Source organism: Prunus mume, linkage group LG4 (assembly GCF_029339155.1).
Source record: "Prunus mume cultivar Tortuosa linkage group LG4, ASM2933915v1, whole genome shotgun sequence".
NCBI lineage: Eukaryota > Viridiplantae > Streptophyta > Magnoliopsida > Rosales > Rosaceae > Prunus > Prunus mume.
The window spans coordinates 19637582-20192862 of record NC_142701.1 but is presented as its reverse complement, the minus strand read 5'-3'; the positions used below and the strand labels follow the sequence as shown (position 1 = coordinate 20192862).

At 38.4% G+C, this 555281-nt stretch overlaps 69 protein-coding genes, 7 long non-coding RNA genes, 1 other non-coding gene and 24 pseudogenes across 142 annotated transcripts; 69 read left to right on the top strand and 32 right to left on the bottom strand.

Annotated features, from left to right (window-relative positions):
* The first annotated feature begins 109 nt into the window (after window positions 1-109).
* On the top strand, window positions 110-11925 carry LOC148918100 (uncharacterized). 3 transcript variants are annotated; one of them, XR_016126464.1, is made up of 6 exons: window positions 111-600; window positions 696-909; window positions 1001-1351; window positions 1474-1580; window positions 1703-1910; window positions 11222-11925. It is a non-coding gene; the product is annotated as an uncharacterized LOC148918100 (long non-coding RNA). The 3 variants fall into 3 exon arrangements; XR_016126462.1 differs by having other exon boundaries at window positions 110-600; window positions 1474-1910; XR_016126463.1 differs by having other exon boundaries at window positions 707-909; window positions 1474-1910.
* A 3530-nt stretch (window positions 11926-15455) lies between these two features.
* On the top strand, window positions 15456-17760 carry LOC148918099 (receptor-like protein kinase FERONIA pseudogene; annotated as a pseudogene). The gene has a single exon (XR_016126499.1). The product of XR_016126499.1 is annotated as a receptor-like protein kinase FERONIA pseudogene (transcript).
* A 1374-nt stretch (window positions 17761-19134) lies between these two features.
* LOC148918098 (receptor-like protein kinase FERONIA pseudogene) lies at window positions 19135-22344 on the top strand (annotated as a pseudogene).
* A 3533-nt stretch (window positions 22345-25877) lies between these two features.
* LOC103330130 (receptor-like protein kinase FERONIA) lies at window positions 25878-33139 on the top strand. 2 transcript variants are annotated; one of them, XM_089051435.1, is made up of 3 exons: window positions 25878-26644; window positions 28144-28177; window positions 31114-33139. In XM_089051435.1, the coding sequence occupies exons 1-3, from the start codon at window positions 25987-25989 to the stop codon at window positions 32939-32941; spliced, it is 2520 nt and encodes an 839-aa protein (XP_088907561.1). In that variant the 5' UTR covers window positions 25878-25986; the 3' UTR covers window positions 32942-33139. The 2 variants fall into 2 exon arrangements, with proteins under 2 accessions (XP_088907561.1, XP_088907562.1); XM_089051436.1 differs by lacking the exon at window positions 28144-28177 and adding an exon at window positions 27901-27908 and having other exon boundaries at window positions 25878-26677; window positions 31130-33139.
* Window positions 33140-35423: 2284 nt separating this feature from the next.
* On the top strand, window positions 35424-37787 carry LOC148918097 (receptor-like protein kinase FERONIA pseudogene; annotated as a pseudogene). The gene has a single exon (XR_016126498.1). The product of XR_016126498.1 is annotated as a receptor-like protein kinase FERONIA pseudogene (transcript).
* Window positions 37788-39054: 1267 nt separating this feature from the next.
* LOC103343629 (receptor-like protein kinase FERONIA pseudogene) lies at window positions 39055-42269 on the top strand (annotated as a pseudogene).
* Window positions 42270-45475: 3206 nt separating this feature from the next.
* On the bottom strand, window positions 45476-46942 carry LOC148918096 (uncharacterized). Its single transcript, XM_089049611.1, has 2 exons — window positions 46471-46942; window positions 45476-46215 (listed from the first exon to the last, which is right to left on the bottom strand). The coding sequence occupies exons 1-2, from the start codon at window positions 46759-46761 to the stop codon at window positions 45604-45606; spliced, it is 903 nt and encodes a 300-aa protein (XP_088905737.1). The 5' UTR covers window positions 46762-46942; the 3' UTR covers window positions 45476-45603.
* Window positions 46943-50959: 4017 nt separating this feature from the next.
* On the top strand, window positions 50960-53916 carry LOC148918095 (receptor-like protein kinase FERONIA pseudogene; annotated as a pseudogene).
* An 807-nt stretch (window positions 53917-54723) lies between these two features.
* On the bottom strand, window positions 54724-55731 carry LOC148918094 (uncharacterized). Its single transcript, XR_016126289.1, has 5 exons — window positions 55573-55731; window positions 55372-55481; window positions 55211-55287; window positions 55055-55124; window positions 54724-54958 (listed from the first exon to the last, which is right to left on the bottom strand). It is a non-coding gene; the product is annotated as an uncharacterized LOC148918094 (long non-coding RNA).
* A 4123-nt stretch (window positions 55732-59854) lies between these two features.
* On the top strand, window positions 59855-68439 carry LOC148918093 (receptor-like protein kinase FERONIA; annotated as a pseudogene).
* An 8859-nt stretch (window positions 68440-77298) lies between these two features.
* On the top strand, window positions 77299-80086 carry LOC148918092 (receptor-like protein kinase FERONIA pseudogene; annotated as a pseudogene). The gene has a single exon (XR_016126191.1). The product of XR_016126191.1 is annotated as a receptor-like protein kinase FERONIA pseudogene (transcript).
* A 9792-nt stretch (window positions 80087-89878) lies between these two features.
* On the top strand, window positions 89879-92811 carry LOC103330253 (receptor-like protein kinase FERONIA pseudogene; annotated as a pseudogene). Its single transcript, XR_016126192.1, has one exon. The product of XR_016126192.1 is annotated as a receptor-like protein kinase FERONIA pseudogene (transcript).
* Window positions 92812-93889: 1078 nt separating this feature from the next.
* On the top strand, window positions 93890-97923 carry LOC103330129 (uncharacterized). The gene is made up of 8 exons (XR_016126288.1): window positions 93890-94126; window positions 96124-96487; window positions 96589-96638; window positions 96726-96813; window positions 96914-97024; window positions 97560-97624; window positions 97714-97804; window positions 97904-97923. It is a non-coding gene; the product is annotated as an uncharacterized LOC103330129 (long non-coding RNA).
* Window positions 97924-100275: 2352 nt separating this feature from the next.
* On the bottom strand, window positions 100276-103645 carry LOC103330252 (uncharacterized). Its single transcript, XM_089050492.1, has 5 exons — window positions 103616-103645; window positions 103350-103526; window positions 102744-102894; window positions 102543-102652; window positions 100276-102333 (listed from the first exon to the last, which is right to left on the bottom strand). The coding sequence occupies exons 1-5, from the start codon at window positions 103643-103645 to the stop codon at window positions 102289-102291; spliced, it is 513 nt and encodes a 170-aa protein (XP_088906618.1). The 3' UTR covers window positions 100276-102288.
* A 723-nt stretch (window positions 103646-104368) lies between these two features.
* LOC103330127 (receptor-like protein kinase FERONIA pseudogene) lies at window positions 104369-107388 on the top strand (annotated as a pseudogene). The gene has a single exon (XR_016126205.1). The product of XR_016126205.1 is annotated as a receptor-like protein kinase FERONIA pseudogene (transcript).
* A 9719-nt stretch (window positions 107389-117107) lies between these two features.
* Window positions 117108-120063, top strand: LOC148918091 (receptor-like protein kinase FERONIA pseudogene; annotated as a pseudogene).
* A 1613-nt stretch (window positions 120064-121676) lies between these two features.
* Window positions 121677-125172, bottom strand: LOC103330128 (uncharacterized). Its single transcript, XM_008232685.2, has 10 exons — window positions 124931-125172; window positions 124371-124500; window positions 123779-123917; window positions 123489-123701; window positions 123253-123391; window positions 122647-122797; window positions 122446-122555; window positions 122264-122361; window positions 122086-122155; window positions 121677-121986 (listed from the first exon to the last, which is right to left on the bottom strand). Exons 1-10 carry the CDS (start codon window positions 125021-125023, stop codon window positions 121897-121899), a joined length of 1233 nt encoding a protein of 410 aa, XP_008230907.2. The 5' UTR covers window positions 125024-125172; the 3' UTR covers window positions 121677-121896.
* Window positions 125173-126243: 1071 nt separating this feature from the next.
* LOC103330125 (protein SPIRAL1-like 2) lies at window positions 126244-127638 on the bottom strand. 2 transcript variants are annotated; one of them, XM_008232682.3, is made up of 3 exons: window positions 127500-127638; window positions 126612-126910; window positions 126244-126502 (listed from the first exon to the last, which is right to left on the bottom strand). In XM_008232682.3, exons 2-3 carry the CDS (start codon window positions 126894-126896, stop codon window positions 126425-126427), a joined length of 363 nt encoding a protein of 120 aa, XP_008230904.2. In that variant the 5' UTR covers window positions 126897-126910; window positions 127500-127638; the 3' UTR covers window positions 126244-126424. The 2 variants fall into 2 exon arrangements, with proteins under 2 accessions (XP_008230904.2, XP_088906863.1); XM_089050737.1 differs by lacking the exon at window positions 127500-127638 and adding an exon at window positions 127125-127443.
* Window positions 127639-127956: 318 nt separating this feature from the next.
* Window positions 127957-131363, bottom strand: LOC103330126 (putative methylesterase 11, chloroplastic). The gene is made up of 5 exons (XM_008232683.2): window positions 130834-131363; window positions 129778-130014; window positions 129044-129187; window positions 128586-128717; window positions 127957-128488 (listed from the first exon to the last, which is right to left on the bottom strand). Exons 1-5 carry the CDS (start codon window positions 131179-131181, stop codon window positions 128159-128161), a joined length of 1191 nt encoding a protein of 396 aa, XP_008230905.2. The 5' UTR covers window positions 131182-131363; the 3' UTR covers window positions 127957-128158.
* Window positions 131364-135701: 4338 nt separating this feature from the next.
* Window positions 135702-140070, top strand: LOC103330124 (putative FCP1 homology domain-containing protein C1271.03c). Of its 2 annotated transcripts, XM_008232681.3 has the most exons (8): window positions 135702-135830; window positions 136952-137291; window positions 137379-137564; window positions 137659-137740; window positions 137913-137979; window positions 138543-138728; window positions 138827-138887; window positions 139549-140070. In XM_008232681.3, the coding sequence occupies exons 2-8, from the start codon at window positions 137054-137056 to the stop codon at window positions 139755-139757; spliced, it is 1029 nt and encodes a 342-aa protein (XP_008230903.2). In that variant the 5' UTR covers window positions 135702-135830; window positions 136952-137053; the 3' UTR covers window positions 139758-140070. The 2 variants fall into 2 exon arrangements, with proteins under 2 accessions (XP_008230903.2, XP_008230902.2); XM_008232680.3 differs by having other exon boundaries at window positions 136952-137564.
* A 7226-nt stretch (window positions 140071-147296) lies between these two features.
* LOC103330123 (protein LONGIFOLIA 2) lies at window positions 147297-152025 on the top strand. Its single transcript, XM_008232675.2, is given in 7 exon segments — window positions 147297-147877; window positions 148213-148268; window positions 148380-148409; window positions 148412-150391; window positions 150470-150620; window positions 150708-151186; window positions 151189-152025. Coding segments are annotated over 7 exon segments (3192 nt in total). The 5' UTR covers window positions 147297-147723; the 3' UTR covers window positions 151531-152025.
* A 243-nt stretch (window positions 152026-152268) lies between these two features.
* Window positions 152269-153717, bottom strand: LOC103330121 (transcription initiation factor TFIID subunit 8). The gene is given in 2 exon segments (XM_089049700.1): window positions 152269-152528; window positions 152531-153717. Coding segments are annotated over 2 exon segments (1134 nt in total). The 5' UTR covers window positions 153588-153717; the 3' UTR covers window positions 152269-152451.
* A 2627-nt stretch (window positions 153718-156344) lies between these two features.
* On the bottom strand, window positions 156345-158747 carry LOC103330120 (uncharacterized). 2 transcript variants are annotated; one of them, XM_008232673.3, is made up of 2 exons: window positions 158351-158747; window positions 156345-158095 (listed from the first exon to the last, which is right to left on the bottom strand). In XM_008232673.3, the coding sequence occupies exon 2, from the start codon at window positions 157941-157943 to the stop codon at window positions 156813-156815; it is 1131 nt and encodes a 376-aa protein (XP_008230895.2). In that variant the 5' UTR covers window positions 157944-158095; window positions 158351-158747; the 3' UTR covers window positions 156345-156812. The 2 variants fall into 2 exon arrangements, with proteins under 2 accessions (XP_008230895.2, XP_088905827.1); XM_089049701.1 differs by having other exon boundaries at window positions 156345-158098; window positions 158351-158746.
* A 4060-nt stretch (window positions 158748-162807) lies between these two features.
* LOC103330250 (malonyl-CoA:anthocyanidin 5-O-glucoside-6''-O-malonyltransferase pseudogene) lies at window positions 162808-164331 on the top strand (annotated as a pseudogene).
* A 2415-nt stretch (window positions 164332-166746) lies between these two features.
* Window positions 166747-168282, top strand: LOC103330249 (BAHD acyltransferase At3g29680-like). The gene has a single exon (XM_008232791.2). The coding sequence runs from the start codon at window positions 166816-166818 to the stop codon at window positions 168232-168234; it is 1419 nt and encodes a 472-aa protein (XP_008231013.2). The 5' UTR covers window positions 166747-166815; the 3' UTR covers window positions 168235-168282.
* An 838-nt stretch (window positions 168283-169120) lies between these two features.
* Window positions 169121-170750, top strand: LOC103330248 (phenolic glucoside malonyltransferase 1-like; annotated as a pseudogene).
* Window positions 170751-170875: 125 nt separating this feature from the next.
* Window positions 170876-172555, top strand: LOC103330119 (phenolic glucoside malonyltransferase 1 pseudogene; annotated as a pseudogene). The gene has a single exon (XR_016126287.1). The product of XR_016126287.1 is annotated as a phenolic glucoside malonyltransferase 1 pseudogene (transcript).
* A 4043-nt stretch (window positions 172556-176598) lies between these two features.
* Window positions 176599-178303, top strand: LOC107880947 (malonyl-CoA:anthocyanidin 5-O-glucoside-6''-O-malonyltransferase pseudogene; annotated as a pseudogene). The gene has a single exon (XR_016126286.1). The product of XR_016126286.1 is annotated as a malonyl-CoA:anthocyanidin 5-O-glucoside-6''-O-malonyltransferase pseudogene (transcript).
* A 5099-nt stretch (window positions 178304-183402) lies between these two features.
* LOC107880946 (phenolic glucoside malonyltransferase 1-like) lies at window positions 183403-184730 on the top strand (annotated as a pseudogene).
* Window positions 184731-185291: 561 nt separating this feature from the next.
* LOC103330118 (malonyl-CoA:anthocyanidin 5-O-glucoside-6''-O-malonyltransferase-like) lies at window positions 185292-186865 on the top strand. Its single transcript, XM_008232670.3, has one exon. The coding sequence runs from the start codon at window positions 185357-185359 to the stop codon at window positions 186767-186769; it is 1413 nt and encodes a 470-aa protein (XP_008230892.2). The 5' UTR covers window positions 185292-185356; the 3' UTR covers window positions 186770-186865.
* Window positions 186866-191007: 4142 nt separating this feature from the next.
* Window positions 191008-192603, top strand: LOC103330139 (phenolic glucoside malonyltransferase 2 pseudogene; annotated as a pseudogene).
* Window positions 192604-193143: 540 nt separating this feature from the next.
* Window positions 193144-194264, bottom strand: LOC148918090 (uncharacterized). Its single transcript, XR_016125766.1, has 2 exons — window positions 193882-194264; window positions 193144-193661 (listed from the first exon to the last, which is right to left on the bottom strand). It is a non-coding gene; the product is annotated as an uncharacterized LOC148918090 (long non-coding RNA).
* Window positions 194265-199075: 4811 nt separating this feature from the next.
* On the top strand, window positions 199076-222262 carry LOC103330243 (phenolic glucoside malonyltransferase 1-like). Of its 2 annotated transcripts, none has more exons than XM_089050936.1 (2): window positions 199076-199104; window positions 220523-222262. In XM_089050936.1, exon 2 carries the CDS (start codon window positions 220634-220636, stop codon window positions 222011-222013), a length of 1380 nt encoding a protein of 459 aa, XP_088907062.1. In that variant the 5' UTR covers window positions 199076-199104; window positions 220523-220633; the 3' UTR covers window positions 222014-222262. The 2 variants fall into 2 exon arrangements, with proteins under 2 accessions (XP_088907062.1, XP_008231007.3); XM_008232785.3 differs by lacking the exon at window positions 199076-199104 and adding an exon at window positions 220144-220291.
* On the top strand, window positions 199111-201614 carry LOC107881021 (phenolic glucoside malonyltransferase 1-like; annotated as a pseudogene). Its single transcript, XR_016126285.1, has 2 exons — window positions 199111-200598; window positions 200923-201614. The product of XR_016126285.1 is annotated as a phenolic glucoside malonyltransferase 1-like (transcript).
* LOC107880945 (phenolic glucoside malonyltransferase 1-like) lies at window positions 207397-208810 on the top strand (annotated as a pseudogene).
* Window positions 211296-212970, top strand: LOC103330246 (phenolic glucoside malonyltransferase 2 pseudogene; annotated as a pseudogene). The gene has a single exon (XR_016126284.1). The product of XR_016126284.1 is annotated as a phenolic glucoside malonyltransferase 2 pseudogene (transcript).
* LOC103330244 (phenolic glucoside malonyltransferase 1 pseudogene) lies at window positions 215610-217437 on the top strand (annotated as a pseudogene).
* Window positions 222263-223987: 1725 nt separating the features above from the next.
* On the top strand, window positions 223988-225696 carry LOC103330117 (phenolic glucoside malonyltransferase 1-like). The gene has a single exon (XM_008232669.3). The coding sequence runs from the start codon at window positions 223988-223990 to the stop codon at window positions 224966-224968; it is 981 nt and encodes a 326-aa protein (XP_008230891.2). The 3' UTR covers window positions 224969-225696.
* LOC148918089 (phenolic glucoside malonyltransferase 1-like) lies at window positions 224958-225696 on the top strand. The gene has a single exon (XM_089050889.1). The coding sequence runs from the start codon at window positions 224958-224960 to the stop codon at window positions 225435-225437; it is 480 nt and encodes a 159-aa protein (XP_088907015.1). The 3' UTR covers window positions 225438-225696.
* Window positions 225697-225844: 148 nt separating this feature from the next.
* On the top strand, window positions 225845-227540 carry LOC103330116 (phenolic glucoside malonyltransferase 1). Its single transcript, XM_008232668.3, is given in 2 exon segments — window positions 225845-227001; window positions 227003-227540. Coding segments are annotated over 2 exon segments (1404 nt in total). The 5' UTR covers window positions 225845-226008; the 3' UTR covers window positions 227414-227540.
* Window positions 227541-228649: 1109 nt separating this feature from the next.
* LOC103330115 (nuclear transport factor 2-like) lies at window positions 228650-233517 on the top strand. 4 transcript variants are annotated; one of them, XM_008232664.2, is made up of 9 exons: window positions 228650-228823; window positions 229810-229996; window positions 230759-231053; window positions 231147-231385; window positions 231465-231645; window positions 231810-231931; window positions 232015-232080; window positions 232535-232598; window positions 232839-233517. In XM_008232664.2, exons 2-9 carry the CDS (start codon window positions 229811-229813, stop codon window positions 233081-233083), a joined length of 1398 nt encoding a protein of 465 aa, XP_008230886.2. In that variant the 5' UTR covers window positions 228650-228823; window position 229810; the 3' UTR covers window positions 233084-233517. The 4 variants fall into 4 exon arrangements, with proteins under 4 accessions (XP_008230886.2, XP_008230888.2, XP_008230887.2 ...); XM_008232666.3 differs by having other exon boundaries at window positions 228656-228823; window positions 229799-229996; XM_008232665.2 differs by having other exon boundaries at window positions 228703-228886.
* A 1759-nt stretch (window positions 233518-235276) lies between these two features.
* Window positions 235277-237933, top strand: LOC103330114 (ninja-family protein AFP3-like). Its single transcript, XM_008232663.2, has 2 exons — window positions 235277-236367; window positions 237285-237933. Exons 1-2 carry the CDS (start codon window positions 235665-235667, stop codon window positions 237698-237700), a joined length of 1119 nt encoding a protein of 372 aa, XP_008230885.2. The 5' UTR covers window positions 235277-235664; the 3' UTR covers window positions 237701-237933.
* A 1250-nt stretch (window positions 237934-239183) lies between these two features.
* On the bottom strand, window positions 239184-243762 carry RPK2 (receptor-like protein kinase 2). Of its 2 annotated transcripts, XM_008232662.3 has the most exons (3): window positions 243326-243762; window positions 243063-243212; window positions 239184-242963 (listed from the first exon to the last, which is right to left on the bottom strand). In XM_008232662.3, the coding sequence occupies exon 3, from the start codon at window positions 242931-242933 to the stop codon at window positions 239490-239492; it is 3444 nt and encodes a 1147-aa protein (XP_008230884.2). In that variant the 5' UTR covers window positions 242934-242963; window positions 243063-243212; window positions 243326-243762; the 3' UTR covers window positions 239184-239489. The 2 variants fall into 2 exon arrangements, with proteins under 2 accessions (XP_008230884.2, XP_088906185.1); XM_089050059.1 differs by lacking the exon at window positions 243326-243762 and having other exon boundaries at window positions 243063-243246.
* Window positions 243763-245767: 2005 nt separating this feature from the next.
* On the bottom strand, window positions 245768-247405 carry LOC103330110 (pinin-like protein). The gene is made up of 2 exons (XM_008232661.3): window positions 246543-247405; window positions 245768-246246 (listed from the first exon to the last, which is right to left on the bottom strand). The coding sequence occupies exons 1-2, from the start codon at window positions 247403-247405 to the stop codon at window positions 246045-246047; spliced, it is 1065 nt and encodes a 354-aa protein (XP_008230883.2). The 3' UTR covers window positions 245768-246044.
* An 832-nt stretch (window positions 247406-248237) lies between these two features.
* CRR7 (chlororespiratory reduction 7) lies at window positions 248238-249527 on the top strand. 2 transcript variants are annotated; one of them, XM_008232660.3, is made up of 3 exons: window positions 248238-248585; window positions 248728-248864; window positions 248970-249527. In XM_008232660.3, exons 1-3 carry the CDS (start codon window positions 248495-248497, stop codon window positions 249240-249242), a joined length of 501 nt encoding a protein of 166 aa, XP_008230882.2. In that variant the 5' UTR covers window positions 248238-248494; the 3' UTR covers window positions 249243-249527. The 2 variants fall into 2 exon arrangements, with proteins under 2 accessions (XP_008230882.2, XP_088907265.1); XM_089051139.1 differs by having other exon boundaries at window positions 248704-248864; window positions 248970-249257.
* Window positions 249528-249594: 67 nt separating this feature from the next.
* On the bottom strand, window positions 249595-250485 carry LOC103330108 (hydroxyproline-rich glycoprotein family protein). The gene is made up of 3 exons (XM_008232659.2): window positions 250189-250485; window positions 249981-250093; window positions 249595-249837 (listed from the first exon to the last, which is right to left on the bottom strand). Exons 1-3 carry the CDS (start codon window positions 250383-250385, stop codon window positions 249773-249775), a joined length of 375 nt encoding a protein of 124 aa, XP_008230881.1. The 5' UTR covers window positions 250386-250485; the 3' UTR covers window positions 249595-249772.
* A 6650-nt stretch (window positions 250486-257135) lies between these two features.
* SCPL25 (serine carboxypeptidase-like 25) lies at window positions 257136-261295 on the top strand. The gene is made up of 8 exons (XM_089051164.1): window positions 257136-257589; window positions 258594-258797; window positions 259321-259496; window positions 259691-259969; window positions 260064-260194; window positions 260304-260399; window positions 260509-260614; window positions 260716-261295. Exons 1-8 carry the CDS (start codon window positions 257325-257327, stop codon window positions 260860-260862), a joined length of 1404 nt encoding a protein of 467 aa, XP_088907290.1. The 5' UTR covers window positions 257136-257324; the 3' UTR covers window positions 260863-261295.
* A 1093-nt stretch (window positions 261296-262388) lies between these two features.
* On the top strand, window positions 262389-265511 carry EXO70E1 (exocyst subunit exo70 family protein E1). Its single transcript, XM_008232657.3, has 2 exons — window positions 262389-262802; window positions 262989-265511. The coding sequence occupies exon 2, from the start codon at window positions 263270-263272 to the stop codon at window positions 265235-265237; it is 1968 nt and encodes a 655-aa protein (XP_008230879.2). The 5' UTR covers window positions 262389-262802; window positions 262989-263269; the 3' UTR covers window positions 265238-265511.
* A 691-nt stretch (window positions 265512-266202) lies between these two features.
* RIK (RS2-interacting KH protein) lies at window positions 266203-272875 on the bottom strand. Of its 3 annotated transcripts, none has more exons than XM_089051159.1 (13): window positions 272654-272875; window positions 271752-271989; window positions 271375-271473; window positions 271236-271270; window positions 271060-271135; window positions 270586-270690; window positions 270427-270504; window positions 269791-269884; window positions 269569-269686; window positions 268646-269192; window positions 268157-268171; window positions 267052-267253; window positions 266203-266815 (listed from the first exon to the last, which is right to left on the bottom strand). In XM_089051159.1, the coding sequence occupies exons 1-13, from the start codon at window positions 272719-272721 to the stop codon at window positions 266694-266696; spliced, it is 1797 nt and encodes a 598-aa protein (XP_088907285.1). In that variant the 5' UTR covers window positions 272722-272875; the 3' UTR covers window positions 266203-266693. The 3 variants fall into 3 exon arrangements, with proteins under 3 accessions (XP_088907285.1, XP_008230877.2, XP_008230876.2); XM_008232655.3 differs by lacking the exon at window positions 268157-268171 and having other exon boundaries at window positions 268646-268933; window positions 269084-269192; XM_008232654.3 differs by lacking the exon at window positions 268157-268171.
* Window positions 272876-273736: 861 nt separating this feature from the next.
* On the top strand, window positions 273737-278129 carry LOC103330103 (alpha/beta hydrolase domain-containing protein VTE7). Of its 4 annotated transcripts, none has more exons than XM_089051162.1 (11): window positions 273737-274167; window positions 274954-275048; window positions 275132-275229; window positions 275352-275401; window positions 275709-275804; window positions 276373-276462; window positions 276735-276827; window positions 276968-277063; window positions 277220-277285; window positions 277552-277612; window positions 277747-278129. In XM_089051162.1, the coding sequence occupies exons 1-10, from the start codon at window positions 273916-273918 to the stop codon at window positions 277585-277587; spliced, it is 972 nt and encodes a 323-aa protein (XP_088907288.1). In that variant the 5' UTR covers window positions 273737-273915; the 3' UTR covers window positions 277588-277612; window positions 277747-278129. The 4 variants fall into 4 exon arrangements, with proteins under 4 accessions (XP_088907288.1, XP_088907289.1, XP_088907287.1 ...); XM_089051163.1 differs by having other exon boundaries at window positions 277705-277845; XM_089051161.1 differs by lacking the exon at window positions 277552-277612.
* A 1738-nt stretch (window positions 278130-279867) lies between these two features.
* LOC103330101 (Transducin/WD40 repeat-like superfamily protein) lies at window positions 279868-284417 on the top strand. Its single transcript, XM_089050857.1, has 14 exons — window positions 279868-280138; window positions 280325-280425; window positions 280886-280992; window positions 281389-281424; window positions 281555-281640; window positions 281733-281791; window positions 281882-281992; window positions 282110-282235; window positions 282712-282855; window positions 283024-283132; window positions 283232-283368; window positions 283473-283508; window positions 283606-283701; window positions 284036-284417. The coding sequence occupies exons 1-13, from the start codon at window positions 279976-279978 to the stop codon at window positions 283696-283698; spliced, it is 1308 nt and encodes a 435-aa protein (XP_088906983.1). The 5' UTR covers window positions 279868-279975; the 3' UTR covers window positions 283699-283701; window positions 284036-284417.
* A 971-nt stretch (window positions 284418-285388) lies between these two features.
* On the top strand, window positions 285389-292660 carry LOC103330100 (uncharacterized). Of its 3 annotated transcripts, XM_008232651.2 has the most exons (15): window positions 285389-285599; window positions 285914-286065; window positions 286220-286280; window positions 286448-287945; window positions 288049-288080; window positions 288524-288656; window positions 289046-289143; window positions 289474-289518; window positions 289652-289757; window positions 289888-290014; window positions 290786-290901; window positions 291270-291346; window positions 291665-291799; window positions 292032-292100; window positions 292196-292660. In XM_008232651.2, the coding sequence occupies exons 2-15, from the start codon at window positions 285920-285922 to the stop codon at window positions 292466-292468; spliced, it is 2916 nt and encodes a 971-aa protein (XP_008230873.2). In that variant the 5' UTR covers window positions 285389-285599; window positions 285914-285919; the 3' UTR covers window positions 292469-292660. The 3 variants fall into 3 exon arrangements, with proteins under 3 accessions (XP_008230873.2, XP_088906853.1, XP_088906852.1); XM_089050726.1 differs by lacking the exons at window positions 285389-285599; window positions 286220-286280 and having other exon boundaries at window positions 285938-286065; XM_089050727.1 differs by lacking the exons at window positions 291270-291346; window positions 291665-291799; window positions 292032-292100; window positions 292196-292660 and adding an exon at window positions 291078-291214.
* A 188-nt stretch (window positions 292661-292848) lies between these two features.
* Window positions 292849-292921, bottom strand: TRNAA-UGC (transfer RNA alanine (anticodon UGC)). The gene has a single exon. It is a non-coding gene; the product is annotated as a tRNA-Ala (tRNA).
* Window positions 292922-294469: 1548 nt separating this feature from the next.
* LOC103330242 (uncharacterized) lies at window positions 294470-303018 on the top strand. 4 transcript variants are annotated; one of them, XM_089050249.1, is made up of 10 exons: window positions 294470-294782; window positions 295672-296041; window positions 296257-298101; window positions 298183-298669; window positions 298911-299007; window positions 299143-300725; window positions 301027-301075; window positions 301184-301431; window positions 301577-301684; window positions 302095-303018. In XM_089050249.1, the coding sequence occupies exons 2-10, from the start codon at window positions 295864-295866 to the stop codon at window positions 302324-302326; spliced, it is 4827 nt and encodes a 1608-aa protein (XP_088906375.1). In that variant the 5' UTR covers window positions 294470-294782; window positions 295672-295863; the 3' UTR covers window positions 302327-303018. The 4 variants fall into 4 exon arrangements, with proteins under 4 accessions (XP_088906375.1, XP_088906374.1, XP_088906373.1 ...); XM_089050248.1 differs by having other exon boundaries at window positions 298908-299007; XM_089050247.1 differs by having other exon boundaries at window positions 298911-300725.
* Window positions 303019-304034: 1016 nt separating this feature from the next.
* LOC103330241 (transcription initiation factor IIB-like) lies at window positions 304035-305773 on the top strand. The gene is made up of 2 exons (XM_008232783.2): window positions 304035-305104; window positions 305416-305773. Exons 1-2 carry the CDS (start codon window positions 304270-304272, stop codon window positions 305547-305549), a joined length of 969 nt encoding a protein of 322 aa, XP_008231005.2. The 5' UTR covers window positions 304035-304269; the 3' UTR covers window positions 305550-305773.
* A 1402-nt stretch (window positions 305774-307175) lies between these two features.
* On the top strand, window positions 307176-308731 carry LOC103330240 (transcription initiation factor IIB). Of its 2 annotated transcripts, none has more exons than XM_089050671.1 (2): window positions 307176-308080; window positions 308353-308731. In XM_089050671.1, exons 1-2 carry the CDS (start codon window positions 307357-307359, stop codon window positions 308469-308471), a joined length of 843 nt encoding a protein of 280 aa, XP_088906797.1. In that variant the 5' UTR covers window positions 307176-307356; the 3' UTR covers window positions 308472-308731. The 2 variants fall into 2 exon arrangements, with proteins under 2 accessions (XP_088906797.1, XP_008231004.2); XM_008232782.2 differs by having other exon boundaries at window positions 307179-308080; window positions 308338-308731.
* A 4636-nt stretch (window positions 308732-313367) lies between these two features.
* Window positions 313368-315321, top strand: LOC103330099 (UDP-glycosyltransferase 83A1-like; annotated as a pseudogene). The gene is made up of 2 exons (XR_016126157.1): window positions 313368-313958; window positions 314260-315321. The product of XR_016126157.1 is annotated as a UDP-glycosyltransferase 83A1-like (transcript).
* A 14946-nt stretch (window positions 315322-330267) lies between these two features.
* On the top strand, window positions 330268-332189 carry LOC103330098 (UDP-glycosyltransferase 83A1-like). The gene is made up of 2 exons (XM_008232649.2): window positions 330268-330875; window positions 330989-332189. The coding sequence occupies exons 1-2, from the start codon at window positions 330329-330331 to the stop codon at window positions 331870-331872; spliced, it is 1431 nt and encodes a 476-aa protein (XP_008230871.2). The 5' UTR covers window positions 330268-330328; the 3' UTR covers window positions 331873-332189.
* Window positions 332190-333053: 864 nt separating this feature from the next.
* LOC103330097 (UDP-glycosyltransferase 83A1-like) lies at window positions 333054-334981 on the top strand. Its single transcript, XM_008232648.2, has 2 exons — window positions 333054-333537; window positions 333873-334981. The coding sequence occupies exons 1-2, from the start codon at window positions 333054-333056 to the stop codon at window positions 334754-334756; spliced, it is 1368 nt and encodes a 455-aa protein (XP_008230870.2). The 3' UTR covers window positions 334757-334981.
* A 687-nt stretch (window positions 334982-335668) lies between these two features.
* Window positions 335669-337422, top strand: LOC103330239 (UDP-glycosyltransferase 83A1-like). The gene is made up of 2 exons (XM_089050627.1): window positions 335669-336233; window positions 336434-337422. Exons 1-2 carry the CDS (start codon window positions 335750-335752, stop codon window positions 337315-337317), a joined length of 1368 nt encoding a protein of 455 aa, XP_088906753.1. The 5' UTR covers window positions 335669-335749; the 3' UTR covers window positions 337318-337422.
* A 5789-nt stretch (window positions 337423-343211) lies between these two features.
* Window positions 343212-345467, top strand: LOC103330095 (F-box family protein). Its single transcript, XM_008232645.3, is given in 3 exon segments — window positions 343212-343345; window positions 344345-344892; window positions 344895-345467. Coding segments are annotated over 2 exon segments (747 nt in total). The 5' UTR covers window positions 343212-343345; window positions 344345-344375; the 3' UTR covers window positions 345125-345467.
* A 318-nt stretch (window positions 345468-345785) lies between these two features.
* Window positions 345786-346761, bottom strand: LOC103330238 (expansin-A23-like). 2 transcript variants are annotated; one of them, XM_089050976.1, is made up of 3 exons: window positions 346693-346761; window positions 346602-346659; window positions 345786-346447 (listed from the first exon to the last, which is right to left on the bottom strand). In XM_089050976.1, exons 1-3 carry the CDS (start codon window positions 346759-346761, stop codon window positions 345828-345830), a joined length of 747 nt encoding a protein of 248 aa, XP_088907102.1. In that variant the 3' UTR covers window positions 345786-345827. The 2 variants fall into 2 exon arrangements, with proteins under 2 accessions (XP_088907102.1, XP_008231002.2); XM_008232780.2 differs by having other exon boundaries at window positions 346602-346761.
* A 1584-nt stretch (window positions 346762-348345) lies between these two features.
* Window positions 348346-360749, top strand: EMB2773 (PHD finger family protein). Its single transcript, XM_089050693.1, has 28 exons — window positions 348346-348873; window positions 349473-349582; window positions 350597-350736; window positions 350814-350910; window positions 351021-351277; window positions 351984-352091; window positions 352219-352330; window positions 352549-352645; window positions 352756-352942; window positions 353074-353505; window positions 353590-354122; window positions 354202-354412; window positions 354489-354539; window positions 354653-354811; window positions 354901-355068; window positions 355185-355484; window positions 355568-355720; window positions 356141-356310; window positions 356428-356536; window positions 357786-357944; window positions 358052-358156; window positions 358228-358461; window positions 358677-358810; window positions 358889-359179; window positions 359267-359693; window positions 359862-359954; window positions 360052-360177; window positions 360307-360749. Exons 1-28 carry the CDS (start codon window positions 348623-348625, stop codon window positions 360517-360519), a joined length of 5427 nt encoding a protein of 1808 aa, XP_088906819.1. The 5' UTR covers window positions 348346-348622; the 3' UTR covers window positions 360520-360749.
* Window positions 360750-361200: 451 nt separating this feature from the next.
* LOC103330094 (biotin carboxyl carrier protein of acetyl-CoA carboxylase 2, chloroplastic) lies at window positions 361201-363639 on the bottom strand. The gene is made up of 7 exons (XM_008232643.2): window positions 363198-363639; window positions 362611-362664; window positions 362372-362529; window positions 361952-362276; window positions 361761-361832; window positions 361601-361666; window positions 361201-361507 (listed from the first exon to the last, which is right to left on the bottom strand). The coding sequence occupies exons 1-7, from the start codon at window positions 363354-363356 to the stop codon at window positions 361484-361486; spliced, it is 858 nt and encodes a 285-aa protein (XP_008230865.1). The 5' UTR covers window positions 363357-363639; the 3' UTR covers window positions 361201-361483.
* Window positions 363640-364136: 497 nt separating this feature from the next.
* MPPBETA (Insulinase (Peptidase family M16) protein) lies at window positions 364137-367834 on the bottom strand. Its single transcript, XM_008232642.2, has 9 exons — window positions 367024-367834; window positions 366514-366678; window positions 366204-366341; window positions 365956-366107; window positions 365735-365843; window positions 365432-365530; window positions 365180-365245; window positions 364728-364835; window positions 364137-364605 (listed from the first exon to the last, which is right to left on the bottom strand). Exons 1-9 carry the CDS (start codon window positions 367696-367698, stop codon window positions 364519-364521), a joined length of 1599 nt encoding a protein of 532 aa, XP_008230864.1. The 5' UTR covers window positions 367699-367834; the 3' UTR covers window positions 364137-364518.
* A 168-nt stretch (window positions 367835-368002) lies between these two features.
* Window positions 368003-369512, top strand: LOC103330092 (small ribosomal subunit protein eS19x). The gene is made up of 4 exons (XM_008232641.3): window positions 368003-368166; window positions 368758-368848; window positions 368926-369109; window positions 369227-369512. Exons 1-4 carry the CDS (start codon window positions 368083-368085, stop codon window positions 369297-369299), a joined length of 432 nt encoding a protein of 143 aa, XP_008230863.1. The 5' UTR covers window positions 368003-368082; the 3' UTR covers window positions 369300-369512.
* A 2376-nt stretch (window positions 369513-371888) lies between these two features.
* On the bottom strand, window positions 371889-375653 carry LOC103330090 (microtubule-destabilizing protein 60). Of its 2 annotated transcripts, XM_008232640.2 has the most exons (9): window positions 374626-375625; window positions 374483-374528; window positions 374295-374387; window positions 374084-374203; window positions 373760-373858; window positions 373075-373134; window positions 372872-372966; window positions 372511-372552; window positions 371889-372215 (listed from the first exon to the last, which is right to left on the bottom strand). In XM_008232640.2, exons 1-8 carry the CDS (start codon window positions 375495-375497, stop codon window positions 372534-372536), a joined length of 1404 nt encoding a protein of 467 aa, XP_008230862.1. In that variant the 5' UTR covers window positions 375498-375625; the 3' UTR covers window positions 371889-372215; window positions 372511-372533. The 2 variants fall into 2 exon arrangements, with proteins under 2 accessions (XP_008230862.1, XP_008230861.1); XM_008232639.2 differs by lacking the exon at window positions 372511-372552 and having other exon boundaries at window positions 374626-375653.
* A 1495-nt stretch (window positions 375654-377148) lies between these two features.
* Window positions 377149-383862, top strand: LOC103330235 (DExH-box ATP-dependent RNA helicase DExH12 pseudogene; annotated as a pseudogene).
* A 553-nt stretch (window positions 383863-384415) lies between these two features.
* LOC148918088 (uncharacterized) lies at window positions 384416-386795 on the top strand. Its single transcript, XM_089050491.1, has 4 exons — window positions 384416-384672; window positions 385043-385256; window positions 385560-386054; window positions 386352-386795. The coding sequence occupies exons 1-4, from the start codon at window positions 384416-384418 to the stop codon at window positions 386793-386795; spliced, it is 1410 nt and encodes a 469-aa protein (XP_088906617.1).
* Window positions 386796-388197: 1402 nt separating this feature from the next.
* LOC148918087 (uncharacterized) lies at window positions 388198-391149 on the bottom strand. The gene is made up of 5 exons (XM_089051291.1): window positions 390972-391149; window positions 389868-390034; window positions 389760-389775; window positions 389582-389629; window positions 388198-389390 (listed from the first exon to the last, which is right to left on the bottom strand). Exons 2-5 carry the CDS (start codon window positions 390025-390027, stop codon window positions 389144-389146), a joined length of 471 nt encoding a protein of 156 aa, XP_088907417.1. The 5' UTR covers window positions 390028-390034; window positions 390972-391149; the 3' UTR covers window positions 388198-389143.
* Window positions 391150-393446: 2297 nt separating this feature from the next.
* Window positions 393447-394322, top strand: LOC107880944 (putative FBD-associated F-box protein At5g56440). Its single transcript, XM_089050490.1, has one exon. It carries the CDS (start codon window positions 393447-393449, stop codon window positions 394320-394322), a length of 876 nt encoding a protein of 291 aa, XP_088906616.1.
* Window positions 394323-397520: 3198 nt separating this feature from the next.
* On the top strand, window positions 397521-400209 carry LOC103330088 (UDP-glucose 6-dehydrogenase 1-like). 3 transcript variants are annotated; one of them, XM_089051242.1, is made up of 3 exons: window positions 397521-397576; window positions 397665-397719; window positions 398480-400209. In XM_089051242.1, the coding sequence occupies exon 3, from the start codon at window positions 398499-398501 to the stop codon at window positions 399945-399947; it is 1449 nt and encodes a 482-aa protein (XP_088907368.1). In that variant the 5' UTR covers window positions 397521-397576; window positions 397665-397719; window positions 398480-398498; the 3' UTR covers window positions 399948-400209. The 3 variants fall into 3 exon arrangements, with proteins under 3 accessions (XP_088907368.1, XP_008230859.1, XP_016649417.1); XM_008232637.3 differs by having other exon boundaries at window positions 397659-397719; XM_016793931.2 differs by having other exon boundaries at window positions 397521-397719.
* A 600-nt stretch (window positions 400210-400809) lies between these two features.
* LOC103330087 (uncharacterized) lies at window positions 400810-404684 on the top strand. 3 transcript variants are annotated; one of them, XM_008232636.3, is made up of 3 exons: window positions 400812-401383; window positions 402158-402293; window positions 402610-404684. In XM_008232636.3, the coding sequence occupies exons 2-3, from the start codon at window positions 402164-402166 to the stop codon at window positions 403857-403859; spliced, it is 1380 nt and encodes a 459-aa protein (XP_008230858.2). In that variant the 5' UTR covers window positions 400812-401383; window positions 402158-402163; the 3' UTR covers window positions 403860-404684. The 3 variants fall into 3 exon arrangements, with proteins under 3 accessions (XP_016649509.2, XP_008230856.2, XP_008230858.2); XM_016794023.2 differs by having other exon boundaries at window positions 400810-402293; window positions 402652-404684; XM_008232634.3 differs by having other exon boundaries at window positions 400811-402293.
* Window positions 404685-406543: 1859 nt separating this feature from the next.
* On the top strand, window positions 406544-408884 carry LOC103330234 (uncharacterized). Its single transcript, XM_008232777.2, has one exon. The coding sequence runs from the start codon at window positions 407132-407134 to the stop codon at window positions 408719-408721; it is 1590 nt and encodes a 529-aa protein (XP_008230999.2). The 5' UTR covers window positions 406544-407131; the 3' UTR covers window positions 408722-408884.
* Window positions 408885-409587: 703 nt separating this feature from the next.
* Window positions 409588-411810, top strand: LOC148918086 (uncharacterized). The gene is made up of 3 exons (XR_016126182.1): window positions 409588-410717; window positions 411176-411486; window positions 411570-411810. It is a non-coding gene; the product is annotated as an uncharacterized LOC148918086 (long non-coding RNA).
* Window positions 411811-413063: 1253 nt separating this feature from the next.
* LOC103330086 (Glycosyl transferase, family 35) lies at window positions 413064-420832 on the bottom strand. 2 transcript variants are annotated; one of them, XR_016125850.1, is made up of 16 exons: window positions 420443-420832; window positions 419651-419886; window positions 419446-419547; window positions 418825-419001; window positions 418450-418725; window positions 417765-418036; window positions 417136-417253; window positions 416601-417044; window positions 416362-416512; window positions 416122-416252; window positions 415514-415750; window positions 415275-415351; window positions 414814-415000; window positions 414443-414643; window positions 414121-414344; window positions 413064-413257 (listed from the first exon to the last, which is right to left on the bottom strand). XR_016125850.1 is itself a non-coding variant. In XM_089049628.1 (15 exons), exons 1-15 carry the CDS (start codon window positions 420657-420659, stop codon window positions 414228-414230), a joined length of 2943 nt encoding a protein of 980 aa, XP_088905754.1. In that variant the 5' UTR covers window positions 420660-420832; the 3' UTR covers window positions 413844-414227. The 2 variants fall into 2 exon arrangements, 1 of the variants encoding a protein (XP_088905754.1); XM_089049628.1 differs by lacking the exon at window positions 413064-413257 and having other exon boundaries at window positions 413844-414344.
* Window positions 420833-421953: 1121 nt separating this feature from the next.
* LOC103330233 (calmodulin-binding protein-like protein) lies at window positions 421954-423870 on the top strand. Its single transcript, XM_016793584.2, has 2 exons — window positions 421954-422709; window positions 422812-423870. Exons 1-2 carry the CDS (start codon window positions 422083-422085, stop codon window positions 423589-423591), a joined length of 1407 nt encoding a protein of 468 aa, XP_016649070.2. The 5' UTR covers window positions 421954-422082; the 3' UTR covers window positions 423592-423870.
* A 586-nt stretch (window positions 423871-424456) lies between these two features.
* On the bottom strand, window positions 424457-427347 carry LOC103330085 (protein FAR1-RELATED SEQUENCE 5 pseudogene; annotated as a pseudogene). The gene is made up of 2 exons (XR_016126166.1): window positions 427231-427347; window positions 424457-426922 (listed from the first exon to the last, which is right to left on the bottom strand). The product of XR_016126166.1 is annotated as a protein FAR1-RELATED SEQUENCE 5 pseudogene (transcript).
* Window positions 427348-427952: 605 nt separating this feature from the next.
* LOC103330084 (uncharacterized) lies at window positions 427953-430011 on the bottom strand. 2 transcript variants are annotated; one of them, XM_089050901.1, is made up of 2 exons: window positions 429655-430011; window positions 427953-428159 (listed from the first exon to the last, which is right to left on the bottom strand). In XM_089050901.1, exon 1 carries the CDS (start codon window positions 429948-429950, stop codon window positions 429672-429674), a length of 279 nt encoding a protein of 92 aa, XP_088907027.1. In that variant the 5' UTR covers window positions 429951-430011; the 3' UTR covers window positions 427953-428159; window positions 429655-429671. The 2 variants fall into 2 exon arrangements, with proteins under 2 accessions (XP_088907027.1, XP_008230853.2); XM_008232631.2 differs by having other exon boundaries at window positions 429643-430010.
* Window positions 429967-432635, top strand: LOC103330082 (pentatricopeptide repeat-containing protein At5g39350). The gene has a single exon (XM_008232630.3). It carries the CDS (start codon window positions 430193-430195, stop codon window positions 432179-432181), a length of 1989 nt encoding a protein of 662 aa, XP_008230852.2. The 5' UTR covers window positions 429967-430192; the 3' UTR covers window positions 432182-432635.
* A 2794-nt stretch (window positions 432636-435429) lies between these two features.
* Window positions 435430-440302, top strand: GAUT13 (galacturonosyltransferase 13). 4 transcript variants are annotated; one of them, XM_016793968.2, is made up of 6 exons: window positions 435430-436087; window positions 437340-437395; window positions 437530-437688; window positions 437967-438557; window positions 438744-439046; window positions 439322-440302. In XM_016793968.2, the coding sequence occupies exons 1-6, from the start codon at window positions 435877-435879 to the stop codon at window positions 439604-439606; spliced, it is 1605 nt and encodes a 534-aa protein (XP_016649454.2). In that variant the 5' UTR covers window positions 435430-435876; the 3' UTR covers window positions 439607-440302. The 4 variants fall into 4 exon arrangements, with proteins under 4 accessions (XP_016649454.2, XP_088906089.1, XP_088906088.1 ...); XM_089049963.1 differs by having other exon boundaries at window positions 435431-436063; window positions 437533-437688; XM_089049962.1 differs by having other exon boundaries at window positions 435431-436063.
* Window positions 440303-441893: 1591 nt separating this feature from the next.
* MUB1 (membrane-anchored ubiquitin-fold protein 1 precursor) lies at window positions 441894-445000 on the top strand. Of its 4 annotated transcripts, none has more exons than XM_008232628.3 (5): window positions 441911-442212; window positions 442609-442813; window positions 443768-443932; window positions 444490-444584; window positions 444775-445000. In XM_008232628.3, the coding sequence occupies exons 2-4, from the start codon at window positions 442666-442668 to the stop codon at window positions 444543-444545; spliced, it is 369 nt and encodes a 122-aa protein (XP_008230850.2). In that variant the 5' UTR covers window positions 441911-442212; window positions 442609-442665; the 3' UTR covers window positions 444546-444584; window positions 444775-445000. The 4 variants fall into 4 exon arrangements, with proteins under 4 accessions (XP_088906090.1, XP_088906091.1, XP_008230850.2 ...); XM_008232626.3 differs by having other exon boundaries at window positions 441914-442212; window positions 444695-445000; XM_089049964.1 differs by lacking the exon at window positions 444490-444584 and having other exon boundaries at window positions 441894-442212.
* Window positions 445001-445953: 953 nt separating this feature from the next.
* LOC103330079 (uncharacterized) lies at window positions 445954-450305 on the bottom strand. Its single transcript, XM_008232625.3, has 5 exons — window positions 450064-450305; window positions 448369-449562; window positions 448025-448211; window positions 447092-447174; window positions 445954-446436 (listed from the first exon to the last, which is right to left on the bottom strand). The coding sequence occupies exons 2-5, from the start codon at window positions 449452-449454 to the stop codon at window positions 446341-446343; spliced, it is 1452 nt and encodes a 483-aa protein (XP_008230847.2). The 5' UTR covers window positions 449455-449562; window positions 450064-450305; the 3' UTR covers window positions 445954-446340.
* Window positions 450306-450942: 637 nt separating this feature from the next.
* Window positions 450943-456342, top strand: CLPB3 (casein lytic proteinase B3). Of its 2 annotated transcripts, none has more exons than XM_008232623.3 (10): window positions 450943-451463; window positions 451579-451797; window positions 452272-452509; window positions 452729-452924; window positions 453334-453388; window positions 453464-453614; window positions 453725-454033; window positions 454177-454442; window positions 454742-455668; window positions 455890-456342. In XM_008232623.3, the coding sequence occupies exons 1-10, from the start codon at window positions 451212-451214 to the stop codon at window positions 456220-456222; spliced, it is 2946 nt and encodes a 981-aa protein (XP_008230845.2). In that variant the 5' UTR covers window positions 450943-451211; the 3' UTR covers window positions 456223-456342. The 2 variants fall into 2 exon arrangements, with proteins under 2 accessions (XP_008230845.2, XP_008230846.2); XM_008232624.3 differs by having other exon boundaries at window positions 450948-451463; window positions 451591-451797.
* A 341-nt stretch (window positions 456343-456683) lies between these two features.
* On the top strand, window positions 456684-458677 carry LOC103330077 (uncharacterized). 2 transcript variants are annotated; one of them, XM_008232621.2, is made up of 6 exons: window positions 456684-456831; window positions 456945-457097; window positions 457181-457254; window positions 457406-457485; window positions 457894-458046; window positions 458436-458677. In XM_008232621.2, the coding sequence occupies exons 1-6, from the start codon at window positions 456828-456830 to the stop codon at window positions 458485-458487; spliced, it is 516 nt and encodes a 171-aa protein (XP_008230843.1). In that variant the 5' UTR covers window positions 456684-456827; the 3' UTR covers window positions 458488-458677. The 2 variants fall into 2 exon arrangements, with proteins under 2 accessions (XP_008230843.1, XP_088906134.1); XM_089050008.1 differs by having other exon boundaries at window positions 457894-458051.
* Window positions 458678-459004: 327 nt separating this feature from the next.
* On the bottom strand, window positions 459005-461528 carry EDL2 (EID1-like 2). 2 transcript variants are annotated; one of them, XM_089050007.1, is made up of 4 exons: window positions 461370-461528; window positions 461125-461243; window positions 459633-460407; window positions 459005-459296 (listed from the first exon to the last, which is right to left on the bottom strand). In XM_089050007.1, the coding sequence occupies exon 3, from the start codon at window positions 460396-460398 to the stop codon at window positions 459652-459654; it is 747 nt and encodes a 248-aa protein (XP_088906133.1). In that variant the 5' UTR covers window positions 460399-460407; window positions 461125-461243; window positions 461370-461528; the 3' UTR covers window positions 459005-459296; window positions 459633-459651. The 2 variants fall into 2 exon arrangements, with proteins under 2 accessions (XP_088906133.1, XP_016649546.1); XM_016794060.2 differs by lacking the exon at window positions 461370-461528 and having other exon boundaries at window positions 461125-461363.
* Window positions 461529-462389: 861 nt separating this feature from the next.
* On the bottom strand, window positions 462390-466727 carry LOC103330074 (Plant calmodulin-binding protein-like protein). Of its 2 annotated transcripts, none has more exons than XM_008232617.2 (2): window positions 466474-466727; window positions 462390-464505 (listed from the first exon to the last, which is right to left on the bottom strand). In XM_008232617.2, exon 2 carries the CDS (start codon window positions 464458-464460, stop codon window positions 462751-462753), a length of 1710 nt encoding a protein of 569 aa, XP_008230839.2. In that variant the 5' UTR covers window positions 464461-464505; window positions 466474-466727; the 3' UTR covers window positions 462390-462750. The 2 variants fall into 2 exon arrangements, with proteins under 2 accessions (XP_008230839.2, XP_008230840.2); XM_008232618.2 differs by lacking the exon at window positions 466474-466727 and adding an exon at window positions 466220-466406.
* A 3253-nt stretch (window positions 466728-469980) lies between these two features.
* LOC103330073 (lysine-tRNA ligase) lies at window positions 469981-472880 on the bottom strand. The gene is made up of 6 exons (XM_008232616.2): window positions 472536-472880; window positions 471854-472003; window positions 471470-471728; window positions 471169-471387; window positions 470886-471028; window positions 469981-470544 (listed from the first exon to the last, which is right to left on the bottom strand). The coding sequence occupies exons 1-6, from the start codon at window positions 472824-472826 to the stop codon at window positions 470245-470247; spliced, it is 1362 nt and encodes a 453-aa protein (XP_008230838.2). The 5' UTR covers window positions 472827-472880; the 3' UTR covers window positions 469981-470244.
* A 513-nt stretch (window positions 472881-473393) lies between these two features.
* LOC103330072 (RING/U-box superfamily protein) lies at window positions 473394-474824 on the bottom strand. The gene has a single exon (XM_008232615.2). It carries the CDS (start codon window positions 474677-474679, stop codon window positions 473879-473881), a length of 801 nt encoding a protein of 266 aa, XP_008230837.1. The 5' UTR covers window positions 474680-474824; the 3' UTR covers window positions 473394-473878.
* An 8211-nt stretch (window positions 474825-483035) lies between these two features.
* DND1 (Cyclic nucleotide-regulated ion channel family protein) lies at window positions 483036-486647 on the top strand. Its single transcript, XM_008232614.3, has 8 exons — window positions 483036-483369; window positions 483475-484117; window positions 484503-484718; window positions 484811-485133; window positions 485236-485347; window positions 485449-485685; window positions 485770-485856; window positions 485948-486647. Exons 1-8 carry the CDS (start codon window positions 483338-483340, stop codon window positions 486434-486436), a joined length of 2139 nt encoding a protein of 712 aa, XP_008230836.3. The 5' UTR covers window positions 483036-483337; the 3' UTR covers window positions 486437-486647.
* Window positions 486648-487783: 1136 nt separating this feature from the next.
* PTEN1 (Calcium/lipid-binding (CaLB) phosphatase) lies at window positions 487784-491310 on the top strand. Of its 2 annotated transcripts, none has more exons than XM_008232613.3 (8): window positions 487784-488292; window positions 488402-488695; window positions 488821-488997; window positions 489183-489296; window positions 489548-489736; window positions 490085-490321; window positions 490566-490667; window positions 490765-491310. In XM_008232613.3, exons 2-8 carry the CDS (start codon window positions 488417-488419, stop codon window positions 490903-490905), a joined length of 1239 nt encoding a protein of 412 aa, XP_008230835.1. In that variant the 5' UTR covers window positions 487784-488292; window positions 488402-488416; the 3' UTR covers window positions 490906-491310. The 2 variants fall into 2 exon arrangements, with proteins under 2 accessions (XP_008230835.1, XP_008230834.1); XM_008232612.3 differs by having other exon boundaries at window positions 487785-488292; window positions 488397-488695.
* Window positions 491311-496101: 4791 nt separating this feature from the next.
* Window positions 496102-502448, top strand: LOC103330069 (U-box domain-containing protein). Of its 2 annotated transcripts, XM_008232611.2 has the most exons (16): window positions 496102-497131; window positions 497689-497893; window positions 498103-498254; window positions 498349-498622; window positions 498806-498958; window positions 499395-499598; window positions 499687-499799; window positions 499882-499996; window positions 500110-500199; window positions 500303-500506; window positions 500602-500697; window positions 500827-500949; window positions 501343-501435; window positions 501564-501728; window positions 501814-501903; window positions 501992-502448. In XM_008232611.2, the coding sequence occupies exons 1-16, from the start codon at window positions 496302-496304 to the stop codon at window positions 502169-502171; spliced, it is 3087 nt and encodes a 1028-aa protein (XP_008230833.3). In that variant the 5' UTR covers window positions 496102-496301; the 3' UTR covers window positions 502172-502448. The 2 variants fall into 2 exon arrangements, with proteins under 2 accessions (XP_008230833.3, XP_088905825.1); XM_089049699.1 differs by lacking the exons at window positions 498103-498254; window positions 498349-498622; window positions 498806-498958.
* A 6985-nt stretch (window positions 502449-509433) lies between these two features.
* On the bottom strand, window positions 509434-512744 carry LOC103330068 (uncharacterized). 3 transcript variants are annotated; one of them, XR_016125837.1, is made up of 4 exons: window positions 511989-512744; window positions 511760-511883; window positions 511441-511610; window positions 509434-511366 (listed from the first exon to the last, which is right to left on the bottom strand). It is a non-coding gene; the product is annotated as an uncharacterized LOC103330068 (long non-coding RNA). The 3 variants fall into 3 exon arrangements; XR_016125835.1 differs by having other exon boundaries at window positions 511441-511883; XR_016125836.1 differs by lacking the exon at window positions 511441-511610.
* A 2297-nt stretch (window positions 512745-515041) lies between these two features.
* On the bottom strand, window positions 515042-519989 carry LOC103330067 (uncharacterized). Of its 10 annotated transcripts, none has more exons than XR_016125790.1 (8): window positions 519949-519989; window positions 519775-519838; window positions 519356-519688; window positions 518749-519141; window positions 516646-516750; window positions 516324-516452; window positions 516125-516174; window positions 515060-515946 (listed from the first exon to the last, which is right to left on the bottom strand). It is a non-coding gene; the product is annotated as an uncharacterized LOC103330067 (long non-coding RNA). The 10 variants fall into 10 exon arrangements; XR_016125786.1 differs by having other exon boundaries at window positions 519356-519659; XR_016125791.1 differs by having other exon boundaries at window positions 519966-519989.
* A 3109-nt stretch (window positions 519990-523098) lies between these two features.
* On the top strand, window positions 523099-524187 carry LOC148918085 (uncharacterized). Its single transcript, XM_089050489.1, has 3 exons — window positions 523099-523368; window positions 523460-523594; window positions 523703-524187. The coding sequence occupies exons 1-3, from the start codon at window positions 523099-523101 to the stop codon at window positions 524015-524017; spliced, it is 720 nt and encodes a 239-aa protein (XP_088906615.1). The 3' UTR covers window positions 524018-524187.
* Window positions 524188-524191: 4 nt separating this feature from the next.
* LOC103330066 (uncharacterized) lies at window positions 524192-526998 on the bottom strand. The gene is made up of 6 exons (XM_008232609.3): window positions 526781-526998; window positions 526186-526666; window positions 525876-526014; window positions 525600-525661; window positions 525059-525197; window positions 524192-524705 (listed from the first exon to the last, which is right to left on the bottom strand). The coding sequence occupies exons 1-6, from the start codon at window positions 526911-526913 to the stop codon at window positions 524568-524570; spliced, it is 1092 nt and encodes a 363-aa protein (XP_008230831.2). The 5' UTR covers window positions 526914-526998; the 3' UTR covers window positions 524192-524567.
* Window positions 526999-527531: 533 nt separating this feature from the next.
* On the top strand, window positions 527532-529287 carry LOC103330065 (UDP-glycosyltransferase 708C1-like). The gene is given in 2 exon segments (XM_008232608.2): window positions 527532-528859; window positions 528862-529287. Coding segments are annotated over 2 exon segments (1422 nt in total). The 5' UTR covers window positions 527532-527619; the 3' UTR covers window positions 529044-529287.
* An 11415-nt stretch (window positions 529288-540702) lies between these two features.
* On the top strand, window positions 540703-542397 carry LOC103330064 (UDP-glycosyltransferase 708C1 pseudogene; annotated as a pseudogene).
* Window positions 542398-543237: 840 nt separating this feature from the next.
* LOC103330063 (UDP-glycosyltransferase 13-like) lies at window positions 543238-545083 on the top strand. The gene has a single exon (XM_008232606.2). The coding sequence runs from the start codon at window positions 543349-543351 to the stop codon at window positions 544882-544884; it is 1536 nt and encodes a 511-aa protein (XP_008230828.2). The 5' UTR covers window positions 543238-543348; the 3' UTR covers window positions 544885-545083.
* LOC103330231 (Saccharopine dehydrogenase) lies at window positions 544994-547343 on the bottom strand. Its single transcript, XM_089050233.1, has 2 exons — window positions 546474-547343; window positions 544994-545840 (listed from the first exon to the last, which is right to left on the bottom strand). Exons 1-2 carry the CDS (start codon window positions 547146-547148, stop codon window positions 545148-545150), a joined length of 1368 nt encoding a protein of 455 aa, XP_088906359.1. The 5' UTR covers window positions 547149-547343; the 3' UTR covers window positions 544994-545147.
* A 7-nt stretch (window positions 547344-547350) lies between these two features.
* On the bottom strand, window positions 547351-550030 carry LOC103330230 (pentatricopeptide repeat-containing protein At3g03580). Its single transcript, XM_008232772.3, has one exon. The coding sequence runs from the start codon at window positions 549886-549888 to the stop codon at window positions 547522-547524; it is 2367 nt and encodes a 788-aa protein (XP_008230994.2). The 5' UTR covers window positions 549889-550030; the 3' UTR covers window positions 547351-547521.
* Between the last annotated feature and the right edge of the window lie 5251 nt (window positions 550031-555281).

Here is a 555281-nt window from a genome sequence, read left to right as displayed (position 1 = left end):
AAGAGCTGGGTCTTTGGGGTGTCTTTAGGTTCTTGACCAAGTCTTGGGGGTTTTAAAGGCTGGGCCTTAATAGGTTGGCAAAGTCCTGGAGCTAGGCTTCGGCAAGGGCTAAGAGATGTGGTGAGCTAGGGTAGGAATTTTTTAAGAGAGGATATAAAATTAGTTTCAAAAGCTCTTGCCGTTCGGCAAGAGATAGCTGAGACATTTTTTCTTGTAGCTTCCTCTTCCTTCGGCAAGGCTGAGCTGGTTTAGGAGTTTTTGTTTTTTCGAGCTTCCTCTTCCTTCGGCAAGGTTATTGTCGAAGGAGCTGGTCCTTCAGCAGTCGGGCACCCCATTGAAGCTTCGGTAGGAGGGTGAAGCCGGGCTGGTTCTTCTTGGAGTGTCGGCAAGGCATCCACGAGCTCGTAGTCGGACTTTAACAGCCCTTGCTATTCAGCAAGGGTGGGTTAGGGCTTTTGTGAGGGGTTGATACATGCTGGAGCTAGGGTTGGGTTCGAAGGTTCGGCAGGGTGCCTAAAGAAAAAATTTGCGATTTTGAATATTGGCTGAACCTGGGGAGGCAGATTCGGAAGGGGGTTTAAGCCAATATCCAAGGCTTCGGTAAGTACCTCTGCGAGAGCTCCGAAAATATTTTACGAGCCTTGCCGTTCGGCAAGGCTAGTTTGAGCATTCTGTGTGTTTTGACGTTTGTTTAGCATTTGGCAAGGTTGTGGGTCTTCCAAATTGGCCAGGAACTGATTTGTATCCCAGCCTTTAGGTAAGGCTAGAAACGGGTGTAGACATGGTTCTCTCCAGCTCTGTGGGTTCAATCCCCTTGGTGTTTTAGCCCAGGAAGGCTGAGAGCTTGGGGCTGGGCTTTCGAAAAATAGAGCTGAGTCATCCGAAAGCAACGAGTGGAGTTTGAGCAAGGTGAGTCCCTTATTTTCTCCTTTGAACATACAGTCTGATCTGCGAGGGTGTCTAGATCATGTTTTTTTTTGTTTTCGACCTGGCTGTGCAGGTTTGGAGCTAGGCCTTCGGTAAGGCTAGGCACACGGAGTTCAGATGAAAGCTGAACCCAATTCGGACCTGGGCCTTGGGCAAGCCTTGCAGACTCGGGGCTGGGCTTTCATTGTGACTTGGATGTCTAGATTAGATCGGGGCTGGGCCTTGTTTTCTTACTTTTGGCAAGGCTGGGCCTGGGCTTTTGTCAAGCCTTGGAGCCGCGCTTGGGTCGTACACTCTTGGAAGAGGCTGGGCCTTTTTTGGAGCTGGGCCATTTGGAAAGCTAGGCCATTTGGAGCTGGACCCGTAGCCTTCTTGACGTAGCCATTTGATGTGGGTTTGCTGTATTGGGGCCGGGCTAGCACTAGTAGGCAATCTTGGCACTTTGAGGATTTCATGAGTCCTCACTTGGAGTTTTTATGGTCCTTGCCGTTCGGCAAGTAACCTAGTACCTTTTTTGATTATCTTTGTTTGTTGTTTATTCGGCAGGTTGCATGGAGCTAGGCCATTTTGCAAAAAGTGCTTGATCGCTTCGGGTTTTGGCAAGGGTTTTGGAACTGGGCAGATTTGACGAGTGAGAAGGAGCTGGAGCTGAAGTAAGTTTACGGGCTGGGTGTCTTGATCATTTTGGAGCTGGGTCCATTGCAACCTTTCTTTTTTTTTTTTTCTTTTTTTTTTTTTTACTAATTTGAAATTGCAAATGTTGTGTGGGTACGAGGATTTGGGAGGGAAGGTGAAAGGGTGCTAGGGTTACTTGTGTACCCTTGGGACCTTATAAATAGGAACTTGGAGTGACGTAGACATCACATTTGGATATTTTTTAAGAAAGATTTCCAGAAAGTGAGAAGGAGAAAAAGATTTCCGGTGAGATTTTGGTGGTAGGGCCACTGAGATTTCCAGCGAATTTCCGTGGTGGTGCAAACAAGGTTAGACCTCATTTCCCTTGAATTTTTTGAAATGAAATTCAACTTTTGGTATGAATAGGTTGAAGATTAGGATGAACACCTTGAGCATGAGTATGAACATGTTGAATGTATGCATCTAGATCAAAAAGCATGTAGATGCCGTCCCATTTTGTGTTTTTGTGTTTGGATCCTCCTTGCATGTGCATTAGTTCCTTTTTTCTTGTTTCTGCATGTTGTAGATGTCTGAGAGTGAAGAGGCCAGTGAGTATGTTTGTTCCGAAGATGAGAGTTCCCAAACAGAGGGTTTGGTAGAAGGGCTTATAGAAGCTAGGATGGTAGTTCATGAGGGTGAGATGCAGAAGAAGTATAAAGTGTTAGAAGCCAGTGTTGATCGGGTTCTAGCCTTGGCACATACACCAGAGGTAGGCTCGAGCAATCGACATCACCATCAGTCTGTGGGTATAGCCGTGGCTTCAGAGGGTGGACATCAGGGTTAGTGTCCTGGGTGAAGCGGAATACACGCAAAGTTGGTTGAGCTTGACAAATTATAGTGTGCCACCCTATGTGGGCCGAGGTTACCGGTTGCGGATGTAGTGAGATATCCTCAGGGTGGTTCATTATGATATTCTGATATGTACCAAAGATAGCCTCGGTTTCATCCTTGGGCAGATGATGTTGGCCAAGTTGGGATATGCGTCGGGGCAATACAATCCCAACTTTTGGTCGCATGGAGTTTACATTGCTTGGTGGTTGGTTGGGTTGAGGAGCCAACATTTGAGCGGTTTATGTACATATTCGATCTCCAAGCAACAGGGAACCTTTGGTGAGTACAAGCCAATTGCCGGAAGGCAAAGGAAAGAGGTTATTTTATTGGGCATAAGCCAAGTACGCAGAAGTCTTGGCGGAACAGATGGTGCTTAGCCTATGGTGATTGGGAGTGTCCTCCAGGGAAGATCGTCTCCAGGACACATTCCAACCCACTTCCAGATCTATAGGTCCTTAGCCTCATCTTTTAAGACTAGTTGTTTTGTAGTGTTTGTTGCTTATGTTCTGACTCTTGGGTCCTCATTTTTGGTGGCCAAGGAAATCTTGCGCATGACCCGTCCCCAAGTTTGAAAGCACGGGCTTTGACTAGTCGTAGTACTTAGCGATCTCTGTTTGTACGCGACATTGCGCATGTTGGGTAGCCACGAGTTCGTAAATGAAGTCGAGGTTCGAGGCTAGCTTGCTCGTCATTGGCTTGGCCTCATAAGTGGAGGTGTTGTATGTGGTGGCCAATCTCCATGGTGCCACCGCTGCTTCGGTACCAAAGGAGAGAAAAAGGTGTTTCTCTATTGAGGTCCGGAAGGTGGTGCGGTAGGACCAGAGAACCTCTGGGAGTAGCTCTGGCCAAGACAACCCTTAGCTTTGTCAAGCTTGGTTTTTAGAGTTTTTTGATGATCTTGTTCACAAATTCCACCTAGCCATTAGATTGAGGATGGGCTAGAGAGGCGAAGCAAAGCTTTATCTTGAGGTTGGAACAAAATTGCTTGAACTTTGCGTTGTCAAATTGCCGCCGTTGTCCGTGACGATGGTATTGGGGATGCCGAAGCGATATACGATATTTTACGGACAAAACGCGTTTCGATGCGGGCTGCAGTGATAGTGGCTAAGGCCTCGCTTCACCCACGGTGAAGTAGTCCACGCTACAATCGCATATTGACTTGGCCCTTCCCTCGGGCATGGGTCCAATGAGGTCAAGTCCCTATTGGCGAATGGCCAAGGGTGACCATGGCATCAATGGCTCACCGGTGGAAGTTGTGGGATGTTGGCAAATCGTTGACACTTATCGCACTTCGGGTGAAGATCAGGCATCGGTGAAGTGAGGGCTAAAGTATCCTGTTGAATGATCTTGTGTGCTGGGAGCGAGCACCTAAGTGGTTACCACGATACCTCATGAATCTCCCTTAGGACATAGGTATCTTCCTGGGGTCGAGGCACCAAGGTAGGGAGGCTAAAGCCGCGCTTGTATAGGCGCCATTGATGATCAAGTATCGAGCGTAACGATAAGCGAGCGCGTACGCTTGGCGGGATCGCAGTAGTGTCATGGTTCGCAAGAACGGAGTGATAGGGTCCATCCATGTAGGGCTTTGATCGATGACCGGATAAGTGGTGTCCGGTGTCGTGGTCCAAGAACTCGATGTGGATGTTGCGACCTATGCCCTGCTCCATTGCAGAGGCTAGCCTTGCTAAAGCATCGCATGGATGTTCTCGGGCGTGGCACCTGGCCTATGATATAAGCATTGAAAGTTGTAAGCGGTGGGGGTATGTTGGAGGTAGGTCATGGAGACGTCCTTGGCCGTGAAGTCTGGTTGACTTGGTGGACAACAAGTGTGAGTCGCTGAATATTTGGATTTTCTTGGTGCCCATCTCCTTGGATAGCCAAAGGCCGGCTAAGAGTGCTTCGTATTCGGCCTCATTATTGGAGGCATGGAATTTGAAGTGGAGGGCGTACTCAAGGACAACCTTGTCTGAGAAGATGAGAATGAGGCTAGCTCCACATCCCTGGGCATTGGAAGAGTCATCCACATCGAGGTCCATAAGTGAGTTAAATCTAGGAAGCGATTGTGGCGTGGACTGGTTGAGTATGAGTAGGTGTGATTGCAATCAGTCGGCGATTATGGGGGTGGTCAGATATGAAATCGACCACGGGCCCTTAATGGCTTGGCGGGATTTGTAGTGGATATCAAACTCACCAAGTTCAATGGTCCATTTAACTAATCTCCCAAAGTCTCTGGCCTGCAGCACTTGCACGAGTGATTAGTTAGTTAAGACATGGATGGTGTAAGCTTGAAAGTATGGTCGGAGGCGTCTGCGAAACCACGAAAGCAAGTTTCTCAATGTGCAGAAACCTCCATCTTGCAATCATTTGCTCACATAGTGCACCGGATGCTCAGGCACCTTCGTGTGGTCAAATGAGCGAGTTAACCGTTGTAGCGAGACGAGAGAGGTAGATGGTGAGGGCGTCCCTTCGGGGTTGACAATAAAGGGGCTCGGCTCATGTATGCCTTGAGCTCGGCGAATGCTGGTCACATTCGGCATCGGTGATCTGCGTTGCTACCTTTAAGTGCCTTGAAGAATGGGGCGCAAAGATCGCTGGTCTTAGAGATAAATCGATCGGTGAGACCGCCTGTAAGGCTCTGAATGTCCTTGACCGTCTTGGGTATCGTCATGTCCAAGATAGCTGGATTTTCTCTGGTTGGCATCAATACGTCTTTGGCTGATCATGAAGCCAAGGAATTTCTTGGAGGCCACCCCAAATGCACACTTGGTGGGGTTGAGCCGCATCTTATACTGCTTTAAAATGGTGAACTTGGCAGAGAGGTTGGGGATGTCTGGTCGCGCAGCAGTCGCGACTCTTGACCTCCATGTCATCAACATAAACCTCCATGGTGTTGCCAATTAGTGGAGTGAAGATGCTTGTTCACCAGACGCGATACGTAGCCCCGGCGTTCTTGAGGCCGAAGGGCATGACTTTATGTAGCAAGTAAAGGCCACTCAGCTGATGAAGGATGTATGAGCTTGGTCCTCGGATGCATGAAGATCTGGTTGTACCCTAAGTAAGCATCCATGAAATCGGTGATGACTTCAAGTGATATGCCCGGCATATCGTTGTAAGACCAAGCAAAGACTTGAGTTGAGGCGGAGGAAGGCAATAAGATCAGAGCGAAGCTCTTGTGAGAGGGAGGTGCCGATCGACACATCGATCCTCATGGAAGTAACGATTTAAGATCCTCCTGTGTTCGACTGTTGGGTGGCGATTCCTCCCAAGGGTCTTACAGGGCTCGATGCGGCTCGAAGTGAGTGGGGCTGGGTTACGCTAGGGCCTCACCTATGTTGGCGATTAGTAGACTTTCTGCTGAAGCATAGCGACCGGTGCAAGTTGATTGTCACGCCGCCGTACCCATGCCATGGGGCGTAGGAAATTTCAACAATAACATATGTGTGAAATGAAAATCTTCATCCCAGGCCATGGCGGGTCCCAGATGATGTTGTAGGTGTGGGGCAATCAATAATGAGGAAGGAGTGGTGACCGTCGTTTGCTGAGGTGCGCTCCAATAGAGATAGGGAGATGGATGCTCCCAATAGGCTGGACCACATCACCCGAAAAGCTCACCCGAGGAGTGTGACGCTTCGGTCGAGCAAATGAGACGGGACCTGGAGCTCATTGAAGGCATCAGCAAACATCATACTAACCTAGCTGCTAGTGTCTACCAAGATGTGTCCAACGTCAAAGTTAGATATGTCGGCGCGGATAATGATTGGGTCATCATGAGGGAGGATAACGTTGATGCTCCTCCTCCTCGCAGAAGGTAATGGAGGCCCAGCCTATTTTTTGTGTCTTGGCAAGCGTCCTACTCGATCTTGAAGACACGGTGCACATAGGTGGAGCGTACATAATGGTTGAGATCATGTTGAGCTGCAGGTTGGTGAGGGTTAGGTGGGGGTGGGAGGTTGTGCACGTATTTATCCAGCTTCCCCTCACGAATAAGTCCCTCAATGATGTTGCGCAAGGCAACACAAGATTTGGTATCGTGGCCACCGAACTGATGAAAGCAACATAAGACACCTGTGTTAGGCATAGGCTTGCTACCTGGTTTTCGGGGTGAAGGCTGAAGTATGATAGGTGCCTCGTGCACTAGGACATTCTCATAGGTAGTGTTGAGGGTGGTGAAGACCTCGAACTTGGGTTTGGGTGAGAATGGGAGTGGGGCAGGTCCATTTATCTGGGGTTGCTTCCACTAGATGGTGGTGGTTCTCATATGCCGCCCGCTTGTTATTCTTTGAAGGTATCTTTGGTAGATATCATTCCTCTTGAGTCTTTGGGCACCACAGGTGCTTGGTGTAGAAGCGAGAATGTTGAGGTGGGCTGGGATTGGTACTGGCGGTGGAGGATCGACAAAAGGATTACTGCGTCGGGTGGTAGTGCGCTGAGTTGAAGTACTCGGCCTTTAGCTTGAGGCTCACGCTGCTTATTAGCTCGGCATATGTGTTCCAAGGGTTCTTTGCTGCACCAAGTCACCGAAAGTTGGACTCTCGGAGACCACTCTTGAAAGCACCAAAGGAGGCACGATCATCGTATCTAGCGGTGGGAGTATTCGTGGTGAAACCTAGCTGCATACTCAGAGAACTCGTCCCTCACCTCGTCTAAGCATGTATAAGTCGCGGAGTAGAGGCAATCGGTGCGGATCATGAAATGGTCCAGAAGGCTTGCTTGATGTCATCAAAATGTGTTGATGGTGCGGGGTTCGACATTGAAAACCAAATCAGGGGCGCGCCCCGAGTGGAAGGGAAGAGGAGGCACATGCCCTCATCAAGGTGAGGTCCTTGCACCCCATGGCGGTGGAAAGAATGTATGTGGGTGAGAGGATCCTTAGTGCTAGTGTATAAAGCGATGCGGAGTGGTGGATGTCATTCTCTTGGTGGTAATTAAGGATGCCGTTCGAGTAAAGGGCCCAGTCTGGCTTTGCCTAGAGGGTTGGTGGTTGTGCTTTGTTGCTCGTTCTCGAGTACGGGACTTTCTCAAAGAAAAGCCTCATTGTCAGGTCGGTATGAGGGAGAGTCTCGAGTGCTAGAGGTCTGCAGTGTGTGGGTGGCCATGGGCTGGGTAGAATTCTTCAAACGACTCGGTGTGATAAGACTCGTAGTCTTCTAAGTAATCATGTCTCCAGTTCTCCGAGTCCCTATACCTTCTTGGGGGTAGTTGGGTTGGCTTTGGTGGGGGCCTAGGTGTGTCACCTTTGGGTCTTGGAGATTAATGGGATAAGAGGGGTTCCGTCGACGGTCGGAATCTGATCCACTGCAATCCTCAAACCTTTGTTGGTTCATGGGCTTCCTCCAGGGAGATGCGGAGAAGCCCCGACTTAGGTCAAATCCTCAGAATGGAGGGCCTTTACCCTTGCTTGGGCCTAAGGGATTGGGACACGTGGTGGGAGTGCTCGGATGGTTTGGTAGATGCGCTCAGTTCTCGGGTAAAGGCTGCGTTGGGAGCCACTGGGCTTGATTCATCTCCTAGTTACGCTTCAGTGTGCGGTAGTCATGCTCGAGCTCGACGTTCTTAGCATGAAGATGGTCATATTTCTGGACATCTTGGTGACAGGCGGAGGCTCTCGATTCTCGCAGGGATGGCATCTCTGAAGGTCTCCTTTGGGAGGTACCCCATAGGGGTATGGTCTTTGAGTCCCATGGCAGTCCTCGGTAGGCATAGCCGAGTGTGGAGTGAAGAAGAGGTGACGGGCCGGATAGGAGAAGAGTCATTTGGTAGTAGAGAAAAATGGGATTCAAGCATCGTTTCCTGTGAGGCAGCGTCAAGCTGTGATGCTCTTTTCTGGAGAGGTCAACTTGGAGAAATGAGATTTGCCTTGTGAGCAGAAAAGGTGTCTGGACCTTCAATAAAGGCTAGCTGCGAGAAGACAAAAATAAGGAAAGCGTCGTTAAGCTTCCGGGCACCCTTGACAAACATTACTAGTTGGACTAGTCACAAAATGGATAAGAAGGGCCAGAAGCTGTGGCCTCTGCTGGCCTAAGAAAAGTAAAGGCTAGAAGAAGTGGCAAAGATAGAGAAATAATATGTGCCAAGCAATCGCACTAGCATTATTGAGCTTTACATATATCTCACAATTACTGCAGCCGAGACAAAACCATGTGCGTGAAAATGATCATAAAACTCTAAAACCCTGCTGCTCTGTTTCTTTTGTTGAATTATCAACGCAGCACCAGCCACCATGAGAGGACTTCCATATGTTAGCTGCTATGCGAGAGAAAAATTAACAAGGAGGAAGAAGTCGGGAGTTGCGGTGTGAAGATGGGTCACCAATCTCATTCAAGATATCTCTAATACTGTTGGTGATGCTAATGGCCATGTCGACGGAGCTGCCTCTCACAAGCCATTGCATGATGATGCACAAGAGTGGCACTCCTTTATCAATGGTCTAATAATTATTGATCGAATTCGAATTTGACCGAGACCCTTAATAACACTACTACAAAAAGTGAAAAAGATGACGAAAAAAAAAAGCGACGCTTAACGAAAACCGCGTTGTGTTTGAAAAGACGATGGTTTTATAAGACCTCTGTGTAAGAATAACTTAAACACCTAAAAAATGAGGATTCCAATGGTTGTTTTTAAAACACGGCACACCTATTTTAAAAAGCGACGTCTTATTGAAAAAGGTTTTCCTCAGAGTAAACTCGGAGCCCAAAAACAACGGCAGAAGGTATGAATCAATCGACGTAGAAAGTAAAGACAACGGTTTAAAGAAACAGCCACGACCAAGTTTTCGTATCCAACGTGGCATTATTTCAAAAGAATCCACGGCGGTATATGACAAAATACCGCCGTCTTAAATACATGTACAACGACGTAAAATATAAATTTATCGACTTATTTCATGTTCCATACTACGACAATATCTTGAACTCTAACCACGTTGGTTTGTTCAATTAACGCCATGTAATAAAATTTACCACGTCATGAAGTTAAAATTACCGTCATATTTATTTACTTTATACGTCTACCCTTATACCTAAACGGTCGTCTTAATTACATTATTTTTTACTATTTATTTCTTGGATTTTGGTATCCTACGATGGTAGACCAACTTAATGACAAGAATTGAGAATAACCACAACGGTTTATATAGAAAACCGCCGACATAATAGATTTTTTTGAGATCCAAGATATACGTCGTGAAGTTAAAATTGCGGTCGTATTTATTCACTTTATATGTCCGACCTTATATCTAAACCGTCGTCTTAATTGTATTTTTTTTTTTAATTTTTATTTCTTGAATTTTGTTAACCTACGTCTGTAGATCAACTTAACGTCAAGAATTGAGGATAACCACGACTATTTATATAGAAAACAGCGGTGACAGAATCAGATCTGAGATCTCAAGAGTCATGAAATCTTACCAGATGGAACTCTGTTCCTCATCATAATCGGACCACAGAAAGACACAGATTTGCCTCTAAAATTTGTGACCACAAATTTGCATTTAGAAAGGCAATTTTTAGAAGTTGATGATGTGTGTGTTTTTGTGTCTTTCAGATACACAAACGCACACACACATCAACATCCAAGCAATTGCCTCTAAAATTTGACGACGGCAGCCACAGATTTGCATTCAGAGAGACAATATTTTAGAGATTGATGATGTATGTGTATTTGTGTTTAGAGATTGATGATGTATGTGTATTTGTCTCAATTGAGACACAAATACACACACATCAACATCCAAAACAATTGCCTCCTTAGAGGTGAGACAGAGGGCAAGAAGAAGTTGGAACCCTAATTGAAAATTGATACTGAAAGAAATCTTGGAAAAAAACTCAATTTATTAAAAAAAAATTCATATCCGCATGGATTACATTAAAACTAACGCCATTTAAGAAAGGAATCAAGGTCGGATCTTGAAAAAAGGAGGACGTATTAAACATACAATCAACGTCGATTATTAAACTCAAGGCAGCGAGGTTTTGGAAACCCACGTCGGTTTAATATACAAAAACGACGTGGTAACTTATAATATTACTTATTTAAAAGTAAACTTTTGACGTGTAGCGCCCAACTAACCACGTCGTTTTCGGAATACAAAAAGTCAAAAGACTTTTTACTAACTACGTCGATTCATATTATTTTAATGTCGTCGTAACTACATACTAGGGCAATTTTCATGACCACCGTCGTTGTATTTATCTTTAGGACACTATATAAAAATCTTGGTCACCTGACCTAAACTTTTACGTTCTCTCTAAAATTTTCAATTTTCTCTCAGTTTCCCTCTAATTTCTAAGAAGCTGCGTTTCTGATTCTCAGTTTCCCTCTCAACTTCTACGTTCTTCCTCGTCTTCGTCTCCAAAATTTGATTCCGAAGGAAACTTTCTTTGCAAGCCAAAGGTTTGAAAACTTTCTCGCTTCATTTTTTTCTTCATTTGAAGTTTTTTTTTATTTAAAGAACTAGTCTCACTGATGTTTGAAACAAGACTCAGGTTTGAAAATGCCAAATCTTTCAATGTTCGCACTCATAGGTCATGTGAGGACGACGGGTTTTATTTAAACCATCGTCTGATTTGTTGGAAGAACGTGGGAGAGGAAAAACTTTGTAGTTTTTTTTATGAATTTATAATACAACGACGGTCTTATTTAATAACCGTTTTGTTAAGTTAATGACTACGTCGTATTAACACATCCACGTTTCTGTTGATTTGCACGACGATTCTGTTTTTTGTCCGTCGTCTGAACTTTCATTTTACATCTGTATTTTACTTAACCATCGTTGTTTTTCTTGCAGTTTGTATTTCTCTATAAGCATGGTTTCGAAATCTCAAAGTAAGGATTCTCAGGCATCAAAAGGTCAAGGCAAGGACATTGCAGTTTCAAAGGCATAATCTCTTCCAAACAATCCCCCAAAGAAGATGAGATTTACTTCATATTTCGAGAAAGACCTAAGCTCTGCGACATTTGATGAAGTGACGAAATCTACTCGCGGTATCAATACAATGAGCCATGTTGTGAAGAGGAAAATCCAGAAGATTAAGCCTGTGGTTGAGTACAATAAATCTGGACGTTGAATTCCTTAACAACGTCGGTTATTAACTGTCGTTGTTGATAGTACAAAAGATGGCGGTCGATTTCACGACGGTTGGAAAACCTTCTACACGACAGTGATTTCTTGTCGTCTATTTCGATTTTTGTAGTAGTGTAACAACATTGATGGAGCACAGGGTGAATCGGACTTGGTTTTGCACATGGTGGATTCAGAAGAAACTAGCCGAAGGCTCTTGACAGCCAATCGGTTTAGTTTTACAATACCTGGTCTACAAGGTAGCAACCCATTTTGTTCGAAGCAACGCTCCTAGTCACTGGCGGATCTGTTAAGGAGCAAAAAGGTGTAGTTGCACCTCTCCTCGCCAGAAAAACTATTGTTGGTGCTTAAAATTACTCATTTGCTCTTTAATTCCATCTTCAACATTTAAATAAATGTCTTTGTCTTTTTACTTTCATTTATTTTTATATTACTCCATTTACTTAAGTTTACAATGTAAATAAGGAAGTACCCCTCATTTGGATTCAAATAGAAATACTAGAAAATCAAATTTCCCCCAAATCAAAATTTGAAAAATCGGTTTTAGTGCAAAATACGATTTAGGCTAAAAATGATAGCTCATTAAGTCAATATATACTTCATAATAAAATCCCATAAAATCAAGTTTTCTTATTTGATGTGTAAGGAATAAAAGCCACCAAAAATTATCTTGAGAAAATGATTATTCCGAAAAACCATTTTTCATACTTAGTCAATATTTTTACATAGAACAATTTTTCATATATTATATGAATGCATGAAGGGACCTAAGGTCAATCTAGGTAAAAAGTCTTAGATGTTCAATTCATAAAGAGTTTTTAACCTTTCAAAATTGCACCTCCGCTAAAAAATTCTTGGGTCCGCCAATGCTCCTAGTATGATGATTGCCTTCTGCTAAAAAAATCGGCAGCCATAACCTGTCGCGGTCTTGGCCCGTACAGTAGGGACTGCCGGCGTTGACTTGCCACAATACGTACGTATTCTGCTTCTTGTTAGTGTCATGCAATATTACACTAGTTTCATCTCTGGATGTAATTAATTAAGTGGGGATGGACCATGTCTTAATTAATTAATCAAATAATATGCTGTTGTTGCTTGCCTTAGTAGATAGAAAAATTTGTATATCATGGCGATATTCTGTTTTGTTATTGTACTCGTATAATGTTGGAGTGTATATATGGACTTCACAATTGCGCGCTGTCTTGGTTCTACCTTGCCACAACTACAAGTAGGGGTGGGCATCTTAAACCGAAATACCGAAATCGTACCCTAACCGCACCGTCTGCATCGATTTCATACCGTTTCATTTAGTACCGATAGATATTGGTACCATACCGCAATCTGCACAATCGAGTATGGTATGATAGCGTATCAAGATTTTGATACCGTCAATCTGCACCGTCAATAGTACTCTGTTGAAATATAAATTTTTTTTTTTCATTCTCTCGCTCTCTGTCTCTCGCTTGCCTTTCAATTTCTCAAACGCTTTTGTCATTTATGTTTGGATTGTGTTTGTATTTTTGTAAGCCATAAGGCATAAGTTTAACTCTTTTGGTTTGTAAGCCATAATGTATGAGTTTTAACCATTTGGATTTGATGAATATGTTGATGGATAAATATTGATTTGGTTGATTTGGATATTGAATATGTTGATGGATATTGAATATGTTGATTAGGATTTGGATATTGAATATGTTAATGGATATTGAATATTGAAAATGTTGATGGATATTGAATATGTTGAATCTTTGAATTTGTAACTTAGGCATCACTTATTTTGATGTTGAATATTGAATTAGTTCATTTTTTAGTTATATCATTTTGGTACCGATACCGTACCGATATCGATTTGGCAGATGACAAACAAACCATAATACCGCACTGCACTATACCGATTCAAATTTCCGTATCGGTGGCGGTCTCAATATGCATCGCAGTGCCCACCCCTAACTACAAGAGTACACTTATATAATTGAAAATGAGTTGTAAATTGTGATATGGTATAAAAACGAACAAAAGAAGGAAAAACAGAGAGTGGTGAATATGATGAAAATCTAATAAAAGTTACTTATTACGATTAGACCATGGAAGTCTTCCACAAGAGCTTATCCATGCAGCATCATTGAATTTAGGCTTAAATGTTAAAATAGTCTCTGTGTTTTATCATGTTAGCCAATTTAATCCCTGTGTTTTTAATTTGGCCAATTTGATCCCTGTGTTTAGGACCGTTAGCCAATGTAATTCAATATGTTAAATTTATGTTAAAAAAAATTTAAAAACTGTTTAAATATTAATATAAAAAATAGATATATTTGAATTCAATTTAAAAATGGATAATTAAATAAGATCTAAAATTTTGGTCAGGGCTCTTAGTCCTCTTATTACCAAAAAAAAAAAAAAAAATTAAAATTAAAATCAAAGGATGATACCACCGTCCAATCTAGCCCCCACCCCCACCACCCTTCTTTCTTCTCTTTCTCCCAGCAACAACCCACCCAGCTACTTTCCGCAGCCAGACACAAAGGCCCCAACTCCCCTACACACACACCTCCTGATTCCTGAACACGAATCCTTCCCACCCCGGAGAGCTCTCTCTCTCTCAAACAACCCCTACCGCCCAACCATGTCCCAGCAAGATCTTCCCCAGCCCCGCCATTCCCTGGCCATTTGTCCCATCCCTAGCCGCGCCGCCCGGATCCTCTAGCCCACTCTGGTCGTCGCCCCACTCCCCCCTCCCAATCGCTGAGCAGCCTCTCCCCCCTCTTTGATTATGCCCATCCTGTTTTTTTTTCTTTCCTAATGTTATGTTTTGGTTTTAATGAAGTTTCTATATATTTTTTAATTAGTTACAATTTTAAAATAAATTTCAAATAAGTTTATAGGTTTTCAACAAAAAAGAAAAAAAATCATTTTTGTTTATTTAACAGCAATTTTAACGGAATGGACCACATTGGCTAATGGTCCGAAACACGGGGACCAAATTGGTCAAATTAAAAACACAGGGATTAAATTGACCAACGTGATAAAACACAAGGACTATTTTAGCATTTAAGCCTTGTATTTATATTGTCAGCCACTGAATTTACTTGAACAAAATCAGACGGCTAAGATTAAAAGAGGAAAGAAAAGGATGTGATATTTTTATTTATTTTAGGATCAGTATACCCAAAAGCAAGTCTTTGATGCTTGATGAAAAAACAAACGAGATATATAGTCATATACCTATTGTTAGTACTAAAACTATAAATAAACTTTACATCATTTAATTTTTACAAACACGTCCAAAAAAAACTCCAAAAAATGATTGTTGGCCCTATTGAATTTAATTTTGATTATTAAATTACTTTGATACCATATTGAGTGTTTTGGGCTTTGTTATGAGGTTTTTGGGTTGAGTTTGTTTTAAGAAATCAATGACAATTTTGTAATTTAAAAAAAGTTAAAAATCTTTTTATTATGTTGTAAATGGGATGTTTTTAAAGTCCATTTCATATACATTTTTTTTATAATTTGAACTCTTATATTAGACATAATAGTGAATCTTCCAAAAAGAAAAGGCAAGTCTTTGATCCATATCCCACTCCAAGTTGTGCATACAATCTAAAATGTAACGACAACTAGAAGACCAGCTCAGCTGATTAAAATCATTGGACGTTTTGGTCAAGTTGTGCTTTTCAGAAAATAAAACAAAACCAACTTGCTTTTACATTTCCAAGCAATTTCTCACAAAAAAAATATGCATCTCTCTGCCTTTTTTTTTCGGTAACTGGAAAATATCAGGCATCTCAATGATAAAAGGAGACCGACAACCATACGCTTACCTACCAGACACGTCAACACATGACGAAGATATGGTAGCACTGAAACAATAGAAAGCTTATGCCTGAATTATTTTATTTTGACGAACATAATTTTATTTTTTAATTTTTTTAATTTTTTTTGAAGCAAAAGAAAGCTTAAAGTATACACCAAAAAGAAGAAAGCTGAAAGCTTTTAACTTTCCTCCACCAAGAAGATGGAAAAGAAGAAGCTCTGAACTTTCAGAGAACACCATTCCGTAAGCTTATTCTCCATATGAATACAACAACACTTGATCAGAAGAAGACTTTCCAAATTCTCATTTGAAAATTAAACAGGGCAATCTCTCTGTTATGTTTCAGCAGCTTCCCTGTTTCTCACTTGATCATCATCCTCCTCCTCTTAATTAACACCTTAATTACCTTCTCATCTTTCTCTTCTCTTAGATATCATCAAGAACCCAATTAGCAACAAACACCTTTCCAAAACAATAATCATGAAGAAATTCCTCCTCCCTCTGCCTCTTTACCTCCTTCCCCTGTTTCTGCAAATCGCTACCCTACTCTCTGCACCTATCTACACTCCGGTGGAAGACATCACCATTAACTGTGGCTCTTCCGGAACCTCACCCAACATATATGACAACCGGAATTGGACTGGAGATATCAACTCAAAATTCTCCCCCATTGAATTACACCAAGATAACACCAACACCTCATCCCAAGTCAGAGAAGCACCTCCCTCCTCTGTTAGCCAAGTACCCTACACCACAGCTCGGCTTTCTCTTTCCGAATTTAGTTACAAAGTTCCCCTCTCCACCGGGCAGAAGTTCATTCGATTATACTTCCACCCAGTTTCATATGACCCCGGCTTCGACCGATCCAAAACCCTCTTCTCTGTCCAAGCAGGTGGCTTTACCCTTCTCCATGATTTCAATGCTTCTGTAACTGCCGATGCTAGTGAGACTGAGACGCTAATAAGAGAGTTTTGTTTGAATATTGATGAAGGACAAAGCTTGACCATCACGTTCACTCCGAGCGGAGCAATCCCAGATGCTTATGCCTTTGTCAATGGGATTGAGATTGTGTCCATGCCCACCAATCTTTACTACACTGCATCCGAAAGCCATGGAATTGATTATGTAGGCAACAAAGTCAATTATCGCATCGAAAACATCACGGCGATGGAGATGGTGTACCGAATAAACGTCGGTGGAAGTGCACTCTCTTTCAACCAAGACACTGGGATGTACCGCAATTGGGACAGTGTAGTAGACGAGCAAAAGTACTTGGATGATTTGAGTTCCAGGTGGACTGTTCTTCCACAAAACGTTAGCCTTCAACTCAACTTTGTGAAAATACCAGAGTGCTCTGCTCCACAAGTAGTTTACCAAACGGGCCGGTCCATGGGCAGCAACCACACCCGAAACAAGAGCTACAAACTGACCTGGGAATTTCCCGTAGATCCCAAGTTTCTTTACCTCCTAAGGCTACATTTCTGTGAGTTTGAGCCTGAAATTATGGACACCGGGGACCGATCGTTTCTAATCTATGTGGAGAACCAACTTGCTGAGCCACAAGCCGACATTATCATGTGGAGTGGTGGAAATGGGAGACCAATCTACAGGGACTACGTCGTGTTCATGCCTGCAGGCCCTGATCAGAAGAAAGTTAAGCTCTTTCTTGCACTGCAAGCAAACCCAAGAGATTGGATGACTAAATACAATGATGTACTCTTGAACGGCCTTGAACTCTTCAAACTAAGTGATACAAATGGAAATCTCGCCGGACCAAACCCCGATCCACCTCCACCAAAGCTGATGCAGCTGAAAACCCCCTCAAAACAGTCGAAGAAGAAGTCAACTCCTATGCTTGCCACCGTTGCTGGTGCAGTTTCCGCCATACTCGTATTATTCTGTGTCCTTGGATTCTTGGTTTTCAGGCGAAGAAGAAGATCCAAGGACACCGATGATGACTCATTTGTACTGTCCGGTTTGTGTCGTGAGTTTTCATTGTCGGAGATCAAAGCCGCCCCCAAAAACTTGAACCAGGATTTCATTATCGGTGTTGGTGGGTTTAGCCACGCGTACAAAGGGAGCATCGATCAGGGCACAAACCCAAGTCGCAATAGAGCGGGGGAGGAGATTCGAATTTGAGCGATGAGATAAAGGGTGAAGATGAGGTGTGGCTAAAGAGTGAGTGATGCAGGGTTTATTAGTTGTAGCTGGGAAGACTCATCGGAGATGAAGGAGAGCAGGGCGACCAAAACTAGTAGTCAGCAGAATTCTTCTACTAACCAATCCATGATGATGATTATCTGTGCAAATTAATATTCTTAATCATATATGGTATAGGGCTTGCGTGGAGTTGTATATCCATATGATGCAATTGTAAATATATTTGTAATTTTCTCCTTGTTTTTAATATTCTGCAAAATTAGAACTTCCATATAGTCTTGCAATTCCTTATTGCATACCGAATTGGAAATGTTGATTAAAGATTCCAACACTATTTGTAATTTTGTTACTGTCAAAAATTACTTCCTCTTTTTTTCTTTTTCTTTTTTATGCCTAAATAAAAATTTATTCCTCACTGATCATGCTTACTAGATTCCTCTTCCTTGAAATTTTTAGAAAGTATATAGATAGTTGAACTTTAATTTTCTTAGGGTAGTAGATCGACCTATGCACGTTTATTTAGAAGATTTCCAAGACGTACCTCCACCAATTGTAAACACATACCCACTTGTGGATTTCATCTCATCTGAATCAGATATCCAATTAGAATTGCTATATCTTTCAAGTACATCGGGAAGTCCACTATATTTTGCCTCTCAAATATTTCAATACTCTTGATATGGCAGTCCAATAATCCTTTTTTTATTTTATTTTTTGCCTAAATAAAAATTTATTCTTCATTGATCATGCTTAATAGATTCCTCTTCCTTGAAATTGTTAGAACTTCAATTTTCTTAGGGTAGTCAGATTGTCAATTTTGGATGGAAAAATGTTTGATGATCATATGTCCCTACCCTACTTGTACAAAAAAAAATCCAATCAGAGATCCACACCCCCACACATAACATATCCATAACTCTCCCTCCTTTTACTTATCTTTACTAAACCCCACACACACACACATATATATATATAATAACCCGAGCATCAAACAAACACCTACAACTACCATGGTGAAGCAAAAGATTGAATGATATAGCATATCTACATGGTGCCATATCATGTGGTCTGATAAGGTGGTACAAAAAAGATGGTCTCCTCCATATTTCAATTGAATCAAGCATCATCTTTAAAAAGGAAAACAATAACACTATTTATAACACATTGCTTCACACATGTGGGGTCAATATTGGCAGCCGTTGAATTTACTTTAACAAAGTCAGACGGCCAAGATTAAAAGAGGAAAGAAAAGCATATGTGATATATCTTTTTCTATTATAGAATCAGCATAACCAAAAGCAAGTCTTTGATGTTTTGTTTTTTTGGTAACGCAAGTCTTTGATGTTGGACCGAACTGGGAAAAGCAAGTCTTTGATCCATATCCTGCTTACGCCCAAGAAATTCAATACAAGCATGCAAACAATAATGCAGCGACAACTAGAAAGACTAGCTGATTAAAAATAATAGGACGCTTTTGTCCCCTTGCGGAAGAAATCAGAGTGATTGTGCTTTTTATTTGTGCTTTTCAGAAAAGAAAACAAAAACAACTTTCTTTTACATTTCCACGCAATTTCTTAGGAAAACAATACATCTCAATGATAAAAGGAGACCTCCACTAACACATTTGAAACGACAATCATAGGCCTACCTACCAGACCCATCAACACATGACAAAGATAGGGTAGCACTGAAACAATAGAAAGCTTATGTCTGAATTATTCTCTCTTGACGAACCTAATTTCTTTAAAAATAAAAAATAAAAAAGCAAAGAAAAAGTTTACACCAAAAAGATGGAAAAGAAGCAGCTCTGAACTTTCAGAGAACACCACTTGTGTAGCTTATTCTCCATGTGAATACACACTTCTTGATCAGAAGTTTCAAATTCACATTTGAAAATTAAACACGGCAATCTCTCTGTTGTGTTTCAGCAGCTTCCCCATTTCTCACTTGATCATCGTCGTCATCCTCTTCATCAACACCTTAATTACCCTCTAATCTTTCTCTTCTCTTAGATATCATCAAAAACCCAATTAGCAGCAAACACCTTTCCAAAACAATAACCATGAAGAAACTCCTTCTCCCTCCTCTGCCTCTTTACCTCCTTCCCCTGTTTTTGCAAATCGCCACCCTACTCTCTGCACCTATCTACACTCCGGTCGACGACATCACCATCAACTGTGGCTCTTCCGGAACCTCATTAAACATGGATGACAACCGGAATTGGACTGGAGATATCAACTCAAAACTCTCACCCTCTGAGTTTAACCAAGCTAACACCAACACCTCCTCCCAAGTCAGAGAAGCCCCTCCCTCCTCCTCTGTTAGCCAAGTGCCTTACACCATGGCTCGGCTTTCTCGCTCCGAATTTACTTACAAAGTTCCCCTCTCCACCGGGCAGAAGTTTATTCGCTTCTACTTCCGCCCAGTTTCATATGGCCCCGACTTTGACCGGTCCAAAGCCCTCTTCTCTGTCCAAGCAGGTGGCTTTACCCTTCTCCATGATTTCAATGCTTCTGTAACTGCTGATGCTGGTAAGACCGAGAAGCTAATAAGAGAGTTCTGTTTGAACATTGATGAAAGACAGAGCTTGACCATCACGTTCACTCCGAGCAGAGCAATTCCAGATGCTTATGCCTTTATCAATGGGATTGAGATTGTGTCCATGCCTACCAATCTTTACTACACTCCTCCTGAAAACCGATATGGGGCTGATTTTGTAGGCAACGGAAACAATTATCTTATTGAAAACAGCACGGCGATGGAGACGGTGTACCGAATAAACGTCGGCGGAAGCGGACTCTCATTCGACCAAGACACTGGGATGTACCGCAATTGGGACAGTGTGGTAGAAGAGCAAAAATACTTGGATGAGTTGAGTTCCAGGTGGACTGTTCTTCCACAAAACGTTAGCATTAAACCCAACTTTGTGAAAATACCAGAGTACTCTGCTCCAGACGCAGTTTACCAAACTGGCCGGTCCATGGGCAAGAACCACACCCAAAACAAGAGCTACAACCTGACCTGGGAATTTCCAGTAGATCCTAAGTTTTTTTACCTGCTCAGGCTTCATTTCTGTGAGTTTGAGCCTGAAATTATTGACACCGGGTATCGATCGTTTATAATCTACATAGCGAATCAAACTGCTGAGCCACAAGCTGACATAATCATGTGGAGTGGTGGAAATGGGAGACCAATCTACAAGGACTACGTCGTGTACATGCCAGCAGGCCCTGATCAGAAGAAAGTTAAGCTCTTTCTTGCACTGCAAGCAAACCGAAGAGATTGGATGACTGCATACAATGATGTACTCTTGAACGGCCTTGAACTCTTCAAACTCAGTGATACAAATGGAAATCTCGCAGGACCAAACCCCGACCCACCTCCACCAAAGCCGATGCAGCCGAAAACCCCCTCAAAACAGTCGAAGAAGAAGTCAACTCCTATGCTTGCCATCGTTGCTGGTGCAGTTTCCGCCATACTTGTATTATTCTCTGTCCTCGGATTCTTGGTTTTCGGTCGAAGAAGAAGAGACAAGGATACCGATGATGACCCATTTGTACCTTCCGGTTTGTGTCGTAAGTTTTCATTGTCGGAGATCAAAGCCGCCACCAGAAACTTCAACGAGGATTCTATTATCGGTGTTGGTGGGTTCGGCCACGTGTACAAAGGGAGCATCGATCAGGGCACCCTTGTTGCGATCAAACGGCTTAAACCTGAGTCGCAACAAGGGGTCCCAGAGTTTAGGGCGGAGATCGATATGCTCTCCCAACTCCGCCACCAACATTTGGTGTCTCTCATCGGGTACTGTAAAGATAGAAGGGAAATGATCTTGGTGTATGAGTACATGGAAAATAAGACTCTTAATGATCATCTAATGAACCCAAAATCCGATCCTAATGCACAACCGCTTCCTTGGGAAAAACGGCTCCAGATTTGTATTGGCGCAGCGCGTGGTTTGCACTACCTTCACACTGGTGGTACGGAAGGCACCATCATTCACCGTGATGTAAAAAGCACAAACATTTTATTGGACGAGAAATGGGTGGCCAAAGTTTCAGATTTCGGGTTGTCGAAAATGGGCTCGATGACCATGTCCAAGACCCACATTACCACGACAGTGAAGGGTAGTTATGGGTATTTGGACCCAGAATACATGCTCCGAAATCAATTGACCGAGAAGTCGGATGTGTACTCATTCGGTGTCGTGTTGTGTGAGGTGTTGTGTGCAAGGCCAGCCTTGATGCGTACAGTGGAGAAGAAGGAAATGAGTTTGGCTATGTGGTTCAAGGCCTGCCATCAAAATGGGGAACTTGATCAAATCATCGATCCAAGCTTGAAGGGTAAAATTGAAGACGAGTGCTTCAAAGTGTTCGTTGAGATTGCGTTGAGTTGTATGCATGAGAATGGGAAACAACGTCCGTCGATGAACAACGTGGTGGAGGGGCTTGTGCAAGCCTTAAAACTTCAGCAGAACGGAGATAAGATGGACGAGGATGATGAAACCAAGGGTGAAAAGGGAGGCTGCAATTATGAATGAGAGCGACGGAGGCTTTAGTTCCAGCTGGACAGAGTCGTCGGATTCGAAGAACAGTAGTCGGGTGACCAACATGAGTAGTGACCAAAGTTGTTCGACCACCAACAATTCCATTAAAGGAATGTCCGGGACAGTTTTTTCTGAGATCAAAGATCCCAGTGGAAGATGATGCATGACGATCATGAGGAGCACTTGTAATAAAATTAAAGACAACAATATAGCTTGCTAAAACTCAGAAGCTTCATTTGGATTGTATGGTATGTTTTAATATTATTGTAAGCTTGTAATTCTAACTCAATTTGTGATTGTTATTTCTTAAAATTCCAAGGCGTGTACAAGATGCATGAATTGTTTATTCCGATGAGGATGACCAAATGTATTGGATTTTTATGCACTCCATTGCCAACTGTGGAAGCTCCGATATGCTATTCGTTGTTCAAAAGTTGGGGAATCACATGGTCTTTTAATATTCTTAATTAAAGTGAGATGGTGGGAGACCTGATAAACTGATAATTGAACTTTTTTCTTTTTCTTTTTTCGTGTATATGGGGCCACAGCCAAAATCATCACATCGTAAAAGTTGCAACCAATTAGGTTTAGTTTTCTTATATTATGGCTTCTAAAAACAAAAGAATAAAACATTTGTAAGAAAAATACATCACACAATTTTGTTCAAACAATTTTAGTTCAAAAAATAATAATTGAAGACAAAACAATTACGGTGGAGTTTTTAGTATAATACAATTATGATGAGAAAAAACTGATTTAATACCTTTAAAATAAATAAAATAAAAAATAAAACTCCCATCAAGCAACAACCACCTTCCTCCTCAACCCATCCCCTATATTGCCTGCCAATTGCCGCGGTCCCTCATTAAGTGATTAACATCCTTTTAACTGCGTGTGAATACACGGATGCTAAATGCAAAGACTTGAGATCTCACTTTGTCACAATGGCCTAAATTTGAAGTGATAATGGTAAAATTCTTCCTTAAATTTATCATTGTTTTTAATAATTATTCCACAAACCATGAATTACCAGAATAATAAAGGCCTGTACTTCTTTCCATGGTCAATTTCTGTATCTCTTTCTGATTTTCTTCTGCATAGGTTTTTCTTTGTTTCTTCGTTAACAACCCCTCTCTCTCTCTCTCTCTCTCTCTCCCCCCAATAATTGTACGGAACATGGATTCCACCGTAAATTAATTACATTGCATAACATAATCATATATTATAGATCGTGTAAAACGAGCCAAGGAAGGGATAGTGGATGGACCAACCCATTGAATAATATTAAACCTTGGATTATAGACTATCACGTACCAAGTGTCGCTTTTGGCTTTAGCTTAGCTTCTTCTTAATAATTAAGAGTTAAGTTTAATTCCCGAATTTTGTGTTTTTGATCTAAGTCCTCTCATATTTATGTCGCATAGGATTACATTTCTTTTTTAATTTTAAGATGTAATTATATTTTTTTTGTTTAAAATTATTTTTTTTGTTCCAACTATGTCCCCTTATGATTTAAATGGGGTAAGATTGATTTGTATCTTAATAATTAGCAATTTACAATGTGTGCAATTGAATATAAACGGCAAATACAGCAGACGTATCCCAAGAATCATGCTCTTTTCAATGCAATCTTTGCTGATTTATTGCTTTTTCAGTGCAGAGTTGAAATTATTTCAAATTAGGGTTCAATATTATAGATATTACCTGAGCCCGATGGTCAGATGCAATAAAGCGTTTGACATAATTTCACAATTTGTCGTCAGTTTGCAGCACATGCCTTCCAGGTATTTTTATTATTTAGGTTTTTGATACTTTTTGCTTACTGGTTCCTTATGCTAATATGTGCAATGTTCTTTTGAGATCATAGTTTGTGATTATGTTTTGCAGGTTGCGTGGTAGTACCTGGACTGTAGATTGTTTGGTATTTGCGTGGTAGTACTTGTAATTTGGGTATCTGTATATGTACCTTGGTGTGGTGGGTACAGGGTGCGATGTATACCTGATATATAGGTAAGGTGTTGGGGAAGGATACATGTGGTGAAGGTAGTCGCCATTTTACTTCTACGGGCAATGTTTCTGTCAAACTATTTTGTGGCACTCTTAACATTGAAAGAGTAATTTAAAGAACAGTAAATTTCCCTGGATTAGGACCACCATCAAACTTAACCCTCTGAATTAAAAAATCAATCAATTTAACATCCCAATTAATTAAAATGGCTAATTTAACCTTATCGTTAAGTTTTGTGAATTTCAACCAAATTTTCTGTTAACTATAAGAGTAAATTTGTAATTTCAAGTAAAATAAATAATCAATCAATCAAACAAAAAGAAAAATAGAATAACAATGGCGGCACATAGGAAAAGCTTCTTCACTAATCAACAATGCCGGACGACGATTACAACGAAATGGATATGGGATTCTAAACCCTGATATGCATTTGATACTCATAACTCAACAAGTAACTTATTCAGAACTTGTTGATGCAGATATAGGAACCAGATTCGCCACGAGATCGAAATCCTCCACGACATCGGCAACCCCAACATCGTCAAGTGCCACGGCATTTTCGACCACAACGGGGAGATCCAGGTGACGGCAGCTCGTTGGAGTGCCAAAGGAGAGAAAGAGAAGGGTGGAGAGGCGAAGAGATGGGGACAGAGAAAGTCACGTTTTTTTTCTTCGTCTTTTATTTTATTTTATAACTATTTTAGCTTTTTATAGTAATAATAATAATAAAATCAAATAGCTTTTTACCCTATCGAAACCGAATTGTTGGGGATTTTTATTTGTTATATTAGTTTGAAATGAATTCCCACACACAACCAAGTTCCACAATAATATCTCTCAAAGATATTCCTCTACCCAATAATCTATTTTATTTCAATCAATTGTAGTGTTTTGTGGTCCTAGTTTATTTTTCTTTCACATCTCTAGTTAATCACTGTACAAATTCTATATAGTCAGTCTACCACCCCCGTCAACTACTCTCTAGGGGATATTGGTCATGTGGATGTGGATGATTTGTATTCTCCATGGATAGAGAGCTGAGAGTCACTTGACACAAAAACTTTTCTAGATTCGGGACCGGCGTAAGAATCCAAACACCATCGACCAATTCCCTTACTATCAAACAAAGTATGGCAAATATTCAAGTATGCTCATATATGTATTCTTCTCCAATATGAAGGTATTTATAAAGAAATATAATCCTAAATAAAATAGGAAATAAATCCAAATTACAATAGAAAATAAATCTCAATTATAATAGACTAAACAAATGAGTAAGTAACCAAAATCCTAAGTAAGACTCGCTAACACTTACAAATTCATTATCAAGAATGGTAACTAGAATTTGACCCAAAAATAAATAAATAAATAAAAAGAATGGTAGTTAGAACAAGAACTTACAAATTTTGAATAAAAAATCTTTCAACCATGGTATACTCCAGTGGATGTGGATGGATGTGAATGGACGGGCCCTTGTTGAAGACTTGTGGTTTTGATGGATAGAGAGATTTGAGAGTCACTTGACACAAAAAGTTTTTTTAGATTTGAGTCGTGAAAACTAGACCCGCCTCCCTTACAAATTTTGAAATTCATAGTCATTACTAGTTAAGAAGCTGATCGATGATGGCTTAAAATGTCGTTATCGACATTGACTTTTCCACTAATATGATAAAATCAAAGAGAGACGAGTTCCGGGAAGGAGACCTTTTCCAAGGGTGTCAGTTTTCTTTTTGAAAAAGAACCCTATCGTCAGCCACTGAATTAAGGACGCAAAAATTTAATCAGGACAAGCTGTGGGACATAACATAACTATTAATTAGACATATAACTTTGAATGATCCAGAGGGTTGATTGAGAAAATGATCAAGTGAGAAACAGAGCAAGAACCCGAGCAATCAAACAGCTTTCCCATTTCATCATCCTCCATCAACATTTATTCAATTATCATGAAGAACGTCACAAGCCGCAAACACCTTTATGCAACCTTAAAACCTCTTTACCTATTATTCCTGTTTCTACACATGATCGTCACCGTAGTGGTGGCTCTAGATGAAGACGGGTCATCTGTCTACGTTCCGACCGATTTGATCGCCGTTGCATGCGGCTATACCGGCCCCCAATTCAATTCGCCTGAGCACCGATGTTGGATTGGAGATGTGTATTCAAAATATTCCCCGTTAGAAGAACACCAGTCTGGTCAAGCATCCGTCGTCAAAAAAGCTCCACCGTCCTCCTCCGTCACTAAAATGCCTTACATCTGGGCGCGGCTTTCTCGCTCTGCATTTACTTACAGGTTTTCCTTTGCTACCGCCGGCCCAAAGTTCATCCGCTTCTACTTCAACCCAGTTTCATATGCCCCTGACCTGGACCGCTCTAAAGCACTTTTCTCTGTCGCAGCCGGCGGCTATACCTTTCTCCACGACTTCAATGCTTCAGTCACCGCAGATGCTTATGGCGAGGAGACTCTGCGCAGAGAGTTCTGTTTGAACGTTGATGGAAAAAAGCTCCTCAACATCACATTTACTCCAAGCCAATCAAGCCTAGATGCGTACGCTTTTGTCAACGGAATTGAGATCGTATCCATGCCTACCAATCTCTACTACAATGCAACCGATGGGAGAATTAGATATGTAAGCTGTTGGCGTGACTTGTGGATATTGACTTACTTTCCTTACACACCAAGGATTCCTATTTTATTTGTAATTGATTTACTTTAATTCCTGATTTCCTACTGTAAATAGATTTAGGAATTTATTATTTACTTGCCCATTCAGGTTTTGTTGTATTATAAATATGACCTCCTACAAGGAGAAGAATACATAGAAAATTCCCACAAACAAATATTCTCTTATAGTTTTCATATTTTAGCATGGTATCAGAGCGGCGATCTTGGAATTGCTGACTCTAGTTTCAAACCCCCGCCGCCGCTATGGGGGTTGATGATTTTTTCAACCCTCATGGAGGTAGCACCGCCGACTCCTTTTCTCCTTCTCAACCAACCATACCTGAGTTGAGTGCCCAAATGGCTCAGCTCCTACAGATGCAGACTTTGGCCCCGAATTTGATCCTGAATCAGGATCCTATTTTGACGACCCCAACCCCGACCTCGACTATGACGACGACGACCCCGACCCCGACTCCGAAGACGATCTCGACCCCAACTCCGATGATGACCACAACCCCGAATTTGTCTATGATTCAGACCTCGATCCCGATTTCGACTTCGACTCTAGCCCCGACTCAGGCTCAGATCCCGATCCGAATTCCTACTCTACCTATATCCTATGCATCTTCCGCTGCACAGATTATGACTTCTCGACTAACGACACCGACACATGGACTAGATTGCGCATATTGTGGTGATCCGAGACACACTCGTGAGACTTGTTTTAAATTGCATGGCTACCCCGATTGGTGGGCTACTCTTAAAGATCGAGGACAATGCAATACGACCAGTAATGGTACTGGTTATGGATTCCATACTTCCGATAAGATTGATTCCAGGAGTTGGATAATTGATTCCGGTGCAACTGATCATATGACGTTTGATCCTGATGATTTTCTGAATACTACACAACCTCGACGAACCTGTATTGCAAATGCCAATGGCGTTACTTATCCTGTGACAGGGGCTGGCACTGTTGCACTCTCATCCTCTCTCACACTGTCTAATACTTTACTTGTTCCATCTTTATCTACTAAATTGTTGTCCGTTAGTCAGCTTACTGAACAATTGAATTGTTGTGTACTCATTTACCCGAGTTTTTGTTTGCTTCAGGATATTCACACTAAGGAGATTCTTGGTCGTGGTACTAAGAGAGGGGGGCTATATTATGTCGATGACTTCAGTCCTGGCATAGCTAACAGTGTGACGCATCCCTTTGATAGCAAACAAAAGCAAATTTGGTTGTGGCACCGTCGATTGGGACATCCGTCTTTTAGTTATATGAAGCATCTTATACCAGATTTATTCTCAGGTTTCAAGGACTCCGACTTCACATGTGATACTTGTATTTTGGCTAAGAGTCACCGTGTGCCCTACCCGTTGAGTACGAACAAGTGTACTACTCCATTTACGTTAATTCACTCTGATGTCTGGGGACCTTCACCTATCACTGCTCCCTCTGGTGTTAGATGGTTTGTCACATTCATAGATGATTGTACACGGATGACATGGCTTTATTTGCTGAAGAATAAAAACGAAGTGTTTTCCCGTTTTCAATCATTCCACAAACAGATGAAAACTCAGTTTAATGCTCAAATCCAGATTCTTCGCTCCGACAATGGTGGAGAATTTGTCAATCATGACTTTCAGACTTACTTCCAACAATATGAAATTATCCATGAGACGACTTGTCCTCAGACACCGCAACAAAATGGTGTTGCTGAACGAAAGAATCGACATCTTCTTGAAACCGCCCGAGCACTTCTGATTGGCGCTCATGTTCCTCGCCATCACTGGGATGATGCTATTGTCACTGCAGTTCACCTAATCAACCGCATGCCTTCTGGTGTATTGACTTTTAAAACTCCCTTACAGGTGCTTGCGCAACACAGACCTCTGCCCTCTGTTTTGGTACTCACACCCCGAATCTTTGGATGTGTGGCTTTCGTTCATCTCCACAAAAATCAACGTAGCAAACTTGATCCATGTGCGCTTCGTTGTGTTTTTGTGGGTTATGCCACTCATCAGAAAGGCTACCGTTGTTATCACCCTCCTACCCGAAGTACCTATGTCACTTTGGATGTGACTTTTCTGGAATCTGAGCTGTTCTTCCATGACCTATCATCCAATTCTACGCTTCAGGGGGAGATACGAAATGAAGAGCAGAATTGGAGCAACTTGGAAAACGAAGAAATTCTCCTATGTACAGAAATAATTGATCATCCCGAGTCTGGAGCACAAGATTACTCTCTGCCGGCGACCAATCGCCCATTCATAGCGATCAATTACCTGACCCACCTGATCCATACGAAGATATTTCTGATCCGAGTCTCACACCTACAGACAATACAGAACAACAAGATGAAGACCCCCCCTCTAACTCAACAGTACCAACAGACCAATCTCCTGAGAATATCCTTGAGGTAAATACTCCTACTAGACTTGTGCATTTAAAGGATAAAACTATTGGATATCAATTACCTTTCAGGCAAAATCGTGGGAAGCCACCAAATCGCTATTCACCTGATATTAGCAAGACATCCAAGTATCCAATTGCAAATCATGTATCTACTGAGAAGCTGTCTGAACCACTCAAGACTTTTGTGCATTAGTTGTCTGCTATCCATATTCCAACCAAGGTCTCTGAAGCATTGAAAGATCCTAAGTGGGTCCAAGCTATAAAAGAGGAGATGAAAGCTCTTGAGAAAAATCAGACTTGGACATTGGAGACTATACCACGAGAAAAAGACTATCGGATGTAGATGGGTGTTTACTATAAAACACAATGCAGATGGATCTATCGAGCGATACAAGGCAAGACTTGTGGCAAAAGGGTACACACAGACCTATGGTATAGACTATGAAGAAACCTTTGCTCCAGTTGCAAAGTTAAACACCGTCAGAGTCTTATTGTCCCTTGCAGCTAATTTGAATTGGCCACTACACCAGTTTGATGTAAAGAATGCTTTTCTACATGGCGAACTCACGGAGGAGGTGTACATGGACATTCCTCCTGGTTATAATACTACTCAGACTGGAACAGTTTGCAGGCTACGAAAAGCATTGTATGGGTTGAAACAGTCACCACGTGCATGGTTTGGACGGTTCACCATGGCAATGAAGAACAATGGTTTCAAACAGTGCAACTCAGATCATACTTTGTTCTTGAAACATCGGAAAGGGAAGGTAACAGCATTAATAATTTATGTTGATGATATGATTATTACTGGGAATGATAAACAGGAAATATCACAGCTACAAGACTATCTGGCTACAGAGTTTGAGATGAAGGATCTAGGTGGACTCAAGTATTTCTTGGGAATTGAGGTGGCTCGATCGCAGCGAGGCATATTTCTCTCTCAAAGGAAATATGTCTTGGACTTGTTGACAGACACAGGAATGCTAGATTGCAAACCTGCGGACACTCCTATTGTTCAGAATCATCATCTTGGAGAATATCCGAATCAAGTTCCAACTAACAAAGAAAGATACCAAAGGTTAGTGGGAAGATTGATCTATTTGTCACATACTCGACCAGACATTGCTTATGCAGTGAGCGTTGTCAGTCAATTTATGCACTATCCAAGTGAAGACCACATGAATGCAGTTCTTCGGATACTTAGATATTTGAAGTCTGCGCCTGGAAAAGGACTTATGTTCTCAAAGCATGGTCATCTAAATATTGATGGTTATTCGGATGCAGATTGGGCAGGTAATGTAACAGATAGAAAATCCACATCGGGTTACTTCACATTTGTGGGAGGTAATTTGGTGACATGGAGGAGCAAGAAACAGAATGTAGTAGCTTTATCCAGTGCAGAAGCCGAGTTCAGAGGCATGACTAAAGGGATATGTGAACTTCTTTGGTTAAGAAAGTTGCTTACTGAACTTGGGTATAAACCTACATCAACAATGAATCTCTTTTGTGACAACAAGGCTGCTATAGCCATTGCACAGAATCCGGTTCAGCATGATCGTACTAAACATGTTGAGGTGGATCAACACTTCATCAAACAGAAGCTTGAGGCTAAAGTGTTTCAGTTTCCTTTTGTGAAATCCGAGGATCAATTGGCGGATATTTTGACAAAGCGATTTCGAGTAAAGCATTCCACAATTCACTTTGGATCAGGTTGGGCATTGGCGACATCTATGCACCAACGTGAGGGGGAGTGTTGGCGTGACTTGTGGATATTGACTTACTTTCCTTACACACCAAGGATTCCTATTTTATTTGTAATTGATTTACTTTAATTCCTGATTTCCTACTGTAAATAGATTTAGGAATTTATTATTTACTTGCCCATTCAGGTTTTGTTGTATTATAAATATGACCTCCTACAAGGAGAAGAATACATAGAAAATTCCCACAAACAAATATTCTCTTATAGCTTTCATATTTTAGCATAAGCAACGGCGGGGGAAAGGAGTTTCGCCTCAGAAACAGCACAGCTCTGGAGACGGCCTATCGAATGAACGTGGGTGGAATCCCACTCTCCTCCACGCAAAACGACAGTTTCATGTACCGCAATTGGGATGGCTTGGAAAAGGAGCAAAATTATTTGGAAGCTTCAAGTTTACCTTTCAGCAGGATAGAACATGCCGATATTACAGTCGACTCAAGCTACGTAGCGCCAACACAAGTTTACCAAACTGGCCGGTCAATAATGAGCGCGGACTCAACCTTGAACTACAATCTCAGCTGGGAATTCCCTGTAGACTCCGAGTTTGCTTACCTAGTTAGGATGCATTTTTGTGAGATCCCACCTGTCGAACATTTTAGATCGTTTGAAATTTACATAGCCGATCACAGAGCTGAAGAACATGCCAACATACCGGAATGGGGTGGTGGAGCTGGAATTCCATTGTACAGAGACTACGTTGTGTCCATGGATAGCTCTGGAAGCAGCCAGAAGAAGACAAATCTTTCTATCGCTATGTATGGCCCATCCAACAGCGCAATATTGAATGGGCTTGAAATCTTCAAACTGAATAACTCAAGAGGAAATCTCGCCGGACCCGGACCCAACCCAGACCCACGTCACCACGTACCTCGACCAAAGATGACGCATATGCATGTCATTGTTGCTGGTGCAGTTTCGAGCGTAGTTGTCCTGATTTCTGCCCTCGTAGGAGCATTCTTGATTTTCAGGAGAAATTGGAGGAAAGCCAAGTCCCCGAGTGCCAATTCTTTACCGCCTTATTCGTGTCGTTACTTTTCACTGGCAGAGATCAAAGCCGCCACCCAAAACTTTAACAGTTGTTTCATTATTGGAGTTGGAGGGTTTGGAAACGTGTACAAAGGATATATTGATGGTGGGGCCACCCAAGTTGCAATCAAACGGCTGAAACCCGAGTCATCACAGGGGGCACACGAGTTCAAGACGGAGATCGAGATGCTCTCGCAGCTTCGCCATCGCCATTTGGTTTCTCTCATCGGATATTCAAGTGATAAAGGTGAAATGATTTTGGTGTATGATTACATGGCACGGGGGACTCTAGCTGACCATCTCTACCACCACAAAGATAACCTACCACCTCCTCTTCTTTCTTGGGAACAACGGCTTCATATTTGTATAGGTGCGGCGCGAGGGCTGCAGTACCTCCACAGTGGGGCCAAGGGCACCATCATCCACCGTGACGTGAAAAGCACCAACATCTTGTTGGACGAGAAATGGGTGGCCAAGGTTTCGGATTTTGGGTTGTCAAAAATGGGCACCGCTGACACGTCCAAGACGCACATCAGCACGGTGGTAAAAGGAAGTTTCGGGTATCTGGACCCGGAATATTACCGACTACAACGGCTGACTGAGAAATCAGATGTATATTCATTTGGGGTAGTGTTGTGTGAGGTGTTGTGTGGTAGGCCAGCGGTGATGCATACAGAAGATACAGTGGAGCTGGGGCAGATCAACTTGGCTCAGTGGGCTAAGAGATGTTACCATGATGGGAAACTGGATCAAATTATTGACCCAAGCATTAATAGGAGTGGTAAGACGATTGAAACTGAGGGCTTGAATAAGTTTGTTGAGATTTCAATGAGTTGCATGTATGATAATGGCATCGAACGACCATCGATGAATGATGTTGTGAGGGGGCTTGAGTTTGCATTGCAGCTTCATCACAACTGCGTTGAAAGCAACGCCAGTAGTAGTGAGCAAAGTTGTGTGACCGATGAATCCATTAAATGCATATCCGCCACCATCTTCTCTGAGATCAGGGATCCCAGTGGGAGATGATGATGAGCAACTATATTTTACAACTTGTACGCGTGAGCCAATAATTGCATGCAAAATTAATATTGCAATGGCTCTTTAAATCATATTGCATTTCATTCATCCTTAATTTGTAATTATGCATTCCATGGCCAACTAGATTAATTTTTTATGTAATGGTTTGTGATTAATAAAGGGTCACTCAGAGCTTTGCCCTTGAAAGTATTAATAGCTTATTGACTTTTCAAGTACTAGATCAAGCTCAAATTTAAAATATTGAGCCACCTAGGATTAAAATACACCTAACAATCTACCCATATTACAAAACAAGCCACTCTAGTTAATATCCTAAAATCATTCATTTGGTTCTCACATAATAAACGGATTCCATGACAAAGGCATTTAGCGACTTGCAAAGTCCATTACAAAAAGACAAAAAAGCACCGTAAATACCCATTAGAGACGGCATTGCGACGTTTTTGACCAAACACTAGAGATGGAGTTACACCAGCCCCATACATGCAAACATGTCCATGTGCATCAGTTCCCATCACTTTAGTAAATATCTCCTCTCTAAATGACTCATCTTGTTCATCTTCTTCCCTTTCTTCCAAACATTGGTTGAATTGGTTCATTTGGCATTGTCCTCATCAACTTTATATTCCAACTTACAATGATATCAGCATTGTCCTCATCAAAAACTTCTATCTTCATCATTTTTCTTCTTCTTTATTCGTGTTTTGATAAATGCTCAGACGATCAATCTTCTCTGTTTTCTCTTTCACTTATGTAAGAAAAGAAATTTGATCTCGTTAAATATATAACTAAAAAGAAGACCAATATTGACCAATCTGTTACATACAGCCATAGTACAAATTCTATAGAAAGAATCATTAGCACCCCAATATTTGACTAGGGTCCTCCACTGCTCCATGACCATCCGAATATTTTCTGGACTGATGGCTAAGCGTTGTTCATCAGTGTCATATTTGTCATACCATTTCTGCTTTAGTCGGCACTTCCAATCCCTCCAGCTATTACCAATTACCTATATGCCTCAGGGGCATCTGTATTATCCTACAATTATAACATTTTAATTATCTATCAAACTCAATACGCATACATTATCACAAATGACAAGGTTTTATAAGTATAGCTTACAGTGATATCCTTTCAAATGTCGTTTAATTTATCATTAGGCATGTCATTCCATGTAGGACATGTATAAGAGGAACTTTTTTTCCATTTCGTGCTGTAATTCCAAGCTGTGAACTAAACAATGATGCATTCGCTTTAACTCTAGCTTCCACTCAAGATCAAACGAAACATGCAATATGTTTCGAGTCCCCCATTGAGGAATACTCCGAGCAGCACCACGTCCTTTACTAATATCTTCATATTCCATTTGCCCTAGTAATTATTTTACTAATGAAAAATATCATTAAATAAAATGAAGACAATGAGTTCAAGCACATAAGAACCTGACTCATCTGGTTGGGTTGTCAAAGGGTCATCCTTAGAAGCAACAACATTTTGCTGAGATAGTTGTGTCTCTAGCTGAGCGTGTTGACGTCTCACAACATATGCTTGTTCACTTTGAACAGAGGAAGTAGGTTGTCTAGATGAAGTAACTTGAGGCTGACCATCACGGGTGAAAGATGGGTTTAGCATAGGAATAATGTTTTTTTTATAAAAAAAATACCAAATTTATTGACAATACCTCTCTCCTAAGAGTGTGATCCATTTAAATACAGAGTACTGTTGCTGGATTCCGACTCTCTTACATATTACATGGGTTTTACATTATTTCATATTTTCATGAATCTCGCGTCATGTGAGAGAGTTGAGATAAGAGTTAGTGTGTCTAGTATTATTATTTATCAATTGAGATTATTAAGGAATTCGAACATGGAATCTCTCTCAACATCGATAAACAAATGGGTCATTTTAAGTTCCACTTGTTAGAGATTTATACATATTCTAAGTAAGTATGGTAACTATAGTTTCATTCTCATTAGAAAAAAAAAAAAAAAAAGAAAAAAGAAAAAAGAGAGAGATTAGATAGGCCCATAACTATAGTTTCTTACAATTAAATTTCCATGGTGGAAATTTGGGCTTGTTTCACTCTTTGCTACTTTCATTTGGTTGGATCTTGTTTATTGTGTGCGGTTGGGCCTTTTGTTATGGGATTGTGTTTGTGATCCTATGTCATTGGGCCTTTTGTTAAAGAAAATTCATTAGACACAATGAATTTTCTTTGCATTTCGCATTATTAAAATATAATATTCATAGAGGTTCATATCGAAATGTAAAAGGAGACCGACAACCATACGCCTACCTACCAGACACGTCAACACGTGACGAAGATATGGTAGCACTGTAACAATAGAAAGCTTATGCCTGAATTATTTTATGTTGACGAACATTATTTTTATTTTTTTTTTATTTTTTTTATTTTTAAAGCAAAGAAAGCTTAAAGTATACACCAAAGAGAAGAAAGTTGAAAGCTTTTAACTTTCCTCCACAAAGAAGATGGAAAAGAAGAAGCTCTGAACTTTCAGAGAAACCATTCCGTAAGCTTATTCTCCATATGAATACAACAACACTTGATCATAAGAAGACTTTCCAAATTCTCATTTGAAAATTAAACAGGGCAATCTCTCTGTTATGTTTCAGCAGCTTCCCTGTTTCTCACTTGATCATCATCCTCCTCCTCTTAATTAACTCCTTAATTACCTTCTCATCTTTCTCTTCTCTTAGATATCATCAAGAACCCAATTAGCAACAAACACCTTTCCAAAACAATAATCATGAAGAAATTCCTCCTCCCTCCTCTGCCTCTTTACCTCCTTCCCCTGTTTCTGCAAATCGCTACCCTACTCTCTGCACCTATCTACACTCCGGTGGAAGACATCACCATTAACTGTGGCTCTTCCGGAACCTCACCCAACATATATGACAACCGGAATTGGACTGGAGATATCAACTCAAAATTCTCCCCCATTGAATTACACCAAGATAACACCAACACCTCATCCCAAGTCAGAGAAGCACCTCCCTCCTCTGTTAGCCAAGTACCCTACACCACAGCTCGGCTTTCTCTTTCCGAATTTAGTTACAAAGTTCCCCTCTCCACCGGGCAGAAGTTCATTCGATTATACTTCCACCCAGTTTCATATGACCCCGGCTTCGACCGATCCAAAACCCTCTTCTCTGTCCAAGCAGGTGGCTTTACCCTTCTCCATGATTTCAATGCTTCTGTAACTGCCGATGCTAGTGAGACTGAGACGCTAATAAGAGAGTTTTGTTTGAATATTGATGAAGGACAAAGCTTGACCATCACGTTCACTCCGAGCGGAGCAATCCCAGATGCTTATGCCTTTGTCAATGGGATTGAGATTGTGTCCATGCCCACCAATCTTTACTACACTGCATCCGAAAGCCATGGAATTGATTATGTAGGCAACAAAGTCAATTATCGCATCGAAAACATCACGGCGATGGAGATGGTGTACCGAATAAACGTCGGTGGAAGTGCACTCTCTTTCAACCAAGACACTGGGATGTACCGCAATTGGGACAGTGTAGTAGACGAGCAAAAGTACTTGGATGATTTGAGTTCCAGGTGGACTGTTCTTCCACAAAACGTTAGCCTTCAACTCAACTTTGTGAAAATACCAGAGTGCTCTGCTCCACAAGTAGTTTACCAAACGGGCCGGTCCATGGGCAGCAACCACACCCGAAACAAGAGCTACAAACTGACCTGGGAATTTCCCGTAGATCCCAAGTTTCTTTACCTCCTAAGGCTACATTTCTGTGAGTTTGAGCCTGAAATTATGGACACCGGGGACCGATCGTTTCTAATCTATGTGGAGAACCAACTTGCTGAGCCACAAGCCGACATAATCATGTGGAGTGGTGGAAATGGGAGACCAATCTACAGGGATTACGTCGTGTTCATGCCTGCAGGCCCTGATCAGAAGAAAGTTAAGCTCTTTCTTGCACTGCAAGCAAACCCAAGAGATTGGATGACTAAATACAATGATGTACTCTTGAACGGCCTTGAACTCTTCAAACTAAGTGATACAAATGGAAATCTCGCCGGACCAAACCCCGATCCACCTCCACCAAAGCTGATGCAGCTGAAAACCCCCTCAAAACAGTCGAAGAAGAAGTCAACTCCTATGCTTGCCACCGTTGCCGGTGCAGTTTCCGCCATACTCGTATTATTCTGTGTCCTTGGATTCTTGGTTTTCAGGCGAAGAAGAAGATCCAAGGACACCGATGATGACTCATTTGTACTGTCCGGTTTGTGTCGTGAGTTTTCATTGTCGGAGATCAAAGCCGCCCCCAAAAACTTGAACCAGGATTTCATTATCGGTGTTGGTGGGTTTAGCCACGCGTACAAAGGGAGCATCGATCAGGGCACAAACCCAAGTCGCAATAGAGCGGGGGAGGAGATTCGAATTTGAGCGATGAGATAAAGGGTGAAGATGAGGTGTGGCTAAAGAGTGAGTGATGCAGGGTTTATTAGTTGTAGCTGGGAAGACTCATCGGAGATGAAGGAGAGCAGGGCGACCAAAACTAGTAGTCAGCAGAATTCTTCTACTAACCAATCCATGATGATGATTATCTGTGCAAATTAATATTCTTAATCATATATGGTATAGGGCTTGCGTGGAGTTGTATATCCATATGATGCAATTGTAAATATATTTGTAATTTTCTCCTTGTTTTTAATATTCTGCAAAATTAGAACTTCCATATAGTCTTGCAATTCCTTATTGCATACCGAATTGGAAATGTTGATTAAAGATTCCAACACTATTTGTAATTTTGTTACTGTCAAAAATTACTTCCTCTTTTTTTCTTTTTCTTTTTTATGCCTAAATAAAAATTTATTCCTCACTGATCATGCTTACTAGATTCCTCTTCCTTGAAATTTTTAGAAAGTATATAGATAGTTGAACTTTAATTTTCTTAGGGTAGTAGATCGACCTATGCACGTTTATTTAGAAGATTTCCAAGACGTACCTCCACCAATTGTAAACACATACCCACTTGTGGATTTCATCTCATCTGAATCAGATATCCAATTAGAATTGCTATATCTTTCAAGTACATCGGGAAGTCCACTATATTTTGCCTCTCAAATATTTCAATACTCTTGATATGGCAGTCCAATAATCCTTTTTTTATTTTATTTTTTGCCTAAATAAAAATTTATTCTTCATTGATCATGCTTAATAGATTCCTCTTCCTTGAAATTGTTAGAACTTCAATTTTCTTAGGGTAGTCAGATTGTCAATTTTGGATGGAAAAATGTTTGATGATCATATGTCCCTACCCTACTTGTACAAAAAAAAATCCAATCAGAGATCCACACCCCCACACATAACATATCCATAACTCTCCCTCCTTTTACTTATCTTTACTAAACCCCACACACACACACATATATATATATAATAACCCGAGCATCAAACAAACACCTACAACTACCATGGTGAAGCAAAAGATTGAATGATATAGCATATCTACATGGTGCCATATCATGTGGTCTGATAAGGTGGTACAAAAAAGATGGTCTCCTCCATATTTCAATTGAATCAAGCATCATCTTTAAAAAGGAAAACAATAACACTATTTATAACACATTGCTTCACACATACACTGTGGGGTCAATATTGGCAGCCGTTGAATTTACTTTAACAAAGTCAGACGGCCAAGATTAAAAGAGGAAAGAAAAGCATATGTGATATATCTTTTTCTATTATAGAATCAGCATAACCAAAAGCAAGTCTTTGATGCTTTGTTTTTTTGGTAACGCAAGTCTTTGATGCTGGACCAAACTGAGAAAAGCAAGTCTTTGATCCATATCCTGCTTACGCTCAAGAAATTCAATACAAGCATGCAAACAATAATGCAGCAACAACTAGAAGACTCGCTGATTAAAAATAATAGGACGCTTTTGTCCCCTTGTGGAAGAAATCAGAGTGATTGTGCTTTTTATTTGTGCTTGTCAGAAAAGAAAACAAAAACAACTTTCTTTTACATTTCCACACAATTTCTTAGGAAAACAATACATCTCAATGATAAAAGGAGACCTCCACTAACACATTTGAAACGACAATCATAGGCCTACCTACCAGACCCATCAACACATGACAAAGATAGGGTAGCACTGAAACAATAGAAAGCTTATGTCTGAATTATTCTCTCTTGACGAACCTAATTTCTTTAAAAATAAAAAATAAAAAAGCAAAGAAAAAGTTTACACCAAAAAGATGGAAAAGAAGCAGCTCTGAACTTTCAGAGAACACCACTTGTGTAGCTTATTCTCCATGTGAATACACACTTCTTGATCAGAAGTTTCAAATTCACATTTGAAAATTAAACACGGCAATCTCTCTGTTGTGTTTCAGCAGCTTCCCCGTTTCTCACTTGATCATCGTCGTCATCCTCTTCATCAACACCTTAATTACCCTCTAATCTTTCTCTTCTCTTAGATATCATAAAAAACCCAATTAGCAGCAAACACCTTTCCAAAACAATAACCATGAAGAAACTTCTTCTCCCTCCTCTGCCTCTTTACCTTCTTCCCCTGTTTTTGCAAATCGCCACCCTACTCTCTGCACCTATCTACACTCCGGTCGACGACATCACCATCAACTGTGGCTCTTCCGGAACCTCATTAAACATGGATGACAACCGGAATTGGACTGGAGATATCAACTCAAAACTCTTACCCTCTGAGTTTAACCAAGCTAACACCAACACCTCCTCCCAAGTCAGAGAAGCCCCTACCTCCTCCTCTGTTAGCCAAGTGCCTTACACCATGGCTCGGCTTTCTCGCTCCGAATTTACTTACAAAGTTCCCCTCTCCACCGGGCAGAAGTTTATTCGCTTCTACTTCCGCCCAGTTTCATATGGGCCCGACTTTGACCGGTCCAAAGCCCTCTTCTCTGTCCAAGCAGGTGGCTTTACCCTTCTCCATGATTTCAATGCTTCTGTAACTGCTGATGCTGGTAAGACCGAGAAGCTAATAAGAGAGTTCTGTTTGAACATTGATGAAGGACAGAGCTTGACCATCACGTTCACTCCGAGCAGAGCAATTTCAGATGCTTATGCCTTTATCAATGGGATTGAGATTGTGTCCATGCCTACCAATCTTTACTACACTCCTCCTGAAAACCGATATGGGGCTGATTTTGTAGGCAACGGAAACAATTATCTTATTGAAAACAGCACGGCGATGGAGACGGTGTACCGAATAAACGTCGGAGGAAGCGGACTCTCATTCGACCAAGACACTGGGATGTACCGCAATCGGGACAGTGTGGTAGAAGAGCAAAAATACTTGGATGAGTTGAGTTCCAGGTGGACTGTTCTTCCACAAAACGTTAGCATTAAACCCAACTTTGTGAAAATACCAGAGTACTCTGCTCCAGACGCAGTTTACCAAACTGGCGGGTCCATGGGCAAGAACCACACCCAAAACAAGAGCTACAACCTGACCTGGGAATTTCCCGTAGATCCTAAGTTTTTTTACCTGCTCAGGCTTCATTTCTGTGAGTTTGAGCCTGAAATTATCGACACCGGGTATCGATCGTTTATAATCTACATAGCGAATCAAACTGCTGAGCCACAAGCCGACATAATCATGTGGAGTGGTGGAAATGGGAGACCAATCTACAAGGACTACGTCGTGTACATGCCAGCAGGCCCTGATCAGAAGAAAGTTAAGCTCTTTCTTGCACTGCAAGCAAACCCAAGAGATTGGATGACTGCATACAATGATGTACTCTTGAACGGCCTTGAACTCTTCAAACTCAGTGATACAAATGGAAATCTCGCAGGACCAAACCCCGACCCACCTCCACCAAAGCCGATGCAGCCGAAAACCCCCTCAAAACAGTCGAAGAAGAAGTCAACTCCTATGCTTGCCATCGTTGCTGGTGCAGTTTCCGCCATACTCGTATTATTCTGTGTCCTCGGATTCTTTGCTTTCAGTCGAAGTAGAAGAGACAAGGATACCGATGATGACCCATTTGTACCTTCCGGTTTGTGTCGTGAGTTTTCATTGTCGGAGATCAAAGCCGCCACCAGAAACTTCAACGAGGGTTCTATTATCCGTGTTGGTGGGTTCGGCCACGTGTACAAAGGGAGCATCGATCAGGGCACCCTTGTTGCGATCAAACGGCTTAAACCCAAGTCGCAACAAGGGGTCCCGAAGTTTAGGACGGAGATCTATATGCTCTCCCAACTCCGCCACCAACATTTGGTGTCTCTCATCGGGTACTGTAAAGATAGAAGGGAAATGATCTTGGTGTATGAGTACATGGAAAATAAGACTCTTTATGATCATCTAATGAACCCAAAATCCGATCCTAATGCACAACCACTTTCTTGGGAAAAACGGCTCCAAATTTGTATTGGCGCAGCGCGTGGTTTGCACTACCTTCACACTGGTGGTACGGAAGGCACCATCATCCACCGTAATGTAAAAAGCACGAACATTTTATTGGACGAGAAATGGGTGGCCAAAGTTTCGGATTTCGGGTTTTCGAAAATGAGCTCGATAACCATGTCGAAGACCCACATTACCACGGCAGTGAAGGGTAGTTATGGGTATTTGGACCCAGAATACATGCTTCGAAATCAATTGACCGAGAAGTCGGATGTGTACTCATTCGGCGTCGTGTTGTGTGAGGTGTTGTGTGCAAGGCCAGCCTTGATGCGTACAGTGGAGAAGAAGGAAATGAGTTTGGCTATGTGGTTCAAGGCCTGCCATCAAAATGGGGAACTTGATCAAATCATCGATCCAAGCTTGAAGGGTAAAATTGAAGACGAGTGCTTCAAAGTGTTCGTTGAGATTGCGTTGAGTTGTATGCATGAGAATGGGAAACAACGTCCGTCGATGAACAACGTGGTGGAGGGGCTTGTGCAAGCCTTAAAACTTCAGCAGAACGGAGATAAGATGGACGAGGATGATGAAACCAAGGGTGAAAAGGGAGGCTGCAATTATGAATGAGAGCGACGGAGGCTTTAGTTCCAGCTGGACAGAGTCGTCGGATTCGAAGAACAGTAGTCGGGTGACCAACACGAGTAGTGACCAAAGTTGTTCGACCACCAACAATTCCATTAAAGGAATGTCCGGGACAGTTTTTTCTGAGATCAAAGATCCCAGTGGAAGATGATGCATGACGATCATGAGGAGCATTTGTAATAAAATTAAAGACAACAATATAGCTTGCTAAAACTCAGAAGCTTCATTTGGATTGTATGGTATGTTTTAATATTATTGTAAGCTTGTAATTCTAACTCAATTTGTGATTGTTATTTCTTAAAATTCCAAGGCGTGTACAAGATGCATGAATTGTTTATTCCGATGAGGATGACCAAATGTATTGGATTTTTATGCACGCCATTGCCAACTGTGGAAGCTCCGATATGCTATTCGTTGTTCAAAAGTTGGGGAATCACATGGTCTTTTAATATTCTTAATTAAAGTGAGATGGTGGGAGACCTGATAAACTGATAATTGAACTTTTTTCTTTTTCTTTTTTCGTAGTATATGGGGCCACGGCCAAAATCATCACATCGTAAAAGTCGCAACCAATTAGGTTTAGTTTTCTTATATTATGGCTTCTAAAAACAAAAGAATAAAACATTTGTAAGAAAAATACATCACACAATTTTGTTCAAACAATTTTAGTTCAAAAAATAATAATTGAAGACAAAACAATTACGGTGGAGTTTTTAGTATAATACAATTATGATGAGAAAAAACTGATTTAATACCTTTAAAATAAAACTCCCATCAAGCAACAACCACCTTCCTCCTCAACCCATCCCCTATATTGCCTGCCAATTGCCGCTGCCCCTCATTAAGTGATTAACATCCTTTTAAGTGCGTGTGAATACACGGATGCTAAATGCAAAGACTTGAGATCCCACTTTGTCACAATGGCCTAAATTTGAAGTGATAATGGTAAAATTCTTCCTTAAATTTATCATTGTTTTTTATAATTATTCCACAAACCATGAATTACCAGAATAATAAAGGCCTGTACTTCTTTCCATGGTCAATTTCTGTATCTCTTTCTGATTTTCTTCTGCATAGGTTTTTCTTTGTTTCTTCTTCAACAACCCCTCTCTCTCTCTCTCTCTCTCCCCCCCAATAATTGTACGGAACATGGATTCCACCGTAAATTAATTACATTGCATAACATAATCATATATTATAGATCGTGTAAAACGAGCCAATGAAGGGATAGTGGATGGACCAACCCATTGAATAATATTAAACCTTGGATTATAGACTATCACGTACCAAGTGTCGCTTTTGGCTTTAGCTGTCTTATCCAATTCGATTTTGAAACGCTAGCTCAGCTTAGCTTAGCTTCTTCTTAATAATTAAGAGCATTTCCACCAGTTAGCCCCTTGCCATGGCAAGGGGAGCCCTATGGTAATTACTATTCATGTGAATAGTGGCTGCCTAGCTCCCCAAAGAAATGTGTGTTTCAGTGATTAGCCCCTTGCCATGGCAAATACTATTCATTTTTTTGTTTTTTTCACAACTTTGTTTATTTAAACAATTAATTTGGATAATATTTTCGGATAAGATTTTTGGGTTCCTACGTGTCAATACTATTCATATCGGATAAGATTTTCGGTTTCAAATTTCAGATACATTTCAAAATTCAAATTTGAGATAAATTCAAAATTTGAATTTCAGATACATTTCGAAATTCAAATTCCAGATAAATTACCAATTCCAAATTTCATTTGAATTTCAAATTTCAGATAAGATTTTCATCCTCTAAAATTGCGCCACGTGTCATCTCTATCTGTCTAAATTTTTCTATAAAACCAGAGGCTCAGCTCATACCTCCCACACCATATCTTCTCTGCATCTTCATTTCTCATATTTTAGATTTCATTTCTCAGATTTTAGATTTCATTCTCCATTCTCAATGTCAGACATGGAAGATGTTTTGGATAGGCAAGAGCGAGAAAGGCGAGCAAGAATGCGCAGAAGAGCTGCAAGCAAAAGGGCGCAGAGAGAACTAGATGAGCAACTTGGTGTGGCCGTTGCTTTGATGGAGGAAGAAAACCAGAGCCGTCGTGGTTCACGAGAAGGCCGGGCATCGAATGTGGACAGACATAGACATTCTCGGGGTAAGAATCTTCTGGAAGATTATTTTATCCCACAATCTCTGTACTCTGATGTTCATTTTCGAGCAAGATATAGAATGCAACCCCATTTGTTCAATAAAGTCATGCATGATATTTGCAATTATGATGACTACTTTGTTCAAAAGAAAAATTGTGCTGGAAATTTGGGGCTGCTTCCCGAGCAAAAGTTCACAGCTGTGATACGAATGTTGGCGTATGGGTCATCTGCTGATCAAGTGGATGAGATTGCCCGGATGGGGAAGTCCACTATTTTGGAGAGCTTAGTGCGATTTTGTGATGCAGATGGAAAATCAGTACACCATGGACTACCTGCGCAGACCTATGCCCGAGGACTGCAACGGCTTCTACAAAAGCTGAGTCTCGTGGATTTCTGAAATGATTGGTAGCATTGATCGCATGCACCGGCAATGGAAAAATTGTCCATCTGCTTGGCAAGGGATTATGGTAATCGGAAAGGGCGAAAAGCATCATCCTCGGCGATTCTGGTTTTGATACAGGTTTGGCACGCCTTCTTTGGAGTTGCCGGCTCTCAAAATGATTTGAACGTCCTGGGTCAATCCCCGGTGTTCAATGATATTTTGAGAGGTGAATGCCCAAATATCACATATCAAGTCAATAATACCGTGTATCAAAACGGGTATTATCTAGCTGATGGTATCTACCCGAGATGGACAACATTTGTGAAATCAATTCCACATCCCCGATCCGAGAAGGAAAATTTTTTTGCTGCCTATCAAGAGGGGTACAGAAAAGATGTGGAGAGGTGCTTTGGTATCCTTCAAGCTCGGTGGGCTATTATCAGGGGCGCGGCGCGTCTATTTGACGAGGAGGTGCTCAGAAGTATAATGATGACTTGTATCATCCTCCACAACATGATTGTGGAAGATGAGTATGATTATGATGTTGAGGAAGTGTATGAGCCAGATCCCATGAACACGACCTTAACACGAATTTATGAAAAACCTATGGGGCCAAATGGAGAGCCAGTGCAGTATGATCCGTTAGTTAGAGACGGTACTTTCATGCATCGCATGATTGAGCGCTACACGGAGATGCAATCGTCGTATATTCATGAACACCGTCAAGTTGATTTAATGGAGCATTTGTGGGCGGTGAAAGGCAATGAAGGTCAATGAAGTCAAGTGAAGAAGTTATTTTAGTGCATTATGTTTATGTTGTATTTTTAGTTATGCTTTGTTGTTTTTTTCATGCTTTGGTTGTGGTTTGTTTATTTTTTATGCTTTGGTTGTGGTTTGTTTATTTTTTATGCTTTGGTTGTGGTTTGCTTTTTATGTATGGAATGTTTTGAATAAAAAGAAATTTTGTTGAATATTTTCTTCATTCACTACAAGAAAATCAATACAACTCATAAAATAAAATACATGAATTACCACTAATTTTTTAAATAAAAAAAAATTACAATGAAATGAAAGGCAAGCAAACTAATTTAATGGTACAATGAAATGAAAGGCAAGCAAACTAACTTAATTGTTTTGATCATTTAACCAATCCGTGTTGCTAGGTCCATCGTCACGAAAAAGTCTTCGTCTCATAACATCCCTTCGTTCTAGCTTCCAATATTGTTTTGTGTCAGGGGACATATGGGTTGTATCCATGGCCATTGTTTCCCGATCCTTATTTTCAATCTTTTCTTGTCGTGCATACTCCCTTTCTTGGCGTGCATACTCCCTTTGTTGGCGTACATACTCCCTTTCTTTTGCATTTTCTACATCAATTGCCCTATCGTGCTCTTGTTGTTTCATGTCCATTTCAATTCTCATGGCTTGCATCCTTGAAAGTTCCTCCAAAAATTTAGATGATGACTTGGTAGAATTACTCCCTCTCTTCGCCTTCGCCGCCTTCCTCCCAATAGGCCTCGGCTCCTTTTCGATAGGTGAGTCTTGACTCATCGGGGAATCCATAGGTGAATCCGATGCCGGTGTCTCATAGAGTGGCGTCTCGTTCAAGACTACCGTCGGACCCGTTGGAATAATTTGGAATTTCTTACAATTCTTCACCACCTCCCAACAATGGGTATGGTTGAAGCTTTTTTTTCCTTGCCCAGTAGCACCAAAAAACATTTGTGCTTGTATAGTCTATAAAAAAATAGGAATGCAAGAAACTTTAAAAATTATTGGCAATTCAACAAGTATAAAAAAATAATAATGGAAATACAAGAAACCTTAACAATTTATTAGAAATGAAAAACAAAATTTAAATATTGCAACAAACATTCATATTAATATTGGAAATACAAGAAATATTAACAAAATATATAAATTGCAAGAAATATTTAAATTAACTTTAATATGACATAGAAATTAATAAAACAAAAATTACAAAAATATTACCTCACTGGTAAGGTTTTCCCCGCTTCTATGGTTGTCCATCGCCTTTGCCAAGGCATCCCTCCATTTCGCCAACTCTTTGTTAAGAATTTTCCACCTACTAGATAGTGCTTGATCTGTACGGGTCGTACCACTTACCCTTTCACAAAAATCCTGATGAATTTTTTTCCACATATGACAGAATTTCATCTCATTGCCCGTTACGGGACAATGACTAATGTGGAGCCAAGACTCACACAAGCTAACATCTTCCATGACACTCCATGCCCCTCCGGTTTCACTAGAAGAACCCATAAATTTTTCTAGAAAAATTCAACTTGAAAGTGAAAAAAATTTAGACTAGAAAGTGAATAATGGTAGAATGAGAAGAAAATGTATGAAGAGGTGGTGTTAAAAGTGAAGAGTATTTGTTGGTATTTATAGGAAAAAACATCAGTATTTTTTTGGGTATTTTTTCAAATTTTTTCCGATTTTTTTTTCATTTTTTTTCATTTTTTTGGCGATTGAGCAATTGCCGTTGGATTCTTGGAAGAACTTCATCGGGCGCCAGCGCGCCACGTGGAAGAGAGCCGTTGGGTGCAACTTCCGATTTTTTTCATTTTTTATTCGGGAAAAATGAGAAGCGTTGGATTTTGAACAACTTTGATCGGACGATTGCGGAAGAGCCACGTGGAATAGATCCGTTGGCGGTGCCTTTGTAGCGGGCGCGTCAAATTTTTAATGTTGGCGCGTGCGCCGCGCCGCGTTAAAAAATTTAAGCATTGACGTCGTCGTGACGTCGGCGCTTAACGCAGCCCAAAACTCGTTTTGCTCCTCGGCTGGACTGTCAGAGGCTAGCCTGAGCAATTTTTTTCTGGGGCCCACACCTTGCCCTGGCAGCATTGTGTTCTGAAACAACATTTTCCCAGCCCTCCCCCCACCTGCTTGCTGGGAATGCTCTAAGAGTTAAGTTTAATTCTCGAATTTTGTGTTTTTGATCTAAGTCCTCTTACATTTATGTCGCATAGGATTACATTTCTTTTTTAAGTTTAAGATGTAATTATATTTTTTTTGTCCCAACTATGTCCCCTTATGATTTAAATGGGGTAAGATTGATTTGTATCTTAATAATTAGCAATTTACAATGTGTGCAATTGAATATAAACGGCAAATACAGCAGACGTATCCCAAGAATCATGCTCTTTTCAATGCAATCTTTGCTGATTTATTGCTTTTTCAGTGCAGAGTTGAAATTATTTCAAATTAGGGTTCAATATTATAGATATTACCTGAGCCCGATGGTCAGATGCAATAAAGCGTTTGACATAATTTCACAATTTGTCGTCAGTTTGCAGCACATGCCTTCCAGGTATTTTTTATAAATACATGTCTAGAATTGGGTTTATTTATAAATTTTTATTTTTATTATTTAGGTTTTTGATACTTTTTGCTTACTGGTTCCTTATGCTAATATGTGCAATGTTCTTTTGAGATCATAGTTTGTGATTATGTTTTGCAGGTTGCGTGGTAGTACCTGGACTGTAGATTGTTTGGTATTTGCGTGGTAGTACTTGTAATTTGGGTATCTGTATATGTACCTTGGTGTGGTGGGTACAGGGTGCGATGTATACCTGATATATAGGTAAGGTGTTGGGGAAGGATACATGTGGTGAAGGTAGTCGCCATTTTACTTCTACGGGCAATGTTTCTGTCAAACTATTTTGTGGCACTCTTAACATTGAAAGAGTAATTTAAAGAACAGTAAATTTCCGTACACTCCCCTGGATTAGGACCACCATCAAACTTATCCCTCTGAATTAAAAAATCAATCAATTTAACATCCCAATTAATTAAAATGGCTAATTTAACCTTATCGTTAAGTTTTGTGAATTTCAACCAAATTTTCTGTTAACTATAAGAGTAAATTTGTAATTTCAAGTAAAATAAATAATCAATCAATCAAACAAAAAGAAAAATAGAATAACAATGGCGGCACATAGGAAAAGCTTCTTCACTAATCAACAATGCCGGACGACGATTACAACAAAATGGATGTGGGGTTCTAAACCCTGATATGCATTTGATACTCATAACTCAACAACTTATTGAGAACTTGTTGATGCAGATATAGGAACTAGGTTCGCCACTAGATTGAAATCCTCCACGACATCGGCAATCCCAACGTCGTCAAGTGCCACGGCATTTTCGACCACAACGGAGAGATCCAGGTGTTGTTCAAGTTCATGGATGGTGGCTCGTGGGAGTGCCAAAGGAGAGAAAGAGAAGGGTGGAGAGGGGAAGAGAGAAAGTCATGTTTTTTTTCTTCGTCTTTTATTTATTTTATAACTATTTTAGCTTTTTATAATAATAATGATAAAATCAAATAGTAATTCACGTGTCATCCATATGACTTTTGGACGGAAAAATATATGAAATTCTAAAAAATTAACTGCAAGGGTTAGATTAGCGATTTCAATTAATTCGGGTACTAGATTGGCTGACTTTTTATTTTAGGGGGTTAATTTCTACAAGGGTCACAGTTCATGTGTAAAATGGCTAAAAATCCTTTAAAGAATTTATATATATATATATATATATATCTGATCTATTGAGGATCCTCAAATAATTTTATTTGAGGGACGCCCTTTAGGATACCCTACAATTTTTTTTCCAATGATCCAAACCGTATATTTTTTAGGTCTTCATTCATAGATCATCCTTACAAAAAATTAGACAAATCGGAAATCGTTTCGACATCCAATTGTGTCTTACAAAATCAATGAACACGGTGATTCAAGAAAGTACTAAAATTTCAATAACTCAATTGAGCGGTCAAATGATATCGGATTCAAGTGATTTTTTGTAGAGATGATCTTTGAATGAGTATCTACAAAATAGACGGTTTGGATTAGTGAAATACAATCCATAGTGGGGCCTACAAGGGGTGTCCCTCAAATAAGCTTATTTGAGGGATCCCTCAATGGAAGCTCTCTCTCTCTATATATATATATATAAAGGCTACAACCCGAGTAGTAATTGAGTCTATGATCAATATTGAGCCCAAGAAAACCCTTTGATGATTAGAAGACCCCTTAAGTAGGTGGGTTAGAATAACCCAACATCTATATATATTTTGTTGTTGTTGTTTGCAGGATCCTCATGGCTAGAGTTTGCAGAAACAATGTCTGGCTTCATTTTCAGAATCAAAGATGGCAAAAGCAAGTGGAAAAAAACCTGCAATATTTAAAAGCAAATGTAATTGATAATTATTTTACACTAGCCCCTTGGCACATGCTCACGTATGTGCCAATTGGTTTTCTTTTTTGTTTTTTGTTTTTTATTTTATTTTTAGAATTAAGAAAAGATAACATGGGTAGTTATGCTCCTTAAAAGTAGGACATATTATCTGATTTTGTTTTTAATTTTAATTTTTTTAATATGAGAAAATGTGAATTTACTATGTTATCCTCATTTAATTAATAATTTCAATTTTTTAATATGAGAAAATGTGAATTTACTATATTATCCTCATTTAATTAATAATTTCAATTCTTAATGATTGAATTAACCAAGGGCATTTATTGGTATTTTAAATGTTTCACCATTCTTCGCCTTTTACTTTATATATATAAATAAACCATTACTGGAACACATAAACGTCTGGCATGTATACCTATTATACAGGTAAAGTTTGTAATACAAACTTATCTTTTCCACTACAACAGCAAGTTAACATCTTAAAAAATAAACCTTTTCTATGCCTAAGGTACATGTACGTCAACCAATTCCAATAAATGGGAAGAAAAAAATTAAATTAAATTTTAACTACAAACAACAAACAAGAAAAATTACAAAAAAAACCTTTCAGTTCAAAAAAGCTTGGAAAATTAAGTAAAATTACAAAAAACAAAATTTGTTATTAGGAAAATCATTGGCATCGCTAAACTTCAAAGTTTTAACACTTCCCAAATTACATGCAAAGCAAAGGTAATTACCCTATCGAAACCCAATTGTTGGGGATTTTTATTTGTTATATTAGTTTGAAACCAATTCCCACACACAACCAAGTTCCACAATAATATCTCTCAAAGATATTCCTCTACCCAATCAATTTTATTTCAATCGATTGTAGTGTTTGTGGTCCTAGTTTATTTTTCTTTCATATCTCTAGTTCATTTCTGTACAAATTCTATATAGTCAGTCTACCACCCCCGTCAACTACTCTCCAGGGGATGTTGGTCATGTGGATGTGGATGATTTGTATTCTTCATGGATAGAGAGCTGAGAGTCACTTGACACAAAGTAGATCAGTCATTATGTATGATAATGAGTCAACGACTCTCGTGTTTTATAAATGAAAGAGTTTACAAGTCATTAGCAGTATAATTACTTGGCTGCCACAGTCCAACTTGGCGTACTTGTGCTCTCTGTCCTTTTTGGATCCGGAGATTCATTGTCCTTGATAAAATGAAACCTTCACTTATGCAATTGACATGACGTCGACAACCAAAGCCTTACATACCATGCACGCACCTTCAACTGAACCTTTCTCAGTAGAAAAAACTAAGCACAAAAAAGCTTTGGACTTCCAAAGATCACCCTCCAATTCCAAGATCTGAAACCTAGTTTTGCAATGCTTACTCTCCTTATGCTTACATTAATAAGTAGCAGTAACTTCCCCTGTTTCCGAGTTGACCCTCCTCTCAATCACCGTCCCCTCACCCTCCCTCTCATCTTTCTCTTCCAATCATGAAGAACCCAAGCAGGCAGCAAACGTCTTCGTAAGTCCATTACCATGAAACCCATTCTCACTCCTCTGTTCCTTCCCCTGTTTCTGCACATCATCACTGTACACGTGGCAGGTGACACTTCTCCTATCTACACTCCGGTCGACGACATCAGCCTTCACTGTGGCTTTTCCGACTACCAACTCAATGACGATAACAGAATTTGGACTGGAGATATCAACTCAAATTTTTCCCCCTTAGAAAACCAAGCAGCTGGCAGCCCCTCCATATCCAGACAAGCACCTTTTTCCCCCTCTATAAGCCAAGTACCTTACAGCACCGCGAGGCTTTCTCGCTCTGAATTTACATACAGATTTAGAGTCACCACAGGCCAAAAGTTCGTCCGTTTGTATTTCTACCCAGCTTCATATGGCCCTGACTTCGACCGATCCGAAGCCCTCTTCTCAGTCAAAGCCGGTGGCTTCACCCTTCTCAAAGACTTCAACTCTTCAGTCAGTGCCCATGCTTCTGAGTCTGATACAATATACAGAGAATTCTGTCTCAACGTTGGGTCAGAACAGAGCTTGAACATCACTTTCATGCCAAGCAGAGCAACTGCAGATGCGTATGCGTTTATCAATGGAATTGAAATTGTGTCCATGCCCGACAATCTTTACTACACCTCTGCTCAAAATTCAGATGGAGTTAATTACATAGGCAGCGAAAACACATTTTGGATCGAAAACAGCACTGCGCTGGAGATGGTGTACCGATTCAACGTCGGTGGAAGATCACTGGTTTTCACTCAGGACACTGGTATGTACCGAAACTGGGATGGCGAGCAAAAAGAGCTCAAGTACTTAGACTATTTAAGCTCTAACTTTAGTGTTTTACCACAAAACAGTAGTATCGAACTCAGCTTTACTGAAATAGCAGAGTACTCTGCTCCAGAAGAACTTTACCAAACTGGCCGGTCAATGGGCATGAACAAGACCATAAACAAGAGCTATAATCTCACCTGGGAGTTCCCTGTCGATCCCAAGTTTTTGTACCTGGTTAGGCTTCATTTCTGCGAGTTTGAACCTGAAGTTACCAAGACCAGAGACCGAGAGTTTCAAATCTTCATCACCAATCAAACAGCTGAACAATTTGCGGACATAATCAAGTGGAGTGGTGGAAATGGAAGACCAATTTACAAGGACTACGTTGTGTTCATGCCTGCAGGCCCTGCAAGCCAGAAGAAAGTTAGTCTCTTTCTCGCACTGCAAGCAAACCCAAAAGATTATATGACCAATTTCAACGATGCAATCTTGAATGGGCTCGAGATCTTCAAACTCAGTGACACAAATCGGAATCTTGCCGGACCCAATCCCGACCCACCTCTTCTAATAACCCCACGAGTGATAGCTCCACCGCAAAGCCGTAAATTTTCGAATAAGAGTTCAACTTCTCTAATTGCTATCATTGCTGGTCTAGTTTCCGGCGTGCTTGTTTTAGGCTCTGTTCTCGGGTTTTTCTTGGTGTTCAGGCGAGGAAGAAAAAACAAGGACTCGAGCTCCAACCAGGGAATGAAGTGGGGTCCATTTTCTTTTCCAGTGACACACAGAACATATGGACTGTCTTATTTGTGTCGTTACTTTACACTGGCTGAGATCAAAGCCGCCACTCGAAACTTCGATGACAGTTTTATTATTGGAGTTGGAGGGTTTGGTAACGTGTACAAAGGATGCATTGATGATGGGGCCACTCTCGTTGCAATCAAACGGCTAAAATCTGAGTCATCACAAGGCGCCCACGAGTTCAAGACTGAAATTGAGCTGCTCTCTCAGTTCCGCCACCGCCATTTGGTGTCTCTCATCGGATATTGTAAGGACGGCAATGAGATGGTCTTGGTGTACGATTACATGTCACGTGGGACCCTTGCCAGCCATCTCTACCACACTGACAACCCCCCTCTTTCTTGGGATCAGCGTCTCCAAATTTGTATCGGCGCTGCAATAGGGTTGTGTTACCTTCACAGCGGCACCAAGGGCACTATCATCCACCGTGACGTGAAGAGCACAAACATTTTATTGAATGAGAAATGGGTGGCCAAAATTTCGGACTTTGGATTGTCAAAAATGAGCACAATCAACACGTCCAAGACCCACTTTAGTACGATGGTGAAAGGCAGCTTCGGGTATTTAGACCCCGAATACTACAAACGTCAACGGGTAACTGAGAAGTCAGACGTGTATTCATTTGGTGTAGTGTTGTGTGAGGTACTGTGTGCAAGGCCGGCTGTGATGCATAATGTGGAGCTGAGGCAAATAAATTTGGCTGAGTGGGCCAAGAGCTGTCATCGCGACGGGGAACTTGATCAAATTATTGATCCAAGAATTAGGGGTGAGATTGAAATCCAGTCTCTGAATAAGTTCGTTGAGATCGCTATGAGTTGCATGAATGAGAGTGGAATCGAACGACCGTCAATGAATGACGTTGTGAAGGGACTTGAACTTGCATTTCAGCTCCATCGCAACTGCTTTGAAAGGAGCAATGAGGTTGCCTTCAACAATGACAGTGCTGCAGAAATTAGAAGTGCTAAGCCAGATTGCGCTACAAATGAATCCATTCAATGTATATCTGAGACGATCTTTTCTGAGATCAATGATCCAAATGGGAGATAATGGACAACATTTTTTAATTACCCAAAAATTGTAGTAGTATTTGAAACCAATAATATTGAATGCAAATTAAGAAATTACATGCAGTGACTCACATTATTTGAAACATTTTTAATCCATTCTTGCTTTTTTGTTTTTTTTTTTTCTCTCTTTAAATCTTTTTTCCTGGTTGCATTGTGGAAGCCTTTTGTGCCATTTTGCTGAAATCATGGAAAATATCAAACGAGACAGCCGTTCCGCTGTCAAGTAACTAACTCAAGTCTCGATCTTATCCCGACGGCTGCCTTATAAGAACCGAAGGAGAAGAAGATCCACCCTCCAACTCCAAGATCCCAAGCCCGGTTTTAATTAAGAAAATAAGGTTCAAATCAAACGAAATAAGAAGGGTGTTTATATCAACATCATTTTATACTTTTCAATTCAAAGAAAATGAAAAACCTTGGAAAATCAAGAAAAATTACAGAAAACAAAATTTGTTATTAGGAAAATAATTGGCATCCCTAAACTTCAATTGTCTTTAACACTTGCCAAATTACATGCAAAGCAAAGGTAATTAACATATCGAAACCCAATTGTTGGAGATTTTTATTTGTTATGTTTAATTTTCTTTCACATCTCTAGTTAGTCTCTACACAAATTCTGTATAGTCAGTCTACCACCTTGGTCAACTACTCTCCGGGGGATGTTGGTCATGTGGATGTGGATGATTTGTGGTCTTCATGGATAGAGAGAGCTGAGAGTCACTTGACACAAAAAAAAATTCCAGATTCGAGACCCCCGTAAGAATCCAAACACGCATAAGACCGACTCCCTTACAAATTCATAACTACGCCTAAGAATGATATATAAGCAGTCATTCCTCATTTACCAAGCGTATAATCATAAGATTTATTGTAAATAACAAGAGACCTTTTTCCTGTCAAAATTTCCAAAACATTTGGATCCAAAGTCCAAAGGGAAAATAATTGGGAATCATAAATACTACTTCAAGCTTTCATAAGTCAGCCAAGAACCTACATAACCAAGAATTTTCTAACGAATAACTAAGCCTTGCACTGCCTGCGAGCCATCTTCAGCTATCCTGTTAGCCCGAATTGTGCTGATAACATTTGCAACATTACCCTGCCCGAATTGTACAATGAATCAATTCTCGTTTCTTTGACAATTATTAAACGAGAATGAAAAATAAAGCATGAAGCACTAGATGTAGGCAGTTACCCTCCAAGTTGCTAACTTTGATCTAAGTGTAAGCCATTGTTGCTGCCCAAATACTCTCTCAGTACAGCGGCTGCAGATCAAAGGCTAAATCAGTTCATGAACAAAGAAGCATAAAAGAAAGAATAAATAAATATATGTTTGTTTGTGTGTGCGTACATCTGGTCCATTTTACAGTCCATTAACTTGGCAGTTATCGCTTTGACCACCCAAAGTTCGACTTTCTCGTCATTAATCTGCCAAAAACTCGTGCATAAGCATATAATTAACCAAGACGTGAATGGAACACCTTCAGAACCAGAAATGTAAACCAATCTAACCTGAAGTGTATCTCTGATAAGACTGTAAGGAATTCGTCCAGATTCATCAGAGCCAAGATCCACCAAAGAAATCAACCTAATCTTTGTTATGCAGTCTTCATGGACAAGTCCTATAACATTTCATAAAGCATAATTTAGATGGCAATAAAAAATCTATTATAATGCTGAAGAAGACAAACTCAGAAGAAACTAATATTTTACCATAGCCTTTCAGTAAAGTAGAATTTGCATCCTTAAACTCCAAGTAAGCATCCAGCCTCTGAGTCAGAAAGATCTTTAAAAGCTGATATGCCAATGCATGCTTTGTTGAGAATTAAGCTGCATACTTAGCTTAAATCAACCTGCAGATGACAATCCTGCAGATTGGAACTGAAGAGATGAAGATTTTGCCGTTTTTAGAAATAGCCGTTAGTTAACAGCTAGCTTTATTTCTGTTTTTAGAAACCAATACAGCTGTTATTCTTATCCCATTTAGATTGTACTAGGTCATCCGATCTTTCTCCAAGTGGAAAGATCGTAGCCTCCCATGGTCTGTATGGCTGGAGATGAGTCCTTGCTCCCTGAAAAATAGGGTCTGATTTTTGACTGAGATAGGAATATAGTCATGTAATACCTCTGCTTTTGATACAGAAATATACTGAAAGGTTTCAAATCCTCTGTTTTTTCTCATCCTTCTTTCTCTGAGGTGTATTTCTTCTAAAGGTTTCAGCTTTTGTTTTCAACCAAAAGTATTAAGCTTGATACTAATTCAACATGCTTAGCATCCTTCTCCAATTGCCCTACAGCAGGCATGACATGTCTAGCAAATCACACCGCAAAGCAATAACACCAACATATCAGCATCTAAACAATTGTTGTAAGGGGGGAATTTGGTCATCAGAGTCAAATGCCAAAAACCCAGTTGTTCGGGAGTTATAATCAGCACTCCAACTGGTCAATACAGACTAAAGTCCAAATACAAATTTATAAATAAACCCAATCCTAGACATGTATTTATAAAAAAACCCAAGCACTATTTAAACATAGAAACACACCCAAAATCAACCCCAAAGTCAACTTTTTGGGTGTGTTTATAAATGAGTTTTAAGTGTGTGTAATGATGGGTTTTGGGTGTGTTTATATGTTTAAATAGTGCTTGGGTTTTTTTATAATTTCAACCCCCATTTTGGGTGTTTTAGTGAAACTCCCAAGTCCAAAAGCATAACAATTATTGTCAGGGGCCTTCACAAATTCCACAATTGTGCGCACAGCTCCTCCTTGGCTTCACTCAACATATATGCATCTTCACCAGAAAAAGTAGCCTAGTACTTGCTCAGGAATTTGAAAGACTCCACAAATTCCACAATTGTGCGCACAGCTCCTCCTTGGCTTCACTCAACATATATGCATCTTCACCAGAAAAAGTAGCCTAGTACTTGCTCAGGAATTTGAAAGACTCCTTTGCCAAGCTGAAACTACAACACACAAAAATAATCAATTATTCCTAAAACCAAGTAAATAAAAGTAGGCAAAAAGTCACTTTTGATCCCTGTAGTTTGTCACTGTTATCACTTTTATCACTTTGGTCCATATCATTTCAATTTAGTCAATTTTATCCCTCTAATTTCAATTTAAAGCAATTTAAGGACAATTCTCAACTTTGGCCTGAGTGGTTGTTTGACACTCTTGCAGCTGATGTAAACATTCCAATTCAGCTTTAATAAATCCCTTCCATCGTTTGATTTTATATATATAAAAAATAAAAATAAAATAAAAAAGGACAATTCTCAATTTCTATCAAATTTGTTGTTAATTGTGGATTGACAATTCGGTCAACAAATTATTAAAAAATTATTTATTAAATAAATATTAAAGAATAAGTGTTGACATGACATGTCATTTTTTTTAAGAATAAAAAACCGAAATAACCCAACCCACCATTAAGAGCAAGTCCAGCGCATGCCACTTACCCGGGCAAAAGGCCCCCTACCAGCCCAAAAGACCTCCAGGGCACGACATGCAGCCAGGGCAAGCCCTGGGTCCCACCAACCCAGGCAAGCCCACGAGCAAGATCTACTTGGGCTCAAGCCCGAAGGCGCTAACATCAGCGAGGGAAAAAAATCGAAAGAAAATTGAAAAAAATTCAATTTTTTTTTTAAAATACCAAAAAATTATGGATATTTTCCCTATAAATACATAACAATTTTATTCACTTTCCACACCAAATCCTCATACAAACTCTTTTCCTTCCAATATTTGTAAATTGTAATTTTTTTTTTCTTGCATTTGTAAATTGTTTATATTTTCTTTCATATTTATTTTTTTCTTGCATTTCTAAATTGTTTATATTTTGTTGCATAATCTTTTTTTTTTCTTACCCTTACCCTTGCCTTTTGGGGTGGAACTGAATAGTGGCAGCCCTGCCTTGCCCTTGCCATTGCCTTAGCCTTTTGGGGTGGACATGCTCTAATCTCTATCTCATCCCATCCATCACCCACCCCACCTCCAAACCAAGCAGCACGACCGCCATCCCCAGACCCAACTAACCTTATCCCCCCTCCTCCTCCGGTGAACCCAACCCACCATTTATATGCTTCTTCTTCTTTCTCTGCTTTTATATTTTAATTTTTCTTTTCGTTTTTTATAATTTTTTTTTTCTCTGCTTCTTCAAACCACCACCGTCACTTTTACATCACCTGAAATGGCGCCGGCGTCAACTCTACGACTGGGTTTTCTTGTTTATGTTGCAATGGTGGCTGGGTTTTCTTTGTACTGTTTTAAGTGGTGGTTGGAATCGGGATTAATGGTGGTTATGTGGAGGTTACTGTTTCAATTTAAAAGGTTGGGACCATGAATATTCATGAGGTTGCCATTCATGGCTGGGGTCGGTATATATATTCTATGAAAGTGGTTATTGTTTGCTGGGGATAGGGATGTGCAGAGAGGGAGGTTGGCTGGGGATGGGATGGCTAGGTTGGGGTGACGGATGAATAAGGGGTGGGGTTAGGAGGGGAGGGGGTTAGCTTTTATTTTTTATTTTTATATATTTGATTTTAATGTTTTAAAATTATTTTTAAAGAAAATAATAATTTGTTGACTGAATTGCCCCTTCACCACTAACAGAAATTAAACAAATTTGATAGAAATTGAGAATTGTCCTTGAATTGCTTCAAATTGAAATTAGGCAAAATTGACCACATTGAAAATACAGGGACCAAAGTAGTAAAAGTAACAAACTACAAAGACCAAAAGTGACCTTTTACCATAAAAGTATAATCGTAGGAGAGTTTAGAATAGTATTATACCTAATTTTCTCCTCCCCTTGGGATGTTGTGTTAATTGGCCTTTTATAAGCAGTGGAGTCTTGGGCTCCAACTCTCATATTCCTCATTTTTCTCCATGACTCAGGATAATAGATGTCATGTTACTTGATTTTCTTCACTCCCCCAAGTTTAAAATGCATGGGTAGTAGGTTATTGCTTATGGAGTAAATTTTGCTCCCACACACCAATATCTTTTTGGACGTGAAATGGCTGGCCAAGGTTTCAGATTTCAGGTTGTCAAAAATGGGCACCACCGGCACATCCAAGACCCACATCAGCACCTTAGTGAAAGGCAATTTCGAGTATTTGGACCCAGAATACTAATGACTTCAACGACTGATTGAGAAATCAAATGTGTACTCATTTGGGGTAGTGTTGTGCAAGGTGTTGTGTGGGAGGCCAACTGTGATGCATATAGTGGAGCTGGAGCGGGTCAACTTGGCTTAGTGGGCCAGGAGCTATTACCGTGATGGGAAGTTGATCAAATTATTTATCCAAGCCTTAAGAGCAACTCCACTCATTTGCCCTTATCCATAGTAAGGGGGGAGCTAGGGCAACCACTATTTACATGAATAGTAATTGCCCTTGCAAATAGTATTTTTGCATTTCCACCCATTGCCATGGCAAAGGGCAATTACTATTCATTTTTTTATTTTTTTCACAACTTTTTTTACATCAATAATTAATTTGGATAATATTTTCGGATAAGATTTTCGGGTTTCTACGTGTCAATACCATTTATATCTCATAATCGGATAAAATTTTCAATTTCAAATTTCAGATAAATTAAAAAAAATTGGCTGGTATTTATAGAAAAAAATTCATTAATTTTTGGGTATTTTTAAAAAAATTTCTGAATTTTTTCTAGTATTTTATTACAAAAAAATTGGCTGCCGTTGGATTGGAGGAAAAATCAGATCGGACAGTAGACGACGCCATGTGGCAACAGGAAAAAAATAAATCAGCAAGATCAGCGGTGGCGTCAGCCCCTCGTTTTGGACCTCGGTGAAGGCTGCCTTCCCGAGTTGGTGGGTCCCACACCTCCCAGGCCTGGGCTGTCCGCTAGAACAATTTTTTTTTTTTCCCCCCCAGCCTTGGGTTCATCTATCCGCTGGACTTGCTCTAATAGGGGTGGGAAGAAAATTGAAACTGAGTGCTTGAATAAGTTTGTTGAGATTGCAATGAGTTGCATGAATAATAATGGGATCGAACCGCCGTCCATGAATGATGTTGGGAAGGGGCTTGAGTTTGCATTGCAGCTTCATCACAACTGCGTTGAAAGGAACACTAGTAGTGAGCAAAGTTGTGTGACCAATGAATCCATTACGTGTATATCTGCCACCATCTTCTCTGAAATCAGAGATCCCAGTGGAAGGTGATGAGGTGAGATGATGAGCAGCAATATTTTTTTACAAGACGAAAGTAAAATATCTGGGCAGGAATAGAATCATGTCCCCAAGTCAATTTGTAATGAAACCATATTTGCATGCAAATTAATTGCAATTATGGTACATTCATTCTTAATTTGTGAGTCACAAACAAGCATCTATTATATCATCACAACACAAAATAGTCTTCTTTTTTTGGCCAAAGTTAGGAAGGAGAGGCACGACCAAAACAAAGTTCGAAGAGGAGGGGAGTTTTCTCACACATCGCCAAGGTTTAGGTTCGAACCTGTCGGTTGGTATGTAAGTCAAGCCTATTTTTTACTATGCAAGACTCTATTGACATACAAATTAATCTTAAAAAGTACTTTCTTAATTATTATTTTTTTAATGTCATTTCCACTAAAATTATGCAAATATCAAATGGGACCGTCTACCTACTTTTTAGTGACTCTATATGAAAAAAAGCCTTGAATTTTGATTTGCAGACAAAATATCTCAAGTTCGAACCCAAATAGCATCATTTGTGTGTATGTGTGTGTGTGTGTGTGAGAAATCTCACTCCTCTCTAGTTTAGACTATCACTTATACTAAAAAAAAAAAATTGACTCTCAAATCTCTGTCTTATCTTATCATCAAGGCCACACCATTGGATTGGAGTAATGACTCGGTGTAAATGTTGACCAACGTTCAGAAGCAGTGTTATAGACGTTGAAGTTGAAGGCAACAGCCCATAATTAAGTTATATAAATGACATGAAATGAAACTAAAATTTTATGTACCAAAGCTTCTGAGGAAACCAGAATTTGCAGCCTGAAACTCTTAAGTAATTAATCATCCAGATTTTGAGTCGGAAAGATCTCCAATATGACAATGCTAATTAAACAATCTTCTCCCATAAATTTCCCTACAGAAACGGCAGGCAAGCATATCTAGCAAGTCACATTATCTTGAATAAGGATAGTCTTCCGTGTCCTCCAACAAATGTTTAGTCTGATTCTGACTAGGAGGCCTATGGACATGGTGATACTAGAGCTGTTGTGTCTTTCTTCTTCCCCTCCTTATCTATCTATTGTATTGCATTTTGTTTTGTTGTCCCCATTGTGGCTTGGACTTCCTTGTTTGTTGCTTTGTATTTTTACTGGATCTGGCTTTTTGACCGCCCCCTCTGGAATGACAGCACTGTTTCTGACACACACACACACACACAAAAGCAAGTCACATTGTGGCCAAGGACCACACTAATTAACTCGTCAAGTCTACGGCTTACCCTACAAATACTTGTCAAAGTCTTGATTCTTGACTGATTGATATTGCTAACGGAAAATAAAATGAAACCTTCACTTATGCAATAGACATGACGTCGACAACCAAAGCCGTACATACCACGCACGCACCTTCAACTGAACCTTTCTCAGTAGAAAAAACTAAACACAAAAAAGCTTTGGACTTTCAAAGATCACCCTCCAATTCCAAGATCTGAAACCTAGTTTTGCAAAGCTTACTCTCCTTATGCTTACAAAATAATGAGTACCAGTATGAAACTGGGTTGAAATGCAAACGGACGAACTTTTGGCCGCTGGTGACTGGAAATTCGTACGTAAACTCATAGAGAGAGCCGGCGGTGCTGTAAAGTAGTTGGTTTACAGGCGAGGAAGAAGGTGCTTGTCTGTATATGGAGGAGCGGCCAGCTGCTTGGTTTTCAATGGGGGAGAACTTTGAGCGGCCAGCTGTAAGGTGATGATGTGCAGAAACAGGGGAAGGAACAGAGGAGTGAAAATGGGTTTCACTCGTCTTTCTCTTCCGATCATGAAGAACCCAAGCAGGCAGCAAACGTCTTCATAAGTCCATTACCACGAAACCCATTCTCATTCCTTTGTTCCTTCCCTTGTTTCTGCACATCAACACTGTACACGTAGCCAGTGACACTTCTCCTATCTACGCTCCGGTCGACGAACTCAACCTTCAATGTGGCTTTTTCGGCCCAACTCAATACAGAGGATAACAGAATTTGGACTGGAGATATCAACTCAAAGTTCTCCCCCATTGAAAACCAAGCAGCTGGCCGCTCCTCCATATACAGACAAGCACCTTCTTCCTCGCCTGTAAACCAACTACTTTACAGCACCGCCAGGCTCTCTCTATGAGTTTACGTACGAATTTCCAGTCACCAGCGGCCAAAAGTTCGTTCGTTTGCATTTCAACCCAGTTTCATATGGCCCTGACTTCGACCGTTCCAACGCCCTCTTCTCAGTCACAGCAGGTCCTTTCACCCTTCTCGAAGACTTCAATACTTCAGTCAATGCTGATGTTTTTGGGTTGGATACAATTTACAGAGAGTTCTGTCTCAATGTTGAGTCAGATGAGAGCTTGAACATCGCTTTCACTCCAAGCAGAGCAACCCAACATACGTATGCTTTTATCAACGGAATTGAAATTGTGTCCATGCCCAACAATCTTTACTACAACTCTGCTCAAAATTCAGATGGATTTAATTATATAGGCAACGAAAACACATTTCGGATCGAAAACGGCACTGCGCTGGAGATGGTGTACCGAACCGATTCAACGTCGATGGAAGATCACTGGTTTCCATTCAGGACACTGGTATGTACCGAAACTGGGATGGCGAGCAAGAAGAGCACAAGTACTTAGACGATTTAAGCTCTAAGTTTAGTGTTTTACCATAAAACAGTAGTATCGAACTCAACTTTACTGAAATAGCAGAGTACTCTGCTCCAGAAGAACTTTACCAAACTGGCCGGTCAATGGGCTCGAACAAGACCATAAACAAGAGCTATAATCTCACCTGGGAGTTCCATGTCCATCCCAAGTTTTTTACCTGCTTAGGCTTCATTTTTGTGAGTTTGAACCTGCTATTACTGTTGGAAATTTAGAAAACTCAAATAACCTGAGATAGAAAGCTTTTTGTTGAATTGAAGTAAATTCTGATTGACTGAAACACAGCTTAAATAACACGTACAAGATAACTGACTCAGATAATGGAATGAACAACTAAACATCCCACTACAACCAATACTAACAGACGTCTCCCACTACTACCAATACTAACAGACTTATCCCACAACTAGAACACTCATATTGAATAGGTAAACCACAACTGATTTCCTAAAACATAGGAACCAACGTTTATTGAATTACAAATAACATAAATAATTTCTAACACCCTCCCTTAAACTGAACGTTCTTCAGACTTCAGTTTAGAAAGAGTCTCCAAGTAACTTTGTTGTTGCTGCTGCTGCTTCACCATTAAACAAGATCCTTCCTGGAACACACCCCTAACAAATTCCTCAAATTCACAAACACGGGTAACTTGAGTGGCTTGGTCATAATGTCTGCAATCTGATCTTCACTCTTGCAATAATTCAAATCAATGATTCCATCTTTGCAAAGATCACGCAAAAAATGAAATCTCACATGGATGTGCTTAGTTCTTCCATGTAGAACAGGATTCTTCCCAACTTTGATTGCTGAGATTTGTCACAGTAAATAAGAGTAGGACCTTGCTGCTGGAAGTATAATTCTTCAAGTAACCTTCTCAACCATATGGCTTGACAAGCACATGTAGTTGAAGCCACAAATTCAGCTTCTGTGGTTGAGAGAGTAACAATTTGCTGCTTCTTGGAAGACCATGATATTGCTCCTGTCCCCATCATAAACACATAGCATGATGTACTTTTACTATCATCTGGATCACCTGCATAATCACTATCAGTGTAACCCAACAAATTAGACATCTTCTCCTTCTTGTAGAAAATTCCGTACTCCTTAGTCCCTTGCAAATATCTGAATATCCTTTTTGCAGCCATAAGGTGAGACTCCATTGGACTTTCCATGTACCGACTAATGAGACTTACAGCATGCATTATGTCAGGTCTGGTTGCTGTGAGGTACATGAGGTTGCCAACAATTTGCTTGAAAAGCGTACCATCAACTTTCTTTCCTCCGGGATTCTTAGTCAGCTTCAATCCCAGTTCAGTTGGATTACCAACTGAGTTGCAATTCTGCATTTCAAACCTGTCCAAAATACTCTGGACATATTTTTTCTGTGAAATAAAAATACCACCAACAGATTGTACCACTTCAATGCCAAGAAAGTAATGCATCAGTCCTAAATCTGACATGTCAAATTCATTCATCATAGAATGCTTAAAATCATCAAACATGGCCTCATGGTTTCCTGTGTAGATCAAATCATCTACATATAAGCATACAATGAGTATCTTCCCCTCATTTCCAATTTTTATGAACAGTGTATGCTCATATGGGCATTTTTGAAAACCTTTCCTCAAAAAATAAGCATCTATACGACTGTACCAAGCTCGGGGTGCTTGTTTCAGTCCATATAATGCCTTTTTTTAACTTATATACCTTATTTTCATGCCCTTGCTTCACATAACCAGGGGGTTGGTCTACATATACCTACTCATGCAGATCGCCATGAAGGAAGGCGGACTTCACATCTAACTGAAAGATGGGCCAAGAATTCTGTGCAGCAAGTGAAAGAACCAAACGAATGGTATCAAGTCTCACACAACTGGAGCAAAGACATCTTTGTAATCAACACCATACTCTTGCTTGTAGCCTTTTGCAACTAGGCGTGCTTTGTACTTATCAACTTCTCCATTTTCATTGAACTTCATCTTGTAGACCCACTTGACACCAATGGTTTTCTGTCCCTTGGGAAGATCTGTCAATTCCCACGTTTTATTTTTCTCAATTGCTTTGATCTCCTCAGCCATGGCTTTCTGCCATTTTGATTCTTGGACAGCATCTTGGAATGACACGGGATCACAATCTGAAAATAAGGCATAATGATTGAGTTCTTCTTCAGAATCACAATTAATTCCACTGACCTCATAATCTTGCATCCATGCAGGCCTTTTCCTTGTGCGTGATGGTCGTGGACTAGATGATTGCACCTCATTTAGTTCAGTGGCTGGAATGTTAGAGGATTGTAGTGGCTCTGCAATCCCTGAAGCGTCATTTTCTTCATCAAAGCTTACAGGAATTTGCTTGTGTACTGTGCCATTTTCAGTCCAATTCCACGCATTTTCTTCATCAAACACCACATCTCGACTGATGATGATCTTCTTTGTGACAGGATTTATCAACTTATAGGCCTTTGAGTGGTCACTGACCCCAAGAAATACACACTTCTCACCCTTGTCATCCAATTTCTTCCTCTTCTACGGCCTCTACCTCGACCACGACCGGAACCTCTCCATGATGAGGATTCATTGTTGGTGGAGCTTTTCAAAGCTTTTTCCTCTGTTGTAGTATCCTGACTTTTAAATTTCTGCTCATGCACCAACAGTGAACTATGGAGTTCATCAATTGACATTGTTTCAATGTCATTTGCTTCCTCAATTGCACAAACAACATAGTTAAACTTTGGCGACATTGAACGCAAAAAATTTTCAAGGATTGTGACATCATCCATCTTGTCACCATGAAGCCGCATCTTACTTGCAATTGCCATCGCCTTTGAGAAGTATTCATCAACAGAATCTTCTAGTTTCATGTGAAGAGTTTCAAAATCTCTTTGAAGTGCTTGAAGCTGTGCACGCTTCACCTTAGTGCTTCACTCATTGCAGGTCTGTTTTTTTTTTTTAAACTGCTGGATCCAAAACGGCGTCGTTTTGAACCCAGCGAAATTTTTTTTTAATGCACTGGCACCAAAACGGCGTTGTTTTGGACCAGCAGCACCGAATTTTTTTTTAAAAGACCTGGCCAAAACAACGTCATTTTGGTCCAGGCCTTTGAAAAAAATATATATAACAGATTGTAGTGATAACAGACCCTTTGATTACATAAAATTTCTTTAAACGACCTAACAATGAGTGAAAACCAAAGGGATCTACCTGTTGAAAATTACCACCAACATTGCCAGCCAAGTAGCAATCTACCTGCTTGAAATAAATAACTGATCAATAACGACTCCTAAGATGCACTACCAAGTACCAACCAAATACCTCCTTCTGCTAAGCTGCTTTCATGTTCTTGTTATAATCCCGTTGCTTACTTATAACTTGCTCAACCAATCTTCGCTCTTGAGTTAAGGACAAGTTAACAAGTTTGTATAAATGAATAAATAAAGGAAAAAACAAGTAAACATGTGGTGCTTTGTGATTGGGCCGCTTCAAAAACAATAAAACAATGTGAGAAGCGGTGGATAACTCCTTAAGAGTCTGCTTTGGGGGGGGTCGTTCTTCTTCTCCTTCTCCTTCGAATGGTTCTGCAGCTCCAAGTAGAAAATTTCTTCAAAATCTTCTGAAGTTCATTACTTTAGTTCTAGGGCTTTGATTGATGTACCGTTTTCGCCTACATGATCAGTGAACCGTTTTCGTCATCATTATTGTGTGAAGCTCTTTATTTATGTCATTGATGAGCAACTTACGGAGTTAGATGCTCGTTTTAATGAGGTAAACACTGAGTTGCTTATTTGTTTGGCATGTTTTTGATTGTATTGAAAATGAAGCTATAATGCTACGTTTTCAAAATATGAAACCTCGTCGTGGCCAATTGTAATTTGTAATGTTGTTTTTAACATGAATTATGAATGAATGTACTATTGTTTCATTTTCAATGTTATTTTAATCTTTAAAAAATTTGAATTTTTACACTATGACCCTACGAGTTCATATTACTGGGTCCGTCCCTGACTACTACCAATACTAACAGACTTATCCCACAACTAGAACACTCCTATTGAATAGGTAAACCACAACTGATTTCCTAAAACACAGGAACCAACGTTTATTGAATTACAAATAACATAAATAATTTCTAACAATTACCGATTACCGTGACCCACAGTTTCAGATCTTCATCGCCAATCAAACAGCTGAAGAAGCCTGGGACATAATCGCGTGGAGTGGTGGAAATGGGAGACCAATTTACAAGGACTACGTTGTGTTCATGCCTGCAGGCCCTGGAAGCCAGAAGAAAGTTGTCTCTTTCTTGCATTGCAAGCGAACGACCAAGTTCAACGATGCAATCTTGAATGGGCTCGAGATCTTCAAACTCAGTGACACAAATCGGAATCTTGCCGGACCCAATCCCGACCCACATCTTCTAATAACCCCACGAGTGATAGCTCCACCGCAAAGCCGTAAATTTTCGAATAAGAGTTCAACTTCTCTAATTGCTATCATTGCTGGTCTAGTTTCCGGCATGCTTGTTTTACGCTCTGTTCTCGGGTTTTTCTTGGTGTTCAGGCGAGGAATAAAAAACAAGAACTCGAGCTCCAACCAGGGAATGAAGTTTGGTCTATTTTCTTTTCCGGCAACCCACAGAACATATGGACCGTCTTATTTGTGTCGTTACTTTACACTGGCTGAGATCAAAGCCGCCACTCAAAACTTCGATGACAGTTTTATTATTGAAGTTGGAGGGTTTGGTAACGTGTACAAAGGATGCATTGATGATGGGGTCACTCTCGTTGCAATCAAACGGCTAAAATCTGAGTCATCACAAGGCGCCCACGAGTTCAAGACGGAAATCGAGCTGCTCTCTCAGTTCCGCCACCGCCATTTGGTGTCTCTCATCGGATATTGTAAGGATGGCAATGAGATGGTCTTGGTGTACGATTACATGTCACGTGGGACCCTCGCCAGTCATCTCTACCACACTGACAACCCCCCTCTTTCTTGGGATCAACGTCTCCAGATTTGTATCGGCGCTGCAAAAGGGTTGCGCTACCTTCACAGCGAAGCCAAGGGCACCATCATCCACCGTGACGTGAAGAGCACAAACATTTTATTGAATGATAAATAGGTGGCCAAAATTTCAGACTTTGGATTGTCAAAAATGAGCATAACCAGCACGTCCAAGAACCACATTAGCACAAAGGTGAAGGGCAGCTTCGGGTATTTGTACCCCGAATACTACAAACATCAACGGGTAACTGTGAAGTCAGACGTGTATTCATTTGGTGTAGTGTTGTGTGAGGTACTGTGTGCAAGGCCGGCTGTGATGCATAATGTGGAGCTGAGGCAAATAAATTTGGCTGAGTGGGCCAAGAGCTATCATCGCGACGGGGAACTTGATCAAATTATTGATCCAAGCATTAGGGGTGAGATTGAAATCCAGTCTCTGAATAAGTACGTTGAGATTGCTATGAGTTGCATGAATGACAGTGGCATCGAACGACCGTCAATGAATGATGTTGTGAAGGGACTTGAGCTTGCATTTCAGCTCCATCGCAACTGCTTTGAAAGGAGCAATGAGGTTGCCTTCAACAATGCTAGTGCTGCAGAAATTAGAAGTGCTGAGCCTGGTTGCGCTACAAATGAATCCATTCAATGTATATCTGAGACGATCTTTTCTGAGATCAATGATCCAAATGGGAGATAATGGACAACATTTTTGAATTACCCAAAAAATGTAGTAGTATTTGAAACCAATAATATTGAATGCAAATTAAGAAATTACGTGCAGTGACTCACGTTATTTGAAACATTTTTTTAATCCATTCCTGCTTTTTTGTTTTTGTTTTGGCTTGTCCAATATAGATCCCTACATTTTCTATTTCCTAGACACATACCCATTACTCTATAAATCTATGTGTAAAACCCAATTTCAAATTTAAATGACTAGTATGATATAAGAGGTCATAGTATTTCTATGTTTTTACATCGTTGCCACTAAACTTCATATTTTATTTATAATTTATTTCAAGCATTTCATTAACTGCCATAATTGTAATTAATATACTCCCTATTAATAGCATATCAATCACCCCATTTCTTTTAGTTGTCATTCCCTCTCACATCTCGCCCCCTAAAATTGCAAACAAACAAAAAATTCTGTAAATTACATATCCAATAATGTACCTATGAAAAATATAATATAAATATATACATATAAAATATAGGTATATTATTTACCACAAAAAAAAAAAAAACAAAGTCAGTTACTTTGTAATTGCGTATATTATTCATAATTAAAAATAGGTACACAATAATTTATATAAAAAATAGGTACATTATTTACCCATAGGTAAATTATTTTACAATATACCTGTAAATGTGTATAGGTACATTATTTTTCATACTAGGTAAATTATATTTTTCATAAAACAAACAAGAAATAGGTACATTATTTTTTCAACATAATTAGTATGTACAGTTTTATTCATAAACAATTATAAAGTGGATTATTAGTCATGTATAATTCATAAAAAGAAAATAACATAAACATTTTATTAAACAAACCGATTACCCAAATTTGAATTTATTGTTAAATTTTTTTAAAAATATTTCAAAATTAATTCCTACATCCATTACAACCATTTAGAGATCTTTCCAAATTCAACATCTATCATTATATACAATCCAATTAAAAACTATTTCCATATTGATTCCTACATTAATATACAAAATGCAATAATGGCTTAGTTGGGGGTATATTTGGAATCTGAAAAGTACAATAAATCAGATTTTATGCTTAAGAGTGCTCCTATTTCCACCCACCTGTCTTATTTTCCCACCCACCTTATCTTCTCACCCGCCACATAAATTTTAAAAAAACACAATCCTATTTTTACACCCACCAATATTCCTAAAATACCCTTATAATTATTACCTCATTTCCTCTCTCCTTTATTCTCTCTGCTCATGTCTTTTCTCTCTCTCTGACGACACATCTCTCTTATTTTTCTCTATCTTATTTTCCATCTCTCACACTCCATCTCTGTCTCTATCTCTCATGTTTACTGAATTAAAACAGTTTTTTGCTGTAATTTTTATTTTTATTTTTGTAAATATGGATTCTGTGAATATAATCACATTTATGCTCTTAGCTTTCTACTATTGTAAATAAACTTTTTTTCCAGAGTTATCCAAGGACCAGAAATCTATTGAACTTTGCAATAAAAAAATATAAAACGCTCATTCTTAAGACATGAGAATGTCAAAGAGTACAAAGCCAAACAGATAAGGGAAAAACAACAGTACTCGCCTTCTTCGCCTTCTCATGAGCAAGGAGTCGTATTCTTGTGTTTTTTTTCTCTCTGTCAAACGATAGGGTTACTTGAGAACTGAGAAGTCTGCCTTTTTTTTTTTTTTTCCTCTTTCTTTTTCCTTAAGTCCTTTTAAGTCATTTTACAATAGGGTTAAATTTTTCTTTAAAAGTTTAAATATAAAGTGGGTGGGAAAATAGGACAGGTGGGTGGAAATAGCAGCACTCATGCTTAATTAGGTAACTTGCTGAGTTGGATCCTAGTCATGGGTTTTTACTTATACAAATTGGGTATTATTTATAGGAACAAAAAATGAAGGGTTTTAGGTACGGCAAATTGAATTTGAAGGGTGTAAGCCAAATTTACTATTTTTTTTTTCTCTCTAAATCTTTTTTCCTGGTTGCATTCTGGAAGCCTTTTGTGCCATTTCGCTGAAATCATGGAAAATATCAAACGAGTCAGCCATTCCACTGTCTGTCAACTAACTAACTCAAGTCTCTATCTTATCAGGATGGCTGCCTTATAAGAACGGCAAGGAGAAGAAGATCCACCCTCCAACTCCAAGATCCCAAGCCCGGTTTTAATTAAGAAAATAAGGTTCAAATCAAACGAAATAAGAAGGGTATTTATATCAACATCATTTTATACTTTTCAATTCAAAGAAAATGAAAAACCTTGGAAAATCAAGAAAAATTACAGAAAACAAAATTTTATTAGGAAAATAATTGGCATCCCTAAACTTCAATTGTCTTTAACACTTGCCAAATTACATGCAAAGCAAAGGTAATTACCCTATCGAAACCCAATTGTTGGAGATTTTTATTTGTTATGTTTAATTTTCTTTCACATCTCTAGTTAATCTCTACACAAATTATGTATAGTCAGTCTACCACCCTCGTCAACTACTCTCCGGGGGATGTTGGTAATGTGGATGTGGATGATTTGTGGTCTTCATGGATAGAGAGAGCTGAGAGTCACTTGACACAAAAAAAAATTCCAGATTCGAAACCCCTGTAAGAATCCAAACACGCGAAAGACGTACTCCCTTACAAATTCATAACTCCCGCCTAAGAATGGTAGTTAGAATTTGACCCCCGAAAAAAAAGAAGAAGAAAAGAAATGGTAGTTAGAACAAGAACTTACAAATTTTGAAGAAAAAATCTTTCAATCATGATCAACTATGACATATATTTTTTCGGTTCATTTATACCAGTAAGTAATATAACTAAGGATTAACTAACTCCTCAAGTCCACTGCGTCTACCCTAAAAGGAATTAAGCAAAGTGGGTGCTTAGACAACTGCTCAAATTTGACATGCAAGTCTTTGATTCAAACATCAGAAAACAATGAGCAAATTTCCAAGTAAATGATGACTAAATTAACACAAAACAACAAACTTGCCCAGATCCCTCAGCCCAGTCGATGCAAGATACAAGAACCACAAAGAAAGAGACTCCACAAAACAGTATTGACACTTTGTCTACAGCCTACCCTATACAAAAGAAAATAACTAGTGATAGTCAAAGTCTACTATCTTCTATTTATGGAAAATCTTTCATTTAGATTAGTGCCAAATATTTAACATGCAATGAAAGTCTTTGATTTAGTCATCAGAAAGTAATGGGAACTAAACCACGTAATCAGACAAAAAGTTAACTGGGTTGACAGAAAGCAATAAACTTGTGTATAGCATCCAGGCAATTTCTTTGCATTGACACTATGCAGCTTTCCCACTTCATTCAAACATTTGGCACTAGACCTCCTCTCCCAATCATGATAGGCACAGCACAACCAACAGATTACAGCCACTTTTGTTTAATTATTTGACACAAATTCGCATTTATTGCATCTAGATCTAATAGTTATTCAATGGGATAATATCCCAGCGATCCTAACGATGGATAGTTAGATCATAGATCCAAATCTTGTGGAAAGAAACTAAAAAGGAGTTGTACTGTCCACTCCTAACAATTGCAAAATGAATCCTATCGGGTCGAGAACGATCAGGCTGCAATTGCTCTCAGAAATATATTATTCATCACCAACATATTCAAATTTTAGATTTGAAGTACTATTGTGCTTTATCTATAAACAATTTTGAGTTTTGGTTGTCATTTGTAATTTTTATAACTAAAATGACATTTTTCAAAGCTTTAGGGGGAAGACAATCTCTCAATGAGTGCATAGTAGTTGTCGATTTGTTTTTCAGATTTTTTATATAATTTATTATGAATATTAAGAATTAAATACAATAAAAAAATCATACTAATGAGAAATGACACGTGGCGGTTGCTCATAGGTTTACTCCTGCATTTCTGATGCATGCGTCGACAAGAGATTCAGAGAGCGAGATGGCTTATATACAACATCAAACCACATCGGTTATTGAGTGGTAAACGTCGTTGCATGTCTTTACAGCGGCGTCATTTATCTATCTATCGTCGTCCTAGTCCCTTAAGACGTGTATAAGTGGGTAAAAAAGGACATTGCTTAAAAGTGACAACGTCATTTCTTATGTATTTATTGTCGTTGTAGTCAATTAAGATGTCTATAAGTCGGTAAATACCCAGGTTGTTTAAAGTTATAACATCATTTTTTATGTATTTCTTGCCGTCATAGTCCTTTAAGACATCTATAAGTGGGTAAATAACAACGTCACTTATCGTCGTCGTAGTCTGTTAAGACGTCTGAAGGTATCCGCCACCATTGTTGTATGTTAATTAAGGTGGATTATTGCTTTCCTTAAAAATTATATGGTAGACGTCAGTTTTCTATATAAATTGTCGTGTTTTTACGTATTACATGTCATTTTGTTGATTTACTGTTGATTTTTTGTTTTCAACGTTCAGAAGACGACAGTTTATGACATAATTGTGTCGTTGTCACTATCATGAGATGTCGGTTTAGGGAATTACTGTCGTGTTCAAGGGTTAGTCATTCATACGTATATACATCTCTTCAATCATTGATTGTTCACTAATTACAACAAAAATATGTACATTATAACACAAAATATCTACTCCATGTGAAGGCTCACAAATTCTGTCCATTCCTTCCTAACTTTATATATCAATGTCTTCTTGGGCATATGATGTGGGTTCTTTTTCTTTTTTCATAGTATATGGGTCACAGCAAAAACCATCGCATCATAAAACTCGAAGCCAATTAGGTTTAGTTTTCTTATATTATGACTTCTAAAAACAAATGAGTAAAACATTTGTAAGAAAAATACATCACACAATAATATTGTTCGAACAATTTTAGTTCAAAAAATAATAATCGAAGACAAACAATTATGGTGGAGTTTTAGTATATTACAATTATGGTGAGAAAAAACTGAGGGTGAAGGAAAAACTGATTTAATACCTTTAAAGTAAAAAAATAAAACATAAAACTCTCATCAAGTGGCAACCACCTTCCTCCCCAACCCAGACCCTATACTACCCACCAATTCCGCTGCCCCTCACTAAGCGATTAACATCCTTTTAAATGTGTGTAAATGCACGGATGCTAAATGTAGAGGCTCGAGATTCCACTTTACCACAATGGCCTAAATTTGAGGTGATAATAGTAAAATTCTTCCTTCAATTTATCATTGCTTTTGATCATTTATTCCACAAAACAAGAATTACCAAAATAAAGGCCATCATTACTTTACTTCTTCTTTCCATGGTCAATTTCTGCATCTCTTTCTGATTTCTCTGTCGGATTCTTCTGCATGTGTTTTTCTTGGTTTCTTCTTCAACAACCCCCCTAAGCTTGATCAACAATGGAATCAGAATTTGTAGCTTTAGATAAGGCCGATAAAGAAGCTGAGTGGCTAAGAAATTTTTTGGAGGATATTCCTATTTGGCCTAAGCCTGCGACGGCTGTTTGTATACATTGTGATTGTATGGCTGCTCAAGCAAGAGCTAAAAATAAATGTCTAGACATATTAGACGAAGGCATAATACAATCAAGCAGTTGCTCTCAAATGGAATAATTTTCATTGACTATATAAGGTCAAAACAAAATCTTGCGGATCCTCTTACAAAAGGCTTGTCAAGAGAGCAAATTAAACAAACATCGAGGGGAATGGGATTAAAGCCAATTCAATAAATGGATTGGCCTAATGGAAACCTAACTTAGCATATTATAGATCCAATGGTCTAGGTTCAATAGGCAAACTGGTTAGGCATGATTCAAATGAGCTAACACACTTATATCTCATTCCTTTGATGGAAGGAAGTGTGTTGTTTGTAAGAAGTCTATTAGGGTACGAAAGTTTAATGATGTTGATTTCTTGAAATCAAGAGTAATAGAGCAGACTACTCCTAGTCAACATTACCTATGTAGGAGTAAATGTGGGGTCGCATTTATGAGAATGAGATGGCTAAATTCTCTAAAGCTCCTATGAATCCAGGATTTGTTCAGGACCAAAATGAACACAAACGTATGAATAAGTGGTATGTTAAGATGCAACATATGTGATACTTGTTGTCTTGGTTTACTACAATAGGTGAATAGTTCAAGATTCTATATTCACTGCGTCACCTAGTAAATCCGATAAGTATTCACTAGGATAGGTTCAAGTCCAAAAGACACCTCTTTTGATGTGTGTTATATCTAAGTTTTCTCTCAAATGTGCACGTTATAATTTTCTTATACAAATGTGGGGTATTGTTAGAGTTCGTATAGGAAAAATACACTTGCATTTAGTCCCACATTGGAAGGGAGTTGTTTCCTTCCATGGTTCATAAGCACCTCTTCAGCCAACGTTTATATTAACAGTTATATATATATATATATATATATATATATCCAAGCCCAAATCATGATGAGTCCCAATTTTGCCTTCACTAGGCCCATATATATTGACAATTCGTTCAAACCAATACTCTATCATCAATCCAAGTCAATATTCGGTAATTTATTCTACTGTTGTATTGATTTGATTATATATAATATAAAGCATATTTCGATATGTTTATTATTCTGTTATTTAGTTTATACTGATTGTTCTTCAACATATATCGTGTAAAACGATCCAAGGAAGGGATAATAGTGGATGGACCAACCCATTGAATAATTTATAAATTAATGTCTGTCAATAGGGAGGGTAGAGGATGCTTGTTTCATTTTAAATTAAACCTGAGATTATAGACTTGCACGTACCAAGTGTCGCTTTTGGCTTTAGCTGTCTTATCCAATTCGATTTTGAAAAGCAAGCTTAGCTTCTTCTTGATAATTGATCGAGGGCAAGTGTTGATGCTGCGGTGCTATTGGTCACTTGGCTTAATCTTCCCATTCTCCTCGTCATTGCCCTAGTCCACTGCCTACGTACCCAAAAGATTAAAGAAAATTAAATAATTAACTAGTACTTGTCAAAAACAATTAGGTTGACTCATCGATATCATGTAGATAGAAAATTACTGCCAAAAAAGTAACATGCAAGTCGTTGATTCAATCAGCAGAAAGTAATGGGAACTTTACAATGTGTGCAATTGAATATAAACGGCAAATACAGCAGACGCATCCCAACAATCATGCTCTTCTCAATCCAATCTTTGCTGATTTATTGATTTTTCAATGCAGAGTTGAATTTATTTCAAATTAGGGTTCACTTTTATCGATATTACCTCAGCCCGATGGTCAGAAGCAATAAAGCGTTTGACATAATTTCACAATTTGTTGTCAGTTTGCAGCACATGCCTTTCAGATAAATAATAAATAAATCAAGCGAAAAGAAAAACAGAATAACAATGACGGCACATAGGAAAGGCTTCTTCACCAATCAACAATGGCGGCGCATAGGAAAAGCTTCTTCACCAATCAACAATGGCGGACGACGATTACAACAAAATGGATATGGGGTTATAAATGATATGCATTTGATACTCATAACTCAACAAGTAACTTACTGAGAACTTTTTGATGCAGGTATAGGAACCAGATCTGCCGCGAGATCCAAATCCTCCGCGAAGGGAAGAGAAGGGGAGAGAGAGATACGTTTTTTTTGGTCTTTTTTTTTATTTTCTACTATTTTAGTTTTTTATTATAATAATAAATCAAATAGTAAGTCACATGTTATCCATATGACTTTTTGGACAAAAAAATGGATGAAATTCTAAAAAATTAACCGCAATGGTTAAATTGGTGATTTCAACTAATTCGGGGACTAAGTTGACTGACTTTTTTATTGACATTCTACACATGTCCTATAGACTTATAGTTTGGTTCATAATCTTTTTCACTATAACAGCAAGTTAACATCTTACAAGATAAACCTTTTCTATACCTAAGGTACATGTACATCAACCAATACCAATAAACAGGAAGAAAAAAAAGAAAAAGAAAAACACAATCAAATTTGACCTACAAACAACAAACAAGAAAAATAAAGCTTTTCCTTACATACCTTCACTGTAGCTGTAGGTAAGTTGCTATATACCTCTGAAATAGGTAAGTTGATTACTTCACAGCAAACCTAACGAGAGAAAGTAATCCTAATTTGAACTTTGTGAAAATCTGCGTTAAAGAAATAAAATAGAGATTGGGATGGAATGACGATGATTGTATAGAGACTAGCAGCTTGTTGTGAGGGGTCGGTTATATTTGCCTTTATTTTTCTTTCACTATCTCTCTAGTTAATCTCTGTACAAATTCTGCATAGTCGTCTTAGACCCCGTCAAATTACTCCACCGAAGCTGATCTATGATTGTTTTTTTTGGTCAATGATCTATGATTGTTTAAAATGTCGTTATCGACATGAGATTTTCCACCAATAACATTAAGTATTGACTAAGGACTTTTGCCAATTGCTTGCAGGACTAATTAATTCCTAAAGTCTTGACTTGACCCCAAAAAAAAAATTCCTCAATTCTACTCCGTCTACTCTAAGAAAAGAGGGGATATTGACCGAGTACTTAGACAAAACTCTAAAAATTCAACGTGCAATTTTCTATTTAATAACATGAGAAAGTAATGGGAAATTAAGCAATTAATTACATAGAATGCTGACTAAATTAACAGAAAAGAATAAACTTCTTATGTATTACCCACGAGTACATAACTTATGCAAATAATTAATTTCTCACCCCAATTATACTAACATGATAAAATCAAAGAGAGACAAGTTCCGGGAAGGAGACATTTTCCAAGGGTGTCATTTTCCTTTTTGAAAATGAACCCCATTGTCAGACACTGAATTTAATCAGGACAAGCTGTGGGACATCACATAACTATTAATTTAGACATATAACTTTGAATGATTCAGAGGGTTGATTGAGAAAATGATCAAGTGAGAAACAGAGCAAGAACCCGAGCAATCAAACAGCTTTCCCATTTCCCATTCAATTATCATGAAGAACGTCACAAGAAGCAAACACCTTTGTGCAGCCTTAAAACCTCTTTACCTATTATCTCTGTTTCTACACATGATCGTCACCCTAGTGGTGGCCCAAGATGACGACAGCTCATCTGTCAACGTTCCGACCGATTTGATCACCGTTGCATGCGGCTATACCGGCCCCCAATTGAATTCGCTTGAGCAGCGATATTGGATTGGAGATGTGTATTCAAAATATTCCCCCTTAGAAGATCACCTGTCTGGTCAAGCATCCGTCGTAAGAGAAGCTCCACCGTCCTCCACCGTCACCAAAATGCCTTACACCTGGGCTCGGCTTTCTCGTTCTGCATTTACTTACAGGTTTTCCCTTGCTACGGACGGCCATAAGTTCATCCGCTTGTACTTCAACCCAGTTTCATATGGCCCTGACTTGGGCCGCTCTAAAGCGCTTTTCTCGGTCGCAGCCGGTGGCTATACCTTTCTCCACGACTTCAATGCTTCAGTCACCGCAGATGCTTATGGCGAGGAGACTCTGCGCAGAGAGTTCTGTTTGAACGTTGATGGAAAAAAGCTCCTCAACATCACATTTACTCCAAGCCAATCAAGCCTAGATGCGTACGCTTTTATCAACGGAATTGAGATCGTATCCATGCCTACCAATCTCTACTACACTGCACCCAATGGGGTAATTAGTTATGTAGGCAACGGCGGAGGAAAGGAGTTTCGTGTCGGAAACAGCACTGCTCTGGAAACGGTCTATCGAATGAACGTCGGTGGAATCCCACTCTCCTCCACTCAAAACGACAGTGGCATGTACCGCAATTGGGATGGCTTGGAAAAGGAGCAAAATTATTTGAAAGCTTCAAGTTTACTTTTTAGCAGCATAGAACATGCCAATATTACACTCTTTTTTTCCAGAATAGCAACCTACACAGCGCCAACACAAGTTTACCAAACTGGCCGGTCAATAATGAGCGCGGACTCAACCTTAAACTACAGTCTCAGCTGGGAATTCCCTGTAGACTCCGAGTTTGCTTACCTAGTTAGGATGCATTTTTGTGAGCTCCTACAGGTCGAACATTTTAGATCGTTTGAAATTTACATAGCCGACCACAGAGCTGAAGAACAGGCCAACATATTGGCATGGAATGGTGGACCTGGAATTCCATTGTCAAGAGACTACGTTGTGTCCATGGATAGCTCTGGAAGCAGCCAGAAGAAGACAAATCTTTCTATCGCTATGTATGGCCCATCCAACAGCGCAATATTGAATGGGCTTGAAATCTTCAAACTGAATAACTCAAGAGGAAATCTCGCCGGACCCCGCCCGGGATCCAACCCAGACCCACGTCACCACGTACCTCGACCAAAACTGACGCATATGCATGTCATTGTTGCTGGTGCAGTTTCCGGCATGGTTGTCCTGATTTCTGCCCTCGTAGGTGCATTCTTGTTTTTCAGGCGAAATTGGAGGAAAGCCAAGTCCTCGAGTGCCAATTCTTTACCGCCTTATTCGTGTCGTTACTTTTCACTGGCAGAGATCAAGGCCGCCACCCAAAACTTTAACAGTGGTTTTATTATTGGAGTTGGAGGGTTCGGAAACGTGTACAAAGGATGTATTGATGGCGGGGTCACTCCGGTTGCAATCAAACGGCTGAAACCCGAGTCATCACAGGGGGCACACGAGTTCAAGACGGAGATTGAGATGCTCTCGCAGCTTCGCCATCGCCATTTGGTTTCTCTCATCGGATATTCAAGTGATAATGGTGAAATGATTTTGGTGTATGACTATATGGCACGGGGGACTCTAGCTGACCATCTCTACCACCACAAAGATAACCTACCTCCGCCTCCTCTTCTTTCTTGGGAACAACGGCTTCATATTTGTATAGGTGCGGCGAGAGGGCTGCAATACCTTCACAGTGGGGCCAAGGGCACCATCATCCACCGTGACGTGAAGAGCACCAACATCTTGTTGGACGAGAAATGGGTGGCCAAGGTTTCTGATTTTGGGTTGTCAAAAATGGGCACCGCCGACACGTCCAAGACTCACATCAGCACGGTGGTAAAAGGAAGTTTCGGGTATCTGGACCCTGAATATTACCGACTACAACGGCTGACTGAGAAGTCAGATGTGTATTCATTTGGGGTAGTGTTGTGTGAGGTGTTGTGTGGTAGGCCAGCCGTGATGCATACAGATACAGTGGAGCTGGGGCAAATCAACTTGGCTCAGTGGGCCAAGAGATGTTACCGTGATGGGAAACTGGATCAAATTATTGACCCAAGCATTAAAAGGGGTGGTAAGATGATTGAAACTGAGGCCTTGAATAAGTTTGTTGAGATTTCAATGAGTTGCATGCATGATAATGGCATCGAACGACCATCGATGAATGATGTTGTGAGGGGGCTTGAGTTTGCATTGCAGCTTCATCACAACTGCGTTGAAAGTAACACTAGTAGTGGTGAGCAAAGTTGTGTGACCGATGAATCCATTAAATGCATATCCGCCACCATCTTCTCTGAGATCAGGGATCCCAGTGGAAGATGATGATGATGATGATGATGATCAGGGACCTCCAGAATGAAAATTCCTGGAACCGCCACTATGAGCAACTATATTTTACTTGTACGCGTGAACCAATAATTGCATGCAAAATTAATATTGCAATGGCTCCTTAAATCATATTGAATTTCATTCCTCCTTAATTTGTAATTATGCATTGGCCAACTACATTAATTTTTTATGTAATCGTTTGTGATTAATTAAGCGGTCACTCAGAGCTTAGCCCTTGAAAGTATTAATGTAATAACCTATCCTAAATTAATATTTAATTATTAGAATATTCAAATAAAAGACAATTTTACTCCAGGAATATTTTAATGGGTTAAAAATTGACTCTTTTTTCAGTAAAGAATTTGGGGATTTTGGTAGTGCCGTTGCGTAGACCATGTCGAGATGAGTCTTTAGACACGTACTTAGCTCAAATCGGAGTTGTAACGAAAAAATTACGATCAGAAGAAGCCCAGTTGTAAAACCGTAAATATTTCAAGTTCGCTTTTTAAAAGTTGGAACTCTCTCTCTCTCAATATGCGACTAGACACCCATGTTCATGTAGCAGGTTTTGGGCCACCGTCGCCACCTCCGGCCGCCGTCGACGATAAGACCGGTCCTAAATAAACCGGCCCAACGTCCCCATCGGGCCTTACCCCTCCGCCACCCTAAACCCTAAATAAACCGGACCGGTCTCGAAAAGTTTAGCCAATTTTTCTCAAAATTTCTTGGAGTTCGTTCCGGTGATTTCGCCCACCAAATCTTGCGATCCAAGTATACTTTTTCATCATCTCAATGTAACACCCCGACTCCAAATTTAATCCATATTTTAATTAATTTGAGTGAAATTACGAATTTACCCTTGGGATAGGAGTATTTTGGTCATTTTCTTATTCGAACGGAATTTGGAAATTTCGGTTGTACCATTACATAGGTCGTACTGAAATGAGTCCGTAGACACGTATTGGACTCAAATCGGAGTTGTAACGAGAGAGTTACGATCGAATGAAACTCAGTGGCATAATCATAATTATTTGAAAAATAGATTTTTGATAAAAGTCAGAAATGCCCTCCTTCCTCTCTCTCTCTCTCTCCCCGGGTACGCGTCTCTCTCCCTCTCCCCAACTCCGATTCTCTCTCTCGATTCTCTTAGCTCCGCCACGAATGGCTGGTATCGGTCTCGTTGCTTCATCTCGACGCCCGGTCATGACCCACCTTCTCCCTACGGAAGCTCGAGAATTGCCGGCGGTTTCAATGCGGGTTTTTCCGTCGTTGTGCCGCCGCCTCCGCCGCCCAATCCGGTGAAACAGGTATGGTTCCTCACCTATTTTGCGAGCTCTAGCTGCCTGATTGGTAGGATTGGATTGATTTCTCGTCTAGGATTCCGATTTTGAAATATAGGTTTTGGCCGAATTTCGGGTTGAAATTCCGCCACTTGCCGTCTGAATTGGACGTTGCTGTAGTTGAATAAGTTGCTCCACTTGTCGAGTTGTAGCTATAGCTGGAAGGGTGGCTCTCGATTTGGAAGTTTTTCGGCGATGCGTAATCGCTTTGGACACCCACGCCGCCATCGCGATGGCGGCGCGTGGGCAATTAGCTGAGAGGCATTTTTGTCCTAATGCGATCCCCTTGATGTCACGAGGTCGTGGGTGTGCTCGGATAACAATTTGGATATCGTTTGAGTCTCGAACGGATATCGCCTATTATGCGTTATCCGGGTTCGATAGGTTCGGACCATTGGATTGACTCCAATTTAAGATATGTTGATCTAGGTATTCCTAGGATCGTGTAGGATTTAACGGATCTTAAAACGGAGTCCTGGATACTCCGAAAATGCCAACCCTAGGGCTAGGGTTTCAGAATCGTCCGATCGTGCGATCGTGAACGACCCGACGATCGATCCGGACCAAACTTGCGGGACGTGTGTCCTAGACCGTAGAATTCAGAATCAGAGGTCGTGGGCCCTGCGGGCCCGTGTGACCAAGTTTGGATAGTTTGACCCTAAGTTGACTGTGAGACTTTTGGGATAGTTCTACCTTCCCAGGAGGGTTAGAATGACCGTAGAGACATGTCTTGATTGTTAGTCGAGTTATAGGGATATTGTGGGTTTAGGATATTAATTGATGATTTTTAATGGGGGGTTTATCGGATGCTTTATTGGTTGAGGTATATATAATATTAGATTATATATATATATTTATGTGGATGTATAAAGGTATAAAAAGAGTTTAGAATGTCAGTTTGCAGTGTTATACGTACTACCCTATGTACCTCATTGGATATTGATTACCCTATGTAAGTACCGTCCTATGCTTGTGAGATCGCACGTATCGTAGGAGTAGCCGGCGTGTTGACAGACCTCATATGCGGCGCTGGTCGTTGTACCGGCATATGGGGAGTTACTATGTTATGCTTGTGAGGTAGCACGTGTCGTAGGAGTAGCCGGCGTGTTGACAGACCCCATATGTGGCGTTGGTCGTTGTACCGGCATATGAGGGGATATGTGATATACTTGTGAGGTTGCACGTGTCGTAGGAGTAGCCGGCGTGTTGACAGACCTCATATGTGGCGTTGGTCGTTGTATCAGCATATGAGGGGATATGTGATATGCTTGTGAGGTCGCATGTGTCGTAGGAATAGCCGGCATGTTGACAGACCCCATATGTGGCGTTGGTCGTTATACCGGCATATGAAGGGATATGTGATATGCTTGTGAGGTCGCACGTGTCGTAGAAGTAGCCGGTGTGTTGACAGACCCCATATGTGGCGTTGGTCATTGTATCGGCATATGAGGGCATATTGTGATATGATGATGATGTCCCACGTGTCGTAGGATTATCAGGTGTGCGGACAGGCCCCATACGTGACTTTGGATGTTTCGGCGTATGGGGAGATTTTGTGAGTATTGATGAGTTGTGATTTAAAGAAAAAGGGTTTTAGAGAAAGAACTACATGTAGCTTGATCCCTCAGCGAGGGTACGTTGGCAGCCTAGGAGAGTGCCTAGGTGCAGCCACGGGCTAAAATATATTTATATCTTTTCTTGAATGTGGTGCGGACCTTGTCGTTGGTCCTGAAACTTGGTTGAAACTGAGGTGCGATTGAATATTTGTTTGTACTCTCGTTTGGCTAGGGGAGGGTTGTGTAGGGTATGCTATTGAATAATGTATGTGGTTTAATGGGCTGAGGCCCTGGAATTATAGATGATAATTGATGCATGTTAAAGCTTGGAAGCTAATTTATGTTATGTGCAGTGGGCATATTAAAGTTTGAGTTTATTATTGTGATATAAGAACACTACTGGCGCTTCGGTTTCCAATATTATGTGAAGGCCGGAGGTCAATTTGTGAATTGCATGAATTATCTTATGCATGCTGCCGGTTGGGAAAATAAATGTGTTTTATGCATGTTGAAATTTTTGGGAATTGTTCAATTTATAGGGGAGACTGTCGAATTTCGCAGAAAGTCTCGTGCCCTTATTCCTTTTAAGGAAAAAGGATACAGCTTTAGAAGTGGGCCCGACATCGGGTGATGTCGGGATTCCACAGATTCGCTCGGGTTCCGAAAAATTCGGGGGTCCTGTCACTCAATGTGTTCTACCTGATGATTGGGTAGGATGTTTTTTGCGTTTTGTAACTCGATTTAACGATTGAAATTTGGCCGATTTTGGCTAGTAATTCCGGCCATCTCCGGCCGCTTTTTGGCCATGGTTCAAGAAGAAAAGTTGCTCCATTCATTGTTCTAATCATGTATGTATAGGTCATGATCGACAATTTGGAAATTTTCCGATCGTCGGAATCATTTTGAGGACCCACGCTCTAAGGGTTCGTGTGGCCGTGGGCTACTTTGTGGCAGGTCTTTGAGTTCTAAAATGATCCCCATGTCGTCCCGACCACTACGGTATGCTCAGATTTGAAATTGGTTATCATTTGATCGTCAATCAGATTACGCATATTAGACGTTGATCGAATTCGATGTGTTCAGACTGTTGGATCAACGTCATTTTCAAATATGTTAATCTAGGCACCTCTAAGATCATATAGAAATTCGCGGATTGAGAATCGGAGTCCCGAATACTCTGATTGAATAATTCAAAGTTTAGGTAAACAGTAACCATCCGATTGTGCTATCGCGAGCGATCCGACTGTTCAATTTGGACAAACTTGCAAGACATGTTTAGTAAACCTTGTTGAAGGCGTAGGAACTCTCGGATCGGAAATCGAAGGTCGTGGGCCTTGCGGGCCTCGTTGATCATATTTGGAAAGTTTGAACTCGACTGACTGAAAGTCTACATAGGTAGTTTCATACTTCGAGAAGTACTAGAATGATCTTTGTTTAGCCTAATTTGGCACAAAACGGGTGAACAATCTTATAAACGAAGTTTGATAGTTATGTGAAGTATTTTGATTATGTTATAGTATTTTATGGTATTATTTGGATATTTGAAGGTTATGCATTTTTGGAAGTTATGGGATCTCTAGGGGTTAGTATTTAACATTATCTATTATCTATTATTATTATTATTATTAAAGTATATGACTAAGTGATATCTGGTTATCTATGAAAGTCTATTGTTTTAATAATGGAATATAGTATTTTATGGAAATTATATGAAACAAGTGTTGATTATTATTTGAATTACTTTGGGGTTTTGACGGGTTTATAAGATTGTGGATGAGATTATCGGACTTTAATTTGATATTGAGGCTTGTGAATATTTTTGTATCTTATGAGCTTTATGCTTGAGAAGGGATTTTGGCTACCCATGTAAGAACTAATTTTGGGAAGTTGATAAAAGATTTGGAAAATAGGTTGTGAAAGCGGATTTGTGGAATAAGAGAAATTTTATTGTAAGTGTCGAAATATGGTTTTCAAACCCACCACATGAGTACCTCCCAGTTGCCTTTGAAATAGTTTTGTCATTTATGACAATGCTCCACGAGTTTCGGGGACGCCTGAATCGTGTGGTGCGAGGATATGCATTTCGGGCTGACTATATGTCCCATGAGTTCTGCGAGGATGTGCAGCTCAGGTTGACTATGTCACGACTCAATTCGAAGATAAAGAACATTCCAAAATCAAGGTGTGAGTCATACCATAGTCATAAGAATAAAATCCTACAACCATGATATTATGAGAAAAAAAAGCCACAAATGAATACAAATTTACTTAACAACACAGAATCAGAGTCGCAATAGCTCATTGTTAAATACATACTAAGATCATTATCAAACGGTTGACTACTTACAAATGTTAATTACACAAATCCACAACAAAAACCTAGTAGCTTGGTTGAAACCAACTTCTTCAAACTTCACCTTGAATCATGCACAATCTATTAGGATATGAGCATTTTAATACCCAGTAGAGTACCGTCAAACCCCTCAAGGTCAACTATCACAGCTAATGAAAGTGTCATGCATCAAACAACATAAAATACATAAATTATGCAATCATACAAGATAAATAAATTTCCATATGCAGTGATGTCATGAACTCACTCCCTTCTAATCCCGTTAATTCATACCTTAAGGCAACAAGCCTGAATGTCCTATACCATGCTTTTTACTACTGTGGCTCCGAATACCCTAAAATATGAACTAGCACCCATCCGTCTCTTAACCCATTTTCCTTGTTTACGATTTTCTCAACTTACACTTTTCATTAAAGGCCCTGCTCCCATCACCTCAATATATTCAAGCCCTGCTTCCGCCACTTGAATTTATTCCACATTTTTATTTACTCAGATATATCTAACGCCTTCTCCCACCCCTCAGATACACCTCAAATGACACACACACACACACCCCAAACACCATTGTCTTTATGATGCATATGTAATGCAGTGTAAACCTCATTTATCTCTGCATAATAATAATACAACTAATAACCATAATATATATCAGGCTTAATCACATGAATAATAATATTCATCCAACATAAAAAATAATATCCATGGAGAAACATCAATAATAATATTCACATAACATCAAATCATATTTATATTTATAGTATTATATATAAGCATCAATATTAAAAGTGACATAGGCAAATCATCTGGAAACCAAGAAACCCACCTCATGTCCAGCTAGCTTAACCTTGTGCGGGTTTGTCCTCGAAAGTACGCAGAGTAGAACACCTAATTAAGATAATTTACTTATTAAAATTCACTGAAAATAAGGTAACACGTTTGAGCGTCCTACTACCGCACTTAGATCTAAAGCCCCATAATAAACTTGACAAGTTGTTCGACCCAATTGTTACTCCCTTAACATCATGTCCAAACAAGAATAAAACCAAGAGTCAGGGAAAAACCAATCTATTCCCCTCCTATAATAGTTCTACTCTTTGGGATGTTTAAAATCAGGTGGTTCGGCTCTAGACTCATAAAGAAAATTTAAAACATCAATTTAAAACAAAAACTTCAGTTTTACAAAACATTTGGGTTAGAACATGTTTACTTCGAAAATTCACTAAATATTGAGTTTAAATCAAAATAATGTAAAACTTTCCAGATCATAACTAGACATAGAAACATTAAAAATGTCAAATTTTGATGAAAATAAGGGTTAAGGAAGTATTCAAAATAGAAACCAAAATAGACTAGGCTGCAGAATGTTCTTTTTGTCAGGTTTGTACACTTTATTTTGAAAACTCACAAAAATTTCAATTTACAACCAAACTGTATAAAACTTTCTAGATTTGAAGAAAATACGTGAAAGTAAAACATACTAAAATTTGATGAAAATCCAAGTTTAGGAAGTTTTCAAACACGAATTCAACACATGGCATGCGGTAGAATCAGAACAATTCCAACAACGTAGTCTCTACTTTGAAATTTCACAAAAAAAACTCAATTTAAATTCAAATGGCACAAAACCAACTTTGAAATGACCCTTGAGATATCAATTTTGATGTAACAAATCCCAAAATAAAATTGGTACAAAATCACATCGAAATAATCTAGAACTTCACCGAAACACACTTTGAAAGAGATATATGTCATTGAGGCATTCTAACCAACACTTAATTTATAACTAGTATTCAAAGAGACAATAAGAAGGTGAGCTTCATACCTTCAAAAAATCATTTACTGGAGATGAAAGTGGCTAATTTGATCAATTGAATGACAAGTAATAAGCCATTTGAGAGAAAGTACACATCTATAACAAGAAATTCAATATAATCAATGAACAAGTTCTACTCTAAACTTTCCCAAGGTGGCTATAGAAATATGATAAATCTAAATTTTTGATATGTTATAATAGACAGAATTTCGAACAATTTTGATGGAAGAACCAAAGTCATTTGAGTACAGAAAATCATAGAAATATATTGTAACCTAGCATACTACTGCGAAATTAGAAAATGTAAAACATACTGTGATAATACCAACTTTTCGGAGTCTATACTAATAGGATGGAGGTGAAAATGGAGCATTTTATAGGAATCACATAAATGAACAACTTTTATGAAGGACATTTTCTCATTTGAGCTTTCTATATTTGAGTTCTTGGCTGCTCAAAGGAAGTGACGAATTTTGGATTTTGAAGAGGAACAAAAGAAGAATGAGGATGAAAATATTGTGAATGAGGAAGAGAGTGGTGATACAATGAATGATAAGGAAGAGAATAAATTCAAGATTGAAGAATCTTATGCTAGGTGACTCACCAATTTAGACTAGGTTACTCACCACTTTAGACTAGGTGACTCATCCTTTCATAATGGCAAATTTGAAAGCTTCAGGCAAGAGGGGAAGAATGGGAAGAGGGTGGTTTGATGCCTTCCACGTTTCAGATTTTTATTTTTATTTATATTTATTTTTATTTATTTTTGCCTACAAGGGTATTTTGGTAATCTTCTACACATAGGGGTATTTTGGTCATGTTCGTCCAACTTCAAATTAAACACACTTAATTTAATAATCTCAATCCAAAATCACTTGATAAAATACTCATAATCATTCTCCACCATAATATTATTTTTCACTAAAAAATGAAAATCCACCTTGAATTTTTCGGAGTATTATAGACAAGGTGTCTCCTGAGTCTTGCGAGGAATGCGACTCTGGTTGACTTTGTTTTTTCGAGGCCTGCGAGGATGTGTCGCTTATGTGACACTTGAAATTGATGGAATATTATGGGAATTGACGGAATACTATTGGAATTGACAGAATATTAGTGAAATTGACGGATCATGAATGGGGGTACACCTAGGTAGAGAGTATTTAAGTTTTAAAATGTTTTAAACTAAAATATATGACTTTATTTTGGTACTTATTGGTGAAGGTAATAAATATATATTTTCCAACTTATGAGACCAGGATCTAAGTTTTAAGGATTTTATATCATTCACAATTATTTTCCTAAGTGATGAATTTGTTTTACACGTGAAAGAGGGAAACATATTTTATTTAAATTGTCGATATTGACATTAAGATTTCACGTGGTCAATGCTATCTAATAATTTTCTCATTTTCCTACTTATATATAATAAGTTAATTATATATATATATGCACATATGGGATGAGTAGAAGATTGTTCTAACCTCAATAGCTCTTGATTGAGTTTCAGTGGATTGATCTGATTATTTATGAAGGTTTCTCGATTTTATCTGATTAAGTTACCTTTGAATTGATTTAGTTGAAATCCGTTGTAATCGGGCAGATTTTGGACTATCATTATTTCTCGTTCATAACAAGGTGAATGTACGTGTTTTGATTGTGTTGTACGGGCCTGAGTTCCATTAGAATCACTGCTGAATTGCGTATGAATGAAATTCTTGTTTGCTGAACGATTGTGGATGTGAGTTGCATTTTGTACATGTGAAAATTTTGGGAAATGAGCTAATTATAAGGAAGACTCTACCGAATATTTTCAGAGGTCAAACCTTAAAAGAATTCTTGAGTTTTAGTAAAAATGGCAATTTGGTCAAGTGTGCCTGGCACTGCCAGTGTCGAACACACACAGGGTTCAGCGTAGATTTCAAAGTGGAATTTGGGTCGAGTCCTGTGAATTAATGCCTATTGACTTCTCAAGTACTAGATCAAGCTCAAATTTAAAATATTGAACCACCTAGGATTAAAACACACCTAACAATCTACCCATATTACAAAACATACCACTCTTGTTAATATCCTAAGATCATTCTCTCTTTTTTTTTTCTTTTTTTTTTTGGTTGATGAAAAATAATTCATTTGGTTGACTCACATAATAAACTGATTCTATGATTTAGTAATTTTTATTGAAGTCTGGTAAAAACATCAACTAATATTCCATAAAAGGAGAAATCCTAATAAATGCCTCTATTTCATAATAACAAGGATTTTCAGTCCTTTACTCCCCAGAACTATCACCCTAATCGAACTTACCCCGTTGAACTAAAAAATTTACCAATTTAGCACTTGAACTACATGAATTCTCTAATTCCACTCCTACCGTTAGATTTCAAATTATTTCATTCAAAGTTCCATCAAAATTCACACATGAACATCACTGGGACAAAGCAGGAGGGCAATATAGCAATATTAATGCGCACAAACACTTCCTCTTTCTCACGCACGCTCTCCTCTCTCCCTTTGCAGCTCTCTCTCTCTTCCCCTTCTTCCTCTCTCTGTTTTTTTTTTTTTTTTGCCTTCTTCCTTTCTCTGATTTTGGGGCTGATTAAGGTTAGAAGGAGGAGATTTGGGTACAAATTTATATACCTACATATGTGCCAAACCGGAATTAGAAAAAGAAAAGAATATCCTTCTGTACATGTTGGGGACCAAATCAATCGTCAAGTCCACTGTATGTGCATAAGGAAACTAATAGTAATTAATTGTCAAAGTCGATCATATTGACCGATCGACATTTGAACGGAAACTCTTTCAATAGTTTATTACCAAAAATTTAATAAGCAAGTCATTAATCATCAGACATCAAAAGTTATATCAAAGAGAAACGCGTACTAAGTGCAGAGCACAGAAAACCGGGCAAGAACCCAAGCACTTACATTCGTATCTGTAAGCAGCTTTCCCATTATCTCCATCAACACTTACCTTTCCTCAACCTTCTCTTTCTCTTGCTATATAGAATTATCATGATCAACTTCTCAATCAGCAATTACCTTTCCTTGTTTCTGTCCACCATCGTCATCCTGCTCGTGGCGGCTGGAGATTCGCAACCTATCTACACTCCGGTGGAAGATATCACCGTCAAATGTGGCTATTCCGGCAACTCGTTCAACGAACATGATCGCCGAAATTGGATTGGAGATATCAACTCAAAATTTTCTCCCCTTGAACGCCAAGCAGTTGGTAACACATCCATATTCAAACAAGCACCTCATTCGAACACCGTCCAACAAGTGCCTTACACCACAGTGCGACTTTCTCTCTCTGAATTCACTTACAGTTTTAAACTCACTAGCGGCCCAAAGTTCATCCGCTTGTATTTCAACCCAGTTTCTTATGGCCCTGAATTTGACCGATCCAAAGCCATCTTCTCAGTCAAAGCCGGGGGCTTTAACCTTCTTCACGACTTCAATGCTTCGGTCGCTGCCGATGCGTCTAGGTTGGACAGAATATACAAAGAGTTCTGTTTGAACATGGATAAAGAAGAGAGCTTGAACATCACATTCACTCCGAGCATAACAATCCCAGATGCGTACGCGTTTATCAACGGAATTGAAATTGTGTCCATGCCCACCGATCTTTACTACGGTTTACCTAAAAGTGGCCGTCAGATTGAAATTATGGGCACCGGAAGCTACTTTTCCCTCGAAAACAGCACTGCTCTAGAGATGGTCTACAGAATAAACGTCGGTGGAAACTCAATCTCTTCCAATCAAGACACTGGCATGTACCGCAATTGGGATGGTTTCCCAGAGGAGCCAAATTACTTGGACAGCGTAAGTTTAAGAAGGAGCTTTCTAACACAAAACTTGAGTACACTCAACTTTTCTGAAATACCAGCGTACACAGCGCCAAAGCAAGTTTATCAAACCGCCCGGTCTCTCAACCAGAACTACAGTCTCACCTGGGAATTCCCTGTAGATTCCACGTTTTCTTACCTGGCTAGGCTTCATTTTTGTTATTTTCAATCCACGATAATAGATCCGTTTTTTGAACTTTACATAGCCAATCAAACCAGCAGATTGCCAATATGGGACCCATTAAATGGATTCTATGGGGGCTTTGGAAATGGGATTCCAATCTATGGGGACTACAGAGTGTTTATGTCTGACCCCGGACCCAAGAGCAAAGTTAATCTCTCTATCGCACTACAAGTGAATTCGTTCAACGAATATGCATTTCTGAATGGTCTCGAAATCTTCAAACTGATTTTCCCAAATGGTAATCTGGCCGATCCCGACCCACCAAAGGGTACGACGTCAAGCTCAAAAATACCCAAAAACAAGGCAAGGACAAGTATGCTTGCCATCGTCGCCGGTGTAGTTTCCGGCGTACTTGTGCTTTCTGTCTTCGCATTCTTTGTCTTCAGACAAAGATGGAAAGTCAAGTCCTCTGGCTCCACCCAAGGGACGACTAAGTCAACAAAGACCTACGAGTCATATTTACCGTCTGATTTGTGTCGTTGCTTTTCACTTACTGAGATCAAAGCTGCCACCCAAAACTTCAATAAAACTTTAATTATTGGAGTAGGAGGATTTGGTAACGTGTACAAAGGCTGTATTGATGGTGGCGCCACCCCTGTTGCAATCAAACGACTGAAACCAGAGTCATCACAAGGGGCTCATGAGTTTAAGACAGAAATCGAGCTGCTCTCTCAACTCCGTCACCGCCATTTGGTTTCACTCATTGGGTTCTGCACCGACAAAGGCGAGATGATCTTGGTCTATGATTACATGGCACGTGGGACTCTCGGTGGCCATCTCTACCGCTCCGATAACCCACCTCTTTCGTGGGAACAACGGCTTCAAATTTGTATTGGCGCAGCGCAAGGGTTGTGCTACCTTCACAGCGGTGCCAAGCGCTCTGTTATTCACCGCGATGTGAAGAGCACAAATATTTTATTGGATGAGAAATTGGTGGCAAAGGTTTCGGATTTCGGGTTGTCCAAAATGGGCACAACCACCATGTCCAAAACCCACATCAGCACGGCGGTGAAAGGTAGTTTCGGGTATTTGGACCCGGAATACTATCGATGTCAGCGGCTGACTGAGAAGTCTGATGTGTACTCCTTTGGTGTCGTGTTGTGCGAGGTGTTGTGTGGGAAGCCAGCTTTGATTCATACGGCGGAGGGGACTCGAATGAGCCTTCCTGAGTGGGCCAGGAGATGTCATCGCGATGGGGAACTTGATCAAATCATCGACCCAAGTTTGAGGGGTATGATTGGAGCGGAGTGCCTGAATAAGTTTGGTGAGATCGCTGTGAGCTGCATCCAGGATAATGGGGTTGACCGGCCTTCGATGAATGACGTTTTGAGGGAGCTTGAGCTTGCCTTGCAGCTTCATCAAAAGAGCATTGGAAGTAAGGGTGACAATGAGGTTGCCTTTTACAGTGACACTGCTGCCAAAGCTAGTAGCAGTGAGCTGACTTGTGCAACCGATCAATCTATTCAACGTATATCCGGGACAATCTTTTCTGAGATTAACGATCTGAATGGAAGATGATGAGCAATGTGGCTAGAAGCATAGGCACTTACGATCGAGGGGCCTGGACTATGATTTCAGTGAGATAGTAAATATGTTACATAAATGTTTCATATCAGTTGTATCTGAACCAAATTAATTGAATGAAAAATTAGGGGCGATGAGTCGTTTACTCAGGTTATGTTTATTGTAGTTGTTTGTCCCAAGATCATTCTAGAAGATTTAGTATTGTAAAATTTTAATAAATTGCAACTTTTAGGAATTGGGAATCAAATACAATTGTCCTATGTTGGAGAATAAGTTGTGCATAAAAGGATAAGGGGGAGCTCTCCTTAAATTGCACTGTTACCCTTTGAGATGAAACTCGAGTTAAGTTACATTCCTTACACAAGAACAATGCAAATAGGAACTAGTCATGAATAGTTGAATATTACGTTCAAAATCTCGCGGAAAGAACTAATCAAGAGTGAGTTGTATCCACTCTAAACATTTGCTATAGGGTGAAGAAAGATCATCTGGTAACTGCTCCTAGAAATATTCATCACATAAGAGAATTTTCATGCCAAATGCTCCTATCCTAGTACTAGGATTTTTCAATTCAAACGTCCACCCCTAGTGAGAGGGTTCATGATGTTTGTTTTTTGTCTTTCTTTAACTTTTTTTCCTGGCTGCATCCTGCACGTGAAATCATGAAACATTCAAACATGAAGAAGCAAGCAAGCATGCAAATGCGAGGGGGGTCGCAGCTTGTTTGGACGAGTCTAAAACTAAAAGTCTTTTGTTCCATTTCGCTGAAATCATGGAAAATATCAAATAAGACAGCCATTCCGCTGTCAAGTAACTCAATTCCCACGCACAACCAAGTTCCACAATAATATCTCGCCAAGATATTCCTCTGCCCCATCAATTTTATTTCAATTGATTGTAGTGTTTGTGGTCCTAGTTTATTTTCCTTTCACATCTCTAGTTAATCTTCGTACAAATTCTGTATAGTCAGTCTACTGTCTACCACACCCGTCCACTACTCCACGGGATGTTTTGTCATGTGGATGTGGATAATTTGTGGTCTTCATGGATAGAGAGCTGAGAGTACTTGACACAAAAAGCTTTTCCAAATTCGAGACCCGGGTAAGAATCCCAACATGCGTACGACCGACTCCCTTACAAATTATATATATACTAAAGCGCAATCCAACTAAACATTGTTCCTAAGCACAGTGAAATGACGGAAATGCCCCTCATTTAACTGTTGAAATACGTTCTATTTTCTCTTCAAGACAGTAAATTTCCAAAATGCCCTCCACTATACCTTTCTGCTCTTCCCTTTTACCCCTTCTCCTTCAAGTTCATTCCCAGCGAACGTATCGTTCGCTCAGAGACAGAGAGTTCATCGTTGATTTCGAACTAGCTGGTTGGGGGGCAGCGATGGAAGATTTTCGTTCCCTCTTGGAGATGCTTGGTGGCCATTGATTTTCGTTTGGGGAGTCGAGATGCGAATCCAGCGGCCCTTTCGGTTTATGAAATTGTGTCTGTTCGTTGTGATATTTTCCATTGTTTCTGCAACCTTCATCTCAGGCACCTTTCTACGAGTTCTTGCGTCCTTTGTCATCGGGTATGTATCTCCTCACCTTTTTAGCCTATTTTTTGGTCTTGATTTTATCAATTAACAGACATATGCTGAGAATTGGAATTTTTTGAGTTTAGCACAGTATTGAAATTCTTTGGTTTCTCTTTTGATCTTCCTTTTGAATCGTTTTGTTGATTGATATAGTGATGGTTTTCTTGGCAATTCTTTTATATATGTTTCTTGATGAAATACCATAGTTGATATGAAATGTTCAAACCAAACCTTCGTTTTAAGTTTTTAATACCTTTTGATTATTAGCCACCTTTAGAAAAGGGGCTTTTGCATCTGTTGCTTTGATTTCACAATCTCTCTGCAGCCAGTTCTGGCTACACTGAGGGTCTCATACTCCACTCATTGAATGCGTTGCTAATGATTTGTTCTTAGGGAAAACATTGACTACAGTTGGTTCAATTATTACTGCCATTGCTTCTGGTATATTGTAATATAAGTGAGGATGATAAGTTATAGTCAATTATTCGGTTAAGGATGCAGAATTTTGATGGCTAGAAGTATTCTTTTCAATCTATTTAATGATCATCTAAAAACTGGGGACTTGCCTTTTCAAATACCGATTGAATATTCGAGTGGGAAAAGTTAAGATGCAACAGCCTTTTTCAAAGTGCTGATGTGCCAGCCATGTGTTTATTCATACGGCTGTGTCTGCAATTTTGTTGGCTTGGCATTTCCCTTTTTTCTAATCATGCCTGTCAATTGATTGTTCTGATACGAAGATTAAGGGTGCAATAAATTCTTTTTTAAATACCACTGAAGTTGGGATTTTTGAAGAAAAAGAACTATATCTTTGTTTTGCAGTTTCAACCATTTTGGATTTCTAACTGTCTTTATGAAGATGTTGATTCTTTCTTATTTTCATGTCACAAATCAGTGGCATGCTCCTTGAGTTTTTTTTCATTATTATTTTACATGCTTATTCTCCTTGAATATTTAAGCTCAAAATAGTTGAACTGCCATCTGAAATTTTATTAATTTAGTTGTATGTCTTCTGGATATTGTTAGCAAAGCAAAATAAATTAACAAATTTCCTTTTCTCTCCATCTCAGTTTTCTCTTACCTAAATTGCATTTATTTTTATGGCATCTGCATATTGTTTCACTTTAGTTTATGATTTTTTAAAGCATGAACATGATGAATATGACTTGCAAGAAACCCTGCACTTCCTTTTTTTTTCTTTCTTAGGTAACGCTCTGATTTCAATTCTTGGTTTCATGAATGTCTAATCATGTTTTCCTTTGTACTTGGATTTCACTGTGCATTTCATATTAGTTTTTGGTTGTATGGATTCAATTTAAGTTTCATGCTTCGTGATGTGTAATGTTAGAATTCATTTGTAGTTACACTGTTAGAATCCTGAAATTTAAGTTTTTGCTTAAAGTTGGTTGGTTGGTTGTATTTTGAGGCTATGTAATTATGTGGTTGAAGTAATCAAGAAACTGATAGATAAGGAAAAGAGAGACAAAAGAATCAACATACACTGGATATCACCTGTTTTTTAAAGAATGATTGGTTGATCCATTTGTTTTCTCACCCCAAAAATGGCTGGGACCGCATACTAAATCGTATACTTCATAAGCAAGCCAAAGTAAATAATATCCAGCTTCCTATGCTTATTTTTCTATTTTGAACCCCACATAAAACAGAGCCACTAATTAAGCTTAACTACAATAACTTCATATGCACTTACTGAATGTCAAAGACCTTTGATTCTTTTTGGTGTAATTAGAGAAATATGGGCTGAGTCATCAAAATGGATAACACTTTTTAAAATTCTGTGGAAACCTCAGTGATGAGGCATGCTGTATACAAGTATGTGGCTCTGATGGACAAAGCTGGTCAAGTTGAAAGATCAGAAATTAGAACTGGAACTTTGGAGAATATATTTAACCATTCTTTAGTGTTTGTTTTATCAATTCTTTTGTGCATAAATCTCAAATATACAACCATGTTGGTGGTTTCTGTTGCAGGATGATTCAGAAATCGTTGCAATGATCAAAGAATTGTTGGAGACTCACATCCGACTAAAAATAGAAATTTTTTACGAGCGGGATCGAGAATCATTATTAATTCGACACAAGAAAGGGTTGTGGAAAATTCCAGCAGTGCAAGATGATGGTGGCGACATTGAGTATAGGGGATTTGATCCGTAAGTCCTTCATTAAATTTAGTCTTTTTAATTTAATATTGGAGAAGGCTGAAATTTTATTTCTGCTTCTTGGCTTTATCTCTTTGCTTCTTTTGTTTGTTGCATTCGAGTGTTGCCGTTCCAGCTGCCCTTCATCCTTCTTCTCATCGCATGGGTTTAGCTATTTCTAGGTTTCGTAAAAAAAGGTTGGTTTTAACGTTCATTTGGTTTTCTAGGTTGGTTTATTCATTTGTCATGTCGAAAATTGAGAAGTAAATCAGAAATTGAGTTTGGTTTGTTCTTACAGAGGAAGATCGAAGGAAAAAGAATTGGAGTAATCAAATGTCTAAGGAAATGGTATAATTGTTGTCCTGTGATTCTATATCTGGTTTTGTAAAAAAATTTATTTGTTCTTGATATTTATATTCCTTCCCATCTCTCAAGGTATGATCTACTAATTTCCCACAAAGAAGAGCTTGGACAACTCATTACCTTGGAGCAAGGGAAACCTCTAAAAGAAGCCATTGGTGAGGTATCCTATTTCAGACTTCTGTTTAAGGGATTTAAGCAATTAGCTGTAGCTTTGCATCTTACTTTCATCATGTGATTCAAATTTCAAACTCATATTACAGGTGAGTTACGGGGCTGGGTTTATTGAGTTGTATGCTGAGGAGGCAAAACGTGTATATGGTGATATCATACCACCAACTCTTTCTGATCGACGGTTGTTTGTTTTGAAGCAGGTGAACTTATATGTTTCTTTGAATTTTGTATGGCCTATATTAATCAAAGACTTGGGGAGAGAGTGAACAACTATAATTCTAAGAGCCATTTACTTAACCTAAAATGGCAAGAAAGAGTCCTAACACCCTAGCAGAGAAATGAGCTCAGTCAAGTATCTGCATCTATTTCACATCTATATAGGCAAGTAACGAGCTTTAAGGCTACATTTATGTTCCCTTCCTTTACAGTCAACAAGTTCTTAGTTTTAATTTTGTATGTTTTACTATTTTAAATTGCACCTCTTGGCACTTTCTGAAAAACTTATAAATTTATTGGGACAGAGAGAGAGTGAGAGTGAAGGTAGGCAACAACTATGAAGTAGAGATTAAATCAAGTTCGAAAAGAAATTGATTATAATGTAGAGCGTTGGTGTCATGCATCTTCCATCTTTGTGTCTCTCTCATTCTCTGTCTCGCTATCTCGCTTTGGGTATTTTTATTTTTGATTTATTTTTTTACAAATTTTGCTTCATTTATTTGGTTAATTTGATTTCAGGTTCTTGGGTAATCACTAATGCTATATAAGAGCTGAGGTATTTATAGCTAGATTACAACATATTGGTAAGCTTCAAATCAGGTTCAATTTTCTCTATTAATTTTAGTTTTTATTCTTTGAGTTTAGCACTGATTTTGAGTTTTTGGTGGTGTAGGGTTATGAGAGAGAATTTTCCAATCTTTGATGACAACGACAATGCAGAGATAGTTGTTTTGGGATTTTGATTGTTTTGGGATTTTGCATAGGTAACTTTTGATTGTTTAGGCCAGTAACTTTTGATCGTATACTCTTTGTTTCAAATGCATCTAGGATCATTTAAACAGCCGTCTCCTGTGCCTTTACAGTGTTTTTAAATGGCGCAATTGTTAAATAACTCGCCTTCTAGATCTTGTTCTTTGATGTAACCGACGGCAATAGACTAAACTAGCAAATATTAAAACACTTAGAAACACACAAGAATTATACTGGTTCGTAACTTTTGCCTTGTCAGTTGTGATTTCTCTAGGTAGAGAAATCACCGCTCCTTTGATTAATAATAGAGATTACAGAACTTTTGCAACCCTAGAACTAATCTCAAAACTCTTGGCTGTCTCTGGCTGTTTTTCCTCTCCTTAAAAATAAGCCTTGCCACACCCTATTTATAGATATAGAGTTGGCTTACATGTCCCAAGGCTGATAGACTTCTAGAAATCCCAACCTGAATTGAATAAGGAAAACTGAAATTCTTTCCTAATCCCTCTAGGACAAGAATTGGTGTACCTCTAATTTTCCTAAAACAATCCTAAACCAACTAGGACATATTTGACGAGCCAAAATCCTAACAGCAATTACATCTATTTGTGGACCTTGAAATAGAAACAAGGTTTGCATTTTTTCATCGCCTCCACTATATTTCAATTTCTTTCCCTTTTATTAATTTTGATTGTATTTCTCCCCTGTGATAGGATTGAACAGGCTTTTGAATTGGTAATGGGAGGTGACTCTTTGTGCTTGAACAAAGGCTTGCCATTGTCCTTACTCATTGTTGGGAATGAGCCAGCATATATATATATATATATATATATGCAGAAGTTACGGTATGCATTGTTCTATCTCCCTCTCTTTAATTTCAGTTTTTTTTTTCTTTAATAGAATTTCATCAAATATTTTGGTTCTGGATTTTTTTGTTGAAGAAATTTACAATAAAGGTGTTCTATGACATTCTGTGTTTGTAATATCTTTTGTAGAACAACACGGAATGTTGACTGACTTTGAAGGTGCTACAAAAAAAAACGTAGGGTTCCGCTTTTGGTCTAGCAAAGAGGTTTGTCAATCGTTCTCTCATCCTCCTTTTTTTTTTCCCTCAATAAGTCGATTACATCTCTGCCTTAAATTGGAACAAAATGTTGAAAATATCTTTTGTAGGCCAGGATATATACAATTAGGATTGAAAATGTTGATTTAACAATTGAAGTGTCTTGAAGATTGTTGTTGAATTTTGCAAGGGAGCCCAACTTGCTTTCAACCCTAAGTGCGAAATTGGCATCGAGAACTAAGGTATTGTAGGATTATCTCAGCCTTTGATTGATGCTTTTGATTGGACTGGTTGATGATTTTGCTCTAGATTTAGATTGTTTGAAGGATTTTTGTTGTTGTTTATTTATGGCTAGATTCTGGGCTTCAGTTACTTCAGTTTTTAAGGATTATTCCCTTCTATCATTATGTTCGATTTGGTGATGGCTGTGAACTGAGGATGTGTCCCTCCATCACATTGCCTCATTTCCCTTCTTTTCTTTTTCTTTCTTTTGGCCTTTTTAGGGCTGTTTCTGTGTTTTGTTTGTTTGGTTGTGGATGCCTTATCCACCTTTTCAATATATCGTTTCTCTTATAAAAAAAATAAAAATATTGAAGACAGTTTTGCTCCAAAATAATGTACGCATGCTTTCATTTTCATGACCTAAAATAAGAATTGAATTTGATTTATATCTCATGACCTAAACTCTCATATGGTTGTTGGCATATGAGATTTTATTTTCTGTTGAGTCTATATGTGCTATCTATTAAGGATGATTTCTGCTTCAGCCTTAATTGTAGGGATAAATAGATTGACATTAGCTTGAGATTATAGACTTCTTATGGTTTTTGCATCTGTGAGGGTTGTACACCATGTACTGAAAGAACATTTCTATTACTTTTGCCTTTATAATTACTTAGTAGTAATTGCACTTTTAGTATAAATTTCGTAACTGGTATAAAGTATGACAAGTTGTCTTGCCAATTCTTAAAGGTTCTGTCTAATTTCTCAAAAGTTTTTTTTGTCCCAATTCTACATGCAGCCTGTGACCATGAAAACCATTGTAACAATCGACAAATTGTTAAATTCTCTTTTTGATTTTCTAATATTATGAAACTGCTTCTATCCTTTTTGAAGGCTAAATGATATTTGCTTATGCTTTTGGAAGAGAGACTTTTGTCGACTGCAATCTCCTGATTTCCAGATTTTGTCAAACCTTTAGTAAAACTTAATGATTGCAGTTAATTATATCCCTTAATTATTTTGTTTCATTCACTTTGTTATGTTTCTATTTTGAAAGATGCTTATCCTATATATTTTTTGTATGGATTTTGAGTTTTGGCAGATGTTAACTGTGTACGAGAGAGTCAAGAAGAGGCTGTGAGTAGGAGAAGGTTGAAAATGGTATTTTTTCCCCTTTCTTTTTCTTGTTTTCGTCGAAACTTTTTGTTCACTTATTCTCCCTGAATTTTATGTTCAAAGTAGTTAAATTTTTGCCCAAAATGTTTTATTTGTGTTTCTTGATTTGAATGAAAGTTTGATATTTCATCGTTTTTTTTGGGTTTCTTTCATTTCATACTGCCTTCATATTTTCCTTTTCATGGTAAACTCTTATATCACGATTCCTGCATATATCAAAACCAACAAAGTTGTGGTGATTGAATTATAATTTCCAAGTATGACACATTTTGAATACCAATTCATGTACTAAAGACATGAAAAAATTTACTATTCAGTGGAATATTTGTTCTGAAATTTGTTTTACTCTGTGCTTTTTGCTCTTCCAATTACTTTTTTTTTAACTTAATGATCTATTTATACATGAAAATAACGTAGTAACATATTTAAATTCTTCGTAAGGGGTGTTTTGAATCAAGTGCTTGGTTCTATTCTTCAAGAAGACGTCTGTCTTGGTAAATTAAATTGAGTTTAAGCTTATGGGGTTAAATATTGTGCCATATTTTTGTTGCACTGTTTCTTTTCTTATTCTTATATGCAGGGATGATTTGTTTTCTTTTCTTTTCAGTTTAAAACAGATTTACAGTTCTTTTCTCATGCTTAAATTTTGTGAAATATATCTATATGGAGAGCCCAGATTAAGAAATAGCGGTTATGCATTATGTAGCCTTTTTCTTGGGTTTAACGATGGAGTACAATGTGTTCATTTGGTGTTTTTAGCTGAGATTGTGATGATTTTCATTTTGTAGATTTTCAGTTTTTGCAAGATGGTAGTAGTGTATGAGATAGTCAAGATGAGGCTGTGAATAGAAGGCGGTTCTTTGCATGCTAGACAAGGTGGTTATTTTATTTATTTTTCCTGTTTTTGTTAGACCCTTTTTGTTCACATATCCTCCCTGAATATTATGCCCAAAGTAGTAAAATAAATTATCACATATATGTAAAGACATGTCCAAACTCTTTTCAACAAGGAGCAACTCAAAACTGCTGATATTTTGATTGCTGCTTGGTTTTATTAAAATATGATCAATATTTTAACATGACAAGCGACATATAAAACATGCTATTAGTCTTTATTTTGCAATTTAAACTTGCTACATATTTTCATAACTTTGTACGCATTTCAGACGGTTTTAAAATCCGCAGCATGCGCGGGCACATTTGCTAGTTCATAACTATGCCTAAGAATGGTAGTTAGAATTTGACACCCAACCCCCACCCCAACAAAATTAAGCAAAGTGGGTGCGTAGACAAAATGCTCAAATTTGACATGCAAGTCTTTGATTCAAACATCAGAAAACAATGAGCAAATTACCAAGTAAATGCGGACTAAATTAACACAAAACAACAAACTTGCCCAGATCCCTCAGCCCAGTCGATGCAAGATACAAGAACCACAAAGAAAGAGACCCCACAAAACAGTGTTGACACTTAGTCTACAGCCTACCCTACAAAAGAAAATAACTAGTGATAGTCAAAGTCTGCTATCTTCTATTTGTGGAAAACCTTTCATTTGGATTAGTGCCAAATATTTAACATGCAATGAAAGTCTTTGATTTAGTCATCAGAAAATAATGGGAACTAAACCACGTAATCAGACAAAAAGTTAACTGGGTTGACCGAAAGCACTAAACTTGTGTATAGCATCCAGGCAATTTCTTTGCATTTACACTAAGCAGATTTCCCACTTCATTCAAACATTTGGCACTAGACCTCTCCCAATCATGATAGGCACAACCAACAGATTACAGCCACTTTTGTTTAATTATTTGACACAATATCATCGTATTTATTGCATCTAGATCTAATAGTTATTCGATGGGATAATACCCCAGTGATGCTAACGATGGATTCGGATGGATAGTAAGGTCATAGATCCAAATCTTGTGGAAAGAAACTAAAAACGAGTTTTCCTGTCCACTCCTAACAATTGAAAAATGAATCCTATCGGGGTCGAGAAAGATCACCTGTTAGGCTACAATTGCTCTCAGAAATATATCATTCATCATCAACATATTCGAATTTCAGAACAAGAGAGTTTTCCTGTCAAACGCAACAGAAGTTGCTGATGATATATAAGCAGTCATTCATCATTTACCGAGCGTATAATCATAAGATTTGTAAATAACAAGAGATCTTTTTCCTGTCAAAATTTCCAAAACATTTGGATCCAAAGTTCAAGTTCATAAGCACATACTTAACCAAGACGTGAAAGGAAAACCTTTAGAACCAGAAAGGTAAACCAATCTAACCTGAAGTGTATCTCTGATAAGACTGTAAGGAATTCGTCCAGATTCATCAGAGCCAAGATCCACCAAAGAAATCAACCTCATCTTTGTTATGCAGTCTTCATGGACAAGTCCTATAACATTTAATAAAGCATAATTTAGACGGCAATAAAAAATCTATTATAATGCTGAAGAAGACTTGGTCAGAAGAAACTAATATTTTACCGTAGCCTTTCAGTAAAGTAGAATTTGCAGCCTGAAACTCCAAGTAAGCATCCAGCCTCTGAGTCAGAAAGATCTTTAAAAGCTGATATGCCAACGCATGCTTAGCATCCTTCTCCAATTGCCCTACAGCAGGCATATCTAGCAAATCACACTGCAGAGCAATAACACCAACATATCAGCACCTAAACAACTATTGTTGGGGGGTATTTTGGTCATCAGTGACAAATGCCGAAAACCCAGCTGTTCGGGAGTTATGATCAGCACTCCAACTGGTCAATACAGACTAAAGTCCAAAAGCATAACAAATTTCATAAGTAACTTCAGAGGAAACTTATTGAATCCAAATGAATGTTAGAAGGAGCTTCTTCAAAATGCAAGAAAAACCTTAATATCAATAATTACTTTATACGAGCCAATTCAAACTACTAAATTGTCTCTGCACAATTAACTGGATCTACCTCATAAGAAGAGATTTTTTTAAAGGAAAGAAACATATATTTGTAAAGGATGTAACACAAGTAAACAAGGATGAGCATGCATCAAGAGAAATGTAGACCACTAAATTAGCATGCATAATCTTTGAAATTCCACAAGACCCTACAATACCTGAAACAAGTCAGGGGCCTTCACAAATTCCACAATTGTGCGCACAGCTTCCTCCTTGGCTTCACTCAATATATATGCATCTTCACCAGAAAAAGTAGCTAAGTACTTGCTGGAAACCCCATTTTGGGTTTGCCCCCCCTCCCCAACCCTCCCCTTGAGCTCTTTGCTGGAAATGCTCTAATGCCATTTTTAACCGTACTCTGTTGATTAGGCATCCACGTGTAGCCTTCCATTTGTGGGCCCAAAAGCATGGGCCAAAACCTTACCCGACCCATCAAACAGGCTCCCGTCTCCATGATCGCACCGTTGAAAACTGATCCTAATTAAGGTCAGCAGGTGGACCCCAGCCTCACTTCCTGAAAATTCAACACTCAAAAAAAGAATATTTCCCTGCTCCTGTCGTTTAATTATTGATACTACTGTCTTAGGAGACTACATGCATGCATGTATTGTACATCCCATTATTAATTGAAAAAAAAAAAAAAAAAGTTATCGTGCATGCATGCATGTATTGTACACAATCTCCACTACTTGTTGTTTGGAAAGTGAAGAAGTATGCATGGAGACTTCTGCAAACGACTGAATTCGTCAAGTCCACTGCCCTGCTGGCAGCTGCTACTGTTTTTGATCGAGAATCTTTAATTTAGAAAACGTGTGCAGACAAAAGTTGAAGACAAAGCTGATTGAATCATCAGAAATTTTGGGCCTTGTTGCATGGTTGAATCAGTCTCATGTTACACAGGACAGGTGCTTAAAAACAGGGAATTCCTCTAAAATCAGGAATTTAATTTTTAATTTTGTATGAGTACTATTTATTTTTTATTTTTTAATATAAAATAAACGCAAGAATTCTCAAATATGTAAAATTAAATTCCTGATAAGAATTTTAATGCCTAAACCTAATTAATAAACACCATCAATTCAAAAAAAATCACAAGGATGTTTTCAGAAATAGTTTTCTAATTCAGAGAAAAAGAAAAAACTTTGTAAAATAGCAGAAGATGACAAACTTCTTTAGCATTTCCAAGCAATTTCTTCACTCACCAAAGCTTTGAACTTTCCTCAGTAGGAAAAAAAAAAAAAAAAAAAAAAAAAAACACCTCTTATCTTTCAAACATCCACTCTCCAACCCCAAGATCTAAAACCCAGTTTTGCAAAGCTTATTCTCCTTGTGGCTAATTAGTATAGAACACAGCGTCATTAGGATTTCCATTTCCAATTAGAAATTAATTAAACAGGCAAGTTCTGTTATGCTTACAATAATAAACAGCAGCTTCCTTTGTTTCCCTTACAAACAATCATGAAGAATCCAAGCAGTAAACACCTTCATAAATCAATAACCATGAAACCTTTTCTCACTCCTCTGTTCCTTCCCCTGTTTCTGCACATCATCACCGTGCACGTGGCCGGTGATACTTCTCCTATCTACACTCCGGTGGAGGATATCACCCTTCAATGTGGCTTTTCCGGCGACCAATTCAATCCAGACGACACCAGAACTTGGACTGGAGATATCAACTCAAAGTTTTCCCCCTTTGAAAACCAAGCAGCTGGCAGCCCCTCCATATCCAGACAAGCACCTTCTTCCTCCTCTGTACCTTACAGCACCGCAAGGCTTTCTCGCTCTGAATTTACATACAGATTTCTAGTCGCCACCGGCCAAAAGTTCATCCGCTTGTATTTCAACCCAGCTTCATATGGCCCTGACTTCGACCGATCCAAAGCCCTCTTCTCAGTCAAAGCCGGTGGCTTCACGCTTCTCAAAGACTTCAACTCTTCAGTCACTGCCGATGCTTCTGAGTCCGATATAATATACAGAGAATTCTGTCTCAACGTTGAGTCAGAACAGAGCTTGAACATCGCTTTCATTCCAAGCAGAGCAACTGCAGATGCGTATGCGTTTATCAATGGAATTGAAATTGTGTCCATGCCCAACAATCTTTACTACACCTCTGCTCAAAATTCAGTTGGAGTTAATTATATAGGCAGCGAAAACACATTTCGGATCGATAACGGCACTGCGCTGGAAATGGTGTACCGATTCAACGTCGGTGGAAGTTCACTGTTTTTCAATCAGGACACTGGTATGTACCGAAACTGGGATGGCGAGCAAGAAGAGCACAAGTACTTAGACGATTTAAGCTCTGAGTTTAGTGTTTTACCACAAAACAGTAGTATCGAACTAAGCTTTACTGAAATAGCAGAGTACTCTGCTCCAGAAGAACTTTACCGAACTGGCCGGTCAATGGGCATGAACAAGACCATAAACAAGAGCTATAATCTCACCTGGGAGTTCCCTGTCGTTCCCAAGTTTTTGTACCTGCTTAGGCTTCATTTTTGTGAGTTTGTACCTGATGTTACCAAGTACGGTGACCGACGGTTTCTGATCTTCATCGCCAATCAAACAGCTGAAAAAGCCTGGGACATAATCGCGCGGAGTCGTGGAAAGGGAAGACCAATTTACAAGGACTACGTTGTGTTCATGCCTGCAGGCCCTGCAAGCCAGAAGAAAGTTAGTCTCTTTCTCGCACTGCAAGCAAACCCAAAAGATTATATGACCAATTTCAACGATGCAATCTTGAATGGGCTCGAGATCTTCAAACTCAGTGACACAAATCGGAATCTTGCCGGACCCAATCCCGACCCACCTCTTCTAATAACCCCACGAGTGATAGCTCCACCGCAAAGCGGTAAATTTTCGAATAAGAGTTCAACTTCTCTAATTGCTATCATTGCTGGTCTAGTTTCCGGCGTGCTTGTTTTAGGCTCTGTTCTCGGGTTTTTCTTGGTGTTCAGGCGAGGAAGAAAAAACAAGGACTCGAGCTCCAACCAGGGAATGAAGTGGGGTCCATTTTCTTTTCCAGTGACACACAGAACATATGGACTGTCTTATTTGTGTCGTTACTTTACACTGGCTGAGATCAAAGCCGCCACTCGAAACTTCGATGACAGTTTTATTATTGGAGTTGGAGGGTTTGGTAACGTGTACAAAGGATGCATTGATGATGGGGCCACTCTCGTTGCAATCAAACGGCTAAAATCTGAGTCATCACAAGGCGCCCACGAGTTCAAGACTGAAATTGAGCTGCTCTCTCAGTTCCGCCACCGCCATTTGGTGTCTCTCATCGGATATTGTAAGGACGGCAATGAGATGGTCTTGGTGTACGATTACATGTCACGTGGGACCCTTGCCAGCCATCTCTACCACACTGACAACCCCCCTCTTTCTTGGGATCAGCGTCTCCAAATTTGTATCGGCGCTGCAATAGGGTTGTGTTACCTTCACAGCGGCACCAAGGGCACTATCATCCACCGTGACGTGAAGAGCACAAACATTTTATTGAATGAGAAATGGGTGGCCAAAATTTCGGACTTTGGATTGTCAAAAATGAGCACAATCAACACGTCCAAGACCCACTTTAGTACGATGGTGAAAGGCAGCTTCGGGTATTTAGACCCCGAATACTACAAACGTCAACGGGTAACTGAGAAGTCAGACGTGTATTCATTTGGTGTAGTGTTGTGTGAGGTACTGTGTGCAAGGCCGGCTGTGATGCATAATGTGGAGCTGAGGCAAATAAATTTGGCTGAGTGGGCCAAGAGCTGTCATCGCGACGGGGAACTTGATCAAATTATTGATCCAAGAATTAGGGGTGAGATTGAAATCCAGTGTCTGAATAAGTTCGTTGAGATCGCTATGAGTTGCATGAATGAGAGTGGAATCGAACGACCGTCAATGAATGACGTTGTGAAGGGACTTGAACTTGCATTTCAGCTCCATCGCAACTGCGTTGAAAGGAGCAATGAGGTTGCCTTCAACAATGACAGTGCTGCAGAAATTAGAAGTGTTGAGCCAGGTTGCGCTACAAATGAATCCATTCAATGTATATCTGAGACGATCTTTTCTGAGATCAATGATCCAAATGGGAGATAATGGACAACACTTTTTAATTACCCAAAAAATGTATTAGTATTTGGAACCAATAATATTGAATGCAAATTAAGAAATTACGTGCAGTGACTCACGTTATTTGAAACATTTTTTAATCCATTCCTGCTGTTTTTTTTTTTTTTCTCCTTCTAAATCTTTTTTCTTGGCTGCATTATGGAAGCCTTATGTGCCATTTTGCTAAAATCATGAAAAATATCAAACGAGACAGCCGTTCCGCTGTCAAGTAACTAACTCAAGTCTCGATCTTATCACGATGGCTGCCTTATAAAAACCGAAGGAGAAGAAGATCCACCCTCCACTCCAAGATCCCAAGCCCAGTTTTAATTAAGAAAATAAGGTTCAAATCAAACGAAATAAGTGATAGAATACCCACGTGCTATTCACGTGTTAGTTTGTTAAGCTGTTAGTTACTTATATATAAGCTGAACTGTGCTTTGTAATATTCATTCAGTGAATAACAAAACAGAAAAATCTCAATACATTCTCTCTGGTTTTCGTCTCTTCTTCCTTTGTTTTTGCTAAATACCTCTTCTGTTATCATGGTATCAGCGCTATGGTGGTGATCCAGGATCTGCTATTCCGCTTCTCTCTCTCTGCTTCCTTCATCTCTCTTGTTCTTCTCTCTCGCAATTCCTAATTTCTCATCTTTCTCAGATTTCTCAGATTTCTCAGATTTCTTCGAATCCAAAATTTCTTTTTCTAAACCCTAATTTCTTCATGGCTTCTTCTTTTCTCAAAATTGAGAGTCTTCTTGGCCTCCTTACGATTCGCCTTGCTGATGATAACTTCTTGAAGTGGAGTTATCGATCGAATCTGTGCTTCAAGGCTACGAGCTTTTGGGCATTTTGATGGTTCTTGGTTCCACCTCCTCAATTCGCCATTGTTGATGAGGAAGGCGATACTTCTGAGCTTACCACTGCTTATAAGGAGTGGATTAAATCTACTGATAAAGCACTTTTGAGTTTACTCATTGCTTCTCTGTCTGACGAGGCGCTTGAATACGTCATTGGATGCAAAACAGCTCGCGATGCTTGGCTCAACCTCTCGATCGTTATGCTTGCTTCTCGCCGGATTAACCATCTCAAACCGAAAGGTTGCAAACGCATGAAAGGTGGAGATTCCATCAACGCTTTCTTGCCGTCTCAAACATCTTGAGATCAACTGCGAATCTCTGGTATCAAGATTTCTGATGATGATTTCACTATTAATGCTTTGAATGGCTTACCTCCCGAATATGACATAATCAAGACTGTCTTGATTGCACGAGATACTCCATTGTCTCTCAAGGATTTGAGCACTTCTTGCCGTGAACAAACTGCTGAGGCTCGTATTGTTCATCATACTGCGTTATATGCGACTAATTCATCTTGTGCTCAAGGTTCCTCTGTGTCTTCAGGACAGGGTATTTTACGTACACCTTCTCAGCCTTTACCACATGTTCAGTCTTTTGGTGGTCAGCAGGTTCTTTTCTCGTGCCTCTGGTTCTCGAGGTTTTTCTGCACAAACCTCGGTCGTGGGAGGTTTAATGGTGGTCGCCATGTCTCTTCTCAGTTTCGGGGTGGTTCTCATTCCTATCGATCTCATGTGGTGCCTGAGTGTCAAATTTGCAACAAGCGTGGACATACAGCTGCTAATTGCTATTATCGTCATGCCGATTCCTCCTCTTCTACTTCCAGCGTTGTTGAATGCCAAATCTGTGGCAAACGTGGGCATGGCGCACTTGATTGTTTCCACAGGTCAAATTACTCATTTCAGGGCCAAGCACCTCCTTCATCTCAATGCTATGACTGCTCAGACTTCTTTCTCTCCTGAGCACGTCTGGATTGCAGATAGTGGTGCTTCTCATCATATGGTTGGCAATTCATCTCAATTGGATCATGTGACTCCTTGTAATGTTGATGAGAATGTTACTGTTGGCAATGGGGCAGGTTTGACTATTCAGAATCTTGGCACTGCTACTATCTCTTGTGCCCAATCTAATTCACTGCATCTTCCATCTGTTTTGCATGTTCCTAAGCTCACAGCAAATCTCTTATCCGTTCATCAATTGTGTAAAGACAATAATTGTTTTATCACATTTGATGTCTCTGGCTTTTATATACAGGACAAGATAACCAAGGCAATTCTTCTTCAAGGCAAGAGTAATCAAGGTTTATATCCCATTCCTCTTTCTGCTTCTCAGAGATCTCGAGGTGTTTCTTCTATTTCTTCCACTCCAGCTGCATATCTTGGACAACATGTCAACGTCTCTATCTGGCATCAAAGGTTAGGGCATCCAACAAATACCGTTGTGCAAAGAATGCTTCAAGATTCTGCTTTATCTTTCATGTTGATACTTCTCAAGCACTATGTACTGCTTGTTTACATGGAAAAATGCACAAGCTTTCTTTTCCTAAGGATCATATTAAGTCTAATGTTCCCTTTCAGAGGATACACAGTGATGTATGGGGTCCTTCCCGACATAAATCCATAGATGGTTTTCGATACTATGTTAGTTTCATTGATGAGTGTACTGGTTACTTGTGGCTTTATCCACTGTTTAATAAATCTGGAGTGTTTGAGGAATTTCTCAAGTTCTATGCTCTTGTCACTAATCAGTCTCAGGCTAATATTCAGTATTTTCAAAGTGATGGGGGTGGTGAGTTCATTAGTAAGCAATTTTCTTCTTTTTTGGATTCAAAGGGGATTATTCATCAGGTTTCTTGTCCATACACCCCTCAGCAAAATGGTTTGGCAGAGAGGAAGAATCGCCATATTATCGAAACTGCTCTTACTTTACTAGTTGCTTCTGCTCTTCCTGATCAGTTCTGGTTTCATTCAGTTGCTCATGCTACTTATCTCATCAATCTTATGCCTAGTTCAGTTTTAAGATATCAGTCTCCTTTTCAAAGCTTGTATGGCAAGGTTCCTGATATTAAATCTCTTAGGATTTTTGGTACTGCAGTTTACCCATATATCAGACCTTATAATGAACATAAGCTTCAGCCAAGAACAGCTCAATGTGTTTTTATGGGATATTCTCCAGGTTATAAAGGGGTCATTTGTTACAATAGATCCACCTCAAGGTTTGTTGTTTCCAGACATGTCATTCATGATGAAACTGTTTTTCCTTTTAAGTCTCGTTCCATCTCCGCAGATCTAGTTCCAATTTCATGCTCTTCTCAGACTCCGCCTGTACCAATTTGTGTTTCACTTCCTCAACATGTTTCTTCACAAAATCATAGTTCACAGAATGATTCTATTTCCTCTTTAGAATCTACTGAGAATCCTGCCTTGTCTTCTAGTGATTCAGTCTTCTCTGCAATTAATGATCAGCAACTACAAGTTCTCTTGCCTGCCTCCCCTTCATCTCTAGTTCTATGTCTCCTCTTGTTAACACTCATGCTATGCAGACTAGATCAAAGGCAGGTATCGTTAAGTCTAAACAGTTTGAAGATTATCAGTGTTATTATACCACTCTTCCTGTTATACATGATGCTACTGAACCAGCCACTTATAAGGTTGCTTCCCAATCTGTTCATTGGATACAAGCTATGAAGGACGAAATTGAGGCATTACATGCTCAGGGTACTTGGGAGTTAATTCCTAAGCCAGTTCATAAAAATATTGTTGGTTGTCGATGGGTATATCGAATTAAGAAAAACTCAGATGGTACTTTGGCTAGATATAAGGCCAGATTAGTTGCCCAAGGCTTCAGCCAAGCTCCTGGACTGGATTTGGTGAAACTTTTAGCCCTGTGGTCAGACACACCACAGTAAGGTTGATATTAAGTATCGCAGCGATGAATCGATGGTCACTTCGACAACTTGATGTTAAGAACGCATTTTTACATGGTGATCTTGAGGAAGAAGTCTATATGCGTCAACCACAAGGTTTTGAGGATCCAAACCATCTCAGTTATGTTTGCAAGTTACGGAAGTCTCTTTATGGTCTTAAGCAAGCTCCAAGGGCTTGGAATGCCAAATTCACAGGTTATCTTCCAGCCATTGGTTTTGAATCATCTCACTCTGACCCTAGCTTATTTGTGAAGCATCTAGGTTCAGATATTGTGATTCTTCTCTTATATGTGGATGATATAATATTGACTGGTTCAAAGGTGGCTTTGGTGCAAGAAGTTGTTGATGAATTAAGCTCAGTTTTTGATATGAAAGATATGGGGAAGTTGAAATATTTCTTAGGATTACAGATTTCATATAATACAGCAGGAGATATTTTTGTTAACCAGGCTAAATATGTCAAAGATTTGCTTGCTAAGGCTGGTTTGAGTTCATGCCGATCTTGTCCTACCCCTTGTAAACCACATGGTCAATTGTTAACGACTGAAGGTGATGCTTTGACTGATCCTACAATCTACAGAAGCATTGTTGGTGCATTACAGTATTTAACATTTACGGACTGAAATCTCTTATCTGTTAACACAGTATGTCAGTTCATGACTGCTCCTTCAGAGTTACATTTTCAGTTAGTTAAGAGGATTTTGCGCTATCTTCAAGGTACCTTGGATCATGGACTTACCTTTACTAGTGGTGCTTGGGAACTTAATGCTTACAGTGATGCAGACTGGGCAGCAGATATAAGTACTAGACGGTCTATCACTGGTTTTGTGGTTTTCTTAGGCCATAATCCTATCTCTTGGCAATCTAAGAAACAGAACTCAGTCTCGGAGTTCAACCGAAGCGAATCTGAGCATTGGCTCATACAGCAGCAGATTTGGCCTGGATCAGACAAGTTTTGCTTGATTTGAAGGTGTTTCTACCTCAGCCTCCTACTATACATTGTGACAACCTTTCTGCTCTAGCATTGAGTTCTAATCCTGTGTATCACTCACGAATCAAACATCTTGATATAGACTTTCACTTTGTTAGAGAAAGAGTACAAAGAAGAGATCTCTCCATGCAGTATATTCCAACAGATGAACAGGTTGCAGACATATTTACGAAAGGGTTACACAGTCCAATCTTCACAAAGCATTGTGGTAATTTACGGCTTAGGAACCCAGCTGGATTTGAGGGGGAATGATAGAATACCCACGTGCTATTCACGTGTTAGTTTGTTAAGCTGTTAGTTACTTATATATAAGCTGAACTGTGCTTTGTAATATTCATTCAGTGAATAACAAAACAGAAAAATCTCAATACATTCTCTCTGGTTTTCAGTCTCTTCTTCCTTTGTTTTTGCTAAATACCTCTTCTGTTATCAATAAGAAGGGTGTTTATATCAACATCATTTTATACTTTTCAATTCAAAAAAAATGAAAAACCTTGGAAAATAAAGAAAAATTACAGAAAACAAAATTTGTTATTAGGAAAATAATTGGCATCCCTAAACTTCAATTGTCTTTAACACTTGCCAAATTACATGCAAAGCAAAGGTAATTACCATATCGAAACCCAATTGTTGGAGATTTTTATTTGTTATGTTTAATTTTCTTTCACATCTCTAGTTAATCTCTACACAAATTCTGTATAGTCAGTCTACCACCCCGTCAACTACTCTCCAGGGGATGTTGGTCATGTGGATGTGGATGATTTGTGGTCTTCATGGATAGAGAGAGCTGAGAGTCACTTGACACAAAAAAATTTCCAGATTTGAGACCCCCGTAAGAATCCAAACACGCATAAGACCGACTCCCTTACAAATTCATAACTAGGCCTAAGAGCATTTCCACCAGTTAGCCCCTTGTCATGGCAAAGGGAGCCCTAGGGCAGTTACTATTCACGTGAATAGTGGCTGCCTTAGCTCCCAGAAATGTGTGTTTCAGAGTTAGCCCCTTGCCATGAGGGATCTCACTTTGTCACAATGGCCTAAATTTGAAGTGATAATGGTAAAATTCTTCCTTAAATTTATCATTGTTTTTTATAATTATTCCACAAACCATGAATTACCAGAATAATAAAGGCCTGTACTTCTTTCCAGGGTCAATTTCTGTATCTCTTTCTGATTTTCTTCTGCATAGGTTTTTCTTTGTTTCTTCTTCAACAACCCCTCTCTCTCTCTCTCTCTCTCTCTCTCTCTCTCAATAATTGTACGGAACATGGATTCCACCGTAAATTAATTACATTGCATAACATAATCATATATTATAGATCGTGTAAAACGAGCCAAGGAAGGGATAGTGGATGGACCAACCCATTGAATAATATTAAACCTTGGATTATAGACTATCACGTACCAAGTGTCGCTTTTGGCTTTAGCTTAGCTTCTTCTTAATAATTAAGAGTTAAGTTTAATTCCCGAATTTTGTGTTTTTGATCTAAGTCCTCTCATATTTATGTCGCATAGGATTACATTTCTTTTTTAATTTTAAGATGTAATTATATTTTTTTTGTTTAAAATTATTTTTTTTGTTCCAACTATGTCCCCTTATGATTTAAATGGGGTAAGATTGATTTGTATCTTAATAATTAGCAATTTACAATGTGTGCAATTGAATATAAACGGCAAATACAGCAGACGTATCCCAAGAATCATGCTCTTTTCAATGCAATCTTTGCTGATTTATTGCTTTTTCAGTGCAGAGTTGAAATTATTTCAAATTAGGGTTCAATATTATAGATATTACCTGAGCCCATGCCTTCCAGGTATTTTTATTATTTAGGTTTTCGATACTTTTTGCTTACTGGTTCCTTATGCTAATATGTGCAATGTTCTTTTGAGATCATAGTTTGTGATTATGTTTTGCAGGTTGCGTGGTAGTACCTGGACTGTAGATTGTTTGGTATTTGCGTGGTAGTACTTGTAATTTGGGTACCTTGGTGTGGTGGGTACAGGGTGCGATGTATACCTGATATATAGGTAAGGTGTTGGGGAAGGATACATGTGGTGAAGGTAGTCGCCATTTTACTTCTACGGGCAATGTTTCTGTCAAACTATTTTGTGGCACTCTTAACATTGAAAGAGTAATTTAAAGAACAGTAAATTTCCGTACACTCCCCTGGATTAGGACCACCATCAAACTTATCCCTCTGAATTAAAAAATCAATCAATTTAACATCCCAATTAATTAAAATGGCTAATTTAACCTTATCGTTAAGTTTTGTGAATTTCAACCAAATTTTCTGTTAACTATAAGAGTAAATTTGTAATTTCAAGTAAAATAAATAATCAATCAATCAAACAAAAAGAAAAATAGAATAACAATGGCGGCACATAGGAAAAGCTTCTTCACTAATCAACAATGCCGGACGACGATTACAACAAAATGGATGTGGGGTTCTAAACCCTGATATGCATTTGATACTCATAACTCAACAACTTATTGAGAACTTGTTGATGCAGATATAGGAACTAGGTTCGCCACTAGATTGAAATCCTCCACGACATCGGCAATCCCAACGTCGTCAAGTGCCACGGCATTTTCGACCACAACGGAGAGATCCAGGTGTTGTTCAAGTTCATGGATGGTGGCTCGTGGGAGTGCCAAAGGAGAGAAAGAGAAGGGTGGAGAGGGGAAGAGAGAAAGTCATGTTTTTTTTCTTCGTCTTTTATTTATTTTATAACTATTTTAGCTTTTTATAATAATAATGATAAAATCAAATAGTAATTCACGTGTCATCCATATGACTTTTGGACGGAAAAATATATGAAATTCTAAAAAATTAACTGCAAGGGTTAGATTAGCGATTTCAATTAATTCGGGTACTAGATTGGCTGACTTTTTATTTTAGGGGGTTAATTTCTACAAGGGTCACAGTTCATGTGTAAAATGGCTAAAAATCCTTTAAAGAATTTATATATATATATATATATATACATCCCCTTCTATTGAGGGATCCCTCAAATAATTTTATTTGAGGGACGCCCTTTAGGATACCCTACAATTTTTTTTCCAATGATCCAAACCGTATATTTTTTAGGTCTTCATTCATAGATCATCCTTACAAAAAATTAGACAAATCGGAAATCGTTTCGACATCCAATTGTGTCTTACAAAATCAATGAACACGGTGATTCAAGAAAGTACTAAAATTTCAATAACTCAATTGAGCGGTCAAATGATATCGGATTCAAGTGATTTTTTGTAGAGATGATCTTTGAATGAGTATCTACAAAATAGACGGTTTGGATTAGTGAAATACAATCCATAGTGGGGCCTACAAGGGGTGTCCCTCAAATAAGCTTATTTGAGGGATCCCTCAATGGAAGCTCTCTCTCTCTATATATATATATATAAAGGCTACAACCCGAGTAGTAATTGAGTCTATGATCAATATTGAGCCCAAGAAAACCCTTTGATGATTAGAAGACCCCTTAAGTAGGTGGGTTAGAATAACCCAACATCTATATATATTTTGTTGTTGTTGTTTGCAGGATCCTCATGGCTAGAGTTTGCAGAAACAATGTCTGGCTTCATTTTCAGAATCAAAGATGGCAAAAGCAAGTGGAAAAAAACCTGCAATATTTAAAAGCAAATGTAATTGATAATTATTTTACACTAGCCCCTTGGCACATGCTCACGTATGTGCCAATTGGTTTTCTTTTTTATTTTTTGTTTTTTGTTTTTTATTTTATTTTTAGAATTAAGAAAAGATAACATGGGTAGTTATGCTCCTTAAAAGTAGGACCTATTATCTGATTTTGTTTTTAATTTTAATTTTTTTAATATGAGAAAATGTGAATTTACTATGTTATCCTCATTTAATTAATAATTTCAATTTTTTAATATGAGAAAATGTGAATTTACTATATTATCCTCATTTAATTAATAATTTCAATTCTTAATGATTGAATTAACCAAGGGCATTTATTGGTATTTTAAATGTTTCACCATTCTTCGCCTTTTACTTTATATATATAGATAAACCATTACTGGAACACATAAACGTCTGGCATGTATACCTATTATACAGGTAAAGTTTGTAATACAAACTTATCTTTTCCACTACAACAGCAAGTTAACATCTTAAAAAATAAACCTTTTCTATGCCTAAGGTACATGTACGTCAACCAATTCCAATAAATGGGAAGAAAAAAATTAAATTAAATTTTAACTACAAACAACAAACAAGAAAAATTACAAAAAAAACCTTTCAGTTCAAAAAAGCTTGGAAAATTAAGTAAAATTACAAAAAACAAAATTTGTTATTAGGAAAATCATTGGCATCGCTAAACTTCAAAGTTTTAACACTTCCCAAATTACATGCAAAGCAAAGGTAATTACCCTATCGAAACCCAATTGTTGGGGATTTTTATTTGTTATATTAGTTTGAAACCAATTCCCACACACAACCAAGTTCCACAATAATATCTCTCAAAGATATTCCTCTACGCAATTAATTTTATTTCAATCGATTGTAGTGTTTGTGGTCCTAGTTTATTTTTCTTTCATATCTCTAGTTAATTTCTGTACAAATTCTATATAGTCAGTCTACCACCCCCGTCAACTACTCTCCAGGGGATATTGGTCATGTGGATGTGGATGATTTGTATTCTTCATGGATAGAGAGCTGAGAGTCACTTGACACAAAAAACTTTTCCAGATTCGAGGCAGGCATATCTAGCAAGTCACATTGAAAATTAATGTACCAACAAAGTAGATCAGTCATTATGTATGATAATGAGTCAATGACTCTGGTGTTTTATTCGCATAAATGAAAGACTTTACAAGTCATTAGCAGTATAATTACTTGGCTGCCACTGTCCAACAACTTTAGCTTCTTTGACACTGTCCAACTTGGCGTACTTGTGCTCTCTGTCCTTTTTGGATCCGGAGATTCATTGTCCTTGATCAAATGAAACCTTCACTTATGCAATTGACATGACGTCGACAACCAAAGCCTTACATACCATGCACGCACCTTCAACTGAACCTTTCTCAGTAGAAAAAACTAAGCACAAAAAAGCTTTGGACTTCCAAAGATCACCCTCCAATTCCAAGATCTGAAACCTAGTTTTGCAAAGCTTACTCTCCTTATGCTTACATTAATAAGTAGCAGTAACTTCCCCTGTTTCCGAGTTGACCCTCCTCTCAATCACCGTCCCCTCACCCTCCCTCTCATCTTTCTCTTCCAATCATGAAGAACCCAAGCAGGCAGCAAACGTCTTCGTAAGTCCATTACCATGAAACCCATTCTCACTCCTCTGTTCCTTCCCCTGTTTCTGCACATCATCACTGTACACGTGGCAGGTGACACTTCTCCTATCTACACTCCGGTCGACGACATCACCCTTCACTGTGGCTTTTCCGACAACCAACTCAATGACGATAACAGAATTTGGACTGGAGATATCAACTCAAATTTTTCCCCCTTAGAAAACCAAGCAGCTGGCAGCCCCTCCATATCCAGACAAGCACCTTTTTCCCCCTCTATAAGCCAAGTACCTTACAGCACCGCGAGGCTTTCTCGCTCTGAATTTACATACAGATTTAGAGTCACCACAGGCCAAAAGTTCGTCCGTTTGTATTTCTACCCAGCTTCATATGGCCCTGACTTCGACCGATCCGAAGCCCTCTTCTCAGTCAAAGCCGGTGGCTTCACCCTTCTCAAAGACTTCAACTCTTCAGTCAGTGCCCATGCTTCTGAGTCTGATACAATATACAGAGAATTCTGTCTCAACGTTGGGTCAGAACAGAGCTTGAACATCACTTTCATGCCAAGCAGAGCAACTGCAGATGCGTATGCGTTTATCAATGGAATTGAAATTGTGTCCATGCCCGACAATCTTTACTACACCTCTGCTCAAAATTCAGATGGAGTTAATTATATAGGCAGCGAAAACACATTTTGGATCGAAAACAGCACTGCGCTGGAGATGGTGTACCGATTCAACGTCGGTGGAAGATCACTGGTTTTCACTCAGGACACTGGTATGTACCGAAACTGGGATGGCGAGCAAAAAGAGCTCAAGTACTTAGACTATTTAAGCTCTAACTTTAGTGTTTTACCACAAAACAGTAGTATCGAACTCAGCTTTACTGAAATAGCAGAGTACTCTGCTCCAGAAGAACTTTACCAAACTGGCCGGTCAATGGGCATGAACAAGACCATAAACAAGAGCTATAATCTCACCTGGGAGTTCCCTGTCGATCCCAAGTTTTTGTACCTGGTTAGGCTTCATTTCTGCGAGTTTGAACCTGAAGTTACCAAGACCAGAGACCGAGAGTTTCAAATCTTCATCACCAATCAAACAGCTGAACAATTTGCGGACATAATCAAGTGGGGTGGTGGAAATGGAAGACCAATTTATAAGGACTACGTTGTGTTCATGCCTGCAGGCCCTGCAAGCCAGAAGAAAGTTAATCTCTTTCTCGCACTGGGAGCAGGCCCAATAGATGTTTTTACCAATTTCAACGATGCAATCTTGAATGGGCTCGAGATCTTCAAACTCAGTGACACAAATCGGAATCTTGCCGGACCCAATCCCGACCCACCTCTTCTAATAACCCCACGAGTGATAGCTCCACCGCAAAGCCGTAAATTTTCGAATAAGAGTTCAACTTCTCTAATTGCTATCATTGCTGGTCTAGTTTCCGGCGTGCTTGTTTTAGGCTCTGTTCTCGGGTTTTTCTTGGTGTTCAGGCGAGGAAGAAAAAACAAGGACTCGAGCTCCAACCAGGGAATGAAGTGGGGTCCATTTTCTTTTCCGGCGACACACAGAACATATGGACTGTCATATTTGTGTCGTTACTTTACACTGGCTGAGATCAAAGCCGCCACTCGAAACTTCGATGACAGTTTTATTATTGGAGTTGGAGGGTTTGGTAACGTGTACAAAGGATGCATTGATGATGGGGCCACTCTCGTTGCAATCAAACGGCTAAAATCTGAGTCATCACAAGGCGCCCACGAGTTCAAGACTGAAATTGAGCTGCTCTCTCAGTTCCGCCACCGCCATTTGGTGTCTCTCATCGGATATTGTAAGGACGGCAATGAGATGGTCTTGGTGTACGATTACATGTCACGTGGGACCCTTGCCAGCCATCTCTACCACACTGACAACCCCCCTCTTTCTTGGGATCAGCGTCTCCAAATTTGTATCGGCGCTGCAATAGGGTTGTGTTACCTTCACAGCGGCACCAAGGGCACTATCATCCACCGTGACGTGAAGAGCACAAACATTTTATTGAATGAGAAATGGGTGGCCAAAATTTCGGACTTTGGATTGTCAAAAATGAGCACAATCAACACGTCCAAGACCCACTTTAGTACGATGGTGAAAGGCAGCTTCGGGTATTTAGACCCCGAATACTACAAACGTCAACGGGTAACTGAGAAGTCAGACGTGTATTCATTTGGTGTAGTGTTGTGTGAGGTACTGTGTGCAAGGCCGGCTGTGATGCATAATGTGGAGCTGAGGCAAATAAATTTGGCTGAGTGGGCCAAGAGCTGTCATCGCGACGGGGAACTTGATCAAATTATTGATCCAAGAATTAGGGGTGAGATTGAAATCCAGTGTCTGAATAAGTTCGTTGAGATCGCTATGAGTTGCATGAATGAGAGTGGAATCGAACGACCGTCAATGAATGACGTTGTGAAGGGACTTGAACTTGCATTTCAGCTCCATCGCAACTGCGTTGAAAGGAGCAATGAGGTTGCCTTCAACAATGACAGTGCTGCAGAAATTAGAAGTGTTGAGCCAGGTTGCGCTACAAATGAATCCATTCAATGTATATCTGAGACGATCTTTTCTGAGATCAATGATCCAAATGGGAGATAATGGACAACACTTTTTAATTACCCAAAAAATGTATTAGTATTTGGAACCAATAATATTGAATGCAAATTAAGAAATTACGTGCAGTGACTCACGTTATTTGAAACATTTTTTAATCCATTCCTGCTGTTTTTTTTTTTTTTCTCCTTCTAAATCTTTTTTCTTGGCTGCATTATGGAAGCCTTATGTGCCATTTTGCTAAAATCATGAAAAATATCAAACGAGACAGCCGTTCCGCTGTCAAGTAACTAACTCAAGTCTCGATCTTATCACGATGGCTGCCTTATAAAAACCGAAGGAGAAGAAGATCCACCCTCCACTCCAAGATCCCAAGCCCAGTTTTAATTAAGAAAATAAGGTTCAAATCAAACGAAATAAGAAGGGTGTTTATATCAACATCATTTTATACTTTTCAATTCAAAGAAAATGAAAAACCTTGGAAAATAAAGAAAAATTACAGAAAACAAAATTTGTTATTAGGAAAATAATTGGCATCTCTAAACTTCAATTGTTTTTAACACTTGCCAAATTACATGCAAAGCAAAGGTAATTACCATATCGAAACCCAATTGTTGGAGATTTTTATTTGTTATGTTTAATTTTCTTTCACATCTCTAGTTAATCTCTACACAAATTCTGTATAGTCAGTCTACCACCCCCGTCAACTACTCTCCAGGGGATGTTGGTCATGTGGATGTGGATGATTTGTGGTCTTCATGGATAGAGAGAGCTGAGAGTCACTTGACACAAAAAAATTTCCAGATTCGAGACCCCCGTAAGAATCCAAACACGCATAAGACCGACTCCCTTACAAATTCATAACTACGCCTAAGAATGGTAGTTAGAATTTGACCCTCGAAAAAAGAAGAAGAAGAAAAAAGAATGGTAGTTAGAACAAGAACTTACAAATTTTGAAGAAAAAATCTTTAAATCATGATCAACTATGGTATATATTTTTACGTTTCATTTCTACCAGTAAGTAATATAACTAAGGATTAACTAACTCCTCAAGTCCACTGCGTCTACCCTAAAAGGAATTAAGCAAAGTGGGTGCTTAGACAAACTGCTCAAATTTGACCTGCAAGTCTTTGATTGAAACATCAGAAAACAATGAGCAAATTACCAAGTAAATGCTGACTAAATTAACACAAAACAACAAACTTGCCCAGATCCCTCAGCCCAGTCGATGCAAGATATAAGAACCACAAAGAAAGAGACCCCACAAAACAGTGTTGACACTTAGTCTACAGCCTACCCTACAAAAGAAAATAACCGGTGATAGTGAAAGTCTACTATCTTCTATTTGTGGAAAATCTTTCATTTAGATTAGTGCCAAATATGTAATATGCAATGAAAGTCTTTGATTTAGTCATCAGAAAGTAATGGGAACTAAACCACGTAATCAGACAAAAAGTCAATTTCTTTGCCTTTACACCATACAGCTTTCCCACTTCATTCAAACATCTGGCACTAGACCTCCTCTCCCAATCATGATAGGCACAACCAACAGATTACAGCCACTTTAGTTTAATTATCTGACACAATATCTTCGTATTTATTGCATCTAGATCTAATAGTTATCCCAGTGATGCTATCGATGGATTCGATAGCAATTGCAAAATGAATCCTATCGGGGTCTAGAAAGATCACCTGTTAGGCTGCAATTGCTCTCAGAAATATATTATTCATCACCAACATATTCGAATTTCAGAACAAGAGAGTTTTCCTGTCAAACGCAACAGAAGTTGCTGATGATATATAAGCAGTCATTCATCATTTACCAAGCGTATAATCATAAGATTTGTAAATAACAAGAAACCTTTTTCCTGTCAAAATTTCCAAAACATTTGGATCCAAAGTCCAAAGGGAAAATAATTGGGAATCATAAATACTACTTCAAGCTTTCATAAGTCAGCCATGAACTACATAACCAAGAATTTTCTAACGAATAACTAAGCCTTGCACTGCCTGCGAGCCATCTTCAGCTATCCTGTTAGCTCGAATTGTGCTGATGACATTTGCAACATTACCCTGTCATACAGTACAATGAATCAATTCTCGTTTCTTTGGCAATTATTAAACAAGAATGAAAAATAAAGCATGAAGCAATAGATGTAGGCAGTTACTTACCCTCCAAGTTGCTAACTTTGATCTAAGTGTAAGCCATTGTTGCTGCCCAAATACTCTCTCAGTACAGCGGCTGCAGATCAAGGGCTAAATCAGTTCAAGAACAAAGAAGCATGAAAGAACGAATAAAAAAATATATGTTTGTTTGTGTGTGCGCACAAGGTATGAAACACAAACTTACCTCACAATCACCAATTGATTCATCTGGTCCATTTTACAGTCCATTAACTTAGCAGTTATCGCTTTGACCACCCAAAGTTCGACGCCCTCATCATTAATCTGCCAAAAACAAGTTCATAAGCACATACTTAACCAAGACGTGAAAGGAAAACCTTTAGAACCAGAAAGGTAAACCAATCTAACCTGAAGTGTATCTCTGATAAGACTGTAAGGAATTCGTCCAGATTCATCAGAGCCAAGATCCACCAAAGAAATCAACCTCATCTTTGTTATGCAGTCTTCATGGACAAGTCCTATAACATTTAATAAAGCATAATTTAGACGGCAATAAAAAATCTATTATAATGCTGAAGAAGACTTGGTCAGAAGAAACTAATATTTTACCGTAGCCTTTCAGTAAAGTAGAATTTGCAGCTTGAAACTCCAAGTAAGCATCCAGCCTCTGAGTCAGAAAGATCTTTAAAAGCTGATATGCCAACGCATGCTTAGCATCCTTCTCCAATTGCCCTACAGCAGGCATATCTAGCAAATCACACTGCAGAGCAATAACACCAACATATCAGCACCTAAACAACTATTGTTGGGGGGTATTTTGGTCATCAGTGACAAATGCCGAAAACCCAGCTGTTCGGGAGTTATGATCAGCACTCCAACTGGTCAATACAGACTAAAGTCCAAAAGCATAACAAATTTCATAAGTAACTTCAGAGGAAACTTATTGAATCCAAATGAATGTTAGAAGGAGCTTCTTCAAAATGCAAGAAAAACCTTAATATCAATAATTACTTTATACGAGCCAATTCAAACTACTAAATTGTCTCTGCACAATTAACTGGATCTACCTCATAAGAAGAGATTTTTTTAAAGGAAAGAAACATATATTTGTAAAGGATGTAACACAAGTAAACAAGGATGAGCATGCATCAAGAGAAATGTAGACCACTAAATTAGCATGCATAATCTTTGAAATTCCACAAGACCCTACAATACCTGAAACAAGTCAGGGGCCTTCACAAACTCCACAATTGTGCGCACAGCTTCCTCCTTGGCTTCACTCAATATATATGCATCTTCACCAGAAAAAGTAGCTAAGTACTTGCTCAGGAATTTGAAAGACTCCTTTGCCAAGCTGAAAATACAACACACAAAAGTAATCAATTATTCCTAAAACCGATTGAGCAGGGGCATGTACACATAAAAAAGTTTACAACTTCTACATAGCATACCTTTTGTGTTCTCTTAAAACATTTGAGATGGTAAGAAATAGTTGCCTCTGGTCCGAGACCCCAATATTCCACTCTTTCAAGAAACTTTCTATCTTCTTGAATGAAGGGATGACATGTTCAGTGACCTTTCCATTGATTGCCAAATTTAGAGCACTCAAGTAGACAAAGAACCGGCTATATGGATTCTCCAGTAGGTTGTACAGATTGAACAAGCTGTAAAGAAAAGTATAAGTGTCGGAAGTACATTCAAAAGCATGCAAGATGGGGTCACAATCACAATGGTATCTTACATCTTTAAGCGCAAAGCAGGCTTATCACTTGGTTGCTGAGTAATCTTTGCGGATATAAGTTTTGCCATCTCGAGAGCTTCATCTGGACTTTCAGACTTTGTAACAACATTGCAGATAACAGTGAATATGCACTCAAGATCTGAAGAGGAAAACAACAGGAATTATTGTGTATGTGGACAAAAGTTTGACGAACATAGACATTAAGAAAACAAACAATGTGATACCGTTAAGCTAGCAATTAATTATCATTGTGCGTTGAATGAAGTGATTACTAATGTCCATATTGTCCGACAATGATTATGAAACATTTTAATGAACATTAGCAATGCCTACAATAATATGCATCCCACTCACTGACCAAAAACATTTGCACTATTTTGAAGTAATTTGCTAAAGAACTTGCAGTAAACATTGATATAATAGTCAGACAATAAGGATTGCAGGAAAAAACTCTGCACCATCAACAACATGTTCTTCGCATCAACTAGTAAATGGTAAATGCGTGACAATACAGAGTCATGCATTTCTAAGCCTCTTTATCCATTTAACTTCTGAAAAAAAGAGTACATAAAGATTCACAATAAGATTTTACCTTTCTCAGAGACCTTTGATAATATGACATCGGCTGAAGTTAGCATAAGTGACACCAAATCGAACCACCTGGCCATCACCATGCATTCTTGGGCTTCCGTGCATAATCTACTGACTTGTGGCTCAGCAACCTGGCAGATAATCATGGCAAAGATAAATTTCTCCAAGGAATTCACCAACTTCCGTGCATACAAGTGATATACATATGCACACTATTGATATACAAATTACATAAGCTGCTTTAGGATTAAGCAAATAACATAACATATCTAACGAGAGGAAGCCACATTCTTATCCCCTTGATTTACTCAATACCACATTCCCAGCACCATGGACGGAAATACAAATTTTAATAATAAAAATCATCCAGTTTCTAATCACAGATTTATATACTAGTAACCCTAAAATTTGGTTCAACTACTCGATCTAAGACGCTAAGCAAAAACCACTAGACCACCGAATTGGAGATAAAAGAGATTAATTTGTGACCGAAGAGAACTCGAGCAGGCATATTGAGATAATTACAGAGAGAACATGGAGCGGAGAAGGAGAGAGGAGTACCTCAGGGCCAGCGTCGGCCCAGGAGAGCTCTGAGGTGAATCGGACAACGGAGAGAGCGGGATCTTCCTCCGAGGTGGGCAAAATAGTCGTCATTGTTCAAGCTCTCTGCAGCTGCAACTAGTTTTTCTTTTGCAGCAAAGACAGAGCAGAGAGAGAGGGAGAGACGAAAACCCTAGCTGAGGCTTAATGTGGTTAAGTCTATCGGACCGTGACCAAGTGCGTTGGGGTTTCATGCGCTACAATAGACGGCTATTATCATCTATGAGTTGAATTTATATTCTGGATCCTTTTTTTCTTCTTCTCTATTTTTCTTTTAATAGGAAAGGTTTAGCAAAAGTAATTTAGAATTCTTTTTTGGATTTGTGGACATTTACAAATTTTGGAGAAACTAAATGTGATTAAAATGAATTTTATTTGCTGAACTTAATGCATTATTGTTATATTTGTAAACCATATACTCTCTTTTTTTCTTGAAAGTTGAAAAATAAATCATACTAATAATATACAAACTATAGTTTAAATAAAATTAATCTAATTTACGAGAATGAGAATTCGAATTTGAGTGCAAGGTATTGACTTATTGCCATGTCCAACGGACCTAACGCACGTCTACCTCCTCTTGTTTAATTCCATTATTAGTTTATTTGTATTTGACTTCACTTTTGTTTTTTTTGGCCTTCACTTGTTTTTAAAGCAGGGTCTTGTATATAAATTGGGTTTCAAAAAAACATATGCATCTGCATCCAACCAAAGACTATATGGAGTAAAATTAGTATAGAATAGAACCAATAGCGCAATCTGACACGTGGAACAGTGGACGGCTGGGATCAATCGACGGTTGAAACAAGTAATTCTCGTTGGATTCCACTCTGTTCCAAACGAACCTTGTTTGCAGCCTCGGAGGCCGGAAGAAGGCAAAGACACACACTCTAAACTACAAAGTGTTACAACTTCAATCTCAACTTGCCAGTAGAAAATACTAGAACTCAACTTAAGATACTTAACGAGTTTAATCGTTCCGATTATATTGCTAGGTTGTGAATTCGGGTAGGTTATTATAACTTTAATTTGATCAAACCTATAATCATAACTAACTTTGATCAAATTTACCTTAGTTTGTTCGAACCTGCAATCATAACCGACTTTGGTGACATCAGAAGGAATCAAAATCCTGAACTTTGCTTAATCCTAACTCATCATCAACTGAGCTAATCCATCCGTTTAGCCTTAAAATTTGAGCATGTCCAAGTTAGACCTAAAAGAAAGCCTATATAATTGAAGCTTGGGAACTCTTGTGTGAAGTTTCCACTATATAAAACAAACAACACAGATCATATCACTTAATGAAGGCCACAGTTTTTGGAATATATATAGACATGGATATTTCTGAATTATATTACAGATAAATATATATATTATCATAAAAGTATGTAACATCCGTGCTTAATATTCAGCTGCTGATGCATTAATTCCATAGAATAGAAGCAAGACTACTCAGTTCCCACTGCCAAACAAGTAACCAAGCGATGATCCGCCACCAGGAGCAGAGTGAACCTTGGTAGATGGACGATCCTGCATGCAAAAAACATTATATCCCTCCTGAGCTTTTGATGCATTATTATATACATTGACAAAAACTACAAGCCAAGTGGAGCAATTAAGATTAAGAAGGATTTTATACCGTGATGAAGTTGCCGCAGTTCTGGCCCTCAGCTCGGTGGTAATTGTTTGTAGGCTTGCCATGGAGGCCTGCTGCTATCTGCTGCTTATCAATCGGTGACGAAGCTGAAGCTGGAGCAGGAGCAGGAGCAGTCTCATTCTGAGGAGGAGCCTCCCCTGCTGCCTTCACTGGGTTTTGAGATCTTTTTGATGGGGTCTTGTTAACATTAGCAGTCTCTCCACCTCCAAACAAATAGCCCAAAGAACTTTGTCCACCACCACAGCTGACTCCACGTCCACGCCCCATTTTTATTTCTCTTCCTATTTTTTCAGCAACGAATCCAAATCCCACATGTTATTTCAAGGAGGCAAGGGAACATTTACGCTCGAATATTCATTGAAAACAAAAACATGTAAGAGTTCATTACAAGAAAACCTGTAGTTGAAAATTAAAACGGGGTAATTTACAATTGGGTTAATGATGAAGCATATATACAAAACCCAGCTAAAATATATATAACAAGGGTTAATTTACCACAATGTTTGCTGGTCCAATTTTCTTTAAGAAAAAGGACTAGATGGCAACAGATTACGGGGACATTAGAAGAAAGTACACCAGGACCAGCTTAAGAAATCACATGGACGATAATTACAACATTACATGAATAATTTGGCCAATGTAACCAGGAAATATACATGAAATTGCAGAAACAGAAACGAAGACTTCAGAATTTGAAGGAACAACATGTATAGAAAAAAGCATCAGATCGTGACCAATAAAACATTTTAAGATCCCTATTCTTTTGATCCCCAAAAGAATAAAGATATATAACAAAATGGATCTGAAATTGAAGCGTAAATGAGAGAGAGAGAGAGAGAGAGAGAGAGAGATTTATTTAGATAAACGTACTTTGTTCTCGCTTCGTCTTGGGGCCTAACTTTTGGAGCCAACTGCCAAAGAAACAAGGAGGCGAGGGGGTAAATTTCTTTTTTCTTTCGAAGTCGAAGAAAGAGAGAGTACGTGTTTGTGTATTTAGATTTTGTTTTTAAGAGACGTGGTCAATTTTCTGAGGTGGCATGCCAATATTGGTTGGAGATCACACGTGGCGTGGGTTGGGATCAATGATTTAGTGTTGCGCCCCCATGGTAGTGAGGGTGGACATGTCCAACTCACTTTACCTAAAAGGATTTGTCTCATTGCTTTCAAGCACGTCTTCATGGTTGAATTCTGGAAATTTTGAAGTGATTTGTTAATGCCTCTCCAGAACCTTCTCTTATACGCAAAGGTATTGGCTTGAAAGTTAATACATGTTATGTTGATTTGCTGCATGTTCACTCAAAGTAAACATCTAACAATGATTCTCTCATGCGATAAAAGTGCATCAAACCTTGAAAATTACCTCAAAAATACATCTTATGTGAACATAACTCTCATGTGCAATAAAACGAGCACCGATAACACATAACTTTAATCCTATCTGCATTTACATGCTTACTTGCCATCCTATCTAATGCAACTGCATGAATTACTGATGATTCCGGTGGCATTTCTATCGTGTCGCTGGATAATCAGAACAAAACGTTCTCTAGAAGCCATCTAGCCAGAAAAGAAAAGGTGTTTCTAAGTAGAAAAATCTTTGAGATCTCCACCAATAACTTGTGCAGGGCTTGGGGCTTTGAGAAAAAAGGTGAATGATCGGCACCCTTCAAGCGTAGGACTTGTTCAGGAGGGCTTTCTTTTGTCATGCTCTCCTGGACTGTGATGGGTATGGCATTGTCTTCTGATGTTTCTATATAAAACCGCCTCACCGATCCATATTTCAAATCCGAAAGTGAAAGCTTCTCCAGAACTGGGGCAAAGGGAATTGGCCTCATCGAAACAGATGCCAATGCGACATCCTAGACCAAGAGAAGCAAAAAGAAATAAGCCAAACTGATCTGGAAAAATGGAAAATCATCATTTGTAGTTTAGCATATTAAAAGAAGAGAAACATACCTTGGCAGGACTTTGGTTGAATAACAAATCCTTTAACATTGATTTATCTAAATCAATAGCAGTTGGAGGCTGATTATTCCCATTTGCATACAAAAATATCTGAGCCTGTCGCATAAGATCATCTGAAGTGGCCTGCAATAATTTTAAGCCTTAGTCACTCAATCAACTTGTACAAAGCTTATAGAATTATGGTACTCATGACTCGGACTTCAGCACTCACAGAAGCCCATCCCTCTAAGACCCTCAGAGCCGTGAATTCACAAAAAGTAGACTAATACAATGCTAATCACATCCATCCAAGCATATTTAAGGTTCCTAATTCTAGTAAGATTATATTTCTATTTAATATTCTTTATAAGCGATAAGAAATACATTATCAAATTTCAGTTTTTGAAATTCATTCACATTAGTGCAAATTATAGATTATCAAATTAAAAGATAAAAGGCTGAGGGAAAACCTGTTGGGAGAACATTTCAAGAGTACTTTGTCCATTTTTCAACATTGCTGCAGCAATAAAAATGGCCTTTGAAACTTTATGTGGAAACAACTCCATTGCGTATGATATACATGCACCACCAAAATCATGACCCACCAAGATTACCTGCATAATACAAAAAGAACAAAAGATAGAAACAGAGAGGAAGTTATATACTCAATAATTATATTAGTCTATGTACCAATCAATAAATTTAGCTCAAGTATGAATCCAAAATACTTGAAAGGCAAAATCAAATAATTCTCCTAAGCTACACACACACACACACCCCCACCCCACCAATACGCTAACAGCTACATGAACATTATCTGTTGACATTTCATCAAGTAACTATTACCACATACAGCTCTATAAAATACATTTCCGAAAGTAAATAATACATTCCATATGTGTAGATAATTTGACCTGTGCATGAGGTTTATCTTATCATTGTGCAGCATTATCATATTTTTGAAGTGCAAGCAAAGATGATTTAGTTTTGTTTATATAAATAACATTAAAAAATTAGCTAGTTATACAGTCTGAAAGGAGTGCAAAGTCACAAACTTGACAACAACAAAACTATTGTGATCAACAATGCAATTGATCTATGTGAAATTTGGCAGTGAACTATTGATAAGATGCCATTCAAGCTAAAACAGCAGCACAAATAAGATTAGGTATTAGCAAAATAATTGGAAAGCAATTGAATATACCTTATTTCCCTCGGGAAGGTTTTCAAGAAAATCAGTAAGAGGCTTCACATATTGAGAAAGACTTGTGACACTGTTTGCATCAGATGAATGAATTCCAGAGCCAGTCAAGTCTATGGCAGTAACTTTAAAACCAACCTCCTCCAGAAGTGCTATGGTTTTATACCAACACCAAGCACCAAAGCCACCTCCATGTACAAGGACAAAATGGTTGGTTTCCAGATCATCAAGCTTTACATCCTATCCAAACAAAAACTTGTTAGGAACCAAAAGAATTCATCAACGATTCAATACAACAATTGAAAAAATATGGGAATTTTGTTTTTGTTCTTTTACAAATTCCCTCTATATCTTGTGGCTGTCTATCAATTGTCAGTGAAAAAATGGAGCATATATGAGCAATCACAACAAAGTAATTTCATAGAACAACATGGTAAACATCACCATCATTCTCTTTGATAATTTTATCTTTATTTAAATGCGTAGTCATGACGTCCAGTTCTCGACATGATGTATAAACATCGGCATGCATTAAAATGTAAATTTCATCCAAACAGAAAAAACAAATTTCCAAATATATGAAATTTAGTTAAAACAGAAGTCCAATATCCTTAACAAAAAATACGTCCAGACAAATAGAGGCATACACCTATGCAGATACAAACATGCATGTGTTTGTCAGTTTGTGCACGTGTGAGAAGAGAAGAGATGATACAAACAAGGTAGAACAACAAATATTTACAGCCCAATATTACCGCCTCAGGATGAAGAAAAAAATTAACCCAAGAAACCAGTTAGTATGAACAAAATGGAAGTCCACCCTAAAACCAAGTCTAGACCTTTCAGTCATTATTTCCTTTCCAAAAACAAAACAAGAAAAACTCGAAAAAAAATTCAATCATCATAATCACAAAATTAGAATCTCATTAATTTCCACAATCAAATGCTATATTGCAAAATACCCACAAGAGGAAACAGCAAATTAACTCCACAACCACTCCAAGTTCCAACCTTTAAATCCAAATTAACAAAATTTAGCCAAAACCAATTAACACAAACCTGGTTAACAAGCTGGTGAGGCTGGAGAAGAGGGTCGGTGAGGGAGCGAGCCCGAGAGCTGGAGCTACGGGGCAAGGCGTTGCTGCTCTTCTTGGAGCTCGAATTCGGGTACCGCAGCGAAGCAGAGCGATCAAAGGGCAAAGAACCGTTCTGCTGGTGCTGCTGGAACAGAATCGCGGCGGCGAGAGCTTGTTCTTGGAGCAAAGCGTCGTCGAGCTTCTCTTTTCTGGAGGATCGGATCCGGGTCCACCGGTTGCTGGTATTGGATTGCGGTGGCGGGTTGGGGAGGCGCTTTATGGGTTTTTTCTTCACGGGTTGGGTTGCGAGGCAGGCGCAGAGGTTGCCCATTTGGTTTGGTAAAGCATGTAGAGACAGAAAGCGATGGAAAAGGGAGAGAAGCTGCCCTGTGAAGAGTTAAAAGAGCCAAAAGAGGAGGGTGGTGAAGTGAAGAGTGAAGGTGGTGGCAAATGGCAAATGGCAAATGGCTGAGAAGGTGTGGGCTCGGTTGGACGAGAGTGAGAGACTTGTGATGAGAAGGTTTAAAATTTAAATATGTATTTATAGACTTGTTGAGTTGAGAGTTTGGAATTTGGTAACAACTTTGGGCTTTCCCATTTGGGTTAAACTTTTAATTAATTCAACTAATAGTCACTCATTAGTCTGATTTTGACTATTATAGATCTCAATTTTCTTTTTTAAATTATCAGCAAGTATGCTTTAATTAATCTTTTGCAATCAAATTAACATTGCATTTTTTTTAATCATTATGCGTTTGTATTTGTGCATAGTTGATACAATCATACAAGCATATAACGTTATTTATAACGATAACTGCTCTTAATCACTTACCTTGCAATGAATAATGAATATTATTAACACAAAATGAAGAAAAAAAGAATTTGATGGAAATTGACCAGGGAAAGGGCAAATGTCAACTTCTTCCAAGGAAGTAGGAAGGTGGCTCACAACCCATTCAAGTTCAAATCCAATGATCATCCTCCTCACCTTAATTAACGTGGGAGGCACTAGCTTGAAGCACAATTTAAGTGGATACAAAATTTCAATTTTCTTGTTCATTGGGATATTTTCTTGTTCAAGAAGAAGAAGAAGAAAAGACCTAGTTAGCCATGTGGTTGTGAGACTGTTAGCTTTGATAATAATGGTTGGGAGATTGGAAGGTTGCCGGCATCTATAAAACTCTGAAGAATATTATGATACTTAATTTAAGCAATCGTATTCATACATGACTCTTCAAAACTTAACGGCTTGCATATGCTGCAACACTTTGAGTTTATGGTGTGTCGGCGTTGGAATCATCCATGATGGCGACGTTTTAGGAATGAGACTAATCTTAGCATTTGCGGTGAGCATTTATATATATTGCCTTGCTTGTCAAGGCATATGATTGTATATGCTATGCTGTTAATTGTTAGTTAGTTGCTTTGCATTTGTTTGGACATGCAATTAATGAGACAATTTCTCGAAGCCTACGTGTAATCCTTTTTTAACATGATAAATATTAAAACTTTATGCATCATATGGGTCTTATTTGTTTTTTAATATAATAAAATAATATTATATTTGGCATTTTAGGTGGAGTTAAATTTTTTTCAAGATATCAAATTGCCACATAAGCCATCAAATTCAAATTTAACATTTTGCATTTGACATCTCCCTTGGAGATGCTACAAGAGAAGCTACTTGTAATCTCTTCATCTGATAAATATTCAAAAAGAAATTGTTGATTTATGTGACAAGGTTGAATGGAAAATGGGATGCATTGGATTCATAGAACGACTTTTTGGACTTGTCATGAGAATCATAGAAAAGACTTGCCTAAATGTCACAAATTTCATGACAAATTTCAAGGGAAAGATGCCATGCCAAGAATGTCATAAATAATGTTACAACTTTTCTAACTTAGCACAAGAAGAAAAATTAAAATATTTACAACTTTAATAAATTCTAGTCCTTTACCAAAAAATTTAGTGTCAGGGATGGCTTTTACGTTTCTCAAGCCAACCATTGAGGGTAAGAAGGAAGTTCTCAACAACCACAGCACGGAGAGGGTTGTGTAAAAGATGAATGCAATATCCCAAAGATTTGCTACAATAAAGAAGCAGGAATTGAAAATGGTGTGTTCTTTTCTTTTTTGATCAGTAGGTAGATGAGCAGCATGATTGCTTTGGTTATAACTTACATGTTATAAATAAAGTCGGTTGGTTTCTGAATTAATTTCGAGATCTTTCCTTCCCGCAGTGCTTGTGCTAGCCTGCTTTGACATTTCTATCTTTCCTATTTATGCAAGGCAGGCAAGGCAATTGCAGGGGGTGGTGGAGAAAGTAGTGGTTAGGTTACAGAGATTTGGTATATTAATATGCCCATCCAACATCACCCACCAACTGTACCCGTATCTAATACAACTCAATGCAATACGAATGAATCATAGCTTAGCTGTAGCATGCATTAACAATGGCAAAACACAGAAGGTAAATATAATTTGACTTCATATATATGTAAGACAATATTTTGCTTCAAAGGAAATTACCAAATGGGTAAGTTTTAATGACAGTACAGTCTTCAGATATGTATATATACATATATCACTTTCTGAAATGGACATCTGATGGGCACAAGTCATATAGATTTAGGACCACTTGTGCTTTTGATTCCATTTGGGAATTTTGGCATCATAGCAAAGCATATGTTAGATTAGGTTCAGTGAGGGAGGAGGAGGAGGAGATGGGTGAGCAATATGTATGTAGGGGTAGGGCAGAGTAGGCTAATCATGCTGTGCATGATATGCACATGATCCTAGTGATCCTCCGTGCAAAGCAACAAGCAAACACGTGGAAAAAGACCCAATTGGCAGTGCACGCTCTCTCTCTGGACTTTGAAAAAGATTTGAGCACATGATCATGAAACCCAGCTGATCATTTGAGTTGAGGCCATGGCGATTGACCAGAACACAAAGTATGTACTACAGGCAGGGTAAAACATATCTAAAACTTAAGAGATTTGTTCATCCAATCAAAATCTTTGCTTTCTCTGAAAGAGTTTTTCCCAAACATCATGACATGTGTTTGACCTGTGGTCCAACATTTTGCTTCGAGATTGACATTCTCATTTTGAAAAGTTGGATCATACAATTTGATCTCGAGGCATCAATCATCATAGTCCGTGGTGCATATCTCAAGAAGTGGGCTAGCAATGGACATAAGCATACAAGTCTCAAGCACTTTTAATCATTGAACATTTGAAGGCAAATATGTAATCGGGCAAGGAGAATACTAGGGTTAGGTTTAGTGAAACGTAATTGATTCATAGCCATTAATTGATGCGTCATGTTGGCATAATAAAGGGATCTATAGACATCTACAATTATGAATTACATGTGTACGACGACTAACGGTAAAGGCAAAGTAAAAAACCTTTTATGGAAGGTCCAAGAAGTGTCCAAATATCTTAATTGTATGGCCTAAGTTAAGATTTTACTTGGAGTATTGATTGGGCTGGACTCCTATGAGTTATTTGGTACATCACATTAAAGCCGCACTAGATTGGACCCAATTTTGAGAAACCCAAGTTGCTTAGGGCCCGTCTGTAACGTTTTGAAGAATGTTTTCTTAGAATATTTTCAGAGAATGAAAACAAGAAAACGAATTTGCATTTTCAGGAAATGAAAATGCGTATGATAGATTAATTAGAAAACATCTTCAAAAAACAAAAACAATGAAAACGTGTCTGGTAGTACAATTTGAAATAATAATATGTGAGTTCTTTTTATAAAAATGTTTCCCATGAGAATGAAAACAACTTTTTCTGTTTTCTACAAGTACACATGAACTTGTTTTCATTTTATGAAAACATTCTCAGTGTTTTTGTTTTTTGGCTACCGAACGTGTTTTTGCCTCATTTTTGTTTTCTGAAAATGAAAACACCCCTTAAAACGTCACTGAACGGGTAGCTTTTAAGCACTTCAACAAGAACCGTCTCTTTCTTTCCTTGCAAGTTGTCTCCCTAGAAGCTCGAACCTCAGTTTCAACCACCTCCTTCATTTTCAACTCCTCATCGATTTTTAATGCAAACTCATATTCCCTTCCTCTAAGAGAAGCTTCAAGCTTGTGAATTTCATCGTGAAGAGAGTCTCTTTCGCTGAGAATTTATCCGATGACTTTGACTAGGTCGGCGTTGTGATTTAGGGCCTCGTCTATCTGCTTTATGGATGAGGTTGAAGTCTTCCTCCATTGCCGCTGCCTTTGATAGAAGGCTCAACTGGCAAAGGGACTCAAACTTGGTGTGAAGATCATAATGGGAGAGTTTTGTGGAGTTGGGCGAATTTTGGTTTCGAAAAGTGTCTTTGAAACCCATTGCTCCACTTAGGTTTATAAAACCATCGTCAGATGGATTAGTATCCACAATAGGGTATGAGTCTAAACTAGTCCGAAGTGCATTTTAGACTCATTAAACAACAGAAAAGACTATAATTCATTTTCATTAGAGAAGTCTCATTCAGTCCAGCCCACTAAACAAAACCTAGAGGAGTACATAGTGATGCAAGTTTTGGGGATAAAGGTCATCTCAAACCTACATGTGGCTTCACAACTAACGGTAACAATTTGACCCCGAAAAAAACACTAACGGTAACATCCCTAGGTTTTATAAGGAAAAGAAGAAAAGAAAAAAGGGCAAGCACAAGGCCTAAAATTTGTTTGCATATCAAAGCCTCATTGGGCTATAAGTAATGAACCATATCATATTTGTCATGGGTTATGGGCCTAGTCTTACATGGTAGTACCAAGTCGGGCCAAGACCTAACATTTGAGGTTGTGGGTTGTCTTCGATTGATCAGTGAAACGTGGTCGTTAGTTCTTTGAAATCTTCTTAAAAACATACCCGATAAATCCGCCCCCACTCCTCTCCCTCGCTTTGTCTCTCTCTCTCTCTCGCGAACTCGGAGGACTTCGACATTCGCAGCGACGCTGGATACACCAAAGGTCAAAACTTTATCTATCTCTTTCCCTCTCTCTCTTTCGCGCTGTAATCTGAGAATTTGTATATGCATAATGAATTCGACGTCGTTTGGTTCATATAACATTTTAACGCAGTACCTTTGATGCTTACGATTTGCTCTGTTTCAAAGTATTGTTATTTGTTGGATTTCTATTTCTCTTCATGAATCTTTCTTCATTGCTTTGAAGCTCTGTTTGTTTGCCTAGAAAAGAACGTGGCAAAAATACCAAGTTTTAGCTTCTTCATATTCATAATGAGGTTTAACTTAGCTCAGTCCAATAAGCCCGTTTAACTTAGCTCAGTCCAATAAGCCCATTTGGTTCTTGGTTTGGTGGATTCAGTTACCATTCTATTATTACATAGGAAGAAAATTTGGCCCTAAATAGATGGAGGTTGAGTTTCTTCTTGGAGCTTGTAGGTTGGGAGAAGCTGAAGCTTGTTTTAGACCCTTCTCTAAAACTATGTTCAGCCTAGCTCACATAGAAACTCTGTAGTTTAAATGCTAACCATGTGAAGAGTTCTATAAAAATAAATGCATAAGAGATGATTTAGCCTTGAAGAATTCCAACAGTTTGTGGTGATGTAATTCTTCATTGAAGTTCCAATCTCAGATGGTTATTTGTTTCTTTTATATTCTTAAATCCTTTTTGCAAGTTCACTTGAACAACAATAGAGTAAATCCTTCCTCTGGTAGTGACTAATTGGATTTAAAAAAAATATGCACTGACACCAAGTTGAAATCCTAAATGAAAAAACAAAAACAAAAATTTGATGTGGTTCTGCGATGTGTGCCTGCATCCATGGGAAGGGGAAAGTTTCATGTATATTGGCTCATGGAAGAGCTCTGGAAATTATTAGAGATCCAGCCACCTATATATGGAATGATAAAATTACAATTTATCAACCATAATCAAGGAAATAATATGGATGGATCATAATATAAATCAGCCACAATTTGAATTTCTTTCCTTTTCTTTTATTATTCACGTTAACAGTTTCCATGTGAATTATATGATTCTTGTGTGTATATTATTTATTGAGAAAGATGAGATTTCCTCATCTTGTTAAAAGCTCATTGTTGGTCCCTGCTGCCCGCAACTTGCAGGCGTGTAGAGAAAGGGAATGATTGAAGATTCTGCAAAACGTGGGGAAACAGACCTACTTAGGCAAATAGTGGAAAACGATCAGTCCAAGAAAATAATAGCTTATGATCAAGAGTACGAGTTCCTTTTCAATGACCAAGGGCGAAGTGCAAGTTAATCTCTTAGTAAATTCAGCACCTCGGCCTTCCTTTGTTAGAATTCAGGAAATGGGTATGGAAACTACCAAAAATAACGTGAAATCGAATCGAGTGTTGAAAAAGAAAACAAGAAGGAGACGTAGGACGAAGAAATCAAATCTACTGCAAGATATTAGTCTATCTGATAACCTGCGTCAGGAATATGGTCAGAGTGACACTAATCATATGCATAGATTGTCAACTTTAAGTCTAGTTGATGAAAGAAGTGATGACATAGTAGTTATTTCATCAGGAGCTGTTAAAACTATGAATGAAGTGGACCACATCTCAGGGATTTCAAATAGGTCAATTGTGAGAGCACCTGTTTGTGATATAGAGAAAAAGCTTCTTATTCTTGATATTAATGGACTACTTGCGGATATAGTCTCTCCTCCTCCAAAGGGACTTGCATCTGACAAACGAATTGCAGGCCGGGCAAGTGAGAAATTCTTTGTACTATTGTTTCACTTATAAAACTTCTAATGCTCTATTTGTTCTTTGTCTTTAATTGCATCTTTACTTTCTTTGTTCAGTTTTCAAGAGGCCCTTCTATCTTGATTTTCTTAAGTTCTGCTTTGAGCATTTCGAAGTGGGTGTGTGGTCTTCAAGATCCAAGTAACCTATAGTCTGCTATCATTTCTTTCTTTATTTCGTTTATGTTGAATTGATTTTTTTTTCCTTCATATTTTGGAAGAACTTTTTTCTTGTCCTCCTTTTACTTTAGCAATATGTTGGTTGTTATAAATTGGTATTATTAGTAACAGCAATACCTATTTATTTGTTGAAGGAGAATTGTGGAACGAGTGCTTGATTATCTGATGGGTGATATGAAGCACAAGTTGCTGTTTTGTTGGGTAAGCACTTCTATTCCTGTTCCTTTTGCGCATCATCTAGCTCCTTGTGTGTAGAAATTGTAATAACATTCTCGAGTTGACCTTTCTTGCTTGCTCATATCCTCAATTAGATGATCTTGCAATGAATTTAAATTATAAAATCTCCTGATTTGTAACTCCGATTCGATCCGGCCCCCACCCCCCCGGGGCTGGGAGGCATCTACCTCATCCCGATCACAAGGAGAGGGAAGGCATGCAAGACTTTGGCCATTTTGGTCGAAGGAAGTCCCCGAAATATATTGGTTTTGATTTTTTACTATGTGTATTGGTTAAATCCTGGTAGAAAAATAGTTTCCTAAATTCAGAATCACTTAATAGGGTGTAGTATCAGCCTAACAACAATTAAAGCAATTAAAGCAATCACGCATCTCTACCAGTCTACAACTAGCTTTCTTGTGCTTTTCTGATGACTTATCATAGATTCTTTAAAATTATCATCTAATATTCACTTAAAATAGCTCAAGCATTGATTTCCTTGCATCTTAATTGTGGAAATCTTGATGGATTTTATGATGGCTTTGCAGGATCTATCCCATTGCACTGCAACAGGTTTCAGGACTCTAGAAAATAGGCATAAGACCTTGGTTTTTAAGGAACTGAGGAGAATATGGGAAAAACACGACCCTAGTCTTCCATGGGAGAAGGGCGTTTATAATGAATCAAATACATTGTTGTTGGATGATTCCCCCTACAAAGCCTTGCTTAATCCTGTGAGCTTCATTTTAATTTATCTTTTCCCTTCTTTTGGGCTACTCATATAAGTTACGTAAATCTTTTTTTGGATTTGTATTGAACTCTCATTTTATAGGCACATACTGCAGTCTTTCCTCATCCATACACGTTCCAACGAGGGAGCGACACTTCGTTAGGTAATTAAAAAAATTGATTCCTAACTGCTTTATTTTCAGAAAATGTACATGTACCCTACAAGGCTGCAAATACACTGAAAGTATTGCATTCTGGCTTCCATCGCTTAACCGTAATTATTTATATTTTTCTTTGAAAGTTTTTAGGCAATGTAATTTTGAGAAATGTTTAGAGGGCACCTCATGGGATCTCCCCAGTTGAGCGGTCCTTCAGTATTCAGTATGAATCCTCTGATTCATTTAATTATACTTATGTACACGCAACAAATATAACCAAATGTTAGACTGAAGAGAAAAATATATATATATATATATATATATATCCAAAAGTTTTATTCAAATTGATTTGGCAGCTACTCCAATATGGAATATGGAAGATGGAGTTGTACATTATATGTGAAGAGAACCTTCGTATTTTCTGGGTTTCAATAACTTGTTGGTAAAGATGTAAAAGGCCAATGTTACGGGAGAGGAGGAACTGAAATTAGCAGGACACCTTTTTGTTGAAATAAGGCATCCATCCCTAGCTCCTTTTCTCCATGATGACAATATCTTTACTGTGTACTTGGTTTGCTTTGTTTTGAAGGTTTGAATGGTATTATGTGTCAAATTTTTAACAAGTTAAGAGGCAAATGATAAATAAACTGACTGCAACATATGGCAGGTCCTGGAGGTGATCTTCGGGTCTATCTGGAAGGGTTGGCTGCTGCTGAAAATATACAGGAGTTTATAGAGCAAGAGCCATTTGGCCAAAGTCCTATTAATGAAAGTAGCGCATCTTGGCCCTTCTACCTCAGGGTTCTTAGTACGGTGTATTCTGTAGATACCACCAACGTGACCAACATGACCTGTAATTCTTCCGTTCTGCGTTAGGTATGAGTTTTGCATATCTTATATTTTGCTCTTGCCATCCTTCGTGCCTTATGTGGAGCTTTGCTCTTATCCCTTAAAGGCGTATAGTTCCAAAGCTTTGTCAAACAACTGGAGCTGGTGACTTGCCACAACAGCCATAGGTTATAGAAAAATTGACCCCACAAAAACTTTTAATTGAAGTGTTTATTGAAACAAACATTGGAAATTTACTTTCTGCTCCATCCATATTGGAGAATCTCTTATGTCATCCTTATTTTTTGGTCAAGGAATGGAACAGTTGATTTCATTTCCGGATATCAGATATTTAGCGAGCAAACTTATCAGAGTTGTGTGATTGGCATTTTAATCTTTGGTTTTTGTTTTGCTGGAACATTTTTGTGCTCACCATCCTATATTTGTGCATGACTCTCAGAGGGTCATGGCTTCTCTTGATTCTTGGGCTCCATCTGTCTGTGATTGGACATGTTTTTGGGCTCAAACTATAAGGCCTTTCTTTTTACTGACAGAACCAGTTCAGTGGTGAAGCATATGCTTCAAATAAAGGCTCCCTTAACCAAGCTTATTTCAGAAAATGCAATTTAACCATGTAAGTTTAGGGCCATCGATATTATTATATAGGCAAGGTTTTCATGCCTACATAATTTTTTGCATCACCCTTCCATGTTTTTGTTGTTGCCAAAGTTAGGAAGGGGACAAGGGAAATTCATATACACAACACAAGTACCTAAAGGGTTTGAATTCAAGACCACTTGTAACCACACCAAACGCTTTGACCAATCCAACCAACACCCCATTGTTGCATCGCCCTTCCATGTTATAAAAAAGTGATATATCTCCTCTGCCATACAAAACAAACGTTACCAACTACCAAGAAGAAAAAAAAAGTGACAGAGATATTACATGGATGTGAATCTCTCTACCCATGAGTGCCATTGACTCGTGGTAATGGCATTGGATGGGCTTCGCATGTACTAGTGTCACTATCTCCTGCAATTTCATAAAAACAAATTGTACTATGGCCCTGTTTTCTTCTGTACCATACCACTGCGCAGTCCACAAGTTGTGCACCAAAAACACTCATTAACTTTGGGATGCCATAATGTTCTCTGTTCCTCATCATCTTAGAAACCTAGAAGGATTTGGTGTTTGACACTTCGACCTTATGGTCCAGTGCCCATCCCTCTTGGATCTTGAAAAAAAAAACCAGAAGGTACAATACAATAGAGCAATTATGCAAAAGGTCCTTTGTGTACTATGAGTTTGAAATGTAAGAAATGTAACCCAATTTCAAATGGACTGGGGCATGAGCCATCATGGAGCTGCATGGTTCACAAAGATCGTTACGGCAATTCTGAGCTTTCACATCATGACAAAAGGGACTTGTAACAAACATATGGCCCCATGCACCCACTCACAAATACAAAAAAACAAAACAGAGTAGGTTTGGTTTGTGTGGAGTTCATGAAACGTAGCCAGCCTCCCTTGAGTATTTTTCTCTGAAATTGTATTGGGGTTTTAGGTTTGGTTGAACCAGTTGAAATTGTCGCATCAGAGTTTTTGTTTATTTATTCTGGAAGTATATTCAAACTTCTCATCAGGCTTGGCATGTGATGCAGGCGACTTTTAGATCCCACTTACCTGGCAAACTGATTGGACATGTTTTGTGCTTGACTTTTTGCTATTGCTGCTATCTCCAATCTCATATAAAAACAGCAAAGAATTTAATCTCACTAATGTCCCTCTTCTTAGTACACGTGACACTTGCTAATAATTTGGTTTTCCTCTTAAAAAAAGAATTAGCAAAAATGCAAACTTGAAATGAAAGCAGAAAATTAGAGAAAGTTATCCAATAATTGGTGTGTTTTAAAAATAAATAAATAAATAAAGTTTTCTTACACCCCAAGTTTAGACGTGTGAGATAGCTAGGATGAAAGAGGCTCTCATTCTCACGTAGAATAAGATGCATGGCATATTGACTTCTTCATTACCCAACATTGAACAAACCCTCTAACGTGGAACAATCCCATATATCCATACACACCTTGTTTAATGGGCACACAATTTTGGGCCCTCCCATGAAATTCCTAAGAATGTGTATAGGAACCTACCCTACTCCTTCTCCTCGTGATTCTGTGCACATATAATTCTTTATTTGTACATTTAAATTCGATAAATAATTGGGACATCTATGGATATTATCCCATTTTTGTTGACTTTCACAAAGCTAGCCCCTTAGTTTTCTTTATTCATGTGGTGACTTGAAGTTAATTGGGTGATGAGAATTTGTGGGGATGTGGAGATCATGTGGCAATCATGTTGGGTTGATGCTGCAATGCTTCTTCTTGGAACCTAGTTTAGGATATTATGATGGAGATGCTTAGTTGGTCCCCTTCAAATGAAGCTAAGCTAAAAGGCAGATAGGCAATCCCCTCATCATGTGATAGTTTCACTTTTCCCATGTGGCCCTGCACCCTCCCTCCCTCTTCAATTTCATCAATTATAAGTCCCTCATCTCTATCACGATGGATCACTCCCTCTCTATCATATAAGAGAGATTGCATCAGCTATACGAAATAATAATTAAGTAGCTTTAGCAGATGTGAATTAGACCAGTTAGTTATAGTAACGAATCCGTTGTGTCGCACAACTATAGTGCACTCAGAAATTCCTCCATGTGTAATAATAATAGTTTAATTAAAGCAAGCTAGCTAACATTCCTATGCAAGCAAAACTCTAGCTAACTTATTTCACAAGTACCAATATTAAACTAACTCATATTTTATTATTTAGTAGCTAGCAGGGTAGTGTTTGAAAATGATGATGCATACCACCATCACACCATATACTAAACAAATCTGAGCATATAACTATATACTTTTGAAAAGGGTTTTAGGATCTTCACTCCATTGGCATATGATCAATATAATAATATTAATATGGGTATGTTAGTATGTTACGTACGTCTCAATCTCATAAAAAGCCAACGAAAGAACCATTTCAGTATGTTCATCATGTTCATATATAAGATTTTAGTAATATTCTCTGTGTACAAATTAGAATATTTACAGGTCTGTATATGCGAAAATGTCGAATTGCTTCCACAACGTGCTTTCCATAAACATAATAGGTAGATAGAAAGCTTGGCACTTACGCGCTTGCATTTTGGGTGGCACCTAACATGGGAGGGGAGATTGGATTCAACACCTACATCTTAAAAGGTTAAAACTTTTCTCTTTTTGGTCCAAGATAAACTCCAAAAAGGTCTCATATTTTAATCATCTTGTAATAGAATTTATGCTCATTGTAATCCCACTACCCTTTTAAATTTGGCGACAAAAAGAAAATGTAAAGGTGTAATTGTTAATAATTAATGTTCCTCACAAACTATAGCTTGTTGGGTCAATCCTAGCTTTTAAGGACTAATATATCCGTACTCCATGTTGAACCAAAGCACGTGCCACTCCTACCCTAATTCTATATATACATATATTTATCGAATTAATGGAGATGATCATGAATGCAACTTTCTTAATCATATATAAAATTTCTGAGTACGAGAGTGATTATAGCCCAGATAATGCTATAGCTGAAAAAGGAGGCACCATTTATAGCTAGTGGGGTGTGCGTCATTTTCTTTATCTTACTGCAACTTCAAAATCGTAGCAATTAATCAAATGAAAGAACAAAGACATCACAATGGAATTGATAAGAACAATGTCCTTAACTCAAGGAAGAATCGTTAATAATGAAAAGTAAATTTGACCACTCTTTGCTTCACTGTCTTCACCAAAATTACAATGTGGTATGTGGTGGTGTGGATGTGGCAATTAATTTGCAAGGCTCAATTGTCTTTAACAAAACACAATGCTTGGTGGGCTCGTTTAGGAGTGATTCTGGGAGGGCCAGAATCACTTATGAAGAGAAATACCTCTCACGTGCTTATTCATATAATCACTTAGAGTGATTTTAAGTAATTATGAGAAAAAACACATCTTATGTGCTTCTCATAAAATCATAAAATCACTTGAAATGATTTTCCATAGAAATGATTATTTACTTATTTAGAATCACTCCCAAACAAGGGTGCTTTCGAACCACATCAATATTTACTTAAAATTTGTACCATATTTACAGATCTATTTCTGTAAAGTGATTTAAAATTTTGTTGGGGTTTAGATAATTTATCAAAGCAACACAAGGAATGTATTCTGGGAATTAAGGTGTATATCTTGTGCACAATTTTGGGAACCCTAGATGCCTAAATACTTGTTGGACGTCTACTAAGGACGACATACTTACACACAAAATTTAAGTGTTGGGCCACCCCATTTTTGCTGATATGTACAAAACTTATAAACAAAATGCCAGACCATGCTGCTTGTTGGCATTATATTGACAGAGGACATTTCTTGTGGAAGCACTTAGACACATGTTTTTCCAATTAGCCACAAACTATAAAAAAAATTTGTACACATTTCAAATCAGACGTACGGTAATTATTATGTTGAACAAAACGTGAGTGATAAGCTCCTCAGTCGATTTTAAATTTGTGTCTAAATTTAACAGATCCTATTAATGGTGTGTATTAATATTTGTACTTGGTTTCAAGACATAGCAAAGAAACAAAGAAGTGCACTTCATGCATCAAAGCTTAAACCCTAACCCTAGCTAGTTTCCAAAACTAGAGGTTACATGGACAAATAGTGTACATTCTCTGGTCTAGGCATAATGGATCATGCCGACATTATGATTTTTAGGGGTGACATTTTAAACCGAAAAACTGAAAAACCGTAAAAACCAACCGACAATTTACCGCAATGAAACCGCAATCAGTAAACCGAACCGCATTTGCGGTTGCGGTTCTATTTGATTTTAAAATTTGCGGTTACATAAACCGCAAAGTATAGCAGCACGAATGATGAGGTTGAATTCTACAAAGAAATGGAACATATGACAACTTGTAAGTAATTAGTTTATTTATGCTAATGTTATTTATGCTTCTTCTTATAATAAAATGTATTAAACTATGTTGTTTTATTTGTAGATAACATTGGTGTTCAAACAATACAACGGAGTTCTTCAAATCCACTCACCACCAACACTTAAGTTTGTAACTTTAGTTTGTAACGTTGATGCATTGCATTTTCCTTTTAGTTTGTAACTTTAATTCACTTTGAATTGGATTTTTCTTTCTGGTTGTAACTTTAATTCATTTTGCTTTGCATTTTCTTTTGATTTGTAACTTTAAAGGATTTGGAATTGGAATGCTTGAGAAGTTTAACTTTAATTGGAATGCATGGAATTGTAACTTTAATTTTCTTAGGTTGCGAATTCTTGAGAAGTTGAGGAGATTGTGAATTTATATATGCTTGAGAAATTGAGGTTGTGTATTTATTTATTTAGGTTGTGAATTTATATTTTTGTGAATGCTTGAGAACTTGCGGTTTAAAACCGCTAATTCGTAACCGCGTTTTGCGGTTTCAAAATCACCAAACCGCAAAATAGTCGGTCGGTTTGCGGTTTGAGAAAAAATTCGCGGTTACCGAACCGCAACCACCCCTAATGATTTTATTAGAAGTTAATGTGAGAATGTGAAAGTGAAATTGTCTTACATTGGAAAACTAACAAATCTTAAAATGACTTATAAAGAGTTAGATTACTCTCCTATTGCTAATTAATTTTGGATTGAAATCTCAACTTTCTTGTATGACCGATGAGCACATTGGTGCGATAAAGTTAGGTCCATACCCAGTAACATAATAGATGATATATAAGGCTAATATTAGGAACACGTTCTTAAGTAAAAAAACATTTCTGCAACTGTTCCCATTTTATTTCTTTTATCTTTTACGAATGAATTTTCACCAAAAAGAAAAAAAAGGAAAAGAAGAAACAGACACAAATAGACAGAGAATATGCAATTTTCCAAGGGGCTCAAAATGACTCAAATGAAGCATAAAGCAGTGCTGTAAACGTGTGTCTTTTCTACACAAATAATATTGGGAAAACTATGGTGGTCCAAACGACTTCAGGATCTGCAATATTCTGTGTCCTGCTGCTGTACATCAAAGAAATTATTTAACTTGTAACAAAATATTGCGACCAATCTTCAGCTTAAATACTTATATAAAGCCTGCTTTGCAGTGGCAGAGTCTGATCCTTGCCAGCAAATTCAGCATAAAGAGTTTAAAGAATTGTGTTTACCTGACCACCGACGTGCATCTTTTTTCCCATCTTTACTATAACTTTATAATACTTGAATTTAGTAGTAATTTGAAAGACTCAAAATTTACCACAATCATATAGAAACAAAGCAAAGAAAATGATTCTTATGTAGTTGTTTAATGTTTATAAGTCGCCTTTGAAAGATGAAAAATACTCCATTCTTTCATTCGTAAGGAAGAGCCTTGACATTGACATATACGTGTAGAAGTTTTTCTTTTTATATTTTTGATGAATTATTTTTGCACGTGCATTAAATTGTGATTTGGATGAAGGACATTGACATGTGCGTGTATAAATTTTTCTTTTTATATTTTTGATGAATTATTTTTATACATGCGTTAAACCGTGATTTGCATGAAGAAAGAATATCTCCTATCGGAGAAGTCAGATTATCTAGAGGAGGGTAGGTTAGTAATTTGGCTAGGATGGTTGGAGAAAAGGCTTTATAGGCTGTGCGAAGAAAGGTTGCCAGTACACAAATCCACTTTCTTATTTCTTACACCCTCTGACAAATCCACATGCTCATGTAAAGAGAGAGGCCCTGCCTGCCTCCAGACCCACCCATAATTTTGTCCACATGGAAATGTAGAGAAACATATGAACAAACCACATCTGTGATCTGACCCACCCACCCATTCACATCTCCCCACCTCTCTCCACCTTTCTTTCTTCCTCCTCATCTTAGCCTCTAATTCTCTTTGGGAATTTTATATATGACACTTGTTTCTTTTTCAAAACTTATGGTTTTCTAATTGGTTTTTAATAGAGGAAGACCAAATTGCAAGATTAATTAAGAGTGTTGGGATCCCAACTCTCTGATATAATATATATGATTTTGAAAAATGCAATAATCTTAGCTACTAAAACTCCTTCTCTCTCATATGCAATTATAATATAGAAGGTTATCACCAATTCTCATTCTTTGCCAATCTGGTATTGAGCACTGCATACATAATAAATACACCACAAACCTTCTTATGTGCTTGCCTTTCCTAGAGGGAGCCAAAGGACAAAGTATTCTTTTGTGCTGTGAGAGTGAGAAAACCCAAAAGAAAGAAAAAGAAAGGGGAAAAAAAAAGGACATTTCTTCTTGGGTCTGCAGAACTTAACCCTCTGGTGCAGTTGTATTTTGGTAGTCCTACTTTACTCCTTAGAAGGTGGGGCTGGTGGTGACTGTTGAGTGTTGGGGCCCTTCCCATATGTCTCTTTTGTTCCTTTTGGTTTTGCAGGGAGATATTGTCTGCCTTCTTCTGAAACCCAAAAACAATTTATTTTTTTATATATACACCGTAAGGTATGGGACTTATTCTGGGCAACTAGTATGTTTTTTTCTTATTTCTTGTCCTCTCATTCTCTTTTGTTGTTCTAGACAATTTTTTTTTTAGGAGCTCCAAAATAAACAAGTAATTCTTGAAGAAACTTCATTTTTTCTCAAGTTTTATTTTTATTTTTTCTGCCAGGAGATTATTAATATAGAGAAACCTCAATGCAGTCCTTTAAAGTCTTTTAACTAGCTACAAGAATAGTGACTTGAGAAAAAAAAAAACTCAGACAAGCTCTGTTCTTTCTGGCTAGACATAAAACTCCTCATTGTTCTTGAAACCATATGGTTTTTGAGTCTTCTAACATTCTTCAAACCCAATTATTTACAAACCTTTGGCTACCTGGAATTACAGAAATGGAAGCTCAAAGCTTGTAAGCTGTTAGATTGTGAAACTGAGGAAGAACAGGTGAAGTGAAGATGTCTGCAAAGATTTTGCACTCTCTAACAGATGAAAGTCCAGATTTCCATAAGCAAATTGGGTGCATGAGCGGAATTTTTCAGCTCTTTGATCGCCACCATTTCCCCGCCGGCCGGCGTATCAATGGCAACAGCCACAAGAGACTTCCTCCAGGTATTTATTCCCTCTGCCATTTTTAAAAGTTCAGCATATATAGCTCAAAGAAGTTTAATAAACTGGTTCCTCAAAAACCATTGGCTTTGTAATGAGAAGTTGGATTTTTGCAAAATTTAGCTCAGAACTTGTAAGAGTTTCGAATTTGATCAGTTTTCAGCAATATTTTTACACAACCATCTGCAAATTGTTAAATAAGACGTATGCATATTTCATTAGTGTTTATGGTTTCATAATGCATAATTTATGAACTGTTAATCGCATTCGCTTGTGTTTTTCATGCCATTCTCTCAACGACCAACATGTTAATATATATATAATTATTTTTTTTCCAGGTGAGAATGGCAACCACGCAGTAGAGTTATCCAAGAACACATTGCAGAAAGCTACAGTAAGAATTCAGCACCTAATCACATTAGTGGATTTAACTTTTAAATAGAAGCCTTAATCTTTTGATCAGATTGAAAGAGATGGATTCATTATATGCAATTTGCAATTGCAGGATAAAAATCGAAAAAAGGTGGTGAAAGAAAACACAGAAACTCCACAGAATCATCAAGAACTACTGTTTCTTCTTCTTCTTGTTCATCTAGCTTCTCATCCCTTGAATATAAAAAAGCAGCTGAGCAAGAACCATCTTTGTCCAGCCAAACCATTTCAAATGAGGAACACACTCGGGACCTATCCATGAACCAACCAAATGCTTCAATGCACCTGCGCCGGCAATCCTTTGATATGCAAGATCTTGTCAAAGACTCGACCTACAGAGAAGCCCGAGGCATTTCAGTTAAACCTGCCGGTAAAGATGCAGTTGGTCATACGTTGAAATACATAGACTCTCCCAGGCCTTCATCACAACCAAAATTTGTAAAGCCAAGGGTTTCTGGCGTTAATGACTCATTTCAAGCTCCTGCTAAGCTTCGGCAAGCACCTTGGAGTTCCAATGAAGAGAAGGATGGTTGCATGCGCTTGGTACCAAAAGATGCTAGGAGGTTCTCTTATGATGGAAGAGAAACGCGAGATACATCAAAATCCACCATAAAACTGAAAGAACTCCCAAGGCTTTCTTTGGACAGCAAAGAACGTTCCATAAGGAGGGGTTGTAATCCAGAAATAAAATCAAACTACTTCTGCAAGGATCTGCAGAGGGAGGATGGGAACTGCAATAAAGTGCATGACCTGCAGCTTGAACCTGGAAGTTCGAACAGACCATCTAATGTTGTTGCAAAGTTGATGGGACTGGATCTGGCAGATTCATTGTCAACCACTGTTAGTCCATTAAGGTTGATTAATACCTGCATATCTGATAGATCAGACCCCTTCTCCAGATCTTCAAGAGCAACCAACGAAAACAAGCCAGATCTTTTGTCTGGGGTATTCCTTGGGAAAACACAGAAAGACTTCACCTCCCCCAACAGGAGAAGTACTGATTCAGTCATGAAGCCGGCCTCAAATTCTAAGTTTCCAATAGAAACAGCTCCTTGGAGGCAGCCCCATGGAAGCAAAGGTTCTCAGCGATCAGCTTCCAAGTATCAAGAAGAACCTATAAAAACCCCAAAATCAGCATCTTCAGTATATGGTGAAATGGAGAAAATGCTAGCAAATCTTGAGTTTAAAAAATCAGGAAAGGATCTCAGAGCTCTGAAGCAAATACTTGAAGCAATGCAGAAAACTAAAGAAATGTTAGATGACAGAAAGGATCAAGCTTCAAATGTTGCATCTCAAATAAGCAACAAAAGCATTTTTTCTGACAGCAGAGAATCAGCAAGCCGGAGAAATCTACAAAGCAACATGTCAGTTCCTGCCAAAGCCAAGGGTTCCCAATCTCCAAAGAGTCATAAGTCACCGATCATCATGAAACCAGCTAAACTCATCGAGAAAACCCACAGCTCTGCTTCCACAGTGAATTCCATGGACGACACATTAGGTCTTCGGAGGCTTCGAACTAGTGACCCTGGTGATAATGGAAAAGGATTGGTTGACAAAAAACGAGCCAAAGATCTGACTCCAAAGACCAATCATATCAAAGATCCTTTCAATCGACGCCTTCGTTCCACTGATAATAATTCTAACACAAGAACTGTGAAATCCCTACAGAAACCAAAGGTGTCCCAAAATATGAGGGAAGCGATCCCCACCAGCTCAAGTAGGAGTTCAGGAATCACAAGCCCAAGACTGCAACAGAGAAAACTTGGATTGGAGAAGCAATCTCCTCCAAGCACTCCATCATCAAATTCAAGCATGACCAGAAGGGAACACACTAGGCAGTCATTTGAAGCAAACACCCCAGTTAAAAAACTTGAGCAAAAGTCTCCCAGTTTGAGTCAAAGTAATGCGCAGTTGAGGGAGACTAGCACCAACACGAGAGATATGAGTCATCGAGATGATGCCACTTCTCAGCAATCTGAGAGTAACATCAGCTTGGCCTCACATACAGACACAGAAGTCACAATCATTCATCAATCAGATAGGACAAAACACATGCACTTCAACCAGCATAGCCAAAAACAGAAGGTATGGTTGTCCCGGTTCTCATTCATACATGTAGTTATTTGCTTATCTGGGTTGACAGGTTTCTTTTTACTTTCACAGAGCCCAGCAGTGGGGTTGAGTGATGATAGGTCAATGGGAGAACCAGGGAAAGCTTCCTCTGAACAACCAAGTCCTGTCTCTGTTCTTGATTCTACATTCTACCGGGATGACTCGCCATCTCCAGTGAAGAAGATATCAAATTCCTTTAAAGGTAAAGTTCTTGTGCAATTGAGACCTTATGTAGCATAAAACATGCAAGACTCCTTTAAATTAAATTTCCTCAAATTTCATGCTACAGACGATGAAGCACAAAATCTTTATGTAGTGGAGTATGACCCCATGGACATAGCTCTGTTATCACACAACATGATGCCCAATCTTGAGGTCGAAATTGATCATTCAATGTTAGAGAACCTGAAGCACCTGATTCAGAATCATGGATGCATGAGCAGCACACATGGGGAGTCCATCCTGGGTCCTCTCTGTGACAGCACAAATCCAGACCACATGTACATTTCAGATATATTGCTGGCATCAGGTATTCTAAGGTATCTTGAATCTGCCTGGACAACCATTGAGCTTGACACATTTGACCACCTGATCAACCCTCATTTGTTCCTTGCACTGGAAGAAATCAGGACAAATACAAAGCCTTTTGATGATGGAAAAATATGCAAAGCGATTCTCCAATCCAAACCTGACGACAAAATTCAAAGAAAACTAGTATTTGAAGTGGTTAATGAATTTCTAATTCAAAAACTAGTGGTGGAAGACTCTTCAAGCAGTGGTTCTCACCACACAAGCTTGCAGAAGGGAAACCAAGAGGCCAGCAGCTTTTCAGAGAAATATGTTCAGAGGTTGACCAGCTACAAAGAAACAATTTGAATGGCAGCCTAGATGACGAGGATGATAGTTTGAGAAACATCTTGTTGGAGGATTTCATGGATCAGGCAAAGAATTGGACAGAGTGTGACAGTGAAATTCCAGGTGTAGTGTTGGATGTTGAGCGGTTGATATTTAAGGATTTGATAACTGAAATTGTGAGTGATGATGCAGTTGGCCTGCATGGTTGGTCTGGTGGGCATTGCAGGCAACTGTTCTCTGAGAGGGGGCTTTGGTAGCGTTGATTCAAAAACTCAAATGGTAGCCTAGATGATGAGGATGACAGTTTGTGAAACACCTTGTGGGAAGATTTCATGCATCAATCAAGGCATTGGATGGTTAAATTCCAGGTTTGGTGTTGGATGTCAAGTGGTTGATCTCTAAAGACTGACTGAAGTTGTGAGTGGGGATGAAGCTTGAGCTGCATGGTTGGTCTGGTAGGCACTGCAAGCTTGCCAAGAAGGGGATCTGATAGCATTGATTTTCTTTAATAAATAATTCTTATGCAATCTTACTCATTCCCTCATAGTCTTTTTCTTTTATAAATTTTTTTTCTTCCAGATTTTGTTTGGAAAAAAGGAGGGGAGGTGGATTTTATTTTAGCTTATCTTCTGTAAAGTCATAATAACTATTGGGTAGAAATTCAGCTATTCTCAAACATGTAAATCTTTGATAGGAGCTAATGACACACATGTAAACATACAATCATAGTGTATGCATCTTTCCCTTCCAAATTTCTCATGCACGATTTATTCAGAAAGGAAAAGACATTTAACCGTTCATTACTCTGCCCGTAGGATACTGAGTAAATGAACCAAAATATTACACCAAACATAGATTTTGACTTTTTTGGAGACGCCTATATAAAGCAACAAAGTATACAAACGGTTAGGAGTAATATTTCTGCACTCATTCAGACAAATATCATAAAAGAACAAACAAAAAAGGGAGAAAAGAATTTCAATTAGAAAGAATCATTAACTGGGTCTATAGCAACTGGCACTAACATACCTCAGAAACTTGTTAAAGTGGGAAAATTCCCTCCAGAACTTTGTGATATCCATTCTATAATGCCCATATGCAGACAACACTATGCGAGCCAGCTTCCATTGCCAGTCTCCTAAACAAGTGTACAAATTCTATAAAAAAAACAACCTAATTTACAACTGAGCAAGCTCCTGTGAGTTTTCCATGGAATTCTTCAGAATTTTCTCAGTCCTCTTTTTCTTTTCCTCCTCTCATTTTCTCTTCCAAACCAGGGATAATTTTTCTGAAAACCCTTGTTATGTGGGCTTGAATGTAACATAGTACTAAAGGACGTCTTTGCACTTCCAATCTTAAATTGAACAGTTGGTCTCCTGCTCAAAAGAATCTCTTTATGTTCCTCCTGTGATTCACACGAGCTGCTCTTCATTGCTTCAATAGCCGGAGCAAAGGTCTCCAACACTGAAGAACACTTCTCTGCGACACGGTTCTCAGCAACAAGTTTTTCCACTGTTGTTTCACTTGAAAGTTTAGCTGGAAGAGCAACATGAGATACTTCTGTCTCCCCATATTGCAAAGGTGCAGCAAGAAAAGGGTTACTTTCTCTTGCTTGTTTTGCCTTATCAGCATCTCCGGGGTCAATAGATGGTCCCTCCAACCCATTGCATACCAGCCTCTGCTGCAAATTGAATAGAGACCGCTCCACATTTCTCTGTTTTTTTCTCTGCTCAATCATATCAGTGTGAAGTTCTCTAGCTCTCTCATTGGATATTGGTGATTGAACATATGTATGGGGTTCAGGAAATGCAGGCAACCAAATAGGTATATGCTCTCCAGGTGTCTCTACCCCACTTTGCAAAAAACTTGGAGTGAGCTTCCGGTCCTTAACAACTGGGAATTGAGGAATAGAGTAGGAAAATGGAATATGCTCAGTTTCACCAACATACTGAGCAATTTCCCTAACCGTCCCTGAACTTGCAAGACAATGATCAACATCTGAAGCACCTGCAAACCCCTGCGCCAAGCCCAAATCTTCCAACCCTTGAATGATATCAAAAACATTACAATCCATTCTGCCAGATAAATTAGCATAGAAATGTGCCGTCTTTCCAATGTTGTGAATGTAGTGAACAGCAACATCCGACAGTGTTTCAATAGCAGACAACTGGAAAGTCTGAAACCCCACTATTTCACATACTTGTGCTACTGCAATCTTGGCAATAGCTCGGGCAAAATCATCACCGCTCGATTTTCTCTGTGTTCTATTGTGTTGTTCATGCTCTCTTCCACTCTCCCGACCTCCATCGCTCATATTCAACCCCTCATATCAGGCCACCCGACGTGGTATATTTAAAACCAACATTCTAGGTGAAAACCCAGCAAACCCCAAATTATTTACCCATAAAGCTTCATCAACCACTCACTTATGCCTCTGTTTCTTTCCTAAGAAAATGCAAGAAAAACCAACATAAGATTAAAACTCATATCCGAACACAGCCAAAACAACCCAAAAAGAAAAGAACGAAAATGGAAATGGAACTTTACTGAGCTAGTTGGGTTCGCTACAAAGATTTGATTTGTTCTTTCTTTTACAAACCTTGTCTCAGTAAAGGGAGCATACAATTAACGAATGAAACTGCTTAGCCGTTATAAATTATAGAAGAGGGCCCCCAAAAAAAAAACTTACAAACATAAATCGAAAATTAAATTTTTCTGAGTTTGCTCAGCGACCAAACTGGAAGAACGAATCAAACCCTAAAAATTATCACTTGGAACTGAATCAACCAATTGAACCGATAAAAAAGAAAGAAGACGGGAATGATAAAGAAAGAAACTTTGGGATGGAGGCTTACCGGCGAAGTCTAGGGCTTTGCAATCTAATTGAGACGCATTGGCCACGTAGAGGTCGAGCTCAGAGATGCAGTGGCGCTCCAAACGCCATTCGCTCCGAATTGAAAACGAGCGAAGAAACCGTTTCTTTTCTAGAAACGTTCGAGAAGAAAAGATTTGAGTTTGGATTGGGCTTAAACCCTAGAAAAACCTCTGGATCGAGAGAGAGAGAGAGAGAGAGAGAGAGAGAGAGAGAGAGGGACAAGGTTTGAGTTGAACGGGAGTTGGGAGTTGGGAGCTGGAGTTGTAGGAAAGGAAATGATTGTTTCTAACAACCTACGAACGGGAAGAAGGGAATAGAATAGAAGAGAGACTTGAAAACCGTTGCTCTTGGTTGACACCTGTCACGCAAGGCATTGGTCTGGTGGTGGTACCTACCTAAGTTGCACGACTTGTCGTTTTTAGTGATATTAGTACCCAAGAACTTGACGACAAGTAGTATATCAGGTCTAATCTTTCATTCGTATATGAATTATTGGACTTGCACATTTTGGAAGCCTCTCTCACGTTTTACTAAATAAATGGTTTCGTTATAGTCTAATGGTTTCAAGATAACAGCAATGATATCTACCATGACACATTCACCAGCTTCTTACCATGTGATGTTAAGGTGTGATTATTTGCAGGAGTTATGATAAGTGATGTGTGTGATTTCTATTGTTGATTGAATACTCTCACGCACATGAACGATTGACTTACTTTAACACAACTTTTGTGTGAAGTAATGCGTGGAACAATATATGGCTTGTAATTAGTAACATTGTGTTGGTCAAGTCAAGATGAGTTCGTGCCATTCATGTATACAACTAATATTATTAGACAATTTCGACAATTTTTTTTAATAATATTATTAGAAAAAATTAAGTCTATATCAATATTAATTGTTGGTTCCATAATAAGCTATATCAAAATTCCCTTATAATGAAATGTTCAAATAAATCAAAATGGTCCTCACTTGAGAAAAAAAAAAATCCAAAACAAAACTACTACTTTCTTTTTTTAAGGGGACAAATGTGTAAAAAAATGGACGAACTTTCCTATTGAGGTAGGCGAGATAACATACTAAATCCACACACATTATACGGATGCTACTCGAACCCAAAACTTTTCCTCGGGGGAGCAATTACTCCAATATATATACTCTAGGGTAGAATTTGAAAACTTGGGTGCGTGTGTTTGGATTTTGTGTTAGGGATTTTTTGAATTCACTGTCACTATATATATACATATGCCATATGCATATTTCAACCAGCAATAGTAACATCTGCAGATAGTATAAGTTACTTTGACAGAAATATGGATGAGGATTCACCTCTTTCTCTTTGCTCGATTATTATTGCCCCAACTGCGTGCAACAACTTCCTGCGGTTCCCTGTAAAGTGATGTATGCATCTGTGCATATATATGTAAAACAAATTCAGCAGACAGCACTTGCAGTACTTACTATAGTACCACTGCTGTTCAATCATCTTGGCCTTATTGTAGCTTAAAATGCATTGCTCAGTTTCAAGGCCACAAATTAGAATCAACTATATCAGATTCAAACTATTCTGATTCTAATGAATTATTTTAGTTAATGATCTTTACTATTCCTTAATTCATCAAGGACCGAATTCCCTGCAGATAACTACAAATGAATTCTCCAAGTCCTAAGGTATACAGAAGCAGGCATCCATTGGACACAACACATATGAGAAGACAACAAACTCTCAAAACCCTGATACCAGCAAAGCAATTGCACATAAGTTCTTCATTTTCTTTTTCCTTTTCCCTCTACATATCCAAACCAGCGTGAGATTCCTTCCATATATATTTATGTAATATTGATGCTGTTGGATCTTGTGTACGTGATGTTGACAGTACTGTTCTCAAACATCTCTCTCATACGTCTCACTCTAGGTCGTTAATTAAATAAAGCCTGTGCCTCTCTTCTTCCCTTTACCTTCTTCTCCATCAGAAGAAGCTTCAACTCTGACGTTCCAGACTCCATCCTTTAATTTCATGTTTGCGTGATATCTAGCTAGCGGAAAGAAAAAGAAAACAATTTGTTTCTCTTTGTTGCTCTCATTATTTCTAGGGTTTTAAATCTTTGTTTGCAGCTGCTAGCTAGATAGAACAATGCATCATATAATCTCATGAGTGTTTAATAATCATCCCCGAACATAGAAAAAGAAGATAATAATCCCAAACTATAACTTTTTTAATTCTCACTTCAATGAACATAGCACGCACAGAGATTTAAATAAAATAATCTACTGAAAATGAGTTATGAACAGAAGGGTAGCGTCTCACCATACCAAATTCCATTCATATATATAGCAGCCAATGCTTCGAATTTACGGCCGAAACCTCTTTTTTTTTTTTTTTAATTTTTAATATAATTTAATTGCAGATTTGAATGTCATATAACACTACAAAGAAAAATTAAGTAGGAAATCAAAACATTTATCTTTAATCTGAAATGAACATTTAGAAGACTGACTGAAATCCGACAAGCATCGTAGGATGTGTTCCTGTACCTTTGCCTGCGCTTCCTAGCTATAGCTAGCCTAGCTCCCAATTTCAAAAGAATCTGAGCCATATGCTTTGTTTCTTATAAAAGGAAAGCTGCTTTTCACGACTTCTGGAATTAATTGCATCATGTGCATCATCTAGAAGGGGACTCCTGGTCTGTATTTGGCTGATGATGATCACTTCCAGTAGTGTTGTTTGAAGAACGCACAAGCTTAGTCATCATGCTCAAATGGGGTGCTCTCAGGGTCTGGCTATTAGGGTATAGAGTTGGTGAAAGAGAATTTGGCAAGAGGTTCTGAGAAGTACTGCTTGAGCTTAACATATGCATGTGGTTGAATTGTCTCGGATCGATCTCTGCTGCAGCCGCAGCATTATGTGAAGGGAAATGAGATTGTGTTGTAGATAAAGACAATGTGGAGGGCAACGAGACGACGTTAATGAAGTTGTGGAGATCTGCAGTTTGGGATGGGAATCCATGGCTTCCTAATTGAGATAGTGGGAAATTTGAAGGCTGATTATGATCCCAATTATGGTAAGCATAAGGCATGGCATTATTGACAAGACCTGGAAAGAATGGATGGTTGGTGCTAATTCTGGTTAAGAAGTTGTTTGATGATGAATTACCATCAACAGTTCCTTCTTCCTTTTGGTCTGATCCAGTGCTTATATCTTTCTGATTTTCTTCTTCCTCCTCATTTGTTGTGTCTCTTGCAATTTCTTTTGATTTTCCTCTCCAAATAGCATCCGAATTTGTGCTCCAAAAATGTGATCTGGCCGGTGCAATTCCACCACTAGGACCTTCTGCATTATCATGAGATAATTGGGCATGAGCATGGGTTTGGACACCATGAGATGAAGTGAGGACTAATGATGGGTGATTTAGGCCGAAATTCCCAGATGGTGGCAGCGGCAGCGGAGGAAGTTCATCAATTTCATGCTTCGCGGCGTCAAGCAACCAATCGACAACTTTGCTCGGCTGGTTAAGACCAAGCCTTTCTTGAAGGTCATACAACTGTATAGCAGTGGGTACGGAAAGCCTCACCCGCCGATCTCGAAGCCCTTTCACGGTGCAAACCTTGCTGTGCCTGTCCTTTCCTCCAAAAGCTCTGGACACACGCACAATCCTTGGATCCTTCAACCTTAGCCATGGTGTCGATGGACGCGACAAATCATTAGCTTTTGTTGAGAATTTATTGGCTTGATCATCACGGCTTGAATTGCCTGCTGCTTCTTGTAAATCTGCTTCATTGTGACTCTTAATCATCTTATGTACTCTCTCGTCATTGGTCAACTACTGGAAGATTTCATCTTTTCAGGTCAAGATAATATGATGAGATTTCTATTCTCTCTCTCTCTTATCAACTTTGCTTCATGATATGCTTCTCCTCTTCTCCAAGTACATGTTCTGGTCATAATCTGCTTCACCATGAATCGCCAAAGAAAAAAATTAAAAAGAAGTGTAGAATTGTTTCATCTACGAAATCCAAAGAAGCTTAAGAGAAGAAAAGATCCAGAAGCCATGGAAATGTTTATTCAAGTTCTCCCAAACAAAGTAACATTAATATCTCACAAATTAATCGAATTGGGTAATTATCAAGTGACAAATATATGCAGCTAGGTATGTGATGTTTATATATATATAATTATGAAAGTAAAATTTACCCAACTTACATGAAAGTAAACATTTTCTGCTTCTTGTTTTGCAGACCAGTTTTGGTGCTTGAGCACTAGACAGATGACCAAGAAAGGCGTAGTGGTTTTGATTTGCTCTATCTCTGACTGTCTTGTTCAAGCTATAAATTGCCTTGTAAATTTGGTAGAGCGCACAACTAATAACTCAACCAAGCGGCCGCCTACAACATTGAAGACTAAAATATTCTACAGCTGTGTGGAGAATGAGAATAAAAACTTGTTGAAGAAGAAGTAGAGAGAGAGAGAGAGAGCCCCGGAGAAGAAGAAGAAGAAAAAAGGAGGGCGCCGGAATTCCACCGACCTTGCTCTAAGGAAAGATAAAGCAGTGGCGCATACAGTGCCACGTGGCACACTAGCCCTCACCTCGAATGAAATGTGGGTGCAACTAGCTACTAGTCGATATCCCATCATTTTCTCATCACGCATGCACAATGTTAAGCAATCAATCATTGTGACAAAGTAACGATTATTAATTTGGTGTAATATTAAATTCTCTAGCTAGATGCTAAAACCACGTTATATATATGACACGTTTTTAGGCGACACATAGAGAGTATTACACATTAAAATCAAAATTAGAAAATTCAATTGGGGACCATGCTGCACATTCGAAAGTGGTGAGTCGAGCTTTATCTTCAAGTAATAAAAGGCTTAGATATATCCCTTTCACATGCACGCCTATGGTACTAAGAAAGATGAACATGTTCATGTGGGCAAACCTTTACTAGATTGAAGATTTCTTCCCATATCCAAATAATATGTGTGGTCCAATTTTTTCGATCCATAACATATGTCACATGTCGAACAGTCTGACTATATGTTATGATGCGTGAGTATTCCCAATCATACATAATCAAATATGGCATAATTAAGTGAGTAGATTAGTGAGAGAGGAGCAAATGGACAAGAAGATTTCATATGGGTTAAGAAGATTAAGTTTGGATTAAATTAGAAAGGTATATAGCATAGGCTACCAAAAGTTGTGGTGTATATAGTGTTAAGCATTAACATGTGTATGATAAGGTACTTAAGACAGTGAGAAGCTACCTTATAGGTGAGGGACCAATGCATGCATTTGCTTTTAAAAGACCCACTGAGTGAGTAATGAGAAGAAGGAATAGGACCACACAACTTTTTTCTTGCAGAGAGATATGCACGGAGTAATTCAAGTTTTGAGGACCTTGCAGCTGACACTCTATCTACCAGCCGTAATATAATCAAATGGAATTCATTCATTTCTCTTTTCAAAACCCTCAATTCAACCGTTGGATTTAATGATCTCCATCATTCATCCTTTTCCTTTATTATGAATTATTTAGTTTCCTACACTACATGTGATATATGTGTATATATATATATATATATATATATATATATATATCAGAACTTCAAAACCCTAGTTGCAGCCGTCCATCAGAAAGTGACCTAGGAAAAGCAAGCAAGACTATATAAATTGAACTGGCTAGAAACCATAATTAATTACATATTCCCGAAAGTTAAACTGGGAACACTAACTAACAAGAAAGTAGTAACCTTTAAAAGTTGTCCATATATATACAACTAGTTCTGAATTCTCAGCTGAAGAGTTTCTGTTGAGAGGAGAAAATTAAACAGAGAGAGGCACTGCTGCTTCTTTTGCAGGGGAAGAAAGAGACGGGACAGAAAAATTTAGGGTTTTCGTCTGTCTGTGTGGAAAGAGCCCTAATCAAACAGGCAGTGGCGGGGATCTCAAGGTCGGGCACAGTAGACAGTACTGCCTCTACTGAGAGAGCTTCACAAACTGACTATATAAAGAGCGTTGGCCCCAATAAATGGTCCCCGGATTCCAGACACAAGTCTTCTGTCACCTCCCGACTCATCACCCTCAACCCTTCTCAATACTTAATCTACCAGCAATATGTTAATTATATGCGCATCTCACTAACTATATTCCTTAATCCAAATATTCTAATCTGTCCATATATGTATGATTAATTAAGATATTAATTTAACAATTAATATTAACAAGAGTATATCAATCATCGATACTTAAGTGCTTTACCACTAAAGTATAACGAGCGACCGAATGTGAGCATTAGTTACAACCATTATATCCAATAATCCTACTATGTTATTAAGATTAACTTCTTTAAGGTTGGAGTGTAATTATATTTTTTTTCTTCACTTCCTTCCTGATTTGACAATACAGAATAATTTTTACGAAGGTACAAATAGGACTCTCTTTAATGTTAGGGACATTCCAACAATGTGGTTACATAATAAAAGGCATCTATTTCCTATTTTTTGTATTTTTGTAGTGAATAAGAGTATCCCTTTGATTACGCATTTGTTCATGTCTCTTATGTTTGGGTTTTGGATAATATTTATTGTTTCCAGTGTTATTTTTTATACACTCTTATAATTCTTATTATTTTTAATAAAGCATCTATTCTAACCCAAAAATAAGAATTTAAAAAAAAAAGTACACCTTCAATTCAAATGAGTTAACTTAGAGCGTCCACAATCGTACTCTCTATTTTTTAGTTAAATTTTAGCTAAAAACATATAAAAGTTAGTTTAGGAGCTCTTTATAAAATTTAAACTATAATCATGCTCTCTAGTTTAAGGAGTCATAAATGCTATAACTCTTTTTTAATTGGTCCATATCTATTTAAAAATAATATAAAAAATAGTTAGCATTATTTATAAATTTGTATTGTATTTTTTCAATTCCTCCTTAGAATGTAGTTTAAAGAGTCCATTGTGAATGCTCTTAATTATAGACTAGTAACTAATTAATTTACAGAAATTATAAAAAAACCCAAGCACTATTTAAACATATAAACACACCCAAAACTCATCATTACACACACTCAAAACTCATTTATAAACACACCCAAAAAGTTGACTTTGCATGTTTAATAGTGCTTGGGTTTTTTTATAAATATATGTAATGCTTAGCAGTCCTAATTAAAAGCCCAAATATCTACTAAGAGGGCTGTTGAGAGTAGGAAACCAGGCCTGATACAAATCCAACAGGCCACTTGAGACCTGAGGGGTTTTTGACTTGAACCACAAATCCAACAGGCTACTTGAGACCAGGCCTGATACAAACTTCAACGTATTAAAATTTGTACTGTTCATATCAACAATTCCCATACAAAGCACGGACAACTCTCCCTCCACTACGACGATTTAGAGTCTATTATTGCAATATCAAGGCATTCATTGCACATTTGAATAAGGTATTCATTGAATCAGGATTGTTTATAGCTTATGCCTATTTAGAAATATTTGCTTGACATGAAGCTATATGTAATGCAGGATTCACATTCAAATGGTTATGAGCAACAACGTAATCCACAAAAGTAATGTCTTCTTACAGAACAATATAATTTGTAGTAACAGCTTTAAAAATATTGCTTATCAAATATAGAGCTACTTTACTTTACAACTAATTATTTTCAAAACACAATAGAAATAACTTTTTAACAAGTGACAGCAATCTCAAACTAACACTAAGTTGATTTTAAAAAATTTATAGGTTGTAGGCATGCACACACATATATTATTGCTCAAAAATCTTTAAATGCCAATTTGAACATCCAATGTTTGAGTGATTAATTAACTTTCTTAATTCATCATTGCTACAATCAATTGACTTCTTTAATTGACTCAATCATCTTCAGTTGTGTTTGGATGAGGAAATTTAAAAGTACTAAAAAATTCTTAAAGGATGAAATTTAAAATTATGAAAAGTAATGTTGTAGAATTTGTAACGTTCATTGTTGGCTATAACGAAATTAAACACGTAATTTAAAGTTTTGACAAAAAAAATACATGCAATTTAACATTTATCATCTTGTGATAGTGGTGGTGCCATCACATGTGATATTTGTTGTGGGATTGCTAGTGGTAGGGGAATGGCAACGTAGGGGCGTGGGTGCCTATACATAAAATAATTGTATAAAAAAAAAAATTAGTATATGCATCTGATCACCTTCTTTTTTTTCCTTTTTTTTTTTTTTTGTGGTAACAAGATGTGATCACCTTCATCTCCATGGTACGCACGTTGTCTGCCCAAACTTGCCCGATTCCCTAAAGCTCCAGGCTTAACGTCAAAAGTTATACAGGTTTGTGATTCCCCTTCCAAAAGAATTATTAATTAATTTCTATTCAAAGATATGGAATGAAGGGAATTCTATTGTCGATAATTAAATAATATTTGAAGTGTAACATATGTATTTAAATTTAATCATCGTGCTTGTGAACACAAAGTGATGAATGGTTGATGATGAGATGAGATCTGCCCATTCTTCAAGTCGATATGCACATGTCTATTGCCCATTAGTCAATTCGATATGGACTGACACAAGTTAACAAATAGCCGGCATTTTTCTCCCTCCATCAGTTATATTAAACCCTTGTTTGAACTTTGCTTCCATAATCCATCCCCAATGGCAGCGCCGAACTCAGTCAAAGTGGTTGAGGTTTGCAAGGTTGCTCCACCACCAAGCTCACCAGCTTGCTCAGCCACACCACCACCTGAGGCCCTTCCTCTAACCGTGTTTGATTTGCTCTGGCTCAGATTTGCACCCGTCCAACGCCTTTTCTTCTATCAAATCTCTTCTAATTCCTTTGACACCACCACACTCGTTTCAAAACTCAAAGCCTCGCTCTCTATCGCCCTCCAACAATTCCTACCACTAGCAGGGAACCTCACATGGCCCCAAGACTCCCCAAAGCCCACTCTCAGCTATGTCCAAGGCGACGCCGTTTCGCTCACCATATCCACATCCCAGTCTGCCGATCATTTCGACCATATTTCAAGCAACAACCTCGATGTTGAAGCCAAAGAATACCACCCTCTTATACCCCAGTTGGCTTTCTCGCAGGAAAAAGCCGCAGCCATGGCTTTGCAAGTCACTACATTTCCTAACCGCGGATTCTCTATTGGCATTGCAACTCACCATGCAATCCTAGACGGCAAGACCTCAACCATGTTCATGAAATCATGGGCTCACATTTGCAAACATGTTGATGATGATCCATCCAGTTTAGTGTTACCGGATCAGCTGAAACCATTTTTTGACAGAAGGGTCATCGGAGACCCGGCCGGGCTAGAGGCGATTTACTACGACGAATTTCTAAGTATGGACGGACGTTCCAACAATAGAAGCTTGATGCCTTCTAAATTTAGAGCTCCAGCTCCAGATTCGATTCGAGGCACCTTTGTGTTCACACGCCCAAAGATCGAAGCACTGAGGCTTTTGGTGAAAGAGAAGAACCATCAACATGAATATCAATCGGTTCAAAAATATTTGTCCACGTTTTGCATAACATGTGCCTACACCTGGGTTTGCTTAGTGAAGGCAGAAGAAATACAAGGCGGAAAAGCATTTATGGGGTTTACCGTGGACTGCAGGTCTCGCTTAGATCCTCCTATCTCTTCAAATTACTTTGGGAACTGCTTAGTGATTCGTTTGGTGGTTGCAGAAACAAAAGCGCTTTTAGGTGAAGATGGGTTGACTGTGGCAGTCAACGCAATTTGTGAGGCTGTGAAAAGCTTGGACAATGGCGTTTTGAGTGGGGCAGAGAACTGGATCAAGCCTTTGTACTCTGTGGGTGGTGATGAGAAAATGCTTTCAGTTGCTGGCTCACCCCGCTTTGAGGTTTATGAAACTGATTTTGGATGGGGAAGGCCAAACAAGGTTGAGATCGTTTCCATTGAAGGCACAGGAGCCATGTCAATGTCTGAATCTAAGGATGGTGCTGGTGGTGTGGATGTTGGCTTGGTTTTGGAAAAAAATTCCATGCAAGTTTTTGCTACTCTGTTTGCTGAAGGTCTTGCCAACCTTTGAAAGCTAAATTGTTGAGCATTGTTTCGTAATTTCCACATTCAATTTATTTAGTCGTCTATCCAATATATTTTTTTCTTGTCACAATTTTTTTTTCTTATCACAGTGGTTGTGGCCCTCCCCCTTCCCCCTTGCTTTCTTTCCTCCCAATCTAACAAAAAAAGAAAGAAAGAAAAGATGTATGTCATTATGACACACTTCAAAATCCTATGTGTTAATCTTAAATCAAAATTATTTTATGGGTCATTTTACATGTCAAATTAAACTACAATTAGAAATTCATGCCTTGCATATTAAACAGCAGAAACTGTCAAATATTTGACATATGCGTCTGATCATTATAATATTACTTGTGATCAACTATGCCCTACTCCCTAAATTGTGGATGTGGTTACAATTTCTTCCAAACAAGTTGAAAAGGAAAATTAAAATAGTTGAACTAATTGTTCCACTTTGAAATTTAAAAATTGGTGCTTGTAAAAGAAAGTGATGAATGATGACAAATTAGTTGAGATTCAACGAGCTGCTCCATAGTAAAGAAAAGGAAGGGGGAGCACCTAGATCAATCAGGCAAATGCTAGCTTTCCGACAAGCCATTTCTGATTGCGCACAGGAGGATATGGGGTTTGAAGGGGCCGAGTTCACCTGGTACAACACCAGAGTTGGTGGCATCAAAGAGAGGCCTGATCGAGTTCTTGCTAATTTCTCTGTCATGATATGTTTGAATTTTACTCCCCATGTACCACTTTAAAAGAGTAATTAAAACTACAATCAGATTAGAAATTCATTGTCTTGCATATTAAACAACAGAAATGGTCAAATATTTGACATATGCGTCTGACCTTTATACTTGTGATCAACTTTGTCCCACTCCCTAAATTGTGGGCTACAAACTAGGGGTGGTTGCGGTTCGGTAACCACGAATTTTTACTCAAACCGCAAACCGATCGACTATTTACTGTTTGGTGACCGCGAATTAGAGGTTTGGTGACCTCGAATTAGCGGTTACCACGAATTAGCGGTTCAAAACCGCAAGCTCTCAAGCATTCACAAAAATATAAATTCACAATCTAAATAAATAAATACACAACCTCAATTTCTTAAGCATATATAAATTCACAATCTCCTCAACTTCTCAAGCATTCGCAACCTAAGAAAATTAAAGTTACAATTCCAAGCATTCCAATTAAAGTTAAACTTCTCAAGCATTCCAATTCCAAATCCTTTAAAGTTACAAACCAAAATGAAAATGCAAAGCAAAATGAATTAAAGTTACAACCAAAAAGAAAAATCATATTCAAAGTGAATTAAAGTTACAAACTAAAAGGAAAATGCAATGCACCAATGTTACAAACTAAAGTTACAAACTCAAGTGTTTGTGGTGAGTGGATTTGAAGAACCCCGTTGTGTTGTTTGAGCATCAATGTTATCTACAAGTAAAACAACATAGTTTAGTACATTTTATTATAAGAAGAAGCGTAAATAACATTAGCATAAATAAACTAATTACTTACAAGTTGTCATATGTTCTATTTCCTTATAGAATTCAACCTCATTATCCATGCGGCTATACTTTGCGGTTTGCAGTAACCGCAAGTTTTGAAAATCATACCGCAACCGCAATCGCAAATGCGGTTCGGTTTACCGCGATTGCGGTTTCATTACAGTAAATTGTCGGTTGATTTTTGCGGTTTTTTGGTTGTTCGGTTTAAAATGCCACCCCTACTACAAACAGTCAAACGTACATGTGGTTACATTTTCTTCCAAGCAAGATGAAAAGGAAAATTAAAATAGTTGAACTAATTGTTCCACTTCGAAATTTAAAATTTAAAAGTCGGTGCTTGTAAAAGAAAGTGATGAACGATGACAAATTAGCTTAGATTCGCAATCTGATTGATTAATTAATTAATTGGATACGCACATGCTAGAACCCACCACCTTGGTCCCAAAGAAAAAGAGAAAGCAAAGGACATCACCACACCAACCACTCACTAGGCTGGCAGCCATTAAAAGAAGAATTAACCTCAACATTTCAACGGGTGACTGGGTTGGTGGGAGTGTGGGAGGAGGCCTCGTGCTGGGTGGGGATAGGAAGAGAGGGAGGGAGAGAGAATTTTCTTTTGAGTATTTAATATCAAACATTTTTTAATTAAGCATATTGACAGAATTGAGGAATATTGGATTGTATTTGTTAACAGCTGTAAATGCGGTGTTGAAATAGATCTGTCAAAAGAAGAGTAGATCGACATAGATCCTCAAAAATCAAAGTACACTAAAGATCCGACCGAATCAAGAGAAAACCCCCATATATGAAGCTTTCTCTCTCTTAACAACTAGGGCTTTTTATATCTAAGATTTGGAAATTATTTAGTTGGATATGCACATTGCACTGCCAACTATCACTAGGTCTAATTGGTTAAATATTGCCACTGAGTATCTTGAGGGATCAAATATTATATTGATGAGTAAAGTAAAAGCATCTACTTTGGGCTTCCATCAATCATATTCTTAGATCAATTTTATGGAGGAAGTTAAAAAAACACAATTCCAACTCTCCCATTTAACCTCTTAAAATAAGCATTTTCATTAAACTTGTTTCTATCTTCAATGGCAGATCAAAACACAGTTAAAGTAATTGAGATTTGCAGGGTAGCTCCACAACCACAGGCCCAACAAGTTCCATCACATACAGACACACAAGAGTTCCTTCATGAGCTAACGTTCTTTGACCTATTATGGGTAAGATTTCGACCTTCTCAACGCATATTCTTCTATGAATTGCCTCCTTCCTCTCACTCCACACCACTCTTCTTTGATTCCATACTTCCAAAACTCAAAGCCTCGCTCTCTCTCACCCTCCAACACTTCCTTCCTCTAGCAGGAAACCTCACTTGGCCTCAAAGTTCCCACAAACCCATTCTCAATTATGTCCAAGGCGACACCGTTTCACTCACAATAGCCCAGTGCTCCAATCATCATGCTGATTATTTCAACCATCTATCAAGTGGTAGTGAATTTGTTGAGGCCAGAGAATACCATCATTTTGTGCCCAAATTGGCAATATCTCATGAAAAAGCCGCAGCAATGGCAGTGCAAATCACCCACTTTCCTAACCGTGGATTTTCAATCGGAACATCCATGCACCATGCAGTCCTAGATGGAAAAAGTTTAACCCTGTTTTTTAAATCATGGGCTCACCTCTGTAAACATGGAGGATTTTTAGCATCTTCATCGAACCAGTTGCCGGATCAGCTAAAACCATTTTATGGGAAAATGGTTATAAACGACAGAGCTGGGCTCGAGCCAATTTTCTTGAACCAATTTCTGAATTCGGACCGACCCAACAACAGAAGCTTGATGTGCACCATTTTCAGAGCTCCACTGCCACCAGACTTTGTCAGAGGCACTTTTGAATTTACAAGCACAAAGATAGAAGCATTAAGGCACTTGGTGATGAAGAAGAAACAACAACAATATCAATCGCTTCATTTGTCAACGTTTTCTCTCACATGTGCCTATGCATGGGTTTGTTTAGCCAAGACAGAGGAAATAGAAGGTGACAAAATAGTTATGATCTTTAGCGTTGACTGTAGGTCCCGCTTGGACCCTCCTCTACCTTCAAACTATTTTGGGAACTGCCTAGCGGGCCGTGCAGTAGTTGCAGAGAGAAAAGGCCTATTAGGAGAAGATGGGTTGGTTTTGGCTGTAAATGCAATCACTGAAGTCATAAAAGGTTTGGATAAGGGGCTGTTGAATGGTGCAGAGAATTGGATTTCAACTTTGTACCGTGATATGCAAAGCACAGATGTTAGAGTGCTTACCATTGTTGGCTCAAATCGGTTTCAGCTTTATGATACTGATTTTGGATGGGGAAGACCAAAGAGAACAGAAGTCGCGTCTATAGATAAATCGGGGCCGATCTCTTTATCAGATAGCAAGAATGGTGGTGGAGGTGTTGAGATTGGGTTGGTTTTGAAAAAACAATATATGGATGCTTTTGCTGCTCTGCTTGCTAAAGACCTGTGAAACCTTTGCAACAATCCCTTTAGAGCTCATATACTCCCAACTCTCGAATGACATTTCTGTAATTTAAATGAAATTAAAATAAAATATCGATTATATAAAATAAAAAATCCATTGTTCTCCTATGGATTTTGTTGTGTTGGTTTACAGTGGCTCCTTGTCTCCTTTTTTTTTTGGTTGAGAAAATGGCTCTTTGTTTTTTGTTTTTATATATAAAAAAGTATGAATGATAATTTAAATGACTCAAAATTAATCTAATTTATAAAAAAGGGATTCGAATATCGGTGTAAAAAGGGAGGGCTGTCGTAATGAATTGGGGCGGGTGAGACCGACTGATCGCACCCTTTGACCATGCTATGCTGGCCAGAACTTCGTGATCCATGCCACTTGTGATCGGGTCGGTGCTCCTGATCATGTTCGTGTTGGCCACATGGCATCTTATCATGACACCTGAAATACTATTGAATTGTGTTGCAGCCATATAACATTACAGTTGTTTATTGGTTATAAATTGATGAGATTCGACCGATAAGAGGCTAAAAGTATCATACTTGTAGGTCATGCATGTGAAATACAACCCAAGTTATGCTCATACAAACAGAAAGTCAAACGTACATGTGGATGTGGTTACGGATCGGTGGAAGAAAGTGTAGACAGAACCCACCACTAGCACCATCTTAGTCCAAAGGAATACATCGTACATCGTACACTTGAAATACTATGTATGATGTATTTCTGATCATATGGTCAACACGAACATGTGACCAACACGATTATGTTCGTGTTGGCCATGTGGCATCTTATATATCATGACACTTGAAATACTGTTGAATTGTGTTGCTTCTAATAAGCTATAACATTATACGTAGTTGCTCAATAGGGTCTCTCGATTTATAAGAATTTTCATATAACTTGGTTCCATCTGCAATGGCAGAGCCAAACTCAGTAGTGAAAGTAATTGAGATTTGCAGGGTGGCTCCAGAACCACAAGAAGTTCCATTGCCCCCAGCCACACCGTGGTTCCTTCCTGAGCTAACTTTCTTTGACCTATTCTGGCTAAGATTTCCACCTTTTCAACGCATATTCTTCTACAAATTGCCTCCTTCCTCTGACCCAACACCACTCTTCTTTGATTCCATACTTCCAAAACTCAAAGCCTCGCCCTCCAACACTTTCTACCTCTAGCAGGAAGCCTCACTTGGCCTCAAACTTCCCACAAACCCCTTCTCAATTATGTCCAAGGCGACGCCGTTTCACTCACAATAGCCCACTACTCTGGTGATCATCGTTCTGATTATTTCGACCATCTTTCAAGTTGCAATGAATTTGTTGAAGCCATAAAATACCATCCTCTCGTGCCCAAGTTGGCAATATCTCATGAAAAAGCCGCAGCAATGGCCTTGCAAATCACCCTCTTTCCTAGCCGTGGATTTTCAATGGGAACATGCATGCACCATGCAATCCTAGATGGAAAAAGTTCAACCCTGTTTCTTAAATAATGGGCTCACCTCTGTAAACATGGAGGATTATTGTTACCGGATAAGCTAAAACCATTTTATGGCGTAGTCATCAAGGACCCTGCTGGGCTGGAATCCATCTACTTGAACCACTTTCTGAATTTGGACGGACCCGAAAATCGAAGCTTGATGTGTGCGCTTTGGGAAGCTCCAGTGCCACCAGACTCGGTTCGAGGCACCTTTGAATTCACAAGCACAAATATACAAGCGTTAAGGCACTTGGTGATGAAGAAGCAACAACAACAACAACAACATCAATCGGTTCACTTTTCAACGTTTTCTCTCACATGTGCCTATGCATGGGTTTGCTTGGCCAAGTCAAAGGCAAAGGAAATCAGAGGCGATAAAATAGCCATGATCTTTAGCATTGACTGCAGGTCCCCCCTGGACCCTCCTCTCCCCGCCAACTATTTTGGCAACTGCATAGCGGGCGGTAGAGTAGTTGCAGAGACAAAAGGCCTGTTTGGAGAAGATGGGTTGGTTTTGGCTGTACATGCAATTAGGGAAGCCATAAAAGGTTTGGATAATAAGGGGATTTTGAATGGAGCAGAGAATTGGGTTTCAACTTTGTACAGCAGTGATGCGCAGACCAATTATTTTATATTGACTTCCGTTGCTGGTTCAAATCGGTTTCAGATTTATGACACTGATTTTGGATGGGGAAGACCAAGGAGAACAGAAGTGGTTTCTATAGATAAAACGGGGCGATCTCGTTGTCAGATAGCAAGAATGGTGGTGGAGGTGTTGAGATTGGGTTGGTTTTGAAGAAACAATATATGGATGCTTTTGCTGCTCTGTTTGCTCATGGTCTTCTGTGAAACCTTCATATATGGCATGGCACACTCACTACTGAATTTCCCAATTATTTTCTTTTTTTTCGATGATGGGCTTTTGGAAGGGGCAGAGTTTTGGGTTTCTAAATTCTTGGACTTCTCACTGTTTGAGGCTGGTGATACTCATTTTGGATAACCACAAAACAGAAAGAGATTTCAAGACTGTCCCACAGACACTAGATTGGCCACATTGCTTCTTATCTTTACAACCGTTTGCGGCATGGCCTCTGAAGAATTAAGGAATATTAATTAGGCGTATCCTAGGATGATATTTATTTCACACACTACTAGGATTCGAACATAATATCACCATCTACAAGTCAATGTCGGTTTCTACTCGGCACCCACGTCCGCACACTTATATCAAACCTTTCATTCAACTTTGCTTCCATTCATTCCGATCAACCAAATAAAAAATTAAAAAATTTGCTTCCGTGATCCATCCCCAATGGCAGAGCTAAACTCAGTCAGAGTGCTTGAGGTTTGCAATGTTGCTCCACAGCCAAGCTCACCTGCTGGCTCAGCCACACCTCCGCCTGAGGCCCTTCCTCTAACCTTGTTTGATTTGCTCTGGCTCAGATTTGCACCCGTCCAACGCCTTTTCTTCTATGAAATCTCCAACTCCTTTGACACCACCATACTCGTTTCAAAACTCAAAGCCTCCCTCTCTGTCGCCCTCCAACAATTCCTACCACTAGCAGGGAACCTCAAATGGCCCCAAGACTCCCCCAAGCCCATTCTCAGTTATGTCCAAGGCGACGCCGTTTCACTCACCATAGCCGAGTCTGATGCCGATTTCCACCATCTTTCAAGCCGTAGCAACTTTGTTGAGGCCAAAGAGTACCATTCTCTCGTACCCCAATTGACAACCTCTCACGAAAAGGCCGCAGCCGTGGCGTTCCAAGTCACCATCTTTCCCAACGGCAATGGCTTCTCCATTGGAACATCCATGCACCATGCCATCCTGGACGGCAAGTCTTCAACCATGTTTGTGAAATCATGGGCTCACATTTGCAAACATCTTGGTGATGATCTATCTGGTTCAGCTCTACCAGATCAGCTGAAACCATTTTTTGACAGAAGGGTCGTCCAAGACCAGGCCGGGCTCGAACCAATCTTCTTGAACCAGCTTCAGAATCTGGACGGACCCAACAACAGGAGCTTGATGGTTACCCAGTTTAAATCTCCACCACCAGAAGCGGTTCGTGGCATCTTTGTAATCACACGACCCGAAATAGAAGCAATGAAGCAATGGGTTTCGACCAAAATGGCAGAGATGATCAAGAATGAAAAACAATCTGATCGTCCTCATTTGTCAACATTTTCTGTAACATGTGCTTATACATGGGTTTGCTTACTCAAGGCAGAGGAAAAACAGACCGATAAGCCAGTTATGATGGGCTTCACTCTGGACTGCAGGCCTCGCTTTGACCCTCCGATACCTGCAAACTATTTTGGGAACTGCATAGCAGGCCGTGTAATAGTTGCAGAGAGAAAAGGGCTTCTTGGAGAAGATGGATTGACCGTGGCGGTCAACGAAATCAGTGAAGCTATAAAAAGTGCGGACAATGATGGGATTTTGAAAGGGGCAGAGACTTTGGTTCCAATAGTTTATTCTTCTGTGAGGAGTGAAAAGAGATTTATGGGTGTTGCTGGTTCACCAAGGTTTGGGATTTATGATACAGATTTTGGATGGGGAAGGCCAAACAAGGTGGAGGTGGTTTCGATCGAAGTGACAGGAGCCATGTCCCTGGCAGAGTCTAGGGATGGTATTGCTGGAGATGTTGAGGTTGGTTTGGTTTTGGAAAAACATCATATGCAAGCTTTTGCTTCTGTGTTTGCTAAAGGGCTTCAAGACCTTTGAATCCACGCATGAAATTGGTGTTAATTTGTTGCAGAGTTTTAATGTTTTCGCTTTGTTTTGGGGGAGATGAATAATTTGATCGATGTTCATTTTTTTTGTTCTTCTGGTTATGTTCGTTTGCAATCGTCCTCTGCTTCTCTCATTTTGTTAGGCCAAATTACAAGAATCATTTGTGCATATTAAAGAGTCTTAAAACAACTGCTTCTCATTTATTTTTTATATACAAATAATAATTTAAATTATTAGAAATTAATCTAATTTATGGAAAGAGAACTCGAACTCGGGTCCAACTCAATTCAGTAGACCGGGGGGGAACCATGATTAGAGAGGGAGGAGGCTATGGGACCATCTAAAATGACTGCACCCTTTCTTTTTTGAGGTGGGGTTCGAACCCCAGACGTCTGCCCAAACATCGCACTATGACTGCACTCTTGATTTGACTAAAGCTGCACGGCTGCAATAACAAGAGCCCTACTCGGATTCACTTGTCTCCATATCCAATTCACAATTAACAAAGGACTAGTTGACAACCCATTATGTGGGACGCATTCATAAAACTACTTTGACAACTCATTATGCCAACTTTTATTACAAACCGACGTCGCACCATTTGCCCATAATGTTCAAGTTTATTATTTTTAACTAAAGAAGTTGTGAGTAAGAGTAACTCAATTTTGTGTCTCCACGTGAAGGCCTTTGATATGTTAATATTTATATATATAATTAATGATATTTCTCTTAAATTTGTGTGATTAGAATGGTTAAGTGCACTACAATTCATTGTTTTTACTTTTAGGTAATTAAATTACGAAAAATGAGAAGAATCAAATAATAGAGGTTGTTTGACAATTATCAATCAGGTAGTCAGTTTTCGCAAATTAGAATGACAATAATTCATGTTTGCCAATTGCTAAACGTAACGTGGTTGTGCTGTAGCAAAATAAGGAAATTTTGTGTGAGCTTGGTGACATGAGGCATGGGATGAGTTGAAGATGCAAGTGATGTGTAGGGAAAGTGGCTTTGGGAGTTTTAATTAATTTTTTTTTAAAGGACTTGTAGTCCAGGTAGGATTAGAATTCCTTTCCCTTTTTGAACTTGCTCACTGTGAGTTACATAAGAGTGCTTTGCTGTTTTTTTTTGGGGGGAGGAGGGAAGATAAAGAAGAGGACGGCAAGAGAAGGGGAAGATAAATTAGAGGTTTTCTAAACTTATGCTATTTTTTATCGTGATTTCAAATATGATTATGAGGAAAAAAAAATATTTGTTAGGGTTAGTTAATATTAATTTCAAGTTTATTTTTTTATTAATTTTTTAAGTATCTTTTGCTGCACTTAATGTTTAATTTGGTTTGGATGTTTAGCCACCATCTAAGTTGAATTAGTGGTTAGAGTAGATGCTAAACCTAACTTGAGTTTTGTTTCTTGCAATTGATATCATGAATGACTAATTGTAGATGCCATGCAATTAGGGTTTGTGTGATTGTTACATAATTTTCATAGAGCTTATGTGTTGAATTCATTTAGATGCCAAAGTGGATTACATGTAAAGATACTTTTGATGTAACCAGATGCTAGTTATTGAATAGTTTAGGGAAATTGATCATCAATAAGGGAACTTACTTGGAATTGGTATACGTAATAAGGGATTGGGTAGGATTGGTTACTGTGAAATCAGATGCTCTAGTGTCTCTCTCTTGGTTTTCTTACTCTCGTGTCATGCATTTTTTGTCTTTAATTTGTGCTTTCTTTAATTTTAGTTTTTCAATTACAAATTCAAATTAATTTCATCCATTAAATTTTCTCAAATTAAAATTAGTTTCAGTTTAATTGGTAGAAATATTAAAAATTAAATATATCTATGTGGGACAATATATGTACTTAGCTATACTATTTTCTGATTTGTATACTTGTGAGCACTAAAATTTGATTAATTTGATAAACCTGAATTTCACAACATCGCCCTCATTGTTGGAATATGGTGTCACCCATATATGGTCATTCAATGGTTTAGCTTCTGGTCATGGGCGGCTTTGGGGTGTGCAAGATCGGCCCTTGCATGTGGCCCCAATTTTAAGAAGGCTCCCAATTTTTTTTTAGTAAATTTAGGTTTTAGCCACAAAAAAAATTTCACTTTTGGAAAAAGCTAAAATTTTTCTGAAAAATACAGAAAAATCCCTCAACTTTCAAACAAAAGACATGCAAATGTAAAGGATTCCTTAGAAAATCCAAAAATAAATAAGGGCATTTTTGTCCATTTTAGTTTCTTTTAAAAATATTTCTCTCTCCTTTGGCCTTTTCCAAAATATCCTTATTTTTTTTTCCTTGTTTCAACATATATATATATATATTATGTGTCATATATTGACTCTAACATAATATATTAATACATTAAAATTTCATATAATATGAGCTCTTGATCAATATTAAACCCCGTCATAGGGTTTTGATTTTATGAAACTTGTTGAATTATTTGTTTAATAATCCTTTATAATATTTTAAAAAATATTTATGAGTATTTTTAAATATATATGGTCCAATTCCTTTTATAGTTTTTTTGTTGAAGACTTCATTTTAGGAGATCTTATTACTCATTTTGTTTGTCCCTAAAATCTCTGAGTCTCCTTTTGGTGCAAAACATTTCGATTTGAGTATAATAATTTCTCTGGATGTAGTGGACGACTTGAAACTCCAAAAAGTAGCCATCGTTACAAATTGATTGCTTGAAAAGTAATGTCAGCTCAGATTGGATGCATTTGTCAATGCCCCAGATATATGGATGCTTTTGCTGCTCTGTTTGCTCAGGGTCTTCTGTGAAACCTTCATATATGGCGTGGCGCACTCATTACAGAATTTCACAAATTTTTTTATATAGTAAATTTAGCTTACATCCTTTAAATTCAACTTATCTTACCTGTAACCCTTCACTTTTTGTTCCTATAAATATTACCCAATTTTTATAAGTAAAAACTCATGACTAGGATCCAACTCATTAAGTTATCTTATTAAACTCAATATCTGATTTATTATAATTTTTTGATTGCCAAAATACCCCTATTTATTTTTCAATGTGTAATGGGGTGATGTTTTCATTTTTGGTTCCCCAATTTATTGTGGTGATTCCCTCTAAAATTTTTGTCTGCAATTAATTATCCGTTTTATTATTAAAATTCATTAATATAGTCAACAATTTGTTGGCCAAAATAATCTTCATTTATTGTACCTACTTTTTTCATGGATAATAATCTACCTATTTTTTTATTATAAATTATTGTGTACCTATTTTTCTGTAATAATCTACCTATTTTTTTATATAAATTATTGTGCACCTATTTTTCTATAATTTAGTTTTTTCATGGATAATAATCTACCTATTATTTTTTTATTACAAATTATTGTGTATCTATGTTTTCTATAAATTATTATGTACCTATTTTTCTGTAATAATCTACCTATTATTTTCAATAAATTATTGTGTATCTATATTTTCTATAAATTATCATGTACTTATTTTTCTGTAAATTTTTTTTGGTAAATAATATACCTATATTTTTATACGTATATATTTATATTTATATTTTTCATAGGTACATTATTGGATATGTAATTTACATATATATATTTTTGGTTTGCAATGGGCGATATGTTAGAGAGAATAGTAACCAAAAGAAATGGGGTGATTGATATGCTATTAATAATTACAATTATGGTAGTTAATAAAATGCTTGAAATAAATTATAAATAAAATATGAAGTTTAGTGGCAATGATGTAAAAACGTAGGAATACTATGACCTCTTATATCATACTGGTCATTTAAATTTGAAATTGGATTTTACATATAGATTTATAAAATGATGGGTATATGTCTAAGAAATAAAAAATGTAGGGACTTATATTGGACAAGTTTTTTTTTTTTTTTGGATGATGGGCTTTTGGAAGGGGCAGAGTTTTGGGTTTCTAAATTCTTGGACTTCTCACTGTTTGAGGCTGGTGATACTCATTTTGGATAACCACAAAACAGAGAGAGATTTCAAGACTGTCCCACAGACACAAATTACAACCAGACACTAGATTGGCCACATTGCTTCTTATCTTTACAACCGTTTGCGGCATGGCCTCTGAAGAATTAAGGAATATTAATCATGTCCAAGTCAAAGTCGGTTTCTACGCGGCACCCACGTCCACACACTTATATCAAACCTTTCATTCAACTTTGCTTCCATCCATTTCGATCAACCAAAAAAAAAATTTGCTTCCGTTATCCATCCCCAATGGCAGAGCTAAACTCAGTCAGAGTGCTTGAGGTTTGCAATGTTGCTCCACAGCCAAGCTCACCTGCTGGCTCAGCCACACCTACTCCTGAGGCCCTTCCTCTAACCTTGTTTGATTTGCCCTGGCTCAGATTTGCACCCGTCCAACGCCTTTTCTTCTATGAAATCTCCAACTCCTTTGAAACCACCACACTCCTTTCAAAACTCAAAGCCTCGCTCTCCGTCACCCTCCAACGCTTCCGGCCTCTAGCAGGAAACATCACTTGGCCCCAACACTCCCCCAAACCCGTTCTCAATTATGTCCAAGGGGACGCCGTTTCGCTCACCATTGCCGAGTCTCATGCTGATTTCCACCATCTTTCAAGTCGTAGCAACTTTGTTGAGGCCAAAGAGTACCATCCTCTCGTACCCCAATTGCCAATATCTCACGAAAAGGCCGCAGCCATGGCGTTCCAAGTCACCGTCTTCCCCAACGGCAACGGCTTCTCCATTGGAACATCCATGCACCATGCCATCCTAGACGGCAAGTCTTCAACCATGTTTGTGAAATCATGGGCTCACATTTGCAAACATCTTGGTGATGATCCATCTGGTTCAGCTCTACCAGATCAGCTGAAACCATTTTTTGACAGAAGAGTCGTCCAAGACCCGGCCGGGCTCGAACCAATCTTCTTGAACCAGCTTCAGAATCTGGACGGACCCAACAACAGGAGCTTGATGGTTACGCAGTTTAAATCTCCACCACCAGACGCGGTTCGTGGCATCTTTGTAATCACACGACCGGAAATAGAAGCAATGAAGCAATGGGTTTCGACCAAAATGGCAGAGATGATCAAGAATGAAAAACAATCTGATCGTCCTCATTTGTCAACATTTTCTGTAACATGTGCTTATACATGGGTTTGCTTACTCAAGGCAGAGGAAAAACAGACCGATAAGCCAGATATGATGGGCTTCACTCTGGACTGCAGGCCTCGCTTCGACCCTCCGATACCTGCAAACTATTTTGGGAACTGCATAGCCGGCCGTGTAATAGTTGCAGAGAGAAAAGGGCTTCTTGGAGAAGATGGGTTGACCGTGGTGGTCAACGAAATCAGTGAAGCTATAAAAAGCGCGGATGGTGATGGGATTTTGAAAGGGGCAGAGACTTTGCTTCCAATACTTTATTCTGCTGTGAGGAGTGAAAAGAGATCTATGGGTGTTGCTGGTTCACCAAGGTTTGGTATTTATGATACAGATTTTGGATGGGGAAGGCCAAGCAAGGTGGAGGTGGTTTCAATCGAAGAGACAGGAGCCATGTCCCTGGCAGAGTCTAGGGATGGTATTGCTGGAGATGTTGAGGTTGGTTTGGTTTTGGAAAAACATCATATGCAAGCTTTTGCTTCTCTGTTTGCTAAAGGGCTTCAAGACCTTTGAATCCACGCATGAAATTGGTGTTAATTTGTTGCAGAGTTCTAATGTTTTCGCGTTGTTTTTGGGGGATGAATAATTTGATCAATGTTCATTTTTTTTTCTGTTTCTCTCATTAGAACAACTGTTTCTCATTTTTTATTTCTTGGGTTTGTTCAATATAGGTCCCTACATTTTCTATTTCTTAGGCATATACCCATCATTCTATAAATCTATATGTAAAACCCAATTTCAAATTTAAATGACCAGTAGGATATAAGAGGTCATAGTATTCCTACGTTTTTACATCATTGCCACTAAACTTCATATTTTATTTATAATTTATTTCAAGCATTTTATTAACTACCATAATTGTAATTATTAATAGCATATCAATCACCCCATTTCTTTTGGTTACTATTCTCTCTAACATATCGCCCATTGCAAACCAAAAATATATATATGTAAATTACATATCCAATAATGTACCTATGAAAAATATAAATATAAATATATACGTATAAAAATATAGGTATATTATTTACCAAAAAAAATTTACAGAAAAATAAGTACATGATAATTTATAGAAAATATAGATACACAATAATTTATTGAAAATAATAGGTAGATTATTACAGAAAATAGGTACATAATAATTTATAGAAAACATAGATACACAATAATTTGTAATAAAAAAATAATAGGTAGATTATTATCCATGAAAAAACTAAATTATAGAAAAATAGGTGCACAATAATTTATATAAAAAAATAGGTAGATTATTACAGAAAAATAGGTACACAATAATTTATAATAAAAAAATAGGTAGATTATTATCCATGAAAAAAGTAGGTACAATAAATGAAGATTATTTTGGCCAACAAATTATTGACTATATTAATGAATTTTAATAATAAAACGGATAATTAATTGCCAACAAAAAGTGAAGGGTTACAGGTAAGCCAAATTTACTATTATTTCTTTGATACAGACAATAGTATAAAATAAATGATGAATTAATTTCAAGTTTTCCCTTTTTTTTAAAGTATCTTTTGATGCACTTAATGTTTAAATTGGTTTGGATGTTTGGTCACCATCTAAGTTGAATTAGTGGTTAGAGTAGATGCTAGACCTAACTTGAGTTTTGTTTCTTGCAATTGATATCATGAATGACTAATTGTAGATGCCATGCAATTAGGGTTTGTGTGATTGTTACATAATTTTCATAGAGCTTATGTGTTGAATTCATCTAGATGCCAAAGAGGATTCCATATAAAGATACTTTTGATGTAGCCATATGCTAGTTATTGAATAGTTTAAGGAAATTACTTGGAATTGGTATACGTACTAAGGGATTGGGTAGGATTGATTACTATGAAATCAGATGCTCTAGTGTCTTTCTCTCTTGGTTTTCTTACTCTCTTGTGTCGTGCGTTTTCTGTCTTTAATTTTTGCTTTCTTTAATTTAAGTTTTTCAATTACAAATTCAAATTAATTTCATCCATTAAATTTTATCAATTTAAAATTAGTTTCAATTTAATTGATAGGAATATTAAATTAAATAAATCTATGTGGGACAATATATGTGCCTTTTTTTTTCTTTTTTTCTTTTTCCCGGAGGACAATATATGTACTTAGCTATACTATTTTCTGATTTGTATACTTGCGAGAACTAAAATTTGATTAATTTAATAAAGCTGAATTTCGCAACATAGCCTCATTGCTGGAATATGGTGTCACCCATATATGGTCATTCAATGTTTTAGCTTCTGGTCATGGGCGGCTTTGGGGTGTGCAAGATCGGCCCTTGCATAGGCCCCAATTTTAAGAAGGCCCCCAATTTTTTTTTCCTTGTTTCAACATATATATATATGGAGAGAGAGAGAGAGAGAGAGAGAGAGAGAGAGTCTTTCTCTAATGAGGACGTCCGCATGCTTTGAAAATCCAGTCGTCCCTTTCACAGCTTATTTTTTTAGGTGGATTGAATTCCTGAAATTTCAAGTAGTCTACAATTTGCCAATATAAATAATTTATATAAAAGCAATCATGGGTTTGGGAACGTGCAGATGCAAAAGAAGAAAGCACATAAAGCACATGTGGGAAAGTGGAATTGCAGAAGAAGAAAACACTCCAATTGGTTCCATATAATATGAGCTCTTGATCAATATTAAACCCCGTCATAGGGTTTTGATTTTATGAAACTTGTTGAATTATTTTCTTAATAATCCTTTATAATATTTATGAGTATTTTTAAATTTGCAATAAATATATATGGTCCAATTCCTTTTATAGGTTTTTTTGTTGAAGACTTCATTTTAGGAGATCTTATTACTCATTTTGTAGGTCCATAAAATCTCTGTGTCGCCTTTTGGTGTAAAACGTTTTGATTTGAGTATAATAATTTCTATTTTTTAATTGAAAAAGAAAAGAAAAGAAGAGGATATGATGACATCAATCAGAACTAAAAAGTTTGAAAGAGATAAATATGGGAACTTGACTTCTCATCTTGAAAAGGAAAAGAACTTTGATAAGTTCATAAATATACTCATTTATGTACTCTTTTTACTTAGGTTTTGTGGGAGAATTAAATTTAAAAGGGGCTTATTACTTTACTTTTCTAATTTTCAGCTTTTCTGCGTTCTTAGAAGGTTTTTAAGGGAAAATCAACTTTTCGGAGGAATTTTAGCACGAGGCCAATTGGAGATGAAAGCTAACATCTTGAAGTTCAATCTGTGATTTTTGTAGAATTTTCTACCAAGCCAATTGGTACAGTATTACAAGTAAAGTTAGCCCACGTGCAGACAGGACAGTTTCGTACATGTTAAGTGAACATGAAAAAACGGAAGCCTTCTCGAATTTTTCAAGTTACGTCTATATATGGTTGGAAAGATAAGACATTTATCTTTCTAAAATATATTTTTAATGATTTTTCTAGAAGGCTGAAGATCCCCAAATCGTGTGACAATTAGGCTAAGCTGTATTTCCCTATGGAGTTAGGAATTGTGATTTTTACTTTCCTATTTGGATTCCTTGTTTACCAAGACTTCTTGGACGACTTTTCAGTCAATCTTAGGGTTTAGAACTCTGATATAAGTGATATAAAAGGCCAGCCAAGGCCCCCATACAAAGGATTCACGTCCTAAGGAGATCAATCGTGTAAGAGGAGAAAACTGCCAACGAGTTCTTTTTTTTCCTTCCTTCTTTTACTTTTCAGTTCTTATGTATTTATTTTTGAGACCATCCAAGAACATGAGTAGCTAATTTCTTGTTAGTTAGGGCTTAATCTTGAAGCCCTAAACATGATTTCAATTCTATAAACAAGTTTGAATGGATTTTCAGTTTCTACAAGCGTGATGATTTCGGTTTCTCTATGTTATGTGAATTCTGATATTTTGTTTCTTTGAGTAGCTAACTTTGAAGCATGTATTGGAATTAAATTGTTGGAGAACGTAGGTCAATTGCCATATTGAATGTGTTCTTGTTTCTAACGAATAATTGGGTTAAGAACTAATTATGAGAAATTGATTCTTGAATTCCTAATAACAAATGTCATGTTTTAGGGTTTTTGTGACACTCATATTCTCTTTGATCTTAATGAATTCTTGATTGTTAATTTGAGTAAATGTCACACTAGATTTCAATTAAGAATACATGTATTGATGTAAATGCCATACACTTTACATACACTTAAGAGAGAATCATACAACTCAAGTCAAATGTCATGATCTTGTTCTGAGTGTCGTCATCATATACTTGCTAGAAATTGATTATCTATTGTTGTTTATGGATTGATTGATTGTTTGGAGGTGGATAGTGAGTCCTAACTATTGTTCTTGACTAATTTTAAACAAATTTCTCTTAAACTCTAATTTAAATTCTGTTTTGTTTTGTTTTCCTTGTTTTGTTTTATTTACAAAATCAAATCAAAACACTACTTGTTATTGGTGTGTGTGTGGAAGTACTTGTGTTTTAATTTTCATTGCGTGACATTGATAAACATCTCTTTAGATCACAATCTCTGTGGGATCAACCCTTGCTTGCTTACTATACTATCATTTGATTTGTGCACTTGCAAGGTTTTAATATTGTTGTTAAAAATTACTAACAAACTTGCATACACGAAGTGTATTTTTTTATTTTTTATTTAGTCAACTTGAATTTCATTAGATAAAGAAATTATGGCAGAAAGTCCAATGAAAAAGGATCAAAAACACAATCCCTTTGCAAGGAGCCTATAATAGACAAGATCCAACAAAAAAACAAAAAATAAAAGCTCCTATAAAGAGTGCTATAATAGATCTCGAGCCTCAGCATCCGTGTATTTACACGCATTTAAAAGAATATCTAATGGTTAATATTCTTTTATGCGTGTAAATGCATGAATGTTCCTTGCAAATGCGTGTAAATGCATGAATGCTAAAAGAAGAGGCTCGGGATCTGACCTATGGATAAAACATACATGGTATCAAAGCGGGTTGATTGATTGGGCCTGAATTGGGCCTTTACCCTTACCTAATATATGGTGTTCACATGTTGGACTTAAATGTTTACTCTACCCTTACCCAATACGCGGTGTTCATGTGTTGAGTTTGAATAAGTGACTTCGATGTGGACTTGACTCCACGTGTGACCCATTATGTGATGGTCCCACATGAGGCATGTTGAAGAATATAAGTCCCACATCGAAAACTTGACTAAATAAAATAAAATATATAATAAATGGTTCCACCACTAATATCTCTGAGGTCTTTTGTGTTAAAACCCCACACTTATTGGGCTTTATAGGTGGTTAAGTTTGGGACAATATTAGTGTTGTTAATAGTGGGTCGTTGACCTATCTCTCTGAAATTTAAGAAACGCAAGTGTTTGCTGTAAATAAGAGGGAGGCTCAATAAATTTTAAAAGAAAATTAATCTACTAATATTGAAGCTTTATGTATACTCATGAGCTTTGACTTTTTATTGATTAAACGGGTCATGGCTTGAGATAATTGTTTGCAGTATTGAAGAAATGGGGGTGAACGTGAACCCGGAAGAAAAGAAAGCTTTGGATAATGGGCTTTTGAATGGGGCATGAAAGGTTTTGATTTAACACGAGCTATAAACTATTTAGCAGACGACACGGGAGTAATTTTCAGTGGAGGAGTTGTAACTTGTAATGTGGCCTCACATCACAGCTCTCTAATGCTATTTAAACAAAAAGTAATCTTCGTCCAAAAAATATAAAAATCAAAAACAAAAAGTAATCTAATTCTAAATATATAATGTTCTCAAGCTTCTAACTTCCATCTCTATTTGGCAATGGCAGACCCAACAAGCTTAGTTAAAGTAGTTGAAGTTTGCAAGGTGGCTCTTCCTCCTCCACCCTCACCTAGGTCATTCGCATCCCCAAGTTCCTTTCCTCTTACCGTCTTCGACATCCGTTGGTTAAGGTTTGCGCCGGTCCAGTGCATTTATTTCTACGAAATGCCTACTTCCTCTGCAACACAACTCTTCTTTGATACTGTACTGGCCCCAAAACTCAAAACCTCACTCTTTAACACCCTCCAAGACTATCTACCTCTAGCAGGACACCTGACTTGGCCTCAAAACTCCCAAAAACCCGTTCTTAGCTATGTCCAAGGCGACACCTTTTCGCTCACAATAGCAGAGTCTGGTGTTGACTTCTACCAGCTTTCAGGTGATGGCTTTATTGAAGCCACAGAGTACCATCCTCTTGTACCCTAGTTGGAACCGTCTCATGAACAAGCTGCAGTGATGGCATTGTAGATCACTGTCTTTCCCAACTGTGGCCTTTCGATTGGGACCTCCATGCACCGCGCAATCCTATATGGCAAGACTTCAACGTTGTTTTGGGCTCACATTTGCAAACATGGTGATCAATCTAATTCAGTGCTACTTGATCATTTGAAACAATTTTATGATATAAGAGTTATTTAGGATCCAGCTGAGTTGAGAGCAATCTACTTGAACCTGTATCGAACTAAGGACGGTCCCAACAATAGAAGCTTAATGTTTTGGGAGAGGAAAGCCCCACCAGGCTCCATCAGAGGCACCTTTCAAATCACAGCAGCAGATATTGAAACACTGAGGCAATTGTTGAAGGCTAAATTGGCAGAGCAGAAACAACAAGATATTCGTTTAGTTCATGTGCCTACACATGGGTTTGCATAGAATTGGGTTTTGGATGGGGCAGAGAATTGGGTTTCAAGAGTGTTCGCTGTGAGCAGTGAGAAAATGCTTGTGCTTGCCGGTTCACATCGGTTTGGGGTTTATGAGTCTGATTTTGGACGGGGAAGACCAAAGAAGGTTGAGATTGTTTCCATAGATAGAGCCAGAGCTATCTCCTTTTCAGATCCCCAAACTGATGCTGGGGTTGTTGATGTTGGTTTGGTCTTAGACAAACATAACATGCAGGTTTCTGCTTCTCTATTTGCTAAAGGTCTTCAAAACCCTTGACGCTTGAAGCCTTCTCACTGTACTAGTATACTTGGTTTCAACAGCATTTTCTTTTTCCACTTTATATTTTGGGGAATAATAATGTCTGAGTTCATTGATCCATAGGAAACTAAACCTTGTATGCTCTAAATAATTTACTTTGTGAACATGTTCTTCCATGGACCATGTAACTCTGTTTTTTTTTTTTCTCCTCTGTGCTGCATCTAGTATTTGAATCACAATTATCTAGTTTGTTTTCATGGATTCTGTTGTTAAATGCTGGCATGCCAGATTAAAGACACAAGATTTGGTGATCCAACTAAAGACATTTTGTTACCGCAAGGTGTTGACTTGGGAGGCTATTGTGCCACATTTTGCTAATTATGAGGTTAATAATCCAACTAAAGACATTTGATGTTTAATTATTATTGATGCTGGCAAAATGGGTGATCACTATACCCAACTTAGACGTGTGATGTCTTCGGTCTTGTGGGACCTAGTGGTGTGTACCAGTCGAAGCACACAGTGAGTAATGAATTGGAATTTCATAAGACTGCAGCACAGCCTATGACATCCTTTTTTGTAAATTTTTAGAATCTTTTTTTGTTAGACCTGCATTGGGAGAAATTCTCTCTGAAATTCATAACAGCGACATCTGTTCAAACTTATCCGGCGCAGCATAAATTAAATGACATGAGAAATTATAGAATACTTAACCACTTGGCCGTTTAAAATAAGAATTAAGGAGCATTCATTAGGTCTGTTCATCAATTATATTAAACCCTTCATTCAACTTTGCTTCCATGATCCATCCCCAATGGCAGACCTAAACTCAGTCAGAGTGGTTGAGGTTTGCAAGGTTGCTCCACAGCCAAGCTCACCAGAAGATCACTCAGCCACACCTGACGCCCTTCCTCTAACCTTGTTTGATATACTCTGGCTCAGATTTGCACCCGTCCAACGCCTTTTCTTCTATCAAATCTCAAACTCCTTCGAAACCACCACACTCGTTTCAAAACTCAAAGCCTCGCTCTCCATCGCCCTCCAACACTTCCGACCTCTAGCAGGAAACATCACTTGGCCCCAGCACTTCCCCAAACCAGTTCTCACTTATGTCCAAGGGGACGCCGTTTCGCTCTCCATTGCTGAGTCTCATGCTGATTTCCATCATCTTTCAAGTCGTAGCAACTTTGTTGAGGCCAAAGAGTACCATCCTCTCGTACCCCAATTGCCAATATCTCACGAAAAGGCCGCAGCCGTGGCGTTCCAAGTCACCGTCTTCCCCAACGGCAACGGCTTCTCCATTGGAACATCCATGCACCATGCCATCCTAGACGGCAAGTCTTCAACCATGTTTGTGAAATCATGGGCTCACATTTGCAAACATCTTGGTGATGATCCATCTGGTTCAGCTCTACCAGATCAGCTGAAACCATTTTTTGACAGAAGGGTGGTCCAAGACCCGGCCGGGCTCGAACCAATCTTCTTGAACCAACTTCAGAATCTGGACGGACCCAACAACAGGAGCTTGATGGTTACCCAGTTTAAATCTCCACCATCAGACGCTGTTCGCGGCATCTTTGTAATCACACGACCCGAAATAGAAGCAATGAAGCAATGGGTTTCGACCAAAATGGCAGAGACGATCAAGAATGAAAAACAGTCTGATCGTCCTCATTTGTCAACATTTTCTATAACATATGCTTACACATGTGTTTGCTTAGCCAAGGCAGAGGAAAAGCAGAGCGATAAGCCAGTTTTGATGGCCTTCACTCTGGACTGCAGGTCTCGCCTTGACCCTCCCCTACCTGCAAACTACTTTGGGAACTGCATAGCGGGCCGTTCAGTAGTTGCAGATAGAAAAGGGCTTCTAGGAGAAGATGGGTTGACCGTGGCGGTCAACGAGATCAGTGAAGCTATAAAAAGTGTGGACAGCGATGGGATTTTGAATGGGGCAGAGACTTGGGTTCAAATACTTTACCCTGCTGTGAGCAGTGAAGAGAGATTTATGGGTGTTGCTGGTTCACCAAGGTTTGGGATTTATGATACAGATTTTGGATGGGGAAGGCCAAGCAAGGTTGAGGTGGTTTCGATCGAAGAGACAGGAGCCATGTCCCTGGCAGAGTCTAGGGATGGTATTGCTGGAGATGTTGAGGTTGGTTTGGTTTTGGAAAAACATCATATGCAAGCTTTTGCTTCTGTGTTTGCTGAAGGGCTTCAAGACCTTTGAATCCACGCATGAAATTGGTGTTAATTTGTTGCAGAGTTTTAATGTTTTCGCTTTGTTTTTGGGGGATGAATAATTTGACCAATGTTATTATTATTATTATTATTTTTTGTTGTTGTTATTTTGGTATGTTTGTTTGCAATGGTCCTCTGTTTCTCTCATTTACAAAAGGAAGAGCCAAGTTTTATTACAAACAAATGTCGCAAGCATTGTTCAGGTTTTTATTATTTTGAACAGAAGAAGTGATTCTCATGCCTTGTGATAATTGTTTGTAGTATTGAAGAGATGGAGGAGAAACCGGAACGAAAGGAAGAGAGAGAAGATGGGCTGCCATGAAAACTTTGGATAACACTTGAGATTCAAGTAGCAACCAACTATAAATAATTAACTATTTAGCAGATGAGGACGGGAATCATTTTCAGTGGAGGAGTTGGTAGCATGTCGCGTGCGTGACCGCTCTGTATTGCTATTTAAACAATCTTGATTTAAATACGAAGTCGCTTTCGGCAGCTTTACTTTATATTTGGTTGATTGCCAGATAAAGTGCAAGGGAAATTGGCACCGCCACGTGGGGTACAAAGGCTAGCAAAGATGGCTGGTCTTCTGACTTGTTCGGATGCCTCCACCCGTTGTCTATTTTTTTAACACAAAAGAATTTAGACCACTATTGATTGATAGTTAACCATGCTCGGAGGATGATTCTTTTGCACTAAAACAGTTAAACTTGTCCAATGGCGGAAGCTGGACATGTGATGTTTACATAGCCATTGTCAATGACCAATGAGAGTAGGGAAATTACCTCCTTTTACTTTTTTGAGGTTCTTTAATTTAGGTCCAAGATGATTAGCTGATATTGGATTTATAGTCCACGCGTTTTTAGTTTTAAATGTAGGTCTTTTGACTTTATTTACTTTTTTTATTGTGTCAATTTTACCCTTTGAGGTAAATAAGAAAAACATATTTAAAATCTAAATTTAATGCATAATTTCCTTGTAATTGAATTTTGAATTCTTTCCTTAATAATATTTACCTAATATATTCCATTTAATCAATAAATGTAAGACCCACGTATCATACCTATGCGATGGACAATAGGACAATATATCTATACCATGAGATAACATATCTACATCATAGGCTGAACAAACCACAAAACATCTTACCTATAAGTAAGGTGGAAAAATAAACAAGCAAAATATTAAATGAGGTTTTCTATTTAAACATGACTTCTTTGTTCACCCCAATACTTAAATCATTAATTTTGTAAGTTTTATTATTATGTAAAAAGACAGAAAAGGTCATCCAACTTAATAATTAACCCTAGTACATCTATACACACACCCCACAGACCCCACCACTATTCATATTAAATTTTAGAAACCTCCTTCCAACTCTCTCTCTCTCTCTCTCTCTCTCTCAAGTTCTCAACTCAACAATACCCAAGTGTTAGAATTCCAGTTACAATTCTTGGAGAGAGGTAAAACTGTTCTCTTTCTCTAGAAAGTATTAAATTTCAGATTTGGGGTTTCATTTGTTTGTGTTTTTTTTTGTTGGGAACAAAGAAAATTGTGGGGTTTGAATAGAAAATATCTTTTAGTTCTTATTTTTTCAGTTTGGGGTGTATTTAAGGGTAGTTTGGGAAGATAGTGGGGTTTTCTTAGAAATTGTAAAAATTTAAACTAAAAATTGGGGTGAACTTAGAACATGGGGTGAACTAAGAGAACTGTGGGGTTTAAATAGAAAATCTCTATTAAATTACCTATAACTTAGGTGCATAAAAACATAAGTCGGACAAGATATGCCACCTATATCTCTGGTACATAAAAAAGATAAGTGGTAAAGCGTATGTTACCTATAACTTAGATTCATAAACAAAATGGCAAAAAAGTGTGGTACCTATATCTCATGTATGTAAAAACACAAGTCAATTAATAACTTTTTTTTTTTTGGTTAAAAGAATATGTTACCTATAATTTAGATATATATATAATATCAGTCCCGATCTCTTGGATCACAGGAGTCCAAGAGATTGTGGTCACTCATCATTAGATATTAATCCAAAAGTTTCTTAAAAGGAATGCAAGAGTGAGTGAACCATTGAATATATCAAAAAAAATGTATAGAAAAGTTGATATAGATCTAAATTTTCATTGAGAAGTTGGGTTTAATCCTCAAATTTGATGACTTTGATACAAGTCCTTTGACTTTTGTGACATATAAGATTACATTCCTTTTTTAATATTTTATGATGTGATATTTATATTTTTAATTTTTTAAAATAATTTTTTGTTCCAATGTTGCTCCTTATGTTTTGAATTGGGTAATAGTAATTTATGTGATAATAATTAGCCATTTATAACGTTTGTCATTGAATAGAAAAGGAAAAAAAAAGAGGCAAACATATCCCAAAAATCACATTGTTACAAACTATTATACTTGTCGACCAAAGCATTTGATTGTGGAACTTTCAGTACGTCTATATACATCACACACAAGAGCAGATCAAAGAGAGGTAGTGATGGATGATGACATTCATTTGCTAAATTTATAATGTAAGACATAAAGGGTTCAACTTGAGAGAGAGAACTTGATCTTCTTGCAGCTAGAAGGATCAATAATGATCCAAAATGACATTTCCCTCTAAAACAACTACCTACGCATTTCTACGGTTTCCAATTGAACCATGCAAGGAAAAACAAGATCAGTTTGCAAACAGAAATCCATGACTACTTCAAATCCCTGACTACTTCAACATGCAAGGAAAAATCAGATCATTTGAAGCATGCAAGGAAAAACCAGATCAGTTTGCAACACACATCGTTTAGTACAGGAGTTATACTTATAGGTAACAATTTTTATTTTTGTTCACCCTATGGTAGAGGTACTCTTGTAGATATATATAGTAGAAATCCTATGGTATAAGTATATTGTTCTATTGCCTATTGCATAGATATATATATATATATATATATGTTTTTTCATATTTTCGACAATGTTTTTTTATAGGTAACATACAATTTTTATTTGTTTATTTTTGTGTCTAATTTATAGGTAGTCTTCTAATTTATGTTCCTAACTTATATGCAGTCTTTTAATTTAGGTTCCTAACTTATAGGTAACATTATTTATCACTTAGTTTTTTCCGTTGCTAATAATAACACTATTTACATGTATGTCCAGTTCATAATTTCATGTGGGTGCTTGTATGTCGATTGGTATAATATGTGGGTCTTTACTTTTCATTGATTAAATTGTATTTTATCCATATATTAGGTAAATATTATCAAGGAAAGAATTCAAAATTTAAATTAAGAAACTCAATCATAATAAAATAATGCATTAAATTTAGATTTTAAACGTGTTTTTCTTATTCACCTCAAAAGGTAAAAATAAAAAACGTGTGAACTAAACACAATAACAGCTAATCATTTGGGAATCATTTTGGACATAGATCTAAGAAACCCATTATATTAAATCCTTCATTCAACTTTGTATGTCGATTGGTATAATATGTGGGTCTTTACTTTTCATTGATTAAATTGTATTTTATCTATATATTAGGTAAATATTATCAAGGAAAGAATTCAAAATTTAAATTAAGAAATTCAATCACAATAAAATAATGCATTAAATTTAGATTTTAAATGTGTTTTTCTTATTTACCTCAAAATGTAAAAATAAAAAACGTGTGGACTAAACACAATAGCAGCTAATTGTTTTGGAATCGTTTTGGACCTAGATTTAAGAAACTCATTATATTAAGGAAGTTTCACTAAAACACCCAAAATGGGAGCTGAAATTATAAAAAAACCCAACACCCAAAACACTTTATAAACACACCCAAAATTCATCATTACACACACTCAAAACTCATTTATAAACACACCCAAAACATATACAATTGTTGACTTTGGGGTTGATTTTGGGTGTGTTTCTATGTTTAAATAGTGTTTGGGTTTTTTTATAAATACATGTCTATGATTGGGTTTATTTATAAATTTGTATTATATTAAACCCTTCATTCAACTTTGTATGTCGAGTGGTATAATATGTGGGTCTTTACTTTTCATTGATTAAATTGTATTTTATCCATATATTAGGTCAATATTATCAAGGAAAGAATTCAAAAGTAAAATTAGGAAATTCAATCACAATAAAATAATGCATTAAATTTAGATTTTAAATGTGTTTTTCTTATTTACCTCAAAAGGTAAAAATAAAAAACGTGTGGATTAAACACAATAATAGCTAATCGTTCTAGACCTAGATCTAAGAAACCCATCATATTAAAGCCTTCATTCAACTTTGCTTCCATGATCCATCCCCAATGTCAGACCTAAACTCAGTCAGAGTGGTTGAGGTTTGCAAGGTTGCTCCACAGCCAAGCTCACCAGAAGATTACTCAGCCACACCTGAAGCCCTTCCTCTAACCTTGTTTGATTTACTCTGGCTCAGATTTTCACCCGTCGAACGCCTTTTCTTCTATCAAATCTCAAACTCTGAAACCACCACACTCTTTTCAAAACTCAAAGCCTCGCTCTCCATCGCCCTCCAACACTTCCGACCTTTAGCAGGAAACATCACTTGGCCCCAACACTCCCCTAAACCAGTTCTCACTTATGTCCAAGGGGACGCCGTTTCGCTCACCATTGCCGAGTCTGATGCTGATTTCCATCATCTTTCAAGTCGTAGCAACTTTGTTGAGGCCAAAGAGTACCATCCTCTCGTACCCCAATTGCCAACATCTCACGAAAAGGCCGCAGCCGTGGCGTTCCAAGTCACCGTCTTCCCCAACGGCAACGGCTTCTCCATTGGAACATCCATGCACCATGCCATCCTAGACGGCAAGTCTTCAACCATGTTTGTGAAATCATGGGCTCACATTTGCAAACATCTTGGTGATGATCCATCTCGTTCAGCTCTACCAGATCAGCTGCAACCATTTTTTGACAGAAGGGTGGTCCAAGACCCGACCGGGCTCGAACCAATCTTCTTGAACCAACTTCAGAATCTGGACGGACCCAACAACAGGAGCTTGATGGTTACCCAGTTTAAATCTCCACCATCAGATGCGGTTCGCAGCATCTTTGTAATCACACGACCGGAAATAGAAGCAATGAAGCAATGGGTTTCGACCAAAATGGCAGAGATGATCAAGAATGAAAAACAATCTGATCGTCATCCTCATTTGTCAACATTTTCTGTAACATGTTCTTATACATGGGTTTGCTTAGCCAAGGCAGTGGAAAAGCAGAGCGATAAGCCAGATTTGATGGCCTTCAGTCTGGACTGCAGGTCTCGGTTTGACCCTCCCCTACCTGCAAACTACTTTGGGAACTGCATAGCGGGCCGTGCAGTAGTTGCAGATAGAAAAGGGCTTCTAGGAGAAGATGGGTTGACCGTGGCGGTCAACGAAATCAGTGAAGCTATAAAAAGTGCGGACAGTGATGGGATTTTGAATGGGGCAGAGACTTGGGTTCCAAAACTTTACACTGCTGTGGGCAGTGAAGAGAGATTTATGGGTGTTGCTGGTTCACCAAGGTTTGGGATTTATGATACAGATTTTGGATGGGGAAGGCCAAGCAAGGTGGAGGTGGTTTCGATCGAAGTGACAGGAGCCATGTCCCTGGCAGAGTCTAGGGATGGTATTGCTGGAGATGTTGAGGTTGGTTTGGTTTTGGAAAAACATCATATGCAAGCTTTTGCTTCTGTGTTTGCTAAAGGGCTTCAAGACCTTTGAATCCACGCATGAAATTGGTGTTAATTTGTTGCAGAGTTTTAATGTTTTCTCGTTGTTTTTGGGGGATGAATAATTTGATCAATGTCCATTTTTCTCTCTCATTTTGTTGGGCCAAATTACAACTACAAAAGGAAAAGCACGAGAACAACTCTCTCATTTTGTTGAGCGAATCCGAGTTGCACGTATTGTTCAGGTTTATTATTTTGAGCAAAAGAAGTTGCGTGCGTGAGGCCATCCCCAATGGTTGGGGCTCTAAAAATGATTTATAGAGCCCCATTTAGAGTTCCGATGGAATCTTTGGGGCTCTAAAGGAATCTCTCTCACAATGGAGAGATCTATATTCATGTCGGGCTCTATATTTTTTTATGATGTAATTTGATTTACTTTAATATTTATTCATGTTATTTTATTTTTTGTGTGTGAACATTTCAACAAAAAAAAAAATCAAAATTTGGACAAGATTTGGAAATCATGGTGATGTCCTTCTCCTGTGCCTTTTACTTTTGTCAGATGTCAGATAATAATAGTGGTAGGCATGGTGATGTCCCCTTCGTTATGGCCTTCTCCTATGCCTTTTACTTTTGTCAGATAATAATAATGGTAGATGGATGTAGGTCTCATTAGTTATGGCTTCATATAAAAAATTTAATCTCTTCAGATTACATCTTACAATAACCATTGAATCAAATAATCTCATATGATTCTCATCCGTATATTTCTTATCTCTTAAACCATCACATCCTCTATAAATGAACAACCATCTTATTTTCATAACACACCACTTCCCAACTCTTGTATTCTCAATATTCATTCTTCTACCACCGCACTAGAATGGCCAACAATGGATATGATAGCTCTTCTAGTGATGAGACAGGTGCCAACATAATGTTTTTGGAACGGGGGTTTCCTGGCATGCTAGGAAGTCTTGACTGTATGCATTAGGAATGGAAAAACTGCCCAATGTCACACCATGGGACATACACGGGCCACTATGGTCGTCCAACCATAATCCTTGAAGCGATTGCTTCTTACGACACATGGATCTGGCACGCCAATTTCAGAATGCCGGGAGCATACAATGACCTTAATATATTATACAAGTCACCACTTTTTGATGACGTCATTCAAGGACAAGCTCCGCAGGTCCAATATTATCTGAATGGGAAACAATACAAGTAAGGTTACTATTTTGCATATGGAATATATCCAAAGTGGAACACAACATTCCAATAGTGGTCAAGGAGGAATGCTTTCTTAGTCATCTCATAAAAAAGTCATTTTGCATCAATAATCTACACATATTATAAGCAATAATTTAAATTAGTTGACAAAATATTAAGTTGGCAAAATAAAATTAAAAATTAAAAAAACTCACATTGTCATTTTCATTTTGGCCACTTTTGTTCAACCTTGCCACTTGGGTAAGACACTCGGAGAATTTGTTGCACATTTGGGAGATGTTAGTTTAACGCGATTTCAAGCTCTTTGATGATCTAACTTCTTCGGCATCGGAATGAAATTGTATAAATTGATCTCTTATTCGATTCCACATCGTGCCATTTGATTGACAATTCCTGATAATTGGATCTTCACTAATGATTATCCAAGCTCGGCATAGAGCAATATCATCGATTGAGTAATTTGCACCTTTTTGTTTCGAATTTTCGGCCATTAGTGGAAAAGAGATGAACAAAAAAATTACAAAAAATTAAATAATCTAGTGAGTGAAAAAATTTGACAAATTGAGCAAGAGTGATAAAGATGTTGTGGTGTGTAAAAATTATGAGAGATATGATGGATATTTATAGGGAGAATTGAGTTGTAAATCTATTTCTTTTATATAAAAAAAATAAAAAATAAAAAAAGACACAATGGCTATTTATTGCCGTTGTACAACAATTTGGAATATAGTCGTTGGACAAGAAGTTGCCCGTTTATTGCCGTTGGAATGGAACTGTTGCATTGGGAGTGGAATTTTGGTTCATGCATGTTAACTATTGGAATAGAGCTGTTGAAAACAGCTTTGCAATTTTGGTTCATGCATGCGGCCAACATGCAAATGAACAGCCAAGTTTTTGGCAAGTTGATCATGTACAGTCGCAAGCAAGGGGGAAATGTGGGCTGCAGCTTTTTCATTTAGAGCATCTCCATCCACAAGGGCTAAGTCTAAGGCAAGGGTAAGCAAGGGCTGCCACTATTCACGTGAATAATGTCAGCATTTGCATTTGTAGTTCCACCCATGAGGGCAAAGTCTAGAGCAAGTCTAAGGCAATTACTATTTATTGTACTTTATTTCCTATTTGTTTATACTTTAAACCATTAATTTTGATAAGTTTTTTAGATTATATTTTGGGTTGTCACGTGTCACTATTTATTATAAAATTTTCATTTAAAATTTAAGATAACATTTTTCAAATAAAATTTTCAAATAAAATTTTTGGATAAAATTTTCGGTTACCACGTGTCCATATTTATTATAAAATTCACATCTCACTCATCATACAATTGAAATACCTACTCACTCATCATACAATTGAAATATTCTTGGTCCTCATAGTCCGACACAATGAAATATAAGGACAACTCCATCATTGGTGGAGGCGGTTCCACCGGATCACGACGTGGGGGAGTATTTTTCTTTGGAGAACGTAATAGTGTCATTATTTCGATACGAAACGCACCACTAGAACTGACTGCGGGCATTGTTCACTTGAGGAGCCATGTGTAATGGTTTTTCTCTTTTTGGTTTTGCCTTGACTAATCTATTAAAAAAAAAGAAATTGGAAATGCAAGAAATATATATATATATATATAATGACATTAAATTGAATAAAACGGATTTTTTTTTTTTTTTACCTCGTTGCCAAGATTTTGACCTCTTCGAACGTTTGTCCACGATCCTCCGGCTTCGATGGAAGATGACATTTGTATTTTTGCACAAATGAAATTTTGTAGTACAAAATTTGGTGTGGAAAGTGAAAAATATTGGAAGGAGATGAGTTTTTATGAAGATTTGGTGTAGAAAGTGAATAAAATGGTTAGGTATTTATAAGGAAAAAATACATAATTTTTTGGTATTTTAAAAAAAAAAATTCAGAATTTTTCAGAATTTTTTCGAATTTTTCAAATCGATTGGAAAAAATGATCGAAGCGTCCCTGTCGCGACACGTGGCACTTTACCGTTGGATTCTACCAGCGCACGTCAGCGAGAAATCAAATTTTTACCATTGGCGCGTGTAATTCACGCCAACAAAAAAATCTGTTTATTGTCTTGACGTCGGTTTGACGCGTCACAAAACTCGAGGCTTCACCCAGGCAGAAGTTGCCCTTGGGCTTGCTCGGGCTGGTGGGACCCACCACGAAACCGGGCTGCTTCTCTTGCGCTGGAGCCATCTCGGGCTCGCCAGGGGGCCCTTTCCCCCAGTTTGGGTCCTACGCTGGACCTGCTCTTAGTGGGTCTCACTCAGTTTCAAGGGTTTCAACTAAACTCACACATTTGAGTACTACTCCGGTTGGACTTTAAGTTTTAGAGTTCCAAATTTGTACAATTAAAAATACCTTTTTAAATAAAATTTATATAAATTAGAGCCTTGTGGTGGTTGAGCCCCATTTAAAGCCCCCATTGGGGATGGTCTGAAAGCTCTTTAATGCTATTTAAACAATCTCTCTGTTGACTATTTGACTCCATAATGCACCCCCATGCATAGTTGCTGTCGGCAGCTTTATATACAGTTGATTGGCAGATAAATTGCAACGATTGGATGCCTCCATCCGTTGGCTTCTTTGAACAACAACTCATCCTTTGGCTTTGAAAAGAGTAACAGTCTAGCAAAATAAAAAAATGAGAATTGGGAGAGAAACTAGCAAGAAGTCATTCAGCTAGAGAGAAGAAAATTCTCTAAAATTGTTCATTAGCTTTGTTTTTTGTTTTTCTCTTATTGTGTGTGAGCTTAGGTTATTTGCCTATTGAGGAATGTTAACAACTTTCTCTCTAACATTTTTGTGTGTGGATATTTTTCTTTTTTCTCATGACATATGTCGATTTCCTTACACTTAACAATGTTATTAATGCATCACGCTAGCTACTTTTTGTTTTTCAAATTTACCTTTATTAAATGTATTGACTTTTTTGTTTCCTTCATTTATCTTTCTTTTTTTTGGTAACTATTATACCACCTTGTTAAAAAATTAAATAAGAACAAACGTCAATTTTTTTATTTTAAAATGTATGTTTTTCTTTTCAAAGAGAGAACGTCTGTTTTTTAGAGCAAGTCCACCCTTGCTTCAAAACCAGGCAAAAGGCAGCTCAGGGGAGAAGGAAGCAGCTCCAGCGCGCAAGGGCCAGCCCTGCAAGAGTTGGGTCCCACGAGCCCAAGCAAGCCCACGGGCAAATTCAGCCCGAGCTACTGCCAGGGCAAACTAATGCAATCGACGTCGAACCCAAAAAATGAAAAAAATAGAAAAAAAAGGAAAAAAACCAAAATTTCAGAATTTTTTAAATAAATACCTAGGCATATTCTTTACTTCCCACACCAAAAACTATATACAAATTCATCTCCTCATATCTCATATGAATAGTATTTGCCTTAGACTTGCCCTAGATTTAGCTTTCTCATGGATGGAACAAAATCTGGTGACACTATTCACGTGAATAGTGGCAACCCTTACTTGCCATTGCCTTAGACTTAGTCCTTGTGGGTGGAAGTGCTCTTAAACACAAAAGAATTTAGACCACTATTGATTGATAATTAACCATGCTTGAAGGATGATTATTTTGCACTAAAACAGTCAAACTTGTCTAAAGGCGGAAGCTGCACATGTGATGTTTACATAGCCATTGTCAATGACCAATAGAAACAAAGAGAAAATAGAAGTTTAATTTCTCTAGAGGAAAAAAAAAAGACCTTTTTTTTAAACCAAAAAATACTGACGTATTTATTTATTTAATTTTTTAACAAGGTTGTTGTAAAAAAAATTATAAAAAGACTAGCTTGTTGTAAATTAAAACAAAAAAAGTTAGGGTACGCTGTGGAATACCCCCTAAACTATTTCAATTATCAAACTTAACACCTTAAATTATTTTTTCAACCAATTTAACTTTCATATTATTTTAAATGGTCAATTTAGCCTCAGTCGTTAGTTTTCATCTATTTTCTTTCTAAATGTCACATGTAAAGCATGTGATTTACTGTTTAATTTTTTTTTTTTTTAAGTTTAAAATAATTAAATTGTTAAAACTAAAAAAAAATGAAAAGAAAAAAAAAATAGGGAACGCAATCAACGTTTTCCCCAGCCCCTTCCTCCCAAGACTCTCTGTCTGCAATCCCACATCCACAAGGGTTTTCGAGTGAATGTCAATGGTTCGTCCGTGTAAAGAATTAAGATATGTTTTCACCTTCATCGCCACCTACTTGTTCTTGTTTGGGTCAATGGGGTTTAGGGATTGCATTCACAGTGTTTGGGTATTCGGAGACTGGATGATTTTTATGGGTGATTGGGTTGTTTTTATTTGACCCTGGGTGTTTGCTAAGTGTCCATTGATTTGGTTTGGCTATCAATTTCTTTTGCTGATTTTTATTACCTGCGAACGAGGAAGGGGAGGGAGGCGGTATTAGAATGGACTTTCATGTCTGTGCATCTGTGTTGCATAGAAGGCGTTGTGCACTTGGGGAAGAAGACAACGCCTAATTTGAAGGAAATATGAGAGAGAGAAGAATATGAAGGAAATATGAGAGAGAGAGAGAGAGAGAGAGAGAGAGAGAGAGAGCAGTCAGGGAGAGAAGAAAGAAGAGAGAGAGAGAGAGGAAGAGGACGGAAAAAGAAAAAGAATAAAGAAAGATAAATATCTGTTTTCTCTGTTTTCGCGACTTTTTTTATGAACCTTTAAGCGACAAGACTCACAATCTCTACTTTTCAGGGTTTTATCAAGCTGCAACGACATATGGGACTCGGATTCGCTCGTCTCTGTATCCAATTCTCAATGAATAGAGTAGTTGACGACTTTTTTATTTTATTTTATTCTGGTTCAATTGACTTTCATAGAAACCTCATAAACAGAGGCATAGAAAAACAAAGGGAAAGTAAACACCATAAACTAAACCGAGGTGGAAACAGGGCCACAGAGAACACACTAAGAACTCAGACAAAAAATAAAAAAGTTGGAGGCCAATGCAGGCCGTCAGACACCAACACACCAACTACAGAGGGTGGCGGTCTCTCGACCCAATACTCAAGTTCCACTGCTCGCCATTAGTGCATAGGAGGATTGAAGACAAATCGTATGTACCCACTTTTAAAACTTGAAAATGATATACCAAACCAAGTGTTCACTTTTACCCATGTGGTTTTGTGGCTTCTAAGAGGCTACCTGACTATTGTGTGGTGCGGCCTGATATCAGCCACATTCTTAAAGAGAGAATAAATTCTCTCTTCTTGGTATGCTTCTATGGTGCTGCATATAACAACTTTAGTTTTATCTCTCCTATTGGGTGTATTTGGGTTTGTGGATAGGCTACAAAGTCCAACTAGTATAAATCTCAGTGAATTATCGGTTTGTTTATATTTGTGATTTGTCAAATTTTTCCTCTGCTTGATATAGGTCACATATCTACTACGCCTCCGTACAACACTACTCCATCTGCACTGTCTAGTAGTGTGATAAAAAGGGGCAAAAAGATCAGAATAACTCAAGCTTCTAACTTCCATCTCCAATTGGCAATGGCAAACCCAAGCTCAGTTAAAGTAGTTGAAGTTTGCAAGGTGGCTCCTCCTCCTCCACCATCACCCGGGGCATTCTCTTCCCTGAGCTCCCTTCCCTTTACCTTCTTCGACATCCGTTGGTTAAGGTTTGGGCCGGTCCAGCGCCTTTATTTCTACCAAATGCCTACTTCCTCTGCAACACCACTCTTCTTTGATTCCGTACTTATCCCCAAACTCAAAACCTCACTCTCTAACGCCCTCCAGCACTTTCTACCTCTAGCAGGAAACCTCACTTGGCCTCAAGACTCCCAAAAGCCCGTTCTTAGCTATGTCCAAGGCGACGCCATTTCACTCACGATAGCAGAGTCTAATGCTGACTTCTACCATCTTTCAATTGATGGCTTCGTTGAAGCCACAGAGTACCATCCTCTTGTACCCCAGTTGGGAGCTTCTCACTAACAAGCTGCAGTGGTGGCATTGCAAATCACTGTCTTTCCCAACTGTGGCTTTTCCATTGGAACTTCCATGCACAGCGCAATTCTAGATGGCAAGACTTCAACTTTGTTTGTGAAATCTTGGGCTCACATTTGCAAACATGATGATCAATCTAATTCAGTGCTACCTGATCAGCTGAAACAATTCTATGACAGAAGGGCCATTCAGGATCCAGCTCAGCTCGGAGTACTCTACTCGAACTCCTATCGAAATAAGGACGGTCCCAACAATAGAAGCTTAATGTTTTGGGAGAGGAAACCCCCACCGGGCTCTATCCGAGGCACCTTTGAATTCACAAGAGCAGATATAGAAACACTGAGGCAATTGTTGAAGGCTAAATTGGCAGAGCAGAAACAACAAGATATTCGTTCAGTTCATGTGTCAACTTTCACTCTAGCATGTGCCTATACATGGGTTTGCATAGTCAAGGCAGAGGAAATAAACAGTGACCAAACAGGTCTGGCTTTTAACGTGGACTGCAGGTCTCACTTGGATCCTCCTGTATCTCCAAACTATTTTGGGAACTGCATAGCGGGACGTACAGCAGTTGCCGAAACAAAAGCCTTGTTTGGAGAAGATGGGTTGGTTGTGGCTGTGAATGCAATCAGTGAAGCTATAAAAAGTTTGGAGAAGGGGGTGTTGGATGGGGCAGAGAATTGAATTTCAAGAATGTTTGCTGTGACTAGCCAGAGAATGCTTACGCTTGCCGGTTCACATCGGTTTGGTGTTTATGAGACTGATTTTGGATGGGGAAGACCAAAGAAGGTTGAGATTGTTTCCATAGATAGAACCAGAGCTATCTCCTTTTCAGATGCCAAGACTGATGCTGGGGTTGTTGATGTTGGGTTGGTCTTAGACAAACATAGCATGCAAGTTTTTGCTTCTCTATTTGCTAAAGGTCTTCAAAATCCTTGAAGCTTGAAGCCTTATCAATATTCTAGTATGCTTGGTTTCAACAGCATTTTCTTTCTCCACTTTATATTTTGGGGAGTAATAACTTCGGAGTTCACTTTGTGAAAATCATATGCAAGCTTTTGCTTCTGTGTTTGCTAAAGGGCTTCAAGACCTTTGAATCCACGCATGAAATTGGTGTTAATTGGTTGCAGAGTTTTAATGTTTTCGCGTTGTTTTTGGGGGATGAATAATTTGATCATTGTTTTTGTTTTTTTTTTTTTCCTCTCATTAGAACAACTGTTTCTCATTTTTTATTTCTTTGATACAGACGATAGTATAAATGAGTGCAAGTCAATTTAGCGAAGAACAAGCTGCAACGACATGTGCAACTCGGATTCGCTCGTCTCCGCATCCAATTCTCAATGAATGAAGGAGTAGTTGACGACCCATTATGCCAAGCTTTATTACAAAGCAATGTCGCACGTATTGTTGAGGTCTATTATTTTGAGCAAAAGAAGTTGTGATTCTCATGCCTTGAGATAATTGTTTCTAGTATTGAAGAAATGGAGGAGAAGCCGGAACAAAAGGAATAGAGAGAAAAGATGGGCTGCCATGAAAACTTTGGATAACACTTGAGATTCAATCAGTTCAGCACCAACTATAAATAATAAACTACTTAGCAGATGAGGACGGGAATCATTTTCAGTGGAGGAGTTGGTAGCATGTGGCGTGCGTGACCGCTCTTTAAGGCTATTTAAACAATCTTGATTTAAATATTCTCTGTTGGAGTATTTGACTCAATAATGCACCCACATGCAAAGTTGCTGTCGGCAGCTTTATATTTGGTTGATTGGCAGATAAATTGCAAGGTAAATTGGCACCATCGCGTTGGGTACAAGGGCTAGCAAAGATGGCTGGTCTTCTGACTCGTTCGGATGCCTCCACCCGTTGGCTTCTTTGAAGAGCCACTTATCCTTTGGCTTTGAAAGGAGTAACAACTCAGCAAAATAAAAATAAAAAAAGGAGAATTAGGAGAGAAAATAGCAAGAAGTCATTCAAATCTTATTGTGTGTGAGCTTAGGTTATTTGCGTCTTGGAAAATACTAGCAACGTTCTTTTTTAATTTTCTTCTTTCTTCTTATGACATGTTCGATTTTCTTACACTTAAAACAATGTCATTAATGCATCACACTAGCTACTTTTTGTTTTTCAAATTTACCCTTATGTATTAGCTTTTTTATTTCCGTCATTTATCTTTTTTTTTTTTTGGTAACTATTATACCACCTTGTTAAAAAATTAATAAGAGCAAACGTCAGTTTTTTACATATAAAAAAGGTATGTTTTTCTTTTCAACTATTTTTTAAACACAAAAGAATTTATACCACCATTGATTGATAGTTAACCATGCTCGAAGGATGATTCTTTTGCACTAAAACAGTTATACTTGTCTAAAGGGCGGAAGCTGGATATGTGATGTTTACATAGCCATTGTCAATGACCAATAGAAACAAAGAGAAATTAGGAGTTTCATTTCTCTAGAGAAAAAAAAAAGACGTTTTCTTTCAACCAAAAGAACTGACGTATTTTATTTATTTAATTTTTTAACAAGGTTGTTGTAAAAAAAAATTATAAAAGACTAGCTTGTTGTAAATTAAAGTAAAAAAAGTTAGGGTAAAGTGTTGAATATCAACTCTGAACTATTTTAACTGTCAAACTTAGCACTCTGAATTATTTTTTAGCCAATTTAGCCCTCATATTATTTTAAATGGTCAATTTAGCTCCTGTCGTTAGTTTTCATCTAATTTTCCGTCTAAATGTCACATTAGGCATGTGATCCATTGTTTAATTAAAATTAATTAATTTTTTTTAAGTTGAAAATTATTAAATTGTTAAAACTACAAAACTTGAAGAAAAAAAAAGAAAAAAAAAGGAAGGCAATCAACGTCTTCCCAGACTCCTTCCTCTTAAGATTCTCTGTCTGCAATCCCACATCCACAAGGGTTTTCTAGTGAATGCCAATGGATGATCCGTGTAAATAAACATATAATCAAAATCAAGATATGTTTTCATCTTCATTGCCACTTACTTGTTCTTGATTTGGTTAATGGGATTTAGGGTTGCATTCACAGTGTTTGGGTATTCGGAGACTGGATGATTTTTATGGGTGATTGGGTTGTTTATTTTACCGTTGGTGTTGGCTAAGTGTCCATTGATTTGGTTTGGCTATCAATTTCTTTTGCTAATTTTGCTACCAAAGCGAGGAAATGGAGAGAGGCGGTGTGAGAATGGATTTTCATATATGTGCAATTGTACTTGTTGCAGGTAAGGCATTGTGCACTTTGGGAAGAAGACAACGCCTTCTTTGAATCGGATTCTTGAAAGAAAGAGAGAGGGAGAGAAGAACAAGAAGGAAATATGAGAGAGAGAGAGAGAGAGAGAGATATATATATATATATATATATATATATAGAATAATGCTACTGTTTGGGCCAAAATTGACACACCATTTCAGTGAAAAGATGGAGGCCCAAAACCAGAAGAGACCAGCCCAAGGCTCATCATAGCAAACAAAGCTAATCTGGGCCTCACGGACCCAATATAAAGAGGGAGCCCAGAAATACCAACAATCCCACGTGGCAACCTCTGGGATAAAAAAGTCAGCAATGGCAACCTCTGGGACAAAGAAAGTCAGCAATGGCGGAAGTCAACAATGGCAACTTCCATAGAAGAAGTGATTGAAGGGTTCATGACATCAAGTTGATTCTAAAGAACTGAAGATTAAATCCCTCTTATATATGTATATTCAGAGATTTTTTCTTCTGTCCTTTCGAGAAGGTAATTCTCCCAAGGAGATAGGCAAGTTACAATCTCGAGAGAGGATAAGCAGGAAAGCAGGAGCTGTCCAGAAAAGGAATCAAACTAACCATCACGGGTAAAATATCACAAGGGGCAGTAGAAATTGGGAAAGAGATTAGGTTCCTTTTCAAGAAAATCAGGGAAGTGATTGCCTATCCGAGAGCTTATCTGCCAAAACTGAAGAAGAAGAGGAAAAGGAAATATCTTTGCCACCTAATAAATAAACACAATCACCCTACTCCAGAGAAGAAACAGTTTACTATAAATACAAGAAGGGGTGAACAGGGTAAAGGACACTCAAAAAACAACCAAAAAATCAATCAAAAACAAAAACTCAAAATGATCACTTGATCTCAAAAAACCTTCAAAACACTGAAGCAACCAAAGCTCATTGAGCCAAGACACCAACACAAACACACAAAAACCTCAACAAATTTCACAATGCAAGTCTCTAGCCCACTGAAGTCCTCGAGAACAGCCACTTCGCCCTTTCAGATTGAAGAAGCGCGATTACGCCCACTCGAAGCTTCACAAAAGCTTAAGGTACATTGAAGCTCTGCCAGAATCAACCTTTGGTATCGATTTATAGTTGAAGCTTAGCAATCGAGTTGTCAACGGTCCGATCCACCCCAGACATTCCCAATCCAGGCCCAAGCATCTCCAGTCCGGCCGGGCATTTCCACCGAGCAGAACCTTCCATCTCGTGAAATGGAGTTCCAATGTATCTTCATCTCTCTAGCATGAATATTTACTGTTATAGTTTTGTAAAAGGCGATTACGCCTAAAAGCATTTAAATTCCATCAACCATTACGGCGAACAACCTCTTTATCTTGAGATAAATTGTTAAAGTCCTCACCAGATCGAGGCAAGAAAAGAACTTACTTGGGAGATATTTCTCACCCAAATTCACAATCGTTTGTTTGCAAAATCGTAACTTAGGGGCGCAAGTTATCCATTCCAAACTAATTCGCTAGAATTTTTATTACTAGCAAGTGGCACGCTCGCACACCAAAGAAAGGCGACTTGTTGACCGGTCTATGGTTCTCAAGGCGGTGAGGAACTTTGCCCTTCCATCACGGAGTAAACGCACAACGGGCAAACAATTTGGCACGCCCAGTGAGACTTCTCAGTATACATTTTCTCATTGAGTTCTTTACCAGTCCATGAATACTGGAAGCTCTAGCCAGAACCCACACCACGACATGGAAATAAACCAAGTGGCCCTCGGGAAGGACTGAATCGAAAGAAAGTGATGCGGCCCATTCAAGACATGGCAAAGACGGGAGCGGGAGGTCCAGGACCGGCTCGGAAGGATGAACTCGATACAGGAATCGTATTACGACAAGAGGTCACAACACAAAGGAGCCAAGATACCTAAATAATATGACGACCATGATGCAATGGCGGTCAACGAGCAATCGGGAAGGATCGGAGGCGCCATTGCGAATTCCCAATCCGATGAGGTGGTCCACAACTAGACCTTCCTATGGTCCCCACGGATTGGCATGGCCATATCAAGAGAATCCTCTCGGTGTCAGGTGGCCGGGATACCGGGAAATCCAGGTGGACACGAAGTGGTTGTTCTGTCCAAGCGTGTGGCCCCGATACGGCCGAAGCTCTGCGCGGGACAAGTCCCGAGAATCGGCCAGAACCTCGGCTTGTTCGCGCAAGCGGCCCCACAAGATCTCCCTATGGAAATTCTGCTGAATAGGCAGGCAATATTACCCTACAGGCCCGAAGGATGGACCCTAATCCATTCCCTCCACTGCTGCAAGAGGAAGGAGAGGCGGATGGGAAACTATCCTTATGCTAATAACGCAGCAGGCGGGGCAAGCGGAGGAACCACCAGGGTGGAAGAGCGGGAGGAGCACAGGGGAAGAAGTTCGCCTAGACCATATAGGCGAGAACCACGATTTGCTCGGCAGCAGATTTGCTCGGTCGAGCAGGGACAAAACCTCTTCCCGTTAATGCTCTAAATGGCGTGGGGGCATTGCAGAGGATGATCGGGAAATGATGGAGCTGAAGCGGGAGGGGAAAGGCCCACCTATAGGAAGCCATATCCACCTTACATCGATCGATACCCTTGTCCCCAGGTTTTAAAGTACCAAACTTCACTTTATTCAACGGAGAGGATCCTCATGCTTCATCGATTGAGCACGTAGGCGATTTTCCACCCAATGCATAGCCATAGAGAGTAACCCACTTTAAAGCTAAGACTTTTTGGGAACTCTCTCTCTGGATAAGCTTTCACTTGGTACACTAACCTGCCAGAAATTCTATTCAGGACTTGGGAGCAAATGGAGAGCGTCTTCCATGACTACTATTACAGGATTCAGCCAGAAGTCACCATCGGTGACCTTGCCGCTCTCAAGCAGTGAAGATGAACCTGCTCAAGACTTTATAAACAGGTTCAGGAAGCTCAAAATGAAGTGCCGAATCCCCATCGAAGAAAGACACTTCATCCAAATGGCTCAGGCTGCCCTAGAAATTTCTTTGAGGAAAAGATTTGATGGGATGTTGTTTGGAGATCTGGCAGAACTGGCGATAAAGCAGCCAAGTACGAGGAATTGCTCGAGAGGAACAGCAGAAGAGAAATTCTTCCAAAGGGCGTATTACAAATCCCCTTCTTCCTCAATACATATGATTGAAGTGGAGTCAGAAGAAGATGCAGAGGAATCGGAGGAGAGAGAGGTTGCAGTTGCGGAAATGACAAAATTAAAGCATCCCATCAGTTGTAAAACCCTTACAAAGCCTCCAAGGGATCAAAAGCCGCCACCATTCACAGGAGGGTTCGTTCCAAACAAACCCATGCAGAACAAAGTATATTCTTTCGATCTGACCAAAGTAGATGCTTTGTTTGATGAAATGTTGCTACAGAAAGCAATAGAGACGCCTCACAAAATGCCCAAACCAGAAGAACTCAAGGGCAGACAGTATTGCAGATGGCACAATTCTTGGAATCATTCTACCAATAGTTGTGTTGTTTTCAGAGATGTTATACAGGAAGGGATAACAGCAGGAAGGCATTTCCAGTCCAGCCCAGAGCAGAACCTTCCATCTCGATGAAACACGTCTGGCGAAGGGTCATTCAAGATCCAGCTCAGCTCGGAGCACTCTACTCAAATTCCTATCGAAATAAGGACGGTCCCAACAATAGAAGCTTAATGTTTTGGGAGAGGAAACCCCCACCGGGCTCTATCCGAGGCACCTTTGAATTCACAAAAGCAGATATAGAAACACTGAGGCAATTGTTAAAGGCTAAATTGGCAGAGCAGAAACAACAAGATATTCTTTCAGTTCATGTGTCAACTTTCACTCTAGCTTGTGCCTATACATGGGTTTGCATAGTCAAGGCAGAGGAAATAAACAGTGACCAAACACGTCTGGCTTTTAACGTGGACTGCAGGTCTCGCTTGGATCCTCCTATATCTCCAAACTATTTTGGGAACTGCATAGCGGGACGTATTTTACACCACTATTAATTGATAGTTAACCACGCTCGAAGGATGATTCTTTTGCACTAAAACAGTTAAACTTGTCTAAAGGCAGAAGCTGGACATGTGATGTTTACATAGCCATTGTCAATGACCAATGGAAGTGGGGAAATCAGCTCCTTTTACTTTTTATTGATTGAACGGGTCATGGCTTGAGATAATTGTTTGTAGTATTGAAGAAATAGGGGTGAACGTGAACCCGGAAGAAAAGAAAGAAAAGATGGGCTGGTTTGAATGGGGCATGAAAGGTTTTGATATAACAAGAGCTATAAACTATTTAGCAAACGACACGGGAGTAATTTTCAGTGGAGGAGTTGTAACTTGTAATGTGGCCTCACATCACTGCTGTCTAATGCTATTTAAACAAAAAGTAATCTTCGTCCAAACAAAAAAAAAAGTAATCTAATTCTAAATATATAATGTTCTCAAACTTCTATTTTCCATCTCTATTTGGCAATAGCAGACCCAACAAGCTTAGTTAAAGTAGTTGAAGTTTGCAAGGTGGCTCTTCCTCCCCCACCCTCACCTAGGTCATTCGCATCCCCAAGTTCCTTTCCTCTTACCTTCTTCGACATCCGTTGGTTAAGGTTTGCTCCGGTCCGGTGCCTTTATTTCTACGAAATGCCTACTTCCTCTGCAACACAACTCTTCTTTGATACTGTACTGGCCCCAAAACTCAAAACCTCACTCTTTAACACCCTCCAACACTATCTACTTCTAGCAGGACACCTGACTTGGCCTCAAAACTCCCAAAAACCCGTTCTTAGCTATGTCCAAGGCGACACCTTTTCGCTCACAATAGCAGAGTCTGGTGTTGACTTCTACCAGCTTTCAGGTGATGGCTTTATTGAAGGCATAGAGTACCATCCTCTTGTACCCTAGTTGGAACCGTCTCATGAACAAGCTGCAGTGATGGCATTGTAGATCACTGTCTTTCCAACTGTGGCCTTTCGATTGTGACCTCCATGCACCACGCAATCCTATATGGCAAGACTTCAACGTTGTTTGCGAAGTCTTGGGCTCACATTTGCAAACATGGTGATCACTCTAATTCAGTGCTACTTGATCATTTGAAACAATTTTATGATGTAAGAGTTATTTAGGATCCAGCTGAGCTGAGAGCAATCTACTCGAACCTGTATCGAAATAAGGACGGTCCCAACAATAGAAGCTTAATGTTTTGGGAGAGGAAAGCCCCACCAGGCTCCATCAGAGGCACCTTTCAAATCACAACAACAGATATAGAAACACTGAGGCAATTGTTGAAGGCTAAATTGGCAGAGTAGAAACAACAAGATATTCGTTTAGTTCATGTGTCAACTTTCACTCTATAGCATGTGCCTATACATGGGTTTGCATAGACAAGGCAGAGGAAATAAACAGCGACCAAACACGTCTTGCTTTTAACATGGACTGCAGGTCTCGCTTGGATCCTCCTGTAAGCTGTAACTCAAAAACTATTTTGGGAACTGCATAGTGGGACATACATCAGTTGCCGAAACAAAAGCCTTGTTTGGAGATGATGGGTTGGTTGTGTGTGGCTGTGAATGCAATTAGTGAAGCTACAAAAAGTTTGGAGAAGGGGGTTTTGGATGGGGCAGAGAATTGGGTTTCAAGAGTGTTAGCTGTGAGCAGTGAGAAAATGCTTGTGCTTGCCGGTTCACATCGGTTTGGGGTTTATGAGTCTGATTTTGGACGGGGAAGACCAAAGAAGGTTGAGATTGTTTCCATAGATAGAGCCAGAGCTATCTCCTTTTCAGATCCCCAAACTGATGCTGGGGTTGTTGATGTTGGTTTGGTCTTAGACAACCATAGCATGCAGGTTTCTGCTTCTCTATTTGCTAAAGGTCTTCAAAACCCTTGACGCTTGAAGCCTTCTCACTATACTAGTATACTTGGTTTCAACAGCATTTTCTTTTTCCACTTTATATTTTGGGGAATAATAATGTCTGAGTTCATTGATCCATAGGAAACCAAACCTTGTATGCTCTAAATAATTAACTTTGTGAACATGTTTTTCCATGGACCATGTAGCTCTGTTTTTTTCTCCTCCTCTGTGCTGCATCTAGTATTTGAATCACAATTATCTAGTTTGTTTTCGTTTGTTTTCATTGATTCTGTTGTTAAATGCTGGCATGCCAGATTAAAGACACAAGATTTGGTGATCCCCCACTTTTTGGAACTTGAAAATGACTACCGCCAAGTGTTGACTTGGGAGGCTACGAGACTGATGTATTGTGCCACATTTTGTTAATTATGAGGTTAATAAATCCAACTAAAGACATTTGATGTTTAATTATTATTGTTAATAGCTCATATTATCTATATGAGCCGAGCCCACCAAAAGACGCCATGTGGCCATGACAGACCAGGTTGCTTGCACACCGACCAGTCAGAATACGATGAACCAGAGATTGGACCAGTGGTTGGGTGCTTACCCGATCACCAGGGTGCTCTATTCCAACCAGAAGTGCATGGATGATCGGCAAGCCTGACCTGACCCTTGCCAAATTGATCACTACCGCCCTTGAGATTGATAGACCTGACAACCAAGAAGGGTCAGTTAATGCACATCCCATCCCCAAGCATGTGTTGCTTTACCTTTCAAATCTCTGAGAAAACAAGTTGGTGATAGAAAGGGAACATTTAATACACCTCCCATCCTTGTTTACCTATCACTTTGCCACCTGACCCTTGTCACAAAGTAGGGTGATCAGAAATAGAGCATTAAATGTGATCCAAACTTAGGGGGATAAAGAAAGAGATTTTCTATTTAAACTCCGCACTTCTCTTTGTTCACCCCAATACTTAAATCATTAAGCTGTATGTTTTATTATTGTGTAAAAAGACAAAAAAATGTCATTCAACTTAATACTTAAACTTAATACATCTATACACACACCCCACACACTCCACCACTCTTTATATTAAGTTTTAGAGAAATACAAAATCCTCTAGCGTAGTAAAAACATGGGTACTTAACCCCAAACCTTAAATCCTAAACCCTTTATTGGAAAGAAAGGTATGCTTTGTGTCTAAATTATTGCAACGATTTTATTAAGAGTTATGTCTTGGAGTTAGTTTATTTTTGTTTCTTTGGAGTTATGCATATGAGGGCTGATTTTTGCAGGTAAATTTGTGTTTTTTCCTTTTTCTGTTTTTTCCCCATCTAAAACCATATTTGGGCTCTCAAGGTTTTGGTGACCTTCTTGCCTGCATAAGAGACAAGAATATTCCACTTCAAAATATTCATTTTATGGTACAAAACATATGCACTTTAAATTTGTAAACAGTAGAAGATTATTGTACCTTCGTGTAAGTAAATAGTAGATGATTACTGTATCTTCGTGTAAGTGAAATTTGCTCTTATCAAGGTAAGTTGCACCTTCTTATCTACAATGCAAATAAATATCTTCTTATTTAATTTCTAATTTAGAAATCTTTATTTAGTCTAGGACCTTCATCTTCTTCTCAAAAAACAAGGGCCTTCTTCATCTTTTCCCCCACTATTTAGTTTAGATATGTGTTTTTTTTCTATAGTTTGTAGTAGGAAGATAGTGGGGTTTAAATAGAAAGACTCTTTTATTTTTTATTTTTTCAACTTGGGGTTTATTTAAGGGTAGTTTGGGAAGATAATGGGGTTTTCTTAGAAATTGTGAAAATTTAAATTAGAAGTTTGGGTGAACTTAGACGATGGGGTAAACAAAGAGAAGTATGAGGTTTAAATAGAAAATCTCTAAAGAAAAGATCTATCCCATAAAATATTTGGGTCTCTCCTTTCTTCCCCCTATAAACATCCCTCACCTATCTCTGGACAAAGATAAATAAATCATCTCATAGTAAAAACCCTACATCCATTTTCTCTCCAGCTGAAGTTAGTTTCTGACTTAACCATCGGAGAGGTTAGATTGGATCGATCAGTCTACCCTTATTCGATATCGCTCAAAGTGTGCAGATCTTCCCTTAGAGATTATCCATACTTAAAAGGTCCAATACGGACCCTAGCCTGCGAATAAGACCAAAGTGATCTATACGAGAAGGATACGCAGTTTACGATTATTGATGCAGAAAAATGGATGATCACTATACCCAACTTAGAAGTGTGATGCCTTCAGTCTTGTGGGACCTAGTGGTGTGTACCAGTCGAAGCACACAGTGAGTAATGAATTGGAATTTTGTATGACTGCAGCACAGCCTATGACATCCTTTTTTGTAAATTTTTAGAATCTTTTTTTGTTAGACTTGCATTGGGAGAAATTATCTCTGAAATTCATAACAGCGACATTTGTTCAAACTTATCGGGCGCAGCATAAATTAAATGACATGAGAAATTATAGAATACTTACCACTCATTTGGTCTGTTCATCAATTATATTAAACCCTTCATTCAACTTTGCTTCCATGATCCATCTCCAATGGCAGACCTAAACTCAGTCAGAGTGGTTGAGGTTTGCAAGGTTGCTCCACAGCCAACCTCACCAGAAGATCACTCAGCCACACCTGACGCCCTTCCTCTAACCTTGTTTGATTTACTCTGGCTCAGATTTGCACCCGTCCAACGCCTTTTCTTCTATCAAATCTCAAACTCCTTTGAAACCACCACATTCGTTTCAAAACTCAAAGCCTCGCTCTCCATCGCCCTCCAACACTTCCGACCTCTAGCAGGAAACGTCACTTGGCCCCAACACTCCCCCAAACCAGTTCTCAGTTATGTCCAAGGGGACGCCGTTTCGCTCACCATTGCCGAGTCTCATGCTGATTTCCACCATCTTTCAAGTCGTAGCAACTTTGTTGAGGCCAAAGAGTACCATCCTCTCGTACCCCAATTGCCAATATCTCACGAAAAGGCCGCAGCCGTGGCGTTCCAAGTCACCGTCTTCCCAAACGGCAACGGCTTCTCCATTGGAACATCCATGCACCATGCCATCCTAGACGGCAAGTCTTCAACCATGTTTGTGAAATCATGGGCTCACATTTGCAAACATCTTGGTGATGATCCATCTGGTTCAGCTCTACTACCAGATCAGCTGAAACCATTTTTTGACAGAAGGGTCGTCCAAGACCCGGCCGGGCTCGAACCAATCTTCTTGAACCAGCTTCAGAATCTGGACGGACCCAACAACAGGAGCTTGATGGTTACCCAGTTTAAATCTCCACCATCAGACGCTGTTCGCGGCATCTTTGTAATCACACGACCCGAAATAGAAGCAATGAAGCAATGGGTTTCGACCAAAATGGCAGAGATGATCAAGAATGAAAAACAATCTGATCGTCCTCATTTGTCAACATTTTCTGTAACATGTGCTTACACATGGGTTTGCTTACTCAAGGCAGAGGAAAAACAGACCGATAAGCCAGTTAGGATGGCCTTCAGTCTGGACTGCAGGCCTCGCTTTGACCCTCCGATACCTGCAAACTATTTTGGGAACTGCATAGCGGGCCGTGCGGTTGTTGCAGATAGAAAAGGGCTTCTAGGAGAAGATGGGTTGACCATGGCGGTCAACAAAATCAGTGAAGCTATAAAAATTGTGAGCAGTGATGGGATTTTGAATGGGGCAGAGACTTGGGTTCCAAAACTTTACACTGCTGTGAGGAGTGAAGAGAGATTTATGGGTGTTGCTGGTTCACCAAGGTTTGGGATTTATGATACAGATTTTGGATGGGGAAGGCCAAGCAAGGTGGAGGTGGTTTCGATCGAAGAGACAGGAGCCATGTCCCTGGCAGAGTCTAGGAATGGTATTGCTGGAGATGTTGAGGTCGGTTTGGTTTTGGAAAAACATCATATGCAAGCTTTTGCTTCTGTGTTTGCTAAAGGGCTTCAAGACCTTTGAATCCACGCATGAAATTGGTGTTAATTTGTTGCAGAGTTTTAATGTTTTCGCTTTGTTTTTGGGGGATGAATAATTTGATCGATGTTCAATTTTTTTGTTCTTTTGGGATGTTTGTTTGCAATGGTCCTCTGTTTCTCTCATTTTGTTGGGCCAAATTACAACTACAAAAGGAAGATCCAAGTTTTATTACAAACCAATGTCGCACGCATTGTTCAGGTTTATTATTTTGAACAAAAGAAGTTGTGATTCTCATGCCTTGAGATAATTGTTTCTGGAATTGAAGAAATGGAGGAGAAGCCGGAACAAAAGGAAGAGAAAGAGCGATGGGCTGCCATTAAAACTTTGGATAACACTTAAGATTCAATTAGCACCGACTATAAATAATAAACTATTTAGCAGATGAGGACGGGAATACTTTTCAGTGGAGGAGTTTGTCAGCATGTGGCCTGCGTGACCGCTCTTTAATGCTATTTAAACAATCTTGCTCTGTTGACGATTTGACTCAATAATGCACCCCCACGCATAGTTGCTTTTGGTTGATTGGCAGATAAATTGCAAGGGAAATTGGCACCGTCGTGTGGGGTACAACGGCTAGCAAAGATGGCTGGTCTTCTGACTTGATTGGATGCCTCCTCCACCCGTTGGATTCTTTGAAGGGCCACTCATTCTTTGACTTTGAAAGGAGTAGCGGCCCAGCAAAATGAAAAAAGGAGAATTGGGAGAGAAAATAGCAAGAAACCAGAAAGAAGAAAATTCTCTGAAATTGTTCATTTGCTTTGTTTTTTTTTTTCTCTCTTATTGTGTGAGCTTAGGTTATTTACGTCTTGGAGAATACTAACAATCTTCTTTTTTGAATTTTCTTCTTTCTTCTCATGACATGTGTCGATTTCCTTACACTTAAAACAATGTCATTAATGCATCATGCTAGCTATTTTTTTATTTTCAAATTTATCCTTATTAAATATATTGGCTTTTTTGTTTCCTTCATTTATCTTTTTTTTTTTGGGTAACTATTATACCACCTTGTTAAAAAATTAAATAAGAACAAACGTCAGTTTTTTATATATAAAAAATGTATGTTTTTCTTTTCAAAGAGAGAACGTCTATTTTTTTGAACACAAAAGAATTTAGATTGATTGATAGTTAACCATGCTCGAAGGATGATTCTTTTGCACTAAAACAGTTAAACTTGTCTAAAGGGCGGAAGCTGGACATGTGATGTTTACATAGCCATTATCAATGACCAATAGAAACAAAGAGAAAATAGGAGTTTCATTTCTCTAGAGAAAAAAAAAAGACGTTTTCTTTCAACCAAAAAACTGACGTATTTAATTTTTTAACAAGGTTGTTGTAAAAAAAATTATAAAAGACTAGCTTGTTGTAAATTAAAATAAAAAAAGTTAGGGTAAAGTGTCAAATACCAACTCTGAACTATTTTAACTGTCGAACTTAGCACTCTGAATTAATTTTTAGCCAATTTAGCCCTCATATTATTTTAAATGGTCAATTTAGCTCCTGTCGTTAGTTTTCATCTAATTTTCCGTCTAAATGTCACATTAGGCATGTGATCCATTGTTTAATTAAAATTCTTTTTTTTTTTAAGTTTAAAGTTATTAAATTGTTAAAACTACAAAACTTGAAGAAAAAAAAAAGAAAGAAAAAGGAAGGCAATCAACGTCTTCCCCAGCTCCTTCCTCTTAAGATTCTCTGTCTGCAATCCCACATCCACAAGGGTTTTCTAGTGAATGCCAATGGATGATCCGTGTAAATAAACATATAATCAAAATCAAGATATGTTTTCATCTTCATTGCCACCTACTTGTTCTTGATTTGGTTAATGGGATTTAGGGTTGCATTCACAGTGTTTGGGTATTCGGAGACTGGATGATTTTTATGGGTGATTGTTGTTTTTATTTTACCGTTGGTGTTGGCTAAGTGTCCATTGATTTGGTTTGGCTATAAATTTCTTTTGCTAATTTTTGCTACCTGCAAACGAGGAAATGGAGAGAGGCGGTGTGAGAATGGATTTTCATATATGTGCAATTGTACTTGTTGCAGATAAGGCATTGTGCACTTTGGGAAGAAGACAACGCCTTCTTTGAATCAGATTCTTGAAAGAAAGAGAGAGGGAGAGAAGAACAAGAAGGAAATATGAGAGAGAGAGAGAGATATATATATATATATATATATATATATTGGAGCAGATGGGGAGAGAAGAAAGAAAAGAGAAAGAGATGAAGAAGACGAAAAGTGAAAAAAGAATAAAGAAAGAGAAAGAGAGAAGAAATCATGATTTTACATTTTCTTTATTATTTTTAGATGTTGTCTTTGTAAAATGACAAATTTACCCTTATAATTAACAGAAAATTGGATGGAAGTCTAAAAACTTAACGACATGTGCTAAATTGACCATTTAAAATAGTTCAAGGTCTAAATCGGCTGAAAAAATAATTTAAGGTGTTAAGTTCGACAATTGAAATAGTGCAAGAGGGTTTTTGGTCGTTTACTCAAAAAGTTAATACATTTAATAAGGGTAAACTTAGAAAAAGATAAGTATCTTCTATAATGCATTAATGACATTGTTTTAAGTGTAAGAAAATTGACACATGTCATGAAGAAAAAGAAAAATATCCAAAAGAGAATGTTAGAAAGAAGATAACATTCCCCTTGGGTCTTTAGAAAATTAAATGATAAATACTACTTATATGTTCTCATTGATTATAGTGAAATATTCCGTTTTCTTTAAACTGCATGTAGCATAGTGGAATATTCTCATCCTAAATATATAATGTTCCCACGCATATCATGAAGCTTTTATTTTATGTCATTTAATTACAAGAAGAAAAGTCATATTAATTGAGGATGCAAGATTTGGTGATCGCACACATTTTGAAATATGAAAATAATTTAAAACTAGGCACTTGGACAAACTCCATATCAACTAGCAGTGACAAAAGAATCACAACAGCCTCAACCTTCTAACTTCCATCTCCGATTGGCAATGGCAAACCCAAGCTCAGTTAAACTAGTTGAAGTTTGCAGGGTGGCTCCTCCTCCTCCGCCCTCACCTGGGGCATCTGCTTCCCCGAGCTCCCTTCCCCTTACCTTCTTCGACATCCGTTGGTTAAGGTTTGGGCCGGTCCAGCGCCTGTATTTCTACCAAATGCCTACTTACTCTGCAACACCGCTCTTCTTTGATTCCATACTTGTCCCAAAACTCAAAGCCTCACTATCTAACACCCTCCAGCACTTTCTACCTTTGGCAGGAAACCTCACTTGGCCTCAAGACTCCAAAAAGCCCGTTCTTAGCTATGTCCAAGGTGACGCCGTTTCACTCACGATAGCAGAGTCTAATGCTGACTTCTACCATCTTTCAAGTGGTGACTTTGTTGAAGCCACAGAGTACCATCCTCTTGTACCCCAGTTGGGAGCTTCTCATGAACAAGCTGCAGTGGTGGCATTGCAAATCACTGTCTTTCCCAACTGTGGCTTTTCCATTGGAACTTCCATGCACCACGCAATCCTAGATGGCAAGACTTCAACTTCGTTTGTGAAATCTTGGGCTCACATTTGCAAACATGATGATCAATCTAATTCAGTGCTACCTGATGAGCTGAAACAATTCTATGACAGAAGGGTCATTCAAGATCCAGCTCAGCTCGGAGCACTATACTCAAACTCCTATCGAAATAAGGACGGTCCCAACAATAGAAGCTTAATGTTTTGGGAGAGGAAACCCCCACCGGGCTCTATCCGAGGCACCTTTGAATTCACAAAAGCAGATATAGAAACACTGAGGCAATTGTTAAAGGCTAAATTGGCAGAGCAGAAACAACAAGATATTCTTTCAGTTCATGTGTCAACTTTCACTCTAGCTTGTGCCTATACATGGGTTTGCATAGTCAAGGCAGAGGAAATAAACAGTGACCAAACACGTCTGGCTTTTAACGTGGACTGCAGGTCTCGCTTGGATCCTCCTATATCTCCAAACTATTTTGGGAACTGCATAGCGGGACGTATAGCAGTTGCCGAAACAAAAGCCTTGTTTGGAGAAGATGGGTTGGTTGTGGCTGTGAACGCAATCAGTGAAGCTATAAAGAGTTTGGAGAAGGGGGTGTTGGATGGGGCAGAGAATTGGGTTTCAAGGTTGTTTGCTGTGACTAGTGAGAGAATGCTTACGCTTGCCGGTTCACATCGGTTTGGTGTTTATGAGACTGATTTTGGATGGGGAAGACCAAAGAAGGTAGAGATTGTTTCCATAGATAGAACCAGAGCTATCTCCTTTTCAGATGCCAAGACTGATGCTGGGGTTGTTGATGTTGGGTTGGTCTTAGACAAACATAGCATGCAGGTGTTTGCTTCTCTATTTGCTAAAGGTCTTCAAAACCCTTGAAGCTTGAAGCCTCCTCATCTGTACAATTCTGGGGAATAATAATTTGGGGCTTCATTGCTTCTCTTAATAATTAACTTTTTGAACGTCGCCTTTTCTTCTAGAAAGATTTAGGCAATCAGTGATGACTTCGATGGCAAAGAAGAAGAAACAAGATCACTCAGTTCATTTGTCAACGTTTTCTGTAACATGTGCTTATACATGGGTTTGCTTAGTCAAGAGGCAGATGAAATAAAAGCAGACAAAATGCTTCTGGTTTTTCATCCTAATTTTTTCATTGTAATTATATTTGTCAAGGCAACATTTTTTATTATTTAAATATGGGTCGCCTTACATCACTTTGATTTAACTATTAAGACTCAATTAGGTGAGATGGAATAATTCTGAGTGGAGTGGTAAGCATGTGGCGTCGAAGAATTTTGATTTAATAATCACATTCTAAATTTATTTTATTTTTTTGGTCGATTCTAAATATATAATGTTCCCACGCATATCATGCAAGGTTTTACTTTATATCAGTATTTAATAACTAGAAGAAATCATGTCCCGTTACGCATATGAATTTTTATAGAAGAAGTACGCAAGATTTGGTTATCATGGTGTTAGAAAAATAAGGGGTTTAATTGCTATATTTAAAGAAGAAGAAAAAAGAATTTAATTCATGCAAATAAATACCAAATTAAATGCATAAAATAATTAGAACAATATAAGAGAAGTTTTAGAAAAATCTGAGTATTGTCGAGTCTAGAACTTGATTCTATTTCTTTAAGATGAAATTGCTCCTCACTGGTGCTTCAAGGTTCCAATAGCAAACATCTCCCAAAATACAATTACTTCCTTCTTGTGATAGTAGCATTCGAGGCCACAAGAACAACGAATGCTGACTTGTGCTTGAACTATGTCTCAATATAAGACTCTATTTTACTGACAAAGACTCATGTATGCAGTGAATGAAAAACTCTCTATCGCCCTGGGGTGCCAGCTTTTCTTGTGAATTGTTTGGCTACGGATGCTGTTGGGGTGTCTAGGTCCCGTGTTGTTTGTGCTTAGTCTTGTTGTTCTGGGCTCTTAGCCCCTCTTGTTACCCAAAAAAAAAAAAGGAACTCTTTATTAAATTCTCAATGTGTTGCAGTATTTATAATACTAAAAAAACTTGTTTAGAGGGGTTGTGTCTCATAATGAAAAGTCAAAGTGTACAAACTCTTGCTTATATAAATTTTCATTTAAAACCCATTCACTGTAACTTAATTTTATACATCCTATAATAAGAAATCTTTTAATATTAAAATATTAAAATTTTCCAACAATCCCCACATGGATGTAAAAAATTAATCAACAAAATGAAAATAAAAATGCAGACACTTAAGAGAGTTCAATTGGAAATGCAATGAAGATATTTACTCTTAAGATATCCTTACTTCTTAAGCTATTCTTCTTAGAACCTTACGAAAGTATGTCATTCAGTAATCAAGTCTATAATTTGAACACAACAGGAAGTCAAATTGATTAGACTAATCAAGTCTATAATGCTATGGTTTGGTGATAAGTAGTAATCGTACCGCGTTGGACGAATTGAAAACCAATCGGTGACATTTACTTATATGTACTAACACTTAGGTGTTGTTTGTTACACAGGCTTGGCTTGGCCTGATTTGAACTAAATTTAATATCATGTTTGTTTCATCTAATCTTAGTTTTAGATGGGATTACCAATAACGGGCCCACCAAAAACACCTCCTTAGGAGGGGACTACTAAACTCATATAGAAAAGGAGGATTAACTAGTCTCATAATCACCAATGTATAAAATGCATATATTATATTGCACTACTAATAACATATATTACTATTATTATTATTATTATTATTATTATTATCATTATTATTATTATTATTATTATTATTATACTTACATACACATATACTATAATGTACATATATACATGTATATACACATATATAATATATGTATATATGTATATATACATACATATATATATATATATATGTATACACACACACACACACATATACATATATAATTTTATATATAATATACATATACTGTTATACATATATACACATATATTATTATTATTATATACCCATATACACATATACATATACATATTATAATAATAGCATACATGTATATATGTAATATATATATTATATTATAATACATATATATTATCCATATATATATAGATGTATTATATATATATATACACATATACATTATATGTAAAATATATGTATATATATGTTATAATATACATATATATATACATATATATATATGTATATGTATTATATCCATGTATGTATTATAATATACATATATACAGCTATGTACACATATATTATATATTATAATATACATTCATATATATATATATGTATATATGTATTATACCTATGTATATTATAATATACATATATACACTTATATACACACACATACATATATATATATATGTGTGTGTGTGTGTGTGTTTATATTATTTATAATATTGTGTGTGTGTTTATATTATTTATAATATATAATATTATCATAATATACATGTATACACACACATATATGTATATTATAAAATACGTACATACACATACATAATATATGTATTTATACATATATACACATATATAGCTAGTTTTGAAAAAATACAAAAATCTAGTCCTAGTCCAAGCCTACACCAAACACATGATAAGTGTTATCCAACTTAGACTAAGCCAAGACAAGACATCCCTAAGCATAGTCCATGCTAAGACAATCATGTGTAACAAACGAGCCCTTAGTACATAAGCCTTGACTGAATTGATTACCAATCCAGTGGTGACATCTTATAAAACTTGAAAATGATGATATACCAAACGAAGTGTGGTTTTGTGGCTTCTATTGTGTGGCGTGGCCTGATATCAGCCCCATTTTGTATTTCACCAAATACACGTCTGTTTGCTCTTAAAGAGAGAGAATAAATTCTCCTTTTTCGTATGCTTCTACGGTGCTGCATGCAACAACTTTAGTTTTATCTTGCCTCTTTTGATCATTCGGTGTTTGCCTTATATTTGTCTCCATTTCTTATTGGGTGTGCTAGCAACTTTGTGAACGACAAGAAGAGTTCGTGAGTTTCTCTTCTCTTCTTGTTGTTTCCTCTTTTTGTTTATGAGTTGCTTGGTATATTTGTTTTAGATCTCTTTTGATAATTGTTTGCGAGCAAGAATCTGAGTACTGTTATTGGCTCAAATGTTTGAGAGTGTATTGGGTGTATTGGCGCAAATGATAGGCTACAAAGTCGAACTAGTATAAATCATGTGTATTATTGGTTTATTTATATTTGTCAAATTTTGCATAGGTAACATATATACTACGCCTCCGTACAACACTAAGCACTTGGACAGATTCCACCTGACCTGTCTAGTAGTAGTGATAAAAAGAGGGCAAAAGGATCCATCTCCATTTGGCAATGGCAGAACCAACAAGCTCGGTTAAAGTAGTTGAAGTTTGCAGGGTGGCTCCTCCTCCTCCACCCTCACCCGGTGCATTCGCGTCCCCGAGCTCCCTTCCCCTTACCTTCTTCGACATCCGTTGGTTAAGGTTTGGGCCGGTCCAGAACCTTTATTTCTACCAAATGCCTACTTCCTCTACAACACCGCTCTTCTTTGATTCCATACTTGTCCCAAAACTCAAAGCCTCACTCTCTAACACCCTCCAGCACTTTCTACCTCTGGCAGGAAACCTCACTTGGCCTCAAGACTCCCAAAAACCCGTCCTTAACTATGTCCAAGGCGACACCGTTTCGCTCACAATAGCAGAGTCTGGTGCTGACTTCTACCATCTTTCAAGTGGTGACTTTGTTGAAGCCACAGAGTACCATCCTCTCGTACCCCAGTTGGGAGCTTCTCATGAACGAGCTGCAGTGGTGGCATTGCAAATCACTGTCTTTCCCAACTGTGGCTTTTCGATTGGAACTTCCATACACCATGCAGTCCTAGATGGCAAGAGTATAACTTTATTTGTAAAATCATGGGCTCACATTTGCAAACATGATGATCAATCTAATTCAATGCTACCTGATGAGCTGAAACAATTTTATGACAGAGTGATTCAGGATCCAGCTGAGCTTGGAACAATCTACTCGAACGACTATCGAAATAAGGACGGTCCCAACAATAGGAGCTTAATGTTTTGGGAGATGAAACCACCACCAGACTCAATCCGAGGCACCTTTGAATTCACACGAGCAGATATAGAAACACTGAGGCAATCGTTCAAGGCTAAAATGGCAGAGCAGAAACCAGTTCATGTGTCAACTTTCACTCTAGCTTGTGCCTATACATGGGTTTGCGTAGTCAAAGCGGAGGACATAAAAGCTGACAAAACACGTCTGATCTTTAGCATGGACTGCAGGTCTCGCTTGGACCCTCCTATACCTGCAAACTATTTCGGAAACTGCATAGCAGGATGTATACCAGTTGCCGAAACGAAAGGCTTGCTTGGAGAAGATGGGTTGGTTGTCGCCGTGAATGCAATTAGTGAAGCTATAGAAAGATTGAAGAAGGGGGTTTTGGATGGGGCAGAGAATTGGGTTTCAAGGTTGTTTGCTTTGGGAAGTGAGGGAAGAATGCTCAGCATTGCTGGTTCAAATCGGTTCGGAAATTATGATACTGATTTTGGATGGGGAAGACCAAAGAAATTTGAGAATGTTTCCATAGATAGAACCAGAGCTTTCTCCCTTTCAGATTCCAAGACTGGTGCTGGGGCTATTGAAGTTGGGTTGGCTTTAGACAAACATGACATGCACGTTTTTGCTTCTCTATTTGCCAAAGGTCTTCGAAACCTTTGAAGCGCATGAAGCCTCCGCAACAACATTTTCTTTTTGCACTTTATATTTTCTGGAATAATAATTTGGGATTCTTTGGTCAATAGTACACCAACCTTGTATGCTCTCAACAATCAGCTTTGTGATGATGTTTTTCTTTGGACCAGGTGCAGGTGGCTCTGTCCGTCTTTTTCCTATGTACTGCATCAAATAAACTTCTTAGTTTTTTTTTTCTCTGGTCAACTATAAAAGTTAACAAACTTTGTATGCTCTCAGTAATTACCTTAGTGAACATGTTGTTCTTTGGACCAGGTAGCTAGCTCTGTTTCTTTTCCTATGTACTGTCTCTAATATCTGTTTATTTTCCTCTCTATTATATCCAGTCAAATACAATGTGCTTACTTTACTTTCCTTCTCTTTCAAAACACTATTTTAATGTATGGTATTCAACCAAAGTTGAAATATATATGTGAAATCGTATTTTAAATATATATATATATATATTAATATTTTGGGAATTTATATGATTTGTTATCTATTTAGTTTATAATTTAAATTATATTTAATTGATTATATATGTACATGAGAGTTTTTATTGAGGGATCTCTCAAATAAGCTTATTTGAGGGACACCCTTATAAGACTCACTCAACATTGTATTTCTCTAATTCAGACAGTTAATTTTTTTAAAAAAATAAAAACAACATTGAAAAGTAAAACAACATTACAAGTTGTCCACGACAAGCTTTCATATTATGATAACTTAGCAACTATTGTTGATTTTAAAGGACTTTGAAATGGTCATGGGGCTGTCAAAAGAAATAATGAACTTACCTTCAGGATAGGTAATATGCCAAATGCAATGGATGTGGTCTCCCTATAGTCGTAGAGTGACATGTCATGCAAGCAATAAAACTAATTACACTTTTCCCATTTATACTGATTTCTAAGTATTTCTCTTCAATTTATATTATTATTTCTAACTTCAATGTGAAAAGGAAGGAGCATTAAATGAAACCATGTCTAATTATTTTTTACCAAAAGCAAAAAAAAAAAAAAAGTTTTTCTATTTAAACCTTACACCTTCTTTTTTTTTTCACCTTAATACTTAAATAATTAATCTCTTAAGTTTTATTATTGTGTAAAAAGACAAAAAAAAGTGATCCAACTTAATACTTAACCCTAGTACATCTATACACACACCTCACCACTCTTCATATTAAGTTTTAGAAAAACACAAACTCCTATACACCCTATTACTGCCAGATTACTCATCTCTTCTAATCCAAAAAACCTACTTACACTCTCATCTTCTTTTTACAAAACCTAAATACGGTATGCAAATAGTGGCTTGTGGGTCGTCAATTGAGGTATGTAATGTGAAAAGTCATTATCAGGAAGACCACCTGCTAATTTCCCCAAGCAAACTTCTGAATTTTGTGCAAGAATTTGATCATGGCTTCTTAAGGAAGGTAAAGATTGTGAGTCTCTATGTTTTACAATAAGTAATGATAACTAAAATTAGCTGTTAATCACTAAGCTTCAAAGTAGAGTGGTGAGCGGCAAAATAGGGGGGTGTGGGGTTGATGAGTTTTTTATTTTATTTTACGCTGGGTATGTATTTATGGGTAGTTTGGAAAGATAGTGGAGTTTTTTTAAAACTTGTAAATTTTTAAAAAATATGTGGTACCCAAAGGGAAGTGCATAAATGGAAAAACTCAACAAAAAAAACTTCCAGTTAGTTGCTTTTTTAAACAACATAGCGCATCCCTAACTTGGTGCCCAATGCCCATGCGTTTTTCAAAGAAAGGGGCAGCAGTTGTTATGGGTGAAGGGTGAAGTTTCGTCGGGAAGTTTCGTCGGGAAGTTTCGTCGAACACTTGGTGGGCATATTGGAGTCGCCCACCAATCTTCCAAGGGGTCGCCGGAGCACCTTCCCAGCCACTTTTCCGGCTTCCAAGGGGTCCGCTGGTCAATAGTTTCTAATTCCAATAGTCCAATGGCAGAGCTAAGCTCAACCTCAGTGAAACTAGTTGAGGTCTGCAGGGTAGCTCCACAACCACAACCAGATGTTGCAGAGTTTTCTCTTCCCCAAACCTTCTTCGACCTCCTATGGCTAAGGTTTCCACACTTCCACCGCCTTTTCTTCTACGAAATATTGGCTTCCTCTGCCTCAGCTGACACAAAACCCTTCTTTGATTCTCTACTCTTTCAAAAACTCAAAGCCTCACTCTCTGTCACCCTCCAACACTTTCTACCTCTGGCAGGAAACATCATTTGGCCCCAAGACTCCCACAAACCCGTTCTCAGTTATGTCCAAGGCGACGCCGTTTCGCTCACCACAGCCCATTCTGATGCTGATTTCCACCGTCTTTCAAGCAACGACTTCAACATTGAAGCCAAAGAATACCATCCTCTTGTACCCCAATTGGCAATATCTCGTGAAAAAGCTGCTGTGATGGCTTTTCAAATCACTCTCTTTACCAACAGCAGCGGCTTCTCCATTGGAATTTCCATGCACCATGCAGCTCTTGATGGCAAAACTTTGTTCATGTTTCTGAAATCATGGGCCCACTTATGCAAACATGAACCTGATACTTTGTTGCCTGATCAGCTGAAACCATTTTATGACAGAAGGGTCTTCATCCAGGACCCAGCTGGGCTCGAGCTCGAAGCAATCTACTTGAACCAGTTTCTGAATATGGACCAACGACCCAACAACCGAAGCTTGATGGTTGCCACCCGCTATAAATCTCTAGCGCTACCGGATTCGATTCGAGGCACGTTCGAATTCACTAGCACAAAAATTGAAGCACTAAGGCAATCTGTCATGATCAAGAAACATCAACAATATCATCAATCTGTTCTAAATTTGTCAACGTTTTGTCTAACATGTGCCTACACATGGGTTTGCTTAGTCAAAGCAGAAGAAGAAGAAGAAGAAGAAGATAAAAGACGACCAAATACTTATGGTGCTTAGCGTGGACTGTCGGTCTCGCTTGGACCCTCCTATACCTGCAACCTATTTTGGCAACTGCATAACGGGCCATGGAGCATTTGCAGAAAGAAAAGGACTTTTGGGAGAAGATGGGTTCTTTGTGGCTGTAAATGCGATCAGTGAAGCCATAAAAGGTTTGAATAACGGGGTCTTGAATGGGGCAGAGAACTTAGTTTCAAGTTTGTACCTTTCTGAATCTGATCTTCAGGCTACTACTGATCATTCAAGAGTGTTTACCACCGCTGGATCACATCAGTTTAAGATGTACGATACTGATTTCGGGTGGGGAAGACCAAAGAGTACCGAAGTGGTTCCTATAGGTAGAAGAGGAGCCATCACTTTTTCAGATGGCAAGAATGGAGGTGGAGCTGTTGACATTGGCTTGGTTCTGAAGAAACATCACATGGAGGTTTTTGCTTCTCTATTTCCTAAAGGTCTTCAAAACCTTTGATTCCCCTTAGCTGGTTTCAATACAAATTTATATTTCACTTTATCTTTTAGGGAATAATTGGGAGTTCATTGGTCATTGGGGCAACTCTTATGCTCTCAATTATTAATCTTGTTAAGATGTTGCTGTTTGAAGCAGGCCGCTCTGTATTTTGGCTTAGTATGCTTATATATCTCTGTATATTTTGTTTGGGACAAACTGGTGTATAAATTGCATGGAGTTTTACTGCTCTAAGATTTGAATCACAACTCATTTTCATGTATATAGTTACTATATTCCATTTACACTTTGATTTGGATCACAACTCATTTTTCAATCATGAACTAAATGATTGTTTGGATCAATAAAGTAGGACAGAATTGTTCCACAATCCACATGTTGAACAATTCTATGAGTTGTTTGGATCAATGATTTCTTAATGCTTGATACTAATATTCATACGTATTGACTTTGATAATTTAATTGCTTTTATGTGGGTGTCATCCTAGTGTGCCAGGCTGTTGAGTTCGTCTTTTGGGGCACCAAATATATATTCTAAGGGTGTGAACTTAGAATATCAAAGCTTCTATCTCCAATGGCACAACCAAGCTCAATGAAAGTAGTTGAGGTTTGCTGGGTAGCTCCCAAACCAAGCTCACCAGACTCAGCCTCCCCAGATGATCAGTCTCTTCCTCTGACTTTCTTTGACCTTCTCTGGCTAAGGTTTCCTCCCATTCAACGCGTTTTCTTCTATGAAATATCTTCATTCAACACACCCCTCTTCTTCGATTCCATACTTCCAAAACTCAAAGCCTCACTCTCTCTCACCCTCCAGCACTTTCTGCCTCTTGCAGGAAACCTCACTTGGCCCCAAGACTCCCAAAAACCCTTTCTCAGTTATGTCAAAGGTGACACCCTTTCGCTTACAATAGCTGAATCTGATGCTGATTTCTACCATCTAGTTTCAACCAACAACTTCAATATTGAAGCCAAAGAATACCATCCTCTTATACCCCAATTGGCAGTGTCTCATGACCAAGCCGCAGTGATGGCGTTGCAGATCACAATTTTCCCCAACTGTGGTTTTTCCATTGGATCAGCCGTGCACCATGCTGCCCTTGATGGCAAAACTTCAACATCTTTTTTGAAACTATGGGCTCACCTGTGCAAACATGAAGGACTGTCCTCATCTTTGTTACCAGAGCCACCAAAACCATGTTATGACAAGAGGGCCGTCAAGGACCCTGCCGGCATTGAAGCAATCTACTTGAAGGAATGGTTAAATGCAGGAGGGCCCAATAATACAAGCTTGATGTCTTTGGGGGTTAAAGAATTTCCACTAGACTCGATTCGAGGTACGTTTGAATTCACACGAGCAAAAATAGAAGCATTAAGACAATCAGTGATGACTATGATGGCAAAGAAGAAACAACAAGATCATTCAGTGCTTCATTTGTCAACGTTTTCTCTAACATGCGCTTATACATGGGTTTGCTTAGTCAAGGCAGAGGAAATAAAAGCGGAGAAAGTACTTTTGGTCTTTAGCGCAGACTGCAGGTCTCGCTTAGACCCTCCTCCTGCCTGCAACCTATTTTGGGAATTGCATCTCAGGCCGTGGGGTAGTTGCAGAAACAAAGGGCCTATTGGGAGAAGATGGGTTGTTTGTGGCCTTAAATGCAATTAGTGAATCTATAAAAAGTTTGGACAAGACCGTTTTGGATGGGGTAGAGACTTGGGTTTCAAGAATGCTCAATGCACTGCAGACTACAGATAGAGTTCATTCCATTGCTGGGTCACATACTTTTGGGATTTATGAGGCAACTGATTTTGGATGGGGAAGACCAATGAAGATCGACTTCGTTTCGATAGACAGGACAGGGGCTATCTCCTTTTCAGATAGCAAGAATGGTGCTGGTGGTGTTGAGGTTGGGCTGGTTTTGAAAAAACATTATATGGAGGCTTTTGCTTCTCTATTTGCGAGAGGTCTTGAAGACCTTTGAAGCCATCTTTGGTATTCTGCAACAGTTGGTTTGAACAAAAGTACCTTACTTCTTTCTCTGTGTTTATGATGCATCTTTATTTTTCTTCTTGCAATTGAAATTACAGATTCTGTATGAATTTCATGAATCACAGCTCATGTTCATTTGAGTATTTCATATATTCCATTTTATCATAAAAAATTGCTAGGAGCTGCAAAGGTTATATGTGACTGAAGTCTGAATTAAGGCTCCATAATTTTAATTTATGATGAAAATAGATAGGGGAAGCCATTGCAATGAGCTCCACAGGAGCATTACATTGGATCAGTGTTCTTGATCTGAAATATTCAACCATTATCATGAAGTCATGTGCTTACATCTGCAGAGAAAACCTGCGGGCTCCCATGCTGCAGACAAAAGATCCAAGTAATGGGGCTTGATATATATCACATTGACAGATTTACACATTGTTACAAAATCCCTGGAGCTTATTTTTTATTTTTATGAAGATATCTTTTGTCAGCAAAATGTCGTATACACGTGATTTTGGTTGGTCACCAAACATAAAAAAAGCCTGGGATTTTAATGATATAAGCATGTCCCACAACACATGATTGGTCAATCACCTAAATTAACTTGAAAGCTAAAGACTATTAGTATAGAGCCCTATTCTTATTATAACTAAGCGCCAAACTTTTATTTTCTCCAATAATATATTTGTCTACATGACTTTTCCTGCCATTCAGTAGACTTCAACATCAAATAATAATGTAAAATATATTGGATGTTTATATTTGTTATTGGTACTCTGAACTCTGAAGGGTTATTTAGTACTCCTCTTCTCTAAATATATAAGAAGCAAATTACGTTTAGAATGGTGCGTGATGACTGTTTCAGATTGACAATAACGATATTAAATTAAATTTGAAAGTGGAGATAATTTGCAAAAACCCTTTATATATGTTTGTAATATTAATTTTAGAATTGCAAATGGTGAACTACTAGCTCAACAAGCAGACATGGGCTTAATCAAATTGACTAGAGCGGATGTACTCCTTACTATGTACCCAAGTTCAAATTCTCCTTCGTTTAGATTAAACTAAAGTAGAATATCGTTTTTTTATATAAAATAATAAAAACCACTAGCTCAACAAAACATCCAAAATTCAATTTTTGTAAAACAAAAAAGCAAAAGAAAAAAACTTTTAAAATTTCACCAAAAACCCTAAAAGAGAAAAGAAGAAAAACTTGACCAGGTGTTAAAAAAAATAGGTTACTTGACCCAATCTGTGCACCCCTTGGTGTGAATTGCATCAGAGTTCGCTGTTAGCTTTCTTTCTCAGACGCTTCTTTATTTCGTGCGCCAACTGTTCGTCTTTCCCTCTCTCTCGCTCTCAGTCTCTCACTTACTCTTCTTTGGTGAAGCACAAGGTACCCTACCATCTCATCGTTCCCAATCTCTGTCTCTAGCAAAGCTATAGCATTTCATAAAGGGTACTTTTTTGGCATTCATTTCTTTGATTTTTTCCATGTACTATTCATTTAATGGGTTCTTTAGCACCCTTATTGTTGATTTTTTTAGGTTGTATTTTGGTCTGTCTTTTGAAAGCTATTTTCTTCTTTATTATTAGTGTTCAAATGTTTACTTTTGTTTGTGTGATCAAGCATTATACAGGTCGTAGAATTAATTTAATGAATTTTGTAACTTTAAGCTCGCCGGCTCTGAATGTTGGGCTGATTATGTATTGATTTATCATTCTATCTAATTTTCTGAGATGGGTTTTGTTTATTTTGTGGTATGAGGTTGGTTTAGGGTTTAGGTCTTGAGCTTTGTTTGGTCTGAATCCAAATAATGTGGTGCTGTTGCTTCGAGGATCTAAGTTTTTGCAAGTTATTGTGCCAACTTTTTTGAATTTACCTAAATATTCAGTACTCACTAAAGCAGATTATGTGGTTCCCAGTTTTATGGAATATCATTTTAATTTATTGTGCTTCTAGGGTTTTTCTCAAAATGTGGTTGTTTCATTTAACCAGCTCTCTCTCTCTCCCTTGTCTCTGAGGTTTTCTTTAGAAGAAAATGTAGCAGTATTTCATATCGCTAATTCCTCCATGTTCTGTTTCCATGCAATGTAATCGAAATTGGTACATAGTTTTGTGGTGCTAGTTTCCTACTCTCTTTTGCAGTTGTTACTTTACTTTTGGGATAATTCTTTCCCTGATCTAGGGATGAAGGGCTAGTTTTAAGCATGGGTTCTTTGTGTCTTCAATTTTGTAAAGTCAAATACATTATATGTGCCTAGAGCTATATTGCTAACTCACTGCACCTTGGTGTTTTGAATTAATTATCTTCCATTTATTGGTTTAAAGAAATATTGAGGAATTGTTTAGTAGTGTTTCATTTCTCAGTCTTTTGGCAGAATGGCCTTGCAGACATCAATTCCTCCACCGACTCCCAGTGCCCAACTTGTTGGAAATGCTTTCATTGAGCAGTATTACCATATTCTTCACAATAATCCGGGCCTGGTCCATAGATTTTATCAGGATTCAAGTGTTCTAAGCCGGCCTGATTCCAATGGTGTGATGACATCAGTGACCACTATGGAAGTAAGTTTTCTTTTGGGTGTCATTTCCCATGGTCGATTACTTGGTTCTACTTTTCGTGAAGCAATAACGTTTAGACAAATATGCTATAATCATCAAGGAGTACATTAAATAAACAAATGTATGTTGGTGATTCATATAGGCAGTTCTATTGTTAGATGTTTAGGATTCTCTATGGTCCACAGGTTGTTTACCTCATTATTCACACATGATATTTTTTAGTTTGAATTTATCTGTTGCATTTTTGGTTTTTTTTTTTAATACTTATTTGAGTGTATAGTCCTGTATGATTCTGCCATGCTCTTAAATCCTCAGAGATATGGTAATTTTAGGTCTCAGTTATGCTCTGAATCATATAGTCACTACAATTTCAGGTGATTTCCTCCTTATGTTCTTTGTTTATCGAGTACCCTAGATAGCGAATACATAGATTAGATGGTCGATGTCAGAATACTGGTATTACTGGCACTTCTTGAATATGCGACTGCTTGGCACTTGAACATACTGGATATATTGTTTTTTAAAGTGTTTTTGGACTCAATATCCATAAGTGGTTGTGCTCAAGTAGCCAAATTCACATAAATGGAAATCTGTACACAAATTTTTCTTCTTTTACCATTTTTGTTTTATTTGATAACGATGATATTATCTTGAAGGTTTCAAGATCACTAATTAACATATTTTGAATATTAATTATTATGAGCATTACCTGCTGCAAGGACATCACAATTTTTTTTTTTGCCCCTCAATTTTTTGTTCGAGTAGGGAATCAATGAGAAGATCCTTTCCTTAAATTACAACGAATATAAGGCTGAAATAAAGACCGCTGATGCTCAGAAGTCTTATAAGGAAGGGGTGACTGTGTTAGTTACTGGATGTTTAACGAGCAAGGATAACTTGAAAAGGAAATTCGCCCAATCATTTTTTCTTGCCCCTCAAGACAATGGGTTCTTTGTATTGAACGATGTCTTTAGGTTCGTAGAAGATGGAGAACTGTTTGAAAACCATTCAGTTAATGGAGTTAATGATGCCACAACAGTCCTTTCAAACCAAGATCCTGGTAACCTATCTTACCTTTTTCTTGTTCTTTTTTGTTAGTCTAGTCTTTATATTGCACCAGGATCTTGTTGCACTTCTTATTGTTTGTTTACAGAGCCAAATCATGTTCCTGATCCTCCTGCACCCGATCTGGAAACTACTCAAGTTGAAGAGAATCAAATTGGTATTGAGAAAGCTTATGACACATCAGACCATGAGAGACAATCAGCTAATGAGAAGGAGTCTGATGCTGAACCCCCATCTTATTCAAATGGGAACGATGTCCCTGTGGCAGTCGAGCCCACGTCTACTACAGCCCAAGAGGATGCTCCAAAAAAGTCATATGCATCAATTGTGAGTTAACGGACACAAATTTCTCCTTAGCCAGAATTGTTGTTGAAATAGTAATAGAAGTTCATGGAATGTTTTGTAGGTAAAAGTTCCCAAAGGGAGTCCAGGACCAAATAAGGTTTATGTGCCTACTAATACTGTAAGAGTGGCTCCTAAGAAAGCAGAGAATAATTTACCTGCATCGGCTCCACCTGCTTCTGTGCCTGAAGCATCAGCGCCAACTAGCACTAGTACCCAAGAGAGTAATGATACTAATGAGGAAGGTATGCTTGGCTTTTCTGAATTTTCTCCCTTTTTATTCTCTTTATATTTGCAAGTTTCCATTTGAAAATCTACATATAACTGAAATATAATCTGTAAATTTGCATTTATTTGAATTTAGTCATCTAATTGCTTTTCTATAATGACAAAATTGCATTTATTGTAGTTGAGGGTTATTCTGTTTACATAAGGAATTTGCCCTTAAATGTGACGGCTGATCAGCTTGAGGAAGAATTCAAGAAATTTGGACCAATAAAGCAAGGAGGTATCCAAGTTCGAAATAAGAAGGTTAGTCTCTAATGTGAGATGTCTTCCGTGCCAGAAGTGTCTCCTGCTCAGATATAGATTTTCTGACATATTTGTGTGTGCAGCTGCAGGGATACTGTTTTGGATTTGTTGAGTTTCTGTCTGCAAGTTCCATGAATAGTGCCATTCAGGTAGGTCTTTAACGTCTATTTCCTATGTTCTGTATTCAAGTTCCATGAATAGTGCCATTCATGAATAGTGCTATAGGATGTGGATGCTGCTGTATTAATAATTTCCATTATTCTATCTGCCTCGTCAAAATCAAGTCATTCTGATTTGAACAATGTGAATAGGATATGGCAATTCTTTCTTCCATGGTCCTCTGCCTTGTCCTGTGGTACACTGTTGAGCCAAATTTTAGAGGTTCTTTTATCTTATCTGATGGGTAAATAATCTTCATAGCATGTTAGTCTAAGGCTCTAAACACGTGTATTGAGTTGTCATAGTTTCTTACTTTAAAATAAATTTCATAACTAAAGTTTCTAGAGTGCCTGTAGAACTTCCAGTCGTAATTTGTTTATATATTATTTCTGATATTTGATTGGGATTTCTTGTGTATCTAATAAGAAAGACTTAATGTTTCAGGCTTCACCCATCAGTTTTGGTGGCCGTCAAGCTGTCATCGAGATAAAGAGAACGACCACTCGAGGTAAGGCAAAAGTGTACGATTTATGCAGTTCTCCTTCATTAATTTAATAAATGTGTTATTTTGAAGATATTTAAAAAGCTCATGCAAGGAGAATCCTCTCCCAAAAAATGTAAAAAAAAAGCTCATGCAAGGAAATGCTCCTAAATTTCTAAACATTTGATGACACTGCTTAAGTTTGGATTACTAAGCTTCATAAGTATTATTTTAAGGATATTTTTTCCATGATGCTGGTTTTTCCAGTTGGTAGCAGTGGAAGAGGTAGGTTTCCTCCTCCTGGAAGGGGAGGGTTTCGGAGTGACAGCTTTAGAGGCCGTGGTAATTATGTTGGTGGCCGGAGCTTTGGAAGAAACGAGTATGGGAACAGGGGTGAATTCTCAAGCCGAGGCAGGGGTCCAGCTGGGCGTGGTGGAGATGGTTATCAGCACGGGAGAGGGAGAGGTGGCCGTCCAAGTGGAGGACCAAAACAGAATGCTGTTTCTGCGTAGAGCTAATAGAATGCGTAGTGAGATTTCTTTTTTGTGGGAATATTTTAACAAAATTGATTTCATGATTGGTGCACTTGGAAGTGTTGGTAAGTACTTTAATCATAACTTATGAGAGAGAGAGGGGGAGAGGGAGAGGGAGAGAGAGAGTTGAATTGGATTAACTTTGAGATGAAGAGGCGTTTGCTGTAGGTTAGGATTTATTTTACCATTACAGAATTTTGTCTCAATTGGGTATCATGTAATTGTTCAGAAACTTCAGGCCATCCTCATGTTTTAACAGAAACTTCTGAGATTACTATGATGGAGTTTGCACAGTCGTAGTGTCTTTTCTTCTTTCTTTTTTTGGGTTCTCTTTTCTGATCAGAATAGCTGTAGTGTCTAGTAGCTGTAATCCGAAGATCCTAACACTTTAATAGATGGTAGTTTTGGGGTTATACTTGAATTTTGAATGCATTCTCCATTTGGTTGTTTGGTTTGAAATTTTGAATTTCTTCATCTTCATTTATCCTTGTGCTATAATACGAGCAAACAACAATTAGGTTTTATCAATAATTTGTGTTGGGCCAAAATTAAAAATTTCTTGCCAACCACAGTTGTGGTGGCTTCCCCCTCCCCCCATGGCACCGATGGCACCCAAGATCGAAACCCTAGAGTGGGTTGTCTTTCCTCCCAATGTAATAAAAAAAAAATTTAAAACTTTGTTTATCTGCAAAGGATTCACTAGTATAGTAGTTTGAAGTTATTATTCCCTCAGGTTTCCTGGATTCGAGTCCTAACATCCTCGTTGTGTAAATTTAATATATTATTGTCCATGTTAATAGGAAAGATTCTATTTTTTAAAAAAAAAATTAAAATTATTTTATCTAATTTGATGCTTTTGAAAGATAACTAGGTATCCCCCAAAAAGAAAAGGATATTATTAAAAATATTTACAAAATAATATCTCCTAATCATCCAATCTTTATCATATCATTATTTTTAATCAATCGCTCTGACAGGACGCGTGCGTACGACACGCGAAGTGTCATCTTTACTTTTCCCCATGGGCCCGAATCCACTGTGATATCTTCTCCCTGTACACGTTGTCCCGCAACTTGGCTTCGCTGTCTCCATCCATTCCTATATGAACACGCCCCCCCTCCTAACTGCATGTCGACACGTGGCGTGTACTATGATGCCTTACAGTCTTCATCTGATAAAAAGAGGAAAAAGAAATGTGCAAGTTGGCCCTCTTGCTTTCTCTGTTCGGGGTCCACACCTGACACCTCATCCCCCTTTTGTGTTTCATCACCTCCCTCAAGTCTTCCGGGGATGCTTCTGCCTTGTCTACCTTAATTCACATGCATTATTGTCACATTTTTTTTTTAATTAATTAACTTGTTTATCATTTTTGCTTTTGCCAAAAAATTTGATTGTCTTACTTAATTTCATACTAGCCATGCCCGCACAAGGGGATATAATTGTAATTGCAAATTTTGTACAAGTGGGTTTATAACTTATTCTATTTGGATCTCAACTGCATGAACGATTATTAATTGTTAATGTTAACGATTTGTTATTGTCCGTTGTTAATGGTTTAGTAACTCTCCTCCCCATAATTCAAGATGGTCCCTAAAAACATTTGATTGAGAGAACTCATCCAAATAAGATTTTAATGAATTAGGTTAATTCTGCTTAAATTAGCAACCGTGCTCCTTACAGAGCGAGTAGCATTCCAATCCACACTCGCGACGACAATATTCTCCTCTCGGAAACGAAAGGAAAAGACTCTGACCCGGATCCCCAGGCGTCATCCACGTGGCGCACTCTGGGAGCGTCAGTTTTCCTCGTTCTGGAATCCAGCTCGTTTAGAGATGTGATAGATATTACGGAAGTGGATAGAGCGAATTGCGGCTCTACTCTCTTCGCTACGACGACGAGGAGATATTTGGGCGACGTGGCAACCTGTCAGATCCCGCATCTCCCGTGTGACACGTGTTCTCTGGGAACCCAATCCAAAGAACCAAAGAGTTGGCGACGCCTGTTCGGCGTGTCCTTCAGATCTGCGTCTCTATAAACCACGTGCTTGTCGGGGCTCTTCATGTCCGCCACGTGTCGGGTGTCTACGACTTCCAGGGGCTTTTTCGGTATTGCACTTTTCTGTCTTCTGCAGCCAAAAAACTCATTTATTATTTTTTTTTTTCTTCCCCTGTATTTTTTTTTTCGCTCCTAGTCTATATGGTTTTTCCTCTTCTGCGAAAATGCTTCTCATGGGGTCATTGACGTGCGTTTCAATTTTCTTCTGCTTTATGTTCTTCGTTGTTTGGTACAACTGATGGCTCTTCTCTCTGTTTCTCTGAGAAGTTCATGGCGAGAAAGTGGAAGAAAATGTAGGCTTTATGCTGCAGTATTTGGTTGGAACAAGCTTGGAATTACTATTCAGAGAAAAACATAGGATAAAGTTACCAATTTCTCAGCTTCCTTGGATTTTCTGCTGAATTCTACTTCCTGGTTTTAAAAAAGATTATTATTTTTTCATCTGGGTACCTCTTAATTTGAGCAATCTGGTTTGGATTCTGGCGTTCTGCAATTTTTTTTTTCGATGGCGCAAACAGAGGAAGGTGGAAACAGAGCAACCCAACAGGTGTTCTCAATGCAAGTGAGTAATTTTCCGGGAGATCTGCTGAGGAAAATAGTTTCCGGGAATGATTTTCCTGGAAAATTCGAGGAGCCAACCCAAGATTCTGAGGAGATTGAGCTAAGCCTCGGGCTTTCATTGAACGGTCGATTTGGGGTGGACCCAAGAGCCAAGTTACTGCCACTCAAACGCTCGTCGTCAATCCCTGACTTCGCGTCGACCCCAGCAAGAGACGAGGACACGACGTGTCGTGTATCTGCGCCGTGCATGGTGCCTCTGATGAGGACTTGTTCTCTGCCTACGGAAACAGAGGAGGAGTGGAGGAAGAGGAAGGAGTTGCAGAGCTTGAGGAGAATGGAGGCGAAGAGAAAGAGGTCGGAGAAGCAGCAGAGGAATTTGAAGGTGCCCAGAGATCGGAGCAGAGAGAACTTTGAGGAAGATAGGAGAGGAGGAGAAGCCATGAATGGGGCTCAAAGTTATAGACAAGAGCAGTTTGTGAAGGTGGTGGATGAGTTTAGAGCTATGGGGATCCCCACTTGGGTATCTGGTGATAAGGGTAATTGTCCGGTTCCTCCACCGCCAGCATCTCAGAGCACAATTGGGTCTCAAGGAAGTGGCTCATCTGGGATTTCAGAATCTGAGAGCCATGCTGCTGCTGCTGCTCAAGGTATTTTCATTTCAATTTGAGATTATTGGTTTCAGCTGTTTTCTCTGTGTGTGTGTGTTTTATTTTGTTGTTGAACATTAATTTTCTATGATTTGTGTGAATCAAATCTCACCTTGAAATTGGAAAAATTGGATGCTTTAGGCAGGTTTTCTAGTAGGATTTTGATTCATGTTATGTAGTTTGTAAATGATTGTGTGGTGAATGCCATATAAGTAGACCGGATGGCTCAATTCGAAAACACGGTCTTTAGATTTGGAACTGGCCAAGAATATTATCTTTATAACCTATAGATTTTGCGTTTGTAGGAGAATGTCAGTCTCATCGTGCTTTGAGAATTCCCCTTCTATGTTTTTGACGTTTTTAAATGAAACAGAAACGGCAAGCCACTCTTGAGAGTTCTGAATTGCCTCCCCCAATGAACCAATTTAGTGCGTGCTTCTAGCCATGTTGTAAGGGGTTCATGTGTAACCAAGCGAGTACACGCTGGTCCAGTAATTGATGTGCCCCAAACATGTGTTCAAGTGTTCTGTTGAGTAAGAACTGATCTAACTTTAAATACTCTGTAGCCTAAATTTTCAATGGGTACCTCATGATAATGATAATGTTTCTTTTATGTGGAATTCTAGATTAGGTGTGTCGTGTGAGTGACACTGTTTAGGGGCCTTTGACATTTGATAGAGGGCAGTTCAACCATGCTCTCCCAGATCCATCTGTATTGCTTTACTGCCCCCAACACCAATGCTCCTTATCATCGATGATGTAATAGACTCACTTGATGTTTTGTCTCCCAGTTTTCTCATGCCATGCCACTGGACTCGCGTATCATTTTATGGAAACATAGAATCTGTTAAAAGCTATTTTATGTTCTAGTGTCAAAGCTCTTGTGCCCCTCTGACATTTTACCTTTTGATGTGCAGGAGTGCACAAATGCACTGAACCAAGAAGCCATGCCAATGCTCAGTCTTCTCCAAAGACTGATAATAAGGAACTGCTAGTGACCCCTCGAATGATAACCACTGAAAGATCAGGTCAGTTCAACGGAGTCCAAATGGAAATTAACTGTGATAAACCCACAGTTCCAGAAAAAGGAGCCAACGACATTGTGAGGAATGTGTTGGAAAATATGCCTTGTGTGTCTACAAAAGGAGATGGCCCCAATGGGAAAAGAATAGAAGGGTTTCTTTACAGGTACAAGAAGGGTGAGGAAGTGAGGATAGTATGTGTTTGTCATGGCAGCTTTCTCTCTCCCGCGGAGTTTGTGAAGCATGCCGGCGGTGGTGATGTAGCACACCCTTTGAAGCATATAGTAGTCAATCCATCTCCGTTTTTGTAGTTGTAGTGCCCTTGTAGATCATGTCAAAACCTTTTATCTAAGGACGAGGGAGAAAGTGGAGAAGATCCATCAATGTTCCTTCCTTTTACCTTTTTCCTTTTCCTTTTCTTTTGTTTATTTAAATTTGTCTTTCAATGGGACTGATGGGCACTTGTATTGAATTCGGTACATGAAGCCTTGTGTTGGAAGGTTATAATGATTATAACTAGAGGAGACAGGTCGTTGCATGTTAATTTTTGTTGAGTCATTTATTTTGTTTAATTCGTGGCAATGATGCGAGGAAGTGGAATATAAGGTAACCGAGAGTTTCGAAAGTAAGGGATTTATCTCTGTGGAGCAAAGAAGGTTGGTTGCCTACTGTTCTGGTTTTGTCTACCTACCAGTTAGGTTATCTGCAGACGCCGATTGAGGAGATGAAAACAATGACCTTGTTTGCATTACTCTAAGGTTGATGGAGTTGCTTGTTAACTACCCAAATAAACTTGACGTGGACGGCGAAACCACCAACAATTATTGTAATCGAAAGGGGAAAAAATAAGTTCAATACAGTTGTACATGGAAGAAATTGTGGAGGCCAGACTGAAATTATAGGATGGGATAGCATCTTTCTTTGGTAGGAAGCTCACATAGGTAGGAATTTCAACTCATCACATAACAGATATCAATAAGTTGGCCTCACCAAACACTTCAGAGCTTACTTTACAGAAAACCTAATTTGCTCTTTTTATTGAACAAATAAGGCATTCATATACACACGTATAAAACAAGGAACATAAATATCTGTATGATGCAGCAGGTTCATCTGCGAGGCCCCTGAAACAATTGATGGCGCTTCTCTTTCTACAGATTACTAATGTTGACCAATATATGACAAGGCTCACGAAGCACCTAACAAGACGGGGGCAGAAGTTGCTTAACCCGTAGTTCGATCTGCTTCACTTACAGGTCTTTTCAGGCGAGAGTCGACCGTACACACAACTAACAAGACTAGAACTTCCTTAAAAATCATCAAGGGGACCTGCATCATCTCACAACGCAGCAGTAAATAAATTTATTTGCACGGCCTTGTTGAAGAAGAATCTACAGTTGATGAAGCTGCCATCTGTTCGTCTGGCCTGGAAGCAAAGGTTGAAATGGTATCATAAGCAAAGTCCAAATCTCTCCATGCAAAGTCAAGAAACATCTATTATGACCATACTTCAAACTTGGAAGTTCAAACATAGTTTATCCAATCTCATTAATCAAAACATGGTAATAACAAAGAGAAAAAGAATGAGGACTTTACCTCTAATATCATCCCCTCCTATATAAACTGCTAGCACCTGTATGATAACTATCCTCCACTAAGTTCTTGAGGCCAGAATGATTGCAGAATGACAAGCAGATATCGAATTGGATATCATTTCCTTTGACAGGAAGTTCACATGGCTAATCATATAACAGATATGAATAAGTTGGCCACAGTAAACACTTTAGCCAATACTTTCCAGAAAATATATCTACTCTGCTTTATTGAACAACAAATGAAGCTGAATATACACGTATAAGACAAGGAAATGAAACATCTGCATTCTTCTGCAGACTCATTGGCAAGGCCCCTAATAAGAGAAACAACATCAAAAAAAATTGGGGGCAGAACTATTTTACAATGTACAAGTGGGATCAATAAGGTTTAGAAATCAACCTAAGGCCAGTCCCAAAAGAGGACTGAGTGCACAAGCACATATTACAATGGCGCTTCTCTTTCTACAAACTACTAATGTTAACCAATACAAGCCTCATAAGGCAGCTAACAAGATGGAGGCTGAAGCTGCTTAAGTCTTCGTACAACTTGCCTCATCGTAGGCCTGGTCGAGAGAGAGTCAACCGTACACACAACTGCCAAGTGTAAAACTTCTACCAAATCATCATGGGGACCTGCATCCCATAGCCCAGCAGTAAAGAATTCCTTTGCACGGCCTTGTCGAAGAAGCATACATGACCACTGAACAATGTTGAATCCATTTCCATATGAAGAAAATGAGGGATCCAGAGCTTTCTTGTCAGAGAGCAACTCCAGAAGCACAACACCATAACTATACACATCAGCCTTGTCTGAAACGCGGCAAGTCATCGCATATTCTGGGGCAACATATCCAAAAGTTCCAGCTACACCAGTAGTAGCATGGGTTTCTGAAGTTCCAAGAAGTCTGGCCAAACCAAAGTCAGAGAGATAAGCATTGAAATCATCATCCAACAAAATATTACTGGGCTTGACATCGCGATGAAGGACACGTGGTACACACTGATCATGTAGGTAGGCAAGTGCACGAGCTATGTCCAAAGCAATCTTGTGAAGTATCCTCCAATCCACAGCCCTTGTAGACCTTTCCTTAATAAATTTTTCCAGATTACCACCCGCCAAATAGTTATATATTAGGAACATCTCTGTATCACTGGCATGATAACCAAGCAAAGTGACAAGATTTGGATGGCGAAGCCTTCCAAGAGTCTTAATTTCTGCATGAAATTGTTGAACTCCTTGAAACCTTCCAACTGAAAGTCGTTTTATTGCCACCAGGATTCCAGGAGATATCTCTGCCTTGTAAGTTGCCCCAAAACCTCCATTCCCAATGCAGTTGCTAGCATTGAAACTGCCCGTGGCTCGCACAACACTCTCAAAGGTCAATGGAACCCCAATGTTTGTGAAAACTGTAACTTCCTTCCTGGTAGACCCTAGAGCTCCAGACTTTGCATTCCACTTTCGTGTATACAAGAACAGAACAACCAGAGCAAGAAGCACTGAAACTATGGCTGATGCAGATGTAATGGAAGCTATCTCAATTGAATTGAAATTCCCACTCCTTGAAGCTGGAACTCCCACTGGTGAAGCAGCATAAGGTTGTGAATCACCATCTCTTCCTTGAGAATCTGAAGATGGTTGTGTCAGAGAAAACATGGGGCAAGAATGTATATATGGGTTTCCAATAGCAGCATTGCATTTCATCAGGTTATTATTTGAAGGCAATGAACCGGAAAAGTTATTGAAAGACACATTGAAAGAAGAGAGTGCAGTCACATTTGCCAAACCAGATGGAATCTGACCAGAAAGATTATTTTTGTCCAGCAGAAGAACAGTCAGATTTCCCAAGTTCACAAGATCCTTCGGTATCTCACCGGTGAGATAGTTTGAAGAAAGCTCCAGCACTTCTAAAGAGTAAAGCTGCCCCAAACTAGATGGAATGGTACCTGTAAGGTTATTACCAGATAAGGACAGATACCTCAGATCCCTTATCTGGCCAAGACTGGTGGGGATCTGACCCTGCAACATGTTCCAACTCAAGTTAAGGGCAACAAGGGACACCAATTTCCCAAAAGTAGGGGGAATGGGACCAATAATCTGATTCCGAGATGCATCTAAAAATTTAAGAGACTTGCACATTGTGCCAACTTCAGCAGGAATCTGACCATATAGCTTGTTGTTACTCACATTAACAACCAATGAATCCAATCCCTCACACTTCCCAAACAAACTACCTGGAAATGTTCCAGTAAGCTTGTTTTCTCCAACAAGGAATGCATAAAGAGTTTGCTTCCCTAATCTTTCATGCGCAATAGGCAGTGACGGCAAAGTGCCAGTAAAATTATTGTGCCCAAAGTTGTGCAGTACTGTAAGACCATCATCTTCTCCATACAGTTGCAACGGGTTTCCAACTTGGGTTTTCGATGCAAAAAATGCTACATAGGGTGAGGAAGGATCATCATCTTTGAAAGAAAAATCTTTCAAGGGATAAACTGGAGCACAAGGGCTGTTAAAATATTCAGGTATTGAACCTGACAAGAGGTTTCCACTGACATCAAACATAACCATACAAGGAACCTGAAGATCCTGAACAAGCTCCCCACTAAGCCTGTTAGAGCTTACATCAAAAAATTGAAGCTTCCTGCAGCGACTAAGCCCACTAGGAATTTCCCCAGTAAAAAAGTTCTGAGCCAAATTGATCATTTCTAAGTACTCACAACCACCCCAATTGCCCGGGAAGTTGCCCTCAATACTTGCCCTTGGTGCCCACAAGATCCTTAGCTTTGGAAGGGTCGTAATTTCCACAGGCATTGCACCTTGAAAGTAATTGAAGTCGTCATTCATAGAATTCAACTGCTCCAATAAAGAGTCCACTACTGTATCATTGACTCGTGGTAGCGGATTAAACATAGACGACAAAACAAGGACAGACAACTCAGAACAATTCCCCAACTCTCGTGGTAATGAACTACTTAGGCTATTCCTTGACACATCCAACACTTCCAGCGCCTGAAGCCGGCCGAGTTCTGCTGGAATACCCTCTTCCAACATATTTGAATACAACATCAGCGTCCTCAACTGACTGCAATTTCCTAAACTGCTTGGAATTTTATCAACCAAGAAATTACCCGCCAATTCAAGATGCTCCAGCTTCCCACAATTGTCTCCAATCTCGCTGGGAATATCCCCACTAAGTGAATTGTACGACAAATACACAGCCTTTAACCTACCAATGAAACCCGGAATGGTCCCATTCACAAGATTCCCAGCTACATTCAAGATCTCTAAGCTCACAGATTTTGACCACGAGGTCGGTATCCCACCTTCAATCATATTGAACCCAAGATTAAAAACCCTCAGATTTGGATTAAGCTGAAACGGCAGAGACCCAGTTATCGAGTTGCCCTCAAGATCAAGAACCTCCAAATTTTCCAAGCCCAAAACTTCACTAGGAATTTCACCATCCAAATCATTGAAGGGAAGCGACAAGACCCTAAGCTCAGTGAGCTTCCCAATTACAGAGGGGAGCTTCCCAGACAACCTTCCTCTACTACCCGAACAGCTCCTCCGAATTCCAAACCCATAAAGCGGAAACTGAGCAAAATCTAAGCACGCAATAGATTTTGATCCACCTTCGCCTCCTCCACTATTCCCAGTAATGTTGAGCGCAACCACCTGAGAATTTGAATTGCAGAAGACGCCGAACCATGAGCAGTGACCAGAATTGACCGAATGATTCCAGCTGGAAAGCAAGCCTGACGGGTCTGAGACCGAGTTCTTGAGCTGGAGGAGCACCGATGCGTCAGTATCAGCATCAGCGAAAACGACGCCGTTCAGAGAGGCGCAGAAGACCCATAAGAGCAACACGAGCTTCAGAACAAGCCCTGGCGAAGTGGATTTGCGAAAAAACTGCTCTTTGGTGACTGAAGAGGACGAAGGGGAAACACCCATCTCTTGAAACTATGACAGCTAAGTGGGTCTCTACGAAAATTACATGAACAACGCACAATGTCAGCATAAAGCTCGAAAAGAAGGAAATAGCTTAAGAATATAATCATTTGGAATGAATTAAATTCTTACCCCTTCAGCTAGACTATCTACAACTGTCAGTAGTTTGACCCCTTCTCGCTCTTACATGAATGTTGGACTTGGGTGGCTTTATCCAATCGACAGGGCCATTTTCATTCCCATTACCTTCGTTTCGCTTGCACCCGCTTGCAGTTCAGTCACCTGTACGGACACAAAGATCGCTCTTTAACTAATGCTGTACTGTGTACTCAACAATTTAGAAGCTGAACTAAATCGAAATCGGAAATTGGGTAAATTTGACATTTTGTATGTACCTTTGTAGCAGTAGGAGATGGGGATGGTGCCAAATTCCGTTGCCTTTTCCTTTGGGAACTGTTTTTCTTATCTTGAAATTGAAATCGAATAAAAGGAAGCTAACAGCCCGGTTTCCCTATTTGGATTTCGCTCAAAGACTCTGGATTCCTCTCGGAAATTGGGCAATTCATTTCGATCCTGCAGCAGAGAAAAGGGTTTTCGAAACCCAAGAGATCAAAACCCCAAAACCCCTTTCTTCGAGCTGCAGCACAGAAAGAGTAAAAGGGGTTTATGAAAACCCTAACCCTAATTTCGTTGGTACTACTGATGAGAGAGAGAGAGAGAGAGAGAGAGAGAGATAAAGGAGACGGAGGAAGAGAGAGAAGACTCAAGTCATTCAACTGTGTTCTTTTGAGAAGAAAACGCGTTCTTCTTTTCTTTTTTCTATTGCATGTTTCTTCCTCTTCTTCTTTGCTTTTCCTTTTTTTTTTTTCCAATTTAAAAAAAAAAAGAAATTCTTTACATTTTAAGGGTTTTGTCGTATATGGTGGGTGCTGGGGTCCACAAGACATACATTTTTAGGGGGGTGGGCTCCACAGCCGGTCAATAAATGCATCAGACCCTTAAGTCAATTGAGAGGGAGGGAGAAGCTCTTGGGCTTAGTTGAGTGTGAGAGAAAGAGACAGAAGGGTTAAAAGAAGGAAAAAAGATTCCTCAAAGCTTCTGTACACGCGGCTGCAGAGAAAGGAATCCACGTGGGATGTCCTTCCAGAAGGGGTGAAGTGGGGCCCACCGGCCTTATGATGGTGTTGGTTGGGTCTACTCTAGTGTTCATGAGGTCCAGATAAGAATAGGGACCTGTACTGTTCTCCACTGGGATTTGGCTGCCGGCTGCCCCTCTCACTCAGAGTCTATGAATGATTAATGGGATTTAATTTGGATACTTCTAGCTCGGAATGCGATTGATGCCTACTACTTTCACTAGATAATATGGAAAATTGGGAACTTTGGACTTCATTTACTAGGAAGACAAACACAGATAATCATTTTGTTAAATTCATTTGTATGGATAATTAAGAATCACTCGCGTAAAATGAAGAGTTATTAACACAAATAATCATTTTGTTAAATTCTTTTGTATGGACGGTTATGAATCACTCGCATCTACGCCAGTTATTGTATTTCAAAATAATGTGTGTTTTAAGTTCAAAAGAGAAGTGTATGATGCGTTCCATCTAATTGGTAAACTAGGGGCATTTGCATCATCACCTGTTAACTTGTGTGTGTCTTTTAGGGTTACATAAGAATTTATGCTGAGGCACACATGATGTTCTTGTACTCGGCAAACTGCAAAAGTGACGTATATATATATGCTGTGCAGAAGGAATATATGCTATACTTACGAGAATCAAAACAATTTAACCCTAAGCAAATAAATTTTTTTGATCACTTACTGTGTGGTAGAGATTGATGCTGCTTATTTATTACAAGAATAATTAAGATACTCAATCGTAATCAAATCCCATACTTAAAGGATTATGGATAGTTTGCTGATATTGTGTCCCTTATAGCGTGAGTAATATTATATACGGGTTTTATTAGTTGTTTGAGAAGATCCATTGCCTGATTTGTAAGTTTTTATGAATAGTATGAAACTTGGAGCAATTAAGAGTGCTATATTTCGTGGACGTGACGTGAGTTAGAACAGTTAATCAAGATAATATGTTCGTCTTCTTCACTAAGTTTGATTCTCCTCTCTTGTAAATTATAACAATTTAGACTATTACTAGTATAAAATGAAAATTACAAAAAATGCTACATTTCAATTATCATAGTGGGCATGGCATGGATGCACGCATAGCTTTAGCCTATTGAAAAGCAACTAATTATAAAAATCTAGCCTTTCCGGCATCCAGACAGGATGCTTTAGCTCTCTCTCTTTTGTCACATACCTAAACAGAAAGTTCTCATCTCACCTCACCTCATTGCTCATAAGAAAAGCCAACTTGACAAATTGAACATGTTGTAGTTTACATAATCCTGACGTAAGAGTGACGTTTTCTAATTAACATGCATAGTTAAACTATGGTTAGCTAGCTTACTATAGGTTTTGCTGTGCTGGTGTGCCCCTTAGCTTTTGCTTATATTTGCAGATCATTTCTTAGAGATAGGATAGGATCCAGATTTGAATCAATTCAAGGCTCAGATCAACCAACCAGCAGCTTTTACTTTGGGGAACCAAAGGCATGAGCTTTTGCTCCTTACCAAACTGGCTGCCTAAACAGGAATAAAGCAACTTAAAAACTTAATAGGTTGGCTGTTAGATACCCAATTTTTGTATAGTTTACCACATTCTGAATTCTGATTTCTAGACCTTGTTTCAATTGCCATCATCAAATTATTGTATTTCAAGCAGATTCAGGTGATGTGTCAGATGCAACAAATAGGCACCAAACCAAAGAAATGGCTAACAAGAGTCAGATTTTGCAATATTGAAGATACATATTAAGCAGAATTAGTGTTGAGTGCAAACCAATTTCTCCAACATATACATATACCGTATACGTATGTCTGTACATCAGTTTTGAAACCAAATCTACCATTTAACACCATTTAGATCTGTCATCATCTATGTGCATCAATTTCCAATTGTTCACTCTCTTGGTTCATCATTTCTATGGCTTCTCTTTTATTGAAGAGATCACGGCATGATCATTAGAAAGAAAATCTATCCTTCTCTCAACGACAGACCATGCAACAGTAAAACCAAGAAAACCAACTGGATGATGGAGCTGTAGCCTTTAGGGGTGTTTCAGGTGTATCAGGCGTTTCAGGCCCTTCCTCCTGCTTATGCATCTCCTGCTGTGTGTGATGCTCTGGCTGCTGCTTTACTGAGGTCATCTGTGCAGGGCTATGTCTTCCAGCCTCATGACCTGCCAACCTGAAAATACCAACTGCTATCAGTGCAATGCTTCAGCTGACCAGTGTATGTAGTAGATAGCAAATTACCCTGCAATAATCATATTTGATAGTTTTCCATATTAAAATTGCATGGTGCATGGCTTGACTGAAACATTGATACTATATGTTTTGTTTAAGTTTGTGAGGAACTGCCTTCCCTATCAGAAGGCTCAATGTGCATCCAAGTATATGTGTTAGCCCTGCATTTGCAGATAATTGAAATTATAAACATTGCTATGATCCTATCTACTATGTGATGAAAGTCACGTCGCTTACAGTGGAAATTGGAATGACTTGGTGCTGTGATTGCTGTCATCAGAACGGTAAGAGGTTGCAGAACCCCTGATTTCCACAATAAGAGGCGCCTTATTTCTACCATGATCACCAGGAATATCACTTAAATCTGTCCTTTCAGATTCATCTGCAGCTTCTTCTGTTTCTACCGAGTCCATTTCCACCTTTACACTCGTGCTTTCAACCTTCTCTTTATCCACATTTGCACTCGTATTTTCAACACTCCTCTTCTCCACGTTTGGATCTTTATTTTCAACAGTCTCATTCTCCACATTGTGAATCTTCATTTCAACAGTTTCTGCTTCAGTAACTGTGGGAAGTGGAGTTGGAATGTAAAACAACTCATCAGGGTAGGTCAGTTCTCCAGATTTATACAGCATAGAAAATTGCTCTCTTGAGAAACTGTTGTTCCCCACATGAAGGCTAAACAATGATTCATTTGAAGCAACACTCCAATCCATGCCTGTTGAAGGTTTACTGGCGAAAATAGACGTTGGGATTCGACTTGAATCATATCCTGCAGGCCGCCCCATCGTCTGAAGTTGAGAGGATTGTCCTGATGATCCACTTTGCAGGCTCCAAGTAAGAGTCTGAGAAGAAGAAGCCTCTGGTAATGGCGGAGGCCCCTGAGACTCCTGGCCCGGTTGTGTAGTTTCGAAAGAGCCATTAACATCTGCTTTGTCAGTAACATCTGATTCCAGTGATGAACGTGGTGACGATGAAGTTGAAGATGATGATGAAGAAGAAGATGATGGGAAGCTTGAATTTCGGCGGTAATTAACCATATCAGATTCGAAGTGCACCTTTAGATGCTTACTGTCATCATTCTTCTGTACATCATCCATGACTTTATTTAATATTTGCAACACCTGATAATCCTCAAAATCTCCTGTGCCTGTCTCTAACTGGTTTTCAACTGCAGGGGAAAAAGAAAAATGGGGCTTAATCTAAATTTTATTCTAAGATAGGAAAGAATAAAAATGTTGGTTATGCAAATAGCTAAAGGACTAAAAACAGCATTTCAATAATCATCAGATGCATATAAACTCAACTGATACTTTCATATAGGCAGCACTTTAAACATCAAAATCATACAATCATAGAGAATGAATCTTCAAACTTTCAAACAGAACCCTGAGATCAAATTAAATCATGCCACTGTAACATCAAGTTTTAATCCCTAAAGATTCAGTATCAAATCAAATCCTTAAGAGACGCATATCTTTAATTCTGGAAACTGGGTTTTGAGCAGAAGATTTACCACTAAATGGAACACCAAAATAATCAGCATAAGTTAACAAAAAGGTAATTACTTGAATCTGCAAGAACCCTTTAGAAAATCAATCCTCAGCTTCAATCAAAACATCGCTCTCAAGAATCAAATGAAGCCCAGAAGCTCTTTAAGATTCTTGACAGAATCAAAGAAAAAGGTTGGATCTCGATAAGCACAAGGGTAACAAAAGAAAAATGAAGTGCAATGCAATGGTAGGAAAAATAGGATGTTTAGGGTTGGGGTTGGGGATTGGGATTAGGAAGAAAACCGCAAACAACTAGGGTTTGGATGAGTCAGAGATAAATGAAGGAGCTAAAAAGGACAGGAAAGGAGACAACCTCGGAAGGTTTCGTACTTTGTTATGCGAAACAACGTAACCGACTTTGATCAAAGTCATCTAGCGCCATTTCTACTAACTGACTAACTGACTGGACCTCTTGTGAACAAAAACCGATAGAAACGAACTAACAGGTCGCGCGGGAAAATGATGTTCTGGAACTTGGGCCACCCACCTTGGCCCAAATAAAAATTGGTCCGAAGGATGGATGGAGGGTAGAATTGTAAATACGGTGAAATATGAGGTTGAGAAGTTTAAGCTACAAGAGGCTCAGTTTTAGCATGTTATCTGTAAATATTGTTTGCATACAATCTTTACACCAAGATGCTGAAATTTGGAGGCCAAATTGCTCCAATGGAAGGAGCTTTGAAGAAACAGTTATTCCATTTCCATGGTGGAGTTGTGTCTTTTAACTGTAAGCTCTGCTGCTCTTTTTTCACATCTAGACCTTTTGACAATTTGAAAATTGATAGTGCAGGGGATGAACTAATCACTCAATTTGCATTAATAACTTTTTATGTTCATCACATGAGCATATGGCCATTCAAATTATGCAGGCAAACAAGCAACAAAACACCATATTCGAACTCCATCGATTCGACTGATGTCGTCGACAGGCATAACTGAGAACTTGAGTTCTTCAGTCCATCTGAAACTGTTTAAAACAAGAAGTGAACAAAGAGATGCTGTCAAGGTAATATTAAAGAATTAACAAGTACAATCATGGTTTCATGTAACATATCAGAGTCAGCATGAAATTCTGTTGTTTCAGAAAAATAATTCTTGGAATTTTTGCCAGGTTTGTGCAGTTAGGAGGAGAAGGATATATCACAATAGTGAAACTTATGTATTGCTGGAACCAGGAGAGGATGAGAAGTTTGTTTCAGAGGAAGAGTTGAGGGCTAAGTTAAAAGGTCGGCTGGAAAACTGGCCAGCCAAGAACCTTCCCCCCGACCTTGCAAGATTTGAAAGCATTGATGATGCTGTTTCCTATCTAGTGAGGTCTGTTTGTGAACTTGAAATCCATGGAGATGTTGGCTCAGTCCAATGGTATGAAGTTCGATTGGAGTGAGAAAAGCGTTCGAGCCAATATTGTTATGCACACCCATTAGAAGCACGAAATGAGGCTGTGTTTCCATGATGGCATTGCCAATATGCTTTGTAAGAAGCTCAGCAACTTGGAGAAGTGGTTAGTGTGCCTCAAAGAAATTGAAAGTTTTTGGCTCAAGAAATTGAGAATGTGACCACAAATTGTAAGAATTTGTATCCTCTTGGGTAGCTTGTTTTGCTTGTTGGTTTTAAAATTTTGTTTGAAAAAAAATTTTATGTCCCAAATGAATGAGTGTCATTAGAGGCATTTTGTTCTTTCTTGTCCATGGTTTCAACCAGCACAATGCCTTGAGTAGTCAAAAGACAAACGAGGGTTACGGCATGCTGAAGAATCTCATTATTTCATTCACAATTCTATCCAAATATATTAAAATACAGACAAAAATCACACAATACCAAATGTCATTAACCCTGAAACAGTTAAAACTCAGAGAGAGAAAGAAAGAAAGAAAAATCTGTTGGAGAAGTCCCAAAAGGTTGCCTCAACAGTCTTCATTTATTGGACCCAAAATTCAATTCTGAAGCAGGACCACATCCCACAGCTGCAAATCCTGAATCTGCAGCAATGACAACAGAAAAGAAAGGAAGAGAAATCCAATTGTTATTAATTACACCAAAACATTGCTACCCAAATGAACTTTCTGCATCAGGATTTGTTACTTCAACAATTCTGTTGAGTGATTAATTATTAATTCAATACCTTGGGGCTTGAGTAGATTTTTGCTAGGTGGCAAGAGGGCACCACCCTTTCTGTTTCTGGCAAGAAGGCCTTTTGTTACAGGGGACATCATCAAATCAGTTGGGCTTGTGTACCTACAAAATTGAGAAACAACTTTTTTAAATAGGAAAAAGTTTAGACAAACAATGATCTTATATAACTAAAATATTTTGTGTGGAAGATTTGATACCTTTCTGGGTACTTGAATGCCTTGGGGACTTTAAGGCGATCTGGGGTGGTGGGTTTGCGTAAATCGTTGCCGGAGTTTTGAGAATTTTCATCCTTGTGTTGGAGTGGAGGTGGCGGTGTTATGCACTCGGAGAAGTTCATCATCTCTGATGATTGAATTGGGCTTTTAGGAGGCGGCATTTCTGGCACGTTCTCCATTGAACACTAACGTATCAGTTTACTTGTGTCAAGAATGAAGAAAGAGGAAAATTGGACCACAGTTTTGATGTATGAGAGAGAGACAGAGAGAGTTGAAATGAAAATTTGAATAAATTGGTGTCAGAGGTTACCGTTTGGGATGAGGATAGAAAATTTGCAACGGTCGAATTTAGGCCTTGTCAAGCTTGGGTTCGTTGAACTCGAGATTCAAAATAAAGTCAATTTTTAGTAGGCTTTTTTATCACAAATGGTCATTTAGGTTTGCGAAATTATCACCTTCCATACCTAAGATTTTTTGTGACACTAATGGTCCTTAAAGTTATCCTCCACACATCAAAATGGTCTTTGCCGTTAGCTTGTCAAATTTTCTGTTGTGGCACATATGTAGAACTCATACAACCAATGGTACAGAACCATGTGACTTTAAATAAAATATAAAATATATTTTAAATATTTTAAAACTTAAAATCCATATAAAAAATTAAAAAAGAAAATTAAGTGTTTTTATAAATAAAAAACTAAAAAACCTGCAGCCATCCTCTGTGTTCTCCCTCTCCCAGCGCCCCTCCCCACATCGCAGACCCACTCCAAGCAAATTAAAATCTTTTATTTTCGATTCAGATGCATTCGAGTACTCCAGCACTAATTTCTGAATCGAACCAAGTTTCTGCTCGTTGGACTTCATCTCTCTGTCATATTCTTCAATCAATGTCTGTTTGTTTGGCTCAACCTCCTGTACAATGCCTTGCAATTCCTTGACTTTAGTTCCCATCACCAAGTTAAAGTTCAACTCTTCGGCTTCAAAATCTGCCAATCGAGAGGCCATTTCCTTCTTGAACACTTGTAGCTCTTGGAATTCCTTGGCTTTAGGGGCTCGATGAGTGGGTCTGCGATGAGGGGATGGCTGCAGGATTTTTAGTTTTTTAGTTTTAATATATATATATATTTTTTTTATAAAAAGACTTAATTTTCTTTTTAAATTTGGCTTAAATGCTAAAATGGTCCCTGTGTTTTAACCCGTTGACCAATTTAGTCCATGTGTTTTTAATTTGGCTAATTTGGTGCCTGTGTTTCGGACCGTTAGCTAATATAATCCAATCTATTAAACTTCTATTAAAATCTTAATGAAAATATAAATATTTGAATTCAATCTATAAAATAAATAATTATGAAATAAAAATAAGATTTAAAAGCTAAAAACAATTAAAAACCGAAGGACAACACCATTATTTCAGCAACGCCCTTTCTCCCTAGCAACAACTCACCCACACGCAAAAACCCCTCCCCTCTCTCTCTCTCTCTCTCTCTCTCTCTCTCTCTCTCTCTCTCTCTCTCTCAAGAACAATCCCTAACTCCTGACCATCTCCCAGTAGAATCTTCACCATGCAGTCATCGCCCCACTCCCCCCAACCACATCGCTGAGCAGCCCCGCACCCATCATGTTTTTTTTAATCTTTTTTCTAATGCTATGTTTTAGTTCTAATGAAGTTTTAATATGTTTTAAATTAATTCAATTTTTATAAATTAATTTCAACAAAATTGATAGGTTTTCAAAGAAGAAGAAGAAAAAAAAAAAATTATCATGTTTATTTAACGGTAATTTTAACATAATGGGCCATATTGGCTAACAGTGCTAAACACATGGACCAAATTGGCCAAATTAAAAATATATGGACTAAATTGGCCAACAAGATAAAACACATGGACTATTTTAGCATTTAAGCCTTTAAATTTTTTATATGGATTTTAAGTTTTAAAATATATTATATATTTTATTTAAAGCCTTGTGGCCATATACTATTGTATGTGTATGCTCCATATATGTGTCACGTCATTAATTTAACATAAAATTTGACTGGAAGCTAATGACAAGGACCATTTGGTGTGGAAAGTGAATAAAATGTTTAGGTATTTATTGGGAAAATATTTAGAATTTTTTTGCAATTTTTTTAGCCAAAAAATTCAAGACCATCAGATTTCTGGGCAAAAACCGATCGGAGCATTCGAGAAGCGCCATGTGGCATCTTCTCGTTGGGAGTATCAAGGCTGACGTCAATGCAGAAACGTGAACACGCGTCAATGGTAAAAAAAAAAATTGATTTCACTATGCTGACGTCAGCCAAGTCGGGCTACATCCTAGTCAAGAACTACCCTAGGGCTTGCCCGGGCTGCAGGCTTGGTGCTGGAGGGTGGAACCTGGGCTTGGGGGGCTGCTGCTAGGGTTTGGGTCTAGCGGTGGACTTGCTCTAAGTTGTCTCAGGTCAAACCTCATGTTAACTTAATCATGTGTGTGTGAAAAAGCTCCCTTTTATAGTTTTAGACTATCATTGTTTTTTTTTTTTTAAACAAAAGCATAACTTTGGTCATATTTTCAGACACCATTACTACAATTAAGCCTATACATATGAAGCATGATGATGGTTTAGCGCAGCAGCTGGCGGCATCTTCTCTACAATTTTATGGGTTTACATTCATATAAATCATAGGACCGATCCATGGAATTGGTGGATGCATATGCATATTATGCATCAGGGACCCAAATTATCATCTTCCCTATATAAATCCATATCTTGATCTTCAACTAGAAGCAAAGGATAGCTAGCTTAACTTTTATACACTATTATTGCATGCCCTCTTTATTTGACCTCTGTGACCAACAAACGGCAAAATCATTATTTTCAACATAACACACACACACACACACACACATGTATATAAAATATGATTTTCTTTGTATGTACACGTGTGCGTTATCCATCTCAAACTTTGCAGATTATGTACTCTAGCTATAAATTTCCTCTCTTAATAATAATTAAAGTTTTGAGAACTTTGACCACAAACTTAATTGACCCGAAAACCCGCATACCATGGCTACAATTCTGCATCTCTTAGCTTTAGCCAGCCTAGGGGGCCTCTCAAATCTTTAAACTAACCAATAATTATACATCCTCCTCATGATCAAAGCTAAACAAGAAGCTAGGGTATAATATATATACAAATTTTCTCTTATGCAGACGTAGAGACATTTATTATATCATGCGGAAGCTATGTGACTTTTTCTTTTTATTTTCATCCCTTTTTATAATAATATCTGCATAATAATAACGTCCCTGCCACGTATATATATTCTCTACTATTTTTGAGTCAAAGTTTCACCGTGGCAACATTAATTGGACCTATCTATCAAATTTTGTGCTGATGATGATGCATTATGGTTCAATGGAATTGTAACCTCTCTAGAAGTTGAAAAGACTAATAGGTTGACCAACGCCAGGCCTTGAATCCCTGCGCTGACCACGTACGTGCCCTGCAAAGCCATCTATCAATATATATCATCATATCATTGGAAAAGAAACCAAAAAAGGAGAAAATATATCTATAATCTATCTAAAATTGCTAGCTGTTGGCCTAGATGCCTTTAATTACAATTTACAACACATACACACACTGATCAGATTAGATCAGACAGGAGGAGTAAGATGCAATCAAACGACTTATAGGCTCGTAGCATCAACAACACGATCATGATGTAGTAAATCAAAGAAATTATACATACACGACGTCTGTACAATAATATTGTCTGAATATAATTATGATGTGGTCAAACACTTAATTGCAAAGCATTGACTATGATATTATAAAGTACACCTTATTATGACATATGTAACACACAAAGCAAAGCAATTCCATTTCGGATTTCAAAATCATGAGTTCTAAGAAATGCGTATGGTTTTGACTTTTCAGAAGCACTCGCGATAAAAGTGAGAAGACAACGAACCATTATTTTTTTCAACTTTTGGATATTGTGGATTGGAATATTGTATACAATATTAATATGTTTTTTGTTTTTCAGTTTTTGATGATGACATGAGTTAATGTTAATTATGGGGTTCAACTTCAAAATCTAAGGCAGCATCGATTGGACAGTGATGCATGCTTAGGGCATACACACAGTATACGTGTGCTTATAGCTGCAGCCTGCAGGCTCACAACTACCATTCAGAAGAGCTTTAAAATATATACATATATATATATATATATATATATTGGTATATAAGGAGGAGAACAGTGGGACCGGACAGACTGATTCTGCTACCTTCTTTCCTCACACACAGACTCAGATATGCGAACCTTTTGAGTGAATGAATGTGAGAAGCAAGAGATTGCATGTCATGATTTTAACTGCATTGTTTTCATAGGCCCCAAAAATAAACAAAAAAGTTACTGCAACCTAGCTCTCAATATAATTAATATTGGTAGAACACTGGAGTTCTCCTATATATATATTTATATATAAAAGAGGCTACTTTCATTAATTAATTTCTGCATTTGAGAAAGTGAATCAAGGGTATCTCAAAAACCCAAATGAGCAGGCATACATACATACATACATACATACATACATACATACATACATACATACATATGAGCATTTCAAGGTTTCTGCAGGTTCATGAGTACTCATCCACTAGTGTTGAGAGAGAGACGAAAGCATTGACCAATTGAAAGTGACCATCACCTCTCTTCTCTCTTCTCTCTCTCTCGTTCTCTCTCTCTCTCTGAGTTTGCTTCATCTCTTGGTTTTCTTTTGTTGCTCTTTCCAATAATTACCAGTGTTTTAAGGCTTTCAATATCATCCACTTCTTCTTTCACCAAAAAAAAATATCATCCACTTCTTCCAACCACTCTCTGCGCTGTGCTCATTGCTCTCTACTTCAGTCATAAATATCATCATTATTTCCACACTCGTCCATCTACGCCTACTCTACTCTACAATTACTGACATATACATTTTTTTTTTTGTATTTATTGATTAACATATATTACTACTAGTTTGAACGTGATATATCTTGGCTTTTTTTAAGGGTACAAGCGATAGTTTAAACTACAGGAGATGAGGTTTCTCACACACACGTAACACACACTATATATATATATATATGTATGTATATAGTATAAATACTTGTATATAGAAGTATATGTATACATATGTATATATTCCAAGTACACATTCTTAAAGGAAGACAAGAAAGGGAATGCAGCAGAAGCGTATACCATCTTGTCTTGGCAACAAAGTTAGAAATTTCAAGCATAGAAACTTCTATAGTCCTTGTCAAGCTTACCCCCATAAGGTCCAAGTACCAGCAAAGCACATAGTGAAAATTATAACTTTCGAAAAAAGAAAAAAAGAAAAAGAAAAGGCTCAATTTGATGAAAGATAAGCGTCCACACACACACACACACATATATATATAATGATTGTATAGAGATAGATATTGGAGGAGGTTATGATGGTTATGGAAAACAGTTGCTAGTTTTGGCTGCATACAAAATAGTGGAGGCTGAAGCTCTTGTTGTTCATGAAGTCTTTTTTCAAAGGCAATGCAAGTCCAAAAGAGCTTCTATCATCGCCATGGCCACACACACACCATGCTATTTTTAGAAATCAATGAAACCGCCCTCGCGTGCACCTAAAGACAACCATACAAGAAAAAGTGCCTTTATTTTTATGTGGAACTGCTTTATTATATTATATATATTTTCTGAAAAGTTTCCAAAACAGTAAGTTTTACGTTCGTCATATATTATATGGTGTAGATATTATGCTTTCTTACTCTATATCTGTATAATATTAGATCGACGAGACAAGAAACCTTACAGAACATGGATTTTCATGAAAGTCAAAAGTTAATTTGAGGGATGAAGTTGGTAACTTAAGAACAATCACATGATTCATATGTACTTGAAAGATTGTATGTTTTATGCGATATATAAGAAGGCCATGTAAAAAACATTAGCTAAAAGATTTGAAAACTTTTAAGAGTATGCCGGTTTCGTAGATTGTTGACTTTGCGATACAACTAAAGGTCTACATGTCTAAAGTTTGAAGACTGACATCGATCAAATCCATGTATTACCAAAAAACATAAAGAGTATTTTGAAAATTGAACCTACATATAACAAGAGTATTGCAAGTCCAGTTAAGTAAGAACTGCCACAAGCATATATATAATGTCTTAAGAATAGAAAATAAAAAACTTCTAAGCAATTAGCAGCCAGTTTTTAGCTGTTCTTACCTCTATGTAGCAGAGAAAAACTTAGTTGCAATGAGAAACAATTCTTACCTCTATGTAACAGAGAAAAACTTAGTTGCAACGGAGAACAATAATTACCAAATACTACAAAATAAAGCGCGAAAATAATACGTCTCTCACGTTATATATTATCCAACTACCTTATTGTATGACACAAATTATTAATTTTTTAAAACTAAAGTTTGCAAAAAATCTGATCAGAATGAACACATTAAATGTTATCCAAGCAAAACAAAACAAAAAAACAATTAAAAAATTGAAGAAGAATAAAAGGAAAAAAGAGAGGAAGAGGGGATATAAAGCCAACGAAGATAGAAGAAAGAGGCTGGCCAGGGCCAGGCTAGTCAAAGTCGTCTCCCGTGTGGTATACCGTATATGAATACAAGAGGAATTAATGGAGGATTAAAGGGGCAGTTTTAGGGGCATGAGAAAACCATAATTGCTCCTAAAATTAAGACAGGTTAAGACAACCCCCCCAGCTATAAAAATCACAGAATTTATGTTTGGGTCCATTTTATCGCAAATTATCCTCTGCTAATTGCTTGCCAAGGCCAGCTGGATTTGACCAAAATATGGGCTCTCATAGGGGTATAATTGTCTTTTCAATGTGCATGAGTACTTCTTCCAATAGTTTACAAAATTTATTAGGTTCCATGTTCAGTCCTTATTTTATTAGGTCTTGTTCATTTCTCTCTCTCTCTCTCTCTCTCTCTCTCTCTCTCTCTCTCTCTCTCCTATTTAATCCATGCTGAAAAGCAGAGTATTACTTCCCATCAAATACACACAACTAGGAAGAGTGAAGTAGCTAGTACAATATTTTTATCTTAGCTGCTCCTTCTTCTTCATGGTCATGGCCAAAACACAGATCCTAATAATCTTTGTTTTGCTTCTTATTGGGTTGTTTACTGGAAGCCCTGGAATTGTAGTAGCAAATGAAGAAGAAGAAGCTGATAGGATTGTGGCGCTCCCTGGACAACCCAACGTCTCTTTTCAGCAGTTTTCTGGATATGTCACTGTAAATCACCATGTTGGCAGAGCCCTCTTTTACTGGCTCACTGAGGCTGCTCATGATCCCTTGTCGCAACCTCTTGTTGTTTGGCTCAATGGAGGTTAGCAACCACATTCTAACTTTACTACATATATACAGCGTCCGCAGAATAATAACGTCTGGACGTCCACATAGGAGAATTTCTATACAAAATCAGAATATTTGTGTTTGTTGGGTTTACATTGTTCTTGAAGGGGGTTTGAAAAGTTAATATTTACTTACTGTTATATTGCTCCAAGTGACACGTATTTGCAGCATATTTACTCTTTTGGTAGGTTATCTATGCTTTAAATGTCCATGGACAGGGAATATGGTTGCCGACATGATGAGAAAATTATATGTTTGTATGTAGAAAGTTTATGAACATGCTTATTTTTACAAGTAAATATTGTTTATGCATTCTGGCATCTATGTACCCTTTTTTTTTCATTTAGTTTCAGTTTCTTCTTTTCTGTTCTGATTCTGAATCAAAACCCAGTTCCTTTAGGTGTGCCTTCAATTTTTATACACAGAAACGAACAAAAAGAAGGAAATTTGAAACAGGGAGAGCCCACCATCAGGGCCTACCCAATGCCAAGAAATGATGATCTAACTACCAATATTATATGTAAGCTAGAGATATTAAAAACTACACAACTTTACTTCCAATAGCTCCAATAACAGATGAAGAGAAAAAAAGGAAACCCATAATTCTCTCTCTCTCTCTCTCTCTCTCTCTCTCTCTCTCTCTCTCTCTCTCTCTCTCTCTGAAATTGAATTGCATGTAGTATACAGACAAATGAGCCATTAATGCTTTGAGAGCAACCAAAAACAAACTTCAATTATTAGCCGTAGCCATTTGCACCAATTGTCAGTATCTACCATCCATGGCATCATTCATGACCAGTGGTTAAGTTTAGCAGAAGAAAAGCTGGAGAGCTAGGCATGCCTGGCATGGCTTAAAGACAAACCCCATTTGGCCCCATATACTTTTTTCAAAATTAAATTTCTATATTTTATTTTAATTTTATTTTAATAATGCAGTATGTTTAATTAGGTCTAATTAAAATGTTTATTTTTTATCAGGCCCTGGTTGCTCTTCTGTGGCATATGGTGCATCGGAAGAGATAGGACCCTTTAGAATAAACAAGAGTGCTTCGGGGCTATACTTGAACAAGTTCTCATGGAACTCTGTGGCCAATCTCTTGTTCTTGGAAACCCCGGCTGGCGTCGGCTTCTCCTACAGCAACCGCTCCTCCGATCTCTTTGACACCGGTGACGACCGCACCGGTAATTTATTCTTAATTAACCATTTACTTCTTACAGTCATTAATTAATTAATCACTAGTAGTTATTATTATGCATTATTTATTTTTAAGCACGAGTGTTTTATATATATATATATATTTATTTATTTATAAAGAAAACTTTGACGGAATGAGAGAAATTTTATTAATAAAATGAAGAATTACAACGGAAGACAACACACCTGACTCGACTTAACAAATCACATAATAGGGTGCTTATGATTATTCATCGAGTGCTACATATGCTGATCACGACTAGCTAACTGCCGTATTGATTATATAAATGATTTTATGGTCCAAAGTCATGACAAGTGATTCAATTATTGCCTTGTTCTTGTTATTGGATACAAATTGCCTTGATTAATTAAGATGACATAACATAATTTTGCCTCGTCATGATCAGTTTGACCTTTGACTCGATTATTAATATAAATTTCAATTACCATGGTTTATCTATTTTTGTTTTTTTTGGCCTACAATTTAATTATGGGGGTGTTTTGATTCAGCAAGGGACTCATTGCAATTCTTGATCCGATGGTTGGATCGATTCCCACGATACAAGGGCCGAGAAGTATATCTTACAGGCGAGAGCTATGCTGGCCATTATGTCCCTCAGCTGGCCAAAGCAATTTTGACCTACAATTCACAATCCAAGCACCCAATCAATCTTAAAGGAATAATGGTACTTATAAAATCATTTGTATGTTATATGTATATACATGAAACGTTACTTTATGGTACAAGCTGCTATGATACAGGTTCACAAATAAGTGAGCACGGTTAAAAATGTGTTCGTATGTCATACGAGTTTGTATCATATAATGTTTCATATTACCTTAATAGTGTAGCATCAAAAGTAATTGACATAAAATGCAGGTGGGTAATGCAGTGACAGATAACTACTATGATAACCTAGGGACGGTGACATACTGGTGGAGCCATGCCATGATCTCTGATAAAACCTACCGGCAGCTTATCAACACGTGCGATTTTCGCAGGCAGAAGAACTCCGATGAATGCGAATCATTGTATAGCTACGCCATGGATAAGGAGTTTGGAAACATAGACCAGTACAACATTTACGCACCCCCTTGCAACAACTCTGATGGAAGCACTTCTACAAGGCAGAGCAGCATGCGTCTGCCTCATCGACCGGTATACTAACAACTAATACTTTTTTAAGTATCTTCAATTTGTATGTAAAAAGAATGTAACCTTATTTTAATCAGTTTTTGCTTTTGGTTTTTAGATGTTCCGGCAACTATCTGGCTATGATCCTTGTACGGAGAAATATGCCGAAGTTTATTACAACAGGCCAGATGTGCAGAAAGCTCTTCATGCCAACATAACCGGAATTCCTTATAAGTGGACTGCTTGCAGGTGATCAATGCAAAACTCAACATTTTTATTTCTTGTTTTTGAGGTGGAGGGGCTTAAGTATATCTTAGTTTAACAGATGATTTGTGTTATTTTATGATAAGCATTGCAGTGAGGTTTTGAATCGAAATTGGAACGACACAGATGTATCGGTTCTTCCTATTTACAGGGACATGATAGCTGCTGGTTTGAGGATTTGGGTTTTCAGGTATAATTAACTTGTATATATAATTAATGTTAATGTTAACAATCAAACTCTGTTCTCATGTGATATTTAATTCATGTTCATGATTTCTTGAACTGATACATATGTGCAGTGGAGATGTGGATTCAGTGGTGCCAGTTACAGCCACTAGGTACTCCCTTGCACAACTCAAATTAGAAACCAAAATTCCATGGTACCCCTGGTATACTAAAAAGCAGGTCAGTAAGATAAATCCCAATCCAATATATATAGAAACAATTTTTTCATGAATTATTATTTTGCATTGTGGAGATGAATTTATGATATGTTGATTGTGAAGGTGGGAGGGTGGACAGAGGTGTATGAAGGGCTGACATTTGCAACAGTGAGAGGAGCAGGTCATGAAGTCCCACTTTTCAAGCCAAGAGAAGCTCTTCATTTGTTCAAATCATTCATTCAAGGGAAGCCCCTTCCAAAGTCCTCATGATAACTGAAAACCAAAGAGAAAAGGAAAAAAAAAGAGAGAGAATTATAAAGACAGGAAAAGGAAAAAATTTCCTTGCCATTTTAATACCTGAGTCTTCTGAATTATTGTTATTGTCCTAACTAGACAAGAAAATGTGTTACTAGTGTTGAGAAACAAGTAGAGCTAGAGAGAGAGAGAGAGAGAGAGAGAGAGAGAGAGAGAGAGTTTGATTGTGTTTTAGGATGTTAGGCAAATGGCCTGAGATGAAGAAAGTTTAGTTTGTAATTTGTGGGATAACCCATTGTCTAGTTTGGCTTTCGCTAGACCTAGTGTAGAAACTCCCTTGGCCAGTGTTTCTTATTCAAGTGGGAAGTGATGATTGAAATGTTTTCACTTATTATTTTTAAGAGTTTTATTAAAAGAGAAATGAGAAATTGACAGCGCCGATTTTTTTTGTTGGGTCTCGGGTTAAGTGCTTTTTCACTGAAGCTATAAACTCTCGTTGGGTTAAATTTTTTTAACCTTATAATTGGACAAACATGAGCTCACAAGTAATCTTATGCTAATTACTGACCCAAAGGCATATCTATTTCACCTAGTTTCCGTGAAAGGCAAACTTGATGAAGGGCCTTTTGCAACGACATATCAAGGCCCAGCGGAAAAGTAGTTACTCTTTGGAGCTTCTGTTTTATTTCTAAAACGTGTCTTTGGTGGAACAATATAGATTCATGAACTTGGAAGTTGACTTTGACCAACCATGATCCTTGTCAGTTTGTTTTGGAGGAAAAAGTTTTGAGAGGAAAATAACCTCTTCTAGAAAAACAATATTTAATAAATAAAAAAGTGAAAAAAGAAGAAGATATTTTGTTTGAGAAATAAAAAATGTCAATGAAGACGATGACAATGGTGAAAACAATAGCAAGTGAAGGTAACAATGGGGTGGAGGAGACAAAAGCAGCCAGGAATCAGGATAAGCTTTTTTTCTTTTTCCTCTTATCGAAAATGACTTCCAAAACAAGAATTTAGAAGTGATGGTTAAGTTTTTGACACCTTTTCCCTTTTAATTTTCATCTAAACTTTAAACAACTCAATATAACCTACGAAATTACTACCAATTTAGTGTTGAAGAATACTTAACAAATTAATATATTTGATATTTATTTAAGTGATATTCGAAAATGAGATATTCGAACACATAACCTTGACTACAAACGCTTTTAACCAAGTTACAAACTCATTACTTAACATATTTTGAAGGGTGGACACACCTGGTTTTCTTCAAACACAAGAAGGGGTGTGTAATTTATGAAAATAAAATGGAAAAATGTGAAGGACGGTTGTAGTTTTGAATATTGTACACACGAGGAGTGGAGAGAGAGACCACTATGGTAAGAGTAACACAATATTATACTTTATCTTTTTGGAAAATAAAAATAAAAATTATATTTGCAAGAGTGTTTTAAATAAATAATACCATATATTACGTCACATATTCCGCTTTAAGATACGTAGTGTATATAATATTTACTTTGTAAGCATCGTAGTCTGCGTAACTAAGTTGGGCAGTAGACTCAAACCGAGGTGAAGGTCAAACCGCGAGGCTTAAATTATGCAAGAAAAGAAAAAGACCACAAAATTCAAAAATTAAAGTCCAGAAAAGTTTGCTTAAATTGAACCCCAGAGTCATAGCCGAGAAAGTTGGTTTCTTTTTCATGTCTAGCCCCTCATCATAAGTGTTCATTTTGACTGCTTTCACTGGCGGGTAGATCTTGCTTGAATTGAAGTCTGTTGTTTTCTTTGTTTCGAGATTGGTATTTCTCCAGCTTCATTTTAACACTGTTCATGCGATTTATGAAGCAGAAAATTTGTCTGTGTTTGCATTTTGATTTGGAGCTTCTGTGTCTCTTTGATCTCCTTTTTGTATGTGTTGCAACCTGCAAAAGTTTGAAGACTGCGAAGAGGTAGGCTTTTTCCTTTGTATTATTGCCTTGTGTAGTACATCTTTTCTATTCAACTTTGGGTTGCTTTGCTTTGCTTTACCTAATTGTTTATAGTGATTGCCACTCATGACCAACTTTTAAAAAGATTGGTTTTTTTTCTTCTTATTTGACAATAAAAAGATTGGCCCTTTGCTTCATCTTTGACAGGACTTTTCTTATCTCCTCGATCCTCTTTTGGGTTCCCACTTCATTTTAGCAACTATTCATAGGTGTTCTGCGTTGGGTCTTCGCCAGTTTTCAACATAAACTACTTCGTTGGATACAAAAGCATTGATTTTGGTTTGTGCCAGCAAGAGGGTATTGTTTACCTTTCTGATTTTTGGAAATTGGAGGTTTCGGTTCAATTGCCAAAGTTTTTCAGTTCTTGCCGTTGATTTGAAAAGGTTTTGGTTAGACTTGTTGGTCTCCATTTTTGGTCTGTTTCTTGTATGTCTATGGGGGATTGCAAGTCTATGCGTCCGGAAATGGAAGGAGAAGACGACTTAATTGCTGCAGCGAGAAACATAGCGAGGGCATTGGGATCAAAGAAGAACCTTACAGATGGTGAAAGGGAAATTTTGGCAAATCTTGGCACCCAATTGTCCACCATGATCTCACTCAGTGAGAAAAAGGGTGAGAAAAGTGGTGATATTGAAGATCGTCTTAATTCTATCCAGGAGAGGGTCATGAGTTGGGAGGCAGATCAGTCTATGATATGGAATTCAGGCCCAAATGAATCTCTGGAGTATGTCAAAGCTGTGGATGAGGCTCGAAGGTTTGTCGAAAGGTTAGAGGGTTTGCGTTTGAATAAAGATGATCAAGAGTATGAGGTGCTACAGAAAGCTTATGATGTTCTTCAAACAGCTATGGCTAGGCTGGAGGAAGAGTTCAAATACATGCTTGTTCAGCACAGGCAACCCTTTGAACCTGAGCACATGTCTTTCCGTTCAAGTGAAGAGGATATTGTGGATGGCAGCTCAATAATCTCTTTTGGGGATGATTCATTTGAGGACTCACTTCAAAGAGATAGTGTTAGCAGAGCATCTGAGGAAGTCGTCATTGATTTGGTTCATCCAGATGTAGTTCCTGAGCTCAGAGGCATAGCAAATTTGATGTTCAATTGCAATTATGATCAGGAATGTATCCAAGCTTATACTAGCATCCGAAGGGATGCCTTGGATGAGTGCCTCTCCAGTCTTGAAGTCCAGAGACTGAGCATTGAGGACGTGCTGAAGATGGAGTGGGGTTGCTTGAATTCCAAAATCAGAAGATGGGTCTGGGTTATGAAGATCTTTGTTCGGGTTTATCTTCCTAGCGAGAGATGGCTCAGTGATCAGATTTTTGGGGAGCTTGGACCAGTTTATTTAGATTGTTTCGTTGAGGCATCAAAGCCTTCAATGCTGCAACTTATGAATTTTGGTGAAGCCATGTCTATTGGTCCCCACCAACCAGAAAAGTTGTTCCGCATTCTTGACATGTATGAGGTGCTAGCGGATCTTCTTCCTGATATAGATGGTTTATACGTGGATGAGGCTGGTTCTTCTGTAAGAAATGAGTGTCATGAGGTTCTGATGAGATTGGGTGATTCCGTGAAGGCAACATTTAGTGAATTCGAGAATGCCATTGCATCAAACGCCTCGACTAACCCTGTTGCTGGAGGAGGAATACACCCTCTCACCAGATATGTGATGAACTACTTGAGGACTCTTACAGACTACGGCGAGACCCTTAATGTGCTCCTTGATGACAGCGATGAAGGTGATTCCATTTCACTGTCTCCTGATACGAGTCCAACCACAGAAGAGGAGAACAAAAGCATTGATACTTCGGGCAGAATTTCCCCAATGCTTCGCCACTACCGGTCACTTGTTTCAACTCTGGAGAGCAACCTTGATGACAAGTCCAAATTATACAAGGATGCTTCCTTGCAACACATATTTTTGATGAACAATCTGCATTACATGGCTCAGAAGGTTAAGGGGGATGAACTGAGGCTCCTTTTTGGAGATGGGTGGATTAGGAAGTGCAATGGGAAATTTCAACAGCATGCAATGAACTACCAGAGAGCTTGTTGGAGTTCCATTCTTTCTTTGCTGAAAGAGGAGGGCATTCAAAATCCTGGTTCAAATTCCATCTCTAAAACCCTCCTTAAGGAGAGGCTCCGCAGCTTTTATCTTGCTTTCGAGGAGATTTACAAGTGCCAAACGACATGGTTGATTCCGGATCCTCAGCTTCGAGAAGATGTGCAAATCTCGACATCTCTGAATGTAGTCCAAGCTTACAGGACATTTGTGGGAAGACATTCCAACGACATAAGTGACAAGCTCATCAAGTACAGTGCTGATGATTTGCAGAATTACCTTTTGGATCTCTTTGAGGGATCCTCAAAATCATTACAGAATTCCAGCAGGAGGTGACACCAGAGTAGATAAAACTGTCAATGTTTATTATTTACAACGGAGGGAAAGCGTTCATTTAATGTTCCCCTCTGCTCATGTATGTTTTGATTGTTAAACAGGTTAGGATCCCCCATGAAATTGAAAGGGGTTCTCTCCCTCCGTAGTTTCGTGTGTGTAATGTAATATAATCAGGTAGGTTCATTTTTTGTGATCCCTGTAGTCCATGTGGTAACTGATATATGTATTGGATGCTAGCGGCAATTCATATGGAACTTTATGTGTTTTAACTAAATCTGTTTCTCTTCTTCTTTTAAGTAATTGAGATGCATGTTATAGATTGTCAAATTTGAGAGACTCTAATAAAGTCCACCAGGATAGCATGTAAGAAGATTTAGCGCCAAATAGTCAAATATAAAATCAAAGACCCGGAACGTTGAGGCCAACAAGAAGCGGTCTGATTATTCAGCAGCAGAATTGTCAAAACAGAGTTGCAAGCAAGCATGTGGTCATAATGCATTGAGACGTCAAGGCAAGGGGAGCTGCATTTCATTTCATTGCCTGTCCGGCTAGGAATTTGGCAATTGATATTGTCATGTGGGCCCCTGGAAAAGTATGTTTTTGTTGGAAATGTCATCAATGTGAAGGTAGTTGTACCTTGTAGGAGACACTGAATAGGGAGCCGCCTTGTCTGTGATTCTGTGGCTGAGAAGAACCCCTTCAGAGCTAAGGCTGAGTCAGGCCTGTCAAGGCCCCATACAAGTGGCCTTGGACAAGTATTGTGCATCATTGCACGACCTCGTAAAATCCACTGATTTCCTTTTTCTTGTTCAACTTCATTTATTTTCCAACAAGTGGATCAATTCTGCAATGACCCCTCCCATCATGAATTCAATTTTTCAGTTGGGTTTCTTTTAATGACATGTACCTTTTAATCGACAACTCAGCAGATTGAGTAAGCACAGTAATAGTATTAACTCATCTAATGAAGAAAAACAGCTTCAAGTCTTCAACTGGATAGAAATTCACAGAAATGGATTAAGTTAATGGGAAATACAAATGCAAAGAAAATTCATCACGAACGCCTTGTGGATACATAATACACAACTTCGGATCTTACTGATTCCCATATAACCTTTGGCAGTGAATATACTCGCATGCTGACAATCTAATGAAACTAACCCTTAAACCAAAACACAGAAAAACAAATACGAATCTACACCTGTACTTGATACAACATAGCTCTTCCCTTCATTCTCTAGGAAAGAGCCCAATGACGGCCAAGAGAAACAGAACTTGAATTTCCGAAAACGTAAAACAGCAAAAATCCACTGCACTGCCTTTAGCTTTCTCATGACAGCAATATCCCACCACATGGAGCTGGATGAATCCATTCATTTGCATGTATTTAGAGAAATTCCGATCAGGAGCCATTAGTTTGTCGCAAACAATTGACCAGCTTATGCTAACTGAAAACTCATAATGCCCAGAAAGGCTTTCGAGCTGTCACTGCACCAGAATTGCTTGTGGGTAATTCTTTGTTAGTTTCCTCAGAGTCATCATCATCCTCACCATATTCCATCAGCTTGACCAAAGTATCTGAGATAGCCAAAGTTCAGATATATTTATACTTTTTTTTTTTGGTCAGACATTCATACATCATCGGTATAAAATCACAAACGAAATTACAGATAAGGAAAGAGAACAAACAATATACCATTTTCCAACTCCCCACCCCCCCAAAAACACACATGCAAATAACATCTCTAGTCTTCCCATCAAAATTAGCACACACCGGAAAGAGAAAAACAAGCAGAGCAGGTCTTCAAGCTTACCAGGGACATCAACAGATTTTGTTTTGGTCAGAACGTGTGCTGATGAGGTGAATTTTGGTGGAGGTGGCGGCATTGTTCTAGGTAGGGGTGGTGGCATTCCATTTGATGCTGGCTGGACCAATTTCTTTGGAGCTGGCATGGTTGATACATTTCTCACACCCAAATCTGCCAACAGTTCATTTGGCTTTGACATTTCCAGTTCCTGCATCCAGTTAGGGAGAAAAGAAACCAAAGGGAAAAACTAACAGTTCAATAACCATAAAATGGAGGTGTTATGTAATAAAGTTGATTAATAATAACCTAAAGATTAAATACTGATATCTGCAACAGCAAAAATTAATTTATCTAAACAACCAAAATCATATAGGCACAAAGGTACGACACTCTATAAAGGACATACTTAAGTTAGTAGAGACAATGGATTTCATATCATCAAGCAAGTCTAGCATCTAGAATGTCTTTCAAGGATATGGCCAAGTTCATAAAGGTATACAACAAATAGAAGGAAGTGTGAACTGCCTCATATAATGACTAGTACAAATAAACTTTTGCTTACAGCAGGAGCAATCATAGATCAAATTCCACTAGTAGGACCCACCAGCATGCACATCCAATTTTCTCACAAGCAAGAGGTTCAACCATCAATACCAAAGCTAGTTTTATGTCGATACAACTGCCATAAAGTATGAGTAGCTGAGATTTTGCATAACTCTTGACTCATTAAAACAGTGGAGTGTTCATGAGATGCACATGAAGTTGGCATTGGTCGTGACGGTACCTCTTCTCTGTGAGTTTTGGCTGTGCATGCTGCTGGTGACAGCCCAAGAAGGAAACACTAAGAAATGAAGAACTCCAACACTGGAATGATTTATCACAAACTGATAACCAACAGAAAACAAAATATATTATCATAACTTGACCTAAGTATATAACATTAAACTAAACCGCATGAAATCTAGGTTGTATGTGGAATATAGCTCCAAAGCCACAAGTGAACCGCAATGGCGCCTCCAAGATTGAAAACCCTGTGAAAAATACAAACCAGTGGCCCAATAGAGAGGTCCAGTATTGGCATGTTAGCCTCATAGAAGGTCAGAGAAAATACCTGGAATAGCAAGCACTGCAAGTCAGTACAAGATTCAATTACATTACAGTGATGACAAAAGACCAATTCAAAGTAAAAATTGAACATTTAGCAACATCATCCATTTACCTAAATGGTCATGTTGGTGCTGAAGAAAACTCAACATTTATATATTTATATGTATATATATATATGCATGCAGAAAAAAAAAAAAAAAAAAAAGGAAAAAAAACGTATGGACATATCTGGTATCTTAGTTGATGGGAAGTTTACCCAAAGACAACAGTAATGTCAAGAAAATTAGTCTCTCCCTAGTCCAAGCTATATGGACGGTTAACTAGCTAATCAAGCTATCTTAGCTTGACTTGGCATTTGCAAGGTCAACCGAGACTTAGCAGTATTTGTGGTTATAACCCAAACATACTAGCTGAACAATATATAAAGGATAGAACAATAATGCAGGACCAACTGGTCTTTGTGGATCAACAACCAGGGAGCATGCAATGGTACCTGATGGACTTTTGAAGGACCAACTGGTAACTCCTGAAACTTCCGCCTCTGTGACTGTGGAGGTCGTTTCTCCTTTTCAGAACCAGAAGTGGAGTTAACATTCAACTTTGGTTCAGTGCTTGGCGCTGATGTTGTGGGAGCAACTGTAGAAGGGATAGGGGATGACTGTCTAAGGGCAAGAGCAACTTGTTGCAAAGGTGTGACTTGAGGATATATCCCACCGTATCCATTGTAGCTTGTTCCATTAGATAATAGAGGTAGAGGTTGGGGATAACCACCAATGTTTGCCTGAGATTGCACAGAGTTTAACAACCCTCCAGGTTGAGATATTGCCCCTTGAGAAAAGACAGTAGCGACCACAGGGGTTCCAACAGAGGAAACTGCCGGAGCTGGTGTAGCACCCACAGTTGGAGACGACAAACTTGTAATTGTTTTTACCTCAGTTCCAGAACTCTGAACTCCAGCCAACAACTGATGCGGTGGTGGAACAGCACTATATACCTGCTGTGGGGGTGGAACAGCACTACAAACCTTAGAGGATGAAACCCTATGACAGAAAATGGCAACAAGTTATATACCATACCTAATTACAAGCTACAGCACAAACCATAAAAGCTAATGGAAACCAGATATTCATGCATTGACAGAACCAGCAGAATCCGAAACTCAAAGTTGCTGCCATTGCAGATTAAAATCCAACAAGTTGGGTGAAACAAATAGTTATTACCAAGGGCAGTTGAAACATGATTATCTCTAATTGATTAAATGATGAAAGGTTTGGAAACACAAGTAAATAACATGTTTCATTTCCCAAACTGAATGTAAAACCAAGAACAGAGAGAAAATCCCTCTTGTCATATTTTGCCAGAAGTTAGAACAGTTCTAGCCATGCAATGCCTTAGAACAATTGAAAATCTAATTACCTGGAGACACCACACTCTACACTGATTGTATCCAAAAGATTTTCAGCCAAAAGTTTAGCATCTTCAAGACTTTTTGAATTATTACTTGACAAGAATAAATGCAATGGTAGCTGTCCTTCTGCAAGCGAAATAAGTGAAAATAGTTAACAATAGCCAACAAAATATCAGTATGCTGGAGTAAGAAGCTTGCAATACGATCATACTGCATACAAAAGGTGATACCTTCGCCATTTACACTCTCAAGATTTCCTGAACCACGCCCTCTGAGTGACACAGTTGCTCCTGTTTCATTCATAATGTGATTTATATACTGGTCCTGCATGTACCAAACCAAACCACCACCAACACAAAAACAATTTCTCCCAATTGTATGGAGATGTCAGAGAAAGCTTCAAACATTAGAATCTCTTATCTTCATTATGTGCAAAATAAACTGCTTAAAAAGAAACAAATCAACCCTCTTACGAGCATACAGATTATATATAGTAAGTGCATATGACACTTAAAGCAATGTCAACATGATAATATATGATACAGATGAAATGAACACTGGCCAACATAGAGTTGTAGAACTCATAGAGAGAGAGAGAGCAGGAGGGGAAAGGAGGGGGTGGTGTTATGATACAGATGAAATGAACACTGGCCAACATAGAGTTGTAGAACTCATAGAGAGAGAGAGAGAGAGGAGAAGGGGGGGGGGGGTGGGTGTGGGGTTGGGTGTGGAGGAAGAGATGAGATGGAAAGAGAGGTTGAAAATTATTAACTTGACTACAAAGTACACTGCTAAATCCTAAATCCATAATTTCTTTTACTGATAAGACAGGTGGACGAGGGGAGGAAAAAAAACTACTAACTCACATTTGGCCCACATATACGAGCAGCAATGTTCCATGACGGATCTGCGTCAAAGCCCAAATACACACAAGTGTTTGGTGCCTGAGTAACCAGATTCAATATGAGAATTTCTGCAATCAATTTTCCATACCATCAAAAAGTTGACATTTAATGGAATCATACCGTCAATCCGTTGCTCATAGTCGGATTCTGACCCTGTTTCAGCATTTCTTCAACCATGGCAGCTGCACGGTCAACTGCTAAAATCCGTTCTGCTGTCTCTTTTAACTGGAAAGCCATGATTATGAAGAAACCAAATCCAAATTCCTCCATGAATTTTTTTATTAAAGATGGACACTTTGACAGACGGGGGACTTTTAGAAAAGGCAATATGGCCCACAGTTTACTATACTAATGATTGTTGTTGAACTATCTAAACTTCACAATCGACATCAATGAGATAAGTTTAAAATATCTTCCATATGATGATGACACATATTTTGAGAAAAAACTATCTAATCATGGGTGGACAAAAGAAATTCTCACCAAATCTATTGCACACTCTCATTATCAAACATAAGACATCCATAACAGTCAGATTAACAGAGAAGATTTTCAATACAACTTATGCTCCAAAAATAAAGCTAATTTACTTACATTAGCCCCTGCAGAAATATGAAGATATAATGGCTTTTCACCATCAGTTGATGCATTTGGTGGACGATACTTGCCCCTGTAAAGGCAATTTAGTATACGCATTACACACATGACGCATGAACTAAAAAAAAAACAACTATAAATGCACCTAGTACTGCCATTGAAAGCCAATCAACCTTGTTATCACCACAGCACCAGTGCATCTTTGGATCTGGAAGTAATATACACCATCAATCTCAAACAAAAGAACCATCCATTACAAACTAAATGTAAATTAAGTCACTATATTTTCTTTTGAAGGAAAAAAAAATAGACCTCCTCCTGTGTTTGGCGTTTTGTCAGCTTATAACGAACAAGAGACTCTGCATCGTTGATAACAATTTCTCGTGCTATTAACTCATCTTGGATCTTTGGCTATAAATCATTGAGCAAAACAAACAAGAAATTTGAAACAAATCAATTGCAACATCAACTGGAATACAAGAAAGAAAATAACAATTAGTGCATAAGTGGATCCTATATGAAAAACAATATCCCAAAATAATGAATTATGATTGGATGGTGGAAGTTCCAATTTATGCAAGCTCCAAATCTTCATGTGCGCAATATAAACTAAATGCAGCAAAATTCAAGCAAAATAGATCTTTTAAAGCTATGAAAAGTGAATAGCCAATACCCAAAAGGTAACTCACTTGAATTAATTTTTGGATGACCGTGGCAGTCTGTTGCGGTATCAGAGGTATCTGATACACCTGAGGGATGGTAGGACAACTAGCCTCAAGTGGATTCATCAGATGAGCACCAGTCACTGGTGTGCCAGGAACTGTAATCCCACCAAGCAATCCCGCATTTCCCAATGGGAAAGCCCCAGGCACTGCTAAACCAGCTGAAACCAAGGATGCTGCAGGTTGATCCCACTTTCTTTTCTTCCTGTAGAAAGTGCTAAAGGTTAGCAAATTTTGGGGGGACCACATGATTTGAAATACAAATGAACAGTGGCATGCGCAAGCTCAAGCTTGCCCTAATCACAATTCCCAGAATTAGATATCTTAAACTAAATAATAAAACTAAACGATCCTCACTAACTTTTTTTTGGGCAATCAAGATCATGGTTCAGACAACACTACTGGCCGCAGAACTTTAACAGTAAGCCAAGTCCTCGTGTCCAATCTATTTCAAGTAATGAACGTCAGCTTATATCCTTCCATCTTTAAACATCCAATTCAAACACTGTTTAACAAAAGGGGGGCACATTTCAACCCTCATCCCCACCAACGTCTTGCAAATTGGAAAGAAATTGATAGTCGAACTATCATGATGCAGAGCTCACACCAAGCAATACCAAAATTGCAAATATGTAAAAACTCCCAAGAAAAAGAAGAAACCCCTTAAAAACCCTTCCCATGCATCCAGCATAAGAGCAAACAACCACAACCCTCAACCATGTTATTACAGTCAAACAAAAACATAGTGAATTAAATTTTGAAACATAAGAAGAAAATCCAGTGAAAAAATTACAAGGTCGTAATTGAAAGATATGAAATTTAAATTTGTCAAATGAATTAGGGTTTTAGTCGAATGCGAGGGACGGTACCTTTGCCTTGTTTGTGAGGCATCATTGGGCACATCCGAGGAAACCCTAGCGCCACTATCTTCCGTCATCGCTGATTTCTGTTCACCTTTTTTTTGCAGAGAGATTACCCAATATCAATCTTGGTTCTTTTTTCTGTTTTTGTTTTGATTTCTTGGTTCTGTTTAGTTTCTACAATTTTTTGTTTCTTTTCTTTTTCGTCTCTTTTTCATAAAATCTGGCCTCAAGTATTTTATATTCAACGTCATATAATATTCTCCAGTGCGAAGCCAAAGCCCAACGGCACATAAAGGCCATGAAACAAGGCCCAATAAAATAGACAATAAACTTATCCCAGAACTCTTTACGGTTCGGGTCTTCCTCCTTGTAAATTATATAAATTTAAATTATTTTAGATTATTGCTTGTATCGAAAAATTATGATTTCAATGAATAATCCGCAAACATTAAACTGTGCATTGTGCGTTGTTTCTTTCCTGGACAGTTGGACTATAGCCCTCCGTTTAAATAAGGGAAAATAATTTGAAATTGAGTTAAAAGTCGAGAATTTAGGAGGAGAAATTGACAAATCCCTTATTTGGCAACTTAAGTAGGAAATTTATTATATCATACAAGAAAAAAATCATAAAAATTGAGGCCTCAAATTCTCGAGTTTAATTTCTACTAAAATAAGCGTCATTTCAAAATTTCCATAAATATCATTTACAGAATTTGATATATAAATCTAAATATTAAAATTATTAATTATTAAAAATTAAAATAAGGGAAATTAAAATTCTGTTATTTTTAAAATTCTATGTAATCCTTCATCCGAACGGAATGTGGCTGTTTACAAGTGCACTACTATTTGTGCATCTTTTGTGTTTCGGTTCAAACAACGCAATCAACATAAATGCACCATCTGCCCAAGATAATGCCAGCATTTAATACGCATCCTCTGACGCTCTGAAAAGGTCGAATTGACAAGTACTTCTGGTCCCACTCTCTGAGACTTCAGTAAAGAAATAGGTTACGGCTCCTATTGTGACTTAGTAAAGAACCATCTTTTGTTTTGGTAAATACCACGAGGTCTTCATACACCCTGTTCGGGATTTACCTTGTCCCAAATCGTAGGGTGCTCTCAACATATTGAACCCCTGCCGAGGCTGGCACCTGGTAGGTGGTCACCACACCTTGTGTTAAAGAACCAGCTTTTGCATTGTCCACAATATATAGTTTCTGTGTGCTCTCTGTAAAACGTTACGGCTCCTTCTGCTAATTCAGAACATGATGTCTCTTATGTGGGGTTCCTCCTCACCGCCCCCACCACCACCAGAAGCAGCAGTGAGCACGATGGCAAAGAAATGTGGAGGCTCAAGGGGTCTTCTGAGCAGCAGCAGGGGTGTGGTGAGTAATTCAAGTGGTGTAGTTGCTTCTAGTACTACTCGGTTTCCCTCATTTCTTCCAAAGGAGGTGGAGAAAATTAAAGACCCTTATGCCAGAACCTTGGCTCAAAGGATGGAGAGGCTCCCTGTACAGGTAGGTGCTATTAATTTTCTTTTCTTTTCTTTTTTCCCCATTCTTTTTTTAATTTACTTCTTCTTTTTTTTTCTTCGAAAGATCTTTGTTAATTGTTGTGTACGTTTTGTTTTGAGGTAGCTGGTAGCCATTTTTCTAATAAAAAAGGTTCCTCATTTCACCATTTTCATCTTCTTCCTTCATTATTTCCAACCTGCAAACTCTGTCTTTGTGTGAAAGGGAAGTGCTTGAATAAGTGCATTTTGTTTTTACTTGATTACCTGATGTCATTCAACGAAAGGAAGTACTCCTTTTGCCTTTTTCGATGTTTGCTACCCAACCTTTGTTGTTGGGGGACCCTACTAGCCCCGAGGGTAAGGCTCGTGCTTTGTGCGACTTCACCACCAAGATCAAGGTTTAGGTAGACGTAGACAACCCAAGATCACTATGCCTCGTCTGAAAAGGCAACTAATCACTTTAATGCTCTGTTTTGTTACAAGGCCACGTTACTAGGCTTGGCGGCTTTTGCTTTTTTTGTCCTGGTGTGTACTCATTGAACTGTAGCTTTAGAGTAAACTACAAAAGGTCATAATAGTAATTCCATGTGGCAGATTTTAACTGAAACTAAGGTAATTTCTCCAAATTATTATTATTATTTAAAATAAAAGTTTTTCACTTGAAATTTTACAATGAGAATTGAGCACCATTTCAAAGTACTTACTTGCAACACTGAAAATAGTTTGAGTTAACGTTAGCTGACAATATGAACGTTATTCATTTATTTCTTTAATGCACTTACAATTGCAGATTGGATCCTCTGAAAGTTTTATTATGAGTAGCTGTGTGAAACCTCATAAACAAAGTGAGATCAATCCAGTGGTTCTCCTTCATTGCTTTGACAGGTTCATTTTAATCTTTGCAAATTGCAAATTGACCATTACATTGTGATGTCCTGCTGAACATGTTTCATGTTTGCATCTGTTAGCTCTTGTTTAGAGTGGAGGTGCGCATACCCCCTGCTTGAAGAAGCTGGGTTGGAGGCTTGGGCTGTTGATGTTCTTGGGTGGGGATTCTCTGATTTAGGTTCATTCACCTGTCTTTTCCTCTTTGTTATTTGGTCTGGATTGGACTTTTTTTTATCCTATCTCTCTTTTGCAACAAATGCTTCATTGTTCATCCGTTTAATCATTCTTTATTGGTACTAGAAAGGCGCCCACCGTGCAGTGCAGCATCCAAGCGTCATCATCTCTATCAGGTATCCATCATGTACTGTGGTTTTCTTCTTCTTCACTCTGTTCTTTTATCCAGAGAACGTCGTTTCTGTCTCAAAGTTATGCCCTTGGTGAAAAATGCTGTTTGTTTGTTTCTATATATCATGTGATGTAATAATATCTTTGGTTGGCAGCTCAGCTAGAAAGTTGTCTACAATGGATTGGATATTTTGCTATGTTAATTACATAGTTGGCATTGGATTAAAACTTTTATCATCTGTTGTCAAAATTGAAATCTAATGTTATTATTTGAGCTCAACGAACTAACTGGTTTTCACGTTTCAAATATAGTTTTGGAAGTCCTACATCAGAAGGCCAATGATATTAGTTGGACCAAGCCTTGGTGCTTCTGTTGCAATTGACTTTGCAGTCCACCATCCAGTAGCTGTAAGTAACTCCTACTTTGAGCTCATTAGCTCTACATTCATTGTTTAATAAATTATTTAGTGTGCTTTCCATGGATTAATTTTCAATTCAGACCATTTTAGCGGTTCTATCATAAACTCCAATATAAGTTGATGCCGGAGTTCTATTTAAAAGCTGTATATAGACTATAGCATTTTGGATAAACTTACAATAAAAAGTTTGGAATTTTTTTAAGGCTTCTGCGAAGTGTAAACCTGCGATTCTTAATAAATGAATCAAGAAACGTTCGATGCAGAAAAACCTCTGTGGCTTGAAATTGAGTGGATTTGAAAAACTATGATCTGAGTATTGACATAATTGAGTTGACCATCATTTCCTGAACAAATACTAAAACTTATATACCTGCATGTATAAGATAATTAGCTAACTTTTAGGAGTTATTGAGGCAACCTGGAGTCTATGCGTCTGGTGTCTTAACATTGCTGCATTGCACTCTTACTCTGCTCCTCCACCCATTAAATTGTTGGCCCTCACTCTTGTTGTTATTTGCCTGATGATGTCAAGCTGATTTTAATTTTCTATTTTACAGGTTGAAAAGCTGGTTTTAATAAATGCAAGTGTGTATGCAGAAGGCACTGGAGACCTGGCAAAGTTACCTAAATTCTTGGCCTACGCTGGGGTGGGTGTCCAAAAATGCTTGAATTTTACTTCTATAATTATATCATCAAACCTGATGATTTCCAAAGGACGATGTTCTATTATTGTGATGTTAAAATATCATTATGTGCATATGATGTGAGATCATGCGATGTTTGTCAACATTAGGAGGCGGGGAAATCGGATATTTTTCATTGCTCTGTCCTGCCTACTACACCATTATGTCAATCATACATGAAATTTTCTTTTAATGAACTTCCTTAATGTTATGATTCTGAACTTTTTATTCACCAGGTTTCTTTATTGAAGAGCATACCTCTACGCCTTTATGCAAATTTGTTGGCCTTCAATGGCATTTCATTATCTACAACCTTTGATTGGACTAATGTGAGTTTATCCTTTTGGTAATTTACTCTTCCAATGGAACAGACAATTAATGCATTTTTTGAAAATTTTATCTTGGCATATTTGTCTATCTTGTTAAAGTAGGTCTAATGAAAATCTGATAGAGATCCTGCCCTATTCAGGTTGGCCGTTTACACTGTTTGCTGCCTTGGTGGAAAGATGCAACAGTCAGTTTTATGCGTAGTGGAGGCTACAATGTTATTTCCCAAATAAAACAGGTAGACTCTCAACATATTAATGGATATGGTATAGTGCAAAACAGAATTCCGTAAGTCCGGATGGGCAATGAGTAGCTTGAAGTCCTGTTAATATATGATATCTGTGGGCAACTAAGCTTCTAGGAAGGACATGCAGTCTGAAATCTTATTTTACAGGTGAAGCAAAAAGCACTTGTGATTTGCAGCGAGCAAGATCATATTATCAGCTACAAACAAATATTGGTCAGTTTTGAGCTGCTACTTAACTTCTGTGGTTAAAACTAAACTAAGCAGGTCAACACAAATGCATTTTGTAACGAATGGCCTCAGCATGTTTCAAAGTCATTTTCAGATAGGAGACTGAAATTATGCTCTTGATTTTAAAAAGTGCATTAGAGATTTGGTATTATTTGAAGTTTGCAACAGACTTATTTGGCAGTCAATTAAAATAGATTCAAAACTGAACAAGCCTGTTTGAAGTTAATTATTCTGATTTTTTTTTTTAAAAGGTGAATGAGAACTTCAGCCTCCAAATGGGCAATTGATAAGCATTTGCAACCCCTCCTTCCAGTAATTTTCTTTTCTTGCTGTTCTTAGGAGGGCGGCTGAGCTATATTTAATGTTTGCTCATTAGTACAAGTAACTCTGAACATTTATTTCAGGCACAATGTTTTATACTTCGCCTTGTTGTAATCGAAATGCAGAGGCTACGCTGTGAGCTTCCGTACGCAATCATGCGGCTAATACCAGATAGTGGTCACCTCCCTCATGTTGAAAATCCCACCTCTGTTGTGAAACTAATTGCAGGGTTTGCTCGGAACGATTGTTGCTGAGGACGAAACTGTTGCAGAATTTGTTGGACTTGTCCTCTGCTACTAAGAGGCCTGTTCTCCTTGGCAATAGTGATGTATTTCTTCGTAACACTTTTTTCCATTTGTAGTGCTTCTGAATTTCAGAGGATGCCACCCCAGAATTAGATTTCTTTTATGTTTGCAATGTGAATCTGAATAACCGATGGAACAGTCCGCCAAAAAATAGTATGATATTAGGAACAATAAATAAATAATATTCCTCTCTCCTTTGGCAATGATTTTTCATGATGTTTGATGCTCTATGTGTTTTATCCGGTTTGCTTCTAGGAGTTGGTTTCATTGTATTTTATTTGGCTCATTGGTCCTACCTTTGTGCTTGAATTGTAATAATAATTTAGCTGTAGCCCTCCTTATTCAGAGGGCTTGGATGCTTTCGATTCTCTGTAACTGAATTTGTTTATCAATGACTTTTCATCTTTTGAATTGTAATACTAGTTTAGGATGTAACCCTCCTTATTCAGTGGGCTTGGATGTTTTCGATTCTTTGTAATTGAATTTGTTTATCAATGACTTTTCATCTTTTTCGTAATTTTATTTATTTATTTAAAAAGTTTACACCACTTACATTACTTTTATTTTATTTTAATACAAGCAATAATCTACTTTAAAAACTAATCTAAACTATGGGGAGGGATATTCAAAATCAGGTAAAGAGTGGGGAGCACGTTCGCTCTAGCCATCGGCTTTAGTCAACTTGGATAAGTCCATGGGTGCCACATACATTACTTGGCAAATGATACATTGTATAATTATTTTATTGTTAATATGTGTGTTTTACATTTACATTTTGTTTAGCCAATGATTAAACATTTCCTTAAAAAAAAGGGAGTTTCACTAAAACACCCAAAATGGGGGTTGAAATTATAAAAAAACCCAAGCACTATTTAAACATATAAACACACCCAAAACTCATCATTACACACACTCAAAACCCATTTATAAACACACCAAAAAAGTTGACTTTGGGGTTGATTTTGGGTGTGTTTCTATGTTTAAATAATGCTTGGGTTTTTTTATAAATACATGTCTAGAATTGGATTTATTTATAAATTTGTATAATAAAAAATTATTTAGGGGTGGTTGCAGTTCAGTAACCGTGAATTTTTGCTCAAACCGCAAACAAACCGACTATTTGTGGTATGGTGATTTTTGAAACCGCAAACCGACAGCTTTTTGTGGTTTACCGCAATGCGATAAACCGCAAAAAGCAGTCGATTACCGTAAATTAGCGGTTTAAAATCACAAGTTCTTTTTGTGTCATAAAAATCCAATCTTCCACATTTTAGGCCTAATTTTGATGCTTCTTTTGAAACCTTTTGAGTTCAAGCATACTTTAACCCAAAAATAAAAATTCACAACCTCCTCAACTTCTCAAGTATTCACAACCTAAAGAAAATTAAAGTTAAAATTCAAAGCATTCCAATTAAAGTTAAACTTCTCAAGCATTCACAACCTCAACTTCTCAAGCATTCCAATTCCAAATCCTTTAAAGTTATAAACCAAAAGGAAAATGCAATACAAAATGAATTAAAGTTATAACTCAAAGGAAAAATCCGAGTCAAAGTTAATTAAAGTTACAAACCAAAAAGAAAATGCAATGCACCAATGTTACAAACTAAAGTTACAAACTCAAGTGTTGGTGGTGGTTAGTGGATTTGAAGGACCCCGTTGTGTTGTTTGAGCATCAATGCTATCTACAAAATGCAATTTTTTTATAAAAAAATATAGTCACAGTTTGCGGTAACCTCAAGTTTTGAAAATTAAATACTACAACCGCAATCGCAAATGCGGTTTGGTTCCCCGTAATTGCGGTAAATTGTTGGTTAGTTTTTGCTATTTTTCGGTCTAAAATGTCACCCTTATAATTATCAAATCTTATTGCTTAAAAAAAAAAAACAAAAGAACTACCATAGGTTGTAGTGGACCATAAATCCAAAACGGTGCGTTTGGTACGCGACTTCTTTCTTTCAGTTACTAAACCCTAGTTCCTTCCATCCCTTGAATCTTAAACCCTGCTAGCACCTCTCTCTCGTCCTTCTCTTTCACTCAGAGAAACAAGAGATGGACACGGACGGAAATTCAGGAGACGCGTCGAGGTTGGTCCATGTGCGCTTCATCACGAAGCTCGACCGTCCTTTCAAAGTTCCAAATTCCTCCATTTCCGTCGCCTCCAATTTCACCCGATTTGGCCTATCCAGCGTCGTTAACAATCTTATCCAAACAGGTAAGCTCTAACATATTCACACGTAAAGTTTTCCTTTTATCCATTGATACTCTGTTTGGCTGCTTAGAAACTGAGGGGAAAAGGATTTTACTTTAGTGTTGTAAGTTTGTTGGTTGCTTGCTATGCTTATTTGGAATTTTTTATAACAAAAAATGTGTTTTAATGCTCATTGGTAATTGTGATTAGAGAATCCTGATTGGGAAGTGGAGCCTTTTGATTTTCTTATCAATGGCGAGCTGGTTCGGATGTCGCTTGAAAACTTCCTTCTTGCCAAGGGCATTTCTGCGGTACTTATCTCCCCTTTCTGATTCAATTTGCGATGATTGTAGGAAGTGTGTACCCTATGTTCTGTTTAGGTGTATTTTCTGATAAAATACTATGTAAGCAAAATGGGAAGTAAAAAAGAGGAGTGCGAAGAGAGAGAATGGGGTACGTTATTTAATTTATCTTAAGAACCAACAAGAGTTGAGCTAATTGGGTAAATTACTCCATCAAGCCACATAGTATGAGTTTTACAATTATGTTTTTGGGTATCACAAATCTGCAAAATTGATTTGATGCGATGTTCTGGAACTGAGATTTATTTTTGGTCCATTTTAAATTTGGTGTCAAGTCGGAAGGTCCTTCTTTCTAAAACTAGAGTGGAATGAGTCTAGAGTTGCATATGTTGCTTTAACGAGCTGATTTGAGAAAAGTTTTTCCACCGTCTTTATTTGATAGCTAACTGTAGGTTTACGACTATTACAGGAAACAATATTGGAAATTGAATACATACGGGCTGTAGTTCCACGCAAAGAAGAAGAACCTTCGTTACATGATGACTGGGTCAGTGCAGTTGATGGTTCTAGTCCCAGGTATGCACATAACATATTGTGATGTGTTCTTCATTTCTTCACAGAAGTCATTTTTAAGTGCTCCCAAGTTTTTCTTGTCATAAACTCTTGTCCTGCATGGCTTGGGTTATACCTTCAAATTAAATTTCTTGATCACATGTTGGTAGGTGCAGTATGTAAGTGATAATATATCTGTCATTAAGAAAATTTGATGTGAGATTAATTTATTTGAGCTGGGGAATTTTGATCCCCAACTCCAAATCTCTTCAGAGGAAACCTTCAATTGTCATTTCTCAGTATGTTTGTTATTTATTAGATGCGTTTGCATCTTTTGCTTCATGGTGCAATAGAGATGAAGTTATCTCTGAAAACATTATCTTAAATTCTAAAATGTCTGTAACTTGTGTTCTGTGGCAGGTTTTTTTTGACAGGGTGCTATGATGGTTTAGGAAGGTAATTTTACTAAGAAGTTTTGTTATTTTTTCTGTACATTGGGATTTCTTGTGTGTATATCAAATAATTCTTGATATACCCATAATAAGGAAGCTTGATGTTTACTCTCTTGATTTTGATCTTCTTTTAGGGTATGGAAAGCTGCTGGTGTATGTACACACATACTGGAAGGACACAGTGAACCTGTTTCTTCTGTTAGCATAATCAATCCAGAAGGTAGCCATAAGTATCTGTAATTCAATTTCCAAAACTCTTTAGGTCTCGTCGCCATTGCTTGAGCAGTTATTTATTTTTTTATTTTTATGCAGGTGCAGATAGTGTTACCGTAGCTACTGCTTCGAAAGACCGGACACTTAGACTGTGGAAGGTAATTGGATGTGCATACTTTTTTATTTTATTTTTTATAATGGTAGTCTTACGCGTTCACTAATATTTTTATTCATTTTTTTGGGGGAAGTTCAATGCAGAAGATACCAGAAGAAATCCTTTGAAGATAAGTGCATTCAAAATTTTGCGTGGACATAGAGCATCTGTTCAAAGTGTTGCTGCTCAGACCTCTGGAAACATGGTCTTGTCTACTCACCTCTTCTTTATTTTTCGGTTACATAGCAGTGTATGTGAGATTGGGCTCTGACGTCAAGTTTATCACTCACCTCTTCTTTATTTTTTGGTTACATATACTTAGATCTGTTCAGGCTCTTGGGATTGCACAATCAATTTGTGGCAGACAAATGAGCCAGTTTCAGAAGGTGACACTGTATCAACAAAGAAGAGAAAAACCACTGCTCAAGCTAAGGAATCTCAGTCGGAGGTATTTTATATGTATTTATAAATTTATATATAGGGTTTAATAATTTTTGGGGTGACATTCAATTGACTATGTGGGAGAGGCTTCTTAAATATTTAACTCCGGGCGTACACTGTTTATACAACTTCGAGTACACACAAATGGCATTAGAACATAACACTTTGTTCTCAACTGGAAGTTTTCCATTACTGAATTATTGATGGTTTCTTTAATTATACCTGTTATTTACATTTGTTCCTGTTAATGCAAAACAGTATTTTGATGCAATATGTAAAGGTAATGGACAGATCAATTCATTTGAAGGGGATGTCTATGTAACAAACAGAATTTAATTCATTCCCTTGAAGGGGATGCCTAGCTGCATATTGATTTTTTTTTTTTTTTTGGAGAGTTTAGCTAGAAATACATGAAGTGTTTCCTCTTTAGAAAGATTTAAAAGATTATTGCATCAATCATCATTGTTTGGTTTTCCTGTTTAGGGGGAGGCTGTTTCTTCTCTAGTGGGCCACACACAATGTGTATCTTCTGTAAAGTGGCCGGAGCGTGAAACAATATATTCTGCATCGTGGGACCACTCTATTAGAAGGTGGAATGCCGAGACAGGCAAAGACTCATTGAACATAGTAAGTGCAAATAGATTTTTTCTTACCTCTCTGTTGTCTGAAGTCTTTTTCCGTAACCATGCTTGTATGTGGCATCGAATACCTATCACATGCTACAGAACAAAGTCCTTGCATTTCCTTTCTCAGATTTCTTGAAAGTTTAAACGGTAACTTTCTCTTGCCATACAGTTCTGTGGTAAAGCCCTCAACTGTCTTGATATTGGAGGTGAAAGTTCCGCTCTTGTTGCTGCTGGTGGTTCTGACCCTATTCTTAAGATATGGGATCCTCGTAAACCAGGTCTGTTAGATGAGCTAAGTGCTTTGTTCTCTCTCTGTTTCACACGCACACGGACACAAACTCAACCGCACAAACATCTAACATAATTTTTTTTTCTAGGAACTTCTGCTCCTGTCTATCAATTCTCATCTCACACTTCTTGGATTACGGCATGCAAGTGGCATGAGAAGTCTTGGTTTCATTTAATTTCTGCATCTCATGATGGAAAAGTTATGCTGTGGGATTTGAGAACTGCTGTAATGCCTTCTCCTTGTTTTGCTATCTAACAATGGTTCATGAGTGCTGCCCGACGTGACCTTTAAATAAATCTGGTACTTAATAATATTATTTTCTCTTGCAGTGGCCCTTATTTGTCATTGATGCGCACAAAGACAAGGTATAACATTATTCTTTCTTTCTAACCTTTATCATTTCTTCATTATTCTAAAGAAATTCAAATTTTTGATAATATGGTGATCTTTGCTGTAACTCAGGCACTATGTGCTGACTGGTGGAGAGGTGATACTGTGCTTAGTGGTGGGGCAGATTCAAAGCTTTGCATGACTTCTGGGGCTTCTGTGCTGTGAGAGGTAAAAAGTTAAAGTTTATAGGTTATTTAGAAACTTTAGTTGACCTTTAAAACCTTCAAGTGAAATAGATTCTTTTGAATGTTGTCTTCGCTATAACTCAATCTTGGATAAGAGTAACTTAACTCATCAGTGGAACAAGACACTTTTATATCTATGTTCATCTGGGTGCATACCTACACGGATGAGCTTTATTTTAAAAGTTTGTTTTGATTTGATGATCCTACTTTCTACTGTATTCACATGTGGCATTAAAAGCTCAAAGATTCTGTCTCATTGTATTTGGCTTTAGTTTCCTGCTCGATTATAATATCTGTACTTTTGCCTTTGTTTTCAGCTATAAGCAGAAGAGTGATTTGAAGATGGAAGTTGCATAGCTGGGAACATCCTCAAAGCTCTCTCCACATTTCTCATGATCTTCTGGAAATGGTGGTGCGAATAGGGCAGTCTAAGTTTGCATCTAGGGGAGGTTTGAACAAGGGTTTAGGTGCTCGGTTGTCTCATGGCCGGAGCCGGAGATATATAGTTTCAGAGCTAATTTTCAGTCCATGGCACACTATGGTTGTAGCAAATAGAACAGGCTTTACCTCTTTATACGTGATCGTGGTCTGGACTCTTGAGAGTAATATTCATTCATCATGGATCCGCTCCATGCACAATTGCATGATTTATCTTATATTCCTTGGTAATTTTATGTTTTATCGAAGTTTGCTTGTATTTTTCCGCGTGGTTCGATCCTTCTTCCATCATCTTTATCTTCTGAGCCAAGACAGATGACTATAAAGTTAAACCCTAATTTGGTCTTCAAACCTGCTGCCATACATATGTAATGTAAGATATCACATCAAAGATGTGTTACTAAAAAAATTATTGATTTGTTCGCCAAAATTTTTGGTACTATTTTTAAAAAAAAGGAGATTTCTTGATACTTGTGAACGGAAATTCTAGTAGGATTTTCTCGAATGGTAGGCAACCAACCCTTATTTCTTTTATTAAGTTTTCAATTTATCTAAGGATACCATCATGCAATCAAACTATTATTTGATGATCTGGACTTTTATCACTTAAACTTTTATTTATTAATTTATGTAACTTTTTGCCAACGAGATTTAGTTCAGTAAAAAAGAGCTTTGGTTTGCAGATTACTCGTCTAATCTCCATTCCCCAAATCACTGGTATAAAAAATAATAATTAATTTTATATAATTTTCCATGAGATACAAGCAGTGGTTGAAACTTGAAAGTATGAACAAAAGATAATCGGACTAAAAGTTAACGTTTGATTTGAGTTTGTTTGCAACAATAATTCAGATACATCCATCACTTTCTCTGAGTTTGAAAAGCAAAAGAGTCAGATTTGGGAAAAGTGAGTTTCCTTTTACAGGTGGGCCTGTGTGGAGTGTGTGTGACACTGACAACCCGTGAGCGCAAACTAAGCCGTTAAAATGACTGAACTGCCCATCAAGGGGTACTGCTTCCATAAGGTTCTTGTCTTTCTTAAAAAGGCTTAGGACCAACAAATTTAAAATTAAACAACTCTCACTCTCTTATTATTTAATTTCCTTTCATAAAAAAAGGAGATATTATCACAGTGGTGTGGTGTACATAAAATTAGGGGCATTTAAGTCAATTAAAATTGCGGTCAAATAATATTATAGTCCCAATCCCAAGCTCGAGTGAAAGCCGTTTTGCATTGCCACTTCCACGGCATATAAATGCCACCCTCAGTCCCCGCGCCATTACATTTAACATCTCCTATTTCTCTGCTCTGTCTCGCGTTCAAATCCACACCACAGAATTCCCCACTTTTCTTTCTTTCTTCCTCTCTCTCTCTTTCACGAACAAGCCAAATCATGGGGTCTCTTCAGCTTGTTTCAGATTAAGCTTCAGCATTTGCATCAGGTCAGATATCTACACATTTTTTTAATCATTTCCTATCTAAATATAATATATACGTATACATATGATTTATTAGGAATCTCAAAGAGAAATGGATCATTAATGTGTACATGCATGTATGCTTGTAAATACTATGTTGTTTGATGAATTTGGGTTTCTGGGTAACATTGCTTGAATTGTTGATGTTATGTTTCATTGAGATATTGTGAAACTTGAATCATATAGATTTTGGGTCAAAGAAACTCTTTTATTTGTTTTAAATTTTGGTGTGCCTGCCTAATATCTTATTACAAATCAAAATTTTGATTTCCTTACAGGAAGAGATGGGTAGCATTTCATTGCCTGACATGGCAGTTGGGATCATTCACCACTGTCCCACTGCTTATTCAGGTTCACATTGGAAGTATGATAAGAATTTATGCCTGGGGCGGCGTCCTCCTATCTTTAGAACTGCTTCGAAAAGAAAAAAGTGTGTAATATCTCGCGACTGCTCCTGTGAATTTCTATTTTCTTTTTGTACTTTGCTTGGTAACCTTGTACTACTTTCTTTTATATGTTGTGGAAACTATTGCCTGTTATTTGAAGTTTAAGTTTTTATCATGACCAAAATGGAAATCTTGCAGGAACCCTTTCTGCAAACCTCATTGGCTATGTAAATCAAGAACAAGAATTTTTTCAAGCATGGTATATCTCTTCATGCTGAAGGAATGATGATATATTTCTCTGCATACTAGTAATCACAGCTTTTATCAGTAGTTTTAACTTTTAGTTTTATATGAAGCTAATGGAGTAACCGGAAAGTACCAAGCATTGGAGGCATGTGACTTTTTGTCTTTTGATTTCTATGGCAGGATGATTCCGGTGACACTTTTGCAGATGTGGTTGAAACTTCAGGAAGAAATGAAGTGTTGAACATAGAAGAAGATGAATTAATGACCGCTAGAAAAGCTCTTTCTGAGGCCCAAGCTAGACAAGAAGCCATTGAGAAAGAGAGAGATCAATTGCTTGAAAAATTGGCCTGTTCGGAAGCTAAACAACAGGAATATATTGCTACCATATTGCATGAAAAGGAACTGGCTATTGCAGAAGTTGAGGCAGCCAAGTCTTTGTTCGATCAGAAGCTGCAGGAATCAGTTGAAGAGAAGTTCAGCTTGGAATCTAAGTTAGTCCTTGCAAAAAATGATGCTGTTGAACTTGCAGTGCAAGTAGAAAAGTTAGCAGAAATTGCTTTTCAGCAGGCCACATCTCACATTCTAGAAGATGCTCAGTTAAGGGTTTCAGCTGCAGAAACTGCAGCTGCTGAAGCAGCTTATGAGATGGAAAAGCAAATTAGGGATGTGACTGAAGGGAGTATATTGTCAATTGTTGAACAATCAAAATATGCCATAGAGAAGGCACTGGATGTAGCAGAAAAAGCTGGCGAGCATGCAACAAAAGCAGTATCAGAATTTACTAAAGGTATGAATCCACTGGATGAGCTTGCTTCCATCCAGTCAAAAAATATTATGTTACAGGGTGTCGTAAATGATTTAGAATCTCAGTTACTGCTTACAAGAAGTGACGTTGATAGGTTGAAGTTGGAGTTGGAAAAGGCCCATGCACATGCAAATGCATTTGAGCTCCGAGCTAAGGATGCTGAGAAAGCACTGCTTGAATTTCAGGAGTCGAGCAAGAAAAACACTCTCCAGAAAGAAGAGGAAATTATGTCTTTGATAGAAAAAATGAAGAAAGATTCATCAGAAAGAAAGAAGAATTCTTCAAAGGCTTTTAAGGCTGAGTTGCAAAGCATTAGGGACGCTATTGGAGCTGCCAAAGAAATGGCGCATTCCAAAGATGATGCCTACTTGAGAAGATGCGAAGCACTGCAGAGATCATTGAAGGCATCTGAAGCTACTACAAAGATGTGGAGACAGAGAGCAGAAATGGCAGAATCAATATTATGTAAGGAAAGACCACTAGGTGAAGGGGATGAAGATTCCATTTATGTTGTTAATGGTGGACGAATAGACCTCTTGACAGATGATGATTCACAGAAATGGAAACTTTTAAGTGATGGCCCTCGCAGAGAGATACCTCAATGGATGGCGAGGAAAATTCGTACTATCCGTCCCAGGTTTCCACCAAGAAAGATTGATGTAGCTGAAGCGTTGAGCTCAAAGTTCAGATCTTTGGACTTGCCCAAGCCTAATGAAGTATGGTCTATAGCTCAGGAAAAGCCAAAGGAGGGTGATATACTTATTGAGCATGTGATTGAGAAGGAAACAATAGAGAAGAAACGGAAAGCCCTAGAGCATGTTCTTCAAGGGAAGACCATACAATGGCAGAAGACACCAGAACAAACAAACTTAGGTCAGTTTTCTTGTATTCTCAAAATTGCTTCATGCTACTGAGAAAGCATGTGTCTGAAACAGAGTGTTATCTGACTTGAAATTGTGCATTGACTTCAATGCAGAGTCAGGAACTGGAACAGGGCGCGAGATTGTGGTATGTATGTTGATACCCATTATTTGAAATATCAATATGTCATCCCAGAAGTAGTAAAGATTTGTTATGCAAGACTATCTTTGAACTTCAGTTCCGGTGTGCAGAAGTACTATTATAAAATGTGTGTCCCCAATTTCTCCACGTATATTTTTTCAGTTTCTGGAGGTTTTCAAGAGGCTGTTCTTTCCAACTGATGATTTTGCTCCTGCCACATACTCATTATTTTGAGTGAAGATAGCCCCTCAAAGCTAAAATTTGTTATTTCTCAAGTTAGATGTTCAGATTTAATGTCATCAAAATATGCCTATTCTCCCTCCCCTCCTCTCTCTCTCTCTCTCTCTCAACTGTGATCAACTAGAGGTTTATCTTTGATTATTTTACTCGAGAGAAAGATGCAATTCATGGATTGTTACCTAGTGACTCTTATACTGTTGCTTTTGAAGTTTCAAGGCTTCAATTGGGAAAGCTGGAGAAAGCAGTGGTACCTGGATTTAGCTCCTAAAGCTGCTGATTTATCTAAAATTGGGGTAACGTCAGTGTGGTTCCCACCACCAACAGAATCTGTTGCTCCTCAAGGTTCATCTCCTCCATGTCCATTTTGATTTATCCTTATCTTTCTTCTCATAATGGTTAGATATAACAAGATTAATATCTTTTGATACATTCCTGTGATGCAAATAATCATTTTGCTTGGTGGTAGTCATATTGTTTAGTTGTTATTAACAATCTTGCACTCCTAACAATCACCTGCGCTGAATTCTTTTTCTTCTGTTGTGTTCTTCAAAGTATTTGTATGAACTCACAGTCGACACTCTACCTGCATTAGTGTGTATGTTTATCTCTGAAAATATCTACATAGAACTCGCATTAGTATATTAAGTAGCATTAAAACATGATTTGCTTAAGTTTGGGCCTCTGCAATAATTTTGTATAGCATTTGTGACCCAATATGATATGGTATGCAGGTTATATGCCTTCTGACCTTTACAATTTGAACTCATCATATGGTTCTGTGGAAGAACTTAAACACTGCATTGAGGAAATGCATTCTCATGGTCTTCTGGTATGTATGTGATCTTTAATATGACTGGTTTAATCTTAGGCCATCGAAGGTCAATTCTTAAATCATTTAAAGGTTTTTGGTTGATGATAATTTCCTGTATTATTTGTTTGTTCTCTATTTCAAGGAAAGTAAAAATTGTTGAGAAAATGCCTTTCGTTGGTCACAGGCTCCAAAAAAAAGTAATTCATATTTGGAAAGTCAGATAGTAGGGTCCAATTCTGAATAATGATGTGCATATGTTATAGGGATATCTGCTCCTTTTCTTTTTTGTTTGATTATCATATGTGAATATTCTGTGTTGCATTAGTAATATGTGTTTCCTGTGAACAGGCCTTGGGAGATGTTGTCTTAAATCATAGATGTGCTCAAAAACAGGTAAACTATTGATCCTTTATGATAATTCTCTTGAAACACCTTTTTGTTGGGAGCTGTTTTCATGTTGCAAACTTGGTTGGTCATATTTGCTGTTGTCATTCCTCTTGATGAAACTCATCCTTGCTGATTTCAGAGTCCAAATGGCATTTGGAACATTTTTGGTGGGAAGCTTGCTTGGGGACCTGAAGCAATTGTTTGTGATGATCCAAATTTTCAGGGCTGTGGAAATCCTTCAAGTGGTATTTTATTTTATTTTTCTGTTTTCCCCCCAAACTTTGATGAATTAAAGGAAGAAAATCTAGTATCATTTTTACCATTTTTGGAAGAGAGCTTACCCTCAAACTTATCTGCTGTTCATGCTGTGCATAGGGGATATATTCCATGCAGCACCCAATATTGATCATTCAAAGGACTTCGTGAGAAACGATATAAAGGAGTGGTTAAACTGGCTTCGAAACGATATTGGTTTTGATGGATGGCGCCTTGACTTCGTAAGGTGAAGGTGTTTTTATTTTTCTTTGAGTGGAACAGGGGCCAAAGGCCCAAAGCATTTTCTTATTTCTCAGTCTCTAACATATCTTTCTTTATCTTTTGTTGGCCAAATTTGTTCTTCTGTTCTGTGTGTATTCATATTCCAAGTAGGATATTTTGTATATAAGCCTGAAGAAAAGAATGCAGATTGTGTGCGACCGTGTGGAGCTTAGTGCACTCTTGTGACTTAGGTAGTAGTTGGTTTGTTTATACAATAGTCATTGATGAGCTCTAGTGGTAGGTATTTAGTAATGAACAGACGCCCTTATATCCATTCTTTGTAACAATTCCAACTTTGCCGGTATCACACAAAATTTTATATGCTTCATGATGTAGCTACTGTATCAGCAGATTGTCCCAGAATTTGAAAATGCTTTAAATGCAGTCTATTCTAACTTCATTGTGATTTTTACTTGAATTTTTGGAGAGAAAAAAGTCAACTTAATTCTTGAACCAAAGGAAAAGAAGAAGAGCTAAAAGAGCCAAAGAGCATTATGAGCACTAAACCTAAGTTTAAATATTGACTATTCTAGGTGAACGTGCCATGTAATACTATAGGCACATGTCAATTTGATGTTTAGGCCAATTCAACTGTGAGCTAGTGTCTTCTGTTTGTACATTAATTTCATCCGAAGTTCAGATGTCTGAAAATTTGTGAATGCTCTTACACGTTCAGACTCTTTTTTTCTCTTGTAGTCCATGGTGGGCAATTAAACCTCTTTTATGTTGTTCGCAGAGGCTTCTCCGGTACCTTTGTAAAAGAATATATTGAAGCTTCGGTTCCTGCATTTGCTATTGGAGAATATTGGGACAGTTTAGCTTATGAAAATGGAAATTTGTGTTACAATCAAGGTAAGAATTTGTGGATTGTAGATTAAATTTGTAATTCTGTTTCTTGTTGTATGATTAGGCGGATGAAAGCAAACTATAGTTCCATCTTTAGGGACATTCGTTACTAATCTTTGGTCAATGGTGAAAACACCCGCAACCATTCTAAATCTGCTGAATAATTCATTTTTATTCACCAGGAAACAATAACATAGAACAGTAACAGGGAAGATAGCCACAAGAGCGTTAATCCATGGCTGTGTTTTAATCCTCTCATTGCCTCCTCCTCCACCTCTTTAAATTAGTAAAACTCCTTTGTTGCCAGAAACAATGAAATGTTTACCATTTTGCTTAGCATGGATATGAAAATGTGAACTCGTCTATTTTTCCAGATGCTCACCGGCAAAGAATTGTCAATTGGATCAATGCCACAGGCGGTACTTCCTCGGCATTTGATGTCACAACAAAGGTACCTTCTATACTGCATCTGCTACATCCTAATTTTAGTATGACTCACTTACATAAAGGATAAGGCTAAGAGAATAGAACTGAACCGAAATGAATAGTTTATCATTCATGAAATGCACCAGAACAATGTCACTCAGACAACGTGGAAAAAGTGAAAGACAGCCTGACAATGGATATGGGTTTACTTGCCAAACCTTGACGTCCTTTTTTCCAATAAATAAAAGCAAAAAATATATCCTGATAATTTACCTAATGGTGAAACTCATGTCAAGTGGCTGCACATTTAGCCCAATACATACTTAGTATTGCATTTTTGCAGGGAATACTCCACTCTGCTCTTCATAACCAATATTGGAGGTTAATAGATCCTCAGGGTAAACCAACTGGAGTTTTGGGATGGTGGCCCTCACGTGCTGTCACATTTTTGGAGAACCATGACACTGGATCAACACAGGTCTCTCTCTCTCTCTCTCTCTCTCTCTCTCTCTCTTGCATGTACACACAAGCACTGAACGCAAATACCACCACTGAGGCACAAGGAGCTGGTTACTGATTTTTGAAACCTTATATCGAGCCTGGACAGTCAGGCTTTAACTGCTAGATTCCATCAGTTGAATCTTTGTTAAACAGCTTTTATCTAAGTTAAGACTTGATTTATAAACTTTCTAACTTTCTTTTAATTTCAGGGTCACTGGCCATTCCCACGAGATAAGCTTACACAGGGATATGCATACATTTTGACTCATCCTGGAACTGTGAGTTCTCTCAATCACCCAATTGCCACCATGAATTATTTTATGAACAGCTGCTATTTGACTTTGTAATCTTTATTTTCTTATCTCTACTGCAGCCTGTCATTTTCTATGACCATTTATATGACTTTGGTCTTCATGACATCCTAACTGAGCTAATTGAGGCTCGTAGAAGGGCCGGAATCCATTGCCGGAGCGCTGTGAAGATATACCATGCAAATAATGAAGGTTATGTTGCACAGATAGGTGATACACTAGTAATGAAGCTTGGCCATTTTGATTGGAACCCCTCAAAGGAAAACCATTTGGAGGGGAGCTGGCAGACTTTTGTTGATAAAGGGTCAGATTATAAATTGTGGCTACGACAATAGTTTGATTCGAATCGATACATGTACTACGTTAACACCTTGAAATTTACCATTGTAATTTTCTGTTTTCTTTTTTTCTTTTTCTGGCACGAGGAATAAGTGCAATGGGAATGTAAAAGAACTGTTTTATAGCATTTTTTTCGTTGTAAATAAAGAAGCATGCCAGAAGAGATGGTGTGTAAATCAGTTCATTCATGCAAACATGTCCTTTTTGTTTTGGTAGGTGATTTGGGCTTTTTGCAAAAGCAGCAAAAAACTTAATTTAAAAGCAAACATGTCCTTTGTGTTTTGTTTGGGTATTTTTAAATGCGTGGTCTTTTTCTCTTTTGGGCTTTTTGCAAAAGCACCAAAACTTAATTTAAAAAGCAAAAAGTTGATGTCGGTGGAGATGCAGGGGATCGAACCCTGTACCTCTCGCATGCAAAGCGAGCGCTCTACCATTTGAGCTACATCCCCGTTTTGATAATCTTTTTCAAAGTACAATATTTATACAATTGGCAAGTCAAAGTTTCTTCCAAAACCAAAACCAAAAGCATGTGCTCTTTCTCTATCGAATAATTTATACATCACTTACTTTTCCCAATTTCCCCATCAGTGTGTGAAAGCAACGACGACTTGAAGTCAAAGTCTCATACCAAAGACCCAAAGTCAATGCAAAATCTGCAAGCAGCTGTTAGTGGTCTCCCTCACCTTTATATATACATTAATTTCATTATATTTATTTCTTATTAATATTCTGCGCTGTAATGTCCTTGCGTGACATAAATTTCATAATAAACAAATGGAGAAAAAAGAGCCAACAACAAAAAAATAACTTGAGAAATTTGTTTAGCTTAAATTAGACTACTTGTTTTTTAAAAAAATTTGGACGATACGTGTACTCTAAATAAGAAAACATGGCAATAAATGAAACAACTTGGGAAACTAAACCCAAAGCCCCACCTCCATCCATCACCCACCCCTACTGCTCCTTACTATCTTTAAACACATAGTTAGTACTTAGATTGCTTTTCGTTTGGTGGTTAATTGGATTAGCTTAATCTAATGTCATGTTTGGTGTTAAAAAATGAATGTGAATAAGATAAAAGATAATGCCACTATAATTTTATTGTGTACATTTTTGTAGGATAGCGTATCCTACTAACAAGGTGGAATACATAATCAAACTATTCCAACCCCTTTGACTTTGGACTTAAGACTCAAGACACACGACACAAACATGGGACACTAGTATCAATCTGACCTCTTAATTCAAACCAAACATGTAACTCAATTTATGTTTTAGTTTAAGCATAACATTTGCAACGCAAATTCTCATTTAATAAGAACACAATCTAATAAATTGTGATTGATTCATATTATAATAGAAAAGAATGAATCTGTCAATCTAATGACTATAAACGCCTCGCATCCACTTCGAATTTGCATTGTGGAAAAATTTGATGGAAACATCCTATGAACAAAAGGGATGATGATTCACTATTGGCCCTTGAAAGTTAGGTAGGATAAGTGGGCTTGGCCCAAACTTATTACAACCCTAGAGAATTGAGAAGTGACCAGTCTTTCCTGCTTTAATGTTAAAACACACTCACTTATATCCCTAATTCATTGCTTAAACTGGCGGCGGGAAAATAAACGCAAAATAAATTAAAAAAAAGGTTAAGCATATTTCCAAAACTCTCAAAAACAAAAAAGCTCCAAAGGTAGGCTTGAAAAATAAAGTGCACCACCCCACGCGTGTACAAAAGCGCGTGGTATCGGAATATCCCGTCTACTTTTTCCTCGCAAGCTGCAAGCAAAGACGCACACTTACTAGAGCGTACGTCTCCCTGCCATCTCAACCGTTGATCATCTAAATATCTTCATCGAACGGCCATCAGCAAAGAGCATACCAACTCCTGCGAAGTACATTAGTACCTCTGACTCCGTACCTTAGGTTCGGGTACCCGAGGTTGAGGTTCGGGTTCCGAGCCTGAGGCGGCGTTTTCCTCTGAGACTCTCTGAGTTGGTTGGAAAACATTTTTTTTGAGCAGTGTTTGTTTGGATCGCTTTATCTTCGGCTTTGGTCCGAGAATGAATTTCGGTTTCTCACTCTTCTAGTCTTCTCTGCGCAGAAACAAACTGGTCTTAGAGAGAGAGAGAGAGAGAGAGAGAGAAAGAGAGAGAGCTCAGAGGCAAAAGCATAGTGAAAGAGAAGAGAGCCATTTGCGTCGTCGTTTTGGAGCTTAAGCAACTGTGAATTGAGCTACAAGAGAAGAACGACGCCGTAGTGTCCACGCTCTTGAAGAACCCTAATTCTCTTCGCTTGGATCACAGTGTGAGCTCCCAACTCCACCTTTTTCTTGCTCGCCTCGCTAACACCTCGTTGTGTTGCTCTAGCTTCCTTCTGGTGTAAGAATGAGCCATTAGAGTTGGAACTAATGAGGTTTTCTGTTTCTAATTTTTGTCAAATTAGCTCGGAAATGCTCAATTCTGGTGATTCTTTTGGGTTTTGGGGAGAATTGAGGTTTCAGTGCTTGTTTGGTAGAGATATGGTTGGTTTTTTTTAGGGTTTTTAAGTGTAAAATTTGAGTTTAGCTTTTGCTTTAATTTGGCTGTCTATGGCTTGATTTTTTTTTTTTTAGTGCTTTCGGTTTAGTCTTTGAAATGTTTTTCGAAACTCCAGAGCTCACATTAGCTTAAGTTTATGATAACTTTGCAATTTTGGTTATGGTGGATATTAGCTCTTGAAGTCTCATGAGATTCATAAATTCGGTGCTGCAAAATCCAACAACGGATATTTGCTCGTGTAGCTCCTTTTCAACACACCAGAATATAGAGAAGTTTGAATCTTTTTTATTTATTTATTATACAAATATTCAGGAAAGCTTGAATCTAAAAGCTGCCATCCAAGCCCCTAATTCGATTTCAAGTTCTCTTTCTCTCCTTCAAATTACAATTAATTGAATGAGACACATACAACTAGTTGTTTGACACTTGCATGGAATTTGGAACTTTGCTGTCGCGGGTTCCAATTAGCAGACCGATGTAGTGGTTCACCATAAATGAACCCACTTGAATATGAATTCTAATGTAAATTTATCCTTTTGGTTTCCATGTCTTTTAATTTTGGACAGTTTACTAGCCTTACTGATACATGGTTCTTTTGTTGAAATTGCCTGCCAGTACTTCTAGTCTCATTTGTCCACTGAAACTTTCTTATGCAGGATAATTTTAAGAGATGCTGCTGTGGATATTTCATGCCATTTTGGAGCACACCTCTTGTTTCAAATGTACTTATTAAGCATGTGAGAATGCCTTTAAGCAGAATTGCAGGGATGAGGCAGTCTGATGTGTAATGATCATAGCGATTTTCCACAACATCAATTAGCTGGGAAAATTTGGTGCCTGGAAATTTAATGCCAGGTAACGAAATTGAAGGCAGGATCCACAAATTATATGAGCTAGATAACTTTTCTCATCAATCTCAAGTTGCGGATGGTAATTGGCCTGTGCTTTACAATCAGTGGCATGAAAAACAAAGAGAGATCAGTGAACCTCTAAGTTTCAATCTGAAGAGTAACGTGCAACAATTAGGTACAAATGGCTTCACTTTCTATGGTCTTCTTGATTGCTTTATAATTTATCTGTTTTGATTTTCATGACTGCATGGGAGTTTGCATTCTGTTTCTCAAATAGTGGACAAGTCTTGGAAAACAAGATTCTGTATTTCCTGAAGACAGTTGCTTCATGATAACGTGAAATACCCATTTCGTGTTTTTGAATTAATGTATCTGTTGTGGTATTTGCAGATTCTGTGAGAGGACGTGGCAATCAATCCTTGACTTTTGATAAAAATTATACACAAGTGGCTCAGAGACCTGGATTGTCCAATATTCAAACTACAGACCCACATCTGAAGACGAATGGCTTTATGCTTGGACGACAGGATTTTGGAGAAAGGCAGAATCAACTTCAGTTTTTGGGTGAGAGCACAGTTTTTTCTCCACATAATTTAACTTCGAGAGGCTTATCCATCCTTCAATCAGAGCAAGAAAATGCATCAGGTGATAGCCCCACCCTGACAACCAATTCAGAAAGGTCTGAAATTACTGAGGCTTCCACTGAGTTTAACTTTGTTGGAAAGCAGCAGCAACTTGTGAGGTGTCAACAGCAAGGCATTCCACAACTTCACTCAATGCAGCAGTCTGGGTACACTGACATGCAGTTGTTGCAGCAGCACGTGATGTTTAAGAACCTGCAAGAACTTCAGAGGCAGCAGCAACTGCAACAATTTGGTGATACAAGGCAACAGAATTCAGTAAATCAGCTCTCTGCAATGAATAAGCAGGCTGCTGGGGTTCAGTTTTCACCTCTCATCAATGGAACACCTGTTAATGATACATCACAAATGTTTATGAACTGGGTGCAGCGAGGTGGATCTCCTGCTGGGCAAAATGTATCTAATAGAGTCATTTTTTCTCAAGAGCAAGGTCAGACTTTGAGTTCAATGGGTCCAGCTCCTCAGCAGTTCGATGTCTCTTTATATGGTACTCCTGTTGCTAGTGGAAGAGGGACTATGAATCAGTATTCCCATCTTCAGGCAATGTCTCATGATTCTGAAAATTTGTTAATCAAGGCTAGCGATCAAACACAGAAGCCTGTTATGCAGTCATCAGGCTTCACTAACCCCTTTGTAGGTGAGCATTGCACTACTGCTTCTCCGGAGCAGGCTTACTTGCCTCAAGGGGCTTTCATTTCCAAACAAGGATTTCAGGGAAAGAATGTGCTTGGACAAGTTACTAATCAGGGTTTGAATTGTGGATCTACATTGGGCAACCTCCAGCAAGGGAATACGTTGCAAGCAAATACATCACTGCAGGAAATCAGTGGAAAGCAAGATCAAGCTGGTTGGCCTGGAACCTTTCAGAAAAAAACAATGCAGCGTGGCTCTTCACCACAGGGTTTGGTTCCCCTAGATCCAATGGAAGAGAAGATTTTGTTTAACACAGAAGATAATTTTTGGGATGCTTCTATGGTAAAGCGCAGTGATATTGGTGCTGGAGGCTTTGGAAATGCACTTGAACAGACAGGATATTCAGATGCATTTCCTTCTCTCCAAAGTGGAAGCTGGAGCGCACTTATGCAGTCTGCTGTAGCAGAAGCTTCTAGTAGTGATACCGGGCCGCAGGAGGAGTGGAGTGGATTGACTTTTCAGAATACAGACTTGTCAACTGGTAATCAGTCTTCAAACATCTTGGACAGTGAGAAGCAACAAGGAAGTTGGGTTGATAACAACCTGCAGAGTGCCTCTTCCTTAAGTTCAAAACCTTTTCCCATGCTTAACGATTCCAGTGTTAATTCTAGCTTTCCTGGCTTTCCACAGCCAGGCATCCAATTCCCAACAGAGCATAGAGAAGGGCTTCACCAGGATGAATATCATGAATCCATTCAGAAGTCTCCCAAAAACACCAGTGAGTGGTTGGATCGCAACCCTCAACAAAAGCTATCTGTGGAGAGAAGTCAACAGGTACAACCACATTTGCGTTTGGACAACACATGGACCAGTCAAATAAATGAGCACTCAGAATGTGATCCACGTGAGCAGAGAATAGACTCCTATGGTATTGTTGGCCAACCAAGTGGTAAACCAGAAGGTATGATTGTCCATTTTCCATCCTCTAGTGGAAATGCTGCTATTTTCAGCTCCCATGACATTGTAGGTGATTTTTGGACAGGTGAGAGTGAAGCCATGTACAAGAGGAACTCTGATGGTTCTCTGTGGAAGAGGGACAGTGATTGCAGGGTAAATTCATTTTCCAGATCAACTGGACAATTGGAGCAAGTACAATCTGGCTCAGAGGATACTCTGAGGAACAGAGAAAATTCACATGTATTTAACTTTCATTCCTTGCAAAATTCACACATAACTAAGGTCCATCAGGAAACCAGTCACCAAGTCCAAGATAATAATAAGCTTGATTACATGAAACGTATCATATTTAGCAACAAAGAGGAGAATGAGGGCATCAGAGAAAAACAGCATCAACTGAGTAATAGCTCTCATGTTATTGGGAACTCTTATGGGAGGGACGGCGAAACATATGAGCAACAGCAAAATTGCTACCAAAGCGACAACACTTATGACAGTAAGCGAGCTGATACATCTACTACCGTCTGCAGATCGGGGGATCCTAGTGGCATGCATGTCACTGCACGAACAAGGTAGTTTGCTTAGGAGATAATGATGGATTGGAAGTTTTTGATTCATGCCTTATCTTTCTTCTGCATACTAATGAGCATTTCACATTCTCTCTTCTGCCATCATAATTATTTACCTTATGCGCTCATATTGTTTAACACATTTGACTATAATCTGCATTCCAAACTATTTTTATGAGACATTCACTCTTCTCTTCTATTTTGTATGTTCTCGTGGAATCTTTTGATGGCTTAATCACAGCAGTCAAAATATGTTTCATCTTCTTAGCAAGGTTGACCAGTCGAAGGAGAATAGCTCTATAGCACAATTTGGGCCTTCTGGATTTAATCCATTATCCGAGGTAACTGAGGCAAAAACTCATGGAGCATCTGTTGCTCATATGTACAATCAGTCTTCTGCTTCTCAAGGTTTTGCTTTGAAATTGGCTCCTCCATCTCAGCGGCAGTCCAATTCAAACACTCTCTTCTCCTCTCAGGGTATGCTACAACCAGAAAGTAATCCAAATCAAATGCAAATGGATTCTGATTTAGGAGAGAAAAGCCAGAGCTGGTTACCTACTCCGTCATCCTCTCAATCTTTGCCCCAATCACATGAATCATCACCAAGAGCCCGTTGGGATGATAAATTTAGTATTGCGGGACAATCAAGCATCTCCTCATCTTATATGCATGGGAGCTCTATTGCAGAAATTACATCCAGTCCTACATTTCCAAGGAATCAGCTTCAAACACAACATCTGTTTAGTGTGCCTGGAGCAGGTCCATCTACACAGGCAACATTACCTGGTATTGCCAGCAGACATTCACCTTCCAACCTTGCTCTATCTCAAGGTACTTCTCAGCAGATTTTTATCAACCCTGGTGGTCAACAATTCCCTGTTCTTGAAGCTGTGCCAGCATCTCAGTCTCCTTATATGTCAGGCATGCCTGCACGGGGTGGAGCTTCAGTGAGGCCACAGGGTTTATGGACAAATAACCCAAGTCAGCAACATCTTTCTGGTATGGAAACTCAAAAGCTTTCTTTGATAAATCATGATAGCATGGATACTACTCCGTTGGCTTCAGAGCTAAATAGTCTAAACACTCAAGAAGGTGGATATAGGTCATCGGAATTTGGTGCCTCTTCTATGAATTTACAAGGCTTCATTTCTTCAGAAGAGCAGCAAGGGAAAGAGAGGGCCCAGAAGTCAATGTCATCTGGAATGCTTGATGCATCACAGACAGGGGTAAGGAATGTCTCTGATCCAAGAGCTTTGGCCTCTGGCTCATTGTTGAATCCCTCTGCAAGAAATCTTGGATTTTTTGGCCATGCTTTAAAATCTTCACATGGCTTTCATCAAAATTACTCCCCGCTGCGCCAAGTGCAGGCAATAATGAATGTAGAGACTGATCCAAGTGGGAGGGATCTGGATGAACAACAGGTAACTGCTGTGGCAGGGCAGCAGTCAACTTATGGTCATAACAAGGATGATGAACTGAGTTCTGCATCAGCTCTCAGGTCATCGCCACATGGAAATTCCAAAGCACCAAGTTTCTTGACTGATGCAAGAGAAGATCCAAGTGTAAAAACTTCTTCACCATCTGCTTTCCAAGCCCAAGGCATGGTTGCATTTGGTGAAAGTGATTCCCAGAGTCAATCTACTGGTAATACTGTGTTATCTAATCATGCAGAAACTTCTTGGGGTAATTTACGCATGGCACCCAACTGGTTTAAGCAGTATGGGACTTTCAGAAATGGGCAGATGCCACCAATGTATGATGTAAGGTTTGCACGGACTGCTGCAGGGCAGTTCTCTCTTGTGAAGCCTTCACAGAGTCTGAACATACATTCTCCCGTGGAACAGATAGATGCTTCCGATGCTAGTCAAAGCAGCAGAGTCTGGCCAAGTACAGCTGCCAATTTAGTGGGAAGTGAACCATTAGCTCCTTCTGTGTTGCCTTCAGATGCCATTGATGGAAATATGGCTAGTGTTAGACCAAAGAAACGCAAAATTGCAACATATGAACTTCTACCATGGCACAAAGTGACACAAGGGTCCAAAAGAGTTCAAGATATCAGGTATTTTGTTATTGCCCATTTCTTTGCTTTTATGTCAATCTTGGTGTGTAGTGTAGAAGATGAGTTACTTCTGATTAGATATTCTTATCTTTCTTCTGAAAGACTGATCTTTTTTACCCACTGAAGTGCACAGCTGAACCTTTTCGCATCTGTCACTTGAATGCAAGAAAAAAATGTTATCTTATTTTAGTCTAATTTCTTCTTAAATTTCTCTGTTCTTGTACATATACCCAGCATACACACTCCTTGGGTCGTTTTCTGCTCATGTTTGTTAACTTTTGGAGTGCACTTGTTTATGCAGTATGTCAGAGCAAGACTGGGCACTGGCATCCAATCGGCTGATTGAGAAAGTGAGCTTTTAGTTAAACAGATCATACATTGCAATTCATTTCTACTTTAAAATTTCATCCAGATACTCGGATCCAAGTGGTTATAATATCGTTCATTTTTAATGGCAGGTTGGGGATGAGTTTGAAATGTTTGAAGATGGGCATCAAATCCTTCGATCTAAGAGAAGGCTTATTTTCACAACACAGCTTATGCAGCATTTGCTTGGCCCTGCACCTGCATCCATTCTCTCAGCAGATGCTGCTCTGTACTATGATAGTGTGGTATATTTTGTTGCTAAATTATCATTAGGGGATGCATGCAGCCTGACCTGCAGCAAAAGAAACAGTGCTCATATGCCACCAAACGACGGTAATATGTAAGTGTCATCTTCATGGTTTTTTGAAAAATTGGGAGAGGACTTGTAATCCGATTTGAAGTTTACAAAAAATACTTGTAGTTGAAACTGTATGCCTCGAGGATTTGGCCTTCTAAGAAGTAATTTCTGTGTAAATGATTTGTAGGATTCTGGAAAGGCTTAAGTTTTCTGAGAGTATTGACGACCAGTACTTTTCAAAAGCTGTTGGAGACTTCACAAATAGATCGAAAAAGCTGGAAAATGACTTACTGAGGTATGGCAAAGTTTTCCCTTCCCGACATCCTTTTGACATTTCTGGTAACTACACTGTGTCATACTGCCTTCGTCGGGGGATAAATGGCAGAAAAATGTTTCTTGGAACCAACTTTAAGCAGTTGGACTAAGCCTCCGCTAGAAGTTTACCGGGGTACTCGTACATTTTTGCCCAATGTAATCACCTATCTATTCCCAAGGTTCCGGACCAAAAGAAAAAAAGAAAAAAACTATATTCCCAAGGGTAAAATAAATATTCTGTGTTTTTCGATTCAGAAAAACGTAGTGTGAGAATTGGATAACCTTTAAAATTCTGCCTAGATAATTTTTCGGAATCGATACCTTTTGTATATATGCATTGAGCCATGTAGTTAAGTTTCTCTTATCTCATGATATCTTTTAATGTTGCAGGTTAGACAGGACGGCATCAATTTTAGATTTAAGGCTGGAATGTCAGGAGTTGGAAAGATTTTCAGTCATCAACCGGTTTGCCAGGTTCCATGTCCCCCGAGCGGATATGTCTGCAATCTCTTCTTCATCTGGTACAGTACCAACTGCACCAAGACCATGTCCCCAGCGATATGTCACTGGGCAGCCACTGCCGAGGAATCTACCAGAGGGGGTACAGTGTCTTTCACTGTGATTATCATGATTGATCCTCTACCCAACTGAATCCTCTTCTCTTTTCATCTATATTTGCATTCCGTATCCCGCTCATGCACCGGTCTATGATCACTTTTTTCTGACATATATGCTGGCATTGAAGAAGGAAGATGGAATGCAGGAAGTGGTCGAACCCAAGTAACGAAGGCTGCTCGTTCATTTTTGAACCAACACCTATTGTTGTCATTTTTGGGAAAGTACATATTGTTCTTTTGTATATTTTGATGAAGTTCCAAGGAGAATAGGTAGTACCTGAAGTAGCAGGAGGACCGTTGGTGTGCACGTGTCTCTAGTTGCCTAAGTTGTTGCATAAATTAGTTTAATTTAGCATACCTAATTTATACAGGAATATCTGGTGGCTAAGAGCACTGTAGTATTTCCTCATCTCTTTCTTCCCCCTCCACTTTTTTCCCTTTTTGTCTGTTTACAGGTCTTTTGCTGCATAAAAGCTGTGCTGGCTGAACTGGAGAGTTGGGATGTTTGAGGGGCAAAGCAAATTAGTTAGTCAAATTGAATAATATTATGGAAAAAAGGTACAGTTTGGTTGTAATTTTATATTCCAACAGATGCTTTTATTTTACTCTGGAGACTCCACCGCAAATATGGGAGAGTTTTTAAAAGTTTCTGACTGTTACCCCTTGCCCCTTAATGATAATATCTTTTCATTGGTCACGTGTCTTCCCATGTTGATGATACCTTGACTTGGATTACAATTTCTATTGGGGAGCACAAAATCTCTCTGAAAAGGTTGCCCGAAGCTTCCAATTCCATGACAACTTTTTCTGTTGTTTGGTTTGAAAAGTACAAGGTTTCAAGTTTCAAGATTTTGATTTGATTCTGTGTCCCTCAAATGTCATAAAGCGTTGCATATGCGTATGCTTAAGATGGAGTAAAAGACAAGACAAGACAAGGAAAGGCTTTTATTAATTATAGTGCAGAGGACAAAAACTAAACAAAAAGGTATGGAATGTTGTAGGATTGGATTCTAAGTACTTGCCTGTTTGTCTTCCATTGGAAATTGACTGAAAGCAGCAGCCACTGACACGTCAGACAGTTTGTGATCTTCCTCGTCCCTCTTAGTAACTAACTTAACTAACCTGGTGTCCACCCTGTCTGCGTCAGAATCTGATCCATTCATGATTGGAAAGTGATGTGAAAACTGAGAAAATCCTAAACAAGGAGAAAAAGACCCACCAAAGTATTTTTTTCAAATTTTTTGTTTGTTTTGTTTTTCATAAAATGATGATAAAAAAAACCTGTGGGGTTACTTGGTTTTGGTTCGGCATGCATATTACGAGGAAGCTTGGATTTGGTGGGCTTCGGTGCTTTGTACGGTACAGGGAGATCACTGTTGACTGCTGACAACAACATCGATTTGGTGGTTTTTTTGTTTTCTGAAAAGGCAAGCACTTCCCTGTAATTTTACCATCATCTCCACAAATCTCCACGTGGGTTTAGGACTTTTTGCCAACTGGAATGTGGGACCCGAATCACCATGGATCCACCAAATATTTCTTAGGAATGTTTGGGATAATTCCTTCTGGCGGTGTACTATATATTTATGTGGTCCTTGGTCCTTGACCAGTATTTTTATTGTTACATAAAAAGGCTTTGTTGGTCCAATAAATAAAAAGAAAAATTACTCGAAATTAGTTTTCCTTTTTCAACATAGGAATTCTGTTGTCCTAGCTTGGCTAGGAATTCCTTGTTTTGTAGGAAAAAAGAAAACCCTATGAGACTAGGATTACTTTTCACATCCCACGTTATAAAACCTACCATTCACCCCATTAGAACAACAATACACACAAATCTCAAACAAGACTTCAAGAAAAGCCATTAGAAGCATAACACAATATACACAAATCTCACACAAGACTTCAACAAAAGCTATAACCTATCTCTCTCTCTCTCCCCCTCTCAACCATGCAAAAGACCAAGCGAAAGGAGGATTGGGATAAGGGGTTTTGCAACGATAATGGGTTTTGTTCCGACTGCAAGGCATACACAGACGTTGTGCTCGACCACCGGTCAGGTGACACAATCTGCACCCAATGCGGCCTGGTTCTTGAAGACCACGCTGTGGATTTCACCGCCGAGTGGCGAAACTTTGATGATCAAGACTCTACCAACGATCCGTCACGCGTCGGCGCTCGCTCTGATCCTTTACTGGACAATGGTGTTCTTACCGTTAACATCTCCGACGACAAGAAGAAGGCTGTTTCTTGTGTTCTTCCTCGGCTCCACAAGACTCTCCGAAACCCAGACAAGTCTCTCCACGTTGCTTTTGAGACCCTTGGTATGATGGCCGACCGGCTAGCCCTAGTTACAGCGATACGAGATCATGCCAAAGAGCTGTACAAGAAGGCCGACGATCGCAAGTTTTGTAGGGGAAGAAACTGTGATGCTATAATGGCTGCCTGCCTCTTTCTTGCTTGCCAAGAAAAGGGTCTTCCCCGAACTCTAAAGGAAATCGCGATGGTTGCCAACGGTGCCACAAGAAAAGAAATCAACAGAATGAAAGAGCTCTTGAAGAAAATACTAGAGGTTGATTCGAAGACTACGAATGTTGGGGATCTTTCGCGGCGGTGCTGCTCCATGATTGGTATGGCTAATCAAGATATGAAGGCTGTGTTGGAAACTCTGAACAAGTCGAAAGAGGTTGATGTAAGGAGAAGCCCTAAGTCTGTTTTGGCAGCGGTTATGTACATGATAGCGCAGCTCTCCAATGACAAGTCAACTCGGGATTTAACTCTTCATGGTACATAACTCAAACTAATTAATCTCTCCAATTTTCATACATATCCTGTTTAATTTTTGACAATTTGGTTAATTTTCATGCATATTTTGTTTAATTTGGTTTCAATGATTTCTCTCTTAATTAATAAGCATATATATATAATTAATTTAAATCCAATTAATTTATTAGTTCCAAATTAATGTCGTGTCATGTTTTTAATTTGGTAATCTTGAAGCATTAAGAGGACTTATTGATCATATTGCAACATTTTAATTTGAAATTTTGATATTTGTATGCATGGATTTTAACACAGCTGTGTGTGGATATTGCAGATGTCTCACAAGCAGCTGATGTTGCGGTAGCGACAACTAAGAAGGCATACAAAGATCTATATCCCTATGTTTCAAGGATAATACCCAATTGGTTTGTCAAGTTGGAGGACCTCAAGATACTTTGCCTCCCTTGAAGTTGTCAGAGCCAAGTATCTAATGTAGACGAATTTCTGATGTAGGATGTTGTGTACAACATTATGTCGATAAACATGATCACTCACTAGATTGGACCTTTTGTCCAACTGATCTCAAAAGATTGTAGTTGGACCTTTCGTTCACTTGACCATTGTAGAATTTCGTTGTAGAATAATTCGTAGAAATAAAGTGTTTATATATAATAATGATTGAGACCTGCGTCATGATAAATAACACGAAGTGAAACTCTGAAACTCTGGTCTTTTGTACAAATTTAATATGCATAAAGCATCCACAGAACTTATTTAATTTGGAAAATGTTTACTATCTCAATTTTTTTTCTTCCATATTTTCCTTTCCAATAATAATGTATTGATGGGAGAAAGTAAACAAGTAAAAACATCAGATTATGTTCTAGAGGATTAGGCGAGCAATTTCTATACATAAGGGTTCTGTCTGTCGTTCTAGGGGACGGCCTGCTGGGTCATGCCATCTCGAAGAGGTCATTTTCTGTTGATCCAATTTTGGGCATCAACAATAAGTATTTTCAACTCTAAGCATTTCATCATAGTAAATGGATTAGTTTGTTCTGGAGTCCTTGAACCCTTGGTCCATGAGCTTGGGCCCGGTGCAAATACTAATTTAGTCCAACAAGTTGTTGAGTTCTGTTATTGTCTTTTCTTTAATAGTCATTCAATTAAAGCAAGAGAGCCCAATCACAATCATGGATGGAAATTTTGCAGAACCAAAGGTTCAAAGGGTAATTTTGCAAGACTTCCGAGACAAGGCCTTACTAGGAAAGTCACCGAAGCTCAAGCAACTGTAGCAGCACACTTGTAGCTTTTCAGTCTTTTGGGTAAATACTTCTATGAGGGGTTTGTTTGTTGGTTCGGTCAATACTTTTACGAGGGTTTTTTTTTTTTTTTTTTTTTGGGGTCAGTACTTCTACGAGGGTTTGTTTGTTGGTATTTTAGATGGGGGGGTCAAACAGGGGCGGATCCACTGAGGGACCCCTGCCTTTTATTAAATAAAAATTTTGTATTCTCTTATTTTTTATGTTAATCCTCTCTTATTTTTTATGGTTTTCTCTCAAGTTATGGCTTGTTTGAGTTGTGAAATTTTGATTTATTCTCTCTATTGGGTTTAATAAATCTTCCAATTTATGTGTGGATTATCAAAAGAAAAAAGTTGTACAGATTTTTTTATATATGCAATATATAATATTTTGGTAATTTTGGTTACTTTGGTATGCATTGTGACTTCAAACATATATATATATATATATAAATTACTTCTTCATATAATCACTTCAAGTGGTTTTAAGTTATTTTAAGAAGAAGCATATGAGAGGTGCTTCTCCCTAGAATCACTTTTAAATGATTATATGGATAAGCATATTGGATGTGTTTATCCACCATAAGTCGTTGGTGTTTTTGTTTTATGAAAAAACATTTCCCTGTCATTTTACAATCTCCATGTGGGTTTAGGACCTTTTGCCAAGTGGAATGTGGGACCCGAATCACCATGGCCTGGAACATTTTGCCGATTGTAATAACTTGGCCAGGAAGTCCTTGTTTGTAGCAAGGCTTATAGAAAGAGAGAACACTACGAGACTAAAATTAATCTTCCCATCCCATATAAAAACGTATCTTTCAACCCATTTGAAGCACAATACACACAAATCTCAAACAAGACTTCAACAAAAGCCATTAGAAGCCCAACACAATATATACAAATCTCAAACAAGACTTCAACAAAAGCTATAGCGTCTCTCTCTCTCTCTCTCTCTCTCTCTCTCTCTCTACCATGGAAAACGACAGTGGGTTTTGTTCAGACTGCAAGGCATACACAGACGTTGTGCTCGACCACCGGTCCGGTGACACAATCTGCACCGAATGCGGACTGGTTCTTGAAGAACGCGCTCGCTCCGACCCTATAACGGACAATGGTGTTCTTACCGTTAACGTTTCGAACGACAACAAGAAGGCTGTTTCTTGTGCTCTTCCTCGGCTCCACAAGACTCTCCGAAACCCAGTCAAGTCTCTCCACATTGCTTTTGAGTCCCTTGGTGTGATGGCCGACCGGCTAGCACTCGTTGCCACGATACGAGACCATGCCAAAGAGCTGTACAAGAAGGCCGACAATCGCAAGTTTTGTCGGGGAAGAAACTGTGATGCTATAATGGCTGCATGCCTCTTTCTTGCTTGCCAAGAAGAGGGTTTTCCCCGAACTCTAAAGGAAATCGCGACGGTTGCCAATGGTGCCTCAAGAAAAGAAATCAACAGAATGAAAGAGCTCTTGAAGAAAATACTAGAAGTTGATTCGAAGACTACAAATGTCGGGGATCTTTCACGGCGGTGCTGCTCCAGGATTGGTATGGCGAATCAAGATATGAAGGCTGTGTTGGAAACTCTGAACAAATCGGAAGAGGTTGATGCAAGGAGAAGCCCTCAGTCTGCTTTGGCAGCGGTTATGTACATGATAGCTCAGCTCTCCAATGACAAGTCAACTCGAGATTTGACTCTTCAAGGTACGTAAGTCAAATGAATTTTAATTTCATGCATGTTTTGTCTTATTTGATTTCAATTATTTATTTAATCTTCTAAATTAAGAAGCACATAATTAATTTAAAGCCAGTTTATTACTTAATTAATGTTGTGTCATGTTTTTTAATTTGGTAATCTTAAAGCATTCAAGAGGGGGCTTATTGATTATATATATTGCAACATTTTAATTTGCAATTTTGATGCTTGATTTGTATGCATGGAGCTGTGTGTGATATTGTAGATGTCTCACAAGCAGCTGATGTTGCGGTAGCGACAACTGAGAAGGCATACAAAGATCTATATCCCTATGCTTCAAGGATAATACCCAACTGGTTTGTCAAGTTGGAGGACCTCAAGAAACTTTGCGTCCCTTGAAGGTGTTAAAGCCAAAAACGATATAACATTGAAGCTAGCCGTTGACATTGACAAGAGTTTCCTAATTGAATTGCAACAAGTAGTTTTTATGGATACGAGTCTAGGGGGATTGGGGGGTGCTCTATGAGAGGCAAAAGGTTCCCTTTCTTGCTTTGTGGTTAAGAGGGTAGACTACTTGGTTAGTTCGATGACCGAACCCTTATGTGTAGAGATTGCTCGGCTAATCCTCTAGAACATAATCTGATTTTTGCACTTGTTTACTTTCTTCCATCAAAAAATTAATCTTGGTTACTAAAATATGGAAGAAAAAAGTTGAGATATTAAGCATTTTCCAAATTAAATAAGTAATAACAAATTCTGTGGATGCTTAATACATATTAAATTTGTACAAACGACCAGATTTTAGGAAAGCTGGGCCCAAGCCCATTTCACAAAAGACCAGCGCTCAAAACCGCTATGGTCCAACAAGAATTCTACAGTGAGATATGGTCGAAAGGTAGGGAAATGAAATCATAGCCCTGCAAGTTGCCAATTTGCAATAATTCCATGAGCATGATTTTTTATTTGATATTCTATTTTAAACAAAAAATAAAACCAATAAATCCATACAGCAGAGAGAAAGGACAAATAATCAACAATTTATTGGCTCAATCCAAAAATAATAATAACAATCAAACAATTTAAAAGACTATGAAGACAATGCCTTGACCTATTGACTCTTAGCATAAAAGTGAGTCAATGGCACACACAAGAGATTGAAAACTATAGCAAAAGAAAGAAAGAAAGAAAGAAAGAAAGAAATGGTCAAGCCACATGTTTTGGTGATACCGTATCCAGCACAACACAAGGGCATGTAATTCCTTTGATGGAGCTTTCAAGATGCCTAGCCAAACATGGGATCAAGGTCACATTGTAAATACAGTGCATATTCACATGCAACTGCAAAATGCATTGGCAATGGAGGATGATGACATTGGGAGTAAAGTTCATCTTGTATTTACTACTGATGGGCTAGAATCATTGGAAGATAGGAAAAAACCAGGGAAGCTTTCTGAAGTAATCATGCAGGTTATGCCCCGAACATTCGTGGAGCTTGTTGAACGGATTGTTGGATCAAATGGGGATAAAATATCTTGTGGTTGGAATTCCACCATGGAAGGTGTAAGCTATGGGGTGCCTTTCTTGTGCTGGCCTTACTAATTTGCTGACCAGTTTCTCAATCAAAACTTCATATGTGACATTTGGAAGGTTAGTTTGGTGTTTGATCCAGATAGGAGTGGGTTCATTACCCACAGAGAATTCACAAACAAGGTGGGGCAGCTGCTAGGAAACAGTAATTTTAAAGCAAGGGAATTGGATATCAAGAAAATGGTTATGAATGGTATCAAATAAGGTGGTGCTCATACAAAAGTTTCAATAGTTTTGTTCAATGCATGAAAGAATAGGTAAGTTCTTCAAGCATTGTTTGAAATTTAAATTTACTTCTTGGAAGGAGTTGAGGTCAAGCTGGTGTAAACTACAAAAACAGAAACCAAAGCCCAGTTTCCATATTTAACATCTTCAATACTTCCACAAAGAATAAAAGGTAGTTCCAGCAATTTTAGAACAAAAATATAAAACAATAGAGTGAAGAAACTAAAGTCATTGACTGAAAGGATCAACGAAACAACATTATAGGGGTTGTTTGATAACCTTTTCATTTTTATTTTTTTGGAAAACTGAAAACATGTTTGGTAACAGATTTCGTTTTTAGTTTTCAAAACAACTTGAAAGTGTTTCGAGGTTTCAGTTTCATTTTTTTGCACTCCTATTTCATTGATTAATTTCACATCACCACACATAAAATGCACTTTGAGTTACCAAAACTCGGTATTTGGGACCTCTAGACTTGGGCCGGCTGCTCGATTCTTGAGTTTGGCCACAAACCCAGTCCAAACCTTGGGAATTCCATATCAAAAATTCACAAAAACCAAAAAAAAATTCACTTAAAAATACTTTGAATTTGTTGTAACATTCATTTTCATTCTATGATCTCAAATTTACAATTTGACCCAAAAAAAAAAATAGTTACAAAACAACTTTTGTTCAGTTGTCAGTTTTGTCTTTTTTTGAAAACTGAAATTTGTTACCAAAAAAGCAATCAACTATGAAATATAAACAAAAGAGACAAAATGGTTGATTCCCCAACTTTGTATACAATGCCAATGAAGACAACACCTAAGTAATGGCTCCTAAGATGCTCCAAGCTCCTTCTATATATATGATATGATTCAGAAACCACATTCGAAAACATCTTAAAGTGGAAAAGGAAAAAATGAAGACATGTGAGATAGTTTGTTAAATGGTTTGGATTCTAAGTCTTTGCTGAAGGAAGTTGAGGTTCCACTTCAAAATCAATTGGCAATGGGGGGAGTAACTCAACTCCTTATAAGTCATAATTAGGTTTCTCAACTTTCCAACGTGGGATATTTTCACCTTCACATTCTCACATGTCATCGCACAATAATTTAAAAGTATAGCCGCGCTGCAATACTCTATAAATAGAATATTTTAAAAGTACACCCGTGCAGCTACACCCTTTAAATAGCATAATCTTGATTTCTCTTTTTTATTACTTTATTTAATAGTTATGTTTTAATTATTATTTACTTAGTGAATACTTAATACTTAATTTTTTTTTATTAAATAAAATAATTACCATTTATTAAGTAATATAATTTATGAAGTGACTTAAAATATTTAATTATTCACTAAAGAAATAACAATTAAAACATAATTACTAATGAAAGTATTTAAATAAGAGTACCTCCTTGCGGCTATACTTTTGGATTTAAAGAGTATAGCCGTGCAGGGGTACTCTATAAATAGAATATTTTAGCAGTATAGCCGCAAGGCTATACTATTTAAATAGAATAATTTAAAAGTATAGCCACACGGTGATACTCTATAAAACACAATATTTTATACAGATAGCCATACGGCTATGCCCTTTAAATAGCATAATCTTGATTTCTATTTTTTAATTACTTTATTTAGTAGTTATGTTTTAATTATTATTTACTTAGTGAATACTTAGTATTTAAATATTTTATTAAATAAAATAATTACCATTTATTAAATAATATAGGCAAAATTGTAGCAATGGTCCCACAAATCAAACGTAACTTTACTTTTCTTCCCTCATGTCTCAAAATTGTTACAGTGGTGTTTCAATTAGATCACATGTTACATCATTGGTCTTTCCATCAACTGAGTTAAATTTTATGTCAAAATTAAGGGCAAATTGGGAAATTCATATAACCAAGCTGATGTTGTCACCGACCATCAAGCCATGGTTTGTAAATTCCTAAACCCAATCCCTAAACCCAAAATCCAAAATAAGTTAGTTGTAAATTCCTAATTAAGCTCACCCAACAAACATCATCATTTTCAGGGGATTCTTCTTGAATTGATTCTTCCTACAGAACCCAGCCAAAGTAGAAAAAGAAGAAGCTGAGAAAAAGAGAAATAAGAAAAAACCCTGATGCCAAAAACAACCAGGAGACAGACCAAATTCCACTTCCTGAGATTCCATCATTGTTGTTGATCTCAAAGCAAAAAGAAAATGCAAGCAAAGGCAACGAAATGGAAAGGGTTCTCTCTTTTCCTATTAATCCAATTCGATCTTAGCGTCTCCAAGTTCAGAAGTGAGAGGGCAGGAAAGATCTAGTGATTCTCAACTAGTAGCCCCTTATTTTCAGCCTTGAACTACCTTCCCATGGAAAAGAAGAAGAAAAAAAAAACGCATTTAATCGAGGGACCGTTGCTATAATTTTGCCAATAATATAATTTAAGAAGTTAATTAAAATATTTAATTATTCACTAAATAAATAATAATTAAAACATAATTACTAATGAAAGTATTTAAATAAGGCTAAGATATTGTTTTATTAATAAAAATAAAATTTCAAAAAACTATTTTTAGTGTAAAGCCGCGCGGCTTTAAAGAATATCGCCGTGTACTCTGTAAGTGTTTTAGGCGTATGCGGCTATACTCTAGAAATAGAGTTTTAAACGTATAGCCGAACGGCTATACGCTTTAAATAGCATGATTTCTCTTTTTAATTATTTTATTTAGTAGTATATTTTAATTATTATTTACTTAGTGAATACTTAGTATTTAAATATTTCATTAAATAAAATAATTACCATTTATTGCTTGCTGTAGTAGTTCTTCTAAGCTTTTTATTTGATCTTTTCATATGCAGCCTTGGATTTTTCAGTTGTTGTAATCTTTCTCTAATCCTATAGGCGTCCACTAAGGTCCAAACATGCAAAACGAGAGGTTGATTTTTCTTAGTATTAACTATTAGCTTCACTCCTCAAGCTACTTAACAATATTAAACAAAGATAGTTATGGCTCTAATACCAATGTGGTTTTTGGTGTGAACGTGGTGTAAGCCCAGGTAAAGAAACTGTATTGCTCAAAGAGTGCACTGAGATGTCTTCTTCTCAACCGTCCTTACATTACATAATGCAGGGTTTTACATATTTGTATGGTGGAGAAGACACTAGAATTACATGAAATGCTCTTCTGAAAATACTACGTACCGACATGGGCATAAATGGAAAATTATGTAGGAATCTAAATTATTGAGTTGCTGATAAAAATTTTGAGGTACTGATATCCAAAGTACTACGGAAAAAGCTTTTGCTGGAACTTTTATCTTTTTCTTTCTTCCCCTTGTGCCCCTCTCCCAATTATGTGGCTTTGCTGCACTTTTCCAATCAAAAGGTACCAAAACTACAAGAGGTGTGAGGGAAATGAAAGCCCACACTGACGCAAGGTTCACGCGTACAACCACACAATTTGGATATTGATTCACTATTGAGAATTACAATTACAATTTCCTTTATGGATTCAAATAAGACCAGTGCTCCAAAGCTCCTTTTATATATGATACGATTCAGAAACCACATTCGAAAACATCTTAAAGTGGAAAAAGGAAAAATCAAGAACAAAAATGAGCAACCCGCATATATTAGCTGTTCCTTTGCCAGCACAAGGTCATGTGATTCCCTTGATGGAGCTGTCACAATGCTTAGTTAACCATGGCTTCACAGTCACATTTGTGAACACAGACTACAACCACAAGCGAGTCGTGAATGCCTTGGCTGCTGATGAAAGTCAGTTATCGGATCGTATTCGCCTAGTTTCACTTCCAGATGGCTTAGAGCCCTGGGAGGCCAGGCATGAGGTAGGAAAGTTTTGTGAAGCAATGCAAAGAGTCATGCCTGGGAAGTTGGAGGAGCTGATAGAGAAGATCAACCAAGGGGAAGGTGACAAAGTCACTTGTGTCATTGCTGATGAGAGTGCCGGGTGGGCTCTGGAAGTGGCAGAGAAACTGAATATCAGGCGAGTTGCCTTCTTCCCTGCATCAGCTGCAAGTTTGGCTTTGCAATTCTCTATCCCAAAGTTAATTCATCAAGGAATCATCAACGACGATGGTAAGATCCTCTATCATGCAAATACTATGCAACACTCTTATGTAGTATTGGTTGAAGAATATGAAATCCCACATGGGAAACTTGACAAAATCTAATATACTATACAATGAATAGTTACACTACTAAATACTAATAGAATTGAGGGCTTTTGTATAAAACCCCACACCTGCCGAATATCATAGTTGAGTTGGGGACAATATCGATGTTGGTAGTAGTGGGCGAAATTTAACAGTATTTTAGTTCAACAAGTTCTTGAGTTCTGTTATTGTCCTTTCTTTTCATAGTCATTCACTTTTGGCAGGAACTGTTTCAAGAAGCCAGATGATTCAGTTGGCACCGGACATGCCCACCATGAAAACTACAGAATTTCTATGGGCATGCATGCATGGGTGACTTGACCGAGCAGAAGATAGTATTTCAACTTATGGTAAGAAATAACAAGGCTGCGAAATTGGCAGAGTGGATTGTTTGCAACTCAGCATACGAACTCGAGCCAGCAGCATTCACCATGGCACCAGAGATTTTACCAATAGGCCCGCTTCTGGCAAGCAGCCGGCTTGGAAACTCAGCATGCTACTTCTGGCCACAAGACTCAACTTGCTTACAGTGGCTGGATCAACAGCCACCATGCTCAGTCATCTATGTTGCATTTGGCAGCACCACAGTTTTTGATCAAACACAATTCCAAGAACTGGCTCTGGCTCTTGAGCTGTCCCAAAGGTCATTCCTCTGGGTTGTGAGGCCAGATATCACTGACAAAACATCTGATCCCTACCCAGAAGGATATCAAGACCGTGTGGCCTCTTGCGGTCTGATGGTTGGTTGGGCACCTCAACAAAAGGTTCTAGCTCATCCTTCCATTGCTTGCTTCTTAAGCCACTGTGGTTGGAACTCTACAATAGAAGGTCTAAGCAATGGAGTTCCTTTCTTGTGCTGGCCATACTTTTGTGACCAGTTCCTTAATGAGAGCTACATTTGTGATTTCTGGAAGGTTGGGTTGAAGTTGAAAAAGAATGAAAATGGGATCATACCACAAGGAGAAATCAAGAGCAAGGTGGAACAACTGCTTGGTGATGAAAACTTCAAAGCAAGAGCTTCCAAACTGAAGGAAATGGGCATGACCAGTGTCAAAGAAGGTGGCCAATCTCACAGGATCTTTAAGAACATTATTGAATGGATGAAGACATAGGCAAGTCACCTATCTTTTTCTTTGGAATTAAAAAAAAGTTAAAAAGGAAACACAGGACATGTGCCACTGTTCAAGTATCAGTAATGTAAGACCAAGACCTCAGCTGATGTACTGATGCAATAATTAAAAGAAAAGGAAAAAAAAAACATCGGGAAACTTTCAAGCTTTTTTTTACTGCAGTGTAAAATTTTCTATTTTCAGTTTATATAATATGCCCTAAAACGTAGCCCCAAGGTTTGAAAAAGTTTTATTCACTGTTTTGCATGTTTGGACAACATTTCTTGATAACCGAATTTCGATTCTTGAAGTTATATTAGGGTTTCAAACGTATGAGAAGTTTGAGAATGGCCAAGAGATCATCTTTGAGTAGCATGATGTTGAAGAAACCTATTAGCCAAGATGAAAAGCCCCAGAAGGTTGTCCGACTGATACATTGACCAGCTCATGAGGGAAAGGATGATTTTGATCACAATTGTCGCTGAAGGAATAAAATCATTGAATTAAGTGGAGCTGAGTCGCAGAAACTGCAAATTAGTCTACAGAAATTGCACTAGCAAGATTTGAATGAAGAAACTACTTAGTAATGGATATGGCGACAGCAGTCGGTTGTAGTAGTTTAGTAAGGGGAACCAAAAAGAAGAACTCCAATCTCCAGAGTTGCAACAGTGGCATGAGAGAAACAAAGTAAACATAATGCCCATTGAAAGGCAAGAAGTGAAGGAGCGCATGGGCTCATAGAAGGAAGGAATAAAATGACGGGCTGACATACAAGTCAAATGGACCTAGAAAACAACTTTAGGCACCTGAGAAATATAACTCTACCTAGCAATCAAGTGGGTTAAAGAGCATGCGGTAAGTGAGAAAAGAAGTAGCCATGTAGAAAAATAAAAGTTGCCCAAAATATATATATATATTTTTAAAAGTTACACCCATAGGAAGAGAGGAAGTAGAAACAAAAGAAAATTCATCACATGGTAAGCAAAAAGGGATGCGTGCAGAGAGAGCAGAAGGAATATTTGAAGGGAATATTGTGGTAACCAAATTAAGTCAAAACCCTAGGTCAAATAATTCATTCCATTTGGGGATTATTTGACCTAATTGGGAATTAATCAACCTAATTGGGAGTTACTCAATTTAATTGGGGGTTACCCAATTAAATTGAAGACTACCTAATTGGGTTGGGAATTGATTCCTAATTCCTACCCCGATTCTCAATTAAATGAGGAGTTACCTAATTGAAATAAGATTTGACTTGATACCTACCACAATTAGGGATTTGATTTACCCTAATAAATCAAATCCCTAATTGATCAAATCAATTCCATAAAGGGGAGGAATAATTCCCTTCCATCTACGGAATTATTCCTCTGAAACCCTAGCCTCCGAGACCATTATAAAAGCATAGCCACACACAATGGTGGAGACGTCTAAATTCCTACTGAAACTCTGCAAAATCATTTCTCACAAACCCTAGCCACCACTTTCTTTCTCTCCCTACACAAGGCTCAGCCACCACACACGGCTCGCCACCCGGTTTTCCTTGAAATACCTTACCTAACTTAGGCATCGGAGGGCCTTTGGCCAACACCCCCCGGGTGTGGTCTTTTACTCCGATCTGTTTTGCAGGGAGAAAGAGAAGCGGAGAAGACGAAGGAATCTTTGACGGATATTCTCGTGGGGAAAATCATTCCCTCCAAATTGGTGCTTTCATTGAGAGCACGAGTTATACTCAACGCGTGCTCAAGGAATCCATTCCTCCTATTTTCCAATCCACCAAAGCCTTCCAAACAACCATGGTTGGAAGCATGAAGACGAGAGGCAAAACCGCCGCGATGGCTAGATCCGCGACGGCCCAAAGCCACTCCACCCACGGTCCCGCAATCGACATGGTGGTACCGCCACCTCTCACCACCGCACGGCCACCGCGCCGAATATCGTGGAACCTCTCATCAAGGTGGGCTTGTTACCACCGCCGACTTAGGCCCGGTCTTGGAGCAACTTCGCGATCCTTCATTGCCTCCACGCTCGACCACGCTCGCGCACACCTCCAATGAAACCCTAGCCCGTGTGCAATTGGGCTCCACACACTTCTCTCCTCCCGATCCACGAAGTCAAGCGGACCTTAGTCCGAGAGTTGACCAGCTAGTTCAGAGAATGGACGACCAAAGCGATCGATGAGGTAACTCCTCCACCAAATCGCTTGGCTGAAAACCTTGGCCTTGGACAACTAGGCGAAGAGAGAAGGATGGACGAACGCACCGGCAGTCAACGGTACCAGCAGGTCAAGTGAGTAGGCGGACAAGGCGAGGGACAACAACGATCGGCCTGCCGACATGTCACTGTGCATCCGCAAGCCCCACTCGGAGCGATTAAGTTCGAGGAACAACATGCGCGAGAGGCTAGGCCCACGACTTGACGCCCACGCCGCTTGGGACCTCGGAAATGTACTTCAAAGGCTAGGCGCCCAAGGAGGACAATCGACAACCATCGCAACGAGGGTCGTGAAGAAAGGCGCCACTGTACACTCGCATTTAATGTTCACGAGAGGCTACGTCCCCAGTGGTGGTCAACCGGATAATCCTCACAATGAGGACCACGAGGAAGGACGCCCGCGCCACTCACGAAGAGACGGCTCTCGCCGACAAACTATGAAGAATCTCTGCAAGCGCATCCGCAACACACCGCCTAGGCGCAGACGAGAACGCGACCCTCGCAGACCCGGAGGAGGTCAGTCAACGTCGCCGAATCGCGAAGGTCGCCAACATGATCGACCAGCAATGTGTATGGAGGACGTTGAAAAGCTTATGAATGACCGACTTCAAGGTATGAAGACTGGTGGGAACCTCGATGATGCACTACGCAAGGAGATCGACCAGGCAAACTCCACACCTTTCACTACCAAAATCGAGCAGTCGCTCCCGGCGATTCTCCACGCCTTCGTTTATACACTTCAAAGGGGACTCCGATCCCGAGAGCCACCTAAAACACTTCAAAAGTGTCATGATCCTCCACAAGGCCGACGACGCGTTGATGTGCAAGGTATTCGTAGTGACCTTGCGAGGAGCAGCACAAGATTGGTTCCACACCCTGCCATCCGGGTCGATCAACGCTTCAAGGAGTTGGCTTACGTCTTCACCAAAGAGTACACATCTTACCGAGCGATCAAGAAGAACCCGACCACCGTACAACCTGCGCAAGAAGTCCGACGAATCCTTCGAGATTACATCAAGAGATTCAAAGCGAAAAGGCCAACATTGTAGGATCGACGACCGAATCGCGTCATCCGCCTTCAAGAAAGGCCTTCCAGTGAACACGACTTGTATCGCGGTGACTATCACTCCCACCAAACTCTAGCAGAGGTCTACGCGACGCGGAACGCTCACGCGCTATGGGATGACGATCGAATCGCCGCAAAAAGTCTACTAAGCGGAAGATCAACCAACTAGGCGGGCAGGTCAAAGAAGCGATGGATTTAGCAACAAGAACAAGGACAAGCGCAGGTCACACCCACAAGGAGACGCTGCAGCAGAGAGAACTACACCAAGTTCAGCATCCCCATACATCAAATCTTAGCCCAAGTGAAAAAAAACCTTGGGTAAGAAGATCGCCACCCTTGAAAGGAGATCCAGACAAGAGGGATACTAGCAAATATTGTGCCTTCCATGGGACACACGGGCACACTACCAACAACGCCTCGCTTAGGAAAGCACACCTTGAAGAACTCGTGAGAGAAGGTCATGCACGGAGTTCATCGCGAAGCAGAGCCATCCAGCGAATTGAAGATCGAGACACCGCCAAGGAACCACCCCAGAAGGTCATAAGGATTAACACAATCCTAGCCGACGCTAAGGAGTCAGGGCTGACCAGCAAGGAAAAGAAGAGGAAGATCAAATAGGCCACTATGATCTTCCAAGTCTCGACTGGCCTTCTACCAGCAGAAGACGATCCTATAATCGGCTTCCAAAAGAAAGATTTGATCGGCCTCGACATGCCACATAATGATGCCCTTGTTGTCAGCATTCAAATCGCGCAGGCCATGGTCGACCGAATCCATGCAGACGAAGGCGCGCAGCCAATATCCTACGGTGGCGGTCATCCGCAGATGGGCTTGGAGGCAAAAATCAACAAATCAGCCGGATCACGACCGGCGTTAATGGTGCAACAACGGTTACCGTGGGCACGATAGACCTCGACGTCTATTCTTCACCTGTAGTCTGCTTGCAAACATTCATGGTCATTGATGAGGTCTCACCCTACAACGGCATTCAGGGCGGCCATGGATTGGCAAGATCAACGCCATCACCTCGCCACACATCAGAAAATTCGGTACCCAATCCACGGGCGGTGTCGCCAAATCAACAGCGATCGTGCAATGGCGAGGAATGCTCCGCCAAGGGCTAAAGAAAAGCAAACAACGCAATTCCTCCCGTGAGCCGGCAGATCGAAGGAAGTTGAACAACCAAATCTTGCTATCTTATAGCAATCAAGCGTCAGACCAAGCCGAGGAAATCCGTCCGAGGCCTTTCTGAAGAAGGATGGAAACCGAGGAAGGCGTTAAGTTAATAGCCTTGGATCTGATCGGCCCGGACCGCGCGGATCGGCTCGCGCTAAGCCCGAGCGAGAAGAAGGAGCTTACCACTTTCCTCGAATAACAAAGATATGTTCGCATGGTCGCCGTCCGGACATGCCCGCATCGACCAAAATCATCTCGCCACCAACTCCATGTCAACCCTACCGCAAGCCGGTGGCGCAAAGAGACGCAACTTCGCGACCCGAGCGAGTCGCTATCATCGGGCCGAGATTGACAAACTTAGCTGCCGGCTTTATTGAGGAGGTCTCCTACTCGAGTGGCTTGCCAAAGTGGTTCTAGTAGCAAAACAAGAGAAGGGCAAGTGGAGAGTCTGTGTCGATTACACTGATCTCAACAAAGCATGCCCAAAAGACAACTTCCCATTGCGAGGATAGACCAACTCGTGGATTCCACTTGCAATCACCGCTCACTTCATGGACGCTTACTCCGGCTATAACCAAATCTCGATGCACACGGATGATAAGGCGAAAACTTCTTTCATCATCGAGAGAGGACCCATCGCTACAAGGTCATGCCTTTTGGGTGAAGAACGCCGAGCAACCTACCAAAGGCTGGTGAATAAAATCTTCAAGGAGCAAATCGGCAAAACTATGGAGGTATACGTGGACGACATGCTGGTCAAGGCCCCAAAACGTGCAGATCACCTCAAAACCTCGCCGAGGCATTCACCTGCTTCGCCAATATCGCATGAAGTTGAACCCTAGTAAATGCACGTTTGGTGTATCCTCCGGACGATTCTTGGGATACTTAGTCACACAACGAGGTATCGAGGCACACCCACGTCCGATTAAAGCAATTCTCGAGATGAAGTCGCTTACAGTGAAGGAAATACAAAGTCCGACGGCAGAGCAATGCCCTCAACCGATTCCTCTCGAGATCAACCGACAGTGCAAACCATTCTTCAAAGCTTTGAAGAAAGGACAAAGAGACAAATGGGATGAGGAGTGCGAAGTAGCTTTCCAGAGTTTGAAGACTTATCTCACTTCACCACCCCGCTTTCAAAGCCACCTTGGTGAGGACTTGTTCGTGTACTGGCAAAGGTCCAACTCACCGTCACCACCTCATTCGAGAAGAGTCAGCCCAACATCCGGTATTCTACACGTCCAAAAGCTCTCTCGATGCAGACTCGTTACCCAAAATTGGAGAAACTCATTTTGGCTCTTGTAGTTTCCGCGAGAAAGCTACGACCCTACTACCAAGCTCATCGAGTCATCGTCATGACTGACTTTCCTTTGAGATCAATCCTGCACAGCCTGACGCTTCTCGCGACTCATGAAGTGGGCTATAGAGCTAAGCCAATATGACATCATCTACCGGCCAAAGCTGCAATAAAAGCCCAGGCTTTAGCAGACTTCGTGGTAGAGTTCACCCCATCAGCCGAAGAAGAGAAATTGGTCAACAAAAATAAAGAAAATTCAAGAGCAGATGGGACATCCGCTGGACCTAGCCAACTTGGAGACACGTGGCAATTGCGGGTAGACGGAGCGTCAAACCAAAAAGGAGCCGGAGCGGGTGTCGCCATCATCACCCCGGATGGAACCTTGTTGGAGCAAGCTATCACGCTATGGCTTCCCTACCGAACAACGAGGCGAATACGAGGCACCGCCACGCCTGCGCTGGCAAAGGAACTCGCAATCAAGAAGCTAGCCATCTACTCGATTCCCAGCTGATCACGAATCAAGCGTCAGGTGAATACATGGCGAAGCACCCAAGGATGATCTTGTACCTTGACAAAGTCTAGGAGTTGTTGAAGGCGTTCCTTACCTTCACCATCCAACAAGTACCCCGGGCAGAGAACGAGTATGCAGACGCACTAGCCACCTAGGGTCAAGACTGGATGCCTAGTTCAGATGCTCCATCCTGGTCGAACACCTTGACCGACCAAGCATTGAAGAAATATAGCCAATCGACATAATGCAAATTGACGAGGACCCCAACTGGCAAGACCCTATCATCGACTACTTAGCGAGTGGGAACCTACCAACGGACAAGTCCGAAGCTTAGGAAGGTCCAGAGAAGGCCGCGAGATACTATATGCACGGCAGCAAGCTCATTCGCAGATCATATTCCGGTCCTCATCTCGCCTGCATAAAATACCCTCAAACACTTGAGGTCCTCTACAAAATTCACGGCGGCGAGTGTGGCAACCACTCTGGGCAAATCACTCGCCTAGAAGGCTCTAAACATAGGCTACTCGCCTACCATGCGCCACGACTCACCAATATGTCAAAGTGTGATCGCCAATGATACAAGTCGATTCCTAACTGCGTGCCGAAGTTGACCATCTGCAAAATAGTCCATGGCGATTCATGCAATGAGTCATTGACTTAGTGGGTCTCTTACCACCCTTGCCCGACAAGAAGGACATGGATGATCATCGCCACCGACTACTTTACTAAATGGATCGAGGCAGAAGCTCTATCCTCTATTAAAGAAGCCGATGTGGAGCGATTCATCCGGAGAAACATCATCCGCCGGTTTGGCTGCCCACAATCGATGGCCACCGACAACACCACAATCCATTGGCGTGGATCACCACAAATCGCCGCCCATAAGCGGCGTCCTAAGGAGACGCAGGCGACGACAAAGCGCCCTTCGAGACGCAGCCCGTAAGAAGCGCCTAAGGGAGACGCAGGTGCGCCAGAATTTCTTAAAGGAGGTCTCCATGCCTTCATGGGGAAGTATCCAGTTCCTATCCGCTTCCTAAGGGAGGCGGATAGACACGCAGCTTGCCCATAAGGCGTCCTAAGGAGACGCAGGCGACGACCAAAGCGTCCTTCGAGACGCAGCCCGTAAGAAGCGTCTAAGGGAGACGCAGGTGCGCCAGAATTTCTTAAAAGGAGGTCTCCATGCCTTCGCGGAAGTATCCGTGTTCCTATCCGTTTCCTAAGGGAGGCAGGATAGACACGCAGCTGCCCATAGCGGCGTCCTAAGGGAGACGCAGGCGACGACCAAAGCGTCGCCGAGACGCGCCGTAAAAAGCGTCCTAAGGGAGACGCAGGTGCGCCAGAATTTCTTAAAAGGAGGTCTCCATGCCTTCTGCGAAGTATCCAGGTTCCTATCCGCTTTCCTAAGGGAGGCAGGATAGACACACGCTGCCCATAAGCGGCGTCGGAGACGCAGGCGACGACTAAGCCATCCTAAGGGATGTGGCAAAGACACGCCCGAGCTCTTAAGGGGGCCCGGCACTCGCCGACTTCCTAAGGGAAACCATCCTAAGGGATGTGCAGACACGCCCGAGCCTCTTAATGGGGCCCCGACGCTCGCCAACTTCCTAAGGGATATGCAGGACATGCCCGAGCCTCTTAAGGGGCCCCGCACTCGCCAACTTCCTAAGGGAAACCATCCTAAGGGATGTGCAGGACACGCCGAGCCTCTTAAGGGGCCCCTGCACTCGCCAACTTCCTAAGGGAAACCATCCTAAGGGATATGCAGACACGACGAGCCTCTTAAGGGGGGCCCTGCACTCGCCAACTTCTAAGAAACCATCCTAAGGGATGTGCAGGACACGAGCCTCTTAAGGGGCCACGGCACTCGCCAACTTTCTAAGGGAAACCATCCTAAGGGATGTGCGAACACGCCCGAGCCTCTTGGGGGCCCGGCACTCGCCAACTTCCTAAGGGAAACCATCCTAAGGGATGTGTGAACACGAGTCCTCAAGAGGATCCTGACACTCGCCAACTTCCTAAGGGAAACCATCATGAGGATGTGCAAAACACGCCCGGAGTCCCTCAAGGGGGACCCTGGCACTCACCAACCCTCCTACTATCTACACAAGCAAGATGTTTAACCCTGGCGGATGATGATGAAACAGCTCTCACTTGAGTCTTCTCAGAATACTCATCTTGCCCACCAGCAGATCATCCAAGTCCGACCATTATGCTTCCATCTCTCAATATCCTAGGCAAGGCACCACCAACTTCCTCCGATACCCACTTAGCGACGAGGCATGCAACGCATGAGGCCCAACATGCTCCACCTGTGCGATGATAGGCAGGTGGTCCATCTGCAAACATGCCCCACCACAGTGCCGCCATCGCTAATCACATGTCACGATGACAACTAGCCGGACTTCTCCCAACTAACCTTCGCCGAAAAAAATAAGAAAAGACGAAGAAAAAGAAATATACGTGCTCGACTTACTTTGGGATGCACGGCGACTCCTCTCTTCGACAAGCAGTACAAATTCTCCAAGATCTCTCTCAAGCTAGAAAGTAGAGAAGTTAAGTTTGCGATGTGAAGAAGAGTGAAGAGAAGCCATGCATTTACACACGTTGGGCATCCTAGGTCAAGAAGGAATCGCAAGCCTATTCCTACTAGGAACCCAACTCCAAGAACAGTCAAAGGCTCACTCCAATTGGGAACCCAATCTGCAAAAGGAGTCCAAATCCAAAAGGAAGCCCATTACTGGACAGCCCAACAGATAATTCACATCTCCTACATGCCACCGCGCGCCATGCAGAAGCTGGGGGGCATTTGTGGTAACCAAATTAAGTCAAAACCCTAGGTCAAATAATTCATTCCATTTGGGGATTATTTGACCTAATTGGGAATTAATCAACCTAATTGGGAGTTACTCAATTTAATTGGGGGTTACCCAATTAAATTGAAGACTACCTAATTGGGTTGGGAATTGATTCCTAATTCCTACCCCGATTCTCAATTAAATGAGGAGTTACCTAATTGAAATAAGATTTGACTTGATACCTACCACAATTAGGGATTTGATTTACCCTAATAAATCAAATCCCTAATTGATCAAATCAATTCCATAAAGGGGAGGAATAATTCCCTTCCATCTACGGAATTATTCCTCTGAAACCCTAGCCTCCGAGACCATTATAAAAGCATAGCCACACACAATGGTGGAGGTACGTCTAAATTCCTACTGAAACTCTGCAGAAATCATTTCTCACAAACCCTAGCCACCACTTTCTTTCTCTCCCTTACACAAGGCTCCGGCCACCACACACGGCTCCGGCCACCCGGTTTTCCTTGAAATACCTTACCTAACTTAGGCATCGGAGGGCCTTTTGGCCAACACCCGGTGTGGTCTTTACTCCGATCCGTTTTGCAGGGAGAAAGAGAAGCGGAGAAGACGAAGGAATCTTTGACGGATATTCTCGTGGGGAAAATCATTCCCTCCAAATATGAGGTTAAGAGAGGGTGCAGCATAGCAGTAGAGGATAGAAGATGAAACCAACTTGAGAAAAGAAAAAGAGCTCATGGGCAAGTTTAAATTTCAAAGCACCATAGAAACAATAAAATAAGGTATGGGGAAGAAAACCACATGGGAACAGAGAAGTAATAAAGAAAAGATCATCACAAGAGCATATAGAGATTAAAATAAAGAGGGATTATTGACCCAAAAACAATAATAAGAAATAAAGAAGGAAACCAAGTGAGACAGAGAAATGAAAAGAGAATGTGGGCAAAACACATAGAGAGAAAATCCTTTCAAAATAAAGATGGAAAAAGAAGAGAAAAAGAGGAGAAAAGTAAACACCCATCAAAAGGAGAAAGTAGTCAAGAGAGGGAGAGAGAACAAAAGATGCGAAGGAGCGCATGGGCTCATGGAAGGAAGGAAACTCAAGATGCCAGAGACAACCCATGATGGGGAGAGAGAAAACACAATTGAAAATAAGAGAAGAAAATACCCTAGTAATATAAAAGAACTATAAAGAAAAGAAGACAATACCAATAACAGAGAAAAAGAAAGGTAGCGCAAAAGGGCAACGAAGAAGACAGAGACCAGTAGTAAAATCAAAGAAAGAGATTGGGCTTAAGATGGGAGGAGAACACCAGTTGAGTAGAGATAGAGCATGAGAGGCCGATACCAAAGCAGCAACACAGAGATACCAAGTTGGCAACACAATAATAGGGCTTAAGTGACCGATACCAAGTCGGCAACACAAAGGAAGAAACAAGGGCTATGCAAAGGGAATAGTGGCAGTGTAGCACGACAGAGAAGGCTCGACGAGCGTTGACAAGGCTCGTGGAGGAAAAAGAGACGGCTAGGTGAACAATGACGGCCAACATCAACAAATAAGAGGAAAAATATGGAAACCATGATAGAGAAAGCATCATAAAAACATGGGAGAGAGAAACCACGATCATAGACTAGGATAAGGCTCGGCGAGCTTGATGAGGCTCGCAGAGGGAAGAAAGACAGCTCGGCAAGAGAGACGGCACGACGGAGACAAAGAAGTGGATAGAGATTTCAAGAGAAAGAGGGAAACAACGATAGAGAGGTGTGGTCTTTGAAGGAAAACAGAGATCTGGCTATGATGTCAAGAGACGGACTTGGATAAGGAGTAAGACTAGGTATCTGAGGAGTGGAAGAGGCACTGAGCTGTGGAAGAGATGAAAAAAAAAATATTCATCTTTGAGAAGAGGAGAGGAAAAAGGACTATACAGAAACAAACACCTTTATTGGTGAGGAGCGACAACGACTCTCAATATTGGCAATTGGAGTATCGCTAATCGGCGTTACCCATTAGCTTTGATACCATGTAGAAACTGATTTTCCCTTATATTATTCATATGATCATTATACAATATATATATATATATATATACAAGTCTGTAGAGAATAATCTACAATTACAGCAAGTCATTATCATAAACATAAATATGGAGTTATGGCCTAATAACAATGTAATTGACAACTTACCATTTCTCATCATTAGTATAATTAACTATTGTAACTGAAATACTATTGTAACTCCCTAGTACACTCCAAGATCTTGTTATCCATAGACTATAAGACATGATACACAAACCAAGAATAAATACACACACTCCAAGAGTGATAAAGCAAACACACCAAAAACACAAGATTTATAGAGGTTCGGTAACGTAACTCACGGCCCAGTTTGGGATTGCTCACTTTTAAAAAAAGTTGCTTCACTGTGCTTTGAAAATAATTAGTCAGAAGTAAAGTAGCTCCGCGTTTGGTAAACAATATTTTTAAAGTGCTGTTAGTACAAAAAGCAGTGTCAAAACCGTTTGGTAAGTTTTAATATAAAATTGTTGTAACTGTGAATAATGACTAAAATAGACATGATGTTAAAAGTGTTATGTACTAATCATGTGGTAATAGTGGTAGTGATGGAGTGGAGGTGGTGGTGGTAGGGATGGCGCTTATGGAAGTGGTGGTAGTGACAGCATGGTGGTGATGGAGGTGGCAGCATGGTGGTGGTGGTGGTGTTGGTTGTGGAGGTGGTGGTGGATGTGGAGGTTTTGAAGGAGGTGGTGGTTGTGGTGGTGGTGGTGGTGGTGGTGGTGGTGGAGGAGGTGGTGGTGGTGGTGGTGGAGGTGAAGGTGGAGTTGGTGGTGGTGGTTGTGGTGGTGGTGGAGGAGGTGGTAGTGGTGGTGATGGCGGTGGCGATGGCGGTGGTTGTGGAGGTAGTGAATGTGGTGGTGTAAGTGGTGGAGTTGGATGTGGAAGTGGAGGTGGTGTTATTTTTTAAAATGAATGATGGTATTTTGGGAATTAAAAAATTCATTAAAGGTTCATCTCTGAAAGCACTTTGAAAAGCAACTCATAGCTTTTTAAAAGTCAGCCACAAAAGACCACCGCTTTAAAATAATCGAGATATTTTATTTTACTAAACACTAAAGCTAACTTTAAAGTGAAGCAGTTTTAAAAAGCAATCCCAAACGGCCTACATCCTGTCACTACTTTCGGCTCTACAATAAAGAGCCCTCAACTCCAAGGAGGGACACGCCCGACCAAATACAAAACCCACCCAAGCTCACCAAGAGCAAACCGCATTGTTCCTAAGCAAGAGCTCCAAAGAAGCTCTCCTATTTTCACCTCAAGCTGCTCCCAGTAAACAAAGGCTATCAAGCCCTCAATTGTAAAACCCTCTCATAAATACAATACAAATACAAACAGTGGACGTAGCCCAATTTTAAGGGTGAGCCACTCAAATCCTTGTCTTATATGCGTGTGATTGTGATTTTACTGTCATGGTATTTTTCTTGTGACAGCTCGTCATTTTTTTGCTTTGAATTTCTTCCATTTTCGTTTGTTCTTGGTGCGATTTGTTTCGATCTTGGTGATGTCTTCGTATTAGAAGAGGTATGAACTGTAGGCTTTGTTTCACTTTTAGTACAGGTAGGTAAGTATGTTATCATTACGTATCATATGATTTTTGAAGTTAATGGAAATTATGAAATTTTCTCATCAATGCATATGCCTTTTTTGACTTTGTTTAATTACTTGTTTTCATGATGGCTTTGCCTTTTGGTTTGTTGATTTATTACGGTCGTTGCAGTGCAATTTGTTTTTGCTCAGGTATAATTTGTTAAGCATGTATCATGATTGAATTTGAAATTTATAAAATTCTCTCTATATTTTAAGTTGATTTGTTGAGCATATGTCATCATGGATGTGCTTTTTAGAGTTCTTTGCTCATTATTGTTGTTGCGGCTTGATTAGAAACTTGTGGAGGTAGTGAATGTGGTGGTGTAAGTGGTGGAGTTGGATGTGGAAGTGGAGGTGGTGTTATTTTTTAAAATGAATGATGGTATTTTGGGAATTAAAAAAATTCATTAAAGGTTCATCTCTGCTTTTAAAAGCAACTCATAGCCGCTTTTAAAAGTCAAAATAATCGAGATATTTTATTTTTACTAAACACCTAAAACCGCTTAACTTTAAAGTGAAGCAGGTTTTTGGCAAAAAAAGCAATCCCAAACGGGCCTACATCCTGTCAGCTGTCTACTCGCTCTACAATAAAGAGCCCTCAACTCCAAGGAGGGACACGCCCAGCTCAAATACAGCAAACCCACCCAAGCTCACCAAGAGCAAACCGCATTGTTCCTAAGCAAGAGCTCCAGCAAGCTCTCCTATTTTCACCTCAAGCTGCTCCCAGCTAAACAAAGGCTATCAAGCCCTCAATTGTAAAACCCTCTCATAAATACAATACAAATACAAACAGTGGACGTAGCCCAATTTTAAGGGTGAGCCACTCAAATCCTTGTCTTATATGCGTGTGATTGTGATTTTACTGTCGTATGGTATTTTTCTTGTGACAGCTCGTCATTTTTTTGCTTTGAATTTCTTCCATTTTCGTTTGTTCTTGGTGCGATTTGTTTCGATCTTGGTGATGTCTTCGTATTAGAAGAGGTATGAACTGTAGGCTTTGTTTCACTTTTAGTACAGGTAGGTAAGTATGTTATCATTACGTATCAGTATGATTTTTGAAGTTAATGGAAATTATGAAATTTTCTCATCAATGCATATGCCTTTTTTGACTTTGTTTAATTACTTGTTTTCATGATGGCTTTGCCTTTTGGTTTGTTGATTTATTACGGTCGTTGCAGTGCAATTTGTTTTTGCTCAGGTATAATTTGTTAAGCATGTATCATGATTGAATTTGAAATTTATAAAATTCTCTCTATATTTTAAGTTGATTTGTTGAGCATATGTCATCATGGATGTGCTTTTTAGAGTTCTTTGCTCATTATTGTTGTTGCGGCTTGATTAGAAACTTGGTGTATGTTTGGTTGCTTGACAATTTTGTTTGTTGGTTGCTTTACAAACTGTGACAAAATTGGAACATGTTAAAACCATGACAAACTTCAATTATACTTTTCTTTGCAGGAACTCCCATAAAGAAACAAGTAATTAAGTTATTATCACCAGATATGCCTGGCATGAACACAGCAAACTTGGTGTGGGCATGCCTTGGCAGCAAGGCTTTGCAGAAAAATGTGTTTGAACTTATGGTTAGAATTAAACAACCAATCAATGAAATAAGCAGACCTTGGGCCTGCAGCATCTACCATGGCCCCAGAGATTCCACCAGGGCCCAAAAGTGGAAACTTGTGGCCAGGAGACTCTTGTTTGAACTGGCTTGACCAACAACCACCACAAACAGTCATATATGTTGCTTTTGGTAGTTTCACAGTTTTTGATCCAAAACAGTTCAAAGAACTGGCCCTGGGGCTTCAATTCTTTACTTTGCTGATCAATTTCTCAATCAAAGCTACATTTGTGATATTTGGAAGGTTGGTTTGGTCTTTGATCGAGATGTGAGTAGGATCATTACCCACAGAGAAATCATAAAATAAGGTGGAGCAGCTGCTAGGAAACAGTAATTTTAAAGCAGGGGGTTGGATATCAAGAAAATGGTTATGAATAGTATCAAAGAAGGTGGTGGCTCATACAAAAGTTTCAGTAGTTTTATTGAGTGGATGAAAAGATTGGTAAGCTCTTCAAGCATTGGATCAAACCTAAATTTACTTCTTGGAAGGAGTTGGGGTCAAGCTGGTGTAAACTACAAATACAGAAACCAAAACCCCAGTTGCCATTTTAACATCTTCAATACTTCCACAAAGAATGAAAGGTAGTTCCATCAATTATAGAACAAAGTACAAAACAATAGAGTGAAGAAACTAAAGCCATTCACTGAAAGGATCAGCAAAACAACATCATAGTAAACCAAAAAAGAAATGAACTATGAAATCTAAACAAAAGAGACAAAATGGTTGATTCCCCAACTTTGGATTCAAATGAGAACAATGCTAATGAAGACAACGCCTAAGTAATGGCGCCTAAACCGATGCAATCTCCTTCTATATATGATACGATTCAGAAACCACATTCGAAAACATCTTAAAGAGAAAAAGGAAAATTCAAGAACAAAAATGAGCAACACACATATAATAGCTGTTCCTTTTCCAGCACAAGGTCATGTGATTCCCTTGATGGAGCTGTCACAATGCTTAGTTAACCATGGCTTCACAGTCACATTTGTGAACACAGACTACAATCACAAGCGAGTCGTGAATGCCTTGGCTGATGAAAGTCATTTCACGGATCGTATTCATCTAGTTTCACTTCCAGATGGCTTAGAGCCCTGGGAGGACAGGAATGAGCTAGGACAGTTATGTGAAGCAATACAAAGAGTCATGCCCGGGAAGTTAGAGGAGCTAATAGAGAAGATCAATGAAGGGAAAGGTGACAAAGTCACTTGTGTCATTGCTGATGAGAGTTCCGGGTGGGCTCTGGAAGTGGCAGAGAAACTGAATATCAGGAGAGTTGCCTTCTGGCCTGCAGCAGCTGCGCTTTTGGCTTTGCAATTTTCTATCCCAAAGTTAATTCATGAAGGAATCATTAACGACGATGGTACAATCCTTTTTCATGTGAATATTATGGAACACTGTCATGTAATATTTTGTCCAACAAGTTCTTGAATTCTGTTATTGTCTTTTCTTTTCATAGTCATTCACTTTTGGCAGGAACTGTCCCAAGAAGCCAGATAATGCAGTTAGCACCAAACATGCCCACCATGAAAACCGCAGACTTTGTGTGGGCATGCATTGGTGACTTAACCACTCAGAAAATAGTATTTCAAGTTATGGTAAGAAACAACAAGACTGTGAAATTGGCAGAGTGGATTGTTTGCAACTCAGCATATGAACTTGAGCCAGCAGCATTTGCCATGGCACCAGAGATGTTACCAATAGGCCCACTTTTGGCAAGCAGCCGGCTTGGAAATTCAGCAGGCTACTTTTGGCCACAAGACACAACTTGCTTACAGTGGTTGGATCAACAACCAGCCTGCTCAGTCATCTATGTTGCATTTGGCAGCTTCACAGTTTTTGATCGAACCCAATTCCAAGAACTGGCTCTGGCTCTTGAGCTGTCCCAAAGGCCATTTCTCTGGGTTGTGAGGCCAGATATCACTGACAAAACATCTGATCCCTACCCAGAAGGATATCAAGACCGAGTAGCCTCTCGCGGTCTGATGGTGGGTTGGGCACCTCAACAAAAGGTTCTGGCTCATCCTTCCATTGCTTGCTTCTTAAGCCACTGTGGTTGGAACTCTACCATGGAAGGTGTAAGCAATGGGGTTCCTTTCTTGTGCTGGCCATACTTTGCTGACCAGTTCCTTAATGAGAGCTACATTTGTGATGTCTGGAAGGTGGGATTGAAGTTCAACAAGAATGAAAGTGGGATCATACCACAAGGAGAAATCAACAAGAAGGTGGAACAACTTCTTGGTGATGAAAATTTCAAAGCAAGAGCTTCCAAACTGAAGGAAATGGCCACGACCAATACCAAAGAAGGCGGCCAATCTCACAGGATCTTTAAGAACTTTATTGAATGGATGAAGGCATAGGCAAGTCGCCTATCCTTTTCATTCGATATGAACAAAAGGAAAAAGGCAACACAGAAAATGTGCCAATAGATCTGGTTCAAGTATTAATAATATAAGACCAATACCTCAGCTGATGTACTAATGCAATAATTAATAGAAAAGATAAAAGCATAGGGAAACTTTCAAGCTTTTTTTTTCTGTCCTTGTTCTCTTGTGTGCATGTGTGTGCGCTTCCCTTCTCTTCCCTGAAAAAAAAATTAGGAGGAGAAGCAACACCAGACACCAAAAGGCATCATTTTCTGGTCAACCATATTACTGCTTTGAAATTCAGACCAAAATATATATATATATATATATAAATTTTACTGCTGTGAAATGAGACCCCAAGGTTTAAAAACATATTATTCACAGAGAATTAAACACCAAGTCTAACCTAGCACCTAGCAGGAAAGAATTATACTCAATTGCTCAAAGGCCTTAGGTTGTACATATCTTCCTAGCACCACTCACTAACTAGGTATTCTCTCCATGTCAAGTTTAAAGATGACTGCACCATATGATTTGTCAGATTATATATGTTTCTATTAGATTGACCATTTCAGCATCTCAACATCATCAAACTTTTGATACCGACGATCACTCTCATGGCCAATGAGATAGATAATAGCATGGTAACATCTTTGTCTATTGTTCGAAAAAGGAATTTTTTTTTTTGAAAGGAAATGAGACCAAGTTGGTGTAAGCTACAAAATATTACAAAAGTAATTAATATTTTTGTCATTAAAATATATTTTTGGATAGTAAGTATACCAAAAAAAATGATCATTTCGGCAACAAAACCGCTCATGCCCTAAATTCAATACTTCCACAAAGAATCAGTTCCATCAGTGACAAAACAAGAATATAAAACAACAGAATGATGAAACTAAAGCCGTAGCATCAACAAGATTACAACAGAATAAACTAAAATAGGCATGAACTCAATAACAAATAGATAGATATAATGAATGGCCTGTAAAGGAAAGAGACAAAATGATTGATTCCCTTCTCTGGGTTCAAATAAGGTCAATGCCCATGAAGACAAAACCTACAGTAATGGCTATTCAACCAATGCCCCAAGCTTGTTCTATATATGGCATGATAAGGAAACTGCATTTGAAAACGTCTAGAAGTGGAAAAGGGAAAATCAAGAAAGAAAAAAAATGAGCAAGCCGCATATTGTAGCTATTCCTTATCCTGCACAAGGGCATGTAATTCCCTTGATGGAGTTTTCACAATGCTTAGTTAATCATGGTTTCAAAGTCACATTTGTGAACACAGAGCATAATCACAAGCGAGTCATGAATGCCTTGGCTGATGAAAGTCATATAAGTAGGAATCAGCTCCATCTTGCTTCACTTCCAGATGGCTTAGAACCCTGGGAGGACAGGAGTGAACTAGGGCAGTTAACTGAAGCATTAAAATGGATCATGCCTGGGAAGTTGGAGGAGCTCATAGAAAATATCAACCAAGGGGAAGGTGACAAAGTCACTTGTGTCATTGCTGATGAGAATTGTGGCTGGGCCCTGGAAGTAGCAGAGAAAATGGAACTCAAGCGGGTTGCCTTTTGGCCTGCATCAGCTGCAGCGTTGACGTTGATTTTCGGTATCCCAAAGTTAATTCATGAAGAAATCATTGACAATGATGGTAAGATCCTCCATCTCTAACTTGTGAATATTATGAAACACTGTTATGCAATATTTTAGTCCAACAGGTTCTTAATTAAGATTGATCAAACTCACTCATCAAACTATGCAATAGGATAAGCACAGAAACAATATATGAAAAAATTTCACTAACCTTAAGTAGCAATGGGACTTATGAGGACTTGGTGTTCTTGAGTTCTGTTAAGTGGCATCCTTGAATCCAACATCGCTAATGCCAGAAGATTTAAAGTACTTCGTCAGCACATTGATGTGGGATTTTTTGGGGTATCTTCAGTTATTGTCCTTATCTTTTTCATAATCTTTCACTTTTGGCAGGAACTGTATTGAAAAGCCAGAATGTTGACTTGGGACCAAACATGCCCACCATGAACACTAAAGACTTTGTGTGGGCATGCATAGGTGACTTTACCACTCAGAAAATGATATTTGAGGTAATGTTAAGAATCAACAGGACTCTGAAACTGGTAGAAAGGCTTGTTTGCAACTCAACATATGACTTTGAGCCAGAAGCATTCACCTCGGCCCCTGAAATTTTACCAATAGGCCCACTCTTGGCAAGCAACCGGGTCGGAAATTCAGCAGGCTCCTTTTGGCCACAAGACTCAACTTGCTTGCAGTGGCTGGATCAACAGCCACCCAACTCAGTCATCTATGTTGCATTTGGCAGCTTCACAGTTTTTGATCAAACCCAATTCCAAGAACTGGCTCTGGCTCTTGAGCTATCCCAAAGGCCATTCCTCTGGGTTGTAAGGCCAGATACTACTGACAAGACATGTGATCCATACCCAGAAAGATATCAAGAGCGTGTAGCCTCTCGCGGTCTGATGGTGGGTTGGGCATCTCAGCAAAAGGTTCTAGCTCATCCTTCTATTGCTTGCTTCTTAAGCCACTGTGGTTGGAACTCTACAATAGAAGGTTTAACCAATGGGGTTCCTTTCTTGTGCTGGCCATACTTTGCTGATCAGTTCATTAATGAGAGCTACATTTCTGATGTTTGGAAGGTGGGGTTGAAGTTCAGTAAGAATGAAAAAGGGATCATAACTCAAGGAGAAATCAAGAACAAGTTGGAGCAACTGCTTGGTGATGAAAATTTCAAAGCAAGAGCTTCCAAACTCAAGGAATTGGCCATGACCAGTGTCAAAGAAGGGGGCCAATCCAACAAGACCTTTAAGAATTTTATTGAATGGATCAAATCGTAAGCAAGCAAGTCGCCTATCATTTGGTTTCGTCTACTCAAAATTCAAGTTTTTTTATATTTTTTATTTTAAAATATTTAATACAAGCATTATTAGGAAATGGGGAATGAACCTAAAACCTCAAGTGCAGAGATAATTATTACTACTCGAGCTACAAGCCCCTTATTTCAAAATTCAAGTTTGAAGTTCAAGAGTGCACCATATGATATGTCAAAATTCATATGTTTCAGCTAACTTGTCTTACATGATTATGGTCTTCTAATCCTATAAGGATTTGGCAATTTACACTGATCTAGGAGTACATACTTAAACATAATCTGCGGTTCTTTTTCTAAGATTGTTTTAATAGGAAACAAGAACTTAGAGAATTCCTAATTCCATATGGATTGAAACAAACTATCCTAGTGCAAACTGGATTGCTTAAGTATTTCTTAATGGGCAAGAAACTTAAATAAATGCATATAAATAGAGGTCCCTTCTCTAGCAGTTAATCAACTACTCATACAGAAATCTCACCCCACAAGAGAAAAAGTTTAAGGACTTCATAGAAGAAGAAGATCTCTATCTTATCTACTAAAGTCATGTCTTATCAAGGTTATTACTATTGAATAAAGACATGAAGTAACTTATATCAGCTATATTCAATGTACAATAATGTATGACAATTTCACCATTTCAATGTCAATGTCAATCAAACATGTTGACACCTCTAATCACTCTCATTGGCCATTTGATTCAAGTGACCCCAGCATGAAAAGAACACCTTTGTCTATTGCGTATTTAACACCTTCGATACTTCCACTAAGAACGACTAAGAAATTACACATTCACCAAAGCATCAAGAAAACAACGATATAATAAACCAGATCAATGGCTTAAAAATAAGACCAGTACCAATGAAGTCAACACCGACAGTCATGGCTCCTCATAATTAAAAAGACCTGATTAAGATGAGAAAACATCTGAAAGTGGGAAAACGAAAAGTAAAGAAAAAGAATGAGCAAACAGCATATTTTAGCTATTCCTTATCCATTACAAGGTCATGTAATTCCCTTGATGGAGTTGTCACAGTGTTTAGCTAATCATGGCTTCAAAGTCACATTTGTGAACACAGAGCACAATCACAAGCGAGTCATGAATGCTTTGGCTGATGAAAGTCATATAAACAGGGATCATATTCATCTAGTTTCGATTGCAGACGGCTTAGAATCGTTGGAGGACAGGCATGAGCCAGGGCGGTTATCGGAAGCAATGCAACGAGTCATGCCCGGAAAGTTGGAGGAGCTGATAGAGAAGATTAACCAAGGGGAAGGCCAAAAAATCACTTGTGTCATTGCTGATCAGACTTCCGGGTGGATTCTTGAAGTAGCAGAGAAAATGAAAATCAGGAGGGTTGCCTTTTATCCTGCTGCAGCTGCAGTCTTGGCGTTGAAACTTAGTATACCAAAGTTAATTCATGAAGGAATCATTAACAATGATGGTGAGATCCTCTTACCCCTAACTTGTCAAGTACAAAAAAATATTTTAGTCCAACTAGTTCTTCATCAAGATTGTTCAAGCTCACTCATCTCATCTGAAATGTAAAATTTTGATCCAATGACTATTTGGAAATTTGAACAAGTTCAATTCTGGAGTTCTGTTTTTATCTGTTATCATTTCACAATGGTTCACTTGTGGCAGGAACTGCCCCAAAAGGCCGTATGTTTCAGTTGGCACCAGACATGCCCATCATGAAAACTGAACACTTGTTGTGGTCACGTATTGGCGACTTAACCACTCAGAAAATTATATTTCAAGCTATGGTAAAAAGCAACAAGACTACGCTAGCCTCAGACTGGCTCCTTTGCAACTCGGCATACGATCTTGAACCAGCAGCTCTCACCTTGGCACCTGAGATTTTACCAATAGGCCCACTCTTGGCAAGCAACAGGCTAGGGAATTCAGCAGGCTACTTCTGGCCACAAGACTTAACTTGCTTAAATTGGCTGGATCAACAGCCACCCTGCTCAGTCATCTATGTTGCATTTGGCAGCATCACAGTTTTTGATGAAACACAATTCCAAGAATTGGCTCTGGCTCTTGAGCTGTCCCAAAGGCCATTCCTCTGGGTTGTGAGGCCAGACACTACTGAAAAAACATGTAATCTCTACCCCGAAGGATATCAAGATCGAGCAGCGCCTCGCGGTTTGATGGTGGGTTGGGCACCTCAACAAAAGGTTCTAGCTCATCCTTCCATTGCTTGCTTCTTAAGCCACTGTGGTTGGAACTCTACAATAGAAGGTATAAGCAATGGGGTTCCTTTCCTGTGCTGGCCATACTTTGCTGACCAGATCTTTAATGAGAGCTACATTTGTGATGTTTGGAATGTGGGGTTGAAGTTCAACAAGAATGAAAGTGGGATCATTACACAAGGAGAAATCATGAACAAATTGGAGCAACTGCTTGGTGATGTAGGTTTCAAAGCAAGAGCTTCCAAACTCAAGGAATTGGCCATGACCAGTGTCAGAGAAGGTGGCCAATCCAACAAGACCTTTAAGAATTTTATTGAATGGATGAAGTCATAGGGAAGTGGCCTACTGACTAATCTGTTTCAAGAATTGATGTAAGGCCAATGTAACAGTTGATACAGTGATGCAATATACTATTTGTATCAAATTGTTACTCGACTAGTTGGAAGAATCATAGAACTATTAGATATTCGATACAACGTATTCGAAATGACTAAATACAATGTAACAAATTGAAATTATTAAGTACGGACCGAACCTGCAGTCTGCAGATGACGTATTTTATTGGAGTTATTCGAAAGAAGAGAAAGCAATGTTTTTCCTCCGGCTCCAAGAGTATGGGCAAATGCTAGGTGATGAAGATGTGACATACATTTTGCTTGTAGGCTTGTCGATTGTAGCCAGTCAAGGTTGCTTTTTGAAATGAAAGAACAAGGACTCAAATTCAGATGGGGACATTTATTTCTGTGAAACACTTTGTTATCTCAAATCAAAACTCAAAACTAGCCAATGATGGTTGTTTGAGTTGGTAATGATCGTTCTTTCGCTATCAAGATCTAGGTTCGAGTTCCACTGCTGACAATACATCTTGATGGGTAATTTGTATAAACTAAAAAAGAAGCTAAGACTCCTCTGTAAGTCCTCAAAGAGACCTTGGTATGCCCTGAACTTAGGATGGTGTAGTCTCCCGCCCCTTAAACTTTCTTTCACCAAAAAATAAAAAGCTGAAAACTCCTTTCTTTTTTTTAATCCATTTTTCCTCTAGTGGGTAGAGCCTACCAAGCCCAAGGAAGTCATTAAAAGCAAGCTATCAACTCCATGTTACAAAATTTATTGAAAAGCACCATTTTTGCTAAATGAACAGAGAAGAGCATGCTGAGTTGCTGTGATTTGCTTTTGCACATGGTTTCCTTTCTAAGTTTAAAACGCACTTAATTACACAGAGCAGAAAGAACGTTAAGTAAGACATAGAGATTTACGGAGCAAAGAGGAGAGGAGGAGGAGGAGACATACACACTGGCAAAGACCCCTCAAAATTTGGCTTTTGCACATGGGATTCTTGACTGTGCTGCTGAGAAAAACTTGTCACTATCATCACAAACACTGCATGCCACCACCGGCATTGGAAGTGATAGGACAAATTCAAGGACAAGGGGCACTGCTGTCATTTTCATCAAGATATTATGTGAAATATCTATTTAGAATTCAATTTTTACTGCACACACCCATTCCCATTCTTAATTTCAAGCATAGTACCAGTACTTACTGCAATCACTACTGGCAACACCACCACACACCCCATGCTCCTCTCCTCTCTCTCTCTCTCTCTCTCTCTCTCTCTCTCTCAGAAAAAGTTGTGTTAAACGGAAATAATATTATTTTGCTATTTCCACCCAATCACGGTGTGTCAGTGAAATGTTATCAAGCACTAATCACGTATGTCAATGTCAGTGAAATGTTATCAAGCACTAGTCACGGTATGTCAAGTGAAAAAGTTATCAGGCACGGATGGCATACCGTGAATTGGCCGGATAGCACACAAGTGTTTCTCCTCTGTCTCTCTCTCTGCAGAATTAATAATACTGACATATTATGCTTTCAGGCTTTGCTGTAAAAATGCCATGCCTGAGCTCAAGTCATTTTGCATCATGCATGGGTGGGTTGGATGTAGATCCATCATGTCATCATGTATATATATTTGCTCTGCATTGCATATGTCTCTGTGCTTAGAAAATGATGTGTGTGCAGTGTGCGTCAGTAAGAGAGACATACACATAGAGAGGGGCCAGAAGGGATGTCCAACTCTTGGGTTACCAAAAAATTCCAACCTTTTTTGTTTATGCATTTTAGTTCAGACACAGAAAAACAAAAAAAAACCTAACAAAGGCTTGATTAATTATTCAAAAAAATATGACCAATTTCAGGCAAAAAGGTGGAAAATTGTAAATCTTTCAACTTCATTCAGATGAATGAACCCTGCAGAAAATTTCACCTAATCGAAATTACAGAACTTGTCCATCATTTTTTTGCAGAAGATTAATGAACACCATATGCACCAAGATATAAAGTAACACATTCTGCTACAGAAGATCTGATGAAAAATTTAGCTATTAATTAGTTCAGCCTCATGTGGTGGGTGTGGTGGGTGATGATCTTCAACCACACAAAGCATGCAACATCTAAACTTGAAAATTAAATTAAAAGATTTATAATAAAAAAAACCCCAAAGACCCTGTCTTTTTTTTTTCTTCTTTTTCTTTTTCTCTTTCCATTGAAAAATTGAAAGATATTGAACTATAATACAGTAGCAGCAGCAGCAATATTTTCTTTCTCACTAGATCCATAAAGCTCAACGAGTCTCTGCAAAATCACGACCTGGGTTCGCAGCAGAACGATGTAATCCGCCGTTTCTTGGAACAATTCGTCAGCTTTTAGAGTCTTTCCGGCGTGGGATGGGCTGATGAGGCTCTTCAGGGTCTCCAGCTTCGCTGAGACCGTCTTGGAAGAACACTTGCTCTTGCGTCCGCCATTGTTGAAGCTTCTTCTCGGAGCTCCACAGGCACGTGACCCCAGTCTTCTTCTTGAGCTGATTCTTCTTGTTCTTCTTCTTCCTGCCAGGCTGGCTTTGAGGTTTCCTGGAGCTGAGCTCATTGTGTTTTTGTCTGTGTGAAAAACAGTCACAGAGAGAAGAATGTAATGAAGAAGAGGCCTCTCGTGGTTTAAGTAATGGAGGGTTCACAAATTGACACTTGGGTTGCAGTTTACTACGGAAATGCCATTTTTGGCTTTTTCTCTGTCGTTTACTCGTTTTCTTCCGATTCTGTCATTTTTGGGCCTTTTATTTATTGCGTTATAATTGGAAAGAAAATATCATGCAAGTAGCAGGGGAGTAGATTTTCATTTTTTTCAAACGAGGAGAAGGAGGTTATTTTTGTAATTTCATGATTCGATGGTTTGGGCATCTCAATTAAAAGGAGAAAGCGGGAACAGGGCACAACTTGCGAGCCTTAAGGCAGAAAGCCTGCCCATCTGTAACGGCACATGTGAGGTCCGGGACCGTCGAACGCCTCATTCCCAAACTACCCTCAAGTTTATTTATTTGATTTTCTGTATGAGAGTTGATACACATTATAACATTTGACCTTCATCTCTCTCATAATCAAGGGTAGATACATTAATTAATTTTCGATTTGGGTTGTTTTTAAGACCCAAGAATATCACTAATACATCATAAAATTTTGCTAATATCAAGTTGACAACTAATCGTTGATTTTTGTGTAAATTTCACGAGTGCATAGATAATTGATAATCGTTGATTGATATAGATCTCACACACTATATCACCCCAATTAATAGCTCACAATTGGTTATAAGTTAGTAAACCTTGTTAGTTATAAGTCACAACAAGTCGATAACAAGCTCAACTAATCGTCATTATTAAATCTAATACTTAGTAAGCATATAAATTAGAATACTCTATTACATAGGTTAGGTGGCCAAGCAAACAAAGGACAAACATGATACTATACCAAAGTCCAACAGACGAGAACAACAAAGCAAATGACAATTAATTACGAGCGATATAGGATGATCCAGAAGAGAAGGCATAGCAAGACAAATTAAGCTTCTGTTTCTCTCCTTTGATTTTGTCCACAAAGGGGGGCTAAAGCTTGTGTTTAATTAATTATTAATAATGTGATGAAACAAGGTAAGGGGCAAAATAGGAAATTGGGATGGAAATAAAGGTTGGAGTGTGAGCTAGCTAGGTCAAGGTGGGTTTGTATTGGGAGTGGGAGTGTGGCTTCCCTAAAGGATGCATGTGAAAGTTGAAATGGGCCAGCAAAGCCCCCCATCTGAGGGCTGGCTTGAGAGAAGAAGAGGGTTTTGATTTGAGAAGAGCTTGAGATGAGAGAGTTGAGAAAAAAGAGCACATGGGAAGCACATGCAGATGAGGAGTTTTGGAGTGTAGCTTGGGAGAGGAGGGGTAGGGCATGTGACAAATGAAATGAGAGACAGTGAGGCAGCATGAAATGTACAGCATGTTTTGCACATTCCCTGCATGGAACTGATCAACTGGCACTACCTTTTCTCCTCTCTCTCTCTCTCTCTCTCTCTCTCTCTCTAACAAAGAGATATTATAAATTATTCTAATATATCGAGAGATTAAACTTAAGTGCAAAGACTACACACTATCGTGACCAACTGCTCTAACTCACTCTCTCTTTCCCTCTTACAAATGACTATATTCTAACTTTAATCATTTAATTTTTTATCAATCAATTCATATATAATTATAAAATATTTATAAATGGGTTTTAGACTTGGTTTCAATTGGAAGTTAATTCAATCCGGCATGTGTGACATGTGTCTAAGCAGTGCACATTGCATCATTCCTATACATATTTTGTTAATTAATCAAGGTCAATTATTAAAATGTATCGAAGTACCATTCTGTGATCCATTTTATTAAGCTAAACAGAAGATCCTGTCTTCTCTCGTAGGTGGACTTTTGTTGTAACTACCACTGCAAACTTCCAACAATATTTAACTTTATCCATTAAATGTGAAACAAATATGGCACAGCATGTTTTTCTGTACTAGAATTACAGGTTCAAATAAAAAGTTCACCCTATTTCTAACTCTGTTGCCGAGTCGGTCTAACTCTAATGATTTTTCTTGTATGAACTTCTCTATTACAATAAATTTCTAATTGCGCTACCGAGTTTTTTTTTTTTTTGGGAGTAAAGAGTTAAAAGTGAACTTCGATTTGGTATTCATTTAGAATAAATTTGACAACATAGAACAGGTCTTTTATAGGTGGTAATTATATATAGGTCTAGATCAATCATATGAATGGTCAATCTAGAACTCAAATCCTTTCTTGCTATACATGAATGTGAGGGACATGATGATGATGTTGATGATGAAGGCCAATATTGTACAATATATATATAAGCAAATCACAGAGAGCTAGATGTGATGTAACATCTTTTTTTTTTCTTTCTGGCTGATCGGATAGCTAGCACTTGATTTGTTAGAGTGGAGAGGAGAGGAGAGGAGAGGAGAGGAGAGAGCTCAGTTAGCAATTCATGAGCTGAGAGCAATTGATGCATGTGGACATGTGGAGGTTTTCACTTTATTCCTTTTGTTTTTCGGTCGGCAGAGGCTGCCATAATCGAACATGGCTCACTCTCCCCTTTTGATTGCAACTCCATGTCCCACTTGTTTTGTCTAGTCTCAACACAAACCAACTTTTTGCCTCAAATAATATTTCTTCCTCCTTTCCCCCTCTCCTATATGGAATCCCCATCTTAAACACTCAATTTTACTCCTGTCGGCTCCTAATTAGTAACCCAAAACCGATTTTTTATCGCTATTCTTGGTTTCAAAACCATATACCCTCAAATTTATTCTCATCTTATCCACGCATAAATGTTAGATTTCAAACAAACGTGAGTTAAGGCCAGTTGGCCAAAGTAGTGTCCCTTATACCCGAATTCGAGTCAAATTCGATCCCACCCTCTTATACTCGAATTTGATCCCCTCCATATACATCAGAGTAATTTAAAATATCATTTTGTCAAAAACAAAAACAAAAAAACACGTAAGAACCCAAGAATTAATAACAATTGTGAGAGTTTGATCTTAACTTTTTTTTTTCCCCAAACCTAAGGTCTTTTTTTAAACCTACTCTCACAGTCATGTATGATTTTGACTCTAGTTGTCAACCTCTCTAATGCCTCTAAATCAAGAAAGGAATTTAAAAAACAATCAATTTATTTCGGTTAAGTTTATTCTATTCTATTTCTACAACAACACTGATTTCGTTAAATTGATGCTTGGGCCATTGCCAATAGCAAAAGCCCTGAAAATGTTGAAATTCAGCTGGTTCGCCAAAAACAAGCCCAACGGTCCTCCGTTGCTTTGTGGGACCATTTGCATTTGCGACCCTGAATAAATAGTTATTTTAATAGAAGTCCTTTTTTTATTTTTTATTTTTTAATAGTTTGCTTACTTTTCTCTTCCATCAGACTCTCTCACTTGACCCCATTCTCGGGTTTTACCAATTCCGCCATCGAATCAGGTAAGAAAAGAAAAAATCTTTCCATTTTCTATTCAATGTTCAGATCAGCAACCTAGCTATTTCTTCAATTTTGTTCTTGTTTATCTTCTTCGGCGCGATCTCGGTTAAAGGTTTTGATTCCTGTCTGCGTGCTCTTTTTGGTTTGTCAATTTTAATTTTGGGGGTTTTTAAGTTTGTTTACAGTGTAAATTTTGGATTGTTTTTCTAACTCCAAAGCTTTATCAGTTAACAGTCATGGATTTCGTTTTCTGATTCCTGTAGTTTTGCCTCTGAATAGGATGAAGTCTGCATATGAGTTTGATATGTGTTAGAAATGTACAGGGATTAGTGAAATGTTTGACATTTCAATCTCTGTATATTGATAATACGCCTTGTGTTATGGTGGTAGCTATCAGAATGACAATACGGGTTATTTCTCGCATCTGAATTTTCTATATGCTTGGTATTTGGGGGACATTTATCCCCATTTCTTGCAAACGTTATGTTGTTCGTATCGTGTTGGCAATTTGCATATGTAAAATGCACGCAAGTACCGAGTGTAGAAAGAATTCTGTGGTTGTTCGATAAGAAAATTGGCTATTTGGTTGAACTATGGAAATGTATTCGGCCCAATGTAGGGTTATGAAAGTGCATTTGCTTATTGAATAAGACCGCCAATACATAACGGAATGTTTGGTCCAATGCTAGGTTCTTCTTGAGTTGCCTTACACGTTGTTATCAAAAGCCAGTGCTTAGTTTGAGTACATCTCTTCAGAACCAAACTCAGTGTTAGGAGTCTTAGATATTTATGTTTTTTACATTTGAACTGATTTTGATATCTGTGATCTATAGTTTTTGTGCCTTTCCCCATTCTCTCTAGAGCATGTTTGTTTTTTATGTTTAACTAAAAGTTGGAGTGTATATTTTCTGAATTTTGAATTTTGTTCTGTTTTTATCCTTTTTCCACAGGGTTTTCTGTGAGTTCACTGTTTTAGTCCCCAAATGTGTTGATCGTTGCAGGGACATATTCTATTTTTAAAGCTAGCTGAAAATGACATATGAAGAGGTTCTGAAGGCCGTTTTTCCTTTACTGGAGGGTGTGGACCTTGCTTCTTGTATGGCAGTGTCTAAGCAGTGGAGACACATAGCTCGAGATGATTTCTTTTGGAAGTGTGCATGCGCCAAGAGATGGCCTTCTATCTGCAAGCGACCTAACCCTCCAACTCTAACGTATTACAAGCTGTATCAAACCTTTTATAAGCGCCGGCCTGGTCGAACTCTTCTTCCCCCAAGACTTTCCTTTGATGACCTGGAATTTTTCATCGATATCTGGACGGAAGATCAATTTATCTTTTCCGAAGTGGTCCCAGGCCTGATCCTACAGAACAGTATTAAAATCCCATCACCAGGAGTATGTGACATGCTTAGATTGCACATGGAGAGCTCCGAGTACAAGATGAAAGTCCCTGTTGAGCCAAGGTTCACAGTTCCTTTGAGCCAGACCGTGAATGTTTCAGTGCTTGTGGGGCGCAAGGATTCTAATAAGGTTGCTTGTATACTTAATAAATCAAGTTTGACTACATTGATCGAACAGCATATAGAGCCATGGCAAATGACTACCTTGACTTCTCACCGGTCTACCCATTCACTACGGGTATCCGGGCATGGATCTCTTTGCTTTTCATGGACAGCGGAAATGAAGGAGTTGTTGATGTCTTTGGGATTGAAATGGATTTCATGGATGCTGCAAACTCGAAGGAAGAGGTTTTGTGGCTATTAGACATGCTTGATTGGAAGTGAAGGTTTGACTTGAAAGCCAATGCAAATAAAAAAGAGCCTCCAAATTGGATGCAACAATGATGCTTTTGTCTTCTACGGTTCAGTTGGCATGCTGAGGCTGCATATGGAAAGCAGTGCAACGCCCTCATTTCCAGTGACAACACTTTGCTTTAGTGGTATTACTTTCTTCGTGTGTTCTTGCATGTTCAAAGTTTGTACATACTTGTTTTATTCATTACCTCTAAAATTATGAACCTTATTTTTTTGCTCTGTATTGAAGTATATTTCATTTGGTCTTATGAACAATGTGCTGAGCATCAGGGTACTTTTGACTACAATTGAATAGCAGATCTTTTTTCATTTATTGATATCCATTATAACGCCTATGCTTTCTTTGTTTGGTACAAGAACATTTAAGTTATTTAGAATAAAAGGAAAAGAATCTTGTCTACCAAGGAACAAAATATTTGAGGGATTTCTGCTAGCTTCAATTCTGGAAAGACAGAAACAAATTTGTTAGTTTTTAAAAATCCTGTTGATTTTGTGCCGTTGTCTTGGTTTTAACCCAAATACAAAGTTAGGGTATGGACTTTACCTCATTTTGTATTAGCTGCCTACCAAAAAATAATTTTTTATTATTGAGCATCTGCATTACAAGATGTGTTTTCAAATTTGACACATGGGGAAAGCAACAGGTGCAAAATAACTAAACGCTCATCCTAGTTCAAAAATTTATTCTCCCCTCATAGGTCTGACCAAATTGCCAATTTGCTGGTGCAACATCATCAAACCTAAGTGTTTTCCCATCACTTGTGGTGACCAAGAATGATAAGCTTTGCCCTACTATGTTGCTTCCCGTCTGCCAAACTTGGCCCCAATTGCGAGACATTTGAAGCCAGTCAGTGCTAGAGCCTTTAATTTTAACGTTTGCAACATCACCAGCACCGCCAACATTAAACACCAATGCAGTAAGCCAGTAGGGGTTTCCCTTGAGCTCAAACTTAACCCCTCCGCTTTTCTGGCACGGGACTCTGCGATATTTAACTGGGATGATCCCGGCTTTCGCTTGTGCGAGTTTTGTGAACATCGTCATGGACAAATCGAAGTGTCTCTGTGGCGGGTTGCACCAGTGATCAGGAGCTGGAATCCAATTTGGAGGACAAAAATTGGTTGCAGTGATTGTGATTGCACCGGCATTAGGGATGCACCATTGTGGATCCTTGACACACCGGATCTGAAAACAAGCACCGCAAGCATGGCCGTCCTTGAACAGCTTTGTGCTTAGTGCTGCTGTCTCCAGGCCATAGCCCTGTTGGAAGAGATCACCATATCCGCAAGCCCCCTCTGTTTAAGAATCACAAAGTTAAAACTTGATATAAAAATAAAAATTGTTATGTGCCGGTTATATATAACATTCCTCTCATATTAAGTACACGAGTTTACTATCGTGGGAAGGAGGTTATATGTAACCGGTGCAAACAAAAACTCTTTCACTTACGCATGGTTTCTCCTCCGTTCAGGTCACCATAAAACGTTGCGTGCGCATCATGCCAAATCTTGCCGGCGCGTCCCTTAGCTAAAGGGATTACATCGCCCATGGCTTGAACCAGAAGAGTGATGAACACTGCCCATGTAAACAAGTTCTGAAACTTAGCCATGGCAATGTGGTAGTGAGAAAAACTGGAATGCCTCTTAATTACAAAGTTAATTTTATAGGCACAAGTGGGAGGATTATCATAAAAGGAAAGATAAATTAGATGATACTCATCGAGTGAAAAAAGGAATGTAATGTAATGGACGTGATTAATTCCTATAATCCTATTGCTACGATACATTGGACAGATATGTTTCCTTGTTGCATCTCCTAAGAAGATTTGAAATTATAAGAGGTAAAGAATGTCAACCTTAATTCTTGCCAGACCAGAGCCGCAAAGATTTCCGATTTTAATTTTAATTTTGTGCTGTCTTTGGTATTCTCAGGTCCGACTTTAAATTATATGTCCAAATTTTATGTAACTTCTTATATTTAGGCTTCAATATTGTGAGATTGAGAATCCCTAATTACGCAGAATTACTTATATGTAGGTTTTAATTTGTGTAAACAATTACTAGTCTTATATTTCATCCCATTCCCCCTAAGTCAACCTTCTCAATTTTCCTCATGGAGGCTAAGTCAACCTTCTCCAATATTATGTGCTTCAAGTATTTATGTCATATACGGAATTTTTCAATGCGTAAATAAATGGTACGGAATCGTTGTGGGATGTAAGTGACCGACTAACCGACTATATTGTACCAATCGTTCAACTACTCACATCCCACAATTATTCCGCACCAGAGAAAATACTTCAGACTCTTCTTTAGTCAACGGAATCAAACCATGCTTCTTCTGATTGTCCTGCTAGGATGGAGAGCATGAAGGATTTGAGCTACATGTGCTTAATGGGCCAACGGAGGGTGTTTTGGGCCTCTTGGAGAAAGACACATAACCTTAATTTTATTATTTATATGTGTTATGTAATGTACGCTGCAATAATTTGAAAATTAAAGTAGAAAAAAATTGTGGTACAAATAGTGTTGCTCTAATTAAAAAATAGATTATAAGTATATGCCCTTGCTATATCAAAGTATTTAACATGTTTGTGGAAACACGAAGTTCAGTTGAATTAGTTTAGTAAGTGTTTCTTTCTTTATTATCTATCAACGTGGGTTAATTTATAAAGAATACTACGATCATTCGCTATATTGTCACTTTATGATAAGTTTATAAATTTTTTCACTTAATAACAATCTTTTATGAGTGCAAATTTTATATTGAGATTTAATTTATTAACGGTTAACGATCGTCCAAACGGTAATATTTCAAAATTCAAAGAACAAAAAAGTATTAATTTACAGTAGCATCACTCCTTCAGCACAATGTATTAATTCAGTGTCAACTCCTCTTATTGCGCTGGGAAAGCCGGAAAGACCAAAAAGGACTACACACGATCTTTGTGGTATTGATCTACATACAATCTTTTGTGTAGTTGACCTTCATCAGCCTCTTACGGTCGAGAATCAAAGATTGCCGGTAAGGGGTAATTCCGTAATTTGGTAAGTTGAACTCCGCCCAAATCTAGCCCATTAAAATCCTCCGTCGCCGAAAACTCAAAAAGAGAGCCTTCCGAAGGAAGCTAACTCGTCAGTTCATACAGTGCCTCGAGGGCATTTATGTAATTGCAACAGTTGCGACTCTGTTATCTGTTCTATAACACCCAAATCCATTATTATTCCCCCCCAAAAAGCCCGAAAATTCAGTTCCTCACACACTTTCCCCGCCATTTGCCTTCTCAATTTCTCTTCCCAATCTGTCCCTCTAGGGCTCCAAAACCTTCATCTCCCTCACTCTGCAACCAAAACCCTAATTCCCGCCAAAATACCCCTGGATTTCAGCTTAATTACAACCCCTGCCACTCCACCTCGTTCTCGATACATGCCCTTGCAGTGCCAATCGCGAACTCACCGGTTAAGCAATCGATGAGTTATTCGGTCACTTCCAGTTCGAGCTCCGGCTCGGCTCACTGGGGCATCAGCCTCTCGAACACAGTGCACTCGGAAGTCGCTCCATGCTTGCCTTTGCCTTCGCTTCCGGTGTTCTGCGGCGCATCTGATCAGGACCTACGGCTGTTCGACGAGCCGAGTCGAAACAGTGTGTGGTTGAATCACCCTGACTCAGCTCTTTCCAGTAGGATTGCTGATCTGCTTCGAGAAACTGACGTCTCTTATTTGTAAGTGTGTTCTGTGCTTTGCGCAACGCTTTCATTTCCAGGTTGAACTTTGAAATTTGAATGAAAGAAGTACGTGATGTTACTTGGAGTTGAAATTTTTTGTTTACTTTCTAAGTTACGATTTGAAATTTGGCGTACTTGATTGTTGCTGTGTCAATTTTCCGGTTTTTCTGATGAAGTAGGTTTTTATTGTGAACTCGTAGATTTTGCAGTTTTTATGAAGTTGCGATCATGAAGTTTAAATAATTTGAAAAAAAGTAATGGTTATTGATTAAAATTAGTTCTCTCTTTCTCTCTCTCTCTCTCCCCCCACTAATGACTGATATAACAGGAAGCACAACGTGTACGTGTTTGAACTAATGCGACGAGTTTGTAAAATGTGAATTTGGTGGTGACACGTGATTTGGAATAACGTGGCTCGTTCTTACTAAATAAATTGTACTCCAGGATTCTAGTTTAGATTAAAAACCGAATATATTAGGGACTGTGTTTGTAAAAATTTCTATCGAGTTCTATTGGTTTGATTTAGTTTGAATTTTGTTTTTGCTTTTTTTGTTTATTTGTTTTTGGTTATTGCTCATATATGGTATCATGTACAGGAACCTTCGAGAAGATTCTAGCTTAGTTCCATATGGTTATATCGAACCTTTAAAACTTCATGATGATGTTCTTCAGTACAATCCAGAAGCATTTGAGTACAATAGTCCAGGTAAACCAAGTATTTAGTTGCTCCGTACCTGCTTTGATTATAAGTTTTTATGCTCATGCTTGTGTTTGATTTTTCTTTAGATGCTATTTTTTGGTTGCCTACTTGTTACTTAGGGTTTCTGTATTGCTGCTTTAGCTAGAACTGGAAAGTAGGGGAATCTGTTTTTCTCAGAATAAAATAAAAGTAATCAATCCATAAATGTATTGTGTTTTTAATATGCAGGGAGATAAGTGTGAAAGCCATATTTCATTATATAATTAATAAGCCTCTACTTAGGTTATAACCTCATTGAGTAATGCAATCACATCTGTCTGGGGCAAGAATTTTTGCCGACAATATGCATATTTTACAATAATGAGAGGCCAAATACATATCAATTTTTTTTCAAAATAAAAATTTTGAAAAAAAGAAGAATATGCATCATTTCATTGGTAAGAATACTGATAACAATGAACAAAATGCTAAAAATTATATGACTAGAAATGAGAAAATATTATTTTTTATTTTTACTAGCAACAGTTTTGATCAGATATGATAAAATTAATATCTATTCTTTTTTGGTATCAAGGCACAAGTTAGAGAGTGGTACTTGATATTTTAACACATGTATATGGTATACACGTACTATTCAAAATGTAGTTGAATTGAAGTTAAAAAAAACTAGTTTCTTTCTACTTGATGTAGTTGTTAAAAGGATTCATGGCGAATTACCAGGATCTGTCTCATGTTTGCTCTATGTATAGATGTGAATTGAGTAAATATCTTCAGATATTACATGCACTATTTTGATCCTTAGAAGAATTAATTGTGCTTTATGGTGTTTTGTTCTTATATGATTTGATGTTTCTGTGCTTACTGTTTCTTGCACTGTTCAAGTTTCTCAGGTCTTATTAAGGGGCAAATGCGTACACTATTTTGATCCTTAGAAGAATTAATTGTGCTTTATGGTGTTTTGTTCTTATATGATTTAATGTTTATGTACTTATTGTTTCTTGCACTGTTCAAGTTTCTCAGGTCCTATTAAGGGGCAAGTGCCTGGCAGTAGTACAGTACCTGACAAGAAGCCCTTCAAGCCCAGTGTACCTATAACCAGACTTGCCCAAAGGGACTATGGTGCAACTAACAATAATCAGCTCAATGATATTCCTCCTAATGTATGTGTTGATCTATTTGGCAGTTGATAATCATTTCCCCCCCTCCTTGTTTCCTAATCTAGAAGATGAAATTGCAGGACATATCTACACCATCTTCTAGAAAACCAAAAGCCAAGAAAAAAGATACTGATGTCGTTATGTCATCAGTCGGACCAGATCAGACTGCAATTCAAGGTTGTTATTGGGTTTTAGAACTCTCTCTCTCTCTCTCTCTCTCAAGCACGATCTCACATTTTTATTTTCAATATTCATGTGAGTGACTTATTTTGAAAAATCTTATTTAGACGCCATCATTGGACGCTTTTGTGAGTTGGTGGAGGATTTCTGCGGTAGAGCTGAAATTTTCAGTGATGATCGGGAAGAAGCTGAGTGGTTATCTATTCCTCTTTCTGATCTTAGAGTGCTTGCAAATGAAATAATGTCTCTTCGAGCAAAGAGGCTTCTACATTTGGTCCCTGTAGATTCTTTTGTTAGATTGTTAAGGATTTTAGATCATCAGATACATCGAGCTGAAGGCTTGTCTATAAGTGAATGTGAGCAGGTGAGCTTGTTTTATGTCCTGCATTCTTTCTTGCATATAGCATAGCTGTTGTGGTAGTTTGCTTCTTAAACTACATTTCTTCAGGCTTTTGTGCTATTCTTCTTGTTTATATTTTCGTTGAAAATTTGTGCTATTTTTAGTTTTGCTTCTCCATGATTTTTATTTTTATTTTTTTATGGGGTCTGATTTTAGAATCTCCATGCTAGTAATGATGTTACTGAGGTGCCTTGCAATATATTGATTGTTTTAAATTTCATCTTATAATGGTCTTGTTATCTGAATCACTGTTTGTCTGACCCTATGTTTTCCTATTTGTCACCATATTTGGGCAGAAACATTAGGGAGATTAAAATAATTACAGAAAAAAAAATGTTTATCAGTATAGAGAATGTATTAAGCATCTAAATTTCATTTGGTAGTAATGGAGACTGGAGAGAGCAATGGGAACAGTTTTGGGGAGTGATAAATGGTCAGAGTAATAATGGGAATAATCAGGAAAGAGAGGGAGGAAGAAATATGGAGAAATAGTTTCACTCATTTGGCAGTGGTTATAACACTAGTTTAATTTATAAACTTGTTATACAGTATTTTCGTTATGGTTGAAATTTATGCACTCAATTCTATATACATATATACATTTGGAATTTTTATTTTAATAGGTATTCATGATCACTTTCATTTATTACTTTTCTCTTCAATATGTCAGTCAAATTCAGATGTGATTTCATCAATAAATTGTGCACTAGAGTCCATTCATGCAGCTTTAGCAGTAATGGCTCATAACCAGATGCCAAAACAACTATATAAAGAAGAGGTACACACGTTTTGCTAAGGATCTCTCTACATTTTGTGGATATCCGTTATATGTGTAACTTCGTATCTTGTGATATATTTTTTTATGATTATAAAAAAGGTAAGTAATTCTTATTTGTGTATATCAGATCATTGAAAGAATTCTGGAGTTTTCTAGGCATCAGATAATGGATGTTATGTGTGCTTATGATCCATCATATCGTGCTTTGCATAGGCCAAGTCAAAATGGGTCCCTTGAAGGTTAGTTTTTCTGTTTTTGTTTTTTGAAAAGGGTGGGGTTTCCTTAACCCACTACATTCATATGTGCCTGAGTTTTTCATACGTATTTTAACATATTATTCTGTATACACAACTCTTTCCATTCTGTATATTGTCTTGCTCAATCATTCTGCATTTTCAGGAGTAGTTGTTTTCAACTTATGTTATTCGAGTGACAATATTTTTCAATATATTAACAGTTGAGGAAGATGAAGACCCTGATGCTGAAATTGGTTCAGCAAGCAAGAAACGACGCAGCATCAAGACCATTAAAGTGCATAAATCATCATTTAACAGGTGTGCTTATCTATATTCTGCTCCTATGTTGTTGGTTTTTTTTTTTTTACTAGATCCTTGTATACAAAAACTTAGGTGTTGTCTTGTTCCTTACATCTTTGCCTTGGTAGGGTCTCTGCTGCTGTGAATAATATTCTTCAGAAAATGTGCACCATTCTTGGTTTACTCAAGGATTTGTTGTTAATAGAAAGGTTGTCAGATGGTTGCATCTTACAGCTAGTGAAAACAAGCTTTACAACATTCATGGTGGATAATATCCAGCTCTTGCAACTGAAGGCAATGGGTTTAATCAGTGGGGTACAGATCTGCACTATTCATATCCTCTTGGCAGCTATTGTTTGCACATACCTATACATATTTTCATGCACATATGCATTTTAATATTATTTGCTCTGAAACTTGTAGCATCTTCATTGTTGGTTGTACAGATATTCTATTCATACACTCAGCATCGGACTTATGTGATAGATGAATTAATTCAGCTGCTTTGGAAGTTACCGTTCTCAAAGCGAGCTTTGAGAGCCTATCACCTACCTGATGAAGAGCAAAGGCAGATTCAAATGATCACTGCTTTGCTGATTCAGTTGGTTCACTATAGTGCAAACCTTCCTGAACCGTTAAGGCAGGAATCAAGTGGTAATTCCATCTTAGAACTTTCTCTCGATGCCGATTATCCAACTAAAGGCCATGAGGCAGCAACAGAGGCGTGTTGCCACTTTTGGACTCGTGTACTTCAGCGTTTTGCTAGTGCGAAGACTCAGGAAGCTTCAGAGTTGAAAGTAATGATGGAGAATCTTGTTACTGATCTGCTGACAACGTTGAATTTACCTGAATATCCCGCTTCAGCTCCTATTCTGGAGGTAAAATATATGTGTGACTTGTGTAGACTGTAATATCTTTAATTGTATTAAAATGTCACCATGTTGAAATCAATTTATTTGCAGGTTCTTTGTGTCTTGTTACTCCAGAATGCCGGGCTGAAATCTAAAGACATAGGTGCACGTACCATGGCGATTGACCTTCTTGGCACAATTGCTGCGAGGTTGAAGCGTGATTCTGCCCTTTGCATTAAGGACAAATTTTGGATACTACAGGAGTTGGTTAGTGTGGATGGGGATGATCAGACTGATCCAAAAAATGCATGCTCAGTTTGTTTAGATGGTAGGGTTGAAAAAAATTTCTTTGTATGTCAAGGTTGTCAGAGAATGTTTCATGCTGATTGCATGGGGGTAAGAGAATATGAAGTTCCAAATCGAAGTTGGCACTGTCAGATATGCCTCTGCAGGAAGCAACTTCTTGTTTTACAATCTTACTGTAAGTCACAATGCAAAGATGATGGGACAAAAGATCGTAATCGTTCAGGAAGAAACACTGAAGTTGCTTTTTCAATTACAAAACTTGAGGTTGTCCAGCAGATGCTTTTGAATTACCTTCAAGATGCCGCATCAGCTGATGATGGGCATCTCTTTGTTCGCTGGTATGTACTCATTGAACCTCATCCCTTCTTAACTTTGTGGTTCCATTGTTTCCATCGTAAAGCTATGCATGTTGTACAGGTTTTATCTCTTGTTGTGGTACAAGGATGATCCAAAATCACAGCAGAAGTTCATGTACTATCTTTCTAGACTGAAATCAAAAGAAATAGTGCGGGATTCTGGGACTGTTTTTTCATTATTGACAAGGGATTCAGTCAAGAAGATTACTTTAGCTTTGGGACAAAAAAACTCTTTTTCCAGAGGGTTTGATAAGATTCTTCATTTGCTTCTGGTTAGTAAGTTTTTTCATTTACTCCCTGATTTATTATATAATAAAATCTCTATTTTGACAATTTAGTTGATTTCAGGCAAGTTTAATGGAGAATTCACCTGTAATTAGGGCCAAGGCTTTACGAGCGGTAAGTGAAAAAATATATTATTGGACTTTTAATCCTTGAAATGGAAATTGAGAATTCATTTTGTGGCTATGTTGGCAGAATTTAATGTCTTAATATCTTAATATGATGAGCAGGTCAGTATAATTGTAGAAGCTGATCCGCAGGTGCTAGGAGACAAACGCGTTCAATCGGCTGTTGAAGGAAGGTTTTGTGATTCCGCAATTTCTGTCAGAGAAGCAGCACTGGAACTTGTAGGGAGGCATATTGCTTCTCATCCTGATGTTGGTTTGAAGGTGTGCTCAATTGATCTCTAAACCTACTAAGTTCTTCGTAGATTCTCTATTAACGCATTTTGCTTCATCTTCTCCCCATTTTCTTTTAGTATTTTGAGAAGGTTGCTGAGAGAATCAAAGATACTGGAGTAAGTGTTCGAAAACGATCAATCAAAATCATACGAGATATGTGCGTTTCAAATGCAAACTTTTCCGAATTTACAAAAGCTTGCATTGCTATCATCTCCCGTATTGGTGACGATGAATCAAGTATACAGGTAATTATGAAGCGATGAATGCGTTGGATTAAGGATTGATGACATGTAAAATACAAGTATAAAAATTTGTTTGTTCTTGACTGGGTTGCAGTTTTTATTCTTTTCCTCATCCACAGGATATTGTTTGCAAGACATTTTATGAGTTCTGGTTTGAGGAACCTACTGGTTCACAAACTCAGTTCTTTGGAGATGGTAGCTCTGTTCCATTGGAGGTGGCTAAAAAAACTGAACAGATTGTTGAGATGTTGAGGAGGATGCCAAGTCATCAACTTCTTGTGACCGTCATTAAACGCAACTTAGCCCTTGATTTTTTTCCCCAATCAGCTAAAGCTATTGGGATAAGCCCCGTCTCACTTGCATCTGTACGCAAGCGCTGTGAGTTAATGTGCAAGTGCTTACTGGAAAGGATATTACAGGTATTTTCCCCCCATCTTTTTGACTTGCTAAAACAATTTGCTTGATATTTAAATCTGAATGTTCAGAAATTCTTTTTGGTCAGGTAGAGGAAATGAATATCCAGGAAGGAGAGAGGCGGACACTTCCATATGTGCTAGCTTTGCATGCATTCTGTGTTGTGGATCCAACACTTTGTGCACCAGCTTCTGACCCTTCCCAGTTTGTGGTTACTCTTCAGCCTTATCTAAAGAGTCAGGTTAACTGCATCTCATTAAATCAATTCTAATTTTATTTTTGTAGCACCTTGAAAAGATTTTGTTTGACTTGGTATGCTCCCCCAAACCCAAATCTACAAGACTAAAACAAAAGGAGTAATAGCGTTGACTGAAATTTTTATTCTTTTAATGGAGGTCAATATGTTATCCTAAAAGTTATTGTTGAAGATCTTACCTACTAAACACGTTAGGACTTTCTTCTCCAAGAGATTGTTCAAATTCTAATTGGGCAATTTGATTGTAGTATCCGTATTAGATATTACAATAATCTTTTAATTTTTCAGTTTAGACTGGGCACTTGATTATATGCCTTTTCTTTTTGGTCAGAAAGTGCAGACCTATACAAGAAAGTAAAGGAAATCATCATGCCTGCGTTTTAATTTGGTTTGTCTTGTGTTCAGGCTGATAGTCGAGTGATTGCACAGTTGGTGGAGAGCATAATCTTTATAATTGATGCTGTTCTGCCTTTGGTACGAAAGTTACCACAAAGTGTTGTTGAAGAACTTGAACAAGACTTAAAGAACATGATTCTTCGGCATTCCTTCTTGACAGTTGTTCATGCTTGCATCAAGTAAGTTCATGTTCAGGCTTTCGCTGTCAGACGTTCTTTTTTACTAATAATAGTTGAAGTTGCATTTCTTTGCCGATTTGGATGTCTTCTAGGTTTGATTTTTCCTCCTCATTACAGGTGCCTCTGTGCTGTGAGTAAAGTGGCAGGAAAAGGTGCTGCTATAGTGGAGAATCTTATTCAGCTGTTCTTCAAACGTTTGGATGCTCAGGCAGTAGATAACAAGCAGGTTGTTAGCTTGAATTATGTGTAAAGGGGTTATGTATGTAGTTACTTAAATTGCATTGGCACAGCATTCGTTGCTAGGATAAATGTTAAATATCTAGATATTTATATGCCTGCCTGGATGAGTTGATTTTGGTTTGGTGAACTTATTAAGCTCCTAAGATTCTACTTGTCTAATCCCTTGGAGTATATTATTAGTATTGTGCAGTTCTGGCCCCATGCCTGAGAATGTCAAACATACATTTGCTTGCTTTTAAGTGGTACATGTATTAGAGATTTTATAGATGGGGTTTTCTTCTGGTTTATACCCTGAAGTCTGACCCTATTGTTGATTTGGTCCCTAAACTTCTAATTTGAGCAACATTATCCTTGTTCCATTACGGGATGGAAGAGATGCCTTTATTACATAGATTTTCTTATTACTAACGAATTGGTGGCCCACTTGCCTATGAGTTACACTGTGTGCCTAGTATTTCAAGCACTACATAGACATCCTGATATGTGAATTTACCATTTTGTGCATAACTATGCATTTGTATTATTAGTTGATAGAAATTCAGAATGAACCACAAAGGTGAACTTGCCAATTATACTGCTCATGTGGTGTTCAATCGAGGATGTTCGGAAACCTTATACACACTATACATGTCATAGATGCCATAAATTAAGATTTACTAATTAAATAAGTGACATCCTTGTAGTTCTGGGGGTGCATCATTCTAACAAGAAGTTAAGGAGCAAATCTGAGACTAGGGTGAAAGCTCAGGCCTTCTTTTCAGTACTGGGTAGCTACAGTGTTGAATACTCATGAATGCAGATATATGTAGGACTGGGTAGTTTTGGGTTGCAAAGTAAGCTTTGTGGTGTATTTTACTTGCATGAGGCACTATCTTGTCAGGTTTTATGTATCCTTTGGTTGAGTTAAACAAAGTTTTGCAAGGAAAGCCCAGCTGTTAACAAGTAGGCTTGTTAGGGGAGGTTTTATGTCATTGTCTTATTTTGAGCTCTTTGCATAGCCCTTCGCATCTTGGCTTTTAGTTCCTTGTGCTTCAAGGTTGATGATCCATATTTAATACGCTCTAGATGTGGTTTGCTTCTTTTCAAGAACAATTCTAATGTTTAGCTCTAATCGCAAACCAATAACTGGTTGGTACACAGTTGATAGTTCAGACATGCAAACATACCTGTACATAAATTACATGTATGTAATTAGGAATTAAATTTTAACAATTTTATATTTTTGCTAATTTCAGCAAGTGGGGCGGTCTCTTTTCTGTCTTGGATTGCTTATCCGTTATGGCAACTGTTTGGCAAGTAACTCTGACAAAACAAGTGATGTTGTAAGCAGTCTCAGCTTGTTTAAAAAATATCTTCTAGTGGAGGATTTTGTCATAAAGGTTCGGTCATTACAGGTAAGAACTTTTTAATCTTGAATTGTAAAGTTCATGGTTTGATATTGAAATGTAAAAAACCTGATTTTACAATGAAATGTAGTAATGTTGCATTGTGACATTTGCAGGCATTGGGCTTTGTTCTAATAGCTCGGCCTGAATATATGTTGGAAAAAGATATTGGGAAAATATTGGAGGCAACATTCTCTTCTAGCTCTGATGTTCGTCTTAAGGTAATAGTGTCCCTTGATTTTTACTACAATGTTTATCTGTATACTGAATATTTTTTTTTTTGGGGGACCAGATGCAAGCGTTGCAAAACATGTACGAATATCTCCTTGATGCCGAAAGTCAAATGGGAACAGATGCAGCCAGTAATAATGTGATTCAATACTCTGTGGAAGGTGGCAATGCTGTATCTGTTGCTGCAGGTGCTGGAGATACTAATATCTGTGGTGGTATAGTTCAGTTGTATTGGGATAATATGTTAGCGAGATGTTTGGACCTTAATGAACAAGTTCGCCAATCTACACTTAAGGTGAGCATAGGGCTTCCATGTTCTGTTCCTGGCTAGTGTTCGTGATTATGTGGAGGAAAGGATATTATATATTTGAGAATTTGATTTTTATTTATTTTTGTATTTCTACTGATTTCCGGTAAACTAGTTAGGAAGAATTGGTTCAAGTATCATGGTCCCAATGTTACAGCGAAGTTTTATTAATTTATCTATACTATTTACCAATATAAATGCAGATTGTTGAAGTTGTGCTGCGCCAAGGCCTTGTGCATCCTATTACTTGTGTTCCATACCTTATTGCACTCGAAACAGATCCTCTGGAGAGCAATTCAAAATTAGCACATCATTTGCTGATGAATATGAATGAAAAGTATTCTCCTCTTGATGCTTTTGACTTCTTGTAATCATCTATATTTGCTTGTGCTTTCTAATTGAAGGATCTTTTTAGGTACCCTGCATTTTTCGAAAGCCGCCTGGGGGATGGCCTTCAAATGTCGTTTACTTTCATACAGTCCATTACTACCAGTTCTGAACAGGAGAACACAAAATTTCCAACAAAGGCTTTGGGAAATGCAAAGGGAAAATGTGATAGTATTTCTCTTGCTCAAGCAAGAGTGGGGGTTTCTCGAATCTATAAGCTTATTCGTGCTAACCGGGCTTCGAGGAACAAATTTATGTCTTCGATTGTTCGCAAGTTTGATAATACTGGCTGGACAACTTCAGTCGTCCCGTTCCTAATGTGAGTTCAATTATTAGCGCCAGCCAGTGTTGAAGTTCATATATGCTGACTGAAGATGCTGACTTGAAAGTTGATTTCTTTTTACAGGTACTGCACAGAAATACTTGCCTTGCTACCGTTCACAACACCTGACGAGCCGCTTTATTTGGTCTTTTCTATAAATAGAGTAATACAAGTTAGGGCTGGAGCGCTTGAAGCAAAACTGAAAGCTCTAACCTTGCATCTGTTACAAAGAGGTGCGCCTCATGGGAATGGCATAATTGAAGAGGACCCAACTCCCCAGCCTTTTCAAAGAGGGACGACATTAGTGGATTTGAATGGGACAATTCAACAAGAACCAGTGTTTCAACCAGTTACAAATTATATGCCAACAATGCAGTGGAATGGGGTAATACAACACGAGCCAGCTGATCAGTCTGTCTCAAATCAAGCTACCCCTTTGGGGGCAAACATGCACGTTAAGGGATCCGGCAGTTCCCATGGCTTCTCAAAAGATGATGAACAGAAGATCCAGGTATTTCAAACCTCTTGTAGTCCTGTACTGACTTTATTTTCCACAAGCCCAAAAAAAAAAAAAAAATCTCGGGGGAGAGACTGTGATTGGCATTGTTAGGGTTTGCTGCTCAGTTAATCTTTCATTGATTATAATTTCTTGCAAATCTTGTTTGATGTGCTTTTGCAGGCAGACTGCCTGGCAGCTATTGCGTTGCAGCTTCTTTTGAAACTAAAGAGACACCTAAAGATTGTGTATAGCCTGAATGATGCAAGGTGCCAGGTAAGCAATTACTAAATATCTTTAGGTAGATTGTATTACAGTGATTTATGGACCTAACGTTTTTTTTTTTTAAACTGTAACTTTTCTTTCAAACCAGGCCTTTTCTCCAGCTGATCCCCTTAAACCGGGAGATGTTCTCTCCAGGCAGAACATTCCTTTTGACCTCAGTGAAACACATACCACCTTGCCTACAACGCATCAAGAATTGGTACAAAGATATCAGGTACTTGAGCTGTGACATTATGCATATATATATATATATATATATATATGCATATCTCTCCCTCTCCCCTACATGTCACTGGAACTTCAAGCCCATACATCATTTCTGACTGGTATCATCATTGTACAGGAATTCAAGAATGCGTTGAGGGAAGATACTGTTGATTACTCTACTTACACAGCCAACATCAAGAGAAAACGTCCGGCCCCCAGAAAAGGACGGAAATCTGTAGGTGGAGATGATGATGGTGATGATGATGATGAAGATTGGACAGGTGGGACTCGGAGGCTGAGTAATAGTGGGAGGAGAGGTAACTACAGTAGAAGTCGACAGCGGTTATAGTAAAGTATATGACAGTGTAGGCTAACTTGTACATGTTTTAGGAGAAAGGAATAGATATAGGGATATAATGAGAGCAGAAAGAATAGATTTATGGAAACGGTAGAGAAATCCAGTAGAGTAGTGCTTTCTCTTACCTTTTCCATCTTTGTAATTTGGCTGGAGATATAGTAACCGCATTCTTTTTGTGAATGTAATTCAGCTGTTATATGTATTAATTTTTCATTTATTAATGTTATGTTTTAGCCTCTTTTTTTCAGTTTAATCATAAATGTAGACGAACCTTCTGGGCCGTAGATGTAGCAAATTTAAGGGGAAAATTTCCCTTCCAATTGACTCTGGTAACATCTGACAGAAACCTCATCGTCTCGTCCATGGTCAACTTTTTGTTTATAGTTTTAGACGCGGCGTTGTTATCCATGTACGAGGGCCGACCAATTTTGCATCCGCACCGAACTACCTAACAAAATTGAAATAAATTGGATGTACTCTTGCATTTAGATTTGACACATTTTCAATCAGAAACCAATTTAAAACAAGTTGCCAATATTTAAACTAATGGCATCTCATTTTGTAGAGTATTTTGGGTGTTCTTCTTGTGATTGTTGCGACTACTTTGCAAACAAGAAAAATAGAAGCTGAATGTACACAATAAATGAGTTTTAATACAACGAAATAAGGGACTTGTTTATAGGAAAGCTTCATGGCAAACTTTCTAATTACTTTCTTAAAGAGGATTAACATAACGTTTCAAGATAGCTCATTGCCTGACATCTTTGAGAACCATGCAATGCCCTAAAACTCTAAAAATGTGAATAGCGAGGGTTTTCCAGAATTGAAACAAACATTATTAAAATTTAAGTTACAAGGGAACATAAATAGTATCAAAAAGTGTCCTTCGAGAATAAAACATCTTCAAAGAGTGTCTATCACCAAAATCCTTCAAAAAATTCTTCCCCCAAGTTGCTCATGGTACTATGACAAAAAGAGGCTGCATGGAGGAGGCCAAATCACTTATATTAAGATCATGAGAGAGTAGTGAGTTTGTGTCTGTGTATACGTGTGAGAGGGAGAGTTTACTTACCGTATCTACACTCACTGGTTTTGCATCTTCGGCCAGTATCTCAGTTACTGTCCCAGATTGATCAGCCTAAAGAGAAAGAGAGGGACAAATAAATTGAGAGTACAGCAACATACATTTCAAATGAAAGAAAAGCCAAAATCATTTCAATGCAAAAACATACCTCAATTTCATTCATCAACTTCATGGCTTCAATGATGCAAATGACTTGACCTTTCTGAACTTTATCCCCCACCTGAACATTCAGAACTCCTAATATAAGTAATGATGTGTATGATGAGAAAAATTGTGAATGGTCTTCTGCCATCTCTCTCAGAGTTCAAGCTTTAAAAGATAAGTAACACAGACACTTGCCTTAACAAAAGGTGGTTCACCAGGTCCAGGACAACGGTAAAAGGTTCCAGCCATGGGGCATTTCAGTGGAGGGTGAGAAGATGTGCTAGCCTTTGCAGGGGCGGGTAATGCAGGTGCTGCTGCTGCTGGAGGGCTTGCTGGAGCAGGAGCAGTTGCTGGGGCTGCTGCTTGTTGAGGTGGTAGCATGGCATAAGGATAATGTGCTGGTGGTGGAGCAATAGGAGCTTGTGGGGCTGGCTTCTCCAAGGCTTCTTTCTTTCTTATCACGAGCTCTAAATCTAGTTGCTTCATTTGGAGCTCCACAATATCTCTTGAATCCACTAACCTGCCCACGAAAATGACCTCATTTTAATTTAAAAAAATGTACGTCTGACACACAGTTGCTCATATAAATTGCAAAAGAACGCCGCTGCAACTTACTTAACCAGGTCTGATACTTGAGCCATGAATGCTGATATTGATGATGCATCTGGAATATTGCTGGAACGCTTTTCAGTAGACTCATCTTTCCCTTCCAGTGATCCATCTTCAGACTTGGTGTTAATTATGGGTGCAGAATTCGATGATTTCTCAGTTACCTTGGATTCAGAAAGAAATTTATTATGCATTGATGATGATGTTGTCCAATCAAATTCATGTACTACACTTATTGCAATTACCTCACTAAGCTGTGCCTGCACCTTCCAGGCAGCAGATTGCTTCCTGATGGGGCTCTACACAAGTCAACCATATGATCAGAAAAAAAGGAAAAAGAATAGCAGCAACATTTCACGGTACATAGAACTGTCGCTGCAACAAAAAGCTATAGATAAATGACGGTACAGTATATGACTATGGTGATCATTAATCGGTCGTAACTTGCAGGTGTACATGAAAGACATCATTTTGACTAGAATCCCTTCTGGGTTACAGCACAATCAAAATCCTACATGTGATGTAACTATCAATTCTTCAACTACATCAATTTCAATGCATAACCACCGTCAGCTTCTTATATATTATGTGTTACACATGATGCATATATAACTATATACATATGAAGCCCATTTCAAACATAAGAGAAATCCATAATTAACGGCTGAACAGGACAGTATATGTCAGACCAAAAAAAAAAAAACAGGACAGTATATGGCAAGTAACAAGGGTAAGAGAAAAGAAGCAAAATTTAACAAGGAAGACTCGTAAAGTGAAAAAATTTACATTCACAAAGTGGAATAAAGTACAAGGTCTGTCGAATTAACCAAACCTGAAGCCCAGAAATCTGCAGAAAGGGAATGGGACAGCGATTGAGGCAGTTGTGAAAGGAAAGCAGGTGCTGCTGCGGCTGCGAAGTTTGGGCAGTAGAGCCAAGGCGAGCCATGGGGGCAGAGCATGCTTTGGGGCACGGGACTGTGAAGGAAGCCATTGGAGTGTTCGTTATGTAAAGCAAAGCAAAGAAAAGCTAGCAAGCTTGTTTGCCACAGAGATGGAAGAATCGGAAATGGGGGAAGGCAAAAGGTGTGAAATTTTTGGGGATGGGATCTGAAGGGGAATGGGGTTAGATTTGTAGGGATGGGGAAAGTGGGCGATGAGATCCAAGAGATTTTGGTCTGAGAAATCTGAGAACCCCAAAGGTTATGTGGGTTTTTAGAAAGCGTTTGCTTGTCTTCCGATACTTCCAATGCGAAAGATAGAACCAGCGAGCGAGCGAGACTAATAATTTAAATACCCACCCTCTTAACTAACCGCTAACAAATCACGCGCTCTCTCTCTCTCTCTCTCTCACTGGGGACATTGTGTTGGTTTCCCTCCAACTCCAACTGCAACGACTGAAATGAAATGGGCTCCTTGCATTTTTCATTTTTACTGTTACCAAATTATCACTATCAATTTTTGATCACTGCAAATATGTATTTCTCTTTTATGCTCATTTAATACTTGTTGGTTTGTTGATCAAGTTTATGGAGAGTATAATTGGCCGGATCCAATCATCACCAGACGAGCTTTGAGCTTGTTTGATTGTAATTACCGACGGCTTAGTCAAGGGATGGAGGGATTTTGAACTTACAGGCCTCGTGAGTTTTGTACGCGCCTGGAACTTCCCAAATGTCCCAGTAACTAATTTCGTCCTTGATAGGAAAATTATGAACTTGGTAAAAATAATTTTCGACTATTAAGTACATAAAAAGCCAGCTCATTCACTTCATTCCAACAAAGTAGCAGTTGAGCTACCAATCAATTCCACCATTTAATTGTAGCAAAAAATATTGGTGCCAAAGGACTAGAAAATACATGTAGGTCACCAAACATATTGAGTTCATTGGCAAGTAACTTGCTGCGCTCGGTAGTACAAACACATTTGGAAAATTTTATGTCGCAGTTAACATTCACAGACGCAGCAATGCTTATTTTATGACAAATGCAAAGTTACAAAAAGAGAGCCTATAACATATTTTTGGGGGAAAAAAATTACAGCAGCTTTAAAGCTCTCTCCAAGACCAATAATTAAATTGCATCATAGCAACAAAATATTCCAAGACCATATAGATCATGAAAGGCAATTATGAAATAATCAAGGCAAAGCGAAACTAATATCTGTTCCAGTAGGTCCGGCGTCTGAACCAGTTGTAGTCAGGCAACTCCCTGACAGGACCCATGGAAGCAATTGCAATATCCTGCAGAGACCAACCAACAAAAGAAAGTATGAGTGTTCAGTTTTTGATTGACAAAGGTTGGGAGAATACAGAATAATGTATTAGCACTTAAGATGTGTCGTCATAACAGATTGTAGTCCTACCCTGTCATAGATAAATCGGTTTGCAACACGTTTGATGGTGCTTGCATTAACAGCATCAATTCTAGCAAACAATTCGGCTAATGGGATTCTTCGACCATATGTAAGTAGCTGCAAAACAATAAATAACAATTCAGAATACGCAACGGTGCCCGGGTCAGCTTCCAGTAAAACACATTATTTCTTGTGAAGTCTACTACACTGTCAATAGAACACCAGTATTCATGTTTTCAATTAAGGCACAAAAACATTAGTCAGAACAGTTCATCCAGCACCTAGTGAACCGGTTAACATATACCACATTATTCCAGGAAATGATCTGCTATGACATAGTCATAATTAATGCCTCTATACTCATTTAGGGGATCTCAGGTGGGTAGATAATATTAGCCAATTCCAATTGTTCAAATCTGATTGCTCTCATAAATTTTCTATATCGGAAGGAAAAGGTGTACCTGGCGCCCAATATCTTCAGCTACGGCACTTGTTCCATCCAAGTGAAGGAGCAGGGAAGATTTCAACTGCCAGAAAAGGAACAAAGTTAAGTGGCAATGGATATTATAGCGATAACATGAAGCAGCTAAATTGAAACATGAAAGTTTCATTATTTTTATACTGGATACATACAAAAATACACAAATACAAACATACACAGCATTAGAAAGAACGAGTCTAGTATTGGGGCAGAGTTAGAAATTTAGTGCTACCTGATTACGAGCGCGGATCACGTCAGCTTCTGAAACTCGATAAACTAATTTGGTTATTTCATACATTATTGAATAGGCCAAATCATCTAAGCAATCCGGCTGAAATAAAAAGAAAACACAATATAAGTCATAAAAGTATATTAATATGACTGGTTGTTAATGTATAATTAAACACACATTGGTGTTTATCAGCATCCGAATAGAGAAAAGATACTACACACCAGAATAAGAAGTCAAAATGTTTTTTTTTTAAATGAAATAAATTATCTGAACAAGGAAAGTTATTACAGATGGCACCCTCACCTTAGCAGTAGCAAAAACACCAAATAAGCCAGTATCCTTATAGTTGGTGTTGAAAGCCATATAGCTGTCTGCTATGTCATTTATGGCAACCCGTTGTGCCAGCTCTGAACTGTTTTACAGGTAGCCAAAACTAATCATTGCATGTTCTTCCAAGACATAAACACATAAAAGTTGACATCAAGTATTCAATCCATTGAAGTTAAAATCATGTAAGTGCTCACCCCATGTGCTTTCCACCACCAGCATTTTTATTCCATGAACCTAACATAGCCTGCATGACCATTAGAGGAATAGAGTCTGGATCTGTCCAAGATGCTCCATTGAATGCAACCGCAAAATGTGCCAAAGGCAAGTCACTATCAAACATTCTGACCTGATTTTCACAACATTAATAGAAATGCATATTGTAAGAGAAAGCAAAAACATTTTAACAGAAGATAAAATTAATTTTCCAGGATATATGTATTACCTCAGAACCAGTAAAAAAGGAAGGTTCTTTTGCAACCAACTGACTAGCCGTGGTTGGATCTCCTGACAATTTTGTAAACAAACCTTTAACTGTCTCAACAATATCTTCATGCCTAACAGCTCCTGAAGCAGCAATAACCTATAATAGAAATCACAAACAAATAAGCCACAGGATAATCACTTCTAAAACCAAATTCCTGATTATCTATGTGTCATGTAGAGTAATAACAAAGAACGATGACCACACCAGGTGCATGATCTACTACATAAACGGACAACAACTTAAAAAATATTTTCATAATTTGAATTACCATTCTAGGTGCGGTATAGTGAGTTTTGATATAGCTTTGAAGATGTTCTTTGGAGATAGTCTTAATATTGTTAGCAGGTCCAAGAATAGTTCTGGCTAGAGGAGAGTACTGGAATGCAGTTGCATGCAGATGGTCAAAAATAACTTCATCGGGTTGTTTCTCGACCTGCAGCACCAAAGGAATGATATTAAAACATATACTTGAAAACAGTGTGGACCAAATAATCCATAAAAAAATTTATTTGCAAACTGTTATAAAATGTCAAGTTCATGTTTATAGGCGTGTACCGAATCACGCATATACCAGGAACCTATAAACACCCCTAAATACACAATTGACCACAAAAATAGTAGGTTCCCAGATTTCATGTTAATACAAAGTTACTATCAACGTTAGTTAACACTCAAAACATTCAAATCCACAGACACCATAAATTAAAATCACTTATCCCCATTAATCCAGAAAACCCAAGATCCCAACTTTCCAAAGTTCTCGTTTTTAAGACATTACCTCCTCCATTTCCCTCAAAATCACTTCGCGCTCGCGAAGAATCCGGTTATCATCAAACTTGGAGTTCTGCAAGATATCAGCCAAAATAGAGAGCGCCTTGGGCACATCCGACTGCAGCACCTTGGCATAGTAGGTGGTCTGCTCCCTCGATGTGTACGCATTCAAGTGACCTCCCATGTTCTCGACTTCCTCCTCGAGCTCACGCGCTGTCCTCTGGTCGGTCCCTTTGAAGATCATGTGCTCCAAGAAATGCGCGGTGCCGTTGGTCGCGTCGTTCTCGAACCGCGACCCAGCATCGATCCAGACCCCGACGGTTGCCGTCTGGGCCGCGAGGTTCGACTCGGTGGCCACTCGCAGGCCGTTGGGGAGTGTGGTGACACGTGTCTCGGGTGCGGTGAGGATGTGGGTATGGTCCGCGATACTCGGGTGGGGCGACCCGTACTTAAGGAACCTCGGGTCCGGGTTCTCGAGCCTCCTGATCTTCGATTTGACGTCCTCGGCCAAGCGGTCGTAGATCATAGCGGATGGTGGAGGAGGCGAGGGTAAGGATGGGGCCGAAGGTGACTCAGCGACGGCGGGTGAGGTTGATGAGGATCGTACGGCTACGGTGAGAGCGGCCGGGGGTCTGTGCGGCCGACGGCGAGCTATGGTCGTTAGGAGGTGCTTCATCGCCATGGCTTTCTCTGCGAGAGCCTCTAGGGTTTGGGTTTGGGGGAAACTAGAGATGGCGAACTTGCGAACTACAATTGCAGGATGCCACTGCTCAAGTAGGAAGCCAAACCACACGAGAACGACGTCGGGTCGTTTGCTGTCCACCTGGACTCAGAAAATTTCAATTGGGTCTTGAATAAAACAGATTGGGCCCAAACTTTCAGTATAAAAGCCCATTAATTCCGGTCAAACTCAGCTATTGGGCCTTAACAGTGTGGCCCAAATCGATGCAACGAGAGAACTATAAATAAATTGCGAAAGCGGAATGAGAAACCCTAGAGAGAAAAGAGAGAGAGAGCCATCTTCTTCGTCAGCCTCCTCAGTCATTGCTCTCTCTGATTTCGAGCTATGGCGACTGCAAAAACTGTGAAAGATGTGTCCCCACACGAGTTCGTTAAGGCCTACGCTGCTCATCTGAAGCGATCTGGCAAGGTATCTTCACTTCTGAACCCCTTCTTTAGCTTCCGGGAGAATGAAACAGAAAACCTTGTTCTCTTGCCTTTGTTTCTTTGTTATCAATTTTTCTGAAAAAAAAGCAAAGAAAGCTCGAAACTTTACACGAGTTTCTGGAAATCGTAGATGATATATAGTGAGTATGCTGTGCCATGGCTAATACAATCTCACCCTTTTATGAAGCATCTAATTTGCCTTGTTTGCCATATATGTTTGATTCAATCTTGCCTTGTATATAGGTGTTGTTGATTTTACTGATTTTGTAGGATATTTTTTACTGGACATTGATATGATTTGATTGTTAAAGCTATTTAAACTAATAAAAATTGAATAATGTATCATGTCTCTGTGAAGTAACAAGTCATCGTTGTAGATTATGCAGTGCTGGATGATTTTGTTGAATATTCTTTTAATAGCTGCTCTGATAATTTCGTGGACAATTGAAGAATTTTGTTTCACTTATCTTACTTTTGATTATTGAAATGATATAAGTTTATAGCTTTATGCCCCTTTTGCGCCATTTCCGTGCCATCATTTCTTATTTTATTTCCTTCCTATTGTTTTGAGCAGATTGAGCTTCCTCCTTGGACTGATATTGTCAAGACTGGAACATTCAAGGAGCTGGCTCCTTATGATCCTGACTGGTACTATGTCAGAGCTGGTGAGCATTCCCTCTCTTTTCATTATGCCCGCATACTTATATCTGCTATTGACAATGTATCATTCGATATGGTACAGCCTCCATTGCAAGGAAGATCTACTTGAGGGGAGGTCTTGGTGTTGGTGCCTTCCGTAGGATTTATGGTGGAAGCAAGAGGAATGGAAGCCGTCCACCACATTTCTGCGAGAGCAGTGGTGCTATTGCCCGACATATACTACAACAGTTGCAGAAAATGAACATCGTCGACCTTGACCCAAAGGGGTGAGTTCTGTGTTTGTATCTCAACTCGAAACTGTTTCTGGACTTAAGTTTTGTTTAACAACATTGGCTTGCGTTGCGACATTGTTTCTGATTACATGTTGTCTCTGCTTGTGACAGTGGGAGGAGAATCACATCAAGCGGTCAACGGGATCTTGACCAAGTTGCTGGGCGTATTGTTGTCACCCCATGAACTATGGAGTTCTTAGAACTGCATGAGCACTAGCGTATCTGATATTTTAGGTTTCGATTTGAGTTAGGTCAAAAGAGATGTGGCAAGAAGATGTTATGAGCGAAACGTGCTTTCTGTTTTGATAATTTTAGTTGTTATGACAGTATTTCTTTCTTCCAAAACTTCCACCTATGTGTTATGATATTTTGTCATGTTTTGGCCTGAGGATTTCAACCTATTTGTCTATTGGTTTCCTTTTTTGTTTTGCGGTTCCATGTGATGTTTTAATCGCAATCCAATTGATAAGAATGAGTGCACTCCGATCTCATTTTGCCCTGATTTATATTCTTTGGTTTAATTATTTTGTGGTGTTAAATCAGTTTTATAGTCATTTGCAAGATTATAGTTGGATTATGCTTCTGTATAAACAAAAGGAAAATGAAGAAAATGAAGAAAACGTACAAACTTCGTTTTTTCTAGTAACACGATGCATTATGGCGTGAGGTGGTAAAACGCCATGGTGAAGTTATGTTTTTCCAACACACTTGCAACACTAGCAGTGCCTTGTATTTTTCAAGGCTACATGCTCTGCCATTCGATTCTTTCTTAGTCAGCCTTTTAATTTTATGTCTTTGAATGTTTAAGAATATCAATGTAGTTAGTTTCTTAATGCAATCTGGTAAAGAAATTGCTGAGCATTTATTTATACAGAATTGTATTCTTAGGCTAACTGCTTGCTTTGCTGGACAACACAATCTGGAAACTCTTCGACTTGGATCTTGAGGTGTTTAACAGTGAGAACATTCACTGTTTTTGAATGTCAAGTTGAAGATCGATCTTTCCCATTATACTTACAAATTCGGAAAGAGGAATGGATCCCTGTATTCACAATGCGCCGACCAATTCCTCAGCTTGTCAAATTTCATCCTGCAACTGTTTTTTTTACTGAAAATGCAGGCTAAATGTTTACTCCTGTAAAGATTAAAATCATATTAGTTACAATTGTTCGGATGATAATATAGGGTTTGGTATTTATACCTCCCAATAAAAAAATCCCACGTGAAAAATTTCATGGGTTAGGGTGTGATTTGAGGTAGGGTTCAATATTTATGACTTCTACTAGAAAGTCCCACAAAATTTCACATTTTAAAAAATCTTTCAAAATTAGTAAGTTTTTGAATACCATAAGACTTTTTGTTCCTTACTTTGAATAACACGTGATTTCGACACCCTCTTTTAGTGGAATACCACAAGACTTGTTTATATTATTTAAAAGCCTTAATTGAATGCCAGAAGACTTATTTATTTCAAAATAACTTTTACAATCCCAATTAAATACATCCTCCGATGTTGGCATATATCTAATGGTAACCTTGAAGCTTTATTTTTATTATAGAAGCTTTTATTTTAGGGTTATTCGCAGCAATGATCCCTTAACTATATCCGTAGTTACAGTTTGGTCATTCAATTCAATTATTAGTTTCAGAGGTCACTCAAGTAGGTGTTTTGTTGCACCATTAGTCTTTCCGTCAACTTTGTTAAATTTTCTGTCAAAAGTGCGGATAAATTCGGAAAATTCATCCACAATCCTCCCCTTCCTCCACAACTCTTCATTGCCGCAACCCGATCCTTCCGAACACCAAAAAATTTCCCCTAGAACCCTTCATGGCTACCTTCTTGAATTCGTCTCTCAAATGCTCTAGAAACTGAAGAACACCAGGGTTTCCCAAACTCTCATCAACAATTGTGAAATAAATATACCCCATCTTCAATTAGGAACCCCGTAAGTCCTTTTACCCACGGTCTCAAAATACCACATATGAAAAGGAGTCATCTTTTCCAAGCACGAGGTAGCCAAGTTCTCAATTTCACCATCTCCACCACTGTATACATAAAGGATCCAATTACCCCTTTTGGATCGAACCCATATTATACTCAATTGTAGTCTACAACCAATTCTACTGGTGAACCTCAGTGCCAAGTATCATCATTACCAAACGAAATGTAATTATGTAAACAATAACTCAGATACAAAATCAAAAGCGTCTAAGAAATACAAGAGCAGTTCACTAAAGCTGTGAGGATGCTTGAGAATGCAGAGACTGATATCACGATCGTCTTCTTCTTTGGTCCAAGCTCCTTTGTTGGTGTGAGCCTTTTCACAGCAAGGATATATTCCCACTTCTTGTTGCTGTGTGGCTTCGAATTTTTTGGTGTTTGCAAGGATTGGGTTGCGGCAATGGAGGGTTGTGGAGGAAGGGGAGGATTGTGAATGAATTTCCGAATTTAACCACAATTTTGACAGAAAATTTAATAGAGTTTGACGGAATGATTAATGGTGTAATAAAACATCTACTTGAGTGATCTCTGCAACTAATAATTGAATTGAATGGCCAAACTGTAAATACGGGTATAGTTGAGGGACCATTGCTGCGAATAACTCTTTATTTTAACCGTTGATTTTGATTTTGTTGTGATTTTCGGTTTAAGAGTTATGCTTCTTAGCAAGAAGCATTCTTAGCAAGAAGCATTCTTAGCATAGGTTGTGCTCATTATACCTCATTGGATGATACCAGAGGATATATCAGTTGAACAATTACACTATACTAAGAACGCCGTAACCTTTCAAAGAATCAAATTAATGGGATTGCAACTAAACTAGTTGCTTCATTCATATTCATATACAAGATTAAAAAGAATATCAGAAGCAAGTTGGGAAAGAAATAGAAAGGACATGATTATTAGTTATTAATATGACAGGGGAATGAATGCACATGGCTAAGGAGAAACAAAATCAGGTTCTTTCTTGTCTTCTTCAAGCTTCACTCTTGGTAAGTGTAGGAGCCGATATCGTTCCATGAAAAGCAGGACTTTATCTTCTTTTGCTGAGGCACATGAAACTTTGGTTCTTTGGGTATAGTGGGATGCTTCATGGACCTTACAACAAAGAAACATGAAATTATAAGAAACCTTACATCAACTATAATACAAAGGATATCCAAATCTGACTCGCTCAAGAAATCAAAATGCAAAAACTTGAGAAAAAAATTTGATGGGATGCAGCTCATATTTGGGACAAACTATGTTCTTGGAGGAATTGACAACATATGGACTCGGTCTTCGTCTTTCTTTAAGGTTTCATACAGAAAGTTAAAGAAGACAGACCAAACATTGGATATAAATTCTGCATGAACCAGTATCCGTATAACTTATACAAAATTTATTGACCCACTTTGTAAGGATGGAATTCCAAAATTATCTGCATTCTCTTTTTCTGCATGTTGAGAAAGTTCAATAATATCATCAGCATTCCACAATCTAAGCAACTATAATCTATTATTACTAAAAAGAAAAACAAACCAAAAGGAAGACCATTTTCTTGTAAGATGTTATTTGCAGAGAAGACACACAAAATAATAAGTAGATTCTGAAGTCACTGAAGAATTTGGAATGCACCCTTGTCATTCGAAAATGAGAATATTCCAATCATGCAACAGTTACAGAAGAGTTCCATATAGTTCTTCTAGACATACAAGAAGCTTTAAGAGAAAGGGTCTATGTATAATCGATTTACAATCAGATCAAAGTTTTACCTTCTAGGAATGAAAGGCCTGTCAAAGTAGGGCATCGGCTGTGCTTTTGGAACAAGCTCCTTTCTCAACCTTCTTATTTCCTCCTCTTCTGCCAACTGTAAGAGCAAAATACCAAAATGCATATTTCAGGTGAAAAATAACTATGATGATATAAAGCTGATCAAGTGAAATTATTCTAACGTTACAACAAATGGTTGGTTTACCTTCTGCAGTCTCTCTCTTTCCATCTTGTATTGCTCAAACAGGTTCATCTTCTCGGCCACCTGATGGTGCATGCACATTCCAAAAGAAAAATGGTAATTCAATTTTCAGTCTACTAAAGTATCATAGTAAAAGGTAAGGAATAGAGACTAAAAACCTTCGCCCTTATCAGATACATACCAACAGATAAGTCATGCACCCATACAAGTCATTTCTTCCTTTAAAATTATGAGTCACGTTATTAGTGTAGATTTGTTATCTCCAAAGTGACATTATAGGCACGAAGAAAGTACGTAACAAGGGTAGTTTCATGAAGATGTCCTCACAGTTGTCTACAATAAATTGTAAACCTTTTTTTTATCTCACAGTTGTCATAAAGAATGTTCATGTTAAGATGCTGACGAAAAGGTTTATTCTGAAAAATCTATAAATTTCACACCTTTTTTTTTTTTATCTCACAAGTGTTTGTCTAGTATGTTACATATTAGGATGATATCACAAAATTTATTCTGCAGAAGCTAGACAAGTTTGTTTCTTCTTTTGATTAGAAGTGTTCCCAGGTGCTCCAACCTGAAAAAACTTTTCCACACAGATCTCCTATATTCTTATTCATATTTAGTTTAAATGCACAGCAACGAAGAGAGTGATTAAAAATCTAGAGCCAAAGCGCATAATATTTAAACGCACCTGATGGTCAAACTCAGCTCGCTCTACTGCCCGCATGTCACTGTAGAGCTTCAGATCAGTTGGTATTGTGATGTCTTTTACTGGAGGTTTCATTAAGCACTGAGATTAAAAAAACACCGAAGATATACATCTAAGTCAGTGGTTCAGTCTTGTCTGTCTTGCAATATCAATAAAATCACTTAAATATAGTTGGAAAGTTAAGAAAACGCAATGGATGAACTTAGATGTCCCCTTCATGTATTTTGGACCCTAATTTTGTATTTATATCTCAACATCTATTATATGGTGTATAAGAAAGAAAAATTGAAGTAATAATGGTTTAACCTCTGGTTCATCAGTTGTCCATGGGAGGCCCTGAGCAATTGGTATCCGCTGCCTCTCCTCCTCTATCATCATCTCTTGTATCTTCTTCATGAACTCTTCCTCTTTTTGTCTTCCCCTTTCCTGCAGCGAGATCACCAAACAAAGTTAGAAGCTATGGAGCTGCAAGTAAACTTGATTACTTTTCAAGACATTCATTTTCAGTACATTTTACCTCTGTTCTTAGCTTGAATGGTTTAAGGCTAGTGGCTCTGAGCTGCTTTTTCTTCCATGTCCTTCCTCCCATTGTGCTAGATGATTCAGAGCTCTGAAACTCAAACAGGAATACAATATTTCATCAGTTAATCAATCATTTTCAGTCTCCAAATAATGTCCAAAATAGTAAAAAAAAAAAAATCTTACATTTCTTCGGCTCCTTCGCCCCCCATTGGAAGTCCTGCTTGAAACACTATAAATAGCAAAACAAAACCCAGTCAGAACAAAAAACAAACACTTTGCATGCATCAAAAGTAATGCTAATATTAATCAAAAGTATAGTTGCCAACCTTCCCAAACTTCCATCCCATGAAGACGAAACTGAAGGCCGCCGATCCAAACCAAGATTCTCAGATGTCAAGAAAAAATCGGACGGACAAAACGAAGAAGACAAAACCTGTGCTTCAGGCACCTTAGGAGGTTGCAATCCAGGTAAGGCCCACTTTTCTGCCTTCTTGCCATTATCTTCTGGTTCCTCCCCATCCTTCTGCTCATCCAAGTCCTTCGAGGGAATCGAAAGGAGTTTCTCAAAGGCCTGAACCAAGTGCATCACTTTCCCACGCTCAGGCACACTCTTCCTTGCCTCCTCCAACAACTTGTCCCTCCTTCTCTTGAAGGTTGAAGAACTCATTTCACCAGACGGGTCAATCTCACTCGGGTCAAAATCACCCGACCCGTTCATCGCAGAACCCTCCAACCCATCTTGAATCCTCAAACCCTTCTCAATCTCTTCCTCGAGTTCACGCTCAGCTCTATCACACTCCTTCAAACTATCCGATTCATCGTTCCGGTTCTTGAAAAACTCTTCCTGCGACGCCCTCAGATTCTCATAGGCCACGCAGAGACACTTCTTGGAATTACCTTTCTCTTTGCATTTACAAGCAACATTCGGGTTCTCTTTCTTCGATTTCTTCTTTGCCACGACGAACTTCCTCTCCCGGATCTTGTTCCGGGGTGAATGAACAACCGGGTTTGGGTTCTTGGGGGCCGATTTCTGGGACTTGGTCGATTTTGTCGCGGGGGAAGCCGTGGGTTTTGGCCCAGGAGAAACATTAGGGTTCAAATTCTCGGCATATCTCGAGTTTCCGTGCCTCTTGGATCGAGAACCATGTTGGTCTTTCACAGGAGTGACTGATCCGGCCTTCTTACCGACTAAGTCCATCAGAATGTGACCAGAAAAGAGAGAAGACTGGCCGGAGAAAGGGAAGAAAGAAAGGTCAGTGAATGTCTGGTGTTTTGGCACCGAAGAAACAAATGAATGAGGGTTGATGAGAGAGAGAGATGAGAGGAGAGAAAAAGGGAACGTTAGAGCCTCGACGCTCTCTGTGTAACGGCTAGTTTTTTGGGGGGCTTATCTGTGGATCGTTTGATAACACTTTTAAATCTCTGTCTGTTTGAGCCGTTGGATTAAGTGAATGCGTCATTTTTTTGGTCGTTTGGATTAGGGGAGAGAATGGTGAATGATTGGGTTTGATTACCAACCGTTGTAGCCGAATCGGGACAGTCCCAATTACGGAAATACCCTTTGCCTTACTTTCTTCGCCGGCATCCACGGTGGCGGCATGGTACAAGTTCAACTCCCCTCTTCAATTTTTGTTTTTTAATTTCTGACCTTTTTGGTTTTTATTTTATTTTTAGAAGAGTTTTATTTTTCCCCTTAAAATATGCAATAATTTTTTGAAAACATTGAAAAATACAATAAATTGTAACTTTTTTATTTTATTGATCTATGATGTTCATATTAGGGTGCCGGCAATCGCGAAACTAGGATTTTATGTATTTTGGGGAGAGGGCCAACATATAAATCAAATAATATATAAAAATAATTTCAAAATTTTCAATCTTAACAATATATTTATTAAATAAAAATAAGACACCAAAAAAATTATTTATTCAATTAAGTATCAAAATAGCACACGTGATTCTTTCAAATATCGAACAATGAAACTTCAAATCACTTGTTCCTCCTATTCACTTCTACCTTTTCTTTATTGTGGGGGCCAATAAGTAAATTTTCATAGGCTTTTTTTTCTTTCCCTAAACACACATTCAAAGCCTATAATATACATGTTTTCCAAAATTTTGAGGGGGTGGAGGCCACTGCTAATCTTCGGATGCCTTCGTCCCTAGATAACGGCGTAAAAATTTATTCTACAAACAAGCGCAATAAATTGTACACTTTTTTTTTTTGGGCATCTCGCAAGTGTTCATCTACAAATATTACATGGTAGGATGCTGTTACAAAGTTTATCCTACAAAATATAACCATCAGTCCAAATCTCTTGTTCAAGGGTTTGAAATCAGTAATATTAGGACATTTTTATTGGATCTAAAATACATTAGACTACAGATTCATTAATTTAATTATGTTGGATTAGAGATTATGTTCAACTTAATTGAAATAGTTGAAACCAACTCCAAACCCCCGTGTGACGTTTGATAACTTTTATTTTCTGGAAATATTTTTGTTCACTAACCCAATAGTATAGTTGTACATCTATACTTTTTTTTGACATGTGGATCTCTTTTTAAAAAATACTAAATTGTATCGCCGTGCTGTTATGCACAGATATTTTTTAAAATAGTATGGCCGCACGGCTATACACTGGAAAAATTCCCCGCGTTTTCGCTAAGGTATTTTTTATTTAAAAATAGTATAGCCGGTCGGCTATACTAAGGTATTTCTTTAAAAAAAAATAGTATTCGTATTCGACATGTAGGGTTCTCTCTCCCTTTTTTATTTTATTTAATAAGTAGTACAGCCACTAGGCTCTACTGACTTCTTTATATTTTATTTAAAATCGTATAGCCGTATGGCTATACTTATTTTGTCATGTACCAGGCGGGTTCTCTCATATTTTTAAACAAATAGTATCGCCGTGCGGCTATACATAGTTTTTTATTAAAAAAAAAATCGTATAGCGGAACGGCTGTACCCTGTTTTATTAATGTTTCAAGTATAGCCGCGCGGCTATACGTATCAGGCGGGTTTCCTATTTGTTCTACAAACAGCGGCTATACGTATCAGGCGGGTTTCCTATTTGTTCTACAAACAGCTTATTTTGACACGTGGCCTACTCTTTGCTAGCCGGTTCTGTATTTGTTCCACAAATAGTATCGCCGCGCGGCTATACTTATTTTGACATGTGGCCTCCTCTTTGCTAGCCGGTCCCCTAGTATAGCCGGTGTGACCACTTTTTTTTAAAAAAATAGTATAGCCGTCCGGCTATACTCCATATTTCGCCGTAGCAAAAGGCGCCGCCTCTGTGAAGAGAGCGTGCTCTCTGTTTCCATGGAGGAAGAGGGTGTTTACAGGCCCACGACCATGGAAACAAGGGAGGCCTATGAGAAATTTCTTAGAGTAATTCGGCAGCTGTTGGGTGGTCAGCCTCTGAGTATGGTCGGCGCCGCGGAGGAGATTCTGGCTATTATTAAAAACGAGAGCTTTAAGGACCATGAGAAGAAAAACGAGATGCAGAAGTTGTGGAACCCGATACCGGACTGGGTTTTTTATCGGTTGGTTTCGATTGGGAGGCAGATCATGGATTATCAAGTTGGGGATGATTCGGCGGCTAACTGTGATGAAGGTATTGATGATGACGTGGGTGTTGCCGTTGGGATTGAAGAGGATGAGGAGGAGGAGAGTAGTGATCTTGATATGGTCATGGAGGATGAGGAACAGGATGAGCATGATTTGTTCAAACCAAACGAGTCTGGGCCAATGCAAATTGGTGCTGACATTGATGATGCCTATAATGAGGGTATGAGCCTTAATGTTCAGGATATTGATGCTTATTGGCTTCAGAAGAGGATCTCTGAGGCTTATGAGAAAAAGATTGATCCACAACAATGCCAGAAGCTTTCTGAAGAGGTGCTCAAGATACTCGCTGAAGGTGATGACAGGGGAGTTGAAACCAGGCTTTTGATGCACCTTCAGTTTGACAAATTCAGCCTTAATAAGATTCTGTTGCGAAACCGGTTGAAGATTGTGCACCCGTTTAGCGAGAGCGGAAGGCCAAGACTAGAGGGAGAAAATCGAGAAGGAGATGCTGGGTTTAGGTCCAGATTTGGCTGCAATTGTACAAAAATTGCATGCCCCAAGGGTTAGTGCAAAAGAGAGGCAAAAGAACTTTGAAAAGAGTATTGGAGAAGAGGCTCGCAGGTTGAAGGATCAGACTGGTGCAAATGAGCTTGTGGATAGAGATTCACATTGTGGTTGGTTTAAAGGCCAGGCTCAGCTGCTTGATCTTGATAGCCTCGCACAAGAAGAAAGTAGATTCTTGGTGTCAAACAAGTGTGTGCTTCCAAATGGGTCTGAAAGATTTCTCAACAAGGGTTATGAAGAAATTCATGTGCCGAGATTGAAGCCTCCACCATTCGATTATCATGAGAAGCTTGTGGAAATATCTTCCATGCCAGAGTGGGCTCAACCGGCTTTCAAAGGAATGACCCAGTTGAACAGGCTACAAGGCAGGGAAAACTAACGTTGCAGTGCTCACTATACTTCATCAAATTGGGCTGAACATGAATAAGGAGGATGGTTCAATAAACCACAGTGATTATAAAATAGTAAACATTCCACCAATGAAAGCTCTTGTTGCTGAAGTGGTTGGCAATTTGTCTAATCGTTTGCAGGATTATGGTATCACAGTGAGAGAGCTAAGTGGTGACCAGACACTTACTCGCCAACAAATTGAAGAGACTCAAATTATTGTCACAACTCCAGAGAAGTGGGATATCATTACCCGAGTAAGGAGATCGTACTTATGTCCAACTTGTGAAGCTTGTAATCATTGATGAAATTCATCTTCTTCATGACAATAGAGGTCCTGTTCTTGAAAGTATTGTTGCTAGAATTGTTAGGCAGATTGAGACAACGAAAGAGCATATCCGGTTGGTGGGGTTATCTGCTACATTACCTAACCATGAAGATGTAGCGAAGTTCTTGTGCGTTACGAAGGGGCTGTTTCATTTTGACAATAGTTACAGACCTGTTCCTCTTTCTCAGCATTATATCGGAATCACAGTAAGGAAGCCATTGCAGAGGTTACAGTTGATGAATGACATCTGCTATGAAAAGGTGATTGCTGGAGCCGGAAAGCATCAAATTCTTATCTTTGTGCACTCAAGGAGAGAAACAGCTAAAACAGCTTGTGCTATACGAGATACCGCACTTGATAATGACACTCTTGGTAAGTTGCTGAAAGAAGACAGTGCCAGCCATGAGATTCTAAAGATTTGGTCAAGAGCAATGATCTCAAAAATCTTCTGTCATATGGTTTTGCTATTCATCATGCTGGGATGAACAGGGCTGACTGGCAACTGGTTGAGGATCTCTTCGCTGATGGGCATGTACAAGTTTTAGTTTCAACTGCAACTCTTGCTTGGGGTATGAATCTGCCAGCTCACACTGTGATAATAAAAGGGACCCATATTTATGATCCAGAAAAGGGAGCATGGACTGAACTAAGTCCTCTTGATGTTATGCAGATGTTGGGTCGTGCAGGAAGACCTCAGTATGACTCAGATGGAGAAGGGATAATCATTACTGACCACAACCAACTGCGATAATATCTTTCTTTGATGAACCAACAACTTCCTATTGAAAGTCAATTTGTGTCCAAATTGGCTGATCAACTGAATGCAGAAATCGTTCTTGGAACTGTTCAGAATGCTAGAGAAGCATCTAATTGGTTAACATACACTTACCTTTATGTTCGCATGTTGAAAGAACCTGCCCTGTATGGTTTGGAAGCTGACGTTCTCACAAGAGATAGTAAGTTGGAGGAGAGGAGAGCTGATTTAATCCATTCCGCTGCAACCATCTTGGACAAAAATGGCTTGATTAAGTATGAGAGAAAAAGTGGATACTTCCAGGTTACAGAATTGGGTCGGATTGCTAGTTATTATAATGTGACTCATGGAACAATGTCAACATATAATGAGCTTTTGAAGCCAACAATGGGGCAGCTAGAGCTTTTTCGGTTGTTCTCCTTGAGTGATGCATTTAAATATGTTACTGTGCGGCGGGATGAAAAATGGAACTCGCTCAACTATTGGATCGTGTTCCAGTTCGGGTCAATGGAAGTGTGGAAGAGCCAAGTGCCAAGATTAATGTTTTGCTGCAAGCTTATATTTCACATTTGAAGCTTGAAGGGTTTTCATTGACATCTGATATGGTTTTCATCACTCAGAATGCAGGGCGTCTTCTACGGGCTATTTTTGAGATTGTTTTGAAACGAGGATGGGCTCAAGTAGCAGAAAAGGCATTGAACTTGTGCAAAATGGTTGAAAAGAGGATGTGGCATGTCCAAACACCACTTCGCCAGTTCAATGTGTTAACAGTGAATTTAGAGAAGAAGGATTTGGATTGGGAGAGGCATTTTGACCTCTTTCCACAGGAGCTTGGGCAGCTTATTCGCATGCCAAAGATGGGGAGAACACTTCATAAGTTTATCCACCATTTCCCCAAATTAAACCTCGCAGCTCATGTCCAGCCGATCACTAGCACTGTACTGAAGATTGAGCTCAATATAACACCAGACTTTCAATGGGATGACAAATTTCATGGATATGTGGAGCCATTTTGGGTAATCTTGGTGGATAACGATGGTGAGTACATTCTTCATCATGAATATTTTCTGCTGAAGAAGCAGTATATTAATGAGGATCATACTTATATCTTCACAGCTCCAATTTATGAACCTCTTCCGCCTCAATACTTTATTCGAGTTGTGTCTGATAGGTGGCTTCGTTCAGAGACTGTTTGCCTGTTTCTTTTAAGCACCTCATGTTACCTGAAAAGAATCCTCCTCCCACTGAGTTATTGGACTTGGAACCACTTCCTGTGGCTGCATTAAGGAATCCACTATATGAAGCTCTGTATGATCATGATTTTAAGTGTTTTAATCCTATCCAGACTCAAGTCTTCACTGTTTTGTATAATTCAGATGACGTCATCTTAGTTGCTGCACCGACAGGGAGTGGGAAGACCTTATGTGCAGATATTGCTGTATTGAGGAACCATCAGAAGGGTACTCAATCTGAGAGTCACGCCATGCGTGTTGTGTTATATTGCACCTTCTGAAGCTCTTGCTAATGAACGTTACAGAGACTGGGAGAGGAAGTTTGGAAAGGGCCTCAAACTGTGCGTTGGGAAGTTAATCGGAAAAAGATCCAGACTTGAAACAGCTTCAGAAATGTCATATTATCATCAGCACTCCAGAGAATTGGGATGCTTTATCTCGCCGCTGGAAACAGAATAAAAATGTCCAACAGGTTAGTCCAACAGGTTAGTCTTTTTATTGTAGATGAACTCCACTTGATTGGTGGTCAGGGTGGTCCAGTCTTGGAGGCAATAGTCTCTAGGATGAGATATATATCAAGCCAAACTGAGATTACGATTCGTATTGTTGCTCTGTCAACTTCTCTTGCAAATGCAAAGGATCTTGGAGAATGGATAGGGACAACCTCGCACGGCCTTTTCAATTTTCCTCCTGGGGCGAGTCCCGTGCCCCCTGGAAATACACATACAGGGGGTGGAGTATGCTGATTTTGAAGCGAGGATGCAAGCAATGATGAAACCAACATACACTACCATTGTCCAACATGCCAAGAATGCTAAACCAGAACAAAGAAACATATCCGACTAACTGCTGAGAATCTGGTGACTTACTCATATGCAGACAGTGGTGAGAAACCACCATTTTTATTGTGGCCTTTGGATGGTCACATCGAGTGTTTGATTGGAAGACTTAATGATGAGATATTGCAATCCACTTTGCGTGGTGGAGTGGGATACTTGCATGAGGGCTTAACCCTTTCAGATCAACAAATTGTGTCACGGCTTTTCGAAGATGGGTGAATTCAAGTCTGTGTAGTAAGCAATTCAATGTGTTGGGGAGTGTCATTGTTTGCCCATTTGGTGGTTGTGATGGGAACCCAATATTATGATAGCCGGGAAAATGTTCATACAGATTACCATGTTACTGAACTGTTGCAGATGATGGGCCACGCCAATCGCCCTCTTCTAGACGATTCAGGAAAGTGTGTCATCCTCTGCCATGCTCTGCACAAAGAATACTACAAGAAGTTCTTGCACAAAGCATTGCCTGTTGAAAGCCATTTGCACCATTACCTACATGATAATCTGAATGCAGAAATTGTTAATGGAATTATTAGGAGCAAGCAAGACGCAGTTGATCACCTTACATGGACATTCTTGTACAGGAGGTTAACACAAAATCCTAACTATTATAATCTCCAGGGAGTTAGTCAGCGGCATCTTTCTGAACACCTCTCAGAGCTTGTTGAAACGACACTGAGTGATTTGGAAGCAAACCAGTGTGCTGCTATCGATGATGACATGAAACTTTCTCCTTTGGTTCTTGGCTTGGTAGCATCATAATTTTACATCAGTTATTCTACCGCAGAGCTTTTCGAATCTTGTTTAATTCCCCAAACAAGGATGAAGGGTCTTGTGGAGATTCTTGCTCAAGCTTCAGAATATTCACAGCTTCCTATACGATCAGGGGAGGAAGAGGTGGTCCGAAGGTTAATTAAACACCAGAGGTTTTCTTTGCAGAATCCCAAATGCACAGACCCTCATGTTAAAGCAAATGCTCTGCTTCAGGCCCACTTCTCCAGGCAACTTGGGGTGGAAAACCTTATATTGGACCAGCAAGAGGTGATCCTTTCTGCAAGTAGGTTGGTTCTGGCAATGGTTGATATCATTTGCAACCATGGCTGGCTAAGCCTTGCCATCCTAATGATGGAGTTAAGCCAGATGGTGACTCAAGGTATGTGGCACAGTGACTCGGAGCTTCTACAGCTTCCTCACTTCACAAAGGAGTTGGCCAAGAGATGTCAAGAGAATCCCGGAAAGAGCGTGGAAAAGGTATCTGATTTGAAAAGCATGAAAGCTGATGAGAGGCGCAAGCTACTAGAGATGTCAGATACACAGATGGTGGATGTTGAACGATTTTACAACTGGTTTCCCGAAATTGACGTGGAGTGTGTGGTTGTGGAATGTGGAAGTGCAAAAGCTGGGGAAGATGAAAGGATCACACTGCAAGTCACTCTTAGACGTGAGCTTGATGGGGGGAGGACAGAGGTGGGCCCTGTTGATGCTCTGAGGTATCCCAAGACCAAAGAAGAGGGGTGGTGGCTTGTAGTTGGAGACACCAAGACTGACTCGGTGTTGGCCATCAAGAAAGTTTGCTTGGAAAACCAGGCAAAGGTCAAGCTTGAATTTGATGCTCCTGCTGCTTCAGAAGCTGGAAAGAAGACTTGTACCCTTTATTTAATGTCTGATTCATACATGGGCTGTGATCAGGAAATCCAGGTTGATATTAATTAAAGCAATGGAGGAGCGGCTTGGAGAAGTAGTGGTTGAGAGTGAAAAGTTTTGTTCGTCAATTTATTTTGCTTCTGTTTTATTTAAAAAATTCCCTGTGTTTCTGCAGCCAGTGCCACCATGACTGTTATACATTCCTAGTACCATGCAATACAAGGGCATTTATTTGGCATCATCATGTGTTAATTTTTCTTTTAAAAGTCAACACCTTTATAAAAGTTGTACGCTTACAATATTGTCTATTGGAAGCCCAACACTACATATTATGCTTTCAGTTCTGTTCAGCTTGGTTGAACAGGATTGAAATCATAGCACTCTTAAGACAATGTCTCTTTTTAAATAATCAGTTTGGGAGAGGTGAATTTGCAATTAAAAAAAAATTCATTAAGAAATTAATTGGATGATATTTCAGCAATCTTTATATAAAGTTGGGTTTAATACCAGAGGCGGACAATCAAGTTTTCTTAAGGGAGGAGATCGAAACTTCTTTGGGTCAAATGTTTCTTACAAAATCTCCAGGAGTGGATGGTATGTCGGCACTGTTTTAGCAGAAGTATTGGGGGGTGGTAGGGAATGATGTGGTAGGGTACTGCCTTAATGTCTTGAATGGGGGTGCCAGTGTGAAAGAAATTAATCATACGCTTTTGACGCTCATTCCTAAGGTAGACAATCTGGTTAAAGTTACGGAGTTCCGGCCGATTAGTTTGTGTACGGTGATCTATAAGATGATTTCCAAGACTATAGTTAACAAGTTGAAGCCTATTATGCCGCTTATTATCTCCGAGTTTCAGAGCGCGTTTGTCCCTACACGGCTGATTACAGACAACATTATTGCTGCTTTTGAAAGTATCCATGCTATTAAACGGCTTGGTAGGAGTAAGCTGAAGAAAATGATATTAAAGCTAGATATGTCCAAAGCTTATGACAGAGTGGAATGGACCTTTATTGAGGCTATGCTTAAGCGTTTGGGCTTTACTGACAAGTAGGTGGAGCTAATCATGGATTGTATATCCACTGTTACATACTATGTTCAAGTTCGGGGGGTGGCTTCGGGAATGATTGTGCCATCAAGGGGGCTGCGTTAGGGAGATCCTCTATCTCCTTATCTGTTTTTAATTTGTGCGGAGGGACTGTCTGCTTTGCTTTCTAACGCTCTCAGAATCAAGCGTATTAGTGGCATTTCCGTAGCTCATAAAGCACCTACTATTTCTCATTTATTTTTTTGCAGATGATAGTCTCTTTTTTTGTAATGCCCATCTAGCTGATTGTGCTTATTTGCTTTAGATGCTCAGCATGTATGAGAGAGCATCTGGTCAAAAAATTAATTTTGATAAGTCTGCAGTATGTTTTAGCCCCAACACTGATCCGGTGATGAAGCAACTGATTGCTGACATGCTTAGAGTGCCGATTGTTACATGTCATGAACGCTACCTTGGGCTGCCTACCTTAGCTCAACGCAACAAATCCAAGATGTTTAATCATGTGCGAGAACAAGTGTGGCGCAAGCTTAATACTTGGGATATGAAGTTGCTGTCAACGGAGGGCAAGGAAGTCTTAATTAAGGCGGTTGGTCAGGCACTACCTACTTATACAATGGGAGTATTTAAGTTTCCAAAATCTTTGTGTCATGAATTATCTGCTATGATTGCAAGGTACTGGTGGGGGAAGAGTGGCAGGAAAGGAATTCATTGGTTGGGGTGGAGAAAATTGTGTAAACCAAAATGTCTGGGAGGCCTTGGTTTCAGACACTTTGAAGCTTTTAATAAAGCCATGGTAGCAAAACAAGCTTGGCGTATTGTAGAGAATTCCACCTCTCTGGTGGCTAAGATACTTAAAGTCTGATATTTTCCAGAGGATGATTTTATGCAGGCTAGTTTGGGGAGCTCGCCGTCAATGATATGGAAATCTATTCTGTGGGGACGTGAGGTTATTGAGGATGGCTTGCTTTGGAGGGTGGGCAATGGAGCTTCTATCCGTGTTCTCCAAGATAGGTGGATTCCAAAACCATTTACGTTTAAACTGTTGATGACTAGAGGGCTGGAGCAGACTTCTATGGTCTTTGACTTTCTAACGGCTTCTGGCTCTTGGAATTTACCACTGTTAGAGCAACATTTTAGCTTGGAAGATCGAGATATCATTTCTGGGATTGCTTTGGGATCAGTTGCACAGCTGGGTGATAGCAAATATTGGTTTTTCTCAAAGAATGGGAAATATTCCGTTAGAACTGGGTATCGTGTGGCGGTAAGGCAGTGCGATGAGGATTTTGGAGTGGGGGGATCAGATCATAGTGCTCAAGAAGGCTTCTGGATGCGAATTTGGAAGCTAGCTGTCCCCAACAAAATTAAGATGCTGCTTGGCGGGCATGTACTGAAATTCTACCAATTGCAGTCAATTTATTTAAGAGAAGGGTGCTTCCATCTCATGTGTGCTCAAGGTGTGGGAATTATCCTGAAGATGTTTACCACTCTTTGTGGTCCTGTAAAATGAGTTAAAAACTTTGGAAGTGTACCAATTTTATCCGGCGAATTAATCTGGCGAGGGCACTTTCTGATGCTTTGAGGCTGTGGCTTCAATGATGTCGAAAGCTGACTTAGAGCGCTTTGCTTGTTGTGCGTGGAGTGCATGGAAATTACGTAATGATTCTTTGCACATGGGAAACAGATTCCACGGGTGGATAATATGGTGGAAAACACGATGGAAATGCTGGCAGTGTTTAAATCTTGTGAGGAGCGGTCCAAGCTCCCCCTCCCTCCCGTCTTTCCACAGGTCCATTGGTTGAAACCACGGGTCAATACTCTTCTCCTTAACTGTGATGGGGTTGTGGGACGTGAGCAAGGTAGTCGGGGTCTGGGGGGATGTTGTCGTGATCACAATGGAAACTTTATCTGTGGTTTCGCATCTTTTGGTCCACCGGATTTGGATGTTTTGGGCACTGAGTTGGTGGCTGTCCGGGAAGGTTTATTGATGATGGGTTACATGGGTTTTACTCAGTTTACCATTGGTCTTGATTCTCAAGAAGCTGTTTCTATTCTTAAAGATGGGTTGGATTGGTGGAGTAATATTAGTAATGTGGTGGAGGATGTTCATCTGTTAATGGTTGATTGAGAGGTGGCTGGAGTGTTCTACCAACACCGGAAAGGTAATGGGGTGGCACATAGTCTAGCCCAGCATGGGTTGAGAGTGAGTTCTCGACTTTTTTGGAAAGACCGTGCTCCTCCATGGTTAAGCATTCTTTTAGATAAGGATATAGCTATGGTGTAGTTCATTGTTTGTTTTTTGAGATGCGGTAGTACTCTTTTTCCTTGACTGGATTTTCCCTCATTGGAGGTTTTGGATGGCAAGGTTTTAATGAGGCCACACTAACGCTCTCAGTTCGTTTGTAAACTTTTATCGTTGGTTGGTGCTACGGTTGAATGAATCTTTCTATTTGATCAAAAAAAATAAAAAAAACCATAGGCGGAGCCAAAATCAACTAATTAGTTTCATATAATAAAAAGAAAATTTCTGCATGAGTTTTCTACGTTTCTTACAAAGAAATAGGAGCTTGAAAACTAAATATTTTGGCGCATGGTGAAGACAAAACCGGCATGGCAAGTAGCTTGTCATGCACATAAACATATTGCTCGCTAGAGTTCATAAATGAAGAAAAAGGCAGAAGAAGAAGATGAATGAGACAAGACACAGTATTTTTTTATGTTAAAAGAGTTCGTGAGAGTACAAGAGATGAGTATAATTACAAAGCTAAGCTTGCTAATAGAAAATATGATTTGACACACACTTCCAACTTAATGGATTTCGTTTGATTGTTTTTTACCAATTTGAAAATGGGGTTTGATTTTCTTAAAGCATACTGGTGGTGGATTTGGTTGTGTTGGACCATCTTGTACATTGCGTGAGTCTTGTTTGTCCGTTTTGTTTCCTTATTCTGCTCCTCATTCATGGCCAAAAGAAATAGGAGAAAAAAGGATATGGCATGAATCTCACCCAACTTCTGCAAGTAGGCATGCTTAAAGCTTTCACGTATTGTTTCAAATATGGAGTTCATTAATATTCATAACATAGAACATAGTTCATGTGTGACTTTCATACATGCACATGGAAAAGAATTGAAGAAGTAGAGCTTAGAAGATAAGAAGCAAGACCGAAAGATCGAACACCTTCAACAAATGAAAATGATCTCTTTTGTAGACATCTGGCTGTTTAATATTTATGACGATTATTAATTGGGTGATTAATACAAACCATACACAACTCCTTCCAGACTGACTTTGCTGCTGTACACCAAAAAAATAGGAAGGAAAAACAGTATCTGGGAAAAATGAGAGTTCTTGTTTTTGTGTGGCGGTTTTCTAGCTTTTACCGTCGTTTTTATCTTTTAGACGCGGTTTTTCTACTTTTCGTGACGACTTTATAAGTCCTTAAATAAGCAAAACGGCTTTAGCTGCGGAAGAAACCGTCGCTAACCGCTGGTATAGGAACTTTTACCTACGAATCGGAAAACCGCCGATAAAAGTTGGAACACCTATAAAATCGCTCACCTCTCCCCAGAAATATGAATTTTTATGTCCAAAAAAACTAAAAACCTTGATTTTCAATCGCTCTTTATGTTTATACACATATTACATGACAATTCTATTTGACGTCTCGCCAATTATCCAAGTGCAGACGGACTATGACTCTAGAAAAATTATTTTTCACACCAGCACCACAGTGACCTAGAATTGAACGGCTGAAGTAACAGATATTTGCTATTTCAGAAGTGTTAAGAGTCTCTGGATTGCTCCCTAAAGGAAGCTGACGGTCCTTTTGCAGTGCCAATAGTTGGAAAGTCCCAACAAAGTACGAAAATGTCTCTTTCAATACCAAGATCCTCCACAACTGCAGCGTGTTTAGCTTTCCAGAACCCCAGAATTGATGACATGGTTGAACCGATGTCATCCCAACTCAAGCATAATCTGTCAATATTACGAGTCTGTTGACAGCAAAGCAATGAGGGAATATATCAATCAGTTGATGGATCAAGGACTTATGTCAGGCTCTTCTTCAAACAATGCAGTCATTACATTTTCAAATACAATGGAAACCGAAGATGACAAATGATCGTTCACCCCAAGCTGTGAACTGCAGTACGGAGCGTGGCTCAACTTGGATCGTAGCTGTACAAACAAGCAAAGATGAAGGGCAAGTCTGGGTAAAATATCATATGGCTAAGCACTAAAATCAAACTTGAAACGAGTAAAGCCTAGTAAGACAAATGTGTGCTGTTGGAACCCGAAGTTGGACCACCGATTGTTCTGTGAGCAGAAAATATTAACTTCGCATGTGATGCTTTTGCCTCTTCAGACTATAATTGAAATGTCACAAGAAGAATCTCAATATGAAAACCAGATGGAGCTAGAGTTAGCATATATATACTCTGGCCGGAGCTAGAGTTAGCAACAACTGGTGGCTGATCATATCCTTCTGTAGACCACGACCACTTTCATAGAAAGGTCTCCAAAATGAGCTTTGTCTTCATGGAAAACCACACTTTCCAATTCAGAGCTGCAAGTAGCTTTTGCACAACTAGAATATGACCTCTCCACTTTTGGCCTCAGTTTCACTCCTTCCAAATGGTGGAAAAAGATAAGATGCATCAGATCATCCATCCATTGTTTTGAGGAAGGGAATATCCTCTGTACTAGATGTTCAAATGTGTAGCTGTAAGTAAAGAAACTTTCTCAGAATGAACAGGGCATGCACCAATGAGGCATCATATTCAATATATGGATTTTCTTTGTGAGACTTCCAAGTAGCTTTATAATCCTCAAACTAAAGGATGGTCTCTTACAGAAGTTTGTCCCAACCATCTTCTCATCAAACATTATCTGGGATCACAAAGAGTTACTTACACAGCATGATCAAACGTTGACTGCACCCCACGTGAGCAACTGCCCAGCCTGAGATAGAAAGACAAATTTGTTCAAATCCTGCTGGAAAGTGGGCCCACCAAACCCACTGGTCTGCCTATCATATTGTATGCACTCAGAAGCTAACGACATAACCAGATGATCCAGCAGTATTTCTGACCTTGAGCAATTGACACCTTCTCAGACACATAAAAAGTATATCATCAGTACCAGTAGGCCATGAGGCAACATCATAGAAGAAATCAAATCTTACCACCAAAACAATTACCTTGAGGACCACATTTAGTGTGGTTATCAAACTCATTACCACAAGAACTACTGGTAACAGATGGTAACAAGTCCACCAGACTATCAACAGAGCAAGGTTGCAGTGTGTCAGGTGCTTTATCCATTTCATCGACCAACGCTATCTCCAAAAGCTGCATCATATTTACTCTGCAAAACCAAACAAAAGTTGGACTACCAAAACAAAATAGAGCCACTACTCACCCCCTCCCCAAGCAAGCATAAACAGGTAGTAATGCAGAACACTGAATACATAAAAATTATAAATTATAAAAAAGGATTTGTGGAAAAATCAGAAACCAACACAACAAAAAAGGAGTCAGCCACAAATCCACAAAGATCAGGGTACAGGGCACATAAAAAAATACAAATTCACTCCCTCTCCCTCCTTCACACAAGACACACTCAATGTTAATGTTGCCATTGATTTTCATCTATTAGACATGATAGTTTTAGGCTTCTAAGCACAAGACAACAGAGCGCATAATAAGAGAAAAAAAAACTAATTTTCAGAAAAGTTAAGGTGTTTTGAGGGTAAAGGAGGTTTCTAACTTCAATATTTAATATTGATGAATCGACCAATAAAAATCCTAAAAAACTTTCAGTACAAAATTTTCAAATATGGAGCAGAGTGAAAATTATCTATTCAATTCAAAAACAATCTAAGAAAAAGGTCAACATATATACACCATGCAATGCAAGGAAGCAATTCATACTATCTACATATTATCCTTCTTTCGTTGTGTCCTCTTCTCTTATGAATTTTATTGTTTGCTTAAGAAAAAAAACACACAACAAACATCACATCTGAAATTACTTACCAATTCCAGAGTGCACATTCTGAATTAAACCGGCAGTAAAATGATATCCAAATACTAGTATTGTAACTAAACGCAAGGACATGGAGCTAACCATTCATAAAATGCACCAACCAAAAAGTAGTCAAATCCCTTAAAACTACAAACTTTATATAATATTTCACCACAGAAACTACTAACTGCTCATATCTTCGCTGTTAAATTATAATATCTCCAAATAACATACTGCAAATTCGAACGACTAGAAAGAAATCAAGTTCATTTATTACCACAACACTTCATTAGCAATAGAGATCGAGAGGCGGAAGTGATGGCATAGGCAATCGAATAAATTGCTTGAATTTGAGAATCGGCCCACGATTGGAGCCCTAGCTTCCCGTCTCCGACAACCTCAACGCAGCGTTTTGGTATCAGAGCGCAACCCCTGGAAGAGATCAGTGGATGACATGGATGAGTAGGGGGTGTTTAGCCCAAAATGCTCAAATTGGGCTCATGGGGCTTTTTCTTCTTCTTCTTTTATTTTTTTCACAATTGCATGAGGGTTATTTTGGCCCAAGCCCAACCCTGGGCTGGTGGTGGAGTCCGGATGGCAGTGTTAAAAAAAGAAAAAGAAATGGTCAATTGGATGACGAATAGAAAGTTGACACGTGACATAAAAATTTGGGAAAATCCGACCGCAGCATTTATGCAAAAACTCATTGCTTCCATTTTATTTTTTCCTAAAATCAAAATTTAAATATTCATGACAGATGAGAATTAATTAATTTATTTTCATAAAACCAAAGCAAGCCATACAAACACAAGATAGTTTATTTTTTGCCACATAAACAAATACATTACACAATTAATTAGAAATAAAATAATTATAAGTAAATAATAAATTTTTTAATTTTAAGCCCTTAGCCCTCACCACTAGAACAACAAAAGTTTTGAGAGAAGCGAATTGCCCACAAGGTAATTGTGTTTGGGTTTGAGCGGGAAGACATTAATTACTTAAAAATATCCTTCAATTGATATCGAAAGAAGCGAATAGGTGGGGCCAAGGACTAGAATTAATAAAAAAATTTAACGGTGAAGTTAATGACAGAACCATATTGCAAAAAATTAAAAAGATTAAGGTATTTGATTGTTAAAATTGAGAATATATGGGCAAACATGCCTTAAGAGTGAGAATTCAGGCTACTAAATTGAATTAAACCTTGAATTAAAATGGACAAATGAAAGAGTCCGACATTGATGACTTTTTTCTCAAAACAGTTTTTATACGCACTTTGAGCTCCTTATAAATAAGGGGGATGGTACCAAAGAATGAGGAGCCCATAAGAAGATTATGACTTTTTCTAATAAATGGGAGCGATAGTCTAATAATATTTAAAATTAATCTAATTTATAATAGGAGGATTTGAACTTAGGTGTAAGAAGCGGACACAATACTATGACTGGCCAATTAGCCCAACCCACGTTTGCATAAGATACTTTTTTAATCAACAAATAAGCATACGATTTTACCAAAAACATAGGTAATAAGGAGAGGGGGTAGGTAAATACTCTTAATAATAAGAATGGAAAATTTTCTACCATTTGCAACAATTAATAAGATCACACATGAATCACTAGAAACAGAAGGCTTGAGCCTCGTGATCGGATCATATTATTCATCACAAAATTTTACCCAAAAATAAAATAAAATTCATCACAAAAAAGGCAAGGAAACAAACACTATTTTCCTAAAAATTTATATGATTCCTATCCCTCTTGAATATTTGGGAAGAAGCAATAATCTCCAAGATGTGGTGATTTTTCTGCTAAAATATGAGAAATTATGAGAGAATATTTGTTTGTGGGAATTCTAATAATCTAGACCATTCTAGTAATCTACAAGATACGTCACTTCAATTTTTAACTTTTGACACCTATCTATTTAATTAACTTTAACTTTAGGGTTAGAGTTAATTAAATAGATAGGTGTCAAAAGTTAAAAATTGACGTTTCTAGATATCACGAAATGCGGGAAAATACATAATGTCTAAATGTAGAGGTTCAGAATCCGTTTACAGTATGTTAATATGAGGGCAAAAATGTCATAATCACAAACTGTTATTGTAGCTTGTAAGTTAAGTTTGATGTACAGTCCTCAATTAGGAATCCTTAGAGGATCCTATTTGTAGTTTTAATTTTCGTCATTAAAAAATAAAAATAAAAATTTAAAACTCTCTGTAGATCAACTATTAAAAATCTCCTGCATGAAAACCCCCATCTGATTCATCACCAATAGCGGAAGAGAACTACTTTCCTTAAAAAATCTTATGATTCCTGCCCTACCCCATCCAGAAGAGGAGAAGATTCCTATTTCCTAATAAATTTCGATTATACACAAGAGGAGTTTGAGTACGTATAAGTACAAACCTTCCGAGCAAATTTTTGGCTCTCAAATTTTGAAACAAACTCTTTTCTTACACGGTACATAGAATAGAAAATCTCTCTGGCCTTTCGCTCTCTATTGCTCTAACAAAATGTAAGTTGAGTTTCTTGTATTATTTCTCATGAGCGAGCAGAGAAGCCCTACTTTCTTTTCTCCTTTTTTTTTTTTTCATCTTCTTCTGGGCCGAGGATGCATCTCATATCTCTTAGTTACTTCTTGCATTGCAGGTTATTTGATTGTACCCCTTATTAAGAAGAACCTAGAGCAAGTTAATAACAAATAATATGTCTAAAAGGAAGGCCACTGATTTGCAGACTACTGAATGCACACGTCAAACAGAAGGACGTACAATTGCAATCAATTTGGTGACCATGATGATAAGGGAGAGAATTATTTGCTTGATGAGAAGGGAGATAATTATTTTATTGATTATACGAGAGGCAATTACTTGTTTAAGGAGGAAGATGATGATGATGATGATGAAGATTATTATTTTCTTGATGATGAGAAGGGAGATAATTATTCAGGAGAGGACCGGATTAGCGAGCTGCCCGACGAAATTCTAATTGCCATTGTTTCCCTCTTGGACATTTGGGAAGGAGGAAGAACTTGCGTAATCTCCAAGAGGTGGAGATTTTTGTGGGCAAGTGTTACATGTCTGAACTTTGATGACAAGGGGTGGGGATTTACTGAGCGTCTCAGGAAACCATGCATTTGTGGTTTGTTTAAAATCTTGCAATCGCATCAGGGTTCAACCTTAGAGATATTGAGGATTAGCCATTGCAATTTAGATAGCGAATGTTGTCGTTCTGATGTCGATAATTCGATCGAAAGTGCAATATTGCAGAAGAGAGTTCAAAGGCTTGAGATAGATGATGTTCGTTTTTCTAACGACCCTTATATCTTTCCAGAGAGGCCATTCAAAATCCCTTTTGGTTTTTCCTGCATCAAGTCCCTCACACACCTCAGCTTCAACAACACAAACATACATTGTCGAATTGTTGGCCACTTTCTATCTCACTGTCCACTTCTTGAGCACCTGTGTATTCGTAGCTCCTCTGAAATATATGTTTTGAAAGTCGTCGGTCCCTCTCTCCGGTTGAAGTTTCTGCAGATAAGTGACTGCCCTAGCGTAGTTAAAATCGAGATCTTTGCTCCTAATCTCGTGTCGTTTATCTACGACGGAAAAGGTCCATAGAGTACAGAACAGGAATTGTTATGAAGCATGCACCCTCGCTTGTCATGCTATCTCTTGCAGAAACTGATGATTGTATATCCAAAGCTTTCCGGTCGGTTTCAAGTTGTTTTTCTCGTCTGCAGACTCTCAGCCTGCGTATTGGTCTCGGACAAGTCAGTATACATATGAAATCATTCAAGATTTATTATCAGTCAGTATACATTCTTGTCTTACAATTGGTTTCTTTTTGCAGAGGAGTATTATGCTCCCAGAGTCTCCAGAATTATCTAGTCTCAAAAAGCTATCTTTGACGATACATATGGGACAAAATTCGAAAATCCTCATGGATTTGACTTCCTTGATAGAGCGATCTCCTTTCTTGCATAGATTGGAATTACGGGTAAAATTATTTCCACATTTATAAGCAAACAAGATAAATAGTACACTTAAAAGTTTGGTGCGTGAAAGTGGATTAGACTATTTCAAAGAATGAACAAGAGGTCTAGCCCTTATTTGGTGTGTCGAGACTTATAGATTTATTAAATTGGACAAAAGTCCAATATATTGACTATGTCTTACAAATCCCACATAGAGAGGTAAGACTCATAATAACTTGCTTGAACTCAACTTCAATCCAATCCAAGTTCGGCCACCAAACCATTACAAATGATGGAAAACTTGTATACATTTGTTTAATTCATTAGCTTTTTACAATGAGGAATCTTGATATGTTCTTCTCATATATACGCCTGTTTGCAGTTAAAGTGGAGCGGCTTGTTTACGTATTGTACGAGTAGTATGCAGAAGATTAACAAATGTCCTCATCCATGCCTTAAGGTTGTGAAAATTTCAGGCTTCATTGGGTCTCGTATGGATACTAAGTTTGCCATGTACTTAATTGAGAACTCTCTTGTGCTCGAGAAGCTCATCTTTGATCTTCAAAAGGTAAATGATACACTGTATTGTCACACTTCCCTTTTTTTTTACACTTCTCAAAGATATAGAAAACTACATGTTTTTTTTCAATGCATATGTATTATTCAGGTATTATACATATAATGACATACACGTTCTTTTCAAATATTTTCCATTTTATCTGTATTTTTCAAGTATTATTGGTCGGACCGTATGTTTTTAAGAAATTTGTCGAATAATACAAGAAAACATGCTTTGCAGAATTATGATTTTCTGAGTTTGAAACACTACCTAAGTAGAAAGACAACCAAGAAGAAAATAAGGCAACAAGAAAGCATGCTTTGCAGATTGGGAAGCAACTTCCACCAGGAGCTGAGTTAATTGTCATATAAGTTTATTTGATTATCAAATTGTACTTATACGGTTTCCTTGGATTCCAAGCATACGATATATTCTTATAATTAATTAATTATTTCATAAAATTTGTAAGAAAATTTCCATCGTTATCAATCATCACCATCTAGGTTTCTATGTCAAAACTTATCAAAAGCTTTTGCCCACTTGGGTCAAGAGTTGAGCTCGGATAGGACTGCTCTTTTTAGGCCCATAGATATCTATAGGCTTGTTCGGTTTTTATGGTTTAATTTGCCCACTTTTTATCTATAATTTTCAAGTCTTTTTATTTTTATGGTTTATAAAAGCGATATTTTAAGTTATTTTAAATTAATTTAATCTAATGAGAGGGTTGAACTTAGTGCAAGGGGACGAGTTCCCATTGAAATAGGATTCACACAAGAAAAATCACTTGCCATTTGTTGGTTATTAGGAGCATCTCAAAAACGTCCATGTCAAAATATAATTTTTAAATTAAGTTTCGAATTAGTGGATGTTGCCAACGGGAGTGGCGACACCATACACAAAAAGATTTACACATCTCGTTCGAAAAAGAATCCATAACAAAGAAGGTTTTTTGTTATGCCCAATTGACCTAACCCACATATGTAATTTTCATATCGATTTTAATTATAAAAATTATATGTAACTTGGTTTATTAGCTCGCATAAATATATGTAATTGTGTGCATTATTAAGAGTCATCATCAGCATGGGTCCATCCCCTTATTTTTCCTTTTTTCATATGGCTTGAAATTCAATCCAACATTTTCTGATTTTCCAAGCAAAGTCGAGAGTCTTGATTTCCAAGTTTTCCTCTTCATGCTTTAACAAGAGTTGTCCATATGTCCTCCTGTTTTGCTCTTGATGATGACACTAATGCACATTAACCTAACCGAGTAATGCTAGGCTTACCATATTTTTCATACCACAATTGTACCACCTCTCTAATAGAGATGGAGCCCACCTCTAATACAATGGGGCCCACATCTATTAGAGAGGTAGTACAATTGTGGTATAAAAATGTGGTAAACCTAGCATTTTCCTAACCTAAAATATATATTTATCACTCAAAGAAATGAGATACAAATTTAAATTGTGCAACTTAGTAATTATGTGGTACCGGGTTACCAAAAGGTCGGAATCCGAAACAAGAAAATGTTACCATTGATTAGCGGAGCACATTACTCCTTCACCGAAGGTTGCTGCAAGTGGCATTGAATCCAACCCATCATTGGCATGCGTGGTAAACGCGTAGAATATTGGAAAGTGCTTTTAAATACAACTAGCAAAGTAAAGTAGTATTATTGCTACAACGTATAGTTCCATTGTATCGATAAAATCTCAAAATGGGGTTTAAAATGTCGATATTGTCTCATTATTTTGATAGTAAACGCTCTTAATTGGTCTTGATATGATATAATATAAATAAAGTATACTTGCTATACGAGAATTTTGTTATAGTAATAGTGATATTTGGGAGCTAACGAGGTCTAATTAAGCGAGATCTTAACTTATAAATCAGCGGTCTTAAATTCGAGTACTCATGACACTTTGATAGTGTGTGTGAGAAAATCTACCTTCTTATTCCTAACTCGACCAAAAACAAAGTAAAATTTGGGAGTTTTTATTTTATATTTTATTTTGGGTAATATTATACTCAACGTCTGGGGTGCATTTTGAAAAAACCATGACCTTTTCACTCTAATAATATGAACCGCGTCCGACATTTAATTTTACAAGACTACCTCTCTCCTCTACCTGCCATAAGTAAATAAGTCTTTTATTTGAGAGCTTTGCATCATCAACCAACTATTGTCCCGGAACCGGCTTGTCCTTTTCATAAATCAGAGGGGTAGATTTGGGACATGTGTTGCGTATTTAAGCAAGACCCATCACGCTCGTCTTCTTCGTACTCGCATTTCTCTCGTTCTTCGAACTTACAGTTGAAAAGGAAGACAAGCAAAGGTACCTCATTAGCTTAGTTCCGACCTTTTCTTAGTTGGATTGTTTTGGTCAGTTTTGAAATCTCCACACCTTGTTTTTCTAGGGACAGGCAAGGAAAATTTTCTGTATCAACTCTGTAAGGACGGCCGGAGGAGCTATTTCTGGTAATTCCAAACCACTTATCGATTGTTTCTTTGAATTGGTACATTTTCTTTGAATATACTTAATGGATTTTGTTAATGGCGCTTATAATTCTTCAGATCTAGTGTCATTTTCCTTTGTTTAGCAGTTAAGCTTGAAACTTTTGATTTCATTTAATCATTCGTATATGCGTGGATATGATTTGCACATTGGATTTTATATATGGATCCGTTTTATTGATAAATTCTCGCATTGAAAATGGAAATTGAGCTACTTGCTCATGGATCTGCTCCAATTCCATAAGTATGGATTTGAGTTCTGTTGCAATTCCGGGTTGTGCTCTTTCTGATCCTAGATCTACCAGAATTTTTGTAGATCTAATTTTGTTGTTTATAATCAAGCCCTTGTATTTGTTTAAGCAATTTTTGTTTGGATAATGGGAACCAAGCAATGAAGAAAAGGAGGATTTTTGAAATTGTTTAGGCTAAAGGTCTGGATCTGGGAACCGGGTTTGAAATTGAACAATGGCTTTATGAGATGATATAGTTGATAAGGGTATATTCTGGATGAGCCATTTTCGTAAATTGTAAGATCAAACAGACTTTCTGTCCTTGAATTGTTCTTTACTGCAACATGAGAGTTTGGTTCAGTGGGTGAATATCGAACTCAATTTCATATGATTTATAGGCATTGAATACTGAAACAATATCTGAATATGTGGATCATTCCCATTTTGTTTTGTCTTTTCGCTCCCCTGACATGTATGAGCTTAACTGTGGGCAGGTTCTAGAGTGAAACAAAAATGGTGAAGATCTGTTGCATTGGTGCTGGATATGTCGGGGGCCCTACAATGGCGGTGATTGCACTCAAGTGTCCATCCGTTCAAGTTGCTGTTGTTGATATCGCTCAAAAAAGGATTGAGGCTTGGAACAGTGACAAGCTTCCCATCTATGAACCTGGCCTTGATGATGTGGTGAAGCAGTGCCGAGGCAGAAACCTCTTCTTCAGCACTGAAGTGGAGAAACACGTTGACGAAGCTGATATAGTGTTTGTCTCTGTAAACACCCCTACCAAAACTACGGGTCTTGGAGCAGGCAAAGCTGCAGATCTGACATATTGGGAGAGTGCTGCTCGCATGATTGCTGATGTGTCAAAATCTAGCAAAATTGTTGTTGAGAAATCTACAGTCCCAGTCAAAACAGCTGAAGCAATAGAGAAAATTTTGACCCACAATAGCAAGGGAATCAAATTCCAAATCCTCTCCAACCCAGAGTTCCTTGCAGAAGGAACTGCAATCCAAGATCTTTTCAACCCAGACAGGGTCCTCATTGGTGGAAGGGAAACCCCTGAAGGCCAAAAGGCCATCAAAGCATTGAAGGATGTTTATGCTCAGTGGGTTCCTGAAGACCGAATCCTAACCACCAATCTCTGGTCTGCAGAGCTCTCCAAGCTTGCGGCCAATGCATTCTTGGCCCAGAGAATATCGTCTGTCAACGCCATGTCTGCCCTTTGTGAGGCTACTGGGGCCAATGTTATAGAGGTGTCGTATGCTGTTGGTAAGGACACTAGGATTGGACCCAAATTTCTTAATGCTAGTGTTGGTTTTGGTGGGTCTTGCTTCCAGAAGGATATCCTGAATTTGGTTTACATCTGCGAATGCAATGGCCTTCCAGAGGTGGCTGAGTACTGGAAACAGGTCATTAAGATCAACGATTATCAGAAGAACCGTTTTGTGAACCGTGTTGTTGCATCCATGTTTAACACAGTGGCAAAGAAGAAGATTGCCATCCTGGGGTTTGCCTTCAAGAAAGATACCGGTGACACAAGGGAGACCCCAGCTATTGATGTGTGCAAGGGGTTGTTGGGTGACAAGGCTGAACTGAGCATATATGACCCGCAAGTTACTGAGGACCAGATTCACAAGGACCTCGCATTGAGCAAGTTTGACTGGGACCATCCTCTTCACCTCCAGCCGATGAGTGCCTCCTCCAGTACTGAGAAGCAAGTTACTGTTGTCGGGGATGCCTACGAAGCAGCAAAGGGTGCTCATGGTCTTTGCATTATGACCGAATGGGATGAGTTTAAGACTCTTGATTACAAGAAGATATTCGATGATATGCAGAAACCGGCCTTTATATTTGATGGTAGGAATGTTGTTAATGTGGATCAGCTGCGGGAGATTGGGTTTATTGTGTTCTCAATTGGTAAGCCCCTGGATGCATGGCTCAAGGACATGCCTGCTGTGGCATAAAAAAACTGACAAGGAGTTCAAGTGGCTTGAGGCAGTCAGTTTGATTCTTTGCTATTTTTTTCATGGGTTTTTCTTCTTTCTTGCCACCACATACGTAGTGGTCCGGTTTCTGATATAATTTTTGTTGAACTTAGAGGCTCTTGTTTTGCCTGGCATAAATTTGAAGTCCTATATTGTTATATTTCAATTTATTAGAAAACATGATATCATATTTGTTTGGTTCAATCCGCCGTCATAAATTAGAATTGTGAAATTCTTGGAACCATTTGTTTCATGTTCCCATAATATTCTTTGACATGAAAGTTCACTGTTCAAAAGACAAGACAAACACTTAGACTAGATATGTTTGGTTAGAGATGCAATACGATTAGAACATTTTATGACACTTTACCACTTTTGATACAAGCGATATTGAAAAAGAGGGAATTGAAATTAAAACAGGAGAAAATACTCTTAACCGCTAAGCTGCAACACTTTACCACTTCATAGTTGTAAGGTGCTATTGGATCATTAAAGTGGTTGTACTTGTATTCAATTTTAAAAATGTATTATCCTATAGTCTTCTGCTTCCCACAACCTCCAGCAAGTGAATATAGCCAATGACTGAGGCCAAGTTTCAACCTGCCATTAAATACGTCATATCGTTTTTTATTACTTTGAATAAGAACGATGTGTCGTTGGTAACAATCTGTGGACTGGACGTGGCGAAAAGCTAGTGGCTGCCAAAATTCTTACACTGACGATTTTATGACATTTACCTGACAGAATCTTTCTCGAGCTCATCCGTACACATCCAGAATCAGAGGGGCATCCAACGTAATATGAACTAGATTCTTATCTTTTTAGTAATTCACGTCACCCAAAAGGTTTCTATCCTCGGACTCGGACCACTGAACAAAGCCATAAATGGCTATAAAACCGCTAGCGCCAAAACTTTACTCCATCGCCGATCTTTATCACTGCGATTCAGATTCCTTCAAATTTCTATCTTCAATCTTCAATTCAAGATTTTATTCGTTCAATTCGCTCATTTATCTACCTATTGATCCCGATTTCATGTCTCGCCGTGTCCCCAATCCAATTCTAGGGTTAGGGTTTTGAAATTTCAGAAAACTTCTCGATCTGAAAAGGTTTTGCTCGATCTATGAATAATTTGTTTGCCTTTTAGTACTTAGCTGTCCGATCCTATCTGGGGTCATTCAAAATTTTCCCGATTTATCTGAAAAATGAAGAAATGTTTTGATCTTATGAAATTTCCAATTTTTTATTTCTTTTTACCTGCATAAATTGGGGATACGCAGTTTACTGCTTGCCCCTGTTTTTCAATCGCTTGTAAATTAGTATAAAAAAATTCAACCATAGGGTTCTAGTATTTTTGGGTTGAGAAGCTGGTTTTTGGGTACTTTTGTCAATTGCTTGGACGCCAATATTTTCAGGTATGGACCAGCTGCTTTAGCTCAGTAATATAATTGACTTTTTAAAGTTGTATTTTTTTAATTAAGACAAAATTAAGCTGGCTTTGTAGCTCAGGTACTACTATAAGGTACTATTGTTTGACTTCATTTTATGCTTGTTTGGGATATATCTTTTAGTCTCCGCACATACGTTGCTATATATAAGTTGGTATCAATAAGGAAAAATTGGTTTTTGCAAAAGATGATGCAAGGTAACTGCCATTTCTTTTCCCTTAGAACTTAACATCATATCTTCTGTTTCATAGGAAGGTCACAATCACATATAAAAAAGGAAAAAGGAAAGAAATGAAAATTGCCTTTTTCCTTTAAATACCTATATTTGTATTTGCGGAATTGTTACTAGAATCATAGCATCTATTTTTTGATTAAGTAGAATCAGCTTTAGAGACACTGAATTTTTTACTGAAGCTGTTTTGATGCTCGTTGTGTGGTAGGTGGTATTCCATGCATTATGCTGACTGTCTGTCTTACCTGATATGGTTGTTTCTTTAAGTTTAGTGTCTATATTTATTGGAAAGGTATTAAGCCTATTATGTTTTGATTGTTATATAGTGATATTGTATTTAGTTTTGATTAAGATGAGTCATCCAGAAGGATTAGTTTCCTGAAGATTGTTATTTTCTTCTCGTATCTAAGATCTTTATTGCTGCTTTCTTCTCTGAATGGGAGGTTTAGATGTCTAAGTCCCATATTGCGTACTCAATGCACCACTTCAAATGTGGCTTCACTTTGCAGGGCAAAATGATTAACAAACGGCCTTTTGGTGGTGAGGATTCTTATGAGGTTGCTTGTAAGCACCCAAGACAATTGGAACATTCTAATGAGGATATTTTTCCTTTTAATGGTGCTCCCCAGAAATTTCAAATTTCAGGTATCAAATAGTTGGATGGTCATTAATAAGTTGGTTCTCAAGTTGTGCATATAATGATTTGTCTGGATCTTTGGAAGGTGTAAAGGCATAAAACCAGCACCATCACCATGGATCTGGAAATGTTATTTAGAGCTGTGTATGTTAATCTGGACCAATAAGTTAATCTGACCTTCTAAAAGAAATAATGGCATCAGTTTTTTCTTTTACCCTGATGTAAGTTAGTATGATATTTAATGCATGGTTGTTTATAAACTTAGTATAATATAATATGTAGAATTTAGTTTGATCTTATAGCTGATTTAATTACAATATGAAGATGGTGAAGGTGATGGTGATGGGAGTTTTAGTAAATGTCCAGATGAAGGAAGGTTTGCAAGTGTCTTGGGAACTTCAGTCTCAAATGAAACCAACAAAGAACTTGAAACTGGTGCTTCTGGAAGCTTTGCCCGGTTTTTGAGGTCCAACAGCAGCATTATTGAAGCTAACGTAAGACCTGAGGCAGCATCTCATCTATCATTATTCCCAGAATTTTTTGCACCTGTAAACCAATGGAGGGCTTTACTTCATTCTGACAAGATCTGCTCATCTCCTGTTGATTATCCTCCTCGAAAGCTAGTTTCTATTGGTGCTCAGCATCAAGCTCATGTTCCAGTATGGGGCTTTGAGGGTTCACACGCTTCAGTTCATCCAGAAAAATTGGATCCTCAACATGAGCCTTCATGTCCTTCCAGTCAGGATCTTGTTCTTGACGTTAACGAGGAGAAGCTGATGGGTACCTGTGTCATTTCTATGCCTGACCTTGAAGCATCTGCAGCAAACTATTTCTGTGAAGATGTGGGAGCTAGAAGCAACTGTAAGTGTGGTGATGCAGGTTCGGTTAGATGTGTGAGACAACATGTCATGGAAACAAGAGAGAAACTAAAAGAAGACCTTGGAGAGCACCTATTTGAAAAGTTGGGATTTTATGAAATGGGGGAGGAGGTTGCAGATAAATGGACTAAAGAGGAAGAGCATGCCTTCCGTGATGTTGTCCTCTCTAACCCTGTATCATTGGGTAAGAACTTCTGGCACCACCTCTCCGTGGCTTTTCCTTCCCGAACACATAAAGACCTTGTCAGCTATTATTTTAATGTTTTCATGCTCCGTAAACGGACTGAGCAGAATAGGTTTGACCCTCTAAACATTGACAGTGATGATGATGAGTGGCAAAAAAGTGAACTTGGAACCGTAGAGGATGATGAGGACTCTGGGGTGGAATCTCCTGTCAATCTAGATGCTCCTGCCTATAATCAGGAAGAACACTTAGAGGGTTGCTATGAACACATTGAGGATGCATATGACGTAGATGGTTGTAGAGATGGCAACGATGTGGTTGATTACGTTGGAATGAAGGACAAGGATGGGGGTGATATAGATGATGGCTCAGGAGCTCATGTTGGGAGTTCCCCTGGTGATTCTGGTGGTACCGAAACTCAGGTTTTGGATAAGATTGCTAGCAATAACAGAGAGGATTATGATATTCAAGATGATTCTTGCACATCATATGAGTATCAGAGAGACAGTTGAATTCTTTTGTCCTCTTATTGACAGAAATGGTTCAAGAGACAGCAGTGTAGAATGACGTGATCCTTTTCTGAGTAAGTACAATAAGCATCGTGACTGACCTATGAGCTTTTGAATGATAAAGTTCAAGAAGAAGCCCAATAAGGATGATAAGGTGGCAAGGGACAGATATGAACTACACTAATTCCCAGTACTGTTGTTCCATTGAAGCCAGCTTTGGGCTGTATGAACTCTTTAAATCCTCCTTTCAGGATTTGGGGAACCCTGAAGAAGGATTTTTAAATGGACGATAGATTATTAACCCTTCAAAGATGCAAGTAGTTTTCTTTCAATTTTTTCACTTCTTGGAAGAAGGCAGCTACAGACGTAGATTTTTAGTACATGATGGATGTCCATGGGTTAGTCAAAGGGACGGCCATGGTCGATGGAATTTTTCTTCAGTGAACAGGGTGCAATTTCTTTACCTGTGAGACATAAATCCTGTTTTTTTTCTTGTGAGGATGAGATGTGAGAATGTGAAGGTTTTCATTGGAAGTGAATCAAATCAGCAGTTTGTTACCAAAAATTTCACCGTATCTTTTTGGTAGTGTTGCATTTGTCTAAGGTTCATTCACATTGTTTCTTTACCCTCAAGTTTTATATTTTGTTTTTGTTTTCAAAGACTAAATGCTGAGCATTCTTCTGTGTACTCATCGAAAGGAAATGGCTGTGGGTGAAAACAAGGGAAGGCCAGGCATTTCCTTGCAAATTATGTCATAGCCAAGCATCAACTTGTGCTCTTTGTTGTTATGCTAACTTCTTTCTGGTTGATAATGCTTCTATTCATCATTTTTCAATGGTTGAATGCGGATTACCATTGGAATTATGAGCCCACAGCATCAATATTTTATTTAGAACATATTAAATTATCCTTTTTCCCCAGTATTCTCTCCCCTTATTTTGTAAGACCCTTTTCAATCCTTTGCTTTTATTTGTTTTCAACATAAAGCATTTACATGGTAAATTAAATACTCTTTTTCTAGTAAGCTTCTTATATAACTTGCATCAATCCCAAAAGCAAACGGTTGCTGGATGGTGACCAATCATTAATATTCTGCCCTGCTAACATAGTTAAGGGTGATGAAAACCAGACAAAAATAATATGCAAACCACCTGCAGAGTTAAAATAACATTCTTAGAGCATCCATAATGATGTTCTCTATTTTTTAGCTAAAATTTGGCTAAGAATATAAGAAAGTTATTTTAGGAGCTCTCTAAAAAATTTCAACTCCAACCATACTCTTTAATTTGGAAAGTCATAAATGCTTTAACTCTTTTTTAATTGGTCCATCTCTATTATAAAATAAAATAAAAAATAGTTACCACTAAATAAATGTTTGAAATACTCATTAAATAAAGCAGCATTAAATTATAGGGAGCCACTAAAAGTCATTTCTCTCTCCTCAGATTTAGGAACTCCTAGAGGACTCCCTATTTTAGGAGGTGGATAGGGAGTGTGGTTGGAGTTGCATTTTTACTATTCATCCCTAAAATTTGTCTAAGGAGATGGTTTAGGAGCCCATTGTGGATGCTCCTAGCATCTATTCTATGGTAATATAATATAGTTCTGGCAGATCAAACAAGAGACGAAACTTCTTAAACTAACATCATGACCAAAGAAATACAAACAAACTTATACAATTAAATCAGTACATGTTATTTTCTTCTTTGTGTACTTATTTGATAAAAATAAGAAGTTACACTAGTCTTATGCATTTTTGACATTTAGAGGCCAAAGCTAAGATTGTCAAAATTGGTTAAATGTCAAACTTGTGTTGACGTGGCTGAATGATTAAGTTATGCATGTTTTTGTACTTGATTAAAAGTCCCGTTCTAACCTAGTGAAAATGCATCTTGACTTGTAGATAAGAAGTTTCAGGTTTGAATTTCCATAGCATCTTAGTTATGCGCGTGTGATAAACCCCCCTCTTCTATAATTTAGACTATTGCTTGTAATATATATATATATATATATATATATATATATAATTAAACATCCAGCTAGGTACACCTGTCCAATTTACAGTGCACTTGAGTGTACTTATATCATGCTAAAGCTCTTCTCTAAGTTCGGAGACAACTAAAGAAAAACACTTGGCCGCTGGAGCCTCCTCGAACCTGTCCCTTGTGTGGGGTTTTGCTTAGGAGCAGGACAAACCAAAACAAAAAGAACGTATGATTAAAGTCGCATTTGAATTCAGACAATTCAATATGCTCTGCTCGTACCTAATGGCAGATATCTCAGTTCCATTTTTAGTTCATAAATTACTCATTTTTCCTGCAACATTAATGGGAAATGTGAATTTGACATGAAAGTAGAATGCCTACCCAATTCTTGAGTCTTGAGCCCCAAGCAACACCATAAATGACTCTGTTTTTTACTTAGCTCACTGAATTTTGTAAGGCACTCTGTAAGTTGTGCTCAATAATATTAATAAATTGTGCTAAGCAAAAAAAGAATAATTTCTGTCATAAATTAGAAATCCAAATCCATCCAATTTACTACGATAAGGTCCCTGTGAAAAAAAGAAACAATCTTTCATATATTAATTAGAGAAATGCCAAAACTAGAGTTTTAGTGCTAGCGAGTTGGAGGCTTCATGTACACAAGAAAGTGGGACAAAAGTCGGAGTCTTGGATTATAACTTTGCTTTCATGCAAGGATTTCTTTTCCTTTTTTTTCTGCTTCCAAATAAGGCACAGGCTAAATTTGGAGAGAGAAAATATTAGTACCAGAAAGTGATCCTCATCCTCTCTCTCTCTCTCTCTCTCTCTCTCTCTCTCTCTCTCGTTGTCATTTCTTGCCCGCTACTGGCAGAGCAGTGGTCAGTGCCTCAGTGGTCACATAACCAATGTGCTTCAGTTAGATATATTGCTTTGCTTCTTCGCTTGCTTGCATACATTTCAAGCTCCCAAGAGATCACAGGGAGAAAAAAGACCCCTTTTGCTTTGGGACCCAGATCTTGTTCTTGCACACCAATTCTGAGAAACCCAAATTGCTTCTTCTCCGATCACTTTGAAAAAGCAAGAAAGCCTCATGATTGTGGTATAATCGTTTAGTCCTCGGTGTTCTCTGATCTGGGTTTTTTGTGTTTCTCTGTTTCTTGAGCGTTCTTTTGTTATTTTTTTTCCTGGAATGCGGTGGAAAGATTTAAACTTTCTTGGGAAATTGGGCTTCTTCTTGGTTTTGGGATCTGGGTTTGTTTGCTTTTTTAGTTGGGTTGGGTAGTGGTAGGATGGAGCATAGATGTAAGCTCTGCAACAAGACCTTCTCGAGTGGCAAAGTCTTGGGAGGTCACATGAGAGGCCATGGAACAAAGAATTCGGCTAAAGCAGAGAAAAAGCTCAAAGTGAGCACCGTGGATTTTGAAGGTGATGACGATGAGCATGCTGGTTATGGCCTAAGAGTGAACCCCAAAAAGTCATGGAAATTTTCTGGCTCAAAGGTTCAAGCTTCTGAGAAAGAAAGCCTCTGCAAGGTCTGTGGAAAAAGGTTTGATTCAATGAAAGCTATGTTTGGTCACATGAGGCATCACTCGAGCAGAGAAAGGAAGGAGACTCAGTGTTGCAAAGATTGCGGTAAAGCATTTGAGTCATTGAGAGCTCTAACTGCTCATTCCAAAATTCACTCAAAAAGGCTCAGGACCTCTGATGGATCGCAGAGCATTTCAAGCGAGAAGCTTTTTGTGGATTTCCAATACAGCACTGAGACCATGGGGCTGATCCGGAGGAAAAGATCGAAAAGATTAAGGTACAAGATCACTCCAAGTTCTTCTTCTTCTGGTATGAATGAATCTAAATATGCCACTGAATTTGGTCAAGAAGTAGTAGATGGGGCTATTTGCTTGATGATCATCTCCAGAGGTGGAAGCAATTGGGGTCGAATTAGTTCAGTAACTGAGTCTTCAGATAACAATTCGTTGTCTTTGGAGGTTCAATCGCCAGTCCAAAAGAATCGGATCATGGGAAATAGGGGTGGCATTTCTGTTTGTAATGATACTGGGAACAAAATATTTGAATTTGGTGAAAATGATTCTGGGTTTGCAAGTGATGAGGAAAAGATTGGAAAATTGGAAGTTCCTATTGACAGGTTTTACAGGGGTGCAGAGTGCAAAAGGCCTAAACTAGATGAGGATTCTGCATTTGTGGGGTATGATGCTGAGATTGAGAAGGAAAGTCATGGAGAGATGGAAGCCATCCTCACTGAAGTGGAATTGGATGTGGATATTATGAAGTCTGGTATGAAGGCTTGTGATTCTGGCAATAACATGTTATATGGCACTGAATCTGAAATCTTTGCTGATTCTCGGAAGAAAAGAGAACACAAGTGCAGGACTTGCAAGAAGCTTTTCCGCTCTCATCAGGCACTTGGAGGCCACCAAAGAGTTCATAAAGCAACTAACAACTGTTCTGGAGAGAAGATTGAGGACTCTGAAGATAAAATTCTGATTAACAAGCTTTCTAAGATTGAGTACAGTTGCAAGCTTGCCAAGCTTGAATGTACTGATAATTCAGAGGAGCAGGAGATGGAAAGAGCAACTGTGACTGGTTTTGAAAGAAAGGTTCACAGGTGCTCCATCTGCTTAAAGGTGTTTGCAACAGGCCAAGCTTTGGGTGGTCACAAGAGAGTTCATTTTGGTAAAGATTCTGGGGCAGGAACAGAACAGACCAGAGCACTGAAGCAGCAGATTTCTGAAATCTGCGATGTCTTTGAACTAAGTCAACCAGTCAAACTTGAGGAAGAGAATGGTGATGTTGAATTCAAGTCCTGGTGGCTTGGAAATGAACATAAACGCGAGCTACTGGTGGGTCTGATGCCCAAATAAGAAGTGATTCCATCCATGGCTTTGTGGAAGTTTTTAGTGGCCTTTAGAGGCAAAAGCTTCTCTCTGCTGCTTATGTCTTATAGGTGGCAACCCAGAAATTTTTTGACCCCAATTCTGGGATTTTTCCTTTTTTCACGTAGAAATACATTCATATAGTTCCAAACTTGTAGCTCAATGATACATATTTGGAACATTCTTGCCTTAATATGAATTTTTTCGTCCTTTTGAACTGTATACTTGCAAAATATCAGTATACAGAAACAGATTAGCAAAACTCTTACGTTTTCTTTTCCTGTTCTTTTGCTTTTAAATCGATAAAATTTCAACGAAACACCTAATCTTAGGGGCCATTTTCTGCCACAGTGATTTAGCCACTGTGCAGATGCTGCAAAGATGATCGAAAATGAAGCCCGAAGTGTGAAAAATGGTGGTTGAACATATAGGATGATACGTACGTATTGTTTACTTCTTTACCTCTATGTATCAATCTTCTTTTGCAAGTAAGCTACAGATACCTTTGCCTTGACCCAAAAGAAACCAGTCCCAACTTTAAATTTGTTCTTTTTGTAAAATTTTGAAATGCATTTAAACTGAAAATCTAGTTAAATCTTACATGCTAGATGGCCTAACTTGTGTCACGGCCCGCATGTTCAAGGCTCAACCGTTGGATTGATCATGCTAGACCTCTTAGTCCCACATGTCCAGATTCGTTGTACAGTAGTTGGTAGACTACGGTTGGTGACAGTAGTTGATAGATGCCGGTAGGTAACATTGTATCTTAGCCACCTACTGCGGTGGTAGGTGGGATAGGAACAGTATATAAGGGGGATATCACATTGTGTATCCTCACCTCACAACTTGTAAAGCATTTGAGTAGCAATACAAGCAAATATTCTCCCAAACTTTCTTTAGCATTCTTTTACGTTCTTGCTCTTGCGATTGTTCTTTGCTTGGTTCAATCTTGTGTTGTAGGAAGGATGCTGACTTAGCTTGTTCAAGAGGTGATCAAGTCTAAGGCCGCACGAAAGGAAGACTCCGAAAAAGTCATCCCGTGACACTTAGCAAGCCTTATGAACTCTTAGCTCTTTATTGATGTTTTTGTTAGGTGGCTCAGGCTGATGAGGAGTAATTTACCCCACTTGCATTCATTCATATGCACACAGAGGAATTGAATATCATGTGAGTGTACATGGGAACACTTGAATCTGTGCTCCGGCCATGTGCTCGGAATGCCTTGTAAAACATTATATATATATATATATATATATATATATATATATATAGATGTGGGTGGCCTTTGTGTCTCTCTATTTGCCACAATTCATTACAATTTTACAAAAGCCAATGTGCAGAAGGCAAGATCCATCCATGCCCTTACAGCTCAGTGACAGAGTTGTTCATTTTCTTGTGCTCAGACAATTTGGTCTGGCCAAGGAAATTGGAGAGTCTCCCACCGTGGCATTTTAATCATATCATAGTCATTCTTTCTATTAAAAAAAAAAAAAAAAAGGTCATTTTAAATGGGCTTGAAACCTTATAGCAGAAAAATGGGCTACAATGCACCACACTATCAGTTCCAAACACATAACAAAACCTTACAAGCCCATACCTGCCTGTTACTCAGTGGCCCATTAATTTCTAGATTAATCCCATCACTTGCCCATTGCAGTAAAAATTCTATTACTGGAAGTTGTACCCCATTCCATATCAAGCCCTATCCCATCAAAATTCCCTCTTCTTGCAGACACAACCCATCAGATTTACAACAACCTCCACCGCACACCCCATCCCCTTTGAAATAGAGCCATTGCACACTCATCTATGCAATCCCCATCGCACAACCCATCTCTGCAAACCCGAACCCATCTCTAAAGAGGCACCACACCCCATAGCCAACCCCAAACGCCTCATCCCGTCGCAAACCATGATTGCCTTAGCCATCGCAAACATCCATCACCAATCTGTCAAGTTTTCACAAATCCTTCGAAGAGCCAAGGTATGATTTCAATTTTGATTTCTATATTTATGTTTCTAAGTGTTGATTAAGTGTAGGTTTGATTTCACTTTTGAAAAGCCAAAGTCTGATTTTAATTATTGATTTCAACTTAGTGGGTGTATGGTTCGAACCTGGTTTTACGAAATTGGATTTTTGTTTCAGTGGATTACCACTGAAATGGTTACATTGCTTCAGTGATAGTCCACCAAATTTGAACTTGAAATTAATTTTACTTTTGGTGGATTAGCACCGAAATCGTTACCTGGTTTCAGTGGTAGTCCACCGAATTTGTTTCCATTTTTCAGGAGACGTCCACCGAATGTATTTTCGTTTTTCAATGGTACTCCATCGAATATGTTTTATTTTTTCAGTGATAATCCACCAAATTTGTTTCCGTTTTTTAGTGATCATCTACCAAATATGTTACTGAGTGTGTACTTGATATTGTTTGTTTTTAGATATGAAAAGGACTCACAAAGGTACTATTGAGGTTTCATCATCTCGACCTAATAGATAGCGTCACATGGCCTCAACGAGGAGACAGAGAGTGGCTCCCCAAGATCACTTTGAGGATACTACAGAGGTTGAAGATGTAGCTCCTACTCATGATAGTAATGTTGACACAGAGGTTGAAGATGTACCTGCTACTCATGATAGTAATGTTGAGGTAGATGCCGAGCCTACTGAGCCATCTCGAGTAGGTCTCATTTATCCATATTTACTTACGAGTTTTAAAACTCACATAGCAGTTGCAATTTGGAATAACCAGGTAAGTCGTTTTACTGTGACAATAGAAGGTAGAATATAAGTTTGGTTCATGGTAATTAACCTTGATTTTTTTTTTTTAACTAGGAACGTGAGCCTCTTAGGTGTATGTCGAAGACATCTACTCTTTGTGAGTGGAATTGGTAGGGTAATCCAAATAATGGTATATTCAAAGGGTACATTCAGAGGTCTGGATTAGAGCAACTTATTAGGAGTTCTTATCGGAATGCTGATAAGATTGTGGTATCTACATTTGTTGACAGGTGACATCCCAAAACGAACACCTTTCACATGCCTTTTGGCTCGAGCTGAGTTGTCGCTTCAACTTTGCATGTGTACTTTCCGCTTAGTTGATAACAATAATAAATTTTCCTGAAGCAAAATAAATTTTCAAATTAACATATCAAAAGTTCACTAAAATACTTACCTATTTGAGGTCGTCGATTTAAGATGCATACAAGTGTTTGTCCATGCGGCTACAAACCTATCCTTAAATGGATTTAACCAATTGTCATGTATGTATTCAAGAGCTTTTTGAAATTCACTGAACTTATACTCAATTTGTCGCAAACAAAGCCAAAATTCATCCTCCGTTTCTGAACCAAAAATTTTCTAATCCTCATTAAATTGCTTCCATTGTTAGAGGGTCCCAAATAACTTCTTGCAGTTTGCTAACACTCCTTTGTTAATATGCCATGTCGTGCTTTTGGAAATATAGATAATAACACCAGGAAGACAATTATCATCCAACAAACTCGTTAATGTAGTCAATGCCCATGTATAATTTTCTTCCTTCTCGGCATTCATATACACATACACAGTAGAGAATGTCATATTAGTAGATGTTACTCCCACAATTTGCAATAGTGGGAAACGATACCTATTAGTCTTATAAGTGCAATCCATGATAAGTACATGTGGAAATACATGCAAAATCTTAATATTAATGGGGTGTGTCCAAAACATGTCAGTTATAATATCACCAGATGTCCTATACAACTCAATATAATTGTGTTCGGATAACTTAGTAAGCAATTGTTGCATTTGGGTTCTCCCAGCAAATTCTTTGGTTCTATTTCGGATCCTAGCATTGTATATTGTCTTCATAGTTGAAACATTCATTGCATCTCTATCCTTAAAGGTGACCAAAATATCCCTGGGTTTCACCAAACTCTTAAACATGTCCACCAACAAGGCATTCTCCTCTTCAGAAAGTCGCCTTACAAATGAATGACCTTGAAGATACTCTAAAATAGGATGGTTGTTACTCCACAAACCACCTCCAACTTCCAATCATCCCCATCACCAATATTGACACCTTTAACAAGAATAGGCATCCACATTTCTTGGTACCAGTGTCCCTAACACATTTTTTCATATCACTATTTGCATCCGACCTTATATCAGTTGTCTCACTAGACTTGTAAGACTTATAGTTACCGCTCCTCTCACAAGCAAGTATTACACGAGGTCTCCTCTTGCCCTCACCTCCATAATCAGACCTTTTAATTACAATGACAATATTATTCATTTTTCCTTATGCACAAGCCCATCTAAGTAATGCATCTCTAACATTGAATATCTACACATAAAACTCATATTATTTGAAGATAAATTTGAAACATTAATGTCATGTTAATTATATTATAAAGGATTTCAAACAAATAAAAACTCAAAATAATTACAAAATAAGTTGTGAATTGATCACTATAGTGCATTACACATTATGTTCCCTTATTGTTGCCTTCACTAGGGGCGTCACCTTGTTTTTGTTCCTTCAATGAGAGTAAGATCAAAATAGCTTGCATTAAATTTGTGGTCGGCAATAAGTTACTGAAAAAATAAATAAATTTCAGTTCAATGCCACTGAAACGCAAGTAAAAATTCGGTAGTGAACCACTGAACTATGTTCCATGATACGGTGGATCTCCACCGAATATTAAGTTCATGACCGGTCAAACACAACCGAAACAGGTGCAACGTTTCGGTGACATCCCACCGAATTTACCTATCGCGTTCAATACTGATATGCTGAACGCAATTAGCAACCATTATGAAATACTAAACTTGCAAAACACCAAAAAATAAACTCATACCTCATTCAAAGCCTATCTAACTTCAATCTCACCATTCATGAATAAATACAAGATATTTTTTCACCAATATAAATGTATAAATCTAGGGTTTAGGGTTTAGGAACATGATGGTTTGAGAAAAAAATCAAACTAGAGTTGCAGGAACATATGTTGGGTGTAGTGAGCAATTTTAATTTTTTTTGTCCTTAACGGTAATTATATATAAGGGTAAAATAGGTTATTCATGTTTAAAATTAGCATGGGTTGTAACAAGCAAATAATGGGATGCCAATAAAATCTCCCTTCATTTTATTGTTCATTTTATAATTGATCGATCAAGTTGACTATTTGAGATATAAAAGAAAGAAAAACAGAAATATTAGAATTCTCAGCTAAAGTATGGTGCTGCTTATTTGGGGCAACCACCCTTTGTTCCCAGCATTTACTATACATACGAGATGGTGCTTTAATCTGGGATAAGTTGACCACCCTTTTTTTTGCCTTCGGAGCATATACTATAGTAATGTAGCAACCAAGCGCTACCCTTTATTCTAAGCATTTACCTTTACACGAGAAAGACAGAGAGAACGATGGTTGCATAGCAACCGAAAGCCGAAGGCCACCATCACGACCACGAGGCAAGGCCGTCTTTGCTCACAAGGAGAAACTTCTATGGCAATTCGACAGGGTTAATGTTCCATATGTCTTTGGCATATTCGTGAATGGTTCTGTCACTGCTAAATTTGTATGAGCCTGCTGTGTTCAGGATTGACATTCTTGTCCATATCTGCCCCAAACAACAGTTAAAAACATTAGGCACAAACTAACAAAGTCTCAACATCAAGTAGACATGTGTAACAACAAACAAGGGCATCCATAGCTCACCTTTTGGTCCCGATATGCCTCATCAACCTTCTCTTGGCATTCTATATAACTGGGGAAGTCTTTGCCCACAAGGAAATAATCTGCACGGCCAAATCCTTCATTTCCTTCCAAGGATCCAATCAGTTCATCATAATTGAACGACCCAAAAACACCACTTCTGATAAATTCCTTCACTTCTTCAAAACGTGGGTCTGGAACGAACTGCATCAAAGAGAGAATAGGTCAAAATCCCATGAGACAATGAGTAGATAAAGAAATAAATGATTATCTGTTAACTCTGCCGAATTACTTCTAAGGCAGAAACATTTTCACTGGATTAATTTCTATAAGGAAAACGAGAACAAAGTAACAATTTGGTTATTGAGACAAACCTTCCCCTCAGCTCTTTCTTTTCTCAGCCCAGCAATCTCATGAGCTTTAGCACCAAACAGGAAAAAGTTGTCTGCTCCAACCTCTTCTCTTATTTCAACATTGGCACCATCCAGAGTCCCAATTAGGATGCAGCCATTCATTGCAAACTTCATGTTGCTGGTTCCACTGGCCTCCATCCCAGCAGTACTACAAAGAAATAATAATAAATTTGTTAAAGAGGCCCACATAACAAAGGGGGCAGGGGTTCATAGTCAGCAGCATGAACTCTTCCTCTTAACACAGTTAGATATTACCATAACTGTTTCAACAATCAGTCTTAGTGCTCAGAGTTTGCATAGGCAGACAATGATAGACGTAGTGATTAACACAGGCATGTAAGTATGCTTTTGCATTACCACTCACAGACAGAAAAATTATGTGAACAGAAAAATGAATCATATTAAGAATGAAGCTGAATTACCTGATGTGCTGTGAGAGCTCACTTGCAGGAATTAACAATTCAGCAACACTGACATTGTAATCAGGAACGAAGACTACCTACAATCAATGATCTAGTGGTTCAGTAATTCAAATGAACTCACAGCAAATCAAAATACAGACATGTAAGAAATTTTTTGAGTTCTTTCACAAAGCCAACTTATATTAAGTGTAAGTCAATGAAGTATGCAAAATCAATTATTTTTATCAAGATATCCATACCTTCAATAGATCACCTATGCCAGGATCACGATTTATAGTTGCAGCGACATCTGTGATAAATTTCACAATTCTCTTGGCTTGCACATATGTGGAAAATGCTTTTCCTCCAAACATACAAACACGTGGAACAAACTTTGCTTTCCTTCCTGAAGCACTCATTTCTTTCATTTTCTTGTAGCGGTAAACAATTCCGAAAATATTCAAAAGTTGTCTCTTGTATTCATGAATGCGCTTCACCTGAACAGAAACATTCCAATTTACAGAAAAACACAAGGAAATTTTGTCTACCAAATAAACCAAAAGTTGACAGGTCAACAGCTATGCTTTGCAAGTCCCTATTAACATATATTTGAATGATTATTTGAACCATATCAAGGGCATCAATCATGGGCTAATGGAATCTTAGTACAGGGATTATTCAGCAACAAACTAGTTCTCAATATTGACTATTACAAGTTTACAACCCATCACAGAATTCAACATGACCAACTTTTCCCTTTCAGAGAAGAATTTTCTTCGCCGTTGCCTGATGCTAAAATATTATTTAATACTCCAAGCTTAGCAGCCATCTATATACCAAGAAATAAATTTGAACGCAGGGAAAGTACCTGTATATCAAACATTGCATCAGGGTTGACAGAATATCCTGTTCTTTCTTTGATCAATGATACAACTTTCAACTTGTTGCTTCTTTTTGCTTCCCTCCATTGGGTTTGGAGATCATTATTATCTGCAAACTATCATAAAACCAAATAACTCCAGTAAGTATATAACTATAACATAGGTGCTGCGCAAAGTTATATTAAAGTAAACATAACTCTAAATGGATCATTCATAAGACTTTTACCTTCGTAATTCTGCCAGATTTTCAGTATTTAAGACCCAGTCTTCCGTGCCAATCCACTTGGTTATAATTTTACTCAAATCTGGATTGCAGAAGCGGATCCATCTTCTTGGTGTCACCCCATTTGTTTTGTTTTGAAATTTCTTAGGCCACAACTGCCAAATTTAAAGATTCGAGATTAATGATAAGATCAAGTTTCAAAGTTTCGAAGAGCCCATCTTCACTAAAATTATTGAGGCTTACCTTAAAAAATGAGTTGAATACTTCATCTTTTACTATTTCACTGTGTATTTCAGCAACACCATTTACTGCATGACCACCCACAACACAGAGATTTGCCATGCGTACTAACTTTGGCGGCGGTTCCACCAACACCTTTTTCTTTTTTTCCTCATCACATTTCTTCTCAGGTCCATTTTCTTCATCAACAGATTCATCTTCTTCATCAACAGATTCATCATCTTCATTAACAGATTCATCATCTTCATCAACAGATTCATCTTCTTCATCTTTTGAATCTTCAAGTTCTTCACTGGGAACAACAACAGAGCTTTCTTTGGGTTTAACAAATAGATCCGCAAATGTGGCAGGCAAATCAACATTTTCTAATATTCTCATCTCCTTCAGTTTCTTCTCTAATAAATCACAATCTGCTGTACCATACTCCGAGATTATGGTGTTAATGAGCTGCAGAATATGCAAATGTAAACAATCAGTATGCATAAAAACTCCAAAGGTAAGAATGATTTAATTTTTTACATATACATTCAAGCATTACCTCCTCATCTATCATTTCTATAATCTCAACATGTCGAGGAAGCAGTTTCTGCATAAGTTCTAAACTCCATTTCTCCAATGCTTCAGGTAGAACAGTATGGTTTGTATATGCAACCGTTCTAGCACACAGATGGCAGGATGTGAGGGAAAAGAAGTTGCTACCATAGAACATGTACTAAGAATAGGTATCCTTAATGAACAATTAACATTATACATGGGGCAAACAACTCCTTGACAAATATGACTAACATATGAACAATTTCCTTCTTCTTTTTTATGGGATAAAGATGGAAAGGTTATTGGACGAACAAAAGCATAAAAAGAAACCAAATTCCAGACTACTTAAGTGCATGGAAACCCAAAGTCAATTGAAGAGGGCTACATGTGAAAAGATATTCATGCGTATGCATGTATGTATGATACCACAACTACTTAACTCCCCAATAACATTCAGGAAAAGAAAAGGAAAAAGATGCTCTCCACTAGTAACAAGCAAGAGTCTCTTGCTTGTATTATCATGTTCCAACTATTCTCACAGTAAAATTTAAGTTGTCTCTGAATTCCCCCTTTGTTCATACACTACAGATAGTCCTACATAATCAACCAATAAATGCCCAAAAAAGGTGTTACCTTTGAGTAATATTCCAGGCCTCCTTCCAGCTCAAACCCTTCAAATCAATCAAAATTCTCATCAGTTCAGGAATGCAGAGAGTTGGATGAGTATCATTCATCTGCACTGCAACCTTCTCGGGGAACTCCTCCCATTTGATATTTGGTCCAGATCTTCTCTCAAAACGTTCAACAATATCTTGGAGAGAAGCAGAACATAAAGTATATTGTTGCTTCAAACGAAGTGTCTTGCCCTCCACTGATTCATCCCCAGGATAAAGTACATAGCAAATCTGTTAACCATTAAATAAAATGCTACTTACCAATTAAATTATATGTGGGCACAATAACAAACATAACAAAAACAACATTTGAAAGCAGGCAATTACTGGTCACTAAAAATATCCCTAATAGGTAGAGAGTACCACATGGAACAAATATATATTAAAGATCGCTTCTTTTAAAGAATGCAGTTAGCGTCCTCCTCACCGAGGAATTAGTAAAAGAAAAAGAAGACGAAACACATAAAACCCGAAATCTGTATTTGCTGATTAAATCGACAAAGTGGGGGTGAAAGCCAGATTCATTTCAAGAAACATTTATGAAATCATGAGGACACAGACAAGCCTGTTTGGTGCAGTGAAAAGGGAAACTGGAAAAGGAAATAAAAAAGGAAAAGAAAAGGAGCCCCATATAATGTAGAAACCTTTTCAGCATTTGTTAAAGCTTCAGATGCTTTAGTGTGCTCTCCAGAATTAAAAGCATGTAAATCAAAATCCTGTGATGAAGCTTTCGTTGACCAAAGCCGCAAGTTGATCGTGGTTTTAGTTTTATATCCTGGTATTGGAACATCATAAGCAACAGCATCTATGTCTTCTCCTCCAATCCAATGTCGTTTTCCATCAGATCCAGAAACAACCTTGCCATAAAATTTAACAGGATAGGAGACATCATTTCTCACAATTTCCCAGGGATTCCCCAGCTGCAAGAGTCAGCAACTAATAAGACATGATTTTTCCAAAAACCTATACAGACAGTGAAGCAATTAGAACAGAAAGATGAAAACAGAAAGCTTGCATACCTCAAGCCAATCCTCAGCAACTTCTTCTTGACCATCTTTAGTAATTCGCTGTTTAAATAAGCCATACTTGTATCTAAGTCCATAACCCCATGCTGGATAATTTAAAGTTGCCAAAGAGTCCAAGAAGCAAGAGGCAAGGCGTCCAAGACCTCCATTTCCAAGTGCAGCATCTGGTTCCTGTAATCAATCATCTATATAAATTGGTTGCACCAACACACAAACACAAAGCTTACTGCTTTACAAAGAGCATCTAAAGTTGTCAGGAAAAAAGACCATTCTCTTACATGGCAAGAGGAAAAAAAGAAGAAAAATATCCTCCCTTGAAACTTCCAAATCTGTCTAAATGGTATTCACAATTACGTAGATTTTATTACTGACTTCTTCTAGACAATTGTTCATGCTAGTCTTGTTCAAGAAAATTTTTCATTTTTTAGGCATCTTGTCCATATATTCTCATTCTGATAGTTACAGAGCCTCTTGCTAAAGCTCCAGCATTCCCTTTTTTCTCATTAGAATTGCAATTTATATGAGGTAAGAGATGTACACAATTACTAATTATGCAAAACTAACATGAATGTCCATAACCAAATTTTAAAAGGTAAAAACTAGCTGGAAGCTCACCTGGCAAGCAACATTTTCTAATTTGTGTCCAAGCTTGCTTAAAGCCTCTGCATATGCACCATCTAGCTCTAAATTACCAATTGCATTTAGCAGCGCTCTACCCTACAAAACAGGACATCATGAACTGAAGCATCTGCAAGCTACATAGGTCACAGAAATGTACATCCACGCTCGTGGGAGCCAATATAGGAGATTCATGACAAACCTGTAGAAATTCCATTGACAAATAATATGCCTGCTTTGCATTCAACTTTTCATAATAAGCATATGTTGCATTCCAGTTAATGATGAGTGCATCACGAACACTTTGTGCAGTTGCAAAGAAGGCCTTTGGAAGCTCAAATCTCTCTGGAGAAAACGATGGGGTGAACTCTGCATGGTATTTGATACTTGAAGCGATGGATGCAGCATCGGGTATGAATGAGCTGAGTATGGAGGAATCTTCAAAGTAAAAAGTAAGAAGTTACAAAATTAAGTACAATATAATATTTTCGGAATTACTACATCAAAACATAAGAAAGTAAGGAGCAAATCTCTCTCTATATATGTCTCAGATATAGAGAATTTGAAAGGGATTATCCTATACTGGTCCAGCGTGCCCCTATGTTTCCAACAACCAATCACATATTTGCCATGTCAGCATCAAAAAAGGATCCGAACCCACCAGCTAATGCGTGCCATGTATCAATTCAAGATAGCAGAAAAGCCAGCTTAACCAGATGATTTTCAGGTTTTCAGCTATCTACTTGGCAAACCCCATTTCCAAAAACTCCTAAACGGTAGAGTTTGATCGGAACTGGATAGTGGATTGTCATCAGATAAATTGCATGGATTTTCTTTATACATTTTCATGTATATTGATCCATCAGATTGGTGGGTTCCAATCCTTTTCTGAAACTAACAAGGTAAAATGTGATCGAGGAGCTCATAAAGTTAAAGCATGCGTTTTTATGTATATTAAAGAACAGGGTGTGTAAGGAAACAAGAAGATGAGAACCTTGTTCGACGATCGGATCCTTCAGCTTCTGGGAAGGCTCACTCGACGCGTTCTTCACCGAAAATGAAAACGACCTCCTCTGGTTCAAGTTCCTCCTCGTGAACAAAAGCTTTGATTTGTTCTTTCTGGAACTGAAATCGATCAATTTAGATTGAGATTTGCATTGCCAAACTGTCTCTGCTCCAACCCGAGTTGCAGCAAATTGGGAAGCTGCCATTGCTCTAATACTCTCTGTCTCTGACTCTCTCTCTCCCCCTCTCTCACAGTATGATAATGAGTCTCTGAGTCTCTGAGTCAGTGACACTCGTTCGTTTGTGAAGGTGATGCGGATACTGAGAGAGATAGTATCTGCCTTCTTATCTCTTTTCACGAGCTCACTGTCACTACAATCAAAAAGTCCATTTTCAAATAAATAGATCCAAGCATGGGCCCCACCCGGTTTCTATTTGATTGTTACATGCACTTTCCACTTCTAATTTCATACGATAATTGAGATTTTTTGAGTCAATAAATACTCTGCTTTAAACACCAATTTTTATTTTGCTTACCACATCCACACGCCATGCCCTCATTTGTTGATTACGATGAGTCAACCGTTGACTATTGAGAGCCAGCTGAGTGCAACAACATAGTGGATCTCTCTCTACTATCAATTTTCATTTTTTTTGTGAATTTTTTTATTGAGACAAACGATAATATATTAAATTCACACACACTACACGAATATTAAGATTCAATGCATGATATTTCCTCGGGAAGTAATTGCTCCAAATCCTTTGCTCTTTTTTTTCGGATCACACAGTATACTTTTTTTACCGGCTATCAATTTGAGCTATTTTTCAGGCCGTCAATTTGAGCTAATTTTGGGGCCGTCAATTTGAGTATAAATATTGTATTAGATGTGCAATTGCGCGGGTCCATAGCTTTGGTTTTTTCGATTTGGACCGTCTACTTGTGAGCATGTCATTTGATGAATTGAAAAATAAAGAGGCAATCAATGAGGCGTGGACAAGGTGGTGCCGACGATGAGTCACGAGAGATGAGCACCGTCGGTTTGGTGCTGGCGCAGATTTTGGAGGAGCTGCCGTCCAAACAAAACTTCTGCTGAGCTGATTTTAATAATCACTTTGAGGACTCCTGCAGATTTTTGACTTTCTTGATATTCATAATGGGTTTGCTCAAAGCCTCATCAAAAGCCCATGCAAGTTTTGTTCAATTTGGACGTTTGTTTGGTCCCGGCGTAGCAATGTATAGCGCCCAAATATGTATACAAATTGGGCCTTTGTGGCAGCTGAAATGGTTGCTTGCTTGCTTGCCCGCCTGCCCCACTTCAAAACCGTTGACCATACAAAGACCAAAGTCATCATTAATTCACTAATAAACCAAACAAAACGAACAGAAAAAGGCACGTGATCCTCCACCATCACTGTCAGATAAAGTCACAGGCTATAACATTGGATCATCCAAATGCCTACCTTTTATTTTCAAATTTTTTTTTTCTCGAGTCTTGCTACTTGACTGCCCCAATGTCAATTAGTATCAAATTCAACCCAAAATCCCAAACCCACACAATTTGTCCTTCTCAACCTCGAGCATAAACCCATCATTTCCCTTCAAAGCTTTACCTTGTAGGCTTCCCAATGGCCTCTCACCACCACCATCCCCACCCCCACCACCACCACCAAACCCCACCTCCCACCACCATTTGCTGCACCAGCTCCTACAATAGTTGCTGTTGCACCCAATCCCACCACCCCTGCTCCCCTCAACCACCACCACTAGTCACAGACCCACTTCTCCAAGCCATTGCTTCTCATCTCATCCAATCCAACCCACCAGATCCCTACTCTTGCCATCCCAAACTCCGCCACCAAAACCCTCAACCCACCCACAAATTCCTACACCCAAAGCCTCGTTTGCACCAACAAGAACAGCAAGAAGAACAGCAGCTGCACGCCCACTCAATTATCTCCTCCCTCCTCTCCCGCATCGAAGCCCTCGAAGCCTCTCTTCACCGCTACTCTTCCTATCGTTCTCAGTCTTCGTATTCGCGCTCTCTCAGAGACTCAGCTGCTCGAGTTATTCAAACCCACTTCCGTGCCTTCCTTGTTCGCAGATCACGAACCCTCAGGCAGCTCAAAGACCTCGCCTTTATCAAGTCTGCTTTCAACTCTCTCAAATCCTCCATTTCCAATGATACCCACTTCGATTTTCACGCCGTTTCTCAAAAAGCCATCGACTTGCTTCTTAAGCTCGACTCTATTCAGGTAAACCATTCATGGGCATTTGTTCATTTTTATTTATTTATAATCAAGTTACTCTTCTGTTTCGATTTGCTTAGAGATTTTGTTTGGGCACCTTGTCTGCAGTGTGGTGATCCGATTGTTAGGGACGGAAAAAGGTCTATTAGCAGAGATTTGGTTCGGTTCTTGGAGTTCATTGATGGGGTTGTCATGAAAAGGCATGGGCTTTCACTGAAAGCAGTGAAGAATGCGAGGTTTGGTCAAAATGTTAACAAATCTAGGGTTTTGCCCACCAAGTGTGATGATGTGGGAAGGGATCAGAGGGAAATGATTGGTAAATTGAGGGATAGAATTGAGAAGATTCGTGGGTTTGCTAGAGTTTCTGAGAATGATGAGGAAGATGTGGAACTTGAAGGGTTTCAACATGTCAGTGATGAAGATGAAGAAAACCTTATGACTCGATTTAAAAATGGGGTATTGGTGAAAAGACATGGGCTTCAACCTAAGGTGAAGAAAAATGTGAGCTTTGCAGAGAATGGGAATGTGTATAGGGTCTTTAGCAACTCTGATGAACCAGTTTCAAGTGGAGATGGGAGTGATTCTAGTGATGATCATGGAGAGCTTGTGGAGAACCTTCGCAGTGAGGTTGAAGATGTTAAGGGCTTTGCTCAGGAGACTCAGGATGATGATGAGGCACACACCGAGAATGATGGATCACCGCAGGCCAGTGATGGAGAAAGAAACCCCAGAGCCAGAATGACTCAGAGAAGAGAAGACATCTATGAAACCAAAGTCCATGATCTGAGCCAGAATGGTTATTTGCTATTCTCTGCTCCTTTGCCCGTGAAGATGGAGTCTAAAGCAGATATCATAAAGAGAAACAAGGCTGTGAAACTAGTAAAATGAAGGGCTGTAACCTGAGTTTATGTTTTAGGTTCTCCAAATTTTTTGTGGCTATGGGGGTGGATATTAGGTCTTCGCAATTGTATTTTCCACAAATGTTTCTGATTAGGTTAGATTGATTAGAAGATCACCATGAAATAGATGTGTAGTGTTTGTCCGACCCTTCCTGTCTACTGCTGAGAGAGGGGTCCCATATCTATTCTGCAGATGTAACCTTACCCCTGAAGATTCTATGTTTTTTGGATGATGACTTTAACCAAGTTTCTTTTGCAATGTTGACTATGAATAGGGCTTACATATAGCTAGCTTTTTCCTCCATTCCTTCTTACCATTAGTTATGTTTATATGAGGAATTATTGGCAGTGTGGCCTGGTAACGTGTTTTCATGCCAAAACTTTTCATTTCGTTGCCAGGGGAGGTTGTCGCTCGTGGAAGTGTTTTCGGAGTACGAGGAAATTAAAGATAAGGGTGGCATCAAAATTCCAGTACCACAAATCTCAAATTCAAATGGTTTAATGATAATTTCATCAGTTATCACTCCAACTAATGGTATGCAGATGCCAAAAAATGCAAAGACACCATAATGAAACTTTCATACAAATAAAGAACCAATGCAGACTAACGAAACTTGTTTCATGGGGATAAAATGGACAACAGAAAGCCAAGTTCTTCGGCTGCTGCTCCAAACTTATTGCTTATATTTTCTTTTAACATGAATTGTAATCAACAAACACCGAAAGAAAGAACGAAAAAAAAAAAAAAAAACCTCATCTCCCATCTTCCACGGACTTCCTGTGTTGGAAAACATTTTATTTTAATTCTCCTACAAAAGAGAGGTACTGAAGTTTGACACAGAGGAATGACTATCTCAACAAAAGTAACTTGCCATTGCATATTCACCTGAATCCTTCAAACACAAACAATTACTATCATGTCCAGGGCACTTGCAGTAGAGCATAAGTAACTCAGCTTGATGACTGTTCTGGCATGTATTTGGTGAAGTTCTTTTCTGTAGAAGAGTCTCCTTGTTTTATGTTTCTGGTGGTCGAGGGGAACTCAGTACCTGACTAGCAATTGTGGCATCATCACCTCGATAGCTTGTCCCTGCCCTAGTTTCTAGTTTTGGGGCATTGATTTCATGGCATTTCTTTTTGCACCAACAATTTTAACTCTAGCTTCTCTTAGGGCGTTCAATGCCACCTTAAAAATTTGGTCAGATGCCATCCCTTCCTCTGCACATTTAATGGCTTCCTGGTAGAGAATGTTGTATTGCAAGTTCCTGCCTTTCTGAGAATTGGCCTGTAATTCGACACAGGGAAGTAAATCCAACATAACCTCTTCCTTGGCATTTCTTGTCCATCTTTTTAAGATATAACACTGTGGGAGTGTAAAGACATTAGTTGCTTTAAACACTGCAAGCACGTGTCTGCAAAGGATCCCTTCAAATTCAAACATCTTGCAACTACAACTAGCTAGTTGTTCTGCTATATTAAAAGCCACGAAATACGTTTTATGTTCTTCATCAAACCTGGATACCTCATAAGTGCTGGTTCCTCCATCCTCTGTAATTAATTTCACAGCAAACAAAAGAGATTCAAAAACCTCATCCTGAAATATGGTGAACATATTTCTTGTGTAGATATCTGCTCCTTGCTTTTCCACAGGAAGTGGTGTTTTTAGAACTGGTTTAGTATAAAAAGTTTCAAACTCTGCCTTTGCTTCTTTCTCATATCTTTCATCTAAAGCCTTCTCATATTGCTCCGCAAAATCTTGTAAGGTAGTTCCCGAATTCACATAGCCATCAAAAAGTGAGCTTCACACTTCCACTCCGCTGGGCAGCATACATCCCTGCAAAGAATGTATCTCTCATGTATATTGGGACCCACAATTTGCGATCAATACAAAGTGATTGAAGCCAATTATTCCCTCTAAGATTGTACTTATCAAGAAGCATCTGCCAAGTTGATTCAAATGCATCAGGCGTCTCACTCTTGTTAATGCATCTATCAAATTCAACTTGAAAAGTCCTTGGGGTTACACTATATACATGTCCCAATTCCTTCGGCATCTTGCTTATGATATGCCACTTGCAATATCGATGGCTTGATTGAGGAAAAACTTGTTGCACTGCTCTACTTATGGCAGGATCATAATCAGTTATGATTAAACCTGGTTGTCGTCCAGACATTGCCTCAAGCCAAGTTGTGAAGAGCCAACTGAAGGTGGATTCGGTCTCATCTGCAAGCAATGCACAGCCAAAGAGAACTGAATGTTTGTGATGATTTACTCCAGTAAAAGTTGCAAATGGCATTTTATACTGATTCACTTGATAAGTAGTATCAAAGGCTACAACATCAGAGAAACAGTTGTAAGCGATTCTTGATCTTGTGTCAACCCAAAAGACACTACTCAGCCTCTCTTCTTCATCAACCTGTATTGCATAATAAAATGCAGGATCATTGGCTTGCATAATCTTAAAAAACCCAAGCAAACTTTGGGCATCAATGCCAAAAGTGCTCAACCGGCCTCTTCCAATATGATTGACATTACTCTGTACAGCAAATTCCATTTTGCCAAAACTGCTACAATCAGTCAAGACATCCACGGGAGCATCCAAAGACAGTCCAGGAGAACTGAAGGAGTTGCTACAACTTTTTTCAGGAGCAAAGTCTTGCTTATGTGACCTAAGAAAATGCCGCATCGCAGGAGTCACTAACTCATGATTATGGTTCTTCTCTAGTTTTGCCACATACCATCTTCCACAGTCACGTCTCCTCACAGTCATCAGCGCCTTGCAACCTTCCCTAGTGAGTGCCCTAGCACGCCTCCTTTTTGCATCCTCGCCTGAATCTTTCTTTGCATGTCTCTCCCGGCGAAAGCCTTCTTTTGAACAACAAAACTCTCGAGATATAATCGAATTGTCCTTTTTTGAACGATAGTATGAGTTCACACGAATACTAAATCCCGTTTGTTTAGCATATGCATTATAAAAATTCCTAGCATCATCTTCAGAAGTAAACTCCATACCCAGTGTAGGCTCTACAACCCCACCTCCTATATACTGCGACAAGTCAAAATCCACATAACCCTCTTTGCCATCATCCAATACCACCGGAGCTTCAACCTCCTCTGCAACAGAATGTTCATAGCCCTCATCTCCCAGTGCCACAAAGGAGTCTACTCCTTTAGCTTCACACTCACTGGAAGGCACTACCTCCATGATATATTTCTCAATCCCCTCTTGCATTACAAATTAGGGTACCCTTCATTTCTGAAAGGCTTACAACTCAAACAAATGGGTGCCCTTCAACTCTGTTGTTTCTCTCACTACAGGCTGTATAGAAATCAAAAGAGACAAGCACAGAAATTCCAATTACTTTCGAATAATTCAAATGGAGGAACTTAACAGTTAGCACGCTCAGAGTTTCAATCTAAGCATACAAAAGATGAAGAATTTGTGAGTTGGGGACCAAAAACGAAACTTTGTCACAAAATTTGACAGTTATCTAAAAACTCACATCACTAACTAGTAACTCCGCTCAGAAAACTTATGCATGTGCTAATAACCGCAGAGTCATTATACTTGCAGGGGACAAACGGCAGAGAAATGCAAATTTGACAAATACAGCTTTTTGAGATTACCTTCAAATTTTGGTGTTGCAGAGAGTGTGAGAGTTTTCAAGGGACGAAAACGCGCGCCGCCGCGGACCTGAGGGAAATGGGAGGACTAGAATTACGCTCTGCTTTCTCTTACCGAATATTAACACTATACTAGCCGTCGGATTGGTTAAGTTGTGTGCCTGTATCTCGAGATCGGATGGCTGATACATTTCGTTTATAGGCTGAAACTATGATATGGAATCCCTTACTGGGTCCTCTAACCGTCACCTCTTTTTTTATTTCGTTAGCTAAAAAAAGAAAAAAATGAAGCCTGAAATTATTGGGTTTACGGTGAAGCCCATTGGGGCATGCTTTGGCCCAAAATGTTCGTGGGTCCTGCCTACTCTATTAGATACTGTTTAGAGAGACCGTAATGAGGGTTAGTTATAGTGATTCAATTAATTGCAGAGTTATTATTGGATGGTTGGGTTCAATCCTCAACATGTCCACTCAGCATAGCGGCCTCACTATAGAAGCTCCCGAGAGGTGTCTCCCAGCAATTTTCTTCCGGGTCTGCTCAGTTATAAGAATGTCACCGTGTTGGTTTCAAAATAATGTGCATGTCTGAAATGTCCCACAAAATAAACTATTGAACATCTTGGAATAAAATAAGCCACAACAACATACCATCTCCAACGATTTCTAGTTCTGCATAATCATTGATGTTATGAAATTTAAGCTTTACGAATCCGTACCAAAAGAGGTGGTCACAAAATTCTTCTTTATTATAAAAAATGCAAACAAATATTCATCAACTGAACTCAATTTCCATAACTAATTACACCTCAATAACTCCGGTCTTCAAACCAAAGGCTTAACATACAAAGTTTAAACCCCCAGGTCTTCAATGAGCTACAGCATTACAAAGTTCCCTGAAATCGTGCATCGACATAAGTGAAAAGGCCGCGAACCTGCACAAATCACAGAATTGCAGCAACAGTATGTCACAACGACTAGAAATATCAAAAGTTCAAAATTACTTTATATACAGATCAACAAGATGTTAGCAGCAACGCCATCGGAGGTTACAAGCCTCAGATTGGGTTGGTCATGTGCAATGCAAAACTGTGGTCGGTAGTAAGAAAATGTTATGGACATGACCACGAGTACTAAAAGGTAAATGATGCAATGAGAGTTGAAAGTTGAGTTTCGAAGTAATAATGTTGGATTGTCTTACACTTGTAACAATTGACAGAATGTTTTCATGACCAATGAATAGAACTTGTCTTTGCAAAAGCAAACGCTTTTTGTACAGTTTGCTCAAGTCAAATGGTGGAATTTGCTCTGATATCAAAATATCATGGCTTATTGGCAGGATCTTTTTAGAGAGTAAAGTACCGAATATCTTAGAACATAACTCATCTTAACAAAACTGGCTCGTAAAAGAGATTGAAGATGTAACTGTCTTTAAAAAACTCGCTTGGCAGGATCTTTTGAGAGAGTAAAGTACTGACCATCTTAGAACTTAACTTGTCTTTACAAACCGTACTTTCAATTTAAAAGTCTCATTCTGCACAAGAGGAGCATAAGCAAGGATCGATCTGGAGTGTAAGGGTATTTTTAGAGAGTAAATGTACTGAACACTTAGAACTTATTTTCACACACCTTACTGGCAGAGAATAATGCATAAGAGCATTTGGGACAGGACATCTTTCTTAACATTCACACTTATCAAACACTGGGGTGCAAAATCACAAGAAGGAGAAGAACAAAAACAAATAAGGCTCAAATCGGATACAGTCGGATAGTTCCAGGTAAATCAAGAGCTAACCCCCATTTCAAAACCAATAATGTTCGCTAGTAATTTTATAATTATATCTATCTGTGCATTAAGCTCGAAGAAGATCACTACCTATAATGAATAAATAAAAGTAGCTCTACAGTCTTATGCGGGGTGGGATTGTAAAGATATATAACCTCACCACAAAAGAAAGTGAGCACTGAGAGATAGGTTAAGCTAAATAAGCACTATATCTAGTAAGGCATTTTCCCCATAAGGGAAAAACTAACACTTAGGATTAGTAAGATATACAAAGAAACAAAACAATCAGTGACCCAAATCAAAATATGCTAAGTTGGCATTACAAAGTAAAGGACTTTTATGAATCCCAATAATTCCTAGGGCCAAAGCTATACTGCATGAGACCAAAAATTTCTATTTTCATTTCTTTGCGCACACCACAAGTACTCAGAAACCAGACAAAGCATCATTCATGTCCATTGAACCCAACAATTACCCAGAAAAAAAAATTAAAAAAAAATTTGTGGCCACAGAACCTATTAATCAGACATAACCAATAACCCCAATAAAACCCAGACCCTAAAGACTAACAAAACCCCAAAAAAAAACAAGGATAAATGCTCATAGTTAGTGTAGTAGATAGGGTACGGTACCTGGAGACGAACCAATTCTAGTGCTTGATTTACTTCTGAACCTCCATGACGCTCTTGAGCTTTGGAGCGTAGAGAGAGTAAACAACAGCCTGCCGATTGGCGACCTCGAACTGAGCCTTGCCATCTGAAAACGCAGCGGAAATGGCAGATGGGTCCGTGAGGTTCCGATTCTGACGAAACGCGTCGATGGTTCTGCGTTTCGTGTACTCTCTGATGTTGTAGTCTGTGAATTTACGAGCCACGCGAAGAAAAGAGCGGAAAAGCGTGAGCACCTCCGCTCGAGAAGGAGCTCCAGCCGCTATACTCATATCGAAAATGGCGCCTCCTCTAAACCAGAAAGAGCGAGAGATAGTTCAACTCTGAACGAAGGTTTGAGGCTTTCGTTAATAGAGAGCTTCCCAATATTGGTGGGATAAAACGCAGCGTTTCATAGCTGCGACCTTTTTTGTTCTACTATATTGACTAGTTGACGAACCATGACCGTTGGATGAATAATAATCACAAAGCGACCGTTAATACTCTCAAATGAAAAATTAGCGCCAATTGACTGATGAATGGCCCAAGACAAGCTTTTGCCAAAGCCAAGCACGTCCTCAGTACCAGCCCAGCCACTCGATCCCTCACCAGAACGAAACAATTCCATGCCCACACCATCACATCAGGCCTTCTCTCACCGCAAGTCCACGCAAACCTTGCAAGGTTGTATGCTTTATGTAGTCACGTTCCATATGCACGCAAACTGTTCGATGAATTGCCTGACCGGAGCTCATTTTTATACAATACGGTGATAAGAATGTATGTATGCAATGGCTTACCCTATGAGGCACTTAACGTGTTTTCTCAGATGCTGGCCCTAGGGCAGAGCTGCCCGGATACGTTTACGTATCCTGTTGTTATTAAGGCATGTAGTGACTTGTCTTTGGTTGATGTTGGTGTTGTCATTCATGGAAAAACAGTGGCTTCTGGGTTTCATTTGGATGTGTTTGTTCAGAACACTTTTCTGGCGATGTATATGAGTTGTGGGCAGAAGGAATCGGCAAAAAGGGTTTTTGATGCAATGCAGGAACGAAGTGTGGTGTCTTGGAATACCATGATCAGTGGCTACTTTCGAAATGGGTGTGCCAAGGAAGCTTTGAATGTTTTTGATTGGATGATGAATGTGGGTGTGGAGCCGGATTGTGCCACTGTGGTTTCTGTGTTGCCGGCTATTGGTTACTTGAAGGCAATGGCGTTGGGAAGACGAGTTCATGCCTTTGTGGAAGAGAAGGGTTTGGGGAAGATGATTACGCTGTGGAATGCATTGGTGGATATGTATGTAAAGTGTGGTAGCATGAGTGAGGCACGATCAGTTTTTGATAACATGGCTGAGAGAGACGTCGTGACATGGACAACTATGATCAATGGGTACATTTTGAATGGTGATGCAAGAGGTGCACTGGGGCTTTGTTGGTTGATGCAGTGTGCAGGTGTAAAACCCAATTCCGTAACAATAGCTTCTCTTCTTTCGGCCTGTGGGAGTTTGCATCTGTCAAAGCATGGACGGTGCTTGCATGGCTGGGCTATTAGGCAAAAGCTTGAATCTGATGTTATAGTGGAGACTGCTTTAATTGACATGTATTCAAAAAGCAATTGTGTTGACCACAGCTTTCAAGTGTTTGCACACACTTCAAAAAAGAGAACGGTTCCCTGGAATGCAATGATCTCTGGCTGCATTCATAATAGACTTGGGAGAGAAGCGATAGGACTTTTCAAACAGATGCTCGTGGAAGCAGTACAGCCCAATGAAGCAACCATGAACAGTCTCCTTCCTGCATATTCCATTCTTGTTGATTTTCATCAAGCAATGAATATACATGGTTACCTAATAAGATCTGGTTTTCTTTCATGTATTGAAGTTGCTACTGGTTTGATTGATTCATATTCGAAGTGTGGAAATTTAGCATATGCTCACCAGATTTTTAATGAAATCCCAGAAAAGGACAGGGATATTATCCTATGGAGTGTGATAATAGCTGGTTATGGAATGCATGGCCATGGTGAAGTTGCTGTTTCACTTTTCTATCAGATGGTTCAATCTGGGGTGAGACCGAATGATGTCACTTTTACCTCTGTTCTTCATGCTTGCAGCCATGCCGGTTTGGTTGATGAAGGCTTGGGATTGTTCAGGTTCATGCTTGAAGATCGGAAAGCGAGTCCTCAGGCTGATCACTACACATGCATTGTTGATCTTCTTGGTCGAGCAGGTCGGTTAGTTGAAGCCTATGATCTGATTAGAACAATGCCGTTTCAGCCTAACCATGCTATTTGGGGTGCACTACTTGGTGCCTGTGTGATACATGAGAATGTTGAACTGGGAGAGGTGGCTGCTAAGTGGCTGTTTGAGCTTGAGCCAGAAAATACAGGAAATTATGTGTTGATGGCTAAAATCTATGCTGCAGTGGGAAGGTGGAAAGATGCAGAAAACCTGAGACATATGATGAACGAAATAGGGTTAAGAAAAACACCAGCTCACAGTCTGGTTGAGGTCAGAAATATGTAAAAAAGCAATAGTGTGATAGTTCTTTACTCCAAGTGGGTAAAAATCAAGGCTTCAACTAAAGCATCTAGTCAAAACAGAAACTTGTAGTCCAAGTAGAGTTTCATACATGAAACATTTGTATCCAACACAACACTTGATCAAATGGAGAAGTGGGATGTCTTCTCAAAGAGTTCATATGCACAAGCTTCATATATTTCTTCTGGTGAATTAGATTAAATCATTGCTGCAGCAGTGTGAGTTTTTATAATCATTTTGGGTAAAGAGTTCGAGATTACTCCAGGAAGGCAATTCGTTACAAGATAGATCGTACTAAACTTTGGAAGGCCCTAGCCTGATCAGTGGCTCTGAGGTACTCAAAGAACATCTTAACTGGGATGTATGTTGCAAAATGTGATGTAAAGATTACATGTATCTGCAAGAACTTGACTTCAACTACTTCTTTTTTGGTTGATTATTTTTGTTGGCGACATAGTCAATTTAGATCATTTTGGGGTCTACTTTATTATGTCAGAATATGCTTTTAGGCCCACATATTCTTCTGCAAGGCTACCAGCATGTGTAGGACTTGAGAAAAAGATTAGACAATAAAATCTGAGATCTAGATGTCGGTGTGGCTACCTTTTTTGGCAAGCCAAGGCTAATCAATTCAAATGCATTTTCCCATCCCACGGTATCAAATTTTGGTCATAAACAATTCCCTTTCCTAATTTTTATGCCCTTTTTTATAATTGCACGACACCAAAATTGGAGGACTGCCAAAAATATAATATGCATCCAGTCAACATTACGCGTCTTTGTTAGGGGGAGATTTACTAGTAATTCTTCCTAACTCTGGAAAAAAAGATAGGCCAACTTTTGTGCAAAGAATAACAAACCCACCAGATCATCAGATCTCATAGGTTAAAGATGGGCAATATAGATAAACACTTGTGTGAAACGGGATAATATTGTGTTGCTATTCATGATCAATCATGACATGCTACACATGATAACTTTTCCATGTGATAATCTGTGATTGACTAGAAATAGCAAAACAGTGCTTATCTTCATTTCATACAAGTTTTTCTTAGGCAATATGACTCAACCGACACAGGTTACATTTTATTTTAGTCTCAAAAGCAGACTCGGCACTTGGTCATCTGGGTATGAATGCAAGTTTGGAGGGATGGTACATTGGGTATTCGTAGTAGGTAGGTACCTATGGGCAAACAATAGCCTATAGGTGGGAGCAAATAGAATACAATATTAAACACATCCTTTTGTTTTAATTCAGGCTCTCATTTGGTCCTCATTCAGTATTATCAAACAAAATTAGATGTGTAATTATTCAATATTTTTGTTTTCGTGAGGGTTTGAACTTAAAACGTTTACAACTTATTTCATACTCATTTTTTTATTATCATACAATTCGTGCCCGTTTAAACGTCCATTTTACATTTTTCAGCAATTTGGGTGCTGATGCTGACTAAACTGAATTTGCTTGCCAACTTAACAGTCTTTCTACCAATCTAAATTTGCACTAGTTTGATTTGGTACAAAAGCTAGCCCTAATGTGCCCTAACAACACTACATATATAGTGCAGAAACTATACAAAAAGGTCCCATGACCCACAGGTTACCTAGTTTCATTCTTTTAGTAATAAATAACTCACCTGCTGCTCCTTTTGTACATCAACCTCTCATATCTCATGTGGGAGGAGGTTGCATTAAGACTTTAGGAAGCTTCCAATCCCAATTACCAAATGGGTTTACTACTTTAATTTCTTGCATTACTTGTTCTAATCATCTGTCTATTATTGCTAAATGAGAAATCTAATCAAATACGTCATTGACGTGCGGCTATAGTCTACAGATAGCCCCATTAACATTATTCTATGCAGTGATGTTGTTCTTACTTTATTTGGGAAAGTTTGATTTCCCATAATAAGCCAATAAGTTTGCGCAATTGGGAATGGCCGGCAAACGGCACAATTTGATGCCGGAAAACGACAGAGGTGAACAGAAAAAGGCATGAAGCATAGCATGGATTGGCTGGCTGGCCTTTCAAGCGTTGAACTTGAAGCCTAATGAAAACTCCAAAATAAATCCAAGTAATGAACTTTGCTCTCAACAGTGACAATAGTCGACGTTGTTGTGGCAAATTAAAAGAGAATGACCTTTTAATATTCTCAAACATGTCATAAAAAAAAGAGAAGAAAATGGTTGCTATGCTTGTGCCGACCACAAGAGTAAACATGAGGCCCACCGTGCTAGACAAATTGATCCATTTATATAGGCACGACCTGGTGTGCCCTGACATTAAAGAGTCGTATGATTTTTCTTCCTTCTTGTGGCTGTGTGCTTAACGTATAAGAATATCTCACTTAATGGGTTTGATTGTTCTGTGCATTATTCATGTGACTTCCATGACATGAAATGTCATGACTTAAGACCCCGTGGCAATGACTTTTGTCTCTCTGTTTTTTTTCTTGGGAAAAAAAGCTAGCAATAAATCTAGCCTCCCATTAAACTTTGATTTGGCACCCTATCAGCCCCAAGTAGCATTGTTTCTTTGAGTGCTTATTAGTGACTTGCATGACATGCAATGTTAACACTTTAGATCCTCGTAGATATGAGTTTTGAGGATATATCACCCATGCTAGCCTCCTGTCAAGCTAGAGTAACTTGTGCTTCTATGAATCCTTTGATTCATCGTCATGCTCTATTGATACATTATACAATCTATCATGTGAGCAAATAATGCTTTTTTTTTCTTTCTTTTATGCAAGAAGATATATATGACTTTTTTGACATGTTTATTTGCGTTCATAGAATAAACATGAGCGCTGTTTATACTAAACATTCGCCCTTATTGAAATACAAGCACTATTTTATCTTCAATATTTACCCAAGTAATTATCTTAATCAACCAAAAATTAGAAAGAAAAAAAAATAAACTTAACCACACAAATTACATATCCTATCTTAAAATGCATGCCCATAAACACAGGAGATTTATTTCTAAATTTAGCACCCAATTATCACCCGACTCACTCTCTTCGTCCCCTACCATAACCTCAAAGGTCAAACCACTCAGTCTCTTCTCTCTCTAAGCCCAACACGGTTTTGAGTTTTGACTTAAAAATAAATAAAAATCAACATTGAAATTAAAATTAAAATTAAATTGCTTTGTTTTTTGTAATTAGCAATACTTTATTATTTTCCGGGAAAACGAAATTAGATCGGACTGATCAACCAATCAAAGAGGTCCTCACATACCCGGAATGGAAAACTTTGCACGAAAACAAAAACAAAAGCAAAAACCCAATTTTCTCTCTCTTCATTCCCTCTCTCTTTCTCTGTCTCTCATCACTCTCTCTCTTTGATCCATGCTTCCCGACCCAGAAACCCAAATAGATTGTTTGGTTGAAATCTCAGATTAATTGAAGAAAGAAAAATAAAACCCAGTTGTTGAATCTCCAATGCGGTCTTCCAAAAGACCACAAAGAAGCAAATATTTGAGCAAGGGCCATAGATCTGAATTAGGCAGCGTTGAATCTCAGAGTGGGTATTGTCGGTGGGGGATTGCTATTGGGGTTTGTGGGTTTGGATCTAATGGTGAGGGCATGGGTGGTAGTGGCATTAAGTTGGGGTGGTTTCGGTGCTATAGGTATTGCTAGGGTGTTGAACAAGAAGGAGGGGCTGCATAGACGACGATGCAGCTTCACTTCTCGCCTAGTATGAGAAGCATAACGATCTCGAGCAGCAATGGGTTTATTGACTTGATGAAGATCAAGGTCGCAGCTCGCCACATCTCTTATCGAACCGTTTTCCACACCATTCTAATCCTCGCTTTCTTATTGCCCTTCGTCTTCATTCTCACTGCTGTTGTTACTCTTGAAGGTGTCAACAAGTGCTCCTCATTTGGTACTCTTTTTATTTATTTCTTCAATTCCCCAATTGCTATCTCAATCCCAAATTTTTATTTTTTGGTTTTCTTCGTGTGTATTGGTTTGTTTATGATATTAATGGACGGATCTTGACTTGCCCATTTCATGTTTATTGTTATTGTTGGCTTGCTTGGATGAACCCGATTCATTGCTTTTGTTAACTGGGTCCATTTGATTCACATCGAAATCTAAATCAAATCAAATCAAATTCTGGTTGTTGGGTTTCCGCATATTCGATTCCTTTTATTCAGAGTCTGTTAACATTGGAATTCTATGCCATTGCGTTGGATTGGTTATCTAGTTCTGCAGTATGTCACATATTTGGTTAGATTTGAGGTGGATAAATTGTTTATGGGCATTTAATGTGTTGATTGGTTGGATATGAAGTAAGATTTAAAACATTCTGTATGGTATGGCAAATAAATTGTAACTGATTCATTAAATCATCATCACCAATTTCATATTTTTAATCCATGCTAAAGAATTTTTTGAATTCAGTTTCTGAACTGGAACCATCTGTTATGATCTTAGGGATATTAGTTATAATTTTCTTTTTCAGTTCATTGCCTTCAGCCATTTGAACTTGATTGGTCAAATCAGTTTGAGGTATTGTCTTGATTTGTTGATTCAACGTTAATATTTCCTGGTTGATGATAAGATTATGGATTTGTTGTGTTGATATGGTATATCATTATTATGTTGATGTGGTATAACATTATTCTTTGTTTCATTTTAGTTTCTATCAATATTTAGCTACTAATAGTTGGATTTTCATTTGTGCTATTTATTCTACAAAAACTAAGTTGGAGAGAGAATAACATGTACTGCTTGGTTAACCAAATCAACAGAATGGCATGTACTGCTTGGTTAACCAAATCAACAGAATGGCTGCTAAGCTTGACCCCATATTTTTTATGTGTTCAAGAAATTTTGGAGTAGGTTAGGTATCTCTGATAGTTCAACCCCAAATTTTGAATTCTAGGTGTTTCTTTGCTTTAGTTCTTTAAGTTTGTCATCCCTATCAATGGATCTAAGTTCTTCTCTTACTTTTGATACTTTAACCATCTATAAGTTTTCCATAATTGATTCTCTGGTTTTATAGAGCATCAAATTATTTATTTATTTATTTTAATAGTAACATTGTGTTTCTTCGGTCATGGACCACAATTTTTCTGTAACCTCTGGTATTGAATTTGTAATTTTATTGTTGCTTTACTCCTGTGCTTCAGATTGTTTAGGTAGGCGTTTGGGACCAAGGCTTCTGGGTAGGGTTGATGATTCAGGGGTAAATAACTTTTTCTCCAAATGCTGTAATTTCTTTATTTTTTTTCCCGACATTATATTTAAGTTTTGATTTGGGTTAGCAAGTCTATTGAATGATTACCTAAGCTGGATCTTCATGTTGTGGTGACGGCACAGCAGAGACTGGTTAGAGACTTTTACAAGATTCTAAATCAAGTGAACACTGAAGAAATCCCAGCTGGTCTGAAGCTACCAGATTCATTTAATCAACTTGTTTCTGAAATGAAGAACAACCAGTATGATGCAAGGACCTTTGCTTTCATGTTAAGAGCAATGGTATGTTGTGTGTTATAAGAAACATGGTTTTATACATGTTTTGTATCGTGCATTATCTTTTTGGGAGTGGTAGTGTTGGAGTTGTTCCTAATATGGTCATATCACATCTCATTATTGCAGAGAGATTTGTGGGAAGGGTGGTCTATTTGTGTTTGTGGGTGTGAGAGAGATAGAGAGAGCACCATTAAACCTAACCCCCACTCCCCCCTAAAAGAAAAAAATAACCCTTGTTAACTGTGGGAACTTTAAGAATAATCTTGTACTGTTTTTGTGTGTAGATGGAAAATTTTGAAAGGGAAATCAGAGAGTCTAAGTTTTCAGAGTTGATGAACAAACACTTTGCAGCAAGTTCTGTACCCAAAGGCATCCACTGTCTGTCTCTACGTTTGACTGATGAATATTCATCCAATGCTCATGCACGCAAACAATTGCCTCCTCCAGAGTTACTGCCTTTGCTCTCTGACAACTCTTATCACCACTTTATCCTATCAACTGATAACATTCTGGCTGCTTCAGTTGTTGTTGCTTCTGCTGTCCAGTCATCTCTAAAACCTGAAAAGATAGTCTTCCATATCATTACTGACAAGAAAACCTATGCGGGTATGCACTCATGGTTTGCACTCAACCCTGTCTCCCCGGCTATTGTTGAAGTGAAAGGCGTGCACCAGTTTGATTGGTTAACAAGAGAAAATGTTCCAGTCCTTGAAGCTGTAGAAAATCAAAATGGGATCAGGAATTATTACCATGGGAATCATATTGCAGGGGCTAATCTTAGTTCTACAACTCCACGAACATTTGCATCAAAATTGCAGGCTAGAAGTCCAAAATACATATCCTTACTCAATCATCTTCGTATATATATCCCTGAGGTAACTCTCTTCCCTAAGTTGGAGATGTGGAGTCTTCGATACTTTTGCAATTTTTTATATATGGTTTTTTTTTACAGATGATGCTTAATATTAAAGTGGTTTCTGTTTATTTGATAATGTTCTATAAGATTTTCTTTTAATTTTGTAATGTCAAAATGCATGTGCTGATCATGTATACTGTAACAGCTATTTCCCAACCTTGACAAGGTAGTTTTCCTAGACGATGATGTTGTGATTCAGCGAGACTTATCACCACTTTGGGAAATTGACCTTGGGGGAAAGGTCAACGGAGCTGTCGAAACTTGTAGAGGTGAAGATGAGTGGGTAATGTCGAAGCGGTTCAGGAACTACTTCAATTTTTCGCATCCCCTTGTAGCAAAGAATTTGGACCCTGAAGAATGTGCATGGGCTTATGGGATGAATATTTTTGATCTCAGTACATGGAGAAAAACAAATATAAGAGAAACTTACCATTCCTGGCTGAAAGAGGTAAAGTAGAAGTAGTAAAGCTTCTCTTACACACTTGGGGTTTTGTTTGTCTTTTTCATTTTCTCGTGGAATGATAGATCTGGTAAACTTTGCAAATTCAGCAAGGCTCTAATGGTGATGTAAACTCTGCAGCATTGGGTTATTTTATTATAATTTTTTCTGTTCCATATTCTTTGAGGTCATTTGCAACCGTATTTTACTTATTCTTGAAAGTCAGTTATTGGCGCATGGCATATGGATTATTGCAACTTACTTTAATTGATTTTCTTGTGCAGAATCTGAAGTCAAACCTGACAATGTGGAAGCTTGGAACCCTACCACCCGCTTTAATTGCATTTAAAGGTCATGTTCACCCAATTGATCCATCATGGCACATGCTTGGATTGGGTTATCAAAATAAAACCAATCTTGAGAGTGTGGCAAGGGCTGCAGTTATCCACTATAATGGTCAGTCAAAACCATGGTTGCAGATTGGCTTTGAGCATCTTCGGCCATTTTGGACCAAGTATGTCAACTACTCGAATGATTTTGTTAGGAACTGCCACATCTTGGATTCATAGTTGATCATCTGGAGGTGCTAAAAACAGGAGATGGGACAGGAAATGACAAGAGTTATATGGGATTCATGAAGTTTTTTTGCAGCTCGAAATTTTTTCGAGATCTATTTGAGAAGACAAGCAGAAAATTCACCGATAGGGTAGAACTTCCCAGTTCAAGAATCACTTTCATCCCTTGAAATTCTGCAGACAATGACCAGCATCATATTATCACAGCATGAGATTCATTCTTTCATTCTGTAACATAGCAATCTGTCCTCATTTTTTGGTTCGGAGAAGGATAGTATTATTGGTCTTCATGGCGGGGGTTTTGCATGATTCCTTAGCACATATATCAGAATAAAGTGAAATTCAGATGACAAGTGCCTTATGTCAATACCATCATACTGGTTGGTGTAGGGAAGAGAAAGGCTAGGACAGGTCTTTTGTGAGGCTCTCCCATTAGCCCAGATATGTTTTTTCACTTTCATTTTTTTGCCCTTTAAAAATCTTTTCTTGTCTTCATTTTTGTTAGCACCCATTTCTTCCCCTCTTTATTTGATATCATGATGTTGAACTTTAGGAGTAGAACATGGAGATTGTTCTGTTACAGGTCCCATTGAATTGGGGAGCTGTTTTTAGGTTATATATCGGTATTTGTTTATGTACTGTTCACGAGAGATTTAAAATGTGCAGATAAATTCTTTTTCCTGGATTTTATAGTTAGTCTCATTATATTTCTAAATTCTTGCTGTTTTTATGCCCTCTGTATTCATTAGGGTTTAGTACCCTACGAAGTTTGGTATCCATGATTTCTTGTCAGCCGTCTAGAAGAAGTATAATAACCCTAGAGGATTCAACTCTGGCGGCAACCATCCGAAACGTGTACAATTTATCTGGTCATATTTTAACTGTAATGTTTTTTGAACCGTTGTGTTTGGCATGGCACCCTTGAAGACTCAGTCTTGACCTTCATCAAAGCTTTGAGAAACATTTGTCTTTCCAAACTCAAGAAGAGATTCTCTACCCAAATATTTTTCTTTATTAACAAGAGATTCTTTACGACTGGAATGTTTCTTAGTTGATGATGACAAGAAATCCATTTTGCAAATTGCATTAGACGACCAAATGTGCTAGTTTTCTGATATTTCAATGCGTATAGGGTTTCCTTTTAAGCTACCCGCATTTCCTATTTAATATAAATTAATTGGCCCACATTTGATCAGACCCTTTCGGCATTTTGCTTTCCCATAATAAAATCAAAAAAATTTAATTTTTTAAGTGAATGATTGAGGATGCATTGAGTGGCACTTAGTTGTAATTGTATAAAAAATTAATAGATTATTCCGAAGCCTACCAATTTAAATGGAAGAATCTGAGAGGTTCTTGCCTTCTTGGACATACATATAATGGTCTCATCTGCCCACCTACCCAATCATATAGCATTTATATATTGACGTGCAGCTCATAAAATTCAGATTTTGCCTCAGTAAATATGGAATTATTATAGCCTAGTGTAGTGGTTCGGAGCATTTACTCTCCCAAACAAGGTTCTGGATTCGAGTTTAACATTCGTGTAGTGTGTGTAAATTTAATATAGTATCGCCAATCTCAATAAGAAATCCTAAAAAAAAAAGGACCCATAATAAGTCCTCCTCCCAACCTAATTGGTGATTGCTCAAAGGCTAAGAATTCAGATGCTGCATTTTGTTATAGGCATGACCCAAAGGCCAAAGGAGAATGTTGAAGACAGTAATGTTTGTATGTTTGTCTTCTTGTCCTTCCACCAGCCATCAGCCTGTGTGTCGACATAGAATGAGATAACTTCAAAATCATAACTTCATTATTGACAGATATGTGAGATAACGACCATTCTCCTACTACCCCCACACCCCCCTTCAATTTTTGGGCCACCAATCCATTCTACCTTTTTATTTATTTTTCAAGTTTTTTATTTTATTATTAAAACTTTTTTTGAGTGAATTTTTCTACAATGAGAATTCACATTAAATAAGAACACATTTGTCGTGGTTACACGTAGTTTCATTCTTGTTTTACTAATGTGTAGGTAAATAACAATTCATTGGATTCTGTTTCGCTAAATGGGAAATTTTCACGCTGAAAATAGAATTGAGTTGGGTCTTAAAGAACGGTATTATTGGGTCATGAACAATGAACCACAGGCTAGGATGAAGCATGTACGTGAATGTACATGTAAGGTAAGTTGTTGAGTGTCTGATTTACTGTATTGTCACTAATGTGACATTGGAAGTCGGCACTTTAACCCCAAAAGAAGAAAAGGAAATGAAAATAGATAGACTTTGGAATTGGAAGTTTAGCAAAAGCCAAAGGGTCACACTTTTAAAAGGAGAGAAAATGTGTCCATTTCCATAGCCTTTGGAGATTGCAAGGAGAAGGCAATGGAGTCATTGACCACAGATTTAGAAGACTTTGAAAACTCCGAAACAGCCTCGTTTGTCTCCGGGAACTTCTTACTATTTGATCTCTTCCACTCTGACGTCCCTTATTAATTATACCAAAAATCCCATTTTATTTCTTCTTCGCTTGGATTTCTGAACCACTTGACTGTTCAAAACACACAGAAGGACCCAGATCAGTTTCACAGCCAAGTAAGACAAAACCATCAAAGTTTTTCCATTTTTCTCTGGTCTTTGCTTTGTGCTTGTTTTAGAGCCGACCCAGTTGAGATTTCCTGTAGCTTTTTAGATTCTAATAGCACCCATTTGAAGCTTTGCTGGTTTAACGGATGCTAACAGCTAAATCATAGCTGTTTTTTATTTTCCTCTATGTACTGATTTCAATACTGAATCACAGCTCATTTTCTTTGCTTGAAAGTAGAAGGCTTTAATCACCATATACAAATATACGCGTCCAGAGTTTAAAGTGTTTCCTTATTTGTCTTGGTCTTTATTCTAAGATTGTTGCAAATTTACATAGTTTATATTGTTTCCTTGTTTATATTCTCGTTGACCAATTGGAGAATTCGTTGTATCGATTGCCTGTAGAAAAACCCGAGACACTGGGATTTTAATTCTTTTGAACAAGTAGAAATCCTTATACTTATGAATTCTTTGAAGATGGCTGGGGTGCAAGATCAATTGGAGATCAAGTTTCGATTGACTGATGGATCAGATATTGGCCCCAAAAGTTTTCCTGCTGCTACAAGTGTTGTAACCTTGAAGGAAAGCATTCTTGCGCAATGGCCTAAAGGTTGGTTTTTTCAATTTTCTTTAAAAACCAAAAACTTCTTAGCTTTCTTTTTTGTTGGGTGTTTGATTGCAAAACAAATCAGTCTCAGCAAGCTTATATGTAAAGGTTACAGGAGGGACTGGAATTGGTTAACGTCAGATCATAGTTCATATCTCTGTTCTATGTTAGAATTTTCTTTGAAGTGATAACTTAAACCAGAACAGGATCTCTTAAATAAGTGACTATGGGATAGTCTTCTCAACACTTGATATTGTGAACTTGTGTTGTCTTTGCAGTTCAATTTTTTATTGGCTCTAGGTGTACTTCTTGGTAACTTAGGTGCAATGTTTAGTTTCATTTGCATGACATGTTTATTACCTTTGAGACATTCTAACTGACATCTCCGCTTTCTCACTTTTTCCTTTCGTTTTCTCATAAACCTTTTCTGAATTGTGTGCTCAAGTGTTCTTATGCTCTCTTTAGGGAATTTGAGGTTGACAAGTTAATTATTGTGAAACCAAGGTTGTGCCAGTTCCATTTGTGGTTCTGCGGACACAGCTTTCATATGAACAACCAAGCCAATGGTTAAAGACTTAAAAGCACCTTAGAGCTGCTTATGTTACGTGGGCTAGTGATTGAGGACATATACCATTCCTTTTACAGGCAGCCTTTTTTAAGGTGTTAAATCTCATCGAACTGAAATGATTTTCTACTAAAGACAAGTTAACTGTCTTGGTACTTCTCTCCTACTTGCACTTGGTATCTGAGACAATTGAGCATGGCTTCAGAGCATTAGCTAGAAGCAATGACACTTTGAAATCTCTGAATCTCAGATTTCTCCCTTCTCTTTAATCTTTCTTAATTACCATTAGAATACTGCTTCTTTGTCAAAATTTGTCGGCATGCATGATGAACTTTTGTGACTTGTTTAATGTATTTGAGCTGGTTAAGCATAATATTATTGTTTTGAATCAGAGAAGGAGAATGGTCCAAGGACTGTTAAAGATGTCAAGCTAATAAGCGCAGGAAGAATATTGGAGAACAACAGAACAGTTGGGGAGTGCCGAAGTCCATTATGTGATGTCCCTGGTGGAGTTACAACTATGCATGTCGTTGTTCAACCACCTTCATTGGAGAAAGGTAAAAGTATATTCTGAGGCTTCAGAACTAAAGTTTTCTATGTAAACCACTGTGTGAAACTAGAAATTACCGAAGTTTTCTTTTCATGTTTTTGTTTCTGGCTAAAGTCTCAAAGAAGATATAGTCTCTGTTACTTTCTATTTTCTTATGCTTTGAACAATAGGTGTTTTTTTTTTTTTTTTGCGGGGGTATATTTTTTTCTTGCCAAACTAAGCATTTTATCTGATTTTTATGGGCTTGAATAGAGATCATGTGTATAACACCAAGAAGATTTTTTTTTTTTGTTTCCTCCTTAATGTGTGGTGGTCCTGTTTGAGGGAAATGGATAAAGACTAGGCAATGACAGATTTTTGTGAGGTTCACAAATACATGCTGTTGTTGTCACTCATAGTTGTTAGGCCAGCACTTCTTTTATTGGCCACCTCCTGAATAGGAGAAACACCGAAAGAAGGCCTGAATCATCTACTACATGTCATGAGTCATGACAAGTAGAGATTGTTTTGTTTTTATGCTTCTACATGATCTATAATTAAATGTGTATCTTTCAATTGAAACAGAAAAGAAACTGATGAGCGAACCGAAGCAGAACAAGTGCGTTTGTGTTATATTATAACTTTTTCTCTTCAGATAGTGGGGATAACATCATTTTTCGGTGGGTGTATATACTTCTATCCCTTTCAATGCTTATCTTCTCTTTTTGCGCCTCTAAACTTCACCGAATCTCAACCTTTATAATGTATTTCTCTTCATTTTCGAGGATAGGTAAAGAGGGTTGGAGCTAGTAATGAAAATGAAGTTGGTAAAATTGCACAGATTGATTCAACTCGGTTGGAATTATGCAGGCTTGCTGTCAAAGGTCACAGTTTGGTGCAGGTCCATCATCATACTCTGTTTGTTATCAAGTCCATGAGACTATGCTACATCATGCACTCATATCTAATATTTTTATGTAAAGAGTTCTTGTGGTACGGTATCGACCTTATTTATTTTCAAATTTTACACTTGAAGTTGTTTCATTCACAATGTAAATTTTTGATGCTATTATCTTGAATCATATTTTATCAACAAGGAATTGCCAAAGCTCTTCAGAGGTTGGGCTCCAAGTTCCAACAGATTGCTATGCTCCTCAGCTTGGGTCATAAGCAAGAGTTTGTTTTAGGAAAAGATCTTAAGAACTAAAGAAGTTTGTCATGTAATCCGGCAACGGCGCGGCTATAATGAGGGGGATTTTGTGCGGGGTTTATTTGAGGGGGCTACCTTGCTGGCCATTAGTTTTGGGAGGTAACAAAAGATGGGTTCGGTTAAGGGCTGGTGCTCCTGTCATCTGGTCATCGGCTCCATGTTAAGCCAATAGATTTTGCTCAACATAGATCCTCCACATTGATACCCTCCAAAGAGAGAAGGCTACAACAACTACACCTAAACCTCCAAAGAAAGAAAGGCTTCTCGTTCCTCCAATAAATTGGGCAACCAAGTAACAATTATTAAGAATTGGGTGTGCACTGATCTTAACTTGTGAAACCCAGTTGGGGATTTGGAGTGAGAAGCGTTTGAATATTTTCAGTTGTTTGATTGTTGAGCCAACATCCCTCCAAGCTATCCAAGAAAAACCCATCAATAATGAAGAATCTTAGAACTAAAATAAAACATCAAACCAAGAAAAACCCATCTTTCAAATTTTTAGTTTTTGTCAAAGCTTGAGTTAATGTTTAGTGGACCAGAACCGGTTTATGTTTTTTGAATTATAAGGTTTTAGACGTACCCTTTAAGCTTTTGTACGATTAGTTCCTGAGTTGACTGGAATTTGGAGTAATTTTACTTTTTACACTTACTTGAGCCTTTAAAATATATATATATATATATATATATATATATATATTCTCGAAGAGGAAAATGGCCATAGCTGAAGGGCTTTTATTTTGATGAAGACTTCTCACTCGAAAAATAAAAAGGAATATTTATTTGGGAAAAAGAAGCTGCTATATGATGGAGAAATAAAATAGATGGATGCAAGCGTCAACTTCAGAATGGGCAAGCCTCTCATTCATGTTCAATAACAATGATATCCAACCTCTGGATGTACAATGATAAGATCCAAACAGACTGGCTTCCCTTCTATATGCTCTTAATCATTTAAGGTTAGCACTTTCATGGAGAAAAGAAAACTATACGTCTGATTTTGAGAGAGTTAAATGTGACTTTACCACCACCACAACACTCTTCCCAGCCTAATCCGTACAACTGAGCTTCTATCAATATATAGTTAGCAGATTGTACTCCATTGTTCCCAGACAAACAATTTTCATGCTAACACCTTACCACCACCACCACAACACTCTTCCCAGCCTAATCTGTACAACTGAGCTTCCATCACAATCTGGAGACGACGCAAGAAGTCCTACTTATAGTTAGTTCTTGCAGCTAAACTTCCTTCCAACTTGAGGCAACACCTTCAAACAAGATGAGTCCTTCCAAGGACAGAAGCTTCCTTCTTGGGCCACATTCTAACAGAAGTTTAAAACAATTAGACAAATCGATGCAATTAGCAGAGAATGCAAAAGTCATCACTGGGCGTAACTGAGAGAGAAAATGTGCATGATGCAAAGTAACACATGCCAATTCATGCACCAACATATAAACAATGTAAAGGCATGTCAGTCCGTGCATACGCCATGTGCATGACCAATGCTGCTTTGGTTAGTAGCTGCTGTGAGAAGAACTGTGTTGTGGATGGCCTGGCTAATTGGAGCTACAATATGGATTTAGGGGTTTGTATGTTTGAGGATGCTCCCGTTTGGATTAGTTCCCTGTTAGCTGATAATTTGGTAGATCTCGTTTGTTTTCTTCTGATGTAGGTTAGTTGGTTGTTTTCTGGGGCTTTGTCCCCTTTGTTCATAAAAAATAAAATAAAAAATTCCCCCAGTACTTTGAAAAAGAAGTCTATGTCAAAATGGGTACTGAAAACTGGACGAAAATTGCAATCAACCCCAACAAAATTCTAGTGAGTGTATCACCACATTGAATGTCAACTAGGGATTGCCACATTACACCAAATCCTTTTCCCACCTTTTTCTAATGGATGGTTTGCTCAACAAATAGTTCGGCTAACAAGATACCCGTGTACCAAGCACACACAGGCAACAAGATATAAAAACTAACCTTCAGCCAGTAGAAAAATCCACGCAAAAGATTCAAAATTCTAGGGCAGTTGCCGCTAGCAGCATCAAGCTTTCTTGCTAGGACTGCAAGATTAGAAAACAAATTAATTAGACGTTAAATACAATAAATTGAAAGAATGCAAAACTGGTAAGTTGTACACAGAAGCATCTAAAACAATAAGTTTCAAAGAAACCATGGAAAATTTAAAAAATTTATTTAAAAAAAAAAAAAAAAGTCATTAAAGAAATCATGTTGGAAAACACTCCCACTCCAAAACAGATGACCTACATAAGATAGCAGTCCTCATTAAATGAGCTAGAAAGCATATGTACGCAAAGGCAATGGCATTACACAAACAACAAGGCCTTACACCATTAATCAATTTACATTTTGTGCACGCACAATATATTACTGAACTTTTAAGTCATTAATATTTAAACCTAAACCAGGCAATAGAAGTACATATAAGGCATGAACGCAGCAGGATTGACCCATAATGGGTCCAATCCAACTCTGGGGACCAAATCTAATAGGGCCCCAGTTCATCCCTCAAAAGGTTGCAAGGAGGGGCATGAGCATTCTAACTCTAGAACTTCCCAATCAACAAGAATCAGAGTTCTATATAATCTAAATATTCATAATAGTGTATGAAGCATCTAAATCCTTGTACTTCTGGTATTAATATGTAAACAATGTAAAATATGAATCTAAAGGAAAGGATCAGACCACATTATATACCCAATGCCCAATTCAGTTCATTTAACATGTATACACGCAGTGGAGCATACAAAATCCTAGACTTCCTAAATATAAGAGAATCAGCGGCCACAAAAAAGTTCATATTCAGCATACCTCATATGTACCCAAAAAACGAAGAAGAAAAATGATCAGTTGCACGCATAGGAAAACAAATGCATTTTAAAGAAAACAAACCTATGTGCTGCTTTCGATATGAAGCCCTTAATTTCCCTGACACTGACCTTCGTCGGTTCAGTTGTTTCAAGAGCCTTTTATACTCTTTTTCATCATAAGGCCGTTTAAGATCCTTCATAAGCCCCTTCCTAAACTGGGCATGACTTGTTTCACAAGTTTCAATGCACCATCCACCGTCTACCCCCACCTTTTTATTTCAAAGAATTAAAAGTAGAAACAACCATTAAAAAAATATCAGAAGCCACAAATTAATAGCATGCACATGTGTGTATGCGTGCATGTGGATGCACGTGATAGCATAAACTAGAAAAACAAACCAAAGCTGAAACAGGGAAGATGCATACAACTGTAGATGAGGTAAAATACTCATCGCATGGTTCTTTCTTAATTTCTACAGATGAACTCTCCACATCCTCCTCAAGTACACATGCCACTGGTCCAGCAGTTGTAGGTGTATACACCCACTTTCCACCGTATTTTCTTAGACCATCTAGAACCTCTTGATAGTCCAAGTCTATTTGATCAGACACAGCTCCATGGTTGTGTCCATGCTCGGCCAAATGAGGTCTTTTAACAGGATGCCCCTTTGTCCTACTATCTGCACCTTTCTTATTTACTTTCTTCTTCTTCAAATGAGAACTTTTAAAAGTTTCTCGAGTAGTGGGAACCTCTACACCATGCATTTTATTAGAACGCCCTTTTGTCCTATCGGAAAAAGGATCCAGAGCTTCCACTTTTACATTCTTCTTCACCCCTAAACTCTTTTTATTTGGCAGACCCTCTGAACCTTCCAGAATTCCCCTTGTTTTTTTCCTCATAGCATACCTAACAGTTCTTGGGCTAGCTTTTTTTATTTCAGTCTTCTCTTTCACATGAGATATTGATATAGGACAGGGGTGAATTGCCTTTCTTTTGTAAATCCTAATGGGTTTGACAAAGATGCCCTCATCAGATTTTTTCACAGTTTCTGGGGTATCTAAATTGGTCTCGTCTAGTTCCCCATCTTCTTGTTCATACTTTATCCGCTCCAAATTCTCATTCTCTCGAACAACCACCAATACATAGGACTTTCCATCTTCCTTCAGATTTTCCAATAATATCTTATACTCAGGATCCACATCATCATCAAAATCATCGCTATCCACAGACCTACCATTTAGGTTGACATCACCATGATCCATCAACTGAGCATTAGAATGAACATCCTCATCAACTATCCACCTAGTGTCATGATAATCTTGACCATCATCACCACCATGCAGATCTAAACCCTCAAGAAAAACCTTATACTCCTTATCCAGCATTTCTTCGTCCACTTGGATAGTATTAGTATAGTTTCTTCTTTTCTTCGTGGCACTGATCCAGGAATTGGGCTCATAATTCCTATCATCAGCAACGCACTTTCTCTTCCTCCACCTCGCCAACCTCATGTCATTCTCACAATCTCCCTTATAATCCGTCTTTAAACTGCTAATCTCTCTTATCCCCTTACAGGGGCGCCATTTACCAACAATCAGCACAAAAAACCCTCTTTGATTCTGTTTCAAAACACGTAGAAACAAAAATTATAAATCGATAATGCAAATATCAGAGCATTCATTGTAACCCACAAATCTGTAATGTCGATGGAACAGAAAAACCGTTTGGTTTCTGAAAAAATACAGGAAATGAAAAACCAGTGACGATCCCAATTCCTACACTTTCTTTGAACAAAATAACAATAGCCCACCATCAGTAAACCTTAAACAAGCAGTAAAGTTTAACACTTGAAGTTTATCACAATAAAAAAATAATAAAAGATTTTCCCGGGTTTTCTCAGGAACCCAAAGGAGGTCTTGGGTTGAGAAAATACGGGAAAAGAAAAAACAACGAAGATCCCAAGTTATACACTTTCTTTGAACAAAAAAAAAAAACCATCATCAGTGAGACACAATAAACAAACATTAAAAACAGACTTTAACATTAGCGCAATAAAAAAGTAAATAACTTTCCCGTGTTTTCTCAGGAACCAAAAGGGGTCTTGGGATGATATTTCTTACCTAAACCCCAGCGAGGACTCCGGCGAGATCGAGTTTCACAATGAACCATAAGGTAAAGCCAAATGCATCACCACACTTCGTGAGCTTTGGGGACTTAAGTCGACTGGCGGAGGCCTTAATAGAAATGACTGATAGTGGGAGTGAAAATGGAGCAGAGAGACCGAGAGACAGGAGAGAGAGAGAGAGAGAAAATGCAGACTCGGGTTTTAGCTTTTGTTATGGGTTATTTCAACCCGGTTGTAACAATAAGATCATTTTGACAATGCACCATCGGACGTCTATTAAGAGTCAAGACTTCCGTTGGCCAACTCATCGGCGGGCTAAGCTATTAGACCCACTCTTGAACTTGGACCCAAGATAATCATGTTCTCATTGAATTCAGACGTTGCAATTATGTGACACTTGAAAAAGACCACATGAAACGCAAATGCAAATAAAATTAGTCGGTTAAAGTAGTGTGTCCGTATTTAAAACACGTGACATATATAATTAGATAAGATTAAAACCGAGATTTTTTAATCCATGCAATCAAAGCATAAGCTTTCCAATACAATTATTTGTGTAGTGTCCGTTTACAATATAAGATTCGTTTTTCTTATTTTTATTTTTTTCCACTAGGAACTAAGTTTTGAGAGGGTACTTTTTTATGTTCGCTAAATGCGTGACACGTTACTTTTCTTTTCCATCCAAAGCATCTTGTGGGTCCCCATTTCATCAGATTCAATGATCCGCTGAATTAGGCCACGTGTATGAAGATATTAGAAGAGGCTCACCACACACCGTAGGCCTTAGCGTACGGAACAATTCTCGACGTTTCCAGAAGTCTCGTTAACAAGAAGGGGACAAATTTGTTCCTTTTCTTTTCTTTTCTTTTTGTTAGTATGAGCAACAAATAAAAAATAAAGAAATTTCGAAATTTGAGCTTCGTTAATCGGTACTCCGCTTCAGTGACAGGAAGTTGCGAGAAGCCTCTTCACCTCACCTCATAAATCTCCATATCTTTTCTCAATTCCTACGCAAAGCTTCTTCTTCCTTCTCCAACATTTCAAGGCAAGCTCCTTTTCCTTTTCTCAATCTGAAAATCCAAACCCACTTCACTCTCACGAACTCCACAACATCAACGATAAGCAGCTTTCCGAGCTCCGCCAATGGCGTCCGCGACCTCCTTTGCTTCTGGGGTCGGTCTTCATCTTCCCCAATCGGTTTCTTCCAAATGGTGCAATAAAGCTGCTATCTTTGCTCGCCCACACCTCTCCCTCAGCTTCCATGCCAGACCCGGATCCTTCAGGGCCTTAACTTCGCGGCAATTGAGCCAAAACGGTGCGTTCCGAACTGGGTTGCGGAGAAATAGTCGGAGTTCGAAGCCTTTTGTTGTGCGCTGCGATGCTTCAACTGGAAGGGTATTGTATATTTTCTTTTTCTCATGTTGTTTATCTTAACGGACTGTTGGGTTTTTGTAATTTTGCTGTAAAAATTATGTATATGACGGAGTTTTGGTAATTGATGGAGTGACAGATTACACAACAGGACTTTACAGAAATGGCATGGCAATCGATTGTTTCGTCTCCAGAAGTGGCAAAAGAGAACAAACATCAGATAGTGGAGACTGAGCATTTGATGAAAGCACTCTTGGAGCAAAAGAATGGCCTTGCTCGTCGCATTTTCTCCAAAGCTGGGATCGACAATACCCGTCTTCTTGAGGCAACTGATAAGTATATTCAACGCCAACCAAAGGTATTTGTCATTGGTGGTCTCTGTAATGCTTAAGCACATAAAGTTAGTTATTTATGACTTTGGCATTGCTTGTCTTACTGTAAAGTTTACTAATTGAGATGTAAGAGGATAAGTTAAATGTCTTAAACTGCAGTAGATTACTGGCTGAGGATAGATGTGAGCTGCAGATGCAAACTTAGTTTTGATCTGTATGAGATTGCTGTTTCTAGAATTGACCAAGGCTCTCTTATAACTTATAAGCAGGCACCCAAAATATTAGTTATTAATTGATGCACAATCATTTGACATAAAATTATGCTTTTAGAGGCCCTTAAAGCGCATGATGGAAGTGGAGTGACGTTTTCATCCTAGTTTTTGACAGCCTACAAGATCCTAATATATGCCGTTGACTAGGTTTGGCTCGATCCTAGATACATTCTCTACACTTGTGGAAAACCTGGTTAACTTGTTTCCGTCTCTGTTTAATTAAAACAGGTTCTTGGTGAATCTGCGGGCTCAATGTTAGGACGTGACTTGGAAGCCTTGATTCAACGAGCCAGGGATTACAAGAAAGAGTATGGGGACTCATTCGTCTCTGTGGAGCATTTGGTTCTTGGTTTCACTCAAGATCAACGATTTGGGAAGCAATTATTTAGAGATTTTCAAATATCCAAGGAAACTTTGAAATCTGCTATAGAATCCATACGGGGACGCCAATCAGTTATTGACCAAGGTTGCAATGTGTTTCATTACTTTTTATCATTGTAGAGGATGTTTTTTGTGTATACATGTGCTGCTTGATCGAACAATGCGAAGTGGGGAAACAAAAAGCAGGTTTAGTGTTTAGTGTTCCAGTCTTCTCGTGGTGCTTGATAGCAATTTCAGTATATGATTGTTAGCTGCCTTTTCAATCTATTTGCATGGAAGTGTGACCCTCCATTTTTTGTTGCAGATCCTGAAGGAAAATATGAAGCACTTGAAAAGTATGGAAAGGATCTGACAGCTATGGCAAAGGCAGGAAAGCTTGACCCAGTAATAGGAAGAGATGATGAAATACGCAGGTGCATCCAGATTCTCTCCAGAAGAACAAAGAACAACCCGGTGCTGATTGGTGAACCAGGTGTTGGAAAAACTGCAATTTCTGAAGGGTAAGTACCTGGTTGTTTGCCTGTGCATATTTGTCATTGAGACAGGGATGTCTTTGAACAACTTTTGGTTTTCTGGATACACAGCTAGCCACTTCTAGCTTATCTTATCTGTAATCTTATAGTTATTCTTGTTGTTTCTGGTAGCCGTATTGAACTTCTAAAGCTAGTAAAAGCTTAAAGATTAATCTAATTTTCTTTATACGTTAAGCATTAATGTTATGTTTAACATGATTAATCTTAACACTAGTAGTAATACAGTTACTTGAGTATGAGATGAGTGCCAAATTTTTATACTGGCTTTCATTAATATGGAATATCAAATTCAGGCTTTATAGGTAAGTTTGTTAGGAGGCCTCTTAGTGACTTATTTCTTTATTGGGCACATCAATCTAACTCAACTTTTCAACAGGCTTGCTCAAAGAATTGTGCAAGGGGATGTCCCACAAGCTTTGATGAACCGTAAGGTGCGTGCTCTATCTTGAGTTTGATGCCTCCTACCAGGAAATGTGTTTATTTACATGACCTACTTCGCTTGACAGCTAATATCCCTTGACATGGGTTCACTAATTGCTGGGGCAAAATATCGTGGAGAATTTGAGGATAGGCTGAAGGCAGTACTTAAGGAAGTAACAGAATCAGAGGGCCAGATAATCCTTTTTATTGATGAGATCCACACAGTTGTTGGGGCAGGTATTCATCTTATTTTCTATTCTCATATTCATATATATTGGCGGAATAAACTTTAATCCTCAATCTTTAGAAAGCATCGGTGGAGGCTTCACCAATTATTATTTGTTCAGGTGCTACAAATGGTGCAATGGATGCTGGCAATCTCTTAAAACCCATGCTTGGTAGGGGAGAGTTGCGGTGTATAGGTGCAACAACACTGGATGAGTATCGTAAATACATTGAGAAAGATCCAGCATTGGAGCGTCGTTTCCAGCAAGTTTATGTTGATCAGCCTACTGTGGAAGATACCATTTCAATACTCCGGGGACTGCGTGAAAGATATGAGTTGCATCATGGAGTTCGCATTTCTGATGGTGCACTCGTGGAAGCTGCGATTCTCTCAGACCGTTACATCAGTGGGCGATTTTTACCTGACAAAGGTAATACCATCACAATGTATTCAACAACTAAACAGTTGAACAATCTCTGCTTCAATTAGAAACTGATCTAAGAAATTATATGCAATTAATATCTTAGCATTTACATGTTACATAGAATGCTAATATGTGCCCTACAATTGCAGCTATTGACTTAGTTGATGAAGCTGCTGCTAAATTGAAAATGGAAATTACGTCAAAGCCCACAGCCCTAGATGAGATCAACCGTTCAGTGTTGAAACTTGAAATGGAGAGACTATCTCTTACAAATGATACAGACAAAGCTTCTAAAGAGAGACTGAACCGCCTTGAGGCTGAGTTGTCTCTCTTAAAAGAGAAACAAGCTGAGCTGGCTGAGCAGTGGGAGCATGAAAAATCGGTCATGACTCGCATTCAGTCAATCAAGGAAGAGGTATGTACTAATACTATACACATGTTTTCCTTATTGTGTTTCTTTTTAATTTAAAACCCCGTTTCTCTTTCTAATACTGTTTCCTTAGATCAGTCATCATGACATTTTCTTTTTCTTTTTTTCTAAAAATTCTTTTTTTCTAAAAAGAAGAAATCCAATTAGTAATTTAAGTGGGAGGAACATACAAGTTTCCGAGTCAAACAATTACTAATTAATTGGTGAAAATTTAAAATCAGAAGATAATGAGGTAAGCTTTGAAAGATGTGGCTAATAAGTAACAAGTCTGTGTTGTGTTTCAGATTGACAGGGTAAATCTTGAGATCCAGCAGGCTGAACGAGAGTATGATCTCAACCGGGCTGCTGAGTTGAAGTATGGGAGTCTGAATTCTTTACAGCGCCAACTTGGTGGTGCAGAAAAAGAGCTAGATGAGTATCTAAAGTCTGGGAAGTCCATGCTGAGAGAGGAAGTTACTGGAAATGATATTGCTGAAATAGTCAGCAAGTGGACTGGTATTCCTGTTTCCAAGTTGCAACAATCGGAGATAGACAAGCTCTTGCACTTGGAGGATGAGCTGCATAAACGTGTTGTGGGTCAGGATCCTGCAGTGAAATCAGTAGCTGAAGCTATTCAGCGGTCTCGAGCAGGTCTCTCAGATCCTCATCGCCCAATTGCTAGTTTCATGTTCATGGGCCCCACTGGTGTTGGGAAGACAGAACTAGCTAAGGCCCTTGCCTCCTACATGTTCAACACTGAAGAAGCACTTGTAAGAATTGATATGAGTGAGTACATGGAAAAGCATGCTGTTTCCAGATTGATAGGAGCTCCACCTGGTTATGTGGGGTATGAGGAGGGAGGACAGCTGACAGAGACTGTTCGCCGGAGGCCATATTCAGTTATTTTGTTTGATGAGATAGAGAAGGCACATTCTGATGTGTTCAATGTGTTCCTTCAAATTTTAGATGATGGGCGAGTAACTGACTCACAGGGTCGCACTGTGAGTTTCACCAACACTGTCATCATCATGACCTCAAATGTGGGTTCACAGTACATACTAAACGCTGATGATGACACCATGCCAAAGGACTTGGCTTATGACACTATAAAGAAGCGGGTAATGGAAGCTGCAAGATCAATATTTCGACCTGAGTTCATGAACCGAGTTGATGAGTACATAGTTTTCCAGCCCTTGGACCGCGATCAGATAAGCCGTATTGTCAAGTTACAGGTAATTTCAGAAATTCTTTTTCGCTCAGTTATTTTCCTTGTTGACATGTATATAAATATAATTTGTTCTTCCTAGGATTTGGGATTAAATCTCTTTTAATGGTCTCTAAGACAATGTTGATTGGTCAATTTCTCTCCTTTTCCCCCTGTTGCTTCCTGCATTACCTTGTTCTGTGGTAGAGCATCATTTTTTTGCTCATAGCTTTTACATGTCCATCGCAGTTGAACCGAGTGCAAAAGAGAATCGCAGACCGCAAGATGAAAATGAAGGTGAGTGATGCAGCTATCCAGCTTCTTGCAAGTCTCGGATATGATCCAAACTACGGTGCTAGGCCAGTCAAGCGGGTGATACAGCAGTACGTTGAAAATGAGCTTGCCAAGGGCATCTTGAGAGGAGATTTTAGGGAAGAAGACACTGTGTTTGTAGACACAGAGGTTACAGCGTTTTCGAATGGCCAACTCCCCCAGCAAAAGCTATTGTTCAAGAGGCTGGAAACTGATGATTCAGAATCTCCAGCTGCAGAGAATCAAGAGGCTTTCTCAGAGACTCTATAGATGCTAACAAAGTTGGGGCGAGGTCCCTGGACATAGTCAGGAGATTTCTCTCTTGTATATGGCATAATGTTATGTTACAGAAACTTATTAGCTTCAAAATATGCTTTAATCTTTTGTTCATATCAATATTTCATGTTTCCAAAATCCCATCGTTGCAGATTTTGTTAGTGTCTCGACAGAAAAAGCTGCATTATTGCCTTTACATTGCTTGAAATATTAAGAATAATAAAGATCATATTTTACCCTGCTTTTCTCTGATGTTTGTGTTCTGCTGCATAACTTGATCACACAAAATTTAACCCACAAAATAGACCAAAAATAAAATAGAAAAAAGAACTGATAACACGCATGACGTGTTAAGTTTGTGCGGTGTTCTTGGACATCGGACACCGTTCGATTAATTAAGCACGTGACCCACCTTGATTCAAGAGCCTTCTTCGTGACGTTTCGATCAAATGCACGTCATCTGAGCCGTTCGATAAAAGCCCCATGTGGTCTGGACCGTTGGATTAAAGAACCAGTCAGACAGGTATTTAGTAGCGCCAGTGCTCGCTGGCGTGTGTGCTGAACATTGACATTTGAGCAGCAAACGGAGGCGAATTGAAATGGGTGAAGCCCCTCTTGTTTTCTTTCTTGTGGATGATCAAATCCACTAACCTCCAAGAACAGTTGGGTTGATGCCAAGTTCTTAAATATTTTTTGTAAATTTTTTTTGTTGGCAGATGAAGGAGAAGAAGTGAAATCAAAAGGAGGTAACTTTGGGGACGTAATGGAAGGAGTGGCTTCAATAGCACTGTTACCATCTGGGGCCATATCAGGCCACTTCATCCACCGCCAAAACTCCATTAGCATTTGCTACGGTCTTTTTGGAACTGGTAATTCCTTTCTCTGTTTTCTTATCATGATACCCTTTGCGATATGGATGCTTAGCCATTAATTTCTTTACCATGTTCGGTAGAGTTGGCATGTGAAAAGGAGTGTAGCAGGGGTGAGGATTATCGTCTGATCAAGCTTGAAATCATAGACTACAATGTATGAGGGATTTTTCATCTTTCTTCTATTGTATTCGTACACTATTTAGTTACCTTCTCCTCTTTTTTGTTTCATTTTTTACCAGAATGGTACTTTGCCTTTCAATAATGTAATTCTCTGTGTGGCCTCTAATGGGTTTTGATTTTGACAGAGAAAGAAAGAAAAGGTTGTGGTTGTAGAGTGTAGAGGCCATGATGCTGCTAGGTTGCAGAGCATTGATCATGCTCATGGGTAACCCATTTTAGATCTATCTTGCTGGTTCTTAATTTATGTTATATTATTTTGCATATTCTATTGTTGGTTCTTGCCCGTTAGTATATTTGAAGTTACAGATACTTTTGCTTATCTTTTGTTAAAATTCTTTGCTTTTATAGTCTTGTATCTCTGTGATTTCTACAATGATAGGAGAACCTTTGGATGAACCATTGTCTTTCATAACGTGATCAAACTATTATCTAAGATTTTGATATAGCTGAGTCATTTTTCCTTTTCCAAGAATAACATTTTCTTACAGCCTCACTCCCATTTTATGTAGTTTCATTGTGAATTTCTGTTTTCATTTATAATTATCTCTTTCATGATTGATCATTCCATGTAGATAACATATTTTGCCTCTTGTTCGCGTTCAATGGTAGGCAGTTGGGAGGAGGATGTTGTGGATCTGGTTGAAGAACAGCATGGGAAGGACAAGCTTTTGGTTTCTTTCAACTGTGAGACTCTGAAATCTGATAAAGCAGCAGAAGATCATATCAAACAGTTTATGCCCAAGTTAGCTGGCCTAGATGCTATTGTGTAAGGCCTATTTTTTCTCTTATCCCGTCTCATAACTCTATATGCACAATAACATATGTCAAACAGACGACAGTGTGGGCTTTCCTGCTACTGTCTGGTTTTCCAGCACTTTGTATGGAAAGTCCTCACACCTTTCTTGCCTATTTCCTAGTTCTAGGATTTTCGAGAAACCAGCCACAGTTTGTAGCATGGTTTCCTTGAGGGTTTTTTGGAAGACAATCCAGAGAGAAATTAACTTTGATTTTCTGCTTTCTAGTTTAAGGCTTTAAGCCTTGCTCTTGCTTCTCAGGGTTACTTCTGTATTTTCGTATTAACCCTATGCTGATTTGTCAAATGTTTCAGTTTTATATGCCTTGTACAAGCCCTGACTGAGAATCTAAATTTTGCAGCAACATTGGTAAGATGACCATTGCTGGGTTGAACTTCGAAGCAGAGGAATGAGCACATTATATGATCGGATGTATATAATGTACTTCTGTATTTTTCGTTTATGTAATATAGTTGTAATTCTCTGTTTGCCAATTTTGCCGGTTTTGAAACCTTGTGTCGTGCTGCATCATCTGTTTCGCATGAGCAAGTTAAAACAGAAGACTGATCATATATAGCCTTGTGTTATTAATTTTTTCTTGTATGCTTCACACTTGCAAATGAAAACATGGTCCGAGTCTCTGCTATTATTAAGGAGGTTTTAAAGAGGTTGCATAAGTCGACTTAAAAGATCCGATTAATCGAGTGATCTGAAAACCTGATATCGTATTTACATGTTTTACTCTTCCAACAAATTCTGATTGCCCAGATGCAAATGATATTTAAATGATCAGTATCATGCATTTCCACTATAGCAACAGAGTTTTAATCACTTTCCCTTCTTTGTATTACGAGTAATTGAAGTCTTTAAACTCTCCTCTTATCACTGTTCAAAGTTATAAGCTGATTCAAGATTTATTGGAAAAGTCAATGAACGAGAATGTCAACTTATTGCACAAACCAATATCCGATCCACATTACATATATAGGCCAGACATAGATGTACATTGTATTACAGTCCACAGTGACAACATTTTATGTAAAGGACAATTGGAAGAGAAATGGTTAGCAGCAGCTTCAAGTACTTCCACGGTAACCCACCAGACCAGGGCAAGACTGAAAGCTGACACTCAATGGGATTGTAATGGTATGATTTCAGCTTCCACAAGCCGAGTCAAGATCCCATAAACCTTCCCAACCTTAAACTTGCAACGCCAAGAGACCTGCCAAAACATAAGGGGAAAGAATAAAGTTATCTTATGATTCCAGCTAAAAGAAAGGGCGGTCAGCCCGAGTAGAAAGCATGTTCAATTGAGCTGCAAGAACTGAAACATATTCTCATGGTTTACTTTTTTAATGAATTAAGGCACATTCAAAAGGAACTTTCACATATTGGAATACTAGTTTTGCCATATCCAGCGAAATGGGATGCTCTTGTTGAACTTATATTATAGGTATTGCGTCCATGTCATCCCATAGAAAAATCGCGAATCTCCCTATAGATATAACCCGATTTCCAAAAGAAAAAATTTCTAAAACTTCAAGGTGGAAGAGAGTACCTCTTTTTTGTTTCAACTATCACTCCAACTCTGATGCCTCTTCTGAATCAGATAGAGGTAGCAGGGTACAGATCCCAAGCATATGTCCATTAAGGCAAACAAAATACTCAATGCAATCCTCATAAGCTCCCAATCTGCAGCTGGCACTCTGCGGTATCATTTTGGCTTGCAACATGCTCCATAACTTAGCTTTACAGTAAGGGCACACCTCTGTTGGATGAAGTTGGGCCTCCTTCTTAATCAACATCTTCCGAACCTTTGACATTGAGAATGACTTGAAGACTCCGCGGAAAAAACCAACATCCCCCTCTTCACCTTGGTCAAGATGTTCACAGGGATCAGACACATACAAAACATCTGTTCTGCATTGTGGCAAGAGAAAGCTCTTCCCAGACGTCCTAGAGAACCTGGTCCTATAAACAAAGTGACCAGGGATTTGAATGGTATTAAAGAGGCCACCCTTCTTAGATCCTGTACAGTAAATAAGCAGCTTCCCGAGTGCCCTCCAGTTCCCATCTACACTGTGACTCCCACTAGATTGAAGATCAATCATCATCTTTGGTGCTCTTGTTCGGCAAAATTCCTTCCACAGTACACGCTTGGCGAGATCATCAAACCATTTGCAGACACAAGAAAGTGTAGCAATTAACTTAGGATTCCAATTCAACTGCTGGAATACTAGGAATATTGCATCTTCACTTAGATGCCCTTTTGTGCATTGACAGCTTGTTGAGTGTATGCAACGATACTGCTTTGTAAGAATCATTTTGTCCACCTAGAAAGATTGAAAAATACAATAATCTCAAATCGCTGTAATTCATGAGACTGTCAACATGTAGCATACATGCACTCACACTATTGTTTATCAGCCAAATAGGGTAACAAATGTTAGATTTAATAGTATTACAATCTGAGAACCCAGAGGTACTTCGCAACCACAAGCACATAAATGCTCTGTAGAATCATTTTGTCCACCTACTAAGACTTTAAAATATAATAATATCAAATCCCTGTAGTTCTTCATGAGACTACAAATATAGCAAATGCGCTCAAACTATAGATTATCAACCCAAATCACATATGTTTCAGAGCAACAAGAATTTTCCAGTTTAAAGTTTAACTAGAAATCTTAGACACACAAAATGGTAAGTAAAAGAAACATTTAAGTCCCGAAAATTCATTGCAAATTAAAACTCCAATCAACTTCAATCACACACCAAACGACAGGGTTTTGGTATATTTTCTCAATGCATGTCACATATTTCCAAAACCATAGATCCACAAGGCACTCCGCATGAAAAACAAAGCTTTTAAACAAAATATAGCAACTACTTAAACCAAATAAAACCCACATTAATTCGTGTACTGATTAAGATTAGACAAAAACTAAGAACATGCAAAATGTAATATCAAAACCCACCGAAACGCAGGTAAAGAAAGCTTAAAGTGGACTAGATCGTAATTAACATGAAATGGGTACCCAATTTCTCACCTCAGCCTTAACCTTAGAAATGGATTGTGTACAGAAAGCTTCATCACTTGCGGTAGAGCAGATATCCGTGGCTTACAAAGCCCTTTCCCGGCATAGTTTCGAAACCCTAGAAAACCCAACTGTGCAAAATCGAACAGAGATTAGGGTTTTCATAGCAAAAGAAGAAAGAAAAGAAAATTAAAGAAAACAAAGCTAGAAGAAATTTCCATTTGACAAGCGAGGAAGCAGTGGGAAATTGGATTTACTTCAGGGGCAAATTTGTCCAAAGAAAAATTCAGTGACAGAAGCACAGCCGCACAGGTCAGGTACTGAAAGCAAACCCAAACAGCGGTGGTATCTGGTGGTAGGGACTGGAAAGACGAAGGCAGGCTTGGCTTCCAAAATAGAAGAATTGCAATTTGCCGGAAATGTTATAACGACTTGCCGGTCCTTTATGTATAGCAACAACAAATTGCTTCATGCCACGTGTTATACCGGAGGTGGCGGCTTTGGATATTGTGCAGTGGGGACCACATTGTCTTATCTGTCATTCAGACAAGCAACTGTCATCGTTGTTCACAAATTTACTGTTGGGGAGTATGGTATTTATCGTGTCAGCCAAAAGCGCAAAGGATTCTTCAGGCACAATATCTCCTGGTGGCAACCTTTTGCTTTACCTTTTTTTAAAATAATTTTATATATTTATGTTGCTTTAATATGATACCCTAATTTTTTTTAAAGAAGATTTTACAGTGGAAGCAAAAAATTTAAATTATAATAAATAAATAAATAAATAAAACAGCTTCACCGTCTCCTTGCTTTCAAGTTCGAGTTCATATTCTCGTAGATAAAATCAATTAGTATATAGCTTCTATTTTTTCAGAAAAATACATGTTCTATTCTAATTCTACATGTTCTATTCTAATTCTAGCATAGGACAAGGTTTTGGCCTTCCTTGGCATGCTTATTAGCTTTGATCTGGTTGGCCTTCGCCATTGCTACACCCAGGCTTCCACTAAGGCTTTCCAAAAGCATTTTATATTTGTATTGTTGTGGGTGTTTCCAAGGTCCAACCACATTTCACATATGCGTGCATCTCATACAAAATTCATTCAAATAAATGTATGGCAATGCATATCATCTGCATTATGAACACATTTAAGTCAATGCTGCATAATTTAAACACCACCATTTTGTTAACAAATCAGGTAATAAGCTTGGATCAGTCGTATTGGCGGAGGAAAAGCTAAATCCAACAAAACACTGTCAAACCAAACAAAGCACAATTACAGTCAATATAGTAACTTTATTAAAAACCAAGAAAACCGATATCACAAGTAACCAACAAACAGTTCTGTAATTTTTCTTTTCTCACTCAGTATATGAAGTCATGAGTATAATTGTTTTATTCACAAGATAACAGTCGATCATATCTGGCATGAAACTCAAAGGGAAAGGGAGAAACCACAAAATACAGATGAGGCATGTTAAGGTCTAAGCTTGCAAGACTCCACTTCAACTCTGCATCCAGGCCATCTAATGCCAACGGAAGCAATCTTCCTTTACATTTTTGCAGACCATGAGCTTGTTAACTCAAATTCTCACATTAGAAACTTAGGTTTATTTTCTATTGTTCTTTTACCCCACTCAAGCAACAGAGCTTGCTGAAGGTTTGCGCTCTTGGAGTGAGATCACTGTTTCAAAAGCACCAACTAAGGCCTTAACCTTACTCTTCCGGGTTTCAACAAGTTTACTCGCTGTTTCTTCGATCACATTATTAAATAAACCTTTCTCATCTTTCTTTCCTTGAACATCTTGATGTCTCAAAACAACCTTCTCTGCACCAGGTTCAGTAGCGAGTGTATCACCATTAGCACCTCTCTTCTTAAAGCTTCGCCTTTGCGCATCAGCTTTGACATTCTGGTTGTCTCCCAACACTCTTCCCCGCCTAAATTTGAGTCTCCTTGGACTATCATTCTCAAATTTCCCGTCAACCACCTTTCCCCTCCTAAACTTTAACGGTTGGCCATCCTTCTCTTCAGAACAAACCATTCCAGACTTTCTTGGTTTCCCTTTGTCACCCTCCTTTAGGGTCTCTGCATTCTCTCTATAGTCAACTTCACTGTCTTCTGAGAAAGAGTAGTCTTCTGTTTCACTCATTGTATATTCAGACTCGTGATCTTCTCCTTCATGGGATGAAAAGGACACGGGGTTTGGGAGGCACAAAGACTCGGGTGAAGATGATGATAAAGGTGGTGATGGTTCAACTTCACAATTTTTGTTTTGACCGGATTCCAAAGGTTTGTTCTCAGTTTCAATCTTGATTACATACAAGGTCTTCTCCTGTACCTCATCATTGTTGAGTTGCTTGGGTTTAGCTTTTCTGATCTTGTTATGATTCTTTAGAGGAGACACAACTTTCACAGTCTTGTTCTTCTGTGTTTTTAAGCTTGCAACTCTCCTGAGAGAAGGTCTGGGGGACATTGGTGTTGTTGGGGGCAGCAATACTTTCTTCAAAGCCACTATGGGCGTTCCTGCCCTCTTGCTTATCTTGACATCACTGTTTCTTTGGCCTTTTAAACCTCCTGAAGATTCAGGAGAAGACATTTGCTTCAGAGCTAAAGATTTTGGCTTCAGAGAGGTCCCTGTCCTCTGGCCTATCTTCAAGTCACCGCTTCTTAGGGCACTTGAACCTCCTGAAGTATCAGGAGAGGACAATTCCTTCACTACAAAAGATTTTGGCTTCGAGGAAGTGACATGTTTTGCAGACAAACTCTTGTCCTTGAGTTTTATTGAACCCTTCTTTGAAGAGACTTCCAGCTTATCAGGAGATGATGAAACTTCCTGCTTCATGGTTTTAGACGCAGCAGAGACATGGGGTTGTGAACACGATGACGATTTGAGCTTGGTCAATGATGTCTTCTTCCTATCAGCCAGAAGCTCACTCCCAACAGGATTTTGGCTGTCAATTGAATTATTTGACAGTTGCTGCTTGGTAATGTTACATGTATCAGGTAAACGGGTTTTCGAATCAGGTGAATGTTTGAGCTTGATCACTGCTGTATTTTTCCTCTCTGGAAAAACTGCACTCTCTACTGAATTTTGGCTGTTAGGTGATTTTGTTGGAAGTCTTCTTGGTACGGACTTTATGGGATATCTTGCCTTCACTTCCAATTCATGTTTCTTCCCATATTTACAATGATCATGACAGGAACCAGTAGAAGCTCTGAGATAATGAGGAATCCTTTCTTCACTGTTTAACGATAATATTTTCCCTGTAGAATTTCTTCTTGAATTACCCTCATCTTGCTTTGTTGTTTCACGGGTTATTGATAAATTGATACCCAATTCATCCATCAGAAAGGAGTGAGATACTTCAAACAAAGTTTACAGCAGAGAATCCTGAAAACCAGCCAAAATGAAAATTATAATGGTTAAAGAAGAAAAGAGAACGGGATAGGGGGTGGCAGATCAAATATGCATAATTTACAAAACAAAAATGAACACAAATAGGTATAAGAAATCTATCAAAGCAGTGGAGGTGGTAAGAGTCACAAAATTGAGTTGATAAATGACCTGGATAAGCATGGCACAACATAAACTGCCATGTTAGCTTGTAATTTTTAAATCAGATTCAGTAAAAGTTTTACCATAATGAGCACTTACACATAGCTTCAAGCAGGAAGGTTTTCAACAAAATTTTCAACCTGGCGAAAGGTATAAAAAGTATGCATTTACAAGGTTGCAGGTTGCACCACTAAGTGAGATCATAAAACTCATACAAAGAATCAGTTTCGTAAGATTTATTAAACGTTGAGGGAGATTAGACACTGATATGGACAAGAGGAAAACCAGGAAGAACAATGTAAAATGGAATTGGGGTTTATGGAGGAACCATTGACCTCTAAATAACTCAAGTTAATCGGCCTAACAATCCTCTTCTACTACACTGCATAACATAACATAAAATAGGCCATTACATACAACTAAATGATCCAAAAACAAGGAACCACTAACCCCGGCAACTATATTGGTGTGGGAAACATCCTGCTAAAACTAACCACATACTCCTAGTTGTGCTCCTACTAATCATATAGTGGCAATACTTATTTCAACTAAAAAGATAAGACCAAAACATTTTCAAACTTAAATGGAAAACACGTCATGTAAAAGTAAAAAACACTCACACACGACACCAAAATAAGTAATGGAATCAAATTCCATGCTCTCTTGATTTTGAAATTAATTCCAGATGGGGCACCAAAGTTAGACATTCGAGTTGATTGTGCAAATTTTGAAGGTTTAGACCACAGCATCAGACAGTTGTTGAATTCAAAACTTACTATGTAATCAATTTGTTATTGTATAAAGAAATACCGACAATGTAATCAATTTGTTATGGTATAAAGATGAAAGTATTGGCAAGACATAAATGCTACAGGATGCAAAACAAAAACAAACAAAAAAGCAACAAAGTAACAAAACAAATTAGTTGGCATCTGAATTAACACCGTGATTATCAAACAATCCCACAGAGTTATAAGGTGATACTGATAGATCTATCATGATTCTGCATGCAAAAACCCCCCACAACCAACTCCAATGTCAAAAAATAAGAGTCGGCTAAAGAAAAAATCCCAGAAAAAGCTATTACTCAATGCATTCAAAGCCCTCTACCACCTAGTCCAATGTCAAACAAAGAAGATTCGGCTAAAGAGGAAATCCCAGAAAAGCTGTTGTTCAATTAACTTTTTTGTTGGGAAGAAGACAAACTAAAAGCAGCCAATTTTGGGTTGCATTCGAAAAGCAAAAGAAGTTGAGAAGTAGCAGAAGAGTAGCTCCAAACGTCCAACCATACGAACAGTAGATAAAAATGGAGGAACATCCAATGAGAGCTAACAAGTAACCAGAACAACCACCCGTAGATAGCACGAATCAATTAACTAAGATAGTAATTATATTATGCAAATCCATCACCAGAAATTTAAAGACAGATCAAACCCGCATCATATTATCAGTTATTAAAAGTTAAAATAAAAAGCATGCCTTTGAAAAACCAGCACAAAGAAATCTTAATCCCAAGAACCTGTACAGAGGAAGAAAACTAAAGACGCACCCCAAATAGCAGAACACCATGAGATCCAAACTGAGCTTAGTGGAAGCATTGATGACACAAAACCCATAACCGAAATCACAATATTAATCGAACCCAGTTCTTTTTTTTAATTTTTTATGTGGACTGAAAACCCAGTCTTTTACATGATCGAACCCAGTTCTGATCATGTAAAAGACTAAAAATCCATATCGCATTATGTGCCGAAAAGGGATTAAATAGATTCAGAAACGCGTAGAGAAGCTGCAAAAGCATACCTTTATTTTCTGCTAAGCCTGCTCAACCAGAAAGCAAAGGAAGCGGAAACGGATGATGGGGTGTGAATGAATGAGGCTGCTCGAGGAGAAAGAAAAAAAGGAGAGAGAGAAGAAGAAGAGAGTAAAGGCCACTCCTTTTTGCTATGTTTTTTGTGTGAGATTTCGCTTCACAGATCGTGCAAGCAACTGTTTCTTCTAGTTTGCATTGCTTTCTGGTACGGGGGGGTTTTCTCGGCGCTTTGCGCGTTTGTTATAGAATCCAAGAAAAATATAAAAAGAGGGAAAGAAGGAGGAAGTGTGAGAATTTCGTTTGGGTCCCACTCAAACTGCCCTTTTTCGTCGAAAACAAATACGCTTTTTTGGAAGTTCCAAAACTCAATCCCAAACTGAAGATTTATTTGTGAAGCTGTTCTTACTTTTTCTAATGGTGCTTATGACTTTTGGATTTCTTGCAAAAAGAGAAATTAGTTTTGGGATTTTTATAGCCTAAATCATAGGGCGATTAGGCATGTTTTGTATGAAAAATATGAAGAGAAAAAATACGTGACTTGTTTTGGATTCTTAATACCATCCTTTTTCAACATTAAAAAGTTCGAAGATATCTTGCTTTATATGTATTTTACATCTCTTTCATGCTTTGTTTGAATAAATGTTTGCTTTCAAAATTAACTTACCATAAAAAAAAAGGTAATTTAAGTTACTTACCCAAAAGAAATCATAATAACCGGTAACTTTTTTCTGTTTTTTGTTTTTTTTATACAAACGATATTGAGAGAGGAGGAAATCGAATCTAAACAATATCAAAATAATGAGGGAGAGTTTATGTCTAGAGAACTATTCCAACTCTTAACCTTAATGTCCTCATATAAAATTCTTAATTTTTAATATAATGTATATAGATGTCACACCAATGTATTTCTCATTTGTGTATTTCTTAATTTTCCTGGTTGTTTCGTTAACAAAACCTAATCATGTTGTTTCGATACAAGCGAAATGCCTAATTACATTTTGCTTATATGGTGAGGATATTTCAACACTATTGATCGTGTTGGATTAATGATGTAATTAACACCATTTGAAAAGTACACAAGACGGTTTATTTCCAAACAATTTCAGGAAATTTATAATGAAAGTGAAGTTGAAAATCATTAGAAAGATTTATGTTTGTCATATTCATCCCTTTAATGAGATTAATTATACATAAACTCATCATGAGAAAGCGTAATGAAATAATTATTTGCATATCGAAATTGCTTTCATGATTGATAAACACAGATTTTATTATGAAAATGCAACCAACTCCTTTAATTTCAGGCTGTGGTGGTACATTTGTGGTTGGCCAAATTCCTATCAACTAATTAAGCTCCCATTCAAAATGCATTGCCAACACGTCAACTTAGTTTTTTTTTTTGGGGTAGATTTCTATAAGAAAATTTTGGGGTCTCCTTCTTAAAGAATATATATATACAAGTTGAGGTCCTCATTTTCAATTTTTTTTTTTTTCCTAAAGCCAATTTCAAGGAGAAGACTAAATCAATAATTAGCATATTTCAAAATTACATATTTCTATTTGTTTTATCAAGTTAGGTGCGATTAAATCAAAGTTCTGGAATATTCCTACACGTACTCATACTTTTTCTATATTTATAAATATAAATTTATTTTTTTATTTGTTATAGTCATAAAGACTTATCATGGGGTCAGGGGCCACCTTGTTATAAGAAATAAATATTGCAAAAATATTGTTTCTGCAATATAATATCAGTGTTTATTTATATAAAAAAAGAAGTGATATAACATAAATATAATTATAATATCAATATTTATATTGTCTTAAAAAATTATCAATTTTTATATTAAGAGAGATTATATTGTGTAGTAAGCAAAGGATCTTTGGATTATTATTTTTCCTAGACTTAACCTTTAAACAACTAATAGAACGGCGGTTAAATGCTTCTTCTATTTTATAGAGCATCTGCTTCAAAACAAAACAAAACAAAACAAAAGGGGTCGGTGCTTTTATTTATTTATATTTGACTATTTAATTGCTAACAAATGGGTGTGACCAACTTTTTAATCACACCTAGGTTAGATCGTGTCAGACAATGATGTTTTCAATTTCATCTTCCCGTAACCAGGTGTGCGTACATGATTGTTATCGAGGGTGACAATTTTAAAATACAACAGCTGCATAAGTAATTTTGATTAGTCGATCATTAACAATTTCATTACCATTAGTTATTATAGTATAAATCTAGCTGCACTTGTTGAGTCCATAAAAAATTATAGTGCCAAAGAATGATTGTTTAGTAGTGCATGTTTAAGGAGTCCTTACAAGATCCATTCTATTGACGATTCACAATCATCCACGCATGCTAAACGGGAACGAATTTTTTTCAATATCCGTCTTTAGGTTCCCCGCCATAGAGAAATGTGCATCTTAAAGTTTCATGTAGAGCGTCACACAAACTTGGAGGGCGGCCAAGTTGATGTTTAGCTTCCTTTTGGGGTGAAAGTTATGCCCCTTAATCATTTTAGTACAACATCATCATGGAGAAAGAAAAGCAAAGAAGGTGGGTGGGTTGCATCAGTTCATGGAGGCATGCCCCAAAGCTTTGAAAAAGTTGTGGCCAAAGATAAAGCATAAAAAGAGCAAAGGGACAATAAAGAATTAGGAAAGGCCACCTTGGATTCTCTCTCTCCCTCTCTCTCTCTATCTATCTATCTATCTTCAGACTTCTTTACCAGTTGAGATCTAGACGTGCTTGCTCCTACAGTGCTATTATAAAAAAAATATATAAAAAGCCATTTCTTTACTGATTGCTGGGCCAGCAAAAGCCATAAGAACTTTTCTTCTTTTCATCTCATATAATATTAAATATTTTATGCGAAACCTACTTTGACAGCTGATAATCAAGCTCCGAAAACTTAAATGTAGTTGGTAGCAGAACTTAGTTGGGGAGTTGACCTTCCAACGAAAAGCTAGATTTTTTATGCTCAAGAATTGATTAGTATCTTTCAGTCGTATCAATTGATCCTTACGTCATCCATTGCAGGACAAAATTTCCACCTTCTCTTGAAACAATTGGTTGTATATCCTGCTAACTTTCCTTGAAGCTTTTGCCTACTTGAATCCCATGACAACTGACAAGATAACCAAGTCATGTATGGCCACCTACCAGTCATCTATCTCTAATAGGTAGTAGTCAGTGAGCAAAGAGAATGAATTTCGTATCTAATTGTGCCCAAATTTCAGTATTGCCCTAATGAAATCCAAATTAACTGCAAATTTGTGCAGGGCAGATGAGGGACATGCCTTCTCTAGGCTCTTTCCATGGGACATATCTTTGATGGTGTTGTAAGTAAATGTAACCTGAAGCAAAGTTTTGGTTTGTTCTGGTTTTTGACATGTTTTCTTAATGACCTGGTGTAGGGCTCCCGGCAACCACCTTTATTGTTTATTCTTTGCTTTGTTTCTACAACCATTGAATAACAAGAGGACCAGGCTTAAAGAGAATAATTTAATTTTCCAACAAAACACCACAATATGATACTTTCCATTGCACCTTTACTTCTGTACTATTATATCATGCATCTTCTACTATAGGTGATCAAGTACAATTTTAAGATGTTAAATAACAAAACCATGGTGAGTCTCAGCACCATTTTACCTTTTTTGTTTGGCCAAAGAACCTTTGTAGCCTAAGTACAGAGGAGTATGTAAATTGAACAGGTGAAACCTCGACTGGCACATTTGCATGCTATGTTATGTCATCGTTTCCGGCCTGAGACAGTCTTCTTCACAGCTCCCACCGAGACCAAAAACTTATCAAGCGATGATAAAGTCTTCATGTCGTCGGGAGGGAAGTAGCTGGTGGCCTTTCCCATAAGTGATGTGAAGAGAAGAGAGAGTGAAGGCCGAGTGACATAGCGTTCATCCAAAAGGTCATCCAGAAATGCAAATGCAGCTAACAAATCAGACCTGCTTGCATTGATTGGTGCAGCAAAATGAGCGGGGATTATTCTCTTGAACCTCCACTCCCGTGCAATCCCATCAACCCAATCCCTGACCTGAATTATTAAAATGCAAAGTCATTTTTTTGGGACACAAATAGCCATAATACTGAATTTCATGTACTTACTATAGTTTCTTGTCATATTTTTTTGGTGAATGCACATCGCCCATAGTATACAAGCGCAGAGTGTTGATTTGATTATTTCACACAAAAACAACACACATACACACACGGACAAAGAAATAAAGATATCATTTAACCACACCTTTGTGCCCTCATCAGGCATGCTATATTTGGTGATTTCACTAATTAGTTTGCATACCAGAAGACGAGCCAAATTGAATATAAGATGTACAAGATCCAGCAAAGAAATTTGTATCAGAATGGTTCAACTACCTTTTCAGGGACTTTGCTGAAGACCAGAGTCTTTACAATTGGTGAAACAATCAGCTTTTGTGACATCTGAGCAAAGCTAGTATTAGGTTCCAACAGATTCGATGGACCGAGAAACAGAATTTGAAGAACCATTCTTTCCCATCCTACACCAAAAATTCGTTTTTATTCAATATTTTTTTTCTTTTAAAAAAACATACATGATAACCCTCATATTGGATTATCATTTTAGTAACATTCACTCAAGAATAGAATTTTGAATTGGAAAGGGGAGTGAAGATTCAACCTTTTTGACGGTTCACCTTGTTGTCGACTACTGGTTCTTGAGGTACTTCTTTTCCTTTACTAAGAAGTTTTACAGCCAAACCATTCTTTGCAGATGCTAACAAGGATTCTTTGCTAATACAATCAGGTGGCTGTCTTGGCACAAAAATTACCGCATCCGTTACCAGTAGAGTTCTGGAAGGCTTATGATAGAAAGCTACCTCCACATATGGCCCAATTCCTGAAAATTCACAAGAAAATGAGTTTGCCCAATAATTCTATAAAAACAAAGTCTTAGATAGCACTGTTGCAATTTGTATTACCAACTTCTGGTGAACTTAGAACCTTCTGCTTAATCTCATAAGCCCATGGGGTGGACAAATCATCATCTTTTAAGGTTTTAGCACGAAAGATCCCAAAAAACTCCAGTGGCAGATTCAAAGGCCAACTCCATTGCCTTGGTGCCACCCATACCTGAGCTCGAGGGAACTCTCTAGAAAATGGACCAACAAAAATTTTGTGCTCATAAGCAAAGGTAGGTAGAACTATGTATTCTACGGGAGCTCCCAACTCTTTCAGAAGCTGCCAAGAGACACAAAAGCTCATAAGAAGAGTATAGTTGGTTAGCAAAAGCACCGGATATGCAGAATTACGCAGAGTTGAGAACAAAAAACATATGGGAGACGATTCTGCAAGCAAGATATAACCTGAATACACTCCTTGGTTGGAGCAATGGGGGCATGAACCCACAGTCCTCCAGATTTAAGTTTGATGACTGTCATTCTAATGTTTGTTGACACACTGCTGAAGCCTAATGCTTGCTCTTGTTCAAATAACCATATGCAGCCCTTCACAGCCTAAAACAAATGCGGAAAAGAGAGGAAAAGTTATTGTAAACGCTACAATAATACAACTACTCTGATCATCCAGAACAAATATCTGCTCTGCAATCAAAGATCATACCTTTGTACACTCAATGAAATACCAACCAAGCACTTAAGGTTACACTTTTAAGTCAATAAAGCAACCCATCAATTACAGCAATTTGCACATCAAGTATGAAAAGCTATAAGGCCATCCTTGAGCAATCAACTGTGAAAGTTTCTCTCTTCATTGATTAAAATCTGATAAGCTGTAATAAACCTGGCTTCTACTAAAGAGTGACAAAAAAGACATGAAAATTGAGAACACCAGAGGACCAGGAATCAAATGTGAGAATAAAGAAAGAAATTTGTCAAGCCATAAGCCAAAATTACCAAATTTTAAGCAAGTCTCAGCTGAAAACAAGTACAGATATATTCATAGGAATAAAAGTTCAGACCAAAAAGCATTACAATGATCACTAAGGTAACAGAGTCAAGAAGAAGGTAAAGAAAAAAATGAGCTGACCTCAGTCCTAGTGGTGCTTCTATTGAGAAACGGACCCAGAGGAAAAGGAAACCCGGTGAAGTTGATGTAAAAGCGGCCACCACCTCTGCTTCTACTGGTGTTTGCTGAGTTGGTGGAGTTTGTTGAAGCAACCACCAAATTGATGGCATCTTCTTTGTTCTTGTTTCTGGGTTTCAATTGTAAACAAAGACCCTTCAAGGACCCACCAAAAGGATTCCAACTTGGTTCTCTGAGAGAGATTGGGTTCTGCAAAATGGCGCATTTTGGTGAAGCAACGGCAATGGCTGCCATTATTTCTTCCAAACTCTCTTAATACTTCGTCACAAACAACCAAACCACTCAGAGAGGTGTGGTACATAACACAATCATAGGTTGCAATGCCAGGTTATGCTTTTGACACGTGGATGATCTAGTCGGATTGCCTGACATGGATTTTCTGTATATTTTAGATTAATTGTGGATGGTGGGGAAAGAAGAAGACGCTTTTGGCCAACCTTTTCTTGTCACCACAAATTAAGTCAAACAATCAATGGTAGTTTTCTGTTGGCTCCAGATTACTTATTTGAGAGCGAATATAAAAAGCCTTTAAGATCAAAGAGTGAAATTCATACAAAATTTAACAAGGTCGAAATCCATACATACAAATTTGATTTGCATTTTTTCTCTTGGTCGAAATGGAGGCAGGAAGGATTATATACCTATAAACCTTGCCTTGGCTAATTTAGATAGCAATTATTGAAACAGAAAAAGCATGGGAAGAATGAGTTCTCTGTCATCCATTGCCTTGGGTTATTCACATTGCAGAATTGCAGATTATATCGAAGAAGAGAGAGACTCATCCTCTCAGTGTCAGAAATATGTACAACCAATATTCCTTTTTAATGAAATAACCATAATAAACAATTTCGTTCAAAATCCACCACCATCATACTAGAACTACGCAGCACAAAAGTAATAGAACTATAAAAACATATTATTAAACACAAGTCTTCATACAAACACCCTGTATGTCCTAAGTATTCTGTATTCTAGCAAGAGAGCATTGCATATGCATGAAGCAATCCTCTGCTGGAAGATGTGATACTTGCATTGCATCTAATCTTCCTGAACCAAAATTTGAGAAACTAACATGCCCAAGTGAACGTCTACAAGAGCTGAAATGATTCTGACAATATCAGAGAAGGGTTGTGCTGAGATCAAGCAGCTTTGGTAGAAAAATAACATTGCATCATGGAAACTGGTACGTCGTCAAATTGCATACTAGAAATACGGATTGGAGGCACCATCATGTAGAAGCAAACTTATATTCACAGTGCTTGTAAACAAAGCAAGCCAATAGCACCTCAGGTGATGATTTCCCTGACAAGCCAATCCAAACTTGGATATGCGAAGTACAGAAGAAGAAACGATGGGAGAGCAAACACAACCGTGATAAGTATGTACAAAGCCAATATAGCTGCACAGGCAGGTATTACATATAAGATGATCAGAAGAAATATCACAACCAGTGGAAACTTTGCTGTCAAATGAACGAAGAAAAACAGCGACTTCCGAAGGGAAGAATGCAATCGCTCCACACTAAGGTAATTATTGACAAGGGCATGATTCTGACCCAATGGCTCGATATGGCGAATATGGTGTACCCTCCTGTGGTGAGTGTGGCTCACTTGACTTCCCACGGATGCATTTCCATTTGCCGGCCAGACAGGGTGATTATCACCAGAGAAGGTAGAATGAGACTTAACCCTATCACCATTCATGCTCTCAACCATCCAAAGAAGAAAGTAGTTCTTGCGAGGGAATTTGAGATTTCCCCTGTAAACCAGCCGGAAGGACAAGAGATTGCACCATGGGCATGAGATAAAAAGAGGAAGCTGAATTGGTAAAGTGGGGAATTTCACAACAGCCCATTGCAGTCCCAGAATGCAATTTTTACAGAGGGTATGGCCACACCATAAAACGTAGGGCACATTTTCGACAATGTTGAAGGACTCCCAGCATATGGGGCACTCTAGTCCTTCCTCTCTCCCAACAACAGAAGAACCCTCATCATCAGAACATTCAGAAGCAGCTTGTGTTGGCCTTAGAGAATCATTTTTCAATCCAACACTTCCAGCTATGCAGCTGGATGCAAAATTCCACATATTGACCACAACCAACCGTCTCACTAACACATCACCACTAGAAAAGGTTATTGCAGCAGTATCTCAAAGCAAGTGTGATGAAGATTTACTGGGGCATTGAAGGTGTCTTATAGCCAATAATGTCAGCCAACATCACGCATTTCTAAAACTCAGAACTGAAGAAGAAGAAGAATACACAGTAAATTTGGCAGAAAACTATATTTTTTCCACTGCACTTGGAATTAAACTGATCTCGTTTTCTATTTTGAGATCATTGACGCATCTACCAATTACACCTATTGAGTTCAAGTTCGCTGAATATGCACCAGGCAAGCCACACACGCAAATGCAAAATGATTCAGCCAAAGAAATACAAAATTACGGCACCTCAAAACAGTGATTTAAAACCCCGAGACCCAATTAGACAATCAAACAATCGATCATTCATATAAACTTCGAAAAAAGATCCAAACTTTAGAATAAAAAAACCAAACCCTTCTCTGAAATTTTGAGCCGCAGGTCTGTAAAACTAACCCAGAGATCTAAAACAAAAGTGAAAGAATCAAACGAATAAAAACAGAAGTAGATGAAGATCTTACTGATGGTAGGGAGCGCTTTGGAAGCAAGTTTCAAGTGAGAGAGATGGGGAGAGTTGAGAGAACCCTCAATCTCTCTCTGGCTCTTTCTCGGAGCTGTGAAGTGTGAAGAGAAATGAAAATTGAGTTTTTGTGATACTTTCTCCTTTTTCGGGTTCCGGAACTCAATATGTAACCGATGGAGCGGCGTGGGTCACCATTCCAAGTCTGTATGTATATATGTATGGTCCAAGTGGCTGTGATTAAGCTAGATGACAACGACGTCGCGTCGACGTCGGTCTTCTGGAGTCTGGACCATTAAAAATTTGCTAAACGCTGCGTTTTGGTTACTCTTCAGTTGGGCTCAAGATAGCCTAGCCCATCTATTAGATTTAGCCCAAAACCTGGCAATTTTGGTGGATATACTACTCTTTATATTGTATTTATATAATTTGGATTACATTACCCATACACAAAACTGGGTATGTTGCCTATTACTAAACAGTTGCAATTTTGCAATAACTCTATTTACTGGCCCATCGGAGGTCTTGTTTCGATTCCTCCCTTTCTAATATCGCTTCTATCAGTTGGTATTTTTATCATCAGAAAAGAAAGTACTATTGAGTTCTATAGTAGCCCATGGGTTATAGAACTTAGAGATTGATGTACTTGGGCCAGCTTTGGAGACTCACTTTCAGGCTTCTAATTTGTACCCCATTTTAATCAATCAGGCCTGTGTGCTGAAAGGCTATAATGAGTAGTTTATAGTGAATAGCTTATTTGAGGGGGTTCAATTTCACTATCAACAAATGTGAGGAAATGAATTGACTTAAACATTTTAAATGGTTTGATGGTGTGATTGAACCCTTCAAATAAGCTCCTCACTCTAAAACTTCTCATTATAAAAGCTTCCGGCCTGTGTGAGGTCTTGATGTCCTTGTGATCGCATTCCAATCAAACCGTAAACTCCCATTAAGGCACTTATATACCTATACTTCCTTGAATCACAGCTATACAACTAAGGACACTTTTGTGATAATGATTAATTAACAAGTTCGGTTTATAGTTAATTAATGTAGGTAAAAGTTTTCGGTTTAAGGCCCAACATAACATTTTCTGTCGAAGTAAGTACATATGGACACATAAAAATAAGATTTGCTTGTCGATGGCCCGAATTGATGGTTCACAAGAGTCCACTTGATCTTTACCTTAATTGCATTATTGTGTCCTTGCATGCCTCGTATAATTACATATGCTAGCTGTATGTGTAGGTTATTTTAATTTGGTACTCATATCATATGGCATGAAAATATGCCTTATCTTAACTGAAAATTCGGTATCCTTCCTTCTTCATCAACAAGATAAGGCCAATATATGGAGTGGGTCACTTGGTTTTTGTTATCATCTTGCAATTTGGCTTTGTACTTCGGATGGTTGAGATTCGACCACGTCCACACATAACTTGCCACACTAGCTAACAGAAATATGAGCCCTACCCTAGCTAACGGAAATATGATTCAATTAGATATTTGAAAGTAACATATTAGATACCAAGTGTTGGGTACTTGTTAGGTTTTGTGATCAAATAAATAAATAAATGTCTTGATTGCTATATACAGGGACATTCTCCAATAAATCTTTAAGTTTACGTACTTCTAATTTCAATTGTTGGATTGCATGTAAGAGACTACCAACACATTTAATGAATGTAACTCAACGGTCAAAATTAAAAGTATGTAATTAATCCTTAACATAAAATACTTATTGAAGAATCTATCTCTTAGGTAGGTGGTCCTACCGCATTAATATTGTGGAATTTATATTAGATGGGGATTTATTATAATAATGGAAAATTATATCTTGCGGTAATTTAGAGGTCCCACGCGACGCAAGTAACCCTAGCTCGGATGTCCTTTTCTATTACTTGAGCATTGATTGATCAGAATGGATGCCTAAATGTTTTGCCTTCACCTGCAAAACTCCAAAAATGAGTGGGACCCAGATACAATGCAAAGAATGTTGTTGTGTTGCTAATAAATAAGCCTTTTGGTCTGTGAATTAATCATTGAGGATGAGACCCATATCCTTGTGTGTCTTGTGAAGTTCTTATTATAATAATTTTTTCTTTCATGCAAACTATGAGTCATTTCTCTTTGCAGATAAATTATATTCGGATAGGTGTGTATCATTTTGTAATTCTAATGAGTTAGTTTTACATATGTGTTAGATTGTGATTGGTTGTAAGGAAGAATGACTTCTTACTTGTAAAGAGTCAAGCCGTGTCACTTATAGTCGTGCCGCCTCATCAGAGGGATGTTGTAATTTTCTTTCTTGGGTAATAAGGTATAGTAATTTTGATAGGGCAGGATAAATAATTTTAAGACCAGTTGATTATTTGATGATGATGGTTTTGGAAAATAAAGGCCAGTTGGCCACTGGGGGACTTTGAAAGCCAGGTCTGAGATTTTGTATATGCAAAGGATCTTGATGCTGGTCCCGGGCTTTGTTCCCAATTGCTTCGATGCAGATGCTGATTCTTCTTGTTCAGCCCGATCATGATCATGGTCTTAGACTCTTAGATTGATGACAGCCGTTGATTCACAAAAAGTTATGCGTCAAGTGGCACAAACTGGTTGCAAGACCATGAATTTGTGGCCCTCCTCGATGCATTTATGAGCACGTGGAACTCTGAACTATTTATACGCATGACATGAGAGAAATTGAAGAAGAATAATGCAATACATATGTTAACGCTACCTGTAATAGCTTTCAACGATTGTTCTCCACCTCCCCAACGTAAGTCTCCAATTTATTATTTTGCTCGCTATTTGGTAGGCACAAGGAGAATTAAACCTAGATGGAGTATTATTCTCTCTCAAGAGGTACCCTAAGCTAAGGCTCCTGCGGCTTGTTGAATCATTGTATATATAGTTCCATTTTATTTATATGTACAGGAAGGGAGATCGAATTCAGATAAAGGAGCAGACACACTGCATTAAACAACTGACCTAACCCGTCACATATATATGTTTTAAGATGTAAACTTCTATAGTAAATCGTTGTATTACGTTTCAGCTACTTGTTTTACTAGCCACACCGTGCACCACGTTTTGCCTTGAATAACGTGATCGATCCATGAGGAACAAAAGTTAATTTGTACTGCTGGTTCTTTTGCCTTCAAATCCATCCTAGCTTTACATCAGAATTAATAATAATTACCTAAAAAGGGGAGGTCCTACTCTTCACATGTGAGATTCCCATCAGTTGATAAAATATTAGGCACCTGTATTCCCTACATATCTACACATGTAATAATTCTTCAAGCTTTGACAAGTAGAGGAAAATAAATGGAGTTTGTTTATTATTAAGTTAATGACATAAATATTATGTTTCTTGGAAAAATAATGAAGTCGAACGAAGATAAAGACTAATCATGATGAGAGAATCTTGGAATATAATATTGCTCTAATTTTGGAAAAAATTTATTAATTATTTGACGACTACAAGTATAGAAAATGTTGGTTGTGAAGTACTTAGTACACTAGTAAAAGGGATAAGTACTCATGCGGATCCCATGACGAACAGGAGAATTGGACCCTACTTCATTTTCCTTTGGTGTTTAGAGTAGGCTGCCCTAGTTTTGGCTCCTAGTTTGTCGGTCATTTGTTGTTGCATACAATTTATTGCAAGTTTTATTTTAAGGAACCTTCCACTCACACAAAAAAAAATAGGCCATGAAAACGTACGAATCTGTAATGCCATGCACAAGAGAAGTTTTTATATGTTTCGGGTATACAATATACGACGTGATTGGTATACCATCTAATATATATATGACATGTGAAATTATTCTTCAACTTATTGCATTACTTTTTAGGATACATGGTTAGTGTAACATCGAAAAATTACTCCATACACAGAGAGTTCATGGGACTGAATTAATATTACTCTCTCTCTCCTTCGGTTTTTACAATTCTCTTTTGATTTCACTAGATTCAAGCTGCATAAAAGTTTGGTTACGGGTTTCTGGCCTCTATATTTATTATAAGTACCAATGAGTCTATGTTCAGTTTAGTTCGGTTGGATTCGATTGAATATGTAATTCTTTTGAAGAAAAGGGCACAAAAGTAGTACAGAAGACTACTACGTTTTTCACGTTCTAATTTCAGAAACAAAAACTAAACAAACCAAGTTTTCGGAGTGGTGGGCAAAAAAAAAGGCAGATCAAATATGAAAACCAAGGACCCAAAGTTATTGCTGGGCAGAGAGTAACTGATGGTGACAGAAGGGTAAAGGACAAGTTCTTCCAACTTCTAGGAAGATTCCATTTCCCTCTTTTTCTCACATCTCCAATTTGCTGCCTAGCCAGACTGCCAAACCCTAATAAAACACCACACAAATTCATTTTTTTTCCTTTCCCTTTTTTTTTTCTCTTGGGAAAAAGATTGGTACGGCATCTCATCAGTACGGAAAATATTGTATTTGACTACGGATTAGATTAGATTAGATTAGATGGTGCCACCTACGCTATGGTCTTTTCAATTATTGATGAAATACAGATCACTATTGATGTTGGGTGTTTCTTGTCTCCATTGTTTTCTTTACCCTAGTTTGAATCCAAACTCTGTGGGACCCCAAAACTAGGGTTTTCTTGTTTATATGCTTTTGTTAGCTCAATCATTTTGAATTTTTGTTTTCTTTGTCTCCAGTCAATAATTGTATGTCTAACATGGGACGTGCCCCAAATTTGTTGTGGCCACACTTGGGAAGGTTGATGGTGTCAAATTTAGACTGGAAGGGGAGACAGACTTCTACAACCATTTGTACCAAGCGAGCCCACGAGATTAATTTATGGTTCTACAATAGGCAGTGGTCACATTTTGATTTGAACGATGCTTTTCTAAAAAGGAAACCCAGTACAATAATTCTCTACTTTAGCTGTGAAACTTTTTTATCCGAAATTACCCAATTACTTGAACCCTCGGGATGCATACATGCAAGTTTTTATCATATAGATTATCCAATTACTAAACAATTCTTCTTTTATTTAAATACAAACAATTTGGGTGGTTTATGCAAAAATATTTTTTTTTTGGGGGTTTCGAACTTTTGTCCACATAATTTGAGACCAAAGAGTTTGATCAACTTATCTATACCATACCGACCAAACAAATTGTTAAGTTTAATTGCCCTTTTGTTGGGAACTAATTATTGATAACTTTTCGTGATACCTTTATTTTAGTTTCAACTTCTACAGGGCACAGCCGTGCATCACGTTTTGCTTTTAACTAGCAACAATGTGACAAAGACATCAATAGTTTCAAAAATACTTATGTGCAGGAGGGTATTCATTAATTAACAAGATTATCGAATGGTATGCATCTATCCATTCTTTGCATTTTGCTCTTTTCATTTCACTTTCAGACACTGACAAAAGATTCTCGAAGGGTGTAGATTTTTTTAAAGCTTGGATGTGATTTATAAAAATGAAAACACAATCCCAAAATGTTGCTTGTTGTTTGCAGTTAATGAAAACCATATAGTTTGACACCTGCGTTTTGGCTTCGTATGAGAAGCTTCCACTCGCAAGCAACTAGGGAGAGAGCTCACAGTACACAAGCTATATGTTTTGCATGCACACAGAGGAAAGGGTTGGGGGAAGAAGAAAGCACTCTCGTTCGCAAGCTTTGAGAGCTTCTTTTTTTGTCAAAAGCTTTGAGAGCTTTCACACTAAGTTTTTATTGGATTATGGTTTCAATATTGTCAACGTTCAATTTAGTTAATTAACAAGATTATTATCGGCGAGAAAAGAAAAACGTACGTAAGAGTAAAGAAACAGATAATTTTTTGGATGGATGCAGAAAAACAAAAACATTGCAAAGTAATCAGTAAGGTTAATCAGCTTTAAACAATGAAAGATTGAGATGATATTGCTAATTTTGTCACCTTGTTTATGTGATCAGGTCAGTGATTTGTGAAAGAACAGCAAATAAAAATAATCCAAATTATATATAATAACCAAAGTAGATATAACATTCGCAACACAGTCTCGTTCGCTTTAACTCGTTAACTTTATGATACAATATCAGATCTTAGGTTCGATTTGCATCGTTCTAATTAACGTGACATATACAATATGATTGTGATTACGACACTTGAATTACCAAAAGCATGATATCAATGTGAAAACCTATGCTTGGATCACAACCCTTTTGATTTGATCCCTTTCTTTGCATTCATTCACACACAATATCTTAATACAATCTAATGATTGTGATTAGTGTTGGGTCTGATTTAATATTCCTAGAAAGGACAAGCCCCCTCCCTTTTGGTTCGTTTGTGTATAATTAGTTAGAGACGAGAGACGCCAATGCACGATACCTTTTTATAGAATTGTGTGGGAAAAAGTCTGAAAAAGAAAAAGAAATCTTGGAGCGTACAAACCTGATTGTGAAGTTTCTGGCACTTTAAAATATGAAACAAATGATTCTCGTTAAATTTATTTTTCTTGTAAATATTTATCTATTTTCCTTAGCCATACAAAGAGGGAAATAATTGATCAGATCAAACCCAACAGGAGGGTGAGATAACACGAGAGATCTGATGAGAGGGTGTGGTGGTGATTCCCCCGCCCCGGCCAATCATCCATCACCAAATTGAATTATTGTTTATATTTTATATTTATTTTTTGGGGTATATTAATACCATCAATGATGCATAAGGATAAGGGAATTACTAAGACCGACTTTCAACTCAATGATTGTGCTATCATCTTCCAGTTAAATCACATCGCCTATAGGGCATATGCCCCTGAATACGCTGTATGTACGAATTTTTCTTAATAAACCCTAGACAATTTGCTTCTTTTTTTATTTATTTTAAGAATACAAGTTATAGTCTAAATTATCAAGGATAATGAGATTTCTCACACGCATACACTACCAAGGTATTATAAGGGTTCGAATCTGAGACTATTGATATGCAAGTCAATATCCTCTTTCATTGGGCCTTAAATCAACAAATAAACTATATAACAAGTTCTTAAATCTTGAACATTTAAAAGAACAAGTTCTTAATTTAATCCAAATCTTTGTAGCCGGTTAAGAAGAGAAGGGAGTTAGGTCGATTAAAAGTAATCGAAAATTGTTGAATTTTAACAAAACTAAAAATGGTTTTGTAATTTGTAAACTTTCACGAATTCAATCCAATTGAAAACTTGTCTTAATTCATTCGACCTCAAGATTGTTACAAACAAAATTGTAAGGGTCCATGCATTATCCATATATTATAAAAATGCAAACTCCCATGAATGTATTAGTACAGAAAATCTATAACCAGAAAGTGAAAATGATGCTTATTAATTTCACGAGTGAGACTAACAAGGTCACTATAGTTGATTATTTCAAAATTTGGGATGCTTTGAATTTTAATTGGACACTTGCTTCCCTTCTTCTTTGGAAGGAAGTATTCATACTTTTTGCAAATCATATCCTGACACATATGCAAAAATAATTTATAAAAAGTACAAAAAGATAATCTCTACACACATCAAACTCTAATTGACAGAAAAGTAAAGTACGAGTTTTTACTTTTAAGGCAAGTATTTTTCGTTTTATTTTTTAATACAAAGCGATGTTTTTAACTTTGATATGCGACATGCAGTTTGGTGAAAAATCGATATGAACCGTAAAGTGTAACAGTGCAGTTGTTTTTCTTTACAAATTCATATGATTTTACAGTGTAACCTTAAAAAAACAAAACAAAAAAAAAAAAAAAAAGGTGGTGGTCCTGGAAATATCGGCGGTGATATGGATTGAACAGTCATGGACCCCATGCACAGTGAGAAAAGCCAGTTCACCACGTTCCCCCTTCCTCAACCCTCTTCATGTGCTAGCTGACACAATTCACAATTGAAGTTCTCTTCCTTCGTCTTCGTCTTCTTCTTCTTCTTCTTCTGTATATCCTCTTTTATATAACTCATCTCTTCCCTTCAAAACTCACTAAATAAATACGCCCCACTCACTCACTCACTGAATCTCTCACTAACTCGCTCAGCCAAACCTTCCCTCTCTCCCATGGTTGCCCTCTCTTCCTCACCATCGCCATGTCCTCCCACTTCTCCTTCTTCCTCTCCAGGTTCATCTACTAATTACTAATTACACCTCCATACATAATTACCTGCTTCATAGCTTAATTAATTTAGTTAATGAATTGCTTACGTGTACATGCATGTACATGCAGGTGGACCAGAGCTCTCCGGCGCCAGAGCTCTCGAGCCGACGACACCGACAACAGCAGCAACCTCAACAACATCGAAGACATCATCAACGCCCCAATCTCCAACTCCGTCGAGTGCTACGCCTGCACGCAGGTTGGGGTCCCAGTCTTCCACTCCACCAGCTGCGACGGGGCCCACCAGCTCCAATGGGAGGCCTCCGCCGGCTCTTCCCTAGTCCCCATCCAATCCCGTTCCGACCTCAAAAAGGGCCTCTCCCGCGGCCGCCCCGCTGGCCCCTTCGGCCATGTCCTCGACCCCCGCAGCAAGCGCGTGCAGAGGTGGAACCGCGCCTTCCTCCTCGCGCGTGGGATGGCGCTGGCAGTCGACCCGCTCTTCTTCTACGCGCTTTCCATCGGCAGGGGAGGGACCCCCTGCCTCTACATGGACGGCGGGCTGGCGGCCATCGTCACGGTGCTGCGCACGTGCGTGGACGCCGTGCACCTCTGCCACCTGTGGCTTCAGTTCCGGCTGGCGTACGTGTCGCGGGAGTCGCTCGTTGTCGGGTGCGGGAAGCTCGTGTGGGACCCACATGCCATCGCCTCCCACTACGTGCGGTCCCTCAAAGGCTTCTGGTTCGACGCCTTCGTTATCCTCCCCGTTCCCCAGGTGAGTGAGTCCCCCGTGCCTCTACCTTTGTCTTTGCCTTTCGTCATCTTCGAACACTCATGTCTTTTATCTAATTCCCAAATTGCCCTTGAGTCATTGCCCCTGTTTAATTAGAGATCAATTAATCAATGGATAAAATTCAATTTTGGTTTGGTGGTGTTGATAATTTTTGACTTGGGTTCAGAAGTGTTTATATACTCTCGCCACTTCCTTTCTGCCCTTTCCTTTCCTGTAAAATAATTTGTTGATCAGAAGTTACAAGGTTTGTTTTCTTGGTACCGAATTGCGGAGAAATTGGAATATTTTGGCTGAATAGTCTCTCTCTCCGCCTCTCTCTCTCTCTCTCTCTCTCTCTCTCTCTCTCTCTCTCTCTCTATTCTTGCAGGCTGTATTTTGGCTGGTACTTCCAAAATTGATCAGAGAAGAGAAGATTAAGGTGATAATGACCATTCTTCTCTTAATTTTTTTGTTCCAATTCCTCCCAAAAGTGTACCACAGCATCTGCTTGATGAGAAGAATGCAGAAGGTCACAGGCTACATTTTTGGCACCATTTGGTGGGGTTTTGGCCTCAATCTCATTGCCTACTTCATTGCCTCTCACGTAAGTAAAATGATCAAATTACACTCTTCATCTTAAATCTCTATTAGTTCTTGATGCTTGGTTAAAATTTCTCCTCCTTTTCATGCTTTCAGGTTGCCGGGGGGTGCTGGTATGTGCTCGCTATTCAGCGCGTAGCTTCATGCCTAAGGCAACATTGTGAATTGAGTGCCAACTGCAATCTCTCTTTGTCTTGCTCAGAGGAAGTTTGCTACCAATTTTTGTCACCGGCAGGCACGATGGGAAATCCTTGTGGAGGCAACACAACAGCAAGTGTGGTGAGAAAGCCCCCATTGTGCTTGGATGTCAATGGAACATTCAATTATGGAATCTATCAGTGGGCTCTCCCGGTCATATCTAGCAACTCACTGGCTATTAAGATCCTTTATCCCATCTTTTGGGGTCTAATGACTCTCAGGTATCTTGTTCAACAAGTAAACTTTTCAATTGGAGGTCTGCTTTGCTTCAAATTCTTGGACAATATATCTAATTGTGTCCCTTTTCTCTGTATCAATTGCAGCACCTTTGGCAATGATCTTGAACCTACAAGTCACTGGCTAGAAGTTATTTTCAGCATATGCATTGTGCTCAGTGGCTTACTTCTCTTCACTTTGTTGATTGGGAACATTCAGGTGACTTGCAATATCAATAATAACGTAACATTTTCTTTTTGGATGCTAAGATTTTTTAAGGCCAAGTCTGACTATGAGGACTTGACAATGGTGCAACAAAGGTATTTCTGCACGCGGTTATGGCAAAGAAGAGAAAAATGCAGCTGAGATGCAGAGACATGGAATGGTGGATGAGGCGAAGGCAGCTGCCATCCGGTTTGAGACGAAGAGTGCGCCATTATGAAAGGCATAGATGGGTTACAATGGGGGGAGAAGATGAGATGGACTTGATCAAAGACTTGCCTGAAGGGCTCCGAAGGGAAATTAAGCGCCACTTATGCCTAGACCTCATAAAAAAGGTAACAGGAAGTAGCATATTCATTCACAATTATATGATACACACAGAACATAATTCATAACTTGTATTATTTGATTATATGCAGGTTCCCCTGTTCCACAATTTGGATGATCTTATTCTTGACAACATTTGTGATCGAGTCAGGCCACTGGTTTTCTCTAAAGATGAAAAGGTACCAACTTCATCATCTGCATATAGTGATTCAATTTCTACCCTTTTCAATTTACATGTCAAATCACATCATTAACATCCAAGTAAAACAGATAATTAGAGAAGGAGACCCTGTTCCGAAGATGTTATTTATCGTGCGTGGACACATAAAGCGTAGCCAAGGCCTAAGCAAAGGCATGGTGGGAACCAATGTGCTTGAACCAGGAGGGTTTCTGGGGGATGAGCTGCTCTCCTGGTGCCTTCGCCGGCCATTCATAGACCGCTTGCCAGCCTCATCTGCCACGTTTGTTTGCCTTGAATCAACAGAAGCATTTGGCCTCAATGCAGATGATCTGAGATACATCACAGATCATTTCAGATACAAATTTGCCAATGAGAGGCTCAAAAGAACAGCAAGATACTACTCTTCCAATTGGAGAACTTGGGCTGCTGTGAACATACAATTCGCTTGGCGCCGCTACAGGCTGAGGACTAACAGAGGTCCTGTGATCCCTGTGGTGCAAAATGGAGGCACTGAGCAGAGGCTGTTGCAGTATGCTGCAATGTTCATGTCACTTAAGCCACATGACCACCTTGAATAATTAGCTTTATATAGCTAATACCCTATTTAGGCAAAAAAAAATCTTGTTTATGTAGAAGAATAAAATTATTTGGACCACATTTTCAGACAGTGTTCAAGACCATTTACTCTAGTTACACCCCAATTAAAGAATTGGTCTGAAAATGTGGTTCTATGTAGCATTAGTGTATGCAATTAAAAATTTTCTCTAATAATATCATCTTTAAATGGTAGTGTTTGATGTATCATGAATGAAATGACTGTCATCTCTAAACTATAAACAATTCGTTTAAGATTCTTATTATAATGGCTTATAACTCAAATAGTTAACAAATTTGTGATGAAGTTGGCTATCCAAAGGATAAAAACTTAGTTGCAAGTGCAACATGGATAATACTATTTTGCTATATTCAGTCAATAATGTTATTTCACGTGAAAGTATTATCACACATGTCATAGCATTATTGGTCAGATTACAAAATAGTGCTGTCCCCATTTTATGAAAGTCTTTCTCCTATCCAAGGACCCATCCACATTAATTTTCCGTCGTCTTTTTCCTTCTCCGGTCAGGCTTCACAAGTGTAACTAACTTGGTATTTGTACGACATGTTATCCTTTTAGCTGAGTAGTACATAAACAATAAAGTGGATGTCGTTTACTGAAGGGTAAAGATGTCCTCGTGTCGTAAGCGAATACAAGGCAAACATCACTGGTAAACAACATCATATGTTCTTTAGCTCTTTTGGAGATTGAGAGAAAAAAAAATGACACAGCAACTTTCCTCTTTGGTCCCACAAAAAACTACGGAGTTTCATGGAAAATACTAGGCTTACTACATTTTTGTACCACATTGTATACTCCTCTCTAATGAAGTAGATCTCATTATATTGATGAGCTCCACTTCTATTAGAGAGGTAGATACAATGCATATAAAAATGTGGTAAGTCTAGCATTATCCAAGTTTCATTGTCACGGTCATAGCGATTCACCCCTAATTTTCTTTACTTTCCATTTCATTGTGAAATTGCTTCAATTTAATGACTTATTATTTACAAACGACTCAAGATTATGCGGGCATGGAACGAGTACAATGCATTGACCAATTGACCAACTAGCGCCAATATAATGTTAGTAATATACAAAAAATGCATATTTGTGTGAAAAAAAAAATGGAAAAATTGTACAGATTTTAAATGAAACATTTAAAATTTTATGGGACACTATTCCTCCAATTGCAAGTCGTTACTTACTTATGGTCATATACAAATATTTTTCCTCATTCGAGATTTCGTTTTCTCCTTCTGTTTTCTTTTTTGGTGGGGATAATCTGCCAAAACAAATGTAAGCTCAACCTTACTAGGTTCAGAAACTAGTAGCCGTTATCAAATCCCAGCCAAACAGAGCCTAAGAATTTCAGTTAGGCCAGAAGAGTCCCCAGCGCCCAAAATTCCCGCCAATCCCAACGGTCATAATCAAAAGAGCCTCCTTTATGTCCCGATACATACACATTGCCCTAAGTTCTCGCCCAATTTTGCTCCAAATTTCATTTTAGCACAACAATTTTGTTCTAAATTTGGGGCTGAGAAACCCAGCCCCCATTTCCACTCCAAATTTAGCTCAACTTTCCAACCCCAGTCAGCTTCTCTCTGCCCCTATCTCTCTCTCCCTTTCTCAACCAACGAAAAATGGAGGTCATCATCGCATCCCAGCCACCTTGACCCCTACATTTTCTTTTTCCTTTCCCAAAAGCTCATCCTAGGGTTTCTTCCCCCAATCTTTCATTTTTGGGGGTTTTTCATTTTTTTGCCCTAGAATTTGCTTCAGCACTTGAAGACCCTTCAACCCAATTCATCACAAGCTTCATGTTCAGCTCTGCAGGTACTTATTTTGTGTGTGTGTGTGTGTGTGTGTGTGTGTGTGTGTTTAAGCAAGATTGGTAATTCTTTCGGTGGTTGCTGATGAATGGTGATTTGGTCACGTAGCATAGTACTCACAAGTAAAAATGGGGTTGAAGTTTTCAAGGCAAGTGCCTGGGAAGATGGAAAGCCTGACCATACAACACAAACTGATCAATTGTCTGAGTAAAAGCTTTTACATCCGTAACTTGGTGTCGAAGCAACGGAGGCGAATGCTTGTTGCTGGTTATGATCTTGACATGACCTACATCACGGATCGCATATTGGCAATGTCATTCCCTGCAGAACGAATGCGGGCAATGTATCGTAATCCACTCTGGCAGGTCAAGTCTGTGCTCGATATGAGACACGCAGATCATTATAAGGTACTGCACTTTTAATACAATAAATGCCCTCTTAATTTGTTTCTGTAGTTTTGGTTCCAGTATAAAAATTGAGAATTTTTCTTGTTAAATGTTTATCTTTCTGTGTGTGTGGGATGTTTTTGCAGATCTATAACCTTTGTATTGAAGAAAATTATGATCCGTCTCATTTTTATGGTCGCGTGGAGTGGTTTCCTTTTGATGACAATCATGTTCCACCTCTTGACATGATGAAGCTCTTCTGTGAAAATGTGGATTCATGGCTATCGCACAATCCAAAGAACATTGCTGTTATACACTGCATGGTACGGATATATAGTAAGCCAGAACATATCTAATTTCTTAAGAGGTTTTGTTAACTTTGTTCAAGTGTCATATTTATATGTATTCGTAGTTTCAAAATTTAAATGTCCTTAACCCTAATTGATCTGTTGTTGTTTAATATTAATCATAATGTTTGTGTTTTTTGATCAATACGATTTTGCTGCAGGCAGGCAAAGGTCGAACAGGCTTAATGGTATGTGCCTACCTAGTCTACTGTGGGATCTCAGCAGAGGAAGCTCTTGAATTGTATGCTCAAAGGCGGACCATAAATAATGAAGGAGTAAGTCATATTAGGTATAATACAAACAATTTCTGACAGAATGCTAGTATAACATAATCTGTATGTACAATAATTACCAAATTAGAAAGCATCCCTTCTCATCTTTAGTGACAGAATTAGAGTCTACGCGTTTCTTCCCGTTGAGAATTCTTGGAAGAAAAGGATGTGCAATTCCTTGCTGCCAATTTATCACTCTCTGATGATCATGTTTACACTAACAAGCACATTGTGGTTCATATCTACTCGAACAGGTCTCAATACCAAGCCAACGCCGTTATGTAGGATACTGGTCACATTGTCTTTCTTTTCATCCTGAAGTTGATGATGGACCTCCCTCTGTGAATTTACCTCCTCCATGTAGCAGAGAACTGCGAAGAATCCGATTTTATGACACAGTTAACATTGACAAAATCTTCTTTGTGGTCTTGGAGCTGCAAGAGGTATGCCATTTTTGCATGTTCTCATTACCTTGAATCTGCATGCTATGGTTTGCTTCAGCTCTTGATCAATGGTTACAAAATTTATCATTTCCTTTAAAGTTTGTGAAATTCTAATAACAATTGGATACTTATCAAGTTCTATGACCTCTGACCAAAAAAAAGAAAGTTCAAGTTCTATGACCAGTTACAAATCACAATGTACTATAATGTGGTTAGCTAGTCACCACTATTGAGCCAATCAGTTATAACCTTTTAGCATTGATCAATGAAAATGTCCTTTCTTAGCCATGTTATCTGTTTTTTCTTTTATGTCTACTGACAAGAAGCTTTTGAACCATGTGTTAACAGATTTCCGGTCAGATTTATCGTCCATCACTAGAAGTTGCTAGGAGCTCCTGCAAACAGATTAAGAAAGGATATCAGAGAACAAGCAGTCCTCGATATTATCTCTCTTTCATTGAAGGTGATGGGGCAGACAAGAAATCAGAACAAGAAGAGCCTCATGTTGTAGTTCAAATGGATACAGAAAGTTCCATCCTATACCAGAAGGCCTGTCTTGAATATTACTTTGATAAGCCTGTGCAGGTAAGGGATTGGTTCTTGCAGTTTTCATATATTGTGACATTTAAGAAGGAAACTAAAGAAGAAAACAATCTATTGTGGATGGTTCACAGTAAACTTTGTGGGGAAGGAATTATGAAATAGAATTTGAAGATCAAAACTTATTTGAAAGTTCACTTTTCCAATGATGTTATGTTTGTTTCTAAGTTTGTGAGCCTGTCCATTGTTTAATATACAATCTGAGAATGCATCATATTTGCTTGGAAAGGTAACTGGAGACATACGTGTCATATTTTATCAAAAAATGAATGGAGGGCGTCTCTTCTATGCTTGCTTTAACACAGCTTTCATCAGGAACAGCTTGCTACAGGTCTCAACTTCTTTCTCTTTGCAGCACTTTACTATAGTCCCGCATGTAAAATTAGAAATATGATTTCATCTTGTGTTGGTATTTTGAATCCCTACAGCTCACTGTGCCGGATTTGGATAAAATGGGGAAGAAAGGAAGATCGATATGTGGCCCTGCCTTCTGCTTGGAGTTGCTATTTGGTCCTGCCAATACTACACAATCATTCTTAAATACATCTGATAATCGTGATTTTCTATAAGTCTCAACACGGGATCGTTTAATAGGGGGAATGACTCTCATTCTGACTCACAAGCATTGATCCACTTGATAAAACCCTGCAGTGTTTCGGAACTGAAACAGTAGTCTACATACAAACAAAATCATTGTCCTCCTGCATTCTTGCCATCTAATTTTTCATTGGCAGAAAGAAAGCAATAGGAACAAGAAAAAGTTTTGTATCATAGTACTATCCAGAGCATTTTGCAGATGGTGATATATATATATATATATATATATATTAGTTCAGTTTGGCTTTCTTCTTTTCATTCTACTTATAGATTGACTTATGATCAATCAAATCAATCTGCAGCATTCTATCAACTTATGCTATGCATGTCACAGACAAATGGCCTAAGTAGAAGCATTTCTTCATAGAATTATAACTTGAGCATCAGTCTTCACTTCCTTTAGCTGTTGACAGACAAAAGGGCGACGTTTTTCAACCCAAGGTGAATCTGAAGCATCGTCATTGGTCCAACTCCACTTACCATCATAATAGAGTTTCCCAAATGGATCGATTACCATCTTGTCCAGCTTCGTCACCATTATCAGAACTCAGATGGCAAGCTCTACCTCTTACTAGTTACCTTGAACCATGTTGATAGTAACTCTTTTCAACTAATCATGCAAAAATCCAGAATCAATGTTCCTTATCTCCGGTTGGCCCTCGTAGAACTGCGGTCCCCACCTTGCCTGCAAAAATTTGTGCATTCAATTTGGTAGAATGAGATGAGAGATTAGTATTGAGAGAATCCCACAACACCAAAAGAATTGACAACAGAAATCATTTGCAACAGACTTGAAACAATCTAGTCACTGACCTTTATCGCAAGTTCTTGCAGAAGAGGTGTTGCCTTGAGAAACTTTAGAACCCACACGAGTTCATTGTCCTTGCTACTTTTTTCAGGCCCATGGACAACCAATTTCAGTTGCTTGAGGTTTCTAAATGTTGGTAAGCTTTCTGGTTGTTCCTTTACCTAAAAGAACATGAAAGTTATGGTTTTAAAAGGGATGCAAATATTGTCACGCAATATAACTATTTTGGAGCGTTAATAGCAGCTCTCTCATGCATTATCTAAAAATCAATCATCACTCACCAGATCATCCTCCAAGAGCAAATAAAGAGTCACGAGCTGAGGAGAGGATGCCAATCGGGTCAGTGCATGAGGGAATGCATTTTGTACCATGTGGTTATTAAAATATATTCTTGATAATCTTGGAGTTTTGATGGAAGAGATGTGATGAATATTTCCACTGTATTCAAGGGATGCATGATTTACTGCAGAAATCTTGATATTTGCTGGATCATTAAAACAGTTGAGCACTTTTAAATCATTTAAACGAATTGTTGGGCCATCAACAATCAGAGATGAGTCAATGCTGCAGCCAAGTAAGCTCAAGCTTTCAAGGAACAAACAAATAGAGAACATACTTGCCAGAAAAACTTCATCCACAGTGACCCTTTCCAGATAAAGAGTTCTTAATTGCATGAATCCGTCAAAATCAGGAGGAGGCCTTAGAACACATCCGCTCAACCTCAAATGCTTTAGAGTTGATGATGTGGCCAATTCTGATCAGAAAAAATAATAGTCGTTCATCCTCGAAGTACGAAATAAGTGAAGATCAAGCACTTCAACTCCCCTTAAAATTGCAAAACTAATCCATGCATTAAGGGTGTCAGCTGATTTAGCATCCGCTTTGAAAGAGTCTACCTTCTCACCACGGTACATGTTTCACAAAAATGTTAACTTTAGAATTTGGTGTGACATAATTTTTTCCAATAATGTTTGGAATATTGAATTCGAGGTCTCGTCTTGTTAGTATGTGATCCAACCAGAGCTGCCGGTGCCTCCACCGGCGGCAGATCATGCTTGTACCCGCTGCTTCTTTTATGGTTAAGAATGAAAGAACGCTTTCAGGAGGTTCATTCATCCAATCCTTGCTCTCAATCTCCGTTACCTATAAGAATATTCAAGAAAAGCTCAGCAAATATTACCCTTGATCATATATCCTAGAAGACATGATTAAGTGGTAAACATAGGTTTTGCACTTCCATTATTAGTAAGATTGACAGAAAAAACTTTGACATGCATCCAAAAACAGATAAAAGCATCAAAAGATTGATTCGGCACGAGTATGTTTTGCCATCTCTTCTTGAACCTTACCTTAGGTAATATTCCACTTCAGTCCATTGGCCTGAGATAGTTGAAATCTTGTGGACGAAAAGATTGAAGTTGCAGAAGATGCAGGTGTAAAAACAGAGTTTTAGTCGTTTAGAGAGAGGTTGGGATTTAGGAACACCTCTTCCTTTGATAAGAAAAACCCTTGCTGCATTACCCTAAGAGTGCATGGAGGTTTTGAGTTATGAATATATAGAGTCAAATTCAAGAATTTGATGATTTTGGGTATATCTAAAATTTAAACCACTAGATAAAATGCAAATTAATTTTGTTATAACATTTATTAGCCATAGAAAGCCATAATTATAACACTTAGTTACTGCATTAAGTAACATATAGAAGCTAAATTCTAACACTTATTTAGTTACTGAATCAAGTAAAGCAGAGGATCCAAATTCTAACACTTATTTAGTTCCTTCCTAATCATCAAAATCACCATCTTAATTATATTTCGTCCCTGTTGTTAACTTCCACCTCGATGTCGTCTGCCCACAGGAATACACGCTGACGTACGTATGGATGCACATCAACAGGAACGTTTATCTCCATATACGCCCCATGTGTTTTGAGTGCATCTTTAAATTCCTCGAAGTTTTGAGTTATAACCACCGGAGGAGGATCGTAGGGTGGATTTCGGGGATATCTGATGAAATCACTTCTTCCGGAACTTGCATTTTCAGCCTCAATGTTTTCCACGATGGCTAAGTAAGTTTCAGCTAAGAATGATCTAAGAACTTGGAATCTAATTGGCTTATCATCTCCAAAAGCCTCCCTAGCTTCATTCACTTCCTCTAGTGATGAAATCTCAACATTATGATATTTGCTCTGTTCCATTATTGGAAATTAAAGAAAAATAATTTATTTCTTCTTCTAGTATGAGCATCCACAATGAGGGGTGTATTTTCGGGAGTATAAAGCCACTTTTATATCCCCTTTACACCTCTGAGGGTTATAAATGTAGTTTTTGCTCCAATGGAAAATATGTAAATCTAAATATGTATAATTGATTTTTTTTTTGTCTTTATTTGTTTTTTGTTAAATTTTTATTTTGTGTTAACTTTATAAAATTAATTTTTTGTGTATTAGGTTAATTTTATTTTTTCAAACAAATAAACCTAAAAACATTTAAATTAGGAGAAGATATGATTTCATCTAAAAAAAAATATTAAAGCTGGCTGTTTTTGAAAATTAAAGTTGTTGGTCCAACAATATAGCCGTTTTGGGGGGGGGGGGAGATGACAACCAAAAAATGGGCCCAATATGAATTTTGGTCCAGCAACTTTTTTGCTGACTTTTCTCCACTTCATCTCATCTTTTCTTAGCTGAGTCCTAACTGCAAGAGATGTAAATAAAGATGCACATGTACATCTAAATTTTCATGGTGGTGATGCAAATTTACACTTGTTTACACCTCCCCATTGAAGATGATTCCGATCACAAAGAGTGTATATTTAATATACACCCTATTATATGCCCTCTATTGTGGATGCTCTAAGTGTTTGAGAAGAGAAGCTACTTTGTATTTGCATTTCATGCTTTTATGGTGCATGGATGGGTCATTGACATGCGATGAAGTTTTTTATTTGTCGTGAGATTCAAGCCATTGATAACATAAGGCTCATTACATTTGGATGTGTTCACCGTTGGATGACAAGAAATTCGACCACAAGTGATTTGGCATCTTGATCTAGAAGCATTGTTCTGCTGTTAGAGTTTGCCTACACAGCAAAAAGCCCAACAACATATTAACAACTGAGATTAAATTTGTAATCAAAAGAGTATTGGATATATAAAAGTATCAAGGACCTCATGGTTGTCACTTATGGTTAAATATCAAGTGGCTATAAGGTCAAAGCCATGTCTTAAAGCTTACTATCAAGGTTTGAGAAGTTGATATTGGCCATAACCAATACCAAATTTGCAAAGGACTCATTGGAATAGTTGTTTGGAGCAATTGTTTCTTTAAGAAAGGTTATGGTTTTGAATCCTAACATCCGTGTTGTGCGTATGAATTTAATATATTATCGCCTCCTCTAAATAAGAAAGATCATCAAATAAATAAAAAACACCAAATTTTGTAACTAAGCAAAATAATGACTCATACAAAAAAAGTATAAAATTGATGATGTGTATTTCACATCATTCAGGACTCAAATTTGGTATTCTTAGCATTACTTATAATAAAATATAGAATAAGCATATGTGGGGCAATGCTAGTTGGTCAAGAAGTGAGTCCGATCCTTTGCACTCAAGTTTGAATACCTTTTCTAGTACATTATATTAATTTAAATTATCACTTGTATAAAAAAATATATATAATAAGATTTTTAATTCGAGAATTCAATAAAAGTCCAAATCCGTTAACTTAACAAGTAGAAAATAGAGTCTTTTTTTCTTCCAATGAAATAGAGTTTGATCGAAATCCAATAATAATTGGATGTGACTCAATGTAATATATAGTTGCTTATTGTATAAATTAAAAAGTAAATATATACAATAAAATAAGGAAATTACTGATCAGTTATTCGGTCGGATCATTATTGAGTATGGTTTGGTCTGAAAGTTGAGTTCAATGATCTGACAAAAAAAAAAAAAGAATAATACTAATCTTACTACATTTTTTATACCACATGATGTGGTAATTGATGTGTACATACCACATCATGTAAAATATTAGTTTTATTTTTCTAATTTTATTTATTAAAATACACTTCATTCATTTAATTGATGTGACATATGATATGGACATACCACATCATGTGATAAATGTAGCATTACTAAAAAAAAAAAAATGCAATACAATTATGAATGGATTCGGATTAGGTTGACCCGCCCCGAATTCAATCCTTTACATAGTGCTACGAAAAAACAACCGGGTCCAGAGGTGAACCGGTACCGGTTTACCGAGCTATTGCTACTTCTCTTCCAAGTTCATGTTTTGGTCGGACTAAGTTTGTTCTGCCTAAAGTAACTCCTAAGTCGTCCCAAATTGTTCTAAGTCGCAGACCATCAAAACCTCTGTGTTGTTGTTTCACAATGGCCCCTGCTCCCATCTGTTTCTCTCACTAAAAACTCTAGCTTGTTCTTCCATCATCACAATAAAGCCAAAATCCAGATACCCATCTGTTTGTTTCTCGGGAAAATTCCACAGGGAGAGAGCCCAGATTGGTATATCTTCCATTCTAGAGAAGAAAAAATGGCGACGCCGAAACCCCAGAGGTCCCGGGAGGAGTTGGAGGACATAGTCCTCCGGAAAATCTTTCTCGTATCGCTGACCGATTCCTCCGAATCCGATTCCCGAATCGTTTACTTGGAGATGACTGCAGCAGAGATTATGAGCGAGGGCAAAGAGTTGAGGCTCACTCGGGACCTCATGGAATCGATTCTAATTGATCGGCTTTCGGGCGATTTTGCCTCTGCTGAACCGCCTTTCCAGTACCTCATCGGGTGCTACAAACGGGCTTATGACGAGGGTAAGAAGATCGCTGCAATGAAAGATAAGAACTTGAGGTCTGAATTGGAATCTGTGGTTAGACAAGCCAAGAAGCTATCGGTTTCGTATTGTAGGATTCATTTGGGGAACCCGGATTCGTTTTCCAACCCGAATAAGTCAAATGCGTCGCCTTTATTGCCCTTGATTTTTTCAGAGGGTGGGGGCTCAGTTGATGGGTTTGGAGTTAGTGGTAGTGGTGGGGGAATCCAGTGCCCACCTGGGTTTTTGGATGAGTTCTTCACGGACCCCGATTTCGATAGCTTGGACCCAATTTTGAAAGGGTTGTATGAGGAACTTAGGGAGATTGTGCTTAAGGTTTCTGCCCTCGGAAACTTCCAGCAGCCATTGAGGGCTCTGTATTTTTTGGTTAAGTTACCAGTTGGTGCAAGGTCTCTTGTCAATCACCCTTGGTGGATTCCCAAAGGGGTATACTTGAATGGGCGAGTTATTGAAAGGACTAGCATTTTAGGTCCTTTCTTCCATGTCAGTGCTCTGCCGGATCATCCAATTTTCAAGAGCCAGCCTGATGTCGGGTGAGCGAATTATTGTGTTTATTGTTTGCATGTTTGTAGATGGTGCTCGTGCTTTTGTGGGGCGATTGTTTGCATTTTGTTGTTGTTGTTGTTGTTGTTATGTTCTTTCCTTGGTTGGTGGTATATTAATATAGGAAAATAACAGAATCAAAATCTTGTATGCTGTGTTGTTTACTATTTTTTAGACCGTAGAAGACTGAGGCTCCCTTCAGTTGAACCTAATGTATCTGTTTGGCTTGTTAAACTTACTTTTCTCCTTTTAAAGAGAAAAACAAGCAAGTAAGCATAGGAGTCAATTTGCTTGTCTGCCTTCGCCCCTTCTCAAGTTTGGTACTGTGGTTAGTGAATTAATTTGTCTTTGGTTGATTAAAAGAAACTGAACCATTTATGAAATTGGTAGATCTATCATGGATCATCTATGTGCATATTGTTTCCTTTGACATTGCATTCTATACTCTCCTTCTTTTTGAGTTAGTAGTTCCTTTTTTTTCTTCTCTTTATTGTTAAATGGGAAAGGTTTCTTAATGCATTGGTTCTCTATTGAATGATTACACCAGGCAGCAGTGCTTTTCAGAAGCTTCAACTCGGCGACCAGCTGATCTGCTCTCTTCATTCACCACAATTAAGACAGTCATGAATAATTTATATGATGGCCTTGCCGAAGTTCTTCTCTTACTTCTGAAAAATGCAGACACCCGTGAGAACGTTCTTGAGTATCTTGCAGAGGTGATCAATAAAAACTCATCAAGGGCTCATATTCAGGTATTTCCTTTGATCATTTGAGGTGAAAATAATGATGTTGCTTGTGACAAGATTGTTACTATGGCCAGTAAAACTACAAGCGAAACAATTATTTATTTTTTGGTCTTGCTTGAAACCTTTTCCTAGTGATTTATCTTGTCAATTTTTAGTAAGAATTTTTTTGGATTCGTATGTTATAAACATTTAGTCATTTGTAACTATGGTCACAGGTGGATCCTCTTTCATGTGCAAGTTCAGGCATGTTTGTCAATCTCAGTGCTGTCATGCTTCGTCTTTGTGAGCCATTTTTAGATGCAAACTTAACAAAAAGGGACAAAATTGATGCAAAATATGTATTTTACAGTAACCGTCTGGAGTTAAGGTGAGGACTTCTTGATTAGCAGACATATATTTTCTCTTCTGATCTCTTGTCAAGATTTTGCAAATGCTAACCATTGTTTATGGGCCTATATTAGAGGGTTGACTGCGCTACATGCATCATCTGAAGAAGTTACTGAATGGATTAACAAAGATAATATGGGGAATCCTGATGGCTCTAGACACAATGGTGATGGTGAAAATCGCCTTTTACAATCTCAAGAAGCCACCAGTTCCGGAAATAGTGTCAACGTGAACCCAAGCAATGAAAAAGCTAAATATTCATTTATTTGTGAATGCTTCTTCATGACTGCAAGGGTGCTCAATCTGGGTTTGCTGAAAGCATTTTCTGACTTTAAACATTTAGTACAGGTAATTGGGGTGTGATTTTTATATTGGCAGACATCCAGTACAACACCACGTTTAGTAACATCTTATTGCGTGCTATTTCATGATTTAGGCAATTGGTGTACTTCATGAACTTTGTTTTTCTTTACAAATTGTTATATGTAAATGATGGGTGGAAAACTTATATGTTAAAAATACTTAATCCAGGATATTTCAAGGTCTGAAGAGACTCTCTCCACACTCAAAAACATGCAAGGCCAGTCATCTTCTCCACAGTTGGAGATGGATATAGCTCGCCTTGAGAAAGAAATAGAGTTGTATTCACAGGAAAAGCTTTGTTATGAAGCTCAGATACTAAGGGTATGTCCGAACTCTGTGCGTGCATTTGTGTTTGTGTGTGTGTGTGCATGTGCATATTGTGGGTCATGCACTTTTTTTGGGAGGTAAGTTCTTGTGGGGTTATACTTGGTTTTCCTAACCTTTTAGACTTAACCCTGTCTTTATTTTTGCATGGGTGTTGAGGCATGGAGACCTATTAAGTGCTAATCATATTATAGTTGAATGATGGTTAGGTGTCCATTCTAGTCCTTTGCATTTGCATTATTTTTAAGGAAGCCTGTCTATGGTGGTTCTAGGCTCAGGTTGTTTTTAACGATTTAATGAAAGGATAAAAAATGCTTTCATCAATAAAATGTATCATATGCACTTTATTCATCTGATGTGTATGTTGGATTACCTTTTAGTAGCCTTATTTTGATTTCCATTACAGATCCTTAAATCTGATTCTTGTCTTCAGGATGGTACACTTATACAGAGTGCTCTTTCTTTCTACCGATTGATGGTGGTGTGGCTAGTTCGCTTGGTTGGCGGATTTAAAATGCCTCTGCCCTTAACTTGCCCTACGGAGTTTGCTTCTATGCCAGAGCATTTTGTGGAAGATGCCATGGAATTGCTTATATTTGCTTCCCGGATTCCCAAAGCTTTGGATGGTGTCTTGTTGGTAGGATTGTTACATTTATCCAAAAATATTCCCTTCATACTTCCTATATGCTTATCTTCATATTTTTAATTTTTTTTTTTCTGTGCAGGATGATTTTATGAACTTCATTATAATGTTCATGGCAAGTCCAGAATATATCAGGAACCCTTATCTAAGAGCAAAGATGGTTGAGGTCCTGAACTGCTGGATGCCTCGCAGAAGGTGGTTTAATGTCTCCATTTTATGTCACATCCTTTGATTTTGAAATGACAATTAGGCATTTATTTTTTCATTTCCTCTGCAGTGGATCATCTATTACTTCTACCCTATTTGAAGGGCACCAACTGTCTCTTGAGTATCTTGTGAGGAATCTCTTGAAGCTATACGTCGACATCGAGTTCACTGGTTCTCACACACAGGTGAGTGCTTTTATGTTCATGTGTATGTGATATTGAAGGACATGAATTTAAATTCACTTTGCATTATCATTTATCACCTTGTTGATTGGTGTGTTTGCTTTTCATTTGTGCAGTTCTATGACAAGTTTAACATCCGCCACAATATCGCTGAACTTCTTGAATATCTGTGGCAAGTCCCTAGTCATCAAAATGCTTGGAAACAGGTAGAGTAATTTCATTGAAAGACCTGTTACAAAATTTCTCTGTCACGATTCTAAGTTTTCTTTATACTTTCTGCACTCTGCACTAACTTTTATACTGTTCCAGATTGCTAGGGAAGAGGAGAAGGGCGTTTACTTGAATTTCTTAAACTTCTTGATCAATGATAGCATCTATCTGCTGGATGAAAGTCTTAACAAAATTCTTGAACTCAAAGAACTAGAAGCTGAGATGTCAAACACTGCAGAATGGGAACGCAGGCCTGCTCAAGAGAGGCAGGAGAGGACCCGCCTATTCCATTCTCAAGAGAATGTCAGTTTCATCTTCCCTCAGCCCAAACAACAACCACCGTAGTGTTATTTTCATGAATTAAGAGTAGCTAACCAAATCAATACTTGTGTTTATAGATTATCCGAATTGATATGAAGTTGGCAAATGAAGATGTGAGTATGCTGGCATTTACTACAGAACAGATTACAGCTCCTTTCCTACTTCCTGAGATGGTATAAACTCTCTCCTGATCTCTCTCACACATTCCTGCAGACACATGTTATCACTCTGAAATGATAGTTTTGTTACCAAATGAACAAGTAGTTCACGAGGTTTATCTTGTTATTTGGTTTTCTTTCCAGGTTGAAAGGGTGGCCAGCATGCTCAATTACTTTTTGTTGCAATTAGTAGGCCCTCAAAGAAAGTCTCTTAGTTTGAAAGACCCTGAGAAGTATGAATTCCGGCCAAAGCAATTACTTAAGCAGGTTGGCTTAAAATTTGTGAACTTATGTGTTTTGTGCTACCATTTATCAGGCTTGATGAAATAGTAATTGTGCTACCATTTCTAGTAATAGTCGTCTGGTCATCAGCCCATGCGTTTGGTAAAGCTGTTGGTGACACTGACACAGCTTGTGAAGTGTGAACTTTAATTTTCCACTTACGGCATCAAAATGAAATATGTAACACTGTTTTGCCTGGTTGATTTTTTGACCCGTACATCGCAATATTAATTTGCAATTGCATGGCATTGTTTTGTGTTAATAACTCTCTACTAATTAATTTTGTATGGAACTTATATATAATAAGCTGTTAGCCTGTTACTACACAGATTGAAGAACACCACTGACCACCTATTTTGTTTTTGAATTTATTTGAAGATTGTATACATATACGTTCATTTGGCGAAGGGTGATACAGAAAATATTTTTCCAGCTGCCATCTCAAAGGATGGTCGGTCGTACAATGAGCAGGTACTTAAGATGAGGCAAAGCTTTACTTTACTTCTGTGCAATTATTATTATTCTGGTTTCTAGTTGTCTTCCAAGAATATCACTATGTTTGAGTGGAAGCAAACTGATGTCATTGGATATTTCTCCAGTTGTTTAGTGCTGCAGCGGATGTCCTAAGGAGAATTGGAGAAGATGGGAGGGTCATACAGGAATTTATTGAGCTTGGTGCCAAAGCCAAAGTTGCTGCTTCTGAGGCCATGGACACTGAAGCTGTTCTCGGGGACATACCAGATGAATTCCTTGATCCAATTCAGGTATGTTTTTTGTGTTTGTGGGTAGGTAGGTAGGTAGGTTGGAACGCGGCTTTGATTATAAATATTTGTATTTCCTTTCATGCAGTACACTTTAATGAAGGATCCAGTTATCTTGCCTTCTTCAAGAATCACGGTAGACCGACCTGTCATCCAAAGGCATCTTCTTAGTGATAATGTACATCATCAACACTGCTAATTAACCTTGATCTTATGAAATGTATCTCCTATTGCGTGCTAATTTATGTACTTAATGTGATTTGCAGTCGGATCCGTTCAACCGCTCCCATCTTACGGCGGACATGCTGATACCAGACAATGAATTGAAGGGAAGAATACAAGAGTTCATTAGGTCCCAAGAATTGAAGAAGCGCGGGGAAGACCTAAGCATGCAGAGCAGCAAGGCAACCATACAGACCACAACTAGCGAAATGCTAATTGATTAGGAGGATATAAGGTTAATATAATAGGGGATGATTAAGATTATAGCCTTTGGTGGAAAGTAACAGTGGAGGAATTCTCCAATAGGTTATTGTAACTATAATATATTATAATCAATTAGCCCGCTAATGATCCTATATAATGTTCTACTTGTCTTGTAGATAAAACTATTGACTTATTCTTGATGCTCCTTTTGGTTTGCAAAAGATTTGATGGGAAATCATTTCCCATGCTTGGTAATGTTGGGAAAGTAATTAGAAAATATCATTTTATTTTCTTTTCCATGTTTGGTTTGCGTACGAATGAGAATCAAACTTTGTTTAGTTTTCCAATTATAAGCAAGTTAGAAATATAAAAGAAATAAAATTTAAAAAAAGAATATAGAGAGTCTTTGTTGTGGGATAAAATTGTAATTCTAAATTGTTAACGGAAACAAATTGGTCATGAAAATGGTGCATTTAATGCACACTTTAGTTTCCCATGGAAGGGAAAATGAAAGCAAGTGGGGTGGAGGGTTTCATTTGGAGCATGGCTTGGCTCCTTAAAATTGAGGAGGAGCTCTTCCTCTCAACAAATGAGAAAATGGCACTTGTAAAATTCCAAAATAATAATAATAATAATGTATTATAAAATAATTCTCACATATTATTGAATAAGAATAATATACGTTATAAAAATTATATTAAAATATTGTATAGGGGCCGATTAATATATACTTTGGATATGTTTAAACTAGCAAATTAATATCTATACAGTCCAAACTAATGCAACTTAGAGGGTCCTTTTTTCTTTTATTTATTTATTAAATAGTATAGCCCTTTTAAATATAGTGTATTCAAATAGTATAGCCGAACGGCTGTACTATGTTTTTCTTTTTGAAAAATAGTATAGCCAGGCGTGCTATACTTTTTTTTTGACACGTGGCGCATAATCACTAGAGGGTCCTTATTTTTTTAAACAAAAAAAAGTACAACCACACGGCTATACTCGTGTTTTTTCATTTTTTTAAAAGAAGACTTGTATTCACACGTGGCGCCTAAACGCTGGGGGTCCTCTTTTTTATATTAAAAATAGTATAGCCTAGGTTACACCCTTTAAGTAGCATAATATGTATTTCACTTTGTTAATTACTTTGATTAGTAATTAACTAAACCATTTAGTGATTATTTACTTAGTGAATATTGAAGGAAAAAAAGAAAAAGAAAAATTGAATTACTATTTATTAAGTAATATAATTCATCAAGTTAATTAAAGTATTTAATCATAATTAGTCATCAAATAAATAATAATTAAAATATAATTGCTAATTTAACTAATTAAATCAGGCAAATATATTATGTGGTTACTAAAAATCAAAATTTTAAAAATTAATTAACCTAAACATCCTAAGTTTATATATATTTTTTAAAATAAGACCTTTCCCAACGAAATTTTGACAGCACAGGTATTTTGGGTTGGGAAAACCTAATCCGGCAAATTTTGCAGGCATAGATCTATGCCGATGACATTTCATTGGGAGAAGTGTTCATTTTTTTTATTTTTTTTATTTTTTATGAATGTTTAATTTTAAAATATAAAATTAGTTTATTTACTTTTTCTTTTGGCCAACTTCCTTAATTTAATATATGTAATTAAGTAATATCTTATCCTCTTTGAATTACTTTAATAGTCGTATTGTACATGTTCGTATGTATTTCTAATGCTTAATACACATACTTTTTACAAAATTTTCATTAAGACACACAAAGTTCACGTATTATACAAATAATTCTCACATATTATTGAATAAGAATAATATATGTTACAAAAATTATATTAAAATATTATATAGTGGCCGATTAATATCTACTTTGGATATATTTAAACTAGCAACTTAATATCTACAAAGTAGAAACTAATGCAACTTGGAGGGTCCTTTTTTCTTTTATTTATTTATTAAATAGTGTAGCCCTTTTAAATATAGTGTATTTAAATAGTATAGCCGTGCGGCTGTACTATGCTTTTCTTTTTGAAAAACAGTACCGCCGAACGGCTATACTGGTTTGGGACATGTGGCTCCTACTCGCTGGAAGGTCCTTTTAAAAAAACAAAAACAAAAAAGGGTACAGCCGGACGGCTAGACTCTGTTTTTTAATTTTCTTTTAAAAACTAATAGTACAGCCGCACGGCTATACGTAGTTTTTAATTTTTTTCTTCTTATTTTTATGAAAAGGTAGGCTACACCCTTTAAGTAGCATAATATGTATTTCACTTTTTTAATTACTTCGATTAGTAATTAACTAAACCCTTTAGTGATTACTTACTTAGTGAATATTGAAGGAAAAAAAGAAAAAAGAACAATTGAATTACTATTTATTAAGTAATATAATTCATGAAGTTAATTAAAGTATTTAATCATAATTAGTCATTAAATAAATAATAATTAAAATATAATTGGTAATTTAACTAATTAAATCAGGCAAATATATTATGTGGTTACTAAAAATAAATTTTTTTTAAAATTAATTAACCTAAACATCCCAAATTTATATTTATTTTTTCAAAATAAGACCTTTACCGACAAAATTTAGTCAACATAGGTATTTTCGTCAGGAAAAATCTAATCCGGAAAATTTTGCTGCGTGTTCATGTTTTTTTTTTATAATAATAATTTTTTTATAATTTTTATAATTTTTGAATGTCTAATTTTAAATATATAAAATTAATTTATATACTTTTTCTTTTGGCCAACTTCCTTAATTTAATATATGTAATTAAGTAATATCTTATCCTTTTTGAATTACTTTAATAGTTGTATTGTACATGTTCGTACGTATTTCTATGCTTAATACACATACTTTTTACAAAATTTTCATTAAGACACACAAAGTTCATGTATTATACAAATAATTCTCACATATTATTGAATAAGAATAATATACGTTATAAAAATTATATTAAAATATTATATAGTGGCCGATTAATATCTACTTTGGATATATTTAAACTAGCAAATTAATATATATATAAAGTACAAACTAATGCAACTTGGAGAGTCCTTTTTTCTTTTATTTATTTATTAAATAGTGTAGCCCTTTTAAATATAGTGTATTTAAATAGTATAGCCGTGCGGCTGTACTATGTTTTTTTAAAACCAGTATAGCCGGTCGGCTATACTGTTTTGGGACACGTGGCTCCTATTCGCGTATAGCCGCATGGCTAGACTCTTAAAAAGTAAGAGTACAGCCGCACGGCTATAGGCAGTTTGTAATTTTTTTCTTCTTATTTTTATGCAAAGGTAGGCTAAGTAATATGTAATTTTTTTTTCTTCTTATTTTGTTCTCGGATTTAAGTAGCATAATATGTATTTCACTTTTTTAATTACTTTGATTAGTAATTAAGTAAACCCTTTAGTGATTATTTACTTAGTGAATATTAAGGAAAAAAAGAAAAAGAACAATTGAATTACTATTTATTAAGTAATATAATTCATGAAGTTGATTAGAGTATTTAATCATAATTAGTCATTAAATAAATAATAATTAAAATATAATTGCTAATTTAACTAATTAATCAGGCAAATATATTATGTGGTAACTAAAAATAATTTTTTTTAAAATTAATTAACCTAAACATCCTAAGTTTATATTAACTTTTTTAAATAAGACCTTTCTCGACGAAATTTCATTGGCACAGGTATTTTCATCGGGGAAAACCTAATCCGGTAAATTTTGCCGGCATAGATATATGCCGACGAAAATTTATCGGGAGAAGTGTTCATGTTTTTATTTATTTATTTATAATAATTTTTTTATAATTTTTATAATTTTTGAATGTTTAATTTTAAAAATATAAAATTAGTTTATTTACTTTTTCTTTTGGCCAACTTCCTTAATTTAATATATGTAATTAAGTAATATCTTATCCTTTTTGAATTACTTTAATAGTCATATTGTACATGTTCGTACGTATTTTTAATGCTTAATACACATACTTTTTACAAAATTTTCATTAAAACACACAAAATTCACGTATTATACAAATAATTCTCACATATTATTGAATATGAATAATATACGTTATAAAAATTATATTAAAATATTGTATAGTGGCCGATTAATATCTACTTTGGATATATTTAAACTAGCAAATTAATATCTATAAAGTACAAATTAATGCAACTTGGAGGGTTCTTTTTTCTTTTATTTATTTATTAAATAGTGTAGCCCTTTTAAATATAGTGTAGTTAAATAGTATAGCCGGGCGGCTGTACTATGTTTTTCTTTTTAAAAAAGTATAGCCGGTGACCGGCTATACTCTTTGGGGACACGAGAGTTTTTTTGTTACAGCCGCACGGCTATAATCTGTTTGTTAGCCGCACGGCTATACGCAATTTTTAATTTTCTTCTTCTTATTTTTATGAAAAGGTAGGCTACACCCTTTAAGTAGCATAATATGTATTTCACTTTTTTAATTACTTTGATTAGTAATTAACTAGGGATTATTTACTTAGTGAATATTAAAGGAAAAAAAGAAAAAGAACAATTGAATTACTATTTATTAAGTAATATAATAAATCTTGCTTGGATCATGGCCTGCTGCGTCAAAGAAGATGAGAAGTTACTGATTTATGAGTTCATGCCAAACAGAAGCTTGGACCCTCATCTATTTGGTTAGTTTCCCTGGACTTTATCTTTGTAATTTGCCTACTTAACTTAAAGCCACAGATGAATTCACTTGAACTAAATGTTCAGGGCACAAGGAATCAAAATTATTTTCGATTGATACACAGAATCACTGAATTATTTTCAACACACAAACAGTCAAGCAAGACATCCTGCAGATTTAATGCTCAGAACTGTAAATTGAATTGTATAATACATGAGTACATTTCAGTTCTCTATAAAGTAGAATAGACAATGTTGAACTAGACCTGAAATCAATTTTGAATCTGATTACACCCCTGTTTCACTATTGTTCATACAAATGTTTCAATATCTTCCATAGCAATTAGAAGGTAAAAATCTAGTGACAGTCAACATTTTCATTGTACAATGCATGAAACTATTGGTTATATTTCGAATGTTTGCATTTATAAGATCCAGCGAGGAGACCTGAGCTTGATTGGGGCAGACGCTTCAATATTATTCAGGGTATTGCTAGAGGGCCTCTTTATCTCCACCATGATTCGTATTTGAAGGTATTACATAGAGATTTGAAGGTCAGTAACATTCTCTTGGATGAGAACATGAACCCCAAACTTTCAGATTTTGGATTGGCACGTATCATTCGAGGGACACGGCATCTAACAAATACTCAGAAGGTTGTGGGAACACTGTAAGCATCATTCATTTTCCTATTCTTGGAAGAACATCACAACTCAGATTTCAATGTTCAGCATATTGTCATTCATATCAGTATATTAGTGAATTTAATTATATGGAAGCAGAGATAACATGTAGGAAATCTAGCTGTACCATTCGTTTTATTTAGAACCCCTGCAATCTTAACTGAAACATTTGTTGCATGCCATTAAGATATAAATTTTGTGGCATTTTTCTGAAGACCAGAAACAAAGAAGAAATATTGTCAATTAGACCAGCAACAAAGTTTAAAGTTGGTTTCGAATTTGGTTACAATTTGTTTGCTTTGTTTTCCAAGGTTGGAAGGTCTTAGTGCTGCTGCTGCTGTTACGTATTTTGTTGAGAATTGATCTACTTACTCAGCTCAATACAAACTACAGATGACAATCCTGCAGATTAGTGTTGAGAAGAATGAAGGAATGAAGACCTTTCCCTTTTGGGAAATAGCCGTTAGCTGTTCTATTCTATTTTGGGAAAATTTCCCACAGCTGTCTTTTTGTCTTTTTTAGGCTGTACTGTGATAACCGATTCTAGCCTAGGTGTAAGAATCGTAGCCTCCAATGATCATGTATGGTAGGAGATGAGTCCTTGTATATGAGCATGCTTTTGCTCAGTTTTCAATATAGAGAAATACTGAACATTCTCATACCCTCTGAGTTTTTTTTTCCTTCCTCTACATAAACGTTTTTATACCAAAATCAACATATTTGTCCGTTGACACCAACGATGTCAATGATCTGTTTGAAATTTCCCATAGAAATTATTCACTGAAGAAAATGAAGGTGGTGGACATATGTTCTATGCTTGTTAAGCGGCATCAGAACAAAACAAAAGAATGATCATGCTTGGTTTCTTGATAGTGGTTGTAGTAATCACATGACCGGAGATGATAGTGACTATAATTAATATTAAAATACTAATTATTCACTAAATAAATCATAATTAAAGTAATAAAATAAGACTAAGATATTACTTAATTTCATAATAAATACTAATTAATTACATTTATTTATCTCAAATAATTTTTTGGACTTTAAAATTATTTTCAATTTCTGAAATTATTTCAAAATATGGTTTCAACTATTTAAAAATGATAGAAAATTATTTTAGTATTCCAAACCCTAAATCCAAGTCTCGAACCAATAACCCTAGCTTCCGAGAGTTATCTCGTTTATGTTTTGTACTAAGATGGATGCAAATAATATGTTCAAGAGTTAAAACAAATATGTACCCGAAAAAATGATAAAATAATAAAATAATAATAATTCAATAGAGAAATATCATACTTGAAACAAATTTATTTTCATAATCTCAATCAGTTCTACACTCCTTTTAATCTCAACTCACCTATGAAGTGGATACGGATAAGATATGATACGGTAATTAAAAAAAAAAAAAAAAAAAATTTAATATATAGTTATCAAAATATTTATAACATAAAAATAAGATAAAGATACAGTAGTAGAAGAAGTGTTGGAGTATGATATCGTGCAAAGTAGACCTACGGCTGGCAAACTCTTCGAATTTTTCAACCAGCAACAACTAAAGCTTATCTCTTCTTTATTTTCCCTCTTAAAACCTCTAAAACGAGTATCCGACTCGTGTCCGGAATATCGGATACACGTGTCCGTGCATCAGAGACTGGTTGACAACTCGTATCATAGCATATCCGACACGGGATTCGGATCTAAATCGGAGTATCCGTGCTGAAACAAACCACAAGAAAATTATAGTAACCATTGCTGATCACTGCAATTAGAAGAAAAGGACCCCCACAAATGACATAATGCAGGACATGAGAGTTGCAGAAGTGATGGCTGCCATTGCAACTGCAGCATCATTCTTCTGCTCGTTCTGGTCAGCAGATTGTGGTGGGCTTGCCGGTTCCAAGACCTTGATGATCATCTTCTGGCCTCTCTCGCAGTGCCCGGAAACCCCACTAATGAAATAGAACAAACCAGGCCGGTCCAATGTGAACACCGTCACACCATTGTTGGAGAAGAAGATGGGATGAGCAGAATGGCATTTTTCGTACTCGTCCTTGGTCACCACCATCACCGAGTCTTTGGTAGTTGAAATCTAAGTCCATGAAAAACAATATCTATAAAAATAAAACATAAATAAAAGAGTCCCGCCTAGGCAGCCGCCTAGCGCCTAGGCGCCCGCCTAGCGCCTGGGCACCCACCGCCGAGGCCGATTTTCCGAAAATGACTATCTAGTAGCTCAGGGCAAGGCATCGAAGAGTTGAAGAATGAGTACATGAAAAACAACATATATAAAAAAAAAGATCCGCCTAGGCTGCCGCCTAGCTCCTGGGCGCCCACCGCCTAGGCCAATTTTTTGAAAATGACTATCTTGCAGTAGCTCAGGGCAAGGCATCGAAGAGTTGAAGATTGAGATTCTGTTGATCTCCAAACTCCAACACAAGAATCTTGTACAGCTCAACAAAAGCTTGGATATGATATCGATATTATTGGGTTAGTTTCACTGGCCCTTTATGTTTGGCCAAGTTTCTCATTGTCACCTAATCTTTCTTCAGTATCATTGATAATGTCTGAGTTCTTCCTATCCTAGTATGCCGAACTCAGGGGGACTATTGATTTCATTTCTAATGGCAATGGGTGTATTGATTAGATCCAATGAGAAGAGCAGTGTTTGATTGGGCTAAACGCTTCAATATAATTCAAGGTGTTGCTAGAGGACTTGTTTATCTCCACCATGATTCCTGTTTGAAGGTAAGTAATGTTCTGTTGGATGAGAAGGATGAGTCCAAAATTTTCAGATTTTGGATTGGCACTTATCTTTCAGATAATGTGCAGCAGATCAAAAAAGCATAACAGGCCTTGCCTTTTCTCATGTTCTTAATGTGCTTGTATCGTCGGGCTCTGATTCCCAGGTATGAATGTGCGAGTCTATATCTGTGCATGTCACTGTGCCTTTTTAAGGCTATAAGCAATGAACTAGTGACTAACAGAAGTAACTTATCACAAGTAGCCAAGCCAAAACGGATCAATGTAGTATTCAGAGAGTTTATTTATAGTACTTCAACTTCATAGAAATGGAAACTGATTCCCTGGTTACATTTGACGATTCACATGGAAATCATTTCATTTATCCGCAAGTGGAGAATGCTTTTCTGAAATGCATTTCTCTAGAATTGAATGTGGTTTACTTAGTCACTTAGGTGTTGCTTGCCTCAGGCCTTTACAAAAAGCTGTTGGTTTTAGACTCTCTTGCTTTTAACCAATATAGTCTTTCTGTTTCTGTCCTTGAACTTCATGCAAGAGAAGCTTCAATAGTTTGACTAGGTGTTGGTACTAATCACACATTTATAAATTGCCTATGTGATTGTAGAAATGTGATGGTGGAGACGAGGATGATGGTGGTAAGACGAGGTGATTAGCCCAAGCAATGAGCACAAAAGGCTGATGGTGGTGTGAGCAAGTTAAAGTTCTAAAAATATTTTTTCTATTTTTTCATTTTTTTTTAATGTTTGTGTTATGTTGATGTTTCCAGGTCTGAACTTGAGTCACACAAGAAGGCCAAGCATAGTGTTGAGGGTGATACCTTAATTTTGTGAAGGTTTTGGTGGTGATCGGTTGTGGTTTTATATGTTTAAACCTCAGTTTTTCTATTTTTCTTTAACTTCGATTAATAATTTACTTTAAGAACACACATCACACAATTAAGGGACATAATTGCATTAAGACATTACAGCCACAGCACACAGCACACAGCACACAGCACACAATTAAGGGACATAAGTCGGGCCGTGACCTCAAATGTCTTGCCAGATGCATAGGAGCTTTCCAACGCAGCAACACAAATCTGAGCAACCTCCTCTCTTGATATCTTACCCTGCATATATATAAATACTATAAATCCTAACATTCAGATATTATTACTATTATAAGGGAAAGAAAGAGCAATACATGTCATCACATGCATACAACAAAGAGAGAATAGTGATCTTCTATTTGATTATATAGCGTTATGTTGTCTCCTCGGTAAAAAATGAGACTGCTCCGGCAGGCTCCTCAGTTAATGCACAAGGCCTCACAATTGTATATGGTATTCCAGTTTCCCGTGCTAAATCCTCCCCCTGCTCCAAAACTTATCAATGTACAAAATCAAAAGAGCTAAATCTGACCCAGAAAAAGAAAAAGAACAGAAAAGAGCTAAGAAGTGGTATTTTGATACACTGATTATGTATAAAAATATCAAACAGCTTGCACTGAATTAGTATGAAACCTTCAACTTGAATGTCAGTATAAAATCCAATTCCTTGTTTAAGCGAACAACAGGAGGTTGTTTATTTAGATCAAGTCCAGGCCTGTCAGGTCGGGTAACTCCTGCAAAACCTAAGTGGACGAACCTAAGCAAAGAGATTCTTTAAAGACTAAAACAGAAAGTGCACCTAGCAACTCAATTATGTTTAGTCATAAGAAGATAATCCAACAAAATGCAAAGAATGTGAAACCTGGGAGTAATAGGCTCTTTTAGATATGCTCGTATGCTTGATAATGGGAGCTTAAATGTCCGTTCCACAAAAGTAGGATTCAGTTTCCCATCAAATTCAAACTTGCTAAACATGAGCTGCCATAAGTTTGAAAAATCGCTAGGCAGTGGGCTTAAAGAACAAAAGAAAAGAACCAGAACCACCCTGGCACCCAGACCCTAAACCCTAAAGAACCAGACCCACCCTGGCACCCAGACCCACCTAGCGCCGCCTAGAACCGCCTAGCGCCGCCTAGACCCGCCTAGACCCGCCTAGACCCGCCTAGCGATGTCTAGACCTGCCTAGCGCCTCCTAGACCAGCGTAGCGTCTCCTAGACCCGCCTAGCGCCTCCTAGACTCGCCTAGTGTAGCCCAAACCCGCATAGCGCCTCCTAGATTGGCCTAGTGCCGCCCAGACCCGCCCAGGCAGCCTAGGCCGATTTTTTGTAATGCAGAGTGCGGATTGGAAGGAATGGTTTCAACAAGAGGGGATGTGTACAGTTTTGGAATTGTAGTGATGGAAACAATCCCAAGAAGGAAGCCAACAGATGAGATGTTTGTTGGGGAAATGAATTCTAAGCAATGGATTGCAAACTCACTATTACCAGATGCAATGATAGATGATGTTGTGGATGCCAATTTGCTTGGGATTGGGACAGAGTAGGAAGATGATGATCAATGTGTGTCGCCAAGGCTGAGTACGAAGAGCTTGGATCTGCTCGATGTCGTAGGAGACTCTTCTTTTAATCTGGGACTCGAGAAATTCAGATTATGATGTTTAATGGGTATAGCCGACCGGCTATAACTTTGGAAAATTCTTTTTACAACTTATCGCCGCGCGGCTATACCGTTGAAATTTATGGAGTATAGTCGGGCGGCTAAACTGTTGGAAAATTCTATTTATGGAGTATAGCCGCCTGGCGATACTGTGGAAACATTTTATTTGTAGGGTACAGCCGAGCCGCTATACTGTTAAAAAAATTCTATTTCTAGCGTATAGCCGCTTGGCTGTACTCATTTCACCAAAAAAACGCTCTTAGCGCTTGGCGGCTCCTTTTTATCTTTTATAAAGAGTATAGCCACCTGTGGGCTGTTGACCTCGTAACCCATGGGGCAGATACATTATTTGCTTATCTTCATGTGCTGGATATATTTCATTTTGATTGCAACACTAGGAGGCATTGGACCAAAGATCTTCATATCAGAGTCTTTGTCCTTCCAGTGCTCCAGCAGAATTGGACGTAAATAGCCATGCACATTTCCAACATAAAAGGCAAGAATCTGCCTCTCAGAAGGGAGTTTGCCCCCAAGAGTATTTTCAAAATCGTATAGTGGCTATACTCTGGCATTTTTTATTTATTAAAAAATCGTATAGCTGCTCGGCCTTACTACGGTAATTGTTGTTTTTTTTTAATGTATAGCCGTCTGGCTATACATGTTTTGACACGTGGACACTCGCTAGGCGGGTCCCATTTTCCCCCTTAGTATCGATATAATCGGGTTTTTATTATAAAAATTCGTATAGCCGCACACATGGACCACTAGGCGCTAGGTGGGTCCCTTTTTTATATTTATAAATAATATAGCGCGTTGCTATACTCCGGGTTTTTTTTTTTCTAAATAGTATAGCTTTACTCGGGTTTTATTATTATTTAATTTAGAAATATATAGTATAGCCGAACGGCTATACGCTTAACGGCTTAAGGTGTATCCTCTCGCTGTTGCGGCACATCCATCTGAACCCAATTAGTTTGCATAAGGACTTACAAATGGAGGAGTGCATGTGCTTAAGCCATTAGAATCATAAGGAAGATGGGGCACTTCCCCTCCGATTGAGAATGGTGATGGGCCGAGCACCACTTTTGGAGCAGCGTCCAGATCAACCCCAAAGGTGACATTTCCATGTGCATGACTCCCAATGAAATGAGGATCTTGAGTATATCTCTCGTGTGTGATCCCTTCTCCTGGTCTCACCATAGTTTATTTATTGAATAATGCTACACTTACCACATTTTGTACATCACATTCTCATACCACCTTATATGGCAGATGAGGGTGGACAACCACATCAATTAAATTAGAATAATGCTATTCTTACCACATTTGTATACCACATTCTCATACCACCTTATGTGGCAGATGAGGTGGACAACACATCAATTAAAATTAATTTAAAGTTTTCTTATCTTTTATGATTTATTGACACTTTTTAATTGATGTAATTGTCCACTTCATCTACCACATAAGGTGGTATGAAAATGTGGGATATAAATGTGGTAAGTGTAGCATTACTCATTAAATTAATTTAACATTTTCTTTTCTTTTATAATTTATTGACACTTTTAATTGATGTGGTTGTCCACTTCATATGCCAGGTGGTATGAGAATGTGATATACAAATGGGGTAAGTGTAGCATTACTCTTATTTATTTATTGAGGGGAAGCTGCAGATTTAGGTATTTATAGTTTTAGAATATTCGAATTAACCCAATAGAATTCGTTATAGTAGCATTTGAAGGTGAGGCAATTTCCCCTCATTTAGGATAATTGGAGAAGTGATGGAACTATAGTTATAAGTTTTGAAGACAACGCAGCACCATCGGGAAAAAGGTAGAGATCAGACAATGAGGAATTCAGCAAAAGATTTTAGTTGCTTTGGTTGGTTCGTGTCTAGACTGTTTTATCCCTTTTTTCTTCTAAAGTTGTTGACAAACACGATTACTCATTTATTTTCTCTACTCTTTAATTAATCTCAGGTGTTAATACGAAATCTGCTTTTTGCATCAGTATCTTTTCTCCTTAAGTTAATGTAGACACGAACTTAAGCCAATGTTTCATTCACATGCAATAGATTTTCTTCTATATTAAAATTTTAAGAAATTTGTTCTTTTTGAAAGTTATAATCAACTGGAACAAAAGTGGGTTAGTTTCCATTACTTAGTAAATAATTCTCAACAAAAAATACAAATTTTTTTTTATCATTATTGGTCAATGAAATACAAAGATTTTAAAATGGAAATTGTAACACCTTTCTCTCTCTCCACAGTATTTACTATTTACTGACCATTTAATAATGTCACAACATTTGGGTTCATCAGTTTTCGTTATTCTTCTTCATATTACCACTCCTCCTCAAGCATGTTGCCTTCAAACACGAAGTGATACCTTTGTGTCACAGTACGAAATCCTAAACCCTAAACCCTATACCTTTTTTCATAGGATTCCAAACAATCGAAATCAGAAAATCCTCCAATACAAGGCTTACAATATTACTATTGTTTGTTTTTTGACTGAAAAACTAATATTTTTTCTTCCAAAAGGAAAATTAATTTTCATTGATTTACATATATAGTCATCCACATTATGAGGAATGATGTTTTAGTTTCCTCCAATATTTTCATGTTTATGTACAATACAAAATTTGTATAGAATGTAAAAGGTGAAGTAGCATTGGGTGTTATGAAAATGCATTGCATTCTCATGAGACAGATGCAGTAACATTTATGTTGGGAAAACGAATTTAAACAGATAGTTGGGAACTAGATATGATACAGTTTTTCATAAAACATTTATGTACATTTTAGTTTCATGAGAAAAGGATTTTTCTTCTGCTTAAGTTCATGAGAAAAAGGTTAATATGACATAAAATATTCCTCCTTTTTGGTATTGTAGAATAAACGTGATTGTTAGGTAACTGCATTTCATAAAGATTTTGCTCCTAACTCTATGTGTAATGGAACAAGATGCGCGAGCTAAAATAAAGAAGGAAAGAAAAAAGCCATGAATGTATCATGCATAAGCTTTGTCGGCATTATACTTTGTTGGAATACAGGCTTCTCACCTTCCTTGCTTTGCCCAGCAGCATCACACGCTTACCAGATTCCCAGTAAAGCTCCTCAATGTATTGCTTGAGTTCCCATGCATTGTGCTCAACAGATGCCTTCATAAAAGAAAACATATGAAAAGGGAAGACAAATTTCACAAAGTATACGGTGCCGTGATTGCCATAGAGGCCTGGAAAATCAAAGTTCCCATAACTATAGGTGCCACAATGCTAAATGTCGATTGAACAGGGGGAGAAGAACAAAGTCCAAAAGAGAAAAATAAATTGTCTTTACCTGGAATAAGCAGATAGACAAATGAACTAGGCAATGTGTGCTCCCCATTCCTGAAGTATATAGCATGATATACAAGCAATAGGAATATACAAGAATAGATTAAACAGATATGATTACAAAATTGAACACAGTAATTGAACACAGTTCTTGAATAGGTCCAACCATCTAGTGCAGTGGAGCTATTATATTAGCTTGGTACCTTATTCCTGCGAGCAATTCCAAGAATCTTGCTGTACCATCCTCCACACCAGGCATGCCAGGAGCGCGTGGCAACCATCCAATATCGTCAGATGAACCTTGCAATGTTTTCTGTACTCGAGATGCCAGGCTGACAAATGCAAAAATGAAGCTCAACCATGAGAACCTAAAAGAATGAAACAATGAGTTGTAATTAAAAGCAATGAATTATTTGCATTGAGTAAAACAGAATCCAATCTGAACTAAAACTAAAAGAAACTATTTATAGACTCTATGGAATACGAGTCCATCAGTTTGCATAATTGATGCAATACTTCTTTTACCTACAAATTCGAAGACGAGCACATCTAACGTACACGACAGAACTTCTCCAACAAGAAATTGCCAATCTCCAAGCAAATTGTAAACCGTGTAATGGTAGTGTCAACCTACATCAAGATGAAGCAACATCACCAATCCAACAATGAAGATGACTAGATTGAGATTTGAGAAATACAAAACAGTTACAGTAGTCATACTTCTGATAAACACTTGTAATTGAAAGGGAAGGAGGTGAAAAAGAAAAAAAGAAAAGAACCCGACCCGCCCGCCTAGACCCGCCTAGCGCCGCCTAGTGCCGCCTAGACCTGCCTAGACCTGCCTAGCAATTTCAGTTACATTGGCAGGCATTCTAGTCTAGTTTATGAATCAAAGCCTTACCAGAGTGACTGAGAAACACTAACATTCTGGAGGCATTAGCAACAAGAAATGCTATTCTTGTTTGGTTCCCGAGAAATGAAAGATCACGACTGACCAAGCACTGGAAAGTACAAAACTTGAGGTTGAATTTCCTTTGAAGCCAAACAGAAAAACCCAAAACTGAGCAGTTCAAGCTTTTGCAAAGAACAGTACGTATGAGTATGACCCGAAAAAGGAAATAAGAAACCTTTTCTTTGTTTTTGGGAAGTAAAGAACACAGCGTTTCATCTCTCTTCAGTCTCATCCAATTATTGATTAAAATATTTTTCCTGAAATAAAATATTAATTTTACTGTCACATTATCGATCGGGACAAGCATTCAATAAAAAAAAAAAATTCGCTCACGTTCGTTGGTTTTTGCTCTCACTTTGTCTTCACTCTGCAAAGCCATCTGGCTTACTTACTGTTTCATTCTCTTAAAATGACCACTATAAAAGTGGAAGTACACTTTGGTTATTAGTTGTTACTCAATTTACACGACTGCCACTGTTCAGTGTTGACCATTATCTGGTTGTGTTTGTTTTCTACTTCTGAGTGGTGTTAGTTGTTTTTGGGCAGGAGTTTGACTTGACAAATGAAAGGTTCCTTGTGCCGGAGATGATCTTCCATCCTGCTGATTTGGGTTTGTCTTATATTCTGGTTTCAAAGTACACACTTTTGGGGTTTTAGTTTGATTCTTGAAACAAATACGACGTATGATTCTTTGTTGTTGAATGAAACATTACAGTATCCTTTTGTGGTTCATGTTGGCTAGGGGTTATTACTTCTGCAAGTTGTTGCTTGATTCATGTAGATTAGCTGATTCTGTAGAATATGATACTGTGGCAAAATAGGAGGTATTTAGAAATTCTGTAACTTGTGTGAACATTGTATGTGATATAGTAATGACTAGCAAAGGTACCCGCATGCTGCGGGTTTTAAAACCGTGTCAAATGTATACAAAATCATGAAAATATGTATGAAAGATGATATTATTATAGACATGGAGATCCAAATAGTGGCATCATGCTTTGTTTAGCAAGTTAAAAAAAAAAGACTAATAACATGTTTTATAAGCTGCTTGTCATGTAAAATTATTGACCATATTTTAATAAACCAAGCAGCAATCAAAACATCAAAATATCAGCAATTTTGAGATGTTCATTGTTCAAAAGAGTTTGGACAGGTCCTTGATGTCTGTTGGAAGGGGATCTTTCTCTTGATGGCTTTACTATAGAGGTGACTTCTATTCTTTCTTGTCCTTTGCAAGGGTTTTAACTCTTTTGGTAAAAAATTTGAAAAATGGTAGGTGTTGGTGCAAACAAATGGGAAAATTTAGTGAAGACAATGACTATTATTACAGAATTAAGGCCACAAAATCAACTGCACAAACCACAATTTAAATACGCCAAGCATTCTACGAATGTGGTGGGCAAAAGTATAAAAATATGTCGTTGCCACAAATTATTAAATACCTATAACAGAATGAAACCAAAAGACCAAGACTTTAATAGAATCAAACCAAATACCCATAACAGAATCAAACCATGTGCAAGTTTGTTGTACAAAAGAATAAATTATCTATAGACACCTATGGTCAAAACTGATACATGTATTGCCATTTATAGTCTATGTTAATTTAATGGAGAAGCTATAAAACCAGAAATAACCTATAAACACCTATAGGTTGTAGAACCTAATCAACTTACTGATAGCATCAAGGGAAGCCAAGAGGACCTGTCCGGGAACTATGGCAAAGAATGCATTCCCTGCTTGGGAATTTAACCAAAAGTCCTATCACTGATCAAATCGTAACACCAACCCCATCAAGCATAGATTTGCCAAGCTTTGATGCCATTTTTGACAACTACTATCACTGAATTAGCAAAATAAAGTTGAAAGAACTGATAAGAAAAAATAAATTTAATGTGTTAAACTTATAACCATAAAAACTTAAAAAGAAATTCATATAGTCCTCATGGGAACCTTTCAAATTGATTCAGTATGAAATCTAACATAAAAAAATCATAAGATAAACCTAACCTCCAACATAAAATACCATTTCATATGAGATTTCCTTCCCTGTTTCTGCTTCATGTCACCTATATACCAAAGAAAAGATATCAAGAGAAATATCATTTTAAGCACAACTATGAAGGAAGAAACACATTCATTATCCACATCTCAATTCATTATAAGGTATAAAAATAAACCATAACTAATCCTAAAATTAAGGATTTAAAGTAACAAATTTACAATAAAGATTTAAAAAAGTTAAAACTTAAAATGGAACCAAGTGAAGGAAGAGAAAACTACCAAAGGCTATGGTGGAGCATAAAGCATTTAAGTTTTTGAGAGGAATGTGCAGAGAAATAGGGTGTAAAAGAAGGTGTGGATATGCTGATAGGTTTTGATAATATCCGAGAGGATGCCTCTGACGCAACCTCCTTCACATCTGCCGCCAAAGCCAAACACCAAATACAAAATACGATTCAAATGATCGAAACAAAATTAGAAAAAAGCGAAATAAATGTGATAAAAGAGTGACGCTTTGGGGTCAAAGGTGGAGACCTTTGGCAACAAATTGGATTTCGCCAGGAGGAGAGTTGAGAAGGAACCACTTCCCCACCGCAAAAAAAAAAACATTGACTACATTAGACACTGACAAATAATCAAAATGGGTACAAATTTATTAATTAGAAAAAAATAAAGTATAAACGGCAAAGAGATCAAACCTCATTAATGGCAAGCACTTGGCCATTGCTCTTCTTGACCTTCTTCAGCTTCCTCATGAAATACCTAATCCAAACAAATCAATCAACAATATTAAGTTTAACCCAAAATTCACCAATGAACATTTGGGATCACAAAAGCCAAGCTAAGGCTAAGGCTAAGGATTATTCCAGAACTTGGACTTGGCGTGAACCTCATTTGTGGCCCAGAGCTTCATAATTCTCCACTTGTTTAGTACATACACAAAGGACTTTCAACAAGCTCAGTCATTGGTGGTGCTATTACCTTAATAATTAGCTCGCATATTAAAAGTTTCATGATCCTGCAGGTTTCTTTGTCGGCAATCTGGCCTTCGCGAAGAATATCAGAAGTCAAGGGAGTGCCACCATAGGGGCTCTGTACCAGTGCTAAGCCAGCAACTTTGTCTTTCAAATCACCCCAGTAGATTGACAATGCAGCTGCAGCATCAACACTGCCCTTGCTGTGCCCCAGCAGCATCACACGCTTACCAGATCCCCAGTAAAGCTCCTCAATATATTGCTTGAGTTCCATGCATTGTGCTCAATAGATGCCTTCATCCAAGAAAACATATGAAAAGGGAAGACAAATTTCACAAAACTCAGTCAGCAATGATCACGGAGTAATGACTCATTACCTCACTGTGAATTTTTGCAATGTGGCAAGCTAGACCCATCTTCGAAAAGAATTTCTTTGTTCCAACAAAGTATAAGGGGCCTTGATTGCTAGACATACAAGCAATAGGAACATACAAGAATAGACTAAACAGATATGATAACAAAATTGAACACAGTTCCTTAACAGTTCTAACCATCTAGTGCAGTGGAGCTATCTAGCTTGGTACCTTATTCTTGCTAGGCGGGTGCCCCTTTTTTTAAATAAACAGTATAGCCGCTCGGCCGTACGCCGAATAATTTCCTGTATAATAGAAGTATAGCCGCCCGGCTTTACTGGGGTCTTTTTTAAAATTCTTTTTTATAAATAGTATAGCAATTCATTTGTGTAAGCTAACAAAGAAATTTTGAAGGTTTTATCTGACTCAGCATTTGATTGTTATATTTGCCAAATCAGGAAAAGTCAAAGTAACAACAAAGTTCTTTAAATTGACTGATACTACTGGGACTTCAAGAGAGTCTTCAGGGATATATTAGAAACCAAGATCCATCGGAGCTATTCATCTATAATTTTGACAGCATATTAATCGCTACGAACAATTTCAGTATCACAAACAAACTCAGGGAAGGGGGCGGATTTGATCCAGTTTACGAGGTGAATTTTTTATTTTGCCTTTTCTCTTTCTAAAGGAAAAAATTGTATCACAACAGCTACAATTCTATACAAGTACAAGATAAGGACAACAGGAGGTTGTTTACTTAGATCAAGTCCAGGCCTGTCAGGTCGGGTAACTCCTGCACAACCTAAGTGTACGAACCTACACGGAACACAGGCAAAGAGATTCTTTAAAGACTAAAACAGAAAGCGCCCTAGCAGATCAATTATGTTTAGTCATAAGAAGATAATCCAACAAAATGAAAAGAATGTGAAACCTGGGAGCTTGGATCTGCTCGATGTCGTAGGAGATTCTTTTAATCTGGGACTACAAATTAAAGTTATTAAAAAAGAGAAATTCAGATTATGATGTTCAATGGGTATATCCGAGCGGCTATAACTTTGAAAAATTCTTTTTAAACATTATAGCCGCGCGGCTATACTTTTGAAAAATTCTACCGGCGTTATGCATGAGAGTTGCAGACGTGATGGCGGCCATTGCAACTGCAGCATCATTCTTCTGCTCGTTCTGGTCACCAGATTGAGGTGGGCCTGCTGGTTCCAAGACCTTGATGATCATCTTCTGGCCTCTCTCGCAGTGCCCAGAAACCCCACTAATGAAATAGAACAAACCAGGCCGGTCCAATGTGAACACGGTCACACCGTTGTTGGAGAAGAAGATGGGATGAGCAGAATGGCATTTTTGGTACTCGTCCTTGGTCACCACCATCACCAAGTCTTTGGTAGTTGAAATCTAAGTCCATGAAAAACAATATCTATAAAAATAAAAAAATAAATAAAAGAGTCCCGCCTAGGCAGCCGCCTAGGCGCCCTAGCTCCTGGGCACCCACCGCCTAGGCCGATTTTCCGAAAATGACTATCTAGTAGCCCAGGGCAAGGCATCGAAGAGTTGAAGAATGAGTACATGAAAAACAACATATATAAAAGAAAAGACCCGCCTAGGCTGCCGCCTAGCTCCTGGGCGCCCACCGCCTAGGCCGATTTTTCGAAAATGACTATCTTGCAGTAGCTCAGGGCAAGGCATCGAAGAGTTGAAGATTGAGATTCTGTTGATCTCCAAACTCCAACACAAGAATCTTGTCAAGCTCAACAAAAGCTTGGATATGATATCGATATTATTGGGTTAGTTTCACTGGCCCTTTATGTTTGGCCAAGTTTCTCATTGTCGCCTAATCTTTCTTCAGTATCATTGATAATGTCTGAGTTCTTCCTATCCTAGTATGCCGAACTCAGGGTGACTATTGATTTCATTTCTAATGGCAATGGGTGTATTGATTAGATCCAATGAGAAAAACAGTGTTTGATTGGGCTAAACGCTTCAATATTATTCAAGGTATTGCTAGAGGGCTTGTTTATCTCCACCATGATTCCTGTTTGAAGGTAAGTAATATTCTGTTGGATGAGAAGATGAGCCCAAAAATTTCAGATCTTGTATATATAGACACCAACCAAATTAAAATTTAGCTTTTTTTATATTTTCCTTGGTGTCTATATATACAAGAGTTCGTCTTCTTATAATTTTCATTAAAAGGAACCTTCTCTCCTTCCCTTCCCAGTATATATAGGCCGCCACTCTCATATCTTAAATTAATTTAATATTGTGCATGATTTGACTGCTGTTATTTTTAAGCACTCTCCCAAAACTAAATTGTGTGGTGCTAAATTGTTTTGCTCTACTTCTTTTTCCATTTTGTTTGCCACTACTGCCTTGCATAACCAACCAATTGTGCTATGTTTTGAACAGGTTGGTAGACTGCAGCGCAAATGGATGGGCAAAACTCAACTCATTAGTAGTACTCTCCTACCCAAAGAACGAAACATGGCAAGGCTGGTGAGGAGAGATGCCAGGCCCATACGATACTTTGTAAACTGCCTGGTTGGTTGTGATGAACACAGCCACCCAGGAACTAGCAGTCGTAAGCTGCATAGAAAAAAAAAACGCTCTGGCACGTCTCTTATTTGACTGTTTGCTCCTTGAAAGCTTGACCTTAGATTATTGCTGGGGTGCCTCGGAGTTGATGGTTAAAGGTCCATCACTTCGTCTCAATGATTTGAAAGTGGTCCATTGTTATGATATGCAAAGAGTTGATATTTCTCTAGTAAAGCTTGCGTCCTTGGAGATCTTGAGTGGAAGTTTACACATAAATCTTTCCATCAAACTTCCATATCCAGCAAAAATTTCTTTTGGTTCGATTCTTCACTTTAACTTATGTGCTCGACTAACCCGAATTGCATCGTTTTCTAGGCTTGAGACTCTTCATCTGCAACTGGAGATGCTGAGTCATGACGTGAGTGAAGATTTATTTCTAGCTTTCAAAAGCATGTCAGTTGATATTATTTTGCGAAACTAACCTTTAGACTGTTGATGTTTATGTGCAGGAATTGCCCCGAAGCTTACCAACGTTTAGAGACCTCAAGAAACTGGAGGTGGATCTGTTTTCACCGAAAGCTGACCTCTCAGGGGTTCTGAATCTTCTCAAGGCTACACCTTTTCTGGAACAACTTGTAGTATCGGTTGGTAATTCTAAAGGGTTCACTTGCTATGCAAATCAGTTGTGTGTGTCCTCTGATTCTGTTGCTTCTTGTTATTTGTATATCTCATCCAACCAAATTAAATGGCAGGTATTGCATGTGTGCCGTGCTTGTTTCGATGATAGTTTCTGTGAGGATGAACAAGAGATACGAAAATTTTCGGGGCTGAAACATAATCATCTGAGAAAAGTTAAGTTGCAGGCATTTCAAAGTACGCCGTACGAGATAGAGTTTGCCATTTCTATCTTGAAGAACACAACAAAGCCCGAGATCATGGAAATCGATCCGTTTGGAGAAGTATATCTGGTGCTGGAGTGTGGCGCAAGGTCATGGGCATATACGGTCAATATACATCAAACTCATTTTGGGAAGAAAAAGACAGGGCACTTGTACAAGAGAAACTAAAGGAAGTAAAGACTGATGCCAGAATTATGATTCTGTAATGATTTTATTGAAACCTTAATTAGGACAATCTAATTATTGAAAGGTTTGATAAATTTTATTAGGGTCGGGGGCATTTTATTATTAGATGGTGCAAATTGCATCATGATCTAACCTTAAAATAATAGGACAAAAATATTAGTTTAATCATAGTCTACTTAATCTAATTTTCGTGTTCTATCATTAAAAAGTAAAAATCATCAAATTAATAGAAAATATATGTTTTTACCAGACAATTACCCAGCCAAAGACAATTCTTGATCCAAAAAGACATGGTTCTCCACACTGCTGCTACGCTTGGTCACTAAGGTAAGCTCCCATGTTGCCTCCCTCCAGAATCAATGTGATGTCGCACCAAGTGTCACTTTCTAATGTTAGGGGCAGATTTGTCCTGTTGGTTAGCTTAAAGAGGATTCTTGATATGCTCTGCTTCTTTATGTGATTGCTTTCTTACGATGAATTTGGAGATCGCATTTGTCTAACATCCAATCGGAAATCGGAAATCGGAAAAGAGTCAAATCCTTGGAGTGAGGAAAGCTGCCCTCCGCTTTGCATACTCGTGCGCAATGCTCATTGAACTCTTGCTATGCCGCAGAGAGAATTCAGCAAGCAGAATTTGGCTCTCTTCAAATGTCAGATCACCATGGCAACCCTGTACATTCGTGCACACTAGTTATTAGCATATGCTGTTTGAAATTTAAGTGAACATGCAACAGCTGTAAAGGTTTGTTGTAGAAAAAGAAGGAAAAATTTAAGATCCAAAACTGAATTTGGCTTCATATACGCAATACAAAAACTCAGGCATGCTCAATTGCACATTCAGTTGAGAACTGAATTTCAAAACCTATCAAAAGCCAGCATAGAATATTTGATCTACGATGGCCTGGTAATTTAATCTCATTAGATATCACTTGAAAAGTGCCTTTTTCTATTAAAAAACATACAGCAATGAAGACCCGCATAAAATAACAGTAAAAATAATTTTCTAAGCAATAGTGTGATTACCAGGCGAGAAGTTCTATCACAAACAGCATGGTGCATAAGAATGCCTGCAGCAACTGAAACATTGAAAGAGTCCACCATGCCTTTCATCGGAATACTGCAATGCAAATCTGACAAATCCAGGGCCTCATCACTTATTCCCCTGTATTCAGAAAATTCAAATTAAAAAGAAAACTACTATAATTAATATCCAAGAACATATAGCAATGCATTAACTAGAGGCAAAGCAAGAGCAGAATATATGATTAGCATTCTCAACATTATAGGCCAGCACAAAAAGAATGTACTAACGGATCTCACATTCCACAAGAGTATATAAAAGTGTGTATCACAATGAACAGGACTCCAACTAAATTTCTTTTTGAAAGAGCATTGTATCGAAGGCATAATTTTCTTAGTGTTATACTTGGTTGAATTTCTAAATTCACCCATTGGTGAAAAAGGAACTAATGTATATTTGATATTGATCAGATGGAAAACAAGTATATCAGCATTCCTAAACCCCAAAGTTTAGGGATATGTAAATAGTAAAAGGTATAAATACCTATTTTCATTTCCGACTACTATTGCTGTTGGGCATGACCAATCCATGTCATAAACAGACACCTTCAAAAATAAAATGCAAGGGTCAATCAGACACAAGCTTGAACTTTCAGGATGCAGAAGAGAACACAAAAATCAATCTACCACTTGTAATCAGAAAATATTAAAAAAAATTCAAATCTTTTTAGATTAAGGTGCATTCCTGGAAGTAATATTACTCTTTGAACATCCTTTTCATGCAAACAAATTCTAAATAAGAAGAAAGTATGATAATTACCGCATCCATGCCCACATGTGTTGTGGCAATTCGATAACCACGCGATTTCAGAGCTTCAAAGCACTCAGGAGTAGAGTCCCAAAGTTCAATGTCCAACCATTTCTCTGCTCCCATACTGACATGGCGATTGTCTCTATACCTGAAACAAGATCAGGCCTTTTCTATTACAAAAAAAATACAGTTAAGAAATGAAACTCATTACAGAACAGTTTCAATTAAACTTACTAATCGAAATAAAACAAATCTCCTTTTTAATTTTATAAAATTTTGAAGTAAAACCAGACCCTTTTCACCTCAAATGCCGTTGCACCTTTTGGAGCTGTCGCACGAAAGCACATGAACCGACTGAAACCCGAGCGCATCGGCGGACCGGAATGCGGCCGAGACGTTGCCGAAATCGCCCAACCCTTCGACCACCAAACACACCGAGTAGCTCCGGTTCTTCACCACCCTCCTGAACCTCTCCTTCCTCACATCCAATATGTACGGATCCAAAGCTTCCAGAACCTCAGCGCTGTTGAGATAAGCATCTTCCCCGCAGCTGAACTTATCGAGGTATGGGAACCACCGACCGCAGCGCTGGTGTGCGGACTCAGGGCTGCGCTCCATTTTCATCAGGCGTCCGACGTCGTTTTTCTGCTTGAGCAGTTGCTCCACGGTGTCTTGCGTCGGACTCTCCGGCAGTTCTAGGGTTGAGTCTGTGGATTGGGCTTCGTCTGTGAAATCTGCCGCTTCTGTTGAAATTGAAGCGTACGGCCGTGAAGGAACATTGTACGAAGCAAGTCTGAGCCCTGTAATCAAATTGAAATCACAAAATTGAATTAGACATTTGTGTATGAGTGTAGTGAGAGAAACACAGAGAGAGAGAGAGAGAGAGAGAGAGAGAGAGTAGAGAGAGAGAGTACCTTGATTGGGTGAAAGGAGAGGACAGAAGCGGAGGGAGGGTGAGTGGAGCAGAGGGATGGGTGGTCCACTGGCTCGGAGACTGGAACTGATCGAAGAGAGAGATGTACGGACTAGGGTTTTGCAGGCACTCATTTTGCAGTGATTTTGGCGCCAAGCCGTGGATGCTGCAACTTCAGCTGCTCACTAATCACTATAGCTGTCCAGACCAGAGGACCAAAGGGGATTTTCATTTGGGATAGCGTTCACATCTTACGACGTCGTTCCATACTTAGTATCAGAAAAAAGGAACGATGATTTGGGCCCATTGGGCTATTTTAAAGAAAGGTACTAATACTATAAAACCTAATAACGTTCAGTGGTCCTCCAAACATTGAAGAAAAGTTTAAATTTAACTATTGGGACAAATGATATTTCTCATTAATCAGCAACTGAGAGCTCATCAAGCATAAACTAATCCAAACCAGTTGTAATTATTGCAGATTAACGTCGACTAATCATATCAGCCAGATGAAGCAAAGGTTTCTAAACCATTGGATTAGATTCTGGTGAGATGCCGTTCTTCAGAGGCAACCAACCCATAATATTTTAAAGTCCTTGGCAAGTCTTTCTTTATGCTAATTTTTAAATGCCAATTGCTTCTTTCTCCGATCACTTGCTTCAGAAAGTTTGGTGAAAATTGTGATCAAGTGTTCAACTAACCCATTTGTCAGACTGGTTGCTATAAAAATAAAAAAATAGAAACATCAGCATCATTTAAAGAACCCAAAGGCCTCTATTTGGTGAATTGAAGAGGAGCAGCATTTGCTGGTGCATTGACATCTTTACACTTTTCATCGCCATGTCAAAAACCACAGCTTCTCCTCCTCACATAGCTCTGTTGCCAAGTGCTGGGATGGGTCATTTGACCCCCTTCCTCCGCCTTGCTTCCATGCTCTCCTCCAGAAGTTGTACCGTCACCTTGATCACTGCCTCCCCTACTGTTTCTGCTGCAGAGTCTTCTCACGTTTCTTTCTTTTTATCTCAGCATCCACAGGTCAAGCACATTGAGTTCCAAGTCATTCCCTCCAACCCCTACTCCAATCCCACCACTGACGACCCTTTCTTCCTCCAGTTTGAAGCCACCAACCGTGCTGTCCATCTTCTTTATCCTTCACTTGCTTCTGCGTCTCCACCTCTCTCAGCCATCTTTTCTGACTTTGCAGTGGCTTCCAGTTTTGCTCCTGTTGCTGCTGATCTTGGTGTCCCCAATTACATCATCTCCACCACCTCTTGTAAGTTTTTCTGTGTCATGGCCTACCTTCCAGTTCTTCTATCTGACCCTTCGAGTTTTAGCAGCGGCCTCAGTGAAGTCAACATCCCAGGCATCACCCCATTGCCCCTACCAAGCATTCCTCCTCCATTTAAGAACCCAAATCATCTTTTCACATCACTAATTGCTACAAGTGCTCAAGCTCTCTCTAAGGCCAAAGGGATTCTAATGAACACTTTCGATGATTTTGAACCGGAAACTCTAGCTGCTATCAACAGCGGCAGAGTTTTAGACAATCTCCCACCAATCCTCCCCATTGGACCATTAGAAACTTTTGAGCCCAAGAAAGAGCAGGACCAGTCCTATCTGCCATGGCTAGACAGCCAACCAGCAGAGTCTGTAGTTTATGTGAGCTTTGGAAGCAGAACAGCCATGTCCAGTGCTCAGATAAGAGAGCTGTCGAAAGGGTTGGAGAGAAGTGGATATAGATTTTTGTGGGTACTTAAAACAAGCAAAGTTGATAAAGATGATAAAGAAGAGTTGAAAGATCTCCTGGAGGAGTCATTTTTGGACAGAACAAAGAACAAGGGAAGAGTAGTGAAGAGGTGGGTAAGCCAGCAAGAGATTCTTGAACACCCTGCCATTGGCGGATTTCTCAATCACTGCGGGTGGAATTCAGTCATGGAAGCAGCCCGGAAGGGCGTACTGATGCTGGCATGGCCGCAACACGGGGATCAAAGTGTGAATGCAGAGGTTCTGGAAAAGGCAGGGCTGGGAATATGGGAGAGGAAATGGGGTTGGGGTCGTGAAGGGTTGGTGAGTGGTGAGGAGATAGGGAAAAGATTGTGGAGCTAATGGAAGATGAGAAGCTGAGGGGTTTGGCCAGGAAGGTAGGGGAAAATGCTGGGAAGGCTACTGGTATTGGTGGGAAATCTGAGAAGGTGCTCACTGAAGTACTGGAATATCTTGAGAAGAGAAGAACTGATGAGAAGTCCTTGGATTTGTGTATTTAATTTTAAGTATCATGTCAATTTCCAATCTCAAATTGGCAATATCTCAGATTTGGATGAGTAATTTTTAGCCTCAGAGCCCTCAAGCTTCTGAAGCAGCATCTCAATTTGTAGCTAAAAGTATTAGAGAGGTTAGAGAGGTTAGAAAACGTGAACAAGGCTCTAACTAAAGCTGATATAAAAGTCTGTAATTGTGCTTAGCTTGTGGTTAATGAGAATACAATAATTCCTCTCTATTTTTCTGAAATTCTCTCTGCTTCTCTTCGTTTCTCTCTGCATTTTCTGTTTAGTCTTGCTGTCTTAACAAAAAGAATTCGCAAAAACTTAAAAGATTTCAGTATCCTTTGCTTGGTTAATTTCTTCCCGCTCTACTGATCTTGAGTACGGGACTATATTTATTAAAAACAAAAAACAAAACAAGGTTAGACTCGTAGAAAGTTTGACAATGATATATAACTAATGTGCACAAATCCTATTGCAATTGATAAGCAATTTTCACCTTGGTGCATAAAGTGCCTCTTTGCCACTAAACCGATTGCTTGGGGAGCTTAATGCTATTATTATCACCTTGGTGCCTAAAGTGCCTTTGCCAAGCTCTATGGGTGATTACCGGCCAATCTCTTGCTGCAACACCATGTATAAAATAATCTCTAAGTTACTGGCAAGCCGTATAAAATCGGTTCTCCCTGCCATTGTTGGCCTATCCCAGTCGACTTTTGTGGCTGGTCGCATTGGTGGTAATATTCTTCTTGTGCAGGAATTATTCAAGAACTACCACCGTGCTCATGGGCCCCCTCGGTGTGCTAATAAGGTTGATATCCTCAAGGCGTATGACTCTTTGGATTGAATTTTCTTTTACATGCTCTTGAGGCTTTTAACTTTCCGGAGCAATTTATTGGGTGGCTTATGAGTTGTGTTACTAGTCCTAAGTTCTCTTTGGCTGTCAATGGTGAGCTTGCTGGATTTTTTGCTAGTAGAGAGGGCTTAGGCCTAGTTTGGGATTGCTGCCGCTTTAAATAAAAAAAAGATGCTTCTCTTGTGCTTTAAAAAGAATCAGCTGTAAAGTAAAACAGTTAAACGTTTGGTAAACTGTAATTTTAAAAGCTGCTTCCCACAAGATTTTTCAGTAACTTGAATTGTTTCATCTGGTACTTATACAGGATCATCAAAATCATCACCACTGTCGAGTAGAATATCATCACATTCGGATGAATCATGAGTTGGAAGTACACTAGATGAAGGTGCCCAAGCATGGTCACCAATGGTGGTGGTGTTCATGAACATTCTATCAAACTTCTCTTTCATATCAGGACTAATACCCTTTCTACGTAATTTTGCATATTTTGGATTTATATACAAATCAAAGAGAACAACATTAAAAACTATTACAAATGTTTCATTGTTATAATAAACAAACAACATTAAAAAATATTAATAACATACCTTAATCTTGTTATGCCACCATTCCTTAGAAGCATCAATAGTCCCAAGTTTGGAATTCCACCCAAGACCAGTTTCTTTTTCAATTAGTTCTTTCCATATTTTCCATTGTTCCTTAAGTGCATCCCACTTATTTTCAATTGTGATTTATCATACTCGACTCATGTCTCTTTACTCAAGCTAATCCTCACATTTTCCCATCCTTCTTTCTTAAAGTGAGTACCAGGATGATTACCTGCCTCCACCTCCTTGATACACAAGTCAAAAAATATTGTTGTATTATGATTATTCCATACAGCTGGAACTCGTGATCCACTAGCCACATCAGTATATAAATATATGTGCATGTCCTTATATAAATATGTATGTATTGGGAGACGAACATGTTATAGCAAATAATGTTTTTACTAAAAACATACATAGTGCCTAAGTAATTACCTATAGGAAAACTTGGGCAAAACTACATACATCAAAAGCAATACACCAAGTCGTACAAGATGATGACAAGGATTCAAACACACTCCCATATATTTTTCCCTTATTTTTTGGGTATGCAGTTTTGATATTTATTCACAAAAGATTAATGGAAGTCAAAGAAATAAAAGTTTGCAGAAAAACTAGTTTATCATAAAGGGAATTAAAAGAAAAATGGAGCTTGTCGTTGGGTGATGATATGAAGTTAATTGCACCAAAAAGGATCACAACCACAATGAGGAGATATGCACTGTGGACTCCACCTAGAATAAAACCACCAGCTATGAGCCCCATCACGATAAACTCTCAAGAAAATAAAAATAGTAGCTCAGATGGGTCTTCAATGGTGGCTAATAAAATTAATAGCTATGGGTCTTCAATGGTGTCCACACGAAAACTACCTGGCATGGACACCTTCATGCTTGAAGAAACCATGGACAACCAGTAGAAAAAATCTGGACGTATATAAAACCATGGACATATATAAAACCAATAGAAACCATGGACAACCAGTAGAAAAAATCTAGACGTATATAAAACCAGTAGAAACCATGAAGAACCAGTAGGTAATAAAAAAAAAAGAAAAAGAGCAGCACGTATATAAAAGTTTAAGAGATTGAAGAGATGGAAGAATCTACCTTGTGAAAGAGATTAGAGATTGAGCGAATGGTTGTCTCCAAACTTGGGAGGCTACGTGAAGATGAACTTTGGTGTCTGCAGATTTGAGAGAATGTGAGGATAAATTTCTAACCTAATAAGGGTATTTGTGGAATTGCGAAAATGTCGTTAAAAGGAGCACGCTGTTTCAATTGAAAGCAGCTTTAAAAAATAACCCCGAGGTTGCTTTTAAAAGCTGCTGTCAAAAGACCATTGCTTTTAAAATAAGCATGCTATTTTATTTTTATCAAACATCTTAAACTACTTAACTTTAAAGTTTAGCAAATTTTTGGCCAAAAAAAGCAATCTCAAATGGGGCCTAGGCAAGGAGACCCCATTTCCCCTACCTCTTTGTTATTGCAATGGAAATTTTTTCCTTAATTACAAAGAAAACTCTTTATGTGTTCATCCATGAACTTATCGTAAGGACTCTATTTGGTAGCTGCCTAACCCCTCGACGTTTCTTTCTTCCTCTGCTTGGGATATTATTTGGACCCCTCGTCCAAATGTTCCTTGGGCTTTGCTAGTTTGGCATAATGCCCTTATCCCATGAGCTAGTTTTGTGTTATGGTTGGCTATCCGGAGAAAGTTGTTGACTCTGGATCAGGTCAGTGAGTTTGCTCCTCAAACCAACCAGATGTGCGTTCTTTATTAGGTGGGCATGGTCTGATTCGGGCTGGTTTTTGTTCAAATTGAATCGAAACTCGTACTATTTACCCGGTTTGGTTTGATCCATTTTTAACAAAAAAAAATTATAAAACTATCCGGTTCGAGTTGAACCAGTTATAGTCCGATTTGGTTTTGAACCGGATTATTATTATTATTATTTCAAATTATTTTTTTATACAAATTTCAATTGAAAATTTATTTTTTTTGGCTTGAAAATAAACAAATTATCCAATTTGATACAAAAAGAAATATTGAGGCTAGAAAAAAAAGATGTTTTGAAATTGAGCTTGGGTAAATATTAGTTATGAGATTAAAAATATAGCATTGGATATAAATAAATATTAAAAATATATTATTTTTTTAATTTGGACGGTCATGTTCAGCCCAATTCGGTTTTTTGGGGTATAGAACCAATTCGATTAGGTTTTTTGAGTTGAGTTTGACTTTTTGATCAACACGATTTTTTTCGTTATTTCTGATCCAGTTTGATTCGGTTGATTGGTTCTTTGGGTCTGAGGCCCATCCTTATTCTCTATGGGATGGATGTGGAATCTCATGACCACTTATTTTTTGAATGCCAATTTTGTGAAGGGATTTGGAGGCTTGTTCTTCGTCACTGTGGGGTTCCGTGGTTAAACCCTCCATGGGCAGACCTAGTAAGGCACAATGAGATGCAGCTGCACCTCCCCTCTCCGAAAAACCATTATAGGTGCTTCAAATTACCCTTTTGCTCGACTGGTATACGTATTACCTTATTTCCATTTTCAACACTTAAGTAAATGTATTTGTCCTTTTACTTTTATTTATTTTTATATTACTTCATTTACTTAAGTTTACAATGTAAATAAGGAAGTACCCCCCATTTGAGTTCAAATAAAAAATACTAAAAAATCAAATTCCCACCAAATCAAAATATGAAAATTCAGTTTTAGTGCAAAATACGATTTAGGCTAAAAATAATGGCTCATTAAGTCAATATATACTTCATACTAAAATCCCATAAAGTCACAATTAAAGAAAGATAACTTTTTTATGCGCGCCTCACGCGACGACTATATTCTTCTCGATCTCGCCTACGCTGCGATCGTTTTCTTCTGTCGAAGCGCCAATTGCGTGGTTTCGGCAATTTCTCCGACATTTCTGGCTGTTTCCTTCTGATTTCCTGTTGGTTATGGCGGAAGGATCACCTGGAGCTCCCTTCAATCCTCATCGCTTGGCTGCGAAGTCGAGCATCAGAGAATGCTGAACCTGAGTGTGATATGGATGCTGATCTGGATTCACGGCTACCGATGCAGGTGACCAGACACCCATTGACGCTGAACAGGTATCTCGTTTTCACCTTGGTTCTGATAGTTTTCGATAAGCTTATGAATAAGGTGAATTTGACTAAGAATGTGGGTATAGATGTTAATTGTTTGGATGATGATTATGAGGATCTCAATGATAACGAGGATGTGGTTATTTCTCGGGGTGATCGAGGCCCTAGTATTCAATTTTCTGATAGGGCAATGGATAGGTTATGCCGACCTTGGAAGAATGCTCGATTATTAAGCTCTTGGGCAGGTCTCATACTTACAATTACTTACGTGATCGTTACACCAGAAATGGAGTCTGAAAGGGGAGTGGAAATTGATAGATTTGGTGAATGATTACTTTGTGGTTAAATTTGAGCTTGAGGAGGATTTAAATTTTGTTCTCACTGGTGGTCCTTGGATAATAGCTGGTCAATATTTAGTCATGCAAAAATGGAGGCCTGGCTTTTGTCCAGCTACTGCACACATAACTCGAATGGCTGTTTGGCTTCGTGTCTCGCTATTCAGCTTGAGTGTTTTGATGTTTGGTCGTTGAAACGAGTTGGGAATTTGTTGGGGAAATTGTTAAAGATTGATTCTCTTACCACTGCTCAAAATAGGGGCAAGTTTGCTCGGCTGTGTGTGGAATTAGATCTCACTAAGCCTTTAGATGCTTTCGTCCAAATCAACCAGAATTGGTATAATATAGAGTATGAGGGGCTGCCAGATATATGCTACCTATGTGGGAGGTATGGCCATAAACGAGAGAAGTGTGACTTGAATACTAAAGATGCTGAAACCGTTAATGGTGAGACTACTAGTGCCATGGGTGCTAATGTTGAGGGGAGTGTTTTGGTGGGAAGTAATAGGGCTCACTATGAGTCTGACCAGAGCTTGAGAGGGCCATGGATGAATGTTCCCCCTAGGCGTAGGCCTCAATCTAATTTTAAGGGAGTGGGAGGCAAGGATTCTGGGGTAAAAATTAAGGGCTCAAGGTTTGATGCTCTTAGGCAAGTGGATGAGAATTTTGGAAAGGATGAGGGGAACTCTGGTGAGTTTCTTAATCAGACTGGTAGCAGACCAGTGCAAGTGTCGTGGTGACTGATTTGAATATGGGAAATAAGGTTTGGACAAAATCTAAGGGTAAAAAGTCTGTTGCTAGGCAGGCTTTGGAGGATATTTCAAACAAGAGCTTGCCTGTGAAGAATCGTGTGAAGGAAAATTATCAGAATACTGGTGTGGCAACTAGAAATACATCTGGAAGTCGCCAAGCTGCTAGCGTGGCAAGTAGAAGTGCCGTTGGTATATCTGATTCTATAGGAATGGTGGGATTTCAAGGCAAGGAAAGTGTTGCTGCTAGTCCTCTACATGAGCAATTTGCGAGCTGGGGTGGCGGACAATTAGTTCAAAAGGAAAAGGGGTTGTATATCTTTGGGCATCAGCCACCCAATATAGGGGAGGTGGCTACTAGTAGGGATGAAAATTCTGGTTCTGACAGTGGATGATGAAGTGCTAATCCCTTCGACATGTTGAGGGTTTGGATCCCATAGAAAAAATGGACTTTTCGGAAGGACGCGTTAGTTCACATGGTGGACATTTGGCAAGTAATACTTCCACTTCTGCTGGGGGTATGACTTTTGAATCTTAATAAAAGGGTTTGAGCCCTCTCGGTTACTCTACTCTTTAATGGGTTTTTTTATGGATATTTGTTGTTGGAATGTTAGAGGAGCTGCGAGCTCCAAATTTAAGTCTAATGTGCTTGATTTGATTCTGCACTCATCGATTGGATATGCTTTTTCTTTGTGAGCCTCGGATAAGTGGAGAAAAGGCTATTTCTAGTTAAAACTCTCGGTTTTCCTTGCTTTGAAATTGTTGACGCTGTGGGGTTTTCCGGGGGTTTGTGGCTGTTATGGGATGATTCTAGAGTTCATGTAGAAGTTGTTGGCACCTCTGATCAAACGATTTCTGCTTGTGTGGCTCGCAATGGCCAAGACCCTTGGCTTTTTACTTGGTGTTTATGCTAGTCCTAATGCTGGCAAGCGAGGGAAAATGTGGGACTATCTCTCATTTGTTGCTGCAAGTCATAATATGCCTTGGTTGATTGCCGGGGATTTTAATGAGTTACTTGTTGCTGATGAGAAGTTTGGTGGAGTTTTAGAGTGCAAATCTAAAGGTTTTAGAAACTGGGTTGATGATAATGAGATGATTGATTTGGGTTATTCTGGACCTAAATTTACATGGAATAATAAGAGAGTCTATGCAAGGCTAGATCGAGCTATTTGTAATATGCAATGGAGAAGGTTATTTCCTGAGGCTAATGTTCAGCATTTGCCTAGGACTACCTCTGATCACAATCCAATTAAGATTAAGTTGAGCTCTCATTTTGTTGCTTCTCCGCACTTAAGGCCTTTTAGGTTTGAAGCAATGTGGATGCAGCATGAACAATTCAATGAGTTTATTTCTGATGTTTGGGGACAAGCTGCTGGATCAGCCTTGGATAAAACTTATCAGTTGGTTCAGCCGCTAAAAGATTGGAATGTTAATGTTTTTGGACATGTTAAGAAGCGGAAGGCCTGTTTGTTGGCTCGTCTTAATGGTATTCAAAAAGCTTTGTGCAGGGGCTCAAATACTTTTTTGAATAAATTGGAAATTTCTTTGATTGAGGAGTATAATTGTGTGCTGGAGCAAGAGGCTATGTTATGGAAACAAAAATCCAGATTACAGTGGCTTCAGGAAGGTGATCGAAACACCAAATTCTTTCATCTTACTACTATTATTAGGCGGCGGAGGAATAAAATAGAGAGATTAAAGAATAATGAGGGGGTTTGGGTTGAGGAAGCTCAAGACATTAAAGGTTTGGCTATGGCATATTTTGAGCAGTTGTTTTCTCAAGAATTTGTGGAGCACAGAGATCTGACTTTACCTAAGTTGTTCCCTGTTATTGATTCGGCTGATTTGGAGTTGCTTGAGAAGAATATTGAGGCATGGCTGAGATTAAGCGAAGTTTGTTTGGGATTGGAGGTTTGAAAGCTCCTGGTGTAGATGGGTTCCCAGCTTGTTTCTATCAAGCTCATTGGAATAAATGTGCTGATGATATTTTCGCTTTGGTGACTCAAGCTTTTCAGAATTGCAGCATCCCTGACAGGCTGAATTACACTTTAATAACTTTGGTGCCTAAAGTGCAAAGCCCCCAGTCTATGGTTCAGTTTAGGCCTATTAGCTTATGCTCTACTCTATACAAGGTCATCTCTAAAATCATTGTGGCTCGGTTAAGGCCTATTCTTCCTGATCTTATAAGTCCCAACCAAGTTAGTTTTATCCCTGGAAGACATATTACAGATAATATCCTTATTGCGCAGGAGTTAATGCATAAATTTAAGTTGTCTAAAGGGAAAAAAGGGTTTGTCGCTTGGAAAATAGACCTCTCTAAGGCATATGACAGGTTGAGTTGGCATTTTGTTGAGTATGTGCTTCTTGAATTAAGGCTGCCTGCTCCGTTTGTTAAGTTGATAATGAATCGTGTTCAACTGTGAGATATCGATTAATGTGAATGGGGAATTGACTACTCCTTTTAGTCCAATGAATGGTATTAGACAGGGAGATCCCTTATCTCCCTATCTTTTTGTTCTATGTATTGAAAAACTCTCTCATATTATTTGTGATGTTGTTGATAAGAAGAAGTGGCGGCCTGTGAAATCTTCTCAGTCTGGCCCTGCGATCTCCCACCTCTTTTTTGCTGATGATCTGGTGTTGTTTGCAGAGGCTAGTGCTAGCCAAGCTAAAATTATGAAGAGTTGTCTGGATCTGTTTTGCTCTGCTTCTGGACAAGTAGTCAATTTTGAAAAGTCTGCTGTCTTCTGCTCTCCTAACACTTGTAAAGAGGTTGCTAAGGAGATAAGTTTGATTTGTGGCTCTCCTCTTACTAATGACCTTGGTAAGTATCTAGGAATGCCTCTTTTGCATTCTAGAATCGGAAAACGCACTTATAGTTCTTTAGTTGATAAGGTGCATAAACGCTTAGCAGCTTGGAAGAGTAAGCTTCTTTCTTTAGCTGGAAGAGCCACTTTAATTCAAGCAGTTACAGCTTCTATCCCTATTTATGCTATGCAAACTACCAAACTACCTGTTAGTGTCTGTAATGATTTAGATCGGCTCAACCGTAATTTTTTCTGGGGTAGCAGTGAGAAGAAATATAAGATCCATCTTTGTCAATGGGATTTGGCTTGTAGGCCTAAAGGTAAAGGAGGTTTGGGGTTTAAAAAGACTGCTAGTATGAATCAGGCTCTACTTGCTAAGATTGGGTGGAGATTGCATTCTAAGGACAGTGGTTTATGGGCAAAAATTTATGAGGCTAAGTATCTTAAAGGGGCTTCTATTTTTGATATTTCTCTTGGAGCAAGGCAGGTTTGTTCCACTACTTGGAGGAGTGTTATACATGGTATCCAATTACTTATGCAAGGGATGTGTTGGAGAATAGGTCGGGGAGACAGTGTAAAATTTTGGGAGGATAATTGGGTTACTGATGCCCTTTAATACAGCTGGCTGGAGTTCTCACCATCCCCGATAGCAATTGTCCTGTTTCAAGTTTCTCTAAGAATGGCTGGTGGGACATTGACAAGTTGAGAGGTGTTCTTTGTGAAGATCTTGTTCAACAGGTCATTAGTGTTCCTGTGGGGTTTTTAGGCTCTTTACCTGATACTCAGATATGGAAGGGTAGTACTAATGGGGACTTTTCCGTTAAATCTGCTTATAGTTTATTCTTTGGAGGTTGTTCTACCCCTGACTCCTGCTGGAAGTCCTTGTGGAGTTTAAATGTTCCTCCTAAGTTGCAATATTTTATGTGGCTGGCTTCTCAAGGCAAAATCTTATCAAATGATCAGCGTGTTCGAAGGCAGTTGGCGTCTGACCCTTCATGTGGCTTTTGTTCTTGGCCTACTGATCAATCGCCTTCACATTCTCCGTGATTGTGAGCGTGCTCGATCTACGTGGAATGCTATTCTCCCTGCCTGTGCTCGTCATTTTTTCCATTTAGATGCTCAGCCTTGGATGAAGGTCAATATGCTCTCTAGAGAGAAATGGAATGGTGATGTTCCTTGGAGTACTGTTTTTGTGTTTACTTGTTGGCATCTATGGTGTTGGAGAAATAAGCATGTTTTTCAATGAGGATACAATCCTTTTTAGTCCAAGGCAAGTTATTTGTGGGGCTGCTCAGAGTGGATCAAGTCAACGTCTAATCTCACCGGGTAAATAAAGTTCAAATTCATGTTGCCGAGCTTCGGCCTGGACAGCCTTCAAGCTGAATGTGGATGGTTCAAGGAGAAGCGCTGGCTGCATTGGTGCTGGGGGAGTCATTCGTGACCCTTTTGGTGGCTGGGTAAGTGGTTTTGCTATTAATCTGGGAAAAGGTCAAGTTCTTGAGGCTGAGATATGGGGTCTCTTCTTTGGTTTGAAGTTAGCAATTGAGAAAGGCATCAGTAGTCTCATTATTGAGATGGACTCAGCTATTGCAGTAATCTCTGTCAGATTTCTTCCATGCTTTCTTTGCACCCTTTAGCTACTTTGGTTAGGAACTGCTGTGATCTTATGCAGCAGGTTTCAGGTGTGCTCTTCAGCATGTTTTTCGTGAGAAGAATATTGTTGCTGACCGGTTAGCGAATTGGAGTTATCAAGTGGATCTTGGGCTATGCGTGTTTGAGCAGGCTCCTAGTTGGTTAAGTGATTATCTTGTTGATGATCTGCTTGGAATTGTTCATTCTAGATTGGTCTGTTTAGACCAGGTTGTGTAGTCTGTTCTTGGGGCTTTGCCCCCTTTCTTAATAAAAAAAAATTCCATAAAGTCAAGTTTTCTTATTTGATGTGTAAGAAATAAAAGCCGCCAAAAATTATCTTGAGAAAATGATTATTCTGAAAAACTATTTTTCATACTTAATCAATATTGTACCTCTGCTAAAAAAGTTATGGATCCGCCAATGAAACCCTCCTTGGCCATCATTTATTGACTGAGAGCTCATCAAGCATAAACTAATCCAAACCAGTTGTAATTATTGCAGATTAACGTTGACTAATCATAGTAAGCTACAATCCAGATGAAGCAAAGGTTTCTAACATTGGATTAGATTCTGGTGAGATGCTGTTCTTCAGAGGGAACCAACCCAATATTTTAAAGTCTTTAGCAAGTCTTTCTTTATGCTAATTTTTAAATGCTAATTGCTTCTTTCTCCGATCACTTGCTTCAGAATGTTTGGTGAAAATTGTGAACAAGTGTTCAACTAACCCATTTGTCAGACTGGTTGCTATAAAATAAAAAATTAGAACCATCAGCATCATTTAAAGAAGGAAAATGCTTGGCTCCTGATATATCATGAGCAATTCCTCCTCAACGGCTAACATGGCTTCTTTACAAAACAACACTTGTCTTTTTTCTCTCAACCCCTTTAACTCAAGTGTTTTGCTGGTTTTTTAACTTGGGTAAGTTAAGGAGAGAGAGACGAAGGCGGGGGAGGTTGACTTGCAGGTTTTTTTTTCTTTAAAAAAAAGAAAAGATTTTTCGTGGTTGTTGAAGAAAGGAGGAGGAGAGGGAGAGGGAGAGGGAGAAGGAGGAGAAAACTTACATGCTAAATAGAGGTGAAACCAAAAAAATTTGCCGGTGCCGTTCTAGCCACACCAAGTCAGGCAAAAATGGAAAAAAAATATGGCCAGAGACACCATACTAAGCCAGCCAAAATGGAAATAAAATGAAGATCTATCTTCAGTTGATATGAGGATCGTGGAAAAAAAAAATTGGAAAAAAGGTTGTCTTTATTTCATCAAAATTCCTAAATTATAAGGAGAGAGGAAGAAAGAAGAAGGGAAAAACAAAAGAAATGGTTGAAGGGCGAAAGAGGAAAAAGAACGTTTTAATATTTTACTATTTTAACCTATATATTATATCTATTTCTGATAATAATATTACATATAGTAGCCTACCCAAGCCAAAGGCACCGCCCCTGCCTTCGTCTTTTCCCCCTTGGAACTAACCCAAGTCAAAGAAAACCAACACAAAAACACTTGAGTTAAAGGAGTTGAAAGAATAAAAGAGAAAATATAAAATAAAAAAACACGTGTTGTTTTGTAGAGAAGCCACGTTAGCCGTGAGGAGGAACGGCTCCTGACATATCAGGAGCCAAGCATTGTCCTTCAAAGAACCCAGAGGCCTCTATTTGGTGAATTTAAGAGGAGCGGCATTTGCTAGTGCGTTGACATCTTTACACATTTCATCGCCATGTCAAAAACCACAGCTTCTCCTCCTCACATAGCTCTGTTGCCAAGTGCTGGGATGGGTCATTTGACCCCCCTCCTCCGCCTTGCTTCCATGCTCTCCTCCAGAAGTTGTACCGTCACCTTGATCACTGCCTCCCCTTCTGTTTCTGCTGCAGAGTCTTCTCACATTTCTTTCTTTTTATCTCAGCATCCTCTGGTCAAGCACATTGAGTTTCAAGTCATTCCCTCCAAGCCCTACTCCAATCCCACCACTGACGACCCTTTCTTCCTCCAGTTTGAAGCCACCAACCGCTCTGTCCGTCTTCTTTACCCTTCCCTTGCTTCTGCGTCTCCACCAATCTCAGCCATCTTTTCTGACTTTGCAGTGGCTTCCAGTATTGCTCCGGTTGCTGCTGATCTTGGTATCCCCAATTACATCATCTCCACCACCTCTTGTAAGTTTTTCTGTCTCATGGCCTACCTTCCAGTCCTTCTATCCGACCCTTTGAGTTTTAGCAGCGGCCTCAGTGAAGTCAACATCCCAGGCATCACCCCATTGCCCCTACCAAGCATTCCTCCTCCATTCAAGAACCCAAGTCATCTTTTGACATCACTAATTGCTACAGATGCTCAAGCTCTCTCTAAGGCCAAAGGGATTCTAATGAACACTTTCGATGATTTTGAACCGGAAACTCTAGCTGCAATCAAAAGTGGCAGAGTTTTAGACAATCTCCCACCAATCCTCCCCATTGGACCATTAGAAACTTTTGAGCCCAAGAAAGAGCAGGACCAATCCTATCTGCCATGGCTAGACAGCCAACCAGCAGAGTCTGTAGTTTATGTGAGCTTTGGAAGCAGAACAGCCCTGTCCAGTGCTCAGATAAGAGAGCTGTCGAAAGGGTTGGAGAGAAGTGGATATAGATTTTTGTGGGTACTTAAAACAAGCAAAGTTGATAAAGATGATAAAGAAGAATTGAAAGATCTTCTGGAGGAGTCATTTTTGGACAGAACAAAGAACAAGGGAAGAGTAGTGAAGGGGTGGGTGAGCCAGCAAGACATTCTTGAACACCCTGCCATTGGCGGATTTCTCAATCACTGCGGGTGGAATTCAGTCATGGAAGCAGCCTGGAAGGGCATACCGATGCTGGCATGGCCGCAACACATGGATCAAAGTGTGAATGCAGAGGTTGTGGAGAAGGCAGGGCTGGGAATATGGGAGAGGAAATGGGGTTGGGGTCTTGAAGGGTTGGTGAGTGGTGAGGAGATAGGGAAAAAGATTGTGGAGCTAATGGAAGATGAGAAGCTGAGGGGTTTGGCCAGGAAGGTAGGGGAAAATGCTGGGAAGGCTACTGGTATTGGTGGGAAATCTGAGAAGGTGCTCACTGAAGTACTGGAATATCTTGAGAAGAGAATAACTGATGAGAAGTCCTTGGATTTGTGTATTTAATTTTAAGTATCATGTCAATTTCCAATCTCAAATTGGCAATATCTCAGATTTGGATGAGTAATTTTTAGCCTCAGAGCCCTCAAGCCTCTGAAGCAGCATCTCAATTTGTAGCTAAAAGAATTCTCAAAAACTTAAAGGATTTTCAGTATCCTTTGCTTGGTTAATTTCTTCCCGCTCTACTGCCCTTGGTTAATTCGCAAAGACTCATAGAAAGTTTGACAATAATAACTAACGCGCACAAATCCTGTTGCAATTGAATTGATAAGCAATTTTCACCTTTGCCACTAACAGATTGCTGGGGAGCTTAATACTACTGTTATCACCTTGGTGCCTACAGTGCCTTCGCCAAGCTCTATGGGTGATTACCGGCCAATCTCTTGCTGCAACACCATTTATAAAATAATCTCTAAGTTACTGGCAAGCCGTATAAAATCGGTTCTCCCTGCCATTATTGGCCTATCCCAGTCGGCTTTTGTGGCTGGGCGTCGCATTGGTGGTAATATTCTTCTTGTGCAGGAATTATTCAAGAACTACCACCGTGCTCCTGGGCCCCCTCGGTGTGCTAATAAGGTTGATATCCTCAAGGCGTATGACTCTTTGGATTGGAATTTTCTTTTACATGCTCTTGAGGCTTTTAACTTTCCGGAGCAATTTATTGGGTAGCTTATGAGTTGTGTTACTAATCCTAAGTTCTCTGTGGCTGTCAATGGTGAGCTTGCTAGATTTTTTGCTAGTAGAGAGGGCTTAGGCAAGGAGACCGCATTTCCCCCTACCTCTTTGTTATTGTAATGGAAATTTTTTCCTTAATTACAAAGAGCACATAAGGACTCTATTTGGTGGCTGCGTAACCCCTCGTGGTCGTTTGTATCTTTTTGTTCATATATTATTCACTTACCCCAAAAAAAATTGATAAGCAATTTTGATTTGGACATGTCAACGCTCTGTTAGTTGGAAAAGTTCAAACTTTCTTGGCCTTCAAGATAAGTTGTATGCCCCTTTTGCGGCTGGATTTGGCCTATTTGACTATGCTGGTCACAGACGTGAGCCATTTGACCACATAAGCAACACACATTCAGTGCACCTGCTGGTCATGGAAGCATATTTTCGTTGTCGTAATGTCCACACTCATACGCATGCCTCCTTACCTTATCAATATAAGCACGCCCTCCACTGCTTCCATTGTAGCTACTCTAACACTCATCAAAGTACTCTCACCAAACCATTCTTTTCCATTAAAATGTCGGATTCCGTTGATCTACAAGTCACTCATGTAGCTCTCCTTCCAAGTGCCGGCATGGGCCATCTCACGCCCTTCCTTCGACTTGCTGCTTTACTCACGGCGCACAATGTCCGTGTCACCTTCATCACTCCTAGTCCAACCGTCTCACTTGCAGAATCACAGAGCTTGTCTCACTTATTCACTACCTTTCCACAAATTACTCAAAAGCATCTTCATCTCCTTCCACTTGATCAGCCCTCTGCCAATTCAGAAGACCCTTTTTACTACCATTTCGAACTAATTCGCCGTTCTTCTCACCTACTCCCCTCTCTTCTATCTTCGCTCTGTCCACCTCTCTCTGCTATAATCACAGACATGAGCTTGGCCTCCACAGTTATCCCTTTAACTGATTCTCTTGGACTTCCTAACTACATTTTCTTCACATCATCTGCCAAAATGTTGACATTTTATGTATCCTTCCACGCTATGCTTGGTCCAAATCATGAGATAGAAGACCACACAAAAGTTTCAGGTTTAGAACAAATACCAAAAGCATGGATTCCTCCACCACTTCTACAGGGCGGTAATAATCTTCTGAAGACCTTTTTCTTAGAGAATGGTAAGAAGATGACAGAATCAAGTGGAATTTTGGTAAACACATATGAAAGTATAGAGCGTGAGACTCTGGCAGCACTAAATGAGGGCAAAGTATTGAGAAAGCTACCATCAGTGATTGCCATTGGGCCACTTGCACCATGCATCTTTGAGCAAAGTCAACAACTGGCATGGCTTGATGATCAACCAACTGGGTCAGTGCTCTATGTTAGCTTTGGAAGTAGGACTGCCATGTCAAGGGACCAAATCAGAGAGTTGGGTGATGGCTTGGTGAGGAGTGGTTGTAGGTTTCTGTGGGTTGTTAAGGATAAGAAAGTTGACGTGGAAGACGACAAGAAGCTGATTGAGGTGCTTGGACAGGGATTACTGGAAAGGGTTAAGAAAAATGGATTTGCAGTGAAGAACTGGCTCAACCAACAGGAGATATTGAGCCATCCAGCAATTGGTGGGTTTTTAAGCCACTGTGGCTGGAACTCCTTGACTGAGGCTCTCTGGAACGGTGTGCGAATATTAGCATGGCCGCAACATGGGGACCAGAAAATCAATGCAGATTTGGTGGAGAGAATTGGACTGGGAACGTGGGATAAGAGTTGGGGTTGGGGTGAGGGGGAGATGTTAGTGAAAGCACAGGACATTGCAGAGAGGGTTAGAGAGATAATGGGAAACAAGTTGCTGAGATTGCAAACTGACCACATTAGAGAAGAGGCCAGAATGGCTGTTGGAGATGGTGGTAGTTCTACAAAGAGACTTTATGCTCTCATCGAGATATGGAAGAGGGTTCAGGTAGTATGATAGTTAAAACCTTCATTTTCCGAACCCATCTACGTTGGGAAATTCCTAGATGAAAACAGCACTGAGATCAGATTAGAAACAAAGATGTATTCAGTTGAGACAAATCATATATAGGTCAAACCACAATCTCATAATATTTGAAACCACTGTTAGGTTACATCAAACTATAATAATAGAACAAAAATAACTTCTGCGTTTATTATGTCTTCTTGTTCCATGGGTACTGCCAACTAAAGATTTATTTTCTCAGAGTTATGTAGCAGTTAACCAGAAATAGCTTTCTTTGAAATGACATCAAAAGAAATTCCATTCTGTTGGAGCCTTTCCTGGAGGTCAGTTGGGCCAAATACAATCCCAGGTGGGAAAATTCCTCCCTTTGGAAGGTTGTTACGTTGGTGCAGAAGAATAAGAGCACACTGCAATAGAATTATTGGAGTGGTCAAATAGCCAATCTCAGGACCCATCACTCTTGTTATTATTTCCATATCAGGTTTTCTGTTTCCCTGTGAAACAAGACTGCTGTCGCTGAAACCTTTTCCAACAAACCACATCTTAAATGAAGCACTTCTCACCTCATCCTCAGACGGACCCTTCTTCCTAAACCATCCAACACTGAAGAATGAGGGAAACTTTAAGAGAAGCCATCTCCCAAAGGAAAATCTTCCCAAGAGCCCAATAAAGATTCCAACAGTCATGATACGCAAAATGCCCAACAGAGACTTAGAGCCTATCTTCACCCCAAAATGAACTGGCTTCACTGTTGACCAGAAGGCTTCTCTTTTTTCAATGTGTTCTGCACTCTCATTTCTCCCAGGAAGACCACGAGGGTTTTCAGTCAGAACTCCAAGTGTTCTACGTACCACAATAGCATCTGCTGAAGGTAGCTTCACAGCCCAAAGGCCAATATCTTTCTGTTGTTCTATAGTTGGTCCTTTAGGAGGAGGGGGTCCAGGAATCTGCAACCATTAAAGTAAAAAAAGATTAACCTATTGAGCTGCCATGCCTAGGTAATGTACACATGCATCAACCTAAAAAGGAGCATACATAAATTACTCAAACTTAAGATCTTGCATTGGTTGATGTCTATTAACTGCAAGCATTTGGAGTAACACAACAAACCCAGAAAAGCAAATAAATAAATAACTTTGCATGAACAATGAACCCCTATACATGAACTACAAAATCAATAAGCAGACCATCAATGGTTCCAAAATAGTTGAGTAAAAACTGAAAATGCATCTAGGATCCGTTGTAATTTTTGCTTAATGAGCAGACTAAAAAATTGAAAGCAACATACAATACAAAGCACAACTTCAAATTTATATTGGCTTCTAACTATAACAGGATCCGAATTGAGACAACAGTTGTAGAAAGGTTTAACATTTTATCCCTGTTCTCTCCCTACATCATTCCAGCAATAGACAAAGCAGCAAATTGTATAAATAAATTTAAAGAAAATCAATTTACCGTAATCAAGATTATTAAAATCATACCATTAAGGCCATATCAAATTTGCATCTCCCAGAAAATTCATAGAATCACAATGCGAACAACAAACTAAAAATCTGAGTTTTATTTGACTTCCTTACCGCAGGCCTTGGTTTTCTGGGTCTGGACCGCCTGAGCTCCTGCAACTTGTCGGCATTAGCCACACCCAACACCGCCGATTCAAACGTCCCGAAATTCCCAACAATCCTCTTCTCCGACTCCAAGCTCACATAAGCCTCGACCCGGTTCGGAAGAGCCGGATCGACCCACTGCCTCGAATTGAACATCAACCCAAACTCAGCCGGAACCGAGTCGAACCCACATGCCGAAATCACCAAAGAACCGACCTCCACGGCCCGGTCATGGTACTTAGCCTCCATCCTCTCCATGAACTCAGGCTCTCCACATATATCCAAATAATCGCAGCCAGTTTCGGCGCAAGCGGCCACCACCGGCTCGCCGTAGAGGCGAAAGGGCCCCACGCAGTTGAGGATAAGTTTGGTTTGGGTGCAGAGGCGGTGGAGCGATGGTGGGTCGGTGGTGTCGGCGGTGATGATGGGAATGGGCGGTGGCGGGTTTGGGTGAGCTGCCCATTTGAGGGTCTGGGTTAGTTTTGTGGGGCTGCGACCAGCTAAAGCCAGAGACTTGAGAGGGGAGGAGGGTGTGTTGAGGAATTTCAGAGCTTCTTTGACAACGTACTTGCCTGTGAAGCCTGAGGCTCCAAGGATTATCAGATCGTAGGGAGGGCTGGGGGTGTTGGGTTGAAGTTCTGGCATGATTGAATGAGTAGGAGGTTTGGAGCTGAGAGTTGAAATTTGAAAGTGGGCTTTTATAAGCTAACGAAACTCGTGTCAGCTTGCTGTAGTTATGTGTGCCAACTTTGGTGACTGGCAGGAGCAAAATATGTCATCTTGTAGATGATGAGAGAAGCTTCTAACAAAAAGAAAGAGTACCTTTTACCTAATTTTCTCAGCTAAATTAGCTACCAAGAGGTTCATTTAATTAGGAAAAGATAAACATTATCTATTACGTACAAGAAACATAATCTTTTGTTTGCAAGTCACCACCGATAAGTGAGGGTCGGTTATTCAAACTTAGGAATCAAAATTGAATTGGACGAGAGGAGAAATTCACATATCGAACCCCTGTTTATCTATGCACCTCTATTAGGCTATACCCTGGAGTTCTTTTTAAACCTCTCTGTTTTGCTGCGTCTCTTACTCTGACTACTTCACCCCATTTTCCACCTTCTGCATACAAATTTGACACCATGGCAAAAACACTTGAGTTCTCCGGGTCTAAATCCAAGAGACGTCTTCCTAAAATCTCACCCATCTTCGTATTTCCATGTACTTTACAAGCAGCAAGCAAAGTTCTTACTGTAGAAGCAGTAAGCCCTGATGGCAGGGATTTAACCAGATTATATGCTTCTTCAAGCAATCCTGCTCGGCTTAACAAATCTACCATGCAGCCATAATGCTCTTCACAGGGAACTATGGAATATTCTTCTATCATGGATTTGAAAACTTCCAGGCCCTCGTTTACCATGCCGGAATGGCTACAAGCAGTGAGAATTGATGTAAAGGTTACCTGATCAGGCACAATCTTCACATTCTTCATCTGTTCAAATAGCATTAGGGCCTCCTTACATTTCCCATGCATCCCACATGCAAGTATCATCGTGTTCCATGATGTCAGACACCGTTCGACTGCATGCTCAAAAAGATTTGCAGCCATATTTAATTTCCCACACTTGGAATAATTAGTAATCAAAGAATTGGTGATAGATATATCATTGTTCATGTTAGCTCGATATAAGTGGCAGTGAACTTCCTTTGCTAAACTCAGACTTCCAAGCTGACAAATTGCCTGAAGCAAAGTTATAAAAGTAACTGAATCATGCTCTGCCTGCTCTCTTTGCATCAAGCGGAACAATACAATGGCTTCATCAGCATGACCATGATAAACATAGCTCATCATCATTGAAGTCCATGAGACCAAGTCCCTATATCTCAACTTATTAAAGATTTGTCTCGCATTGCCTATACAACCACATTTTGCATACATGTAGATGATTTGATTGGTAATTTCGGCATTTGAGTCAAACCCAAGTCTTAATACATGTCCATGGATGCACTTGCCTTTTCTTATATCTTTCAGCTCAGAAGTTGCAGAAAGTACACTCAACATGGAACCTAGGTTTGGTTTAATGCCTTCTCCAACCATTTCAAGAAAGGTGTCCATAGCTTCACTGGCAAAGTAATTGTAGAGGTAGCCTGCCATCATCACATCATAAGATATAGCATCCTTTTCCTCCATTTTCTCAAATAAATACCTGGCTTGGATCAACTTGTTTGATTTGGAGTACAAGTCGACCAGGGCGGTGGATGCCACTAGATCAAGTTGAACACCAACTCGAATAATGTAACCATGGATACTCTTTCCCTGCTGCAAATAATTCAAGTGAGCACAGGACAGAATCCCATTGGACAAAGTTATCAAATCCGGGACAAAGTTATCTTGCATCACTTGACAGAACAGGTGGAAAGCTTCCGAGGGTTGCTCCATTTTAAGATAACCAGCAATCATCGCATTCCAAGAACCAATTGTTTTTTTATCCATTTTGCCAAAAATGCAGGCTGCCATTCTAGGGGCTTTACATTTGTTATACATGTCCAAGAGACTCGTTTCAAATACTTCATCCGAACTACCAATTCCTCTTCTAACAGCATAGCCATGAACTGAACAACCTTCTTTTAGTGTTTCTAACTGTGACGCTGCCTGAAGTAAGCTCACCAGAGTGACCCGATTAGGATGCAATCCTTGCCTCTGCATATGGTGGGCAAACCGAAAAGCCTCATAGGCACGTTGATCACCACTCTGAGCATACCCAGTAATTATTGAAGTGTAGACAACAATATCTCTGTCAGTTATTTCTTCGAACACTTTAGACGCATCGTTAATACGCCCACATTTACAATACAAGCCAATAAGCGACGAACCCACAAATCCGTTTGCATTCAACCCAGACTTTAAAGCATCCCCATGAATTCCTTGGCCAAATTCCAAATTTCCCAACTCAATACAACTTTTCAAGCTAAATGTAATGGCCGCGCTATCCAACCCAACATTCCATTGCTTCAAATTTATGTACCGCCTAATAACTTCTTCAAAGTGCCGGCTTCTGAAATATCCAACAAGAATTGAATTCCAAAGAGAGAGATTTCCATTGATAATTCTGTTAAAAACCCATCTAGATTCAGATAAAAGGCCAAACTTTGCATAGCAATTCAGAAGCTTCGACCCGAGAAAAATATGGTTTCCGAGCCCGTGAGCTAAAATGCGAGCATGGAGTTTTCTCAGTGAAAAAGCTTCTGCACAATTATCCAAGAAAGAAGCGAACTTTTCTGAAAGAAATGAAGATGGAGAACCTGGGTCTTCAACAATTAGTTTACAGAGAGATCTAATCTGTGTTGTGGTACCTAATGATCCGAACCCAGATTTAATACCATTCATGATTGTAAATGATTGGTGACAAAGCAAGCATTTTGATACTCAAGAGTCGAAGTGATCCCCCTCTTTCTCTCTCTTCTACAAACTAATTTTTGAAATTACCGCCATAAAAAATGGCTGGTCTTTACTAATATATAGCAAAGTTATAAAGCTTTCCGCTGATTTTATGTTGGCATTGAAAATGAAAGGCGTTGTTTCCTTGAGTCCTTGACTATGGCTCATGGCATGAGGGTGGACATTTTTGGGCTCGTAACATAAGAATAAAAACATTTTTGGGCCCATTAGGGACCTCCTGATGACGGTAATATTGGACGGTTTAGGGTTAATTTTGTGCATCGCCTTCCAGCTCAGAAATATTTAAAGTAACATTTATCCACGTAGGTTATAAATATATTACATGCTAGTTGACTCCGTTTACCCATGGTTTTGACTTTCGCATTTCGTGTGTTGGATGCATGCATTGGGTGGATTCGCATGCAATGTGCACCAGCCGGTTGTACGAGTGGCACTGCCACCTGTGACTTGATTAAAAAAACTAATCAATATACCAAATCTATATATAGTCCAATACATAAACATAATTAGCGTCCTAACAAATAAATAAATAAACTTAATTAACGTGTGGAAAAAGTTCACTAAATATATATATATATATATATATATATGTATAAACTACATGCAATGTGATGCATGCATGCACTAATATGATAAAATATTTTAAAAATATAAAAATTATCTCTTAATTTAGTAAGATTTCTTTTTCTAACGTTAGAAAGGAATCTAAATTAAAACGTCGCAATAGTAGTAGGTCTAGCTAGGAAGCCCACTCTGCTGCTTGGCCTCCCGGGTCAAGTGGAAGAGCTCTTTCAATTTGTCGAAGGCATGAACAAGTTCTTCAACTGCACACCGATATAATCTTTTCAAAACGACTGCACTTTCATGGTACGACTTGATTACAGCAATCACAAAGCAAAGGCTCCAGACGACGATGGCGAAGCACCCAAAAGCTGGAACAATGACCAGCAATTCTAAATTCAAGGCGAGGGTTCCAGAGGAGAGGCTAATCCTATCCATGAACTCAGCCAAATCCTGGTTGTGGTCGTGTGCTTGGAGTAGTATCTTGATAGCCAAAGAACCAAAGTAAACCATTAAAGCAACAACAAACGCCACTAGAGATGCGGTTCTGTGCTTGAGTGGGAGAAGCACGGCTAGCGTGGTAATGAGAGTGGAAATACATTTGTGCAATGCCTTTGTAGAACTCTGCCCTCCTCCGCCTCTTTTATGATAATTAGATGAATAAACCAGACTGAATGTATGACAAAGAGAACTGCGTGATTTTCAGGCGTGAAATGAAAAAATCTTGGAGCACAACTGCGCATGCATGTATGAGTAGCGTAGCTATGGCTTAGATAGATAAATATAAATATGAACTTACGCATGAGGTAAAGGGGCGTTCACAGGAAGGTTAGGAGCTAGATCCATATATGCCAATGTCGTACAAGGCCCTTTGCCTATAAAGAAACAGATTAGGAGAGGAATTAATAATTAAGTGTTAATTAATATAAGAAAGTTCATATCTAATTATAAACCCAAATACATGGACTTTGGAATTTAATTAGGGTACGATGGCGGAAGCAATAAGGAAAAGAAATGTTCAATAATGTAACATACGCAAACTTTACAGAGTGAAAGAAAAGAAGTATTAACTTACTTCCTTGATTTTCCGAGAGCTTCTCCGATCCTTGAGAAGAACAAACATAGAACTCAGAGGAAGTGTTGATATGAACTCATCTCTTCTCCCTTTGTGCTTTTGAAGAGAGTTCAAGGGTAAATTAGTACAAAATAATATGTGATTTTGGAAGGAAAAATGAGGGGTAGATCAGTAAAAAGCCTTAAAAGTCAAGGGTATATATAGTCTCGCCTTAGATGATACCTGAATGTTTTGACCAAAAAAAACAGATATAATATATACCTGAATGAATGCATTCCGATTGCTATTTAAAATGTTGGTATTCAGCTTAAGTGCTTCGTGTTGGGATCACTCTCCCCTTTTTCCGTGTTTACATTGGGAATAGATGGAAGAAGATTAATGGAAGAGGTTAACTTGCATGGCAAGGTTCGTGGAAATTACATACCCACACACACACACAAAATATTGATCATCTATTTAATCTAATTGTCTCCATGATACCACAACAACTAGTAACAATTCAATTTGTATCTGGTCCCCTCTCTTTTTTCTTTGCATATAAAAATAACCATAGCAATTATAGGCCCTCTCTCCTCGCTTCGAAGGAGCTAAATCATGTTTTTCTCTGAACTCTCATTTCATATATTTGGGGTTTATGTATATTTTTGTTATGAGAGGGTTTTTTTTCTTGCTTGTTTTCAGAATCTAGATACATGTAAGGGGCTTCTGATTCAGTTCATTAGTTGGGGAGCGTTAGATTGATGTTCTTAGTTGCATATCATTGCAAATGAAGATGACATTTTTGCTTCTTCTTTTTTTTTTTTTTTTGGTCGAAATCTGAAACTTTCCTTTCAATATAAAGACAAATTTGAGCACATTGACATGAAGACAAATTTTGGGACGTCAAGAACTTGGCTACTTTGTAGTCGTACGAACACGCCCTAAACTTAGCCATCAACGTCAAGGCTTCAGCTCAATCTGTCTGTATATGTTCTCTGTACGCCCTAAACTTAAACTGCAGGGCCTTTCTGTACGGCCTTACAAGTTACAAGAAGAACAGATGAACAGTGCTGCTGGCATATTCTTGCGAGGCTTATTTCAGATATACAATCGAATCAAATGAACAGTGCATGCATGGCTGGTTTCTCTTTAATCTCCAGCACAAGTTACATTTGCACACTATTTTTAATTAATTAGTAACTTTGTATTTTCAGTTTCTACGTTGCTTACACGCCCCCTCACTTCTCAAGTAGAATTTTGGCATCAAGTTAATTAGTCATGTGATCTTCCCTAAGTATTCCTTCATTCAGATAGCTTGAGTAGTGATGATCTTAAATTTGTAAGCTTAATTGTCACCCATAAATCTGATTTTTAGTTACCGATAACTAAACGCTATTCTGGTCATCATGGCTGCAGGTTAATTTAATGGCGCAAGATATTGCTCTCCCACACAAATCCTGGTACAGTTTCCCTTTTGTTTTGGTGCTCAGGTTATAATAATTTTGTGTTAATCTTTATTGTTAGTTTTGATTTTCTTGAAAACAGATGAACTGCTAAGTAATGTAGCAGAAATTACAACACACATCTTGGCTTATTTAGAGCCTACATTTCTCTCTCTCTCTCTCTCTCTCTCTCTCTCTCTCTGAAACACATTTTGATTATTCTTCCTTACTTCCCTAGACTATGCCTCGTGTTTCTAATAAAATGCATTGCAGAAAAATCATATGATAGGCATTTTCTCTTTCCTCTCTTACCTTTCTTATGTGAACGTACTTGTGTGAATATGTAGGGGGGGAAGTTCCTTACAATATTCTTGGAACAGAAGAGCTTGGGAGTGATTATGCTGGCCCTTCGAAGTTTTGCCTGAGGATTCTAATGAGATCAACTCCCAACATCTCTTCTCCTCTAATGTTGTAAGTGCAAATACTGCTAGACATGTTGCGATTTGGATGAAATTGGCTTATATAATTTAAAACTGAATCTGCCAAGTAATTGAATAATTAACACTAGCCTCTCTGCACGCGCTTCTGCCCCTAAAAGAGGTTTTTTCTTTTAAAAAAATTAAATTTATTTTAGAATTAAAAAAGATAATGGGTAGTTGTGTTATTTTTCTTTTAATTTTAATATTTTTTAATATTTTTTAATGGGCAGAGAATAGTGAAATATTCAAAATACCATAAAATGCCCTTGGTTAGTTTAAACATGAAGAATTGAAATTATTAATTAAGTGAGGATAATATGGTAAATTCACATTTTTCATAATAATAATAAAAATCAGATAATAAATTCCTACTTTTATGGAACATAACTACCATGTTATATTTTTTTAATTCTAAAAAAAAAAGAAAAAAAAAGAAGACAACCAACGCATGTGCTAATGAGCTAATGTTTGCATTAACCAATGACATTTTCTGATATTTTAAATATTTTACCATTCTCTGCATTTTCCTTTATATATATAGATTATCGCATTTCACTTATCAAGTTATATGCCATATGGATCGAATTCAACTATAATTTGTTTGTTCTCAGATCTGTTTTAAGACCTAGAAAGATTAGAATCCCATTTAATCAACTTTTCTACTTATTTTGACTTGAACTTAATTATACAAATAAGGATATTAACCCAAAAATCCAAGCATTCATTTGAAAAACCCGTGGGTGTTTTTAGGATCAATTGAGGCTCATTTTTGGGTTTATATCAAAATTTGAATTAATGGCCATGATGAGGTGTCAACTGATTTTTTGATCTAGATAGGTTGACTTTTCTCAATGCCCATTTTACCCCCAATAATATCTCTCTATGTTTTTTTTTTACTTTTTACCACCAAAAAAAAAAAAAACTCTCTCATTCATTGTGAAACTAAGTACACAATAACCATTTATAATACAAATTGACACCATTTGTGTACCTAGGTAGCGGAGGTTTATGTAACTACATACTTATATATCAAAGGGGAATGATTCTTGAGTTTTCTACATATGCAAGCGTACTAATTATGTCCTTCCTATTAATAAGGTAACACAATTTTATATGTCTATACATATATTCTTCCTTTTGGCCTTTTGGTTAGGTATATTATATGTATGTTTTGTGCATTTTATGATTTTTTTTATTCTAGCCATAAATATTCAAAAGCCAAATTCAAAATTTAAGGAGTAACAATGCTTTAAATTTGTTTTCATTATTTACCTTCAAGGGAAAAATAGACATAAAAAATAAAAAATAAATGAAAATTGGACTTTGATTTTAATTTTTTTTTAATAGGGAAAATTGGACCCCCAATAGTTTTAGCATGGAATGGCACTGTATGAAATGACCCCAAAAGAAAGAAGAAAAAATAAGGGGCATTAAAAGCATTATCTATATATATAAATCAGAAGTCTGATAATGGTAAAACATTCAAAATACCAAAAAATACCCTTGTGTTTATAAAATAAACAATAAAAGTACTCTTAAAAAAACCCAATTTATATTATTTAGGTAGAGAAAAATAGAAAGTATGGGAATTGAATGAAACTAAAAAAATCCGTTAAATAATAATCAGATGATTGATGATTATAAGATTGAATAACAGTTACTATTTCATAATAACCTCGAAACGCATATAAGTAATAAAACAACTCAATGCAGTGCAACTGTAATTAAATTGAAAATATATACAGTACAAACCATTTTATTTTTCTTTTCTTGTGTCCCGGAAAC

Excerpts from the sequence above, each read along its gene's own strand:
- LOC103330130 (XM_089051435.1), top strand. The coding sequence starts at position 25,987 with ATGAAGAACGTCACAAGCCGCAAACACCTTTATGCAACCTTAAAACCT. Across the intron at positions 26,645-28,143 it reads GCCTACCAATCTCTACTACA|CTTCACCTATCACTGCTCCC; the intron begins ATGCAACCGATG and ends ATGTCTGGGGAC. Across the intron at positions 28,178-31,113 it reads GCTCCCTCTGGTGTTAGATG|CAACGGCGGGGGAAAGGAGT; the intron begins GTTTGTCACATT and ends TTTTAGCATAAG.
- LOC148918096 (XM_089049611.1), bottom strand. The coding sequence starts at position 46,761 with ATGGGTTCTTCTAGTGAAACCGGAGGGGCATGGAGTGTCATGGAAGAT. Across the intron at positions 46,216-46,470 it reads GGGAAAACCTTACCAGTGAG|ACTATACAAGCACAAATGTT; the intron begins GTAATATTTTTG and ends ATTTTTTTATAG.
- LOC103330252 (XM_089050492.1), bottom strand. The coding sequence starts at position 103,645 with ATGGAGACGGGAGCCTGTTTGATGGGTCGG. Across the intron at positions 103,527-103,615 it reads GAGCCTGTTTGATGGGTCGG|AGCATTTCCAGCAAAGAGCT; the intron begins GTAAGGTTTTGG and ends AAATGGCATTAG. Across the intron at positions 102,895-103,349 it reads AGGCCCCTGACTTGTTTCAG|TGTGATTTGCTAGATATGCC; the intron begins GTATTGTAGGGT and ends ATTGCTCTGCAG.
- LOC103330128 (XM_008232685.2), bottom strand. The coding sequence starts at position 125,023 with ATGACGACTATTTTGCCCACCTCGGAGGAAGATCCCGCTCTCTCCGTT. Across the intron at positions 124,501-124,930 it reads GGGCCGACGCTGGCCCTGAG|GTTGCTGAGCCACAAGTCAG; the intron begins GTACTCCTCTCT and ends ATTATCTGCCAG. Across the intron at positions 122,156-122,263 it reads AATCAATTGGTGATTGTGAG|CCGCTGTACTGAGAGAGTAT; the intron begins GTAAGTTTGTGT and ends CTTGATCTGCAG.
- LOC103330125 (XM_008232682.3), bottom strand. The coding sequence starts at position 126,896 with ATGGGGCGTGGACGTGGAGTCAGCTGTGGTGGTGGACAAAGTTCTTTG. Across the intron at positions 126,503-126,611 it reads ACTGCGGCAACTTCATCACG|GATCGTCCATCTACCAAGGT; the intron begins GTATAAAATCCT and ends TTTTGCATGCAG.
- LOC103330126 (XM_008232683.2), bottom strand. The coding sequence starts at position 131,181 with ATGGGCAACCTCTGCGCCTGCCTCGCAACCCAACCCGTGAAGAAAAAA. Across the intron at positions 129,188-129,777 it reads ACCTTCCCGAGGGAAATAAG|GTAATCTTGGTGGGTCATGA; the intron begins GTATATTCAATT and ends TGTATTATGCAG. Across the intron at positions 128,489-128,585 it reads TCAACCAAAGTCCTGCCAAG|GATGTCGCATTGGCATCTGT; the intron begins GTATGTTTCTCT and ends CTCTTGGTCTAG.
- LOC103330124 (XM_008232680.3), top strand. The coding sequence starts at position 137,054 with ATGATCAAGAGTACGAGTTCCTTTTCAATGACCAAGGGCGAAGTGCAA. Across the intron at positions 137,741-137,912 it reads GTGTGGTCTTCAAGATCCAA|GAGAATTGTGGAACGAGTGC; the intron begins GTAACCTATAGT and ends TATTTGTTGAAG. Across the intron at positions 138,888-139,548 it reads AGGGAGCGACACTTCGTTAG|GTCCTGGAGGTGATCTTCGG; the intron begins GTAATTAAAAAA and ends AACATATGGCAG.
- LOC103330120 (XM_008232673.3), bottom strand. The coding sequence starts at position 157,943 with ATGATTAAGAGTCACAATGAAGCAGATTTACAAGAAGCAGCAGGCAAT.
- LOC103330249 (XM_008232791.2), top strand. The coding sequence starts at position 166,816 with ATGGCAGATCAAAACACAGTTAAAGTAATTGAGATTTGCAGGGTAGCT.
- LOC103330118 (XM_008232670.3), top strand. The coding sequence starts at position 185,357 with ATGGCAGACCTAAACTCAGTCAGAGTGGTTGAGGTTTGCAAGGTTGCT.
- LOC103330243 (XM_089050936.1), top strand. The coding sequence starts at position 220,634 with ATGGCAGAACCAACAAGCTCGGTTAAAGTAGTTGAAGTTTGCAGGGTG.
- LOC103330117 (XM_008232669.3), top strand. The coding sequence starts at position 223,988 with ATGGCAGAGCTAAGCTCAACCTCAGTGAAACTAGTTGAGGTCTGCAGG.
- LOC148918089 (XM_089050889.1), top strand. The coding sequence starts at position 224,958 with ATGGTGCTTAGCGTGGACTGTCGGTCTCGCTTGGACCCTCCTATACCT.
- LOC103330115 (XM_008232664.2), top strand. The coding sequence starts at position 229,811 with ATGGCCTTGCAGACATCAATTCCTCCACCGACTCCCAGTGCCCAACTT. Across the intron at positions 231,054-231,146 it reads CCTTTCAAACCAAGATCCTG|AGCCAAATCATGTTCCTGAT; the intron begins GTAACCTATCTT and ends GTTTGTTTACAG. Across the intron at positions 232,081-232,534 it reads CCATGAATAGTGCCATTCAG|GCTTCACCCATCAGTTTTGG; the intron begins GTAGGTCTTTAA and ends TTAATGTTTCAG.
- LOC103330114 (XM_008232663.2), top strand. The coding sequence starts at position 235,665 with ATGGCGCAAACAGAGGAAGGTGGAAACAGAGCAACCCAACAGGTGTTC. Across the intron at positions 236,368-237,284 it reads TGCTGCTGCTGCTGCTCAAG|GAGTGCACAAATGCACTGAA; the intron begins GTATTTTCATTT and ends TTTGATGTGCAG.
- RPK2 (XM_008232662.3), bottom strand. The coding sequence starts at position 242,933 with ATGGGTGTTTCCCCTTCGTCCTCTTCAGTCACCAAAGAGCAGTTTTTT.
- LOC103330110 (XM_008232661.3), bottom strand. The coding sequence starts at position 247,405 with ATGGATGATGTACAGAAGAATGATGACAGTAAGCATCTAAAGGTGCAC. Across the intron at positions 246,247-246,542 it reads AAGTCATTCCAATTTCCACT|GTTGGCAGGTCATGAGGCTG; the intron begins GTAAGCGACGTG and ends TGGTATTTTCAG.
- CRR7 (XM_089051139.1), top strand. The coding sequence starts at position 248,495 with ATGCTGAAATTTGGAGGCCAAATTGCTCCAATGGAAGGAGCTTTGAAG. Across the intron at positions 248,586-248,703 it reads TGGAGTTGTGTCTTTTAACT|CATATGGCCATTCAAATTAT; the intron begins GTAAGCTCTGCT and ends TCATCACATGAG. Across the intron at positions 248,865-248,969 it reads AACAAAGAGATGCTGTCAAG|GTTTGTGCAGTTAGGAGGAG; the intron begins GTAATATTAAAG and ends AATTTTTGCCAG.
- LOC103330108 (XM_008232659.2), bottom strand. The coding sequence starts at position 250,385 with ATGGAGAACGTGCCAGAAATGCCGCCTCCTAAAAGCCCAATTCAATCA. Across the intron at positions 250,094-250,188 it reads GCATTCAAGTACCCAGAAAG|GTACACAAGCCCAACTGATT; the intron begins GTATCAAATCTT and ends TCAATTTTGTAG. Across the intron at positions 249,838-249,980 it reads AAATCTACTCAAGCCCCAAG|ATTCAGGATTTGCAGCTGTG; the intron begins GTATTGAATTAA and ends TCATTGCTGCAG.
- SCPL25 (XM_089051164.1), top strand. The coding sequence starts at position 257,325 with ATGGTCATGGCCAAAACACAGATCCTAATAATCTTTGTTTTGCTTCTT. Across the intron at positions 260,195-260,303 it reads TATAAGTGGACTGCTTGCAG|TGAGGTTTTGAATCGAAATT; the intron begins GTGATCAATGCA and ends TAAGCATTGCAG. Across the intron at positions 260,400-260,508 it reads TTGAGGATTTGGGTTTTCAG|TGGAGATGTGGATTCAGTGG; the intron begins GTATAATTAACT and ends ACATATGTGCAG.
- EXO70E1 (XM_008232657.3), top strand. The coding sequence starts at position 263,270 with ATGTCTATGGGGGATTGCAAGTCTATGCGTCCGGAAATGGAAGGAGAA.
- RIK (XM_089051159.1), bottom strand. The coding sequence starts at position 272,721 with ATGACGGAAGATAGTGGCGCTAGGGTTTCCTCGGATGTGCCCAATGAT. Across the intron at positions 271,474-271,751 it reads TCATCCAAAAATTAATTCAA|CCAAAGATCCAAGATGAGTT; the intron begins GTGAGTTACCTT and ends AATGATTTATAG. Across the intron at positions 269,193-269,568 it reads GTAGAGTGTGGTGTCTCCAG|GGTTTCATCCTCTAAGGTTT; the intron begins GTAATTAGATTT and ends TTTCTGTCATAG.
- LOC103330103 (XM_089051160.1), top strand. The coding sequence starts at position 273,916 with ATGATGTCTCTTATGTGGGGTTCCTCCTCACCGCCCCCACCACCACCA. Across the intron at positions 275,805-276,372 it reads CAGTCCACCATCCAGTAGCT|GTTGAAAAGCTGGTTTTAAT; the intron begins GTAAGTAACTCC and ends TCTATTTTACAG. Across the intron at positions 277,064-277,219 it reads TTATTTCCCAAATAAAACAG|GTGAAGCAAAAAGCACTTGT; the intron begins GTAGACTCTCAA and ends CTTATTTTACAG.
- LOC103330101 (XM_089050857.1), top strand. The coding sequence starts at position 279,976 with ATGGACACGGACGGAAATTCAGGAGACGCGTCGAGGTTGGTCCATGTG. Across the intron at positions 280,426-280,885 it reads TTGCCAAGGGCATTTCTGCG|GAAACAATATTGGAAATTGA; the intron begins GTACTTATCTCC and ends CGACTATTACAG. Across the intron at positions 283,509-283,605 it reads TTGATGCGCACAAAGACAAG|GCACTATGTGCTGACTGGTG; the intron begins GTATAACATTAT and ends GCTGTAACTCAG.
- LOC103330100 (XM_008232651.2), top strand. The coding sequence starts at position 285,920 with ATGGGTAGCATTTCATTGCCTGACATGGCAGTTGGGATCATTCACCAC. Across the intron at positions 287,946-288,048 it reads ACCAGAACAAACAAACTTAG|AGTCAGGAACTGGAACAGGG; the intron begins GTCAGTTTTCTT and ends ACTTCAATGCAG. Across the intron at positions 290,015-290,785 it reads TGGCGCCTTGACTTCGTAAG|AGGCTTCTCCGGTACCTTTG; the intron begins GTGAAGGTGTTT and ends TGTTGTTCGCAG.
- LOC103330242 (XM_089050246.1), top strand. The coding sequence starts at position 295,864 with ATGCCAGGTAACGAAATTGAAGGCAGGATCCACAAATTATATGAGCTA. Across the intron at positions 296,042-296,256 it reads GAGTAACGTGCAACAATTAG|ATTCTGTGAGAGGACGTGGC; the intron begins GTACAAATGGCT and ends TGGTATTTGCAG. Across the intron at positions 301,432-301,576 it reads CCACCAAACGACGGTAATAT|GATTCTGGAAAGGCTTAAGT; the intron begins GTAAGTGTCATC and ends AATGATTTGTAG.
- LOC103330241 (XM_008232783.2), top strand. The coding sequence starts at position 304,270 with ATGCAAAAGACCAAGCGAAAGGAGGATTGGGATAAGGGGTTTTGCAAC. Across the intron at positions 305,105-305,415 it reads TCGGGATTTAACTCTTCATG|ATGTCTCACAAGCAGCTGAT; the intron begins GTACATAACTCA and ends TGGATATTGCAG.
- LOC103330240 (XM_008232782.2), top strand. The coding sequence starts at position 307,357 with ATGGAAAACGACAGTGGGTTTTGTTCAGACTGCAAGGCATACACAGAC. Across the intron at positions 308,081-308,337 it reads TCGAGATTTGACTCTTCAAG|ATGTCTCACAAGCAGCTGAT; the intron begins GTACGTAAGTCA and ends GTGATATTGTAG.
- LOC103330098 (XM_008232649.2), top strand. The coding sequence starts at position 330,329 with ATGATACGATTCAGAAACCACATTCGAAAACATCTTAAAGAGAAAAAG. Across the intron at positions 330,876-330,988 it reads AGGAATCATTAACGACGATG|GAACTGTCCCAAGAAGCCAG; the intron begins GTACAATCCTTT and ends CACTTTTGGCAG.
- LOC103330097 (XM_008232648.2), top strand. The coding sequence starts at position 333,054 with ATGAGCAAGCCGCATATTGTAGCTATTCCTTATCCTGCACAAGGGCAT. Across the intron at positions 333,538-333,872 it reads AGAAATCATTGACAATGATG|GAACTGTATTGAAAAGCCAG; the intron begins GTAAGATCCTCC and ends CACTTTTGGCAG.
- LOC103330239 (XM_089050627.1), top strand. The coding sequence starts at position 335,750 with ATGAGCAAACAGCATATTTTAGCTATTCCTTATCCATTACAAGGTCAT. Across the intron at positions 336,234-336,433 it reads AGGAATCATTAACAATGATG|GAACTGCCCCAAAAGGCCGT; the intron begins GTGAGATCCTCT and ends CACTTGTGGCAG.
- LOC103330238 (XM_008232780.2), bottom strand. The coding sequence starts at position 346,761 with ATGGCTAAGTTTCAGAACTTGTTTACATGGGCAGTGTTCATCACTCTT. Across the intron at positions 346,448-346,601 it reads GAACGGAGGAGAAACCATGC|AGGGGGCTTGCGGATATGGT; the intron begins GTAAGTGAAAGA and ends ATTCTTAAACAG.
- EMB2773 (XM_089050693.1), top strand. The coding sequence starts at position 348,623 with ATGAGTTATTCGGTCACTTCCAGTTCGAGCTCCGGCTCGGCTCACTGG. Across the intron at positions 352,943-353,073 it reads CAATGGGTTTAATCAGTGGG|ATATTCTATTCATACACTCA; the intron begins GTACAGATCTGC and ends TTGGTTGTACAG. Across the intron at positions 357,945-358,051 it reads TAAAGGTTCGGTCATTACAG|GCATTGGGCTTTGTTCTAAT; the intron begins GTAAGAACTTTT and ends TGACATTTGCAG.
- LOC103330094 (XM_008232643.2), bottom strand. The coding sequence starts at position 363,356 with ATGGCTTCCTTCACAGTCCCGTGCCCCAAAGCATGCTCTGCCCCCATG. Across the intron at positions 362,665-363,197 it reads TGCAGATTTCTGGGCTTCAG|AGCCCCATCAGGAAGCAATC; the intron begins GTTTGGTTAATT and ends TGACTTGTGTAG. Across the intron at positions 361,508-361,600 it reads AACCAGTGAGTGTAGATACG|CCTCTTTTTGTCATAGTACC; the intron begins GTAAGTAAACTC and ends TCCTCCATGCAG.
- MPPBETA (XM_008232642.2), bottom strand. The coding sequence starts at position 367,698 with ATGGCGATGAAGCACCTCCTAACGACCATAGCTCGCCGTCGGCCGCAC. Across the intron at positions 365,531-365,734 it reads GTGTTTTTGCTACTGCTAAG|CCGGATTGCTTAGATGATTT; the intron begins GTGAGGGTGCCA and ends TTTTTATTTCAG. Across the intron at positions 364,606-364,727 it reads ACCGATTTATCTATGACAGG|GATATTGCAATTGCTTCCAT; the intron begins GTAGGACTACAA and ends TGGTCTCTGCAG.
- LOC103330092 (XM_008232641.3), top strand. The coding sequence starts at position 368,083 with ATGGCGACTGCAAAAACTGTGAAAGATGTGTCCCCACACGAGTTCGTT. Across the intron at positions 368,167-368,757 it reads ATCTGAAGCGATCTGGCAAG|ATTGAGCTTCCTCCTTGGAC; the intron begins GTATCTTCACTT and ends TGTTTTGAGCAG. Across the intron at positions 369,110-369,226 it reads GTCGACCTTGACCCAAAGGG|TGGGAGGAGAATCACATCAA; the intron begins GTGAGTTCTGTG and ends TGCTTGTGACAG.
- LOC103330090 (XM_008232639.2), bottom strand. The coding sequence starts at position 375,497 with ATGGACTTAGTCGGTAAGAAGGCCGGATCAGTCACTCCTGTGAAAGAC. Across the intron at positions 374,388-374,482 it reads GGCGAAGGAGCCGAAGAAAT|AGCTCTGAATCATCTAGCAC; the intron begins GTAAGATTTTTT and ends TTTGAGTTTCAG. Across the intron at positions 373,135-373,759 it reads GAGCTGAGTTTGACCATCAG|GTGGCCGAGAAGATGAACCT; the intron begins GTGCGTTTAAAT and ends ATGCACCATCAG.
- LOC148918088 (XM_089050491.1), top strand. The coding sequence starts at position 384,416 with ATGATTTCCAAGACTATAGTTAACAAGTTGAAGCCTATTATGCCGCTT. Across the intron at positions 384,673-385,042 it reads CGTTTGGGCTTTACTGACAA|CCCCAACACTGATCCGGTGA; the intron begins GTAGGTGGAGCT and ends AGTATGTTTTAG. Across the intron at positions 386,055-386,351 it reads AGATGCTGCTTGGCGGGCAT|ATTCCACGGGTGGATAATAT; the intron begins GTACTGAAATTC and ends CATGGGAAACAG.
- LOC148918087 (XM_089051291.1), bottom strand. The coding sequence starts at position 390,027 with ATGATGCAGCTTTTGGAGATAGCGTTGGTCGATGAAATGGATAAAGCA. Across the intron at positions 389,391-389,581 it reads TCAACGTTTGATCATGCTGT|CTACACATTTGAACATCTAG; the intron begins GTAAGTAACTCT and ends CTTTACTTACAG.
- LOC107880944 (XM_089050490.1), top strand. The coding sequence starts at position 393,447 with ATGCACACGTCAAACAGAAGGACGTACAATTGCAATCAATTTGGTGAC.
- LOC103330088 (XM_089051242.1), top strand. The coding sequence starts at position 398,499 with ATGGTGAAGATCTGTTGCATTGGTGCTGGATATGTCGGGGGCCCTACA.
- LOC103330087 (XM_008232634.3), top strand. The coding sequence starts at position 402,098 with ATGTCTAAGTCCCATATTGCGTACTCAATGCACCACTTCAAATGTGGC. Across the intron at positions 402,294-402,609 it reads CCAGAAATTTCAAATTTCAG|ATGGTGAAGGTGATGGTGAT; the intron begins GTATCAAATAGT and ends TACAATATGAAG.
- LOC103330234 (XM_008232777.2), top strand. The coding sequence starts at position 407,132 with ATGGAGCATAGATGTAAGCTCTGCAACAAGACCTTCTCGAGTGGCAAA.
- LOC103330086 (XM_089049628.1), bottom strand. The coding sequence starts at position 420,659 with ATGGCAGCTTCCCAATTTGCTGCAACTCGGGTTGGAGCAGAGACAGTT. Across the intron at positions 418,037-418,449 it reads CTTTAACAAATGCTGAAAAG|ATTTGCTATGTACTTTATCC; the intron begins GTTTCTACATTA and ends AATGGTTAACAG. Across the intron at positions 416,253-416,361 it reads AAATCTGGCAGAATTACGAA|AGTTTGCAGATAATAATGAT; the intron begins GGTAAAAGTCTT and ends TGGTTTTATGAT.
- LOC103330233 (XM_016793584.2), top strand. The coding sequence starts at position 422,083 with ATGGCCTCTCACCACCACCATCCCCACCCCCACCACCACCACCAAACC. Across the intron at positions 422,710-422,811 it reads TTAAGCTCGACTCTATTCAG|TGTGGTGATCCGATTGTTAG; the intron begins GTAAACCATTCA and ends CCTTGTCTGCAG.
- LOC103330084 (XM_089050901.1), bottom strand. The coding sequence starts at position 429,950 with ATGAGTATAGCGGCTGGAGCTCCTTCTCGAGCGGAGGTGCTCACGCTT.
- LOC103330082 (XM_008232630.3), top strand. The coding sequence starts at position 430,193 with ATGAATGGCCCAAGACAAGCTTTTGCCAAAGCCAAGCACGTCCTCAGT.
- GAUT13 (XM_016793968.2), top strand. The coding sequence starts at position 435,877 with ATGCAGCTTCACTTCTCGCCTAGTATGAGAAGCATAACGATCTCGAGC. Across the intron at positions 438,558-438,743 it reads TTCGTATATATATCCCTGAG|CTATTTCCCAACCTTGACAA; the intron begins GTAACTCTCTTC and ends ATACTGTAACAG. Across the intron at positions 439,047-439,321 it reads ACCATTCCTGGCTGAAAGAG|AATCTGAAGTCAAACCTGAC; the intron begins GTAAAGTAGAAG and ends TTTCTTGTGCAG.
- MUB1 (XM_089049964.1), top strand. The coding sequence starts at position 442,666 with ATGAATTCTTTGAAGATGGCTGGGGTGCAAGATCAATTGGAGATCAAG. Across the intron at positions 442,814-443,767 it reads TCTTGCGCAATGGCCTAAAG|AGAAGGAGAATGGTCCAAGG; the intron begins GTTGGTTTTTTC and ends GTTTTGAATCAG. Across the intron at positions 443,933-444,774 it reads ACCACCTTCATTGGAGAAAG|GCTTGCTGTCAAAGGTCACA; the intron begins GTAAAAGTATAT and ends GGAATTATGCAG.
- LOC103330079 (XM_008232625.3), bottom strand. The coding sequence starts at position 449,454 with ATGAGGTTGGCGAGGTGGAGGAAGAGAAAGTGCGTTGCTGATGATAGG. Across the intron at positions 448,212-448,368 it reads ATTTTACCTCATCTACAGTT|GTGGGGGTAGACGGTGGATG; the intron begins GTATGCATCTTC and ends TGAAATAAAAAG. Across the intron at positions 447,175-448,024 it reads ATATCGAAAGCAGCACATAG|TCCTAGCAAGAAAGCTTGAT; the intron begins GTTTGTTTTCTT and ends CTAATCTTGCAG.
- CLPB3 (XM_008232623.3), top strand. The coding sequence starts at position 451,212 with ATGGCGTCCGCGACCTCCTTTGCTTCTGGGGTCGGTCTTCATCTTCCC. Across the intron at positions 454,034-454,176 it reads GCGATTTTTACCTGACAAAG|CTATTGACTTAGTTGATGAA; the intron begins GTAATACCATCA and ends CTACAATTGCAG. Across the intron at positions 454,443-454,741 it reads TTCAGTCAATCAAGGAAGAG|ATTGACAGGGTAAATCTTGA; the intron begins GTATGTACTAAT and ends GTTGTGTTTCAG.
- LOC103330077 (XM_008232621.2), top strand. Across the intron at positions 457,255-457,405 it reads TTGAAATCATAGACTACAAT|AGAAAGAAAGAAAAGGTTGT; the intron begins GTATGAGGGATT and ends TGATTTTGACAG. Across the intron at positions 458,047-458,435 it reads GCTGGCCTAGATGCTATTGT|CAACATTGGTAAGATGACCA; the intron begins GTAAGGCCTATT and ends TAAATTTTGCAG.
- EDL2 (XM_089050007.1), bottom strand. The coding sequence starts at position 460,398 with ATGATTCTTACAAAGCAGTATCGTTGCATACACTCAACAAGCTGTCAA.
- LOC103330074 (XM_008232617.2), bottom strand. The coding sequence starts at position 464,460 with ATGGATGAATTGGGTATCAATTTATCAATAACCCGTGAAACAACAAAG.
- LOC103330073 (XM_008232616.2), bottom strand. The coding sequence starts at position 472,826 with ATGGCAGCCATTGCCGTTGCTTCACCAAAATGCGCCATTTTGCAGAAC. Across the intron at positions 471,729-471,853 it reads CAACCAAGGAGTGTATTCAG|CTTCTGAAAGAGTTGGGAGC; the intron begins GTTATATCTTGC and ends GTCTCTTGGCAG. Across the intron at positions 471,388-471,469 it reads TCTAAGTTCACCAGAAGTTG|GAATTGGGCCATATGTGGAG; the intron begins GTAATACAAATT and ends GTGAATTTTCAG.
- LOC103330072 (XM_008232615.2), bottom strand. The coding sequence starts at position 474,679 with ATGTGGAATTTTGCATCCAGCTGCATAGCTGGAAGTGTTGGATTGAAA.
- DND1 (XM_008232614.3), top strand. The coding sequence starts at position 483,338 with ATGTCCTCCCACTTCTCCTTCTTCCTCTCCAG. Across the intron at positions 483,370-483,474 it reads TTCTCCTTCTTCCTCTCCAG|GTGGACCAGAGCTCTCCGGC; the intron begins GTTCATCTACTA and ends ATGTACATGCAG. Across the intron at positions 485,134-485,235 it reads TGGGGTCTAATGACTCTCAG|CACCTTTGGCAATGATCTTG; the intron begins GTATCTTGTTCA and ends TATCAATTGCAG.
- PTEN1 (XM_008232613.3), top strand. The coding sequence starts at position 488,417 with ATGGGGTTGAAGTTTTCAAGGCAAGTGCCTGGGAAGATGGAAAGCCTG. Across the intron at positions 488,998-489,182 it reads TTGCTGTTATACACTGCATG|GCAGGCAAAGGTCGAACAGG; the intron begins GTACGGATATAT and ends ATTTTGCTGCAG. Across the intron at positions 489,297-489,547 it reads GGACCATAAATAATGAAGGA|GTCTCAATACCAAGCCAACG; the intron begins GTAAGTCATATT and ends CTACTCGAACAG.
- LOC103330069 (XM_008232611.2), top strand. The coding sequence starts at position 496,302 with ATGGCGACGCCGAAACCCCAGAGGTCCCGGGAGGAGTTGGAGGACATA. Across the intron at positions 499,599-499,686 it reads CTTTGGATGGTGTCTTGTTG|GATGATTTTATGAACTTCAT; the intron begins GTAGGATTGTTA and ends TTTTCTGTGCAG. Across the intron at positions 501,436-501,563 it reads GTCGGTCGTACAATGAGCAG|TTGTTTAGTGCTGCAGCGGA; the intron begins GTACTTAAGATG and ends ATATTTCTCCAG.
- LOC148918085 (XM_089050489.1), top strand. The coding sequence starts at position 523,099 with ATGGTTAAAGGTCCATCACTTCGTCTCAATGATTTGAAAGTGGTCCAT. Across the intron at positions 523,369-523,459 it reads TGGAGATGCTGAGTCATGAC|GAATTGCCCCGAAGCTTACC; the intron begins GTGAGTGAAGAT and ends GTTTATGTGCAG. Across the intron at positions 523,595-523,702 it reads TGGAACAACTTGTAGTATCG|GTATTGCATGTGTGCCGTGC; the intron begins GTTGGTAATTCT and ends ATTAAATGGCAG.
- LOC103330066 (XM_008232609.3), bottom strand. The coding sequence starts at position 526,913 with ATGAGTGCCTGCAAAACCCTAGTCCGTACATCTCTCTCTTCGATCAGT. Across the intron at positions 526,667-526,780 it reads TCTCCTTTCACCCAATCAAG|GGCTCAGACTTGCTTCGTAC; the intron begins GTACTCTCTCTC and ends ATTTGATTACAG. Across the intron at positions 525,662-525,875 it reads CACATGTGGGCATGGATGCG|GTGTCTGTTTATGACATGGA; the intron begins GTAATTATCATA and ends TTATTTTTGAAG.
- LOC103330063 (XM_008232606.2), top strand. The coding sequence starts at position 543,349 with ATGGAAGCATATTTTCGTTGTCGTAATGTCCACACTCATACGCATGCC.
- LOC103330231 (XM_089050233.1), bottom strand. The coding sequence starts at position 547,148 with ATGCCAGAACTTCAACCCAACACCCCCAGCCCTCCCTACGATCTGATA. Across the intron at positions 545,841-546,473 it reads CCAGAAAACCAAGGCCTGCG|ATTCCTGGACCCCCTCCTCC; the intron begins GTAAGGAAGTCA and ends TAATGGTTGCAG.
- LOC103330230 (XM_008232772.3), bottom strand. The coding sequence starts at position 549,888 with ATGAATGGTATTAAATCTGGGTTCGGATCATTAGGTACCACAACACAG.